Here is a 576,716-nt window from a genome sequence, read left to right on the forward strand (position 1 = left end):
AACCAGCTTGTTTTCCTCCTTTAAGCGGGGGTTTAAGGCTTTTATTTGGAAATAAACTACAGGACTCGACAGTCATTGGCTGCAGCTCAAACCCACTCCAGGGTTTGCGCCGCGACTCGAGTCTCCGCTGTTGGGTGGCGACGGTGGTTTGAATGGGAGCGGCTGGAGGGGGCGGATCTTTCCAACGATGACTGGAGTAACGGAGAAGTGAGCAGTTACTTGGTCCGGGTCAGTGGCAGATGCAACTTTTAATCGAGCTGAGCGGAATTAAACTACAATTTTAACCCTGGCTGGGCTGTTTGTTTGGACTTGTTTCTTAGGCTTTGCATTGTTTAATTCTCAACCCCTCACCTCGAGTCTGCTCGGGGGTTCGAACCCATCGCCCTGCCTCTCACTTTCTCATGGCTGAGTTAATAGAGCTGCGGAATCTGAGAGACTCTAAGCGGTCTGACGGGGCTCCCAGCTCGGGCAGTTACAAGTCGGCGTGCCGCTCCCCGGGTCTGGAGAGGACGAACGCCATGAGGATCAGCCCGAGGGTGCGGGCGGCCAGCGGTCAGGACCGCGGCAAGAGCGGCAGGGAGACGGGGAAGAAGCGCCTTTTGCTGGTGGACCAGGACCCGAGGCTGACCGAGACTGCGGGGGAAGGACATGACTTTAGCCCCTGTACCCAGACCCAGCCCAGCTGGTGCGATCTGTGCGGGGACTTCATCTGGGGGTTGTACAAGCAGAGTCTACAGTGTGCAAGTAAGTCAGCAGGGGAATGAGTGGATGGACTTTGAACTGAGAATCTGGAATATTTGTATCAGAGAGGGATCGCGACCCGAATTCAGGAGTAATAAACATCGAGAGATTCTGTGCGTGCTCAGGGCAGATCATGGGTCGCCGGGCTTGACTTGATGTAACATTGTGAAGTTGGTAATGCATATAAATACTCAGCGGGTCAGGCAGCGTCTGTGGAAAGAAAAGGTTAAGTTTTCAGGTTGGAGACCTTTCATAAGATATAGGACAGGGACGGGGTTCAGAAAACAAGAACACGGGAAAATAGAAGCAAGAAAAGAACACATGGCCCCTCAAGCCTGCCCGCCTTTCGTTATAATCGTAGACACAGTAGACTTCGACCCCATTGGCTGGCGAGTCACCTCCACCATTCCGCCGTAGCTGATTTATTATCCATCTCAACCCCGTTCTCCAGCCTTCTCCTCGTAAGCTTTGATACTTTTACTAATCAAGAACCTATCAACCACCGCTTTAAATATACCCAATGACCCGGCCACCCCAGACGTCTATGGCAATGAATTCCACAGATTCACCACCCTTTGCCTGAAGAAATTCCTCCTCATCCCTGTTCTAAAGATACATCCTTGTATTCTGAGCCTTCTGGTCCGAGACTTGCCCATTAATGGAAACATCCGCTCTATCCTGGCCTTTCAGTATTCGATGGGTTTCAATGAGATTCCCCATTCTTTTAAATTGTGAGTTCGGGCCCAGAACCATCAGGCGCTCCTTACACAATTAACTCTTTCATTCCAGGGATCATTCTAGTGAACCTACTTTAGACCCTCTCCAATGCCAGTACATCTTTAAGAACTGTTCTGATGTTAACTGTCTTTCCCAACACTTGCTGTTTTTATTTCAGAGTTTCAGTATTCACATTGTTTTTAGATATTTTGCTATTGCAGAACTTATGGTGTAAACTCTATAATATTATTTTATTATATTAATTATATATTAATATGATATATTGATATAGTAATATAATAGTTAACATTTAAAAGAGAAAATAAAGTCAAGATTATTGCTTTCCTGCCCAGTCCCATTGAGAGGTTTATCCACTTCCATCCACTCTGGAATATAAAATCTTCTGGAATAATTTGAAAATGGATGGTGGGGGGGGGCAGGGTGTCTATTGGATGTGAAATGGCAGACACCGGGGTATTAGTGCCTTGGATTTGTAGTCTGGCTGGCAAATTATTAATACGATGATGCAAAAGGACCACAGAAGTACTCGATTGTGCTCTGCTCAGCCGAGGATGGCTTTGGTGAGGGTGTGATTGTTAGAAAGCGACATCTCCTTGTTGTCCTTCCCCCTGGCAGTGAAAGCAGCTGCCTGTTCATACAAGGAATAACCGTCGCTCAGTCCTCGCTGTGTGGTGTTGGCTGCCAGCTGCCACCACTCATTCAACTCTTGAAAATCAAAAAAAAACGCACAGGCACTGGAAATCTGAAATAAAAATAGGAAATCAAAGCCACAACTGAGGTTCTGATGAAGACTGGAATATTTAACCAGTTGGTGGTTTGCAGGGAATTTGCTGATCATTGTATTTTTCGTTTGTTTAAAGTTAGTAGTTGGAAGGGTCTTGGCCTGAAATGTCAGCTTTTTATTGCTTTTCGTAGATGTTTCCTGACCTACTGAGTTCCTCCAGCATTTTGTGTGTGTTATTCTGGATCTCCAGCATCTGTAGAAGCTCTTGGAAAGCTGGTGTACCTATGCTCCACTCCCAGGAGAAAAAAGCCTACATTTCTGTAGCACCTTGACTTTCACATGCTTCAGCGGAACTGATGGCCAGTTAATCACCTTGAAAGCACAGGTTCTGTTTACCAGATGTTCGTACCTGTTGGGTATGTGGCCCAGCGATGCATGTTCATCCTGGAGACACTCAGCAGGTCAGGCGGTGTGTGTGGAAGGAGAATCAGAAAGGGAAGAATTCCGTGTGACCCATTCCAGGAAGGAGGTGGAGGCTTCGGAAAGGGTGTGGATGAAGTTTACCAGGACACTACCTGGATTAGAGTGTATTAGCTATAATGAGAGGTTGAACACACTAGGGTTGATTTATCTGGAGGCTGAAGTGCATAAAGCTATGTAAAGCATAGAAAGGGTGGTTAGCAAGAGTCTTTTACCCAGGGTTGAAATATCAAGTACTTGACGGCATTCATTTAAGATAATGCAGGGAAGTTTAAGGGAGATGTGCTGGCACTTTTTTTTAAACAAGAAGTTTAAATGCCTGGAATGAGCTGCTAGGCAGATACTATAGTGATATTTGAGAGACTTTTAGATGGGCATCTGTATGGATTATGTGCAGACAGAAGGGATTAGTTTAATTTGGTATCATATTTGCACAGACACAGTGGGCCAAAGACCCGGTACCTTTGCTGCACTATATTCTGTGTTCTTGTTAATGTTTCATCAAAATTTTATCGTATGGCAGTGGCTGGGATTTCAAGAATTAAGTCTTCCAAAATTTCAATATCCAGGGAAAGAATACAGGAAACATTGGGGGGTTCTGACAGCAAATGTGGAGAGAACAGTCAATATAATTTCTTATGAATGGTTTCCAATTTGAGCTATTAACTTCCGCAGATACTGTCGGACCCGGGTCACTGGCGCTGTAATAACATTATATATATTATGGCAAAGTAGCAGAGTGGTTTGTATAATACAGAGCCAGAGATCCAGGTTCAAACCCACTGCTGTCTGTCAGGAGTTTGTATGTGCTCCCCGTGTTTCCCCAAGGCACTTGGGTTACCCTGCACATTCCAAAGAGTTAAAGGTTAACTGATCACATGGGTGTAATTAGGCGATGTAGGCTCATTGGGCCAGTTACCATGCTAAATCACTAAATAAAATAGAATATTTTCACTGATGTATAAAGAATTAATGTGAACTTGTCTTCCATGTCCTGGCAGTGCAGGACAAGCTCGGGAAGACGTTTGTTTGCTCCCAGTCAACGGGAGGAGTTGGCCACACTCTTTCAGTTGGTGCTGACAATTCCTGACATCGGTGAGGTAAGAAGTAAGCCACATCAGCTTTGCTGCATGTAACCAGGAGATATTTCAAGGCCAGTAAATGCAGCTGGAGGAATGGAGTTGGGCAGAACAGGGCATTAAAGCCCAAGTCCAATTCTCACATTTAAAATATTACTGTGAGAGTTCACATGAAAATCACTTTGTTTGAAAAGTTCTCCCCAGCAATCATGTCAGATTGAGTTTCTGATGTTATCTAGTCTGTTGTTTGAGTGAGTAAATGCTTTGAGAATCACTCGAAACCGCTGATGGCTGTAATGTTGGTGCCCTGACAATGCTTTTCTGTTAGCGGCATACATGCGATTGTGGCTCCTAGCCTTTGCAAGTGCCTAGTCAGTTCACTTTATAATCTGCAACAGTCTCTACTTCAATAGCCAATTACACGTCCTGTATTCCAAAAAGTCTTCAGGTGCAAATAAAAGGTCTAATTTCCCCAATCACCTTTCTAGTTTTAAACTTGTTTGGAATCTGAATCGGGTTTATTATCAGTGACCTGTGTTGTGAAGGTTGTTGTTTGGTGGCAGCAGTACAGAGCGATACATAAAACTGACTAAGCTACAATAAATGAAAATTAAATAGTGCAAAGAGAGAGCAAAATAGTGAGGTAGTGTTCATGGACCATTCAGAACTTTGATGGTGCAGGGCAAGGGGTTGTTCCTAAAACATTGAGTGTGGGGCTTCAGACTCCTCTACCTCCTCTCTGATGGTAATAATGAGAAGAGGGCATGTCCTGAGTGGTGGGTGATACACCATCAATAACTCTTGGAGACGGGAGGTGAACGATAGGCTTTTATTAGCAGCAAAATGGAGCACGGTATCTTGGAGACTGAGGGAGGAGCAGCGCCTCCAATCGCCTTTATACAGGGGGCTGTGGGAGGAGCCACAGGAGCAGTCAGCAGAGGGGTATGTCCAGACAGGTATACATAGTTTACCACAGTGGGGGGTTGTTACTGACAGATGCTGCCTTTTATAGGCATCACCGTTTGAAGGTATCCTGGATGGTGGGGTTAGTGCCCCTGAACCATAACTCAGTGCCTTTCTCCCATCCAACACTGGACAAGCAATGGTTCGTTTCAGAATCAATTCCTTTCAGTTCTCCTTCTGTTTAATTAAATGCCCATTGAATGCTCCTACACGTAAATCCCAGATCCCTTCAGGAAGCGCAGTTGGATTCCCAAGTGTATAATGAAGCAATATAAATGCCTGCAGGAGAAAAGAACAGAAGGTAAAAGTTGAGCGGATTAGATGCAGAGGAGTGAGGGAAGGCTTGTGTGGAACATGGACATTGGTTTTGACACTGGGTAAATGACTTGAATGGCACTGTGGATATTATTATTTATTCCGTTGAACAAGACAGTACAGCACAGAAACAGCAGTCATGACACAATATCTGTGCCAACCATAATGCCTGTGAAAAAAGTTTCTGACCATCCACCCTTTCTATGCCACTCATTATTTTATATACAATATTTCACCCCTCAGCATCTGGCGCTCCAGAGACACAACTTAAATTTGACTGAACTCTCCTTGTAGCTCATTTGCTCTAATCCAGGCAACACCTTAGTGAATCTGCTCTTCGTTCTCTCCAAAACCTCCCCCATTGTTCCTGTAATGTTCTTCGGCTGCCCATTGATTTTCATGATGACTTAGGCATGGACAAGGTTGTATGGAAGACTGGCAGTTGCCCATGCTGCAATACTCCCCTCTCCACACCACTGATGTTGTCCAAGGGAAGGGCATTAGGACCCATATAGCTTGGCACTGGTGTTGTCGCAGAGCAATGTGTGGTTAAGTGCCTTGCTCAAGGACACAACATACTGCCTCAGCTAAGGCTTGATCTAGCAACTTTCAGATCACTAGACCAATGCCTTATCCACTTGGCCTGTAATGTAGTGGCCAGAATTGTACACAATATTTCAAGTGTGGCCTGACCAAAGTTTTATACAACCACAACATGACTTCCTGACGTTTATTCTCAGTGCCCTGACCATGCCACTTTCAGGGAGCTATGGCCTTGCAACCCAAGATACCGCTGTGTATCAATGCTGTTGAGGTCCTGCCATTTCCTATCCATTCCATTAAGAATTTTTACATGCTGATTTTTAATTTGGGAATGAGGGGTGTTCCTCTGAATGCAAGGAACCTTAAAAAATACTTTACAGTTGCCTCCTACATCTGCCTGCCAAAACTGTCTTGGCTTAAGATGACCTAGTTAAAATGGGTGGATGGAATTGGCTTGAGAAGCACCATCTACAATGTGTTTTCCTTCCAAGTATCTGAATTTACAAGAACCGTGGCAGACAAGAAGTGGGAATGCTTCAGCAATGATGCAGGGTTAGTAGCCTTCTGCCCCCAATCACAATAAAGCCATGCGGCATAGAAACTGGCCTATCAGCCCACCAAGTGGCAAAGTTAAAAGGAGGTGTGTGGAGCAGGTTTTTTTGGACAGATTATGGTGAGTGCCCAGAATGTATGGCCAGGGGTGGTGGTAGAGGCAGACACAATAGTGGTGTTTAAGGGGCTCTTAGATAGGCATGGGAATATGCAGAGAATGGGGGGAGATGGACCAGATGAGGGCAGAAGGGATTGTGTATCATTAATTCAAGTAGTTGTGCAGAACACTGCGGGCCAGTTGGCCTGTTCCTGTGCTCCACTGTTCTGAGTCTGTGCCTACCTTCAACCACCCACTGATCCTAATAGAGGGGCTAGAGAAATGGCACAGAAAAGTTCAAGCCAGGATGGATCCACCATGATCATATTAAATTGAAGGGGCCGATGCCCTTCCCCTGCTCCTATGTTCTTGTGTTCGAATCACATTTTATTCTCCTCCGCATTCCTATTAATTCTCCCTTGCAACTTTATCCCTCTCACCAAGTCCCTGAACAGTGAGGTGAAAGATTCCAGCTGTTCCTTGTTCTCCCAAGCAGCCAGTTGCACAGGCTTCCTCTTCCTGCTGCCGGTGCCTGAAGAGAATGTAGCAGTGTACCTTGTATGCAGATGTTATCAGAGCTCTCTGCTTTTAAAATTAGACATAGTGTACTGCTGTTGTTTGGGGCGGGCCGTTCTCAGAAAAACCTCATACTGCTGACATCTGAGCTGCTATCTGTGGGTGTCAAGTTTATCAATACACTTGACCAGAGGTCATAACTTCTGTTTGTTGCCACTCAACCCATAACTTTTGATTGACCACAGCCGATTCAGTTATTTACCCCAATGCCTCAAGATACTGTTCCCTACCACAGGGTAATAATGATGTCTGTTCCCCTTGTTTCATCTACTTCTGCCCTCTTGGAGTCAAAGCTTTTTACTGTGAAGGAAATTACCTCAATGTTCGTGTCATTGTGGTTATAACCAATAATCCACTCTCAAGCATTTGTAGAATCTCTTGTGTGTAAGTGCTCCTTCCCCCACCCCCCACCTTCACCAGGACCGGAAAGAAAAGGGGAAGAAGCCCAAATAAGTTAGTGGGGGGAAGGGAAAGAACACTTACACACGAGCAGCTCTATAGGACCCTGGTCAGACCTCACTTGGAGTACTGTGCTCAGTTCTGGTCACCTCACTACAGGAAGGATGTGGAAGCCACAGAAAGGGTGCAGAGGAGATTTACAAGGGTGTTGCCTGGATTGGGGAGCATGCCCTATCAGAATAGGTTGAGTGAACTCGGCCTTTTCTCTTTGGAGCGATGAGGATGAGAGGTGACCTGATACAGGTGTATAAGATGATGAGAGGCATTGATCGTGTGGATAGTCAGAGGATTTTTCCCAGGGCTGAAATGGTTGCCACAAGAGGACACAGGTTTAAGGTGCTGGGGATTAGGTACAGAGGAAACGTCAGGGGTAAGATTTTTACGCAGAGAGTGGTGAGTGCATGGAATGGGCTGCCAGCAACGGTGGTGGAGGCAGATACGATAGGGTCTTTTAAGAGACTTTTGGATAGGTACATGGAGCTTAGCAAAATAGAGGGCTATTTGTAAGCCTAGTAATTTCTAAGGTAGGGACGTGCTTGGCACAACTTTGTGAGCGGAAGGGTCTGTATTGTGCTGTACGTTTTCTATGTTTTAACCAAGATTTTTCCCTGAATTAATGAATTTTAGATGTAGAATTTTAAAGTATGAGAGAGGATCTGAATGAAACCAGTCAAATACTGAAAGATCTGGATAGAGTTGATGTGGGGAGGATGTTTCCTATAGTGGGGGAGTCCAGGACCAGAATGTACAGCCTCATTATGAGGATGTCCCTTTAAAACAGAGATGAGGAGGAATTTCTTTAGCCAGAGGTGGTAAATCTCTGGAATTCACTGCCACAGATGGCTGTGGATGCCAAGTCATTGTGTATATTTAAAACAGAGTTTGATAGGTTCTTGACATCAAAGGGAATCAAAAGGTTAAAGGGTAAGAAAATGGGGTTGAAAGGGATAATTAATCAGCCATGGTGGAATGGCAGAGCAGACTCGATGGGTCAAATGGCCTAATTCTGATCCAATGTTTTCTGGTCTTATAGTCTTGTTAATATTATTTAGACCATAAGACAAAGGAGCAGAAGTCGGCCATTCAGTCCATCGAGTCTGCTCCGCCATTTCATCACGAGCTGATCTAATCTCCCCTTTAGTCTCATTCCCCCGCCTTCTCACCATAACCTTTGAAGTCCTGACTACTCATGTACCTATCAACCTCTGCCTTTAATACACCCAATGACCCGGCCTCCATTGCTACCCGTGGCAACGAATTCCACAGATTCACCAGCCTCTGGCTAAAATTTTTTTTTTCGCATCTCCATTCTGAATGGGCGCCCTGCAATCATCAAGTCATGTACTAGTCTCCCCCACCAATATTTCTGAAATTATAAAATGTAAAATGTGTCATTTTACTGCATTGTTGGAACAGAGATCATAACTTTGGAATGGTCTACTGTCAGTTTTTGTTCTTTGGAGATGTTGGCTTAACTTGGACATCTTTCTTGAGACTATTTCACATTGAATTTTCTAAAGATGAAGCAAATGACTTTAGATGAGGATGAGCAGGGCACCATCTGGCTCTTAAACAGCAAGTCCTTCTGCAGATACGTAGCCTTTGGATCTGTCTGCCCTGGAGGTCTTGCTGCCTTGTGTGTTGAGATTATTTTCTGGGATTAGGGGTGGAAGGTGTCGAGTGACGGGGAAAATCATTTAAAACGATGTATGTCAGAACAAGTTGTTGTAGAGGGTGGTGAACTTCTGGAATTCCTTGCCCCAAAGGTGGCATTCAAAGAGGAAGTAGATAGATTTCTGAAAGTTTATGAGGGTGATGGCAAACTGAAACAGAAATGAAATGAGGACGGGGCAGATCAGGGTTCAAAGTAGACCTGTTATCAAAGTGCATATATGCCACCATATAAAGCCCTGAGATTCATTTTCTTGTGGGCTTTCACACTGAATACAAGACATACAACAGAATCAGTGGAAGACCGTACCCAACAGGACAGACAACAACAAACTGTGCAAATATAAAAAAAGAAAGAGGGGGAAAAAGTAAATAAAGAAACAATAAATATTGAAAACATAAAGTGAAGAGTCCTCTAGTTAATCCATGGGTTGTGGGAACAGTTCAGTGATGAGGCAAGTGAAGTTCAAGAGCCTGATGGTTGAGAGGCATTGACTTCCTGAAGCAGGTGGTACAGGTCCAGAGACTCCTGTACCTTCTCTCTGATGGCAGCAGTAAGAAGAGAGGATGTCCTTGATGGTGAGTGTATTCCTGCGATAGCACCCTGTGTATATGTGTTCAATAGTGTACAGGGCTTGACCCCTGATGGACTGGGCCATATTCATTCCTTTTTATAGGATTTTTCCATACTAGGTGTTTCCCGACCAGGCCATGATGCAACCAGTCAATATACTCCCCACCACACATTGATAGAAGTTTGCCTAAGTTTTAGATAATATGCTGAATCTTCACAAACCTCTAAGTAATTTGAGGTGCTGCCGTGCTTTCTTCATAATGGCACTTAGAGCTAGACCCAGGACAGATCCTCTGAAATGATAATCCTGAGGAATTTAAAGCTGCTGACCCTCTCCACCTCTGATCCCCTGATGAGTATGGGCTCTGAATTCAATAATCATCTGTTTGATCTTGCTGTCATTGAGTGAGAGGTTGTCGTTATGGCACCAGTCAGCCAGATCTTCAGTTAAGATGGTGGAGTGGACTTAATGGGCCGAATGGCAGACTACTCCTATTTCTTCTGTCCGTGTAACATTTTTTTTTAACATAACCATCGCCAAAATGTGGTTGAAGATTGGAGCTGGACTCTTGTTGCCACACTTCCCAACCAGAGCTTCATCAGAGTCCCTGTGCATATTCATTGCTTTCAGCACTCCTCTGTTCTGAGCACTGTTGGGTCAGTTATTGTCCTTGTAGTCCAAGCACAGAGTGGGCATTGTCAGCCCATCTAAAGTATCATGTGGCGAGTGGCCAGTCAGAGCACTACACACTCTAATAATACTTAGTCCCCGGCTAGCTGATGAGACTCAGCTTTGCATTGGATGACAAACAAAGATTACACCCTCAGACTTGGGTTGGATTGGGCCAGACTCGCACCTTCCTAAATCAGTCGCCTATGGTTCAGTGCCGTGTGATGTGATAGGGCCACAAATAGCCAGAGGAAGCACAAGAAGCGACTTCTGTCTGCCTGACCACAGTACAAAACCCAACTATATGTCAAAGATTCGTTAGCATAGGCCTAATTCAAAGAATGTGTTACTCATATAGATGTATCGAGATTACAAGGAATTAAAGGTATTTTGGACTGGGTCAGGTTTGGAACGATTTGGACTGATTTTTATTTTCCAAAGCTCTCTGTAACAGCACTCTGAGTACACCCATACCTCAAGGATGATAGTGATTCAAGAAGTCTGGTCATCACCATCTTAAGACTATAAAAAGAGCATAATTAGACCATTTGGCCCATCAAATCTGTTCAGCCATTCCATCATGGTTAATTTATTACCCCTCTCAACACCACTCTCCTGCCTTCACCACGTAATCTTTGATGCCCTGCCTAATCGAGAACCTATCAATCTCTGCTTTAAATATATCCAATGACTTGATCTGCAAGTTAAACTTTAGGGAATCCTGTATGAGGATTCCCAAGACCCTTTGCACCTCTGAGTTTTGAATTTTCTTCATGTTTAGAAAATAGTCTAGGCCTTTGTTCCTTCTACCTAAGTGCAAAACCATACACTTCTTTTACACTATACTCCATCTGCCACTTCTTTGCCCATTCTTCCAAACTGTCTAAGTCAGGGGTCGGCAACCCGCAGCTCTGGAGCCGCATGCGACTCTTTCATCTCTGTGCTGCGGCTCCCCGTGGTTTGTTAGTTTTTGAAATGTAATTCGAAATTTGAAGATTATGGTGATCTTGTACAATCTAAATAAAACGTTGTGGCAACACCATTTCCTGGCACATCCGAACCGGCTCACAATTAGCCACCGTTCCGGCTAAGGGAGATAGCCTATGGGGGTTTGTGAGTACGTGTCTTTTGGAGCATCCGCACCCACGGGGGGCGGGTTGAGGGAGGCTTTAAAGCAAGGCTGTTTAGTTCGAATAAAGTTATCTTTGACTGCAGTGTCGTTATCTTAGCGCTGCGTGTAGCACACCGCCACGACGTGTTTTTTATCGCTATTAATATACGTCACCACTGCCAATCCCTGACACCCGCCAGTGCGCGATTTCTTTTAATTTTTCGATCGAAGGTAGGCCTTCAACCCAACGTCTTTTTTTCGGAGTTCAATATGTTTTTGTTGCATGCAGAAATGTAATTTCGTTTTCTCTGCAGGAGTTCATCAATTTCATAAATGTAACACATTATAGTTTGTTTATACATAGCATAAAGGCAAAAAGAATCGTTGTATGAAGTGTTACTTCATTTTAAATGTCAAACGGGTTTTGTGGCTCCCAGTGTTTTCTTTTCTGTGGGAAATGGGTCCATATGGCTCTTTCAGTGGTAATGGTTGCCAACCCCTGGTCTAAGTCCTTCTGCAAACTCCCTGCTTCTTCAACACGACCTACCCCTCCTCTTAAATTTGTATCATCTGCAAACTTGGCCACAAAGCCATCAGTTCTGTCATCCTAATCATTCACATATAACGTCAAAAGAAACTGTCCCAAAACCAACCCCTGCAGAACACCACTAGTCACCGGCAGCCAACCAAAAAAGGCCGGCTTTATCCCACACTTTGCCTCCTTCCAGTCAGCCAATTTTCTATCCATGCTAGTACCTTTCCTGTAATACCATGGGCTCTTGTGAAGTAGCCACATGTGCGGCACCTTGTCTTAAAGGCACAGAAGGCCTTTAAGTTACAAATAACCAACACCCATCGACTCTCCTTTGTCTATTCCGCCTGTTATTTCCTCAAAGAATTCCAACAGAGTCGTCAGGCAAGATTTTTTCTGAGGGAAACCATGCTCACTTTGGCATATTTTATTATGTGCCTCCAAGTACACCGAAATCTCACCCTTAATAATCTTCCCAACCACTGAAGTCAGGCTAACTGCCTATCTTTTTTTTTCTGCCTCCCTCCATTCTTAAAGATTGGAGTGATATTTGCAATTTTCAGTCCACCAGAACCATTCCAGAATCTAGTAATTCTTGAAAGATCATACCAATGCTCCACTATATCATCAGCTTTCTCTTTCAGGACCTTGGGATGTAGTTCATTGGTCCCGGTGATCAATCTACTTTTAGGCCTTTCAGCTTCCCAAGCACCTTCCCCTTAGCAACAGCAACTATACTCTCTTCTGCCCCCAGCACTCTTGAATTTCTGACATACTGCTAGTGTCTTCCGCGGTGAAGGCTGGTGCAGACTTAATAGGCTGAATACCTTAATTTTGCTCCTATGTCCTATGAATACATAGTAAGTTCGTCCCTCATTACTACCTCTCCACTGTAAATTTCTAGCATTGCAATATCTACTCTTGCCTCTCATGTATTCTATTTATTTGAAAAAATCTTTTGGTATCCTCTTTTATATTATTGGCTTGCTTACATATGTGTTTCATCTTTTCTTTCCTGTTGGTTTTTAAAAGATTCCCACTAACTTCACACTAATGTATCTATCCTGGGCCTTTGGATTGGTCCCAGAACCTCCATCAATTGCTGTTCTGCCACCATCCCTGATAGTGTCCCTTACAATCAACTTTGGCCAGCTCCTCTCCCTTTCCTCCACTGTAATACTGATATATCTGACTTGAACTTCTCCCTCTCAAACTGCAAGGTGAATTCTATCATATTATCATCACTGCTTCCTTAGGGCTCCCCAATCAAACTTGGTTCATTACACAAAACACACCTGGAATTAGTGGGCTTATCCACATGGTACTTTAAAAGCCATCTGGTAGGCATTCAACAAATTCCCTCTCTTTGAATCCAGCACGAACATGATTTTCCCAATCAGTCTGCAAATTGAAATCGCCCATATCTATCATAACATTGCCCTTTTTACATATCCCTTCTATCTCTTGTTGAAATTTGTACTCCACATCCTGGCTACTGTTTAGAGGCTAAAATATAACTCCCATTGGGGACTTTTTTAACTCTTTCAATTTCTTAACTCCACATCTTCTAATCCTATGTCGCCTCTTTCTAAGGAATTGATTTCATTTTTTTCCAGCAGGGCCACTCCATGCCCTACGTGCCTGTCTTTTCAGTACAAATTGTATCCTTGGACATTAAACTCCCTACTTCTTTCAGCCATGACTCAGTGATGCCCAAAACGTCATACCTGTCAATCTTTAACTGCATTACAAAATCATCTACCTTATTCTGTATATTGCGTGCATTCAAATATAACACTCTCAGTCCTGTATTCATCACTCTTTTCGATTCTGATCTGAGGTTACACTTTAACTCATCCCACTGACTGCAATCTGTCATCAGATGCAACCTGTCACCTGCCTGTCCTTCCTCACAGTCTCACTACACCCTGCGTCTACTTGTATAGCAACTACCCCATCCTATCACTAGCACTATCCAATCCTATCCTCGGCCTATCACTTTGATTCCCATCCCCCTTCCAGATTAGTTTAAACCCTCCCCAACAGCTCTAGCAAATCTGCCCAGAAGATTATAGGTCCCCCTCAGATTCAGGTGCAACACATCCTTTTTGTGCAGGTCATTCCTTCGCCAGAAGAGATCCCATTGATCCAGAATTCTAAATCCTTGCTCCCTGCACCAATTCCTCAGCCATCTACTAAATCATCCTAATCTTGCTCTCACCGATGTAAGGGCAACTAGGAACAGGCAATTAAATATTGGCTCAGCTTGGAAAGCCCATATCTTGAATCAGTATATTATTTTTAAAAAGAGTGAGCCAGTTTATCATTAGCACTCAGTATAGTATGGGCAACTCTGTAATAACCCTCGGAAAGCGTTAGATGTCTGCTTAATTGAAAAGGTCTTGATGTCCCCAACACGGCCTGTTTTTAAGAGGGATTTAAGACTTGAAAGTCTGAGTTGTGAAATGAGATGTAAAATGGGGTTTAAAATAGTAAATGGGAGAGTAATGACTAAGGCCGCAGCTTCAGACTTTGGGAAATTCACTGTAATGTCCGATATCGCACAACTGTTCAATAATTACACAAACTACACCGATGCACAAACTTCCTCATGTGTAATTAAGGAAAACTATCAGATACGTAGCAACGGAAAACTGAAAAAGCAGGACATGTATGTCTGGAAAAGGGGCTGAGAATTGTGGTCCATTTGGGTAGATCAGTGGTGATGGAAGTATTCATGTGAAGACATTTTGTCTGTACTAACTTTCTATCACTACTGGTCAACACAACTGGAATGGAATTACCACTGGAAGATTTTGAGAGGGTTCTAACAGGGACAGTAGATTATTTTTCAATGGCGAGGCACAGTGTAGTTGGTAGGAGACAGAGGGAAGAATGGGAATTGTATGACTATTGGGATGATAAAGTTCATCTTTATCTTTCTTTATTTGTCACATGGAGATCGAAACATACAGGGAAATGTGATGCTTGTATCAACACAGACGGAAGATACGCTGGGAGCAGCCCACTATTATCGCAATGCCCAGAACTTACTAACCCTAAACCTCGTATCTTTGGAATGTGCGAGGAAACAATTGTGTGCACTAATGAAGTCCCTGAAGATCTGAAGGGACGTCCTCATCCATCCTTTCCAATATTAAGTTACAGAAACAGCAAGGCATTTATGTGATGATGATGAGCTCATTGTGCAAGGCAGATCCCACCACCCCTCAGAGGGGGCAGATTGAAGGCAGAAGCAGCCTTGTGCCCTTTGTGAGGAAAGGTCACAGAAGCTTAAGCTCTATTGTCTCTCACTTCATGGCAATTCAGACTGACGAAGCTAATGAAATAATTTCATTCGAAGGTTGGATGGGGGTGGTGGGTCAGGTGTTGCTTTGCAGAAAGATCTTGTGGGATAGTTTAGAATTTGTGATTTGGGGAAAAAGGGAGCAGGCTCAAATGGGCAGAATGTTCCTTGCCACCAGTATAACCCCCCCCCCCACTACAATGACCCCCACAGAGGGCTGAACAGATGTATTCACTGCACTATAGTGAAACATGGATAGATAGGGTAACGTTTGCTACTTTTTCAGGTTCTCTGCATGGCCACGCTTAAACCCAGGTCTCTGATGTGGAATGCCAACGTCTGTCCTGTGGACCAGTTGCATCTCATACCTGTGGTCTTGGGGTGAAACGGGCTCTCTAGCCCTGCGTGTTTTGTGACTGTGGAATATAAACCCAGTGACTAGCTGTACTTGATGCATTTATGAAGAACCCCCAGGCCCATCACAGTGACACACTGTACTTCTCTATAAACAAAGCAACTTGCAGTGCTCTCTGTCTGGCTCTCCCATCGACTGGCAAATAATTTCTCTTAAGAAGCATCAGCTGTATGAGTAATTTTCTCAAGAATGCGTTCATTGTAGAGAAGGAATCAATCCCTTTTAGAATGTGTTTTTGTTCGTTTGTGGATCTTAAAGACCCAGACAGCTGGGTTTGCAGCTAAACATTGAGAAAATGCTTCAGAGGCAACTCTCCTTTTGAATATATCGTCCAAAATATAATTTATCAGTAATTTATTTTCTGCCTTTGCCTCCTTTCTGTGGGGCAACAAGCAGAGATTCTAAAGGTGGAAAATCCTTCCTCTCCTTTTCTGTTGCCTCCCTTCTCTTCCTGAAGGTAGGTAGTCACTCACAGGATAGTCACACAGGTTGTGACAAGAGATGTTAAAGAGTATCGAGTTACTGCAAGAAGATCTTGAAGGGACCTTGGAAGAGACTGTCCCGTCATTTCTAGTCTTTCCATACAGTCAATTTGCATCTGTCCTCTGGCTGAACATGCCGAGCCAATCAACATTACTCCAGGCTTGATCCTGAAATGTACCTGCATGCTTTGGGGTAGTCAGTGTTAGTCATAAACACAGGAGATTCTGTTAATCTTCAGCACCAGACACAAAATGCTGCATGCACTCAGCAAGTAAAGTGGAATCTCAGCCCTAAATGTCAGCTGTTTCTTCCCCTCCACAGATGCTGCCCGACTTGTTGAGTTCCTTCATCAAGTCTGGCAGTATCGAGGCATACTCAGATGTTCATGTTTTGTGCGTTTTCAGAGTAAGCAACCTTGCCACCCAGATAATTAAAGAGTACCTTCAGGCTGTATGGTTGAAAGAAACCAGTGGATATAGTGAATCTGCAGGGAAGCTGCCATTGAAATCTGCTAAGTTTTCCAGCCAACCAAGGTCGGCGTGCACTCAGATGCCCCAGGGATATCAGGAGAAGTTCATTGCAGATCCAGTGTGACTGTGACTGGGCTTGTTTCTCCAATCTCTGGTCTGACTTGCAGCTGGCTGTACTCTCCTTCTCTCAGCTAACAAGTTGATGCAGGAAGTGGCGAGTGCTTTAGTTCCTGCAGAGTGTTTAATCTCTCAGGCCACTACAAATCAATGTAGCCACGACATTCAAACTGAAGATTTTAGATTGCTTTAAAATTTAAAAAAACTTCAACACAGGAACTCAATTGCGCATCAGTTTTGATAAAGGAATCATGTGGTTTCTATATCTGAGATAGCTCCTTGGTTATGTTGATTACTTTCCTCCTGTGACTTAATTTGAGTTCATAAAACCATTTGTGTTGTAACACATATGAAAGGAGCAATGAATATATATTCAGTGGCGACTTCAGTGGGTACAGGGAGTACTAAATAAAGTGAGCACTGAGTGTGTGTTCGTGGTCTTCTGCTGCTTGGCCCATCTATTTCAAGGTTTGATGCGTCGTGCATTCAGAAATGCTCTTGTGCACACCACTGTTGTGACATGTGGTTATCTGAGTTACTCTCACCTTCCTGTCAGCTTGAACCAGTCTGGCCATTCTCCACTGACCTCTCTCATTAACAATGTGTTTTCGCCCATAGAAATTCTGCTCACTGGATGTATTTTTTTGTTTTTCTCACCATTCTCTGTAAACTCCAGAGATTGTTGTGCATCAAAATCCCGGGAGATCAGGAGCTGAGATACTCAAACTGCCCCATCTGGCCCCAGCGGTCACTCCACAGTCAAAGTAGCATAAAATAAACAATCTATCTTCCCCATTCTGATGTTTGGTCTGAACAACAATTGAACCTCTTGACCATGCCTACATGCTTTTATGCATTGAGTTACTGCCACATGATTGGCTGATTGGATATTTACATTAACAAGCAGGTGTACTTAATAATGTGGCTACTGAGTGTATTTCAATGGAAATCAACAAGACAGCAGATTCAGGAAATAGGAAAGTACTGTGAACACTCAGCTGGTCTGACAGCATCTGTGGGTAGAGAACAAAAGTTTCTATTTCAGATCAAAGACATTTATCAGAATTTATGTCTTGCCTTGACCAAATTAAATTGTCTTGTCTTCCATAAAGCTGTTATTAGGGATCAACTGTATTTACCGTATACATTTTCATATATTATAAATTTGCTGCAGTAACTTGGCACAACATGCAACGAAAAATAACAATGTTAAAAAAATAAAGAATTATATAAAGTTAGATGAATGGTTATAGAGTAAAATGTGCATAAATATACAAATTCTAGCATGTAATAATAATTTAAATTGTGTTATAAAAAGTGATTTACAGTATAATATTTACAGTGCAGTGACTGAGGTAATAGTGTAGAGGGGGTTAAATAGAATGGTTGATCAGATTAACTGTCTGGGGGGAAAAACTTTTAAAATGGCATGAAGCTTTTGCTTTAACAGCCTTCTAGTGCTTTCCAGAAGATTTTATAAAAGGTCGTCTGCTGGGTCAGTAGTGTCTGCAATGATTTAACCTGCTTGCTTCTTTGTCCTGGACACATATGAGTCCTGCAGTGATGGTAGGCTGCAGCCAGTGACCTTTTCTACTGACCTGACAGTTTCCTGCAGTTCTTGTATATTGTGAGAGGATATTGCACCCGACTGACAGTATCATGTCAGCTGATGTGAGAATGCTGTCTATGATGACAGTGCAGAATTGTATCACTGTGTTTTGGGGAAGATAGAATTTTACCAGCTATTGCAAGAGCTATATCCTCTGCAGAGCCTTTTTGTTATTTTAAAGGAAATATGGTTTTTGCATGTGAAATCCTGCAAAATTACAGCCTTGATAGGATATTGGCATTGCAAATAATATCAGTTAAAGCAATTCTAACTTTGATCTAGGTTGTGGGTTCAAGATCCACTCCAGAGACCTGAACAGAGGATATGGACTAATACTCAGTACAGTACTAAGGGAGCATTATATTGAGGTTAGGCTTCCTCTGAGAGGAAACTTGCATGGATAGATGGTATTGATGCAGTGGAAACCAGGAGAATTCTGTTTCCTTGGTCTATATTTGCGGATTAAGCAAAATAACTCAAAATATGGATTGTTCATTAATTATCTCATTGTTCTTAATGGTATTTGCATATAGACAACTTAATGTTATTTCCCTATATTATATAGCAGTGAGAATACTTCAAAAATGCTGAATTGGTTGTGAAATATTTGCAGATCAGGTTCTACCCCACTGATCCTCCCTTACCATTTGCTGGTTTAATAAAACTGGAATGTCTACCAAGTAGTCACTCCTCTCATTGGTAGTGATGGTTCGCTGTCCAGAAGGAAATTTCAACCACTTCCACACAGAATCCCTTCTATTACTCTGCCACTTGCAGCATTCCCTTTAGCTGCGGGTATGGTAACTTTACAGACCTGTTATTATCGACGGGTGCCAGCCCAGAACAGGAAATTCAGGGTGTGGTACATCAAGTTCAAGTGGAAGAATAATGGGCTTCTTTGAGCAAGGACCCCTCAGGTTATTTCCAACAGTTTGGATCGTGGCCTGCTCCAGCATCCTAAATAAAAAAACCAGTAAACATCAGTGACAAGAGCAGATCAGATAGCATCTGAGGAGAAAGGGACAGTTAATATTTCAGGCTGATGACCTTTCACAAGAACTGAAATATTAACTCCGTCAATACTGCACTGAAGGTGTCCTGGTGAAGGGCCTCGACCTGAAACATTGACTGGTTATTCCTTGCTGTAGGTGCTGCCTGACCTGCTGAGTTCCTCCAGCATTTTGTATGTGCTACACTGAAAGTTAACTCACTCCCATTGTGAATGTGGGGCATTTCAGCCCATGGTGCATGTGGGGGCAAGTCAGTGCCATCTTGGAGCAGTGATAGGGCAGTGTTGTAGTGGGTTGAGACCTACCACAGCTCATTCTGTAAGTTTGGTACTCTCTTCCATAGGAGGACATCAATGCATTTGATTAGTTGTCGAGTCCGGAAGTTGACTTGGAGCTGCACTGCACTTTGTAGCTATACTATACTCAAAGTTCAAAGTAAGTTATTTATTAAAGTACATGTACGTCTCCATATACTACCTTGAGATTCATTTTCTTGCAAGCATTTTCAGAAAAATGAAGAACTATGTTGAAACTTATGAAAAACTATTAATAAAGACTGACAAGCAACCAATATGCAAAAGAAGACAAATCATGCAAATTATAATTTTTAAAGAAGTAAATAAATAACACTAAGAGCATGAATTGTACTCATTGAAGGCAAGTCTTTATGTGTGGAGTCAGTTAAGCATTGAGGTGAATGAAGTTATCCATTCAGGTCCAGGAGCTTGTTTGAGTACCTGGTGGTGTGGTACCTCCTCCCTGGTGGCGGTTGATGGTTGGATTCTCCATTTCTTTGCCATCTCAGTATGCTTATCAGTGACAAGATCTGCAAGAATGACATATAGGCAAAGCTTTTCACCGTACCTTTGTTCATGTGACAACGATGAAACAGTACCTGTAGCTTCACTGCGTGGCAGAGAGGACCTAAGGGTGGTCTTATGTTAGGGAAGAGCCAGGGAAGGAGAACTACACCTAGATACGTATTTCTGCCCCTTGATGGAAAGACTTTTTCTTTGACGAATAATATCATGCAATATGAAGATGGCTTCAGAAGAAAAATGGGCAAAGCATTTGTATAGTGCCTTTCACAGAAAACTTTATTGGCTGTGGAGCACTTTCAGAGAGCAATCACCTGTAATGTAGTAGCTGCTTTGTGAACAGCAGGGTTCTTGAAATAAAAATGGTATAATAATATGATACAACACAGACAAAATGCTGGAGGAACTCAGCAGGCCAGGCAGCATCTATGGAAAAGAGTATGGTCGATGCTTCAGTCCTGATGAAGGGTCTCAGCCCAAAACGTTGACTATTCTCTTCCATAGGAGCTGCCTGGCCTGCCTGAGTTCATCCAGCATTTTGCGTGTGTTGCTCTGGATTTTCAGCATCTGCAGATTTTCTCTTGTTTGTGATGATAACATAATGACCTGCCTTGGTCATGGGAATTGGCTGGGGCACTAGGAAAGAAAAACTCTCTACTGTTTGAGATCATGGCATGGGTTTTGTTTTTATTCTGGGAAAACAGATTGGATCCAAAGTTAACAAAACCCAGCAGCTATAATAGTTCAGCAGTCCCTTGGTGCTGGGCGTCAGACCCGATTGCATGCTCAAATCTCTTTCAACTTGAGGCAAAATGGGCTGTGGCTGAGAGCTTCTCAGTCTTTGATCTGTGAGGCTGATGGGGAAAAAAAAACACTTGCCCACAGTTTATATTTGGTCTGCTTCACACTCCATCTCCTGTGTCTGTGCTATCAAGCAGATCCTACAATGAAAATCCGATATGGCCATGATCCAAATAGTTGAAAATAACCTGAGGTTCCTTGCTCAAAATAAGCAATTATTCTTCTACTTGAACTTGATGAACTCTGCACCACACCCTAAATTTCCTGTTCACGTACCCCGAGCTGGTACTCTTTGATAGTGACAGCTACGGTGGAAATGGATGCTGACTCAGGGAGGCTACTTACATGAGAGAGTGCAGTCGTAGGGATCACTCGCATAAGGGTAGAACATTTCCCTCATGAGGACTCACTGCATCAGGTTCAATGTGGATTATTCTCTTCTGCATTTTGGCTGCTTTGTAAACCTGTCATCCACCTTCTCCTCTGAGAGGCCCCAGCTTCTGTAGACCTTCTGTGCAACTAAAGGCCCTGGTGCCATTCTAGTTAATAAATCATTAGCAGAGACCTAACCGCCTGCCCAGTCCTCTGAAAACCTGACCAGAGGCAGAAAACAAGGACACAGGCAGAAGGCCACTCAGCCCCTCAAACATGTCCTGCCTTTGCTTATAATCATGGCTGATTTCAGCTACTCCTTTGTGCCAGTTCCCTCAATTCCTTGATCATTCAAATATTTATCTATCTCCAACTTAAATATATCTACTGATCTTGTCTCTACCATTCCCAAAGGAGGAGAATTCTAGAGATGTCCTGCCCTCTGTAAGAAGATATTTCTATATACTTCAACTTCTTAAGCTTCCGTGACCTGTTCAATCATGGAACGGGTTTAATGTGACATAACTTTAGAGAAACAGTGATGCATAATACAACTTGGAGACAAGGGAGGCACTGGTTTAAGATGAGAGGAAGGCGTCTTAAAAAAGATTTGAGGGGAAAATCTTTTATACAGGAACCGATAGATACCTGGAACATGTTACAAGAATAGATGGTGGAATTGGGTACAATTACTACATCTAAGAGGCATTTAGAAAGATGCTTCAGTGAGCAGGGCATAGAAGCTAAGGTCCTAATGCAGGCAAATGGGATTAGTGTAGGTGAGCATAAAACGTTAGCAAGTATGTGGTGGGCTGAAGGGCCAGTTTGTACACAGTAGAACAATGATGTTAAATGGGTCTACAGTGGTATTTAGGAGGATCTGCACTGAGAAGAGGTGTGAGGAGAACATTCTGGAATGTTAACTTCAACTGCAGAAAGCAAGTTTCCAATGATACTTACCCCTCACGATCTCTAGGACAGGGATGGGTTGTCCTTCAGGGAGGATAAGGCCCTAAAGATGAAAAATGTCAAATCTGAGCTGGGGCTCCGAGGCCCTTGGGATGATTTGGGACAGGATACGAGTAAGACCAGTGACATGTTGAATGAGCCGGTCTTTTAATAATGCTGAAAGAGACCGCCAAACCACTGCCACTGTAAACACTGGGCAGAGTTTGCCTATCCCATTGAAAGCTTGGCCTGCTGTGGTTTAGGAATTGATTATTGGTTTTCTCTGTGCAAGATTTGTCTTCATGTGGATCCTGTGGCCAAGTTGGAATGCTAATATTTCCCAGTACGTTGGCAGCACCGAAGTTTAAAGGCCAGGCAAATGTTCAAAAGTACACACTTTGGGCAATTAGGCTTTTGGAAGGAGTTTGCAAGTTTGTATTGCGAATGTGCCAATCTTGTGTCAGTTGAATTGTGAAACTATAGCTTGTAGAAACTACAACTGATTCTGTCCTCGGGGTTCTGAGACTCCTGAAAGTAGCAAAGAGTCATCAGCGTAGAGCTTCACTTAATCACTGTGTTACAAGAGAGCTGCAGTGGGGGACAGAGAGAGCTCTGCATGGGGGAAGGGAATTTGAATGCTGAATTTATATCACAGGCCAGGTAGCAACTGCCCACTTACCCATGATTGATGCATTCAGCAATGCAAGAATAATTATCTTGGATCTGAGCTTAGAATTGGAGGGCATAGAGAGTGGGGTTGGAAGGGACTCTTCCCTCAAAATTGGTGCCTGTTGTCAGAGATTATCAGAGCCCAGAAGTTCATGGACGTTCATCATATATCAAGCATAGGTGATCTCAGGGCTGGGTGATATTGCCATTCAAATGTAATTCATGCTTTGCAGTTGCAGATTAGACTCTCAGCAAGAATAATGTCAGTTTTAGCTTTGACCTTGTGATTATGTACAATTGGGCAACTCGGTAGAATAGTGGTTAGCCTAACACCATTACAACGCCAGTGACCCAGTTCAATTCCACCGCTGTACGTGAGGAGTTTAAATTCTCCCTGTGACCGTGTGGGTTTCCTCAGGGTGCTCCAGTTTCCTGCCATATTCCAAAGATTTGTAGTTTGTAGATCAATTGGAAACATGGTATAATTGGGCAGTGTAAGCTCATTGGACCAGAAGGCCTGTAACTGTGGTGTTTCTCTAAAATAATTTTCAATATTTATCAGTATTATCTGTACAATCTTAGAGCACTACAGCACAGAAACAGGCCTTCAGCCCATCTAGTCTGCGTCAATCTAATCCCACCTCCATGCATCCTGCCCTGCATACCTCTCTTATCTACGTACCTGTTCAAACTTATCTTCAAGGTTACAATTGAACCTGCATCCATCTCCACTGCTGGCTGCCCGTTCCATATTCACACCACCCTCTAAGTGAAGTAGTTCTGCCGCAGATTCACCTTAAATATTCCACCCTTCACCTAAAGCCTATGACCTCTACTTGTAGTCTTACCCAGCCTGAGGGGAAAATGCTCGCCAGCTGTTGTTGAGCTGTTGCTTTAGATGTAAAGTGTCAAGTTATTTTTTCATCGCAAAGGGAAAAAACAGATGATAAAGTAAATAATTTGTACCTCACCCCACCTAAGGATTAGTTTCAGGTTCAAGTTCAGTTTATTGTCATACAATGGTACACTTGTATCCTACCAAATGAAACAAAGTTCCTCCGGACCACGATGCGCAACACAGTACATATAACTCACACACAGCACATTATTTAACCACAAATAATAATGGTGCATATATGATACAAGTTTAAAACATTAACAGCGTAACACTGTGGGAGGTGGCAGGGAGTTCAGCAGTCTCGTGGCCTGGGAAGAAGCTGCTTCCCATTCTAACAGTACCTCTGCCTGACGGTAGAGGGTCAAAGAGATTGTTGGACAGTTGAGAGAGATCATTGACAAATCAAGAGGTCCTGTGCTTGCAGCACTTCTGATAAATATCTTTATTGGGTGGAAGAGAGATCCCGATGATCCTCTCAGTGGGCCTTGCAATCCTTTGTAGGGAGTTGTGGTCGGATTCCTTGCAATTTCTGAACCAAAAGGTGATCAGCTGGTCAGGACTCTTGATAGTGCTCCTGTAGAAATTGGCTGAAGTGGAGGTGGGGGGGGGGGGGGAGTCCTAACTCGCCTCATTCTCCTCAGGATGTGGAGATGCTGCTGTGCTTTCTTGAACAAAGAGATGCTTGAGGGACCAGGTGATATCATCTGTTATGTGCGCTCCCAGAAATTTGGTGCTTCTGACTCTCTCCACGAAGGAGCCGTGTACGTGCAGCGAGGAGTGGCCAGCCTGCACCTTCCTAAAGATCCATAGTCATCTCTTTGGTTTTGTCTGTGTTGGAGCTCAAGTTGCTGTGCTTGCAGCGTCCTGCCAGCTGCTCTGCTTCCTCTCCATACGCTGTCTCCTCGTCGTTGTCGGTGAGGCCAGCCACTGTTGTGTCATCAGCAAACTCGATGATTCAGTTTGAGCTGGATCTTTCAGTGCAGTCACGCGTCAGCAAGCGGCTGAGCACACGGCCCCGGGGCGCCGGTGCTCGGCATGATGGAGCTAGAGGTGTTTCTGCCAACGTGCACCGACTGTGGCCTTTCTGCCAAGTAATTGTATCCAAATTGTAGTAAAGTACCTTTATCCAAATAAGATTAGTAGTCCATTCTTGTGTTGTTGGGGACGATAGAGAGCAGATTGTTGTCTGGAGACAGGCTGAGGAAGGATCTCTGTTCTGTCCCATTACTTTGAGGACTCATTGTTAGGTCGCATCTGGAATTTCCAGTTAGCGGACGATTCCCCTCCCTGCCGCTCTGACATATTGGGAAATCGTGTACTCGGCAGGTTACAGCAGTGGTTTGTCTTCGCCTTCTGCCAGGTGAGGTTAAAGAGATCACCATCTCTTCTGGTGGATGACCAGGACGTCTAAGTGCCTTGTCGTGCTCTGAGCGCGCCACTAACGCCTGCTGGCCTGTTGGACCATTATTCAGTCTCCTCCACTCAATCTGCCAGGGCCAGACTTCCCACACTGGGGCAGGCAGATCCCTACCTCACCAAGGGTCGAAGACTATCAAGTATAAAGGCAGTACTTCTCAATGGGATGCAGTGAATAAGGTGAATGCAGGCCAAAGATGGTGGAGTGAACTGAACTGGTGATGTATTGGGTGGTTTGAGTACCCTAATGAGGAACATGTATACGTGAAATCTGTTGGAAAGAGAAAGGGTCACGGGTCTCAAAAAACCAATTCCTTCAGCCCAACTTGTCTATGTTGACTATCAAGCAGCCATCCATACTGATCCCTTGTACTGGCCAAAACTTTCTGTGCCTTGACAATTCAGGTGCCTGTCTAGAAACTTTAATGCAATGAGGTCTCTGGCCTCTACACCTCCTTAAGTCAGAGGATTCTAGATTCCCACCTCCCTCTGGGTTCTTCCTCAGATTCCCACTAAATTCCCTGTCCTTTGCCTTCAACTTTACAATAGACAATAGACAGTAGGTGCAGGAGTAGGCCATTTGGCCCTTCTAGCCAGCACCACCATTCACTGTGATCATGGCTGATCATACACAATCAGTACCCTGGTCCTGCCCTCTCCCCATATCCCTTGACACTGCTATCTATAAGAGCTCTATCTAACTCTCTCTTGAATGCATCCAGAGACTTGGCCTCCACTGCCTTCTGAGGCAGAGCATTCCACATATCCACCACTCTCTGGGTGAAAAACTTTTTCCGCATCTCTGTTCTAAATGGTCTACCCCTTATTCTTAAATACCCTCTGGGTTTCTGGTGATGAGTTTGAATTGTTGTAACACACAATAGGCCAGATAGCATCTATGGGGGACAAAAGTACAGTCGACATTTCGGGCCGAAACCCTTCGGCAGGACTGAATAAAAAAAAGCTCAGGAGTAGATTTAAAAGGTGGGGGGAGGAGACAGTGAGAACCACCAGGCGATAGGTGAAACTTGGAGGAGAAAGGATGAATTAAAGAGCTGGAAAGTTGATTGGTGAAAGAGACAGAAGGCCATGGGAGAAAGAAAAAGTGGGGAGGAGCACCAGAGGGAGGCAATGGGCAGGCAAGGAGATAAGATGAGGGAGGGAAAAGGAGATAGGGAGTGGTGAAGGGGAGGGGATGGGAGGCATTACCGGGAGATTGAGAAATCTATATTCACGCCATCAGGTTGGAGGCCACCCAAACAGAATACAAGGTGTTGTTCCTCCAACCTAAGTGTGGCCTCATCACTATGGAGGCGGCCATAGATGGACATATCGGAATGGGAAGTGGAATTAAAATGGGTGGCCACTGAGAGATCCTGCTTGTTCTGGCGGACGGAGAATAGATGCTCGGTGAAGTGGTCTCCCAATGTATGCCAGGTTTGACGAATATACAGGAGGCCACACCAGGAGCCCCAAACGCAGTAAATGACCCCAACAGACTCACAGGTGAAGTGTTGCCTCACCTGGAAGGACTGTTTAGAGCCCTGAATAGTAGTGAGGGAGGAGGTGTAGGGGCAGATGCAGCACTTGCTCTGCTTGCAAGGATAAGTGCCTGGATGGAGATCAGTGGGAAGGACAAGGGATTGCTGTGGAAAGCAGAAAGTGGGGGGGGGGGCAGTGGGGAGGGAAAGATGTACTTGGTGCTGCGATCCCTTTGGAGGTGGTGAAAGTTTCGGAGAACTATGCGATGGATGCGGAGGCTGCTGGTGAGGACAAGAACCCTATCTCTGGTAGGGTGGCAGGAGGATGGGCTAAGAATAGACATGCGTAAAATGGAAGAGATACGGTTGCGGGCAGCGTTGATGGTGGAGGAAGGGAAACCATTTTCTTTGAAAATAGAGGACACCTCCTTCATTCTAGAATGAAAAGCCTCATCCTGAGAGCAGGTGTGGCAGAGGAATTGTTGTGTTGTGGCATAAATCAAGTCAGTGAAATATAGATCGTAGAAAACGTACAGCACAGGCCATTGAGCCCATTTTGTCTGCATTAGTCAAGGAAAATCTATCCAGACTAATCCCAGAATTGAGTACTGGGTCTGTAGCACTGCAGAACTTAAGTCCTCCATGCTATGGTAAGCATTTCTTGTTTCATTACCCAACCGGGCAGAGTTCCAGATTCCCACTAATCCCCCCCATCGAGTACTGGGTCCATAGCACTGCAAAAAGTAGTTCCATATTAAGTGTTCCAGACTCCCACTTCCCTCTGGGTACTTAGAACAGAGCAGCCATATTTCCACTCTAACCCTTGTCTGAATTATGTCAATTTAACTGCCTGTTTTTTTGACGTCTGCTAGAAGATACTTCCCATTTATATGAGGCCCTCGATTTTATACACCAATTATTTCTCCCTACAGACTAATTTATTTCCACAAGAAACAATCTTAGCTTATCTCCTTTTTTTTTGCCCATTACTATTGCAGTTTACTAGTCCTGTTGACAGAATGGTGAACCTCCTCTTTACCTTCCCCACTGCGATTACGGTTTTCCTGTATTGTGGAGACAGGAATTGGGCCAGTACTCCGATCCCTGTTGTCTCCCTGCTCTCTCACTCAGCATCTCAACAAAAAATCCACCCCACCTGCCCACAGTATTGACTGTCCTCTGTCCCCTGTCCCCTGTCCTGTCCACCTTGTGGATCTGTGGACATAAGCACCAAAGTCCCTTTGTTCCTCATTATCTAATACTCTCCCAGTTAACGTGTACTCACTTGCTATGCAGCACCTCTTGGTAGTTAAGAACAGAGGACAAAGGACGTAACTGCACATTATAGGCCTTTTGGTCCACAATCCTGTGCCAACCTTTTAACCTACCCTAAGATCAATCTAACCCTTCTCTCTCACAGAGCCTTGCATTTGTCTATCATCCATGTGCCTGTCTAAGAGTTTCTTAAATGCCCCTAATGTATCTGCATCTACCACCACCTCTGGCAGGGTGTTCCATATACTCACCACTCTGTGTTTAAAAAAAACCTTTGACTTCCCCCTCTCTGCTTTTCAACAATTACCTTAAAGTTATGCCCCGTCATATTGGCCATTAACACCCTAGGGAGAAAAGTCTCTGGCCATCCATTTGTACTCATGTTTATTTTTTGCATGCCTGACTAGATCACTTATATTTCACCAGTCCTGCAAGCATAATTTGCAAAGGACTAATTGAGGAGGGATGGGGGAGGGAGAGAGGCAGGATAGGAGTTGGGGTTGTCCCTCAGGGCACTCCTGTAATCTGTCAAAGTGAGGGAGGGAGTGAGAAAGAAGCTGGCTGTTTAGGTCCTGCTGGTTCCTTGAGTGCCATGTTACAGTCAGAGCAGATCACATTCTGTAGGGCAGGGTGTGTGCTGATTAGATCTCGTTTGTCTGGGGCCGTTTTCATCGCAATGGCTGTGGTTTACAGCTAATGCACGCTGTAAGATTATCTGATCAAGTTAAGACATTTAGAAATATGGCAAACACTGGCGAAGACCTCGCATGATCAGCTTCAGCCGATGATGCAGACCGAAGAGTGCTTTTGTTAGAGCAAACATGAGGAAATCTGCAGATGCAGGAAATTCAAACAACAACGCACACAAAATGCTGGTGGAACACGGCAGGCCAGGCAGCATCTATAATCTTCGTCCTGACGAAGGGTCTCGGCCCGAAACGTCGACAGCGCTTCTCCCTATGGTGCTACCTGGCGTGCTGCGTTCCGCCAGCATTTTGTGAGTGCTTTTGTTAAATGTGTTTTACACTGCATTCTGTACAGTGTGCTCATCGTAGAACATGTGACCCTTTCCCATTCAAAGTGATTAGTAGAACTTTGAGCATAACAGCACAGTACAGACCCTTCACTCCCAGCGCTGTGCTGACCTTTTCACCTACTCCAAGAGCAATCTAACCCTTGCCTCACACACGGCCCTCCGTTTTTCTATCTTCCATGGGCATACCTAGGTTTCTCAAATGGCCCTAATGTACCTGTCTCTACCACTGCCCCTGGCAGCACATTCCACGCACCCACCACTCAGTGTAAAAAAAACAAACCTACCTCTGACATTATTCCCCCCCCCCCCCCCCGCCCCATACTTCCCTCCAATTACACTGGACAACTAAGCTGGACACAAATACAATTTCAGACTACTTGTATCATATAGGGATTTGGAGAAACAAGAAATTAACTCTTATTGAATGTAATGGGTTTAATTGCCTGAACTAAGCTAAAAATGTTTTGTTGATGGTTTTCACTTGTACTCAGTGTCTGAGGCTTCTTGCTTAAGAATCCAAGAGTAATCCGCCAGCATTGATGGGTTCCAGTTGCCTCGATACTGTTTCTCCATGACTGCAATGTCCTAGTGAAACCTTTCACGATGCTCATCACCGACAGCACCAAGATTTGCAGGGAAGAAGTCTAAATGGGAATGTAGAAAATAAATCTTTAGTGACACGTTGCACTTCCTGATTTTTTTTATGCTTGGAGCGTGTGGTCAACCAGCTGCGCATAGTTTGGTGCTCTGCAGTTGCCAAGAAACTTTTCATCGACATCCTTGAATGCCTTCCATGTGATTTTCTCTGGTCCCACTGGAAGTTCTTTGAATGGCCTGTCATTATAAACAGGATTTCTCTTGTTTGCCTGTCACTGGCCACCTGTTTGGTTGGTGGACCAACAAAAATGCCTTCCTTAATCTTAACATCAATTATTCTGGCTTGAATTATGAATTGAAGTAACAAGTTTCAAAAAAATCGTGCGTGATAGAGAAATTTCATGGTTATTTTCATGATCAGCAGTCCAAAACACATTAGATACACCCAAAGGTATTTAGGAAGCAAAATTTTTGTTGTCCAATGTCACCTTAAAAATTATGTCCCCTTCTATTGCCATTTCCACCCTGGAAAAATGTCTCTGGCTGTCCAATTCATCTATGCTTTGTGTACATGAACCATCTTGTTTCGACTTTTCATGGAGAGACATAGCGAGGACAATTGGTTAACAATTAGACTGTCAAAGAAAGTGAGAATTGGTTTTAAGCGAGGAAATTTCAGCTTTGGGTAGTTTTTTCTCCCTCAGAATTTCTATCTGCTTCACACAGAATGATTTTATGCACGTTGCTGGCATGACATCAGAGGAGTAAGTGATCACAGACATTTCCTACAGGTGATAGGCACTGCTGTAGTGATGCTCTCTGCTTTGAATGGCGAGAAGCATAGCTGGTGTACTAAATCCCACACCATCCTGCATTAATGGGCATCACTATTCTTTAATGTTAAGTGCAAGATCAATACCCTGCGTTCCTATCACCAGTAACTTAAGAAGAAAGCCAGTTTCTACGATCTTGAACTATGAGCATCATTTGCAATAGATATTACTTTGCTCAAAGCTCAAATTTCAAATGTTTTGTTTTTTCAGTGTTTTGTTGGTGGCTACTCCTGGCAAGTCTCTGACAGTTGTTTCTCATTGACCTGAAGCATTGTTTCTGTCTGATTGACCCTGACTTGTCAATTTTCCAAACCATTCTTTTTTAGACTCAATAGAACCAAGTGGCTAACACTCCATTTCACTTGTCCACCAAGTCTGTGCTGATTGTCAACCATATCCTCCATTAATCCCATTTATTCTTATTCTTAGTTCTTATTCTCCCCATATACTCATCAACTCCCCTACATATACATCCACAGCCAATTAACCTGTCTACCCACGTGCCTCTGGGATGTGGGAGGATTATCTGGAGGAAACCCACATGGGAAACCACATAAACCCCGCACAACACCAGAGGACTGGAGAGAACCAGGGTCTCTGTCACAATGGGACAGTGGCTCTACCAGCTGTGTCAGTGTGCAAAACATATTGTATGTTCACTACGTCAGTAATTCAGAATTGTCAAAAAGCAAATTATCATCACCATATAAAACCCTGAGATACATTTTCAAGATACCTTTCAAGTCTATAGAGTAGTAACTATCACAGCATCAATGAGAGATCAACCAGAGTGCATTAATAACAAACTGTGCAAATTCACAGTTTAAATAGCGATAGATAATCAGATAAAGAGTCCTTAAAGTGAGTCCTGTGGTTGTGGGATCATTTCAATGATGGGGCAAGTGAGTGAGTTATCCCCTTTTATTCACAAGTCTGATGATTGAGGGGTAGTGACTGTCCATGAACCTGGTGGTGCGGGTCCTGAGGCTCTTGTACCTTCTGTTTGATGGCAGCAGCGAGAAGAGAGCTGCTGATGGATGCTGCTTTCCTATGACAGTTACAGATGGATGTGCTTAATGGTTGGGAGGGCTTTACTCGTGATATACTTGGCCAATCTACAACCTTTTGTGTGATTTTCAGTTCAAAGGCATTGGAGTTTCCATAGCGGACTGTGATTCAGCCAGTCAATATACTCTCCATTGCACATCTATAGAAGTTTCTCAAAGATTTAGCTGTCATGCCGAATCTCCACAGTCTCCTAAGGAAGTAGAGGTGCTGCCTTGCTTTCTTTGTAATTATACTTCCATGCTGGGTCAGGCCAGGTTCTCTGAAATTTAAAGTTGCTGATCCTCTCCACTCTGACCCTCCGATGAAGACTGGCTCACGGACTTCCAGTTCTCCTTTCTTGAAGTCTATAATCCGTAATTCTTACTTTCTTATCCCTCAGCCTTCCCTCATTCATGTTATACTCAGTATTGTCCTCTTGCCTACAGTCTTCTGTTTTACTTTAAACGTTAAGATCCTAATTTTCAACAGTCCAGAGAAAAATCTGCGTGATTGTTCTCATGGTATCAGCTGGGGTTTGACCAGGGTAGCTTACTGTAGTAGAACCATCTTTGTACAGAAGAAAAGCTCCCAGTATGTAGACCAGACCATAAGAGTGAGAGTCCACAAGAGTTGTTCACTCACACATTGTAAAATCCCACAGAGATACTATTTGTGGAACTGCCAATCTCTCGTTCAGCCCGATTCTCCGGCAATCAGTACCCCCCAAAACATTATAGTGCTCCTGGGAAAGGAAGGAGCAGGGCTTTGCCATCTCTCGGGGAGGAGGCAGGAGAATGGGGTTGAGTCATAATGGAATGGCCCAATGGTCTCTCTTACAGGAAAGTACTTTGGTTGTGAAGCTCCTCACTAACTTGAAACAATGGCCACGTGTTCTTTTGAGAAGTGCCATTTACATCCATCTGAAAGTTAATGCTCATCCTAGGAATGATGCCTGGTAGGCCTTCAACCTTGCTGAGGAAGCCTGGTCCGGTTCAGTTCTGCAGATGCTTCTGCTGTTGATGGAATCCAGGCCTAGGGAGCACTGTCCCGGATAAGTTCAAAGAGGGAAGTTAGACAGTCTTTGATATCAGCATGCAGTCCGTCCAAATAAATTTTCCATTTGTTCCAGTCAGTGACCACATTGTGACCAGATGCCTTTGTGACCACAAGATGATACTTTCAGAATCAGGTTTAATTTCACTGGCATAATCCATGAAATTTGTTGTTCTGTAGCAGCAGGGCAGAGCAAAATTTAAAAAAAAACTATAAGTAACAAAAAGAAAATGTTTGTATTTATTCTTTAAAAAAATTAAATAAGGAGTCCAAAAATAGCAAAAAAATAGTGAGATGGTGTTCATGGGATGGTTTGTTTTCTGTTCAGATATTTGATGGTGTTGTGTCCAGCTCTGTGTATCGGTTTGATCACAGTCAGTATTCAGTTGGAGAAAGCACACACAGTGATTTGAAGATGTCAGCAAAGTGGTGGTGGTGGCAGAGGAGCAGCTAATGGCTGGGTTACACGACTTCTAGTGTTCATATTCTTGTGCAAAGACAGTGGATGCCAAAAAATGAGAGTTATGGATACAGTTTGCAATCGTGGCTGGCGGTTTCTGCATTATGGAGAAATTGGGGGAAAGGGATCAGACAGAAAAGTGGAGCTGAGGTCAAAGGTGAGCTCCCAATATTCACACTGAGAGGAAGTGCAGGCTCTGTTGCTTAGTCCTACTATAGATATTCCTCAATTTACAACACTGTGTTTTGCCATAATATCATTGACTCTCTTGGGTTAATTAGCAACTGTAAATTGCAACCCCCCCCCCCCCCCAGCGTATGTGGCTGGTAGGAGCCACAGGTGGGCGTGTGAGAGGGAATGAAATGCAGGGAACTTCAGAGAATGGAATTGTGCTGAGATCCAGCATTGACTGGATGGGCTGAATGGCATCCTATATTGTAAGGAATATGAAAAGGATCTTAATAAGTGAACATTTGTAATTTGATAATTGGTTTATTATTGTTGCACGTACAGAGATAAAGTGAACACCTTTTGTTTTGCGTGCCATCCTGCTGTATCATTCCATACATAAGTACGTTGAGTTAGCACAAAACGAAGAAAGAACAAAATGCAGAATATAGTGTTACAGTTCCAGACAAAGAGCAGTGCAGGCAGACAAACAAAGTGCAAGGGCCATGGTGAGGTATCTCTGTCACATATGTTCAAGCATCTGATAACAATGGGGTAGGTGTTGTCCTTGAAACTGCTGGTATGTGTTCTTGAGATGTTGTATTTGCTGCCTGATGAAAGGGGAAGAAGTGACATTGACTGAAATGGGCAGCAAAATCCCCTGAAAGTACCCAGCCTTTAAAATGTATAAACTGTCCATTAAATATATTCTAGAAACACCACTCTTAAGCAATTTGAGGCCTACCTGTATTGGCTGTGTTCTGGTAGGGCAGTGGTCCCTGAATTACACACATTTTCATGCTCATCTATATCAAGATTAGTCAGCTGCAGACCGCAGGAGGAGGACTTTCTATGGGTTATGGCCAAAACAAAATAGTTTGTGGAGGAAAAATCCCCCACGTGTTAATGAAGCCTTTCCATTTCGAACAGAGCAAAAAACCCACAGAAGACATTCTGCAGCATTGTGGAGGGGAAGAACAGTTAATCCTTCAAATAGTAGTAAATTAGTCTTGCAAGTTCATGGTCAGGATGATTGTCACCCTCCTCCCCTTTTTATGTCTTATTTCCTTGGGATGTGGAACTATTCAGCCCATTGTCTCTCTGTTGGCTCTCAGGGCACTCCCATTTCCCCCCTTAATTCCCTGCAGTCTCCTACATGTCTGTTAATTCCCACTGATTACCCTGCTTACACTAGGGGTATTTCTTTGTTATTTTGTGAATGCTTACAAGAAAATGAATCTCAAGGCAGTAAATGGTGATATATGCATACTTCAATAATAGATTTACTTTGACTTTGAATTACCTAATTCTGCAGGAAAACCCTATTCCTCCCTCCTTCCCTGAAGTACATCTATTGCCATGAGAAAATCTTTGCATTGTTGTTGCAGTTTTCATCCTGATGTCACCTACCTACAAGAAAAATATCAATAAGATTGAAAGAGTGCAGAGAAAATTTACAAGGATGCTGCCAGGACTTGAGGAACTGAGTTTTAGGGCAAGGTTGAATAGGTTAGGACTTTATTCTGTGGAGCATAGGAGAATGAGGGAAGATTTTATAGAGGTATACAAAATTATGAGGGGTATACACAGAGTAAATGCAAACAGGCTTTTTCCACTGAAGTTGGGTAAGACTAGAACTAGAGGTCATGGGTTAAGGATGAAAGGTGAAGTGTTTAAGGGGAACAAGGGGAGAGTGGTGAAAGAGTAGCTTGAGCTGCCAGCAGTAGTGGTGGATTTCAACATTTAAGAGAGGGCTATGCTCCGATCGAATGGACCAGGCAAATTATTGGTTGGGCATGGACTAGATGGGCAGAAGGGACTGTTCCTGTGCTGACCTGTTCTGTGACTCTATTCCACAGGCATCAGTTGAATGTGGTGAAGCCAGCCAACAGCTGTTTTAAATCAGAAGCCTGCACACAGCCTGCACTGTGCCATGGCATTGACATCTTATTAGACTTGATCTGGCTTTGCAGCATTGCTGTGAACTAACTTAAGAGGCAAATGAGTTGCAGGGTAGCTAAATGAAACATTCAGAGGTAATTCCGCCCCCCCCCCCCCACCCCATCCAGTCTTGTGTCGGATTGTATGTGTCAGATGGCTAGACTGCCACGTATTTCGGCTCAGGAACAGTGTATAAAAAAATCGATTTGCGTTCATAACCCCAAGTCTAAACCCACTCTCCCAGAACAACAGGAGAAGTAATTAACACACAATTATGAATCCCTCGCTGTGGCTGTCTTTGTTTCCCCACAGAGCAGAAAGCTACTTGTTAGATAGGTTTCTCTCAGAGTCCAAAGCACGGTAATTTGTTACAGATTGAGTCTCTGAAGTGCAGATGACGAAGACTTATGGCAGAGCTCTTTTCCACCAGCTCAGCAAGAAATGAGGCAGGCAAACCTGAAAGCTTCAGTGACATTTGCTTTGAAAGTCAAAACAATCCTTTGCCTGAGATCAGCTTACAATAAAATGATTCATTTCAGGCAGATGAGATCTGCTTAGTTTATGATAGCTAAGAAATAATTTTACAAGAAATGAGGATTGGGTGGGAAAAATCTCAGTATTCAGCACAAAAATAACAATTAGGCTTAATTGTTTTCCAAATTAGCAATTTTTTTGTGTTAGCATTTCCATGATACAATTCAATTAACAACATTTGAAAGAAATTTAGACAGGTGCCTGGATGAGAAAGGCTCAGAGGGGTTTGGGATAAACACTGGCAAATGGGATTACCTCTGGTAGGCAACCTGGTTGGCATAGATGGACCTGTTAGCATGCTGTCTAACTCAACAACTCAAAGACTATTTCTGATCCACTGTGGGTGCTAGTGACTGTGTCAATGGGTGAACTAGTTAGGAGAGATCCACATCTGCATAGAGATTTAGACACCAGGGTGTAGGGTCACTTCAATTAAGTCACTTGCAAGATTATTTAGGAGAAAAACCACAAAAGCATGGTCTGGAGTTGAAGAGACACACGAAAGACTGGAGATGCTAGAAATCTGGAACAACACACAAACTGCTGATGAACTCAGCAAATCAGGCAGCACCTATGGTGTAAAATGGACAGTCAACTTTTCAGGTCGAGACCCTTCATCAGGACTGGAAAGAAAGAAGGGAGATAGGTTGGGGGGCAAGAGCTGGGGATGATGGGTAGATCCAAATGAGGGGGAAAAGATGGGCAAGTAGGGGAGGGAGCAAGTGAGAATGATTTAAGAAACTGGGAGGAGATATGGGTAGGTGGAGATTACAAAGGGCTAAAGGAGATGGAGTCGTTGAAGAGGACTGTGGACCATGGAATAAAGTGAAGGAAGTGAGATTACCAAGGCAGAATATGAGGTGTTCTTCATCTAGTCTGCGTCTAGACTGGTAGTAGAGGAGGCCATGGATAGACATGCAGTGTGGGAATGGGAAGTAGAATTAAAATGGCTGGCCACCAGAACATTCTGGCTATTACAGCAGACAGAGCAAAGGTGTTTGATGAAGCGGTTTCCCCCAATGTGCGTCAGGAATTACTGACGTAGAGAAGGCTGCACTGGATATAAAGATGGCAGAGATGGATTCGCATATGAGGCGCTGCCTCACCTGGAAGGACCCTGAGTGGTAGTGATCGAGGAGCTGTAGTCGCAGATGTAACACAGCATGGTTGCAGGGATGAGTGTCGGGGGGGGGGAGGGCAGGGTTAGGGACAAGCAGACAAGTGAGTCTCAGAGAAATCAGTCGCTGTGAAGATGAGAGGGAAGGAAAAGGGAAGATATTTCAGGGCTTGCGATCTCATTGGAGATGATGGAAATTGCCAAGAATGATGTGCTGGAGGCAGTGGCTACTAATATGGACGGCGATGACAGAGGGAATCATATCCCTTGATCTATATAACAATAAACTAATCTAATCTAATACCAGTTTTAAACACTGCATCGTAATTTCCTCTAATCCTCACTATTACTGACAGACAATGAACACAAATGTCCACTTACTCGGTTTCCCTGGTTGAAGGGTGATGGGATAAAAGAGGGAAGATGGGAGAGTGCACTCTACAGTAGGAGGCTGGGTAAACACAAATGGTGTAGAGTTTTCCATGCTTTGTTCTTTTCTTAAAAGGGAGTTTAAGGAGTTACTCAAAATACATAATCTTTTGTAAATTAAATTTAATGGAATGTTAAGTGGACTTGTGCCAGTAGCAGTGAGGTTTTAAATTCCGCTTTGTGGATTTTTCCATTACATCAGGAATAGCCTTACAATAGACATCCTTATCTGGATGTCTTTTTAACCATCTGCTCGTCTTGTGCTTCTGCATTCAGGAATCTGTGAAAATAGACTCCAAGCATTTCTGCTCCGCTATCCCTCCCTCTATATCTGTCCACTCCTCGCTTCGATGTCTCACTGGAAGAGCCAATGCATTGCCTGCTTGCCTGCTCGGAGAGGGGGCTGGGGATAAGCGGGAGGCAAGCCCCAATAATCTGCTCACATCAATGCTTGCATATGAAATAATCTAAATTATTGAAATAATGTTGTTGTGGTTGGTAGTGTCACCAAATGCCATCACTAGGATAAGCATTGAGCACAATCATGTTAAAATCAAAGTTACGTTTATTGTCATATATGTAAGTACACAGGTGCGATGGAAAAACTTGCAAAAGCATCACAAGTAAACAAGAGAGCATCAATTATACAAAGTTTTTACAAGAAAAAAGACATATTCAGAGCAAAAAACAGCAATCCATTTTAGTTTACTGCTGAGAGGTGGTAGTGTTGCTAAGCTATAATGATTGGGGGTTGCTTCAACAACTGGTTGAAGGGAAGTAGCTGGTCTTGAACCTGCTGGTGTGGGACTTCAGACCACAGGCTACTGATGGTAGCTCTGAAGAAACTGGCATGGCCCAGAATGGTGGGAACCTTTGATGACTCGACGGTACCTTCTTGAGGCAGCACCTGCTGTAGATGCTACCAGCGGTGGGGAAGGAAGTGTCCATGACGTATTCAATTAATTTCACTGCACTTTGCAAATTCTTATGTCCCCGTGTATTCAATTTGCATGGTGCAACCAGTCAGGATACTTTTAACTGTAGATTTGTCAAATTTTGACAAACCTCCTTAACCTACAAATAATCACACTTGCCTTATAAAGTTCAGGGCCCAAGACATGCCAATCTGATGTGTATATACACTCATATAATTATAATTACTTAAAGTAATAGAAAGGAAATGAACACATCTCTCTCCAGAAGTCATTCTTGCACGCCCTCTGAACCTCCCAGTTTTCTTGACTGTGTCTTTTTCATCATGCGTCTGCCCTATCTATTGATGATTTCCTGTGGTACAAAGTGTTTTCCACACAGACAACAACACAGGCAGTTTTTTTTTTGTGTGTGTCACTTGCAAATTTCCCAATCCTTGCAACAAAGCAAAATGCAAGTGCTCTATTTTGGGGTGCAGTGGACTCTTATCAAAAGTAGCCTTCAGTCAAAAAATGCCCACTTCCTTCCTGTCTGTTTTGAATCTCACTTTCAGTTCTTGCTTAACTAACTCCTTGTAGTCTGCCATGCACAGTAAGATGGTTAGGGTTCGAGTTGGGTGGCTTTCCTTGTAAAAACTTGAGTTGTCTTGGACATACAAGATTTTGGCCTTGATTAATCTATGTCTTCTTGGTCTATAAACACACTGTAGCAGAGATTGTGCAGAGAAAAAAGTTTTACTTGGGAACTTTACTCACCAAATGCTGTGTGGTCTGACTTCCTGTAAAATGTGTGTATCTCTACCCTTAAACCAATCATGTTTGTCTCAGGTCGGTTCCTGGAAGTCTTATCACGTGGCCCACACCTCCAGCCACCCCAACACTGCTCGCCAACTCTGTGTCTTCGTGACGCATCCTCCCACTCAGACAATCTACCCATGGGCATTCCGAAGCAAACACACTTTTGCAACCTAACAGAATGACTGTCAAGTAATGCTCTTACTTTAAATGAAGAGCGTTTGTGATATTTTTTCCACAAATAACAAAACTTCACAAAAGAAACCTTAAAGTAGCATTCCCATGATGTATTTTATAAGTGCACTTAATGCATTAACCTCTTCCTCCTCAAAACTGGTCAGCACAAACTTGGTGAGTCATGTAACAACTCTGATACTATATGATGGTGAAGGTATTTCACTGATATGGCAGGGTAGATGTTTCTACTTGTGACAGAATCTTGAAACTGGAAGTAAACTCAGTGGACGCTTTGTTAGTTACACCTGTCCATTAATGCAAATACCTAATCATCCAATCACATGGCAGCAACTCAATGCATTCATGCTTGAGACGTTCGGATGTTGTTTGGATGAAACATCAGAGTGGGGAAGAAATGTGATATAATTGTCTTTGACCGTGGTGCCAAGCGGGGTGGTATCTTAGAAACTACTGATTTCCTTGGATTTTCATGCATAGATTTTACAGAGAGTGGTGCGAGTGGTTGAAAGTAGTCCACGAGCCTGTTGTCGACAGTCTGCCTTCTGATCATTGTTATTTGAAATGTCATCCAAGACTTGTTTTATTGCAGAAAAGCCGTGTAAGAGTGCTTTAGTTGCATCTGCACGAGCTGACCACCTGGTATCTGACATTCTTTTCACAATGGGCAAATGAGCGTCACCATTAGATAATGCAGCAGATAGGAGATCCCACCGATAAGTAGAGGCAGAAAAAAATGTGCACAGGCTTTCTACAAATTGAAAGAAAATTAATGCTTCTTGACAACATTCAGCAACACATTTTCCAACCGAATTTAGTGAATGTGCAAAACATGGAATGTAATCCACAAACTCATTCAGCTCGTTAATCCGTGCTTGTAAGCCACTCTGTTTGCCACTCATTTTGCTGGCATTGTCATAACTTTGACCACGGCAGTCTTTTATATCAATGTCATGTTCCTTTAAAAAGTCAAGTGAACTTTGAATGAGCTGATCAGCACTATGAACTTCCATATCCAAAAACTTCACAAATCTTCCAACTGGTCCAGATGGCAAAACACAGCGCACAGTCAAGGTCAGCTGGTCCACATTAGATACATCTGGAGCAGAATCCAATGAAACAGAATAATACTTGGATTTCTTCACTTCACCGATAATGTGAACCAGTACGCTGGATCCAATCAGATTGATGAATTCCTCACATGTTGTTTTAGATAGGTATGATTTATGCCCCCTTCCTTTGTTTGCGTGAACATTTATACGCTCCACCAGAAAAGGGTCAAACTTGGCCAGTAATTCGAACAACCCCAAGTAATTTCCATTATGAGGAGAGCCAACAGTTTCATCACTACCATGAAACGACAGGCCTTGTTCTGCTAAAAACTTTACAACTTCCATTCTTTGCTCTGGAAGTGTGCGCCAATACTTTTGTTCAGTCTCCATTTCTTTCACAAGGTGGGAACCGACACAGTTAGCAACATGAAACTCACAGTCTAATCCGATCTTGTATGTTCCTGAGCTGGTTTGGACTACCTAAACACAGGAAAAAAGAGAGGAATCATGAACTGGGTCACATAAAACTGTTGAGTTGCACATCCCTTGTCGCAGGTTCACCTTGGTGGCACACCCTCCAGGGGCGTAACAGTGCACGTTGCAGCGGCTTGGGAGCCTGGGAGATAGCACAAAGGTCACCAGGACACAGCAAGGAGCCAACACACGCCTGCACACACATACCATGCAGCATGCAGCTCCCCCGACGTGAAAACAACAACGTTACCAGATCGTCGTGAGAGTACGGTGAGAGAGGCCGATTTCACCAGACTGCAGCTTGCAAGCATTTAGTGCGGGGCCCGTAGCATATGCTACTTTTGCTACTGGGTTAATCCGGCACTACATTCAATCCTAGAATCTTTTTCATGAACCTCCTTTGAACCTTGTCCAGTTACAGCACATCCTTTCTAAGATGAAGGGCCCAAACTTGCTCACAATACTCCATGTGAGGCCTCACCAGTGCTTTATAAAGTCTCAACATTACCTTCCTACTTTTCTATTCTAGTCCTCTTGAAATGAATGCTAACATTGCATTTGCCTTCCTCACCACTGACTCAACCTGCAAATTAACCTTTAGGAAATCCTGCACAAGGCCTAGTCCCTTTGCACCTCAGTTTATTTTATATTTTCTCTCCATTTAGAAAATAGTCCGCCCTTTCATTTCTTCTACCAAAGTGCATGACCATACAAAGAATCAATATTTCAAGCGAAGATCCTTCATCAAAACTGGAAAGACTAAGGAGGTGAGGGGAGGGGAAGGAGTATAAGCCAGGTGAGGGGGTGTGTTGGAGGGAGGGGGTGAAGTGTGAAGCTGGGCAGTGATAGGTGGAAGAGGTAAAGGGCTGAATAAGAAGGAATCTGATTGGAAAGGAGAGTAGACCATGGGAGAAAGGGAAGGAGGGGCACCGGGGGGAGCTGAGGAAACATAGTTGAGAAATTAGCAGGCAGTGATTTTAAAAAGAGTTTCACCGTCATCTGCAATAAGTGTGTAGGTTATTTTTGCATTTATCAACCCCATAAGGTTGTGGATGCTGTATCATTGTGTGTGTTTAAAAAGAAAGCGGATGATTTTTTGAAGGATCATGGATTTGAGCGCTATAGAGAACGGGGACAGAGGAGGAGTGGAGGCCTGGGGCAGGTCAGTTATGATGACATTGAACGGTGGGGGGGGGGGCGGGGGGAAGGTTGAGGTGCTAAGCAGTCTGCTGCGGTTCCTGTAGTTCTCTTCTCGTACGGCCTCATGATGCGTAGATGCAGTTTCGCATAAGCTACATCTGCATCTATTGTATACACAGCCTCTTCAAAGAGATCACACTGAAAATCAGGTCAGGACAAATTAATGGGGAGCAGGATGTGGGGCTGTACTGGTAGAGGAAATGTCAATACTTGCCAGTCTGGTATGAGGGAAGAGCTTTGTTCTACAGGAAGTCAGACTACACAGTACTCAGTGGGTGGAGATCTCAAATGCGATTGTTTCCGCTGTTCTAAGTTGTGCCACAGCAGATTTATGATTTACTTCATGGTGAAAAAATCCTGAGGGATGATCTGTGTGCTGTTGAAAATGCTTGATTAAATTTCTCTTCTTGCTGTTTTAGCCATATGGGGCTCGCCAGGGGATTTGAGTTCTACATATTAGTCCCACTGCAGTCTCTGGATCTGATTCCAGGAACAGCTCTGGCAAGGAGCGCTTTTCATTTATGGAGAGCTGTTCATGACATTTGGCCAATTCAAATTGCTTTACAGCTTGTAAATACTGCTTTGAGGTGGTTCTGTAATGCTACCTAGTCTGAGCAACGTCTAAGCAAATTGAAGGACTCCCCAAAGCAGCTCAGTAGTGGATCTTGTACAAGGACTGATGGGATAAGCAGGGTCTTTGCTTAATGTTCATCAATAGTGTGCTTGGTGGTGGTTAGCACCTGCCTGTCTCAAAGGACAATGGGTGATGAAGCCTGGGTGGAAGGTATGGAGATCCTGAGGTGCCCAGTCGTCAAGATCCCTCCCTCGGCCTCACCAGTGCGGTCCAAAGGAAAGCTTATGAAGCAGTACGTTTGGCACCAGCTTGGCTGCAGGATCTGCTGGAAGGATGGTCAATGACGTCCGGGACTCCGCTCCAGATTTGCTGTCTGAGTTTACTCCTGTGGCCTTTGTTTATCCCGAGCTGCCCACAAGGCAGTGGGGCTATTTACCCATATTGGGGATCTAGTTCATAACCACCAGGGCATGTCCACACACCGGTGGGACTGCGTGGTACGTGTGCAGGGGCCAGACCTCCTCCCGGACCTCTGTATTTCAGGAGTCCAAAAGCAGTTGAGTTTCCATGTGTCGCCAGCGAGGAGGCACTACATGAGGCTTGCTGTGGGAGAGGGCTGTGTACTGACAGGGAGAGACTCACAGACTCGGCTCTCCTTTCCGCAAGACTCATAGCCAGTGGGAGAAGCTGAAAGTGAGGGCAACAAACACCGTCCACTACACTACCACACTAAACACATCACAACAACCATTTTGATGCCATCAATGGGTTATGCATTGCAATTCTCTTCAGAATACTCATCACTCATGCAAACCCACTTCCCCTTCACCTTTAGGTTCCTCATTAGCAGGCTTCCAGCCCACATCGCCCAGTTATACCCAACATTCTGACAGGCTGTGTCACTGTCTGGTATGGAGGGGCTACTGCACAGGACCGAAAGAAGCTGCAGAAGGTTGTAAATCTAGTTAGCTCCATCTTGGGTACTAGCCTACAAAGTACCCAAGTCATCTTTAGGGAGCAGTGTTTCAGAAAGGCAGCGTCCATTATTAAGGACCTCCAGCACCCAGGGCATGCCCTTTTCTCACTGTTACCATCAGGTAGGAGGTACAGAAGCCTGAAGGCACACTCAGCGATTCAGGAACAGCTTCTTCCATTCTGCCATCCGATTCCTGAATGGACATTGAAGCTTTGGACACTACTTCATTTTTTTTTTATATACATTTCTGGTTTTGCACATTTTAAAAAATCCATTCAATACATGTAATTGATTTACTTGTTTATTTATTATTATTATTTTCTCTCTGCTAGATTATGTATTGCATTGAACTGCTGCTGCTAAGTTAACAAATTTCACATCACATGCCGGTGATAATATACCTGATTCAGATGACCAATTAACCTACTGACCCACAACTTTGAAATGAGGAAATGGAGGAAACCCACACAGTCGTGGGGAAAGTGCACAAGCTCTTTTACAGACCGGTGGGAAATGAACCCGGTTCGCTAGCGCGGCAATACTGTTACACGAAACGTTCCGCTTTCAGGCCAAAAGTGTGATTTCTTTTCCCTTAATCCCATGAATTTTCCACTTAATTGCTCCCGTGACAGTGCACTGAAATCTCCATGCTGTTGCAAGTTGCGAAAGGAAACAACTGAACCTTTTGACAATGTGGCTGAAGTTGTCCTTGGTGCCTGGGGAGATTTTCAACATGTGGCTGGGTAGTGAGTCATACAGTCAGGATATCCTGCTGGCACGTGCTGACAGCTGATCTGAGCCTCGTGCCTGTGTTCAAAAACATATCTTTTAGGTTTATGAGGAGGGAAGTCTGTCAGGGCTACTGTAGTTGTTGCTATTAAGTACTCATTGCTTGAAAGCAGGTGCAGACAGGACAGATTTAGCTGTAATAGGTGCTTACTCTACTTATAAGGATGAAATGGAAGATTCCAGAATGCTCCAGTGAAGGGATAATAGACAGTATTTGCCACCGATCCCCTTAGAAGCAATTAGAATGGATGAATGAAAGTTTGGTGAAAGAATCAAATATTAACGGATGTCTGAAGGAGGTACAGAAATATTTTAGGGAATGAACCCCGCAGTTTGAAGCCTGGACCATAGCTGGTTATAGGGTAAAAGTAAATGAACAGTTCTGATTTGATAGGAGTGAATGACTGAAAGAAGTTACATTGAAAATGTAAAAAAAAGCATGAAAGTTTAAAACTGAGGCCTTGAGTGTAGATGGGTCTGTTACCCAAGGGCCTTGTCGCCATAGGCAACAGATATTCTCCTTGACACAACATTGTGGGCTGAAGGCCTGTAATGTGCTGCAGATTTCTGTGTTCCATGTTATTCCTTTCTGGCAGGGCTGGATGCAAGCCCAAACTGCAAGGAGCAAGGCATATTCTGAAAATTGCTGTGCCCCCCCCCCATTTTATTAGGAATATGAGGACCAATTGGAATTGTATATTGATGGGATATTATGGATAATTACATCCATTTCTTGGTGATTAGGGGTTTCGAATAAAGCAGTGTCCATGCAGGAAAGAGGCAGAAAGCTGACTGACCAACATGGGAGACTGCAAATCTGCCTCGGGAATGAACGGAGCGCTCTTTGTGTTGACCCTGCTCTGCCAACCTCATTTTGTCACTTCTCACATCCATTCAGCACCCGCAATCTCTCCCCCATTTCCCACCCACTGTGTTCTGCACCAGCTCCTTGACATGTCTTCCCCTTTTTCCCCTCGTTAGCACTTCGAGTGCCTCGGTAGTTCACGTTTGGAAGGTGGTGGGGTGGAAAAGAGTGTACAATTCTGACTTCACCCCACCCCATTACAGGAAGGATGTGGAGGCTTTGGAGAGAGTACAGATGAGGTTTGCCAGGATGCTGCCTGGGTAGGAGAGGCTGGGCAAAACTTGGGTTGTTTGAGACTGAGGGAAGACCTGAGGAATTGGGGGTATGGTATTGATGTGGATAGAGAATTGGTTGGCAAACAGGAAGCAAAGAGTGGGAGTAAACGGGACCTCTTCAGAATGGCAGGCAGTGACTAGTGGGGTACCTGTGGTGAATTACATATACCTGTCTGGTCACACCCCCTGCTGACCGCTCCTGTGGCTCCTCCCACAGACCCCAGTATAAAGGCGATTGAGGTCTGAGCTGGCCCTCAGTCTCCAGGATGTAGTATGGTGGTCAACCAAAGCCGATATCTCGACTTCACATCTCAGAGAGAGTTATTGATGGTGCATCAATACTGCAAGGCTCAGTGCTGGAACCCCAGTTGTTTACAATATATATTAATGACTTAGACGAGGGAATTAAATGCAGCATCTCCAAGTTTGCAGATGGGCGACGGTGTTAGCTGTGAGGAGGATGCTAAGAGGATGCAGGGTGACTTGGATAGGTTAGGTGAGTGGGCAAATTCATGACAGATGCAATTTAATGTGGATAAATGTAAGGTTATCCACTTTGGTTGCAAGAACAGGAAAACAGATTATTATCTGAACGGTGGCCGATTAGGAAAAGGGGAGATGCTACAAGACCTGGGTGTCATTGTACACCAGTCGTTGAAGGTGGGCATGCAGGTACAGCAGGCAGTGAAAAAGGCAAATGGTATGTTGGCATTCATAGCAAAAGGATTTGAGTACAGGAGCAGGGAGGTTCTACTGCAGTTGTACAAGGCCTTGATGAGACCACACCGAGAGTATTGTGTGCAGTTTTGGTCCCCTAATCTGAGGAAAGACATTCTTGCCATAGAGGGAGTACAGAGAAGGTTCACCAAATTGATTCCTGGGACGGCAGGACTTTCATATGAAGAAAGACTGGATCGACTAGGGTTATACTTACTAGAATTTAGAAGACTGAGGGGGGATCTTATTGAAACGTATAAAATTCTAAAAGGATTGGACAGGCTAGATGCAGGAAGATTGCTTCTGATGTTGAGGAAGTACAGTACGAGGGGTCACAGTTTAAGGATAAAGGGGAAGCCTTTTCAGACTGAGATGAGGAAAAACTTCTTCACACAGAGAGTGGTGAATCTGTGGAATTCTCTGCCACAGGAAACAGTTGAGGCTGGTTCATTGGCTATATTTAAGAGGAAGTTAGATATGGCCCTTGTGGCTAAAGGGATCGGGGGTATGGAGAGAGGCAGGTACAGGGTTCTGAGTTGGATGATCAGCCATGATCATACTGAATGGCGGTGCAGGCTCGAAGGGCCAAATGGCCTACTCCTGCACCTATTTTCTATGTTTCTATGAATAAAATGATGACAGGCATAGATAGAGTAGATTTGTTTTATTTTGCAGGGCAGAAATGTCAAGTACTGGAGGTTACATATTTAAAGTTAGAGGTGAAAAGCTGAGAGGAGATGTGCGGGGCAAGCTTTTTTCCACACAGAGTGGTGGCTACCTGGAATGGGCTCCCAGGGGTGGTGGTATGATAGTGGCATTAAAGAGGCTGTTAGGTGAATATATGCAGAGAATGTGGACGTGTATCTGAAGAGAGTAAGTTTAATTTGGCCTCGTGTTTGATAGGGACATTGTGGGACGAAGGGCCTGTTCCTGTGCTGTACTGTTCGAAGTTGCCTACTCATTTCCCTCGAGTTGAGTTGGTCATCGCCAGAGGTTGCTGTGACCTGTGACCTTTCAATAGCAGGATAAGGCTCTCTGGTCCATGTGAATGAATGGTTATTCAGCCCACTAATCTAATCATCTCTGGTCAGGACACTGGGAAGAACCCCTGCCCATGATTAATGAAACTGACCTGAGAGGGGAAACATGGCTGCACCAGCTCCCTATATAAAAGGAGTGCAGCATTCCCATTGGAACTCTGGAGATGGCAAACATTGGAATCTGGAGCAAAAAGCAAACCTCAGGAGGATCAGTCCAGATGACGATCTTGTCTCGAAACATCACCTGTCCATTTCCCCTCTATTGTTCGCTCCGACCCGCTGAGTTCCTCCAGCACTGCGTTATTCTGATTAACCACCGAGCCCATCTGACCTGGAGGGGGTGTGCCTGCTGATCCCAGCGTGTTCACATTCAGCCCCGCAGGCAGTCAAAAAGCGTCTTAATGTAGAGAGCATAAAAGATGAATAATATTCTAAGGGAATGACACAAGAGATTGTGAAGATGCTGCAAATCTTGAGCAGCAGACACAAAATGCTGGGGGAGCTCATCAAGTCAGGCAGCATCTATAGAGGAAATTAACAGTTGACATTTTGGGTTGAGACTTCATCAGGACTGGAAAGGATGGGGCAGGAGCCAGAATAAGGATATGGGGGTGGGGGGAGGAGTACAATCTGACAGGATGTGTCAAACCAGATCTTTTGTTTCAGACTGGCTCACGCTGACCTGATTCCATTGTTAGCACAGTCAGATCTTGTGAACATTTTTCTTGAGTTTCTCGTGTGGGCTTTCCAGAAGCTTGGATCTGGGCACTAGAGCCTTGGGCACCAATAGACCACGGTTCCTCCTCATTGGTATTAGTTTTTGGAGCTTTGTACCTCTCCAAGAGCTTTTGACATTGAGGAGAAGGTGGAAGCTAAGCACAGGAGAGAATTTACCATACCACTTTATCCACCTGGACACTTCCTTCTCTGATCCATTTGGATCCCGAGAGATGTGGAGGTGCACTCAAGTTACTTTCCTCTAAAGGGCAGCTAGGTAGGTGGTAGGGCAGATACCAGAAAAAACCCTGGAGAGAGGAGAGCCAAATCCCAGTTCACTAAGGACTTCTAGAAAGGGAAAAATAAAAAGTTCAAACTAAATTTATTATCAAAATACATACATGTCACCACAGTAGAGCAATCCCTTGAGTTGAGTGTGATGTCTGCAAAGGGGTTGTCTATTGGTGGGCCCTCTGGTGGCTGTAGAGGCTGACTGGAGATCCACACATTCTGGGGCAGAGTGGGCAAGAGAAAGTTGTGGCTGTGGTTAGTGGTTGGGTCCTTCACTCTCTCCTTTCAATGCTTCTCCGTGCTCTCTGCAGCACAGCGGAGGCCGTTCTCACAGCTCCCTCTTCAACAGATCTCCTCTAGTTCCATCCTATGAGTGCAGTGTCTTCCCAGTTTTTAGATGTAATGTTGAATTTCTTCCGGCTGATTTTGATATTATCTTTGAGTCCTATATCAACCACCACCCGACCACTGTTAGTGGAGCCTATGCAAGATTAAGGAAAAGTCTTTGAAGACCGTGATCTGCAGGTCCGAGCAAAACGCTTGATCTATAGTGTAGTTGTCCTTCCTACATTACTGTATCGAGCTAAATCATGGGCCGTGTACAGTAGGCAATTTAAAGTCCTGGAACCAAAGATCCTTATGAAAGATTTGGGGGATCAGCTGGAAGGACAGACACACTGACACCAGCAACTGGAGGAAGCCAACATCTCCACCACGATAAAGCAATACCAACTCCGATGGATAGGTCATGTCTCCCCAAACGGGTCCTTTCCTCCCAGTTGAAGGAAGGCGGGCAAAGAAAGTGATGTCACCATATAATACCTTGAAATAGGCATTTACAGGAAAATAACGAAATCCAATAGAATTTATGTAAATCAATGCATCAACGAAGACTGACAAACAATCAATGTGCAAAAACAGACAAATTGTGCAAGTAAAAATATGAGTTGAAGAATCCTGTAGTTTGTGGAGTCAGTTCATCACTGAGGTGAGTGACATTATCCAGGGTGGTTCAGGAGCCTGATGGTTGTAGGGTAATATCTGTTCCTGAACCTGGTGGTGTGGGACCTAAGGTTCCTGTATCTCCTGCCCATTGGTAGTGGTGAGAAGAGAGTTTGACCTGGAGGTCCTTGACGATGGATGCTGCTTCCTGTGGCAGCATCCCTTCTAGATGTGGTCTATGGGGAGCGCTTTGCCTGTGGCAGACCGGACTTTCTGTAAACTTTTCCTTTTCCGGGGATTGATGTTTCCATACCAGGCTGTGATGCAATCAGTTAGGATACTCTCCATAAAGTTTGATGAAGATTTTCTCCAGGGCTGGACTCCTGAGTGCTGGGTGTGACGATTGTGATGATGACCTGCACGGCTTCGCAAACAAAAATGCATTAATCGACATGTGCCCTCCAATCCAAAGTTTGACCAAGGAAAGTAAATGTGGGTTCATGTAGCTTGCTTGCCTGCATATCTACCCTCCTTCACCCTGTCTACTTTGTGTCAAACATCATTTCTGATCAAGTAGATAACTCCTGAGAAGCCGATTCCATTCTCACGTTCTAAACTTTGAGACTTGCTTCCCTGCCGCCGACTCCAGCTTCGGTTTGTATGTTGTGTGGGCCAGGTTACCAACAGCAGACCCAACTACACTGCCTTACGATTTTCTTCAGTCAAATCTGAAATTGAAGCTCAAAAATAACAATAATCCTGATAGGAAAATGTATTTTCTCTGGAGCTAGACTCCAGGATATGGGGGTATTTTTCAGGTTGCCTCTGCTCCTGTTTGACCTTTTTTGAGCTCAGCCTCTCCACCCAAGGTACACCTACCAGGCATGAAATTGTCTGGCCTTTCTTTATTGCTGAGAGTAGGAGCTCTCTACTCCACAGTTTTGTGGAGGTCTACAGAAGTTCAAGGTAAATAGCACCACCACCTCGTTCAGGGTAACAGGTTGGTGGCCTTGCTGGTGTTAAATAATATATATTTCAATGTAAGCACAAGTGATTCCGCAGATGCTGGAAATCCAGAGCAGCACGCACAAAATGCTGAGGAACTCGGCAAGTCAGGCAGCATCTGTGGAGAGGAATAAACAGCCGATGTTTTGGACTGAGACTTTTCATCAGGAGAATGGTCTGGCTCCAAAATGTCAACTGTTATTCCCCTTCCTAGATGCTGCCTGGCTTGCTGAGTTCCTCCAGCATTTTGTGAGATTTTGATTGTGTATTTTGAGTAGTTCACCACTGGAGGGCGGTGTCCCCATTTACATGTTAGATGCGGGCAACTCGTTCATTTCTATCTCTGGACACAGCTTTGGGAATGGGTGGGTTTTCCTTCCGTGGAATCTCTTACCATCCCCATTTCTAACTCGTCCTCTTCTGATGGGTAAACAGGGCTTTTCCTTGGCTCCCAGCAGTCTCATTACAACCAGGAACTTCAGCTAACCTGGGGATCTTTGGGGCGAGAGACTGCAGTGAGCCATCTCTGAGGATCTAGTTAACGCACTGCCCAGCTGCAGTGGCTTCATACTAGCTTCATAGAATCACACAACATGGCAACAGGCCCTTCAGCACCCCCTTGCCCCGCCCCGCCACCCCCAGCCAAGTCCCTGCCAAGCCAAGCATTTATATTAAACACAGAGTCAAAGCATCATACAGGCCTTTTGCCCTAACTCACTCATGGCGACCAAGTTGACTACCTGCGCTTGTCCTATTTCCCGCTGTGCAGCCCTCTAAGCCTTTGCTATCCATGTACCTGCCTAAATGTATTTTAACCTGTGTAATTGTACCTGCCTCCACCAGCTAGTTCCACAGACTCCCCACCCCCTGTGTGGAAAATGCTGCCCTTTGGGTCTCCTTTACACTTTCCCCAGCTCAGCTTAAACCTATGCCTTGTAGTTTTAAGACTCCCCTACCATAGGCAGAGGTGGAGAGGGATGGGCTCGGCCAGGTTTCAGATGCCCAAAGCAGGCCGTACGATGAGCAATCACCAAAAAGATAGGTGCAAAAAGCTTGTCATGAGGGCACTCATCCCTCATTGTCCATGAAATGAGCACATTACTTGGGGCAACAACACACACAAAATGCTGGAGGAACACAGCAGGCCAGGCAGCATCTATAGGGAGAAGCGCTGTCGACATTTTGGGCTGAGACCCTTCGTCAGGACTAACCAAAAGGGATACTAACCGAAAGACATTTCTTGGGGATAGGAATCAGGACTCCAACTGGGTCTGGAGTTGCACTTAGCCCAGAACCAGTAAAGATGGCTGTCACTGCAATTGGAGAACTCATTAATCAAATCCCCAGCTATAACTCGTACCCCAAATGAAGCAGGCAGGTATTACACGGGCTTCCTGGCACCGTTACTGCCAGCTGGCTTTCATTCCAGATATACGTATTTGATTTCTTGCCCAGAAATTGTGGAGGAATTTAAACTTGTGGAATCTCTTCCAGTTCCCTGTGTAACGACATGGTTACGTGGAGCAACAGGTAACACTCTGGAGGAACGTAGCAGGTCAGACAGCATCTGTGTGTGAGAGGGACTGTTAACATTTCAGGTCAAACTCACAACTGCCCCGCTGCTGTTACCTGCATACAGGTGGATGCGTCCTGTCGAATGCCATTGTTTTCTATAAGTGCTGCTGATCTTTAGCACCAGTTGCATCAAACGCCAGAGCCTGGCTAATGCTGGCCCCTGGCAGGCAGCGGTATGGAGGAAATAACCTTCAGCCCAAAACGAGAAAAGTGAGTTATTGAGCAATTAAACAGGACAGGGAGAGTGTAACAGTTGAAGGACCAAATAGCCAAACCTCAACCACCCTGCAAAGTTCTCTTGGCAAAGGGCGACTTTTATTCAAATTGATGGTGGACCCACGCAGGATAACCAGCCATCATGGAAGACAGCAGTAGCCTCAAGATTAAGCTGTTAATCTCACGATCAGGTACCATTCTTTTTTAAGGTTAGGGTTTTACAAAATGATAAGAGGCATAGATCAAGTGGATAGCCAGAGACTTATTCCCAGGGTGGAAATGCCCAGAGCCACGGGACATAATGTTAAGGTGATTGGAGGAAAGTATAGAGAGATGTCAGGAGTAATTTGTTTTTGCACGGAGATTGGTGGGAGCGTGGAACACACTGCCAGGGTGGTGGTCAATGCAGATTCATTAGAATGAATGAATGAAAGATCTTTATTGTCTTATACATAGGTACAATGAAACTCTGTTTGGCTTCCTCTCAGGTAATCAAACAAAGCGGTAGATAAAAAACAAGACAAAAATAGAAAAACAGTATTAAATAGATAAGTAGCAGACAATAAGTTGCATCAGCACCAGAATATCACAGTAATGCACAAAGTGCCGTTAGTGCAAGTATTTGAGTCCTTGTGTGTGCTCACAGTTTCAGTCATTGTTCTGTGGGAGTGGTGTGATGGAGGCCACAGCTCTGGGGTAGAAGCTGTTCCTCAGTCTATTTGTTCTGGCTTTTAGTGTCCTGAACCTTTTGCTGGATGGCAGCGGGTCAAATAGGGAGTGGCTGGAGTGTGCGGTGTCTCTGGTTATGCTAATGGCTTTCCTCCTGAGTCTGCTGGAATAGACGGTGTCCAGTCCTGGGAGCTCCATCCTGACAATTCACTGGGCCGCCTTCACCACGCGATGCAGGTCTTGTTGCTCAGCGGCTGTGCAGCTAGTTTACCACACTGTGGCGCTGTTGGTCAGGATGGTTTCAATTGTGCTGCTGTAGAAGTTAAGCAACAGCTTTTGTGGGAGTTCAGCCTGTTTCAGCTTTGAGGAGAAAGAGTCTTTGTTCTGCCTTTTTTACAAGCAGCGAGATGTTGGTGGTCCATGTCAGTGAGATGTTGGTGGTCCATGTCAGCGAGGTGTTGGTGGTCCATGTCAGCGAGGTGTTGGTGGTCCATGTCAGCTGTTTTGACAAAATAAATCCAAGGAACTTTAGGTTTTCCACACTTTCCACTACCTCTCCGTGTATATGGAGGGGGGTTGTGTACTCTGTCCTTTGATCTCCTGAAGTCAATGATCATCTCTTTTGTTTTAGAAGTGTTAAAGACCAGGTCCTTGTCCTTACACCACTCTGTCAGATGATCCACCTCGAGTCTGTAGGCTGTTTCATCCTCGTCTGAGATCAGGCCAACCACTGTGGTATTGTCCGCAAATTTAATTATGGAGTTGGAGGTGTAGATGGGGGTGCAGTCACGTATGAAGAGTGTGTAGAGCATAGGGCTCAGCACACAGCCCTGCGGGGTGCCTGTTTTTAAGATGAGGGTGGTGGAGGGGTGCTTACCAACTCTGACTTGCTGTGGTCGGTCTGTGAGAAAGTCCATGACCCACGAGCACAGAGGAACCAAGGCCAAGAGAGTTCAGCTTGCTGACCAGTTTATGGGGGATGACTGTGTTAAATGCAGAACTGAGGTCCACAAATAACATCCTCACATAAGTGTTCAGTTCCTCTAAGTGAGTCAGAGCAATATGGAGGGCTGTTGCGATTGCATCCTCTGTGGGGCGGTTTGCCCGGTAGGCAGACTGGTGTTTGTCCAGATCAGGTGGGATTGTAGCCTTAATGTGTGAGAGGCCCAGTCTCTCAAAGCACTTCATGGCAATGGGTGTCAGCGTTACAAGGCGATAGTCATTCAGGCACTTCACAGCTGATTTTTTTGGGCACTGAGATGATGGTGGAGGTTTTAAGGCTTGTTGGGTATTAGGGGTATTTAAGAAATGTTTAGATAGGAACATGGATGGTGGGAAAATGGAAAGCTATGTGGGAAGGAAGGGTTAGATTGATCTTAAGAGTAGGTTAAGTGTTTACCACAACATCTTGGGTTGAAAGAACTGTACGATGCTGTAATGTTCTTGGGCACTATATAAAGGAAGTGTCCTCAGTGGGAAATGGAAGCTTGTCAGCAGCTCTGAGCAATATTCTCATGCCTCTGTTGGTTAATGACACAAAAGATGCAGGAAATCCAGAGTAACACACACAAAATGCTGGAAGAACTCAGCAAGTCAGGTGGCATCTATGGACAGGATTGATTATTTTAGGCCAAGACCTGATGAAGTCTCCCGACCGAAACTTCAGCCGATAACTCCTCTTCATAGATGCTGCCTGGCCCGATGAGTTCCTGCAGCATTTTGTGTGTGTTAAGGGTGCGGTCAAGTCGCTTTCTTTCCATGCATTGATTATTAAGCCTGCTGCAGTGTGGGTCGGGCAGATGCACTCTTTGGAGTTGGTTGGTGGTGGTACTATCTCCCTGCCTTCCTACCCTTCCTACCCTCCCTCATCAGCTGAGAGTGAGCCGGAGGTGGTGCCTAGGTAACATTTCTTGATTTTTGACCCAGTGCAAACCAATTACTGGAGGCTGTCGAGACCGTTCAGCTGGTCTGCTGCCCTCTGCCACTGTGGTCCCTCCGCTCCAGTGACCCGCAGTCTGTCCAGAACTCCAGCACTGTCTGTGTGGAGTTTGCACGATGTTGTGGATCGTGCAGGTTTACTGTGAACACTCTGGCTTTCTTCCTCATCCCAAAGTCGTGCTGTTTGTTAAAACCACTTCAGCTGCAAATTGCACCCTATTAACAGAAGACAAGTGAATGAAGTGTGTTAATGGGCAGCAGAAAAGGCTGCAGAGAGGGGAGTGGGTGGGTGAGATTAAACTGGCTCTGAGAACAATCAGACTTGGGTCAGTTGGCCGCAGTGAGAAATATAAAATGTATGTGTTGAGCCAAATGTGGAACAAGAGGAATACACACAAAATGCTGGAGGAAATCAGCAGGCCAGGCAGCATCTACAGGCTTGTTCATAGCTCTCTATTTTTCTAAGCTCCATGTACCTATCTAAAAGTCTCTTAAAAGACCCTATCATATCCTCCTCCACCACCTTTGCTGGCAGCCCATTCCACGTACTCACCACCCTCTGAGTAAAAAACTTACCCCTGACATCTCCTCTGTACCTACACCCCAGCACCTTAAACCTGTGTCCTCTTGTGGCAACCATTTCAGCCCTGGGAAAAAGCCTCTGACTCTCCACACAATCAATGCCCCCATCATCTTATACACCTCTATCAAGTCACCTCTCAGCCTTCTTCACTCCAAGGAGAAGATGCCGAGTTCACTCAAACTATTCTCATAAGGCATGCTCCCCAATCCAGGCAACATCCTTGTAAATCTCCTCTGCACCCTTTCTATAGTTTCCACATCCTTCCTGTAGTGAGGCGACCAGAACTGAGCACAGTACTCCAAGTGGGGTCTGACCAGGGTCCTATATAGCTGTAACATCACCTCTGAGCTCCTAAATTCAATTCCACGATTGATGAATTGATGAAGGCCAGTACACCATATGCCTTCTTAACCAAAGAGTCAACCTGCGCAGCAGCTTTGAGCGTCCTCTGGACACAGACCCCAAGATCCCTGTGATCCTCCACACTGCCAAGAGTCTTACCATTGTTCTATGTTCTACCATCATATGCTGTATAGTGACCCATACTTATTTGGTACTGAGAGCCACTAGTCACACTGACTAATTTTATTCAGTGTTTCCACGTGGCTCAGTGAGTGTCGCCCTCACCTGAGGAAGGAGTTTGGGGCTCGCGTCAACTCTGGGGACTTCAGCCCGGATCCCAGTGCAGTCCTGAGAGAGGTCAGCTGGGGCAAAGCCTCAATCTTTCACATGAGGTTTAAAACAACCCCAGTTCTGATGTATAGTATCAGACCTGAAACATTAAACGTGTCTCTCTCACTCTACAGATGCTGCCTCAATGCTTCCAACTTCTTCTTTGTTTCAGCATCTGCAGTTTTCTTTGATATATTCCCCTCTTTTGGGACATTGCACTTTCTGCCCTCTCAGTGCACAAGGAACCCATTAGGTCCATCTGTGTGAGGAAGAGTCATGGTGTTCTCCTGGTCGAAACTCATTTATCGCTCACCTTGGTGTGCAAGGGGCTTTATTGTGCACAATTGGCTGACAGGACACCTCATTTCCCCTACATCAGATTCAAAGATGAGGCGTGCTCTCAAGTTGGCCGACCGGCAGGAATACAAACCTGTTCCTGTTATGTTCTGTCTCAATCATTAGACCCTCAAGTACTGAGAGAGATGTGCTACGGGAAAGCATTCCTCATCCTGGGGTGGTTCTGTGGGACTCTGTCTTCACAACAAGTGCTATTCAGATTCATTTATCACGTGCATGGAAACTCATTTGCATTAACAACCAACACACGTTGGACCCCTTATCAAAGACAGGATGTGCTGGCATTGGAGGGGGTCCAGAAGAGGCTCACGAGAATGATCCTGGAATGAAGGGGTTAAGTGTTTCTTGGCTCTGGATCTGTACTCACTGGAATTTACAAGAATGAAGGGTGATCTCATTGAAACCTATCAAATATTGAAGAGCCTATATAGAGTGGAATTGGAGAGGATGTTTCCTATAGTTGGGGAGTCTAGCACCAGAGGGCACAGCCTCAGAATAGAGGGGCATTTGGATTTTTTTCCTATAGTTGGGGAGTCAAAGACCAGAGGGCACACCCTCAGAATACAAGGACAACCCTTTAGAACAGAGAAGAGGAGGAATTTCTAGCTGGAGGGTGGTGAATCTGTGGAATTCATTGCCACAGATGGCTGTGAGGCCAAATCCATGGGTATATTTAAAGCTGAGGTTGATAGGTTCTTGATAAGTAAGGACATAAAAGGTTAAGGGGAGAAGGCAGGAGAATGGGGTTGAGAGGGATAATAAATCAGCCATGATCAAATGGCAGAACAGGTTTGATGGGCTAAATGGCCTGATTCTGCTCTTATGTCCTGTGGCCTTATGGAGGTGGTGGGGCAGTCCGCAAGAGTCTCCGCACATACCAGCACCAGTATGACATGCCCACTATGCTTGGCAGAAGAATACAGAACAGATCGGATTGCACAAACTGCAAGGAGCTTGAGGGATCAGATGAATGTAATCAGTTTTCCGCAGATGACTGGATTTGGGAGCATCTGTCACGTTAAATGTCCATGAGTCTCTTAATTAAATTTCAGACCCCCAAGGTTCCCCTGTTTTGTATCCAAATCTTCTCGAGCTGTGATATTCTAATTCAATATTCTTCCTCCCCCTCCCCTTCGCCTTGTTTGCTTCAATGCTTTTCATTACAAAACTGTGGAGGTGTAGTCATGATTTCAAGTAAATTGTGTGTATGTTGATTTTTTTTAAAAAACCATGAATGTAGGTTGTCCCCAGGTTACAAATAGATTATGATTTTACCGATATCAATAAGTTGATGTAGTTCAAAAGTCAGAAAATGCAGAAAAATCACTGGAGATGGTAACTATATCTCCAGAGTACTGTAACGAAAAGCATCAAAGTGCACAGGGCCCATAAGAAGTGGCAGAGAGGGAGGAAACTAGTTCTGCTGTGCTGTGGGGGGAAGGCATTTGTACATACTGTATGTCAAAGTTTTCATAGAAGCTCGCTCAGCGTAGCACAGGGATGAGCTGTGGATGCAGGAACCCTAGAGCTGGCTCAGTGTGTGGCCTGTTGCCCGGCAGGGACTGGCTTCCAGTAACATTGGCTTTAGGTAGCCCGGTAGCCTGGCATTTGGTATTTGGTTGGCTCGCGGTGACTGCCGTTTGGTAGCTGGCCGACAGTTAGCTGGCTATAGCCGAGTTGCTGGTGAATGGAATGTATTCTCTTGTATTTTTTTCCACACTTTAAGCCATATCTGGATTTGTGCCGTGTACTCACTCAGTATCCAGATGACTGTCTGGCCTATACAGCAGGGCGGTACCCTCTACCTACTCACTGATGTGTGCTGTGTCTCTGCAGTCCAGCCACAGCACTCTCTGCCTCATTCCTCTGTAATAGAATTATGCTCCTCCCTTCCCTCTTCACTCTTCTCCAGTGGAGATGAATGCTGATTTCCACTTGACTCCTTACGTTAAGTCTCCAGTGAAGAAGAATTTGAAGGGGAAGACAAAGTCATCGTCTTGCCTTCCCCATCCTCTTTCATTGAGATCTTGATCACCGTCGATATGAGCTTTTCCCAGAGCATGGAAGTGGAGGGTGCAGGTCAGCCTCTGCAGCAACATGGCATCTTGTCAACTGATGGATGACGAGGGATGAGAAACAGTGGGCACAACCAGTAAAATAATTGAATTGTGGATGAAAAAAGTTGCAAGATTGTTTAGTACAGAGGTGGATGTAGAGTCAGAACCTGCAGGGTACAGTAGCGAGAGGCAGGTAGAGTGTAAATCTGTTAGGCATTGGAAAGGGTAGGGAGCAATGCGTATAAGGTGTAGTGGTAAGGAGGACTACCTTGTATTGAATTGAATTGACTTTATTTCTTACATCCTTAACATACATGAGGAGTAAAAATCTTTATGTTACATCTCTGTCTAAATGTGCAATGTGCAATCATATAATAATTTTTAACAAATAGAACTGTCAATGTAACATAGAATACACTCAGATCAGCGTGAGTTAATCAGTCTGATGGCCTGGTGGAAGAAGCTGTCCCGGAGCCTGTTGGTCCTGACTTTTATACTGTGGTACTGTTTCCCGGATGGTAGCAGCTGGAATAAATTGTGGTTGGGGTGACTCAGGTCCCCAATAGTCCTGCAGGCCATTTTTACATACCTGCCTTTGTAAATGTCCTGAATCATGGGAAGTTCACAACTATAGATGCGCTGGGCTGTCCACACCACTCTCTGCAGAGTCCTGCAATTGAGGGAAGTACAGTTCCCAAACCAGGCAGTGATGCAGCCAGTCAGGATGCTCTCAATTGTGCCCCTGTAGAAAGTTCTTAGTATTTGGGGGCCCGTACCAAACTTCCTCAACCGTCTGAAGTGAAAGAGGTGCTGTTGTGCCTTCTTCACCAGCTGCTGGTGTGTACAGACCACATGAGGTCCTCGGTGATGTGGATGCCGAGGAACTTGAAGCTGTTCACCCTCTCAACCCCAGATCCATTGATGTCAATAAGGGTTAGCTCGTCTCCATTCCTCCTGTAATCCACAACCAACTCCTCTGTACAGTTGGACTGTGCTCCTTCACTGAAGTCAGTAGGGCAGGTGGGCTAACAGGAACTAGGCTGTCATTTCTGAGAATGCAGGTCAGCTGAATGCTCTTAGGTTAGCTTGTGGTTTGCCTGATTGAGCAAGCATGCATACTCTGACCGGCCTGCAGGTTTGGACTACCCAGGGGGAGCTGCTCAACCCTTCCTTCCTGCCTTGAATAGCTTTTTGAGTTATTTGTAGCAGATTTTTTGCTTAAGCAGTCATTTTAAGAACGTTGATTGTCTTTTGAAGTATCTAAAAACCAAATCCTCAACTGTTTACCTCAAAACAGATGAGATTTCTTTAGCTTCTTTACATCACTGAAGATCCAAAGGAGCTTAGTAAGAACTAAGCTTGGAAAATTGACAGCCAATTCGCACACAGTGAGCTCCCACAGATATTGCACCCGAGAACTCCCACGTTTGACCAGGCATATTGAGCAATTTACGAAGAACACCAGGGTTCAGGATCCAGTCCCCTCACCTTTGTCTTTTTATAGCCATCAGAAGGGACCATTGATCCAGAATTTGAATCCCATCATTAAACATAGAACAGTACAGCACAGAAACACACCCTCCTTCAGCCCTGTATGTCGGTGCTGGCAATGAAGCCCGTTTCAACCATACCTCTGCCAGCATGAGGTCTATAATTATTCCGTTCTCTGCCTGGTGATGGACTTCTCTAAATGGCTGTTCATCGTGGCTCCTGCGAAATTTAAATTCAATAAACCTTTGCAGTAAAAAAAATCATCTCTGTAATGTTAAATTCAAAATTACTGAATTGTTGTACAACAGTTCTAGTTCTCAAGAAGAGGAGATCATGTATTGTCACCCAATCATGTCATTGTGACTTCAGACTCAAAGCTTATCTGCTGCTGTTGGAGCTAAGAATAGCCAACAAGGGCTGGAGCTGCAGGGAATTTCCATCTCTCAGAAAAAGGAAACAAAATGGAAAAAAATTGTACGAAAAGCAAACTGATAAGATCAGGGATTATTTTTTTGTGATGATGTCTGAGAGATAATTATTGGCAGTGATACCAGGGGTGACTGCCAATGCTCTTTCTAGTGTCAAGGCGCTTTTTGCATCCATCTACAAGACCTTTACTTATTGAAAAAGCAACAGTTCCGACAGCGTAGGTCTCTGTCAGTGCTGTCTTAGAACAAAAGCCTTGATAAATCATGAGAACAGGAGGAATTTTGACCTCGCTGGTGAGTTTCACAAGGGGGTGATACTAGAGGCAAGACCGAATATGTGTGCATATAGTTGGGAACTGTGCAGCTAACCCTGTAGACCAGTGATGTCACTTTCTGAGATTGCTATGCAAATGGGAAGCTGCAGTTTATGTGGGGCTGGCTGGGATCCTAGCTCATTATGTGCAGCTACTTGCAATGAGCTCTTTGTCTATACAAGAAAAATATTTGTGTATATTTGCGTGCAGGGTAATACTACATTCTAGGCAAGCCTATCCATGCCTCGGAGTACAGCAGCCTTTTCTTGTTCTGTACGGTTAACCTTTTCTTACAATGTTGTTGACGCAGTGGGAGATGACCTCATTTCAAAGTCCACAACTATTGCAGGGGTTGACAGAGTAGGAGTCAAAATGAGGAGTCAGCCAGCCAGCACAAAGCTCACTTCCACCAGGGTGTGGTGAATCTTTGCAATTTAGTGTCCAGGAGGGATAACGGAAACTCAAGACCGAGATCGTAAGGTCTTCAGATATTATGGGAATCAAGAGTTATGGAGTTAGTGTAGAAAATGGAGTGCAGGTAGATTGGTTTGTTATTGCCAAGTTCTGAGACATCGTGAAAATCTTTGGTTTCATTGCCATCTCATACAGATGATTTCATCACATCGAGACATCAAGGCAGTAAAAGGGAAAACAGTAAAAAGATGTAAAGTGTAATGGCGACAGGGAAAGTGTAGTGCAGGCGGACAATAAAGTGGGAAGGCCATGACGAGATGGTTTGCGAGGCTGAGGCAGAGGTGCCAGATGTCCTACTCTTCTTTGCGTAACTCTGCACTTCCTGTCTAGACCTGCTGTCCAACCTTGCTGAACATCAGATAGCAAGATGACACTGGTGAACAGTGGCTGCGTGTTGCAGACAGCTTACAAAAATTGTAAATGTACTACTTTCGAACGACTCTCACTGCAATCTGCAGCCTGCCGTTGCCCCTTAATGTATTTGGAATTATTGTAATGAAATAGTAATCTCTTCTGCTTCCTGTGACCACTCTTAACTCTCAAACATGCAGGAAGGCACATCAGCATGGTCATGAGAGAGAGGAGGGGAGGGCTCCAATCCAGGCTAAAATGCCGAGGCTTGAAGCTTCCTCTATCCAGTATCCTGTTGGCAAATGTACAGTCACTGGAGAACAAATTTGAGGAACTTAAGAAAAGATTGTTCCATCAGCAGGAAATGAAGAAATTCTGTGTCCTCTGCTTCACAGAGTTGTGGCTCACCCCAGATATGTTGGTAGGACCCAAGGGCTTTTCGATATACAGGATGGACCAGAGTGCATTCAATCCCATCAAAACTACTCAATAATCTTCAAAATCTTGGCCTCTTTACTTCCTTGTGCAATTGTTCCTCACTGGGAGATCAGAGGTGGAGAAGTCAGCAACTTTAAATTGCTCCATGTTATCATTTCAGGGTCTCCTAGGTCCTGCCCACAAGTGCCGTTTTGAATAAAACATGGCACCACCTCTACTTTCTTAGAAATTCAGCATGTCATCAAAAGATCTGACAAACTTCTATAGATGTGTGGTGGGGAGTATATTGACTGGCTGCATCACAGCATGGTATGGAAATACCAATGCCCTTGAACAGAAAACCCTGCAAAAAATAGTGGGCACAGCCCAACACATTATGGGTAAAATCCTTCCCACCTTTGAGCACGTCTACATGGAGCACTGTCACAGAAAAGTAATGTCCATCAGCAAGGACACCCACCACCCAGGATATGCTCTCTTCTCACTGCTGCCATCCGAAGAAGGCACAGTACCCTCGGAACTCGCATCACTTGGTTCAGGAACAGTTATTACCCCTCAGCTATCAGTCTCTGGAACCAACTTCACTTGCCCTGCCATTGAAACATTCAAAACAAAAACCTATGGACTCACTTTCAAGGACTCTTCATCTCACATTCTCAATATTTGCTGCTCATTTATTTATGTATTTTCTTTCATTTTGTCTTTTCCAAGTTGGTTGTTTGTCTGTCCTGCTGGGTGCAGTCTTTCACTGATTCTATTGTGTTTCTTGTATTTACTGCCAATACTCGCAAGAACGTGGATCAGGGTTACATGTGGTGAATTACAAGAAAATTTGCTTGGAATGTTGCTGCTCTGGAGCCCACCACTGGGGGCAGCAGAGGGCCACCTAGCATTTGAAAACAGTGGCACACTCAAAATGCTGGAGGAACTCAGCAGGTCAGGTAGCATCCATGGAGAGAAATAAAAAGTCAACATTTCAGGCCGAAACCCTTCATCAGGAATGTCTCAGAGGATTTCTAACTTGTAAAAGATTTCCAAATTAGAAAAGATATATGAACTACGAAGGATTGATAAACACGGGTGCAATTCTTACATACTAAAAGGACATGTTGTAGAAGGCTGAGGAATGAATTCTAATTCTTCTTTCTGTCACCTCCATGTTGCTGGCATTTTCCTAGCCATTCCTAACAATCCTAACTGTTTTCTAACATTTACAGAATGCTTTGCCTCTAATTGCATGTAAGGTTTTTCAGTTATATTCTCCTAACCAGGTGAATGCAATGTTTATTTAGGCCTAGGTTGGCCCCATTGTTTTCCTTGATTAAATCATAGGCCAACGAGATAACCTCATTCTTCATTTGGTTTGGACAAGAGGTTTAGCAGGAACATTGGTGAGAAGTTTAATTTTGTCAAAGTAACACTCTGACCCCTGGAAAGGTCAAGCTGGTGTGTCAGAAGGCTGAGTTGCCAATAAGCCCTTAGGCCCTGTAATGTGAATATCTGCCACACTTCTGAAAGAGGGCAGTAAGAATCCTGACTGGTGACCATTTGGTTTCTTTCATTCAGATTTTATCTTCATGCAAACGGTATGGGTTGGTGGGGATGGGGAGGGTGAATATCATCGAGTTACTCAAACAGGCAGCACAGTGGTACAGTTGGTAGAGCTGCAGCCGAGTTTCAATGCTGATCTGGGGTGCAATCTGTATGGGGTTCTTGCGTACTCCCTGTGACCACACGGCTGCCTTCCCCGTGCTCCGGTTTCCTCCCACATCCCAAAATGTGCAGGTCAGTGTCAGTACCAGAATCGGGATTATTGTCAATGACACAAGTTGTGGTATTTGTTGTTTCGCAGCAGCAGTGCATAACAATGCTATAAATTACAATAAGAAATATATTTTTGAATTAAGTATGCAGTGCAAAATGAGCAAAAATAAGTGAGGTTGTGTTCATGGGTTGGGTTATTGACCATTCAGAAATCTGATGGCGGAGGGGAAGAAGCTGTTCCTACAACACTGAGTGTGTGCCTTCATGCTCCTGTACCTCCTCTCTGGTAGTAACAAGGGCACGTCCTTAATGATGGGTGCTGCCTTTTTGAGGCATTGCCTTTTAAAGATGTCTTCGATGCTGGGGAGGATAGTGCTCATAATGGAGCTGGCTGATGGGTTATTAGTAAACTTGGCTTCTGTGAGTTGTATGTCCTGATGGTGGGAAGAATAAACACTAAATTCTGCAGATGCTGGAAATCCAGAGCAACACACACATAAATGCTGGAGGAACTCAGCAGGTCAGGCAGCATCTATGGAGAGGAAAAAACTGTCGACGTTTTGGGCTGGGACCCTTCAGCATGACAAATGGGCTAGTGTGAAAGTGAGTGATAATGATCAGCATAGATACAATGGACCACAGGGCCTGTCCCATTCTGTATCTCCCTATAAACACTTCTGGAGATTCACATCCCCAGCTTTAAACTTGTCCCTCTTTGTTCAGGTTGAGAGAGATTTCACAGCTTGTACATTCACTGCAGTCCTCAGGAAAAAGTGCCAATAAGTTTGAGACATGATGGCCCTGTTATTTGTGGGAAGCGGATGTGGAGACTGTGGGCAGTTTGTTTTGCACTCACATCCTGCAGGTCCTGCCAAACTGATGACTGGTCCGATCAGTGTTCCTAGACTACAGACAGCAGACTGAGCCACTTATAGACAGGTGGGCAGTTCAGATTGAGAATATTAAAATCAGATGCTTCGAACTCTGAGTCAGTGGAAGTCATCTAGCACAGATAATATGCGAATGGCTTTTAAAGAATCTGGGCTCTTCCATTTTCCTGGAGTTCATTGCTTACAGCTCATTAGACTTTCAAAAAGCAAATTTTACTTGTATCTTTGGTTTAAGAGGCCAATATATCTGAATCCAACACCTCCAGAAGTCATGGATTCTGAATTTTTCAATTACATTTCTCTATGATAGGTTTATCATTTTAAAGCCAGGAAGATATACTAGGATAACATTCAGTAAAACGCAGGCAGTAGACAAATCCTTACACAATCTAATCTGGTATTCTGTGTAATGAAAGGGTTAAAACAGATCTTTTTACTCGGACTGGAGTTGTCCATTCACCGTACTGATAATGAGCAAGTTTGTTAGTTAAAGATAATTGGGGTGGCATGGTAGCATAGCGGTTAGCACAGCACTTTATGGTACAGGAGACATGGGTTCAATTCCCACCACTGCCTGTAAGGAGTTTGTACGTTCTCCCCATGACTGCATGGGTTTCCTCCGGGAGCTCTGGTTTCCTCCCACAGTCCAAAGGCGTACCGGTTGGTCAGTTAATTTAAATAGTCCAGTGATTGTGCTAGACATAAATCGAGGTTTGCTGGGTTGCGTGCCTGGAAGCGCCTAAATCTCAATAAGTAAATAATGGCTCTTGATTCACAAGGTCAACAAGACTTTGAGGTATACAGATGTAAGCCATTCAGGAAATGTTATACAACTTGTTTTCTTTTTCCAAGGATGAACAAAACCATTTCACTTAGCAGAGTAATGTTTTGACTGGTAAGATTTTTGGGAACAAGTGAGACTAGTTCGGTGGAAATGCAAAAATCCACTCCATACATCTATCATTAAGAAATAGTTAATTTTAGAATTGTAGCTGACTGGTGGTATGCATAGATTAGAAAATAAGTGAGGGCTTTCTTGATCATGAGCAGTGCACAGACTCATTGGGCAGCTGTTCTCTGGCCAGAATCGTGATTGGTGCCAAGGAGATCTAGGAGACTCCAGGCCAGTTGTAAACCAGAGTCCTCGACCAGCAGAAGGGTGAGGGACCTGCTGCTACTGTATTAATAATTCTGTACTCTGTTTTAGATTTGTTTTGCTAATCCTTTGCATTATTTAGTAGAAGAGTGTGGGACCTGTTCTTTTATTGATTATTTTAGATTTAGTGTTTTATTATTATATATATTTGTTATTATACTCCAAGAAAAGACTCTGCAGCAGCTCGGAATCCTCAGAACCTGCTTATCGTTCCCTTACAACTGTTGCCTTGCTTATTGAACAAGGTGTGGACCCTGGAACGAGAGCACTAAAAGAATCGGTGCTGAGACACGAGTCATTACAAAATTAATACATAGATAAGCACGGTACTAAGAGTGTTGCTGTGCCAAGGACCCAGTGCTCTCTCTTGCCTGCTCACAACTGGGGCCCATGGTGAATCCCTGCACCTCCCTGCCAATGAATTGTCCCACGGGGTGAGTAAGCAAGCAAGCAAGAGGATCGAGTTTGCTGTAATGAAGTGGCACCCTATGATGTAGGGTACCATTGTACTGATGAATACACACTGGAGGAACTGTGGGTCAGGCAGCATCCATGGAGGGAAATGGATAGTTGGTGTTTCAGATCCAGGCCAGTGGAATTGGAATTGTTTCATTATTGTCACGTGTACACTGCGAAAAGCTTACTTTTGCATGTCATCCATACAGATCATTTCAGAACATAAGGTAGAATAATGGGAAAGCAATAAAATCAATGCTGTCATTCTAGACTGAAGGACAGAGAGCAGATGGCCATTATAAGGAGGTGGAGCAAAAAATAAGTAAAGCTGTTTAATTCACATCCCCTCATTTCTCAACTGTCCAGTACCTCCCTCTGATGTTCCTTGTCCTTCTCCTTGGATCCTGGAGATCCTTGCTTGTAGACCCCAGTCAGTTTGGACTGGTAAAAAACATCTCCCCCACAATCTCCATCAGTACAGGAGCACCAAAGGGATGTGTACAAAGCCCCCTGCTCTGCTTGGTTTACACCTATGACTGTGTAGATGAGTATAGCTCTAACACCATTTACAACTTTACTGACGGCACCACTGTTGTGGGCTGTATCAAAGGTGGTGATGAATCAGCATACAAGGGGTGATTGATAAGTGCGTGGCCTAAGGCAGAAGGAGTCAATTTTGGAAAACCTAGCATATTTATTTTTTAACATAGTCCCCCCCCCCCATATGTACACACTTAGTCCAGTGGTCGTGGAGAATACAGATCCCTTCTTGGTAGAAGTCGGCGTCTTGGACCTCCAGCAAGTTGTCTACAGCAGGGGTGATTGATAAATTCGTGGCCTAAGGTGGAAGGAGGTGAGTTATTAACTTCAAACTTTCTGCATAATCATTCAGAGTTGAACTGCATGTGCCCGTAACGAGAGCTGTACAACTCATCTCCTTCTACTTAGGCCACAAATTTATCAATCACCCCCCCCCCCCCCCCCGCTATGGACCACTTCTACAAAGAAGGGATCCGTATGCTTCACGACCACTGGACTAAGTGTGTAAATGTAAGTGGGGACTATGTTGAAAAATAAATGTGCTAGGTTTTCTAAAATTGACTCCTCCTACCTTAGGCCGTGAACTTATCAATCACCGTTCACACAGGAGATTGAAAACTTGACTCAGTAGTGTAATAACAACAACCTCTCACTCGGTGTCAATAAGGCCAAGGAACTGATTGTAAATTTCAGGAGAGGGAAACCAGGGGTCCATGAACCAGTACTTATCAGAGGATCAGAGGTGGAGCAGGTCAGTAGCTTTAAATTCCTGGGTGTCTCTATTTCAGAGGGCCTGTCCTGGACCCATCATATAAAGATCATTGTGAAGAAAGCACAACAGTGTCTCTACATCCTCAGGAGATTCGGTACATCATCAAAAACTTCGGCAGACTTCTATAGATGCGAGGTGGAAAATGTGCCAACTGGCTGCATTACAGCTTGGTATAGAAACACCAGTGCCTTTAATCGGAAAATCCAACAAAAGGTAGTGGATTCAGCTCAGTACATCACAGGAAAACTCTCCCAGCCACTGAACACATCTACATGAAACATTGCCATAGAAAAGCAGCATCCAACATCAACGATCCTCACCACCCAGGCCGTGCACTTTTGTTGGGGCTGCCAGTAGATAGAAGGTACAATAGCCTCAGGATTCGTAGCACCGGGTTCAAAAATAGTTACTACCACTCAACCATCAGGCTTTTCAACAAAATGGGATAGCTACACTCTGTTATATTGATGGTTATTACCTTGTTATTTCATGCTTGTTATTTTTTACTGTTTATTTATATCTGCATCTGCACAGTTTGTTTATAGTTCCTGATGTCCACAGTTTACACTTACTGTTCTATAGATTTGCTAAGTATGCCCACAGTAAAAGAATTTCAGGGTTGTATGTGGTGACACGTATGTACCCTGATAATAAATTTTACTTTGAACTTTCTTCCCTTTTCCCTTGATCCACTCTCTTCTCCTATCAGGTTCCTCTTTCTTCAGCCCTTTACCTCATCCACCTATCACCTCCCAGCTTCTCACCTCACCTCTCCTCCCCCAACCACCCACTTGTCCCCTCACCTTTGTTTCACATCTCACCTTCCAGATTGTTCTTTTTCCCCTCCTGTCACCTTCTTACTCTAGCTTCTTCCCTGGTTCCTTTCAATAGACAACAGACAATAGACAATAGGTGCAGAAGTAGACCATTCGGCCCTTCGAGCCTGCACCACCATTTTGAGATCATGGCTGATCAATTACTATCAATACCCGGTTCCTGCCTTGTCCCCATATCCCTTGATTCCCCTATCCATAAGATACCTATCTAGCTCCTTCTTGAAAGCATCCAGAGAATTGGCCTCCACTACCTTCCGAGGCAGTGCATTTCAGACCCCCACAACTCTGGGAGAAGAATTTTTTCCTTAACTCTGTCCTAAATGACCTACCCCTTATTCTCAAACCATGCCCTCTGGTACTGGATTCTCCCAGCATCTGGACCATATTTCCTGCCTCTATCTTGTCCAATCCCTTAATAATCTTATATGTTTCAATCAGATCCCCTCTCAATCTCCTTAATTCCAGCTTGTACAAGCCCAGTCTCTCTAACCTCTCTGCGTAAGACAGTCCAGACATCCCAGGAATTAACCTCGTGAATCTACGCTGCACTTCCTCTACAGCTAGGATGTTCTTCCTTAACCCTGGAGACCAAAACTGTACACAATACTCCAGGTGTGGTCTCACTAGGGCCCTGTACAAATGCAAGAGGATTTCCTTGCTCTTGTACTCAATTCCCTTTGTAATAAAGGCCAACATCCCATTAGCCTTCTTCACTGCCTGCTGCACTTGCTCATTCACCTTCAGTGACTGATGAACAAGGACTCCTAGATCTCTTTGTATTTCTCCCTTACCCAACTCTACACTGTTCAGATAATAATCTGCCTTCTTGTTCTTACTCCCAAAGTGGATAACCTCACACTTATTCACATTAAATGGAGGGTCTCGGTCTGAAATGTCGACTGTTTATTCCCCTACATATTTGCTGTCTTAGCGTTTTGTGGGCATTGCTGAGAAATCAAATGGTATGATGAGGAGGTACTTACAGTTTGGTACCCTGCACAGTTATTTAGGAGTTACCTATGTTAAAACTGTGCAATTCACAATTTTACCTTGTAAATTGCATGCTTTCAACTTAGTTAATTCCTAAATTGCTGAGCAGGATAGTAAATTCAAGGATTATTCCAGCTGGACTGTGGGTACTGGGCAGGCCCAAATACTGAATGGGGCTGAATTAAGGAAAAAGACTTGAATATTTTATTTTTGAAAAATATCTACTCAAATCTGCCTAAGTAGGTAGATGGGATTTGATTTAAGACTTTCAGCAGTGCCTTGCTCTCTTCAAATAGCACTGACATGTTACCTTCAGTCATTTTGCAGATATCAGGTGGAATTTGTTGACTGTACTGAATTGTCTTGTAAAATCTTCAAGATGAATTTCCTGGACATGCTCAAAAATAACCTCAGACAAAAATAATCAGGAGATATTCTTATATTTTTTTTCTCCTCTTTTGAGGCTTATTACAAGCAGCAAGGCCACTGGGCAGCCAGCATAGTCAGGGATCTAAGCACATGCTTGCTGCAGGAAGAGCACACAATAGATAAAAGAGTGTGTGAAATGCGGTGGGTATCAAAGCTACCATTGTTAATTGTTTGACATTTGACAATCAATGAAGGTATTGAGGGAGCATTGGGAGGTGGGAGGTCCCGCGGTGAAACATTCCAAAATGGGATAACACAAGAGCTGGTCCAGGCAGCAGCCACGACATATGATATTTGCAGTGCAATGATGAATGGAGCAGTTTCTGCTTTAGATTATTAGCCAGGAAGGAAAATAACTTAATTATTTTTGTTTCGTTAAACTGAAATCAAAGAAATAAACGTTTCAAAATTGTCTTAAATGCAAGCTATCAGCTTGCCTTTTAGCGTAAAGCTATGGGGGGGGGGGGCAGCAACCAGGAATCAATTCCTGCCACTGTCTGTCAGAGGTTTATATGTACGTTCTCCCTGTGACAGCACGGTTTTGCTTCAGTTTCACTCCAAAGGCACGCGGGTTATTTTTATTCAGTCATATAAAATAAATAAAAAATCTTGCTGTCATTGATCATAATGCTGCTGTTCAATGTGTTTAACACCACTGAATCAGTCAAAATCTGTACTCTTTATCAGTTTACATTTTGAGCTTTCATTCACTCTGATGAGAAACAGCATTACATATGCCTGAATATGGATACTTGTTTCCTGCAGGTTTACACAGGAGGAATGCTAGATACTCTGTTTTTCATCAGAGGTTTTAATTTTTATTCACCAAAGAACCCGTTTCATTAAATAGCATACTGACCTGTAATGCTTGAATATTGTTGTTTTACCAAATTACCTTTATTTCATTAGAGATATAAACTCTGCTGAATCTAGACACAGAATCTATAAACTGTCAAGTTTCAGTTAAAGGAATAAATTATTTCAGATTAAGTTCAACATTATTCCCTTTTATGAGCTCATTAAAATTGGTTAGGATTCCATACAAGTGAGTTCCCATGGGCAAATGTTTTCCTATTGGATCACATAATTATTTTTGGTGTACGAACTATCATGAGAATACTCTGTTAAAATAATTAAATCTTTCGATGTGAAACAAGGAGATTACTCACAACTCCTTGCCGCTCCTCTGCCATCTGAATCAAAGGAGTTGATTTAGTTGCATTTTAATCACAGTAATGTGAGGAATAGTGATTCAGGATTAAAGTTTGTCAAGTGCACATTGATACGTAGAGTGAAATGCGTCATTTGGGTTAACAACCAAGACACCTGAGGGGGTGCTCGAGGCAGCCCCCGAGTGTCGTCACACATTCCGGTGCCAACATGGCATGCCCTCAGAGTTCAGCAGAACAACACAGAACACAACAAGCAGCAAAACAAACAGTAATCTCAGGCCTTGGGCTGCATTCACTTTGTCCCAGTTCCATTACACCAATCAAGCCCCAGTAAGTGACCAGAAGGTGACCATGACAAAGTTAGCTCACTACTCTGAATAAAGTTTAAAACATATGTAGCCAGACTAAACGTTCTCTTGACGTGGGCCGAGCTGGCAAGACAATTGCTCAGCTTGGAATGACTAGGAACTTGTCCTATTTGTTGCTGGCCAGGAAAGGAAAGATGGAGCCCTGTTTATTTGTGCTTCATCATAAGAATTTGGTGAATATCTGAATGTTTTCTCTGCTCATTGCCAATCCATTGTGACTTGTTTTACTTCCACTTATCAAAGACCTTTAGAACTGTGAACTCATGAAATTTCCGCCTAATCTCTTTTCAATGGGAACAATATTTGCTTATCCATCTCTCAATTCAGCTGAAATCCCCCATTCTTGGTGCAGTGCCAGTAATTGCTGAGTACTCAGTCTCACTTTTACCGAGCAGATCGGATTACTCTCCACGCAAGGGCATTGGTGTTTCCACACCAGGCTGTGATATACCAACGCAAACACGAGGAAATCTGCAGATGCTGAAAATTCAAGCAACACACACAAAAAGCTGGAGGAACGCAGCAAGTCAGGCAGCATCTATAGGAAGAAGTACAGTCGACGTTTCGGGCAGATGCTGCCTGGCCTGCTGCGTTCCACCAGCATTTTGTGTGATATACCAGTCTATATTCTCCAGCACACATCTATGGAAGTTCGTCAAAGTTTTTAAATGTCAAAAGGAATCCTCAGATTTCCTAAGAAAGTAGAAGTGCTACTGTGCTTTTCTCATATTGCACTTGTGTGCTGGGCCGAGGACAGATCCTCTGAAATGATAACACTGAGGAACTTGAAGCTGCTGACCCTCTCCACCTCTGATCCCCTGATGAGGACTGGCTCATGGACCTCTGGTTTCCTCCCCCTGAAGTCCATAATCAGCTCCTTGGTTTTGCTGACATTCAGCAAGAGGTTGCTGTTGTGGCATCACTCGGCCAGATTTTCAGTCTCCCTCCATTGATCAATCACCACCATTGATTCAGCCTACAACAGTGGTGTTGTCAGCACGCTTGAATATGCCATTGGAGTTGTACTTAGCCACAAAGTCATAAGGGTAAAGCGCGTCAGCAGGGGGCTAAGCACACATCCCTGTGGTGCACCTGTGCTGTTGCAGAATGTAGAGGAGAAATTGCCAATCCGAACTGACTGGGATCTGCAAGTGAGGAAATCCAGGATCCAATTGCACAAGGAGATATTGAGAGCAAGATCTTGAAGCTTATTGATTTGTTTTGAGGGGATGATGGTGTGAAATACCATGCAATGGTCAATAAAAAGCATCCTGATGTATGCATTGTGGTGAACTACATATACCTGTCTGGATACGCCCCCCCCCCAGCTGACTGCTCCTGTGGCTCCTCCCACAGACCCCTGTATAAAGGCGACTGAGGTCTGAGCCCGGCCTCTCAGTCTCCAGGATATAGTATGGTGGTCAACCACTGCTTGTTCCTTCTTCCAGTCAATAAAAGCCGATATCTCGCCTTTACGTCTCAGAGTGAGTTATTGATGGTGCATCATGCATCTTTGCAGTCGAGATGCTCCAAGATTGAATGAGGAGCCAATAAGATGAGATCTGCTGTGGATCTGTTGTACTAGTATGCAAATTAGAGCAGATCCCAGCTGCTTCTTGTTTGTTTCATCACCAGCTTCATCACTGTGGATGATGTTCATTGAGGCAGATTCCCCTGTTCTTCTTTGTATAAGTGAGATCTGCTTGAAGCAGGTGGGAACCCCAGATTGCTGAAGCCAGAGACAAAAGATATCGGTGAACACTCCAGCCAATTGATCACTCCTTGGCCTGTACCCTGTCTGCGCTAGACTCCTTTTGTCGGTTCACCCTCCAGTGGGATGCTGTCACACTGGCCTCTGAAACCACAGGATCATCGGGGACTCTGGGAGTTTGTGATGGTTTCTCCGTGTTTTGATGGTCAATGCAAGGATTGAAGACATTAAGCTCAGCTGGAGGCAAAGCCCTGTTGCACCTGTGTCACTTGGTTTTACTTTAAAAAAGGAAATAGCACTCAAGCCCTGCCACAACTGTCCAGCATCCTTTGCTGACTCGGGGTAGTCCGGAATCGTCACTTCGCCCGTGAGAGGGCTTTCAGGGGATTGTACCTCACTTGGTTGCCAGACTGGAATGCCTCTGATCTGGCCCTCAGTGGAATGCAGATCTCTTGGTTCATCCAGGGTTTCTGCTTGGAGAAGACTCTGAATGATTTTGTGGGGACGTGCTCATCTACAACTGTTTAAATGAAGTCTGTGACAGCCGTGGTGTACTCATTCAGATCCACAGATGAGCCATTGAACACGGTTCAATCCACTGCAGTGAGAGTAATTCAAAAGAGACATACATGGTACGTAACCCCACCCCCACCTTCCACCGAAGCGTTGCCATGGTTTGCTGGTGCCTCCTTGCCAACCTGGAACACAGGAAATGCAACAAAAAAAACACTATATATAACAATGTGAAATAGAGGAAAGCTGTTTTTCCCTCCACTGAAGGAAGATTACCTTTACACACTGTTTGGAGAAACTTTTGGTGTATGTGGGGGGGGGGGGGGTGAGATTGGGCGGTTCTATTGCAAGGACACTAGTTTGGAAGTGTGGCATGAAATGGAAAGAGGTAAATACTATTTTGCTTCATGGATGGTAAAATATAAAAGAGTATAGTGCTGCTTTGTATAATTTCTACTGGATGATCTAGTGAGGGAACTTCCAGCTTGTAATCCACAACCTGTAATGCTCTAAAGCTTTTACAGGGAGTCTGCTGGTTTTGGGGTTCAGAGCAGGTTGAGATTCAGATTTGTTTATCAGATGTACATCGAAGCACACAGTGAAACGGGTCGTTTGTGTTAACAACCCACACATCCAACAGTATGCTGGGGAAAACCCACAAGTGTCATCACACATTCACAGAACACAACAAAACAGAACAAGCTCTGACCCTCCCTCCCACCCACGCACACGCACAGTCCTCCAACCCCAGTACAGACCAACTTCAGCCCCCAGTAGACTTTTAGATGTGCAGAATATGGCCTTCAACTTCCCCAGCAGATTTGGGGTTCCAGCCCATGAGCCTCGGCTTCTAGACTTCTGATTGACTTTCGGGTTTCGATGTTCGATAGCGACCTAAGATTTGCCAATGATGATGAACGAGGACCCTGGATGATAACCATAAACGCTGGGTCTCGAATACCCAACTCACCCTTAACAGGACATGAACACTAGGCATCAAACTCCGGTCTTGCCAATTTGCATACCTAGGGGTTACCATCGCTTGTGCTCCCCGCCCATATGGAAGTCTGATTCCCGAATACACCAATAACTCCTGGTCTGCTAGGAGACCCAGAAGTGATTGCCAATGGGAATATATAACCATATAACAATTACAGCACGGAAACAGGCCATCTCTGCCCTTATAGTCCGTGCCGAACGCTTACTCTCACCTAGTCCCACCGACCTGCACTCAGCCCATAACCCTCCACTCCTTTCCTGTCCATATACCTATCCAGTTTTTTTTTTAAATAACAACGTCAAACTTGCCTCTACCACTTCTACTGGAAGCTCGTTCCACACAGCTACCACTGTCTGAGTAAAGAAGTTACCCCTCATGTTACCCCTAAACTTTTGCCCCCTAACCCTCAACTCATGTCCTCCCTCAAAAGAAACTGTCCTTCATTGGGACATTATTAGGAGAACACAGTTATCAGAAAAGTGCTGCATTCAATGGCACTGATCCACGATCCCTTGTTCGTAGCTGCCAAGGTCAGGTTGGGGGTGGGGAGGGGTAGTATATTGTAGAAAGGCATTCTAGGAACCAGAATTTTCCCATTTCTCCATCGTACTGATCTTACAGTGCCAGGAATCTGGGTTGAGTTCTCACCACTGTAAGAAACTTGCATGTTCTCCCCGTGACCACGTGGATTTCCTCTGGATGCTCTGGTTTCCGCCCACCGTACAAAGACGTACAGGTGAGCAGGTTAATTGTTCCATGGGTGCTATTGGCAGTGCGGAGTCTTAAGGCCATGTTACCATGCTGTATCTCTGAATTTAAAACAAAATCATTGTCCACTCAAGTAAGTCAATTCAGCTGGGCTCAGAATGTGATTTAACAATGAAGTCTGGATGCAGATATCTTTGTGAAGCACACACCCTCAGCTGATTACTTCTTCAGTCTTATTCCATGCCAGGAAACATTCAGGATCTAGGGCTGCAGAAGCCCTTTAGAAGCTACTTTGTATGTGTGGAAATAAGCAAGGTTGGTGAGTAAGGCTTAGTTTGTTAATGAAAGACAGCATGTTCCTAACTCACTCTTCACAAACGTGAGTCATTCACTTCATTAGGTGTATGAAAAATACTAAACATTTATCTTATTTACTGGAATTACTCTGGTAATGATGAGCACAAAAGCACGTTACGGTATTGTTGTAGTAACCTGTCTGCTTCACTAATGTTCTTCAGGGAGGAAGTCTGTTGTTCTTGCACTGTCCGTGACTCAAGGCTTGGAATAAGGCTGAACTCTGAAGTGATTTAGCAAACCACTCATTTGTATAGTCATTAAAAGTAAGGCAGACCCAGGCACCAATTTCAGATATGTTCCCTGCCCGTACAAGGTCCTCTTTACAAACGTCTGGGACTGGAGCGAAACTGAAACTGGTGTCCTGCAGACTGCTCTTGCAACACCTGATACTGCACTCACAGAATCCAGACGTGTGATCCACCATTCCTCCATTACACTCCCTGGGAATGCCACATCCCACTGAACTGATCCATCAGAGGAAGAGACACAGGGAGGTACAGAAAGGAGGGGGGAGCCGGGGTGTCATCAGAATCAGATTTAATATCACCGGTATGCGTCAGGACATTTGTTGTCATGCGGCACCAGTACAATGCATACATAATAATCGAAATTCAAGCTCCTGCCTCCTTCCTGATGGTAGCAGTGAAAAGAGGACATGTCCTGGATGATGTGCGTCCTTGATTGTGGATGCCACCTTTTCAAGGCATGGCTTCTTGAAGATGTCCTGGATGCTATGTCATCCCATGCCCACACTTTGAAAGGTCTGATCACCTGGCTGTACTTCTACTAGCTGAGTATAGGCAGAGATTGATGACCACAGCACCAAGAGGACCAAGAAGGTATGAACTGCAACTGGAGTTAATGTAGTCTCCTGGTTTCAGGTAAAACCTCCTTCTCCTCCTCCTGTGGTGATAGAGGCAGATTCATTCAGGATATTTAAGAAACTCTTAGATAGGCATGTGGATGATAGAAAAATTGAGGGTTATGTAGAAGGGAATGGTTATAACTTTAAGTTAAAAAGTCAGTACAATATTATGGGCCAAAGGGCCTGAAGTATGCTGTGATGTTATATGTTCAGCATCCTGTTATTTTTTCTATTTTGTCTCAAGGTACTTATGTATGAAATGATTTGTCTGGTTAGCATGCTAACTAAAGTTTTTCACTGTATCTCAGTATACATAACAATAATAAATTTATTCCAATATCATCGCTGACTTAGCATGTCTTAGTATCTCCTAACACATCAAGTTTTGTTTTCTAACATCAAGTAGCATTGACTTGTACAACACAGAAACAGGCCCTTCAGCCCACTCTATCCATACTAGCAATCAAATACTCATCCACACTTATTCTGTTTGGTCCATTGCCTTCTCAGCCTCGATGATTCTGGTGCATGTAAAAAGTAAATGTTTGGTCTAGGTATTTTTGCCCAATATGGTAATGCTGCAAGTTGTTTATTGTGTGCAGTGTGCTGGTGACTATGTTAAGATTCCTCTGTCTGACTGTTTCAGACTGCAAGTTCCGTTGCCACTACCGCTGCCGACCTCTGATCCAGCTCGACTGCAACCGGCCAAAGATCAAAACGTTGAACCTTGTGGACGGCGCAGAACAGCCACTCGAACAGGACACCAATGTGGTAGGGATTGTACAACTTCCTGGTAATAGGAGCCTGAGGAGGGCAGGGGGAGGAATGCAGGAGGGTAGGATTCCCCAGGGACAGCTGGTGCAAGGCAGGTTTATACAAGACACTAACTGCACTATGGTAATGAAGCAGATAATTGTAGTTTATTTGATACCCTTACGTAAGGTGGTGTGAAACCAGTTCGTATTACTTCCAGAGCCTTTCCTTCCAAACTCAGTGACAGCCATGTCTCAGGTCACAGTTACAGACAGAGTGACTTTGTCAGCACCAGCTAATCAACACCCTCAAGCCTGTCAGCTGTAATAGGACACAAGATCTGATTATACTTAGGTGATGTAATTATAGGAAAATGAACCTTGTTAACTCTTACCCTTCTGAATAATCAGACACTCTCTACCATTACAAATTAATCCGCACTCTTCTGAACAAACAAGCTCTTCAAGGACTCGTGTCTAATCTTGTCAATTAAATGATAGTCTTGATGATACTGTCAGAAGCTAACTTTGAATCTGAATGAGACTCCTTCATAAGGAATAGGAGCAGGAGTAGGCCATCTGGCCTGTTGAGCCTCTTCTGCAATCCAGTAAGATCATAGCTGTGGATTCAGTTCCACATAGCTACTTTCTTCCCATAAACTTTTAATTTCCCTCCAATGCAAAAAATCTTTTTAACTGTGTCTTAAATAGATAGCTGTTGTGTATTTAATATTTCAGTAATATTGTAAATTGTTTGAATAAGCATTCTTTGTTTAAGTCATTCATTATGTAAAAGTATGTGAACGGCATACGTCATTATGCCACCATGTCATAAGTGTGTGCTGGGCTACAAGTAAGAACGAAGTTGACATGTTGATTGCCAGGCTCCCATATTTTCTTTTCTATTCACTTTTGGAGTTTCAAACATAACTGTGGTGACAAATAAGTTTTAAAATGACCTGTTACAGTTTCCTACCTGTTAAAGCACAGCGAAACATTCTAGTTAAAAAACAAGTGCAGCGTGTTTTCTTCACAAGAGGACAGAAACAGTTGAGTAAAATACAAAGCACAGCACATTTTTCTTCACAAGGCCAGAAGATGGTAGAGTTTAAAAAAGGCAGAAAATCAATGAAATTCAGGGGTTCATAAACAAGTGAGTACAGAGAGATAATTTAAATTTTTTTAAAAAGAGCAGAAATGGCTGGCTACATCAGAAAGAGATCTGTTCGATTAAACCACAGATAATTGGATATTTTGTACTAAGTAAATTGCCCAGTATTTTGAAGCAATTGAATAGCAAAGTAGCATGCACACAAAGAGCATTTTGGGCAAACAAAAATAGATGGACCACACAGGGAAGAGAAAAAGATAAAAAGTCAAGTTACAGTTTCAAGAAGAGCACTAATCTGCATGCTGTTGATGGAAAAATCTGACAATGATGAGAGTGACGCAGGTCTGAGATTTATACTATGAAAACTAACAAGAGACAAGCACGATGGCTCACACTAGAAGTGAATGGCAAATTAATTAAAATGTAATTGAACGCTGGCTCAGCTGTTTCAGTCATTCCACAGAATGAGTTTGAATGGTAATTGAAAGACACTGAACTGAAGCCTGCAGACATTGAAATAAGAACTTGTACTAGAGAAAAGTTAACCCCTGTGAGAATGACATTCATAACAGTGAGATACAACAACCAACAAACCTGAGCTTATATGCGGTAAAAACAGGAGGGCCAGCATTGTGGGCCCATGACTGGCTGAGACAAGTACAACTTGATAGGAAATCCATCGATCATGTGCATGCCACATCCCCTGTAATAGAGTCGTCAACTGAAAGCGAATTAAGGAAGGTACTGGATGAGGCCACACCTGTGTTCAAGGATGGCATTGAAAAACTCAAACATATCAAGTGTAAAATAGTGTTAAATTAAAATGCAACACCCAAGTTTTAAAAAGCCTTTCCAGTTCCTTATACCATCCATGATAAATTAGCCAGTGAGCTAGATCGCATATAGGCAGAAGGAATTCTTTCCAAGGTTGAGCGGAGCATGTGGGCAATGCCAGTGGTCCCAGTGGCCAGGACAAATAGGTCTGATAGGACCTGTGATGATTTTAAGATTACCAGCAACCCAGTACTGAAAGTAGATCAATACCCTCTGTTCAGGATAGAGGATATATTTTCAAACATTTCTGGAGGGAAACACTTCGGCAAAGTAGAATTAGCTGAGGTCTACCTGTAGATGGAGATGGAAGAAGAGTAAAAGGTGTCTGTCACTACAAACACTTACAATGACTTTATCACTATAATAGTCTTAACTTAGTATAGCATCTGCACTTGTACACTCACAGAAAGCAATGGACCCGGTGCAACAGGAGGGCCCAGGGTCTCAATGTTACCTGGATGACATTATCGTTACCGGATCTCCAAAATCTCAAGACAGTGTTAAGAAGATTATGAGATTATGGGCTCAGAGCATGACGCTACAAGCGTGAATTCTTTAAACTAAGCATCACTTACTCTGGTGACACCATTGATGCACAAAGATTACACAAGTGTGCTGAGAACATTCAAGTAGTGGTGGTCACCCCAAGGCCAAAACATGTATCACAATCATGGTCCTTTTTAGGGTCTGTCAATTACTATCACAGGTTCCTGCCAAACCCGGCTACTGTGCTTCACCCCTTGAACTCATTACTACAGGTCAGGAAGAATGGGCAATGGACAACGTAATATGAGGTGGCTTTCCAAAAAGGCAGAGGCAGAGGTAACATCAGTCACTGTACTCACACATTATGATCCACACCATGCAGTGAAGCTTGCCTGTGACGCCGCACCTTCTGTACAGTCATGTCACGTGTTATGAGTGATGGAAGTGAATGGCCCATAGCCTTTGACTCCCTTACCACTGTAGTGAGACGTTATGCACAGATTGACAGAGAGGCCCTGATTCTGGTTTGGGTTGTAAAAAGTTTCAATCAGTACTTGTATGGGAGAGATTCTACTGTCCCTACTGATCATCAACCATTGGTGTCCAGTTTTGAATGCTCAGAAGGGTGTTCCACTAACAGCTGCACCAGGAATGCAGAGTCGGGCTCTGTTTCAATTACAAAATTGAACTCAAGAGGACCACTAATTGTGGAAATACTGATGAATTGTCCAAGTTACCATTAAAAAAGAAAATACCTGAAAAATTTACAAAAGAGGACACTTGACATATTCTCACTAATGCAAATTAGAAAAACTCCCTATTACAGCTGAGGCAATCCAAAGGGAAACTAGAAAAGACACCCACACTGCCTCAGGTCTACATAACCACTGAAAATAACAGGAACGTGCAGCTGAAATTCCAGCTCCCCCATTTTTACCAGCACCAGCATGAACTTACCCTTGACAGGAGTTACCTCATGGTGATACAGAGTTGTTGCCCCATCCAAGCAGAGATCAAATGTGCTGGAGGAACTACATTCTGATCATCTTGGCATGGTCAAAATGAAAGTGTTGGCTCAAAGCTTTGTCTGGTGGCCTATGATATATCAGCAGATCGAGCAGCTTACCACGCTCTGTTTGGGTTTCCAACACATTCAAAAGATGCCAAGAGCAGCACCTCTCCAGCCCTGGGAATGGCCTGCATTGCACTGGCATTGTATTTATGTGGATTTTTCCAGACCATTCATGCGCACAAATTTCTTGGTAATAGTGGATGAAGCTACAAGTGTTCCCAATAACAGCCTCTCACACTGGTGATATGTTGAGAAGCTTCTTCTCCAGTACAGTTGTTCCAAAACACTTAGTGACAATGGACTGCAGTCATTCTTAAAAGTGAATAGAATTAGACATATTACATCAGCAATGTGCCGCCCAGCTACAAATGGCTTGGTGGAAAGATTTGTCCAGAGGGTAATGAACACACTATGAGCAATGTCAGCAGAAATTGCTTCCCTGACACCGAATCAGAAGGTTGCCAATTTCCTCCTTGCATATCACAATACAGCACACTCCACAGATCCAATGCTGGTCTTGTGGCCCACAAACGTGCCTGCAGAGACTAAACTCTCAGCACAGTCAACATCGAAATCGATGGACAGCCGAAGAAGAGAATCTCCACAACCAACGACTCCTTAGTTTTCCCTTGCGCTCACGCTTGGATCTCCTCAAACCCGATCTTAGAGGGATTATGCAGAACGAACAGCTGAGACACGTAACAGTGTAAACAACTTTCCTGCCTCCGTTTTATCTATCCTTTTCATAATTTATAGAAGATCTCCTTTTATTCTCTGAATTCCGGCAAGTATAATCAAAGGCAACTCAATCCCTACACTACTTCCAATGCCAGTGTATCAAATAAAGAGACCAGAACTGCTTGCATTACTCCCGGTGCAGTCTGACCAGTACCTTCATGAGGGAATCTGCAGATGCTGGAAATCCAAGCAACACACAAAATGCTGGAGAAACTCAACAGGCCAGGCAGCATCTATGGAAAAGACTGCTTACTCTTTCCCATAGATGCTGTCTGCGCTGCTGAGTTCTTCCAGTCTTTTGTGTGTGTTGCTCATCAATACCATTACAGTTTCAGCATAATCTCTCTGGCAGTGCCTCTGGCAATGAAGGCCAACATTCTATTTCTCTTCTTGATAACCTGTAACACATGTAAACCGAACTCTTGCGATTCATGCACAAGTATTCCCAAGTCCCTCTGCATAACATCATACTGCAATCTTTCACAATTTTAAATAATAATCTGATCTTCTATTTCTCTGCCCAAGTGGATGATCTCACACCTATCAACATTGTACTTGATCTGACAGACCCTTGCCTATTCACTTAACCTGTCTATATATCTCTGCATCCTCTAGGCAATTTGTTTTTCCATTCAATTTAGCAAAGTTAGATGAGCAGCATTCAGTCTCCTCTTCCAAACCATTAATATATATATTGTGAGCAGTTGTGGGCCCAGCACTCTCTGCTGTAGTGCTCTGCGCATCACTGATGGCCAACCCCTGAAACACCCATTTATCCCAAATCTTTGCCTTCTATTGGTTAACCAGCCCTCTACCCATGCTAATGCATTACCCAACTCCATGCATCTTTATTTTATGCAGCACAATATTGAATGCCTTCTGGAAATCCAAGTATACAACATCCACTTGTTTTCTTCTATCCACTGCACTTATTATATCCTCAATGAATTCCATTCAGTTTGCCAGACAAGGTCTACCCTTCGTAAACCCACGCTGTGTTTGCCTAATGGAATCACTCTATCCAGGTGTCCCAGTATTTCTTGCTTAATGATAGCTTCAAACAGTTTCCCAGCCACAGACATTGAGTTAACAGGTCTATAGTTATCCACTTTTTACTTACATTCTTTTTCAAACAGTTGTGGTATGATATTTGCTGTCATGGGGTTCTGCCCGGAGTCCAGAGAATTTTGTTAAATTATCACAAACATGTCTACTATAACTTCTGTCCATTTCCCATCAGAACCAGTGGACAAGTTTACCATTAGGCACAACAGTTTGCTCAGCACCACCCTGTCAGTAACAGTGATTGTATCGAGCTCCTCACTGATGTCCCAAGTCTGCCTCATAATCCTTGGCTGGAGCTACAGCCATGAGGCATGGGAGTAAGATTAATGTTCAGGGATTTTTCTTTTTATTCAAATTTTCGTTGATTGAATTGCTGAACATCCCATCCTGATAGTAATATCCCACTGAATATGAGAAAGAGCGACTATATTTATTTTTAAACACAGACAAATGGCTCTTAGACTTCCTGCCGCAAAATTGACAAGGCTAGAAACTGAAAGGAGACCTGCTTTTGTTTTTGCTTTGCCCTTCTGTTCTGACCAGCTAATGGCTGCCTTAGGAAAGAGGCATCAATTATGTATTACAGACAGACTTGAATCATAAGGATTAAATTACGTTCAGTACCTAAGCCTCAGAATATATGCTCAGGATTTGATTTCTAAGCCTTAGAAGGTTAATAATCCTGTAGTATGAAGCAGAATTGCAAAGAGTGTCGAAAGATTGAAACTTGCTTTCCTCTGAAAAGAAGATCAAAGCCTACAGCCTATCCAGAGAATGACTGACCACCATAAGTTAGCCCCAGAATAGCTATCATGACAACCAATGGGACTCTTGATCAGCTCAGTTAGTGGCCAAGGAATGACAAATGGTGTCCAATCTGGTTAAGTGTGAGGTGTTCCATTTTGGGAAGTCATACTAACGTGACTATCGGAGCTCTCGGATGTTGTAGAACTGAAGGCTCCAGTAATACAAGTATATAGCTCCCTGAAAATGGCATCACAGGTAAACAGTTTTTGCACATAGGTCTTCATCAGACATGGTATTAAGTATAAGAGTTGGGACGTTGTGTTGCAGTTGTACAAGACCAGTGCGTGAGCCACACTTGGAGTAGTATGTGAAGTCTTGGTTACCCTGTACTGAAAAAGGTGTCATCAAACTGAAAAGAGTACAAAATATGTTTATGAGAATATTGTCAGGACATGAAGTTTCTGAGTTATTGCAAAAGACTGGCTAGGACTTTATTCCTTGGAGCAAAGGAGGTGACCTGATAGAGCTGTACAAAATCATGAGAGGCATGGATAAGATGAGTGGGCACAGTCATTTTCCCAAGGAAAGGGAATCAAAAACTCGCAGGTTTAAGTTTAAGATGAGAGGGAAAAGGTTTTAAAGAGACCATGGGGCAGATTCAGCACAGTGTAATGCGTATATGGAATGAGATGCCAGGGAAAGTGTCAAGGCAGGTACAGGAACAATACATTTGGACATGCACATGGATAGTAAAGGTTCAGAGGTGATATATGCCAAACTGGGGCAAATGGAACTAGGTTAGTTGGACATCTTGGTTGGTATGGACAAGTTGGACCGAAGGGATTGTTTCCCTGCCGTATTACTCTGGCTCTTGTTGGAGTAGGGCAGGTATTCAAAAGTGCCCACTGCCAGTTACAGATCTTTGGTTACCAGCTTCATTGCTATGTTTAAATCCTGGAACTTCCTACCCAACACTATTGTGAGTATCTTCACCTGAAGGTCTGCAGTGGTTCAAGTAGGCTGCTCATCGCCACCTTCTTCAGGGTAATTAGCAATAGGGACAAAAAGATGGCCTTGCCAGTGATGCCCAGATACCAATGAATGGATGAATAAACATTATTCGAGTACCCATGTTGTAAAAATGACTTAATTCATTCACAACACATCCACTATGACACACAACCATAGCAATGTTAGGACTGTTTATCAGGGTCATTTCAGTTTTTGGAAGAGCTAAAGAGTCTGAAGAAGTTGAGGGAAGGATCTCCTGAGTTTGGACGGACCTGAAGGGTGATTGTTGAAAATAATCGATGTACCAAAGGCCAGAGTCAAGAGCACCAAGGTCATGTTCATAGAGTTAGAGTGGGTCACAGACTGGGGAAACAATGCTACTGAGGGATAGGGCATGATTTAAAATTGAGTTGTTAGTGTATACAGGTCCTTCCCAGGAGATGAACGCCTGGCCTATGGTAGCCCCTACATATGAACAAGATGTTGGAGACCAGTGGGATGGATGGGAATAGGTTTGCTGGCTGTGGCAGGCACCTTCAACAGAGTGGGAATGGATCAATTCCACTTGCCTGTTCTCCCTACTCCCACCCCCAAGCTGCAACAGTCAGGGGCTGTGCCAAGCTGAACCGAGGTGGGAGCACTGAGCAGAGGCCAGCTCTTCCTACACCCGCTCACTCTCCCATCACAATTGTTTCTGTGATCCTCCCCCACATATTGCTTCTGTTCATCTCTGACTTACAAACAGTTCGCAGGGACAGAATCCTGTTACAACCCGGGAACTACCTGTAATAAGCCAATATAGGCACACAAAAGTGGATGACAGAGAGAACCATAGAGTCTTAGAGAATTACAGCACAGAATCAGGTCTGTACCAAATTATTATTCTGCTTAGTCCAATCAATGGTCACTCGGACCCGAGTCCTCTTATCGATGTACTTATCCAAACTTCTCTTAAACGTTGAAATCAAATCCACATCCACACTTCCACTGGCAGCTTGTTCCACGCTCTCACCACCCTCTGAATGAAGAGGTTCCCCCTTAACGTTTCCCCTTTCACCCTTAACCTATGACCTTCAGTTCTAGTCTCAACCGATCTCAGTGGAAAAGGTGAACTTTGTTCCAGGCAGAAAAGCTTTGGGTGGAATCAGGAGATGTTTGAGGTCTGAGAGCCTTACATACTTTAAACTGCTGATTTGTCTCCCTAACTCCGTATGAAGAGCCACAAGTTGTGTTAAGTAAACATACTACTGTAGGAAGAGGTTTGGAAGGCAGGGCGAGCTTGGAGGTAGTGGGAAGTAATTGATATACAGCTGAGACAGGAATTGGCATGTGTGCCTGCCAGGGCAAAGTGAAGCAGCAACATACAGTACCTACTGAGTGGACAGTGGTGCTGTGACTATTCTTTCCCAATAATCCCAAAGCACATTCATGGTACTGAATACAGCATCGGGGACTCTCTCATTGCACAATGTGCTCCTGGGGACGCGGCGTTTTTGGGGGAGTGTCAGCACTGCCGGGAACTCTCCACAGAAATCCTGTGGCTGGTGAGGAAGTGATAGGGTCTTTGCTGGCTTCATCGCCGCTGCCTGTACACCAAGCCTGACTCCGAAGGGACTGGGGGTCGGTCAGAATCAGAAACGGCCTTGTGTGCCGTATTTGCTGCTTCCTTCCAGTTTCTTCCTGTTTGTAGATTAATTGAAAGCAGCTGCAACTAACAGAGGTCACATTTTTCTTTTTCAGTCTCTCATGCTTTCCTCTCGATGCTGTGGCCTTGAAGTGCTCACAATCTGGTTTCCTGACTTGAATTTCTTTAAAGCCTTAAAATAAAATCCAGGTTACAGTTTCATTTTGTATATTGTCAGAGGTCTGTTGCAGCATCCTCTCACAATGTAGGAAAACTACAGCGAACAGCCAGGTCAGCAGAAAAGGTCATCGACTGCAGCCTACCGTCACTGCAGGGCTCGTATGCATCCAGAACAAAGAAGTGGGCAGGACAAATCATTGTGAACATTACCCACACTGCAAACTGCCTTTTTCTGGAAATGCTAATGGGCTATTAAAACAAATTCTTCAAGCTAGAGATTACATCTCCCAGTCTGATCAACCACTCTATTTAGCCCCCACCCCCTCTATTACCCCTGTCACTGCACTGCCAACACCTTAAAGCTCTTTTTGTAGATGTTTACATTGGAAGTGCATGCTGTTATTTATGTTTATTTGTTCCATATCCAAACATTAACTTCTAACTTTATTTTATATACATCATTATTCTTTATAATTGTTCAATTTGTTGTTTTTTGTTGCATGTTGCACCCCGACCAATTCACCACAGCACATTCCTAATACATGTAAATGTATGTGGTGAATAAAGTTGATCCTCGATCCTTAATTGCATATGTACCTTATGCAGATTTAATTAAGATTTTTGATTCCTTTTCTTCTGGCCACGAGATCAGCCTGTTCTGGCTTTGACAATGAGTGGAGCAGGCTAAACTCTCTGTCCTCTAATGAAGTGTCCCACAATGTTTCCCCAGCTTCCACACACCTTTTCATCCTGTGCTGTACCAATCGGAGCTGGCAGAGTAGGCATCAGTGATTGCAGTGGGAAACCATTTCCAGTAAGAAAAATCACTGCCCATGTGCCTCCTTCTAGGCATCCCTTCTCTATTGAAGATAATTTGCTTACAACTGAGCTTTATGGGTTCTGAGGTAACGGAGACCAATGTGGGAACCACAGACTTTTCTACTGATGGGGCAGAAGAAACCTGGCTTGTTTTGTGAGTGGCTCGCTCCTCCCTGCATCCACTCTTGTGTGCTCCCTGGCACAGGGACTCTAACAGTACCATCCAAGCATGGCAAAATGCAGTGTCATGGGTCAGACATTCCCAGGAGTTGGTGGGATGTTACATTTCTTCAAAGAGGCTTTGAGCCCATTGTGAAGTCTTTTCTTCTGTCTACCGATCTAGATTAAGGTACTCCAACCGAAATGTTGACTGCCCACTTCCTTCCACAGATGCAGCTTGACTCGTTGAGTTCTTCCAGTATTTTTTGTGTTACTCCAGCATCTGCAATATCTTGTGCCCCTCAGAAGAAAAGGTCTGTTCTCCAGAGTGGTGTTAGACAAGCAAACAAAATGGCCTAACCAACATTGCCTTCTGAATGTAACTGGAGGATGTTAGTCTTGGAAAAGATGCTGACATTGATTTACCTATCCTCCCAGAAATCTTGGAGGATTTTACAGAGACGCATCAGTAGGATCTTCCCAGTACTTTGAGATGCTTTATGTACCTAACCCAGGTCTTGGAGACATATTGAGGGATTAGACAATATTATGTCTAATATTGAGGGATTAGACATATTGAGGGATTAATCTTTCATTTAAGATAGGTGGAGGGACATAAAGAAAAATCTATTTAGTATACTAATTCAAAGACAGGCAAGAGAGTTATCTCTGGCATTCTGGCCAATAAACTTTCATCTACAAAAATAAAACAGATTAACTTCTGTGATATGGTGGAGCAGCTAGTAGAGGGGTTGCCTACAGTTCCAACAGTCTACCTCTGGCACTGTCTCTGTGGAGTTTGCATGTTCTCCGTATGTGGGTCTTCCAGCTTCCTTCCACTTACCATAATGGTATGAGCTTGTAAGTCAATTGGCCACTGTGAATTGCCCCCTAGTGCTTTAGTTGGGAAATAGAGTAAGGGGTAGGTTTTAGGAATTTAGGGAGAATAAAATGGGTTATGGTACGATTAGTCCTGATGAAAGGGCTTGGCCCGAAAAGTCAGCTGTTTATTTCTCTATGTAGATGCTGCCTGACCTGCTGAGTTCCTCCAGCATTTTTGAGTGTGTTACTCTGGTTTTCCACGTCTTTAGAATGTCTTATCTTTATGACTAGGGGCCTGTTTCTGAGGCGTATCTCTCAATGACTATTATCAGGCCATTGTTTATGAGAGCTTATGACTGCTGCATTTCCCATTATTATAAACATTGGCTACGGTTCAAAATTAGCTGTTCTGATGTCAATGAAAGTGCTTTCGTCAGTGAATTCCTGTCTATTTTGGTTCTTGTCTGTCGTGGGAGATCTCTGTGTGAAAAGAATCTACATAGTAATCCCAAAGATTGTGGGACAGCGTGCATTGGAAAGGGGTACTTTTCCTGTCTGTCACTTCTTCTTCCCTGTGTATCTCACAGCAACTGATGAGTGATGAAGCTGGAATTCCAGTGGCTCCCACAACTGGATTATCCACCTCAGGAATGTGGAAGAGCAGGCAGCAGTGTAGAATGGAGGCAGGAGTCAGCATTATGTTGAAGAGCACAGACGGGTGGCTCTGAATAATGAAAGGGGCTCTCAAATAATCTTACAGCTGATGCCTTAACCTTCCTTGCACAGCCCACACCGGAGAACAGGGGTTCCCAATCTCTCTTTATGCCATAGACCCTTACTTTTAACTGAGCTGTGCATGGACCCCGGGCTGGGAACCTTTGCCCTAGAATGTGGGATAGTTCTGTATGTACAAATACAAAATACAGAAAAAAATCCCCCTTCCCAACCTGACCCAGACCTCTGCAACGTTTTCTAGAGCACAATACAGGTGGTGCCCTCCGCACCTGGAAGTTTCTCTGTTGCTCAATTATGTAATTTCATTTTATTTTAAATGTGCAGTCAGGTTGGCAGGCACATGACCTCGGCACCACCTAATGAAGGAAGGGAAGGAGAAGGTGTATAGCCCGCATTTTAAATCAATGTCGCATGAACATATATCCCTAGATTCGCAAATGGTGTATATCAGTCGTTCAGCCAAGCTGCTAGGATTGAATTTGCTGCACAGTATGGTGACACTTGGAATGGCTTTGCAGAGTAAACATTGTCTCTTTTACTTGACGCTTGGGGAAAGCAGGACGTGGAGGGTGCGACAGGCACAGCCTGTTATTGCACAGACTAAAATGAAAACAGAAGATGCCGGACATAACTCAGAGAGTAAGGCTGTGGGAAGAGAAATGGGGTTAATATTGCAGGTAAAAGTTAGGTAGAGGGGCATGTGGAAACAAAGTGTCCACAACAGATTTGGACAGATGAGCGGAATGGTCAAAGAAGTGGTGAATGGAATACAGTGTAGGGAGGTGTACGGTCATACACTTTGGTATAAGGTATAAAGGTGTAGACTGTTTTCTCAAATAAGGAGTGAATTCTGAAATTGGGCTGCAAAGGTACTTGGGAGTCCTAGTGCAGGATTCCTAAAGGTTAACTTGTAGGTTGGGTTGGTAGTAAGGAAGGCAAATGCGATGTTAGCATTCATTTCAGAATCAGAGCCAGGTTTATTATCACTGGCACGTGACATGAAATTTGTTGACTTAGCAGCAGCAGTTCAATGCAATATATAATCTAGCAGAGAAAAAATAATAATAAAATGAAACATAACAATAAATAAACAGGTAAATCAATTATATTGAACAGATTTTTTAAAAGATGTGCAAAAACAGAAATGCTGTATATTTTTAAAAAGTGAGGTAGTGTCCAAAGCTTTGATATCCATTTAGTAAACGGATGGCAAAGGGGAAGAAGCTGTTCCTGAATCGCTGAGTGTGTGCCTTCAGGCTTCTGTACCTCCTACCTGATGGTAACAGTGAGAAAAGGGCATGCCCTGGGTACTGGAGATCCTTAATAATAGACTCTGCCTTTCTGAGACACCACTCCTTGAAGATGTCCTGGGTACTTTATAGGCCCAAGATGGAGGAATAACACCTTGTATTCCGCTTGGGTAGCCTCCAATCTGATGGCATGAACATCGATATCTCTAACAACCGGTAATGCCCCCCCCCACCCCACCATTCTCCATCCCCTTTTCCCTCTCTCACCTCATCTCCTTGCCCGCCCACCACCTCCCTCTGGTGCTTCTCCCCCCTCAACTCTTCAGCTCTTTACTTCATCCTTCCCCCTCTGGGTTTCGCCTGTCACCTGGCGTTTCTCTCTTCCTGCCCTCACCCCCACCTTTTAAATCCGCTCCACATCTTTTTTTCCCAGTCCTGCCGAAGGGTTTTGGCCCGAAACATCGACTGGACTCTTCTTCCTAGATGCCCCTTGGCTTGCTGAGTTGCTACAGCATTTTGTGTCTTGACCTGGTCTGCGGCAGAGGAGGTCACATTGCAGCACGAAATGCAGTACACCAGTGCAGGTGATTCGCAGCTCCCACCTGGAAAGACTGTGTGTGTTTCCTGGGTGGTGAAAGGGGCACTCGCGCTGCACTCCCTCCTGCTCTAAAGTGGGTGGCTGGTGGGAACGGAAGAGCAGACCAAATCACAGCGCCCTGTGAAAAGATGAAAGAGGAGGAGAGGGCTCCCAGTCTAAGTTATGTGTGTTTCGCCCTTCACCAACGCTACCCATCTCACTGTTGGGCGTCCAGGACGAGTTATCACTACCACAAGGGCAATGTGCCAGAGTAAAGGTTTGAATGGATAGTGGACGTGTAACGGGCTGGGTGTGTACAGTAATATTTACATTGCAGGTCCGATCATACTTTCTGTCCAGTGAAGTACATTTAACGTCTTTTAATGTTAAGAGCGCACCATGCACTTTGCTCTCAGTATAATAGCCGATAATCTGAGGCTGACCTTGGCTGAGCAATAGACATTACGGAAGGTATCATGAGACATTAATCATAATAGTGCGACATGCGCCCTTCCTGGTCTCATGCAATTCTACCCACACCCCGCCTCAATTCATCTCACCAAAAAGGGAAATAATGTACTTGAGTCTAGCTACGAGCGAGGAAATGTTTGGATATCGACTTGATCATCTCTGATGCGGTTTGACACACTGGGCACGTGAAGAAGTGTGGGTGTCAGTTCTTGTTGCTGGTGTGGGTGCCCAGTCTGTGTTTTTAAATTCATTTTACCTCTGGGTTGGATTATAGCTCGGGCAGTGCCATGGGTTTGGAGGCTGTATAATCAAATAGCTGAATCTCCAAGCTGTCTAATCTGTTGTTGTTTTTTTCCCCCCAAACCTGGATTGCTTACTGCACCAAACCCCCTTTCGGCGTTGCTTCTGTTTTCTGAGGGCCTGTCCATAGGGGTTGTTGGATGAGTTTGGCACGGCAGGGGTTAAAGCTGCTATATTTAACCGTTGAATACTTAGGAGATGATATCAGTGGCGTTGTACATTAACGACAGGAAGAAGGAGGGGCCGGGATAGATCCCACATTCCCCGCACTTCCTTCTTTGAGCAAATCAGCGCCGGAGATTTGCCGTGTGTGTACTTTCCAATCTCAACGGTTGTGTGTGAGAGAGGAGCGAGCGCTCGGCCGCCTGCGGGAGACAATACAAGAGCGGGTACCGGTCACAGTGTGTCCAGCGTTTCGGGTGTGAGCACTCTACGTGGCTGCTGTGATTTCCCCCCAAACATAAATTATTTTTTCTTAAAAGAGTGAAATACCCCTCCCCCTCGTTCCAGATGACGTGGACCAGCACTAGCAGCAGTGGTTACTGCAGCCAGGAGGAGGACTCGGAATTCGAGCAGTTCTTCACAGCCAGGACCTCGTTCATTAAGAAACCCAGGAAGTACAAGGTGGGTTGTGGAGCGCTGGCTTTGGAGGAGGTGGCCGTGAGGGAAAGGGGGAAGAGCTGGTGGAATGAGGAGGGGGATCGGCCCGAAGAGAATAGAATTAACGAGTTCGGAAACCGGCTATTCGGCCCGTCGTGTCCACACACGAATTAGTGGGCACCCGTCCATTCGCTGACTGGATGCTTAAACGTTGCCTGTGATGGTACCTTTATCAGTCCTTCCAGGGATTGTAGGTACTTGTCCCTCTCTGACTGAGAAAATTCCCCCTCGAATCCCAATTGTCAGCAGGCTTTCATAACAAAAACTGAGTAAGCGCTGTCTGTGGAAGATCTAGAGATGGTCTCCATTGGGGGTAGGGTGGCTGGTAGAGTGCCCAGATATACAGTAGTTTCATGCTAAGGCAGAAACCTAAGAATATTTACCTGGCCCTTGACTAACATCCCTCACACCATTCCTATCTCCAGTTCCAGTAGCCTTGGTTAGGTAAAACTGTTGCCCACCGTTGGCTGATCTCATCAGAGCCCAGGTGATCCAGCAGAATGGTCATAAACCTCTCAACATCCTCTCCTTGCGTTTGGTGTCTCTCTGTCTCACTCTCACACGCACTTCTAGATCTGGTTGATTCTGTTCCTTCCAGGTTTTATTTTCATTGAAACTTTCAGTGAAACTTCAAGTAGGACTTTCCAAGACCAGTTCCCGTTCACTTTGAACTTACAAAGTAATCAGTGAAACTAAAGCTACAGTGGCCTCATGGACTGTCCTGATTGAGGATTCCGTTTCAAGCCCAACCCAGCAGGAGCTAGAGCACTGAGGATTCCTTGTGATGCCTGGGCATAGCACTGAGTTCCACACTGCAACTCAATTATGATTGATTTTTCTTGGGCAACTCACTCACGAAGCACCATTTACTGTAATTCATTTAAATAACACATTTTCATGCATATGGCTGTGCAGCAAACATTAAAGCCAACTCGAGGCCTTTCAACTAACACAGAAAACAATTTGTATTTGTAGCAACTTACTTGGAATTCAGTGTTCCATGTAGGTAGCAATACACAAAATGCTAGATGAACTTAGCAGGTCAGGCAGCATCTATGAAGGGAAATAAACAATCGATGATTCGGGCTGAGACCCAAGAAGAGGACAGAAGCCAGAATGAAGTTTTTGTGAGGGGTGCAGTGGGAGCTAGCTGTTGATAGGTGAATCCAGGTGAGAGCGGGAAGACGGGTAGGTGAGAATGAAGTGAGAAGCCAAGGGCAGGAGATAGAATCTGAAAGGAGAGTGCAGTGGACCATGGAATAAAGGGAAGGTGGTTTGTGTGATGGACAGGTCGTGGCCCACATTTTCCTTATAACTTCAATGTTTGTTATAAATGATGGAGTTATGGGAGAGATGCAGCAGAATCTACAGTTGGGTTGAGTTTTCCCACCTTGGCAATCCACTTGCAAACATTTCGTCATCATACGAGGATATATCATCGGTACACTGTTCGCTGATTGAGTCTCCTCGAATGGTATTGAAACATTTGCAAGTAGATTGCCAAGGTAAGAGAACAACCCATTTCAACCATCATCCACCTGACCTACTCATTTTCCAAGTTATTTCCAGAATCTACAGTATAGTACATAGATGTGGTGAAAAGCTCTTGTCTGCATGCCACACAGGCAGATCATATTGTACATAAGTAGATTGATGTAGTGTAAAGGAAAGCAATACAGAACATACTGTTGCAATTGTAGGGAAAGTGCAGTGCTGGAGCCACAGCAAGGCCGACTGAGAGATCATGGATTCGTCCTCCAGTATATGAGATATCTGTGCAAGAGTCTGATAACTGCCATAGTTGTCCTTGAGCCTGGTAGTAGATGGTCTCAAAAGTTTACATCTTCTGGGAGGGGTTGGCTTGGCTGTTTTCCTGAGGCTTCTCCACACTACCCCTTCTGTTTCTCCCCACTACCCCTTCTGTTTCTCCCCTAGACCCTCTGCTGGTTGCACTGTTAACTCCCCTTGCCCCCCCCCATGCCTCAATCCTGACTTCCAAACTACTTGAATGTTCAGTCTCACAATCATGTCCCCTGCAACAGGCAATTAAAAACTATGTGGAACTGGCTGCCTTGGTTTGGGGGAGGGACTGACCACATCCAGTGATGAAACTGATCCTGGAGTGAGGTCATTTTCATCTGGAACTTTTTGTTAATCCCTACAGCGTTAAGTAGTTTATCTTTTATTCATTTCCTCTCCAACCTCCCCTGACTAAGATTTCACTCTATTCCTGGAAATAATTGATCAAGGGTGTATCAGTAGAACATGACAGTGAAGAATCTACTTCAAGCATTAAGCAGGGTGTATGACTGCAGCCAGCCAGCCGGAGGGTGTTCCACGTGGACTACCCATCCCCCGCTGCGATGCGATGATCTAATGGTTAGTTGTATACAGAGTCAGCAGGAAGTATGGGAAGGTGGGAGGTTTCTGGACCAAAGGCCAGTGGTAAGAATTAAGTGCACCTTGCACTATCATTCCTTATCTTGGCTTCCTTACTACCCCCCCCCCCCCCACACATTTTTCAAGATATTCAATTTTTTTTTTGGAAAAAAAAACAAGTTTTGATTTGTATACTACTCATTCTTGCACCTCTGGGTATATTTTATCTCCCCACCCTCCTGTTACCTTTTTCATTGTCTGAACCCATGTCCTGTTCCACAGGGTGGTCTTTCAGTTCTGCTTATAGTAAATTCAATGATCCCCTCATACCAGAACTCTGAACCAATGTGCCTAGTTCACAATTCTGACTGATTTCACTTTTATATTGTTTCTTTGGAAATGTTACTTAGAGTTTAAAGGTCCAAGCACTGTGGAATAAATAAAATGAGCAAGTTAAAAATTTATCTATCTTGTAGATTAAGTCTGTCAGTAGAAAATGACAGAGTTAATTCTTTAGATTGAGAGTGAGAGAGTTCAAAGTTACAAATTCAAATTAGATTTATAGTGTGTATACTACCTTGAGATTCATTTTCTTGCAGGAAGAAAGTAATACGATAGAATTTTATGAAAAGCTGTATATAAACAGACAAAGACTAATAAACAACCAATGTTCAAAAGAATACAAACTGCAAATAAAAACAAAACTGAGAATGTGATTTGTAAATAGTCCTTGGAAGTGAGTCTGTAGGTCATAGAATCATTCAGAATCAATTTGCGGAGTAGTTGATGGTTGCAGGGTAATAACTGTTTCTGAACCTGGGGATGTAGGACGTAAGACCTTCTGTCCGACGGTTGAAGTGAGAGGAGGGCATGGCTGGACACTTTGATGATGGATGCTGCTTTCTTGTGGCAGTGCACCATGTAAATCTCAGTAGTGGGGAGAAGCACACAATATGCTGCAGCAACTCTGCAGGTGAGGCAGAGGGGAAGAAGCAGTTGACATTTCAGGCTGAGACCCTTCAAGTGGTGGGAAGAGCTTTGCCTGTGATGGACAGGGTTATGCCCACCACTTCCTGCAGCCTTTCCAATTCCTGGGCGTTGGTGCAGGACGTACAGATATTTGTTTCTGTCGTGCTGGATTTGTCACATAGCATTAGTAAGCACTGGATCTCTTTCACAGTGTTCACAAATCTGTCTATCATACCTCCAAAATTTGTTTCTGCAGTCCAAGAGCAGCTAGTGTTTTCCTACCTTGAACACTTGGGATACTTTTGAGCATAGTGAAGACAGCAATCGGATGTAAAGGCAAGGGATTTGTATTGTTGAGGTTGTTCCTTTGTTAATTTCAAAAATAATCTTTTTTCATTATAAATTTATATAAAAAGAATTACAGTACAAACAAACCCCTGTATGTTCTTAAGTGCTGATTAGTCAACACGTTCAATGTTGCTGATGCTGTGCATATTTACCATTGCTATTCATGTAGCTCCTAGGGTGATAAGCCCTTTTTGTTATTTGAGGAGCTTCCAAACCCTTCAATGTCGAATGGCAGAAGGAGTCTTATCTGCAGCCACACAAAGAAGTCTGCAATGCTGTAAATCTAGACCAAAGACCAGCCATTCTAGTTCTTCTTCCATTACACACTGACATGTCTGCTCATAGCCTCCTCTACTGCCAAATTGAGATTAGATACAGATTAGAGGAACCTTATTCTATTTCGGTAGTCTCCAACCTGATGGTACGAACAATTTCTCTGACTCAGTAACTGCCCCCACAATCTCTGTCTCTCTTCTGGACCAGATCCAGAACAGAGTGAGTCACTACGTGAGGGACTGGGCGGGGAGGGATTTGACACTTACCAAGCCAAAGTACTGCACTGGAGGCCTAAAGCTGAGCTGTCATATGAAATAATTCTTTCTGCTCAGTCTGAAGTGTAACACAAATGAACTGGCTGCCTACCTGCTGGATTCTTGTTTGCTTCCATGTTTTACTCTTGATTTGGGTTCTTGAACATAGTGATTTCATTTACTCCACAATTGCCTCTAGGCTGTTGACTGACTAGAGTCTTAGGGGTTCCCAAACTGGAGTCCACGGACCACTTGCTTAATGGTAAGGCTCCATGGCATTAAAAAAGTTGGGAACCCCTGGACTCGACCATAAGCTCAGAAATTCCCTCTTTAGCCCTCGTCACTTTTCTGCCTCCTTTTATAAATATCTACCACTGTGCGCGCCTTTCTCATTTTCATATTATGATCTTAGTGTTAAGTTTAGCCTGGTAGTGTTTCTATAAAGAACCTTCAGTCATTCTACAGCCTGAAAGATGCAAGTTGTTGTGGGGCTTGGAAAATTAGCTCTTGGGGTGCAGCTTTGGACTTCCAGTGCCACTCAGCAAAACACACTTGGGTTTGCTTTGTAAGCGTGCTGGGAGTCGAGCAATGCTGCCTTCTGAGACCATGTAGGGAACAGGATGTGACTTTTCCATTTGATGATGGACCCTCCGGGAATTGTTTGACACATCCTGAACACATGGGCAGAAACTGCCAAGCAATCCTTTTCCTTCCTGAATCCTTCAGCTGAAGGTTTAGTTTTAGCCATGAGCACAGAAGATAAGCAAGTGTTCCCCGCATCTAATTAGGAGTTGTAAACACGAGATTCTGCAGCTGCTGGAAATCCAGAGTAACACACAAAGTACTCAAGAAACTCAGTAGGTCAGGCAGCATCTATGGAAAGGAATGAACGTCCGACGTAGAGTTCCTTCTGCATTTTGTGTGTGTTAATTTAGAACTGTGCAAAGCCTCTGCATGGTTTTGAAAAAGCATGTTTCTGTTGCTAGTTGTTAAGCCTCTGATGCATCCCGTGGCCCATTCTCCACTGCAGTCACTGTCACCATTGCTATGAATGAGTTTTCCCTGACTACACATCAGGTAGATGAGTGCAGGCCATTGTGGCTCAGCTCGTAAAGTCACTGTCTGACACAGCAATGTATCCAGGTTCAGTACTGACTTTGGGTGCTTTCTATGTGTTTGTATGTTCTGCCTTGCTTGCTTTGGTTTTCCCCCCTTCCCCAAAGATCTGCAGGTTGATAGGTGAATTGGCCACTGTGAATTTCCCTTCAGTGGCGGACTTGAGAATATGCAGAGAATAAAAAATAGCTTAGTGGTTGACGTGGACTTGGACCCAGGTGCCCATTTCCATGCTGTGGCATCCTAGGACTTTGAAAGGCTCATTCGACCCCACCAAAGTGAATCTTTGCTGACCATCAATTAGTACGTACGAACATTCCTGTGATAGGTGGTGGCAAAAGCAGTTGTGGATGTCTCCCCAGTCCTTTTCAGATCTTTACTTTTTATGATATACTGCTCTTAACCTCTTGTCACATTCTTTGGCTCTGAAAAATTTTAAACTGTGGTTGGTATGGTAGGGGGCAAATTGTTGAACAGAGTTCTGGACCATTGGTCCAGTCAGAGACATTGAGTTGAAATCTCACCGTGGTAGCTGGGGAATTTAAGTTCATGTGCATAAATAACTCTGGAATCAGGAGAATAAAGTCTCGTTTCTGTTGTTTTAGACCATAAGACATAGGAACAGAATTGGGCCATTTAACCCATTGAGTCTGCTCCACGATTCGATCACAGCTCACTTATTATTGCTCTTATTCCTATTCTCCTGCCTTCTGTAACCTTTGATGTCCTTACTCGTCAAAAACATATCAACCTCTGCTTTAAATATACTCTATTCGGCCCCTACTATACCTCCCAATTTAAAAACTGTCAGAGAGCCAAAGAATGTGACAAGAGGTTAAGAGCAGTATATCATAAAAAGTAAAGATCTGAAAAGGACTGGGGAGACATCCACAGCTGCTTTTGCACCACCTATCACAGGAATGTTCGTACGTACTAATTGATGGTCACCAAAGATACACTTTGGTGGGGTCGAAGGAACCTTTCAAAGTCCTTGGGTGCCACAGCATGGAAATAGGCACCTGGGTCCAAGTCCACATCAACCACTCGTCCTGCTGGGAAGAAATCCATATTCGTTTGCATAAATAAATAAATAATGTTTCTTTAGAAGCCGATTGGGCACTTTGATACATTAAAGTGACTATAGAAATTGTAGCCAGTGGGTTGGTAAAATTGTTTACTAAATAATCAAATTTTAATAAGTAGCCTTTTTCACCGTCAAAGGCTACTTTACTTTCTCTGAGCACCTACGTGTTAAACATGAGATGGGTGTACCATTGACAAGCGGAACATAAACAGAGGTAGAAGTAGGCAATTCTGACCCGACTGCCTGCTCCAAGATGCCATGCATGTGACTGACGGAATTGGTCAAATGACGAATAGTTAAACCACCACATTTAGATCTCTAACCAATGTGCATATGAAAATTGGAATTGTAAAGTAAATGAAAGCAACGTCCTCCACCCTCTTTCTCACATCCCTTTCTGTACCTGCCCTGTGATGGGTTAATGAAGGTTGTGTGGGCAATAATTAAAGTTTCCCTGCTATTCCCCAGGATGAATACATTAATTGGGAGAAACAGGTCCTTACACGTGATGAAATCGAATCCAAGATTAAAGAGTACAACTCACAGATCAATAGTGATCTCGTCATGACCCTGGTAAGTTAACAAGTGTCGTCTGGTTATACATATATCATAAATGGCATTTTTTTAAAGTCAAATTTCTTAACAATATTTTGGGGGTGACTTCATATTGAAAGCAACAGTATAAGTGGGGACTGAATGCCTTTTAAAACAATCAGTAATTGCCAATAAACCTAGTAGCGTCTTGTTCTCAAAAATGAATAGGCTTTTATTGGATAGTATTTGCCACCCATTATTATAACTTGGCAGCTTTCTTGTGCTTCTGCATCTCATTAGTGAATAGGCATTCTTTTATGATTTGTATTACTTTGATATGGTGGAGGACGGGAGATAAGAACGTATTAGTGGTTAAATAGTCCCCATTCATATCTGTGTTTAGTCTTTAGCCTTTTAATGTGCTTTTTTACTGTGTTTCTCACTCGGGCGGGGTTAGTTACTACTTCTCTCTCCTGGGAATTGCCCATCCTAAAATGCAGGGTAGCAGCAGAGGGTGGAGGAGGTTGCATTAGTCTCCTACTTCCACTGATGCCAGAATTTCCTCCCACTCTCCACTGAAACAGCTGGGCTTGTCTGATAAAATCTTCAGGCTGATTCTGCCTGACAGCCTTTTTCTTTGCTGTTTACATCAGCACAGGAACATCCACTGCTAACAGGGCCCCTGAAGCTGAAGCACACCACGTAACGTCATCCAAAGTGACAATGATAGCTTTACTCTGCCAAGTTACCAGTGTGTGTTCACACCGATGAACTAAATTAACTTGCTTTTTTATTTATTGCTTCATGGTGATTTTTTTTATCTCCTCCCCTTGGCTTCACAGAAGCCAGAGAGTGATAGTAGATGGTTGCCTCTCTGATTAGTGGAGTGCTGCAGGGATCAGTGCTGGGTTTGTTGTTGTTTGCTGTCTCTATCAATAACTTGGATGATAACGTAGTAAATTGGATCAACAAATTTACAGATTACACCACAGAAATGGGCTGAAAAATGGCAGATGGAATTTAACACAGGCAAGTGTGAGGTGTTGTACTTTGGGAGTACAAACCAGGATAGGTCTTACACAGTGAATGGCAGGGGACTGAGGAGAGAAATCTGGGATTACAGATCCATCACCGGTAGATAAGGTTGTAAAGACCTTCATAAATCAAAGTATTGAGTACAAGAGTTGAGATGTTGAAGTTGTATAAGGCTTAATTCGGAATACTGTGTGCAGTTCTGGTCACCTACCTACAAGAATGATGTAAATAAGATTGAAAGAGTACAGAGAAAATTTATAAGGATGTTGTTGAGACCTGAGGACCTAAGTTATAGGGAAAGGTTGAGTAGGTTAGGACTTTATTCCCTGGAGTGTAGGAGAATGAAGGGGGATTTGATAGGAGTATACAAAATCACGAGGGGTATACACAGGGCAAATACAAACAGGCTTTTCCACTGAGGCTGGGTGAGACTGGACCTACAGGTCATAGGTTAAGGGTGCAAAGTGAAGTATTTAAGGGGGATGAAACGAGCTGCCTGTGGAAGCGATAGATACAGGTTTGATTTCAGCATTGAAGAGAAATTTAGATGAGTACATGGTTGGGGAGGGGTATGGAGGGCTATGGTTTTGGTGCATATCAATGGGACTAAGCAGAATCATGGCTTCACATTGACTAGATGAGTTACAGGGCCTGTTTCTGTGCTGCAGTGCTCTAGACCTTAAAAGTACAGTCGTTAGCTCGAGTTTCATAGACTTCCTGTGCCTTTCAATACCTCAAATGCCTGCTCATTGTTGTTAAGTTAGAATAATTAATTACAACCAGTGAGCAACATCACAACCAAATGGTACCTCAGCAGAAGTTAGTGGATTGCTGGAGCAAAATTAGCTTAGTAAAAATGAGCCTGCGATCCAAGCTTTGCTTCAGCGTGGATTAGGACAGAGGGCACAATGTAAACGTGACGATTGACAGCTCTGACATTTCTCTACTTCCATCACCTCCACAGAACAGTGATGGCACGTACACCGGGTTCATAAAGGTGCAGCTGAAGTTGGTAAGACCAATCTCTGTCTCTGCAAACACGAAGCCTCAGTCAATTTACGACACCAAGAAGGCAGCAACGCCAGCACGGCCGCAGTCGATAAAGCGGCGCACGTCCTTCTACCTCCCGAAGGACACCGTAAAGCACTTGCACATCAGCAGCCACACAAAGGCCAGCGAGGTGATCAAAGCACTGCTCAACAAGTTCATGGTGGTGGATAATCCCCGCAAGTTTGCCCTGTTTGAACGGATTGAGAAAGACGATCAAGGTATGTCTATTCAGAGAATATTGCTGTCCTCAGGCCAGTAAAGTAGTAACACAAGAGATTCTGCAAATGCAGGAAATATTGTGCCGGCTGGTGGCATAGTAGCATCAGCGTAGGACTTCGGGGTGAGGTCCCGAGTTCGAATCCAGCCAGCTCCCTTGCACGCTCTCCATCCATGCTTGGGTTGAGTGTTGAGCTAGCAACTCGACCTCGTTAAAAAAAACTTGGAGAGGGAGGGGCTCCGCCAGGTTTCAGATGCCGTATGATGAGCAATGACCAAAAAGATTGGTGCAAAACGTTTGTCATGACGGCGCCCTGATGACTCCACCAGGAGTTAAGGGCATGCACACACATAGCAAAAATATTGCCATTCTCGATCTCATAACATCCCAACATGTCTTCCAATATGATGGGTTGTCCATCATATCCGACAAAGGTAGATCTGTGCATTTCTTCTGCTGCGCATTTGAGTGAATCCAATTTGTGAGTACAGAGGTTGTTTAAAGTGGAGAAGCCATTGCACTGGGGCAATTCCACTCTCTCGACCTTGAAAGTCAGGTCCAGTGGTACAAGTGGTTATCGCAGCTGGGGTCTTCCCTGGTTACAGTGGATGACTATGACTTTTCCTGTGCCTTGTCTTGCACTTCGCTCTCCATGAAGTGTTACAGAACAAACTACCCGGCCGTTGGATCTCAGCCGCCCATTCTGCCAGGGCCGATTTCACGCACTGAGGACAGGCATGTCCCTGTCTCACTGGGCTATGAGGCCCACTGACTACACCCACCTGCAGTGTGGCTGCTGTCACACGCAACCAGCTACTTGGAGTCACAGATGAGAACTGTGTGTCTGGTGGGATCAGAGGTGAATGCTCCATCCTAGAATGGAAACCAGCACCTTCAGCAGAGGCGCCACCATTCCGTGGGCACCCCATGGACACCACTTGTTATTGTAGAAAATGTAGCAACTAATTAGCTTTCAGAAACATCACACAGCGTTGTTGTAATGGCAGAGCATCTGCTCGGAAATAAATGTTTGCCAGGGGATGGGGGGCAGTTTTCCCCCTATTTTTCATGGGATTATGTAATTGTCTTTTGCACAGACATGAGAGGGCCTCGGTTAAATTTTTCATTCTATGGACAGCAACTCCAGCAGTGGTGCCTTACCCAGTACTGCAGAGTCAGCTAGGTTATGTGCACAAGAACATGACCCTGCAATCTTCTGACAAAGTGAGTGGGCTGCCCAGTGAGTCAAAGGCATGGAGAAGGAAGTTGGCATAGAGGAAGAGGAAAGGGAGACCTGAGCTAAAACCAGTCGTCTTCTGTAGGGTAAAATCGCATAGTTAATCAAGGCTTGAAATTTCACTTTTCCTTTTCACAACGAGCTTTGCCAGCAGAACACCCTACCACAAGAGGATCTTTTGGCAGAAAGCAGGGCACAGTTGAGGATTTGTGGCTGTCATGCCAGAAGCAAAGCAGCAGATGCGACTTTGTTTTAATATACTAAGTGCAGCTGAGCCAGTGTAGGTATATTCAGCACTCGAAAGAGTCCAGGCATGTTCAGGAGTCAAATGGTCATTTCCTGTTCCTAAAAATGCTGTGTTCAGAAATGCATTGAATGACTGATCGTGTCCAGGTAGTTTGCCAATTTGATTAAAATCCTCACGTTCACTTCTGTTGAGAGGAAATCCTGACATAAATAGAAATTGGAATTTACTGATACCCTGCCAACTCCGACATAAGGATGTGGTGTTTTGGCCCATAGGCTGCACTCTGGAGATTTGGTTTGGACGTATTTCCCGTATCCTCCCTTATAAATGCTTTTTGTTAAAAGCAGTGAAGCTAGACTTAGGAAATGCAAACCCTGTACTTTCCCAGCTAGTTTTTGTGTTATGCTGGGTCAGTTGTGTTTACAAAAATCTTATGGGCCTCTTATCCACAGATGGCACTAAAATAACAAACTTGATACACTACCTAGCATTCACTTTATGTAATATAATCAACCAATATACACAAGCTAATCTTATGTCTTATTTTATTGTGTTCTTTATGCTTAATGTTTTTATTTTATGTTACTTCAGATCCAGAGTAACAATTATGTTGTTCTCCATTCACTTATGTGCTGAAGAATGACAATAAATTAATGACAATCTACTGACATTCGGCTTCACGGGTGCTTTATCAACAGACATTTGAAACTTCAGATTAAGCAAACTTTTTAAAACAGGACACCATAGTAGTGTAGCAGTTAGCACAACACTATTACAGCTCAGGGCTTTGGCGTTCAGAGCTAATTCTGGCAGTCTGTAAGGAGTTTGTATGTTTTCCTCCTACAGTCCAGAGACTTACTGGTTGGTAGGTAATTGATCATTGTAAATTGTCCTGTGATTAGGCTGGGATTAAATAGGTGGACTGCTGGGTGTTGCAGTTCATTGGGCCCATAAGGGCTTTTCCACTCTATATATTTAAACAACTAAATACAACATTTATTTACTGGCATTGAGTCGTCCCCTTGTCACTGGCTAAGTCGTCAATTGCAACCCAGGCCAGACTCCCTGTGAAGTTACACCATTACCATTACCCTTTGTTTCTGAGCTGCCGTTTTCCGACTCCAGAATGTTAAGCTGCTGGATGTCAACCGCATGTGTCCAGAGTCTGATGCATCTACTCAGATTGAAACTGCATGTCCAGACGCTGAACGATGAGCATTCAGTGAGTCACTGCTGATGAGCTAAGTAATGCAAACAAGGGGAGGGTTGGGGTGCAAAAGTCAAAGTGTGGCTGTCTGAATATGCTTGATTCGTTTTCTGAATATGTGTCATAAAACTTGGCACCTAGGAGCATTCGCACTGCAATCAGTCCCTTCTGCTCATAACCAGGGAAGTGGGAGGAGGGATTCTTTGAGAATCGCAGGTTGAACTGCAGTCTTGATTGTACAACTGTGTAATTAAATAAGAAACTTAAAATTTTGCTGCATTTTCCCCTCTGCAGTTTATACTCGGAAACTTTCTGACGATGAACACCCCTTGTACCTGAGGCTGCTGGCTGGGCCGGATGAGAAGATGTTAAGTCTCGTCCTGAAAGAGAATGAAACAGGGGAAGTGAATGTAAGTCAATCTTATGCTGGTAGTTTAGGCATAAAGTTCCAGATACTTGGCTTAGTTACAAAATCAGAAGAATTCTAACTGGGTGAAGTATGTTTAATAATATTTTGGTTACTAATTTGATTGGTTCAGCACAACATGGCGGGCCAAAGAGGCTGTTCCTGTGCTGTTTTGTTCTACATTTTAATATTAAGTATGGGATTAAACTGACATGCGACTCAAAACATCCTTTCTATTTTACCACATTAGATTGTTGCAAGAGTGTACAAGTTATATTGTTTAGCAATTATTTTTTAGTAGTACAAACTAATATCCATAGAATATAGATCAAGGAATTTTGGTCTAAAATTCCAGGAATTAGGGTTGGTAGCACATCTAGCTGGTCCTGTTGATGCACCATCAATAACTCACTCTGAGACGTAAGGCGAGATATCGGCTTTTATTGACTGGAAGAAGGAACAAACAGTGAGTGACCACCATACTACATCCTGGAGACTGAGAGGCCGGGTTCAGGCCTTGATCACCTTTATACAGGGGTCTGTGGGAGGAGCCACAGAAGCAGTCAGCAGGGGGAGTGTCCAGACAGGTATATGTAGTTCACCACACCTGTAATGTAATTTACAGAGAAAAATGCTTTCTTTACTTGGTCCGACGTGGACATGAGTCCAGCCACCTACATCAATGTTGACTCCTGTCCTTGGGAGTGACTGAGCAATCCAGACTGTTTTATCAGAACAAGCTGACCGAGGTGATGAATAAATGCTAATCTTGATGGGTTTATCCTCAACGATAGGAACAAGCTCTGAAATTTAGTGTTCCAGTTGAATGTATAAGATCCAGCCCTCCACTCTCCTAAGGTCCTTGATATATAATGAACTGGAGGCAATTAGGGAGCTTAAGGTAAAAACTCTTAGGAACCAGAGATCACAATATGATTGAGTTCAACCTGAAATTTGATAGGGAGAAAGTAAAGTCTGATGCAGCAGTATGTAGAGTAAGGGAAATTACAGTGGTATGAGTGAGGAGCTGCCAAAGTAAATTGGAAGGACCTGCTGACTGGGATGTCCGCAGAGCAGCAATGGTGATTGTTTCTGGGAAAAATGAGGAAGGTGCAGGACCTGTGTATTCTGAAAGTGAAGAATTACTCAAATGGCAAAATAGTACAACCGTGGCTGACAAGGGAAGTCAAAGCTACTGTAAAAATAACAGAAAGGGCATATAACAAAGAAAAAATAGTGGGAAGATAGATGATAGGGGTTTTAAAAACCTACAGAAAGTAACTAAAAAAAATCATTAAAAGGGAAAAGATGAAATATGAAAGCAAGCTAGCAAATAATATCAAAGTGGATAGTAAAAATTTTTTGAAGAATGTTAAAAATAAAAGAGAAATAAGAGTGGATATAGGACCACTAGAAAATGAGGCAGGAGAGATAATAATGAGGAACAAGAAGATGGCTGAAGAATTAAATGAGTATTTTGTGTCAGTCTTCACTGTGGAGGACACTCGCAGTATGCTTGATGTTGTAGTGTGTGAAGGAAGAGAAGTGGGTGCAGTTACTACTACAAGAGAGAAGGTGCTCAAAAAGCTGAAAGACCTAAAGGTGCGTAAGACACCCAGACCAGATGAACAGCACCCTAGGGTCCTGAAAGAGGTAGCGTTAGATTGTGGTGGCATGAGAGATGATCTTTCAAAAATCATTGGACTCTGGCATGGTACCAGAGGACTGGAAAATTGCAAATGTTACTCCACTCCTTAAGAAAGGAGGAAGGCAGTAGAAAGGAAATTATAGACCAGTTAGCCTGACCTCAGTAGCTGGGAAGATGTTGGAGTCAATTGTTAAGGATGAGGTGATGGAGTACTTGGTGACACAGGAATAGATAGTATAAAGTCAGCATGGTTTCCTTCAGGGAAAATCTTGCCTGACAAACCTGTTGGTATTTGAGGAAATTACAAGTAGGATAAATAAAGGGGATTCAGTGGGTGTTGTACATTTGGATTTTCAGAAGGCCTTTGACAAGGTGCCACACATGAGGCTGCTTACCAAGTTAAGAGCCCATGGTATTACAGGAAAGTTACTAGCATGGATAGTGCACTGGCTGGTTGGCAGGAGGCAGTGAGTGGGAAGAAAAGGATCCTTTTCTGGTTGGCTGCCAGTGAATAGTGGTGTTCTGCAGGGGTCGGTGTTGGGATCACTTTTTATGCTGTATATAAATCATTTAGATGATGGAATAGATGGCTCTTGTCAAGATTGCAGATGATGTGAAGATTGGTGGAGGGGCAGGTAGTATTGAGGAAACAGGTAGGATGCAGAAGGACTTGGACAGATTAGGAGAATGGGCAAGAAAGTGGCAAATGATATATAATGTTGGAAAATGTATGGTCATGCACTTTGGTAGTAGAAGTAAATGTGCAGGCTGTTTTCTAAATGGGGAGAAAATCCAGGAATCTGAGATGCAAAGGAGCTTGGGAGTGTTCACCCTGAAGGTTAATTTGCAGGTTGAGTTGGTGGTGAGGAAGGCAAATGCCACATTAGCATTCATTTCAAGAGTTCTATAGAACAAGAGCAAGGGTGTGATGCTGAGGCTTTATAGGGCACTGGTGAGGCCTCACCTTGAGTATTGTGGACAGTTTTGGGCCCATTATCTTAGAAAAGGTGTGCTGGTGTTGGAGAGGGTCTGAAGGAGGTTCGCAAGGATGATTCCAGAAATGCAAGGGTTATCATACGATGAACGTTTGATGGCTCTGGGTGCGTACTCACCGGAATTCAGAAGGATGAGGGGAGATCTCATTGAAACCTTTTGAATGTTGAAAGGCCTGGACAGAGTAGATGTGGAAAGGATGTTTCCAGTAGTGGGGGAGTCTAGGACAAGAGGGCACAACCTCAGGATAGAGGGGCGCCCTTTCAAAAGAGATGCAGAGAGATTTCTTTAGTCAAAGGGTGGTGATTGTGGAAGTTGTTGCCATATGCAGCTGTGGAGGCCAGGTTGTTGGGTGTATTTAAGGCAGAGATTGATAGGTTCTTGATTGGACATGGCATCAAAGGTTACAGGGAGAAGGCTGGGAACTGGGGTTGAGGAGGAGATTAAAAAGAAGGATCAGCCATGATTGAACGACGGAGCAGACTCGATGGGCCAGATGGCCTGATTCTGCTCCTCTGTCTTATGGTCTTATGTGTAACATTTCTGGCTAAAATGAGCACATAAATGCCTTACATCTGAGCTCATCTTTAGTCACAGGAAACAACTCATAGAGCTTTCAAAATGGTGTCAATTAAGTCACATTGAAGGACCAAGACTACGAACAGATGTACCCACTTGGTAGAACGCTCATCTCTGAGACACAGTCATGATATCAGATCCAATGCTTAGAAAGTTGAGCATATATTTTAGTTCCGTATGAGAGAGCTACACAGCTGCTTTCTTTCAGACACGACATTAAACCAAGGTACTGCTGCCTTTGATGTAGGATGATATTGAAGAATAGCTGGGCTGCAAAATCATCCCTGAACCAAAATTATAAAAATAGTTAAACAGTCATTAGTTTGTTGCTTTTGTGGAAGCTTGTCATTTACAAATTGGCAGCTATGTTTTCTATATTATGACAGTAATGATATTGGGGTTTTAAAACACTTTGGCTGTGCTGAAAACAAGGGAAGCAGTATATAAAGTCCAACAAGCTTGACTGGTTCACCCTCGGAGAGCTACAGATGTGCTATTGTGATTTAGGAGCAAAGGTAAAATGAGTTTGTGAGGAGCAGTGACCATGAGTGTTTCTCTTTCTTTGTTCAGTGGGATGCCTTCACTGTACCAGAGCTGCAGAACTTCCTGCGAATCCTACAGCGGGAGGAGGAGGAGCACGTCAGGCAGATGTTCGGAAAGTACGCCCGTTGCCGGCAGAAGATGCAAGAGGAGCTTGCCAACCGCTCCCCTGGTTGACCAGAATGCCTCGCCATCAAGTGACAAGAGAGAAAGCGAGAGAGAGAGAGAGAGAGAGAGAGCGAGAGAATGAGAGGGGGGAAATAAAAATCTTGTGCACGCGCTCACATATATGAACGGTGAAGTTCTTGAATCAGTGTTACCTGGTTTGGCCAGGAGCAAAGTACAAACTGTGGAGAATACAAGTTGTTTTGAGTGAGTTACTATGAGCTGGGTGGGATATTGTGTGGTATAGAAGATCTGCCTGACATTAGTAAGTGTGACTGAGTTCTTTACTTGATGCTGAACTGAACAGTTGCAAGCTGTTTGTGGGAAGTCTCTGCCCAAGGAAGGAAATCTCTTCACCCTGCTACCTTGAGCAGCTTCCTGCTTTACTAGGAGGTGACCATGCAGATGAAGGTACAGAGTTTCATGATTTCCTCACATAATCTGAGCAGTTCATTCACCATTGCTTGTATGATGGGGGCAGCGGTCCTGTAGCAATTTCCTTTGGTTGCTTACACTGCATTCTCATCCACCACACAAGCACTGATATCTATTGAAGTGTAAAAAAAATCTGTGTTATGTAGATAATAACAACAAAGGAATTTCATTCTGGTATTGATGGGATTTCCCATGGATGAGAATTTTTAGCTCAGTCTGACTCTAGGATCAGGGCTAAAGTTGGTGAACAAAACCTTAGGAGCTTAAATGAGCAGGAAGAGAACATAAGGTCTTCAAATCCTCCCTAACTCCAAACTTGTTCAGCACATCAATCCTCTCACACCAATGCCAGCTGAAAGCAAGATGGTAGAGTCAGGGTGACTCATTGTTTCTGTCAGAATGTAGTATGTATTCCTTTAATTTATTTTATTTTAGCGATGCAGCATGGTAACAAGCCCTTTAACCCAACAAGCCCATGCTAGCCAATTACACCCATGGGACCAATAAACCTACTAACCCTTACATCTTTTGAATGTGAGTGGAAACAGGAGCACCCAGAGGAAACCCTCAAGGTCATGGGGAGAACATCCAAACTCCTTACAGACAGTGGCTGGAGTTGAACACGGGTCGCTTGAAAAAGAGAAATGAGATGTAAGGAGTTCAGTTGTATTTAGGCTATCAGGGTACAGTATGGGCTTGGCTCAGTGAGGGGATGCAGTTTAGAATGGGGGCAGAGGGGAAAACAACTGGTATGGTGTGGGTGATGTGAATGGAATGGTTACATTGGCTTGGGTGAGGTGATTGAGTAGCCAGCTTAGTTCAGTGTAATGTGTGTGAGCATCAGTTTGGTGTGTATTTGGCAAGTTTGGGGACCAGCTCAATGTCAAGGCAGTAAGTCTGAAGTGGGAGGGGGAGTGGGACATGAAAGGTTTGGAGCATTGGCATTAAGCGGTGTTCAGCAGGCAAAGTTGCACGTGTGAGAAATTAGTGGTGATTCTTGATTATTTTAGGCTAAGGGCAATTTATTTTTGGGGTAATCACTCAGTAAACAGTCATCATAATTCAAAGCTGCAATTCACTAGCAGAATGCAAACCTGGATACATCTTGATGCTAAATTCACCAGTGGGCAGGTGTACATTTGTTATGTGTATCTTGTTAGCAATAATTTTAAGTCACAATTATTTGCACAAATGTCTCTTGGAACAGAAATCCATTTCCAATGGCTGTTGGTGAATTCTGAGCCTTGTGCATTATGGGGTTTCAGGTTTAGACCCTGGTGTGAGTTGATTTGGCTCAGGAATCAAAATAAAATTCATTTTAAAAAAAGCTACAGATGCTGGAAATCTCAGATAGTTGGAACCACTTAGCAGGTCAGGTAGTATCTGTGCAAAAGTTATTTTCAGGTCAAAGATCCTTCTTCAGAATTGGAAAAGAGAAAACAAATCAGTATTTTTCCCCCACAGTTCTGATGAAGGGTCTTTCACCTGAACGTGTTTTCCTCACTGCAGATGTGGCCTGATTTGCTGAATGTTCCAGTGCTCCTGACTGCAGGCTGTAAATTCCTTTTTGAACTAAAGGCGAGGACAGGTTCAGAATTCTCTGTGATGGTCACTCTGGTTTGATAGACTGTCAGCTTAGGACTGGTACTGTTCCCCAGGAGGAGAGGCATGATATTGTGGGCCTGCTTCTGCTCACACAGCTCTGTGAATCCATTGAAAAGCAGAAACTGACTTTGTGAATAGTGGTAGGGTACAACCAGCAGTCTAAGAGGAACGGGCTATGATCTGAACTGAACTAGTCCACCTGACTAAAGAAGTTTATAAATTATGTTGTATTTTAAGTTTTATTCAATAAAAATGTGAACTGAGTAACTAGTTCTGTGGTTTTTGTGTTTTTAAAACTAAGATTGCTTACCTTGTGTCCAGTGATGTGCCTTCCCCAAGTTCTGAGGCAAAGCTCTATTTCAAATTGCCTTTCTAAATTTACATATTTTAAAAACCACTTGTAAAAACAAAGTCATTCATATGGCTTAAATTTCCTCTTTCCAGATCCTGCTGTCTCAATGTTATAATTATGCTCTTCTATCAACATTTATTCACACTGCAATCTCAACAGTTCCCATTTAATTTTACCATGGTATCTGTCACAGATGGTTTCAGGATCTGACTACTCTTGACTTTGTGGACTACATTTATTAATGGTCACTTGGTTTAAATAATAAATTTTGAGTACAATTAGTCCTTTGGGGAAAATTTCTACCAGAAGGTGATACAGTTGTAAAGAAGGCATATGAGGTGTTGGCTATCATCAGTCGGGGGCTGAGTTCAAGAGTTGCAGCTCTATAAACCTTTAGTTAAACCACACTTGGAAAATTGTGTTCCATTCTGGTCACCTCATTATAGGAAGGATGTGGAAGCTCTAGGGAGTGCAGAGCAGATTTACAAGGATGCAGCCTGGATTAGAGAGCATGTTTAATGAGGGCAGGTTGAGCGAGCTAAGACTTTCTGGAGTGAAGGAGGATGAGAGGTAACGTGATAGAGATGTACAAGATGGTAAGAGTGGACAGCGAGAGACTTTCTCCCAGGGCAGAAATGTCTCATACCAGGGGGCATAATTTTAAGGTGATTTGAAGAAAGGGGTAGGGATGCCAGAGGTAGGTTTTTGTGAGTGGATGGAACATCCTACCAGGGGTGGTGGTAGAGAAAGTCATAGGCACACAGATATTAGAAAAACAGGGTTACGTAGGAGGGAAGAGTTATCTTGGCACAAATGAGAAGATCTGCAGATCCAGGCAACACACAAAATGCTGGTTGAACTCAGCAGGCCAGGCAGCATCAATGGAACACAACACAGTCGACCTTTTGGGCCAAAACCCTTCAACAGGACTGAAGAAAAAAAGATGAGTAGATTTAAAACGTGGGGGAGGGAAGGGAGAAACATAAGGCGATAGGTGAAACCCGAAGAGGGAGGGATGAAGTAAAGAGCTGGGAAGTTGATTGGTTAAAGAGATACAGGGCTGGAGAAGGTGTGTGGGGGGGGGTGGGGATAGGAGAGGACAGAAGGGGGAGGAGCACCAGAGGGAGGCTTTGGACAAGCAAGGAGATAAGGTGAGAGACAGAAAAGGGGATGGGCAATGGTGAAGGTGGGGTGCAATACCAGAAGTTAGAGAAACCTATGTTCATGCCATCAGGTTGGAGGCTACCCAGACGGAATATAAGTGTGGCCTCATCACGACAGTAGAGGAGGCAATGGATTGACATAGGAATGGGAAGTGGAATTAAGATGGTGGCTACTGGGAGATCCAATTTCTTCTGGTGGACGGAGCATAGATGCTCAGTGAAGCAGTCTCCCAATCTACATCGGGTCTCATCAATAAGAGGCCACACCAGGAGCACCAGATACAGTAGATGACCAAAACAGACTCACGGGTGAAGTGTCCCCTCACCTGAAAGGACTGTTTGGGACCCTGAATGGTGGTGGTGGGGGGGGGGGGAGATGTAGGGGCAGGTGTAGCACTTGTTTGGCTTGCAAGGATAAATGCCAGGTGGGAGATCAGTGTGGGGGGAATGGACAAGGGAATCACATTGGGAGCAATCCCTGCAGAAAGAAAGTGGGGGGGGGGGGGACAGATGTGCCTGGTGGTGGGATCCTGTTGTACACGGCAGAAGTTACATAGAATTTTGTGCTTTCAGGCTCGTGGGGTGGTTGGTGAGGACAAAAGGAACCCTATCCCTGGTAGGGTGGTGGGAGGATGGAGTGAGAGTAGACATGCGTGAAATGGAAGAGATGTGGTTGAGGGGAACATTGATGGTGAAGGAAGGGAAGACCCTTTCTTTGCAAAAGGAGGACATCTCCTTCTCCTGTCAGCAGATGCGGCAGAGGTGGAGGAACTGAGATAAGGGAGATGGTGTTTTTACAATTAACGGTGGGAAGAGGTATAGTGCAGGTAGCGGTGAGAGTCCGTGGGCTTATAATAGACATCCATAAATAAGCTGTAGCATAGGAAAAATGGGGGACGGATACCTGTGTAGGCTTGGAACATAGACTGTTCCATGTAGCTGACAAAAAGTCAGGCACAGCTGGGACACTTGCCCATGGTTACACCCTTTGTTTGAAGAAAGTGGGTGGAGCCAAAAAAGGAGAAACTTTTAAGAGTGAGGACAAGTTCCACCAGACAGAGGAGAGTGATAGTGGAGGGGAACTGGTTGGGTCTGATGTCCAGAAAGAAACAGAGGGCTTTGAGGCCTTCCTGAAGGGGGGGGGGTGTATAGGGACTGGACATCCATAGTAAAAATAAGGTGACAGGAGCCAGCAAACTTGAAATCACTGAGAAGACCCAGAGCATGTGAAGTGTCAAGGATGTAGGTAGGAAGGGACTGAACTAGAGGGAATAAAACAGAGTGATGTTAGTGTAGGTTTAAGGGTCAGCATATCATCGGCTGAAGGGCCTGAATTGTGCTGTAATGTTATAGGAATTCTTTTGAAAAGTTTTATTACCTCAAATTGTTAAAACTTGAGCAGCAACCAGTCAGTTTGAGAGTGAGAGAAGGAATGACTCACTCAGGTCAGCAAGTGTACATTAAAGACCAGTGCTTTGCAGGAACTACAGTGTTTGAACAACGGTCAATCAGAGATTGAGATTCAGTAGCAAGTGCAAATTAAGATAAAGCATGAGTAAGTGGAGCGGCCTTTGTTGGAGTGGTCAGTGTAAGAGTGGGATGTGAGAAGGCAGGGAGATCTCCAATGTCCAGCTTCTAACACTCTGCATTAAGGAGTTGGAGCTGGAACTGGATGAACTTCAGATCATTTGGGAGAATGGACAGGACATATAAAGTTGTCGTTACACCCGAGGTGCAGGGCACAGAAAACTGGGTGGCAGTCAAGGTAAAATGCGTTAAACAGCCACTGCAGAATACTCCTGTGGCCATACCCCTCAACAACACTTTGGATACAGCTGGGGATACGACTTAGCAGAGAAAAGTCATAGCGGTCAGGTCTCAGGCAGTGAGTCTGGCTCTATGGCTCAGCAGGGAGGTGGGGGAGAAGCGGTGATAGGGGATTCATTAGGACACCAGAAAGGCGGCTCTGTTGATGAGAATGAGATTCCTGGATGCAATGTTGTCTCCCAGTTGCCAGGGTCCAGGGCATCTTGCATCGAGTCTCTAAGATAGGTAGGAAGAGGGATGAGGTTCTGAAAGGGGGCTCAGGGAGTTAGGTGCTAAGTTAAGGGGCAGGATCTCCAGAGTTATGATCTCAGGATTGCTGCCCATGCCACATGCCAGTGAGGCCAGAAACAGGAAAATCGTACAATTTTAACACGTGGCACCTAAAGTGGAAGAGAAGTAATATCCTAGCAAGAAGATTTGTGAGTCCTGCGTGGTGGGCCGGGGGTGGGGGGGGGGGGCATTTGCCTTGCCTCACCTTCTGAGATTCCTCTAAAATCTTTCTATATACCTACACCTCAAAATCTTATATATTTTTGTGGTGTTTTAAGTATCTGTTCAGAAGTAGAGGGGATTTATTGATTGATTTATCTATCTATCTCTATTTTTAGAAAATTTTCTGTATTTTATTTTCTGGCTGTACTCAGGTGCCAGAGTGCGTGCTCTGACCTCTCCAACACTGAATACCAAGGAGCAGATTCTTCTGACTTGTAACATCTCTCTTCATTTGATTGTGCGCTTTCTGAATATTCATATTTGCTTTTAACTTCTTGGAATTCATCACTGGGTCTATGTTAGCTGCTCATAATTCTGATTTGTGCTGTTACTTTGTATTCAGCTGAGGGTACTTATGTGGCATTATAGATGCAGTAAAATCACTCAAGGAACTTGACTGAAATGTTATGAAAGCCTCACACGAGGAAATCTGCAGATGCTGGAAATTCTAACGACACACACAAAGTGCTGGTGGAACACAGCAGGACAGCGCTTCTCCCTATAGATGCTGCCTGGCCTGCTGTGTTCCACCAGCACTTTGTTCTGACGAAGGGTCTCGGCCCAAAACGTCGACAGTGCTTCTCCCTATAGATGCTGCCTAGCCTGCTGTGTTCCACTAGCACTTTGTGTGTGTTGTTATGAAAGCCTCATTGGGATTTTTAGTTACATGACCAAATGCTTACTAAAGGATGTTTTGAAGGCGCGCCTTAAAATGCGTGTCCAGGCTTACACACTTGTTCAGTCCTGGTCCCAGATAGGTAGTATTTCATCTCCAGAAGAACATGGAATCTGAGCCAAGATCTGTTTAAATTTCAGTCTTTAAGACTTTTGATGTATTCTCTCCATCCATGCTCCCACAAAAACTTTCCCTATCTATTCACACAAACATTTTCTATTTGTATTATCATATGTTAAAAAAAAACATTAATCAAATCCCCCCCGAAACTTCCTATGTGAGGTGGGTGGTTGGGGTGTGGGGGTGGGGGGAATGGGGAGGAAGTAGAAAAGAACAGGTCTCCTGATCTCTGATAATTTAGTTGTTTCTCTCCAAATGTTTTCCAGTGCATCATTCTCAGATTGTCTGGGAATGAAGCCACTGACAACCTGAATCAATGATATAATCTAGAAGAGGAAAGTGGAAAAAGGGGAAGGCTTTCACATATATGAGGTGTTACTGTGTGTGCTCTTGACGAAATACGATGCCTATAAAGTGATGTCGTTGTAGGCGTACATCTTGCTTGCCAATCTCAGGGGTTAGACCAGGGGTGGGCAAACTTTTTGACTTGTGGCCCACAAAGGGTTCTAAAATTTGACAGGGGGGCCAGACCAGGAGCAGATGGACGGAGTGTTTTGGTAATACATCTCATAAGAGAAAATAAAATATCATGGGATATATAGAAAACATGTGCTTTAATTTCAATTGAAAATGAACGAATGCATTACAACAAAATATCTGTCTTTGAAGTCCCATGGTATTTAGCTATTTATTGAAATGACTTTTAAAACACTGAAAATTAAATGAATAAAATACAGCTTTTTAAAATAGTAACAGTTATTATTTTAAAGCACTGAAAATTCTGTTATCCTTCAAGATATTATCATCCTCACTCTCCTCCTGACTGTCTTTATTTCAAAAACGGTAGGAGATGCAGGTCTACTTGTCCTGCTCCTTCTTATTCAATTGTTCCCTGTGCCAAAACTCAACAACGACCAGCACAAAGACAGAACAGTGACAGTGCGCCAGTATGCGGAGCGCGTTATTTGATCTGGAGCGCATTTTTTATTTTGAGAACGTACGTGCACCTGCGCACTACTCATATCCATCACTTAACGGAAATGACATGTAACATGTAAGGCTTATTGAAAAAAATATTTTCAAATGCATTTTTTACATAACACAACGAAGAAACTTATTTTTAATTTCAGTGGGAACAGTGTTGTTGGTCTCCCTTTTTAGCCAGCGCATCAAAGTCTGGATTTAGTTTTGTTGTGGCGATTCTCAGGATGGATCTGAGGTGTTGGTCAGTTAACTTGGATCTGTGGCTGGCTTTGTTGCTGTTCATGACGCTGAACGCCTGTTCACACAAATAGGTCGAGCCGAACAAAGAGTAAAGCGCAAATGTGGAGTAATACGCTGCACCTCAACAAAGGTCAATTTGTAGCGGTGTGCTACATGCAGCGCTAAAATTACGACACGGAGTCGGTAACTGCAGTCAAAGAAAAAAAACTTTATTCGAAATCCCCAGCCTCACTCTTAAGCCTCCCTCAACCTGCCCTCCGTGGCGCAGAGGCTCCAAAGCTCTGTGCTTGCAAATCCCCGCAGGCTATCTCCATTAGCCGGAACGCTGGCTAATTGTGAGCCGGTTTGGATATGCCAGGAAATGGGTCGCCACAAATGTATATAGAGTGCGTCATCTATTGGGAAAACGCCAGAATTGCGGGGAAAAAACGTGAACAATGTTTATTAATATAATTCCATCAAGTTCTGCGGGCCGGATTAAAAAGCAGGCCGTAGTTTGCCCATGCCTGGGTTAGACAGTGAAGCTGGTCTCACTAGACTCCCTAAATCAGATAAGGCTTAGCTCTAGTGAAACAAATACTTCACAATGCCCAATGATTTTCAAATTATCACATATTCCAGCGCCACTATACCATGCCCACCATTTTCAGCAGAACAACCCAAGCAACAATAAAAACAACAACAGTAAATCAAGCCTCTTTCCCGTGCACTGACACACAAAGACAGGCCTCCAACACCAGAACAGGTTGTCTCTGGGCTTCTGCCCACCTGGACTCTCAGACTCGTGGACAGTCTGCCCAAAACCTCCAGTCTGAAGACCCTGAACCAGGAGAAATATGATCCCTTCATCGACTCTGTTAGGAACGATCCTGGGGACCTTCTCAGAGAGGTGTAGAGAATATTGACTTGTGTGCTTGAGAGAAAAAGATAGGTCAAACCATTAGACTCAAAAAATACAAATTTAAAACAGATCCTGCAAAGGAATTGCCTTCCTCGTTGAGCTAACATGAGCCTGTTATCAGGGATAATTTATGTAGTGGCTGTGGGTAGACATGTCTTATTATTTACCCTTGAGTCATTAGCAGTAATGAACCATAATGGTATTTGTTTAACCCTTTCTCTTGCCTGTCTTCTGACACCGGTGCAGTACAAATAAGTGGTTACTTCATCTTTGCATTCCCAAGCAGTGAGAATTCAACCATGGACGGACACACACACACACACACACACACACACACACTTTGGAATGTATTACACTGTATTTAGTGAATTGGCTTATAGAATAACTCATTATCTCTACGTTAATAATTGAGTCCATTGTCAGATAAGCTACGCACAATGCAAACACGAGTGATTTCAGTGAATGTCAGGCACTAACACTTCAGTTCAGATTTTACACAATACTAGTATCATGCAATTCAAAACATGAACAGCCTGTCAAGTTTAGGAACAGATTCAGCAGTAATTTTCAAAAGGGAATTGCACAAATACATTATGGGAAAAATTACTAGAACTATGAGGAAAGGCAGCAGCAATGGGACTTCGTAGATAACTATACCAAGACGGCGTGGCAGCTTCTTTCTACAACATATATTCAATAATTTTATTAGCTTTACAGTAGCAATTGTAACACAGCTGAAAAAGACAATGCTTCACCAATGGAAGGTTTTGTTGTACATAATTTATTCAGTCAATAGTTTATCCCTTTAATATGCACTGTAAATCTATCCAGGCCATTGTAAGCCACTAAATTTGACAAATACATTGTCCCAGCTATTTGACATAATTTAAACTCCATGCTTGATTTGGCGAGGTACATTGAGAATGGAAGAGAGTCAAGGAATCACAATGTGATGCCACTAGCAGAGTCATAGTTTTTAAAATGAGTCCAGTATTTGGAAATACTGTGTGTCCATAGCATATGTTCTGTATATAACCAAATGGTCCAGACCCTTTCCTGGCTTTTATTCCATCATATCATACAGTTATAAAGCAGTGAAGCCGGCCCCTCAGCCCATCTAGTCCATGATGAAATATTATTCTGCCTACTCCCATCCACCCGCACCTGGACCATAGCTCACATCCACCACTTCTTCCAGCAGCGTGTTTCACACTCTCACCACCCTCTGGGTGAAGAAGATCCCCTTCACATTCCCTTAAACATTCCACCTTTCATCCTTAACCCATGATCTCTAGTTCTAGTCTCACCCAACCCGAGTGGAAAAACTTGTTTGCATTTATCCTATCAATATCATTCATAATCTTGTACACCTCTATCAAATTTTTCCTCATTCTCTTACACTCCAGGGAATAAAGTCCTAACCTATTCAGTCCTTCCTCATAACTCAGGTCCTCAAGTCCTGGCAACATCCTTGTAAATTTCCTCTGTGCTCTTTCCATCTTATTGATGTCTTTCCTGTACTGTAGTTAGGTGACAAGAACTGCGCGTATTATTGAGTTGATCACAAATCAGGACCCAAGACTACTTAGACTCATTGCTTCCTCATGTTGGCTACATTTCACGGTTAGCCTTGAAACTCATCACAATTCTCGCTATGCTCTCTTCTTGCTGTTACCATCAGGAAGGAAGTACAGGAGCCTTAGGCCCCACACAAGGTTCAGGAATAACTGTTCCTTAAAAATCAGGCTCCTAAATCAGCATGGACATTTTGACTCACCACAACACTGATCATTGAACACAACCTGTGGACTCACAGTCAAGTACTCTACAACTCAACTTATATACAATCAATATTAGTTAATTAATTGCTTGATTGATTAATTAGTTTTTCTTTGTATTTGCACAGTTTGTCTTCTTTAGCACATTGGTCGTTTGTCAGTCTTTGTGTGGATTTTTTCATTGATTTTATTGTACTTCTTTGTGCTACTGTAAATGCCTGCAAGAAAATTAATCAGTCTAATACTTGATGACATATTGTATATGTACTTTGATAATAAATGTACTTTGAACTCTAAGGCTGCAATTCTAATAGAAGTTCAGAAGTTTGTGCAATGTTTACTTATTCTATTCCTCCATTACCTCTAAATCTATTTTGCTTTATTTTTCTTCATTATGTGAGCAGTAGCCTGTCTGACCACTCCAGAATATAGCTAATCTATGATTTTACTCCACATACCTGCTATTATCCTAAATTTCAAACCCTTTGGTAAACACCATATGTCAATCCTAAAGCCAACAATGACCTTACTCCTTCACCCAAAATACCAGAATGTGTCATTTCTTTAGATGCTGAAAAAGCATTTGATAGAGTTGAATGGCCATATTTATTTAATACATTGTAGCATTTTAATTTTAGTTCAAAATTTATATCATGGATTAAATTAATATACTATAAACCCTCGGCTTCAGTTTTTACCAATAGTCAAAGATCTTTTTTTCAGCTATTCCGTGGTACAAGGCAAGGTTGTCCTTTAAGTCCTTTACTATTTGACATTGCTTTGGAACCTTTGGCTATAGCCATTCGTGAATCACCTAATATTTTGGGTATTACTCGAGGGGATGGGACATATAAGTTATCATTATATGCTGATGATTTGTTACTATACATATCTGACCCTGAGAGATCTATTCCTGCTATTTCGTCCTTGCTTGCTCAGTTTAGTAACTTTTCTGGTTATAAATTGAATTTTAATAAGAGCGAATTATTTTCATTAAATATGCAAGTTCCAATTTATAAACATTTACTATTTAAAGTTGTTACAGATAATATTACTTATTTGGGTATTAAAATTACTAAGAACATTAAGATTTATTTAAAGTTAATTTTTTACCTTTAATTGACCAAATTAAGCAACTTGCTACCAGGTGGTCTCCACTATCTTTGTCATTGGTTGGTTGAATTAATACTATTAAGATGATGGTATTACCCAAATTCTTATATTTATTTCAAGCATTACCAATTTTTATTCCTAAATCTTTTTTTTGATATTATTGACTCCAAAATATCTTCTTATCTGTGGCAGAATAAAAATCCTAGACTAGGCAAAAAATATTTACAGAAGCCTAAGAAGGAGGGCTGTTTGGCTTTGCCAAACTTGAGATTTTACTATTGGGCAGTTAATATACGATATTTAATATTTTGGACACAAGAATTGACTATAGCTGCTTGCCCACAATGGGTAAATTTGTAATGTAAATCTGTACAAGACTTTTCATTGTTTTCAATTTTAGGATTTTCACTTCCTTTTTCTTTATCTAAATTGAATAAACAAATAACTAATCCTATAGTCAAATATACATTGCAAATTTGGTTTCAATTTCGTAAATTTTTTGGTTTGAATAAGTTCATTTTATCAAGCCCTATAATATCTAACTATTTTTGTCAGCCCTCTTTTATGGATCAAGCTTTTCTTTTATGGAAAACAAAAGGTATAACATGTTTTTGTGATTTGTTTTTGGATGATAGCTTTATGTCCTTTGAACAGCTATCTAATAAATATAATTTACCTAAAACCCATTTTTTTAGATATTTGCAAGTTAGAAATTTTTTGTATAATGAGTTACAGTCTTTTCCGAAATTATGTCCATTGGACATTACAGAAAGAATTTTAGCTCTGAATCCTTGTCAACAGGGTTTAGTAGCTGTCATTTTTAATATGATCATGAAAATACAGCCAGAAGTATCAGAAAAAATTAAGAAGGAATGGGAAGAAGAACTTCATTGTCTTATATCCACTGAGCAGTGGGAGAAAATTTTACTATTAGTCAATTCGTCCTCTATTTGTGTTAAACATGCCCTAATACAATTTAAGGTTGTACATAGAGCTCATATGTCTAAGGATAAACTTGCTCGATTTTATTCTCATGTTAATCCAACCTGTGACAGATGTCATTATGATGTTGCTTCATTGACCCACATGTTTTGGTCTTGCCCTTGTTTTCAAAATTACTGGAAAGATATTTTCAGTATTATTACAAGAGTTCTGAATATCAATTTCCAACCGCATCCCATTACTGCAATTTTCGGTTCACCAATGGTGGTTAATAGTCGTTTATCCTCCTCATCTCGACGAATGATTGCATTTGTTACATTAATGGCTAGAAGATCTATTTTATTGAATTGGAAAGAAATTAATCCAACTATATTTCAGTGGTTTTCTCAAACTATCTCTTGTTTGAGCTTAGAAAAAATTAGAAGTGTTGTTTTTGATCAGTTAAATTTGAAGAAACTTGGAGACCATTTATTCAACATTTTCATATGAGTTAAATTGTCTTTTCCTAAACCTCACTTTTATTATCCTTAATTATTTGAATGGAGGTTCGGAGTTATTGGCACTACTATATATATCTGGCATTATGCAATGGCCCATGTTGGTTTGCGTTTTTTTTCCTTCTCTTTTTTTGTTTTTTTTCTTTTTATTTCTTTTGTTCATAAGTACTGTGAGTTTGGGAGGCTATATATATTGATTATTATATATTTGAATGTCTACTTAAACTATCAACTATGTACTCTCAAACACTTTGTATTCATGTTTCATTTATGTTTGCTTAAAAATTAATAAAAAGATCTAAAAAGAAAGAAAGAACAATAACCCTAGCATGAAGGACAATTCCAGATTTTACACCACTTTCTCCATGCCAACACTTCATATGTGAAACTGTTTCTTAACATCTCTCCTGAAAGGTCTGGCTGTGATATTTAAAATATGACTGTCTCCTAGGTTGAGAGTACCTATGAACAACTTCCATTTCAGCAAACCTAAACATCACAAGGAAATTCACTAAAGCATTGTCAAACAAAATTGACACTCTCAAGTATGTACATCTGAAGTGCATCGTAAAGGATGAAAGAGCGGTGTAGAGGAGGCTAAAATTGAAACATCAAGAAATTGGAGCTTGGTAGTTTAAAACCTAAAAACATGACCATGAGCGCATTTTCATAGTCTTCTGCTGCTGTAGCCCATCCACTTCAAGGTTCAGTAGGTGTGTTCTGTGATGGTTTTCCGCATACCACTGTTGTAACGTGCGGTTATTTGAGTTACTGTTGACTTGACCAGACTGGCTGTTCTCCTCTGAGCTCTGTCATTTTCGCCCACAGACTGCTGCTGACTGAAGGCTTTCTGTTTTCCACGCCATCCTCTGTAAATTCTAGACAATGTTGTGCATGAAAACCCCAGGAGATCCAGCAGTTTCTGAAATACTCAAACTATATGGCACCAATGATCATTCCACGGGCAAAGTCACTGATCACATTTCTTCCCCATTCTGATGTCTGCTCTAAACAACTGAACCACTTGATCACATCTGCATGATTTTATGCATTGAGTTGCTGCCACGTGAGTGGTTAAATAGATATTTGCATTAATCCTTCGTTCTCCCTCTTGTAAAAACTCACACACAATTGTTCCATCTGTTAGCTGAAAGCTTTGCTTTAACGTTCTTTCTCTCCTCCCCTGTCCCCCCCCTCCGATGGTAATGAGGTGGAATTGGTTGAGAGCTTCATATTCTGTAGTTTAAGTATCACCAACAGCTTGCCCTGGTCCAAAATTACAGCCAAGAGAGTACACCAGTACTTCTACTTCCTCAAAGGCTAATAAAATGTCCCTAATAACTCTCACCAGTTTTTACACTTTATGGTAAGTGCTCCGCCCAAACCCACAAAAAAGTTCAGTGAGTTCTAATACCAACCTCCCCTCCACAGCTTCTATCTGTACTTCCTGTGAGGTCTGGAATGCAGCCAACTTAATCAAAGACCCTTCCCTCCCTAGTCATTGGCTCTTCTTTTCCATCAGCCAAAAAAATTCAAAAGCTTGAGCCCATGCACTATCAGGCTCAAGAACAACATTTGTAAGACTCTTGAATGGACCTCTTACAATATAAACTCTTGGTCTTTCAACCTACCTTGGCATGGCTGTTGCACCTTGTTTATCTACTTGCACTGCAATTTATTTGTAATTTAAATATATGCTGCATTCTGTTTTTGTCTTTCCTATTTGTACTAATAATGCGCTTATAGTTGAAATGATCTGTCTGGATGCAATGTAAGAAACGCCTTTTACCGTATCTCAGTACAGGTGACAATAATACATCAATTACCAATGGTTTTGCAACTCCATATGAAGTCATACTCTCCATTTAGCTATTTCTCCTAATTTTTTAATTATGTGGAATAAAAACAATAGTAGAAATACTTCAGTTTTCAATCACCTCACACCTTTACTTCAAGCTTTTGTGATGTTTCCAGATTCGCAACTCAGTTTTAACACACACAGTTAATATCATTAATGGCACACTGGCAGCCGACTCACAGCTAAAACATCCTGGATTCAATCCTGATCTCCGGTGCTGTCAGTGAGGAGTTTACACATTCCCCGTGACATTGTGGAATTCCACTGTGTGCTGAAGCTCCCTCCAACATTCTAAAGATGTGTGGGTTGCCCACTGTAAATTGCCCCTACTATGTAGGTAAGTGGTAGAATCTGCAAGGAGTTGATGGGAATGTGGGAAAATAAAACAGAATTAGTTCAAGTAGGTGCTTGATGATCTGTAGAGATCTGATGGGCCAGTAAGTCTATATGACCTATGAGACAGAGAGAGTACCAGACCCTTCAGCCTGCCTTGTCTTCACCATCCATGACACCATTCTGAGTAACCCCATTTACCTACACATAGCACCATTCCTCTATTCCCTGCCTGTTCAAGTATCTTACCCAATGACTGTATGGCTCTATAATCCTTATAATTTGTGAATGCCCAGACCACTGACCATGACCTGCTTAATTTGAACCACTTCACCTATTAGAGTTAGGGCATAAGTCAGAAACTATCCAACATTCAAGAGAACAGACAGATGGACAAAGAGAAAGTGCTGAAACATGGAAACTAATGACAAAAACACTTCAATTTCATTTTCAAGATATATGCATTCCCAGAAAATCCGTTATTGATTGCATATGCCCAGTTGTCTTTAAAAAAAAACTTTCTTGAAGAGCAGTGAGAATACTTTGATATTCTACTGCACTCAAGTAGATGCATCAGAAGGACAGTCTAGTGCAGTATTCTAAACTCTTGCAATCAATATCGGAATCTGGTTTATTATCACTGAGATATACCTTGAAATTTGGTTTACAGTGCATGACCTTATATTAGTTAAAAAATATTAAGTTCCTATAAAAAAATAAACAATGTATAAGAGGAATGGTGAGGCAATGTTCATGAATTCATGGACTATTCAGAAATCTGAATTTGGAAGGGAAAAAGCTGCTCCTAAAATTATGAGTGTGCATCTTCAGGCTCCTGTACCTCCTCTTTGATGGTAGTAATGACATGATGGACCTTATTGATGGACGCTCCCTTCTTGAAGCACTGCCCTTTAAAAATGTACTTGATGATGGGGAGGCTTGTGACCTTGATGGAGCTGGTTGAATCTCCAATCCTCTGCAGCTTTTTTCGATCTTGTGCATTGGGGCCTTCATACCAGTCTATGATGCACCAGTCAGAATGCTCTCCACCATGCATCTGTAAATATTTCCTTGAGTCTTTGGTGACACACCAAACCTCCTCAAACTCCTAATGAAGTATAGTCACTAGTATGCCTTCTTCATGATTGCATCAATCTGGTGGGCCCAGGATAGATCCTCTGATATGTTGATCCCAGGAACTTCACCTTCATCAAAGGCTCAAGACTTTCTCTTCACCTTGACGGAGTGTACGTGTGCTGCCCAGGAGTCAGGAGTAAGGCAAATTTAGGGTTGTGATGTGGGTGGTGTAGGTGTTAGAGATCTGATAGCTGAAAGCCAATTGAGACCTGTGCTATAGTTGGTCAGACAACTTGGGAAATAGGATCATGCCAATGTTTTGACTGAGTAAGTGCAGGATAAAAAGGGCCTTGTACAATGACTGACCAAAGATTCATAGTCCAGATCCACAATCTAGAATCTGGAAGAGAAGCCCATGATCACAACCAAAGATTGTCAGGGGTGCAGAAGGTTGTACTGTATCTTTGGGAAATAATCCAGTAAGGAAAATTGAGAAATGGTTGAGGGCAAAGAGCAAAATGGTCAAGAGGATCAGACTGGAGAATGGGAAAGTTGGAGCTTGGGCACTGCTTGTCTCCAAATCAAGTCAAAGTAGCAAGGATGATGCACATCTAAAAGTGCTTCCAAATTTTAAGAGAAACATAAAATGGCTTAGAAATTGCCATTGTTGGTTCCACTTCAAACAAGTCAATTGTCAACTGGGAAATGCTAAAAGAGTTACTGTATATTAGTGGTCACCAACCTTTTTAAGCCCAAAATCCCCTAAGATCCCCTCAGCCTTAGTGAAAGGCGAGATCTGCCCCAGATCAATTAGTTACATGCATGAGCACTGGGGCAAAAAAAGACCAGAAGTAAAACCCTGCAACCCAGAAGTAGAAACAATGTATAAACACCAGGGGTACCCATCCTTTTTTGCACCGCGGATCGGTTTAATATTGACAATATTCTTGAGGACTGGATGACTTGGAGGGGGGCTGGGATACAGCGATACTCAAAGTAGGTTCCTTATGTCCAGTCCATTCTGCAATTTAGTTTTCGCAGCTCTTGGCACTTAGCTTCTGCCCCACTTGCTCACGTTTTTTTCCGCCGAGAAAACTCAACCGGTTTGTCTTTGAGTACAGGTGCTTGGACTCATGGTACCGGAGCAGTTTTGAGGGCTTCATTGCCTCATTAGACAACCTCCGGGCCCGAACTGCAGCCTCCCTCCTGCCTGCCCGCCCGCCGCCAGACGCCTTGGCCAAGTGTGAGAGGACAAGGCCAGGGCCAGTGGTCCCTGTATCCGGGCCACGGTGGTTGCAGTTTGGAGTGAGTGACCGACCGAGCGAGTTGTGTGACAGGACCTCCCCCCTCCCCGTAGGATCTATTGGCCGACAAAAGTTTGTTTCAGTAGATCGCAGCATGGTAGCTGCTCTGCTACTTACAGAACCCTGTGCCCGAATTAGATCGTCTGCGAATATTTTAGCACCGGGTTCCCCATGAACATTCGGTGTGATAAACAGGTTTAGAGGTGGCGTCCATCTGTCGGCACTCCAGGCCGTCAGCAATGACACTTCCCGCCGGCCAGTTACCAGTGATCCCTGGTGCTAGAGTGTCACAGCGTTTAGGCGACTGATGACCTCGCGTGCATTCGAGTTCAACAGTGGGTGTGACGGAAAGAGGAAAGGTGCAGCTGACTCATATCATTTCCTCACAGCCCAGTGGTTGGGGACCATTGAATTAAAACTGTATAGTGCGGGGGAGCTACACGCATGCGCACTGGGCAGAGAGAACAGAACTAAAACCCCGCAACCCAGAAACAATCTCTCAACAGTATTTGTGTATTTCTTTTTCTTTTTTTTCTGGGATCTACTGGGAAAGTCTCAAAGATCGACCAGTCGATCGCGATTGACGGGTTGGCGACCACTACTGTATATGATTGTTTGAGAAACCTGCTCTTAAGTGATGTTTATTTAAGTTTAAATACTAGCTGAAAGACATCAAAGAAGGTACCATAGTTCATGATTATTTACATTAATCTTGTGGAAAAACAGAGGCTAGTCTTATATCCTATTTAAGAATAGCACCTTTGTGCAGCACTGCTAAATAGAATTTAAGGTCAAATGTCTGGAGAAGCAACGCGAACGTGTGACACATTAATTGCAGTGGCATCTTCTCTCTTCCTTTCCAGTCCTGAAAAAGGGTCTTGGCCTAAAACATTGACTGTTTATTCATGTCTATAGTTGCTGCCTGACCTACTGAGTGCCTCCAGCATTTTGAGTGTGTTGCTTTGGATTTCTAACAGAATTTCTCCTGTTTATGATTAACTGCGGTTTATGATGTATAACATAATGGTTGCTATTGTTTTCAGTGTAGTGTTCCTGTACTTAAATTAAGTATTTCCACTTTGTTTTACAAGTGACCTTATGCTCTTTCAAGCATCAAACTAAAAACACTTGGATAGCAGTTCCAAGCAGTAACTCATTCTGCTGCTGCCATCTGTTGCCATTGATCCACAATGCAGACTCAGAATCCACATTTGCACATTTTGTAGAGTCATGGAACGAGATATTCTTCCACTCAGATAAATACACTAAAGTGCTAAACCTAAGCCTGGATTTTGTTACTTTTCTTGTGCAACCATGTGATTATGCTTAAAATGTATAGCATCTTTGATCTTCATTCTGGCAAATGAAGTTCAAAGTCAATTTTATTATCAAAGTGCATTTCTGTCACCATATACAACTCTGAGATTCATTTTCCTGAGGGCATACTCAACAAATCTATAACAGTAACTATATCAGGATCAATGAAAGATCAACCAGTGTGAAAATTGTACAAATGCAAATGTAACTACAAATATATCTCCAAAGTTGATATCTGTTATTTGTGAAACGGGGTGCCGTGCACAATCCTAATCTGATGAAAAACGGACGTGGGAGCACGGAGGAACATCTGGAAATCTCCAGGAATGCCCTCTTCTTTGCTGCTGCTGCTGTGAGGTCCGGGTCTCTGCTGGGAAGAACAGGCCCCCAGTCCTCGGGGTCGCTTTGCCGACGACCGGTGGCGAAGGTGTCGCAGTGCGCTCGGCAGAGGATGGTGCTCAGAGAGGCTGTGCCGGATGGGATGGTCGGAGGCTTAGAGGTTCGACGGACTCAGAGTCCACTGCGGTCGGGGCGCTTTCACTGCGTGCTGCGTCTGTGAGGCTGGGTCTGGCGGCACCATGGAAGTCCATAGCGGGGGTATTCCCTTCTGCGCCTGCATGGTATGACGAGACTATCGGGACCCTGAAGACTTGTGGAAACTGTGTTGTGGTTTCTTTTGAACTTATAGTTTTTTAACATCTTTGGACTATTTTTACTGTGCCCATGGTCTGTTTTTTTTTTATCAATTATGGTATTGTTTGCACTGTTGTAACTGTATGGTTTTGTGTAGGTCTTGTAGCTTTAGTTTTTGGTTTGTTGGGTGGTAGAGTTGGTCTCTTGACTTAGTGTGTCTGGGTAGTCTTGTGTCTTTGGAGCTCCTTTCTGGGGAACACACTAAGATGGTAGCACAATATTAATACACAGCAGCCTCTCCGGACTCTGGATTTGGGGATTGCCAAAAGTTATGTGGATTTTCTGGTGTAGTCTGTTTTGTCATGTGCTTTTGTGATATCATTCTGGAGGAACATTGTTTCATTTTTTAACTGCATTGCAGTTGTGGTTTCTAAATGACAGTAAACTGAAATTCAATTGAATTCAATAAAAAACAGCAATAAGTAACAAGAATATGAGATGAAGAGTCCTTGAAAATGAGTTCATTGGTTGTGGGAACATTTCAATGATGGGGCAAGTGAAGTTGAGTGTAGTTATCTCTTTTTGTTCCAAGAACTTGATGGTTGAGCTGTAGTGACTGTTCTTGAACCAGGTGGTGTGAGTCCTGAGGCTCCTATGTCTTGTCCCTGATTGCAGCATCAAGAAGAGAGCATGACCCGGGTGGTGGGGATCCGATGATGGACACCTCAGCCGTTGATGCTCTGCAGTAAATAACCTGTTTGTGCAAGCTCTCCTTATAGCTCATACCCTTTAATCCAGGCAGCATTCTGGTAAGCATCTTCTGCACACTTTCCAAATACTCTACATCTGTCCTGTAATGGAGCAACCAGAATTGCACCTAATATTCCAAATGAGGCCTAACCAAATGTTAATGTAGCTGCAACATGATTTTTTGACTCTTACGTACAATGGTTTGACCAATGAAGGCAACTCGCAAGACCATTTTCAGTGATGTATGGATGCATTTGGAGAACTAAATTTATGTGAATACTCTTGCAGCTCTATTTCCTTACCATTCTCCTTCACATGAAAGCCATATTCATACAGGCAGGCACTCAGCCTGCTTCCTTGATTGCTGTGGTGATGTGTTGCATCAAAAATAAGGACCCAAAGACATGTGATATTGAGATCCAATGTCGTTGCCTCTTACTGAAACACAATCTTGAATGTGCAGATATATTTCTCAGATCCTTCTAAATGATCACCCATCCTGATAGTGAGCCATAATGCCTAAGTATACAAATTAGCCAGAATATTTATCATAAATCCCTTATAAATGGAAGAAAGCATCACATACCCTGAATAATTATTTGAGTACTTATCTGACATCTAATGGACACAACAAATTGGTTTCTTTTTGCTTTAGTTTCAAAGGTATGCTTCAGGAAATTCTATGAAAACCTTGTTGAATTCAAATTATTTAAAATTTTTGTAATTGAACTATTCAAATCAGTTCAAAATATACTTTATTCTTGAAATAATTCATAAGTATTATTACAGAACATTTTTGTCAGCAATTTCATTACGTCAAGTTACTCATTTTACTTCACAGTGGCACATCATCAGTTGTCATTCGTTTACAATCAAAACTAAATAATTCATGGGGATTTAACAAAGATTTTAACTAAATTGCATGCAAAGTCAGGAGCACCTTCATCATTTTCTCTTGCAATGGCTGCATACAGCTTTAGTGCATTCCTGGGTTTCTGAGTGCCATTTCTCTGATCTAAGAAGGCAATGGCAAACCACTTCTGTAGAAAACTTTGCCAAGAACTATCATGGTCAAAGACCATGATTGGCCAAGTCATACGACACGGCACCTAATGATCTCTAGATGATCTCTAATCTACCTCTCTTGCCAGCTCTCCTGTACGTGCTGCTCTTCAGTGTTCACTCCCTGCAAGAAAAGCTGGATTGCCTCTACCTGCGGCTGATCCAGTGCAATACAAGAACTCCTGTGTACTTGTTCTTGCAGAAACGTGGCTCCAGGACAACATACCACACAGCATTTTTCTTCAAGGACTTGTAGTAATTTTATTTTGCGACTATGTGCTATTGTAACCATATGTGCTGTATGTGACTACGTACTGTGCTTTGCACCTTTGCCATGGAGGAACAGTGTCTCAGCTAGTTATATCCATGGGTTTGGCAAACGGCAATTAAATTTGATCTTGAGCTTGTGGTGGTGAAACACATGCAGCCAAATGCACCCATGTTCATCTGGAAGTTGGGATGTTGGAGCCTGCCTCTGCAAGTGCTGACATTTTTAGTAAATTGGACTCATCTGCTGGCATGCATGCATTAAATCCACAAAATGGACCTTACTTCATCCCACCCATCTGAAGAGAGGGTTTAAAAGTAAGTCTAATACATATTCATTGATGTAAATAAGATAATCTCCATGTTCCCATGACTGTGAAGCAAGCTATAGGGAGGACTGTAAACACTTAAAGGTAAAGATATGATAGGTGGATTGCTTTCATGTTTTGCCACTGTTTAAAGCAGATATAATTCATATTGTAATCAATTCATCTTCACTACTCAGCTTCTTTAACAAAATTTCTTAAGGCCTTATATTTAAAGGAAACCTTTCTGAGAAGCAGCTCAGCCCCTGTATTCAGTGGATGTTCCCTCAAGTGGAGCATCTCTCCCCAGTGGTGCCATGATGGAAAGACCTGGCAGGATTGGGATCGAACTCCAACACATGTATAACATAGAACAGTTACAGCACTGAAATGACAATTTTACCCATGATGTTGTGCCAAACTAATTAAAGTCCCAACTAAACTAATCCCTTCTGCCCACACAAATGTGTATCTCTCTTCGTTCTCTGCACATTTATGTGCCTCTGAGTCTGTAGTATCTACTGTACCTCCACTACCACCCAACAGTTCCAGGACTTGCGTAAAAAAAACCGCACTTGCACTGGACACCTCTCACCTTAAATACATGCTCCCTAGTATGAGCTATTTCAAACCCACACAAAAAAAAATCCTGACTATCTATTCTACCTACGCCTCTTGCAATGTATAAACATTTATCAGGTCGCCCTTCAGCCTCTGTTGCTCTAGAGAAAACAATCCACGATTGTCAAACCTCCTCTCATATCACATACCGACTAATCTAGCGAGGATTCTGGTAAACATTTTCTGCACCATGTGAAAGCGTTGACATCCTTCACGTAATGGGGCAAGCAGAATAAAAGGCAATACTCCAAATGCAGCCCAACCAGTTTTACAAAGCTGCAACATACTTTCCTGACCCTTTAACTTAATGGCTTAACTAATAAAGTCAAGTATGCCATATGCCTTCTTTACCATCCTATCAACTTGTGCACAACATTAAGAGCGCTATGGACTTGGACCTCGAGTTCCCTCCGTATATCAAGGTTGTTAAGGTCCTGCCATTAACACCGTACGTACTATTCCCCGTTTACACTTGACCTCCCAAAGTAAAACCCCTCACACTTGCCCACATTACACTCCATTTACCGTTCCTCCGCTCGTATCCGCAGGGGATCTATATACTGCTGTATCTTTTGGTAATGTGTGTAAGAACAGCACTGCAATGTTATGAAACATGTATTTTATTATTAACAAGAGTCCGTTAGTAATACGAGCATTCACACCAAAGCACCCAACCAAATCAGGTAACCAAGCAGGGCTTCACCCGCAGCAACGTCACATCCTGCCCACCGAGCGGAAGTTGTCCCTCTGTCAGGCGGCTGCGTAGACAGTTCCTGGGCGCAGGTGGGGTCCTTGTGGCTGGCGCTGACACGAGTGAGGAGAGGAGAGCGACAGGCGGTGGCGGCCCCGGTTCCGGCCTCTCCCCGTCCCCGAGCCCGGCCGCTGGGGATGGTCTCCCGCTGACATGGGCGGCAGCAGTTCCAAAGGCCGCAGTTTCTGGCCCTTCGGCTCGGGCGCCGTCGCCGACACGGCCGACGGCGAGCGCCAGCAGAGCCTGGCCCGGTACCGCAGCGGGCGGCTAAGTGCCACCCCCTTCGTATTCAGCCGCAGGAGGTAAGGGGTGGGGTGGGTGGGGGGGGGGGGGAAGAGCCGGGGTGGGGTATGTGGCTGATTGGGGTGGGGAAGGCCTCGGGGTGGTGTGGAACCCGGGAATTGAGTGGGTGTAGGTGGGTTTGAAGGCTGGGTAGTGTACAGACAAAATATTACAAGACTGGTATTATTCAGTGGTTTGCATTTGCTACTCGGGTGTTTTTAATTCGCACCACACGATGTTTTTAGTCTTATTTGTTTAGTGCTTAGTTTTGGTTTTGCATTCTTGTAGGTGGAACGGCACCCAGTGAGAAGTTCGCTCGTTGCCATACTCTCCTGTTTATCTTTCTTTTAATTGCCGCTCTGATGAATTCCCATTGGAGACCCTATGAACCTGTAGTTAATTGGGAGGGAAAGTGACTGCACATCTAGCTGTTATGGTGTCAACACTTTTCAAGGCTCACTAAAGGAACCCGTTTCTTCAAATTACTATCACTGTTATTCAGTGTAAGTACACTCAGTGCCCGCTTTATGAGGTACCCCTCGTTAATGCAAGCATCTATTTAAACACCACCTTTCACTTCTAAGCTGCACAGCATCACAGTCACTGAAACACTCCTGCACACGTAACCTTTACGGCACAGCTGGAATTTTCTATGATGATATAAAGTGTTGTGCAGTTTTCAAGCCATGGAAAATTTCCACTGTTTAAAAAAAAATAGAGGGAATGTTGTCAGCCAATCAGGTGGCAATCAGGTATAAAAGCATGCAGACAATGTCAAGAGGTTCAATTGTTCAGACCATACGTCAGAATGAGGAAGAAATGTGATCTAAGTGACTTTGACTGTGGAATCATTGTTTGTGCCAGATGGGGTGGTTCAAATATCTCAAAAACTGCTGGTCTCCTGGGATTTTCACACAGACCAGTCTCTAGAGTTTACAGAGAATGATGTGAGAAACAAAACAGATTCAATGAGCAGTTCTGTGTGAAGAAACACCTTGTTAATGAGGGAGCTCAGAGGAGAATGGCCGGGCTGGTTCAGGTTGACAAGAAGGCAACAGTAACTCAAATAATCAGATGTTAACAGGGATGTGCAGAGCACAATAACATGTTGAATCTTGAATTGGATGGGCTACAGCAGCAAAATATCACAAATATATTCAATGACCACTTTATTATGTACCTCCTGTACCTAATACATTGGCCACTAAATGCACTTTTTCTCATGAGGATTCCTGTTTGCCACAGCACACATTGCTTTGCACTTAGAAATATAATGATTTCAAAATTCAAAGTAGATGTATTATTTAGGTATATGATTGTTGATTTGTTAAAGATAACATTAGTTCTGGGCTTGAAAAGGTTAAAAGACTTATCTGACTGAAAGCTTGTACAATATCTTAGCTGTTCAAACAAATTATCTGCCTCCTGGCAGGCAAATAACATTATAGGAAAAACCATCAAAAATCACTATCATTTCTTGTCTAGTTCTGAGGGATTTGAGATGGGAATCTGGCTTCAAAGATCTCAGATTTGATTTATACAGCAATTGATTCATACATTTGTTTCCATAATTAGTTTTTGGTTCATTTTTATTTTAACTTTCATTTTTGAGTAGTCTGTCTACCTGAATAATTTAAGACCTAGCTTTAGGACAGTGCTTAGGTTCAGTACTGACAGTGGTCTCAAGTGCACCAAAGCCTTTTAACTGAATCACACTGTACAGTGCTGAGCGAAGACTGGTTTGTGTGGAGGCATCTCAACCTACATGGTCGTGACTTGAAAGTAAAATTGAGTGCATGTGACTGAAAAGTAGTTTATGCATGTGAGAATGCTGACAATTTAATAGTCAAAGGCTAGACAGAGTGAAATTAAGAAGAACATTGGAAATTAAGTCATGAAAGAATACTGCAAGAGAAAAAATTAAATCCAGAGATCTTGTTTTACATAAAATTAGGACAACTATCAGAGATTGAAAGTTTCCATTTACCTTTGTCTGGAAGTGGAAAAATATTAATTGGGTTCTTAATGAATACTTCTTAACTGTCTTCACAAGGAAGAGGAAGCCATTGAAGTGCCTAATGGGCTTTGACAAGCTCCAGTTGCAGGTTGATCAAAAGTCCATTGTATCCAGGAGGAGAAGGTTATTAATAAATTTGCTCGGTGGCAGGTAGCAGAAGGCAGTTGACACATTTTTAATGACTGGAAGCCTTTTTTTTCAGTTGAGTTCTGCAGGGCTCTTGTGCTTTTTTTGTAATATGAGTTATATGGAAGGTGCATTGCAATGAATGTGCAGAGTTGACATTAAGCAAGAGAGCTTTAGATGTATAAAGTACGAAGCAGCAATCGGTGATGGAGAAACTCAAGCAGACCAATCAGCATCTTTGAGGAGAAAGCAATTGTTAATGTTTCAGATTGAAACCCTGCTCCACAGTGACTCGAGTAAAATGACTTTTCCACTGGTACCCTATATGTGGTTGGGAGATGCTGTTGATCTTTAGTTATTTGCTAATTGCTCTGGGTTCCGGACTTCGGCAAGCCAGATTTAATGTAATTTGCATTGCTGTTTTGTTGGCCATTTTAAATTCACTTGTCTGCTTGGGTATGAACTAGCATCAATTAGCCCAGATACTGCCAGTGGTGAGAACAACAGTTGCCATTTTGGAAAAGAAAATGGCTTGGGGAAATTTTGACCATAAAACGGCAAAGATTTTTCAAATAGTAGAATTCTAGTTCTGAAATATTCTTGTCTTGAATATTTCTCCACTGATGCTGCCTCACAAGCACTGCTTCTAGCATTTTCTATTTCTCTGTTTGGTTGGCAGCTCCTTGCTCCAAACAGTGTGAGCCGTATATTAGGAATTTTGATGTTCTTGCCTTGTAGCAGTTTGATCCTGATTAAGGTTTTAGGGTTGGATTTTTCATCCCGTCTGAAAATCATTTCAAAATATTTTAATTTCCATTACCTATTTTCATTCAGCAATAGTAAATCCAATTAATGCATATTTGTAACCTTCCTGTTCACAATCCAGAACACATTTTCTGTGTGTGTGTTACCTATGCAATATTCAGTCACTTCTTGTTCTCAATGTGGCTTCTATATTTGGTTCAGTCCACAGTTGTGGCCCTAAGCTTCTAATCAACTGTCACTTTAATTCTCCATCCCTTTTGTACTTTGATCTGTTTTTGACCTCCTACATTCTTTCATCAGGAACAACACATCTTTTAGAAATTCAAATTAGAGCCTTCTCTAATATAATTTGTAGCATTCTTTGTGTTTCTTTGATAATTTCAGGATATTCTACATTTGAGCCTTTTACTCACTATATCATTCCTCTCATTTACATCTTTCCGATCACCCTTTTTTTATCCTTTGCCCTTTCTGCATCTTAATCTGTTTCTCTGTTCCTTGTCCTGATGAAAGACCATTGAACTGAACTGTAAATTGTTTCTCTCTTCACAGGTGCTGCCTGACCTGCTGAGTATATACAGAATACTGTTTTTATAATTACATGATTATTCACCTAAGGATACTGTCTTGTATTTGATCGTCAGAAAATATCTGTTGCCCATATTTGAGCCTTTAGTTTCTATTACACATTTGGCCATAATGGGAAATCGTGAATGGTTTTAATCCTCTTGCCAAGAATCCCACTTCAACTTTGGAAAAGAACAAGTCAAACGAGCTATAATTGGTTTGTTGATTGGCAGAGTGTCAAGTGAAGTCTTTTGGTAAAATCAGCCTAATTATCATTTAATGAAAATCAAGCCTTGCTCCAAACACACAAAAATCCAGGAAAGTTTACTCACCTAAAGTGCAGTATTCCGAATCTTATCAGTCATATACAGTGGACTCTGGTTAATTCGGCCATTGGGGGACATCTCTTAAGTAACAAAACCAAATCGAGAAAATAGCCAGGATTCCTTTTTGGGACACTAAGCCACTTAATTGGGACAAGAGACTTGCTGAAGTTTCTGTGTATGTTGTGTTCCTGTCCGAGATTGCACCGTGTGTCGAGCGAACAATTTTTATGTAGTGTTACGAACCCCGTAACTGGGTCACTTACCAGCAAAGATAGTGAGGTCCGTTGAAGTCTGATGGTACTATTTTTAACAGTATTTATTAGTAAAAATACACAAAAATAATATCAATGCAAACATACAGATAATATACATCGTCAATACTAAATCTAAAAGTGCGGGTATAATAATAATAATAAGAAATAAGCTCTATCGTTGTCTAGGGGATAACGTATTGTCCGATGGAAATATAAAAGTCACTCAGTTCATTCGGGCTGCAGTCTTTGGTTGAAGTCGAGAGAGATTTTAGAAACTTGCCGGCTTTCCTTTATCCGCTCTTGATCCATATTCATCCTTTAGCGAGACCGTTCCGTGGAAGACTTGTTATCCGGGCAAGGATGGACACACACACAAGCCTCCACTGGTCTCATACGTTTCTTCTGGTGTGTCTAAAGGGGTTGTTTCCCAGACCCTCTTTTATCCTTACTCACCAGGTCTCAGATGTCAATCAGGTTGGGATGATGCAATCCTTCAACCAGCCCACTCTGGTCATTCCCTGAGGGCTTCAATGAATAGTACAGTACTCTATACACAATTCTGTCTCCAAGAGACAATAGCTGTTATCAAGGGTTCTGCCTTGCTGAGGCCAGGACACATTCCAAGCCTGTGTATTCTGGACGTCTCTTTCTCATTTCCTGGTTTCCAGACCCGAATTAATAGCGATCTTGCGATTCTCAAAAAGGAGGGGGCTACTTTGTACCCTTCGGCCCCTCAGAGTTGTGGCGCATTCGTAACAGTAGTGTCACGTGTGTGTATTAAAAAAATTAGTGTTTTGTGTCACTGATAGTTGGCAATAAGCAGTAAGACAGTCTGGAACTGTGTTACTCACTGTGGTTTCAAGCATTCCAGCTTGGAGATGCTAGAAACGGCCAGGTATGAAAATAAAACTACTTCAAGTTAGGAATGATGAAGAATTTGAAGGTATCAACAATCATCTTGAATGTTACAATGAAAGTGAAGATTTGGAGGTAATCATCGAAAGCATTTTTGAAGGTAGTGGATGATCTGCACTCACTGCGCTGAATATGTTCATTTATAGTCAATCAAAAATACATGGCTGTATCCATAAATATTAGGAACTAAAGCGCAGTTTTATAGTACTGCAGTCTTGGTAGAGTTCCAATTTCTTCTGTATTTTATTTAAATAGTACTGTAGCTTATATTTTTTATACTTATTAAATTATTTTTGTGAAACATCAGCTAATTGGGGCAGCCACTAATTTGGCGACAATGTACTGGTTCTGATGTCCCAATTAACCAGAATTCAATGTAATTACAGATCAAAATAATACATCTATGGTTGGGTCAAATTTTTTAAAACTTGAAAAGTAGAAGTTTAGTTTCAATGTTATTTTCTGTTTCCACCTCATCTTAATCAGTCAAATTTGTTATCACTAATATATCATGAAATTTGTTGTTTTATGGCAGCAATAAAAAAAATAAATAGTGCAAAAGAGAATGAGGCCTGGTCAGAAATCTACAGAGGGGGAAGAACTGTTCCCAAAATGTTGAGCGTTTTTAGGCTCCTGATCTCCCTTAAGGTAGGAATGAGAAGATGGCATGTCCTGGACATTGAGGGTCCTTAATGATAGATGCTGCTTTGAGACATTGCCTTTTGAAGATGCCCTTGATGTTGGGGAGGCTTGTGCCTCTTGATCTTGTGTGTTGGAACCTCCAGGCCAGGCTGTGATGCAACCAGTCTGAATGCTCTCCATGATACATCTGTAGAAATTTGTTAACATCTTTTGACGTAATAAATCTACTCAGACTCTGAGTACATAGCCACTAGCATGCTTTCATGATAGCATCAATATGTTGGACCCAGAATATATCTTTTGAGATGTTGATGCCTTTGAAAATGCTCACCTTTTCCACTACTGAACATTCAATGAAGACGGGTGTATGTCTCCCAATTTCCCCTTCCTGAAGTCCACAATCAATTCTTTGGTCTTGCTGACATTGAGTGCAAGATTGTTGTTACGACACTGCTCAACCAGCTGATCTATCTCACTCCTGTACACCACTTCGTTGCTATCTGAGATCCTGCCAACGACAGCAGTGTCATCAGTGAATTTATAGATGGTAGTTGAGCTGTACTGAGCCATGTAGTCATGGGTGTAGAGAGATTAGAGCAGTAGGCTCAGCACACGTCCTTGAAGTGTGTTTGTGTTGATTGTCATCAAGAAGCCGTTATTTTTATTGATCTGCACTGACTGGTTTCCTGATGAGGAAGTACGGATCTAGTTAAAGGCCCAGGCTTTGAAGCTTGTTGATTAGTATCACTACTGAGGGGGTAATAGTATTAAATGCTGAGCTGAAACACCTTTTTTTCATTTCTACAATAATCCAATCATTGATGCAGTCATTAAAAGTGTAGTTAATCAATCATCTGGTATTCTCTCCTTTTTCTACTCTTGTGAAATTTCCCTCAGAATATCTGAACTCCTTTAACCCCTGTGTTTGATTTGTCATGGGGAATCTTGGACCTCCAAACACTTGTGCATTTTTAATTGCATGGCACAACTGCCATAGCTGAGAGAGGTGTGTTTATTTAGAATCGGACACTTTTTTTTAACAGGCAAGGAAAACTTCCTGAGAGAAGATGTTTAAAAATCTAAAAATATGAGGCTATCCTGTGTTGTTTTGGGAAACATTTGCAGTACTATGTGAGGTTTCCAAATACACTGACTTTTTTTTAACACTAATCCCAACTTGTGCTTGTTCTCATATCAAAGTGAGAAACTTTGTTCTCAGTACAAAATGGTCACGTTACTCTCCTAGTCCACCCAACACTAACCCTCAGAGACCTCTCCACAAAAGGCTGTCGTCAATTCATTGCTGAGGCAGTACTGGCAAAGGGCAAGATTTCACATCAGATATCTGGTGTAGCGGTGTGAAAAGCAGAGTTCCAAGCCAGTTTTTTTTCAGCATAATGAGCAGCTTGAGTCAAGTTGTCTAAAATAACACATGGGTGTTAAGTACCAGACATGTTTGTGCTGGAGGACCAAAAGCACTATAGTGAATCAGAGCTGTGGGATACATTAACAGCAAGTGTACTGATGGTTTGATGTTGAGTTCTTCTAGAGGTTACTGCTTTGCTTTTCTACTTAAATTGATTCTGTAGTGAATTTACAGTTGCAGAGTACATTACATAATAGAAATCTGCCCTTTATTATTCCAGGGCTGAATTGCTATGCCAACTGTTAATATTCACTGGCAAATTATTACTCTGATAGCAATAAGATTTCAGTCAAATTTTAGATACAAGTAGACAAGCAGAACTGGAAAATAAGATTCTATAACTAATTGTTGCGCATTCAGTGAATGTTGCCAATTATTTCTGATGGTCCAGATCTGCTTAACAGTGATTTGCTTGCCTATTTGTGATTCTGTATGCAAAGGTCACACATTGACCAAGTAATTGGAGTTCCAGATTCTGTTTACTGAATGATACTGATTTAATTGAGTTGTATTGCTGCTTTATATCTTATTTTTTCAACATTCATGAAATGGTTTGATAGGTAACACCATAAATGCAAAACTCTTAAATGTGCAAAAAGATTTGGTTGATGTGAGATTTCAAATTAAGTTCAAAACTACATGGCTAGTTAGACTTGGGTTTCTTTCGTACCTAATTTTCAGAATGTAGGAAAATTATGAACTTTCTATGTTAAATATGTGCGTTGAAGGGCAAAATAATAGTGGTGAACTTATTTATGTGAAGAATGTGTATGTTTAAACTTAAAAGACAAGCAGCATGAATTACAGTCAGGGTGTTTAATATTAATGGTTTCTGCATAGCTGCCCACCCTTAATTATTTTAATTTTCAGGATCTGAGAGTTGTTGGCAATGTGAGGTTCATTCCCTATCCTTAATTGTCCTTTAGAAACAGGTAATTGCTGCTGACTTAAACCACATCAGTCTTTTTTTGTGAAGGTTCTCCTACAATGATGAGGAGTTCTTAGAGCTAGAGATTGTTTTGGGAGGTGCTGTTGTTGTAGCCTAGATGAATAAATGGTGCATTTTGTGTGTGTTGATGTACATGTACATTCATGGTGGTGGACAAGGTACCATTCATGCAGGCTGCTTTGCCCTTTGTGGTGCTGAACATCTTGAACTCATCCAGGCAAGTGAAGAGTATCCTCACTCCTTGCTAATGCCTCAGGATGTAAACTGTCAGAAAATTGGGTCTCTGACCTTTTGAAGCCACTATTTATGTAAATGGTCTATTGCATTTTTTGTCTAATCATAAAACCTAACGAAATGAGTGTGGGACAATACAAATCAGCTTCTTTTACCCATCCACAACTATATGCTGACTACTTCTTGCCTTTCCCAACCACCTGAGAATGAATGCAAAAATGGTAAAGCTCAGGACACATGAACTTTTTGTATGCAATTGTTAAACAAATGGCCTGCTATAATTAGTCAGGTGTGTGTGTGTGTGTGTGTCAGTCACACACACACTCTCCCCCTCTTCTCCCCCCCCCCCCCTCTAATGTGAGACTCTAGCACCACAAAGCTAAAGGTGAATTTTAAACTTTATAGGTTTTTGCTAATTTGTTCTGGAAAAAGTAGCCTAAGGGTACTTGTTTCAAATGAATTTAATGTAAGACATTGGACAAAATCAGCATCTTGTGTACTTGATGTTAGTTAAGTTTTGCAGTGTTCTTCCCCTTATATGGCCTGGTTGCGGATAACCTGGGACAGATTTACTTAAGCAATGTTTTATAATTTGAAATGGCAAAAAGTTCAATATTACACAAGGCATGAATTCATTTTGGTCACTGCTTAATTGCAGAGTGCTCTAACTCTTCTGGATATGTCATGCAATTAGTTCCTAGATTATTATGAAATGTGAAGCTTATTTAATAGAGTACATAAAGTGGTATTACTCTTGTCTGCCACCTTTCTAATCATGCTTTTACTATTTTATTACCTTAGCTGTCCTTTATTTGTCGATATCTATTAACGACAGGTTAGGATTAAGGAAATTTGTCAGGAGAGATGTCTATCCTGTGCAGAAATTCTAATGGTGAGTCTTTGTGGTTACTAGAAAATATTCATTATCCTGCAGTTTAAAGTCTGACTCTCAATTGCCAAATCATGAGGCTAAGTCTTCTAGGAAGCACTCTAATCAAAATATATTAAAATCAATGAAGTTCAAGCTGGTTTCAAAAATGCTGAGCCTTAACATTAGGCAGCATTTACTGATGGAACTGCAGGGTTTGAATTTGGGATGTGCATTCTCTAAGTGCACCTAGACATTGAGAGTTTTGTTTCCTTACAATTTTATTTCAGTCACTTCAAGCCAAGTGTTTTCTAGCCTTTTTTTTGCTTCAGGTAATAAGTTGGTTGGAGGATCTATGCATCAGTGTAGTTTGGTCAGATTTCAGAGTAGCTCTTTTCATTTTAAAATCCTGTCTCACTTTTTCTTTCATTCATAACTGGGGAAGGAATACAGCGGATTCCAGTTAATTGAGACATCAGGGCCAGACATTTTTGTCCAATTAGGTGGCTGCCCCAATTAACCAAAGATTCATGGAAATAATTTTAAAAAGTATTAAAGACAAACTACCATTTAACTGAATAGCAAATTGTGTATTTAAATGAAATACAGAGAATAAATGAGAACACTACAAAAACTATTACAGTATTACTGGTTCCTGATTGTTATCGATAGAGGAATTCATCCAGTGTACGCTGCTGTGTTCATTTGATTGACAGTAAACATACAAAATCAGAGCAGGCACCCAGTGCAGAGAGTGGACTAACTTTATACAGTGTTTTTGACAATTGAATACTCCAAATCTTAGTTTTCATTGTAACATTCAAGATGATTGTCGATACCTTCAAATTCTTCATAGTTCCTAACCTCAAGTAGTGAAATTGCTCAACTTTCACTCCTAGCCCTTTCTGGTATTCCAAGCCCGGATGCTTGAAGCCGCAGAGAGTAAAACAGTTTTGAATTGCTTTACTATCTTACTCGCCAACTATCAGGGACCTTATGCTGAGCCTTAACACTAGGCAGTTTGGTGTTTTGAATACAAACACACTCAAGTGAAGGTATTTAAAACTGTTTGCTGTAAACACAGTGTTATGTCTAATGACTTACACTAGTTAGAAAATGTTTGGCAACAGTCTCCTGCCCCAATTAAGTGGCATAGTGCCCCAAATAAACTAAGGGGAATCCAGCTATTTTCTTGATTTATTTTTATTATTTAAGAGTTGTTTCATCTCAGCAACTTCCCTGATTAACTGATGGCCAATTAACCAGAACTATATATACATTAAAAAAATAAATTGATCGTTCTAAGTGTGCAAACAACCACTAGTGCAACATGACCCAAAGTTATTGAAATTCTGGGGTGTCTATTAGGTCTTTTGCATCTGTTTTATCATAATATTTTGACTTTTTATTTAAGGTGTTCTTTTGCATAATTTTTCCTCCAGTTTTCTTCCCTCCTGAAGGTGCTGACTCTTGATGGGCACGGTTCCATGAGTGCTGGCAGCCATCACCAAAGTGGCCATTCTTCATGTGTGAGCCTAGACAGTGAGTGTTCCAGGCTGTTCAATTGTGGAGGGTATAACAGGCAAACCTGATCCTGTTCTCATCTGGCATCCAATACACACACTCAGTATAGGTAACCAGATAGCGGTTGGGAGCTGACATCAGCCTGATTTATTTTATTCCGCTTTCCACTCCCTCCTCGCGCAAACAGTAGGCACTTTGAAACCAGTTATATTGCTGCAGTAATCAGCTAATCAAAGACACATTTGGAGATTAAACTGGGACATTCTAACTGTTATAAGTCATTTACTAAAAGCTTTTTAAAATTTTATTCAGTTTTTTAGACTTTAATTTGGAGTAACTTAGCAAAGTATGGAAATGGAAAAGTTAAACATTAAACTTGTTTACATTTCTAGCATTAATGAAATTTTCCATAGGACAAAAATTCAGTTGGATATCCAGCCTTTACAATAACTGATTGAATGATCTAGTTACAAATACACTTACACAAACCTAGCAAGCCCACCACCATTTTCTTTTATATTTGAGCTGGCATTACTGAAAGATCATCAGGAGAGTTGGTAATATTCTCAGGGAATCAGAACTTTTGCTTGGGAGTTCACCCCAAGAACTGTATATCAATAATAACATATTAAACGATCTGAATGGGTACTTTGTTTTCTTAGCAGTACATATTTGGATGTAAAACCCTTTGAAAGACAAGCCCCACAGTGCAATAAAAGCACCATTTTCACTTAATTAGATAATTTGGCAGAGAAATAGTGAGGTTTAGATTTTTTCAGCTGCAGCAGCCACTTAACAAATATTCATATAATAAAAGATGGCTACAGTTTTGCCCACAGAGCAGGAATATAAATATTCACAACTTCTCCAAACATTTATTTTGCCCCTGCAGCTCAATGTACTATGATGAAGATGGTGATTTGGCTCATGAGTTCTATGAAGAAACCTTCGTCACAAAAAATGGAAGAAAAAAAGCTAAACTGAAAAGAATTCATAAAAATTTAATACCTCAGGTGAGAGCCAAGTTTTATATTGTTGATTCATTTTACTTTCTTGGGGCGAAGGACTGATTCAACTTCCATCTTAATAAGGAATGGGTATATTTAGATGACATGTATTGAATCCCTTAGACTCTTAAATCTAATAGTTTGGTTACTGTTACTGTATAGTTTAAGCAGAGTGACCATTGCATACAAGTAGTGTGCCACCATTATTGAACCATGGCACTGGAGTGTCACATGGATTGTGTTAGGTCCTGGAAAATTCAAATGTGAGAACAGTTATGTTGGTATCGAGTACGTTGTAGATCACAGTATAGTATGTAGTATTTGTATGGAGCAGGAAGTTTTTCCACTTAGTTGCCTATTAATTGCTGAGTTTTCTATTCTGAGCCTCTTATGGTAGTTGGGCATTAACAATCAGTCTAAGTCAGACTAGCAAGGAGACGTAACTTTACCAGAAGGAATGGGTGTGTAGAAGCTGCTAAAGGTATTAACTAAGACTGAAGCAGGCTTGATAGATTGAGAGAGATTTTTAAAAAGAGAAACTGGGGCTCTTTACAATTATAGAAGTGATAAAAGTTTATGTATTTGAGTTTTAACCATGTAAATAAAGAGAAATGCAGCCAGGTGATACTGTAGTTCCAAACAAAAGGGTGAACTAAATATTTACATAAAGGTGTTTGAGATATAGAAACAAATGATTTAAAAGGGATGAGTATTGTACAGTGGGAATACATGTGAAGTCTTAAACACAAAGTACACTGCAGATGCTGTGGTCATGTTGAAGTCTTATTGTTTGGAAATTTTCATGAGCCTGTCAGTTATGTAAAACAATATGCCTTATTCAATCTTCCTCTTGGGGAAGGGTTCAGAGAAGATTCACAAGAATGACCTTGGGAATGATGGAATTAAATTATGGGGATTATTTGATGGCTCTGGGCCTGTACTCGCTGGAGTTTAGAAGAATGAGGGGGATCTCATTGAAACCCATCAAATATTGAAAGGCCTAGATAGAGTGGACATGGAGATGATGTTTCCTATAGTGGGGAAGTCTAGGATAAGAGACAGTCTCAAAATACAAGGATGTTCCTTTAGAGCAGAGATGAGGGATTTCTTTAGACAGTGATGAATCTGTGAAAATCATCACAAATGGCAGTGGAAATTGAGTCAATCAGTGTTTTTAAAGCAGAGGTTGTTAGGTTGTTAATTAGAAAAGGTGTCAAAGGTAATTGGGAGAGGGCAGGAGAATGGGGTCGAGGAATAATAATACCGTAAATTCTGGACTATAAGCCGCTACTTTTTTTCCCACACTTTGAACACTGCGGCCTATACTACGGTGTGGCTAATGCATGTTTTTTTTTCATGCCGCCAAAAACATTTTGCCTGGTAACAGTAGACCAATAAAATTGATGAGTAGTTCACAGAGGTCCAATGAAATTGCACAATAAATCAAGCGCACTTTCACAATTAAATTATTGTAAATCAGTCATTTGTTAACTCACCCTCATCAAAATGGAAAACACTCGAAGAAAAGCATATGATGCAGCTTTTAACATAAAGGCGATCAATCTGGCGGTTGAAGAAGGAAATCGAGCTGCTGCACATAATCTTGGCATAAATGAATCGATGGTGAGACATTGGAGATGCCAGCGTGAAGAACTGAGTCAATGCAAAAAGACGACAAAAGCTTTCAGAGGTAATCATAGCAGATGGCCCGAACTTGAAAACTTTCTTGAAGACTGGGTTAACACACAGAGAGCAGGCGGCCGCGGTGTTTCCACCGTGTAGATCAGACTGAAGGCTAAAGCAATCGCCACCAAAATGAAAATCGAAGATTTTAGAGGTGAGCCATCGTGGTGTTTTAGATTTATGGGACGAAAAGGCCTGTCCGTCAGGGTATGCACGACTCTGTGTCAGCAGCTCCCTCCCGACCACGAGGAAAAACTTCCTAACTTCTGCACATTCACTCAAACAAAGATAGCGGAGGAAGATGAAGAAGGCGATCAATAATTTTTCCTGGTAGGCTGCAGTATATATATATTTTTTTTACCAGTCGTTAGGAGATACTGGAATGTTGTTCGTGCACTGTTCAGTAAAAAAGTATACGCAACGTAATTTGTGTGTTACTGATACGTATGTATATTTAAAAGTAGCTGTGTTACAGGCACTGTTCGAAAAAAAGCATTTGCAATATGTATGTGTTTATGTTACCATACGGATTTAATTAAAATTTAAAAAATCCTCACGTGTAATATCTTTCTGTGTAAGTATCTCATATTACAACGTGGGACACATGTGGCTTAAAATCCAGTGCAGCCTGTACAAGTACAAAATTGATTTTCTTTCTAAAATTAGAGCGTGCGGCTTTTAATCAGGTGCGCTCTGTAGTCCGGAATTTACGGTAAATCAATGACTCAACTGGCTGAATGACCATTTTGTTCCTATGTTTTGCATGACTTCTATAGGACACACTGCAGTCTCTTTTTTTCATGTAAAATGTGCTAAAACTGTTACAGATTTATAGCCATACATAGGTAAATTGGGCATTCTACCCACAACATCCACACCAATCAAGGGAACCTTTCTTGTAATAATCCCACCTCCTGCACTATTTTGACTAGGCAATTTAAATGCTTAGGTGACTCTGCTTTCACCACTCTCAGGCTGTGAATTCCAGGCTCTTGATACAAAAGATTGGTTTGCAGGTGCAGCAAGGTATCAAGAAGGCAAATGGAATGTTGGCCTTCATTGCTAGAGGGATTGAAGTAAGAGCAGGGAGGTTATGCTGCAGCTGTACAGGATACTGGTGAGGCCGCATGCAGTTCTGGTCTCTTTACTTGAGGAAGGATATACTGACTTTGAAGGCGTTGCAGAGGAGGTTCACCAGGTTGATTCCAGAGATTGGGGGAGGTTAGACTACAAGGAGAGGTTGCGTCACCTGGAACTGTACTCGCTAGAATTCAGAAAAATGAGAGGAGATCTTATAGAAGTATAAAATGAAAGTGATAGAAAAGATAGAGACAAGAAGGTTGTCTCCACTGGTAGGTGAAACTAAACTAAGGACATAGCCACAAGATTCGCGGGATTAGATTTAGGTCGGAGATGAGGAGGAGCTGTTTTTCCCATAGAGTGGTGAATCTGTGAAATTCTCTGCCCAATAAAGCAGTGGAGGCTACCTCAGTAAGTATATTTAAGACAAGGTTAGATAGATTTTTGCATACTAGGGGAGTTGAGGGTTATGGGGAAAATAGACACTAGACGCAGAAGTAGACCATTTGGCCCTTTGAGCCTGCACCGCCATTTTGAGATCATGGCTGATCATCTACTATCAATACCCGGTTCCTGCCTTGTCCCCATATCCCTTGATTTCCCTATCCATAAGATACCTATCTAGCTCCTTCTTGAAAGCATCCAAAGAATTGGCCTCCACTGCCTTCTGAGGCAGTGCATTCCAGACCCCCACAACTCTCTGGGAGAAGAAGTTTTTCCTTAACTCTGTTCTAAATGACCTACCCCTTATTCTCAAACCATGCCCTCTGGTACTGGACTCTCACAGCATCTGGAACATATTTCCTGCCTCTATCTTGTCCAATCCCTTAATAATCTTATATGTTGGCATCAGTTCCCCTCTCAATCTCCTTAATTCCAGCGTGTACAAGCCCAGTCTCTCTAACCTCTCTGCATAAGACAGTCCGGACATCCCAGGAATTAACCTCGTGTATCTACGCTGCACTTCCTCTATAGCCAGGATGTCCTGGAGACCAAAACTGTTCACAATACTCCAGGTGTGGTCTCACCAGGGCTCTGTACAAAGGCAAGAGGATTTCCTTGCTCTTGTACTCAATTCCCTTTGTAATAAAGGCCAACATTCCATTAGCCTTCTTCACTGCCTGCTGCACTTGCTCATTCACCTTCAGTGACCGATGAACAAGGACTCCTAGATCTCTTTGTACTTCTCCCTTACCTAACTCTACACCGCTCAGATAATAATCTGCCTTCCTGTTCTTACTCCCAAAGTGGATAACCTCACACTTACTCACATTAAACGTTATCTGCCAAGTATCTGCCCACTCACCCAGCCTATCCAAGTCACCCTGAATTCTCCTAACATCCTCATCACATGTCACACTGCCACCAAGCTTAGTATTATCAGCAAACTTGCTGATGTTATTCTCAATGCCTTCATCTAAATCATTGACGTAAATTGTAAACAGCTGTGGTCCCAATACCGAGCCCTGTGGCACCCCACTAGTCACCACCTGCCATTCCAAGAAACACCCATTCACATCTACCCTTTGCTTTCTATCTGCCAACCAGTTTTCTATCCATGTCAATGTCTTCCCTCCAATGCCATGAACTTTGATTTTACCCACCAATCTCCTATGTGGGACCTTATCAAATGCCTTCTGAAAATCGAGGTACACTACATCCACTGGATCTCCCTTGTCTAACTTCCTGGTTACATCCTCGAAAAACTCCAATAGATTAGTCAAGCATGACTTACCCTTGGTAAATCCATGCTGGCTCGGCCCAATCCTATCACTGCTATCTAGATATGCCACTTTAATAATCCATCTTTAATATGCCATCTTTAATAATGAACTCTAGCATCTTCCCCACTACTGATGTTAGGCTGACAGATCGATTGTTCTCTGTTTTCTCCCTCCCTCCTTTCTTAAAAAGTGGGATAACATTAGCCATTCTCCAATCCTCAGGAACTGATCTTGAATCTAAGGAACATTGGAAAATGATTACCAATGCATCCGCAATTTCCAGAGCCACCTCCTTTAGTACCCTAGGATGCAGACCATCTGGACCTGGGGATTTGTCAGCCTTCAGTCCCATCAGTCTACTCATCACCATTTCCTTCCTAATGTCAATCTGTTTCATTTCCTCTGTTACCCTATGTCCTTGGCCCATCCATACATCTGGGAGATTGCTTGTGTCTCCCTTAGTGAAGACAGATCTAAAGTACTCTTTAAATTCTGTTGCCATTTCTCTGTTTCCCATAACAATTTCACCCAATTCATTCTTCAAGGGCCCAACATTGTTCTTAACTAACTTCTTACTCTTCACATACCAAAAAAAAAAAAACAGCTTTGGCTATCCTCCTTTATATTCCTGGCTAGCTTGCTTTTGTACCTCATTTTTTCTCCCCGTATTGCCTTTGACTTCCTTTGTCAACCACTGTGGTCCCTTTCCCCCCTTTGCATCCTTCCTTCCTTCGGGGGATGAACTGATTATGCACCTTGTGCATTATTCCCAAGAATACCTGCCATTGCTGTTCCACTGTCTTTTCTGCTAGGATATCTGTCCAGTTAACTTTGGCCAGCTCCTCCCTCATGGCTCCATAGTCTCCTTTGTTCAACTGCAACACCGACACCTCCGAGCTGCCCTTATCCTTCTCAAATTGCAGATAAAAACTTACCATATTATGATCACTACCTCCTAATGGCTCCTTTACTTCAAGATTGCTTATCAAATCCTGTTCATTACATAACACTAAATCCAGAATAGCCTTGTCCCTGGTTGGCTCTCGTACAAGCTGTTCCCAGAATGCATTCCTTAGGCACTCTACAAACTCCCTATCCTGGGGTCCAGCACCAACCTGATTCTCCCAGTTCACCTGCATGTTGAAATCCCGCATAACTACTGTGACATTACCTTTGCCACATGCCAATGTTAACTCCCTATTCAAGTTGCACCCAATATCCATGCTACTGTTTGGTGGCCTGTAGACAACACCCATTAGGGTCCTTCTACCCTTACTGTTCCTCAATTCTATCCACACAGACTCCACTTCTCCTGATCCTATTGTCAACCTGTAACTGTTACCTGCTCAGTTGAGGGAAAACACCAGAGACACGAAATTACCTTTGGAAACGGTTTTTATTCAGAGAGGAGTTGGCAGCCCCATGCACTTCGGGCGTAAGGTAGCCAACTCCCAATTTGTCGGTTTACAAAGGTCATACTTATACCGAAAAGCAGGGTACTACATTTGCAAATATGGTTACCGATTCAAATTCATCAATTGATTGGCTATTGCATAGCTAAGCATGCGAACTACTCAGAATTTAGCAAAGATTAAAGTGTAATACCTAGAATTAATACTGACATACTTCAGGACACTTGAAATAGGTATCCTTAAAATATTTTGCCAAGCACATTGTCTTGTGGTCGTAGGTTCCATTTTCCTTGTGGTCTCCACATCTGGCCTAGCACCTTATTTTAGCTGCCTGACCTTACTTCCCCAACGATGCACCTCTCTCTTGTCCTGTCTACATATTTTGCTACACTTACCCCTCGCCCACCCCCCCTACACGTACCCCTTACCCTCTTCACATTCTCACTATGTCCCCCCTTGCAAAGGACTGAATCTCATTCCTCACCAACAGGGCCACCCCACCCTCTCTGTCCACATTTCTGTCCCTATGATAGCACGTATACCCTTGCACATTCATTTCCCAGGTCTGATCTCCCTGCAGCCATGTCTCCGTTATCCCAACAACATCATAGTTACCCATTCACACCTGAGCTTCAAGCTCATCCACCTTATTTCTGACACTTCGTGCATTCAGATATAGAATTTTTAGCCCATTTCTCCTCTCTCTGTTTGAATCTCTGCCTATTGTGCTTAACCCAGCTCCCCGAACTCCCATCAGGCTATATGCCCCTAGAATTTTGTTGTCTTTCCTAAATTTACTTATTCTTTCTGCACATTTAACTCCATGTTCCGTCAGACCATCCCTCCTTATCACTTGTTCCGCCTCACCTTTCTCTACTACACACTTAATATTCCGGAACCGTGTAGTCCCCACCTGTCCTTTATTCTTCCTCTCGCTATCCTCTCACATTCTGGATCCCCGACCCCTGCAAATTTAGTTTAAACCCTCCCCCCAGCAAACTAGCAAACTTCCCTGCAAGAATGTTAGTACTGCTCCAGTTCAGGTGTAAACTGTCCCTTCAGAACAGATCCCACCTTCCCTGGAACAGAGCCCAATTATCTAAAAACCTGAAGCCCTCCCTCCTGCACCATCCTCTCAGCCACGTATTAATCTGTATAATCTTTCTGTTCCTTGCCTCACTCGCACGTGGCACAGGTAGCAATCCTGAGATTGTTACCCTGGAGGTCCTGCTCTTTAGCTTCGCACCTAACTCCCTGAACTCCCTACACAGGACCCCCTCACTCATCCTACCCACGTCATTGGTCCCTACATGGACCACAACATCTGGATTCTTGCCCTCCCTCTCGAGAATAACCTGCACCCGATCTGAGATGTCTTGGACCCCGGCACCAGGGAAGCAACATACCATCTGAGACTCCCGATCCTCCCCACAAAATCTCCTATCCGCCCCCCTGACTATAGAATCCCCTATCACTACCGCTCTCTTCTCTTCCCTCCTCCCCTTCCTAGTCGAGGGTCCATCCTCAGTGCTGGAGACAGGACCACTGCAACTTGTTCCTGGTAGGTCATCCCTACCAACGGCATCCAAAATGGTATACTTATTGTCGATGGGAACCGCCACAGGGGTGCTCTGCTCTCTCCCCCCCCCCCCCCCCCCCGCCTCTCCTGACTGTCACCCATTTGCCTGCCTCCTGACTTTTCAGTGTGACTTCCTCCCGATAACTCCTATCTATCTGTCTCTGCCTCCCGAATGATCCATAGTTCATCCAGCTCCTGCTCCAATTCCTAATTCAGTCTGATAGGAGCTGCAGCTGGATGCACCTTTTGCAGGTGTGGTCATCAGGGACAAATGTGTTTACCCTGACCCCCCACATACTGCTTACAGAGCACACCACTGCTCTAACCATCTCCCTCATTACCTGATCCTAGATTAGTCAAATAGGTGGAGATGAGTCCATGGCCAGATTAGCCATGATCTTACTGAATGGCAGAGCAGGTTCGACGGGCCAGATGGCCTACTCCTGCTCCTATTTCTTATGTTCTTATGACACACTCCGGGTGGAAAAGATGCAACCCCCCCCCCCCACCCCCTTTCCGAGATCCCCTTTAAATTTCTGAGTTCTTGTGCCAAATCTATGTCCCCTAGTTTTATGACATGGGGAAAAGTTTCCTGTGGTGTACCCTGTCTATGCCCCTCTTTTTGTATACGACAACCATCTCCTGTAGGGAAAACAGACCTAGCCTTCAGTCAATCATTTCTCATACCTGAAATGCTCCATCCCAGTTAACATTTTGGTGAATTTTCTCTGCACTTTCCAATGTTATAACATTTTGCCTATTGTTTGGTGACCTGATTTGACCTTTGTCCTAGTTTTATAAGGACTTTAAGCAGAGATCATTGGTTTTGGTTAGATGCAAGAACACTGGTTGTTACTTCGTGTAAAGACAAGATTGACTTTTAGTTGAAATTAAATTTAAAAATCTAGAAATCTTCCAGTTTCTGTAAGTGGAAAGGGAGATGCCTTCACAATGAAGACCCCATTTGAAGCTTTTTATGGTGTTTTGTTTTAATAATTAAAGTCAAAGCTCTTTGTTTTTGTTAGTTTCAATGCCATAATGTTCTCGTCTCTGTCTGCACCTTCACACTTGGGCCATCAAATGCTGCATTGCATGTGTTCACATCTTTCAGTCGTGCATTTGTGGCACTGGTCTTTTGAAGTTCAAATTGTGTAACAATGCGTAGAAGCCATTTGGTTAATCAAACCTATGTCAACTCTTAAATGAACTAACCATTGAATTCAGTACTTAATTCAAAAGATCACCATAAAAACTTAACATATTGGAAGTGCTTTGAAATAAAATCCACTGGTTTTGACCTCCCTACCCTCATTGGTTGATCTATGTTCATTATTTTCACAGGGTATAATTAAGCTGGACCACCCGCGAATCCATGTGGATTTCCCTGTTGTTTTATGTGAGGTGTGACCAGAATGGAAGTTTCTTTCAAAATAAAACTGGACTATAGGAGTTCGCCAGATGCTGAACCTTTGATGGTCCTCTATGTTGGTGATGGAGACTGATCGGACAAGCGTGTGGCATCTGTTTAATTTCCGTGTAGTTTTTAAATGCTAAGAGCCAAACACTTAACGTTTCCTCTGTATGATTGTCTATAGAGTGATCTGTTAAAATTGAATTCATTTATAAGACCACAGTACAGATGTATACTAGAGCTCCAGTGCTATTTCAAGTAATTGTGTTAGATTACTGTGACATATGTTTAAAGACCATGTAAATAGTAGCTTTAATTTAATGCAGTCATTAGGGGTGTTCAAACATTTTGAGTTCTGTATATACACATCTGCACAATACTTGGCAGTAAATATAATGGCATATCTATGAAAATTAGTTGCAAGGTTTTATTTATGAATGACTATTGTTTGTTAATTTTCTCATACTATATAATAAAAGATTCCACAGAGTCTTTGAACTTTGTGCTACTTGAATGCCACATGAAAAAGGAAGCACCTGAAAATACGAATATACACTCCTACGCTTCCAAAACTATAAGGTAAAAATGAAAACTTATATCAAGCTGAGAAAAAAAAACTGAGATAGTAACTTGGCTGCAAAGCTTCCCATTTCTGCAGGTTTGCGCATTCTCACTGGTGCAGTGGTTCTCCTGTGTCTCAGCTCCAGGGATCCGTGTTTGATCCTGATCTCTGTTTGCATAGAGTTTGCACATTCTCACTGTGGCTCAATCTGTTTCCTGATGCTTGGTTTCCTTTTACACCCTAAAGGCCCGCTAGTAAGTTTGTTGGGTACCATAAACTACCTTCAGCTGAGCAGCAGGAAAGTCAGTGGTGGGCACAGGAGACATCAAGTTATGGAGATTAGGTGGGAAAATATGATTTGACTTAGACCTTGGTGGGCTTAATGGAGTATGGGATAAGGAAATGAGGGATGATTAGAAAAAGAAATCCTGGTTTATTTCATTTCTCTGCAGCTCTTTAAATCTGTCTGAGCTGAATTCAGCAAATGTATGATAGATTGTCAGTAAGATGTGTAGCATGACTTATTTGTAAACCAAACACAAGAGAATTTGCAGATACTGGGAATCCAAGCAACGCACACAAAATGCTGGAGAAAATCAACAGGCCAGTTAGCATCTATGGAAAAGAGTAAACTGTCAAAGTTTTGGACTGAGACCCTTTATCAGGACTCATGAAGGTGCTTTTTAAATATTGAAAATATTTCTGATCTTGATGAAGGGTGTCTGCTCAAAAGGTCAATACTCAGTTCCAGAGATGCTGCCTGACACGATGAGTTCCTCCAGCATTTTGTGTGTGTTGCTTACTTGTAAACCTTTCCAATTTCTGTATAACTTATCAGGTGGGAAACTGCTCGACCACAGCTACAAGTTTTGACAGTCCTTTTGTTATTGGTAACTAATTTTTTCAGACAATTAAAATACTTGCAAATTTAAATACGGTATTAAAGTGGCAAAAATACTATTTTAATCTCTTGTAAGGTGTGATCATAGCAAGAGTAACACTAAATTTCCATCCAATTTGTGTTGAGAGGCGAACTGCCATTTTAACAGTTGTATCATGTGCTGAACATGCTGTATATACTGCTAATAGCTACAGTTCAAGCACTTTGACCTTCAGCAGAAATATCCTTGCAGCCAATCAATTCCCATACATCTAATAATCTTCCTTAGCTGCTGGAAGTTGTGGGTTTGGAAGGTTTTGCCAAACCCTAGCAAACTGTCAACTAGGGCATAATTTCTGTTGGCTAACTGCATTGCAGCAATTTATCCAAGATGGGGAAGGGAAAGCACTTTTTACCTTGTGAAAAATAAATGAAAGTGATGATAAAGGAGAGTAACTGTTCACTAGTGTTGCACTCATTTCACTAATAAGATTAGATAGGTTGTTTGTTTTGTGGCAGAGGAAACTGAGGGGTGACCAAATAAAAGGTGTATAAAAGTGAGACGGTTAGATAAGATAGAGCAAAAGTAAATTCTTTCCCCATGGTGAGGGTGCCCAAGACAAGAAAAAATTAAATTAAGGTTATGGGGGTTGGGAGGTTCTGAGAGATTTTATTTGGTGTCTGATTGGAGTCTGGAAAGCACTACCTGATGTGGTGGAGGTTAATATTTCTAATATTTAAAAAGCTCCTAGAGAAGTATTTGAATCATTGATGCATGGAAGACTGGATATGAAGTGACTAGATGGGATTAATCTAGCTGGGTACAATGGTGGCATAGACATGGTTTATTGAGTATGGCTCTAGGGAGCAACTTCAGCGTGCATCTGGCTATTCTAAACCTATGCAATAGAGCCAGACATGTTTATGCCTCGCCAGTGGTCAGATTCCATTGCAGAATTTCCTTAGTCATTCTGAAGTGAGACATGGAATTTACAATTTAAATTTATCATCCCACTCCCTCAGTGACTTTGTGGCCCTCTTTGGCCTGCTCTGGTACTGTCCTCCCTCCTATACCGTGGTTTTGAAGTCCATCATATTGTTCTGGCATTTGGTCTACTGCGTTACTATCTCTCTCTCTGTCAAAAATTGGTTTCCAATTCTCCTCCAATGTACCTGTGGTATTTGCTTTGTTGTGGACAACATTTAATACAAGATGTTGATCTTTTTTTAAAAAAAAGGATAAACTGCACTTCAAGTATAGGAAGTTCTAGTTGTCAGCAACAGCAGTAATAAGATGTTCAGACTCTAGAACTTCATGTGGACTTTTTCATATAATATGCCTGACCAGTCAGCTCAAATCAATCACAAATTTTGGCTTATTCCAGATGAACTAGTTTGCATTGGCACAAATCAAACAAAAGTTCTCCTGCGAATACTCAAATGTTTTCTTAATTGTATGTTTTGTGTGTGTGATTATTGAACTCTAAATCAGTGTACAAAATAGAAAATGCCAACACCCCTGTAAAGCAACTATTTTTGGGGGTGGGTGGTGGGAGCAGAGATTATGTGCCCCTGGACCTGTGATTTCAACTTTGAATAACTGATGAAACAGCAAAATGAGCTTGCTGGATCCATGAAACTAGGTAGTCTGATGCTCTGTGGTTTATTTCCAAGCTGTGTGGTCAGTATGAAATCCAATAAATTCATAACTGATTTGAACTGAAATCTTGTGCTGATTTTTCATGTTCTTTTGCTAGAACTGTAGGAAATCCAGATTTTTTTTTTCCATGAAATCAAAATTGCATCAGGTAAATCCTCCCAGATTTAGAGTGGATCAGATCAGGCAAAGAAAGCAAATTTTCTTAAAACATTTTGCTGGATAATCTCTTATTTCACATTCACTATTGCTGCAATCTGTTTTACCTATCAGAATAGTTAATTAACTAAATTTTAAATCCTTATCATTTCTCCTCTCTCCAGATCATTAAGTATTTGTTGACTAGAACATTAGAAAGTTTTTGACAAGAGCAGGCCATTTGGCCCAACAAAGTTTGCCAAATTCCTATTCACATAGTGTTGTAATAACTATCAAGTTCAGATTTGAAAGCCTGTAAGTACTATTCTCAACTACGGAGCTAGGTAGTTGGTTCCATGTCCACAACTCGCTGGGTAAAGAAATACTTCCTGATGTTAGTCTGAAATCTCCTTTTAACTAGTCACCTATGGTTCCATGTCTTTTTTGATGGATTAACTTTGAAGTAGCAGCTGGCATTCACCTCACTTATATCCTTAATGATTTTGAATACTTCTATCATGTCTCCTCTCAGTTTACGTCTACTTAGGATAAAAAGATTTAATCCTGTCGATCTTTCTTCATAGCCCAAACCCTGCCGACCTGGAATGAGTCTACTTGCTCTTCTGAACTCTCTCCGATGTCTCCACATCCCTCATAGAATGTGGAGACAAGAATTGAGCATGGTATTCAAGGTGTGGCCTCACAAGCATATTATACAGATTAAGGAGAATGTCTTTAGACCCGAACTCCACTGAGCGTGTATATAGCCCAACATTCTATTAGCCTTTCAGTTAGTCCTGACGAAGGATCTCGGCCCGAAACATCGACAGTGCTCCTCCCTATAGATGCTGCCTGGCCTGCTGTGTTCCACCAGCATTTTGTGTGTGTTGCTTGAATTTCCAGCATCTGCAGATTTCCTCATGTGTGATCTATTGCTGTTATTGCTTCTCCCGACCATTTCCTTCGCTGGGCATATTCTTTAAATTGACCCCATTGTTCCTCAACTGGTTCAACGTCAAGCAGTTTCTTATAGTATACCTTCTGAAGTCTTTGCCATATCTGCACAAACTTTGCCTTTCTGAAATTCAATTTAATGGATTTGGTTTTTACTGATATACTCTCCCAAAAAGCTTTGAGACTAACAATGATATGATCACTTATTCTTAAAGGCTTAACAGCTTCCATACTCAAAATTCTATCCTGATTGTTACAGAATATAAAATCTGGATAGGCCTCCCCTCTTGTTGGTGCATTAACATACTGGATCAAGAAACAATCGTTCAATAACTCAAAGTTAATTCACTTTCCTGTAATCCATTAGTCACTGGATTCTCCAACTCAATATTTGGGAAATTAAGGTCTCCCATAACTATAACATCACCCTCAGAATTTGTTTTTTAAATATTTTGATGTAGTTCATGAAAATCACTATCAGCATTAGGGGTCTATGACATACGCCCAATGTTATTCCTTTGTCCTTAAAGCTTTCAATTCTCACTCAGATAAGTGTTGATTCATCTCCTATCATAAGAAGATTCACATTTAAATTCTCATGTATATGGCTACTCCTCCACCTTTGCGATCATGTCTATCTTTCTTGAGTATATCCTTTAATACTATATTCATCACTATCCTTTGCAGTCAGATTTGTTATTGCTATTATATCACTTGTATGCACTTGCATATGATTCCAGCTCGTTTATTTTATACGGACATCTTTGATCTATTATTGATGTTTTTCATCCCATTCTGACCCATTTTTTATATCTTTGAAGCCTATAATTGGTTAATATCTTAAATGTTATTCGCCACTATGGTGTTTAGACAGTTGAGGCTGTCCTGTTCTAAGTTCCCTGCTTTCCCCCCCCCACCCCACTCATTGCTTAGATTAAATAGTCCTCAACTATCTGAAGCATAAGCCTGCCCCGTACATTAGTGCCCCTCCGGTTCAAATGCAATCTGTCCTAATAATACAGGTTCCATCTGCCCCAAAAGGTGCCCCAATGTCCCCTAAACCATGATTTGAGCCATGCATTAAATCTTGTAATCTCCATCTTACCTGGACTGGTGCGTGGCACAGGCAGAATTTCCGAGAAGACCACCTTGTCAGTTCTGTCCTTAAGCTTCCCACGTAACTCTTTAAACTTGTCTTGCAGAACTGATAGCCTGGCCTTACCTATGTCCTTTGTTCCAATGTGGACAATGACTACTAGATCCACCCCAGCTCTGGCCAAGAGCTTATCTATACATCTAGGGATGACCTCTTGTGCTCCTGGTGGGCAACACACCATGTGAGACTCCTTGTCAGTGCACCTGATTCTCAACCTCCCTCTTCTCCCCCCCCCCCCCCCAACCAATAATTGAGACCCCTACCATCACAACTTTTTATGGAGTTTATGTTTAGGATTAGAGATGGTCCTGTGGGGCTCCTCTGACCGTCCTACCACTTCAGAGGTTTCATGGTCATCGTCGAGCATCGCTAGATGCTCGAAATGGTTGAATCTGAACCTCTTACCCTGCACTTCCTTCCCACAGTCACCCACCTGTCTCTTTCCTGACTACGTTCTTTGTAGGAAAAACAGACATAGTTAACATTGACTTCATAGAATTCAGAAGCTAGCGAACATGGATCACAGGGCAGGAGGTGATTGGAGAAGACCTGAATTGCCTTTGAGCAGACAAACTCTTCATTGAGACATTGTTCAATATACTCAGACATCAGCTAAAACACTCATACTTCAGCAGTTAAAGCAAGCTTCTCGGTAAGAAGCCATTTATTTATTTTATGCACTCATTCACTAGAGGGTATTGACGATAGAATTAAAATGGTTGATACAAGTGCTCATGTCCTGAAAATTTTCCAATGTCTTCCCCTTAATTTCAATGAAAAGTAAATAGTCAGTCTAACCAATATTACAAGAAAGAGGTAATAGTTTCTTGCTTACAAATTCACTTTCTGGTTTTCTCAAATGTCACATGGCATAGAACCATGCCATCCATGGTGTGTGTCCGAGTTGACTTATAGAGCTTTAAATTTGTGAGAAGTGACGGGAAAAGCTGTCTTTTATACCTAGAATTGATAGGTGAAGGGGGGTGATGATATATCAGAAACCTCCTTAAAGCCCCCTCTAGATAAAATTAAAGTACATAGGTTTAACCTGGTAGGGGAGAGATTCAGAGAGGATATGAGAAGGACAACTTTCACCAGTGTGCGACGTCTGAGACCTGCACTGTCTGAGAAAATTCTTTGAAGCGTGGTCACTGTCTTGAAGATGAATATTTGAATCACATTAGCATTAAAAGGCTATGCAGCAAGTGTTGGGCAATGCGATTAACACAGAATGGTGCCCAATAGTTGGGGTGGACAAGTTGAGTTCAAACAGCCTGTTTGCATGCTGTATGATCCTACAAACTGTGAGATTGTTGATGGTGAAGGTCAGATAGATTGATATATTTGAAGTAGAGATGATAAACATTTGAAAGATTGGGGAACTGGGGGTTATGGGAAACTAGCACAGAAGAGGTGTGGAGGCCAACATTGACGATCCAAGGTCATATTAAATAGAAGGGCAGGCCTGAGGGACCTGGTAGCCAACTTCTGTTGTTTTGTTGTGTTCTTGTGTAAACAACTGAAGTGACAATGGTGGATTATCTTTACTTAACTATGCCTTGACAGAATTAATGCAAGTGCAAAAAATTAAAATTCAACTGATGCCCACAGCTGCTGAGAAAGAACCGCAAAATTTCACAAAAAAATGCAAGCAAAACTTTAGTCATGAAGTAGTCTTTGTGTACCCTCATCACCATTGATCATAATGCTGCTGTTCAATGTGTTCAACATCACTGAATCAGTCTGAATTTGCAATCAGTTTACATTTTGAGCTTTCTTTCAGTCTAGTGATGAGAAACAGCATTACATATACCTGAATATGGATTCTTGTTTCCTGCAGGTTTACACAGGAGGAATGCTAGATTATCTGTTTTTCATCAGAGGTTTTAATTCTTATTCACCAAAGAACCCGCTTCATTAAATAGCATACTGACCTGTAATGCTTGAATATTGTAGTTTTACCAAATTATCTTTATTTCATTAGAGATATAAACTCTATAAATTTTCAAGTCTCAGTTACAGGAAAACTATTTCAGATTAAGTTCAACATTATTCCCTTTTATGAGCTCATTAAAATCGGTTAGGCTTCCATACAAGTGAGTTCCCATGGGCAAATGTTTTCCTATTGGATCTCACAATTATTTTTGGTGTATGAATTATCATGAGAACTATCATTAAGATAATTAAATCTTTTGACATGGAGCAAGGAAATTATTCACAGCTCTATGCCACATCTCTGTCACTTGAATCAAAGGAGTTGATTTAATCATAGTAATGTGAGGAATAGTGACTTAAGACTGAAGTTTATTTGTTATGTACACATTGAAACATAGAGTGAAATGCATCATTTGTGTAACAACCAACACACCTGAGGCTGTGCCAGGGGCAAGTGTCACCACACACTCACATGCCACTATAGCATGACAAAATGGTCAGCAGAACAACACAGAATACAATAAGCAGCAACACAACAGCAAAACAAATAGTAACCTTGGGCTGCATTCACTTAATATGGTTTATCCCAGTCCATTGAATCCACCAATGAAACCCCAATAAGTGAGCAGAAAGCGACCAAACAAAATTAACTCACTGCTCAGAATAAAGTTTTAATACATAAGTAGCCAGACTAAATGTTCTCTTGACTTTGACAGAGTCCTATTTATTGTGCTTCATCATAGGGATTTGGTGAATATTTAAGTGTTTTCTCTGCTCATTGCCAATCCATTCTGATTTGTTTTACTTCTTATCAAAGACATTTAGAATTGTGAACGCATGAGATTTCCACCTAATCTCTTTTCAATGGGAACAATGTCTGCTTATTCATCTCTCAATTAACTGAAATTCTTCATACTTGGTGCAGTGCCAGTAGTTGCACTCAGTCTCACTTTTACCGAACAGATTGGATTGTTCTCTTAAAAGAAATGTTATCCAGTATCTTGTGAGTATTTGCTGTTGGTCCTGTTCTTTGTTGAATTTTGCTCAGGTCATCACCGTGGTTATTTGATGCACCTCTTGGACTGACTTCAAATAGAAATGTGATGAGTATTCCCTGGAACACAGTAAATGCAACAAAAAGGAACATTCAACATTGTGAAACAGAGGAAAGCTGTTTTTGTCTCCATCAATGGGAAGAGTGCCTTTCAACACTGCTTGGAGAAAATTCTGATTGTGTGTGTGGGGAATGGGCAGTTCTATTGCAAATTCAAGTTCAATTGTCATCCAGCCATACATGAATAAGGCCAAATCACACTGCATTACTCCAGGGCCAAGGTGCAAAACACAATACCAACAGTCATTCACAGTGCAAGTCACACATATTGAATATCAGTAAAATACAGTCACACAAAAGATTTTTAAAAAAATATAGAGCAAGGGCATTATTAGGGAAGTGTGGCATGATATGGAAAAGGGTAAATATTATTTTGCATTATGGATGGCAAGAAAAGAGAATAGTGCTGCTTTGAATAATTTTTACTGAATTATCTTAATATTCCAGCTTGTAATCCACAATCTGTAATGCTCTAAAGCTTTTACAGGGAGTCTGCTGGTTTTGGGGTTCAGAGCAGGTTCAGATTCAGATTTGTTTATCAGATGTACATCGAAGCACACAGTGAAACGGGTCGTTTGTGTTAACAACCCACACATCCAACAGTATGCTGGGGAAAACACACAAGTGACCCAGAGCACATCAGTGAAGCACAAATGAGGACCCTGAACATTAGATTAGGCCTCAAATGCTCAGCTCGCTGATGACAGGGCCCGAACACTGGGCCTTGAACTCTGGGTCTCGCAGTTTTGTGTACCTAGGGGGTCACTGTCACTCATGCCTTCTGCCCACAAGCATCTCCAATCTTGGAATATACTGATACTCCTGGTCTGCCAGGAGACCCAGTAGTGATTGTCAATAGAAAAACTCCTCTCCCAAAAGAAAACGTCCATCACAGAGACAAAATCAGGAGGACACAGCAGAAAAGTGCTGCATTCAATAGGCCTGATCCAAGATCCCTTGTTCTGACCTGAAAGACCAGGTGTGGGGTGGGGGTGAGGTAACATTGAAAGAAAGAGCCTACTGGGAACCAGATTTTTCTCATATCTCCATTTGACTGATCTTCTCGCAAAGATGGCTCAGCAAGCTACGGACACTATTGCAGTGCCAGAAATCTGAGGTCAATTCTCACCGTTGTTTATAAGGAGCTTGTATGTTCTCCTTGTGACCACGTGGATTTCCTCTGGATGCTCTGCTTTCCTCCTATCATACAAAGATGTACAGGTAAGTAGGTTAATTGTTCCATGGGTCTAATTAGCCATACGGACCCTTAGGGCCAGAAAGGGCTGTTACCATGCTGTATCTCCGAATTTAAAACAAAACCATTGTCCACTCAAGTAAGTCGATTCAGCTGGGCTCAGAATGTGATTTAACAATGAAGTCTGGATGCAGATATCTTTGTGAAGCACACACCCTCAGCTGATTACTTCTTCAGTCTTATTCCATGCCAGGAAACATTCAGGATCTAGGGCTGCAGAAGCCCTTTAGAAGCTACTTTGTATGTGTGGAAATAAGCAAGGTTGGTGAGTAAGGCTTAGTTTGTTAAATTAAACATTAATGGTTCCTGAGCAGCAGGTGCAGTGGTGAAGATGAATGGGTGTTTAATGTATTTTTCGGTTACTGGATAAGATGGTCAGTTAATGAAAGGCAGCATGTTCCCAACCCACTCTTCACAAACATGAGTTATTCACTTCATTAGGTATGCAAAATCACTAAATATTTATCTTATTTCTTGGAATTTTAAGTGAAATTATTCTTGATAATGATGAACACAAAAGCACGTTACAGTATTGTTGTAGTAACCTGTCTGGTTCACTAATGCCCTTCAGGGAGGAAGTCTGTTGCCCTTGCACTGTCCATGACTTAAAGGTTTGGAATAAGACTGAACTCCGAAGTGATTCAGAAAGCCACTCATTTGTATTGTTGTTAACACAACAAAAGGGCAAAAGCAAAAAGCCAGGCAAACCATACGCATTAATATAGGCACCAATTTCAGACATGTTCCCTCTCTGTATGAGATCATAAGAACATAAGAAATAGGAGAAGGAGTAGGCCATTTAGCTTGTCGGGCCTGCTCTGCTATTCAATAAGATCATGGCTGATCTGACCATGGACTCATCTCCACCTACCTGTCTTTTCCCCATAACCATTAATTCTCTACTATGCAAAGATCTATCCAACCTTATCTCAAATATTTTTATTGAGGTAGTCTCCACTGCTTCCTTGGGCAGAGAATTCTGCATATTCACCACTCTTTGGAAAAAGCAGTTCCTTTTCATCTCCGTCCTAAATTCACTCCCCTGAACCTTGAGGTTATGTCCTCTGGTTCTGTTCTCACCTACCAGTGGAAACAACTTTCCTGTCTCTATTTTACCTATCCCTTTCATAATTTTATATGTTTCTATAAGACCTCCTCTCATTCTTCTAAATTCCAGCGAGTACAGTCCCAGGAGACTCAATCTCTCCTCATATAACCCCCTCATTTCTGGAATCAACCTGGTGAACCTCTTCTGCACTGCCTCCAAAGCCAGTATATCCTTCCTCAACTAAGAAGACCAGAACTGCCAGCAGTATTCCAGATGTGGCTTCACCAGTAACAGCCAGAGTTGCAGCATAACCTCCTGCTTTTTAAATTCAATCCCTCGAGCAATGAAGGCCAGCATTCCATTTGCCTTCTTGATAGCCTGGGGCACCTGCAAACCAACCTTTTGCATTTCATGCACAAGCACTCCCAAGTCCTTCTGTACAGCAGCATGCTGCAATCTTTTCCCATTTAAATAATAATCTGATCTTCCATTTTCCCTTCCAAAGTGGATGACCTCGCACTTAACCAACATTGTACTCATCTGCCAAACCCTTGCCCATTCACTTAACCTATCTATATCTCTCTGTCGACTCTCTGTATCCTCTGCACAATTTGCTTTTCAGTTTAGTGTCATCAGCAAACTTGGATACACTACACTCCGATCCCTCTTCCAGATCATTAATGCGTATTGTGAACATTTGCGGGCCCAGAACCAACCCCTGCAGCACACCGCTCACCACTGATTGCCAGCCAGAGAAACACCCATGTATCCCTACTCTCTGCTTTCTATTGGTTAAACAATCCTCTATCTATGCATCCTTATCTTATGGGTAAGTCTTTTATGTGGCACCTTATCGAATGCCTTCTAAAATCCAAGTAAATAACATGCATCTGTTCCCCTCTATCCACTGCACTTGTTATATCCTCAAAGAACTCCAGTAATTTTGTCAAACAGGACCTGACTTTGCTGCATCTGCATGATGGAGCCATTTCTTTCCAGATGCCTCTCTATTTCTTCTTTAAGGATAGCCTCAAGCATTTTCCCAATTACAGATGTTAAGCTAACTGGCCTATAGTTACCTACCTTTTGCTTACATCCTTTTTTGGACAGTGGTGTGATATTCACCTTCTTCCAATCTGCCGGGACCTGTTCGGAGTTTAGAGAATTTTGGTAAATTATCACCAAAGCCTCTACTATAATCTCTGCCATATCTTTCAGTGCCCTGGGAAGCATTCCATCAGGACCAGGGGACGTCTATCTTCAGGCCCACCAGTTTGCTCAGCACTACCTCTTTAGTGATCGCTGTTGTATTGAGGTTCTCACCTCCCATCGCATCCATAACATCTCTCTTTGGCATGTTAGACATGTCCTCCACCATGAAGACCAACACAATATAGTCATTCAAAGCCTCAGCCATTTCCTCATTACCCAATATCAACTCCACCATTTAGTCCTACAAGGGACCTACGTTCATTTTAACCACCCTTTTCTACTTTATATAATTATAAATACTTCTACTATCTGTTTTTATATTTTATGCTAGTTTATTTTCATAATCTATCTTCCCTTTCTTTATTGCTCAGCTTAGTGTTTCTTTGTTGCTTTTTAAAGTTTTCCCAATCGTCCAGTTTCCCACTCTTGGTGACCTTGTACACACGAGCTTTTAGTTTGATGCCATCCTTTATTTCCTTAATTATCCAAGGCTGACTCTCCCCAAACTTACTGTTCTTGCTTGTAACTGAAATATACTTTTGTTGAGCACTGTGAAAAATCTCTTTGAAAGTCTCCCACTGTTCCTCAACTGTCCTACCATATAACCTATGTTCTCAGTTTACCCTATCCAACTCCTCCCTCATCCCAATGTAGTCTCTCTTGTTCAGGCACTGGTTTTAGATTGAACTATTGCACCCTACATTTTTATGAGAAACTCAGCCATACTGTGATCATTCTTTCCAAGATGATCCCTATCTACATGTTTGCTAATTTTACCTGTCTCATTGCACAGGACCAGAACCAATACAGCACATTCCCTTGTAGGTTCAGTAACATGCTGTTCAGGAAAACTATCATGGATGCATTCTATACTGTCCTCAGGACTGTTTCGACCAACTTGGTTCATCCAATCTATGTGCAAGTTAAAGTCCCCCATGATAACTGCTGTTCCATTCCCACAAGCCTCAGAATATTTCTCGATTTATTGCCTGTGCCACTGTAAAGTTATTTTTCAGTGGCCTATGGAGAACTCCCACCAGTCATAGACAACTCCTCCTTACAAACGTCTAGGACCGGTGCTAAACTGAAATTTCTGTCCCACAGCCTGGTCAAGCAACACCTGATATTGTACTCATAGAATCCAGGTGTGTGTGATATGCATCTCACTATTTATTATAAATTACTATAAATTGCACTTTGCTCATTTAGATGGAGATGTAACGTAAAGATTTTTACTCCTCATGTATATGAAGGATGTAAGTAGTAAAGTCAATTCAATTGCTCCATCACACTCCTTGGGAACATCGCTTCTCTACCCACTGAACTGACCTATCAGAGGAGGAGACACAATGAGGCACAGAAAGGTGGGGGTTGCCTGGGTGTCATCAGCAACTGGAGATTTTGTAGTCTTGTGGCTTCAGGTAAAACATGAAGAGCGAAACCTCCTCCTCCTTCTCCCTTAGCTGATGAACAAAGGTTCAGGATTCAGATTTATTTATCGTGTGTATATTGAAATATACAGTGAAATGCTTCTTTTGCATTAACGACCAACACACCGGAGGGTGCGCTGGGAGCAGCCCGCAGGCGTTGTCACACCTCCCGACTCCAGTATAACGTGCCCACAACATTCGGCAGAACAACACCAAACACAACAAGCAACAAACAACAACAGAGAAAATGAGGCCCGTTCCTCCCTCGCACACTGTGCCATAACCCTAGCACGGTTCTCCAGCTCCGCCCTCCACCGGACACAGACTCACCCTACAAACACTGGCTTCAACCTCCCCAGCAGAGACCCACAAGCTCAGCTCCAGCAACCAGGCTTCAACTTGCAGACTTCCGATTTGTCCTCAGGTCTCGATTTGTGGCGTCGATCCCGGGATATGCCGATCACCAAATACCAGGCCTTGAAATCGGGAGTCACCAGTGGTGGGAACCCAAACACTATGAATCAACACTCCTCCAGGCTCCTCAGCGTTCATAACAGGTACTGTCCGCAGAAAGAGCACAGAATGGATTATTAACCATGACTCCATAGAATCTGACCAAGTTCTGAAGGACGAAGATGCTAGACTCGCTATGGTAGGTACTGAGCAGTATATCTACTTGACTTCACTCTCAACAGGACCTCCCAGGTGGTAATTTCTGCATTGCTGCCAGTGCCATGCCCCATTGAGACACAGGATGATTTGACTGATTAATGTGTGGCAGAAAAGCTGGTGCAGGGGGCAGGGCTTCAGGTTCTTGGATCACTGGGATCTCTTCTAGGGGAGGTATGTGTTCAAAAGTGACGGGTTGCACCTGAACCTGAGGGAACCAATATTCTCATGGGCAGGTTTGTTAGAGCTGTTGGGGAGGGTTTAAACTAATTTGGCAGGGGAGTGGGAACCAGAATGAAGGGACTCAGGATAGGACGAGTGGTAAAAAGCAAAGATAGTGTGCAGTCAGACTGCTGGGAAGGGCAGGCAGATGACAGAACGAAATTGCAACCAGCAAGGTGAGTATCAGAGCATTATGGATGCAGAATCAAAAAGGGTAGCAAATGCAGCACTCAACGCGTTATATCTTAATGCACGGAGTATAAGAAATAAGGCGGATGATCTGGTTGCACTATTATAGGTCATCAGGTACGATGTTGTGGCCATCACTGAATCATGGCTGAAAGATGGTTATAGTTGGGAGCTAAATGTCCAAGGTTACACGTTATATCGGAGGGACAGGAAGATAGGCCGAGGGGTTGGGATGGCTCTGCTGATAAAGAATGGCATCGAATCAGTAGAAATATTTGACATTAAATCAGAAGCTGTTGAATCCCTGTGGGTTGAGTTAAGAAACTGCAGGGATAAAAGGACCCTGATGGCAGTTATATACAGGCCTCCCAACAGTAGCTGAAATGTGAACCATAGATTACAATGGGAAATAGAAAAGGCATGTCAAAAGGGCGATGTTATGATAGTCATGGGAGATTTCAACATGTGGGTTGATTGGGAAAATCAGGTTGTAAATGGATCTCAAGAGAGTGAGTTTGTTGAATGTTTAGCAGGAGCACAAGTAGGAGATCTCCCTGGAGGAGTAGATAAGCTATTGGCCAGAGCTGGGATGGATTTAGTAGTCATTGTCCACATAGGAACAAAAGACATAGGTAAGGGCAAGGGGGTATATTTAAGGTGGAAGTTGTCTTGCAGAACTGACTGCCTACCTACGAGTTGATCGTTTCCTGATCAGTCGGGGCATCAGGGCAAGAAGGCTAGAGTATAGAATTGAGTGACATCCAGGTTCAGCCATGATGGAATGGTGGAGCAGATTCAATGGGCTGAATGGCCTAATTCTGGTCCTATGTCTTATGGCCTTATTTACAAAGCTGCTCAATTTGGAAACAAAATTAGTCAGCTTAAGAGCTGAACTAGAAAATATTGAAAGTGATCAGTTAGTGACTGAATAAAAGCATTAAAATCCAGATAATGACATTCTGAAACTCCCTCAAATTATAACTGTCCGAAAAATCTGTCAGTGGCAATATTAACAGCATTTTGATTGACATAATTTATGGTAGTTAATGTTTCCAGTCTAATTCTAGGAGACTATCAGACTTACTGATGAAACTAGTGCTACATTCATAGCTCTCAAAACCTGAGCCTTCTAGGGGATCAGCTATACGGGTTGGGTGTTATAAGTGAACTGGAGGTGAGTAAGGAGTTTAAGGTAAAAGAATCATTAGGAGGCAGTGATTACAATATGATTAAGTTCAACTCAAAATTTGATAGAGAGAATGTAAAGTCTGATGTAGCAGTATTTCAGTGGAGTAAAGGAAATTACAGTGGTATGAGAGAGGAGCTGGCCAAAGTAAATTGGAAGGAGATGCTGGCAGGGATGACAACAGAACAGCAAAGGTGTGAGTTTCTGGGGAAAATGAGGAAGGTGCAGGGTAGATGAATTCCAAAAATGAAGGAATACTCAAAAGGCAAAAAAGTATAACTGTGACTGACAAGGGAAGTCAAAGCAAATGTAAAAGCAAAAGAGAGGCTACTCAGATCCTGACTTCAATGCCTCCTCGGTCCAAACATGGATCAAAGAGCTAAATACCAGAAGAGAGGTAAGAGAGATATCTCTTGACAGCAAGGCAGCATTTGACCGAGTATGGCATCAAGGTGCCCCAGCTAAAATGGAGTCAATGGGAATTAGGGGAAAAACCTTCCTCTGGTTGGAATCATACCTGACACAAAGGAAGATGGTTGTGGTGGTTGGAGGTCAATCATCTCATCCTCAGGACATCACTGCAGGAGTTCCTCAGGGAAGTGTCCGAGGACCAACCATCTTCAGTTGCTTCATCAATGACCTTCCTTCCGTCATAAGGTCAGAAGCGGGCATGTCACAGATGACTGTGCAATGTTAGAAACATAGAAAACCCTCAGCACAATACAGGCCCTTCGGCCCACAAAGCTGTGCTGAACATGTCCTTACCTCAGAACTACCTAGGCTTACCCATAGCCCTCTATTTTTCTAAACTCCATGTACCTGTCCAGCAGTCTCTTAAAACCACCACCACTGGCAAACCTTTCCACACACTCACCACTCTCTGCGTCAAAAAACTTACTCCTGACATCTCCTCTGTACCTACTTACAAGCACATTAAAACTATGCCCTCTCATGCTAGAAGAAGCCTCGACAATCCACATGATCCACACAATTTGCAGCATTCGTGACTCCTCAGGTAGTGAAGCAGTTGTTACATATCACAGTTTGAACATGGGACAGTGGGACGATGTAATGGTCTTGTGAGTGGGATGATGTAATGGTCTCAAGACCGTGGGGTGATGTTATGTCACGTGATGGCATATTCCAAATGGTATTTAAACCAAGCCGCAATCTGTGACGCAGTTCTCATTTTTATTTTTGTGCAACATTGATGTTGCCGGTCGGGGGTGTGGAGGCTCCACTGGTTTTGTTTGTTGTGCATCAATTTTTCCCTTACAGTTAGTATCAGAGAGTGAAGGCATTACCAGAGTTATCTGAGTTCAAAGGATTGCATGAAGTTAATGTCGTTCATTGTTTTGGGAATGATAGACCTTTTTGAATTCATTGGGGAATTGTGGCACGCACATTTGAGTTAAACCCCTGCAAGGTCAGGAAGGTTTATGCAGTGACCACCCTCCCGTCAAAAGGCCAGTTCCCTTTATTTCCTCCAGATTTCTGTGAACAAGGCATCTCTCAGCTGAAATCGGCAGATTCGACTTTACAAGTCAAGTCAAGTCAAGTCACTGTTATTGTCATTTCGACCATAACTGCTTGTACAGTACACAGTAAAAAATGAGACAACGTTTTTCAGGACCATGGTTTACATGACACAGTACAAAGACTAGACTGAACTACGTAAAACAAAACAACACAGAGAAAGCTACCCTAGACTACAAACCTACACTGGACTGCATAAAGTGCACAAATCAGTGCAGGCATTACAATAAATAATAAACAAGACAATAGGGCAGTAAGATGTCAGTCCAGGCTCTGGGTATTGAGGAGTCTGATAGCTCGGAGGAAGAAACTGTTACACAGTCTGGTTGTGAGAGCCCAAATGCTTCGGTGCCTTTTCCCAGATGGCAGGAGGGAGAAGAGATTGTATGAGGGGTGCATGGGGTCCTTCATAATGCTGTTTTCTTTGTGGATGCAGCATGTAGTGTAAATGTCCATGATGGTGGGAAGAGAGACCCTGATGATCTTCTCAGCTGACCTCACTATCCGCTGCAGGGTCTTGCGATCCGAGATGGTGCAATCTCCGAACCAGGCAGTGATGCAGCTGCTCAGGATGCTCTCAATGTGATGAGGATGGGGGGTGGGAGATGGACTTTCCTCAGCCTTCGCAGAAAGTAGAGACGCTGCTGGGCTTTCTTTGCTATGGAGCTGGTGTTGAGGGACCAGGTGAGATTCTCCGTCAGGTGAACACCAAGAAATTTGGTGCGCTTAAAGATCTCTACCGAGGAGCCATCAATGTTCAGCGGGGAGTGGGCGCTCTGTTCCCTCCTGAAGTCAACAACCATCTCTTTTGTTCTGTTCACATTAAGAGACAGGTTGTTGGCTCTGCACCAGTCTGTTAGCCATTGCACCTCCTCCCTGTAAGCTGACTCGTCGTTCTTGCTGATGAGACCCACCACAGTCGTGTCATCAGCGAACTTGATGATGTGGTTCGAGCTGTGTGTTACAGCACAGTTGTGGGTCAGCAGAGTGAACAGCAGTGGACTGAGCACGCAACCCTGGGGAACCCCGTGCTCAGTGTGATGGTGTTGGAGATGCTGCTCCTGATCCGGACTGACTGAGGTCTCCCAGTCAGGAAGTCTAGGATCCAGTTGCAGAGGGAGGTGTTCAGGCCCAGTAGGCTCAGCTTTCCAATCAGTTTCTGAGGGATAATTGTGTTGAATGCTGAACTGAAGTCTATGAACAGCATCCGAATGTATGTGTCTTTTTTGTCCAGGTGGGTTAGGGCCAGGTGGAGGGTGATGGCAATGGCGTCTGTTGAGCGGTTGGGATGGTACGCAAACTGCATTACTTCAAAGGAATCATTGTTTCGGGGAAGTCTCGCCTTAATGATTGTATAAATCAAATGGTCTTTTGAATTTACCACTTTAAGCCTGTGCTTGGATGAGAACTCCTTAAGAACAGTTTCTAAGTTTGACTGTTTGTTGGATATGGCTTCCTAACTGTTAACTTCCGGTTAAGTTAGTTGTTTGTTTACTTTTTGATGTTTTGAGCAGAGGTTAATAAATCTCAGGATTTGTTTTAAACCCTATCTCAGTTTCATATACATTGCTTCTAGTTCATAACATACTCAAATGCAGAGGACCTGGACAATATCCAGGCTTGGGCTGACAAGTGGCAAGTAACATCCGAGCCAGGCAAATTCCAGGCAATGACCATCTCCAACAAGAGAGGCTCTGACCATCGTCCCTTGACATTCAGTGGCACCACCACCACTAAATCCCCTACTATCAACATCCTGGGGGTTACAATTGACTGGAAACACTTTGGCTACCAGAATCCTGCGGCACGTACTCCTCAAAGTCTGTCCACCACCAGCAAGGCTCAGGTCAGGAGTGTAATTGGGTACTCACCACTCACCTGGCTGAGTGCAGCTCCATCAACGCTCAGGAAGCTTGACACCATCCAGTACAAGGCAGCCCACTTGATTGGTACCCCTTCCACAAGCATCCAATCTCTCCAACATTGACAAACAGTTGCCGCAGTGTGTATCATCGACAAGATGCACTGCAACAACACAGCAAAGTTCCTAAGTCAGCACCTTGCAAATACACGACCACTACCATCTACAAGGTCGAGAACAGCAGATACCTGGGAACACCACCACTTGGAAATTCCCCTGCAAGTCACACACCATCCTGACTTGGAAATATATCACTGTTCCTTCATTGTCGCTGGGTCAAGATCATTGAATTCCCTCCCGAATAGCACTGTGGGTGTACCTACACCTCAGGGACCGCAGTGGTTCAAGAAGGCAGCTCATCATCACCTTCTCAAGGACAACTAGAGATGGGCAATAAATGCTGGCTTAGTTGACAATGCCCACATCCCGTAAATGAATAAAATTCAAAAAAGAGAGGGCATACAACAGAGCAAAAATTACCGGGAAGACAGAGGATTGGGAAGCTTTCGAAACCCTACAGGGTTTTAATACGAGGGACAAGGAGATGGCAGATGAACTAAATGAGTATTTTGCAGCAATCTTTTCTATAGAAAGACTAGCAGTGTGCCAGATGTTGAAGGGTTTGAGGGAAGAGAAGTGAGTTCAGTTACTATTACAAGGGAGGAGGTGCTCAAAAAGCTGAAATACCTAGAAGTACATAAGTCATTCAGACCAGATGAACTGTACTCTAGCATTCTGAAAGAGGTGGCAATGGAGATTCTGGAGGCATTAGTAGTGATCTTTTGAAAATCATTGGACTCTGGCGTGGTGCCAGGGGAATGGAAAATTGCAAATGTCAATCCACTCGTTAAGAAGGAAGAGAAGCTGCAGAAAGAAAATTATAGACCAGTTAGCCTGACCTCAGTGGTTGGAGTCAATTGTTAAGGTTATGGAGTACTTGGTGACACAGGACAAGGTAGGACAGAGTCAACATGGTTTCTTCAAGGGAAAATCTTTCCTGACAAACCTGTTGGAATTCTTTGAGGAGATTACACGTAGGATAGATAAAGGGGATTCAGTGGGTGTTGTACATTTGAATTTTCAGAAGGCCTTTGACAAGGTGCCACACATGAGGCTGCTTAACAAGTTAAGAGCCAATGGTATTCCAGGAAAGTTACTAGCATGGTTAGTGCACTGGCTGGTTGGCAGGAGGCAGTGAGTGGGAAGAGAAGGATCCTTTTCTGGTTGGCTGCCAGTGACTAGTGGTGTTCCGCAGTTGTGTGTGGGTGGAGTATTTGCTCACAGGGTGTGTGCGAAGCATCTGGTGCAGTAGTGTGGTAGTGCTTGTAGTTAGTGCACGCTGCATGCTGTAGGCCGCATGGTGCTCTCTGCTTACAGCTATTGCTGCTGGCTAGCCTTCTCAATAGAGGGTGGAAAGAGGAGCCGAGTGTGTAAGCCTCCTCCTGCCAGTCCAGAGCCTCTCCACCACCGAGACGCCTGCAGTGCCTCCTCGGGGCCACACATGGAAACTGGGTATCTTACGGTCCCAGGCTAAACTACAGGGGACCTCGAAGCAATAGTGGGCCCGGAGATGTGGCGTTCAGGACCAGCACTGTGTGGATACGCCCTGGCGCCCGTCAACCACTGTCCCAGCTATGGGTATGTAGCCCCACTGCCTTGTGGTAAGTCTGTTGAGATGAGGCTAAGGGAGCACACCCTGACAGAAAAGCAATACGCTGGCGACGTGCAATAGGCGGGCCTTAACGGACCAAGGACCCAGCAGCCTCCTGCAGCCAAGACGTGGGATCGGTTGTCCTCGGATCTCCCTCGCCACCAGGATTTACCTCACCATGGTGAAGATAGTGATACAGGGGCTGGTGAACCCTCGAGGCACTTTAATATCTTCCTTGTGCAGGTCTCCACCTCTGACCACAGTGAACAATACCTGGACCTTACATGTGGTTGAAGTCTGTTGGCAATGGATGACTGGCAATGGTAGCAGGTATGAATGGACTGGGAGCTCCTAGTCAGAACCCTGCACGGCAGCGGCACAGGGTATTTGGTCACCAGCAGCTGGGACTGAGGGGCAGCTGTTTCCGGCAGACCCCTCCGCGTCTATTGGGCTATTCCACTACTGTGGTCGAAATAAGAAACAATACAACTTAAAACTGGCAACATGGAATGTAAGGACTCTCCTGGACTCGTATGGCATCTCTGACAGACCTCACCGGAGAACAGCTGCTGAGCTGAGGCGCTACAACATCGACATTGCTGCCCTGAGTGAGACCAGGCTCCTGGATGAAGGCTGTTTAACAGAGGAAGGGATGGGTTACACCTTCGTCTGGAAAGGTTTCCCCCCCAGGTGGACAACATCTCCACAGAGTAGGATTGGCCATCAAGTCTCACAGAAACACCTGTTGGCATTAGTGAACGACTAATGACCCTCCGTATCCCCCAGCAAAGAAACGTTATGCCACGCTTCTCAGTGCCTATACACCAACTTGCCATCTGAGAATGAGGCCAAGGAATGCTGTTATCATACATTGGGTGAAGCTCTTTGCCAGATCCCTAAGAATGATAAGATCCATTTGCCCGGGGACTTCAACGCTAGGGTGGGACAGAACAACAGGGTATGGAGTGGAGTGCTAGGTAGACATGGTATTCACAAGGTCAATGCAAATGGCGTGAGGCTACTTACTCTTTGCTCTGAACATAACCTTACCATAACCAACACCATCTTCCAGCAGAAGGCAAAATATAAGACCTCGTGGATGCACCCTCGCTCTAAACATTGGCACAAGATCGACTTCATCATTGTGAGATGTAGTGACATCAAGGACGTTCTCATCACCCGTGCCGTGAGAGGTGCAGAGTGCTGGACTGACCACCGTATGATTGTGGCCAAGTTCCACATGAAAGTGTGTCCACCCTTGCGGCTGCAAAAACCCAATAAAAAGTGGCTAAACTGCAAATGCCTGAGAAACACAGAAGCAAAAAGTGAGTTTCAACACATCCTAGCTGAGAAACTAAGGGAACTGGAACCTTGTCTGAGTTCAGAAAATACCATGGAACAACAGTGGACCTATACCAGCTCTGCACTCTATGAAGCAGCAGCTCAATCCATCGGTCATAGAGCAGAAAGCATCAAGACTGGTTTGACAATAACTCAGATACCATCCACAACTTGCTTAAGGACATGCACAAAGTACACCGGGCAACTTTAGACAACCCATCGTCCACCAGCATCAAACAGCACTGGCAGGCAGCTCAGAGGAAAGTGTAAAAGTCAATATGGGCCATACAAAATGAGTGGTGGACTGAAAAGGCACATGAAATCCAGTCCTTTGCCAATAATAATGACATGCATAATTTTTACAATGCTGTCAAAACCACCTACGGCCCAATAAATCAATGCGTCCCCTGAAAACAGCAGATGGTCTAACACTTCTGAAGAATCAGAATACCATTCTGCTGAGGTGGGCTGAGCATTTTAACACCCTGCTTAATCAGGATTCTGACATAAACCCCATCATCCTGAATGAACTGCCTGAACTTCCTCCTATCCACGACCTCAGTCTACCACCAACCTTCCAGCAGGTTCTATCAGCTGTCCATTCCCTTAAGAACAATAAGTCCCCTGGCACTGACAATATCCCTGCCGAGTTACTAAAGAACGGAGGGTACGTGTATGTGCACCCTCTGCCAGTACATCACCAAAGCCTGGACTGACAAGAACATCCCACAGCAATGGAGAAATGCAAACATCATTGTCTTTTATAAGAACAAGGGTGACAATGCCATCCGCGGCAATAGTCGGGGCAAATCACTCCTTCCTTTTGCTGGAAAGGTCCTGGCTGAGGTGAAGCTTCAGGGGCTCATCAGCAACATCACCGAGTCAATGCTGCCCGAATCGCTGTGTGGATTTAGGAAGAACAGGAGCACGATCGACATGATCTTCACAGCCCGGCAGCTTCAGGAAAAGTGCCGGGAGCAACATCAGAACCTGTTTATGGCCTTTGTCGACCTCTCCAAAACATTTGACATCGGGCAAAGAGAGCTCTTATGGGATGTCCTCCTCAGGTTTGGCTGTCCCAATAAATTTGTTAACATCCTTCACTAGTTCCATGATGGGATGACTGCTCGGGTGACCATAGGAGGACAAGAGTCCGAGCTCTTCCTTGTACGCACAGGGGGTGAGGCAGGTTATATGCTAGCGCCAGTGCTCTTTAACATCTTCCTCTTGTGTGTTACCAAGCTTCTCTACAACGAGACTGAGGACATCAGCGGTGTGGCATTGGAGGTCAGATTAGACGGCAACCTCTTTAACATCAGGAGGCTCCACGCAACCACCAAACTACGTAGAGAGTGGGTCCTGAAGCTGCAGTATGCAGACGATGGTGCTCTTGCGGCCCATACTCCGGAGGATCTTCAGACTGTCCTTGCTGTGGCGGTGAGACCCGTACAGCAGGGTGGGGCTGACTGTCAATACCACCAGACAGAAGTGGTTTGCCAATGGAGTACCAGTGACCCACCCACCCTACCTGCCTTCACTGTTGGTGATGAAAAGCTGTCAGTAGTGCCATCTTTCAGATATTTGGGGAGCATTCTCTCTGAGGATAGCAGCATTGACAATGACATCCAGAGCCGCATTGAACAGGCATCAGCTGCCTTTGGGAGACTTCAGCATAGAGTCTTTCAGAACAGGAGCCTTCGTCCCTCCACAAAGGTCACCGTATACCAAGTGGTCTGTGTCACCACCCTCCTTTATAGCTGTGAAACTTGGGTAACTTACAGCCGTCACATCAAGTCCTTGGAGCGCTTCCACATAAGCTGCCTTCAGCGCATCCTGGGGAATTACTTGGCGTGAGCAGGTGCCTCACACTGAAATACTTGTAAAAACCAACTGCAGAAGTATTGAGGCCATGATCACCCAGTGTCAGTTGCAGTGGCTGGGACACGTGATAAGGATGCCCCCATGTCGGCTACCCCACAGAGTGTTATACGGCCAGCTGCATCATGGTCAACGCTCAGCTGGAGGGCCAAAGAAGTGCAATAAGGATCAGATAAAGAATACTTTAAGGAAGTGCAAGATCAGACCCGAGGACCTGGAGGATGTTGCTGCTGACTGTAACACTTGGCGACAGCTGTGTAGGGATGGGGTTCGTATTCTGGAGATGGAAAGAACAACCAGAAGACAGTAGAAGAGAGCCAGGAGAAATGCAGCCATGGTTGCCATCACTACCACCACTACCACATATACATGTCCCACCTGCAATAGAACTTGTGGGTCCAGGATAGGACTGTATAGTCATCAAGGATCTCACTGTTAAAGGAGTGGACGTCGTCATCGGATTCCGATGGACAACCAAAGAAGTTGTTGTTGGGACCGCTTCTTTTTATGCTGTATATCAATGATTTAGGTGATGGAACAGATGGCTTTGTTGCCAAGTTTGCAGATGATACACTGATTGGTGGAGTGTTGAGAAAATAGGTAGGCTGCAGAAGGATTTAGGCAGATTAGAGAATGGGCAAGAAAGTGGCAATGTTGGAAAATGCATGGTCATGCACTTTGGTAGTAGAAATAATTGTGCAGACTATTTTATAAACAGGGAGAAAATCCAAAAATCTGAGATGCAAAGGGACTTGGGAGTCCTCATGCAGAACACCCAGGAGGTTAACTTGCAGATAGAGTCAGTGATGAGGAAGGCAAATGTAATGTTAGCATTCATTTCAAGAGGTCTAGAATACAAGAGCAGGGATGTGACGCTGAGGCTTTATAAGGCACTGGTGAGGCCTCACCATTTTGGGCTCCTCATCTTGGAAAAGATGTGCTGGCATTGGAAAGCATTCAGAGGAGGTTCACAAAGATGATTCTGGGAATGAAAGGATTACAATATAAGGAACATTTGATTCTAGGTCTGTACCTGCTGGAATTTAGAAGATTGAAGGGAGATCTCATTAAAACCTTTTGAATGTTGAAAGGCCTGGACAGAGTAGATGAGGAAAGGATGTTTCCCATGGTGGGGGAGTCTAGGACAAGAGGGCGCATCCTCAGGATAGAGGGGCGTCCATTACAGAGGTGTGGAGAAACTTATTTAGCCAGAGAGTGGTGAATTTGTAGAATTTATTACCACAGGCAGCTGGAGGTGAGGTTGTTGGGTATATTTCAGGCAGAGCTTGATAGGTTCTTGATTGGACATGGCATCAAAGGTTATGGGGAAAAGACCAGGAGTGGGGCTGAGGAAGGAAGAAAAGGATCAGCCATGACTGAATAGTGGAGCAGGCTCAATGGGCCAAATGGCCTAATTCTGCTCCTATGCCTTATGGTCTTATGTCTGTAGAGGAATGCTCTGACAGGCACAGTCCAGGCTGCAGGAGTACATGCAGAGGGATGCACTGAAGCTCGGTACAGCCAATGCTAAGCTCTGTGGGGAAGGACCACAGTCTGGGCTCCTTCCACTATTGCTCACAGAGGGGCAGATTTGGGTGGAGAAGCTCCTGGAACAATAAAAGGTGTGTCGCTTTGGAGCCAGCTGAGTGACAATGGCATTTTGCTAATATTTTTCTCTTTTCTTTTCAAAGTTTACACTACTGAATGTATAGAGCACAAGTGTATTGTTCTTTTGAATATATTTATGAATTTTAAACATCAGAAATATTAAAATTTAACAATGAATATTTTTGTATACAATTTTATAATGCATGCAGTATATTTTTCAGACAAACAAGAAAGGTCCTGGATTCGGCTGCAATCCCAGCCCATAGTCCAGATCTGATGCACACTCAGAGTTGAGGAGTTCATCAGACGTTGCACTATCAGAATTTCCAAAGAATCAGATGCTGGGTTTTAAATCAGAGTTTTAAATGCACATCCTCCCTGAGTTACAGACACCTGACTTTGTTCGAATGAGGTGTTTTAGAGACGTCGGGATGGGTGGGATGGATTTGCCAGCTGCTGTGGGGCTGCAGGCATCTTCTGCTGTGTGGGACGGGGCATTTCCGTGTACCTTCTCGCCCCATGCCACACCCCTTCCTTGAGCTGAACAGTCGCCGAACAGAGATGGGGGTCTCTGAGTTTGAGGAGATTTGCTCTGTCACTGAAGACTCATTGCTACAAATGTACGGTGGAGAGCATTTTGACTGCAACAGCGTCTGGCATGGAGGGGGCCACTGCCCAGGATCCGAAAACTGAGAGGGTTGTAAACTCAACCAGCTCCATCACGGGCACTGGGTTCCCCACCATTGAGGACATCGATGCCTCAAAAAAGCAGCATCCATCATTAAGGACCCAACCACCCCGGACGTGCCCTCTTCTCACTAATACCGTTAGAGAGGAGGGACGGGAGCCTCAACGGTTTAGGAACAGCTTCTTCCCTTCTGCCCTCAGATTTGAACTCATGAACATTTCCTCACTTTTTACATTTCTTATTTTATACATTTCATCGTAACTTATATCAATTTTCACGCAGTGCACTGTGCTGCTGTCGCAAAACAAACTTCTGGAGGAAAGTCAGTGATAATAAACCTGATTCTGATTCTAAATTCTGAGCGTACAACAGACTCCTTCCCACACTCCCCGAGTGGCTGGCGGCAGTTCTTCCTGTGCCTGCTCGCTCTCCCATCATACATACTTTATAATCTTTCCCCATCCACTATTATTGTTTATTTCTGATTTATAAACAGTTCGCAGGAACAAAGTCTGGCGAGATATTCATTCCAGAGTTTGGCTGCTACATTTTTCCACATGAAGTGACTGCACTTCAGAAGTACTTCACAGGTTGTGAAGTATGTCCCGAGGCAGCGAGTGCAGCTGTGCAGAAAGAAATCTTTTGGACAGACGCTGCTTCAAATTAATTCCCTCACGTCAGCCTCAGCCAATACCGGATCAAGTGTCGTATCTCCTCCTCGCCAGGAGATGGCGCTGCAACTCCATTCTGCTCAGCCTGAAGCATTGACCCAACGAGGAGAAAGAGGGTCGATATCCATTCCAAAGCTTAATGGAAAATATTTTGATTTGCTTCCCAGCCTTTAAGCGAGACAAGGGATTGGAAGAGCCTTCATCCTACAACCAATACTTCAAAAAGGAAAAGGTTAAGTATATTAGGAATACCATCGACAATATCAGGAATATGGATGATGGGTAGTGATTCATTTATTATAAGATACTACCTCAGTGGTGCTAAGTTTGAAAAGTGGTCTAGATTAAACAAAGTATTTTAGGATCAGGGAGTATCTCTGTAAAGCATTCTCTTGGAAGGCTATGGGTGAGTAGCATATAATCTATAGAAAGTCTGGTGTCTATAGTTCCACTGAGGGAGAATTTGGGCGAATCATGCAGACGATTCAGTGGAGAGAGACTTCTTAATGTTAAACTACTGTTAATTTATTGTGTCATTTGCTTTCATTTTTAAGGTTAGGAATGAATATGCTCATTCCATCCTCTATGTATTAAATTTGAAATGCAAAACATGTTTGCAGATTTAAGTTGAAGTTGAGGATTTGGTTAATGACCACTTAACCTGGTTAAGTGACCACTTCATCTGTTATGGTTTCACTCACTTCTAACTCTTTTCTTTGCCAAAAGGCTGCCTTATTAGACATTCTGGTGGTCTTGCACGTTGATGCAATGTTGCCAGTTATTTTTCTCATCCTCCCTAGCACTGGCAGTGTGGTAGTTACACCCAGGTTATACAGTGACAGTGATCTGAAATTTTACCATGGGCCTGAAGTAAAAATGAACATAATTTCATTGATTGTCATAAAACCAATGAAATCAGGGGCTAGATACAGAGTAATATTTACAGTCTACAATTTCCTTTATAGTAGAACTCCCTTAATGCCTACAGCATGACCCTGAGCATACTTATTACCCATCTCTGTCTTCTGAGACTAATTGGCAGCGATACCTTACAGTCAGCACTTGGGACACCCATGAGCCCATTCCACTTCGACCATCCAGATGACCATGTTTAAAAAAACATCAAACCCCTACAGTAGGCCATAAGATATCCCTTTTTGTAGTGTTGTAGTTTTGGGAATTTTCCCTCAAATCAAGACTTAAAACAAATCATTGATTACTGATCTTACTGTGTAGAGCTTGAACATCTAAATGTGTGTAGGTCATTGGTGAGGGTACACTAGCGGTTAATGGGCACAGTTTTGTTCACCTAGTTATAGGAAAGATGGAGCACTTCAGATTTCACATGTTTGGCAGGGGCAGAAAATGTTTCCCCGAGACTAACACTGCCGGCTGAACCTGAGCGTTACATATATAAGAAAGAAATAAATTGGAACAATAATTAAACTAAGTCCCTTGTAGCGCAGTGGACACAGTGTTAATACACTGCGTAGGTTGTTTCAATAATTGATGGCCGAATAAACACGATGTACTTGCATTTTACCAGTTTCCCTTGTTCGTGATGATTCATTATACTCCTGGCAATATGTGCATTTAGAATAAGAATCCACACATACAATACTGAGATGCAAATCTTTTCAGAAACAGATTGTTAAAGGCTTTTGTCTGAGGGTCTCAACCAATACAAAGCACAATATTACTTTGAAACGATGCAAGCATTTTGGTACTGCACGAAACTTCATCAAAATCTTCATCCCAACCCAGTCCATCTGACCTTGGTGCCTACCCAACTAGTTCCAATTTCCAACGCAGTCCCACTCCTGCATGCCCCTCTCCAAGGGCTTCTTAAATGATACAGTTATAGTTGCCTCAACCTGGCAGCTCACCCCACATGCACACTGTCCTCCGTGTGAGAAAGATGTCCTTGTGTCCCTTCTAAATCAATGAAACACAACACAAACAAATGGACAACTGACCAATGTGCAGCAAACAACAGATTTTGCAAACACAAAAATGGTATAAATAAATAAATAAATAAATAAATAAATGGATGGATAGATAGATGGATATCGAGAACATGAGTTGTAGAGTCCTTGAAAGTTAGTTCATAGTTTGTGGAGTGTTGGCGTGAGTGAAGTTATCCATGCTGGTTCAGGATCACGATGGTTGCAGGGTAATAACTGTTCCTACTTCTGGTGGTGAGGGACCCGAGGCTCCTTTACCTCTTTTCCGCTGGCAGCAGTGAGAAGAGTGCCTATCCTGGGTGGTGAGGGTCCTTGATGATGGAGACTACTTTCTTGCAATGGCAATCCTTGTGGGTGTGCTCAACGGTGACTGGTTGTTTTGACTGAATATTAATCTGATTTTCATTCCGGTATTGCTGGGTGTCGTTAAAAAGAACTTGTTTTTGTGCTGTTCGTAGAGTCATGGAGCACTACAGCACAGAAACAGGCCCATCAGCCCATCTAGCCCATGCTGAACTGTTATTCTGCCTGGTCCTCTCCATGGCCTTTCATACCCCTATATACCTAGCCAACTGCAATGTTGAAACTGGACATCCTTGAACATCCTGGCAACATCCTTGTAAATTTTCTCTGTGATTTTCTCTCCTTTCTTGAGAAGGTTGCATGCATCACTCTATTAATCTGAGATACTTGCTCTTTCAGTGATGCTTCCATAGGTTTTGGCTGTGACTTTGCCTCAGATCTGATGGTATCATTATCCATGAGCAACGATAGCACTTCTACATTCATCTGACACCCTAAGTTACAGATCCGCACCAGGATGACTAGTAGCTATTCAAGTCTCTGTTGATGTGGTGTGATTAGTATTTGCCTGACGAAACATACAACTGTTTACTGTCACCACAGACTGAGCCAAAATTAAAAGAAAAATAGTTGTAAAATTTTAATGATTCGATTTGGAAATGGGTTATGGTTTAAAGCAGGACTATTGGACAATGCAGGTTAAAACGTCAACTATCCCTTTGCCTCTGCAGATTCTTCTCAACCTTCTGATTTATTTCAGTAGTTAGTTTCCTGCCCCAAATTCCAGCTCCTGCAGTTTCTTGTGTGTCTCCTGTTTAAAGGTGTTCCAATCAGTTTAATTTAGCAGGATGCATGATTATATTTTTCCCCTGGACATAGGAGAATGAGGGGAGATTTGATAGAGGTATACAAAATTATGAGGGGTATAGACTGAATAATGCAAGCAGGCCTTTTGTTTTACCGAGGTTGGGTGAGACTAGAACTAGAGGTCATGGGTTAATGGTGAAAGGTTTAAGGGGAATATGAGGGTGGACTTCACTCAGAGGGTGGTGCAAGTGTGGAATGAGCTGCCAGTGGAAGCGGTGGATGTGGGTTTGAGTACAACATTTAGGAGAAGTTTGGACAAGTACACGGATGGGAGGAGGACTTCTCATCTATGACATCCACTTCTGGAAGTCTGAGGTAGATGACATCTATCGATTCCCATTTATCAATGACTGAACATCCTCAGGCCTCCACATAAAAAAATTTCTCCTTATTGTCATCCTAAAAGGCCTCTTCTTGTCCCAAGACTTTATTCTAGATTCTCTGGATGGAAGACAACACATCTTAACCTCGTCCCTGTCAATCCTTATCAAAATCTTGTAGATTTCAGTGGGATCACCTCTCATTCATCTAATTTAGGTCAAAATTCCTAATTCTCTTTTCATAGGATAACCCCTTCCTCCCAGGAGTACAGCATGGGAGTCTGCATGCATTATATGATGTCAAGGTGGCGCCTAGGTACTACGCTCCCTCGCTTGACATCTTCCAAATAGACAGCGAAGCTGATTACTTCAGTTCTTTTATGTCTGTTTTTCATCTTAAATGTGTTTCTGGAACTGTTAGAGTCTCTGATTTACAGCCTGGAGGTTGACTGAGCGACCCAGCGCTTTGCTGTCTCTGAGACGATTCCAGAAGCAGGACTGGGCTCGAACTCAAACCCACAGGGCATCAAGGCAGTGAAACTTCAGGCCGATGTTTGACTCTATTTTACTGATTAACGCAACCATTATTTGCCAAATAAAATGCTGAGGACAGAAACATTGAGGCAAATGTGGAAGGCAAGCAAGGGTTCAGCGGCGACTCTTTTTAATGCTGATGGGGTTGCTCTGCTGCTGGAGAAGGAGCCAGTGTGACCTATCGCTGTGCCCGGAGGGTAGGCCTCTGTGTTTGAGTGGTATCTCTCTCTCAATGATGTCAGAGAATGTTACTAAGGTTCTGCCTTTGTGGATTTGGACTACAGACTATGGACTCTTTCAGTCTTATGGTTTTTATATTCTGTGTTTTCGCTTGTTCTTTCTCATTTTTGTGCAGGAGAGGGAGCTTGGGGGCCAATGTTCTTGTTGTGTTTTGTGTAGGGGGAGGTGGTTTGTGGGTCAATGTTCTTGTTGCATTTTATGGGGGGAGATGGGGATTTGGAGGCCAATGTTCTTGTTGTGTTTTGTGTGGGGGGAGAAGATTTCGGTGGTTGATGAATGTGTTGCTGTTTTTTTGTGCGGGGTGTGTTTGCTGTTTCATGTTGAACTGACTTCCACTGTTTTCTTTGTTACATGGCTACCTGGAGAAGACAAATCTCAGAATTGTATACAGCAAACATACTTGGATAATAAATGAAATGTTGAACCTTTGACATCTATAAATTAATTGCTGTTGTGTTTGAATTATTGCTGTCAATATTCACATTAGTTCAAAAATGATTCTGGGATTCTGATAATTGCTAGTATTATCATGAAATCTCCCCTATGCACAGGTGGATGATGAATGGAAGTTGAAACCACAGGGATTGGCAGAAGACCAGTGTCAATAATCATTTATTTGGCCATGTGAAAAAAACACTGTCAATAATCTTTAGCTGCTATAATTTCACCACACAAACATGCCAAATGGAATTGGATGTCACTAAGCAAGATTGTTAGAGATTAGCTTTATTTTTTTAAAACTACAAATCATCTCTGAGTTTTTCCAACAGGTGTACCTCATATGCTCCCTCTATTTATCTGCCAGTCACACTTCTGAATCAAAAATATTGTGGCTCATGGATCAGAAGGCAGTAGCTGAAGTTGATTTGTTCAGAGAGAGAAACAATGCACGGGAGAACTTTAATTTTTCTTAAAATGTTTTGCAAGACTAAAAGAGACCTACAAAGTACAATATTCATTCTTCATGAGAATGATCTTGAGAATGAAAGGGGTTTAATTATTTATTTTTATTACGAGATACAGCACTCTTCTGTCCCAACAAGCTGCATCACCCAGTAACCCCCTCCCCTAATTAACACAGGACAATTTACAATGACCAATTAACTCTCTAACCAGTCTGCCTTTGGATTGTGAGAGGAAACCGGAGCACCCAGAGGAAATCCACGTGCACACAGGAAGAACAAACAAACTTTCTGACATTGTATGCTGGAATTAAACTTTGAACTCCGACACCCCAATTTGCAATAGCGTTGTGTTAACCACTAGGTTACCATGGTGTGTTAAAGTACAAGGAGCATTTAATGGCTCTTGGCCTTGTTACGTACCCCGTAATGGGTTAAAAAGAACCAGCAAAAATGGACACACCTGGAATCTGAGTCTTCCATTATAAACACAATTTTACTAGTAACTATGTGATAAAGTAATATAAAACAAGATAAGGTAAACAAATTAGCAGAGTATATACATATAAGTGAGTAAATAAGGTTCCCCAAGCTTCTCCCAGCTTAGGTGATACGTGAGAAGAACCCTCTGCATGGTCAACCCACGGAAGGCTGCTGGACCAGACAATATTCCTGGTAGAGTGCTCAGAGGATGTGCAGACCAGCTGGCAGATGTTCTCACTGACATCTTCAACATCTCCCTGAGCAGCGCCACCATTCCAACGTGCTTCAAGGCCGCCACCATCGTCCCCATGCGGAAGAAGTCTTCAGTGTCCTGCCTAAATGATCACTGTCCCATTGCACTCACATCCATCATCATGAAGTGTTTCCAGAGGCTCATCATGAGGCATATCAAGACCCTGCTGCCCCCCTCACTGGACCCCCTGGAGTTTGCGTACCGTCCCAACCGCTCAACAGATGACGCCATTGCCATCGCCCTCCACCTGGCCCTGACCCACCCGGACAAAAAAGACACATATGTTTGGATGCTGTTCATAGACTTCAGTTCATCTCTTCCCGCCATCACGGACATTTACACTACAAGCTGCATCCTCAAAGAAAACAGCATTATGAAGGACCCCATGCACCCCTCATACAATCTCTTCTCCCTCCTGCCGTCTGGGAAAAGGGTCTGAACCATTCGGGCTCTCATGGCCAGACTATGTAACAGTTTCTTTCCCCAAGCTATCAGACTCCTCAATACCCGAAGCCTGGACTGACACCTTGCCCTACTGTCCTGTTTATTATTTATTGTAATACCTGCACTGTTTTTGTGCACTTTATGCAGTCCTGTGTAGGTCTGTAGTCTAGTAAAGCTTTCTCTGTGTTTTTTTTTATTACGTAGTTCAGTCTAGTTTTTGTTCTGTGTCATGTAACACCAGGGTCCTGAAAAACGTTGTCTCATTTTTACTGTGTACTGTACCAGCAGTTATGGTTGAAATGACAATAAAAGTGACTTGACTTGACTTGACTTACTCAAGTAAGTAGTCAGTTCAGTTCTGGAATTTGATTTGAGTAGAGTTGGAGAGAGAGAGAGGGTGTTGTTTTGTCTTTCCAGTGCCAATGCCAATGAATCCTCCACGTCGTCCTCCTGCTCCTGAAACTTACAGTCACCGACTTATGACCACAAAAAGAGGAATGCGAGTTTCCCACAGTGAACTATCAATCCAGGCAAGGGTTAAATGCACCGATTGCTCCCCACCGGTCACTCCTTTGTCCACACTGTGAGCAACAACCCCATCCTTGTCTTGGGCACACAAAGCTCACCAGTGTCTTCCTTGTCTCTGATGTGTCGTGTGTCTGATTAAAAAGCCAACTGACCTTGTATATATCTCACAAGTGCTGAACACGAGCTGTCCATCGTGTAGCTCTGCCTTTCAGTTTCCAAGGCAACTCACAGACTTTCTCTCTCTCTCTCTTACTCTCTCACTGCTGAAATAGCACACAAGCTGTTTGCTCCCTCTCTCTTTTTTAAAGGAAGAGTCCACTTTAGAATAACCCTTCAGATCTTTTCACAGCCTGTACTCAGTGAAGTTTGGAAGAAAGAAGGGGGGATCTCACCAACATGTTTTGAATATTGAAAGGCCTAGATAGAGTGGATATGGAGAGGATGTTTTCTATACTGCAGAAGTCTAGGACCAGAGGGTACAGCTTCAGAATACAAGGATGTCCCTTTAGAGCAAAGATGAGGAGAAATTTCTTTAGCCAGAGTGTGGCGAGTCATTGCCACTGACAGCTGTCATTGGGTCTATTTAAAGCAGAAGTTGACGAATTCTTGATTAGTAAGGGTGTCAAAGGTTACAGAGAGAAGGCAGGAGAATAAGGTTGAGAGGGTTAATAATGGAACAGTAAAGGAGGAGACTTGATGGGCCAAATGGCCTAATTCTATCCTATGTCTTATGGTCCTATGGTCGAATGTTCACTGATCCAAAGAATGAGAGTTTATAAATAACTTAACAACTTTATGAAATAAGAATACATGTCTGGGAGCTAACCAGAAGCCCTGGATAAACCAAAAAAATCTGCAACCTGCTGAGGGCCAGATCGATTCATTCAGGTCCGGTGACCAAGTCCTGGTACGACCTCTGGTGCAGCAAATTCACAGGCAAAGTGACAATTCCAGACCAAAGTTAAATCACTGGAGGAGGCTCGACAGCCGTGGCAGGGCTTGACTGCTATCACCTCCCACAAGGTGAAACCAAGCAACATAGATGACAACAAGGTTTCGTTCCCAGATGAGCTCAATCCTTTTTATTCTTGCGTTGACCGTCAAAACATGGAGGCAGCTTCATGAACTCCAACAGCCCCTAATGACACTGCGATTTTTGTTTCTGAGGCAGACATGAGAGTGTCCATTAAATCAATGCAGAATTTATATCTATTTGTTACAGTGCCTGTAATTTATTAATTTGAAAGTTCTTGCCTTATTGGAATAGGCATTAGCAAAGCAGTGATCTATTTTTATTACAGAAATGCATGAATCATTCCCAATGACCAGCTGCTTCACTGTGGGCAACACTGTCTAATTAACAGCGTTTTAAAACCTCCTGTGCAGAGATTTCTTTGTTCAGTAATTTAACAGAACTATTATCATAAGCATAAAAAGACATTTCTTAGGAGGCTACAGCATGCACTATGTTAAAGAGCATACCCCAGTTAATCTGGTTAAAGCAAATTATGTTAATGTTATTTCCTAGCATTAATTAAATATCTGATGATGTAATGAATGGAGACAGGTAATTATGAATCTCTGTTTTGCCAGTCACAATGTAATATGGGTCATCTTCATAGTGAGAGAAGACATCCTCAGATATGCATCTTTTCATGTCTGGATATTCATTACAGGATGATGGATGGGTCTGTGTATGAACTAAAATGAAAGAAAATAAATGATTTAAAATATCTAAATCTAAGCTCTTCATTACTGCTCTGACATGCTTTCCATATTTCCGGGTGTGTATTTAAATGACATGTCCCTTGCCTAGAGCAGCAAAGAACAAATACTGGATAAATTCAAGTGCTGAAGACTCTCAATGTGAAATGTCGACTGTCCATTTGTCTCCACAGATGCTGCCTGACCTGCTATATTCCTCTGATATAAAATTATTGCCCCAATTCCAGCATCTGCAGACTTGACTGAGATTTATCCAGACTGGTGTTTTATGTTGAAGGTCTCTTCAAACACATGGAGATCACTAAGAAAACTAAAAGGGTTCGGTACGTCAATGAACACTAATAAACTCCTTCAGATTTATTGTTGAAAGCGTCCTCACTGGTTGCATCGTGGTCTGAAAAGGCAATTTTGAATATGCAGAAACCTAAGAGATTTATGGGCTCAGCCCATTACATCCCTCCCCAATATCGTAAATATCTATGTGAGCTGCTGCTTCTAAATGGGAACACTTATCATCAGGTGTCCTCACCAACTGGAGCATCCCATCGTCTCACATATACCATCAGGAAGGTGGGACAGAAGCTTGCAGATGTTTTTCTGCACATCATTGCTGTCACATGTGGTAATTTGAGTTCCTGTTGCCTTCCTGTCAGCTTTCTCTTCCGACCTTTCTCATTAACAAGGCATTTTTGCCCACAGATCTGCTTCTCACTGGATTTTTTTTTTTTTTGCCCAATTCTCTGTAAACTCTAGAGACTGTGTGAAAACCCTAGGAAGTCAGCAGTGTCTGAGGTACTTAAACAAATATCCCACGGTCAGTCATTTAGACCACAATTCCTCCCCATTCCGATGACTGGTGGTCTGAACAACAATTGACACTTTTGACCATGCCTGAGTGGCTTTATGCACTGAACTGTAGATATAGCGATTTCCTTGTGTTTGATGCTACAGAAAGATTTTGATATATGGCATCAATGTACATAAAATGGGAGGGTCACGTGTTTGAAAATTCTAATGGATCAGTTGATTTATGGAATGGGATTTATAGACTCAGGGCAACTTCACAGGCATATAAATACTGAATTTGTAATGCATAATCATGTTATGACGTAGCTCAAACAGAAATGGGATAATGACTAGTCATCTGTATTTGTGATGTTGTATGATGGATTAACATTGCCCAAGAGAAAATTCATCTATTCTTCTTTAATGGAAAATGATTAGGACTTTATATCTACAGAAAGCAGATGGGATTTCATCCTGCTTTATTTAAAATGGGCCATGTCTGACATTACTGCAGTGAGAGCTACAGTACATTTAGTTTATGTGCTTGGGTTCTAGATGGGGCTCAATCCACATATTTTTGAGTCAGTCTGATATTACATCAGCTTGTGGAGAAAAATTCTGTGTTACAAGGATGTTTTGATTACCATTATTCATAAATCACAGTAAATTTAATCTGGTAAACCACTGACAACAAGACAAATGTTGGATTTACTAAGCTGAAGTGGTCCTGGCTAGACGTTTAATCCTCCTTAGATGGAGAGATGTTGCCCCGCCCAAGCATGCTCAATGGCTTAATGATGTTATGTCCTGCTTAGACCTTGAAAAAATTAATTATTCAGTTCTTAATTCAGATATAAAGTTCCATAAGTTCTGGGGACCTTTTATTGAGTACTTTCATAACCTTCCTCTTAACTAAGGTTTTTTTTCTCGGTCCCTTGCTTTCAGCTCTTTTTTTTTGGTAGTAGGCATTGTTATCTTCTGTTTTTAAGTGTATTTACAGTTTTGGGGGTTTGATTGTCCTGATTTATATTCTCTATATTGTGTTGTGGTTGGTCTGGAGTTTTTTTTGTTGCGGGGCTTGGGAAGGATACTAATTTTACATGTCTTCAATTTGGGTGCTTTCTCAATTATCTTTTTTGTATTATAGTATTATTGTATGTTTGTTTTTGCACTGTATTAATTTTCTTCATTTTGATTTGGTTTTTTTTTCTGTCTTTAGTGATGTAGAGAATGCATTAAAAAAACTAATTAAAAAAACTAAGCTGAAGTGGTTTATAATTAATCCATTCTGATTCCCTTAATAGAAAATTCTCTGACTCTCATCGATTGACTTCCACTTGCAGGTGATTTATGTTGGTTTGAACTTTGTTTCCCCAAGTTTCTCCTCACAGCTTTCTTTGTGTGGTGTCATTGATAATTAATCCTTCAACGTTTTTGATGAGCATCTAATTAGCCCATTTCCACTGCCATCCAGTACAGAGTGTGGTCTCCAGCTGAGATATTAACAAGGGTTCTACCTGCTCCCTCAGGTGAATGGAGATGACAGACTGGTGTTGTGGTCAGTGTCTTTTTCTTATGGTCAACAAAGAAGTTTATCTGATTACTGTGTGATCTTGCTTTATGCAGAGTAGCTGCCTTATTTCATATATTACAGTTATGACTACATTTGAAAGAGTGCTTCATTGACTGGGAAATGCACTGGGGATGCCTCAGGGTGTTGGATCCCCAAATCTAAAGGCAAGACAGACTTTTCTTTCTAGCAAAACTAGCGTTTTTATGAGGAATAGTGGAGTGGAGTGGTGGCAGTGCGAGAGGAGGACAAAATTCCAGTAGGAAGTTTTGTATTAATGAACAGTTTTAATATTGTATTAATTCAACGTGTGTTGAAGTAACTCATGTTACTCTGCTGGGCAAGTTACATATCTGCACAAACTGAATGAAAACAGGGGGAGCATGTAGATCTTTCACTGGGATTGTGCGTGTCCCATTCCTGTAATCCAGGAGTTTGGCTGATATTTATTGCTCAACCAATATCACCAAACTGAGTTATAATAGCTCTGATAATCCAGTAAATGATTTTTCAGAAATCCTGGTGGTTCAGCCACTGAGTTACTCATTAGTCTGCGTTGGAGTCAGGTGTGCAGCCAAAGCACATGGTCTGGAGTGGTGTCAGAATCTGAACGATGGGCTGGAGCGATGGAGCCATGGCTGGGGTTTGAAACACCTAGTCTAGAGTCAGAACCAGTGTCATTTAAAAGGCGTCTCGATATGTACCTATATGGTTAGGATCTGACGGAGAAGTTTGCGTGGTCCTGAGATCCCGAGAGTGATGCTGTCTGGAGCTATGCTCCTGGTAGGGTCACCCATGGCAGTAAGGTCGAGGGTGAGGTCCCCGACAAAGAACAATCCAACCAAGACCTCGACAGTGGAACAGGTGGACGAAGTTACTTCAAACTCAACGGCTGTGAAGGCGGATGAAGGCCGCAACAAATCCATCAGCTCCAATCATCATGGTTTCCATGCCACTGGAATCAGTTGGTTGATTTATGAAGTATCGTGTGCTTCTTGGAGTGCAACATCGAGTACACGTTAGACAAGTACACGCACAGGTGTCTTCGCTCTGTGAGCCACAGGCCACAGTTTTTCGGCGATCGGGGGAGGGCGACGGGAGCAGGCAATGTGATGGCTGGAAGCTCCTAGTCAAGAACTGGCACAAAAGCGGTGAATACTTGATTCAGTCGCTCAACTTTTGGACAGAAGCAGGGAAGTTGTTCGGCAGCGGAGTTTACGTCTGAGCAGCCCTATTTAGGATCTACTCTGCTCGCCCTGCACTGGGAGGGGGCTGGAAAAGGTGCCCTAAAAATAGTCTCCTTCACTCCATCCTGTCTGGAAAGCCACATCCAGAGGGATCACCATCGTGCGGTCGCAAAACATCGAGAAGTGAAACTATGAAATTTGGGACCTGGAATATACGGACTGTGGTGGATAACCCAAACTCAGACCGACCGGAGAGGAGAACTGCCTTTGTTGTCCGGGAACTCCAAAAATTCAACTTTGACATTGTTGCTCTGAGTGAGACCCGCAAAGCTGGAGAAGGGCAACTAAAGGAAGAGCAAGGTCAATTCACCTTTATCTGGAAAGGACTTAATCCTGAACAATGGAGGATCCATGGAGTAGGTTTTGCCATCCAAAACAGCCTACTTCAGAAGCTGACAGAGCAACCACTGGGAATCAACGAACATCTCATAGCTCTGCAAATCCAGCTCGTCAAGAACCAACAAGCCACCGTCATCAGAGCCTATGATCCAACTCTGGACGCTGAAGATGAAGTAAAGACGAACTTCTACACCCAACTTGACCGCGTCCTTACCTTTGTTCCCAACAATGACAAGATCATTCTCTTGGGAGACTTCAATGTCAGAATCGGGAAAGGTCATAGGCTCTGAACTGGAATAATAAGCAAGGAAGGAGTTGGCAAGGTCAATGCCAATGGAACACTCCTCCTCACCAAGTGTGCTGAACAGAACCTGGTGATTCCAAACGCCCTATTTCCCCAGAAAATCAGGCACAAAGTCTCCTGGCAGCATCCACGCTCCAAACACTGGCACCTCATCAACTACATCATCGTACGATCTCGGGACCAACAAGATGTACTGATAACAAGAGCTGTTACTGGTGCCTACGAGTGGAGACCATCGACTCAGCTTGTCCACCATGAGAATGAAGATTCAGCTCAAAAGGAAACACCAAAATCAGAATGCTATTAAGAAATTCAATGCTGACATCCTTCAAGACATCAACCATGTACAGAAAATCTTCAAAAACAACTGCCTCAACAAATCCCACCATCTGTAGAAAAATACTGGAATCAATTGAAGAATGCTATCATCACCTCCTGCAAAGAAACAATTGGCTTCAAGATGAAAAAGCATCAGGATTGGTTTGATGATAACGATAAGCTACTCCAACAACTGGACGAAAAGAGAAAAGCTTTCATCACCTTACAAAATGACTAACAATCAGCTACCAAAAGGAAATGCTATCAGGAATGCAAGGCTGCAGTCCAGAAGAGCACCTAAAACCTGAAAACCAATGGTGGAGGAAGAAAGCTCAGGAAATCCAACAACTAGCAGATGCCAATGACACTTGAAGCTTTTTCAAAGCAACTAAAGCTATTTTTGGCCCATCCACTCACGGTCAATCCCCTCTCAAAAGCAAAGATGGTTCAACCATCCTGAACAACAATGCTGACATCAATTCTAGATGGAGGGAGAACTTTGAAGATCTTCTAAATCAAACCATCTCATTTGACAGGAATGTGATTAACAACGTTCCAAAACAGCCTTTTGAGAACTCCTTAAGCAAAATACCAACACCTGAAAAAGTCAAGGAAGCCATCTAAACCTCCTTTATATACCTTGGTGCAGAACTAAATGACACAAACGAATGCAGCAAGGAAATAAGGCGAAGGCTAGCAAAGGCACGCACAAGCTCTACCAAACTCTGGAACATCTGGAAAGATAGATCTGTGAGCACTGACATCAGGATACGCCTCCTCAAGAGTCTCGTCTGGCCAGTAGCCCTATATGGCTGTGAAACATGGACCCTAAAAGCAGCTGATGAAAAGAAGTTGACAGCATTTGAGATGTGGACATACAGACGAATCCTTAGGGTATCATACATTGAAAGGAGCTCCAACAATTTCATCCTAGAAAAGATTGGCACGAAACCAATACTTCTGGAAACCATTATCCAAAGGAAATTTCACTATTTCGGACACATCTCAAGAACTGATGACGCACTGGAATGCATTGTGCTTGAAGGAAGAGTAGAAGGAAGCCGCTCCCAGGGCAGACAGAGACATCAAGAAGTGGACCTGCCTCACCGCCAGAGATGCAATAAGTTTGACTGCTGACATATCGCAGTGGAAGAAAGTGGTCGCTGAGGCTCTGGCAGAGTATGGTACATCATGATGATGATTTGTGTGTCTGAGAAAGTAGTTAAGCAGAGTCTATGGTGTTCTCATCGAATCAGCACAGAAGGAGACCATCATGCCTGTCTACTCATTAAAAGAACAATCTACGTAATTCCAATCTCCTGCGGTTTTCAAATAGCCCAGTAAAGTTATTTACAAATATTTACCTAGTTTTCTTTCCGATCACTTTTGAACTTGCCTTTACCACCTTTCGAGACAATGCTACTTTGATCATTTGAAAGTTCTTCCTTAAGACGCCTTGGATTCTTTTGCCAATTATCTCAACTCTGCCTACCAACACTGATGCACCATCAATAACTCTGAGACATGGGTTAAGGTAGGCTTTTATTGGCTGGAAGAAAGCAGAAACAGCAAGTGACGATCACATAACATCCTGGAGACTGAGGAAGGGTCTGTGGCTCCAATCGTCTTTATACCAGGGTCTGTAGGAGGAGCCACAGGAGCAGTCAGCGGGGGGGGGGGGGGGGGGGGCGCATGTCCAGACAGGTATATGTAGTTCACCACAAACACCTATATCATGAAAAAGGGGTTTTTCTTATTTGCTCTTTATGATTTTGATGCACTCTATTGAATCTCTGCTTAACCCTCACTTCTCCAGCAAGAATAAGTCCCAGTTTCCTTTTTCCTTCTTAGTAAGTGAAATCTCACGCCCCTTATCCTATGCTGCCAGATCTGGTCTGATCTCGATATTTATTTATTTATTTGTTTGTTTGTTTGTTTATTTATTGGGATGCAGTGAGGAACAGGCGCTTCCGGCCTTTCGAGCTGTGCCACCCAGAAACCCCTGATTTAACCCCCAGCTTAACCACAGGGCAATTTACAATGACTAAATAACCTACTGACTGGCATATCTTTGGAATGTGGGAGGCAACCAGAGTACTTGGAGGAAACCCACGCGGTCACAGGGAGAATGTATAAACTCCTTACAGACAGCGGCGAGAATTCAACCTGGGCTGCCGCTACTGTAAAGTGTTGTGCTAATCACTACACTACACTGATGTTCCTCCCAAAGTGCAGCACTGCATAGACAGCACATCTCCTGCAGTGCCCTAACTAATGTGTACAATTTATGATGAGGTTCGTTAGCTTATGTTTGTCCTTACCTTGTAAAGAACTGTGCTGCTGCTGCTGCTGCAAAAAGCTAATTTCCTTGGCATTTTTACCCTGAATATGCATGCCTCTGACAATAAACTTGAACTTGAACTGGACTGGAGCTTGCTTACTTTTGGCATATGCCTCCATTCAAAAAAACAAACGTATTGTTTGCTTTTTAATAGACTTCTCATCCAAAGCTATCACTTCAAAGATGTAACACACACAAAATGTTGGAGGTACTCAGCTGGCCAGGCAGTATCTATGGAAAAGAGTACTGTCAATGTTTCAGGCCTTTTATATCTACTCCTCACCTTTTTGTCTCCAGTCCTGCTGAAGGGTCACAGCCTGAAACATCGACTGTTGGAAGTAGGTACAGAGGAGATATCACGGTATGCTTTTTATGCAGAGAGTGGTGAGTGTGTGGAATGGGCACTGCGGCGGAGGCGGATACGATGGGGTCTTTTAAGAGACTCCTGGATAGGTATATGAAGCTCAGAAAAATGGAGGGCTATGGTTAATCCTAGGTAATTTCTTGGTTAAGGACACGTTCGGCACAGCTTTGTAGGCTGAAGGGCCTGTATTGTGCTATAGTTTTCCTATGTTTCTAATCATAGAATCATAGAGAGGTACAGAGAGGGAACACACCCTTCAGCTTACTAAGGTCAAACATCAAACACTCACTTATACCAAACTTACCTTCATCCCTTTGTTTGTTTTCATTACATGCTGATCAATACCCTCCAGGTAAATTGCTTATCTTTTGTAGCTGTTCTTCCCACTAAATGCTCTGCTTCACATTTCTCTCCATGTGACAGGCCATTTTCCCAATCTACTTATCTTCTTAGACCATAAGGTCATAGGACGATAATGCATAGGATCAGAATTAGGCCATTCTGCCCCACCATTCAATCATGGTAGATTTATTACCTCTCGGGCGCTGTGGAGGCCAAGTCATTGAGTATACTTAAAGTGAGGGTTGATAGGTTCTTCATTAGTAAGGGTGTCAGAGGAACCGGGGCAAAGGCAGAAGAATGGGATTGAGAGGGATAATAATTTGACCATGATCGAATGCTGGGATTTCCTCTAACAAGCTCCAGTCCCCTCCCACAGGCCAAGGACATACCGGTTGGTAGGTTAATTGGTCATTGTAAATTGTCCTGTGATTAGGCTAGGGTTAAAAAAATTAGGGGATTGCTGGGTAGCATGGCTCGAAGAGCTGGATACTGTGATGTATCACAATAAATAATAAATGAAGAAAGAAATATATTCAATGCCTTGGCCTCCAGAGCCATCTGTGGAAATGATTCACCACTCTCTGGCCAAAGAAATTACTTCACATGTCTGTTCGAAAGGGCCAGCTTTGTATTCTCAGGCTGTGTCCTCTGGTCCTAGACTCCCCCACTATAGGAAACAATCTCTCCAAGTCCACTTCATCTAAACTTTTCAATATTCAATAGATTTCAGTAAGATCCTGCCCCCTCATTCCTCTGCTGCTTCCATAACAATTTTGTTTTACTATCCGGGGTTGTTAGCCCTGAACTGAACCCCCGAATCTAGAAGACCAGTGGACCACTCTTGGTCTGGCCTCTACTGTTTGACCTGCTGGGCATGGCTGACCCTACCAAGAGCCAAAGCATAATGCCTGACTCCAGCCAACATAGCTCTCCAGGTCACTGAGGCATGCAAGCCCTCAAACCCAAGGGCAAGGTTGTGGTCCCCCTGGAGGAGGGCTGCCTATCCCTGTACTGACCTACCCGCACTGGGAAAAATATCATCTACTCTGTCATGCCAGCAACAATTTTGTCTGTGACTTGTGGACTAGAAAATGCATACAGATCATGTCACAGAGATCCATCCTACATCCTCTGCACCCTGAAAGGCAATCAGTAAGTACCCCTGCTTGTTGAACAGAGGAAGGGAAGGAGAGTTTAAAGATAATCCCTAGATTACATGTGTGAGTACAGGACTATCGCTGCATTTTCCATCCCACGCTTCAGTTACATCCTTTACTTTCACTGTTGATGAATTACTAAACTGAAAAATGAGTTAATCTAGTTAGAACTGAACAAAATCATGATTAGCCAACAGATGCCATGAGTATTTTAAGAAGGTGCACATGATTGAGATGTGATCACCACAGAAATTTACAAAAATCTTGCAGGATTTTGGTTAACAGATGATTTTCTGGAGGCTGGGTTTTCTAGGACCAGGAAGGGCAGTGACAAGATAAAGGACAAAGCTGAGAAGATACTTTTTCCACCGAGTGGGTGGTATAGCTGTGGAATTCTCTATCCAAGAGAGCTGTGGAGACAAAGATAGATATTTGGACATTGAGGCTATTAAGGTTTATTAAGGTTTATGACAGGAAAGTGCTTGTGATCTTATTGAATAGTGGTGCAGGCAAGAGGGAGTTTATGGCTTCAAAGGCATCAAAAATGTAAAAGGCTACATCTTCCAGGTAAATAAATGAACTTATGAATCACAGTGGCATTAATGCACAGATCAGTTGGCAGGTTCATCTGATGAAGAACTATTTGATGAGTTGTGCACCTCCAGAGCTTTCTGCTTTATTAAAGTTCCTGCAAAATTTTCTTTGAGCCAGCAGCCCATTAGTAGCTCATTTAATGATGCTGGAAGATTAGGTTAATAATTAATGCTCTTTAAAAAAATGTAATACTTGTTAATGGAATGCAAATCAATGTCCTTAGCCCAAAGAGAGAACAAATTAAACTCGTACTGTTCACCAATATAACATATAGGGAAGGGGTGCAAGCTTATGAATGTTTCAATCACTGCCAGACATTATAAGGTCAGAAATGTAAAAATTGGTAAATGCTAACAAAAGGTCATTGGTAATTCCCCTTTGGCCTCATTCTCAGACCACTGTTCATGAAACTACTTTTACTTCTTTTCTTTCAAATATGACTCTGCCGCCACTGGAACCTGTGATTTACATTCTGATGGCGTGTTTTCAGGCCGATTGAGCGACCTGGTGCTTTGCTGTCTCCGAGGGAGTTCGGTGAGGTTTGAAGTGGAGTGTGTGGCCTGGAGGCCAAGAAAACTGGAGATGGGATGCGACCCCAAGATCGACTCCATTCCTCACTGATCTCACCTACTGAAGTGTTGAGCAAGATTGAAATCAACAAGGACAAGCGCGGAAGGCAAACGTGTGTTTTGCGCCATCTGCCTGCGTTTGACCGGGATCTCTCTCCCTCTCACTTGCTGCTGCTGGATGTAGGTACCTGAGTGTGACTGGTTTCTCTCACTCACTGCTCCCAGAGGAAGGCACATACATTTGGCCAGTATCTCTCGATACTGCTGGAGGATGGTGCCTGAATCCTGGATCTTGGGCAAGATTTAATCAACGTGGTTTGTGGATTGTACTCTGTAGTTCATGCTACATTATGTCTCTGGTTACTCTTTTTTAATTGCTTTTTTGTGTGATTTTGATCAGGGAGGTCCGACTCTGCAGCCTGCAGTCAATGAATGACAGAGGGCTAGATTGAACTGAACTGAACTGAACTGAACCGAACATTTCTAGACTTTCAATTACTTTGCGCTTTGCTGTTTTAGTTTCTGTGTTTTTCGCTCGTTTTGCTGTTTTTGTGATTTGTTCTTTTTTTGCATGTTGGGTGCTTGATGTTTTCTTTGTACTGTGTCGAGTAAATTAAATTTTGAATTAAATTTTGTTCTCAAGCCTGACTAGCTAAGTGTTGCTCAAGGTTTGGGCCATGAGGGCAACAGGATAAGATGCAGACCCTGCCTTGCTTCTGCAAGATAACAATGGCTTGCACTAAATCATGCCAGTAATGAGGTATTGTTAACCCTTGTCTGAGATTGTCTAGCTAATAGAGGAACTGACTGTAGACATGCAATACTAATTTTGAGTATCCTGTGGGAAGTTTTGTAAATTTGCTGATACCTTATAAGTACTTCCTGAAATTGCTGACCAAGTGTATTTAGCTATTGGCTGTTGCCCAGAATTTACTGTATAAACTTAAGATGTAACCTGACATTAGTAGAGTGGTAAGGCAATAGCTCCCTGCAATCAAGTATACTGAGGTATGTGTCTACCTCTGTTCCCTAATACAGTAAAGTCTCTCACAATAATTTGGTGACATAATTCTTTTACAATAATATATGGTAAATCAGGATAAACTCTTTGACAAACAAGTTGCATGGAGTTTCTTTGTTTCATGGCTGTCTGTGGGAAGACACAACTCAGGGTTGTATACTGCATACATACTTCAATAATAAATGTACTTCAAACTTTGAATTTTAATGTAACACAGCTAGAATGTCAACCGACAGGAGACCTGCCAACTAGAAGTCATTCGGTGACGGTGTTTCAAGTAATATGGAGGCCCCAATTGCATACAGTAGATGCATTTGCCATTCAGAGCAAAAATGATCCTATCAAACAATCATATTAGTAATAAGGAACCTTCCATGACAAATGTGTGGCACCGTATCATAGCGGAGAGCATAAGACTATAACAGTGGCAGTGACAAGGGGTTCAATTCCCACCGCTGTCTGTAAGAAGTTAGTGTGTGCTCCCGGCGCCTGTGTGAGTTTCCTCCTGGGTCTCCAGTTTCCTCGCATATTCCAAAGACATCCAGGTTAGTAGGTTAATTGGTCACATGGGTGTAATTGGGTAGCACAAACTCATTGGGTAGCAAGAGCCTATTATGTGGACTGTATCCCTAAAATAAAAGAAAAATAATGTAGCAAAGAGCTGTGTGAAATCAAATAGAAAGTCCAGTATGTTTTCTCCTATCCATTAATATTGCATGTCTGTGTATCTCTATAAGGGAAATTATATAGATCTTGAGCACTCTTAGTGCAAATATAATCAAAATTGTCCCACAACGTAGCACCTGATTGCAATTTCCTAAACGACCTTTGTGTTTTAGTTTTATGTCCCTGTTGACATTACTCTTACCACAGCTTTCTCTCAATTCTTCCACTGGCAGGCCAGGAAAAATTGAGTGAATGCCACAGATGTAGCCCCTTAGAGAGAATTCAGGGCTTAGCGTCACTTGAATCCAGAACTGGACGAGGAACCAGTTATCACCCAGTCGACTGAAGAGAAACTTTCTTGAAAATATCAATGGACAAGTCAATTAGTTATGAGCCAGAGATTAGAATTAGTGGGGTGAATGTGTGAAATATAAGCTGACTTAGAAGATCCAGCAGATAAATCATATCCATCTGAGAGAAACTAAGGTGCTGTGTGGAACAAGGTACAAGATTCAAGTTTGTTAATTGTACACAGAAACATCTGACATCCAACCATGGATGTCCCACGTCTGTGTCACTGGTCATTGATGACTGACCTTCTAAACCAGAACCTGACCCCCTTCTCCCCTCTCTGTCCCAAATCATCCTCATGAACCTAATAAACAATTAAAAATTAAACAATTAAATCTGAGCTGCGATGCAATGGAGATTGCGGCTTGGAGCCATCTTGGTCAGATTGGCTGCTTAAATCTGCCTTCATTCTGATGCTTGAGTCAATGGATATCTCGTTCATAGTATGAGAGGATTTTATCCAGTGGCAATATATTTCTGTTGATTTTTTTCTAATATCTGGTCTCTTCCTATATCGTAACCTCCTGTAGCTCCATAGACCTTAACAAAGCATCTGGTGCCCAAGATGGCTAACAATATTTGCGTGGAATATTAGGGGTCAACCTTTAGGGTAGGAAGGTGTTCATAAAACAGAAAAAGACTGCCAGGAAGTGATGCCTGGTGTTCCTCAGTTAATGAAGCTAGGACTCCAGCAATCTCCCTATAACTGGACTGGGGAACATAGGAAGAATGATCAAGTTTAAAATAGAAGGGAAAAGGAAACAAAAACTCATAAGTGGACAGTGTTAGGGTGAGCAGATCATCAGATGTTTTACAGATATAATTTATCTTCACCCAGTGTGAGAGAGTATACATTTGAGGAGGATAGGTGAACAGTGGAGTGCCTCAAGGATCTGTTCTGGTACTCTTACTCTTCGTGATCTTCATAAATGACCTGGATGAGGAAGTGGAGGGATGGGTTAGTAAGTTTGTTGATGACACAAAGGTTGGAGGTGTTGTGGATAGTGTGGAGGGCTGTCAGAGGTTACAGCGGGACATCGATAGGATGCAAAACTGGGCTGAGAAGTGGCAGATAGAGTTCAACCCAGACAAGTGTGAGGTGGTTCATTTTGGCCGGTCAAATATGATGGCAAAATATAGTATTAATGGTAAGACTCTTGGCGGTGTGGAGGATCAGAGGGATCTTGGGGTCCGAGTCCATAGGACGCTCAAAACAACTGTGCAGGTTGATTTTGTGGCTAAGAAGGCGTATGGTGTATTGACCTACATCAATTGTGGAATCGAATTTAGGAGCTGAGAGGTAATGTTGCAGCTATATAGGACTGTGGTCAGACCTCACTTGGAGTACTGTGCTCAGTTCTGGTCCCCTCACTACAGGAAGGATGTGGAAACCATAGAAAGGGTGCAGAAGAGATTTAAAGGATGTTGCCTGGATTGGGGAGCGTGCCTTATGAGAACAGGTTGAGTGAACTCGGTTGTTTCTCTTTGGAGTGATGGAGGATGAGAGGTGACCTGATACAGGTGTACAAGATGATGAGAGGCAATGATCATGTGGATAGTCAGAGGCTTTTCCCCAGGGCTGAAATGGCTGCCACAAGAGGACACAGGTTTAAGGTGCTGGGGAGCAGGTACAGAGGAGATGTCAGGGGTAAGTTTTTTACTTAGAGGGCAGTGGGTGCGTGGAATGGGCCGCCAGAAATGGTGGTGGAGGCGGATACAATAGGGTCTTTTAAGAGACTTTTGGATAGGTACATGGAGCTTAGAAAAATAGAGGGCTATGGGTTGGCCTAGTAATTTCTAAGGTAGGGATATGTCCGGCACAACTTTGTGAGCTGAAGGGCCTGTATTGTGCTGTAGGTTTTCTATGTTTCTATGTTTTTTTAATAATTTAAATGTGAAGACTATCCAGTAGAGTAGTAATGCATGTGAGGACACAGATATCCTTTGACTTGTGTCCAACATGAATCTTAACTGTATCCAGTCAATTAGCACCCCATCCACAACCTCAAACTTTTACACCATTCATCAGCCATGTGCTATAGTAACAGAGCGTTTGATCTACGTGTTGCTCCACAACAACTAATTAAAGCTTCTTCAACAGTGCTTCCCAAACCCTTATCCTCCACTTGCCAACAAGGTTAATGGCTGCAGGCACCTGGAACACCTTTCCCTCTCAGTCAACCATCACCATGACGGGGAGCTATGTCAACGTAATGACATTGTCTCTTATTCAAACTGTTAGGAAAGCTACTTTTGACTTAAGTCGTGTCTTGGCAAGACTAGTGCACCGGTGTAAAACTGTCCTGCTGAAGTATTATAAACAGAATTGTTTCAAACGTGTAATCCAAAATACAATTCACTCCAAGTGACATTCCTCTACCTGTTTAGAATACACTCAACAGATGTTGAAATCTTTTGGCTATTTGTGGTGTGTGAGCACCAAGTCAGGCAACGTGCCAGAAGCTGCATAAGATTTGAACAAAATAAAAATCCTCTGCCAAAGGCAACAATTCATTAGAAGATATGAAATGCCTTTCAGTCTAAGAATGACCTTGAATAAGGACTTCTGTCTGTTTTAAATGTTTATTTGGAGATACAGCACAGTAACAGGCTCAAAGAGCCCACACTGCTCAGTTACACCAATGTAACCAGCTAACCCACTGAGCCATACGACTTTGGAATGTGTGAGGAAACCAGAACACCCAGGGAAAACCCACGCAGTCACAGGAAGAACGTACTAACTCTTTACAGGCAGTAGCGGAAATTGAACCCGGGTTGCTAGCAATGTGATATTGTTGTGCTAGCTGCTACAATACCGTGCCACTCAGATAGATGTAAAAGATTTGTTCAGGAGGTGACCTCCAATGTGACTGATATTCACCACTTGCTGACTCTGGGAATCCTCAACATTGGCTTCACCGCATATTCTCATGTGATCAGATCAAATTTGGAAGGCTGGATGGTGATAGGTGGAATTGAGAAATGATGCCTAGGTGAGGGGCATGGATGAAAGGCAGATGGGACAGATGGGCCAGGAGAAAAGGGAAGGGGTGGGAAAGATGAAGCAAGCTGGTTGCTGGCTGTGTGCCCAGAGACCTGAGTTCTTTGGGCAACAGCTCGGAAAAAGTGACACAGTAGATTTCTAAGATTGTAAAAATTGTTTTGTTATGTCTCCCCTCTTGCTGCGAAACAGGCACACCTCTCTTTCCCTTATTAGGGAGAGAGGGCCTGTGGTATGTCGAATTTCCTGGTGAACGAGTAATCTTTGGGGAACTGCAAGTCTGTGTTTTCGTTAATGCTTTGCTGAACGCTCGAGTGCTTGGTGGAGGGTGCCGATGCTTTTTTTGCTGGTGGGGAGGGAATCGTTGCTTAGCTGCTGCTTATGCATGGGAGGGGGGAGCGGGGGGCGCTTTGGGGTTCTAACATTTAACTGTCACTCTGCTTTAGTGGATGGTTGCGAAGAAAAAGAATTTCAGGATGTATATAGTATACATTTCTCTGACATTAAATGTTACCTTTGAAACCTCTTAGCATTAGGTTGTAAACTATCCAAGCAGAATATGAGATGTTGTGCCTCCAAGTTGCATTTTGCCTCACTTTATTGATGGAGAATGGTGTGGGAAGAAGAGTTAAAATGACATCCAACCAGAAGCTTGAGCTGGCCATTGTGGATGCAGCACAGGTTTTCTACAAAATGGTTGCTTAGTCAATGTCTGGTTTCAGCAATGTAAAGGAGGCCACAATGTGAGCACCAATGACTGTAAACTAGGTTGGGAGAGATGCAGGCGAACCTCCGCCTCATGTAGAAGGTCTGTTTAGCTCCCTAGATAGTGGTGAGGTTGGTGGTGAAGGGACAGTTGTTACACCTCCTTTGGTTGCAGGGAAAAGTTCCGGGGATGAAGAGGGACGAGTGGACCAGAAAGCCATCCTTCCTGACTTCTGGCAACTCATTTAAGTGTTTGTTCTTAACTTGGACCATGTCAATAAACTGCTTCAGGGGTATTTCATGATCACTGCCAAATATATTCCCATCCTTATCAGACAGGTAGTCAGATGGGAAAGTGGTGGCTCAGCTTCCTTTCTTCAACTCAAGCATGTAAAACCTAGTTCAGTAGCTTAATCTCCACCACAATGTGACCAGCATATACAACACAGGCAAGAGCATTTCAAAAGCTTGTCTTAGCCATTCGTTGCCTTAAACTGTGGATCTAAACCCTGAGAGCATAATGTTATCCGATAGAGAAATCCCTCGCCCTCACCCACATTTCCTCCATTTCCTGAAAGTCCACCTCATCACATTGTCCCACCACCTCAACAGTGATAGAATTCCTTTTGTCCTTATCTACCATCCCACGAGCCTTCACATCCAACATATCCTCCGTAGCTTCTGCCACCTCCAAAGGGATCCTACCACCAATATATCTTTACCTCCACCCCACCTCTGCTTTCCACAAGGATTGCTCCTTTCATAATTCCCTTATCCATTCGTCCCTTCCCACTAATCTCCCTCCTGACACTTCTACCTGCAAGCAGCCAAAATTCTACACCTGCCCCAACACCTCCTCCCTCACCTCCATTCAGGGCCCCAGACAGTCATTCCAGGTGTGGCAGCACTTCAGCTGCAAATCTGCTGGAGTCCAGGGCTCCCAGTACAGCCTCCTATACACTGGCGAGACCCGTTGTTAATCGAGGGACTACTTCGTTAAGCATTTCCAATCCATCCACCAAAAGCGGAACTTTCCGGTGGCCAAACATTTTAGTTCTGATTCCCATTCCTGTTTTGACATGTCGGTCCATGGCCTCCTCTTGTGCCAAGATGAGGCCACCCTCAGGTTGGAGGAGCAATACCTTATATTCCACCTGGATAGCCTCCAACCTGATGGCATGAATTTTGATTTCTTCTTCCTGTGAAAAAATCCCTCCCCCTCCCTTCTTATTCTATTCCTCGCTCTGTCCTCTTTCCTCTTCTCACTTCCCTATCATCTTCCTTGGCAAAGAATGAGAAATCAGTATGGCACAGGAGCCTGATATTGGAGCAAAGGTTTGTGGCTTTGTGGAAGCAACCTGGTTGATAGCCTGCATAGCCTCAATATCCCAGTGTAGCCATCTCTCTTCTACTTATCAATCTCCTTCTTCCATTTATTTTCCTAAACTTCATTATTTCTTTATGCATTAGTTGGAAACAAGATAATGAATTCTGGCTCCCCTTTTATCCCTTTTCTTCTCACCTGCCTATCACCTCCCTCTGGTGCCCCTCCTCCTTCTCTTTCTCCCATGGTCCACTGTCCCCTCGTACCAGATTCCTTCTTCTTCAGCCCTTTGCCTTTTCCGCCTATAAGCTCCCAGCTTCTTACTTCATGCCCATTCTCACACCCTCCCACCTTACCCCCCCCACATGATTTCAGCCAGTTTGTACGCCTTCCCTTCTCCCAGTCTTCTTATTTTCACTTCTCACCCCTCCTCTCCAGTAATGATGAAGTCTCAGCCCAAAACGTCAACTGTTTATTCATCTCCATTGATGCCGTCTGACCTGTTGAGTTCCTTGAGCATTTTGTGTGTGCAGGAATAAATAACATTGGTCTTCAAATTGAAATATTAACACTTCCCTTTTCCTCCTACCTGCAGTCAATCCTGTGAAACAGATTGAAGACTGGAGGCCGTTGTCGAGAAGTGTGATTGCTTCTTGAATAATTTATGCTGTAAGAAATTTCATAGTTGTTGGGTTGTAATAAATAAAAATGAACTAATATATAGAATATCACAATATTGAAACTGGAAAGAATCTGACTCTGTCTTTGATGTGTGCAGAGGTAGCTGATCTGATTTAAGAGATAGAGAGTAGGATTATTATATATCTTTGTGATTCTCCTGGTTTGTGGAGTGTGCACGCTTGCTCTCTAGTCAAATAGGTTTTCCCTAGTTTCTCCCCACCTCTCAAGGATGTGCTGAAGGTACATTGTCCCTCATGTTGGTGGCTGCCAGAAGAACTGGGGTAGTGTTGATGGGAACATGCAAGGAAATGGGAAACGTGGACGAATGGGACTGATCAAAGAACTCTGAGAGCCGGCAGGACCCAATGGGGCAAATGATCTCTGCCTGTATCACAAGGGAAGTTGAGAAACACAGAGAGAATGGGGCAGCGTGGTAGCGTAGTGGTTAGTGTAATGCTATTCCAGCACCCGCTGTTCCATTCCTGTCGCTGTCTGTAAGGAGCTTGTATGTTCTCCCTGCGTCCGTATGGGTTTCCTCTGAGTGCTCCAGCTTCCCCCACGTTCCAAAGACACATAGTCCAGAGTAGTTAGTAGTTCGTGAGCATGCTAAGGGGTTTGGTCAGTACAACCCTCGCTGATTTGACTTGAGGCCAACAGCTTGTCTCACTCTATGTTTTGATATATGTACATGTGATAAATAAAGCTAGTTTTTAATCTTTATCTTTAATTTGATCACATTTGACAATATTTGAAGCGATTACATATTTGTCACCACACTCTTTAAACCAGTGTGCAGTTTGCTGTGGAGCAGTACTGAGCTTCACAGGGAATAGTCTGGAATGAGTGGCTATCTGATCTCAATTGTGTCAACACTCTGTATGCCTTGAGGGAGTGACCGAAATGAGACAGAGATTGCCTCAATAGAAAGTGAATGAGTTCACATCGTCCAAGGTCCATGAATCTGGGGACTGACTTTTTCTTCCTCTTTTTGATCTCTGTATTACCTTTGTGCTTATTTTTTGTTCGTTAGTGAAGTATCTGAAAATGAATGCAATTTACTGTTATCAGCTGTTAGATTGGGTTTTGATTCCTGGCACTCTCTGTTCTTCCGACGAATGCATGAGTTCCCTCCGGGTGCTCCAGCTTCCTCACACATTCAAAAGATGTGTGGCTAGGGGTAGAGTTCATAGGCTGTGTGTGCACATTGTTGATGCCAGAACTGTGGCAACGCTTGCATCTTACCTAGCACAATCTTTGCTGATTCGATGTGACACAAACGACACATTTCATTGTATGTTTTGATGTATATGTGACAAATGAGTCTAATCTTTAAACTTTGTTTTTAAAATTAATTTTATTTTATTTATAGTATAATTTATAATGTCTTCTAATATTTTAAGTATTAATAATGCCATTGTTCTTTTACGAGAGCTGTTCTCTAAGTTTGAAAACTAGTTTTCAGTTACATAATAATGCCAAATAGTTTTTTTTAATAAAAGCAGAAAATGCTGAAAACAGCAAGTTCTTTGGAAAATGAAATAAGATTAGCAGTTCAGAGTGAAGACTTCTTAAAACCAATCTTTGTTTGCTGTTTTGATATTTCTTTGTATAGAATAACATGTTGAAATTAAAGTCTACACTCTTACAATGGGAAGATTAAGTGGTTATAATGCTCCATCCACCATAGGCAATATAGATCTGATGGACTACCTCATTTGTCTCTTTTGTCTATAATTTTTATTCACATAGTGGCCATAACATCAGGTACACCATAAGACCATCATTTGTTGGCGCTGCCTCCTGCACGCATGCTGAGCTCGTTGACTTCATTAACTTTGCCTCCAACTTTCACCCTGCCCTCAAATTTACCTGGTCCATTTCCGACACCTCCCTCCCCTTTCTTGATCTTTCTATCTGTATCTCTGTAACCTTTGATACTGTGGCCAATCAAGAAGCTATCAAGCTCCACTTTAAATATACCCAACAATATCGCCTCCAGAGCTGCCTGTGGTAATAAATTCCACAAATCCACCACCCTCTGGCTAAAGAGTTTTCTCCCCATCTCTGTATTAAATGGATGCACCTCTATCGAAAGTCCTAGACACATCTACTCTGTGTGGACACATCCTTTCCAAATCTCCTCTGTCTAGGGCTTTCAACATTCGAAAGGTTTCAGTGAGATCCCCCCTCATCCTTCTGAATTCCAGTGAGTACAGGCCCAGAGCTGTCAAACATTCCTCTAATGATCAACCTTTCATTCCCAGAATCGTCCTTGTGAATCTCCTCTGAACCCTCTCCAATGCCAGCACACCTTTTCTTAGAGGAGGAGCCCAAAACTGTTCAAAATAGTCAAGGTGTAGCCTTATAAAGCCTCAGCATCACATCCCTGCTCTTGTATTCTAGACTTCCTGAAATGAATGCTAACATTGCATTTGCCTTCCTCACCACTGACTCTACCTGCAAGTTCAGCTTTAGGGTGTTCAGCAAAAGAACTCCCCAGTCCCTTTGCATCTCAGATTTTTGGATTTTCTCCCTGTTTAGAAAATAGTCTGCATATTTATTTCTTCTACCAAATTGCATGATCATGCATTTTCCAATATTGTATTTCATTTGCCATTTTCTCACCCATTCTACTAATGTCTAAATCCATCTGCAGCCTTCCTGTTTCCTCAGCACTACTTGCCCCTTCACCAATCTTTGCATCATCTGCAAACTTGGCAACAAAGTCATCCATTCCATCCTCTAAATCATTGATACACAGCATAAAAAGAAATGGTCCCAACACAGACTGCAGCGGAACACCATTAGTCACTGGCAGCCAACCAGAAATGGAGCCTTTTATTCCCACTTGCTGCCTCCTACCAATCAGCCAAAGCTCTAACCATGCTAGTAATTTTCCTGTTATACCATGCGCTCTTAACTTGTTAAGCAGCCTCATCTGTGGCACCTTGTCAAAGGCCTTCTGAAAATCCAGATACACAACATCCACTGCATCTCCTTTATCTCTCCTACTTGTAATCTCAAAGAGTTTTGGAAGGTTTGTCAGGTAAGATTTTCCCTTAAGGAAACCATGCTGACTTTGTCCTATCTTGCCCTGTGTTACCAAGTATGCTATAACCTCATCCTTAACAATTGACTCCTACTTCTTTCAAACCACTGAGGTCAGGTTAATTGGTTTATAATTTCCTTTCTGCTGCCTCCGTACTTTCTTAAAGAGTGGTGTGACTCTTGTTCGCTAAGTAAGTATCTAATCAGACAATCATATGACAGCAACTCAGAGCATAAGAGCATGCAGACATGGTTCAAAAAGTTCAGTTATTGTTCAGACCAAACATCAGGATGAGGAAGAAATGTGACCTAAGTGAGTTTGACAGTGGAATAACTGTTGGTGCCAGACAGGGCAGTTTGAGTATCTCAGAAACTGCTGATCTCCTGGGATTTTCACACACAATAGTCTCCAGTGTTTACAGAAAATGGTGCAGAATACAAAGACACGTCCTTTGTCTCCACTCTATAAAAATACTTCATAACTTAAATGGCCTGTGTTGGAGCTCAAGGACAGAGTGCAGGTTCCTGAGCTCATTGCCCCAGGAACTTCCATGGTTACACACTGAAAACTGTGAATCTCCAGAGGAGAACACTGTACTAACAAAAAGCCAAGAGAGCTGAAAAATCTTTTCGTGTTCTCAAATTGTAAGGAAAAGCAGTTATAGGATGAAATTGTTCTATTATGTCATGTGCATCCGTGACTCATGGGGAAGTCCATTACTGAGCAGCTTGCCATTTTGCAAATTAATTCCATGAAGCATAAAGCAAGTCTCCCCAAAATGACTTCTGTAAATGTGCCCTGACTACCTGAATGTGGGAGTATGCTGGAAATCACCAGAAGGAAACACCTAACAGGGAAAGACAAGGCTTCAGATATATTTAGTTGTCACCAGAGCTTATAAAACACAAACTTAGCAATGAGAGAAAATACATTTCACATGAGACACACAGAGGAAATATAAGAAACCACGAAGTGGATCAGTGCATGAGTGACAAATGAGAAATCTAGACTTTCCACTGGTGAGAAGAGAATGATCTGTGTGAGAGTTGCAGAGGCACGAGAGAGAGAGAGAGGTTCACATTTGCATAAGAGAGACACTACTTGACCTATGTCTACACAAACAATTAAATGCCAGCTTCCTGTCAGATCGCCAGCAGGTTGTAAGACTGGGCTCCCTCACCTCCAACCTTCTGACTCTCAATACAGGAGCTCCTCCAGGCTGCGAACTAAGTCCCCTCCTTTACTCCCTGTAAACCATCCCAACCACAATCTATTCCAGTTGCTACCATTTGGGAAGCGGTACCGCAGCATAAAAGCCAGGACCTGGGGCAGTTTCTTCCACCAGGCTATGAACTCACACTGATTTGAGTGTACTCTATATTACATTGACTGTTCTATTTATTATAGATGACTATACTTTCACGTTGCACATTTAGATGGAGATGTAACGTGAAGATTTTTTACTCCTCATGCACGTGAAGGACGTAAGTCAATTCAATTATAAATTGGATGAGTATGAGGGATACAGAAGGGATATGTAAACTGCAGTACATATATGCAAACATTCACATTAATATTCACTATCCTAAATTTCTTTACACTTACATTCCATTAGGGTTTAATATCCCAGCTGTCATTTTGATGATGCAGGTAATTAGGTGTCTATATAGGTCAACACACACAAAATGCTGGTGGAACACAGCAGGCCAGGCAGCATCTATAGGGAGAAGCACTGTCGATGTTTCGGGCCAAGTCCCTTTGTCAGGACTAACTGAAAGGAAAGATAGCAAGAGATTTGAAAGTAGTGGGGGGAAAGGGAAATGTGAAATGATAGGAGAAGACTGGAGGGGGTGGGATGAAGCTAAGAGCTGGAAAGGTGATTGGCAAAAGTGATATGGAGCTGGAGAAGGGAAAGGATCATGGAACGGGAGGCCTCAGGAGAAAGAAAGGGGGAGGGGAGCACCAGAGGGAGATGGAGAACAGGCAGAGTGATGGGCAGAGAGAGAGAAAAAAAACAACTAATTATGTCAGAGATGGGGTAAGAAGGGAAGGAGGGGCATTAATGGAAGTTAGAGAAGTCAATGTTCATGCCATTAGGTTGGAGGCTACCCAGCCGGTATATAAAGTGTTGTTGCTCCAACCTGAGTTTGGATGCATTTTGACAGTAGAGGAGGCCATGGATAGACATATCAGAATGTGAATGTGATGTGGAATTAAAATGTGTGGCCACTGGGAGATCCTGCTTTCTCTGGTGGACCGAGCGTAGCCGTTTAGTGAAATGGTCTCTCAGTCTGTGTCGGGTCTCACAGTATACCACTCTAGCCGACTCACAGGTGAACTGTCGCTTCACCTGGAAGGACTGTCTGGGGCCCTGAATGGTGGTGAGGGAGGAATTGTAAGGGCAGGTGTAGCACTTGTTCCGCTTACAAGGATAAGTGCCAGGAGGGAGATCGGTGGGAAGGGATGGGGGCTACGAGTGGACAAGGGAGTCGCGTAGGGAGCGATCCCTGTGGAAAGCAGAAAGGGGGGGAGGGAAAGATGTGTTTGGTAGTGGGATCCTGTTGGAGGTGGTGTAAGTTACGGAGAATTATACGTTGGACCTGGAGGCTGGTGGGGTGGTAGGTGAGGACAAGGGGAACCCTATCCCGAGTGGGGTGGCGGGTGGATGGGGTGAGGGCAGATGTGCGGGAAATGGGAGAGATGCGTTTGAGAGCAGAGTTGATGGTGGAAGAAAGGAAGCCCCTTTGTTTAAAAAAGGAAGACATCTCCTTTATCCTGGAATGAAAAACCTCATCCTGAGAGCAGATGCAGTGGAGACGGAGGAATTGTGAGAAGGGGATAGCATTTTTGCAAGAGACAGGGTGGGAAGAGGAATAGTCCAGGTAGCTGTGAGAGTCCGTAGGCTTATAGTAGATATCAGTAGATAGGCCGTTCCAGAGATGGAGACAGAAAAATCAAGAAAGGGGAGGGGGGTGTCGGAAATGGACCAAGTAAATTTGAAGGCAGGGTGAAAGTTGGAGGCAAAGTTAATGAAGTCAACGAGCTCAGCATGCGTACAGGAGGCAGCGCCAATGCAGTCATCGATGTAGTGAAGGAAAAGGGGGGGACGGATACCCGTATAGACTTGGAACATGGACTATTCCACAAAGCCAACAAAAAGGCAGGCATAACTGGGACCCATGCGGGTCTATATAGGTCCTTGTGTTACTTGATATCATATGCATTTTATGTATTCCAGGTAACCATGTAGAATGAGTTTGAAGTCAGAACCAGGATTTTTTCACTGGCTTGCACTATTGAGAAATTTGTTGTGTTGTATCATCAGTATAGTGCAAAGGCATGTTACAAAATAGATAAATAATGCTAAACTATTCAGAATATGATGGGGTGGGGAGGAAGCTATTCCTACATTGTCGATTGTGGACTCCAGACTCCTGCACCACATTCCTGTTGGTAGTAATGAGGAAGGGGCATGTCCTGGTGAGGGTCTTGGTATTGGATGAGGGAACACCTCTTCAATGCTGGGGAGAATCGTGCCTGTGATGGAGCTGGCAGAGTCGACAACCCTCTGCAGACACTTGCGATGCTCTGCATGGGAGCCTCAATACCAGGCCGCAATGCAACCAGTCAGAATGCTCTCCACTGTATATCTGTAGAAACTTGCGAGAGTCTTTGGTGACATATCAAATCTCCTCAAATTCTTAACATGAACTAAACAGCAACTACTTAGAGCACATCTGTTGAAATAGTTTAATTTTTACCGTTAATGTCTCTCTTTTTCCTTTTCAAGGTGGTTGAAGAGCCTGTCCTAGAACTGTACTCAAACTTTGGTTCTTTACGATACTGGTTTCTGCTCTCAGGCTCACCGACCAGGTATTTCTCAATATCCCAAGGATGCGGCCTAGAAGATGAGCATGTCTTCAAGGTTCTGAGGCTTTGCGGCTCTGGGGACGAGCTGAGTCTAGCTGAGCCAGAGCCGCTGACAGGTATTGTGGGAAAAAATTGGAGTATCGGGAACAGCTGATCAGTTGTCAAGGGCTCTGTACTTGGTGAATCATGTGCCCTCTCACTTTCTCTCATTGGTGGGGAAGGGTTTGTTGCCGATTCTCGGGTTGGACAACTCGATAAAAAAGCAATGCAGCGGACTGTAACACCATAAATCAGCGAGTTGTTTTGCTTATGTCTCCTCTCTTGCTGAGTGACACTTCTCTGCCCCTTTATTAGGAAGAGAGAGAGAGCCTGTGGTATGCCGAATTGTCGGGGTGAACTATTAGATTTTGTTGTACTGCAGATCATGGTCTCTCTTGGGGACTCTGCTAATGCTTGCTTGTTGGGCAGAAGGTGCTGATGTTTTTTGTTTAAGTAAGTCTGGGGAGAGGGTTTGTGAACACTTTGCTGCTGCTTTGCATGGGGGGAGTGGGGGAGTTTTGGGATTCAAACATTTTTACTGTCACTTATTCTTTGGGGTACTCTTCTTTTTTTGTGGATGTCTGTGAAGAACATGAATTCCAGGTTATAAACTGTATACATTCTCTGATATTAAGTGGAGCTACTGAACTATTGGAGAGCACTCTTCACGATGACATTAATGTGTTGGGCCCAGGATAGATCTTCTGAGATGTTGTTGTTGCAGGAAGTTGGAGTTGTTCAGAATTCTATCTCTGAGCTCTCAAAGAGGACTGAGGTCACAACCTATTCCCTGCTCTTGCTGGTGCAGAGTGTGAGGTTGTTGTTGTTGGGACTGACAACAATGAGCCACGTGCAACATGCAACTGAGCCACATGCACGTTGTAACTGTGAAATATGAAAGTCTTTATTCAGCTGGTGAACCCTGCAGGAGGGAGGGAGAGAGAGTCCAGGAGGATCCGCCAGACACAATATTTTATACTTCTCCAACACAAAGATAGCAATAAATGATTAACTACAGTTTCAATTGCTAAAATGACCCACTTAACCATAACATTTTGAATATATTCAGGTAAATTTACAGAATTATGTATTTAGAATGGTAGCACATTCCAACAATCAGAATCCTTTTGAATATTCAATAGTGGAATCTGTTCCAAAAGCCTCTTGAGTACAAACTCCAGACACCCAACTATACCCCTTTCGTTACAGTGTTGAAGACTGGCTCCATGAATATATAACTAAGCAGGAGCTTAAAGGACAAATGAACTGAACATTATTAGCAGGAACATTCATCTACTCTCTTTCCCCAAGTAGTTTCAATGGGACCGAGAATATCCCCCACCCAATGAGTATGTTCACACTAAGTATGAACAGAAGTTAAATTATATTTGTTTTATTTCCTGAAGTCTGGTTCTCTTTTCATTAAGAGAAAAGAGAACTAGAGAGGAGATGAAAGAGCTGCAGGCTTGGTCCCAGGCAAATAACCTCTTTCTCAATGTCAGCAAGACAAAAGAGATGGTTATTGACTTCAGGAAAACTCGTACCACTCACGTTGTCTTTGCATCGGAGGAACATCAGTGGAAACCGCAAGTATTTCACACTCCTGGGAGTGCACATCACACTCAACATGTTCCCAGAACACATGCTGCATAATGAAGAAAGCTTATCAACGTCTCTACTTTCTGAGGAGGCTGAAGAGAGTTGGACTTTGCATGCCAGTACTCATGTTATTCTATAAATGTGCAATAGAGAACATCCTGACAAGCTGCATCACAGCTTGATACGGAAACCTCACTACGACAGACAGGAAGGTTTTACAACAGGTAATCGAAACTTCTCCAAGCATCGGTCTATCGAGCCTACCAACCATCAAGGACATAAATACAGAAAGGTGCTGGAGAAGGGCCAGGAACATCATGAAGGATCCCACACACCCTGCCCATGGACTGTTTGTCTCACTTCCATCAGGAAGGAGGCTACGTAGCATTTACAACAGGACCAAAAGACACAAAACAGTTACTTAACCCAATCAGTAAGACTGATTAACACCTCCACCTAGTAATTCCACCACCACTTCATTAGTTTCTGTCAATCACCTTATATACAGCTGAGGGCCACTTTTTGGACATACTATGGCGACCCACTTCCTGGTGCACTCGAACCGGCTCACAAATAACCAGCACGCCGGTACAAAGGCCAGTCCCAAAAGGGCGCCAGGTCTGCTTCACCAACAAAGGGAAAAGCCTGCGGGGGATTGTGAGTACGTGCCCCTACAGCATCCGCGACCAGGGAGGGTGGGATCAGGGAGGCTTTAAAGCAAGGCTGTGAAGTTTGAATAAAATCTTTCTTTAACTGCAGTTTACTGACTCCGTGTCGTTATTTTAGCGCTGCGTGTAGCACACCGCTACAATACAATCAATCTATTATACAGCCCTCCATTTACTAAAAGCAGCATTTTGAGGCTATCTGGATATTAGACAAATCCCCTGGCTCAGGTCCTATTTTCCATGGGTGGAGAAACAGCAGGTGCCACTGGCTTGTCCAGAGGTGTGTTGACACGCTCATGGTCATGTCGTGACACTAAGGGGCACGGTAGCGGAATACTCCAAATCTTGGCGGGCCTATTGAAATATGTTCTGGTTTACCCCTTCTTCTGTGATAAAAGTCTTTTTTCCCTGTTGCAAAACATGGAACAGTCTGTTGTAAGGGGGCCTAAGGGGATGTTGGTGTGCATCATGGCAGACGAAAACAAATGAGGAAGAATGTAGGTCAACAGGAACCCAAGACCATGATGGGAGGTAGGAAATAGTGAAAAGAAATAGAATTTATTGAGGAGGGTGGGACGCTGTAGGGAGGCTGACAAGGTGGCCATGGCGTCAGGAGTGAAATCACCCGGCACTTGTAATGGCTGCCTGTACTCAGCCACGGGTGGCTGCAGGTCCTCTTTTGGAGCAGTTCTGAGCCCCAGCAGGACCCATGGGAGATGATCATGCCAACATTCATCAGTCAGGGAAGCCCTCAGAGCAGCCTTTAAGTAGCAGTGATACTGTTCACGTAGGCAATTGGACAGCAGGTGGTACGCTGTGGTGTGAGGTAGCCTAATGCCAAAATTCTGGTCTACCACAATACAGAGGTCTGAACTGAAATGGGGACTGCGGTCAGAGGAAATACCAGATAGAGTGCCCAACTGAGCAACCCAGGCACTGATGAACGCCCAAGCTATGTCTGCTGCCATTGATGATGCTAGAGCGATGCCCTCTGGTGCCACAGCCCATCATTGTAAGGAGGTGCGTGAAGCCGCGGGAGGAGGGGAGAGGACCAAACAAGGTCTACATTGGCATGGTCAAACCATCACTCAGGGACCTCAGAAGGTGCCAAGGGTGCCTGAACATGTCGGTTAATATTTGCCCACTGGCATTCCACACAGGCTACAGTCCAATCGCATATCCTTTCTAAGGCCATGCCACTCAAACTCTATTGGTTGAGATGTTGCACAAGAGACAAACCCCAGCTTCCCTGAGCTTAGGGTCAGCCAAAGGCAGGCTGTTTGGTAAACTTGGACCTCCGGGTCAGTAGCTTGGTTGGCTGCCATGGTCTACCCTAATGTGTAAGGCCTGAATGGCTGGCCGTGAGAGGCAATCAACCATGGCATTATTTTTCCCTTTGATATGTTGTGTATCAGTTGTGAATTCTGTTACGTCGGCCGGGTGGTGTTGCTGCTGTGCAGACCAATGGTCTGATATTTTGGCCATTGCTAGTACGAGGAGTTTATGGTCAATGAATGCTGTGAAACAGCAACCCTCTGAAGAAAAAGAAAATAGCAGAGACAGAAAGTTAGAGACCGAGAAGCTCACGGTCAAATGTGCTGTATTTCCTTTCGGGGGTGGGGGGGCGGGGGGATGGAGCTGCCGGCTGAAGAAGGCGAGTGGCTGCCACACGTCTCCGCCCAACTGCTCGCGCACAGCACCCACGGCCTAGTCTGAAGTGTCTGTAGTAATGGCTATTGGTGCATTGGGAACTGGGTGTGTCAGGAGGGTCATGTTGAAAAGAACTTGTTTGGTATCATAAAATGACCTGGTCATGTCTGCTGACCAGTCAAGCACATGATTAGGGGTCTTGCCTTTAAGTGGACTATACAGGGGAGCATAATCATCAGCTCACGGAATGAAGTGGTGTAGTTTTTTAGTAGTGTGAAATGGTGGGAAATCCATAATAGTGGCTACTTTTGATGGGAGGGGTTGCAAACTTTCTGCGGAGATGTGATGGCCAAGAAAGTCAATGGTTGACAACTCAAACTGGCATTTAACAGGGTTAATAATCAAACAGTTTTGGCTTAAGTGCTTAAAAAGTATGTAGGGATGAGATATGTGTTTGAGTTGGATGCACTGGTGACAAGTATGTCATCCTCGTTAAAAGTCTTTTAATACAGAGTCCATCAGCCGTTGGAAAGTCTGTGCTGCATTTTTCAGCCCAACATTCTGGCATCCCTGACTGTGAAACAGATGATCCCGGGCCTCTGTTTTTATCGTGCTTGCTTTGGTAAAAGTACTAGGAAATGCAGACCGACTTGCAGCTTCGACAGTATCAGGATGTCAGAGATCCCATTCAGGTCAAAAGATTTAATTGCTGTTGAAGCTTTCTTACCCTGTGGGATGACATTCTTCCTGACAAGGGGGATCACTCTGCTTGGCATGTGAGACTTATGGCTGTGAAAACAGTCTCAGGTTCTATTGCCTCCTTCGAGGTGGTTTTAGGAGTTGACTCGCACTGGGTACCAATCTTCTCCTTTTCTTCTCAGGATCTACTTTGACCCCATTTTTTTCTCATGTTCCTTCCCTCCATCTCTGCCTTCCTTTTCCTTCTTCTCGTTCATGCATCTTGATCTTGGGAAGGTGCATTTAGTTCATTGGAGTATTCTCTTATTATCCCTTCCATTGCTCCCTTTATGACCTGATCTCTCCTTTTGGTTTCCTCATCCACAACATCGTCTGATGAATCATCTGTTTTTGTATCTCCATTGACTCCTTGCTTTTTGGCCTTCCATTCATCCTGCTGAGCTTTGGCCTTTGCATCTACTTTTACAGGCAGCTGTTTGTCTCCCACTTGAATTTCATGCAACAACCTTAATGCACGCAAAGTGGATCCTTATACTCACAAAAGCTGGACACTAATGCGCATGCTGTTGATGAAAAATCTGATAATGAAGAGAGTGTCAGAGGATTGTGTAGTCTTGAGATTTACAGTGTAAAGATTAACAATAGACAAGCAATATGGCATACACCAGAAATGAATGGTAAATTAAATAAAATGAAATTGGACACTGGCTCAGCTGTTTCAGTCATTCCACAAAATGGGTTTGAATGGCATTTCAAAGATACTGAACTGAAGCCTGCAGATATCCAACTAAGAACTTATGCTGGAGAAAAGATAACTCTCGTGGGAAAGACATCTGTAGCAGTCAAATATAACAATCAAGAAGCCGCATTGAGCTTGTATGTGGTACAATTTATTTATTTATTTTTTGCTTTTTGTATATGACCTACTTTGTTGCATTTTCTGCAAGTTTCCCCTTTCAACCTGCATTAGTCAGATGTACCTTTGCCCCTGCTACAACCATAACACAATTTGTTCAGTCAATTTAGTTTCTGTTTAGATGATGCAATTGTGTTCAAGCTCATTGCCATTCCTGACTGCAACTCAATTGCATCTCTGTTTGTGGTTTCCGCGACTTCTAATCCTCGTTTGACGGTCAGCTGTGCTTCAGTTCAGAGCTATTTTTGAATGCCTTCCTGCCAAAGGGTTTTGGCCCAAAACGTTGACTGTACTTTTTTCCATTGATTCTGCCTGGCCTGCTGAGTTCCCTGCATCTGTAGATTTTTCTCTTGTTTGTGTGTGAATGCTTTCTTGCAAGATTCCACAAACTAAATGATTTTTTAGTGTATCATTAAGCCCATTACCAAACTGACAACGCTCAGACAATCTCTTCAATTCAGCTACATATGCTAAAATCAACTCTCCTTCTTTTTAGTTCTGCTATGAAAGCTGAAGTGTTTTGCAATCAACAATGGCTTTGGTTCTAACAGTTCCTGCGTCACTTTTACAATAGTTGCAAAGTTCACTTCTGAAGGTTCAGATTTTGAAATAAACTGTATGCTTTTACACCTAATTCACTTCCCAAAATTGGCACGCTATTCTCATTGGCTATTTTATTTGCTTCAAAATACTGTTCCAATAGCTCAGCATACATGTGCCAATTACCCATTGAGTAATCAAGCTCATCAATCTTTCTGATGCAGCCAGCCATTTATGATTTAAAAAAAATGATCACCCAGTGTTTTCTCCTTACAATTCATGAATTCTTTTGTTTATGGCTTTTTTTAAAAACCTTGATCTTTTTTCCCTTCCAAAGAACAGATACTTCTCTATTTTGACATTGCTCACACTGTGTTTTATTTAATTTTGAATGTCTTGCTGAAATAGGTCAAATGCTGTGTTGGGTTTGTTTTAAAAATACCTTATGTTTTGTAACTTCAAAACATTAAATTAATTCAAAGGAATTCGCAGGAGTCTGAAATGCAGATCTAGTTTTGTCTTTACTTTAAGCAGGCACACTCGTATCATGTGGTAGTGTGATGATGTATGTGATGATGTATGCAATTGATGTATTTTTACATATAATCTGTAATTAATCATTTAAATGAACAAGAATGCTTAATTAAAATACGTATACAAGATTACTCAAAAATGATTGAAATATTGAATACATAACATATGTGAGCCCCTACCACAATGGTAACAGAACTTGTTTGACCAGCATGGTTTCTGTTTAGACATTGCAATTTTGTTCATGCTCACTTTCATTCCTGACTGCAACTCAATTGCCTCTCTGGCTGCCATTTCTATTGATACCGTGATTTCAACGATCACTTTAAATGTGAGTTGTGCCTCAGTTAGGAGGTGTTTTTGAATGTTTTCTTGCAAGATTCCAGAAACTACAGTAAATGTTCTCTCAGTGCATCATGAAGCCCATCACTGAACTGACAATACATTGACAACTTAGCCACGCACGCTAAAGTGGACTTCCTTTCCTTTTGGTTTTGCCTATGAAACCTAAAGCCTATGGTAGATGTAGGGAGGCAGCAGAAGATCTATGTCCATATAAGCTTGGTTTAAGAAGGATACTTACATAAGGATTGCACACAGAAGGCTGAAATATTGTAAGTTCAATACATGGAAAGGCATGTGTCCCAATATGAATTGTGTTTATGTTAGGAAGATAATGGAAGCATATGTAAGTTTAGGAAGCTAAAATCGATCAGGGCCCTTGAGGAATATAAAGAAAGAAGCTCAAAGAAAACTCAAGAAGGGAATTAGAAGAGTGAGGAGGTGCCATAAAGAAATCCTAGGCAAATAAGATTAAAGAGAATCCAAAGGCTTTCAATATCAATCTCAGTAACATCAAGAGCAAGAGGATAACTAGAGAGAGGTCAGAACCACTTAAAGATAAAGATGGAAACGTGCTAGGAGGTGGAGGATTTGTGTGAGATCATACATCAGTATTTCGTGTTGTTATTCACCAAGCAGAAGGACATGGAGAATATTGAGATTAGTGCGGAGCATGCTATTATGTATGGCTTTTTAAGATAATGAAATAAATGGCTGGATTTCTGGAGAATATTAAGATGGATATTAAGACGTGATATACCACAGGTTATTAGGAGAGGCAAGAGATGAAATAGCTGAGGCCTTGACCAAGATCTCCATGTTCTCCCTAGCCACTGGAGGACTGGTGAGTAGCTGTTGCTTGAGAAGAGATTTAAGGATAATCCTGGAAATTAAAGGCCAGTGAATTTCCTGACAGAGGCAGGAAAGCTATTTGGAGAGGATTCTTAGGAATTACGTACATGTGTATTTGGAAAAGCATTTCCTAAATAGGGACAGTCAGCTCAGCTTAGTGTGAGCTAGGTTATGCCTTACTAACTTGATTGAAGTTTCTTGAGGAGTGGAGCAGGATGACTGATAAAGCTAGAACAGTAGCAATGGTTTTACTAAGGTATTCAACAAGATCACTCATGGTAGGCTCACCAGGAGATTAAGATGCATAGAAACCATGGTGACACATCGATGAGGTTTATATTGCTGGAGGTCTGTGATGAGTGGTGTTCCACAAAGATCAATAACCTGTCTCTGATATACATAAATGACTTGGATTAAAATGTGGATAATGGATTTGTAAGTTTGCTGATAACACCACGATATATGACATTGTGGATAGTGTAGAGGTTACCAGAGGATAGAGTGGGATATAGATCAGTTGCAGATATGAGTTGAGGAATGGCAAATGGAGTATAATTGGGGCAAGTGAGGTGTTGTACTTCGGGAAACCAAATGTAGCAGGACCCTTAACAGCATTGATGTACATAGGGATCTTTGCGTTCCCCCTCCATAGCACCCTGAAAGTGACTGCATGGGTTGATCAAGTGGGCTACTAAGTTCTAGGACGTGTTTGCCTTTATCAGTCATGGCTTTGAATCCATGAGCCAGTACAGTATATTGCAAATTTATAAAACTCTGGTTATGTCCGTCTAGAATATGTACTGCAATCATTTCTGGTTACCCCACTCTAGGAAAGATGAGGAATATTGGCGAAGGTTCAGAAGAGGTTTACCAGGATACCTGCTATAACAAACTGGCATCATTTTCTCCGGAACCATGAAGGCTTCAGCAAAGACCTGATATAAGTTTATAAAATTTTGAGAGGCGTAGTTAGACAGCTGGGTCAAAATGTTTAATAGCAGGTTGACAAGTTCAAAGGAGATGTGCAGGGCAAGTTTTTGCACAGAATGGTGGGAGCCAGGAATGTGCTGTTAGTGGGGGAGGTGAAAGTGCATTTATAGAGACGTTTAAGAGATTTTTAGAGAGGCGCAGCTATGGAGGGGTATGGACCACGTGCAAGCAGGAGGGATTTGGTGTCATTAGTTTAGTTCATTTGGCACAACCTCATGGGCCAAGGGGTCTGTTCTGTGCTTTACTTTTCTATGTAGTTGTTTGAATGTGTAAACATATCCTAATCCAAAAATAATTCCATTATTGCTCCACTCATGATCTGAGCACCATTTCTTTTGTCTAATGCTTTGGAAAGGAAAAGTTCCTTGCTCAGAATGTTACTGGAAGAAAATGCAACACGATGAACAGTACTAACTGCTACTTAAGTTTATCGCTCGGTCAGTAGTCTCCCTTCTGTATATGCCCAGAAGCCAAAAGCAAGCAATAGCTTCAATCTGTGACTCACTGGTGAATATATTACTGCACAGTATGCCACTTTGCCAATAATTTCAGGAAATGTGATCAATCAACTAATGGGGTACTGCCTTTTCTGTTTTATTGTGGAGTGATGTGCTAAATTTGTGCCATCAGACATTTTAGGGGGTCAAACATTTACTAGTTGGAATTATTCAATGAGGGAAGAAACTTTTGGATAGATCTTGCCCTAGGCATAGCTTATAAATCACACATCAGGCAGTAAATCACCTTATATTCCAGCAATGGGTAATTGAAATCATGTTATTCAGAATTCCCTATGGCTCAGCCAACTTCAGTTGAAGAAATGAATAAAGTGAGTATGGTTCCTGTTCTGTAAATAATCTATTCTATATTTTGCTTCCCCTCAGTATTTTTTCTCTTGTCCTTTGACATTAAGCAAAGATGTGTTCTCGCCCCAACACTCTTCGGGATCTTCTATGTCTTTCTCCTGAGGCACGCATTTGGCACTGCAACAGAGGGGATCTACCTCCACACTAGATCAGAGGGCAGGCTTTCAACCTCTCCCACCTTACAGTCCAAACCAAAGTGTGCGAGGCTATGAACGGAGACACGCTGTTTACTGATGATGCAGCAAGCACAACCCACACTCTGTAGCACCTCCCCAGTTTGACGGATCACTTCTCTCAGGCCTGCAAGGAATTTGGCCTGACTATCAGCCTGGAAAAGACAAATGTATTGGGACAAGACTTGGAGGCACCACCAGTCATTACCATTGATAAATGCAAACCGGATGTTGCTTATCAGTTCACACACCTCATCAGTGACAACCTCTTCTTGGATGCAGAAACCAACAAGCTCATCAGGAAGATCACAACAATTCTTGCCTGCCTCACCACACGAGTCTGGGAGAACTCCAAACCCTCAGTCAAAACTAGATCGCAGTGTACGATGCTTGTGTCACTAGTGAGACGTATGCTGAACAGGAGAGATGGCTCAAAACCTTTCATTTAAGGTGTCTTCATTGCACCTTGGGCATCTACTGGGGATACAGAGTACCCAGTTCTGAGGTTCTCTTTCGCACCAGCCTCGCTGGCGTGTCCACTCCGCTCAGGCAGCATAGGCTGCACTGGATGGGCCACGCCTGCCACATGCAGGATGTCTGGATTCCAGAAGACATTCTCTACAGTGAGTTGGCTTCAGGCAAGAGAACCGCTGGCCACTTGCGACTGCTCTACAAGGATGTCTACAAGCAGGATATGGGAGGAAATGAGTGTGGCAGTTGCTTTAGATGCAGAAAATGCATTTGATAGATTGGAATGGGATTTTTTATTTAAGGTATTGTAAAAATATGGATTAGGAACATCATTTATAAAATGGATTAAAACCTTAAATACTAATCCCAAAGCTAAAGTAGTGACAAATGGTCAAATTTCAACATCATTTCAGTTAACAAGATCAACTAGGCAAGGTTGCCCATTATCACCTACTTTGTTTGTGTTGGCAATAGAACCACTAGCTGAATTAATTAGAATGGATCCAGATATTAAGGGTTTCAGAGTTAATCAGGAAGAATACAAGATTAACTTATTTGCTGATGATGTTCTACTTTATTTAACAGATCCACTACATTCACTACGCAAATTATCCTATAGATTAGAAGAATATGGGAAAATATCGGGTTATAAAATAAATTGGGATAAAAGTGAAATTTTACCTCTTACTAAAGGAGATTATAATCAATGTCGATTAATAACTCAATTTAGATGGCCAGCAAATGGTATAAAATATTTAGGTATAAGAGTTGATAATGACATAAGCAGGATATGAAGGCATTGGACATCAACATTTGAGTCCTGGGAGGAACTTGCTCCCGACCACACCAGGTGGAGAAGCACCCTGAAACAACAGACTAAGTCAGGTGAGGAATAGTACTTGAAAGCAGCAGAAGACAAACAGGCCCATAGCAAGAAATACTGTATCTCCGGCGGAGCTGAGCCCACTTATAAATGTGAACTTTCCAACAGAGTTTGCTTCTCGTGCGTTGGTCTCGTCAGCCACAGATGGCACTGCATCGACAACGTAGATAGCCAGGACACTAAATTCATGGTCGACACAGACCGACAGAAGGCCGTAAAAGGTGGAGATGAGTTACAATGTCATACCCCAATCCCTAGTGTTCATGTATGAAACCTGGCAATGAGAATATGGAGTGTGCTTGATTGTGGGGAACACATATCTGGGTCGGACGTTTGCCAATGTTGACTTTACAGAGGACAGCAGGTGAATAGCTAGGTGAATTATAGCCATCTGTAGGCCTTGCTACTCAAACTGAAGTTGAGTCATTTAGTAGAATGTCTAGAACCTAAAGGTCAGCTGATCAGTTATATGGAATGCAATATTCAAACAAGGTGTCTAAACAACTATGCTGCTCCAAAGAGCACTATATGAGGTCATTCTTACCCTTGGCCATTAGGCTCTATAATGAGCTTGGGAAGTGATAAACCTCTCTTGTTAGATTGTTTGAGGTAACTTATTTTTATTCTTTCTTATTTCTCTTCTAATATTTGTATATCTGTACACTTGTAAAGCTACTGTGACACTAATTTTCTTTAGGTTCAATAAAGTATCTATCTATCTAAACTCAGTTGATGATGAATAATAGAACCAACATGCCAGATAGACAGAACATGGTCATATGTACCTATGAATGGGAAAGAGAAGAAATATATTTACATGACAAATTTTATGCCCTTAGTGAGAGTGCGGTCCCAAAATCTTGTGCAAAAAATCAAGTACAGTGGATTCCAGTTAATTGGGCCATCAATTAATCGGGGCAGCTGCTTATTTGGAACAACTCTTAAAAAGCAAAAAAAAAAATCGAGAAAATAGCTGGGATTCCCTTCATTTGTTTGGGACACTTTACCGCTTAATTGGGGTAGAAGACCGTTGCCAAACAGCTTCTAACTGTTATCAGTTGCATACACTTGCATGGCTGTTAGACACAAAGCCATGCTTCAAGCAAAGTTTTTAAATAGGGTCACTTGCATGTGTAAAAAGCACCAATATTCGTCACTGATAGCTGGCAAGAAGTAAGCAGCATGACAACTCAGAACCGTTTTGCTCACTGTGGTTTCAAGCATTCAGGCTTGGAGATGCCAGAAATGGCCAGGAGTAAAAACGAGACAATTTCACTACTTAGAAACTATGGAGAATTTGAAAATATTGACAACCATCTTGAATGTTACAATGTAAATGAAGATTTGGAGGATGCAATAGTCAATTGCGTTGTATGAAGGCAGCCCATTATTTGCACTACGTATCTGCACTGTTGCAGGACACACTGATAGGTGGAAATAACTTCACTCATAACTGTGAAGTAGTATTTACAACCTACAGGCTCTCTTTCAAGGACCCTACAACTCATGTTCACAGTATTATTTATTTTTCTCAAGGTTGTATTTGGTGACATATACAGTGGTGCTAGAAATCTTGTGAACCCGGTAGAATTTTCTCTATTTCTGCATAAGTATGACCTAAAATGTGATCAGATCTTCACATAAGTCCTAAAACTAGATAAAAAGAACCCAATTAAATAAACACAAAAACATTACACTTGTTCATTTATTCGTCGAGAAAAATGATCCTATGTTACATGTATTTGTTCAAAAAGGTATGTGAACCTCTTGGGTAACACCTTCTACAAAAGGTATTTGGAGTTAGGCATTCCAATCAATGAAACATTCTGGTACCTCCAAAGAAAAATCATGAGAATGGAGGTGTAGGTTGTAGAGGTGCCCTGCCCAATAAAAAAAGATACACAGTCAGGTTACTGACAGAGCCTGCTCTTCTCAAGAAAGATCTGTTTATGTGCTCCATGACTCGATCAAAGCAACTTTCTGGGGACCTTAGACTGAGCATTGTAGAGAAGCATGAAGCTGTAAAAGGCTAAGAAAACATTTCTAAAGATCTGAATGTTCATCAGTCCATAGTAAGAGGAACTGTCTACAAATGGAGGAAACACGGTACTGTTGCTACTCTCTCTAGGAGTGGGCATTGGAGGTGAAAAAGAATTCAAGGGTAACAGCAAAAGACCTGCTGAAATCTCTAGAACTTGCTAAAGTCTCTGTTCACGTGTCTAAGAAAAACAAGAACAAGGTTGGTGTTCGTGGAAGGAAACCACTGCCCCAAAAAAAAAAAATCATTGCTGCACGTCTCAAGTTTGAAAAAGACCACTTGGATGTTCCACAATGCTTCTGGGACAAAGTTCTGTGGGTAGATGAGATAAAAGATGAACTTCTTGGCAGAAGTGCACATTGCAATGTTTGGAGGTAAAAGGGCACTGCACACCATCACTAAAACCTCATCCTAACTGTGAAGCATGGTGGAAGGGGCATCATGGTTTGGGGCTACTTTGCTGCCTCAGGGCCTGGACAACTTTCAATTGTTGAGGGAACAATTAATTTAAAATTGTATCATGACATTTTACAGAATGTCAGGGTAGCAGTCCCTCACTTGAAGCTTAATAGAAGTTGGATAATGCATCAAGACAATGATCCAAAAGACAAGAGTAAATCAGCAACAGAATGGTTTAAAAAGAAAATAAAGTTTATAGTTTGGAATGGACGAGTCAAAGACCTGGATCTTAATCCTATAGAAATGTTGTGGAAAGACCTGAAGCAAGTACTTCATGCAAGGAAGCCCTCCTACATCCCAGAGTTAAAACAGTTTTGTAAGGAGTAATTGCCTAAAATTCCTTTAAGCCGATATGCAGGACTGATCAACAGTTACCAGAAATATCTGGTTGAAGTTATTGCTGTATAAGGGGGTTGCACTAGTTACTGAAAGAAAAAGTTCACATACTTTTTCCAACAAATACATGTAATATTGGATCATTTTTCTCAATAAATAAATGAACAAGCATAATCTTTTTTGTGTTATTTATTTAATTGGGTTCCCTTTATCTGGTTTTAGGTCTTATGTGAAGATATGATCACATTTTAGGTCATATTTATGCAGAAATAGAGAAAATTCTACAGGGTGCACCAACTTTCTAGCACTGCTGCACATACTTTGATACTAAATTTGACTATAGTTAATGCCACATGTGTGCCTGTTGTGGGGTAGTCAGAATGGGATGCTACACCGTGTCTAATGCTGAGGACACAGGCTCTAGATATTGCACAAGCCCTGGCTCAGGGGATACACAAATACAGGGTGCAGGATGCAGACTGCACAGATTGCAGGACATGCTGGTGGAGCTGTTGATCAATGCTGAATGCAATCAGACAAAATCAAGTTTAATTATCATTCAAACCAGACATAGATGCAGCTGAATGAGACAGTGTTTCTCTGGGGCCAAGGTGCAAAATATTCAAAATAGCAAGCAAACATTCAAAAATAGTAAGTAACATAATTCAAAATATTGAGCAAAGAAGCATATTCACTTGAAAATAAAACATATATAGTCCAAGACTCTGAGCAATCGATGGTACATCTCCAGTGAGAGTACAGATGCAAACAATCCTGCCTGTCATTCCACTGCTCAAACATAGGAGGGCAGCACTGATGGGCAGGGTCAGGCCCCAGCCAAGCTCAACCATGCTGTAAATGCATCAGTGTCTCTTACCTGGTCTGCAACAGCAGGCAAGCCTGAGGCTTGAGGCCTAGTTCTCACTACAACCAAGGCTACACAGCTCCCATGTCTACTGATCCTCTCCCTGTGGTAACTTACATTATCACTGTCCAACAGAGTCTTGGGGTTGCAAGTAAAATGTCTGAGACAATCACCCACAGTTAAAATGCACCAACTCTAATATTTCTGAGTAGAGGGCATCAACATGGTCTGCAGCCAGGTACCGTCTCCTCTGGTATCCTGACCAGCTCCTTCGACACCTTGCCCAATCCCTTTGACACCTCAGCTGGCTCTGCTGCTGACACCAGACCAGCTACTCTGAACAATGAACAGCTCTCTGATAGAGTAGCCTTGCAGGCCCCAATGTTCTTGGAGTAGAATTAGCTTTGGATCGTAAAAAGCAAATTTTACAAAGTAAAAAGCACCTTCGGCTGGCCCCTGCATTCACACACGCCGTCATCTTACCAGAAGTTCATTAGACAATGGACCTGCTAGATGAGGCGCAGATCTTCTTAGGATGAGATGCAGTTGACGACTATTGACGACCAAGTCAGATAACAGAGAATGTAACTGCTGAACAGAGTATCTGGGGTAGATGATGCAGCTGGCAACATGGCAATATGTCTGGTAAGGAAGTCGAATGACACAGAGCCAGATGCAGGGCAGACAGTGTGGTAAAGGTATGTAGATGGCAAATGTTACTTCATTTGGTGCAGAGAATGCAGCACGGTCCTGTAGTGTGGAGTGGAGAGTGGAAACAGGGCTGACAACGCATATTCTATGGAGCCAGGTGAGGAGGGGTAAACCAGGTTAAGCTCATCAGTGTTTTCTGCAGGGGAACAGGCACTGAATATCACACAGCAGTCAAATTGAATTGACTTTATTTCTCACATCCTTCACATACATGAGTAAAACTCTTTATGTAACGTCGCCGTCTAAATGTGCAATCATGGTAATTTATAATAAATAGAGCAGTCAATGTAACATAGAAATGCATGCGCCAACATATTTAGCCCACCGCTCTCTAACCCTAACAGTACATCATTGAAATAGGGGAGGAAACTGGAGCACATGGAAGAAATCAATCAAATGAAATGCAGTTTAATTATCATGGATGCATTCGAATGAGACAGTGTTCCTCTGGGGCCAAGGTGCATAACATATATTCAAGATAGAAAGAGAGAAGAATAAACTCGTTATTATGCCAGAATACACGTGACCTGGGCGACATGGAAATTGATAGTACACCTCCTAGCAAACCAGCCTGTCACTCCACCAATTGAACACTGGAGGGCAGCACTGTCAGGGGAGGCCAGCTCTCAACTGAGCATTGATTCCATGCTACACTGCCTCGAGTGTCTTCTCACCTGGACTGCTGCAGTGGGTAAGCATGCAGCTAGAGGCCTAGCCCCTGCAACTGAGGCCACATCCTGCCTGTCACCTGTCTCACCACCAAACAAGGGAAATAGGCCTGCGGCATCTTACAATATGCAATTAGAACAGCCCTCCATATTGCTCTGACTCACTTAGAGGAACTGAACACCTATGTGAGGATGTTATTTGTGGACCTCAGTTCTGCATTTAACACAGTCATCCCCCATAAACTGGTCAGCAAACTGAACTCTCTTGGCCTTGGTTCCTCTCTGTGCTCGTGGGTCATGGACTTTCTCACAGACCGACCACAGCAAGTCAGAATTGGTAAGCACCCCTCCACCACCCTCATCTTAAACACAGGCACCCCGCAGGGCTGTGTGCTGAGCCCTATGCTCTACACACTCTTCACACATGACTGCACCCCCTTCTACACCTCCACTCCATAATTAAATTTGCGGACAATACCACAGTGGTTGGCCTGATCTCAGACGAGGATGAAACAGCCTACAGACTCGAGGTGGATCATCTGACAGAGTGGTGTAAGGACAAGGACCTGGTCTTTAACACTTCTAAAACAAAAGAGATGATCATTGACTTCAGGAGATCAAAGGACAGAGTACACAACCCCCCTCCATATACACGGAGAGGTAGTGGAAAGTGTGGAAAACCTAAAGTTCCTTGGAGTTATGTTGTCAAAGCAGCTGACATGGACCACCAACACCTCGCTGACGTGGACCACCGACACCTCGCTGACGTGGACCACCGACACCTCGCTGACGTGGACCACCGACACCTCGCTGACGTGGATCACCAACACCTCACTGACGTGGACCACCAACACCTCGCTGACGTGGACCACCAACACCTCGCTGACGTGGACCACCGACACCTCGCTGACGTGGACCACCGACACCTCGCTGACGTGGACCACCGACACCTCGCTGACGTGGACCACCGACACCTCGCTGACGTGGACCACCGACACCTCGCTGACGTGGACCACCGACACCTCGCTGACGTGGATCACCGACACCTCGCTGACGTGGACCACCAACACCTCGCTGACGTGGATCACCAACACCTCGCTGACGTGGACCACCAACACCTCGCTGACGTGGACCACCAACACCTCGCTGACGTGGACCACCAACACCTCACTGACATGGACCACCAACACCTCGCTGCTTGTAAAGAAGGCACAACAAAGACTCTTCTTCCTCAGAAAGCTGAAACAGGCCAAACTCCCACAAAAGCTGTTGCTTAACTTCTACAGGAGCACAACTGAAACCATCCTGACCAACAGCGCCACAGTGTGGTATGCCAGTTGCACAGCCGCTGAGCAACAAGACCTGCATCGCGTGGTGAAGGCGGCCCAGAGAATTGTCAGGATGGAGCTCCCAGGACTGGACACCATCTATTCCAGCAGACTCAGGAGGAAAGCAATCAGCACAACCTGAGACACCACACACCCCGGCCACTCCCTGTTTGACCCGCTGCCGTCCAGCAAAAGGTTCAGGACACTAAAAGCCAGAACAAATAGACTGAGGAACAGCTTCTACCCCAGAGCTGTGGCCTCCATCACACCACTCCCACAGAACAATGACTGAAACTGTGAGCACACACAAGGACTCAAATACTTACACTAATGGCACTTTGTGGATTACTGTGATATTTTGGTGCTGATGCAACTTATTGTCTGCTACTTATCTATTTAACTTTTTTAAAATATTACTGTGTTGTTTTCATCTACTGCTTTATTTAATTGCCTGAGAGGAAGCTAAATGGAGTTTCATTGTACTTATGTATAATGACAATAAAGATCATTCAATTCAGTTATCGATATCCAATAGGGTCTTGTGATTGCAAGAGAAATGTCTAAGATAGTCACTTGTGGTTACACTGCACACTGCTTTTGTGCACTAATTCTGGTGTCTTTGAGTATCAGGCAGCAACACAGTCTGCTCCCAAGTCAGCTTCTCTGAACCCTCTCTGACCTGTCTGCTGGCTTCTCCTTCTCCAGCCCGAGTATCAGATTCTCCTTCTCCGACTCATCCATCGGTTGCTTCGACCCCCCCATCCGCTTGCTCCAAACAAAGAACAGATCACGGTAGATCCACTGTAGCCTCTGTCTATAGTCTTATGATCATTTTAAAAGAAAACACAATTTTAAAAAGAAAAGCACACCTTTGGTTGGCCCAGAGTGGCTGATGTGTTTGAATACGTTGCCATCTAACTGGAACTTCCAGAGTCCGGTGTTCCCACTGACTGGAGTTTCCACAGAGGAAACTCCAACACTCACAGGGAAAACACACAAACTCCTTATGGGCAGTGGTGGGAATTGAACCTGGGTTGCTGGTGCTGTAATAGTGTCACTGTATCTATGGTGCTACCACTCTAACTTTGCCCTGCATGCAGGATGTAACCACTGAAATCAGACACGTTGCAGCTGTGGCAGGGCCAGCATGCCATTACTTCCTATCATAATAAATGGCAGTGATGCTTCTCACCCAGATGAGCTCAATGCCCCGAAAGGGAGAAAAACACTACACCTGGTGAATCTCCACCTTTGTGAACTCTTCAGAGACCGACATCAGAACATCCTTCAAGACACTGAATCAGGATCCAACACCGTACCTGGCAGCTTACTGACAAGCTGCGTCCACCAGCTGGCTGGAGCTTTCAAGGACATCTTTAGCCTCCCATTGTTGCAGCTGGAGGTTCCCAACTGCTTCAAAAGGGCATCAGTTGTACTTGTACGCAAGAGCAGGGTGAGCTGTGTCACCACACATTCCAGCGCCAACATAGCATGCCCACCATGTTTGGCAGGACAACAGAGATCACACCAGGGAATAAAATAAACAGCAGAACAAGCCCTGTTCCTTCCTCCCACTCACTCACATGCACAGTCCTTTAACCCCTGCAGGAAATGCAGCCATGAATGTTGTGAGGTCCATGGGATGCTGCCAGTGAACACTGCACAGTGCCATGTGCATTTGATGCACTGATGCACCTGGTCCAGTGGATGCAGTGACTAGATGAATGGTCAGCCAGTGAAGGCATAGCTAGTGACAATATGTGGTGCAGTTACTGAATGGAACTTTGCCTCCCTAGGAGGATGTACAGGTTCAGATATTGAATACTGTACAATGCCTGATGCATTAAGATTTGGTGAAGCTGTTCTCTCGGTGCTCCACAGTGCCTGGGGAAGGTTAGGCAGTTGCTGGAGTGCCCAGTGTCGAGAGTAAGTGACGTACCCAGCGACTATTACAGAGCTAATAACGTGGCGGTGTCCTTTTTAACAATGGACCGTTCATCGCGGATTTCCAGCTGGTAGTTAAACAATGCCTCGAGAGGACGATGTAGTTGGTGAAGTTTGCACTTTTCTCGTAGCCAGCTCGGTGCGGGGAGTGTAACCGCCGAGGAATGCAGGTGGTGAAGGCTGCACGACGCCCGGGAGGGAGAATGCAGTCATCCAGGCCGCACGGCGACCCCCGGCCAACAGTGCCCACCGCGGAGGGAGTCGCCGGTGAGTGAAGCCCATTTCCGGTGATATGACGTCAGCCTGAGCGGAGCGCCAGCCGGCGTGACGTACATCCGGCTTCGCGAAGCGCGCGCGTTTTGGAGCGGTTCGCAGCGCGGGACGATGTGGCGTCCGGAGGGACGGGACAAGCTGCTGGCGGTGAGTGAGGGGCCCGGCGGGGCTCCCCTTCCCTTCCCACCGCGACGCTCGGCCCAGAGCTCCCTGCAGCTGCTGTCGGGCGCTGACAGCCGGCCGGACACCATGGCGTTACAGGCGCGTCCCTCTCCCTCCTACCCCGTAGTCCGGCACCTCCACCCTGTCAAACTTACCCTTCTGGCCAAGTCTCTGTCCCCATCTCATTTACCCTCCCTATCTCCCATTCTCCCACAGGCCCCCTCACTTCGGTTTACTTCATGTAATGTAACCTACTCTATCCCATTTTGTCTGACGAGGCTCTTGGGGCATTTGACAGGATTAAAGGCCCTAGCTAAATATGCGTTGTTATTATGAGGTACATTCTCCAATTCTGGTGTGGAAATAGTTTCTGAATTGTATTAAAATATTATACTTTAAATTGATTTTCCATCATCTTATTCTTGAGAATAAACCAGGGCTGAAAGATTTGCTGTCAGACTATGACATTATCTATGTGCAAACTCTACCAAGATATTTAGTCAAGAATAATGAAAGGCAGAAATACATGTTTGAGATTGGCAGATTTCTGTTATTTGCCTTGCCGAAATTGCTCTTTGCTACCTTTGTCACTGGTGTGGATGGAAATATTCTGTGAGTTGATATTTTTATGCCATAGGTATGAACCAAGGTCATTGCAGATGGTTAGAACTTTACATTTTCAATCTTAAATGTGATTTTAATAATACACACACAAGATGCTGGGAATCCAGAATAAAGCATACAAAATGTTGGAGGAGCACAGCAGGTCAGGCAGCATCTATGGAACGGAATAAAGAGTTCATCTGAACTGGAATGGAGGGGAGGGGAGGGGGAAGTAGCCAGAATAAGCAGGGAAAGGGAAGGAGTACAATGTGGAAGGAGATGGATGAAGCCAGGTGAGGGGGTTTGGGAGGGGGAAACCATCCAATGAAGTGGGTGAACTGAGAAGCTGGTATGATGTGCTTTTTACTGCTAGTCCATCTCTCTACCTTTAATAGTTAACTATTACAATTGTGTCTCCTCTTTCAAATTTTAAACTCCTTTTTTTTGAAAAATACATTAAATTTTCCTTCTCTTTTGATATACCAGATTTGAAGATTAATTCAACATTCCAGCATACACTTTTCTCAAGCTGTCAGTTTTGCAATCCAGTTGCTTAAGGTGAAACATGAGCTTAGTGGTTATTTTTCTCCCCAGATATTCTGTGGAAGGCATCACCATTTGTACCTTACACCTTTATAAATTTGGAGCATAAAATGTATTTGACATCATCACAATTATTTTGAGAGTGGGACTGGGGTTACTGTCATTCTATTTCATTGCATTTTATGTGTGGTTGTGAATTTAATTTGCATTGATGTCAAAGTGTAAGGCAAGTATTTTAACTTGCATTAATCTATGTGTTTATGTATTGTATGTGTTTAAGAATCATCAAGTAAATTTAGGCCTCTAAACTTTAACACAACTTTATATATCAATATGTCTAAATTATCTGTAGTTAAACCTTTCTGCAGGCAAACTTGTGCTTAATATAGCAATTACAACATAGATAGGTCATTTGAATGAACCAGGACTTTAGTGTTCACTTCCAAAGAATCCTAATCCATTTCTTGCATTTTTATAATTTGCCTTTTTCCTCAAGTACCTGGTTAGCCAATTCAACTATAAATTACTTTGTAAGTATAAAAAAGCCTATTAAGGAAGTAGTAAATAGATCAAGTGTTCACAAATGTTAGTGCACATGGAGCTTTCAGCAAATGCTGACATTCCCTGCTAGTTATTGCAAAATGGAGCATTCTGATCTGATTGTTGAAACCACTGCCACTCTTGGGGCTCCATATCTTAAAGTTGATGACTGAGAATTATCCAAAAAATTGTAATCACCCTAGTAAAATGGTTTTGTTTCAGTGAGCCACATGAGTTAATTGGTAAATACAACTACGTGTGGGTTGTGCACACATTCTCACATTCTGTGTAAGAGGGGATATAAATGATAGATACGATATACAGAGATTATAGCTCACATGTGTTACAGATCTGTGCCAGAAGAGCAGTTGCATGAGAAGAAAACAAAACTTATTTTGTGCATTGGAGTGATTAGGCCGAGAGGTGCAGTGACATGTGTGACAGAAATAAGCTGACTTGCAGATGAGAGTTAGAGACAGGTATGCAGACAGGAGTGACGAGTACTTCAGGATTTATCTTCATGCATTTGGCTATATGCAGACCCTGCTTGTCTACAAATGCCTGACTTATGACACCATATAACATTGGAGCAGAATGAGGCCATTCAGCCCTTTGAGTCTATACTGGCATTCAATCATAGCTGATTCATTATCCTTCTCAACCCCATTCTCCTGCCTCCTTCCTGTAACCTTTGATGTTCTTACTAATTAACAATCTATCAGCCTCTTGTTTAAGTATACACAATGACATGTCTTCCACAACTGTCTGTGGCAATAAATTTCACAGATTCATCACCATCTGGTTGAAAAAATTCCTCCTCAACTCTGTTCAAAAGGGAGATCCTTGTACTCTGAGGCTCTGCCCTCTGGCCCTAGACTCCCCCACTACAGAAAACATCTCCACATCTACTCTAAGCCTTTCAATATTAGATAGGTTTCAATGAGATCTCCCTTTATTCTTCTAAATGAATGCAGGCATAGAGCTATTAAATGGTCCTCATACATTAACCCTTTCATTCCTGGGATCATTCTCACTTGACCCTTTCCAATGCTAGCACATCTTTTCATAACGGGCCCAGCACCGCACACTGTACTCGAAGTGCAGTTTGACCAATGCCTTATAAAGCCTCAGTATTGTAACCTTGCTTTTATATTGTAGTCCTCTCAAAATGAATGCTAACGTTGCATTTGTCTTCCTCACCACCATTTAACCTGCAAATTAATCTTTAGGGAATCCTGCATGAGGACTCCCAGGTCCCTTTGCACCTCAGATTTCTGAATGCTCTCCCTGTTTACAAAATAGTCTGTGCCTTTATTCCTTCTACTGAAGTGCATGACCATACATGTCCTGACACTGTATTCCATCTGCCACTTATTTGCTGTTTCTCCTAATCTGTCCAAGTTCATCTGAAGACACCCTGCTTCTGCACTTAGCTTTGTAACATCTGTAAACTTTGCCACAGAGCCATAAATTCCGATATCTATTATATTGACATATACTCTGGCCAATCTTTTAGGTATGCCTGTATACCTGCTTGTTAATGTAAATATCAAATCAGCCAATCATGTGGCTGCAACACAAAGCATAAAAACATGTAAATATTGTCAAGAGGTTCAGTTGTTTTTCAGACCAAATATCAGAATGGGGAAGAAATGTGATCTAAGTGATTAGCTGTGGAGTGATTCTTGGCATCAGGTGGGCTGCTTTATTCTCATCTAGATTCTCTACATTTTACAGAGAATGGTGTGAAAACAAAAATTATCCAATGCGCAGCAGTTCTGTGCATGAAAGTGCCTTGTTAATGGAAGTGGTCAGAAGAGAATGGCCAGACTGGTTCATGCTGACAGGAGTGTAACAGTAACTCAAATAACTACACATTATGACAGTGGTATGCAGACGAACATCTCTGAATGCACAACACATTGAACCTTGAAGTGGATGGGCTACAGCAGCAGAAAATCACAAACATACACTCAGTTTCCACTTTATGTACTGGATATATGGCCTAATAACAGCCACTGAGTGTATGTACAGTTTTTCTAATTTATTGTAAATTTTATGTATTGCACTGTACTGCTGCCAGAAAATACCACATTTCATGTCATATAAGTGAATTACTTCTGAATAAGCACTATTCTTACATTGTAAGATCCTACAAATAATAATGAACTAGTGACAGGCACAAAACGTTGGAGGAACTCAGCAGGCCAGGCAACATCATGGAAAAGAGAAACAGTCGAAGTTTCGGGTTGAGGCCTTTCCTCAGGTCCTGAAATGTCAACTTTTCATAGGTGCTGCTTGGCTTGCTGAGTTCCTCCAGCATTTTGCTTTGGATTTCCAGCATTTGCAAATTTTCTCATATTTGTGATAGAGTTGTAAATGTGGAACACCCTACTATTGAGTCACAGATTGTTTATATTTATTTGAGAGGAAGAATTGATACCAAAAGAATACTAATGCAAAATACTTAAGTTCTATCTTTTTTTTTGCTGTCCATTACTACCTCTCCTGCATCATTTTCCTGTGGTCCAGTATGCACTTTCATGTCTCCTTTACTCTTTAAATATTGGAAAAAATGTTTTGGAATCTTTTATATTATTGGCTAACTTACCTTCATATTTCAGTTTTTCTTTTTTTCAGTTGCCTTTTAGTTTTTGAAAGTTTCCCAATCTTCCAACTAAATTTTGCTACATTATATGTCCTCCATTTTGTTTTTATGTTGTCTTACATCTACTAGTTCAGTCTCCATTGTCTCAAAACTAGTCATTACAATGCTGCAGAGTGTGGTTAACATTGAGCAATTTTGTGTATTTTCCAATTTATGGACAAAATCAACTTTTGGATTTCTGATCATAACATGGTGAGGTCTTTGCTCTGCCACTAAATAGAGTACATCTCAGAAAGTCTCCCAACTGGTTTCAGTAATTTCAGTGGCTAACTTACAAGTATTGAAATATTCACTCAGTATGCAATAGGTTCAGATTAGATTTTTAAACATTTTTTGTTTTTTTTTGACAGCCCATGGATGAAATCTTGCGATGTGGCATTTGTTTTGATTATTTCAACATTGCAATGATGATACCTCACTGCTCTCATAATTGTAAGTACTCTGAACACACTGCATTCATAATCCATGCATCTGAAAGCTATAAACCAAAATGGAGTTGTCAGTACAATTTCACAAAAATTAAAGTAAAAAGAGAGAGATTTAATATATTTCTGTTCATTGGCATTATAAAAAGAATTGATTTTGATCAATATGTAAGGATACTTTAAACTATTGCACTAATGACTGGTGGCTATAGGTCTTCCTCTGACATGTAATGAGGTTAAAATGTGACACACAATAAATGGAATTGGAATAAATATGATTTTTCCTATCGGTTATTGACATTGGTATTGCTATAACTCAGTTAATTTAAACAGAGTAGACTGTTCTTTTATTATTCCAGTGCATTTGAAAAGTTGTTATAATCCATTGTACCAATTATGTAATCATATTTATGTAATACCTTTAATGCAGAATAATTTCCATGGCTGCTTCATGGTTCCAGGCATTTCTATGTTGTTAGGTCCCCATTAGCCACAGGTGCAGCAATCCTTTTGTCCGTTGATGATTATGAATAGAGAATGCTTGGTTTACAATGCTAGTGGTGGGTTAATGAAAGACGCTCCAGTGAATACTCCATTCTGTACCCATGTGGGAGGAAATTACCAGGTGGACAGAGAAAAAGATTCATAGGTGTGTTCAAAGCTTCCTTGAAGAAGTGCAACATTCCACTTGACTTCTGGAGTCTCTGAGCCTTGACCTCTCAAAGCGGAGGAGAGATATTCTGGATTGTTGAGAACCTCAAGGCCATGGATCAGGAGTACAGAAGCCCACCGCAACTGACAGGAGGAGTGCATAACATCACAACCCATGCACCCTCTTGCCCTATCAGCTGCCTCCTCCCAAACGGCTTTATTACACAATCAGAGTGCTCGAAGTCAGAGCGGAAGCAAGTCATCCGTGATTCTGAGAGACCGTCAAAAGATGAAGAGTACTCTAGCAAAAGGAGCAATCTCTGATGAAAAACTAGTCAGTATCAGAAAAAATATTGGCTTTTGTTAATGTAATTTTCTGTTTTGATTTCATTGGACCTAATGTGTCTTTATCATTTTCTGTTTTAAATTGTTAATAGCTACTTTCTGTATCCCTCCAGTCATTTATGTTTGAGAATAGTGGTCACCACCCTTTTTTGCACTACGGACCAGTTTAATATCGACAATATTCTTGCGGACCGGCCGACGGTGGGGGGGATGTGGTTAAACACGACCGGAATACAGCGATACTCAAAGCAGGTTCCTTATGTCCAGTCTATTCCGCAATTTAGTTTACATGGCTCTCAGCACTTAGCTTCTGTCCCGCTTGCTCACGTTTTTTTTTTGTTGAAAAAGCTCAACAGGTTTGTCTTTAAGTGCAGGGTGCTTGGACTCCAAGTACGGAAGCAGTTTTGAGGGCTTCATTGCCTCATTAGACAGCCTCCGGGCTCGAACTCCAGCCTCCTGCCCGCCTACCACCAGACGCCTTGGCCAGGTGCGGCCCTGGGTGGGGTGAGAGGACAAGGCTAGAGCCGGAGGTCCCTGTGCTGGGGCTGCAGTGGTCGCAGTCCAAAGAGAGTGACCGACTGAGCGAGGAGTGCAACAGGATGCGCACCTGCCTCCCTTGTAGGATCTATTGGCCGACAGAAGTTTGTCTCGAGGGTTTACTTTCAGTAGATTGCAGTAATGTAGCTGCTCTGCTACTTACGAAACCCTGAGCCCAAATTAGGTCATCTGCGAATATTTTAGCACCAAGTTCCCCACGAACATTCAGTGTGCTAAACAGGTTTAGAGACAGCACCCATCTGTCCGCACTCCAGGCCAGTACCAACGGAACTTCTTGCCGGCCGTGTAAGGCCAACCAGTGATCCCTGGCGCGAGGGTGTCACTGCGTTTAGGCAACTGATGACCTCGCGTGGGTAATGACTTTGGGTGCGTAATGACCTCGCGTGGGTTCAAGTTCAGCAGTGGGCTGATAGGGAATGAGGAAAGGCGCAGCTGACTTATATAATTTCACATCGTTTTCTTGCGACCCGGTGGTTGGGGACCACCGAAGTACACTGTGTAATGCGTGGCGGGGGAGCTACACACATGCGCACTGGGCAGAAAGAACGGAACTAAAACCCTGCAACCCGGAAACAATCTCTCAACAGTATTTGTGTATTTATTTTTCTTTTTTTTGGGATCTACTGGGAAAGTCTCAACGATCAACCAGTCGATCGCAATCAACGGGTTGGCAACCACTATTTTAGAAGCTATTTCCTGATGGTGTGTGGTTCCACAACTTGAACAGCTTTCTTAGTAGACATCCAGGTTATCCTGTTGTACTGCAAAACTATTAAGAACAGTGCTCAAATCCACCCACTTGCATACATGCCTGAGTTATAAATGTTGCTCCCTGAATTATGAGGTGGGATTCTTGTATGTTTATGTGGAAAATTCGGTAGGGACTTAAATTCCTGACTCCTAAAGTCATCAAGGAAACTTCTGTGCTCTAATTTTCATCAAGCAATTTGAAGCTGAGATCTAGTTGTGCAAAATTGGCCAAAATCTGGCTTCCCGCTGCAATGGAAATATTGGACCACATTGAACCATACTCTAGAGGAATGTGGAAGATATACCTATTTATTGAGGTGTCATGGACTGGGAACAAAGCATGAATGAGAAACAATTTTAAGTGTCTCCTGAATTTACATATCATGTGGCAACAGAAACAATCTAGTTAATGTGCCCAGGTTTCATCAACTGCCTAACAAACATGAATATACAACTTTAAAGTGCACCTTTCCTGTTCATACTCGTACTTAAAAGGTTGTGGAGGGTATTGGGATTGAATTGCACTTTGACTGCATTCCATGTAAAATGCTGGGGGATCTTAGGCAGCATCTATGGACAGAAAAATTCAGGCCAAGACCTTTCGTCATGTCAGTATTCATCTGTCAACTGTACATTTCCTTTCATAGATGATGCCTGACTTGCTGAGTCCCTTCAGCATTTTAAGTGGGTTGCTCAAGATTTCCAGAGCTATAGAATCTCTTGTGTCTGCTTGACTGTATTCCAGATGTGTGATCAGGAAATGTGATGCAGTGTTATATCCATTCCATCTTTCCTTAACCCAGAGGACTATCTCGTATCTTATCCCACATTGGTTGAGGGTAACTGATTTAGCAAATCTAGGTTTGAACTTGTTTCATGATTTTGTGGGCTGCACTGTAATATCCAATGAGAACGAATTCTGAAACTGCCAACCTAGCTGCTGGATTTAATCAACAATATTGATATTGATTAGTTTCTTTTCCTTGTGACTGCCCAGGATGTAGTTTCCAAAGATGTGAGGAGGGGAGACCTCCTTTTTCATTCAATTCACAGATAATACATTTTCTTCTTGCCCAACAACTGGTGAGTTAACTTTGTAAATACTCCAAATAAAAGTTGAGTATTTCTGCATGACTTGGAAGAATGGACATGGCGGAGTCCCTGCAGAGGGTGGTTTAGGATCTTATTGCTTAATACTCAAAGGAGCTTTGAAACGATATCAGCAGGCATTTTTAGTCTGTGTGGGAGAGATAGTAAGGTGACTCAAGCTCATAAAATTAACATTTCATCACAAATACTTTATCTAGAGAAGCAGAGCATGAGTCACACAGCTGTCTAAAGGTATTGAAAGACAGCTGTTATTCTCCATGTAAATTCGATTTTTCACTTTGTCACTTTTCTGTATACATCATATCAGGCAGATGTTTTTTCAGATAAAGGGATTGCTATGCAGATTATTTCTCATCTTGTACCTTTATATGACATATTTTTCTGAATAGAAGACAAGATGATATGGTACTTGTTATAATCTTTAGTTTATTACTGCATGTACTGAGGTATAGTGAAAAGTTATCTTGCGTGCTGTTTACCTCACATTGACTATCTGTGACGCATTTTCAGTGAACTATACACTAGTACTCCTAGCTCCCTCTGTTCCATTACACTCCCTAGTGCCTTACGGTTCACAGTGTAAGCCCTATGCTGATTTGACTTTCCAAAAGCTTCACCTCACTTAACTGCATTGAAATGCATTTGTCATTCCTGCGGCTATGTCCACACTAGACTGGATAATTTTGAAAATGCCGGTTTCGCGTAAAAACGGTAGGTGTCCACACCAGGCGTTTTTGAAAATGCCTCCGTCCACATTAAAATGGGTATTTGGGTGACTCTCCTCCTACTGGGCATGCGCAGGACACATCTACAGGAAACAAGCGACATGTTTGGTGTTGAATCTCGCCGTGAAAGACTTGGTGCACGTTTGTTCAGTTTGTTCAGACTAGAAAAACTTAAAAGGAAATTGCCAACGACGGGCAGCTGTTGGCTCTCGCACAGGAGGACTTAAAACTGAAGAAACAAATACTGGAGCGTATGGAGGCCACCGACAGGGAGTTTGCAGACAGTATGACCTGGCTAACGACGGACATTGAAAAACTGACTAACCCTGAAAACGTTTCCCACAGCCATAGTCTCTTCACCGATGAAAGGGATGACAGCTACAACTAAATGCAATAAGGCTTGTTACTGGGCAAAAGTGAAATTTGCTGTTACCTCATTTGTTTGCCTTTACTTTTGCCATGGCTTTCTGTATAATTTTGCTGTATTTCACATGTACAATAAAACGAGTTACTGGGCAAAAGTGATTTTATTTTTATATCCTATTTTTCCTATTTTGGCCTTAACATTTCCATGTTCATGCCAAACATAAGCTACTACTTAAAAATGACATTTTGGAAGTAGTGACAATTGCATCTATTGAATGTTTGTACAAGCAATACACTAATAAAGCACCTTGTTAAACGTGTAAAACATGTCTGCATCAGTGTTATCTTGTATTTCCGTACAATGTTACATTAGGCTGTTACACATCTATTGCCAGAGAAGTACTTGCATAAATAGGTAAACCACCTTCATATAAGCAAGGACAGAAAACAGGACAAAGTGAGTATAGTTATTTATTCAGTAAGTTATGGGTCAAAGAGTTTGGTGAGTACATTTTTAACTCTTCTGGCTTTGGTCTGGTTGCCGTCTTCTGAAATTGCTAGGTTGGGGGGGGGGGGTGGGGGGTTGAAATTCTCAATCGTACTGCAAAGCTGCCGTAACATTCTGCTCAGAAAGAGACTAACACCCAATGCGCAGAGAATGGAAAGAGAAACACAAATTATGCAAACAATAAAAGCAAGCACCAGCATTCCGAACCAAATTGAGTCCATAGACCTGAATCCTGAAGTAGCTAGAGTAGGCCAATAGTCTCAGTTCATCATATAGCAGGGCAAATCACCGCGAAGCTTGCAGATGCAAAGTGTGTAGCAGTAGAGCAGTCCCACAGCTTAGCCTCAGCATTGAGGAGAATGAAATAAAATGACATGGAGCAGAACTGGCCCTGACCCTCGCCTCCGGTCCTGACAGCCTGTCTTTCCAGTCTATTTGGCCCAGCATTTCATTCGTTCCTGCACCTGGACATTACCCCGCACTCGGACCTTGACCCAGCCACAGTGAAACTCTCTGGTCCACTTCTGGCCTGTACTTGACCTTTTCAAATTGGTGCGGCGCTTAGGTGGATCAAACCTTGCTCCCTGTTTAGGTGGACGGGCTCTGAAGCAACTCTGCTTCAACTTTTCTCAACTCCACTCTGTTCGTTCTAACTTCATCTCCAAAGTTCCAACCTTTTCACTTCTCTCCAACTTCTGGAACATGCCTTGACCTTTCTCTGACTCTGTCTCGCACCTGCACGCTCCGACCCTTGGATTAGCCTTGCCTCTGCTCACCTCTTCAGTGTTTGCAGTGATCGTTTACCACAATTTCTGCCCTTTCTCCCATAGGGTCTGAGGGAACACCTTGTCAGGCCATGGGGATGTATTCACCCTGATTTGCCTCAGGACAGCAAACGCCTCCTCCTCTGTAATCTGTATAGGGTCCATGAAGCTGATGCTGCTTTCCCTCACTTCTATAGATTGTGTTCATCTGCTGAGTAGATATAGATGTAAAAAATTAATTTAAGATCTCTCCTATCTCTTTTAGCTCCACTCATGGATTACCATTCTGATCTTCCAGTGGACCGATTTTGCCCTTTGCAATCCTTTTGCTCTCAACATATCTGTAGAACCCCTTGGGATTCTTCTTCAGCTTGTTTGCTAGGGCAACCTCACACCTTCTTTGAGCCCTCTTGATTTTTTTTTCAGTGTTTGCTTGCATTTCATAAGCACCTCATTTGTTCCTTCCTGCTATGCATCTCTTTTTTTTTAAAACCAGGGCCTCAATGTCTCCTGAAAACCAAGGTTCTCTATACCTGTTATATTTATCTTTTATTCTGGCAGGCTCATAAGGCTTTGAATTCTCAAATTTTCACTTTTGAAAGCCTTCCACTTACCAAGTACACCTTTGCTAGAAAACAACCTGTCCCAGTCCACACTTGCCAGATCCTTTCTGATACCATCAAAATTGGCCGCCTTCTAGTTAAAATCTCTTCCAGGAAAAATTATATTTTTTGGATACAGCAGGGCATATTTGAAACAAATATAAACCAAGTGCAATGGAATTTATTAAGAACAATGACACTATAAATACTGGAGCATAGCTCAGAAGTCATGTAAATTAATGAAGGAGTGGAACAGTGCTACTGAATCATTACTTCTAGAGAGCATGGTAGGTCAATAAATTGATAATTACAGCAATGGGTATCAGTGTGTCAAAATGAGATCAAATAATTGCCTCATCTTGCCTTTAAAATATGTAAATCAGTACAAGTTAGATAATAATGAAGCAGAAATATTAAATGAGTAGCAAGTGAAATTTTAATAAAATAATATACTGTACAGGCACAGATAAAATAAAGGGTACAGGTAAGTGTACACGAATTAACTTGTACAGGACAGTTGAGCACTTCTGCTTCTAAAGTGCGATGTTTAATATGCCTTCAGGCAAAGTTACACGTTTGCAAGTGTGGGTTGTCAGATCATCAACATCTTCATCTTGAAAAATGAGTGCGTTCTTTCTTTCTTTCTTTCTTTCTTTCTTTCTTTCTTTTTTTTCTAAGGGGTAGTTAGGGGGGAGGGGTTAAGGGGAGGGGGTATGGGTTATATACATTGTTTTTTTCATACTTTGTAATCATTTAAAAATGCAATAAAAAATTATTTAAAAAAAAAAAAAAAAAATGAGTGATGCATCAGGAACTGGTGCTGAAACTGACACAACAGCTTCTTCAAAAACTGTTGGTGGCTGCACATCTGGGTGAGCAGAAGCAGAAGTCGGAGAAAGAAGGTATTCTATACGCCACATTTCACGCCACCGCCAGGTGGTCAGGGCTCTTCCCTCTTCACTCACAGTTACTGAGGGAATCCTTAATAGTTTATTTTCCTCCACTTAGTAATATGCTTAAATTCAGCCGGTCGCCACGTCTGATCTGAGGTTGTAGGCAGAAGAGAACAGAGTGCCGGCTGGGTGACGCTGGAGGGCAGTGCACGACTGCTGGCAGGCGGGCGAGAAGGCGGACCAACCCAGCGTGCGCCAGCTCCCCTGCTGCTGTTTTTAACATCTCTTTTAACTTGTGACATGGTGTTATATTTTGTTTATCAAAGTTACTTAAAGCACCTTGACATTTTTACTGTGTTTAAGGTATTGTAAAAACATACCTTGCCTGACAGCTACCAATTTGAATGTTCTCTTTTATACTACCTTTACATTTCTGCAATATTTTGTGTCAAAATTATTTTGTACCTTTTTCCCTAAGTCATAGGCTTACTGGCTGTAAAATCCATCAAGTATTTTAGTACCTGTGAATGCGTGAATGCATAAGCATCAAAGATATTCAAAATCTTGAGAATTAAATCCACATTAAAACTTAATTATAAATATTCATTGAAACATAAGTATTGGTAAGTACAGCGCTAGAAAACACTAAAAATACAATTAGATGCTTAAAAGATAAAAAGATGATTTAAATTTAGCTAATGCAATTTAAAAAAAAATAATGCAAGTAACTGAAAGGTTATCTATCTCCCTCTCAGCTGTTCCTCTGCATTGAGGTAAATGGCGTAGATGAACCTGTAGTAGGTTTAACCTAATACAAATTTCCCTGAGCAAATGCTAGGAAATTGGAGAGTAGCTACGTGCTGCTAAGCTCCTAAAGTAGGAGGTAAAATAAATACTATCTGTTCAAAACATAGCTAAGTCTTTCTTTGGAATTGACTTTGTTTCTAAAGTCAAAATCTTTTTGTAATCTGAAAACTAATTTAATCATTATCCTGGTGCCAGTTGCATAAAGATTAGCAAATTTGGGACAATTCTTGGTGGAATCCACTGACAGCATGCTTTGAGGAGATGAATTGTGTTTCAAGGTGCTAATAATATCTCTTTGACTACATGATTTGAGTCAATTTTTTATCTAACTTTTTGTTTTTTTTTACTGATATTCTTCTATGAGAAGAAAAAGGTAGGAGGATATGAATTCGACAGATTCTGCAGATGCTGGAAATTTAGAATGACATATGCAAAATACTAAAGGAACTCAGTAAGTCAGGCAGCATCTATAGAGGGGAATAAACAGCTGGCATTTTGGGTTGAGACTATGAGGACTGGAATGGAAGGGGGCAGAAGCTAGAATAAGAAGGTGGGTTAGGGGAAGGATTAAGAAGGGAGTAGGGAGAAACTACCAGAAGTTAGAGAAATCAATGCTCATGCCATCAGATTGATGGCCATGGATAGGTGTTAGAATGGGAATTGGAAGTTGAATTAAAATGGCTTCCTACCGGAGATTCTGTCTCTTGCGGTACACAGAACAAAGGTGCTTGACAAAGTGGTCTCCTCATCTGTGTCAGGTCTCACCAGTGTAGAGGAGGTCACGCCAGGAGCACCAGATACAATGAATGACCCCAACAGATTTGCAGGTGAGGTGTCGTCTCACCAGGAAGGACTGTTTGGAGCCCTGAATGGTGATGAGGGAGGCAGTGTTGAGGGCAAGTATAGCACTTATCATGACTTGTATGGTACATTTATTGTATCTGGTGCTCCTGGCAAGGCCTACGCTATATTGGTGGGATTGATTGAGGAACTGCTTTGTCAAGCACTTTCACTCTGCTGCAAGAGGCAGGATTTCCCAGAGATTTCCCATTTCAATTCCACTGCCCATTCCCATTCTGACAATATCCATATATTCCGTTTGGATAACTTCCAACCTATTGGCATGAACATTGATTTCTCCAACTGCCGATTATTTCATCCCCTCCCCCCGCCTATCTTTACTCCTTTCCTCTTCTCCCATCTACTTATCGCAGCCTGTGCCCCCTTCCTTTCCAGTCATGATAAAGGGTGCTATAATAATGCAGTGGTTAGTGCAATGCCACTACAGCTCAGGTTGTTGGAGTTCAGGTTTCAATTCTGGAGTTCTCTGTAAGTAGTCTGTATGTCCTCCCTGTGTGCTTCTCCCTGGTGCTTTGGTTTCCTCCTACAGTCCACAGACTTACTGGGCAAGTTAGTCAGACATTGTAAATTGGTGATTAGGTTAGGGTTAAATTGAGGTTGTTGGGGGTTGTTAGGCAGCATGGCTGGAAGGGCCTATTCTGCACTGTATCTCTAAATAAAATAAATAAATAAAGCGTCCATGCTGCAAAACATTGACTGTTTATTCCCCTCCATAAATGCTGCCTGATTTGCTCAATTTCTCCAGCATTTTGTAAATGTTGCTGAAAAAGACTGAATGTGGTACAGGCAGTCCCCGGGTTACATATGAGTTCCGTTCCTGAGTCAGTTTTTAAGTCTGATTTGTACGTAAGTCGGAACAAGTACATTTGGTATTATTTAGCGTCAGTTAATCAAACGTTTGTCTTAGTATATAGTATATATTTTACCTTCTATGCATATAAAACACTTAAGAAACATATGTATTCCAATAATTAAACCACTGCGTTGCTTAGTAATAATTGTAGCTTTCATCGGGGCAGGGCCTTTCACATGCTCCATTATTCTCACTTTATCTTTAAAAACTGTTCTGATCGTTGACCAACTATAGCCTAACGCTTTTCCAATGACCGATAGCGTTTCACCTCTTTCCAAATGCTTTATTTTTTTCCACTTTATTTTCAATTGCGATCGCTTCCCATCAACGGAACAGAAACACTTGGGTGGCGGGTCCTGACCTCCGCTGGCTCCCGAGATCCGCTGGGTCCTAAGGACCACCGCACTGAAACAGGCTAAATGGGACAATTCGGGGCTGAGCTGGGTTTGGGCATTTGATCATCCACAATATTCTGCGTGGAAATTTAAACTGGAGGTAGTAGTGATTTTTTATGTGTTCGAGTTGCTCGCTCGACATCAACCTGGCACGGTTGGTACAGGAGTCACTGGATCGACATCAACCCGGCACGGGAGCGGTCTGTCACTGGATCGAACTCTGAAACCTCCATTCTCCAGCCTGGCGCTGATCTCACTGCGCCACCAGCCAACCAGAAAAGGGGGGGGGGGTGTCAGGGTGAATCTTGCTAAGAAAAAATTAACCCAAATACAAAGTTAAACACCCAACACAGCGTTAATGGCAATGACTTAAATTGGCGGACGGTGTCACGATCCGATTTAAAATGGTGGACGGCATTCTCCTTCCTCGGGTCGTAAGTACGAGTTGTTCTTAAGTCGGACATTCGGGACTACCTCTATGCTGGTAAATGTTTAATAACAAAAATAAATAACTGATTTGATCTGTACAAAAATGTGGATATAATTGCAGAGCATTAAACCTTAAACATTGTATGAAAATACTTTACCTTATTATCCAGATTAATTCAACTTCTACTGTAATGCCTGAGAGGATTTATGAGAATTTTCAATAATTTTATCTTTTCACTTTCTAGATTGTTCACTTTGTGTACGGAAATTTTTATCATACAAGACCCAGTGTCCGATATGTTGTGTGGTAAGTAAGATCTTTACTGTTCCATTAAGGTTGGGGAGACAGCCGTTCTTGAATATGCATGAGGAAGCAGAATATTGAGTTTAATATTTTTCCATGTTAGACAATGGTCAACTTGCTTTGAGAGTTTGAAAACCTTGGGATTTATGTAGACATTATATAATGTGACTCTATGTCAGATGTTATATAGACATGACTGTAACATCTTTGGCATAAATCTCTCCACAGTAGGATTTATTATGTATTTGTGTAATGCACCTGTAATAGGAATACATTGAGAATTGGGGTCCAATCTTTTTATTCTTGAAATTGAAGAGCTGTCTGAAGTGTAAGCAAATGTCATAAAAGCTGCCAAAGAAACATGGAAAAATAAACCAGAGAAAACTGCTTTCATTAGTAAAAGGGCATCTTTTAAAATCAACCTTTATTTATGGACATGGTCTTCATGGTCTTTATTGGGGCTTTACTATTGCATGCTTGGTGGGTGGAGGGTGCTGAAGCTTTTTTTGCAGAAGTGGGTGTGGCTGGGGTCATTTGCTGCTTGTGCATGGGAGGTGGCTGTAGGGGGCACTTTGGGGTTTTAACCTTTTATCTGTCACTTATTCTTTGGGGCACTCCTGTTTTTGTGGATGTCTGCGAAGAACAAGAATTTCAGGATGTATATTGAATACATTTCTCTGATATTAAAATGAACGATTGAACCATTGAATTAGGAAGATGATGAAAGGCAGAAGACACAAAGTAAAGAAAGAGTAAGACATTGAGAGAAGCAATCAGTAAACAATGTGTCTGGTGTTAATAGACTCACATATCATTTAAAGATCAAAAGTGGGAGAGATGAGATGTTATGTGAGGATGAAAGAAGTATCAAGGAAAAAAGGAAAGCAAAAGAAAATTTGTCATTAATTTTGGGACTTTGGGTCATTAAGCTTGGGACTTTGTAAGACATTTGATTTTCACAGTGATATGTATTCAGTGTGTAACATTCGGAGAATTTTGCATTCTATATATTATTTGTATGCTCTTATGATCATTTGTTAGTTTTTTACTATGGTGGTAGTAGTAGCTAACACTATTGGAAAGTAGAGTTGAATGTTAAAATTTGCTCCGTCTATGAAAAGCATCTGCTGTTAGATCAAATGATGTGTCTGTCTAGAACACAGGAATGGACAATAGATTCCCAGTGAACAAATTTTTATATGCAATCAGCATGTTTGATTTGCACATGTAACAGGTTTAACTGTTGTGATCTCAAAACAAGCTCCTTGTATCTTTAGTTTGAGTAGTTATTTTCACATTGGGAGTTGGTGTCAAATCTTACAGAACCTCATCTGTATCTCCTCCTTGTTCACAGACCGTGACTGAGCCAGAACTGCTAAACAACAGAGTATTGGATGAATTAGTGAAATGTTTTCGCACAGCAAGGTATAATTTTTTTTGTTTGTTCTGCCCTCGCTCAAACATTTCCCCATTTTCTTAAACTAGGCAGATAGGTAAACTTCGTGTAGTTGCTTTGAAGATGGCTTTATTATTCACCAATGCATTACAGTACGCAAGGAGCTGATGTAAAAAGATGGTGCTTCTTGATGTTCTCACGAAAGTTTGATTCAAATATTGATTGAAATTCCTTTGACTTCTAAGTGCTTCTATCTGTTAGTGACTAAACGATATACAATGGCCGAACTGATGTTGTAAGCCAATTGCTTAACCATGTGATAATTAGTAATCATCAACTGTAAACCAAGGCTACGTCCACACTAGACCGAATAAATCTGTAACTGAAGCTTTTTCTCTTCGTTTTGACCCCCATCCACACTGAAATGGCGTTTTCCTCCCCTGAAAGCGGAGCTTTTCTAAAACACTCTCCAGAGTGTGTAAATCTGAAAATGCCGGTTGGGCGGTGTAGCATGTACGGGGTAACCGAAGCTTTTTAAAAATGTTGTCATGACGTGTCGGACCAGATGGTGGCGGCAGCGCGGCATTTCATTGTTTTCTGGAATGCAACCAGCAACACCACAACAACGGTGGACGGCCAAAAGAAGAAGTCCAGTCTGCTTTATCCAGCAGAGATTTTCTTTGTATTCCTCGAAGACATTGTTGAAAACTTTCTTCCGCTATTGTTGTAGGTACTCTAGTTTTTGACCAGTGGAAATAGCACAACGCTGCTGCGGAAGCAGAAATAGTGTACCGTTTCTTCTTCGCTTGGTTTCTGTAGATGTGTCCTGCGCATGCCCAGTAGGAGGAGATTCGCCCAAATACCCATTTTAATGTGGACGAAGGCATTTTCAAAAATGCCTGGTGTGGATGCCCATCGTTTTTACGCGAAACTGGCGTTTTCAAAATTAACCGGTCTAGTATGGATGTTGCCTTACAATTAAGCAATGATATCTAGTAATTAGAAATAACAAACTGCATTAGGTAGGACATAATCATTATTATTAAATAATTGCAATACAGTATGTTCTCTCATTTTGATGGCAGTGGCCTGTTGTTCTTTTGATTGTATAAAGAATTATGTGTATCTCGAGTATTTTGCGGAATTTTATTTTTTTTGTTAATATTGATTTGTTGCACTATTTTGTGCCAAGTTTTTTCACCTTTCTCTTGGAGTTATTGTCTAAAGCTGCAAATGTATCTTCTGGTAGTTGATCTAAATGGACCTTTCTAAATGAACCTTGCGTGTGTTGGATGCATAATATTTACTGATAGGGGCATTATGTATCAGCCATGTCTTGATAGCTGCTTAAGCTTTTCACCAGGATGCACTGAAGAGAGGCCAGAAATAAGAAGTTAAATTGTACATTCTGGTCTCAAGGTAAATTAAATCAATTCCAATGAATTCCAGCTGCACTATTTCTGAGACTGGCTAGCTTCCATGCATTGAAGAATTTAAAGTGAGAACATTTGGTCTGTCTGGCTCTTTTGCACTCTGTGGCTGGCAACTGTGTTATCGTGATATGTTACTAAAAGAAAGAGAAAACTGATGGCATCAAAAATTGTTTCCCATCCAATTAAGTACGACTGAATTGGTGGCATGGTAGCGTCGAATCGTAGTACAGTGCCAGCTATAAGATTGTAGTTCAATTTCTGCTACAGTCTGTAAGGAGTTTGCACATTCTCCCTGTGACTGCCTGTGTTTCCTCCAGGTGCTCTGGTTCGCTCCCACATTCCACAGGTTAGGATTAGTGAGTTGTGGTTCTGCTATTTTGGTGCTGGAATCTTGGCATCCCCAGCACATCCTCACTGATATGATTTTTCGCAAATGGCACATTTCACTGTTTTTATTTTTAAGTCTTTAATTTAAGTGTGATCACTATTGAAATGATAGGATTACCAATGACAAGTTAGACCAGTGCATACAAACTGCATTGATTTAATAGCTATGTAACACTCTGGTTAAGATTTTGCTGCCAATGTGTACGGTGGTTCATTTAATGGCTTTCTGTAGAAGCAATGTGTTCTGGTAATGTTTGGGTTACTGTTAAAGATAAGGGGTTGTGATGTTCAGCTTGGGAATGTCGAGTCAGCCAGTTAGGATGGTGAAATTAGGAGAAGGTTCTAGAGAAAGCTGGGTGAAGAGGCTTTGTGACGGACAAGGGGTGGGTTGAGATCTTATTCGGCGGGAAATAGAGAGAAGAAGCTTAGAGAACCGGCCATAGGATTTGATCCAACTGGAATGCATGATTCGATAGAGTCCAAGATAGGAAATTCTACCAACGATCAGTGAATAGGAGTTGGCAATCTGAGTAAAATGGACACATCCAGCTTCTGGAAGATCTGAGCTCTTACCTTGTCCACATTTCATGGTTTTAATTATAATGGGCTCTTTTATTTTCTTTCTTCTTTAAAAACTATTTGAAACCTCAGCCTCTTTTTTCTTAAATCATCCATATGGATGCACTGTTTAGCTGTCACTGTATAAATAAAAAACTGAGTCAAAGAATACCGCAGTATAGAGATAGCCCCACCTTGTTTGTGACATTGATCAAGTCCTATCTATACTCATCCCATTTACCAGCACCTGGTCTGTAGCTTTCCATTCCTTGCTGATTGGAGTACTGTTCTAAATACTGCTTAAATGTGAGAGTAGCAGCTTTGATTAGCTACTTGTTTGGTACATTTCAGATTTCCTTTGAATGAGAAAGTTCTTCATTCCATTGCCTCTAAACTCTTACTCCTTACCCTAAACCTATGCCCTCTTGTCTAACACATTTTTGCTATAGAGAAAAGTTTCCTATCTGTGCTCAAAAATTCAGTTAGGGCCCCCTTAACCTCATCTACTGAAAGGAAAGCAAACTCAGTTCATCCAGTCTCTCCTTGTAACTAAAATGCTCATTGCAGGCAGCATCCTGACAGATCTCACCTGCAAGCTTTCCACTGCAATAATATCCTTTCTATAGAATGGCAACCAGAACTTTATGCAGTAATCAGCTGTAGTCTAACCGATGTTTTATTAAGTTGTATCACAACTTGAAATATTGTAGAATATTGGTAGTTCAGGTTGGCTATTTGGAAGTTTGGTTGATCACCGAGCTTGGCAAAGTGTTTGCAGATGTTTCGGATCCAATCGACAAGCCATCACAGTACACAGTTGAGGGTGTTTTCTGCTCAGAATGATGGCTTGTGCACACGGGGTCTGAATTGATAATTAGGTTGGCTGGTTGGCTGGCCATAATTACAGTTTGGCAGTAGAAGATTCTGATTGACTGTCTTCGTGGGAGGTCTGTTGAAAGTGTTTGCTTCATTGTCCAGATCACAAGATTACCAGCAATTCATTGATTGTTAACATCATTGTTTCTCTTTTTTCTGTAAGGGTTCATATACCAGATCTATGTCTATGTGTTTGTTGATGGATCCTTCGATAGAAAACCATGCTTTGAGAGATTTTGGTTCTTATTTTGTTGTACAGTTGATATGGTGTCCTCCTTCATCTTCATGACCTGATTCTAGCAGGAGTTGGTCATGCCATCTGCTTGCTAGCTGATGCTTGTATAGCCTGGTCAATAGTTCTCTTCCTGTTTGACCAACGTAATACTTGTCACAGTCACTGCACTGGATTTTGTAGATAATATTTGTTCTATCTGTCACATTTTGTTGTGCTTTGAGTTTTGGTAAGTTCCTTTTCAAACTTGTAGTCAGTTTGTAAGAAACTGATGATATGTTGCTGAAACAGTCTTGCTGTTGTTTCCGAGACGTTCTTTACGTACGGCAATGCAATTCATTTATTCATGTAGTTTGTATTTTTGGGTTTCTGGCCTTGAAGTACCTTCAGGCGAAGCTTCTTGGATATCTGTTGTGGCAAGGTCTTGAAGAGGTGCTTTTCTTCCAGTTTTGTGTCTCTGGTGTTGCAATGGGACTCCATCCTCTTGAATAAGGTCTTCACACAGTTTGTTACATTTTGGGTGATTGCTATTGAAGTTCAGAATTTGATCGGAGTGAGTTGCTTTTCTGTCGACTGATTCCTGTAACTGACCAGTGGTAGTTCTCTTAATAACATCCAAGAATGTGAGCTGACTTTCCTTTATAATTTCCATTGTGAACTTGTTGTCGTTAAAGACATTATTCAGCAGTTGATGTGTTTTTTGTACATGTTTTCCTTGATAATCTCAAAGGTGTGGTCCACATAGTACACCTGGAGTTTGGGTTTAATTTCTGATATAGTTGCATTTTCTAGTTTCTACATTACAACTTCTGCATCTAGGCCAGAGACAAGAGCTCGCATTGGTGCACCTGTAATCCGTTCGTAAATTACTCTGTCAAACTTGAAGTAGGTTGATAAGCACAGATCAGGAAGTTAACGTATGCCACCTTTTGTGAGTGTCCTGCTTATTGATTTTTCTCCATTCAGAAGTTCTGCAATTGCTCTTTGTAGAAATTTTAAATTGACAGACATATACAGTGACTTGACATAGAAGGAAACCATTATCTCGTCATCCTCTATTCATATATTCTTGAGTTTCTTCAGGAATTTTTTTTGTGATGTTGATTGGTTATTGGGATGCAGTGACCAAATGTTTTAGCCGTCTCCACAATTCCTATGCTAAGTTGTACGCATGTGTGCTGGGGTGTGACACAATTGGTTGTAGTGGTATGCCTCTGTGTGTTTAGGTCAGGGGTCAGCAACCTTTACCACTGAAAGAGCCATATGGACCCATTTCCCACAGAAAAGAAAACACTGGGAGCCACAAAACCCATTTGACATTTAAAATGAAATAACACTGCATACAACGTTTTTTTGTTTGCCTTTATGCTATGTATAAACAAACTATAATGTGTTGCATTTATGAAATTGATGAACTCCTGCAGAGAAAACGAAATTACATTTCTGCATGCAACAAAAACATTTTGAACTCCGAAAAAAAGACGTTGGGTTGAAGGTTACTCCATAGTTAGCCTACCTTGGATCGAAAAATTAAAAGAAATCGCGCACTGGCGGGTGTCAGGCATTGGCAGTGGTGAAGTATATTAATAGCGATAAAAAACACGTAGCGGTGTGCTACACGCAGTGCTAAAATAACGACACTGCAGTCAAAGATAACTTTATTCGAACTAAACAGCCTTGCTTTAAAGCCTCCCTCAACCCGCCCCCCCTGTGGGCGCGGATGCTCCAAAAGACACGTACTCAGAAACCCCCATAGGCTATCTCCCTTAGCCGGAACGGTGGCTACTTGTGAGCCAGTTCGAATGTGCCAGGAAATGGGGTCGCCACAACGTTTTATTTAGATTGTACAAGATCACCATAATCTTCAAATTTCGAATTACATTTCAAAAACTAACAAACCACGGGAGCCGCAGCACAGAGATGAAAGTGCCGCGGGTTGCCGACCCCTGGTTTAGATAGTCTGTAGAACTGAGCAATGTTTGATTCATCTGCTTTCATTCTCCACTATTTTCTTTGTGATCTGTTGTATGTCTTGCAATTCTTCAAAGTTATGTTTGCGTTTCGTCAGTATCGTTGCTGGATCACTGTCTAGGCAATGATAAGTCATTGTGCTTAGCCTTGGTGATGTAGTCTGCCTTGTTGTATACGACAGTCATGCATCCTTTGCCAGCAGATATTACATATTTTTATCTGTTTTCAGGCTGTTTAATGCCTCCTTTTCATATTCCAAGAGCATGATAAAGTGTCTTAGTTGTCTCACAACTTCCTTGCTCTTTTTTTTAAAATACAAGAAAAAAATATATATTGAAAAAAAAATAAAAACTAAACTAAACTAACATGGGCAATAATAACAGTTTATATGTATATGATAGTGTCAAAAACTCCGGAACTCCATACCAGAACAAGAATAAACAGAGAGAAGGTCTGGAAGAGGCCAAATTAATTCATATGAAAGTGTCGAATGAACGGTCCCCAAGTTTCTTCAAATTTAATTGATGAGTCAAAAATAGTGCTTCTAATTTTTTCTAAGCTCAGATAAGAAATAGTTTGAGAGAACCACTGAAACGTGGTAGGAGGATTTACTTCTTTCCAATTTTGTAATATAGACCTTCTGGCCATTAATGTTACAAAGGCGATCATTCGTCTAATTGAAGGGGAAAACCGATTACCATCCTCATTTGGTATACCAAAAATTGCAGTAATAAAATGAGGTTGTAAATCAGTATTCCAAATTGAGGAAATGGTAGCAAATATGTCCTTCCAATAGTTATATAAGATGGGACATGACCAAAACATGTGGGTCAATGAAGCCACATCTGAATGACATCTGTCACATTGAGGGTTAATATGAGAATAGAATCGAGCAAGTTTATCTTTAGACATATAAGCTCTATGTACAACTTTAAATTGTATTAAAGCATGTTTAGCACATATAGAAGAAGAATTAACCATTTGTAAAATTTTTTCCCATTTTTCTGTTGATATATTATATTGAAGTTCTTTTTCCCATTCTTGTTTAATTCTACCTGATATTTCTGGTTGTATCTTCATAATCATATTATAAATAAGAGCCACTAATCCCTTCTGACAAGGATTTAAAGTAAAAATCAAACCTGAAAAATCTATCAAAGTTGAATTGGGGAAGGATGGTAGAACTTTATGTAAAAAATTTCTAATTTGTAGATATCTAAAAAAATTAGATTTAGGTAACTTAAATTTGTTGGAAAGTTGGTCGAAAGATATCAAACTACCTTCAAAAAAAAGATCACGAAAACATTTTATACCTTTCCTTTTCCATATGCTAAAGGCTTGATCTGTCAAAGAAGGCTTAAAAAAGAAGTTAAGTAAGATAGGGCTATCAAGAACAAAGTTTTTCAGAGTAAAAAACTTACGAAATTGAAACCAAATTCGTAATGTATGTTTGACTATAGGGTTGGATATCTGTTTATTGAATTTAACTAAATCAGCAGGAAGAGAAGAACCAAGAACGGAGAATAGAGAATATCCCTGTGCATCATTGCATTCTAAATTTACCCACTGTGGGCACAATGGTGAATCCAAATCTAATTTCCAATATATTAAGTTTCGAATATTATTCGCCCAATAGTAAAATCTAAAGTTAGGTAAAGCTAAACCACCATCTTTTTTAGATTTTTGTAGTTGCCTTTTACTTAACCTGGGGTTTTTATTTTGCCACACAAGTGAGGAAATTTTTGAATCAATGTTATCAAAAAAAGATTTAGGAATAAAAATTGGTAAGGCTTGAAATAAATATAAAAATTTCGGTAAAATCATCATTTTAATAGCATTAATCCGACCAACTAATGATAAGGATAAGGGAGACCATCTTGTAGTAAGTTGTTGAATTTGATGAAGCATAGGTAAAAAATTAAGTCTGAATAAATCTTTATATTTCTTGGTAATTTTTATACCTAAATAGATAAAGTTATCAGTAACAACTTTAAATGGTATCCTGTCATTCAATAAAGTTTGCGGGTTTAAAGGGAATAATTCACTCTTATCCAAGTTTAGTTTATAACCAGAAAAACTACCAAATTGAGCCAACAAGAATAAAATAGCGGGAATAGACCTGTCAGGATCAGAAATATATAACAACAAATCATCAGCATAAAGTGATAACTTGTATAACTTCTCATTATGGGTAATACCAAAAATATTAGGAGATTCACGAATAGCAATGGCTAAAGGTTCTAATGCGATATTAAATAATAAAGGACTTAAGGGACAACCTTGTCTGGTACCGCGAGATAATTGAAAAAAAGAGGATCTGTAATTATTTGTAAGAACAGAAGCAACAGGTTTATAATATATTAATTTAATCCATGATATAAAATTAGGACTAAAATTAAAATTTCTCAAAGCATTAAATAAGTATGTCCATTCAACTCTATCAAAAGCTTTTTCAGCATCTAATGAAATAACACATTCTGGGGTTGTGGGTAATGAAGTATAAATTATATTAATCAATTTTCTAACATTAAAAAGGGAATACCGATTCCTAATAAAACCAGTTTGGTCTTCTGAAATAATCTGTGATAGTAACTTTTCTAACCTAATAGCTAAAATTTTTGTAAGAATCTTTGAGTCTACATTTAGTAACGATATAGGGCGATAAGATGCACATAAAGTAGGATCCTTATCTTTTTTAAGAATTAGAGAGATAGTAGCTTCATAAAAAGACTGGGGTAATCTCTTCTTAGCAAATGCATCATTAAAAATTTCACATAACCAAGGGGAAAGCAAAGAAGAAAAAGTTCTTCATCAGGACCAGGAGCTTTCCCAGAATTTATTGATGAGATAGCCTCTCCTATTTCGGCCATAGAAATAGGAGCATCGAACAAGCTACGATCTTCATCTGTCAGTTTGGGAATATTCAAATTGTTAAAAAAATTATCCATCATGGACAGATCACCATCAAATTCTGATTGATATAAAGATTTATAAAAATCTTGGAAAGTGTTATTAATTTCTTTATGATCAGTAGTCAGATTACCGTCTTGTTTACGAATTTTAATAACTTGTCGCTTAGTCGAAATAGCTTTTAATTGGTTAGCTCACAATTTACCAGTTCGATCACTATGAATATAAAATTGAGCCCTGGTCCTAATTAATTGATTCTCAATTGAAGAAGATAATAATAAGCTATGCTCCATTTGAAGCTCAACTCTCTTCTTATAAAGTTCTTTGGTAGGAGTCACGGAATAAATCTTATCAATTTCTTTAATTTTATCCACTAATAAAGCAATATCTAAATATCTTTGTTTTCTTTTACCAATGGAATATGAGATAATTTGTCCACGGATAAAAGCCTTAAAAGAGTCCCAAAGTATTCCTCTGTCAATCTCTTCAGTATAGTTTGTTGAGAAAAACAAGTCAATTTGCTGTTTTATGAAGGTGATAAATTCTGGATCTTGAAGCAAAGTAGCATTAACTCTCCAAGATCTAGTATTATTGGAAGAGTCTGAAATCTTGATAGATAACTTCAAAGGTGCATGATTCGAAATGGCAATAGAATCATATTTACAATCAGTAACATCTGCTAATAAACGATGATCAATAAGGAAATAATCAATTCTAGAATAACTGTGATATACATGTGAAAAAAACAAAAATTCTTTATCTTTAGGGTTCAAAAACCGCCATATTTCAGTAATACCCGAATCAACCATAAAGGAATTAATAAGTAAGGCTGATCTATTCGGAAGAATTCGAATAGGTTTAGATCTATCCATCAAAGGATTCAGACAACAATTGAAATCTCCACCCATTATCAACATATATTCATTTAGATTAGGAAGGGAAGTAAATAAACATTTAAAAAATTCAGGGCAGTCAAAGTTTGGAGCATAAATATTAACTAGAGCCACTTTTTGATTTAAAAAGTGAACCAGTTATCAACAAAAATCTGCCCTGTGGATCAGAAATAATTTCATGATGTGTAAACGAAATTGAGGGGTCTATAAAAATAGACACACCCCTAATTTTGGCAGTACAATTCGAGTGAAATTGTTGACCCTTCCAGAACCTAAAAAAGCGTTGATTATCCTCCCATCCTAATATGGGTCTCCTGTGCAAAGATAATATTAGCATTTAGTCTATGGAATACTTTAAATTTTTTTTACGTTTAATCGGATGATTTAAACCATTAGTATTCCAAGAGATAAAGTTAATAGACATCCATCATTGCCAATATTAATTGTATATATCATAAAAGGTTAAAAAGACACATAACCCATAGTTCAGGAAGAAGGAAAAATGATTCAGGAGCAACCGGAGAACATGACACCTCAACAATATTAATAATTTAAAGTCGGCCCATAAGCTAAAAGCAAAAAAATAAAAAGCAAAAGCGTGAAAAAAGATCCCTACCCCCTCCCCCAACCCCTCGAAAAAAAGCCAAGTGGCAGGCGCACAAACTAATACTAATATTACCGCCATTTTCAAGATGGCAACTCCATGAAAAGAAAGAAAAAAGAGACTATATAACACCCAGATATAAATACAGGGTTGTAAAAAGAAAGAATATATATCAACCAAAATGAAAAAATAATATAATAAAGCAAAAGATCATTAATAAAAAAAGGATAAACATTGAAATTTAAAAGTGTAATATGCCTTTAAAAAAAGATTCCATATTCAAATATAAGAAAATGACGTTTCAAAGCAGAGACTTATGGGAAGAAGAAACGACATTTTGAAAAGACCATATTACAAAATATAAATGTAAATTCACCAATCTGTTAAAAAAAATTTTAAAAAAAGGTCATCAAAATAAGATTAAAAAAGGATTCAATAACCACTACAATATATAAAAAAAAGTCCAAAAATCCAAAACATTCGTCCCATTCTCAAATACAAGCAAATAAATGCTTACGGAAAGCAAAGTCTTATGGGAAGAAGAAACAACATCTTAAAAAATAAATCATTATTACAAAGTCTTAACGTGTATATCCAATCCAAAGGGAAAAAAATTAAGAAAAAAGACATTATAGTAAAATTAAAAGAGCATCTGTAAATCATGATTAAAAAAAAAACAGGTCTACAGACCAAAGTAAAAAGCTATACCGCAGCTTCATAAGTTAAAGCCTAAAACGAAATGACATCTTCTCTCCAAAAATTCTTCATCATAACACATAGTTCAAGTTGTACTAGAAGACAGATATTCTTCAACGAATTTCTTCGCTTCTTCCGGAGTATTAAAAAAGCGCTGACTGTCGTCACTCAATGTAATTCTGAGATTCGCTGGGTATCTTAAAGCTTGTTTAAGTCCAATCGAATGAATCTCTGCCATCACTGGTTTAAAAGCGATTCTCGCCCTCATCACTTTGAATGAATAATCTTCAACAATACGAAACTTGTTGCTTCTGTGAGGAAATCATACCTTTCTGACGAGCTAATCGAATTAAAAGCTCTTTCTCCCGAGGATAATGGAGACGGACAATCACAGCTCGTGGCTTGTCTCTCGAGATCGAAAATCTCGAAACTCTGTGGGCACGATCAATAGTAGGTTTAGTCCGCAAAGCGTCCTCGCCAAAAATTACCCACAATAAGTTAGAGAAATATTCAGTTAAGTCACCAGACTCAACATTTTCGGGAAAACCGATAATACGCAAGTTCTGTCTGCGAGATCGGTTTTCAAGATCGGTGATTTTAAACTTATTCTTCTCCACTATTTTAGCAGTCGACCGTACCTTCTCCAATGTTTCGATTGTACGTATTTTTTCACAAATTAACTTGTCAAGAGTCGCAAACTTTTCTTCATGCCGTTCAATATCTGCTGCCTGCGATTGAAGCTTGGTATCAAACGATCTAACGACTTCTTCAAGCTCAGACATTTTCGCAGTAAGTTTATTTTCCAGACTTGCAAGTTTAGTGTCCAGAAGACTAGAGATTGCATCAAGAGATAGAGGGTCTTTAGATGATTTCTTAGATACAGACATTTTAAGTTTGAAAGAATTAAATCAAGTATTATTTTAGAAAAGAAGTAAATCGTAAATATCAACCCATGTAATTAAGTACGAAAAGATTTGATTAAAGGGTGATTATAGTTTAAAAAATGAAGAGCGCCTACAAGGCAGATGTCTACGTCGCCATCTTGAAACTCCGCCCCTCCTTGCTCTTTTGTATGCCGTGGTTAATAATAAAGCTCCTGTATGTTGTATTCACCATTTATCTACCTGTGCTACATGTTTTGAGTATTTTTGGATATACGCTATAGTCCCTCTGTTCTTCAGTAGTTCCTTTGGCTTTACCATTCATTGTGTAAGTCATTAGTTCTGACAGGTTATACCACCAACTTGCCTTGGATCCCAAGGATTTTAACTTTTTGGACCAGTGTTTAGATGGGAATATTGCCAAAGGGCATACTGAAATCCAAGTAGGCTATACCAACCACACTGCTCTCATCAATACTTTTGTTACCTCTTTGAAAAGTAAAGTCAGGTCATATAGGATCTCCCACTGACAACTGAGATTAGGTTGTTTTTGTAGTCCTTTCCCAAGCCTGCAGTGTTGAGACCAATTATTTCTGCCATTGTGACATTTTTGCTGATTCATACAAACACTGCTAAGAATTTGACCTTTTCGCTTGAATGGTTACAGCAAGAAAAATTGAATTAATCTCGAGACAATACACTTGTCATGATTGAACTCGTAAAGTCACAATGAATAAATGTGATTAAGGTGGGTACATGGAAAATAACTGCAGAGTACAGGCCCTTAGGCCCATAATGTTGTGCTGACTTTTTAAACCTATCCTAAGATCAATCCAATTCTCGCGTCCCTGCAGAGACCCTGCAATACACTGCAAAGGCCCCAACCCCTCCCCACCTTCCGAGCCCCCTCCCCGCTCTGAGCCTCCTCCCCTTATAAGGCCTGACCTGCCCATCAGAAAGCCATGCTGGCTATCCTGAATCAGACTATACTTCTCCAAATGCTTGTAATTCCTGTCTCTAAGAATTCTCTCCAATAGTTTGTCCACCAGTGACTTGAGATCCATTGGTTTATCATTCCCAGGGTTATCCCCGTTACCTTTCTTGAACGAAGGAATAACATCAGCCACCTTCCAATCTTCTGGTTGTACACCTGTGGCCAATGAGTACATGAAGATCATTGTGAAAGGCAGTCTCTTTCCTTGCTTCCTGTAATAACCTGGGAATGTCCCATCTGGTCCTAGGGAATTATCTATCCTCGTGTTTTTCAGAAGTTCAGCACATCCTCTTTCTTAATGTCAACTTGTTTTACATATCACCCTGTTTTATGCTGACCTCACATTTGTCAAAATCTCTCTCATTGGTAAATGCTGAAGCAATGTATTAAGGATCTCCCCTACCTCTTCTGACTCTAAGTTTCTGCTCTCACCCCTAATTGGTCCAACCTTCACTCTAGTCATCCTCCTGTTCTTCATGTACATGTAGAACATCTTTGGGCTTTTCCTTTTCACGTTTTCTTCTAGTTCTCAGAAGCTCATTCATAAACTCCTCCCTGACTTCTTTGTACCTCTCTAGAGCCCTGTCTGATCCTTGCTTCCTAAACCTTAAGTATACTAGTTTCTTTCTCTTGACCAGATGTTCCACATCTCTTGTCAATCATAGTTCCTTCACCCTGCCATCCTTTCCCTGTCTCAATGGGTCAAACCTATCCAGAACCCCATGCAGGTGCTTCCTAAACAACCTCCATGTTGCCATTGTACATTTTCCTGAAATTATGCTCCTGTTCCTGCCTAATAGCATCTTAATTTATCCTCCCCCAATTAAGTATTTCCCATACTGTCTGCTATCTCTGTCCAAGGCTACGGTAAAGGTTAGTGAGTTGTGGCCACTGTCTCCAAAATGCTCATCCATCGAGAGATCTGTTGCCACACTAGTTTCATTGCCTAGTACCAGATTCAGTATAGCCTTCTCTCTAGTTGGCCCGTTTCCATACTGTGTCAGGTGTCCTTGGACTTTCGAACAATTTCTGCCCAATGTAAACTTTTGGCACTAAGGAGGTGCAAATCGATATTAGTGAACTTGAAGTTGCCTATGACAACAACCCTGTTATTTTTTTCACCTTTCCAAAATCTGCCTCCTCAGTGTCTATGTATCTATTAGGGGTAGGGGATGTGTAGGATACTCCCAATAGAGTGATGTTCACTTCCTGTATCTGACTTCTTCCTGTGCTGCCTTAGTTCTACAACATCCCCCTTTCTCTAGTTGTCATGCTATCCCTGATTAGCAATGTCACTCGCCACCACTATTACATTCCTCCCTGAGTCTTTTGAAATATCAAAACCCCAGAACAACTGGCAGCCGTTCCTTTTCTTTTGACAGTCAAGTTTATGTAATTGCCAAAATATTGTGGTTCCATGTACCATTCTATGCTCTAAGTTAATGACCCTTGTTCCTGATTCTTTCATTAAAATAGATGCATTTGAACCATCTTTCTGACAGCAATTATGCCCTATCTTATCCTTTTTCACGGTTTCTCTATACATTGTACATACCTTTATACAAACTGCCCCATCCTCTGACCTATCACTCTGGTTTCCATCTCCTTGCTTATCTAGTTTAAACCTTCCCCAACAACTTCAGTAAGCCTGCCTGTAAGAATAATAGTTCCCCCTTAAGTTCAGATGTAACTTGTCCCTTTTGTACAGGTTATACTTCCCCAGAAGAGATCCCAATGATCCACAGATCTGAAATCCTGCCCCCTGCACTAATTCTACAGCCACGCATTCAATTGATACTATTCTTATCCTCACTGGTGCATGGCACAGATAGCAATCCAGCACTACTACACTTGAGGTCGTGCTTTTCAGCTTCCTACCTACTCCCAATATTCTTGTCTTCAGGGCCTCATTCCTTTTCCTACCTATGGCATTGGTACCAATATGTACAATGTCTTCAAGCTTATCACCCTCCTCCTTAAGGATCTCATTTGAGATATCCCTTGCCCTAGCATCTAGCAGGCAACGTATCATCCAAGAGTCACTTTCACATTCACAAAATCTGTCTGTTCCCCTAACTATTGAATTCCCTATCACCACCATTCTCTTCTCGCAGGTGAAGAAGCCTGTTTCCTTCATTTAGGGTAAATAGGACAAGCAATTAGTCACTGAATAAATATTGTGGATAAATCAAAGTAGCTGAACGTGAATAGTTGAGCTTAGATGGGAAGACTTGAGAAAATTTGGGGTGGAATGTGAAAAGAAAATGATGGAGGTATTCCACAGTGCTGTCTGACCTTATCAATGTTTCTAGTATTTTCTATTTTTTGTTTATTATTTCTGGCATCCGGAGTTTTTTATTTTAAGAGTTAGGGGCAGAGTAGCAGAGCACCACAGTGTGTAGTCATATCTGTGTCTTCTAGTTTTGAAGAGTTTAGAGGTGAGAAGGTCTGACTGCAGGACTCCAAGCTGCATTATATATTAATTATCACAAAAGCTCATGGGATGCCAAAAAGCAAGTGGAAAAATCCACATCTTGTATGAATAAGCATTCGGTTATTTTCAATAAATCATCAAAGTCTATCTTTATAATCTTATCTGTTAATGCTGCTGCACAGCATGAAGCTAAATGAGACATTTTACAACTTAAAAGACTGTATTTGAATGATCACTGAATTGGACTTGTGCAAAGTTTATCCCTGATAGCAAAGACTTGTGTTCCAATGTATGATTCTCATGTGTTAACTATGTGTCAGTTTTTATAGAGGAACCAGTAATTGGGTGTTGCATATCACCTGTTTATATTCTATGTCAGAATGTCTTGCAGGCAGAAGTGGTCAGTTGAAGTTCACACTAAAGTTGTGTCTGTTTTTTACGACTAATTATATTTTCCTGCACTTATGAAGGCTGCATAACATGATCCTGTTCGTGTTTTTATTTTTGTACTGCCCAATTGATTCAGTTTGTTTTACATTAATATCCTTGCAGTGAAAGTAAAAGAAAATAATCAGTAAGAACATGAGGGATGAGGATATCTGCATGGCCTGTATCCATGCTTGTAGCAGAAAGAAATTAAATAAAATACAGGTAGTCCCCAAGTTACAAACGTCCGACTTACGAACAACTCGTACTTATGAACCGAGGAAGCAGAATGCCATCCACATTTTAAATCAGATCACGACATTGTCTGCCATTTTAAGTTGGATTGCAAAGTCGTTGCCGTTGACACTGAGTGTGTAATTTTGCATTTGATTCACCCTGATCTCCCCCCCCCCCCCCCCCCCCCAATTTTTGTTCAGTTGGTGGGGTAGTGAGATTAGTACAGGCTTGAAAACGGAGGTTCCCGAGTTCAATCCAGTGATAGACCGCTCTCCAGCCCCATCTCCATCCGTGCCGGGTTGATGTCGAGCTTGCAACTCGACCTCGTAAAATAAAAAACACTGCCACCTCCAGTTTAAATTCTCACGTGGAATATAGTGAAGGATCAAATATCCAAACCCAGCACAGCCTCCACTTGTCCCATTTTAACCTGCCTCAGTGCAGTGGACTTTAGGACTCAGGGAATTCAGTGCGGTTAGGACTAGGACCCTAACCTATTAGGACCCAGCGGAGCTCGGAACCCGCCGCCCGCAGTGTTTGTCTTCCATTGATGGGAAACGATCACGATTGAAAATAAAGTGGAAGTAATAGTGTTTGGAAAGAGGTGAAACGTCATTGGAAAAGCGTAGGCTACTGTCGGTCAACGATTGGGAACAATTTTAAAGGATAAAGTGAGAATAATGGAGCATGTGAAAGGCCCTGCCCCGATGAAAGCTTCAATTATTACTAAGCAATGCAGTGGTTTAATTATTGGAATACGTACGTTTCTTAAGTGTTTTATATGCATAGAAAGGTAAAATATATACTACATACTAAGACAAACGTTTGACTAACTGACACTAAATAATACCAGATGTACTTGTTCTGACTTGCGTACAAATTCGACTTAAAGATGGACTCTGGAACGGAACCAGTTCGTAACCCGAGGATTGCCTGTAGTAATTTAGCTCTGATGGTGAATTTTGTTACTTCTGTTATGTTTGTGGTAATTTGCTCAAGGATCATTGGCTGCACTGTAGCACCTAAATAGATGTGCTCCACATCTAAGCTACTTCTAATCAAGAAGTTGATCAGAATCATAGATGACTTCCCCTCACTTCAATTTTGTACATTTGGAAGCAACTAAAGACAATTTGGAACTGCAGATTCTATTGTACATAGAGTAGAAGGTGCCTGAAGGGACAGTGACTGGCTAATTTTTTTCCACATTTCACACAGGGCTTGTGTCTCATTCTTTAAAAGTCTGGTGAATTAGAGTTTTTTTTGTTCTCCTTGTACAACCTATTGCGGTAGGAATAATCAAAATAGGACATACATGGTAAATGGTAGGGCACTGAAGAATGCAATAGAACAGAGTGATCTAGGAATAATGGTGCATTGTTCCCTGAAGGTGGAATCTCATGTGGATAGGGTGGTGAAGAAAGCTTTTGGTATACTGGCCTTTATAAATCAGAGCATTGAGTATAGGAGTTGGGATGTAATGTTAAAATTGTACAAGGCATTGGTGAGGCCAAATTTGAAGTATTGTGTACAGTTCTGGTCACTGAATTATAGGATAGATGTCAACAATATAGAGAGAGTACAGAGGAGATTTACTAGAATGTTACCTGGGTTTCAGCACCTAAGTTGCAGAGAAAGGTTGAACAAGCTAGGTTTTTATTCTTTGGAGCATAGGTTGAGGGGGGAACTTGATGGAGGTATTTAAAATTATAGATAGAGTTGACGTGGATAGGCTTTTTCCATTGAGAGTAGGGGAAATTCAAACAAGAGGACATGAGTTGAGAGTTAAGGGGCAAAAGTTTAGGAGTAACACGAGGGGGAACTTCTTTACTCAGAGAGTGGTAGCTGTGTGGAATGAGCTTCCAGTAGAAGTGGCAGACGCAGGTTCAATTTTGTCATTTAAAAAAAAATTGGATAGGTTTATGGACAGGAAAGGAATGGAGGGTTATGGGCTGAGTGCAGGTAGGTGGGACTAGGTGAGAGTAAGCATTCGGCACGGACTAGAAGGGCGGAGATGGCCTGTTTCCGTGCTGTAATTGTTATATGGTTATATATATAGTTATATTTTCTCATCCCTGGGATCTGTACTGCATTGATTCTTATTTAGGTATGTGGATCAAAACGGCACGTGGTAATCCAAGTGAGGTCACCTCAGAAAAAATATTGAGTGCACGTTGATTATCAGATAGCCAGATAAATATCCATTTTCAGAGGGCCTTTTGCACTAGACATACACAAAACTTAAAACAAAGGATTGCTAATTTTTGGAAGAATCCCATCTGTTAAATAATCTTACTCCAAGTTCCAATAATATACTGACTTGCTAGATCATTGCGTGACAAACATATTTTCACCTACTTAGGACCTATCACTATAGTATGTGTGTTTTGAGTGTTCATGAATTCTTGGCAAAGATATTTCAATATTATTAAGAACACCTGACCCAGTTGTGGAAAAATAAACCTGAACTCCTTTATGTCTTTATGTTCACCTAACTTAATGTGTGTTTTTCTCCATTTTTCTCACCATCATAGCCACTAATCCATGGTGTTGTTTTTATTTATCACTCACTGTTACCCAAGATATGGTTATATTCCCAGTAATAAGCTTCTGCTTCTTATCCATCAGAGCATTGTTTGTGTGTAAACTGAATCCAGAAATACTGGTAACACACACAAAATGCTGGAGGAACTTAGCAAGCCAGACTTTCTCTTGACAGTAAATTCAGTAGAGTATTCACCTGTAGGAATCTATTAGCTAAGAATAGGCTCTGCCAAAACTGCTTTATGGTTATGGTGGATTTGCAAGTTTGAACTTTATTTGCTATTTCTTAACTTTGAGATCTGAGGGCAATTACTATGCCTAGTTAAGCCATTCATCAATATATTGTTGTGCCAGATATTAAAGCTTTTTTTGTTCCCTACTGAAACTGACTGCAAGTTACAATTCTGACACTTTTCAGTCCTTTCATCATAGAATAGCTGTTGTTCCTTTTGTACACGTCTAGAAATTCCATCTGTCTGTTTTGTGGCTGGCCAAGCTGCAGTCTTTTTCTTGTTGAGTTGTTTTGTTCCACTTTGGATGTTATTCTTTGAAATTAAGTGATAATTGTTCATGTAATCCTGGATAAGCTATCTGACTTGCAGAGGATGTCACAGTTCAACATATCAGCTGGTATCTCCACTCTATTGTTAGATAACTTGATACAAATCAGGACTTTCTAATAAATCTCAGAAATCTTGCTACTCTCTTATTTAACTCCTGAATCCTATGGTGAACAAATTACAGGGAGAGCATCTGGAACCCCTATGGAGTGAAAATTGATTTATTCACCAGTTGAGATGAGTAATCCTATTATTATCAATTATCCTAGACAAAATGGCTTTCCATTTCCAGCAGTTGATAAAACAGATACTTTGGCTGATTAATATTTCCATATCAGGGCATTGAGGTGGATAACATCTGTGATCTTCACTTGCTTTTGTTATTAGATATGTAAGGATGATATTTTTATTCTCCTTTTTGTGTTGGTGGCCAAGTAAATTTAAAACATGCCTGAATGCCATGACTCAATGAGGATGGTGATGACATCACTCCTGTAAGTGAACCAGCCCCACCTCCGGGGTTTAGAGAATGACTTTAGAAAGCAAATATGAACTATTGAACCCAAGGGACAAGTGAGCTGAGGTGTTTTAGTGAACTGGATCCAAAGTGGCCTGATGATAGGAGGCAGGGTGTAGTTGATGGATGTATCTGTAACAAGAGGTGTACCACAGGGATAGCTGCTTATATGGGACCTTGATTTAAAAAAAATATTTTAAGTGATTTGGTTGGGGATGTAGATGGTATGATTAAGTTTCCACCAGCATGAAAATTGGTGGAGTTGTAAATAATGAAGAGGATTGTCTGGGATACAGTGGGACATGGGTCAACTGGAAAGTTGTCAGAATGGTGCTGAATGGAATTTCGTTCAGTCAGGTATAAGGTAAAGAGGTTTGGGAAGTTTTATTCTGGTAGGGCATACACTCAGTGGCCACATTATTAGGTACACTTGCCCACCTGCTTTTTAATGCAAAGATCTAATCAGCCAATTATGTGGCAGTGTTCGGTACATAAAAGCATGCAGGCATGGTCTAAACAACACCTGAACTTCTTGACCAAAACAGTAGAATGCGGGAAGAAACATGATCTAAGTGACTTTAACAGTGCTATGATTGTTGGTTCTGGATGGGATGGTTTGAGTAAACCATATTTAACCATATAACAATCACAGCATGGAAACAGTCCATTTCAGCCTGTGCCGAACGCTTACTCTCACCTAGTCCCACCTACCTGCACTCTGCCCATATCCCTCCATTCCTTTCCTGTCCAGATACTGTACCTATCCAATTTTTTTTAAATGACAAAATTGAACCTGCCTCTACCACAGTAATACTTATTCAGTTCATCTACCATTTCCTTGTCACCCATTACTTATCCTCCAATGTCATTTTCCAGCAATCCAATACCTACTCTCATCTCTGTTTTACTCTTAATATATCTAAAAAAAAACAATTGGTATCCTCTTTGACTTTGTCAGCTTGCTTATCTTCATGTTTCATTATTCCCCTCCTTATGTTTTTTTAGCTGCCTTCAATAGGTTTTTAAAAACTTCCCAATCCTCTACATTCCTACTAAATTTTGCTCATGCCGTCTCTTTAGCTTCTTTTGGTTTTGATTTCCCTTGTCAGCCATGGCTACATTATTCTGCCTTTAGAATATTTGTACTACTTTGAGATGTATCTATCCTGTGCCTTCTGATTTGTTCCTATTGCTGCTCTACCATCATTCCTGCTGGTACCCACTTCCAATCAACATTGGCCAGCTCCTCTCTTGTGCTCCTCTAACTGCCTTTACTCAACCACAGTACTAATACATCTGACTGTAGATTGTCCCACTCAAACTGCAGGGTGAGTTTTATTGTATCATGATCACTGTCTAAATAAATGTTAAAACAAATCAATACCTTTTGTTGCAAACATTTATTGATTATGATGTTAGCCAAGATTAGACTTGAGGTCTTAACAATGGAAAGGCAAAGTGTGTCACTTGAGTTAGTTCAGTACAGACATTAATCGTTCATTTTCTTTCCATAGAGACTTGCTGTCCAAGTATGATTTGCAGTCCCCTCCAGTCTTGCCTCGGGCAGCTCAAGCAGTGGATATATCCAAAAAGAATCAATCATCTGGTGGTAAAGTTCGTACCAAGATGAAGAAGGAGATGAAATACATGGACAGATTTCTGTCTCAGAGCCATTCCTCTGCAAGGCAATCAGGAATCCAATCCACAGAGGAGCAGTGTGGAGAAGAACAAAATGACACCTGCACACAATCAATTACTGAGAATTGCTTGGCAGAGCTGGTTCAAAAGGATAATGATGCCGAACCCTCGACTTCTGAACCAAAGGAAATAGTGAAAGGTTGCTGTTAAAAATATATATGACTATAAATAAGTGTTATGTGAACTAATGCAAGTGTTCAGTTGGCATTAACTCCTCTGGCAGTAAATAGACATATTTCTACAGCTGCTTAAAATAATGATTGAAGATTTCAGTTAAGTAGAAAACCTAGGGAATTTGGCATTAATTTCCCATAGAGAAATGGTTGAGGAATATTTAAAAGAGATGTTCATTTTAAGTTAAATATCTTAAGATTGTGAGACCGTAAGTAATAGGATCAGGAGTAGATCATTCAGTTATTTGAGCTTGCTCTGCCATTCTCTCTCTTCCCCATAATCATTTATTCCCTTGCAAATTGAACATTTATATCTTTCTCACCTTTAAGTATACACAAGGAATTGGCCCTCGCAGTTCTGTTGAAAAGATTCTCAACCTCATGCAAGAAGGAATTCTTTCTCATCTTAGTCTTAAAGAACACCACATCATTTTGAGGGAGCGAAGCGTAAGCCAAATGTATCAGAATCGCGATGGAATAAAAGGAGAGAGGAACTTGCCCAGGTGGATTGGAGGAGGATACTGGCAGGGATGATGGATTGGAGGTGGCTGAAGTTTCTGGGAATAGTTCACGAGGCGCAGGATACATATGTCCCACAGAAGAAGTATTTCTCAAATGGCAGGGTAGGGAGCCGTGGCAGACAAGGCAAGTTGAGGACTGCATAAAATCCAAGAAAAGGGCATATAAGATAGCAAAAGTGAGTGGGAAGTTGGATGATTGGGAAGCTTTTAAAATCCAACAAAAGCCATAAGAAAGGAAAGATGAAATATGAGGGCAAACTAGCCAATAATATAAAGCAGGATACTATAAGTTTTTTTCAGTTATATAAAGAGTAAAAGGGAGGTGAGAGTTGATATTGGACCACTGGAAAATGATGCTGATGAGGTATTAATGGGGCTCAGAAATGGCAGATGAACTTAATGGGTACTTTGCATATTTCTTCACTGTTGAAGTCACTAACAGTGTGCCAGAGGTCCGTGAGTGTCAGCAGCAGTGAGTGCCATTGTTATTACAAAGGAAAAAGTACTAGGCAAACTGAAAGGTCTTAAGATGGAGAAGTCACCTGGATCAGGTGGACTACATCTCAGAGTCCTGAGAGAGGTTGCTGAAGAGCTAAAGATGCATTGGTCATGATCTTTCAAGAATCACTTGATTCTGCCATGGTCCTGGACTTCAAATGTCACTCCACTCTTTAAGAAGGCAAAAGAAAGGAAATTATAGGCCAGTTTGGAGACTAATGATGAAATAAGTTGAAGTCAGCATGGTTTCTGTAACAGGAAATCTTGCCTGACAAATCTGTTAGTGTTCTTCCAGGAAATAACAAGCAGCGTGGACAAAGGAGAGACAGTGGATGTCATTTACTTGGGTTTTCAGAAGGCATTTGATGTTGCTTAACAAGATAAAATCCTATGGCGTTAGAGGAAAGACTAGCACAATAGAGGAATGGCTGACAGGTTAGGAGGCAGTGAGTGGGAATAAAAGGGGCCTTTTCTGGTTGGCTGCCAGTGACTAGTGGTGCTCCTTAGGGGTCAGTATTGGGACTGCTACTTTTCACAATGTTTGTCAATGATTTGGATAATGGAATTGATGGCTCTTTGGCAAAGTTTGTGGATGATACGAAGATGGGTGGAAGGGTAGGTAGAGCTGAGGAAGCAATGCTACTGCAGCAGGACTTAGACAAATTGGAAGAATGGGCAAAAAAGTGGCAGATGGAATACAGTGTTGGGAAATGTATGATAATGCATTTTGGTTAAAGGAACAACAGTGTAGACTGTTATCTAAATGGGGAGAAGGTTCAAACATCAGAGGTGTAAAGGGATAGGAGTCATCGTGCAAGGCTCCCAGAAGGTTAATTTACAGGTTGAGTCTGTGGTAAAAAAGGCAAATGCAATGTTAGAGTTTATTTCAAGAGGAATAGAATATAGAAGCAAGGAGATAATGCTGAGGCTTTATAAGACACTAGTCAGGCTGCATGTGGAGTATTACCAGCTGCTTTGGGCCCAATATCTCAGAAAGAATGTGTTGTCATTGGAGAGAGTCCAGTGTAGGTTCGCAAGGATGATTCCAGGAATGAAAGGGTTAACATATGATGAGAGTTTGTCAGCTTTGGGTGTGTGCTCATTGGAATTTAGCAGAATGTGGGGGTGGGGGGGGGGAAATCTCATTGAAACCTTGAAAGGTTGAAAGGACTAGATCGGGTGGATGCGGAGAGGATGTTTCCTATGGTGGGGGTATCCAGAACTAGAGGGCAGACTTAAAACTGAGGTGCAAACTTTTAGGATGGAGGTAAGGAGGATTTGTTTAGCCAGAGAACAGTGAACCTGTGGAATGCTGTGCCACAGTCTACAGTGGAAGCCGTGGGTATATTTAAGGTGGAAGTTGATAGTTTCCTGATTGGTTAGGACTTCAAAGAATATGGCAAGAAAGTAGGTGTATGGGGTTGAGTGGGATCTGGGATCAGCCATGTTAGAATGGAGAAGCAGAATCAAAGGGCTGCATGGCCTAATTCTGTTCCCATGTCAATAGACAATAGGTGCTGAAGTAGACCATTCGGCCCTTCGAACCTGCACTGCCATTCTGAGATCATGGCTGATCATCTACTATCAATACCCGGTTCCTGTCTTGTCCCCATATCCCTTGATTCCCCTATCCATAAGATACCTATCTAGCTCCTTCTTGAAAGCATCCAGAGAATTGGCTTCCACTGCCTTCTGAGGCAGTGCATTCCACACCCCCACAACTCTCTGGGAGAAGAAGTTTTTCCTTAACTCTGTCCTAAATGACCTACCCCTTATTCTTAAACCATGCCCTCTGGTACTGGACTCTCCCAGCATCTGGAACATATTTGCTGCCTCTATCTTGTCCAATCCCTTAATAATCTTATATGTTGCAATCAGATCCCCTCTCAATCTCCGTAATTCCAGTGTGTACAAGCCCAGTCTCTCTAACCTCTTCCGGACATCCCAGGAATTAACCTTGTGAATCTACGCTGCACTTCCTCCACAGCCAGGATGTCCTTCCTTAACCCTGTAGACCAAAACTGTACACAATACTCCAGGTGTGGTCTCACCAGGGCCCTGTACAAATGCAAAAGGATTTCCTTGCTCTTGTACTCAATTCCCTTTGTAATAAAGGCCAACATTCCATTAGCCTTCTTCACTGCCTGTTGCACTTGCTCATTCACCTTCAGTGACTGATGAACAAGGTCTCCTAGATTTCTTTGTATTTCTCCTAACTCTACACAGTTCAGATAATAATCTGCCTTCCTGTTCTTACTTCCAAAGTGGAGAACCTTACACTTATTCACATTAAACGTCATCTGAAAAGTATCTGCCCACTCACCCAGCCTATCCAAGTCACCCTGAATTCTCCTAACATCCTCATCACATGTCACACTGCCACCCAGCTTAGTATCATCAGCAAACTTGCTGATGTTATTCTCAATGCCTTCATCTAAATCGTTGATGTAAATCGTAAACAGCTGTGGTCCCAATACCGAGCCCTGTGGCACCCCACTAGTCACCACCTGCCATTCCGAGAAACACCATTCACCGCTACCCTTTGCTTTCTATCTGCCAACCAGTTTTCTATCCATGTCAATATCTTCCCCCCAATACCATGAACTCTGATTTTACCCACCAATCTCCTATGTGGGACCTTATCAAATGCCTTCTGAAAATCGAGGTACACTACATCCACTGGAACTCCCTTGTCTAACATCCTGGTTACATCCTCGAAAAACTCCAATAGATTAGTCAAGCATGATTTGCCCTTGGTAAATCCATGCTGGCTCGGCCCAATCCTGTCACTGCTATCTAGATATGCCACTATTTCATCTTTAATAAGGGACTCTAGCATCTTCCCCACTACTGATGTTAGGCTGACAGGATGATAGTTCTCTATTTCTCCCTCCCTCCTTTCTTAAAAAGTGGGATAACATTAACCGTTCTCCAATCCTCAGGAACTGATCCTGAATCTAAGGAACATTGGAAAATGATTACCAATGCATCTGCAATTTCCAGAGCTACCTCCTTTAGTACCCTAGGATGCAGACCATCTGGACCTGGGGATTTGTTAGCCTTCAGCACCATCACCGTTTCCTTCCTAATGTCAATCTGTTTCATTTCCTCTGTTACCCCATGTCCTTGGCCCATCCATACATCTGGGAGATTGCTTGTGTCTTCCCTAGTGAAGTCAGATCTAAAGTACTTATTAAATTCTTCTGCCATTTCTCTGTTTCCCATAAAAATTTCACCCAATTCATTCTTCAAGGGCCCAACATTGTTCTTAACTATCTTCTTTCTCTTCACATACCTAAAAAAGCTTTTGCTATCTTCCTTTATATTCCTGGCTAGCTTGTGTTCGTACCTCATTTTTTCTCCCCATATTGCCTTTTAAGTTCTGTTGTTCCTTAAAAATTTCCCAATCATCTGTCTTCCCACTCACCTTAGTTCTGTCATACTACTTTTTTTTAATGCTATGCAATCTCTGACTTCCTTTGTCAACCACTGTGGCCCCTTTCCCCCCTTTGAATCTTTCCTTCTCTGGGTGATGTACTGATTTTGCACCTTGTGCATTATTCCCAAGAATACCTGCCACTGCTGTTCCACTGTCTTTTCTGCTAGGATATCCGTCCATTTAACTTTGGCCAGCTTTTCCCTCATGGCTCCATAGTCTCCTTTGTTCAACTGCAACACTGACACCTCCGATCTGCCCTTATCCTTCTCAAATTGCAGATAAAAACATCATATTATGGTCACTACCTCCTAATGGCTCCTTTACTTCAAGATCACTTATCAAGTCCTGTTCATTACACAACACTAAATCCGGAATAGCCTTGTCCCTGGTCGGCTCTCGTACAAGCTGTTCCAAGAATGCATCCCGTAGGCACTCTACAAACTCCCTATCCTGGGGTCCAGCACCAACCTGATTCTCCCAGTTCACCTGCATGTTGAAATCCCGCATAACTACTGTGACATTACCTTTGCCACATGCCAATGTTAACTCCCTATTCAAGTTGCACCCAATATCCATGCTACTGTTTGGTGGCCTGTAGACAACACCCATTAGGGTCTTTTTGCCCTTACTGTTCCTCAGTTCTATCCATACAGACTCTACTTCTCCTGACCCTATGTCCCCCCTTGCAAAGGACTGAATCTCATTCCTCACCAACAGGATCACCCCACCCCCTCTGCCCACATTTCTGTCCCTACGATAGCACGTATACCCTTGTACATTCATTTCCCAGGTCTGATCTCCCTGCAGCCATGTCTCCGTTATCCCAACAACATCATAGTTACCCATTCGCACCTGAGCTTCTAGCTCATCTGCCTTATTTCTGACACTTCGTGCATTCAGATATAGAATTTTTAGCCCATTTCTTCTCTCTCTGTTTAAATCGCTGCCTATTGTGCTTAACCCAGCTCCCCGAACTCCCATCGGGCTATACGCTCCTTGAATTTTGTTGTCCTTCCTAAATTTACTTATCTTTTCTGCACATTTAACTCCATGTTCCGTCAGACCATCCCTCTGTACATGTGTTCTCCTTATCACTTGTTCCGCCTCACCTTTCTCTACTACACATTTAATATTCTGGAACCGTGTAGTCCCCACCTGTCCTTTATTCTTCATCTCGCTATCCTCTCTCACATTCTGGATCCCTGCCCCCTGCAAATTTAGTTTAAACCCCCCTGAGCAGCACTAGCAAACTTTCCTGTAAGAATGTTCGTACTGCTCCAGTTCAGGTGTAAACCATCCCATCGGAACAGATCCTATCTTCCCTGGAACAAAGCCCAATTATCTAAAAACCTGAAGTCCTCCCTCCTGCACCATCCTCTCAGCCACGTATTAATCTGTATAATCCTTCTGTTCCTTGCCTCACTCGCATGTGGCATAGGTAGCAATCCTGAGATTGTTACCCTGGAGGTCCTGCCCTTCAGCTTCGCACCTAACTCCCTGAACTCACTCCACAGGACCCCCTCACTCATCCTACCCATGTCGTTGATCCCTACATGGACCACAACATCTGGGTTCTTGCCCTCCCTCACAAGAATAACCTGCACCCGATCTGAGATGTCTTATGGTTTTATTCTGAGACAGTGCCCTCTGGTCCTTGATGCTCCCAGGAGAATAATCATTGTCTCCACATTTATCCATGTCTAGACCTTAGTTGTTTCAATAAGGTTGCTTTACATTAAACTGTAGTTAGTACAGTCTCATCTTGTTTAACCCTGCCTCACAGGGTTAATCTGGAATTATCCACATGAATCTTCTCTGAACCAGCTGTAATGAATTACCTTTCCTTAAATAGAGGGACTAAGGTTGTTTACATTACTCCAGATGTGGTCTCACTGGTAGCTGTACTGATATCATAAAGCTTTCATATTTAATCCCTTTAAAATAAGGCCCAGCATTCAATTATTTTCCCTATTGCTTGTTAAATATATTTCATGTACAAAGGTACCATAAATTCCTTTGTTCTGCAGCTTTCTGTAAGTTTTCTCCATATAAAATTATTTTTTTTCTTCTAACTGAACATTTTCTTATTTCCGCATTACATTCCATATGCTAACTTTTTATTTGCTCATTAACCTATCAGTTTTTGTCCGTAAACTCTTACAGTCCTGGTACTGATCCTGTGCTTTCCCACTGATAGCTTGCTAAGCCGAAGATAACCACCTTATCTCTACTCACTGCTTCTTTGGGACCTCAAAGCAACCGTATTGAAACAACTAAGATGCTTAAGGTCTAGAGAGGGTAAATATGGAACAAAAGAACATAACATAAGAGATAGGAGCAGGAGTAGGCCAATCGGCTGCTCAAGCCTGCTCCGCCATTCAACAAGATCATGACTGATCCAGTCTTAACTCTAGTTTTCACTGAATCCCACAAGGCAACAGTGCCAACCAAAAGGACACCATGCCGCCCATTTTATTTTATTATTCATCCCACCCAAACCCATGTGATCACCCGGGAAAAAAAAAACGATTTGCCAATTGAGGAGAAAGAATCTGGAAAATTCCTCTCTGACCCATCCAGGCTATCGAAAACTGGTCCAGGAGATCACATGGCTGATCTAACCTAGCCTCATGTCCACTTACCTGCTCGCTCACCGTATCCCCAATGCCATTTTTTATCCAGGAAAATGTCTATCTCTGTTTTGAATTTATTGAGTGTAGTAGCTTCCACAGCTCTCTGGGGCAGTAAATTCCACAGCCCCACTACCCTCTGAGTGAAGAAATTTCTCCTCATCTCAGTCCTGGAATGGCATCCCCTTATTTGAAGATTATGCCCCCTAGTCCTAGTTTCACCCATTATTGGGAACATTCTCCCCGCATCCACCCGATCAAGCCTCTTCACAATCTTATACGTTTCAATAAGATCGCCTCTCATTCTTCGGAACTCCAATGAGTAGAGTCCCAATCTACTCAACCTCTCATCATACATCAACCCACCCATCCCCGGAATTAACCTAGTGAACCTTCTCTGCACTGCCTCGAGAGCCAGTATGTCCTTTCTTAAATATGGACACCAGAACTGCACGCAGTATTCCAGGTGTGGTCTCACCAATATCCGGTACAACTTCAGTAAGACCTCCCTGTTCTTATACTCCATCCCCCTAGCTAAAAAAGCCAGCATTCCATTGGCCTTCTTGACCACCTGCTGCACTTGCATACTAACTTTTTGTGTTTCCTGCACCAGGACCCCCAGATCCCTTTGCATAGAAACACTTTCCAGTTTCTCCCCATTTAGATAATAACTTGCTCTATTATTTTTCCTGCCAAAGTGCAAGACCTCACACTTGTCAGTATTATATTTCATCCGCCAAATGTCTGCCCAATCACTCAGCCTATCTATGTCCCCCTGCAGGGTTTCAATGTCCTCCGCACTCATTACACGCCCTCCCATCTTTGTGTCATCAGCAAACTTCGATACATTGCACTTAGTCCCTTTCTCCAAATCATTAATATAGATTGTAAAGAGTTGGGGTCCCAACACCGACCCCTGCGGAACACCACCAGTGACCAACTGCCAGTCTGAGAATAAACCATTTATCCCAATTCTCTGTTTTCTGTTAGAAAGCCAATCCTCCACCCATGCCAGAATATTATCCCCAATCCCATGATTTTTTACTTTAAGTAATAATCTTTGGTGTGGCACCTTGTCAAATGCCTTTTGGAAGTCCAAATACACCACATCCTCTGGTTCCCCTTTATCTACCCTATATGTTATGTCCTCAAAGAACTCCAACATATTTGTCAAACATGCCTTCCCTTTTGTAAAGCCATGCTGACTTTGTCCTATTAAGCTATGTTTATCCAAATGCCCTGTTACTGTTTCCTTAATTATCGATTCCAACATTTTGCCAACCACAGATGTTAGGCTAACTGGCCTATAATTCCCAGCCTTCTGTCTATTGCCCTTTTTAAATAAAGGAGTTACATTAGCATTTTTCCAATCTGCCGGGACCATTGCCAAGTCCAGCGAGTTTTGAAAAATTATCACTAATGCATCCACAATCCCGACTGCCACTTCCCTTAAGACCCCAGGATGCAAGCCATCCGGTCCAGGGGATTTATCTACCTTCAGTCCTATTAATTTATCAAGTACCATTTCCTTGGTGATTTGAATAGTAGTTAGCTTCTCTCCCCTTAGAGCCCCCTGTTTATCCAGTGTTGGGATATTTTGAGTGTCCTCTACTGTAAAAACTGATACAAAATATTTGTTCAGCATTTCCGCCATCTCCATGTCCCCTACCATTATTTTCCCGGTCTCATCTTCTAGGGGACCAACATTTACTTTAGCCACCCTTTTTCTTTTTATGTAACTATAAAAACTCTTACTATCTGCTTTTTAGTTTTTTGCCAATTTACTTTCATAATCTATCTTCCCCTTCAGATCTGAACACAGTACTGCAAGTGGGGTCTGACCAGGGTCCTGTATAGCTGTAACATTACCTCTCAGCTCTTGAACTCAATCCCATGGTTGATGAAGGCCAATGCACACAGTCAACCTGTGCAGCAGTGTTGAGTGTCCTATGGACTTGGACCCCAAGATCTCTCTGATCCACCACTCTGCCAAGAGTATTACCATTAATACCACATTTTGCCATCATATTTGACCTACAAAAATAAATCACTTCACAGTTATCTGGGTTGAACTTCATCTGCCACTTCTCTACCCAGTTTTGCATCCTATTGATGTCCTGCTGTAACCTCTGACAGTCCTCCACACTATCCACAACACCCCAGCATTTGTGTCAACAACAAATTTATTAACCCATTCCTCCACTTCCTCATCCAGGTCATTTATAAAAATCACAAAGAGAAGGGGTCCCAGAACAGATCCCTGAGGCACACCACTGGTCACCAACCTCTATGCAGAATATGACCTGTCCACAACCACTCTTTGTTTACTCAAGAAAACTCTAATATTCTGTATTATTCATGAAACCATTGCTGACTCTGCCAGATTAAATTGTGATTTTTCAGATGTGTTGCTTTTACTTCAATTTTAACACACACAATGCTAGAAAAATTCAGCACGTCAAGCAGTATCTGTGAAGGGGAATAAACAGTTACTGTTTCATCTGGTTGATTGTTTTATTACCTGCTTTTTGTTGGAGATGCAACACTGACAGTTTTCCAACCCTCTGGTACATCTCCAAAATCCAAGGATATTTGGACATTTATAACTAAGACATCCACATCTTGGTAGTCATTTATTTCAGGGAGATTTGATTGAAATAATCAGCTGATACTGTTTCATTTGGCAGGGTTATAGTAATTGGAGTATACAAATTCAGAAATTGATATGAGAGTTCCTATTTTAATGAATGGGTCTGGAAAGTGGTGTATGAAAGCTTGGATGGAAGCAGGTTAGATACTTGCACAGGAAAAAAAAATATGGGGATTGACCAGTGGAATGGGATGAATTAGATAGCACTTTAAGTTGTTGATGCAGGTTGAATGGGTTTCTGTGCTGCATGAATCAACATTGAATCTTACTTTTGTTTCTGTATTAGCCACATAGGGCATGACGGAAAATATATGATGTGGATGTGGTTGATAGTCAACCTCCATTTGTGAACAGGAAGCCTGAAACAGCATTTCTAGGACTATGGCATATGCTGTACTCTGTATAACCAACATTTTCTCTTCTTTTTTCTTGTAGTGGATTGTCCTGTTTGTGCAGTTGCTATCCCTGAAAAGTACATTAACAGGCATCTCGATGGCTGCCTAACACGAGAAGATAAAAAGGAAAGTCTTCGAAGGTACTACATTCATATTCGCTCATATATTACTGTTGTACAAAATGTTATATTGTCTTATTCAGGTGCTTTCTTATTAGCAGTCCTTCAAGCACATTAAACGAGTGATTCTTTCATTTTGGATCAGCAAGTATCTGTTAAGATGTAGCATAAGGACAAAGAATTTGGAATAGCTCATTGTTTATAGTTTAGCATTGTTTATGTGGAATCTTTGATTTTCAGCTTATTACTTTGGGTGCTAATATTGGAAGTAGGATTATTTTCTTAAACATTCATTAGCAGTAATAATTTAGGCTTTAGATTCAGATCAGATTCAGATTCAGTTTATTGTCATTTAGAAACCACAAATGCAATGCAGTTAAAAAATGAGACAATGTTCCTCCAGAATGATATCACAAAAGCACATGACAAAACAGACTACACCAGAAAATCCACATAACGTTTGGCAATCTCCAATCCAGAGTCCGGAGTGGCTGCTGCGTATTAATATCGCGCTACTGTCTTAGCGCGTTCCCCGGAAAGGAGCTCCAAATCCACCAGACAAGCAAGACCAAAAGCTACAAGACCTGCACAAAACCACATAGTTACAACGTATAGTTACAACAGTGCAAACAATAGCATAATTGATTAAAAAAACAGACCATGGGCACAATAAAAATACTTCAAAGATGTTAAAGGACTATAAGTTCAAAAGAAATCACTACACAGTTTCCACAAGTAGAGCATAATTTAGAGCATAATTCAGGAATTGTGAGCAATATACTTGTGCGCTGTTCTCCCCCTCTTGCATTCAGTCATCTGCAAACATAATTGGATTATAATCTTAATGGCAGATGTTGGGCGATGATATTCTGTAAATTCAAGAACTCAGTTTATCAGTTACCCTGCCCAAGGCCATCACACTTGGAGCCAAATATTTGGTTAGTTGGTTCAGAATCAGGTTTAATATCACTGATATGCGTCATGAAATTTTTTGACTTTGAGGCAGCAGTACAATATATAAAAACAGAGGGAAAAATGCTGTGAATTAGTGGGCTAGTACCACCAGGATTACTCTGGTATTAACCTTCCACATCCTTTCTATCTGCTCTTTCAAGCCCTGGTTTTTCTCCAGCTTCTCGTATTCTTTCTTCCTGATGTTACTGTCATTCAGGATTACCAAATCTATTATTATTACTTTCTTCTGACCCTTGTCCAATATTACTATGTCTGGTTGGTTGGCCAGTACCTTTGATTCAGTCTGTATTTGGATCTCCCACAGGATTTTAGCTCTGTCGTTCTCCACTACCTTCTCAGGTGTTTCCCATTTGTCCAATCTATTCTCAGTGCAGATGTTCCCGTACACAATTCTTGCAACTTGGTTGTGCCGTTCAGTGTATGCTGTCCCTGCCTGTGTCTTGGACCCTGTTACTATCTGCTGGATGTTTCAGTGGATTTCTTGCACAGTCTGCATCTTGGGTCTTGTCTGGTGTGATAGAACCCTGCTTCTATTGCTCTTGTGCTCAGTGCCTGTTCATGAGCAGTGCCTCTGTGTTGTACTTCAACTCTGCCATTTCCAGCCATTGGTAGGACTTTATGCTAGCCTCCTCTGATATCTGGCAATGGTACATCCTGTGCAGTGGATGTACCATCTTGCCATGGCCTCTGTCCTATGGCTCTGCTTTACCTACTTCCATTTCCATGTTCCCTGCCTGCTGTCTGAGGTATTCTCCTTGCAGGTCATTCTTAGGGGCCATCTTCCTGACATACTCATGGGTACTTTGCATTTTTTCCAGGACTGTGACCTTGACACTTCCAAATCCCCATCCTCCTTTATTCCTGTGAGTATATAGTCGCTCAATGTTGGACTTTGGGTGGGATCTTCCATGTATTGTCAGTAGTTTCTGGGTCTTGCATTTATCATCTACAAGATGATGCTATTAGTTCTGCGCTGTGGGGCACCGTGATTGGATGTCTCCAGCTCAAGATGTGATAACAGTCTTCTGTTGACAATATTTGATTGCTAGGTAACCAGTTGTTTTAACAAATATAAAGAACTGGACATCACCAGGGCCTGACATGATCTATGCCTATTGGCTGAAGAAACTAACAGCATTACATACATGGCTGGCAGCTCAAAGGAACCAACTGATTGAAGAATGCTTTTATCGTGACTGGCTATTTTGAGGAAAGGCAGTACTCATAATGAAGGATCCTTACGAAGTAACGACACCATCACACTACTGGCCTAAACCTGCCTGTGTTACATACCAGCAGCAATAGATTATACACTAAGTCAGGTTTTAATGTTAAAACTACTATCTTTATTAGTATCTACTTAAAATACAGAAACTTAAACGAGATAAAAGTTAACAGTGTTATGCATATATATAATGGTAAAGTAGAAAATGGTAAAGTAGAAAAGTTCAGTAATCCATGAAATGAGTGAGGGGAGAGATTTGTAATCCAGGATATAATGTAGAGAGGAAGGCGACTACGTCGAATCCCACAAACTCCCCCCGGGTAAGCAAAATAACCGTTGTCAAAGTTCTTGTCTATCGAGCTGTTCCAAAATCCACTAGGTGACAGTCACAGGATACCGTCTTCAAGTGGTTATCACACAACACCCTGATTCCTAATAAAGGTCCAACAAAAGTGACACCACAGGCTACCCAACCAATCCACACATATGGATTATACGAAGTGGCAGTCACACATCCTTTGTGCACTGCGTGCCGATAATCAACCCAACTTTTTGGGCATAGGAGAGTTCCAAACCGTAGCAGTGACAAGCTGAAGTTCCAACAGCTTTTCCGTCTCTCCGTGTCTGTCTGTCTCTCTTTCCCCCTCCCCCCTCCCACTTTCCCTCTCTTCCTCCAGTCCACAGTAGGCTGCCCCAGCCCATGACTGATGTCATAGTCCTGCCTCACTCAGGCACTCTTAAAGTAACACTATCAGTACGAGCCTACATGTCTTGTAACACCTGCCAACAACATGGAAGCTCCTATCAGGCATCATAGTCATCAGCATGAAGGAACATGTGTGTAAATTCCTGAGTCCAGTAATGGAAACAGAGGTTCCGAGCACTGGTAGACATGTGAGACTCCAAGACCAGGTAAACCAGCCTAAGCACAGTCTGGCTTGATTACCAGAAAACATATGACTCAATGCCCCTCACAGGGATCCTGGAATACCAGTCTCTGTACAAGTGTCAACAAGACACTGGGGACCTTCATCAAGAACTCAACGGACTGTTGAAGAACAATGCTACAATGTAACTCAAAGCCAGTAGCACAAGTGTCCATTAAATGTGGAATATACCAGGGTGATGCAGTATCCCTACTGCTGTTCTGCATAGGCTTGAACCTCCTCAGCCAGATCATCTTCAAGAGTGGGTATGGTTACGGGTTCAAGAGTGGAATGACTGTCAGCCACTTCCTGTACGTGGATGACATCAAGCTGTATGCCAGAAATTAAAGGGACATTGACTCACTAATCCATTTGATAAGGTGTACAGCAGTCATTGGGACTGGGAAAATGCAGGCAGATGGTAGTGAAAAGAGGCAAACTCATTAAGACTGTAGGAGTTGAGTACCTGAAGGCCACATACCAGATGTACAGGACAGCTACAAATAACTGGGGATCCTGTAGGCGCATGGAAGCCATGATGAGGACACAAGGAAGGCTTCAACATCCAAGTTCCTCCAAAGAGTGAGACAGGTCCTAAAAAGCTAACGGAATGGGAAGAACAAGATCAGAGGCCAGCACATCCGCCCGACCAGTCAGCAGATACCCAGTCGCAATAGCATGCTGGTCAAGGAACGAACTGGAAGTTGCTGACATCAAGACACGGAAACTGCTAACAGTACATGGAGGATTCCACCTTAAGTACAGCATTGAGCGACTGTACACCCTCTGGAATAAAGGAGGAAGGGGACTTGGAAGTGTCAAGGCCACGCCCTGGTAGAAATGCAATATATATATATATATATATATATATTAAAAAATAGTAAAATTAAATAAATAGTGCAAAAATAGAAATTTTTAAAAAGGTAGTGAGGTAGTGTTATTGGGTGCAATGTCCATTCAGAACTTGGATGGCTGAGGGGAAGAAGTTCCTGAACCATTAAATGTGTGCCTTCATGCTTTTCTGCCCTCTTCCTGATGCTAGCATTGAGAACAAGGCATGACCTGGGTAATGGCGGTTCTTAATGATGTCAGCCTTTTGAGGCATCGCTCCTTGACGATGTCCTGGATACCACTAGTTCTCATGATAGAGTTCACTAAGTTTACAACTCTTTACAGCTTGCTTCAATCCTGTGCAGTAGTTGCACCCCCCCACTTTCACAACAAAAACTGTTGATTGCCTACGTACTGGCTTTTCTTATTGGAAGTTAATTATTTAAGTGCTCAAGACTCAAATTGCTACATGCCGCTGACTTTGCTCCTGTACTGTCAGTGTAGAGCTGTTCTAACACCCTTTGTGCTCTTTGTACCTTATTTGGAAAGCAAGTGGAGAGGAAAGGCAAATGTAGTTTGATCTCTGGAGAAAGTTACCTCTCTCCATTTCTGCTTGTAATGTGTGTAATCTTCTGAATGTGCTGGATCAGAAGATGGAGGATACCCACATGCAGGGAGAGGCTGGCCTGCCTATTATGACCTATTTAACCATCAGCTTTTTAACTTTTTAACCATTTAACCAAAAAGCTTGATGCAATGCAGCAACAATAACCTTAAGCTTATACTCCATGCCTTATGAATAGAAGAATAACTGTCAGTTCCAACATGTAGATTATGGCACTTAATCTAATTTGCTTTTAGAAACTCTTGATAAACTTGATATGTTTGAACCAATGCTCACAGTCATTTTTTCTATTTCGCTGATAGGGACCCTATTGGATCCTTTTGAGAATGATTGCTAATCCTCAATTATAAAGAGCTTATTTTCTAATATATATGTGGATTGATGATTTTGCTATTGCCATTAAAAAAAGTTAATTAGAACATCTCTGTTTCACAAAACTGGAAGTTACTCTGGTGGATACTTGTATTCAGAAGGCTGGATAATTTAAGCATGAATAAGGGAGGGATGTAGCTCATTGGGAGTAAAGATTATACACATTTAAGACAGATATATATAGGAGTAAATTAAATTGTGAATTAGAGTTAAATGCCTGGATTAGAGCAATCCATCTTCGTATATCCAAAGCTAATCGCTGTGTTTATTAATGCCATTCCTTCACTTTGTTTGTTAGTCTTTTTATTATCTTGTTTTCCCAATCAAAAATACTTCCTTTGTGCTGTACTGTGTATTCTATTTTACCATTTATTGATCTCATAAATTGCTGCAGTTTTTAAATAACATTTTAGCATTCTTGAAGGCACTCACTTGTGCTGAGGTATGGTACCTTGAGGGAAATGGTCATGTTGACCAGAATGAAGTGATTAGTCGATATTTCACAATTAATCCTGAAGATGGCAACAGCTACCCATTAACGTTTTGTCATAGTCACAGATATCAGTCAGGAGTGGCAGCTGTAGCTGAGTTTCTGATTTGTTTTAGAACTGCACTTACTTTGCTTTAAAATTATTGATTAATTTTAGCATCTAGACAGAGAGCATGTAAATCAGCCTGAACCAGAAACAGTTTTGACAGCAGGTTCAGAGAAGCCCTATGTGCTGATGAACCTCTCTGATTTGCAGGGACTGGCCTTTCAGTGAACAACTGGATCTAGGATTGTGCTGAATGGTCCACTGGATGGCAATTAGCAAGTTTGGAGGGCTCAGCAGTCATTGAGAGATCTACCTCAGTGACTAAGCTTTCTTCCCATTTACTAGATTAATATCCTGGCCTGCAGATCTCCATTCCCAATTTATTTTCAAAATGTAAGAATGAAAACAGTAAAAGAAAATTATTGTTTTCCTTCATACTGGATACCTTCATACCATAGTTGGTCAACTGTTGCCTTAATGTTAAAGCCAGTCATTTTTACCTTCCTAGAATTCAAATCTTTATTTCACCTTTGGCCCAAGGTTGTGGTGAAGTTCACACTATATGTGGATGAGCAGGGTTTGAGTGAGGAAGTGCTCCACAATAGCACTATAATTGACATATTTTATCACTCAGCAAACAATTGAGAACCGACCTGGGTGATAATGGATCTCTGGCTGAACATTATTGCACTCTTTGATTTTGTGTTTAATACTTATGTATTGTTTGAAAGGATATTGTAGGTTCTAGATTCATAGAAACATAGAAAACCTACAGCACAATACAGACATTTCGGCCCAGAAAGTTGTGCCAAACATGTCCCTACCTCAGAAATTACTAGGCTTACCTATAGCTCTCTACATTACTAAGCTCCATGTACCTATCTAAAAGCCTCTTAAAAGACCCTATCATATCCGCCTCCAACACCGTTGCCAGCAGCCCATTCCATGTACTCACCACTCTCTGAGTAAAAAAGTTATTCCTGACACCTCCTCTGTACCTACTCACTAGCACCTTAAACCTGCGTCCTCTTGTGGCAACCATTTCAGCCCTGGGGAAGAGCCTCTGACTATCCACACGATCAATGCCTCTCATCATCTTGTACACCTCTATCAGGTCACCTCTCATCCTCCGTCGCTCCAAGGAGAGAAGGCTGAGTTCACTCAACCTATTCTCATAAGGCATGCTCCCCAATCCAGGCAATATACTTTAAATCTCCTCTGCACCCTTTCTATGGCTTCCACATCCTTCCTATAGTGAGAGGACCAGAACTGAGCACGGTACTCCAAGTGGGGTCTGACCAGTGTCTTAGATAGCTGTAACATTACCTCTTGCTCCGAAATACAATTCCACAATTGATGAAGGCCAATACACCATGCGCCTTCTTAACCACAGAGTTAACCTGCGCAGCTGCTTTGAGCGTCCTATGGACTCGGACCCCAAGATACCTCTGATCCTCCACACTGCTAAGAGTTTTACCATTAATACTATATTCTGCCATCATATTTGACCTACCAGAATGAACCACTTCACACTTACCTGGGTTGAACTCCATCTGCCACTTCTCAGCCCAGTTTTGCATACTATCAATGTCCTGCTGCAGCTTCTGACAGCCCTCCACACTATCCACAAAACCTCCAACCTTTGTGTCATCAGCAAACTTACCCATCCCTCCACTTCCTCATCCAGGTCATTTATAAAAATCACAAAGAGTAAGGGCCCCAGAAGAGATCCCTGATGCACTCCACTGGTGACTGACCTCCATGCAGAATGTGATCCGTTTTTACAACCACTCTTTGCCTTCTGTGGGCAATTCAGTTCTGGATCCACAAAGCATTATTCCCTTTGATCCCATGCCTCCTTACTTTTTCAATAAGCCTTGGGGTACCTTATCAAATGCCTTGCTGAAATCCATATACACTACATCTACTGCTCTTCTTTCATCAATGTCTTTAGTCACATTCTCAAAAAATTCAATCACGCTCGTAAGGCACGACCTGCCCTTGACAAGACCACTCTGACTACTCCTAATCATATTATACCTCTCCAAGTGTTCATAAATCCTGCCTTTCAGGATCTTTTCCATCAACTTACCAACCACTGAGGTAAGACTCACTGGTCTAGAATTTCATGGGTTATCACCACTCCCTTGCAACCCTCCAATCCTCTGGAAACTCTCCCGTCCCCATTGATGATGCAAAGATCATCGCCAGAGGCTTGGGAATCTCCTCCCTTGTCTCCCAGAGTAGCCTGGGATACATTTCGTCCGATCCCGGTGACTTATCCAACTTGATGCTTTCCAAAAGCTCCAGCACATCCTCTTTTGTAATATCTACATGCTCAAGCCTTTCAGTCTGCTGCAAGTCATCACTGCAATCACTAAGATCCTTTTCCATAGTGAATACTGAAGTAAAGTATTCATTAAGTACCTCCGCTTTTTCCTCCGGTTCCATACATACTTTCCCAGCGTCACACTTGATAGGTCCTATTTTTTTCACGTCTTGTCCTCTTGCTCTTCATATACTTGTAGAATGCCTTGGGGTTTTCCTTAATTCTGCCCACCGAGGCCTTCTTATGGCCCCTTCTGGCTCTCCTAATTTCCTTCTTAACCTCCTTCCTAGTAGCCTTATAATCTTCTAGATCTCTTGCATTACCTAGCTCTCTGAACCTTTTGTAAGCTTTTCTTCTTGACTAGATTTATTACAGCCTTTGTACACCACAGTTCTTGTTCCCTACCATAACTTCCCTGTCTCATTGGAACGTACCAAAACAGAAATCCACACAAATATCCCCTGAATATTTGCCACATTTCTTCCGTACTTTTCCCTGAGAACATCTGTTTCCAATTTCCTGCCTGATAGCCTCATAATTCCCCTTACTCCAATTCAACACTTTTCTAATTTGTCTATTCCTATCTCTCTCCAATGCTATTGTAAAGGAGGTAGTATTATGATCACTATGTCCAAGATGCTCTCCCACTGAGAGATCTGATACTTGACCAGGTTCATTTCTCCATTGTCCTGTTGCACTTACATCCATCATTATGAAGTGTGTCGAGAGGCTCATCATGAGGCATATCAAGATCCTGCTGCCCCCCTCACTGGGCCCCCTGCAGTTTGCGTACTGTCCCAACCGCTCAACAGATGAAGCCATTGTCACCACCCTCCACCTGGCCCTGACCCACCCGGACAAAAAAGACGCATACGTTTGGATGATGTTCATAGACTTCAGTTCAGCATTCAACACAATCATCCCTCAGAAACTGATTGGAAAGCCAAGTCTACTGGGCCTGAACACCTCACTGCAACTAGATCCTAGACTTCCTGCCTGGGAGACCTCAGTCAGTCTGGATCAGGAGCAGCATCTCCAACACCATCACACTGAGCACGGGGCTCCCGAGGGTTGCTTGCTCACTCCACTGCTGTTCACTCTGTTGATCCACGACTGTGCAGCAACACACAGCTCGAACCATATCATCAAGTTCGCTGATTACACGACCGTGGTGGGTCTCATCAGCAAGAATGACGAGTCAGCTTACAGAGAGGAGGTGCAATGGCTAACGGACTGGTGCAGAGCCAACAACCTGTCTCTTAATGTGAACAAAACAAAAGAGATGGTTGTTGACTTCAGGAAGGCACAGAGCGACTACTCCCCACTGAACATCGACGGCTCCTCGGTAGAGATCGTAAAGAGCACCAAATTTCTTGGTGTTCACCTGACGGAGAATCTCACCTGGTCCCTCAACACTAGCTCCATAGCAAAGAAAGCCCAGCAGCGTCTCTACTTCCTGCAAAGGCTGAGGAAAGTCCATCTCATCATATTCTACAGGGGTTATACTGAGAGTATCCTGAGCAGCTGCATCACTGCCTGGTTCGGAAGTTGCACCATCTCGAATTGCAAGACCCTGCAGGGGATAGTGAGGTCAGCTGAGAAGATCATTGGGGTCTCACTTACTGCCATCATGGACATTTACACCACACGCTGCACCCACAAAGGAAACAGCATTATGAAGGACCCCATGCACCCCTCATACAATCTCTTCTCCCTCCTGCCATCTGGGAAAAGGCTCCGAAGCATTCAGGCTCTCACACTCAGACTATGTAACGGTTTCTTCCCCTAAGCTACAGACTCCTCAATACCCGAAGCCTGGACTGACACCTAGCTCTATTGTCCTGTTTATTATTTATTGTAATGCCTGCACTGTTTTTGTGCACTTTATGCAGTCCTTTGAAGGTCTGTAGTCCAGTGTAGCTTTCTCTGTGTTGTTTTTTTTAAAGTAGTTCAGTCTAGTTTTTGTACTGTGTCATGTAACACCACGGTCCTGAAAAACGTTGTCTCATTTTTACTATGTACTGTACCAGCAGTTATGGTCGAAATGACAATAAAAGTGACTTGACTTGACATACCAAATCAAGTATGGTCGAAATCCTTTTGTAGGCTTATCTGCATACTGTGTCAAGAAACCTTCCTGAACAGACCTAACAAACTCCACCCCATCTAAATTCCTTGCTCCAGCGAGATGCCAATCGATATTTGGGAAATTAAAATCTCCCATCAAGACAACTCTTATTATTACACCTTTCCAGGATCTGTTTCCCTATCTGCTCCTTGATATCCCTGTTACTATTGGGTGGCCAATAGAAAAACACCCAGTATACCCAGTAAAGTTATTGACCCCCTTCATGTTCCTAACCTCCACCCACAGAGACTCCGTAGACAATCCCTCCATGCCATCCACCTTTTTTGCAGCCGTGACACCATCTCTGATCAACAGTGCCACGCCTCCACCTCTTTTGCCTCCATCCCTGTCCTTTCTGAAACATCTAAAACCTGGCACTTGAAGTAACCAGTCCTGTCCCTGAGCCGTCCAACTCTCTGTAATGGACACCACATCATAGCTCCAAGTACTGATTCACGCTCTAAGCTCATCCACTTTGTTCACAACACTCCTTGCATTAAAATAGACACATCTCAAGTCTTTGGTCTGAGCGTGTCCCTTCTCTATCACCTGCCTATCTTCCCTCTTGCACTGTCTACAAGCTTTCTCTATTTATGAGCTAACCTCCTCTTCCCCAGTCTCTTCAGTTCAGTTCCTACCCCCCAACAATTCTAGTTTAAACTCTCCCCAGTAACCTCAGCAAATCTCCCCACCAGGATATTGGACCTCCTAGGAGTCATGTGCCACACGTCCTTTTTGTGCAGGTCACAGCTGCCCCCTGCTCCAATCCCTCAGCCATGCTTTTATCCTCCACCTCATTCTATTCCTATTCTCACTGTCACGTGGCACAGGCAGTAATCCCAAGATTACTACCTTTGTGGTCCTGCTTCTCAATTTCCTTTCTAACTCCTTGTAGTCTTTTTTCAGGGCCTCTTCCTTTTTCCTACCTATGTCATTGGTACCAATATGTACCACAACCTCTGGCTGTTCTCCCTCCCACCGCAGCATGTCTTGGATGCGATCTGAAACATCCCGGATCTTGGCACCTGGGAGGCAAACTACCATCTGAGTTTCTTTCCTGCATCCACAGAATCACCTGTCTGACCCCTTAGCTATAGAGTTCCCTATCATTTCTCCCTTCCTCTTCCCTTCCCTACCCTTCTGAGCCACAGGGCCATACTCTGTGCCAGAGGCACAACCACTGTTGCTTGCCCCAGGTAGGCTGCCCCACCAACAGTACTCTAAATGCTGTCTAAGTTGCATGGCATCTTGGACAATGTCTCCCAGCCACTCCATAATGTACTGGTTAGGCACAGGAGTATGTTCAGCCAGAGACTCATTCCACCGAGATGCAACACTGAGCGTCATAAGAAGTCATTCTTGCCTGTGGCCATCAAACGTTACAACTCCTCCCTCAGAGTGTCAGACACGTTGAGCCAATAGGCTGGTCCTGGACTTATTTCCACTCGGCATAATTTACCTATTATTATTTAATTATTTATGGTTTTATATTGCTATATTTCTACACTATTCTTAGTTGGTGCGACTGTAACAAAACCCAGTTTCCCTTAGGATCAATAAAGTATGTCTGTCTGTAAAACAGGAGTACTTATTGTTAAGGGGTACAGTCACAAGGGTACTCTCTCGTACCTGACTCTTCCCCTTCCTCCTCCTGACTGTGACCCACCTGTCTGTCTCCTGTGGCCCTGGTGTGACCACCAAGCTTTCACTCCTCTCTGCCACCTCCTCACTCTCCCAGACTAGGCGAAGGTCATCTAGCTGCATCTCCAGTTCCCTAACTCAGTCCCTCAGGAGCTGCAGCTCGACAAACCTGGTGCACATGTGGCCATTCAGGAGGCTGGGAGACTCCAGGACCCCCCCATTTGACACCGAGGACAGAAAACTGGCCTCACACACATAATTCCTTCCTCACCTCGTCCTGTTACTGCCTAAGCCTATTGAGTGAAAGCCCTGTCACTCAGCTGCCCACTCCGACGCTGCCTGCTGGATATGGCGGTCTTCATTTTCAAACTTTTGAGCTCAACTGGCTGACGTCACGTGCCTGTGCAGTCTCGCCTCTCTTTGACTCGAGTAGTAAAAAAACTCCCTTTGCTCCAAAAAATCAGCAGTTCACTCGTAGCCTTCTTGCTCCAATTTAAAAACTGTTGAAGATTTCTTTCCTTTTTAATCCTTTCGTGCTCTACTGGCTGACATCACATGCTTGTGCAATCTCGCCTCTCTTTAGCCCGAGTAGTAAAAAACTCCCTTCACTCCGAAAAATCAACAATTCACTTGCAGCCTTCTTGCTACAAACTCAGTGGGAACCATAGAACCATGGGGGGGGGGGAAGTTTAAAGGGAACATTGTGGGGGGGGGGCTTCTTCACGCAGAGAGTGGTGGGAGTGTGGATTGAACTGCCAGATGAAGTGGTGAATGCGGGCTCACTTTTGACATTTAAGAAAAACTTGGACAGGTATATGGATGAGAGAGGTTTGGATGGATATGGCCCGAGTGCAGGTCAGGGGGACTAGGCAGAAAATGGTTCAGCACAGCCAAGAAGGGCCAAAAGGCCTGTTTCTGTGCTGTAATGTTCTATCGTTCTATTTTCTATGTCTGACACCCTGGAATACATTTGGTAGAAATACAGCTTTCCTATAGATTTGAGAATTGCACGTGGGCTTTCCTTTTTTTTTGCTACTACCATTGAGCAGGAGGTGCAGGAGTCTTGGGTCCCTCCCCCCAGGTTCAGGAGCAGTTGTTGCCCAGCAGTCATCAGACTCCTGGACCGGCATTATGCATCTCAGTGACTTTGCAGCTTTGGACTCACTTTTGGGGACTCTGCAGTTCATATTCTAATCAATTGTCTACTTTTTTTTTAACTATTTGCACTATTTGTCCTGTTTGCACAATGGATGTTTGTTGGTAATAAAAACACAAAATGCTGGCAGAACTCAGCAGGCCAGACAGCATCTATGGGAGGAGATAGTGACGACGTTTTGTGCCAAAACCCTTCATCAGGATGTTTGTTGGTCTTTGTTTTGTGTGATTTTTCATGGATGTTAGTGTTTGTAAGTTTTGAGTGCCTACAAGAAGATGAATCTCAAGGTTGTATATGGCATACATACTTTGATAATAAATTTGAACTTTGAACTTTTAATTTGTAATGATGCACAAATTAATATCAATATACTAAGGTGAATTGTGTCCGGAAGTGTCTATTCCAGTTTTTGCAATGGGTGTGATTTTTACAAGAGATGATTATATTGTGTTAAAACATGCATGAAATTGTTTTTTTTCAAATATTTTATAATAAACAAAAATTATTTCGCACAAATTATTTTATTTAGCTTTCTATGCATGCATAAATGAGTATACTTTCATGGAAGGAAAATGAAAATAAGCTTTTAGTCATTCTGCTTTAATGATAATGCTGCTTATTGTAAGATTTTACACAAGCAAGTGTTTTTTAATAGAAATTTGAACTCTGTCACAATCAGTCCAATGTGTATAAGGCATAATTTTCTAATTTTTCTGGAGGAAAAAGTAAATCATGAATATTAGCTTGGGATTGCCGTGAGATTCAACATTAACTATATTTGACTTTGTATTGAGAGTGCAGCAATCAAATGTTAAAGCTGTCACATCAGCTACAGTATATGGTGTGACCTTGAGGGAATGATTAAAATAGAAGGATAAAGCCTCTATAATGTTTGCTTATATTATCAGCTGGCAAGAATATACATGCTTAGAAAATAAACTGCAGTTTTGTGATCTTAAGCACTATTCTGTTGAATTTATATGATTTGTGATTAAGCAGCAAAAATGTAATCATCCTGTAAGAAATGTGCAGCTTTCAGGACAGAATTTTTAATTGTGATGGTTAGAATTTTTCAGCTGTAATGATTAATTAGAAGTTGAAAATAGCTCACATTTTACACAATTTACAAAGATGTGTAGCACTGCAGGTGTGCTATTTAAAAATCAACATAGCCTAAGTTTAGAGAGGCTGGCTTTATGTTCAAGATTACTGAACGTTAACATGATTTTGTGTGGTGGGATATGGTAGTACAGCAGTTAACGCAGTCACTTTACAGCATTAGCTGTAAGGATTTTGTATGTTTTTCCAGTGACTATCTGGGCTCCTCAAGTTGCTCTAGGTTTCCTCCCACATTCTAAATACTGTATGTACAATAAGTTATGGGCGTGCTGTGTTGACACTAAAAGCTTGGTGGCACTTGCAGGCTGCCCAGGACAATTCTCATTGATTTGATTTGACATAATCAATGCACTTCACTGCATGCTTCGATGTGCATGTGACAAATGTGACTCTACACCCGTGATTGTGTGGCTAAGCACAGTTCAAATGCCATCTATAAAAGTACAGATGAATCAACTGTTAGTAGAATTTCTGATGGTGATGAGAAAGTAAACGAGCGAGATAAATCAGCTGGTTGAGTGGTGTTGCAGCGATGACCTTGCACTCAATAAGATTAAAGAGCTGATTGTGGTCTTTAGAAAGGGTAACACACACCAGTCTTCATGGAGAGATCAGGAGTGGATAGAGTGAGCAATTTAAAGTTACTGGGTGTCAGCATCTCTGAGAATCTGCCCTAGACCCAAGATATCAATGCAACTACAAAGAAGGCATGATAGTGACTATATTTCATTAGAAGTTTAAGGAGATTTGGTACATCACCAAAGACACTCAGAAATTTCTGCAGTTGTACTGTGGATAGCATTCTAATTGGCTGCATCACTGTCTGGTATGGGAGGGGGTGTCTACTACAGAGGATCAAAATAAGCTGAAAAGAGCTGTAAAGTTTGTCAGCTACGTCATGAGCAGCAGCCTTTGTAGTATTCAGGACATTTTCATGGTGGCGATGCCTCAAAAAGCTGGCATCCATCATTAAGGACCCCCATCACCCAGGTCAGGCCTTGTTTTCATTGCTACCATCAGGAAAGAGGTACAGAAGCCTGAGGGCAAACACTTAATGATTCAGGAATGGCACTTTTCCCTTTGCCATCCAATTTCTGAATGGACATTGAACCCATGAACACTACCTCACTACACTTTTTATTGCTATTTTTGCATACTATTTAATATATATATAGTACTTACTGTAATTCATTTTTTTTCTGTTATTATGTATTGTATTGTACTGCTGCTGCAAAGACACATTTCACAACGTATTCCGGTGATATTAAACCTGATTCTGATACAGCTTAAAAAAAAGAGAAAATCTGCAAATACTGGAAATTGAAGCAACTGTTGGGGGAACTCAGTAGGCCAGGCAGCATCTATGGGGAAAAATGCAGTCGGCTTTTCAGGCCGAGACCCTTCCTCCATGGAAAAAAAATACAGCTGACGTTTTAGGTCTTGCCCGAAATGTTGACTGCTTTTTTCCGTAGATGCTGCTTGATCTGCTGTGTTCCTCCAGCATTTTGTGTGTGTTGCTCTGATACAGCTAATTTTATCTTATTACATTACCTCTTTGATATGGGTACTTCCTAATAAATTGGCTGCATGTGGAGCATGAGATGACTAGAAGAAAAGGAATCAGAAATAAGGTAGATATATTCTGGCACCCTGACAGATCATCGGTTGATCCCTTCAAGGTTATTTAGGCAGCCATGTTTCCTTTCTCCAGTTCTCCAAAAGGATATAATGACTAAAAATTTTCAGTTAATAGTGAGCTCCTGCATCAGAACTACGATTAGCAGCCCTTTCTCCACCAACTCTCCTGTTCCTCATGACAGGTGTTTGGAGAATAATCAAGCCCTTTGAACTTTAGGTAGCTTCCAGTTGCATCATCAGTTTTCGTATATGCAACATTCTAAAGTCAGATCATTTCACAAGATAAGATAGTCATCTGCAGTCTGTCCTGTTCAACTCTCTTTGGACTAGTATCTGAGCCAGTATTCTTTGAAGTCAGGAGCTATGACTTGATTCTTTCACCTCCTCTGTGGAGTTATGTTCCTGTGCATGGACGGGAGTGGTTGGTGTTATTAGGAAACTGGTTGGAAGTTGATGGAGAATGATTGAAATCCACAAAAATAATTCTACAGGGATAAAAATTTTTAAAAACGTGGTAATGAAGAGTGCATATGCGCACACACTCAAGATTCTTATTTTGCTGAGTAGGAAGGAATAGATTTATTGTTCTGTAGGCAATTTTTTCAATGCCCAGGACATTCCAATACAGAAAACAATGCATTGTTGACCATAATGCACATTAGGAGATTGACTTCTTGCGGCTCAAAGAGTCTCTGGAATTGTAGTATCAGAATCAAGTTTATTATCACCATCATGATTTTTTTTTGTTTTGTTGCAGCAGTTTGGTGCAAATGCATGAAATTGCTGTAAATTACAAAATAATGAAGTAGTGTTCATGGGTCAATTAGAAATCTGATGATGGAGGTGAAGAAGCTGTTCCTGAATCATTGCTTGTGGGTCTTCAGTGTCCTGTATTTCCTCTCTGTTGGTAGTAAGGGTAAGAAAGCATGTCCTGAATGGTGAGGTCCTTAATGATGAATGAGGTCTTCTTGAGGCACCTTGTCTTGAAGGTGCTCTTGATAGTGTGTCTGTATAATTTGCTTTTCCACATCAGCAAGCATAGATACTCCACACTCAGTCTCCTCTTCCAAATTGTTAATGTAGACAGTATGGGCCCAACACTGACCCCTGCTGCACTCCAGTCACCACTGACTGCCAACCAGATAAGCATCCATTTATGCCAATTCTCTGCCCTCTAGTGATTAACCAATCCTCTATCCATGCTAATACATTATCCCCAACTCTGTGCATCTTTATCTTATGCATTAGTCTTTTATGCAGCACCTTATCAAATGCTTTCTGGAAATCCAAGTACAGTCGATTCTGGTTAATTGGAACACAGCAGGAGCAGCACATTTTGGTCCAATTAAACAGCTGCCTCGATTAGCCGGTTTCATGGAAAACCTAAAAAGGTGTAAAAAAAAGACAAGCTGCCTGTATTTAAATGAATTACAGAGCAAATTAGAACACTGTCAATACTACTACAGTATTATAAAACTGTGTGTTAGATTGCAATAATTATCACTGGAGGAATTCATCCATGTATGCTGTTGTTTTCTTTCAATTTGATGCTAAATGAATAAAATCAGCGCGGGCACCTAGTATAGATAATGGACTGCCATCCGATTCAGATTTAATATCACTGGCATATGTTGAGGAATTTGTTGTCTTTATGGCAGCAGTACTTTGCAATACATACTAAAAGGAAATAAAGTGAATTACTGTAAGTGTATAGATATTAACTAGCTAAATTAAATAGTGTAAAAATAGAATTAAGAAAGCAATGAGGTAGTGTTCATGGGTTCAATGTTCATTCAGAAATTGGATGGAAGAGGGGAAGAAGCTGTTCCTGAATCATTGAGTGTTTGCTTTCTTTCCTCTTTCCTGATGGTAGCAATGAGGATAAGCCATGTTCTGGGTGACGGGGTCCTTAATGATGGATGCCACCTTTTTGAGGCATTGCTCCTTGAAGATGTACTGGGTACTACAGTGGCTAGTGTCCATGATAGAGCTAAGTTTACAACTCTGCAGTTTATTTCGATCCTGTGCAGTAGCCCTCTCATACCAGATGGTGCTCTTGCCAGTTAAAATGTTCTCCATTTGTACATTTGTAGAAATTTGTGAGCGTCTTTGATGGCATACCAAATCTCCTCAAACTCCAAATGAAGTATAACCACTGTCATGCCTTCTTCATAGCTGTGTTGATATGTTGGGTCCAGGATGGATCCTCAGAGATATTGACATCCAGGAACTTGAAATTGCTCACTCTTTCTACTTCTGATCACCCTGAGGACTGGAGTGTGTTCCCCAGTCTTGCTCTTTCTGAAGTCCACTATCAGTTCTTTGGTCTTACTGACGATGAGTGTGAGTTTATTGTTGCAACACCACTCATCTAGCTGATATATCTCATTCCTCTAAACCCTCTTGTCACCATGCTAAATTCTGCCAACAATAGTTATATCGTCAAAAATTTATAGATGGTATTTGTGCTGTGCCTAATCACACAGTCGTGGGTGTGGAGAGAGTAGAGCAGTGGGCTAAGCACACATCCCTGATGTGCACCAGTGTAGTTGTCAACATGGTGGAGATGTTATTTCTGATCCGCACGGATTGTGGTCTTCCGGTTTGGAAGAGAGAGGTACAGAGGTCTGGGTTCCGGAGCTTTTCAATCAGAACTGTAGGAATAATTGTTTTAAATGCTGAGCTGTAGTCAGTAAACAGCAACCTGACATGGGTAATTGTATTGTCCAGTCAGACAAAGCTTTCAACAATTGCACCGCACCCTCCAATATTTTCATTTTTACTGTAACATTCAAGGTGATTGTTGATATCTTCAAATTCTTCATTGTTCCTAACTTGTTGAAGTAATGAAAATGTTTCATTTTCACTTCCAGATGTTTCTGGCATCTCCGTTCCTCAGTGCTTGAAATCACAGAGAGTAATGCAGTCCTAAATTGATTACTGCTCATTTCTCACTAAATATCAGTGACTAAAATCTCTGCTGTTTGAACACAAACATACGCAACTGGTGCTATTTAAAAACTTTGCTCTAAGCATGGTATTACGTCTAACGGCTACACTAATGCACATGACTGTCCCTTGTTCAAAAAAGTTCGCCAGCAGTCTCCTGTCCCAAATAAGCAGCATAGTGTCCCAAATAAACTAAGGATTAGTTTTTGTTCTTTAAGAGTTGTCCCAAATAAGCAGCTGCCCTGATTAACCAATGGCTCAATTGACCAGAATCCACTGTGTACAACTTCCACCTTTTTGCCTCTATCCACTATAGTTATTATATCCTTAAAGAGCTCCAATAAGTTTGTCAAACAGGGTCTGCTCTTCATGAATCCATGATGCCTCTGCCTGGTGGAACCATGCTATTTCTTCCTTAAATGTTAGCTCAAGCATTTTCCCAATTGCAGATATTAAGCTAACTGGCTTGTAGTTACCTGCCTTTTGCCCATATTCTTTTGTAAAAGGTATTGTGATAGTCACTGACTTATTTGTTTGGATCTCTCCAGATTCCAGAAAATTTTGGATGCATTAGACCAACACCAAGTTTTCAGTCTTTTCTCTATTACCCAAAATTAATTTCCCCTTCTCATGTTCCAAGGGACCTACATTCACTTTTGCCACACTTTCCCACTTTATATAATGATAAAAACTTTTACTATCTGTCTTAATATTTTGTGCTAGTTTACTTTCATATTCTGTCTTCCCCCTTTCCTTATTGCTTGCTTAATGGTTCTTTGTGCTTTTTAAAGTTTTCCCAGTCTTCCAGTTCCCATTATTTTTGGTGGCTTTGTATCCATGAACTGTTGGTTTGATGCTTTCTGTTATTTCCTTAGTTATCCAAGGCTGGTGGTCACCATACTTAATATCTTTGTTTTTAACTGGAATCTGCTTCTTTTGCACATTGTGAAAATCTCTTTGCAAGTCACTGTTCCTCAACTGTTCCACCATACAGTGTTCCTAGACTTCACTAGCCAGCTTCTCCCTCATCCTATTGTATCTCCCTTATTCTGCAAAAGTGATTGGTAAATCTGTTTGGTCTCCCCTTTTATTTTGGGAACTGTAATATGAAGAACTAAGATAGCATACTATACTGTATTGTAAGAAGTACATCTAAACAGGAATATGCAGCAGTAATTTAGATGTTAATTATTTGGGACTCTGGCTGCTGGGAAGGATGGGGGTACAAACTGGATCTCCTGCAGCTGTATTGGTGGGCACTTGGGAGGTGGTAAGGTGTGTTAGTGATGATGGAGAAGCAAATCAATGTGTTTCAGAGGGAAAAAGGTCTTCTGTGAGTATTGTGGGAATTTAATAATCCCAGGCAATTAGATAATGACTTGACTGGTCCTGGCATCAGAAAAAGTGATTGGAAATTTTGCCAGTGAAAAGCACAAGTACACTATTTTCACTCTATAAACTGATATTGATTCAAGTCAAGCAATTTGTATCAGTTCAGATTCAATGGTTAGTGTTATAATTCCATATTCACATCCTCATTCACTTAAAATTATCAGTTTATTCTTTTCATACTAAATGCTCAAGTTATTTGAAACTATATGAAAAATAACTCATTTCATTTCACAATAAACAACTTGCTTAAGCTGTGCTTTTTTAGAGACATAGAAAATCATTGAAATAGATAGCAGTATTATTACTTGTGATTTGTGGATTGTTAAACTGCTGAAATTATAGACCAAGTCGGACATGGAACAATAAATAAATAAAACAGGAACCTGGAATGAGCAATGACCTTCACCATTTACTTGATTAACGACCAGTTTATTTACTCATATAAATACTGTTCACATCACTTCTGATCAATTGCCACATTTTCCTAAAAACATCCTCTGCTTATAGATCTTAATTTCTTGTTTGCTCCTTGTGTGCTTTCTTCTTTATTTGAAAGCAAGTTGCTAATTTAACACCCAATGCGGGTACTGTTGTATCTTGGTGTCTTTTAACATCCGTTACTTATTTTACGCAGAGGTTTTTCCCTGCTGTCTGGCAACAGATCTTTTTTTAGGAGAACTTCCATCTCTGCTGCAGTGGAAGGGCCCTCCCTTTCCAGGTCGATAATAAATTTGATGAATCATTGACAATATCAAGTTTTCAGTCTGAGTATGCAAAATTGTAGGTACAATAGAGCTAATAGGGTGACAGAAAGGTGGGGAGGGTGTAATTTGGCATATTTGCTCACTTTAGGTTATGATTATTAAAATCTAATCTCACTACAATTTCTCTTCATAGTCATGTAAAGTTCATGAGAATTTATAATGCAGTACAAAGGTGCAAATCAAATTTTTTGAATTCTGCAAGTTTACAGGAAAAGTTTCAGGAGGCAATAGAATACATTTATTTTTATTGAATTTGTAAGTGGATAACAAGACCAATCTTTATTATCCTTCCTGAGATGGTAGCTATCTTCATTAACTGTTATATGCCACTTCTATGCTGTTGGTGAGTAGGGTGTTCCTGTAAATATTTACCACAATTAAAGAAAATCCTTCATTTATCCATTTCCCTGGTGAAAGATACTATTGAGTCTGCTTCCAGCATTTTTGGGTTATTGCATAGCAACTGTTAAGCTTATTAAAGCTACTGCTAGCCTTTTCTTTGCCATTTAAACCTGTACCCTCTGTTTACTTAAACTGTCGATGGAAGCTGTTTCTATCTGTATTTAAAAACTAATTGTTCTTAATCTTCTTTGGAGAAAAGTCAGTTTCTCTCATTTCTCTATATACTTCTAACTGCACATCCAATACAATACCATTTGTGATCTGAATTTTTTGTCTGTTCAGTTAAACAATAATAAACTTGCCACAATGCAGTGATCAGACATGTTTTTTTTCTTTCGGAAGTTATATCAATAAGATGTGTTTTTTCCTTCATTTTTCTATTCAAGCTCTATGAACAGAAGAAAACTGTTGCCAAAGCTGGTTTATAATTTGCTTTCTGACCGGGATCTGAAAAAGAAGTTGAAGGAGTTTGGACTTTCAACTCAGGGCAGCAAAACACAACTGATTAAACGACATCAAGAATTTGTACAAATGTACAACTCACAGTGTGACTCCTTAAACCCCAAATCAGGTGAGTAAAACTGTTAGATTGCCAGAAGTTTAAAAGAATGTTCAAGTCTTCCTTTCTATAAGTTCGCATTTAATGTTTATGTACAATTACAATGAAGAAACTATGTAACAATTCACCCCACAAAAAATTGTTAACTTAATGCAAAAAATAAATTAGAATAAAAGATCAATTTTTGAATGTAACTTTTGGAAATGTATATGAACAACAAAAACCACTTGTGGAAAATGGTTGGGCTTTTACAACAATCCATTCGACCAACTTGCATTTTCATTGATATCATCAATCTCTATTGCCTCCAGTTACCTTGTGTGAACCTATCAATGCTTGGTAATCTAAATTACAAACCTCTTTTTCATGGGGTGAAGCTGTTCCACTTAATTGACCCTAGCTTCCTAAAATTTTGAGTTCTGATAGTATGATGGTTCACATTTCGTTAAAAATCTATTTTTCATGTAAAAGCTCCATAGTTTTTCCATTCAGACATTCAGATCGATGAGTAAATGGGTGTGGTAATCAGATTTTCTACTCTGTGCTCAACTCTCTGTGCTACCACAACAAGCAGAATTAGGACGTGAGTGTTATAGGTGGGATAATAAACAAGTTGAAAGTAGATGCTGGAGAAGTTAAAGTGTATTACCTTTGTTGCATAGACATGTAATAATCCAAGAGAAATCCAGAGTAACACACAAAATGCTGGAGGAACTTAGCAGGTCAGGCTGAGACCCTGTATGTTGAGAATATGAATACAAATCTTTGTGGTGCTGTGACACAGCAGTCTTGTCACACTCTCGTTCCCCTGAGCTGGAACATCTGATGATTAAGTGCTGACTGTTTTACTTTCCAAGAGAATTCTCCAAGATCCTGGCTGCAGTTTACATACTGCCAGACACATATATTGAACAAGCATTTAGTGTATTGAACGTCACAATTAGTGAACTGGAAACAGCCTACCCTGACGTCTTTCAAATCATTGTCAGGGACTTCAGTCAAGCTTGCTTGAAGAAGACACTGCTGAATTATCATTAACATATCATCGACAGCACCAGTAGGTCCTAACACACTTGGCACAGTTACATTATGATTAAGAATCCCTGTTGTTCCATGCCTAGACTGGATATCAGGAAATTTGTTCACTTAAGTTGTTCTCTTCCTACTTGCATAGAGGCAGAAGCTAAAGGGCAAGGCTGCAGACATAAGGGCAGCAAAGAGATGGTTGTGGGAATCTGAGCGGGTATGGGATTGCCTCAAGTCAGTAGACTGGGTTGTGTTCAAAAGCTTCTGAGGTTCTGAACAAATACACCACAGTTGTCACAGATTTAATAAAAACAGTTGGAGACAAGTATGTTGCCACAAAATCATACAGTCTTCCTTAGCCAGAAGCTTGGATGGACCATGAGATCCACAATCTGCAGAGAGCCAGATCAGTGACATTCAGGTCTGACCACCAAGTTAAATACAAGAGGTCCAGGTAGAATCTCTGGAAAGCAATCTCACATGCGAAGTGGCAATTCTGGACCAAACTTGAATGTTGGTCAGCTGTGGCAGGGCTTGAATTGTTAGCTCCTACAAATTGAAGCTAAGTGACATAGGTGACAACAAGCTTCACTCCCAGACGAGCTGAATGCGTTTTATGTTTGCTTTGACCATCAAAACATGGAGATACCTTCATGAACACCCACAGCCTCCGATGATCCTGTGATTTCACTCTCTGAGACCACCATAAGAGCATTCTTCAGGGAGATGAATCCATGGAAAGTGTCCAGCCCAGACAGTGTACCTGGTTAAGTGCTCAATACCTGTGCTGACCAACTGACTGGAGCATTCATGATATCTTTAACCTCTCAATTTGGTAGTCTGAGTTAACCACCTGCTTCAAGCAAGTTTCATTTATTCTGGTGCCTGAGAAGAATGTGGTAACCTGTTTCAGTGACTATTGTCCAGTAGCACTTAGATCCATAGAGGTGAAGCTGGTAATGAAACATCAGCCCCTGCCTGAAAATGAACTTGGATTCGCTTCAATTTGCCTGACATCCCAGTCCCAGACTTTTCCAAAAAGCAAAGCAACCTCTCTACATCCACACTGAAGACTGCTCAAAGTTTTTATCTTTGAGGTTTTAACCTGGGCCTAGTAGAATGATGCAGCTTTAAAGAAGGCAAGACAGCAGCTATGTTCCAGTATGAGTTTGAGGAAATTTGATTCGTCACCTAAAACACTCAAAAATGTCTACAGATGTACCTTGGAGAGCATTCTGACAGGCTGCATCACCGTCTGGTATGGGGGAGATGGAATTACAGCATAGGATCAAAAGAAACCTCAGAAAGTTGTAAAATTAGCCGGTTCCTTCATGAACACTAGCCTTTGTAGTATCCAAGACATCTTCAAGGAGTGGTGCCTCAGAAAGGCGGCATCCGTTATTAAGAACCCCCATCTCATAGGAGATGCTCTCTTCTCATTGTTGCCATCAGAAAGGAGGTACAGAAGCCTGAAGGCGCGCACAATGATTCAGGGACAGCTTCTTCCCTCTGTCGTCTGATTTCTAAATGGACATTGAACCCATGAATGCTACCTCACTTTATTATTTCTGTTTTGCACTATTTTTAATTTAACTAGTTAATATACATATATATTCTTATTGTAACTAATTAATTTATTCTATGTTTATTATGTATTGCATTGCACTATTGCTGCTAAATTAACGAATTTCCCAACATATGCCAGTAATACTAAACCTGATTCTGATCTATTTCATTCAAGCCCGATCACACTCTTCTAAACTTCACCTCATAAACCATGGCGTGTCTAATAAGGCAAACTCTCTCATTAGAAAGGAATAATGTATTAAGGAACAAAATTAAGCTCTGCCTGAAAGTTGGGAGATTTTTATCACTGGTGAGATCATGTCCAGTTCAAACTATAATTATTAATAAGTGGCAGCAATTAAAAAGAACTTGGCCTCAATCTTCTGAAAACACATTGGAGTTGTTTATATAATTTGAGGGAAGGAGGGAGGAAGACAATAACCTACAAATAAATCCAAATGAAGTGATATTTCTTCTTTGATTATTTACATTGGTACTTACTTGCATCTATCTAAATCAAGAGTCACTCGTCCCATGGCAGTGCAGGTTTTTAGATGTCTTTAACGTTACAGTGCCAGTTCATAGATACAATTGAGGAGTAAAATAATGTTGTGATATTAACTAACAAGAGAAAATCTGCAGATGCTGGAAATCCAAGCAACACACACAAAGTGCTGGAGGAACTCAGCAGGCCAGGCAGCATTTATGGAAAAGAGTAAAGTTGACATTTCGGGCCGAGACCCTTCAGCAGGATATTGTGATTTTAACTTATGACTAAATACACACGTCTTTTTATTTTTTAATTTGCTGCACACAGAACTCCAGATCAAAAAACTGTTTTCACTTATAGATGTCGCATGGTGTAAAGGCAAATATCAGATGTGCTTCGTTATTCTCTACTTAACATGAACACATCATAAACAAGTGGATATTAGGCTTACTGGGTATGAAGAATCTTAAGTTAAATTTCCATTTTATAATGTGGGATTCATAAACCTGCTACTATTTAAGAAGCACATTCTAATGTTTAATCCGCTTTTGATTACAGCTGTTGATTTTTAGCGGGTGGGACAAATTCCATTTATATTATTAGAGATTATAGGCTTGCATTCCACACATCTGCTTTTCTGTGTAAATCATACACTGATGCGTGTTACCTATTCATTGGTTGCACTAGATATTCCCTTCAGTATAATTGGCTGGAGGTGGGACTTCGAGGACGAAGTAAGTGAGAAGGCAGGTGTACATGCAACCAAGAAATATCAGTTTAGCCATCAGGATAGCCATGTTTATAGTAAAAGTGCAGACAGGGCCACTGCTTTAAATTGCATGTATTTCAATGCATTTAGCTGAACAGGGAAGGTGGATGAACTGAGGGTGTGGATTACCTATAGGGGGAGTGAGAATGTAGCCATAACAGAAATGTGGCTGAGAGAAGGGTGCGACTGGCAGCTTAGTGTTCCGGATACCAATGTTTTCAGCATGAGAGAGGACCACATGGATTAAGAGTGGAGAGGGTGATGCCTTTTTGATTAGGGAGAAATTAACAACAGTGCCTAGAGAGGATATTCTTAAGGGATTTTTTTAATGATGCCACTTCTGTAGGACTTAGAAATGCAAAGTTTACAGTCACCTTGGTAGGTCTATATTATAGACCTAGAGGAACCGATATGTCAAGATGTTGTACGTAGTTGTGAGGATACTAGGTTAGTGCTAGAAGGAGGTATCGATTTCCCTGGTGTTAACTAGGCCACCAGGGCTTGGATAGAGGTGGAATATGTGTAGTGCATCCAAGATAGTTCCTCACTCACTATATGGAGGAACTTACTGGGGAAGGAGCAAAACTGCATTCCACTTGGGGAGTGAAGCAGTCCAAGTAACTGAAGTGGCAGTTGAGAACACTTTGTGTCCAGTAACCCCAATTCTGTTAGTTTTAAAATAATTATGGAAAAAGATTCTTAAGCGCAGCTTCAAGACCATATAAAATTTGCTGATGACACCACTGTTATGGGCCGTATCAAAGGTGGAGATAAATCAGCATACTGATGCTGATTGAAAATTAAGCTGAGTGGTACTCTCTCACTCAGTGTTAGCAAGGCCAAGGAACTGATTATAGACTTAAAGAAAGGAAAATCAGAGGTCCTTAAGCCAGTACTTGTCGGAGGATCAGAGGTGTAGAGGATCAGTAACTTAAGTTCCTCGTTGTCACTATCTTAGAGGACCTGCCCTGGACAAATCATATAAATGTAATTGCAAAGAAAGCACAACAGCACCTCTACTTCATTAGGAGTCTGTGGAGCTATGGCATTTAATCAAAAACCTTAATTTGCTTCTATTGATTTGTGGCAGAAAATCCTCTAAAAGGTAGTGGATTTGGCCCAGTACATCATGGGTAAAACCCTCCCAACCGTTGACCACATCTATATGAAACATTGCCGTAGAAAAGCAGCATCCAACAACAAAGATCCTCACCACCCAGGCCATGCTCTTTCCTCACTGCTGCCATCAGGTAGAAAGTACAAGAGCCTCAGGACTCGCACCACCAGGTTGAAGAACAGTTACTACCCCTCAACTATTGGGCTTTTGAACAAATGAGGATGACAACACTCATTCTATTTCTGGTGTTCTCACATGTCATGCTCTCGTTACTTATTGCTATTTGTTTATATTTGCGTTTGCACAGCTTGTTCATTGATCCTATTTACATTTACAGTTCTATAGATGTGTCTGCAGGAAAAAGAATCTCAAGATTGTATGTGGTGACATGTACAGTATGTACTCTGTTCAATTTTACTTTGAACTTCGAGGTGGAACAGGTCCACGAGTTAAAGTGCTGAACTGGAGCTGGGCAATCCGTATCTAGGGCATTAGGCTGGATTTAGCTGAGGTCAACGGAGTGACTATTAAAGGCAAAGGAATAGCTGGCAGAGTGGGAGGCTTATAAAAGGGTCATATCAATAGTCTTGGAGCAGCATGTTCTTGAGTTAACCCTGGCTGACGAGAAGTAGCAAGGCTCTGGTCAGGAGGAAGAAGTGAAAATTGTGTTTTGGCAAATAAATCCATTGAAATATATAAAAAGTTTAAGACTAGGCTTAAGAGTCAAATCAGAAAGGCAAAAAGGGTATAAGATGGATTTGGTAGACAAGGGTAATGATAATCCCAACCGTTTTTTCAATTATTTTAACGGTAAAGGGGTGACAAGGGAAGAGACTAGGTCCTCATAAAGACAACATTATAACCAAAATATTGTAACAGAACAAACCAAGTGGTTGTAGCATGCACTAACGGATGGTATCACTGACTGAGCGATGACCATTCACCATGACACAAGAATCCATCTGTATTTCCTCAAGTAATGCGATGTGATCATTTATATCTAACTGAGAAGGCTTTGGTTCAATCAATGACTGCCTAAGTGATTGATTGTGAAGACATGAGGAAATTGCATCACGTGCTGCTGTGTTTGTCCTTGCTGCTGAGAGTACCAAAATGAATGAAGGAGAAGACTTTGAGTCGTGTTGGATTGAGAAAAGGTAGTCACACAGCAATAAAACCAGTAGATACATTTAGGATAGTGTAGAGGACAGTTTGCTCGGGAGAGCACGTGCAGAGTCGCCAGATACCAGCGCCAGAGCAACAGGTCAACAGCAGATGCCATCTCTCTGGCACTACATTCCTCTTTAGAACACCTGAAGAATAATGATGCATATGTAAGGCTCCTTTTCATTGACTTCTCTGCCTTTAATACCATCATTCTAAATAAACTGATTCCGAAGCTCTGGAACTTGGGTCTTAGCACTCAGATCTGCAGCTGGATCTTCAACTTCCTCACAGACAGGACCCAGGCTTTAAAAATAGAGGACAAGCTCTCCTCTACAATCACTCTGAGCACCGGTGCCCCACAAGGCTGTGTACTCAGCCCCCTGCTGTACTCACTGTACACCCATGATTGTGTAGCCAAGTTTCCATCAAACTCAATGTATAAGTTTGCTGATGACAACACAATTGTAGGCCATACCTTGGGTAATGATGAGTCGGAGCACAGAGAGGAAATTAAGAACCCGGTGGCATAGTGTGAAGACAATAACCTATCCCTCAACGTCAACAAGACAAAAGAATTGGTTGTTGACTTCAGAAGGAGTAGCAGACCGCACAACCCCATCTACATCGGTGGTGAGCAGGAGGAACAGGTCAAAAGCTTTAAGGTCCTTGGTCTAACCAAGCAGAGTCCACTGCCAAGAAGGCTCACCAGCGCCTTTACTTCCTGAGAAAGCTGAAGAAATTTGGCCTGTCCCCTGGAACACTCACTAATTTTTATAGATGCACTGTAGAAAGCATTCTTCTAGGGTGCATCACAGCCTGGTATGGAAGTTGTCCTGTCCAAAACCGGAAGAAGCTGCAGAAGACCATGAACATAGCCCAGCACATCACTCTAACCAATCTTCCATCCTTGGACTCACTTTACACCACACGCTGTCAGAGCAGTGCTGCCAGGATAATCAAGGACATGACCCACCCAGCCAGCACACTTTTTGTCCCTCTTCCCTCCGGGAGAAGGTTCAGGAGCTTGAAGATTTGTATGGTCAGATTTGGGAACAGCTTCTTTCCAACTGTGATAAGACTGCTGAACAGATCCTGACCCGGATCTGGGCCGTACCTTCCAAATATCCAGACCTGACTTACACTACCTTACTTTCCCTTTTCTATTTTCTAATTATGATTTATAATTTAAATTTTTATTATATTTACTTTGATTCGTGCTCCAGGGAGCACGAAGCGCGCAATCAAATATCGCTGTGATGATTGTACGCTCTAGTATCAATTGTTTGGTGATAATAAAGTAAAGGTACATTTTGGCATTTAAATGACTCTTAGATATGCAGGTAGATATAAGAAAAATGGAGGGTTATAGATTGAGTAGGAGGGAAAGGTTAGACTGATAGAGTAGTAGTTTTCTATATGTCGGCACAGCAATATGGGCTGAAGGGCCTGTAGTAGGGCAGTGATGAGATAATGTTTTTTCTCTCCTGAAAAATTGTGGATCTTTGAAACTCCCTTAAGGGATGGTGGAAGCGGAGTCCATGAATATTTTTAATGCTGAGGTAAATAGATTCTTGATAAGCAAGGGATAAAAGATTATGCAGGGCAGGTAGTACTGTGGGTTGAAGTTACAATATTGTCAGCTACAATGTCATTAAATGGTTAACTCCTATTCCTAATTTATTTCAGAATCAGGTTTAGTATCACTGGTATGTTTCGTGAATTTTGTTAACTTAGCAGCAGCAATTCAATGCAATACATAATATAGAAAAAGAAGAAGAAAATAAGTAAATCAATGACAGCAGATTGAATAGATTAAAAATTGCGCAAAACACAGAATATATATTTTAAAAAAAGTGAGGTAATCTTAATGGTTTCATGTCCATTTAGGAATCAAATGGCAGTGGGGAAGAAACTGTTCCTGAATCACTGAGTGTGTGCCTTCAGGCTTCTGTACCTTCTACCTGTAAGGTGACTTGGACAGGTTGGGTGAATGGGCAGATGCAGTTTAATGTGGATAAATGTGAGGTTATCTACTTTGGTGGCAAGAACAGGAAGGCAGATTACTATCTGAATGGTGTCAAGTTAGGAAAAAGGGAAGTACAATGAGATCTAGGTGTCCTTGTTCATCAGTCACTGAAAGTGAGCATGCAGGTACAGCAGGCAGTGAAGAAAGCTAATGGCATGTTGGCCTTCATAACAAGGGGAGTTGAGTATAGGAGCAGAGAGTTCATTCTGCAGTTGTACAGGGCCCTGGTGAGACCACACCTGGAGTATTGTGTACAGTTTTGGTCTCCAACTTTGAGGAAGGACATTCTTGCTATTGAGGGAGTGCAGTGTAGGTTCACGAGGTTAATTCCCGGGATGGCGGGACTGTCATATGTTGAAAGACTGGAGGTACTGAGTTCTGTAACTTCTCAGTCAGGATTGTGGGAATGGTGGTATTTAATGCTGAGTTTATAGTCAATGAACAGCATCCTGACTTTGTATTGTCCAGGTGGTCTAAGGCTGTGTGAAGAGCCATTGAGATATATGGATGAAAATACAGATAATTTATTACGTACTGATTCAAACTGTTCAGTCAGTACTGCCTCCCTTAAAATAATGAATTTGCTGTATTTTTTCACATTGGCACATTAACTTACTTAAGTGAAATTTCTTAACCATCCTAGAAAACGCGATAGGTATGTTAGATTGATGCAACACCCTGACCCAACTGGGACTGTGTTGTTTTCAGAGAGAAGTAAATTCGACGTTAGAATGTCGTTCTGTGAAGGGTGGGAATGATGAACACGTGTGGCTGGTTCTAGGAGCGGTGAAGTGTGGGAATCCAGACTTTAATGGTAAATATAATGGAACAAGTGGGGTTGAGATAAGTTGCAGATCAGGGTGTTTGCAGGGGAAGGGGCAATGATGGAGTAGATAGGAGTCATGGATGATGTAAAGTAATTCACATTACCTTGAACATAGGTCCAACTGGTTCACATTCTTCAAAACACTTGCTGCCCATTACGCTGTTAGCATCATTGTTGTCCTAAATGCTTCACTATCTCTGGCAGTGTTTCTCTGCCACTATCTCTGGCAGGGTTTCCTCTCGGTTTTCACTACTGTCAGTCATGCAAGTCCCAGGTGGACACTCAGTACTACAGTCTCAGCTGAATCCCTGAACTTGGAGGACCAGTAGACCATTCTTAGTCTACCCTTGACCTGTTTGTCATGGCTGACCCTACCAGGAGCCAAAGCATAAAGCTCTGACTCTAGCCAATGTAGCTGTCCAGGTCATTGAAGCATGCAAGGCTCCAAATCACGAGAAAGTTGAGGACCTCTTGGTGGAATACACTTAACTGCTTAGCAGAATTTGTCATTCTCCTTAACAAACTCACTTTTGAATCATTCCCTCTCTACAGGTCAAAAGAGTATGGAAGGACCCTTGCATGGATTCTCGTGATGTTTGTGCTTTTATTGGCTATATGGAACAGTCCTTGTTCCCAGTCTATTTTACTACCGGATCCCCCATCTCCCCTACACCACTGTTTCTCCACTGCAACAAGGTCTGCATCAGTGTAGTTTCCGGTATGAATGCTGAATTTGTCAATTTCATCACTTTGGCCATCAACCTCCATGTTGCCCTCAAATTCAATTGGGCTACATTTGACACATCTCTTACTTCTCTGAGTCTCTCTATCTCTATCTCACTGGATAGATCTGCCACTGATATCTTCCAATAAATCCATCAACTCCCACAGCTAAATTGGTTATACCTCTCCCCACCCCCCCCCCCCCCCCCCCCATACTTCCAGTAAGGATGCCATCATTTTCTCTCTATTTCTCTATTCTCAGGTGTTCTCAAAATGAAGACCTGCTCTCTCCTGGAAATGTTGCTTCTCCTCTGTCATTTTATTTCCCTGGCAGGCCTCCTACCAGCATTGAACAATGTCATTTTGTGTGTGTCTCATATGTAAATCATGTCAAGGTTGTGAGGATGAATCATGTGAGGAAATTGATGTAGTTTGACCCTAAAGTGGTTTCTTTTATTGATGTGTAGTGGAGAGTATTGACTCGCTGCATCACTGCCTGGTATGGAAACGCTAATGCCCTTGAGTGGAAAATCCTAGAAAAAGTAGTGGATAGAGTGCAGTCCGTCATGGTAAAGCCTACTCCACCATTGAGCATATCTACACAAAGTGTTGTGTTGTTGAGGGAAAAGAGCATCCATCATCAGAGACACCCCACCTACCCCCACCGCCTCCCCTCACCCAATCAGGACATCAGGGCATGTTCTCTTCAGGACTCTCACTACTTGGTGAGGAACAGATATCACACTGCAACCATCAGGCTCTTGAACCAAAGGGGATAATTTCACTCAACTTCACTTGCCCCATCATTGAAATGATCCCACAGTCTATGGATTCACTTTCAAGGACTCTTCATCTCAGGTTCTCAACATTTATTGCTTATTTATTATTGTTTTTTTTTGTATTTGTAATTTGGTGTATTTTGACATTAGTTGAAAGTTCAGGTTGGCCTTTCATTGATTCTATTATAGTTATTATTCTATTACGGACTTATTGAGTATGCTCGCAAGAAAATGAATCTCAGGGTTGTATATGGTGACATATATGTACTTTGATAATAAATTTGTGTTGAATTTTAATCATGCCTGCTCAACGAACAGACTGAATTTTATTTGCATAGTGTCGAAATAAGCAGTGTTATGCACTTCATGGTCTTGAATTTATAGACAGTGTGTAATCACTCTCCTGTGTTGTAAACTGCAGCCTCAAAAAGCCCTGCTTTCAGTTTTTGTTTTAAACCATGGCTGACCTTACATTGTTTGAAAGTTATCTTTAATTGATTTCTGTTTTAATCACCCTTCAAATAATAGATGTGACTTGTTTATTAATTTTGCGTTAGTCTAATGAATTCCAGATATTTGCAGCCTTTAAAGGAGAAAAACATCAAACTCAATCTTATTAATAAATTAGCTATCTATCATCAATGCTTTTTAAACTTGTATGCTGAGTGTATTGAAAATACAGTTTTTAAAATCGAGCATTTAAATTATGGAGGGAACCTTACTTAGTAAATGCTGTACTGTCCTTTAACAATTTGAGGCAAAAAAGCACTCTTAATGTGCCTAACATGATCTAAATGTTTTAAAGTTCATAAAACATTGGCTTGTTTAATTTGTTAATTAAGCTAAAACATATTGCTCTTAATCAAACAACTGCTGCTTGTTTGAAGTTACCATCCTCACCATCTTCAATGTGAATCTTTCAATGAACTTAGTCATTGTGGATTCTTTTATTGTACTGTTACCATCGACTATTCTGATATTTTCCTGATTAAAACAAAATGAATCGTATGGTTCTTTTTAATACCAGTAGTAAATGGAGCTTCTGCACCCCTCTGGACCACAGTATGCCCACAAAAGTCATATGTTTTGTGGGTGTACTGTGGTCCTGAGGAGCTTTGTTAGTTCGATTGTATATACATACAGTTAGATAACAATGAACTTGAAGAGTGAGTAAATTTCCAGGCAGAAAAGTATTTTCTCAGTATTAAGAAATATTGCCTTCTGATTAATAGTGATGCATTATAATTGCCAAAAGCTGTCTTCTATGGACCTCTAAGTTAGCCAAAGCTAATGTGCAACAGTGTAGAAAAATTGTTAATAGTTATAAAAATAATAGGGCTGTAATTGTGGGCTATTTTAATTTCCCTAGTATTGATTGGACTACCCAGGATGTTAAGGGCCTTAACTCAGGAAGATGTAATACTAGACCTTCCCCTGGAGGACAAGACAAATAACTGAAGTGGCAGTTGGAGCATTTTGTCTCTAGTGACCATAATTCTATTAGTTTTAAGGTAGTGATGGAAATGGATAGGACAGGTCCACATGTTAGAGTTCTAAACTGGAGCAGGGATAATTTTGGGGGAATTAGGCAGGACCGAACACAGTTCAATTAATGAGGCTGCTTAAAGGGAAAGGAATGATTATCAAGTGGGAAGCTTTTAAGTGTGTGATGTAAAGACTCTAGGAGTAAACATGTAGCTGTTAGGGTGAACGGTAAGTTAGGCAAGTTTAGAGAACCCTATTATTTTTATAACTATTAACAATTTTTCTACACAGTTGCACATTAGCTTTGGCTGACTTAGAGGTCCATAGAAAGATATTGAGACCCTGATCATGAAGAAGAAGGAAGCATTCATTGTGTTAAGGGGGTTGGGGCAAGTGAATCCCTTGATGACAATAAAAAGACTAAAAATGCATTTGAGGAAAATCAGGGGGGCAAAGAGAGGGTATGAGGTGGATCTGGCAGGTAAGATTAAGGAAAATCCCAAGGGGTTCTCTAGCTATATTAAAAGGGTACCCAAGGAGAAAGTAGGCTCCCTTCGAGATCAGCAGAAGATGGTGGGATTTTAAACAAATATTTCTTCTTTATATTTACTGAAGAAAAAATAGTGATTGCTCAAGAGATGAAGAACGTTTGGAGGTGTATTGGAGGACATTCATATAACCAGGGAGGAGGTATTTGTAGCCTTGCAGCACATTAAAGTGGATGGATTCTCACAGCCTGACTGGGTGCATCCTCAGTCTTTATGTGAGGCTAGAAGAGAAATATTGGTGACCCTTGTGGACATACTTGCTTCATCGTTAGCTACTGGTAAAGTTCCTGAAGACCATAAGGTAACTAATGTTCTGATGTTTAATAATGGTAGTAGGGACAAACCAGGGAATTAGAGACTGTTCAGCCTGACGTCATTTATTGGAGGGAACGGATAGACATCTGAATGGGAGGAATTAGCATGGATTTGTGAGTGATAAATGATGCTTGATGACCCTTTAGAGTTTTTTGAAGAGGTAACCAAAAAGGTCGATGATGTTGTCTTTTTGAACTTTAGCTAAGCCTTCAACAAGGTCCCATATGGTAGGCTTGTCTGGACGGCTAGGCCCCATGGAATCCAGGGAGAGCTAGTAAGGTGGATTCAAAGTTGGCTCAGAGGTAAGAAGCAAAGGGTGGTGGTTGGAGCTTGTTTCTTGGAAGGAAGCTAGTGGTGTGCTGCAGGTGTTAGTGTTTTGATGCTTCTTATTTGTTACTTATATACGTGATTTAGATATGAATACACAAAGCTTGATCACTAAGTTTGTGGATGACATGAAATTAGGTGTTGTTGATAGTGAAGAGGGTTATCGTAGATTACAGGGAGAACTTGATGAGTTAGGGAAATGGACTGAGGAGCTGCAAATGGATTTCAACTTAGAAAAGTGTGAACTGATGCAGTTAAGTCATGATAGAACTTATCCCAACCCTAACGTCAGATCAATCTAACCCTTACTTGCTACATAGCCCTCCATTTTTTTGACTCTCCATATGCCTATCTAAGAGTTTCTTAAACACCCTTAATGTTCCATGCTCCTCTATGTAAATGAAAAACTTGACTCTGACATTCCCCTATACTTTTCTCCAATTATCTTAAAAATATGCTCCCTCATATTACCCATTTCCATCCTGGGAAAGAGTGTCTGGTTGTCTACTCAATCTATGCCTCTCATTATCCTGTACACCTCTATCAAATCGCCTCTCATTCCAAAGAGAAAAGCCCTAGCTCGCTCAACCTTTCCTCATTAAACATGCTCTCTCATCCAGGCATCATTCTGGATTTGAGAACAGTGAATGGCAGGGCAAGGGTGGGTGTTGTAGAACAGAGGGCCATGGGAGTGCAAGTGCACAATTCGTTCCAAGTGGCTGTACAAGTAGACAGGATGGTGAAGAGAACATTTAGCTTGCTCGCCTTCATCAAGTTTGGGAGGAGGAACTTTTAAGTAGTTAAATGAGTCATTGATGAGGCTGCACTTGAAGGTTTGGTCACCCTGTTATAGGAAAAAGAGGATCCAGAATAGATTTATGAGACTAGTGCCTGGACAAGAAGGCTTGAGTTATAGGGAGAGGTTGGTTGGCCAGTTGATCTTTATTCCTTATTGTGTAGGAGATTGAGGGGTGATCTTATTAATGTTTATAAAATCATGAGGAGCATAGTGAAGGTAGATGGTAGCAATCTTTTCCATAGGGTAAGTAGCAATCTTTTCCATAGGGTAAGGGAATCTGAAATTAGGTGGCATAGACTTTGGGTGAAAGGAGACAGATTTAAAATAGAACTGAGGGGCAACTGTTTGATACAGAGGGTGGTGAGTACGTGGAATGAGCTGCCAGAGGAAGTGGTTGAGGTAGGTAGAGTTGTATATTTTAAGAAGCATTTGCATAGGTATATGCAGGAGCAGGGCTTAGAGGTATATGAAACAAGTGCAAGGCATAGGGATTAGATGGGTAGAACCAATATTTGGCATGGCTTTCGGCTGAAGGACCTGTATCTGAGCTGTATGATTCTACTATCTGCTTTTACATCACGTTGACAAAATATTAAACTGATGCATCCAAATCACAAGTCAGCATAAAGCATGCCAGTCATGAAAATTCTTGTACAAATGAAACTGATTAAAAACTGCATGCAGTAAGAGAGGCCGCGGAATAATACTCGCTGGGTGTAAATAGGATTTTTAGTTTAATGGGATGTTGATTTAACCTTTAGTTTTCACAGATGAGTAAGTGGTGACCTAGCTTGGGAGGTGGATTTCAATGTATTTGATTTACAAATAAATCTAGGAATGTTAAACAAGCGTTTTTGGAAATTGTAAAATGTCATTCAGTCCACCAGTTGAAGGGCTTTTTGTCTCCATAGACTATCTGTTTATCTGGCCCATAAGTTTACATTCATGCTCATCTAAAAACACTTCAAAATGTTAATTCCTAAATTCATTCTTCTGCTGTATGAGCTCACCATCAAAATGGTCATTTTACATTTGGATTGAGTTAAGTATTTTAGAACATTAACAGTGTACCGATCAACAAAATGGCAGTTTTAAAGTTTGTAAGGGATGTTTAATTGTATTGTGCTTTATTTTCTCTCACTGTGATTATAATCAATATGGCGCTGTTCATGTTGAACGTATTTAGCTTGCTTTTCAGAGAAGTCAGCATTATGAAGAATAATTTAGGATTAGGAGATTAGTTACATGCTAAAATAATTACTTCACACATGGATGATTTAAAAAAAAATGGAGAGCTTTATAGGAAGGAAGGGTTATATGATCTTGGAGTGGGTTAAGTGGTTGGCACAATGTGTTGCAGGTCCTGTACTGTGCTTTAATGTTCTATGTTCTGTGTTTTAAGATAGGTATATTTTTAGAAGCGAAGTTATATGAGAACAAAAGAAATAAGAGTAACATTTGGCCATATGGACTTCCAAATCTCCACGGTCATTCAAAAGGTTAAAGTTGATGTGATTGTTGTCCTCAGCTGCTCCTTCTTACCTGGTCACCATATGTCTTGATTTCTCCTGTTTCAAGAATCTATCAGCCTCACACACAGTTAATGACTTATATCTTCAACACCAAAGAGAAGAGAAATTCCTTCTCAGTCTTAAATGAGAATCTTTTTATCCTGATTCTATATACCCAATTCTAGATTCCTCCACTGGTGTAAGGTTAATTATAACATCAGAATCTTTCATCAGCATCATCTCTCATACTTCTGTAGACATTTCAATATAGCCTCAATGTACTTAATTGTTCCTTGTAGACTACAACTGTGGTGCTCCAAATAGCACTATTGGGTCATTCTTACCCTCGGCCTTTAGGCTGTATCAAGAGTCAACATAAAGCTGGGGAAATGATGACTCCCTCCTGTTAGACTGTTTGTGGTAACTTATTTTAAGTTCTTTTTACTTCTCTTCTAATATTTATATCTGTTCACTGTAATGCTACTGTGACACTGTAATTTCCTTTGGGATCATAGAAGTAATTATCTATCAACCCCTTTATCCTTGGAAAGAATTACATGAAATTTCTTGAACTGACTTTCACAGGTCAATAAGAACTCCAAAGGTGTATGCACTACTATAGGTGTGGCCTCACCAAAACTCTGCACAGTTGTAGCAAAGTTTCCATACTTTCATGCTCCATCACTCTTGCAATGATTAGAACCATAGAACATTACAACACAGAAACAGGCCTTTTGGCCCTTCTTGGTTGTGCCGAACCATTTTTCTGCCTAGTTCCACTGACTTGCACCTGATCCATATCCCTCCATACACCTCTCATCCATGCACCTGTCCAAGTTTTTCTTAAATGTTAAAAGTGAGCCCACATTTACCACTTCATCTGGCAGCTCATTCCACACTCCCACCACTCTCTGTGTGAAGAAGGCCCCCCCCCCATGTTCTCTTTAAACTTTACCCCTTTCACCCTTAACCCATGTCCTCTGGTTTTTTTCTCCCCTAGCCTCAGTGGAAAAAGCCTGCTTACATTCACTCAATCTGTACCCATCATAATTTTATATACCTCTATCAAGTCTCCCCTCTTTCTTCTACATTCCAGGGAATAAAGTCCTAATCTAGTCAACCCTTTTCTATAACTCAGTTTCTCAAGTCCCAGCAACATCCTTGTAAACTTTCTCTGCACTCTTTCAACCTTATTAATATCCTTCCCGTAATTCGGTGACCAAAACTGCACACAATACTCCAAATTTGGCCTCACCAATGTCTTGTACAACCTCACCATAACATTCCAACTCTTATACTCAATACTTTGATTTATAAAGGCCAATGTACCAAAAGCTCTCTTTACTACCCTATCTACCTGTGATGCCACTTTTAGGGAATTTTGTATCTGTATTCCTAGATCCCTCTGTTCTACTGCACTCCTCAGTGTCCTACCATTTACCTATTTGTTCTGCCTTGGTCTTTCCTTCCAAAGTACAATCCCTCATATTAAACCTCATCTGCAATTTTTCAGCCCATTTTTCCAGCTGGTCCAGATCCCTCTGCAAGTTTTGAAAACCTTCCTCACTGTCCACTACACCTCCAATCTTTGTATCATCAGCGAATTTGCTGATCCAATTTACCACATTATCATCCAGATCATTGATATAGATGACAAATAACATTGGACCCAACACTGAACCCCGTGGCACACCACTAGTCACAGGCCTCCACTCAGAGAACCAATCCTCCATTACCACTCTCTGACTTCTCCCATTGAGCCAATGTCTAATCCAATTTACTACCTCACCATGTATACCTAGTGACTGAATCTTCCTAACTAACCTCCCATGCAGGACCTTGTCAAAGGTCTTACTAAAGTCCATGAAGACAATATCCACTGCCTTCATCCACTTTTCTTGTAACCTCCTCGAAAAACTCTAATAGATTTGTTAAACATGACCTACCACGCACAAAGCTTTGTTGACTCTCCCTAATAAGTCCCTGTCTATCTAAATACTTGTAGATCCTATCTTAGTACTCCTTCCAATAACTTACCCACTACTGACGTCAAACTTACCAGCCTATAATTTCCTGGATTACTTTTAGAGCCTTTTTTAAACAAAGGAACAACATGAGCTATCCTCCAATCCTCTGGCATCTCAGCCATAGATACTGACATTTTAAAAATATCTGCCAGGGCCCCATCAATTTTAACACTAGTCTCCTTCACGGTCTGAGGGAATACCCTGTCAGGTCCTGGGGATTTATCTACTCTGATTTGCCTCAAGATAGGAAGCACTTCCTCCTCTTCAATCTGTATAGGTTCCATGACCTCACTACTTGTTTGCCTTACTTCCATTAACTCCATGCCAATTTCCTTAGTAAGTACAGATGCAAAAAAAAATTATTTAAGATCTCCCCCATCTCTTTTGGTTCCATACATAGCCGACCACTCTGATCTTCAAGAGGACCAATTTTATCCCTTACTATCCTTTTGCTATTAATATACCTGTAGAAGCTCTTTGGATTATCCTTCACCTTGACTGCCAAAGCTACCTCATATCTTCTTTTAGCCCTCCTGATTTCTATCTTAAGTATTTTTTTGCACTTTTTATACTCAAGTACCTTATTTGCTCCCTGTTTCCTATACATGTCATAAATCTCTCTCTTCTTTATCAGAGTTCCAATATCCCTCAAGAACCAAAATTCCTTATTCTTATTCACTATATTCATTTGCCAATATTCATTTCCCTTGCTAATTACCTGTGGTATTTATATGCTAACTTTGAGTTTCTTGTATGAGGGAAAGTGGTTTTCTCTAAACTCATTGGAATCACACCATTAAAATAATATTCTTTAGTTTTCTTCATGTACAAGTAATAAGCCTTTTATTTTCTCACTTTATACCCTGATGTTTGCTTACTTCCCCTCCTTGGAACTTTTGCAAGCAATCTGTGTCTCTCTTCAGTCTCACGTTACATCTTCATTATTGGAAATCTGGATGAAATGCATTTTGTTTCTTCATCTCAGTTATTCATATTTATGAATAGTATATATTTATTAATATCATTGATCTTTGTGACACCTGGCCATGTATACTTAGCAACCTTGAAAATGAGCCACTTTCTCACATCTCAGATTTCTGTCAATGAATCAATCCTCCATCCATGTTGATAGATCTACTCTCATTGCATGACTTTTTACTCTTGTGCAATAGCCTTTAATTGACATCTTACCAAACAGCTTTTGGATATCCAAGTACAAATACAAAAGAACATTTGCAGATGCTGGATATCCAAGCAACACACACAAAACACTGGAGGAACTCAGCAGGCCAGGCAGCATCTATGCAAATGAGTACAGTCAACGTTTCGGGCCGAGATCTTTCTTCAGGGCTGGAGAAAAAAAGACAAGGAGCCAGAGTGAGGAGGTAGAGGGGAAGAAGAAACACGAGGTGATAGGTGAATCTGGGAGGGGGAGAGGTCAAGCGAAGAGCTGGGAAGTTGATTGGTGAAAGAGATACATGGCGGGAGAAGGGGGGATCTAATATGAGAGAACAGAAGGTCATGGATGAAAGGAAAGGGGATAGAGCACCAGAGGAGGCAGGCAAGAGGATAAGGTGAGAGAGGGAAAAGGAAATGGGGAATGGTGGTGAGGGGGAGGGTGTACTGGAAGATTGAGAAGTCTAAGTTCATGCCATCAGGTTGGAGGTTACTTAGACAGAATATAAGGTGTTGCTCCTCCAACCTGAGTGTGGCTTCATCGTGACAGTAGAGGGGACCATGGATTGACATGTCAGAATGGGAATGGAAAGTGACATTAAAATGGGTGGCCAGCGGGAGATCCCGCTATTTCAGGAGGATGGAATGCAGATGATCAGCAAAGCAGTCTCTCGATCTATGTTGGGTCTCTCTGATACACAGGGGACCACACTGGGAGCGCTGGATACAGTAGATGACCCTAACAGATTCACAACTGAAGCGTTGCCTCACGTGGAAGGACTGTTTGGGGCCCAGAATGGTAGTGAGGGAGGAAGTGTAGGGGTACGTGTAGCATTTGTTCCACTTTCAAGGATAAGTGCCGGGAGGGATGAATGGACAAGGGAGTTGGGTAGGGAGTGATCCCTGCAGAAAGCAGGAGGGGAGGGAAAGATGTGATTGGTGTTGGAGATGGTGGAAGTTTTCAGAGAATTAGTGTGCTGGATGTTGTGGCTAGTGGGATGGTAGGTGAGGACAAGAGGAACCCTATCCCTGGTGGGGTGGTGGGAAGATGGAAGGAGGGCGGAGGTGTGTAAAATGGAAGAGATGCAGTTGAGGGCAGGACAGATGGTGGATGAAGGGGAACCCTGACACTCCCTATGCGACTTCCTTGTCCAGTCGTCCCTCCCCACAGACCTCCCCCCAGCACTTAATCTTGCAAGCGCAGCAAATGCTACACCTGCCCCTACACCTCCTTGCTCACTCCCATTCTGGGCCCCAAACAGTCCTTCCAGGTGAGACATCACTTCGCCTGTGAGTCTGTTGGGGTGATGTACTGTATCCGGTGCTGCAAGTGCTAAACTGCTGCAGTTATATCTTGGGAGAGCATCATCAGCCCTCTCTTCTCCCCCTCAACAATTGCAGCCATTGATGACTTACTGAAGAGTGAACTTTGAGTAACTGACCAGGAGAATATTGGAATAGTCAAGGTGACATTATGAAGATAGTAAAATCAGATTCTGAGGATGAGTTTTATAGTTGACAGTTCACTGTAATTTTGTAATAATTAGTCGATTATCAGCACAAAATGCTGGTGGAATGCAGCAGGCTGGGCAGCACCTATAGGAAGAAGTACAGTTGATGTTTTGGGCCAAGACCCTTCGTGAGTCCTGCCTGGCCTGCTGCTTTCCACCAACATATTGTGTGTGTTGCATGAATTTCCAGCATCTGCAGATTTCCTTGTGTCTGCTTTGATTACCCTCAGTTTGCTTGTGCTCTGAATTGGTGACATTGAAAGGAAGATGTAATCAGTGGAAACAATGTGGAATATTGGCTGATTGCAAGCAAAATGACTTTGAGCTTACTAGCTAGAGCAGGGGTCGGCAACGTTTACCACTGAAAGAGCCAATATGGACCCATTTCCCACAGAAAAGAAAACACTGGGAGCCACAAAACCCGATTGACATTTAAAATGAAATAACACTGCATACAACGGTTTTTTTTTTGCCTTTATGCTATGTATAAACAAACTATAATGTGTTGCATTTATGAAATTGATGAACTCCTGCAGAGAAAACGAAATTACATTTCTGCATGCAACAATAACATTTTGAACTCCGAAAAAAAGACGTTGGGTTGAAGGTTACTCCATAGTTAGCCTACCTTGGATCGAAGAATTAAAAGAAAGCGCGCACTGGCAGGTGTCAGGCATTGGCAGTGGTGATGTATATTAATAGCGATAAAAAAAACACGTTGTAGCAGTGTGCTACACGCAGCGCTAAAATAAAGACACTGCAGGCAAAGGTAACTTTATTCGAACTAAACAGCCTTGCTTTAAAGCCTCCCTCAACCCGTCCCCGTGGGCGCGGATGCTCCAAAAGACACGTACTCACAAACCCCTGTAGGCTATCTCCCTTAGCTGGAACTGTGGCTAATTGTGAGCTGGTTCGGATGTGCCAGGAAATGGGGTCTCCACAACGTTTTATTTAGATTGTACAAGATCACCATAATCTTCAAATTTCAAATTACATTTCAAAAACTAACAAACCACGGGGAGCCGCAGCACAGAGATGAAAGAGCCCCATGCGGCTCCAGATCTGCGGGTTGCCGACCCCTGAGCTAGAGGAATTTACTGCTGTTCCAGGAAAGTGTTAGAAAAGAAGTCTGACAGTCATGTTGAAGGTAAGGGAAAAGACATTGAGCTATTGAAACTGTCCCCAGTGATGTTGACTGCCAGTGATGTTGACTGCAATTAGATTGCTCAGACTTGAATGGAGAGTCCATGCAGGTACCCCTTAAATATTTCATCTTTCACCCTTAACCTAACCTCCATGGAAAAAGCCTACTCACCGTAACCCTATCTATACCCTCATAATTTTGCATACAATCCCCTTATTCTCCTACACTCCCGGGAATAAAACTAATCTATTCATCCTATCCCTATAACTCAGGTCCTCAAGTCTCAGTAAAATTTTCTGTAGGCTGGTGACCAGAACTACACACAATGCCTCTAATTAGGCCTCATGAACGTCTTGTACAACTTCGACATAACATCCCAACTTCCGTACTCAGTACTCTGATTTTTGTTATGACTCTATCTACCAGTGACACCACTTTAAAGGAATTAAGGGTCTGTATTTCCAGATCCCTCTGTTTTATCACACTCATCAGTGCCGTACTGTTCACTGCGCAGGTCTTACCATGAGAGCTCTAATGATCAAAGTTCTTTTATAAAATCATGGCAAACTAATTCATGTTTAATCAGACCCTTTTAATTCAAATAAAAGTTAAAAGTATACATCAATATTACCTTTATTAATTACGGTTTAAAGCAAAAAGGACTGTCATATTATTGCACATGTTGTTGGGGCTGGACCTGCCTTGTGCTTATGATCTCTGTTTCCTTTCAAGATAACATGATGGAAAAAAGTTCATTTGCAGGTATGCTGTTGAATCTGTTTTTAGTTTTGTTTTTGATCTCCTCGTAGTTGAAAATTCTCAAAAACGAATAAAAACCTTCAAAACATGGTTAAACTTAGTGCTTTATACTATGTGAAAATCAAAAAATATTCCAGATACTGGGATTCTGAAATAGATAGCTGTTTAAGCTCTCAGTGTTCAGGCAGCATCTGTTGTGGGAAAAATTGAGCTAAACTTTCAGGTTTTTAGTGTGCTCTATCTAACAGCTTAGATAGCAGATTCGATATCCTCCTCTTTCAAAGAACGGGGTTTCCCTTCCTTCACCATTGATGCTGCCCTTATTTACATCTACCTCATTCACATCAACACATCATTCTCTGCAAACTCCACCTTCTCTGAAGGATCCTATGACCAAGCATATCTTTATTCCCCCCCCCCCCCCCCACTTTCTGCAGGGATTGTTTCCTCTATGATTTCCTTATCTATTTGTCCCTCCCCATTAATCGCCCTCTCGGCACTTAATCCTGGCAAGTGTTCACACCTGCCCATTCACCTCCTCCCTCATCTCCATTCAGAGCTCCAAACAGTCCTTCCAGATGAGGCAACACTTCAACAGCAAATCTGCTGTGGTTATCTCTTGTGTTCAGTGCTCCTGATGCGGTCTCTTCTACTAATAAATTGGGGGACACTCTGCAAAAAGTATAACTTCTAGATGGCCAAACATTTAAATTCATATTCCCAATCCTATTCCACCACTTTGATCCATGGTGTACTCTTGTGCCATGATTAGGCCACCGTCAGGGTGGAAGAACAGCACCTTTTATCTTGTCTGGGTAGCCTCCAATCTGATGGTGTGAATATTGATTTCTCCTTCCAGTAAAAATCAATTTCCACTCCTTTCCCTCTTCTATTCCCCACTCTGGCCCTTTGCCTCTTCTCACATGCCTATCACCTACTCCTGGGTCCTTTCCTCCTTCCCTTTCTCCTATGGTCCACTCTCCTCTCCTACCAGATTCTTTCATCACCAGCTCTTTATCTTTGCAACCCACCCGGCTTCACCTTCTAGATATTCTCTTTCCCCTCCCCCCATCTTTTTATTCCCAATCCTGAAGAAGGGTCTCAACCGGAACGTTGACTGTGTATTAATTTCCATAAATGCAGCCTGACATGCTGAGTTCCTCCAGTATTTTGTGTGTGTTGCTTTGGACTTCCAGTATTTGTAGAATTTTACATGTTTAAGATTAGATAGCAGTTTGCCTCTTGCTCAGGAATAAAATTTAGCTCCATCATTGATTAAGAATTTTTGCAAATAAAAAGGTCTTTCATTCATAAACAAGAGAAAATCTGCAGATGCTGGAAATCCAAGCAACACACACAAAATGCTGAAGGGACTCAACAGGCCGAAACGTCAGCTGTACTCTTTTACAGAGATGCCTGGCACACTGAGTTCCTCCTGCATTTTGTGTGTGTTGCTAGGTCTTACATCAAATAGCTTTTCCTTCAAATTTTCAAACTTCTCTTCAGGGAGTACTTACTGACAAGTTATCTGATAGTGCAGCAAGATGTAACTATTCATTCAACTTCACTGGCACAATATTTGGCTATCACAAGAACAGGAATGGATGCTGAATGTTCCGGGGTTTGGAATTTTCTAAGGGGCTAGTGAAGAGGGTAAAGGAGGTGGAGAAATGACATTATATATCAAGGATGATATCACAGATGCAGAAAGGGAGGACGTCATGGAGAGATTGTTTGCTGAGTCAGTGTGGGTGGAAGTCAGCAACAGAAAGAGAGCAATAACTCTTGGGAGTATTCCATAATCCCCCCCCCCCCCATAGTAACAGAAACATTGAGTACAGGTCAATAGACAGATTTTGGAAAGGTTCAAAAATAACAGGATTGTTGGCATGAGGGACTTCAAATTCCCTAATTGGTGCCTTCTTTGTGGACAGGGAAGGGGTAAAAGAGGCTTAGATGGATGTAAGAGGCCAGATTGGATCTGGTGCTAGGCAACGAAACAGGTCAGGTGTCAGATTCCTCAGTGAGTGGCATTTCAGAGACAGTGACCACAGCTCCCTGAGATTTATAATAATCTTAGAGATTAATCCTAGAGGTAATCTTGGAGAAAGAAGCTTACTTAAGGTTTAGAAAGCAAGGATCGGTTAGGACCAATGTTCCCTTTAATTTGTAATGTCCATTGTGCGCAAAACTCTTGTACTATGCAACTTTTCGCCTAGTGACAACAAGATCTGTGCTCTGAAAATTTTCTTCAATAAAAACAGTATTAATAAGCCAGTTCTAAAATCTGAAGATAAATTATCGCAAACTCCATGTTGCCAACACCTCCGCATCAGAAATTGGAAATGTGATTGTGTACAATTGTGAAATAAACTTAACATGCCAACCTTTTGTGCACAGCTTAAATTCCTTTGTATGTTAGTAGCAAAAGATGTGTTTGCGCACACACACACAGTCGAGGGAACATTGGACAGGGTTCTGGAGAGCTGCAAGGTAGCCAGGAAAGAATGGAGAGGAGAGCGAGAAGGGGGCATGAAAAAGCCTTGGCAAGTAAGATTTCTACACATATGTGAAGAATAGGATGAAGACTAGAGTTCAGGTAGGACCAATGAGAGAAGAGGAAACGTGCCTCTAGTTGGAGGAGGTTCTTAATGAATACTTTGCTTCAGTATTCACCAGTGAGTGGGACTTTAACATTTGTGAGGACAGCATTAAACAGGCTGATATGTTAGATCATATTGACTTTAAGAAAGGGAATATGCTGGAACTTATATTAAAAAAAAACACATTAGGATAGATAAGTCTACAGTGCCGGAAGCTGTATACCCCAGATTACCAAGGGAAGTAAGGGAAGAAATTGCTGTGCCTTTAGCAATTATGTTTGGGTCCCCTGGGAGCTGTAGGTCAGTGAGACATCTGTGGTGGGCAAATTATTGGAAAAGACAGGATTTATGAGCATATTCTGTTAAGAGATAGGATGGCTATGAGAGGAATACTTAATTTTTCAGCAGAGTTCCCATTGAAAAATGACATTACCACATCTCGAGATGATGCAACTGTGAGTTTTGAGCATTGAATAATTTTCACTTTTGATACATGATTTGCAACTAAATTAAGATGATTTATCAGAGGCAGGACTGCGCAGGCGCGTGAAGGAGGCCTGGGAAGGAGGGAAGATATAAAAAGAATGCAGCCTTAAGAAGCGGGCAGCTTCGTTTGCGGGCAGCGGAGTGAGCCGGGAGCAGAGTGTAGGGCTTGGGCTCAGTGGGCTTAGGCGGAAGAGGGCACAGTAGGCTTATCTTTTAGTTCTTGTTATTTTCAGTTATTCAGGAAGTATGAGTGTGAGGGCAGCTTGTTGTTCTCGGTGTCGGATGTGGGAGGTCCTGGAGTCTCCGAGCCTCCCGGACGTCCACATCTGCGCCAGGTGCACCGAACTGCAGCTCCTGAGGGACCGAGTTAGTGAACTGGAGCTGCAGCTTGATGACCTTCACCTGGTCAGGGAGAGTGAGGAGGTGATAGAGAGGAGTTACAGGCAGGTGGTCACTCCGGGGCCATGGGAGGCAGATAGGTGGGTCACGGTCAGGAAGGGGAAGAGGCAGGTACTAGAGAGTACCCCAGTGGCTGTACCCCTTGACAATAAGTACTCATGTTTGAGTACTGTTGGGTGGGACAGCCTACCTGGTTGAAGTGACAGTGGCCGGGTCTCCGGCACAGAGGACGTCCCTGTAGCTCAGAAGGGTAGGGATAGAAGAAAGAGGACCATAGTAATAGGGGACTCGATGGTCAGGGATTCAGACAGGCGGTTCTGTGGAGGTGATCGGGAGTCCCAGATGGTAATTTGCCTCCCTGGTGCCAGGGTTCGGGACGTTTCTGATCGCGTCCAAGATATCCTGAAGTGGGAGGGTGAGGAGCCAGAGGTCGTGGTACATGTAGGTACCAATGACATAGGTAGGAAAGGGGAAGAGTTCCTGAAACGAGAGTATAGGGAGTTAGGAAGGCAGTTAAGAAGAAGGACCGCAAAGGTAGTAATCTCGGGATTACTGCCTGTGCCACGCGACAGTGAGAGTAGGAATGGAATTAGGTGGAGGATGAATGCGTGGCTGTGGGATTGGAGCAGGGGGCAGGGATTCAAGTTTCTGGATCATTGGGACCTCTTCAGGGGCAGGCGTGACCTGTTCAAGAAGGATGGGTTACACTTGAATCCTGGGGGGACCAATATCCTAGCGGGGAGGTTTGCTAGGGCTACAGGGCAGACTTTAAACTAGTAAGATGGGGGGGGGGGGGCGGGAATCAATTTGAGGAAACTATGGGAGAGGAGGTTAGTTCACCAGTAGAGCAAGTATATAGACAGTGTGTGAGGGAGGAAAGGCAGGTGATGGAGAAGGGATGCGCTCAGCCTGAAGATGTAGGGGAGAAGAAAGAAAAGGATAATAAATTTGAATGCATTGTTAGGGATGAAAAGAGAGGAGGAGGTGGAGAGTATCTTAAATGTATCTATTTTAATGCTAGGAGCATTGTAAGAAAGGGGGATGAGCTTAAAGCGTGGATTGATACCTGGAATTATGATGTTGTAGCTATTAGTGAAACATGGTTGCAGGAAAGGTGTGATTGGCAACTAAATATTCCTGGATCTAGTTGCTTCAGGTGTGATAGAGTAGGAGGGGCCAGAGGAGGAGGTGTTGCATTGCTTGTCCGAGAAAATCTTATGGCGGTGCTTTGGAAGGATAGATTAGAGAGCTCCTCTAGGGAGGCTATTTGGGTGGAATTGAGGAATGGGAAAAGTGTAGTAACACTGATAGGAGTGTATTATAGGCCACCTAACGGGGAGCGTGAGTTGGAAGAGCAAATATGTAAGGAGATAGCAGATATTTGTAATAAACACAAGGTGGTGATTGTGGGAGATTTTAATTTTCCACACGTGGACTGGGCAGCTCATTCTGTAAAAGGGCTGGATGGTTTAGAGTTTGTGATATGTGTGCAGGATAGTTTTTTGCAACAATGCATAGAAGTACCGACTAGAGATGGGGCAGTGTTGGATCTCTTGTTAGGGAATGCGATAGGTCAGCTGACCTATGTGTTGGGGAGCACTTTGGGTCCAGTGATCACAATAGCATTAGCTTCAATATAATTATGGAGAAGGACAGGACCTAGAGTTGAGATTTTTGAATGGAGAAAGGCTAACTTTGAGGAGATGCGAAGGGATTTAGAGAGAGTGGATTGGGTCAAGTTGTTTTATGGGAAGGATGTAATAGAGAAATGGAGGTCACTTAAGGGTGAAATTATGAGGGTACAGAATCTTTATGTTCCTGTTAGGTTGAAAGGAAAGGTTAAAGGTTTGAAAGCACCATGGTTTTCAAGGGATATTAGAAATTTGGTTCGGAAAAAGAGGGATATCTACAATAGATATAGGCAGCATGGAGTAAAGGAATTGCTCGAGGAATATAAAGAATGTAAAAGGAGCCTTAAGAAAGAGATTAGAAAAGATAAAAGAAGATACGAGGTTCGTTTGGCAAATAAGGTGAAAGTAAATCCGAAAGGTTTCTACAATTATATTAAAAGCAAGAGGATAGTGAGGGATAAAATTGGCCCCTTAGAGAATCAGAGTCGTCAGCTATGTGTGGAGCTGAGGGAGATGGGAGAGATTTTGAACGATTTCTTCTCTTCGGTATTCACTAAGGAGAAGGATATTGAATTGTGTAAACTGTGGGAAACAAGTAAGGAAGTTATGGAACCTATGACAATTAAAGAGGTGGAAGTACTGGCGCTTTTAAGAAATTTAAAAGTGGATAAATCTCCGGGTCCTGACAGGATATTCCCCAGGACCTTGAGGGAAGCTTGTGTAGAAATAGCAGGAGCTCTGATCTTTAAGATGTCTTTAGAAACGGGGATTGTGCCGGAGGATTGGCGTATTGCTCATGTGGTTCCATTGTTTAAAAAGGGTTCTAGAAGTAAGCCTAGCAATTATAGACCTGTCAGTTTGACATCAGTGGTGGGTAAATTAATGGAAAGTATTCTTAGAGATAGTATTAATAATTATCTGGATAGACAGGATCTGATTAGGAGTAGCCAGCATGGATTTGTGCGTGGAAGGTCATGTTTGACAAACCTTATTGAGTTTTTTGAAGAAGTTACGAGGAATGTTGACAAGGGTAAGGCAGTGGATGTAGTCTATATGGACTTCAGCAAAGCCTTTGACAAAGTTCCACATGGAAGGTTAGTTAAGAAGGTTCAGTCGTTAGGTATTAATGCTGGAGTAATAAAATGGATTCAACAGTGGCTAGATGGGAGATGCCAGAGAGTAGTGGTGGATAATTGTTTATCGGGATGGAGGCCGGTGACTAGCGGGATGCCTCAGGGATCTGTTTTGGGCCCAATGTTGTTTGTAATATACATAAATGATCTGGATGATGGGGTGGTAAATTGGATTAGTAAGTATGCTGATTATACTAAGGTAGGAGGTGTTGTGGATAATGAGGTGGGTTTTCAAAGCTTGCAGGGAGATTTATGCCAGTTAGAAGAATGGGCTGAACGTTGGCAGATGGAGTTTAATGCTGAGAAGTGTGAGGTTCTACATTTTGGCAGGAATAATTCAAATAGAACATACAGGGTAAATGGTAGGGCATTGAGGAATGCAGAGGAACAGAGAGATCTAGGAATAACTGTGCATAGTTCCCTGAAGGTGGAGTCTCATGTAGATAGGGTGGTGAAGAAGGCTTTTGGAACGCTGGCCTTTATAAATCAAAGCATTGAGTACAGAAGTTGGGATGTAATGTTAAAATTGTACAAAGCATTGGTAAGGCCAAATTTGGAATATTGTGTACAGTTCTGGTCACCAAATTATAGGAAAGATATCAATAAATTAGAGAGAGTGCAGAGACGATTTACTAGGATGTTACCTGGGTTTTAGCAATTAAGTTACAGAGAAAGGTTGAACAAGTTGGGTCTCTATTCATTGGAGCGTAGAAGGTTGAGGGGGGATTTGATCGAAGTATTTAAAATTTTGAGAGGGATAGAGTTGACGTGAATAGGTTGTTTCCATTGAGAGTAGGGGAGATTCAAACGAGAGGACATGATTTGAGAGTTAGGGGACAGAAGTTTAAGGGAAACACGAGGGGGTATTTCTTTACTCAGAGAGTGATAGCTGTGTGGAATGAGCTTCCTGTAGAAGCAGTAGAGGCCAGTTCAGTTGTGTCATTTAAGGTAAAATTGGATAGGTATATGGACAGGAAAGGAGTGGAGGGTTATGGGCTGAGTGCGGGTAGGTGGGACTAGGTGAGATTAAGAGTTCGGCACGGACTAGGAGGGCAGAGATGGCCTGTTTCCGTGCTGTGATTGTTATATGGTTATACGTTGAATTAATTAACCAATTAAGGATTACAGATTTTGAAGTTATGTATGAAACTTAACTGCAAATTTTGCACATTGTTTCTACTTGTATTTTTCAATCAACATCTTGTTTGAAAACTGCACCTGCAAGCTGCTGTGGATGAATGGCTGGATCATACCTGCTGGACTGTTCATGCTTCTGAATTAAGGGCACCCTCATATCATTCCAGAAGACCACTAATCATGACCCATGCTTGGAAAATCACTGACCTTGAATGTGCTGCCTTTAAGATGATGCATTTTCAGTTGTAATTTTCAAAAGGGCAAAGGAAATTGGATAAATAATTGTAAAATAAAATGTTCAGGGCTGCGGAAGGTGTGGTAAATGGAACTGACTGGATTTGTCTGCCAACAAGTTTAATATTAACTTTGAGATTGTTAAATTATTGCTCATTTAACTGTTAAAAACAATTTCAATTTATCAAAAATCTGCATTTTTAAAAAAAGCTGCTTGGGTCAATGAAAAACCAGACATTAGCATTACTTGCTAATGTCAACCAATTGTTTGAAAAGAATTGATATTTCAAAGACTGATAGTTCAGTCAGTGTGAAATTTTAAGTATACTTTTATTGCTGTTGGCTAAACCAAATATTAGCCAATTAAAAATCATGGTAATCAATACTTCATTAAAGCTTTTTTTTAAAAAAAAGGAATAACAGAGCAATTCAGTTTCTTGAAATTTACTGCATCTGTTTGCATATCCTACATCAAAAGCACCAAGAGAGGAATGGTAGCTGCCACTTTTAGCACCACTTTCAGATTGCACATCATTTTGAAATACCATATATTGCTTTTCCTTCATCATTGCTGGGTATAAAATTGGGATGCAACGGCAACATTGGAATACCTTCACCAGAAAGACTGTAGTGATTCAAGAAAATGGCTTGTCACCACCTTCTCAATGCAGGCCTAGTCAGTCCTGAAGTACTGAAAAATAAATATTAAAAAAGTTAACTTATTCTAGGCAAACTAGAGAGCTCAACAATGAAACAGTTTTGTTTAACAAGAGATTGTATGCAGTTTTTTCATATAGCTGTAAAACACTATAAAATGCTAATATAAGATATGGCTCTGCAGCTGGATTGTAAATTTAGCACCAGAGGGCACACGTGCAAAATGAAACAGAATTGAAACAAGAGCAGTCAGGAATGGGAACTATTCCATTTAAAACAGTTGCTTATTAATTGCTGCAAAGCAAGATTTAGTAAATATCTGACTTAAACAACAAGCATAACTATACAAATATGATTTATGATGGAGGAATTCTTGGAAACAAAAGAATATCTTTGCATGAGAAGCATCAAGTTGAAGATGAGCAATGTATGAGCGGTACATAAAAGATGCTGACCTTTCTCATTAAAAAGCCAGGCAACATGAATGGAGGGGAATAAGCAGTTGTAGTTTTGGACCAAGACCACTCATCAGAATTGGAAAGGAATGGGTTAGAAGCCAGAATAAGAAGATGGGGGTGAAGGAAAGGAGTTAGAAGCTAGCAGGTGATGGGTGAGACCAGGTGATGGGGGATAATGTGAGATATTGAGTGGTGATCAGTGGATGAGATAAAGGGCGGAAGAAGGAGGAATTTGATAGGAGAGGACAGTAGACCATGGAATAAAGGGAAGGATGTAGGGAACCTGAAGGAAGTGATGGGCAGGTCATGAGGGTGGGGGGCAGAAGGGAAGGGTTAAGAGGGTTCCTGGAAAGGGGAAAACAAAAAAAAAGTTGGAGGCAGAGGTAATTAGTGGAATGGTTACTGGAAGTTAGAGAAATTGATGTTCATGCCATATACACTCTGGCTACGTTATTTAGTAAAGAAATGTACCTGATAAAGTAGCCACAGGAGCGGAATCCAGAGTGGTCTTCTAGTGCTGTAGTCCTTCTACTTATTGTGCATTCAAAGATGCTCTTCTGCATCTGTTGTAACTTAGTGTAAATTACTGCTGTAACACATGGATATTTGGGTTACTTTTACTTTCCTGTCAGCTAGAAACAGTTTGGCCATTCTCCTCTGGCCTCTGTCATTAAAAAGGTGTTTTTGCCCAAAGAGTGCCAGCTCTCTAGATGTATATTTACTTTTCAACACCATTTTCTGTAAACTCTAGAACAGGGACTGTTGCTCTAGGGACTGTTCTTTGTGAAATTCCCAGGAGATCAGTAGTTTCTGAGATACTCAAACCACTCCATCTGAGATCAACAGTCCCTCCATCAGAGTTATTTAGAACATATTTCTTTCCCATTCTGATGTTTGGACTGAAGAACTACTGAACTTCTTGACCATGTCTGCATGTTGCTGCTTCACGATTCGCTGAGGAAGTGTTTGCATTAATGGGTAGGTGTACAGGTGTACCTGATAAAGTGGCCAATGAGTGTATACTATGAAGCTAGACTTAAGATCATGGGTTTGCATTATATATTTTGCAGAACAGATCAGAAAGCTCTTTGAAGTGACAAGTTAGATCTTCTCAGATGGTTATTTGCTTTCTATCTGCCTATAGCCCTCAGAGAGTAACACACAAGTGGAAGGCCCCTGTGGCATTCTTCCCACTGAGAGAAGCCAGAAATCCTAGCCATTAAGTTCTAGTGGTTTAACAGTGTGTGGAAAATCTCAACTGAGACTCACCTTTAGTATGTAAATGAATATGGCTGACAGAAAAGTCACAACTTGCTGCAAGTTCAACTTTTTCATTTATTAGTGTCTACCTTATTTTTTCTTTGTTGGATTGTGGAAGTATTGATGAGGACTACAATTGTGGAAGGGATTATGGCAAAATATTCACAGTAATTTGATTGATTTTCTACTCCTCCAGGATGTAGAGCGTGAATGAATTAATTGTATCTTAGTAAGTACTTCTCCCTGTAAGTTGCAATGAGGAGGCATGTTGAAGGAATACCCTACAGTTTAGGAAGGATTAAGGATTAAAGAATAAGTTTGAGACCTAAATCATTGGTTGTTTGTACATGACTGTATAAAATGTCAGTGATTATTCAGTACAAAACTAGATCCATAAGAATAAGCCTTCCAGGTGATCTAACCTGTAATTTTATCTACTCCCATCTCAAATAAGGTATTTTAGCTTTGGGGAAGATGCATAGGAAAGCATGAAAAAGCCTCTCTGGATTTATTGACTGAGACGTGAAAGGGATCTGAGTCAAATCCACAAGATTATTGATTGTATCAAATGGACAAAGGTTGTTTTTAGGTGACAAAGCTAGTGCAGGTATCTGGTTGTTTAAATGATGACATTGTGCAGAAGATTGTTTCAGAAAGTATGAGCCCTGTGGTGTTGCAGTCTGTGGGCAGAAGTACTTTTAATTGTAGCACTTTAGCAAGAGATACACAGGCAAGTGGAATGTATAACTTACATATTAAGGTTTTGGGTAACTGGATGATTTTGTAGCAGAGAATAATTTGATAGGCTTCCTCAATTAGCTACAATATGGGGTAATTGTTTACCTCTCCCTGGTGATGGGAGATAAGGTATTGAAATTGGTTTATTTTTGTCATACTGTATGTGCCAAGGTACAGTGAAAAGCTTATCTTGCACTGTTCATAACATTTCATTATGTTGTTTTTAGAGGTAGTACGAAATAAAGAAATAACAGAATACCAAATAAAGTAACTGCAGAGAAAATGCAATGAGGGTAGACAATGTTGACAGTGGAGGTGCAATGTCATAATAAGGTAGATTGTGAGGTTATGAGTCCATTTTATCATACTAGGGAATGATTCAATAGTCTCTTTAACTGGATCTTGGACTTTGTGCCAGAAAGACCCCTGTTAGTCCAACTTGGCAGCAATATCTAGTTCCATCACGCTGAGCACTGGTGCCCCCCAGGGCTGTTTACTTAGCCCACTGCTGTTCACTCTGCTGACTCATGACTGCACTGCTAGATCCGGCTCAAATAACATCATCGAGTTTTCTGATAATAACAGTGGTTGGCCTCATCAGCAACAATGGTGACTTGGGTATACAGACAGGAGGTAGAAAGCCTTGTCAAATGTTATGAGAGCAGCAATCTGAACCTCAACATGGACAAGACAAAAGGGATTATCGTGGACTTCAGGAAGGCACAGGTTGACCACACTCCACTGCATATCAATGGCTCTGCCCTGGGGTGATTGTAAGGTTTCATAAAGTTTCTTGGTGTGATTGTAATTGTCGATCTAACCTGGACCCACAACACCTACACACTAGTCAAGAAGACAGCAGCATCCACTTTCTGAGGAGACTGAGGTGTGTAAGTCTTCCCATCCCTATTCTAACAACTTTCTACAGGGGCACCATTGAGAGTGTTCTATCTGGCTACATTACTATCCTACCGAGGATAGTAATAGCCGTTGAGAGTTTCACTGAGTCTCCCTCCTCCCTCCCCATTTGTGACATTTATTAGGAGCGTTGTATACAAAGGGCCCAAAACATTGTTGGAGATCCCTACCACCCATCCTACAAGCTCTTTGACCTATTACCATCAAGAAGGGGGTACAAAAACATCAGGATTAGGAATGCCTGTCTGGGTTACTGCTTCTTCCTCCATGTTGTGAGACTAATGAATACTGAGGCCTCATCACTATGATAGCAAACTGTTTACTTGTGCTGCTAACTACAGGCATTTTGAATTATATTTTAGCTTATTTATGGTAATTATTTTGTTTTATGTGCTTTGTGTGATACATGTATTGTGGGTACACCGTGGTTCAGAGGAACATTTTGTTTGGTTATAAATTGTATATGTATAGTTAGATGATAATAAACTTGAACTAGAACAACTGGGGTAGAAGCTTTTCCTTTTTACTGAATGTTTATACTTTTCTCTCTTTTCACGGATGTTGCCTGACTTCAAAAGTTCGAAGTATATTTTATTATCAGAGTACAAATGTCAACACGTTAAAACCATGAGATTCTGAGATTGCTGAACCTGTTGAATGTTCCAAATTTCTCATTTTTATTTCAGATTTTGTTTTTTATATGTTAACCTTTAGATTCTTCCAGATCTGCCTGCTAAATTAAATATATGGTTCTCTAAAAGATTTAATATTTTGTCCTCCACTGTACTGCTAGACCATCAGTCAACTATAGCAGCGATAGTATATTTAAATGTTTAGACTCATGACCAAATGTATGAAGCAACTAAGTGCAATTCAATACGTTTGAGCACATTGCTATTAATTTAAAAATATGGAAAAAATCAAACTTGAAATATATGGTACATTTGATTGGGAATTCAGCATCTCTTTATATTTTAATAGTGGTTCTTATTTTGCAGTTGATTTGGGAAATATGGAATGGTTTAATTTCTTGTTAGGAGTCTCCTGTTTGATACTGTATTGACTTATGAGGAATTCCAGGTAGTTTCAGTATTAGTTATCTTTTAATTAGATTAGATTTTCCTGCATTTACTAAATATATTAAATATGTTATTTGGCATTTACCATTTAATCATGTCCCATTTACTATAGAACAATTTAAAAATGCTTTATGCTTCTGAGCTAAAGCCTGAAACTGACCTGGATGTTATAATTTGTGTTCCTGACCAAACAGCAACCTACAAATAACCAAGGACTATTCGTTAGACTTTGAGAGCTTAACATGAGAGGCAATCTTAAAAATGGTTCCATCTTAGTTGCATCAAATTCACATGCATTGATATCAGTGCTCTATGAAGTAATCAGCTGACAGAATGTAAGAGGGTTTGGAGGAAATATACTAGAAGTGTTATAGAGTTTCTGCTTTTTTATCCACTTTATGAACATGCTTTCAGGAAAGCTGGGTGAATATTTTCTAGGATATTGGGATCAGAACGATAGATAGTCGGGTCTGAATCTCCCAAATCTTGGAAAGTTCAGACTGAACTCCACAAAGGGACTCAAGGCTATATAATCTGGAAGTTGTGACCAACAATATTTTGTTCATTTGCCATGAAGTTAAGATCTCAAAATTCAGCTGTGGTGTCAAATGGGGAGGTACTGTAATCCAGTATTGACTTACATTTACACTTACACTTACATAGTGTTTACATTTTATGCCTCTTGTCAGTCTAATGCCTTCTGCAATTTACTTGGCTCATCAGTTTGTTTTCTTGCCATCTTAGTTTCATAATTGACCCATCTCGTAGCAACTGCCTCCAGGCAGATTTCAGTTTCCCTCCAGGTAGATTCTATTAAAGCTTTCTTTCTCTTTGCATACCATTTAAAATTATTTCAAGCTAATCTGTTTAAAATAAAGCATCTTTCTTAACATGCCAGTACTCTGAAACCCAGTCACCAATAAATCCAATAGAAGTAATTAAGCTGCTCTCTTTTTCAAACAGTGCAAAATACCAGATAAAGGCCAAGAGTGTAATAGGGTTCTCCACTCTTTACATCAATAAAGTTAGCAATGGAACATGATAGCAAAATATATATAACTTGCTAGTCCAATAATTTTCCCATGTTGACCTACTGCAATTCATCATACTTTTTAAATATTCATGAGTCTGGAAATAACTTGATCTATGATACTTAACTGCATAGTTTGGAATGTTTATCTGTTCTCTGACTTTGGTGAGATGCATGTGAAATCATATGTGCACTGCAACTTTGTTTCAGACACAACTTTGTTAGATCTCCTCACTATTAAAGAGTGAGGATTTAATTTCTCTTACATTTACAAAATGGGTATTTTTCATTTAAAGTAAAAGTTGATGGGAAGTACATGACAATAAAAATTATAGTTGGTTGGTATCATAAAAAGTGAATGAAGTTCATTTGCCATCTGCTGGTCACACAGAGCTAGAGTAGAATTGAATCAGGGCAGAGAACTTGGCAATCAAAGCTGGAAAGTTAAAATGGTGAGTGAGGATGAAATGACAAATCAAAAGGATGGCAAGATATGGCAGTTTAGAGGTCAATAGAACAGGTAGATATCTGCATGAGCAGCAGAATGAGAGATCAAACTTGTAAACGTTATAAAAAAATGGAGTATTGAAAAGACCATTAATCAAAAGGCCATGGAGAACCTTTCAATGTCTTCTGATTAATAGTGATATATTGACTTTATGTTTTATGCCAGATGTTGACAGGGTAGTTGTACTGTTCCAGTGCTTTCTGTTTTTTTCTTAAATAACAAAACTTAGCAGCAAAATAATGTTATTTGCAAAATTGTGATAGTTCAGTTCGCTTTCTCATAGCATGAGTATTTACAGTTAATAACGAGAATTCAGTCTGAATAATGAGTCCATAAAATTGTGTGGAATATTTCTTATCTGAATGCTTAATCTTTTGAGGATTGTGGTAAGATGGTTATAAATACATATTTTTTTGTGGTTGCATACCACATAAGCAGCTTGGTGATTTTCTTTCATACATGAAGGAACAGGAGGTTTTTCAGTCACTTGAGTCTGTTTGACCATTTAGTTGTTACAGCTTTAGACTAGGTACAAACTACAGAAAATTTGGATTTTTCGAAAGAGATGCAAGAAGTCAATTTCCAAACTATGTAAAAATATAAATTAATTAAACTTGGATTAGCCTGCTTAGTCAGAAGTTAGTTTAATAGCATATTATTTGTTCATCATTATCAATGAACCTTACTGGTGTTGTGACTTACTAAAATGAGCCGCATAGAAGGTGTAACTGGAAAATATAAAAGTTTTCATTCACCGACGACCTTCGGAGGAAAGGGGGAGAGTGGGAGAGGGAGGTCCATGAAAATCACATTCCCTGACATAGTACCACATTTGCTTTTGGGTAGGGAGTTCCAGGATGTAGACCAAACATCATTAATAGAATCAGGATACTGGACACCACACACTTTCAGTGGAAATTGGAGGAACTACAAACATCCAATGAAGCCATTCATCACCACCTTCTGGGGGGCAATTAGGAAAGTGCAATAAAAGTTGGCCTTGTTTTTGTAGACTTCATTCCAAAGTTAATTAAAAACTCATCATTGAACATAGCAGTTGTATGATCATGCTTGACTAATGTTCACTAGCAGTGCAAAAGCTCTTATTTGGAACCCAAGTGGGGTTAGCAGGAGCATGGAGTATATTGTTTGGGGTAATGAAGAAAAAAGCATCTAGCAGCAGTATATGGTCTTCATAATTTTTGGAAGCGTTTGAAATTAAGAAGAGTAAAAAGGCAAGACTAAAAGTAAATGGAGTGACTAGATAAAATCTTGGCTAGTTTTATATTGTGGGAATTCAGTATCATAAGGTATGTTGAATTAAGGATAATGAAAATATGAATGAAGTGTTAAAATGTTGAACATGTCAGTATGAATTTTAAATGCCTGGGGTATTAAGACAAATATTTAGTTTAGTTGATAGGTTCCCATGCAAGGCTCATGGGTAACTTAGCAGGCATAGCTTTGATGCCAGTGATCAGGGCTGCACTGAATCATACTTGAGAAGAAATAGAGAATCAGTTAATAATTCAGGTGGAAAGAAAAGACAGGGGAGTATGTGTCTTATTGGACTGAAAAACCAGCGGTACAGGTTGGAGGAGTGGTTTGGAGATGTGGAGACATGCAAGACTATGGCTTCAGTCTCTCCAGTATTTAATGGAAGGAATTTTCTGCTGATCAAAATTAAGCAGCATGAACATCTTTATCTGGTGGACAGGTTAAGAGGGGTGGTAATGCTGGATTTGTAAATGATCAGTTTGCATATGGAATTGTATATTGTGTTTTCAGATGGAAGGAAACCTTCAGCCAAGTATTAATCCAGACTGTGTTGAAAATATTGACCGTAACACGTTACATTTTCCAACAGCCGAATCTTCATTCCTGCCAAGACATCTGCTTAATTTCTTTTGCTGGATAAATCATTCTCTCAGATTTATCTGAATTATCAGATGTAGCCATTATTTTTTCTTTAAATGTTGCAGACCTGATGAGAAAGTGAACTGTAAGATTAGAACTTACAATCAGGTTATTAAGGAAGACTGACTGTGATTCATTGCTTCATAATCAGGAGCTGGTAACCATGCTGCTTTAAAGCTTCAGACAGATTGTAAAGAAATGTAATCTGTCTCCCTTTGTTGGCAGACTTTTTTTTGGATTGTCATTATATGCTAGACTCCTGTAGCTGGTTATAGGTGTCCTGCAGGCAACGACAAAGGTAGAGTTCAGTTGTTTTTTTTTATATAACTGGTGAAAATGTTCTGGAGATTAACAGGGAGGGTTTGGTCAGTCATTGTTACAAAGACCGCGTGCAGTGCAGAATGGGCCTTAGCATCTTTGTTCTGCATACTATGCCTGAAAGATTAAATTCTTTTATTAGATTTATTTTAGATCTCATCATTGGTGCACTGTCTTCCGATACGCCCATCCATGGCCTCCTCCGCTGTTGTGATGAGGCCACACTTTGGTTGGAAGAACAACACCTTATATTCTGACTGGGTAGCCTGATGGCATGATCATTGATTTCTCAAACTTCTGGTAATGCCCCCCAATCCCCTCCCCCTTCTCAATTTTCCCATCCCCTTTTCCCTCTCTCTCTCTCCTTGCCCACTTGTCTCTTCCCTCTGGTACTCCTTCTCCCCTTTTCTTTCTTCCATGACCTTCTGTCACTTTCATCAATCAACTTCCCAGCTCTTTACTTCAACTCTCCCCCTCCAAGTTTCACCCATCACCTGATGGTTCTCTCTCCCCTCCCCCAACCTTTTAAATCATATTTTTTTCTCCAGTCCTGCTGAAGGGTTTCTGCCCAGAAAGTCAACTGTACTTTTTCCATAGGTGCTGCCTGGCCTGCTCAGTTCCTCCAGCATTTTGTGTGTATTGCTTGGTACAAACTGTGCCCACTTCTTATGAAACATAAACTGTGTGTGTTGTGTGGATTTCTTCAGATTTTCTGTTATTTGTGATTTGTTTACAGTTTATATCAAGCTTTTTTCACTCAATAAAATGTATGTAACATGTTAGTCAAATATGATTTTGAAGTGCCCTAAAGATAAAAAAAATTAACTTTATTTGTCACATGTACATTGAAACGTACAATGAAATGCTTTGTTTAGCATCAACAACAACACAGTCTGGATAAGTGCTGGGGGCATGCTTCCGCGCTAACATAGCATGCCCACAACTTTACTAACTCTAACCCATATGCCTTTAGAATGTGGAAGGAAACTGGAGCACCCGGTGAAAACCCACGTAGTCACAGTGAGAACATACACACCCATCACAGACAGCTGCTAGAAATGCACCCAATCTTACAGTTGGCTCTGTAAAGCATTATGTTAACCACTTTGCTGCCATGCTGCTCTGGTCTGGATTGCTTACTTTATAGTAAATTAACAAATTTGGAGCTTGGCAAATGTTTCCTGTAGTATAATAATGACTGGTAACTATTTATCTCAACTTAGTCCAATCATAATTATTCCTATTTTGTCTCTTCTTTCCACTTCATTAGAGTTTTGTTATTTAATGATGTTTGCTTAATAGTTTAATCAGAATCAAGATTATTGTCATTGACATAAGTTATGATTTTTTTTGTTTTGTGTTGTTGAGTTATGGACACATTGATTGATGTTTACAGTATGGTTTTGCCTTCCTATTTGGAGGTGGTTTGCATCTTTCATAGGTAATCTAGCTTTGTTTGATGGGCAATCTTTAATTCTGAACTGTAATAGGAAGAGCTGTTATTGGAGATGTTGTTTCTACTCCAGTACTCCTTCCTTCAGAACTCGTCAAATTTCAGTGAATGATAGCGTTCCATTAGTCCTAAAAGTGGTTCATTGACTGAAGTTGAGGTTTAAGAGTCTTATGGATTTGGTTTCCTCTGCAAGTGTTATCAGGGATGGTAACCATTTCGCCAGGTTTCCTTGTGGTTTACTTGCGACATTTCTAATCACGCTCTCAACACCATCTGAGCACAGCAGCTAGCAGTGCACTGTGGTCAAGTCAAGCAACACCAGCATTGTAGTCTTGATCATCTACACATTCGGCACCCTGTTTAGCTTTTAGTAAAAAGTCAAACATACTTAAATATCCCCCAGGGCATTAGATAAATTATATCTGTAATAAGCAACAAAAGCTTGATTGTGTTTGGAGGATTAAGTGCTTATTTCTCTACAGACGGGATAAGATTGTGAGGGATTTAAAAGCAAAGATGGCCACTTGAAAATAATGATAAAGTGAGACCGGGCGAGAGCAGAAATGGACTGGAGTCCAGCCAGAGAGGGCATTTTCAGAATGTTTTATCTACATAATGCTGTGACTGTTAATGTATTTCCAGTGGCTTTCTGTTTTTATTATAAATGATTCATGCTGATTTTGCTTCCTTAAAACTAAAAATACACATATTTGTCTTTGTTGCTTAGGTCAACCGGTTTCAGCAATTCCCTGTGGCAATGAGAAACCTTCTTGGTGTTCCCATGCAGGTTTCCTTTTGATCTATCACTGATTTTCAATCTGAATTATATTGGTTTTGGTGGAATGCTGGCAATTAATCACACGTACTTTGTTAAAATAAATGACATTTTTTGTGACCTTTGGCTATTCATGGGAAATAAGTCATAAATCTTCCTTGGTGTTTAATTTTATTTTATTTATTCTGTTAATATTCTCCTTAAAACCATGCATCTTTAAAAAAAATTATGAACCTCAAATAAAAGCTAATTTATGACTCAAAATACTCCCTGACCTTTCCCATATATTTTGGATGGTTGTAGCAAGTCACTGCACCCTATCCAATGGTCTTGTGCTAGCTTGAGCAGCAGAATGGAGATGATTTGGGTTTCCAAATTGTGTTTTGTTTACTCTGTTTAGTATTGCCATGAAAGCTGGTTGAAAGTCAGCTGACAATTTGATGCTGTTTGTTATTAAATAAGCTGGCAATAAATGTTATTCAGGCCATTGGAGTGTTGGCCATCTACCAGGAGGTATTGGTGTGGTTGTGCTGATCATTAGTCATGGAGAACTGATGTCCAACTGCAATGTGTGTATCAGTGTTTGCCAATCCTCTGGGCCTGCCCAGTGTAGCTCGGAAGTAGAGCATACAGATGCTGATAAGCAGTTGTACCTGACCCTTTGTTTCAGGCTGTAAAGGCATTCTCTAAATTGTATGAATGTTCTTTTTAAATTATATTTCTTTACTTCACTTCTTGGTCCTCCATCCCAGGTAAGAATCTGAGCAATTCTCAAATCAGTATTCAAATTAAATTACCCTACATCAAAAAAATCCATTACAGCTGCCAAATTAATCTTGAAATCTCCTAAAACTCATTCATATATATGGGCTGTATTTGATGGTCATTTGTAAGATGTGGGGGCCTTTATGTTTTTAAATTAACAGCAGTTTAATTTGTTTTTAAATATTTTAATTTTGTTAACTTATTCTTTGCGTTTTTGATTACTTAAATGCTTCTGATGTCTCAGAACCAGATGTATCAGGTTTTTGATTACTTAACTGGCTCTGATGTCTGGCATGGGAGTGGGGAGGCTACTGCATAAGACTGAAAGAAGCTGCAGGAGGTTGTAAATTAAGTCGGCTCCATCTTGGGTACTAGCCTGCAAAGTGCCCAGGACATCAGCAAGGAGCGGTGTCTCAGAAAGGCAGTGTCCATTATTAAAGACCTTCAGCACCCAGAGCATGCCCTTTTCTCACTGTTACCATCAGGTAGGAGGTACAGAAGCCTGAAGGCACGCACTCAGTGACTCAGGAACAGCTTCTTCCTCTCTGCCATTTGATTCCTAAATGGACATTGAACGCTACCTCACTTTTTAAATATATATTATTCCTGTTTTTTTTTGCACAATTTTTAATCTATTCAAATATGTATACTGTAATTGATTTAATTATTTTTCCCTTCTATATTATGTATTGCTTTTGCAGCTAAGTTAACAAATTTCACGACATATGCCAGTGATAATAAAACCTGATTCTGATTTTGTAAATAAAGTTTAGAAATATTGAAAAGGCCTTCTGTCAGTTGTGCCTAATGCTAGTTTGGTCCACAAGCAGATCAGAAACAGATGTGTTTGCATGCCAAGGAAACTTTGACCACAAGTTTAACATTTCATATTTTATTGTTACAATTCAGTCGTATATGAGATGTTTGATATAGTGAAAAGGAGAGAAAAATATTGGCTCTTTTCTTGATTGAAATGATTTTCAATTGCTTTTTTTCATTCAGCCAAAGACATTGCCAAAGAAATTGAAAAGAATGAAAAGACCCGAGCTCAGCTTGAAGCCAAAGTGGTTGAAAATGTAAGTGTACTTTAATGCTTTCTCTGTATTTTAATCTACCTGAAGGAGAAAGAAAAAAGTTATAGCTCAGTTGTTTTCATTAGGCAATGAAATTCACAAAGGATCAGTCAGAAGAAGAAATTGATGCGCTCCACAAGGACTATCGTAAGTGTATGATTTTTTAAAACTAGTGCCTTTTAGATTTTGGAGCCTTGTATTTGAATGCATAAACAATGACAGTGTTTACACTGTCCTGTGACCAGCACTCAAACCTTGAGAGACACAAGGATGTCCCCGGAGAGGGATCAGTGAAGATTTACTGGCATGGGTGAAGGAAATGAGAGACTATGGCTGGGATCCTTATCAGAGCAGAGTACAGGGGATTTGGTAAATATGTTCAAAATTATAAAAGATTTTTGAGATTGGTAATTGCTTTTATGGGGTTTTTGGGTTTTTTGGGTTCTAATGTTTAACTGTCATTCATTCGTTGGGGCACTGCTCTGTTTTTGTGAATGTTTACGAAGAAAAAGAATTTCAGGATGTATGTTGTATATATTTCTCTGACATTAAATGTGCCTATTGAAACAACTTAAAGAAGAGTTCAACTTCAAGTTTATAGCCATTTACCTATGCGCGTGTATATAGTTAAATGAAGCAATGTTCCTCAGGGACCAAGATGTAAAACACAGTACATATATCACATACGGTACATAAAATAAAATTAGCACAATAATATTAACAAATAAATAAAGTATTCTGTAGCTGTACAAATTCACATAAAGTGTGTATGCAACATATAAGTAAGTACTGTATACAACAGCATAATGCTACTGGAACTATCATAACTAATGTATACAGGGTTGTAGCACAGTGTTCAGAAATCTAGTCTGGAAGAAGAAGCTGTTACACAGCCTAACAGTCCTCGTTCTTGCATTGCGGTACCTTCTGACTGAGTGTAGGAGGTCAAAGAGATTGTGGGACAAATGGGAGGGATCATTGGCAAATGCAGTGCCTTTGGAATTTGTCTTGGATGGAGGAGTGAGAAACTGGCGATTCTCTCAGCAGTCCTCACAATCAGTTGCAGGATCTTGTGCTCAGATTCCTTTGATTCCCATACTAGATGGTGTTACAGTGTCAGGACATTTTCAAAGATGCTGCGGTAGAATGTGGTTAAAATGGAGGTGGGGAACCTTGCTCACAATCTCTTCAAGAAGTGGAGGCACTGCTGTATTTTCTTGACTGAAGAGATAAGGGACCAAATGAAATCATCTGTGATGTATACTCAAGAAATTTGGTTCTCCTGACTCTATCCACAGAGAAGCCGTAAGGAGTGGTCAGCCTGAGTCTTCCTGAAGTCCACAATCATCTCTACCTGTTTGCAGCAGTCCACTGGCTTCTCTGCCTGCTCCCTATATGCTGACTCATCATTGTTGCTGCTGAAGACAGCTTCTGTTATGTCATCAGTGAACTTAATGATGTGGTTACAGCTTGGATCTAGCAGTACGATGTTACTTTAAATAGTAATAAATAATAAATATTGAAAACATGCGTTGTAGAGTCCTTGAAATTGTCTCCATACTTTGTGGAATCACTTCAGTGTTGGGGTGAGTGAGGTTATCCACTTTGTTTCAGCCTCATCATATGCTCAAATTTCATAGGTAAGAACATAATCTTAAAAATGTCTCCCAAAATATATCAAAAGTACAAGAGTAACGAGTATTTTAATTTTAATTGCTGCTATTTTCTTACTCAGCCAGTGTCTAATATAGCAAAGTTACACTCCTGTGTTGACATGTTCCAACTTAATGTATCATGTTTTGTTGCTCAATGTGTAACTGTATTAGATTAGTTTATTGATATATACAGCAGAGTGCAATGAAAATCCTTGTTTTAATGAAGTCCACAGAATTATCAGTATGTTCCTTTGCATATTGTTTATTTATTTTTATTTCTTTGAGATCCAACACTGGTGACCTTGGGTTCAACTCCCCCCCACTGCCTGTAAGGAGTTTGTACGTTCTCCCTGTGACAGCATGGGTTTCCTCTGTTTGCTCTGGTTAAATCCACAGTCCAAAGATTAACTGGTTGGTAGGTTAATTGGTCATTATAAATTAGCCTGTGATTAGGCTAGGGTAAAATCAGGGCAATTGCTGTGCAGCATGCCTCAAAGGGCTAGATGAGCCTATTCTGCACTGTATCTTAGTAAAATAAAATAAATACAACAATATGCAAAAGAACAAAATGGTGCAAAGATTGTAATACGATCTGAAGTAGTGCAAATCAAAACTAAAATGACAATAGCAGGTTAATTGAAATGGGAAATTTAAGCGTATGAATATGTGTCAGTATCTCCAGGAATGGGGTGTGAAAGAGGTGTTTGGTACAGATGTCTGATAGTATTGGCGGGAGCGATTTTTAAAAAAATCAGGATGTCTGGGCTTTCAAGCTCCTGAATCTTCTCTCAGAAGGTAGAAGAGAGAAAAGGGAATGACTATAGAGGCAAGTATCCCAAAAGTACTGGCCTTCCTTAAGCAATGCATCATGAAGAGGGAGTGAACGAAAATAAGTGATGAGTCTGTAATTGACTAGGCTGTATTTACCACTATCTGTAGTTTCAGTCAGTCAAGAGCAGAGCAGTTGTCATAGCAGGCTGAAATGCAAACAGATCAGAATACTTTACACTCTTGAACACCCTAATCCTGACTCCCAATCTGACAGACTCAACAGAAACTTCAGGACTGGTGTCTGTCAACCATAGCATACAATAAAAGGTCTGTAGTATCCTCAGATCTTGGCCACATTTCCCTATTTTTTAGAAAAATATAGAAACATAGAAAACCTACAGCTCAATACAGACCCTTTGGCCCACAATGCTGTGCTTTAGAAATTGCCTATGGTTACCCATAGCCCTTTATTTTTCTAAGCTCCATGTACCTAATCAAGAGCCTCTTGAAAGACCCTATTGTACTCAGCTCCACCACTGTCGCGGCAGCCCCCCCACACACTCACAACTCTCTGTGTAAAAAAAACAACTTACCCCTGACATCTCTGTACCTACTTCCAAGCACTTTTAAACTGTGCCCTGTTGTGTTAGCCATTTCAGCCCTGGGGAGAAGCCTCTGACTATCCACACGATCAATGCTTCATATCATTTTATACACCTCTATCGGTCACCTCTCATCCTCTGTTTCTCCAAGGAGAAAAGGCTGAGTTCACTCAACCTGTTCTCATAATGCACGCTCCCCAATCCAGGCAACATCCTTGTAAGTCTTCTCTGCACCCTTTCTATAGTTTCCACATCCTTCCTGTAGTGAGGTTACCAGAACAGAGCACGGTACTGCAAGTGGTGTCTGACCAGAGTCCTATATAGCTTCAACATTACCTCCCAGCTCTTAAACTCATTCCCACGATTGATGAAGGTCAATGCACTGTATGCCGCCTTAACCACACAGTCAACCTATGCAGCAGCTTTGAGTGTCTTATGGACTCAGACCCCAAGATCCCTTTGATCCTCCTCACTGCCAAGAGTCTTATCATTAATACCGTATTCTGCCATCATATTTGACGTACTAAAATGCACCACCTCACACTTATCTGGGTTGAACTCCATCTGCCACTTCTCAACCCAGTTTTGCATCTTATCGATGTCCCACTGTAACCTCTGACAGCCCTTCACACTATCCACAACACCCCCAACCTTTGTGTCACCAGCAAACTTACTAACTCATCCCTCCACCTCCACTTCCTCATCCAGGTCATTTATAAAAAATCACGAAGAGTAGGGATCCCAGAACAGATCCTTGAGGATCTGGTCACCGACCTCCATGCAGAATATGACCCACTCTTTGCCTTCTGTGGGCAAGCCAGTTCTGGATCCACAAAGCAATGTGTTTTTGGATCCCATGCCTCCTTACTTTCTCAATAAGCCTTGCATGGGATATCTTATCAAATGCCTTGCTGAAATGCATATACACTATATCTACGGCTGTAACTTCATCATTGTTTAGTCACATCCTCAAAAAATTATTTTTCTTTCTTTTTCAATCTTTTTATTGAGTTTCATATATACATATAGAAAAAACATAACATAATAATGAATAGGTTATGAATACAATAGACTTGAAGTCACATTAATAATAAGATAACAATATCCTATTAAACATCGACAAAAGAAAATACATTAATCAATCAAGTCCATATGATTATATATGAAAAAAAACAAAAATAATCGTCAAAAGAAGAAAAAATTTGAAAATATGTGGAAAATATATATTGAGAAAAAAAAACACTAAACTAAAACTAACATGGGCAATAATAATAGTTTACAAGTATATGATAGTGTCAAAAAACTCTGGAACTCCATACCTGAACAAGACTAAGCAGAAAGAAGGTCTGGAAAAGGCCAAATTAATTCATATGAAAGTGTCGAATGAACGGTCCCCAAGTTTCTTCAAATTTAATTGATGAGTCAAAAGTAGTGCTTCTAATTTTTTCCAAGCTCAGATAAGAAATAGTTTGAGAAAACCACTGAAACGTGGTAGGAGGATTTACTTCTTTCCAGTTTTGTAATATAGACCTTCTGGCCATTAATGTTACAAAAGCAATCATTCGTCTAATTGAAGGGGAAAACTGATTACCATCCTCATTTGGTATACCAAAAATTGCAGTAATAAAATGAGGTTGTAGATCGATATTCCAAATTGAGGAAATGGTAGTAAATATGTCCTTCCAATAATTATGTAAAGTGGGACATGACCAAAACATATGAGTCAATGAAGCCACTTCTGAATGACATCTGTCACATTGAGGGTTAATATGAGAATAGAATTGAGCAAGTTTATCTTTAGACATATGAGCTCTATGTACAATTTTAAATTGTATTAAGGCATGTTTAGCACATATAGAAGAGGAATTAACCATTTGTAAAATTTTTTCCCATTTATCTGTTGATATATTATATCGAAGTTCTTTTTCCCATTCTTGTTTAATTCTAACTGATATTTCTGGTTGTATCTTCATAATCATATTATAAATAAAAGCTACTAATCCCTTCTGACAAGGATTTAAGGTAAAAATTAAATCTGGAAAATCCATTGAAGTTGAGTTGGGAAAAGATGGTAGAACTTTATGTAAAAAATTTCTAATTTGTAGATATCTGAAAAAGTTAGATTTAGGTAATTTAAATTTGTTGGAAAGTTGGTCAAAAGACATCAAAGTACCTTCAAAAAAAAGATCACGAAAACATTTTATACCTTTCCTTTTCCATATGCTAAAAGCTTGATCTGTTAAGGAAGGTTTGAAAAAAAAATTAAATAAAATAGGGCTATCAAGAACAAAGTTTTTCAAAGTAAAAAACTTACGAAATTGAAACCAAATTCGTAATGTATGTTTGATAACAGGATTAGATATCTGTTTATTGAATTTAACTAAATTAGTAGGAAGAAAAGAACCAAGAACGGAGAATAGAGAATATCCCTTTACCTCATCACATTCCAAATTTACCCACTGTGGGCACAATGGTGAATCCAAATCTAATTTCCAATATATTAGGTTACGAATATTATTCGCCCAATAGTAAAATCTAAAATTAGGTAAAGCTAAACCACCATCTTTTTTAGATTTTTGTAATTGCCTTTTACTTAACCTGGGGTTTTTATTTTGCCACACAAATGAGGAAATTTTTGAATCAATGTTGTCAAAAAAAGATTTAGGAATAAAAATTGGTAAGGCTTGAAATAAATATAAAAATTTCGGTAAAATCATCATTTTAATAGCATTAATCCGACCAACTAATGATAAGGATAAGGGAGACCATCTTGTAGTAAGTTGTTGAATTTGATGAAGCATAGGTAAAAAATTAAGTCTGAATAAATCTTTATATTTCTTGGTAATTTTTATACCTAAATAGATAAAGTTATCAGTAACAACTTTAAATGGTATCCTGTCATTCAATAAAGTTTGCGCGTTTAAGGGGAATAATTCGCTCTTATCCAAGTTTAATTTATAACCAGAAAAACTACCAAATTGAGCCAACAAAGATAAAATAGCAGGAATAGATCTGTCAGGATCAGAAATATATAACAGCAAGTCATCAGCATAAAGTGATAACTTGTATAACTTCTCATTACGGGTAATACCAAAAATATTAGGAGATTCACGAATAGCAATGGCTAAAGGTTCTAATGCGATATTAAATAATAAAGGACTTAATGGACAACCTTGTCTCGTACCACGAGATAATTGAAAAAAAGAGGATCTGTAATTATTTGTAAGAACAGAAGCAACAGGTTTATAATATATTAATTTAATCCATGATATGAAATTAGGGCTAAAATTAAAATTTCTCAATACATTAAATAAGTATGTCCATTCAACTCTATCAAAAGCTTTTTCAGCATCTAATGAAATAATACATTCTGGGGTTGTGGGTGGTGGAGTATAAATTATATTAATCAATTTTCTGACATTAAAAAAGGAATACCGATTCCTAATGAAACCAGTTTGGTCTTCTGAAATAATCTGTGATAGTACCCTTTCTAATCTAACAGCTAAAATTTTTGTAAGAATCTTAGAATCTACATTTAATAATGATATAGGGCGATAAGATGCACATAAATTAGGATCTTTATCTTTTTTAAGAATTAAAGAGATAGTAGCTTCATAAAAAGATTGAGGTAATCTCTTCTTAGCAAATGCATCATTAAAGATTTCACATAACCAAGGGGAAAGCAAAGAAGAAAAAGTTTTTAAAAATTCTACAATATAACCATCAGGGCCAGGAGCTTTCCCTGAGTTCATTGATGAGATAGCCTCTCCTATTTCGGCCATAGAGATGGGAGCATCGAACAAGCTACGATCTTCATCTGTCAGTTTAGGAATATTCAAATTGTTAAAAAAATTATCCATCATGGACAGGTCACCATCAAATTCTGATTGATATAAAGATTTATAAAAATCTTGAAAAGTGTTATTGATTTCTTTATGATCAGTAGTTAGATTACCGTCTTGTTTACGAATTTTAATAATTTGTCGCTTAGTTGAAATAGCTTTTAATTGATTAGCTAACAATTTACTAGTTCGATCACTATGAATATAGAATTGAGCCCTGGTCCTAGTTAATTGATTTTCAATTGAAGAAGATAATAATAAACTATGTTCCATTTGAAGCTCAACTCTCTTCTTATAAAGTTCTTTAGTAGGAGTCACGGAATAAATCTTATCAATTTCCTTAATTTTATCCACTAATAAAGCAATATCTAAATATCTTTGTTTTCTTTTACCAACGGAATATGAGATAATTTGTCCACGGATAAAAGCTTTAAAAGAGTCCCAAAGTATTCCTCTGTCAGTTTCTTCAGTATAGTTTATTGAGAAAAACAGGTCAATTTGCTGTTTTATGTAGGTGATAAATTCTGGGTCTTGAAGCAAAGTAGCGTTAAGTCTCCAAGATCTAGTATTATTGGAAAAGTCCGAAATCTTAATAGATAACTTCAAAGGTGCATGATCCGAAATAGTAATAGAATCATATTTACAATCAATAACATCCATTAATAACCGATGATCAATAAGGAAATAATCAATTCTAGAATAACTATGATATACATGTGAAAAAAAAGAAAATTCTTTATCTTTAGGGTTCAAAAACTGCCATATTTCAGTAATTCCTGAATCAACCATGAAAGAATTAATAAGTAAGGCTAATCTATTCGGAAGAGTTCGAATAGGTTTAGATCTATCCATCGAAGGATTCAAACAACAATTAAAATCTCCACCCATTATCAACATATATTCATTTAGCTTAGGAAGGGAAGTAAATATACGTTTAAAAAATTCAGGGCAGTCAAAGTTTGGAGCATAAATATTAACTAGAACCACTTTTCGATTAAAAAGTGATCCAGTTATCAACAAAAATCTGCCCTGTGGATCAGAGGTAATTTCATGATGTGTAAACGAAATTGAGGGGTCTATAAAAATAGACACACCCCTAATTTTGGTGGTACAATTCGAGTGAAATTGTTGACCCTTCCAGAACCTAAAAAAACGTTGATTATCCTCCCTCCTAATATGGGTCTCCTGTGCAAAAATAATATTAGCATTCAATCTATGGAATACTTTAAATATTTTTTTACGTTTAATCGGATGATTTAAACCATTAGTATTCCAAGAGATAAAGTTAATAGATTTATCCATCATGCCAATATTAGTTGTGTGTATCATAAAAGGTTAAAAAGACACATAACCCATAATTCAGGAAGAAGGAAAATTGATTCAGGAGCAACCGGAGAACATGACACCTCAACAATATTAATAATTTATAGACGGCCCATAAACTAAAAGCAAAAAAATAAAAAGCAAAAGCGTGAAAAAAGATACCCCTCCCCCCACCCCTGGAAAAAAAGCCAAGCGGCAGGCGCATACTCTAACACTAACATTACCCCCATTTCAAGATGGCAGCTCCATAAAAAGATTAAAAAAAACTATATAACACCCAGATTTAAATATAGGGTTGCAAAAAAAATATATCAGTCAGAATGAAAAAAATAATATAATAAAACAAACAATCATTAATAAAAAGAAAGTATAAACATTAAAATTTGAAAGTGTAATATACCTTTAAAAAAAGTCCCATGTTCAAATACAAGAAAGATGACGTTTCAAAAGCAAAGACTTATGGGAAGAAGAAACGACATTTTGAAAAAGCCATATTACAAAATATAGATATAAATTCAGCAATCTATTAAAACAATTTAATAAAAAAAGTTATCAAAATAGGATTAAAAAAAGGATTTAATAGACACTACAATATATAAAAAAAAGATCAAAAAATCCAAAACATTCGTCCCATTTCTAAGTATAGGCAAACAGATAAATGCTTACAGAAAGCAAAGTCTTGTGGGAAGAAGAAACAACATCTTGAAAAAAAAGTAAATCATTATTGCAAAATATAAACGTGTATATCCGTAACAGAAAAAAGAATAATAAAAGAAAAAATATTATAAAAATTAAAAGAGCATCTATAAACAATGATGACAGTAAAAAAAAAGAAACCAGACCCGTAGGTCAGGGTAAAAAGTTATAACCCAGCTTCCTGGGTTAAAACTTAAAATGAAATGGTATCTTCTCTCCGAAAAATCTTCAACATAACACATAGTTCAAGTTGCACTAGAAGATCGATATTCTTCAACAAATTTCTTCGCTTTTTCCGGAGTGTTAAAAAATTGCTGACTGTTGTCGTTCAACGTAATTCTAAGATTCGCTGGAAATGTTAAAGCTTGTTTAAGTCCAATCGAGTGAATCTCTGCCATCACTGGTTTAAAAGCGATTCTCACTCTCATTACTTCGAATGAATAATCTTCAACAATTCGAAATGTGTTGTTATTGTGAGAAATCACACCTTTTTTACGAGCTAATCGAATTAAAAGCTCTTTCTCCCGAGGATAATGAAGGCGAACAATCACCGCTCGTGGTTTAGTAGTCACAGCCGAAAATCTCGCAACTCTGTGAGCGCGGTCGATAACAGGTTTATTATGCAAACCTTCATCACCAAAAATTTCCCACAGTAATTCAGAGAAAAATTCAGTTAAATCACCGGACTCAACTTTTTCGGGAAATCCGATGATACGCAAATTCTGTCTGCGAGATCGGTTTTCGAGATCAGTAATTTTAAACTTATACTGATCTATAGTTTTAGCAGTCGACTCTATCTTCTTCTCCAGCACTTCAATTGTACGTGCTTTTTCACAAACTGATTTTTCAAGAGTCGTGATCTTATCTTCATGCCGCTGAATATCTGATGCCTGCGATTGAAGCTTAGTTTCAAGCAATCTAATAACTTCTTCAAGTTCAGATATTTTCATGGTAATCTTATTTTCCAAACTTGCCAGTTTACTTTCCAATTTGCCTTCTAACCTGCCTTCCAAACCCGCAAGTTTAGCATCCAGAAGGTTAGAAATTATATCGAAGGATAAAGGATCTTTAGACGATTTCTTGCTTGTAGCCATTTTAAGTTTGATAAGATTAGATCAAATATTGTTTTAGGAAAAAAAAAGTTAATCAGAAGTAGCAACTCATATGATTAAGTTCAAAAATATTTGATTAAAGGGTGATTATAGTTGAAAGAATGAGGAGCGCCTAAAAGGCAGATGCTTATGTCGCCATCTTGAAACTCCACCCCCTCAAAAAATTCTATCAGGCTCGTAAGGCGAGACCTGTCTTTGACAAGTCCATGCTGATTATTCCTAATCATATTTTGCCTCTCCAAATGTTCATAAATCCTGCCTCTCAGGTTCTTCTCCATCAACTTACCAACCACTGAAGTAAGCCTATAATTTCCTGGGCTATCTCTGCTTCCTTTCTTGAATAATGGAACATCATCTGCAACCCTCCAATCCTCCAGAACCTCTCCCGTCCCCACTGATCATTGCCAGAAGCTCAGCAATCTCTTTCCTCCCCTCTCACAGTAGCCTGGTATATATCCTATCTGGTCCTGGTGACTTATCCAACTTGATGCTTTCCAAAAGCTCCAGCACATCCTCCTCCTTAATGTCTATTTGCTCAAGCTTTTCAGCCCACTGTAAGTCATTCCTACAATCGCCAAGGTCCTTTTCCGTAGTGAATACTGAAGCCAAGTATTCATTAAGTCCTTCCACTAGCTCCTCCAGTTCCATACATACTTTTCCACTGTCACACTTGATTCATCCTATTCTCTCACATCTTATCCTCTTGCTCTTTCTTTTGAAGTGCCGGTTCTGTTCTACCAATATTCTTTATTGTTTTTCAATTTATAGACATAAGGTTAAGAAGAGATTTACTCCTTTTAGACCATTATTTAGTTAGATCTTAAACGTTTACCTGTTTGGTTAACTCCCTATGTACCTGAACAATAATCTTTCATTCTTAGTCCTGAATTTATGAGTCAATCCCATACCTATTGGTATGCGCTCCATATTTTCACTTTGCTTGTGCAAGGTACTCGTGTATTAATGGTTTGCTCTGATGTTTCCTATTTCTCATCTCAGAGACAAAAAAAATATTGCTGTTAGGGTGCTGGACCAAAAACATTATAGCTGAGATTTTATCTTCCATTTCAAAATAAATACAGTATAGTAAATGTAAGCATTGGCACAAATCCATAAAAATCCAGTGAAAGAAACCTACCATGTGTGTCTCTAGTTCCTACACCAATATGGTGAACATATCTGTCTTGTTCGGTGTAATGGCAGATCTATCAATTATATTATGCTGCAACTGCAAGTATTCAAAAACTTCCTTTCAGGACAACGAGGGATAGACAATGTGAAGACTTTGCCTGAATGATCATAAACTGAGATTAACTTAAATATAAATTATTTCTTGTAGATATCTTCCCATAAGTCATTGTGTAATTTTACTGATAGAGATGCATTTTTTTAGGACTCAACTCCAAGTAAGAACTAAATTAAAAGTTAACTTTTCTATTTTCTATTGCTGCAGTACAGTTTCCCTCTTTTTGTTAAGCTGTGGGTTAGCTGTTATTTGTTTTGAATTTGTTTTTAACCCAGTCTGGAAGCAGTCAATATTTCCAGAGCAATTTTGATCTCTGATTTATTAAACTCAAGAGTGCACTCTTTACCTTTCTCTAGTCAGTTTTATTTTGTCATAGGTATTATCAATAAGGATTTTTAATTTATTGGATTGAGATGCTGTTATTTAGCCCTCCATTGATCAGGAATATGTAAAATTGAGCCTCACTATGTTCTGATATTTATTTGATAAGTAGAGCAAAGTCCATTCCCTGTAAAATTGCTATTGCAGACATAATGCAATGCATGGTTGCTTTTATATGGCACAGATCCATGTGTTTTCAAATTTACTGTAAAGGTAAATAAAAAATTAGAAGTTAATGATTCGATAATCTGTGAAACAGAATTTACAACCCCAATATATTTCATTTTATTCAACTCAAAACCAAGAATTCAGAAAGTGATGGATTTATGCTCCAAGGTATTCTTCAATAATTATTTTGTTCTATTAAATCAGTGATATTGAGGGCCGAGGAAGGACGCCCAGAAATGAATAATGTAAAGCGAGGCCATGGAAGTAAGTTGCCTCATGAATTATATGTTACCTGACAAGAAATTAAATAATTGTTTCTTTGTGGTGTGGAGCTATTTTTGCTTTGAGTGGAGATGAATCTGCAAATTATCTCATGTACTTCTACTAGGTCTGTTATTCAATATTCATGGACTAAATTCTTCACTGTTTCTGTCAGTGGTACCTGAGTTTTCTTACTACACAGGAAAATGTATATGTTAATATTTTCAGATTAACCTTCAGTGATACTATATCCTGACTTTCATCTACTGATCCTCTTGAATTTATTTCCTATTGTTCTGACCCCTTATGTATCTTGTATTTCATATATTGGTGATCTGTACTGTAAAGGCAATGATCTTTTAGAATTCTCTCAAATATCAGAATCAGATTTATTATCACTGTCATATGATGTGAAATTTGTTTTTTGGCAGCATACAATCTTTCTTGTCTACATCCAATTTACATCTTTAAGACTCTTAGAATCTACCCCTTTAACTAAACTCTTAGTTAAATGGCCTAATTTATCAGTTTTTTAAGCTGGCAGTATTTTGCTGTATTGAAAATCTATAAAATACAGGCTGTTGAGACTGAAAAGGCTAGTCTTTTTTCGCTTGTGCTGGAGATTAATGGGGACATGCTTGAGGTATATGAAATTGAGGAGCATAGAGTAGATTGTGCAAGACTTTATCCTTTTTCAATGCTGAATAAAACAAAAGGACGTAGATTTAGGGTAAGAAGTGAGAAATTTAGATGGGATCTGATGGGGAGCTTTTTGTTGTAACAGTCGACGTTTCAGGTCAAGACACTTCATCAGGACTGGAGAAAAAAAGATGAGGAGTCAGAGTAAGAAGGTGAAGCGAGGGGAGGAAAAACCATAAGGTGATAGGTGAAACTGGGAGGGGTGAAGTAAAGAGCTGGGAAGTTGATTGGTGAAAGAGAAGCAAGGATGGAGAAGGAGGAATCTGATAAGAGAGGACAGGGGCCAGGGAAGAAAGAAATGGCAGAGGAGCACCAGAGGGAGGCGATAGGGCAGGTAAGGAGATGAGGTGAGAGGGGTAAAGGAGAATGGTGGGGTAGGGTATACTGGAAGTTCGAGAAATCGATGTTCATGTCATCAGGTTGGATGCTACCTAGATGGAATATAAGGTACTCAGCAAGCTGGGCAGCATCAATGGGAAAAAGTACAGTCGACATTCTGGGCTAAAACCCTTCAGCAGGACTGGAGAAAAAAAGCTGAGGAGTAGATTTGAAGGGTGGGGGGAGGGCAGAGAGAAACGCCAGGGGATGTGAAACTTGGAAGAGGAAGGATGAAGCAAAGAGCTAGGAAGTTGATTGGTGAAAGAGAAGGCCATGGAAGTAAGAAGAAAGGTGGGGAGGAGGAGCGCCAGAGGGAGGTGATGGGTAGGCAGGGACATAATATGAGAGAGGGAAAAGGGATGGGGAATGGTGAAGGTGGGGGGAGGCATAACTGAAAATTTGAGAGATCGATGTTCATGCCATCAGATTGGAGGTTACCCAAATGAAATATAAGGAGTTGTTCCTTCAATCTAAATGAGGCCTTTTCCCACACTTTTGAGAGAAGGGGATGGTTTTTCCAGTTGGGGGTTGCTCCTCCAACCTGAGTGTGACCTCATCATGACAGTAGAGGAGCCCATCGACTGACATGTTGGAATAGAAATGGGAAGTGGAATTAAAATGGATAGCCACTAGGAGATCCCATTTTTCCTGGCAGGCAGAGTGTAGGTGCTCAGCAAAACGGTCTTGCAGTCTACATCAGGACTCACCGATTTTCAGGTGGTCACACTGGGAGCACCGGATACAGTGGATAACCCCAACAGACTCACAGGTGAATTGTCGCCTCACCTGGAAGGACTTTTTGGGGCCCTGAATTGTAGTGAGGGAGCAGGTGTAGGGGCAGGTATACTGTAGCACTTGTTCTGCTTGCAAGGAGAAGTGCCAGGAAGGAAATCAGTAGGGAGGGTCGAATGGACAAGGAAGTTGAGTAGGGAGCGAGCGATCTCTGTGGAAAGCAGAAAGCGGGGAGGGGGTAGTTAAAGATGTGCTTAGTGGTGGGATCCCATTGGCGAATGCGGAAGTTCTGGATAGTTATGTGCTGGACATGGAGGCTGTTGGGGCGGCAGGTGAGGACAAGAGGAACCCTATCCTTGGTGGGGAGGTGGGATGATGGGGTGAGGGTAGACGTGCAAAATGGAAAAGATGTATTTGTTGGTCTGTGTTGATGGTAAGGAAAAGGAGGACCCTTTCTGGAATGAAAAACCTCAACCTGAGAGCAGATGTAGCGGAGACTGAGGAATTGAGAGAAGGGGATTACATTTTTTTACAAGTAACAGGGTGGGAAGGGTATTGTCCAGGAAGCTGTGAGAGTCGTTGGATTTATAATAGACATTAGTAGATAAGCTGTCTCCAGAGGTAGAGATCGAGAAAGGGGAGGGAGGTGTTGGAAATAGACCAGGTAAATTTGAGGGCCAGGTGGAAGTTAGAGGCAAAGTTGATGAAGTCAATGAGCTCTGCATGGGTGCATCATACTTTGAAAAAAAAAATCATTATTGATTAAAACAAAAAAAAACCTAAATTTTTAAAAAAATTAAAAATCAAGTTATATTTTGTTTTGGCTTTATCAGTTTGCGGAACATTTCTCATTGGCTGCTGCGTTTCTGACTGCGTTTCTATCTGAGGTGTTTTATTGGTTGTAAAGTCCTTTGGAATAGCCTGAAGCTGTAAAAGGTATCAATTTGTCACTCTTTCTTTTGGATAATTTCTGTAATCATGGTATAATCTCATCTGTGCCCAAAAGCAACGTAACAAAATCTTAGAATTATACTGGGTGGAAACAGATTCTTTCACATGTCAACTGTGATGCATAACTCTATTTACCTACATTAGACCTGAATTTCTCTTATGCCTTTGCTAACCTAGTACCTGTCCCAAAGTCTTTTAACTATAGTAGTTGAACATGCCTGTGCATGCTCCTCTGAAAGTTCACTTCATTTGCACACCACTTTCTGTGTGTTAGAACTTATCCCTTGGATCTTTAAATTTCTCCCCTTTCATTTCAAATAAACCTTTGATTGACCTTGGACAGCAACAATATTTTTGTGTACTTGGTGTAGATTTTCAAAGTAACATTTTCAATAATCAAAACCAGAAATAATTCTCACACAATCATAAGGTTGGGTGGGGTTTGCTTTTGCCCTGAAAAATTATGGCTGTTTAGATAATGGAGATTATCTAAGATTGTCTGAGATTAATGTGTAGTATAGTCAGCCCTCCTTATCCGCGGGGGATTGGTTACAGACCCCCCCACCCCCCCCACCGTGGATACCAAAATTCGTGGATGCTCAAGTCCCTTATTTAACAGGTATCTGTGCGATGGTCTTTAGGACCCAGTAGAATCCCGGACTTTTTTTTTTAACATGTCTCCGTGCAGTGGACATTAGGACCTGGCCATGCAGCTCTGAATCCGCAGTGTTTCTGTTCACAAAAATAATCACGATCGCGATTGAAAATAAAGTGGAAGTAATAAAGCGATCAGAAAGAGGTGAAAAGCCATCGGTCATTGGAAAAGCATTAGGCTACAGTTGGTCAATGATGGGAACAATTTTAATAGAGAATGTGAAAGGCCCTGCCCCGATGGAAGCTACAATTATTAATAAGCAACGCAGTGGTTAAATTGTTGAAATACGTATGTTTCTTAAGTGTTTTATATGCATAGAAAGGTAAAATATATACTATATACTAAGAAAATTGTTTGACTAACTGACGCTAAATAATACTGGATGTACCTGTTCTGACTTCAAATCCGACTTAAGGATGGACTCAGGAATGGAACTCATTCATAACCCGGGAACTGCCTGTGCTTTTAAGTCATTTCTAGATTACTTATAATACCTAATACAATATAAATGCTATGTAAATAGTTGTTATACTGTTGTTTAGGGATTAATGACATCTGTACATGCTCAAGCAACGAGTGCTGGAGGGAGAACTTTCGGGTTTTCCCGATCCGCGGTTGGTTGAATCCGCACGTATGGAATCCGCGGATAAGGAGGGTAGACTGTATATAATTAGTTTTTTGAATACTGGTACTTCCTAAGTATTTACTTTAACTTTTCTGTTTTTAAAGTCACTAAAACATACTCTCTACAGTTTGTAGCAGTGGTATTAGTGAATAAAAAGAGCAGGAGTAGATTTTGGTTAAGCACCTGTAGGATATAGAACTGAATTAAATTGATCTGTTTGTGGGTAGCAGAATGGAGATGTTGATACCAAGCTAGAAGAATAGAACGTTTTATTATATCCTTCAGTCCAGATGAAGCATTTTGGCCTGAAGTGTCAACTGTTTATTCATCTCCATAGATGCTCCTTAGCCTGTTGAGTTGCTCCAGAATTTTGTGTGTGTTACCTTAAGTCAAGCCCTTTATTGTGCTAGATTTGTGGCAGCACTCCCAATATTGAACTACCAGGTAGTTAAGCGGTACAGTATTGCAGCAAAAAGCTTGCACTCAACATCAGCAAGACCAAAGAGCTGATTGTGAACTTCAGAAAGGGTAAAATGAGGGAACACAGAACAATCCTCAGAGAGTGATCAGAAGTGGGGAGAGTGAGCAATTTTAAGTAGCTGGGTGTATCTCTGAGGACCTAGACACAACATACTGATGCAACTATAAAGAAGGCAATATATAGATGCAGCGATAAAAAAGGCCGGACATTTCATTAAGAGCTAGAGGAGATTTGGGTTTTCAACTAAAACACTCGAAAACTTCTACAAATGTACTGTAGAGAGCTTTCTGCCACATCATCTAGTATGGGAGGGTGTGGGGGGCAGTGGCAGCCACTACACAAGATTGAAGTAAGTTGCAGAAACTATTAAAATTAGTCAGCTCCATCATGGGCAATATCTCTAGTATCCAAGGCATCCTCAAGGAGCCCTGCCTTAAGAAGATAGCATCCATCATTAAGGATCCAGGACATGCCCTCTTCACACTGTTAACCTTTGGGAAGGAGGTACAGCAGTCTGAAGGCATACACTCAGCGATTCAGGTTCTTCTCCTCTGCCATCCGATTTCTAAATGGGCATTGAACCCATGAACACTACTTCAGTACTTTTTTATTTCTGTATTTTTGCTCTACTTACTTTAATTAAACTATTTAATAGATATATATAAACTTAATGTAACTCAGATTTTTCCCTTCATATATTTCATTGCACTACTGCCATAAAGTTAACAAATTTCATGACATATGCGGGTGATATTAAGACTGATTTTGATTACAAATATTGTCAAATCCTGATAATCTTCCATGCTCGCTTTAAATTTATAAGGTCCATATTTTCCACATTCCTTTAGACTTATTAGATTGCTACAATTGTGAATAATAATTGCAAATTAAGTTTCTTACTGAAGTTATGCCTAAAAATAAATTAAGGGATTAATGTTTCTGCAGTGTTACCCAACCTTTGCAGATGAGACAGAGAGCAGCTGCAATTGTGTGTTCCATGCTACTTGTATTAAATTATTAACAATTTGCAAATTAAGTTTTTTTTTAATAGTTGGATTTCCTCATTTAATCCAATCTATATCTCTTTCCGCATGTCATTTGATTCTTATTTACTTTAGTTCTCTTTGTGCATTTGTGTCTTGCTGATTAAGAACATCTCTGCAACATATCTAGCCTCCCATGCTTGCCCACCAGTAGCTTAAAAAAACACTTCATTAAACAGATTGATTTTTAGTGATGATACTAGATGATAGGTCAAAAATTTAATATGGATATGAAATAACATTTTTTGACCTTTTCAAACTAAATCTACATTATTTTGAAATTTCTGTTTCAAATCACGCTCAATTACCAAACATGTTCTTCTGCTATGTCTGTAAATCTAAGAAGGATTTTGGCTGCTTGATCAGAAAACATTTGGCAATTGTTTTTAAGTACCAGACTGTCTTAATTTGTTTCGCATTCAGTCTTCAAAATCAGACAAAGGTACAAGACCTTGTTTAAAATTGAGGTGTAAAGCCAGTTTATTATGTACACTACTGTGCAGAAGTCTTAGGCATCTATGTACTGCTAGGGTGCATTAGACTTTTGCACCATGTATTGGTTAAAATAGGAAGATGGTTGGGAAACGGAATAAAAGTAAGTAGTATTAGGTGTTACTTGGTAACTGGAAAGACATTATATATAGTACTACGCATAAGTCTTAGGCACTGTAGCTATATATATTTGCCTAAGACGTTTTCTTAGTACTGCACATTTAGCAAGCTTAACAATTCCACTGCAGGGGTCAGACCTGGCACCTTCTCTGTGCCAGAGCCAGTTTTATCAATGAAATATTCAGGTACATAAAACTCTAATGGGTGATAACTATTTTAAATTAACAGCTGCCAAAATATTTGGATAAAGATGAATAATTTTGTCCCAGAAGTGTTTGATGCAGTGTCTAGTTTTTTTTGTGCTTAATATCAGCAAAGTGTTTATCTTTAGAGATCCTCTTGTGTAGTATATTCTCCCACAATAGCTGGCCATATGAGCTTGTGTCATCGTTGATTAACTGGACTCAATCACACTTCTATTTTGCTTACGCAGAACAGCATGGCCCATGTCATTTTTATAGAAAAATTGAGTAGTTAGATACAACCTTGAAGATGTTTAGATTCCTTATTTGTATAACCAATTATCAATCACAGGTATTAATAGCCCTGTCATGATATCCATGCTCACTTGTTCTTTAAATTAATAGAATTTAATACTATGGACCTATTTCCACTAACAAGATGTAGGTGTAGAATTAGGCCATTTTGGCTCATCACCCCATCATGGCTGATTTAATATCCCTTTAAATCCCATTCTCCTGCCTTTTCCTTGTGACCTTTGATGCCCTGAATAATCAAGAATCCATCAACATCCACTTCAAATATACTTAATGACTTCACTCCACAGTTTGGGACCCTCCGCTTAAAGGAAACCATGCTGAATTTAGCTTTTTTTTTTACCTCCAAGTATCCCAAAGCCTCATCCTTAATGGATTCCAACATCTTCTCAACCTCTGAAGTTGTGGTAACTGGCCTATTATTTCCTTTCTTCTGCCTTCCTCCTTTCTTAAAGAGTGGAGTATCATTTACAATTTTCCAGTCCTTCGGAACCATTCCGGAATCTAGTGTTTCTTCAAAGATCAGTACTAATGCCACAATGATCTCTTTGGCTACCTCTTTCAGAACCCTGCAGTGTAGTCATCTGGTCTAGGTGACTTATCGACCTTCAGACCTTTCAGCTTCCTAAGCAGCTTCTCCTTAGTAATAGCTACTACACTCACTCCTGTCCCCTGACACTCTTGAATTTCTGACATACTGCTAGTGTCTTCCACAGTGAAGACTGATGCAAACTACTCATTCAGTTTGTCTCTCCCCCCGCCCCCCCACCCCATTACTGCCACTCCGGCATCATTTTCCGGTTGTCCAATATCCACTCTCGCCTCTCTTTCTGTATTCTATTTTATTTTACTGGTTACTTTTCATTCATATTTGTTTTTCTTGTGGCTTTTTAAATTGCCTTCTGTTGATTTTTAAAAGCTTTGCAGTTTCTAACTTCCTACTATTTTTTGCTCTACTATATGCCCTCTCATTTCCTTTTATGCTATCTTTGACTCACTTATCAGCCTCATCCTCCCTATAGAATACTTGTTCATCTTTGAGATAGCTGCATAGAGACTGTTATGTAATGTCTTTATGGTTGACATACGAAGGAGATCAATTCTGTCTGTTATGAGTGGGTTTAAACTAAATTGCTAAATTTGGAAGAATCTTGTGATAAATTATTGAACCACATGACTCTGAATTGAATTATCCAGCAAAGATGAGGTCAATCAGTTGAATTTGTTTGAGCCAGATTTGAAAGCATAACCAAGTAATTCCCCTTTCAAGTTCTTTCCCATACTGCATAAAAGTAAGAGCTGTCACGCCAAAATCCAGTCAGATCTCACTGTCTTGTTCACTTCCTTGCTTGATTCCCATAACCCCTGGTTCCCCTTGTGTGCAGAATTATAACCTCAGTAACTGAAAATCCATTGTTTTTGGGAGAAGCAAGTGCAAAAGATTTACTGGGTGAAGAAACTTCTCTCATCACATTGTTAAATAGCTGATTCCTTGTCCCAAGACTATGCTATCATCATTATCGCTTCCAGTTCAAGATTCTCTAAAGCCTAAGAATACACCCTCCCAGCAACAGCCTTTGTAAGTCTGTCTCAGAATTTTGCATGTTTCAGTCAAATCACCTATCATCATTCCAAACATTTTTTGTGTCCATTGCAATTTACTCTGTTATTAACTGTATGAGAGCTATATTTATTATGTTACATTCTTGCTTTTTACATCAATTTTCTTATTTTTCCAGTTTGTTCTCTATCCCTGTCATCATTGTTAATATGAACAAATCACTGCTTCCTAAAATTTCACCAGTCCTGTTATTAGAGGCATATAATGCTTAGAAATATAAAATGTACTAAGCAATTATAAATTATTGCCTTTTATCAACATGCTTTTTATCTACTTTCTAGCCTACCTTCCTCAATTAGCCCTTTGTGCCTAAGTATCAACTAACTTTACAACAGTAGTTTCTGAACGGAGTTTGTCTCCTTCAGCTTGAATATAAAATTGCGCCCTAATAAAATTACTCATTACTTTAGCTTACTACTCAAGATGAAGTCTAACCTAAGTCAGTCACTTACATTAGACTTCATCTTGAAGTCTTAACATTGAGGTACATGTGACATTATTGTACCAGGGAATTGTCATGAATGCATATCGTGGGCACTTTTCTGACTATATCTGCTAATTTGTTTGCCCAGTATGTGTGAAAGTTAAATTTGACCATAATACTTGTATTTTTGTTGATGTATTTTAATTTAATTTTCTCTCCAACAGTTTTGCTGCTGCTATGAGGCCTATAGATCGCTGCAACAAATCCTTTTTTGTCTGTCTTCATTATTTATTTCCACTTCTGTTGATTCTACCTCTCCTTCTATTCCTAGCTGTTTCAATTTTTACTTGAATGTTTCATACATATAATGCTTTTAATTTTAATGATTTTAACATTTTTCTTAATAATTTGCTTTATAAATACAAAATTATCAAAACTGTTTATCATAACCCAATTTTCTGCTTTGCTGTTGATCTTTATGTTTCCCCCACTCCATTCTTCCACCATCTCTATAGTTTATCCCCCTCCCATTCAAATTCCCTTAATTTGTTGAAAATTCTGATTCCCAAAGACACTTGTCACAGTCTTATTTAAGTAAGGTCTCTCTGAATGGAACAGCAATTTTCTTCGGTATTTGTGTCAATGTTCCATGAACGGCATTGCTACTCTTCTCTTTGAATCATACATTCAGTCCCGATCTATTCACACTATTCTGTAGAACTTCCTGTTAGCTCAGACAACAACTTAAAGATTATTAGCTGTAATTTTATTCATTTTGCTTCTAACCTAATTCCTCAAATTCTCTTAACAGAACATCATTCTGAGTCTTTCCAATGTTGTTGCTTTGTATTTCAGCAGCAAATTTCTGGCTGGAGTTTTCTTTAACTCAAGCATCAGGTATGATCTTTCCCTTGTGAGACAAAGAACATACTTGCCCCATTGAATATACTATCTCAAGTTGTAAAGAGCAAGATGTTCCTGTTTATGCCTCCTCACTTGTACCATTATCAGAATTCCTATTGTTCCTGTGCATTGTTCTCCCCTGTATCTCTGCACACTGTGTCTGCATGTCTGTTTAATGTAGTCACATTCATTTGAAGTTGATCACCAACCAATTCTGGGCAGCTACCCAGTTAAGATGTGTGAAAATCTCTGAATATTAAGCTGTACAAATAGCTCTTACAACTGTGCCACACCAATTCCTGAAAATCTTCCTCTCACCCCAACCCTTCTCTCTCCACTGACACTATCAGCCTCCCTCCCCCCTCTGATCCCATCTCTCATCCGTGCCGGGTCTTTACCATTCTCTCCGACCTTCAATTCTCTGAGGCAGAGCGCTCTGTCCTCAATAAGGGCCTCAGCTTTGTCCCCCCTCGCCCACACCTCAGCAAGTTCCGCGTACGCCATGACGCTGAACTCTTCTTCCGCCGGCTCCATCTCCAAGCATACTTCTTTGACAAGGACTCTCCTACTCCCACCGATGACCCTTCTCCCATCTTCAACCCTCCTCCTCTTCATGGACACCCATCTCTGGTCTTCTGCCTGCTCTGGATCTCTTTATTGCTAATTGTCAACAGGACATCAACCATCTCAACTTCACCACACCCTGTTCCAATTCCAAACTCACTCCTTCTGAACACTCTGCTCTCCGCTCCCTCCGCACCAATCCCAACCTCACTATAAAACCTGCTGATAAGGGGGGAGCTGTTGTTGTCTGGTGTACTGACCTCTACCTGGCCAAGGCACAGTGACAACTCTCTGATACCTCCTCTTATTTACCCCTTGATCATGACCCCACTAAGGAGCACCAGGCCACTGTCTCCTATACCATCACCAACCTTATAAGCTCTGGGGATCTCCCATCCACTGCCAGCAACCTCATAGTTCCCACACCCCGCACTTCCCGTTTCTACCTCCTACCCAAGATCCGCAAACATGCCTGTCCAGGTAGACCTATTGTCTCAGCTTGCTCCTGCCCCACTGAACTCATTTCTGCATACCTTGACACTGTTTTATCCCCCCCTTGTTCAATCTCTTCCCACCTATGTTCGTGACACTTCTCACGCTTTGAATTTTTTCAATGATTTTAAGTTCCCTCGCCCCCACCGCCTTATTTTCACCATGGATGTCCAGTCCCTATATACCTTCATCCCCCACCAGGAAGGTCTCAAAGCTCTTTGCTTCTTTTTGAATTCCAGACCTAACCAATTCCCCTCTACCATCACTCTCCTCTGTCTAGCAGAATTAGTTCTTACTCTCAATAATTTCTCCTTTGGCTCCTCCCACTTCCTCTAAACCAAAGGTGTAGCCATGGGCACCAGCATGGGTCCCAGTTATGCCTGCCTTTTTGTTGGCTTTGTGGAACAGTCCATGTTCCAATTCTATATGGGTATCTGTCCCCCTCTTTTCCTTTGCTACATTGACGACGGCATTGGTGATGCCTCCTGCACGCATGCTGAGCTCGTTGACTTCATTAACTTTGCCTCCAACTTTCACCCTGCCCTCAAATTTACCTGGTCCATTTCGGACACCTCCCTCCCCTTTTTTGATCTTTCTATCTGTATCTCTGGAGACGGCTTATCTACTGATATCTACTTTAAGCCTACAGACTCTCACAGCTACCTGGATTATTCCTCTTCCCACCCTGTCTCTTGCAGACATGCTATCCCCTTCTCACAATTCTTCCGTCTCCACCGCATCTGCTCTCAGGATGAGGCTTTTCATTCCAGGATGAAGGAGATGTTTTCCTTTTTTAAACAAAGGGGCTTCCCTTCTTCCACCATCAGCTCTGCTCTCAAAAGCATCTTTCCCATTTCCCACACATCTGCCCTCACCCCACTTGGGATAGGGTTATCCTTGTCCTCACCTACCACCCCACCAGCATCCAGGTCCACCATATAACTCTCTGTAATTTCCGCCATCTCCAACGGGATCCCACTACCAAGCACATCTTTCCCTCCTTCTGCTTTCCGCAGGGATCGCTCACTACGCGATTCCCTTGTCCACTCCCCTCCCCCCCCATCTCTTCTCACTGGTCTCCCTCCTGGCACTTATCCTTATAAATGGAACAAGTGCTATACCTGCCCTTACACTTCCTCCCTCACCACCACCGTTCAGGGCCCCAGACAGTCCTTCCAGGTGAGGCGACACTTCACCTGTGAGTTGGCTGGTGTGGTATACTGCGTCCACTGCTCCGGGTGTGGCCTTTTATATATTGGTGAGACCCAATGCAGACTGGGAAACCGTTTCGCTGAACACCTACGCTCGTTCCGCCAGAGAAAGCAGGATCTCCCAGTGGCCACACATTTTAATTCCATGTCCCATTTCCATTCTGATATGTCTATCCATGGCCTCCTCTACTGTCAAGATGAAGCCACACTCAGGTTGGAGGAACAACACATTATATACCGGCTGGGAAGCCTCCAACTTGATGGCATGAAAATTGACTTTTCTAACTTCCGTTAATACCCCTCCTCCCCTTCTTACCCCATCCCTGACATATTTAGTTGTTTGTTTTATTCTCTCTCTCTCTGCCCATCACTCTGCCTGTTCTCCATCAACCTCTGGTGCTCCGCTCCCCCCTTTCTTTCTCCCTAGGCCTTCCGTCCCATGATCCTTTCCCTTCTCCAGCTCTGTTTTCCTTTGCCAATCACCTTTGCAGCTCTTAGCTTCATCCCGCCCCCTCCAGTCTTCTATCATTTCGCATTTCCCCCTCCTCCTCCTACTTTCAAGTCTCTTAGTATCTTTCCTTTCAGTTCGTCCTGACAAAGGGTCTCAGCCCAAAATGTCAACAGTGCTTCTCCCTACACATGCTGCCTGGCCTGCTGTATTCCACCAGCATTTTGTGTGTTTTGTTCGAATCTCCAGCATCTGCAGATTTCATCATGTTTGCTCTTTAAATTCCTGAAAACATGGATTTCAGCTTTGTAATTCAGTCAAGGATTGTTGAACTGCAGACAATGACTGAAATGTAGTTCACCATAAGATACAGGAGCAGAGTTAGGCTGGTTAGTCCATCAAGTCTGTTCTGCTAATCCATCATGTCTGATTTATTATCCCTCAACCTCATTCTTTTGCCTTCTTGTGATCTTTGATGCTCTTACTAATCAAGAAGCTATCAACCTCTGCTTTATATATACCCATTGAATTGGTCTCCACAACCATCTGTGCCAATGAATTCTGCAGATTCACCACCCTCTGGTTAAAGAAATTTCTCGTCATCTCTGTTTCTATTATGAGGCTCTGCCTTCTGGTCCTAGACTTTGCCACTATAGGAAAAATTCTCTCCACATCCATTCCATCTATATTCGATAGGTTTCAATGAGATCCCCCCCCACCCCTCTATTTTTCTAAACTCCAACGAGTATCGGCCCAGTGCCATCAAATGTTCCTCTTGCATTAACCTTTTCATTCCCAGAATCATGAACCTGCTCTGGACCATCTCCATTGCCAGGACATTCTTTCTTCGATAAGAGGCCTAAACTGCTCATAATACTCAAAGTGCAGCCTGACCAATGCCTTATAAAGCCTCAATATTCCATCCTTTTCTCATAATCATATCAATTTCCATCGGTTCGGACATACTGAAGTCATGGGTTGCCACTCAGCACAGACTGCTTACTCATTTTATGACTGTGATGACATACCTTGATTTATTTCCTCATTGCAATCTAATTGCATTTTCTTACTGGTGTTTTTAAGCTCTTGATGTTGGTCATTCCTGCCCCAACATAATCTCGCACATACTCATGCAAGTACTGAATCTATTTGTACTCTCTGACTTTTTATCCTGGATCATAACAGTGAAAAAATAAAAATAAAATTAATTCTCAATTCTTCCCTGGATCTTTACCCAAAATTCCTTAAATCTATATCTTCTGGTGAGTGAGCATCCTGACAGATCTTTTTCTGGTCAATAGGTTTAGTAGGTTCAACAGGTACACTTAATGTCAGAGAAATGTATATAATATATATCCTGAAAATCTTTTTCTCTGTAAACATCCACGAAAACTGAGGAGTGCCCCAAAGAATGAATGACAATTAAATGTTGGGACCCCCCCCCCCCCAGCTCCCCCCTTCCACGCGCAAGGAGCAAGGCAACAACCCCCCCCCCCCCCCCCACCCTACCCTACAAGCAAAAAAGTATCTGCCATTATCAAGGATAGTTTGAAATGAAGTTAGGAATTTCTGTGAATATTTTCTTTGTTGTATTAGGTGCTATAGTTACTTGAAGTGCTTTATCTTTACAATATTTTTCTGAGGAAGGGATGATGTCAGCAGGAACTTGCCATCTTGCCACATTTACAGAGGGATGGTCCGATGGAACATGGAGTTAAATGTGCAGAAAGAATAAGTAGATTTAGGAAGGACAAAAAAATTCAAGGGCCGTATAGCCCGATTGGAGTTTGGGGAGCTGGATTAAGCACAATAGGCAGCGATTTAAACAGAGAGGAGAAATGGGCTAAAAATTCTATATCTGAATGCACGAAGTATCAGAAATAAGGCAGATGAGCTTGAAGCTCAGGTGCGAATGGGTAACTATGATGTTGTTGGGATAACGGAGTCATGGCTGCAGGGAGATCAGACCTGGGAAATGAATGTACAAGGGTATACATGCTATCGTAGGGACAGAAATGTGGGCAGAGGGGGGTGGGGTGGCCTTGTTGGTGAGGAATGAGATTCAGTCCTTTGCAAGGGGGGACATAGGAGAAGTAGAGTCTGTGTGGATAGAACTGAGGAACAGTAAGGGCAAAAAGACCCTAATGGGTGTTGTCTACAGGCCCCCAAACAGTAGCATGGATATTCGGTGCAAGTTGAATAGGGAGTTAACACTGGCATGTGGCAAAGGTAATCTTGCAGTAGTTATGGGGGATTTCAACATGCAGGTGAACTGGGAGAATCAGGTTGGTGCTGGACCCCAGGATAGGGAGTTTGTAGAGTGCCTACGGGATGCATTCTTGGAACAGCTTGTACGAGAGCCGACTAGGGACAAGGCTATTCTGGATTTAGTGTTGTGTAATGAACAGGATTTGATAAGCAATCTTGAAGTAAAGGAGCCATTAGGAGGTAGTGATCATAATATGATGTTTTTATCTGCAATTTGAGAAAGATAAGGGCAGATTGGAGGTGTCAGTGTTGCAGTTGAACAAAGGAGACCATGGAGCCATGAGGGAGTAGCTGGCCAAAGTTAAATGGACGGATATCCTAGCAGAAAAGACAGTGGAACAGCAATGGCAGGTATTCTTGGGAATAATGCGCAAGGTGCAAAATCAGTACATCACCCAGAGAAGGAAAGATTCAAAGGAGAGGAAGGGGCCACAGTGATTGACAAAGGAAGTCAGAGATTGCATAGCATTAAAAAAAAAGTATGACAGAGCTAAGGTGAGTGGGAAGATAGATGATTGGGAAATTTTTAAGGAACAACAGAACTTAACTAAAAAAGGCAATACGGGGAGAAAAAATGAGGTATGAATGCAAGCTAGCCAGGAATATAAAGGAGGATAGCAAAAGCTTTTTTAGGTATGTGAAGAGAAAGAAGATAGTTAAGAACAATGTTGGGCCCTTGAAGAATGAATTGGGTGAAATTTTTATGGGAAACAGAGAAATGGCAGAAGAATTTAATAAGTACTTTAGATCTGACTTCACTAGGGAAGACACAAGCAATCTCCTAGATGTATGGATGGGCCAAGGACATAGGGTAACAGAGGAAATGAAACAGATTGACATTAGGAAGGAAACAGTGATGAGTAGACTGATGGGACTGAAGGCTAACAAATCCCCAGGTCCAGATGGTCTGCATCCTAGGGTACTAAAGGAGGTGGCTCTGGAAATTGCGGATGCATTGGTATTCATTTTCCAATGTTCCTTAGATTCAGGATCAGTTCCTGAGGATTGGAGAATGGCTAATGTTATCCCACTTTTTAAGAAAGGAGGGAGAGAGAAAACAGAGAACTATCGATCTGTCAGCCTAATATCAGTAGTGGGGAAGATGCTAGAGTCCCTTATTAAAGATGAAATAGTGGCATATCTAGATAGCAGTGACAGGATTGGGCCGAGCCAGGATGGATTTACCAAGGGCAAATCATGCTTGACTAATCTATTGGAGTTTTTTGAGGATGTAACCAGGAAGTTTAGGCAAGGGAGTTCCAGTGGATGTAGTGTACCTCGATTTTCAGAAGGCATTTGATAAGGTCCCACATAGGAGATTGGTGGGTAAAATCAGAGCTCATGGCATTGGGGGGAAGATATTGACATGGATAGAAAACTGGTTGGCAGATAGAAAGCAAAAGGTAGCGGTGAATGGGTGTTTCTTGGAATGGCAGGTGGTGACTAGTGGGGTGCCAAAGGGCTCAGTATTGGGACCACAGCTGTTTATGATTTACAGCAGCGATTTAGATGAAGGCATTGAGAATAACATCAGCAAGTTTGCTGATGATACTAAGCTGGGTGGCAGTGTGACATGTGATGAGGATGTTAGGAGAATTCAGGGTGATTTGGATAGGCTGAGTGAGTGGGCAGATACTTGGCAGATGACGTTTAATGTGAATAAGTGTGAGGTTATCCATTTTGGAAGTAAGAACAAGAAGACAGATTATTATCTGAACGGTGTAGAGTTAGGTACGGGAGTAATACAAAGGGATCTAGGAGTCCTTGTTCATCAGTCACTAAAGGTGAATGAGCAAGTGCAGCAGGCAGTGAAGAAGGCTAATGGAATGTTGGCCTTTATTACAAAGGGAATTGAGTACAAGAGCGAGGAAATCCTTTTGCATTTGTACAGGGCCCTGGTGAGACCACACCTGGAGTATTGTGTACAGTTTTGGTCTCCAGGGTTAAGGAAGGACATTCTGGTTGTAGAGGAAGTGCAGCGTAGATTCATAAGGTTAATTCCTGGGATGTCCGGACTGTCTTACACAGAGAGGTTAGAGAGACTGGGCTTGTACACAGTGGAATTAAGGAGATTGAGAGGGGATCTGATTGAAACATATAAGATTATTAAGGGATTGGACAAGATAGAGGCAGGAAATATGTTCCAGATGCTGGGAGAGTCCAGTACCAGAGGGCATGGTTTAAGAATAAGGGGTAGGTCATTTAGGACAGAGTTAAGGAAAAACTTCTTCTCCCAGAGAGTTGTGGGGGTCTGGAATGCACTGCCTCAGAAGGCACTGGAGGCCAATTCTCTGGATGCTTTCAAGAAGGAGCTAGATAGGTATCTTATGGATAGGGGAATCAAGGGATATGGGGACAAGGCAGGAACCGGGTATTGATAGTAGATGATCAGCCATGATCTCAGAATGGCGGTGCAGGCTCAAAGGGCCGAATGGTCTACTTCTGCACCTATTGTCTATTGTCTACCTATCCATTCGATGCTGACATTCTTTTGTAGTGAGGCATTATTATAAATTTCCACAATGTTGTACTGTAGTATTTTGTTTTAGTCATAATCTATTTTTGATTGCAAAGACCAGGACTCAGTGCTGTCCCATTATTTTTCTTGCTGAGGTGAGAGGTGCTTAACAAATATTCTTTGAAGCAGCTTCAAAAAAAATCTCAAAATGTTATGTTTGCAACATCTCAGCAGTTTCATTTAGTCAAGTTCCCTCATATTTTGGATGTTGTAACAGTCTCCTTGTGCCTCTTTCTGACTTTGGAGGAGAAAAATGGCAGTATGTGGTAGTGACAACAAGCAAGGTCAGAGACTAAGAAGAGGTTGGAGATGGGATTTATAGAATAGACTGAATAGGCTCAGTATTCTTAAGCAGATCATATCTGTTTCTTTTGAAAATAGGCATTTCCTTAAACAGTTTTTCCCCACATAATAAGTATTATGGACTTTCTCTTCAGTATCCACCTATATAGTTGTGAAGTATGTTGCTAGTGATAAGTTTGAACAAGTCCATGTAGAGGTCTGTATTATGAGATATAATTGAATATAGGTCAACACATGCAAAATACTGGAGTTACTCAGCAGGTCAGGCAGCATCTATGAGAAGGAATAAGCAGTCAACGTTTTCGGCCAAGACACTTCATCGGAGTTTAGGTTTTGTCTTCCAAAAGCTAATCCTGCAGATTTATAGAGCTGGCAGACCTGTTCAATTTAGGTTGTTTTTAATTGTCTTGAGAGGAAAATGATGATGATAATTTTCTTGAGTAATGATCTTGCTATTTATTTCCCATTGTTGATAAGCAGAATATAATGTGTTTCAGTGAGATTTCAGGACCGTTCTTATAGCCAATTTGTAAATATGCTAACAGTATTTATCACATTGCAGGTATAAAACACAAGGAGGAGTTCCAAAATCTGATCACTGAGGTGAAGAAACGATCGAAGTCCAAGGTAAATAAGTTAAAGGGTGAACAAAATGAAGAGCCTGAAGAACAGTGTTTAACTAACACAGGTAAAAAGAACATGGATTTTTTTCATTGTAACAACATTTAACCTTATCAGTGTTCTATCTAGTGTTGAAATCATGGATCCAGCAGATCTACAGATACCAATATTCCCAGCAGAATGATGGGGCAATGTAGACTGGTTTTACTGCCCATAAGTTGTGATCTTTCTAAGATTTCATCTGTTAATATTGGTCAACTTATTTCACATATGAAGCTGCATAAAGTACTCACACTGGGAGGTATCCAGTGCACCTGGATTAAGCCTCGTATCTAAATAGAGTCATCCCTTGTTGGAGAAAAGGTGGCTTAGAGGCATCCAATGCAAAATACAACACAGAGAGGCTCTATTGTGCTCCCAGCAACACTGCTCTTCCATCCCTCTTCCTCCCCCCTCCCCCACCCCACTTCCACTTGAGCAGGAGCTGGTCTGATCAGCAGGGGAGATGAGGGGCACTGCAATAAAGTTCAAAGTAAATTCATTGTTCAAGTACAAATATATCACCATATACTACTATGAGATTAAATTTCTTGCAGCCATTTACAGCAGAACACAGAACTACACTAGAATCAACAAAAAACCTGTGTGTGGAAAGTTAAATATTACATATTGATATATATTATATAAATAATACTGAGAATATGAGTTATGGAGGCCCTGAAAGTGAGTGTTATCTTTTCCCATTGGCCTTTTACTTCTCAGCCTCTTTTAACAGAGTTCACTTTAGGAACACTGAAAAGACTGACATGCAACTAAAACACAGGCAACTATCACAGGGTACTGGCCCTGAACGGATAATCAAGCCTTTTTCTGTGCTCTAGCACATGGGTGCTACTGTATTTGAGGACACAAGTAATGGAATGCTTTTTAGTTTGAAAGTTTAGACTAGTTACACTAACACAAATACAATTAGTCCAGCAGAAAAAAATACTGTATGAAGTGAATTGAGGTAGTTGGCTCAAGTTGAGATCCAGTGGGTATGAACAAATGGAAGCTCCTGAGACCCATTCCTGCCCTTCAAGCACTGTGTATCTCAGTAAGGGGATCTAAGTATAATATCTCCTCTAAATCTGCAGTAGATGGCTTTGACAGTTTAAAAACTTAAAACCATTTCTTGTAGGTCACTTTTATATAGGACTGTCATCCCAGATATTGTAAAACATTAAGAAGGTTGATGTCAAATTAAAGGATTGTGACTCTTGTGTCACTTTGTGTCTCTTGACTCACAATTGTCAAGAGAATGACTGACTGTCAGCAGAATCTTGTCCTTAGACATATAATTAAAAGCTTTGCAGTGCTATCACCTAAGTGCAATACTTTGAGATATTTTAAGGAATCTCAATGGAAATGTGAATGCATATTTTTGTCAAAATTGCTTAAGAAATTGTAAGGAACTCTTAAAAAAAATTGAAATGCTCTTTCAATTTTCAATGATGTTTGGCTTTTTTAAAATCATTTTTATTCCCCCCACCTACTCCAATTCATTTATAGGCTTTATCATGGCTAATCTTTTTAAAAAAAGGAATACTTGCTTTGTAGTAATATGGGTATGCTTAGAGATGTCACTGATACAAAGAAGAACTGTTTTCACACATGTTCTCATTGTAGCAACTAATCTAATTGTTATAGTTCACATGGGTATGGATGATAGGTAGGATGACCCTAATTTATAAGGTTAGCACAATTGTCAGAAATCCAAATTGCAGAAAGACTTGCTTGTAGCAGGTGGATTATTTGGTAATATGTGGTAAACTCGAGTTCAAGAGTTTGCTTATAGTGCAAGATTAACATTCTTGAAGTATTATATATGAAATATGTAAATCTCTCAAATAGTTTAAATCTCTTACTTGTGCAATTATTTACTTTATAATCATCATACAAGTAACCCTCTTCCCCTACCTCCCCAAACATTACCGCAATTTGGGTACAGAAATTGGCTCCTACTGAATTCACAGATCACAGCTCGAAAACTTGTGTAGTGAGACTCACTCACAGAATTTGTCTGGGAAAAATAGTATCAATTTCGCTTTTTACACAGAGAGTGGTGAGTATGTGGAATGGGCTGCCAGTAACTGTGGTGGAGGCAGATGCAGTAGGGCCTTTTAAGATGCTCCTGGATAGGTACATGGAGCTTAAAAAAATAGAGGGCTATGAGCAACACTAGTTAATTTCTGAAGTAAGTACATGTTTGGCACAGCATTGCGTGCCGAAGGGCCTGTGTTGTGCTGTAGGTTTTTTAATGTTTCTATTGATTTTCTGGTCAATGCAATTTTGAGCTACTGTTATAATTGTGTAACACTGATACAAAGTCATTTAAAAAGTGGAATAAAGAGTCATTGAGCATTAAATTATGACTAAGTAATGAAACTAATTGGCAAATCTGACTTGCAGGAAAGGAATTTCCAGAGTGCCAAACCATGGACTGTAACCCAGTAGAGGCATGCCAGGATGAGCCACATTTGCCAGAGATTACAGGCTCACTTGTGACAAACGATACTTTGGAATGTCAGCCTTATTCATTTGATGTGGTTCTACCTTATCCTTTGTCAACATCCAGGTAAATCTTCTCATGATTTCACAACTCCCTTCCCCTTCACAACAATGCATTGAGGTGATACAAGGTAAAACAATAACAGAATGCAGAATAAAGTATGCAGTGCCAGAACCATAACAAGGTGGATTGTGAGGTTAAGAGTTCATCTTATTCTACTAAGAGACTGTTATAAAAATAGTGGGAGAGAAGCTGTCCTTGGTCCTAGTATTATGTGCTTTCAGGCTTTTATATCTTCTGCCCAATGGGAGGGAGGAGAAAAGAGAAGATCTGGAGTAGGTGTGATCTTTGACTATGTTGGCTGCTTTATTGAAGCAGTAAGAAGCATATTCAGAATCCATGTGGATTGTTTTCCGTGATGTGATGAATTATATTCACAACTCTAAGCAGTTTCTTGTGGTAACAGGGAAAACAGTTAGCATACCAAGCTATTAGACATAAGAGCAGAATTAAGCCATACAGCCCATCTGCCATTCCATCATGGCTAATTTATTATCTCTCTCAATCCCATTCTCCTGCCTTCTCCCTGTAACTTTTGATGCCCCGACTAATCCAGAACCTATGAACCTCCAATTTAAGTATAGCTAGTGACTTGGACTCCACAGCTACCTGTGGCAACGAATTCCCCATTCCCTTCCCTCTAGCTAAAGAAATTCCTCGTCGCCTCTGTTCTAAATGGATGACTCTCTATTCTGAGACTCTGCCCTCTGGCTCTAGACTCTCCTGCTCTGGGAAACATTCTCTCCATGTTCACTTCTAGGGGTCTTTCAATATTCTCTCTTCTCCCCACCCCCACCACATTCTTCTGAGTTCTAGTGAGTACAGGCACAGAGCCATAAAAAGCTCCTCATACATTTTACCTTTTCTTTCTAGAATCATTCTCATGAACCTCCCCTAGTCCCTCTTCAATGATAGCACATCTTTTAGATAAAGGGCCCAAAACTGCTCACAATATTCGAAGTGCGGACTGCCCAATGCCTTATAAAGTCTCAGCATTACGCCCTTGCTTTTCTATTCTGGTCCTCTTGAAATCAGTATTAAAATTGCATTTGCCTTCCTTGCCACCGACTCAGCCTGCAAGTTAACCTTTAGGATGTCCTGCAGGAGGATTCCCAAGTCCCTTTGTAGCTCCTATTTATTTGAATTTTCTCCCCGTTTAGAAAATAATCTGTGCTTTTATTCCTTCTACCAAAGTGCACGACCGTATACTTCCCTACGCTATGTTCCAGCTGTCACTTCTTTGTCCCCTTTCCCAATCTAATTCCTTTTGCAGACTCCCTGCTTCCTCAACACTACTTTCCTCAAACACCACCAGTGTTTGTATCGTCCACAAGCTTGGCCACAGAGCCATCAATTCTGTTATCCAAATCCAGATATAATGTGAAAAGAAGCTAGCAGTCCCACCACTGACTCCTGTGGGACCTGTGGCAGACAACCTGAAAAAAAACCCTTTATGCACAAGAGAAAATCTGCAGATACTAGAAATCCAACCCCCTTTATTCCCATGTTTTACCGTACGTCATCTGGCAATCTTCTATCCTTGTTAGTATCTTTCCTGTAATACCATGGGCTCTTAATCTGTTAAGCAGCCTCATGTGCAGCACTTTGTCAAAAGCCTTCTGAAAATCCAAGTACACCATACTGACTCTCCTTTGTCTATCCTGCTTGTTATTTCCTTAAAGAATTCCAACAGATTTTTCAGGCAAGGTGTCTCCTTCAGGAAACCATGCTGACTTTGGTCTATTTTATCATGTCCATCTTCCCAACTACTGAAGATGGGCTAACTAGCTTATCATTTCCTTTTTTTCTGCCTCCTCCCTTTCTTAGTGGAGTGACATTTGAAATTTTCCGGACGTTGGGAATCATTCCACAATCTAATGTTTTTGAAAGATTATTACTAATGCGACCACAATCTTTTTAGCTCCTCTTTCAGAACTCTGGGGTGTAGTCCGTCTGGTCCAGGTGACTTATCCATCTAGAGACCCAAGCATTTTCTTCTTAGTAATGGCAACTTCACTCACTTTTGCTCTCTGACATTCTTGAATTTCTGGCATACTGCGAGTGTCTTCCACAGTGAAGACTGATGAGAACTACTTAATCAGTTCATCTGCCATTTCTTTGTCCCCCATTACTATCTCTCCAGCATAATTTTCCAGCAGTCTGATATCCACTCTTGCCTCTCTTTTCTCCTATGCATATCTGAAAAATCTTTTGGTATTCTCTTTTATAATACTGGCATATTTCATCTTTTGTCTCGTGGCTTTTTTATTTGCCTTCGGTTGGTTTTTAAATGCTTTCCACTGATTTTTGCTCTATTATATCCCCCTCTTTAATAGGCCTTAATGATAAGGGGTGGAATGTTTTCTATGGTGCATCAATAAAAATTGTTGAGTATCAAAGGAGACCTGCTAAATTCTTTAGTCTCTTAAGGAAGTAGAGACACCGGTGAGTGTACTTAATCACGGTGTCTACATGGTTTGACCAGGATAGGCTGATGTAATTTTTGCTGATGTTCAATCTTAGGAACTTAACCCCCTCAACCTTGACCTGAGTACCATTGGTGTAAGCAGGTGAATGTATGCTGCCCACTCTTCGGAAGTCAATGACCAGCTCTTTTGCTGACATTGAGAATCCGATTGTTGTCATGACAGCAATGTCACCAGATTCTGTCTCTCTGCACTCCGACATCGTTGTTTCAAATACGGCCCATTACAGTGGTACTATCTGTAAGTTTGTAGATGGAGATAGAGTAGTGTATGGTCACAGTCATGAGTGTACAGAGAGTAGATCAGGGACTGAGGATGTACCCTTGTGGAGTATCAGTATTTAGGATAATGATTGCGTAATTTTAGTTGCCTAAATAACGATTACTATCTTTTGATCAGGAAGTCAAGGGTTCATTTGAAAAGGGAGGTACTGAGTCCCAGGTCTAGGAGTTTGTAGATGAATTTGTTTGGTATTATAGTATTGAAGGCTGAACTGAAGTCAATTCATCATGAATAGAAAAGAAGGGGGAAGAAGCCAGAATAAAACATTTTTTATTCTTGCTTCTCTCCACTTCCTTTCTAGTCTTGATGAAGGGTCTCTGCCTGAAATGTCGACTGCTTATTCCCTCAATGGATGCTGTCTGACCTCCTGAGTTCCACCAGTATTTTGTGTTTTTTATTTATCATTTATTTATCCAACTGGAGCAATTAGCATGGTTACTTTGGACCTCAGACATATACACAAGAGAAGAAAAAAATTTAGATGCTGATACTAAAATAGAATTGCAAATCTGATAGTGAAGAGAGTATATGAAGAGAGAGTTGAATGATTCTTCATCAGAACTGGGAAAATTTAGAAATCAGATTAATTGAGAGAGTTTCTGCATTCTGGACATGGATGTGAAAAGGCACCAACATCAATAGCAAGGTACAGTCGGCCCTCCTTATCCGAGGGTTCTGCATGCGCGGATTCAACCAACCACAGATCAAGAAAACCTCTCTCCAGCACTTGTCATTTGAGCATGTATAGACTTTGTTTTTGTCATTATTCCCTAAACAATGCAGTATAACAAATATTTACATAGCATTTACATTGTATTAGGTATTATAAGTAATCTAGAGGTGATTTAAAGTATACGGGAGGATATGCATAGGTTACCGCAGATCAGGAATCGAAAAAAAAACTGAAGTCGGAACAGGTACATCCGGTATTATTTAGCATCAGTTAGTGAAACATTCGTCTTAGTATATAGTATATATTTTACCTCTATGTATATAAAACACTTAAGAAACGTATGTACTTCAATAATTACACCACTGCATTGCTTAGTATTAATTGTAGCTTTCTTCGGGGTAGGACCTTCACGTGCTCCATTATTCTCACTTTATCATTTAAAGTTGTTCCGATCATTGTCCGACTGTGGCCTAACACTTTTCCAATGACCGATGGCATTTCATCTCTTTCCGATCACTTTATTATTTCCACTTTATTTTCAATCGTGATCGTGTTCTGTCAACGGAACAAAAACACTGCGGACAGCGAGTCCCAAGCTCCGCCGGGTCCTAAAGACCCACTGCACAGAGACAGGTTAAATAAGGTCTGGAACTCCCCCGGGTCCTAAAGTCCACCCACACTGAGACATGTTGAATAAGGGACTTGTGCATCCGCGGGGGGGGGGGGGGTCCCAGACCCAATCCCCTACTTGCCCCTGTTCGTCTTCTGTCTTAAGGTACCACATCTTAAGTGATTTTTAAAAGCAGCATCAGTGAGAGTCTTTCAGAATTTTTTAAGGTAATCGTTTTTCCACAAGTACCCTGATTGACTATGAAGCTCATTATAAGTAAACCCTTTCCCATTTTTCTTTGTTCAAGGTATTCATGCTGAGTCTACATTTGTACTTGACAGGATATAAATGTTGGAGAGCAACACACTTAATGGTTCTTCTTAAGACTCAGCATGTAAAAGCAATCTTCAATAAATCAAGCTGCATGTCGAAAATCTAATTGTGTTTAAACTAAATGTTACTGAAATGTGGAACGTTGTAGTTTATTCACAAATACGTTCAAACTCCTGACATTGTGGTGCAGATGTTAACTCAAATATAATCTACACTTCCACAATGTGTTATAATTATTTTAAGTATTAGTCACTATGACCTCAGAATGCTAAATAACCCTTTACAACTCTGTCTATTTTAAGGCACATAACTGGATCCAGTTTGTATTTAGTCTTCAGGACTACCCTGTGCAGGCATCAAGATTGATTACAGTACTACTTGAATGGAATTAATTTAGATTTGTGCATCAGCCTATTTTCCTTTAACATTTTTTTTCAGAAACAGCTGACTGTTAATGCTTCTGATGTACATAGTGTTGACTAATAAAGAAACTGTTTGGTTCCTGAAGTAAACAGAAACATGCTGTTAAATTCATCAAGCCATTACAGTTGGCCCTCCTTATCCGTGAGGGATTGGTTCCAGGACACGCCACGGATACCAAAAAATGCAGATGTTCAAGTCCCTTATTCAACCTGCCTCAGTGCGGTGGACCTTAGGACCCAGCAGAACCCCAAACCGTATTTAACTCGTCTCAGTGCGGTGGACATTAGGACCCGGCGTCAGAGCTCTGAATCCACAGTGTTTTTGTTCACGAAAATAAAGTGGAAATAATAAAGTGATTGGAAAAAGGTGAAACGCCATCAGTCATTGGAAAAGCGTTAGGCTACGTTAGTCAACGATCGGAACAATTTTAAAGGATAAAGTGAGAAAGGCTGTGCCTAAATGAAAGCTACAATTATTACTAAGCAATGCAGTAGTTTAATTATTGGGTTTTGGGTTTTTGATCCTCCACATCAACCTGGGACGGCGGAGAGCACGCTCAGGAGAGATCTGTCACTGGATCGAACTTGAGAAATCCGTTCTCAAGCCTGGCGCTGAAACGTACGTTCTTGAGCGTTTTATATGCATAGAAAGGTAAAATATATACTACATACTAAGACAAACATTTTACTAACTGATGTTAAATAATACCGGATGTACTTGTTCCGACTTACCTAGTAAGAGAACTTTCGATTTTTTTTGATCCCATTCCACGATAACCCACGCACATCCTCCTGTATACTTTAAATCATCTCTAGATTATCTATAATACCGAATACAATGTAAATGCTATGTAAAATAGTTGTTATACTGCATTGTTTAGGGAATAATGACAAAAAAAGTCTGTACATGCTCGAACAACACTTCTGGGTTTTTGCGATTTGCGGTTGGTTGAATTCGCGCATGCGGAATTCGCGGATAAGGAGGGCCGACTGTATTTGTAAAATAAAGTAACAAAGTTTGTACTTAAAGTTTGTGACCTTTCTACAGAGCCACAATTTTAACAATATAGCACAAGTTGGTTATGGGGTGGGAAAGAGGATGAGCGTGACTATCTGGTAGGTACAAATGGCAAAAAGTGTTGTGGTAAAACAGGGCACCTATAAAAACCATTTAATTGGTTCAAATGAGAAGAATAGAAAGGAGCCAAAGTTGAATCCTTTGAGGGGGACACTGCTGGAAATGGAAGAGAAGTCTTTCTCTGGTTTGGAGAAGTAAGTATGGAACCAGTCAAGTGACATCCCACCCAGCTGGAGGACCAGAGCAATATCACTGTATCATATACTACTGAGAGAGCAGGAAGACACACAGAATTATAACTGTGACTTTGTTTTATTTTTGTGCTAAGGCCAAAAATCTGAGTGTAAAATTTAAATGTGGACATGGATTTAGGAGATGACAACACATTCAAGAACTTTGGAAAAGAAGGGGAAGTTGGAATTGAATAGTACAATGTAAGGTAAAGGATTGTTGATTTTGTCTTTGGAAAGAAGTGACAATGGCAGGTTTAAAAGGGAAGACCAACATCAGAGGAAGAATGATGATTAACTGTTTCAAATAATGGGTGGGGAAAGAAAGGATGTCAGCAGTTTACTTGAAATATTGCCAAATTGATTGTAATGCTATACTTCAGTATACAGTGCCTATAAAAAATATTCACCCCACTTGAAAGTTTTCATGTTTTATTTTAGAACGTTGAATTACTGTGGATTTAATTTGGCTTTTTTGACATTGATCAACAGAGAAAGACTCTTACATATCAAAGTGAAACAGATTTCTACAAAGTGAACTAAATTAATTAGAAATATAAAACACAAAATTATTGATTGCATAAGTATTCACCCTCCTTTAATATGACACACCAAATCATCACTGGTGCAACCATTTGCTTTTAGAAGTCACCAATGGAGATCTGTAGACCTGTGTGTGGTCAAGGTGTTTCAATTGATTGTAGTAAAAATATACCTGTATTCAGAAGATCCAACTGCTGGTGAGTCAGTATCCTGACAAAAGCTACACCATGAAGACAAAAGAATGCTCCAAGCTACTCTGTGAAAAGATTATTGATCAGCACTAGTCAGGAGTTGAATACAAGAACATTTCAAAGTCACTGAATATCCCTTAGAATACAGTTAATTCAATCAAGCAATGGAAAGAATATGACACAGCTATAAATCTGCCTAGAGCAGGCTGTTCTCAAAAACTGAGTGACCGTGCAAGAAGGGGACTAGTGGGGGAAGCCACCAAGAGCCCTGTGGCATCTCTGGAGGAGTTAGAAGCTTCAGTGGCTGAGATGGGAGAGAATTCTGATACAATTACTATTGCCTGGGTGCTTCACCAATCACAGCTTTCTGGGAGAGCGGCAAAAAGAAAGCTACTGGCTGAAAAATAAACACATGAAATCTCGGCTAGAGTTTGCCAGAAGGCACGTGGTAGACTCTGAAGCCAGCTGGAAGAAGGTTCTATGGTCTTATTGAACTAAAATTGAGCTTTTTGGCAATCAGACTAAATGCTATGTTTGGCGTAAGCTGAACATTGCACATCATTGGAAACACACCATACCTTCCATGAAGCATGGTGGTGGCTGCATCATGCGGTGGGGATGCTTCACTGCTGCAGGCCCTGGATGACTTGTGAAGGCAGAGGGTAAGATGAATGCAGCAAAATATAGGAAAATCCTGGAGGAAAACCTGATGCAGTCTGCAAAAGAACTACGTCTTATGAGAAGATTTGTCTTCCTGCAAAACAATGTTTTGTTGATGCTTTTCATTTGCGCTTAGTGTCTGATGCTTCTCCCTTAAGTATCCCACAATAATCAGCCAGCATTGATGAATTTCAGCATTTCAGTTGCCCTGATACTGTTTCTCCATGACTGCAATGTCCCAGTGAAACTTTACACCATGCTTGTCATTGACAGTGCCAAGATTTGCAGGGTAGAAGTCTAAATGGGAATGCAGAAAATGAATTTTTAGTGACATGTTGCACTTGATGGTTTTGTATGCTTGAAGCATGTTGTCAATTAACTGCCCAGATTTTGGTGCTCTGTAGTGCTAAGAAATTTTTCAACAGCATCCTTGAATGCCTTCCATGTGATTAATACTACTAGAAGTTCTTTGAACTGCCTATCATAATTGATCTGTTGACTTGTGGACCTACAAAAATGTCTTCCTTAATCTTGGTATCAGTTATTCTGCCTCGAATATTGAAATCCTTTATGGAAAGTTCTATGGTTATCTAACTGAGTTGTGAGATGCATGATGTTACAATTTTACATATAGTCTGTAAACAAGTAATAGGATAATTTTTTGATGGTTCATTTGTGATTTCTCCTTTAGGTAAGAGATGTGTTTTCTGTCAAAAATTGGGGCACTTTTTCAGGATTTTAAAGAAAATTGTTGATATGCAAACATATATTAATAAGTACGGCTGAAGGCAATTAAATTTTTATACCAATAATTTTGAATATTATCGCTGCTGGTAGTTTTCTAGTTTTTTTTATAACTGCTTTTAGCTTATCAAATGTAACTTCAGGTGTTCAATTGTGCAAGTGTGTTTATTTCCCTCCATAATCTAGTTTGCTTCATGATTGTGTGTTGCTTTGTTAGACCAGACACTAGACCAAAATTCATTATCTCTGTGTTTGTTAGTAATTCGGTTCTGGGGTTACTGTTGTTTTGGTGCATAAAATTTAGTTTCAGAGTTCCGTGTTACCCTTTTCACTGTGACAGAAGTGTTAATTTTCTACATCTGGTGCGTTTCGTATATTTGTGGTTTTGTATGCCCCAAGTATTTGTTTTAGTATATCTATAAATTCTACAATGCTTTTGCTAGATTGTTCATATCTTGTGTGGACCTTGTATTTCCTTAGTTTTTCTCTCATCTTTCTTGCTTGGGTTATCCATTTTGTACTCCAATAGGCCGGCTATTTCTGCTCTTAAAGTTTCAATTTGTTTCTTAAGCTCTTTTACCATTTTGGTATTCTCATTTCTGTAGCCAGTTTTGTGTTTCTATTAATGAGTGCCTTTATTTTGGAAGCATTGCACTGCATTGCTGTTAATGCTGCACAGTATGTTACTGTTACTGAACATTGTGGTAATATAATATTGTTGAGAGTATTAACAAATTAGCAAATTTTGATGATGTGTTTTGTTTTGGTATGTAGGATCTCTTTGTTGGGTTAGTGCCCATGTATTCTGTTAGTGTAATGTTAAATATTAAATTTTTATACCTATAACTAGGTTTTGGTTTCAGCTGGTCCAATCATAGAGAACAGATGCTGACCAGAGCACTGCCCAATGTGGGTATAGACATGCCTGGATCTGTTTCTGTTTTGGATCACGGGTGGTATTTTATTCCCCAGAAGGCCTGCATATCTGCAGAGTTTTCCCCAATCCACTACCTGGAGATACGTCAAATGGGGGACAGAAAACCCCCTCATGGGTGGTGGTTGTTATTATTATTATTTCCTTTTTTTAGTCATTTGCGCAGTTTGTTGTCCTTTCCACGTTGGTTGTTTAATCAGCCTGTTGGGTGCAGTCCTTCATTGATTCTGTTGTGTTTTTTACAATGTCTATAAAAAGTATTCATCTCCACCCCTCCCCCCACCTCCAGAATTGTTCATGTTTTATTGTTTTGTAACATTGAATCACAGTGGATTTAATTTGGCTTTTTTTGACACTGATCAACAGAAAAAGACTCCTTCATGTCAACAGATCTCTACGAAGTGATCTCAATTAATTACAAGTATAAAACACAAAATAATTGATTAAGTATTCACCTCCTTCAAGTCAGTGTTTAGTAGATGCACCTTTGGCAGCAATTACAACCTTCAGTCTGTATGGATAGGTTTCTATCAGCTTTGTACATCTGGATACTGCAATTTTTCCACATTCTTCTTTACAAAACTGCTCAAGATCTGTCAGATTGCATGGGGATCATGAGTGAACAGCCCTTTTCAAGTCCAGCCACAAATTCTGAGTTGGATTGAAGTCTGGACTCGTGACTTGGCCACTCCAGGGCAATAACTTAGTTGTTTTTAAGTCATTCCTGTGTAGCTTTGGCTTTAGGCTTGGAGTCATTGTCTTGCTGGAAAATAAATCTTCTCCCAAGTTGCAGATCTCTTGCAAACTACATCAGGTTTTCTTCCAGTACTTCCCTATATTTTGCTGCATTTATTTTACCCTGTACCTTCACATGCCTTCCAGAGATTGCTGCAGTGAAACATCCCCACAGCATGATGCAGGCACCACCATGCTTCACGGTAAGTATGGTGTGTTTTCAATGATGTGTGTTGTTTGGCTTACGCCAAACATCGTGTTTAGTCTGATGGCCAAAAAGTTCATCAGACCATAAGACCATCTTCCAGCTGACTTCAGCGCCTCCCACATGCCTTCTGGCAAACTCTAAGTGAGATTTCATGTGTTTATTTTTCAGCTTTCTCTTAACCATTTTCCCATAAGCTCTGACTGGTGAAACACCTGGGCAACAGTTATATTCACAGTCTCTCCCATCTCAGCCACTGAAGCTTGTAAATCCTCCAGAGTTGCCGTAGGTCTCTTAGTGGCTTCCCTCACTAATCCCCTTCTTGCATGGTCATTTCATTTCTGCGGATAGCCTGCTCTCAGCAGACTTACAATTGTGCCGTATCCTTTCCATTTCTTGATAATTAAGTTAACTGTACTCCAAGGGATATCAGTTGCTTGGAATCTTTCTTGTATCCATCCGATGTCTTGTGCTTTTCAATAACCTTTTCATGGAGTTACTTGGAGTGTTCTTTTGTCTTCATGGTGTAGTTTTTGTCAGAATACTGACTCACTAGCAGTTGGACCTTCCAGATACAGGTGTATTTTTACTACAATCAGTTGAAACACCTTGACTCACACAGGTCTCTAAAAACTGATCTCTATTTGACTAATTATGTAACTTTCTAAAACGAATTGGCTGCACCAGTGATGATTTGGTATGTCTTATAGAGGGGGTGAATACTTATGTAATCAATTATTTTGTGTTTTATATTTGTAATTAATTTAGATTACTTTGCAGAGATGTTTTCACCTTGACACAAAGGAGTCTTTTTCTGTTGATCAGTGTCAAAAATGCCAAATTAAATCCACTGTGATTCAATGCTATAAAACAATAAAACCTGAAATCTCCCGGGGGGAGTGGGGGTTAATAGGTGAATACTTTTAGTAGGCACTGTATATTTGGCGTTTCACAGGGTCAGTGTTGGGACCACTTCCTTTCAAATTATGTCAGTGATTTGAATGATGAGAATTGATGGCTTTGTGGCTAAGTTTGCAGATGATACAAAGATAGGTTTAGTGACAGGTAGTGATGAAAAAGCAGGGAGACTGCAGAAGGGAGCAAGAAGGGAGAATGCGCAAAGTGGGAGATGGAATACTGTGTAGGAAAGTTTATGGCAATACACTTATGCACTTTGCTTAGAGTAATAAAGACAAATTATTTTCTAAACAGAGCAAGTTCAAAAATCAGAGGTAAAAAGGGACTTGTGATTCCTTGTGCAGGATTCCCTAAATGTTAACTTTCAGGCTGAGTCAGAAGGTAATTGCGATGCTCGCATTCATCTCAAGAGGACTAGAATACAAAAGCAAGGTTGAACCGCTGAGGCTTTATAAGATATTGGCCAGACACCGAGCAGCTTTGGACCCTTTGTTTAAGAAAGAATGTGCTGGCATTGGAGAGTGTCTAGAAGAGATACACAAAAATTATCCTGGGAATGAAATGGTAAACATATGGGGAACATTTGATGACTCTAGGCATGTACTCACTGCAGGTTAGAAAAATGAGGTCCATGAGGCTGTTGTCATTGGGGGAATCAGAGGTGGAGAGGGTTAACAATTTTAAATTCCTTAGTGTTAGCATTTCAGAGGATCTTTATTGGACCCAGCACATAAGCAGTGCCTCTACTTCCTTCGAAATTTGCAAAGGTTCAGCATGACATCTTAAGCTTTGACAAACTTCTATCACTGTGTGTAGTGGAGAGTATATTGACTGGTTGCATCAGCCTGAGTATTTACTGGGTATGCCTGCAAGAAAATGAATCTTAAGCTTGTACAATGTCTCATAAATATACTTTGATAATAAATTTACTTAGAATTTTGAATGGAGCAGGAGGAATCTCACCGAAACCTGTTGAATATTGAAAGACCTAGAGAGAAAGGACATTTAGAGGATGTTTCTTAGGCTACGTCCGCACTACACCGGATAAATCCGTAACCGAAGCTTTCCTCTTCGTTTTTACACTTCGTCCACACTAAAATGGCATTTTCGTCACCCAAAACTAGAGTTTTTCAGAAATGCTGTTCAAGGTGTATAATTTTGAAAACGCCACTTGGGCAGATCAGTGTGGATGGGGTAACCGGAGAAAAATGAAAACGCTGTCTGGCGGCAGTGCACCATTTCATTGTTTTCCTGAACGCAACTCCCCATACAACTGAACAATTCAGAACAGGCAGCAACGAGACTGAAGCCAGAAGAGTTAGAAATGTACTCACCGAATACTTTGACCCATAACTTACTGAATAAATAAGTATATTCACTTGACCCTGTTTTCTGTCCTTACTTGTATGAAGGTGGTTTACCTATTTATGCAAGTACTTCTCTGACAATAGGTGTGTAACAGCCTAATGTAACATTGTATGGAAATACAAGATAACACTGATGCAGACATGTTTTACACATTTAACAAGGTGCTTTATTAATGTAACAGAGTTAATCAGTTTTTCAATGTTCGTTGTCAGCCAGGTCAGTTGCCTCCATAAGCTCCAGTATTTGTTTTTTTTTTACGTTTAAGTCCTCCTGCGCGAGAGCCAACAGGTGTTTGTTGTTTAAGTTTTTCTAGTCTGTAACTGCACAAATGTGCACGTTCACAGTGAGATTCGACACCAAACATGTTGCTTGTTTTCAGTAGATGTGTCCTGCGCATGCGCAGTAGGAGGAGATTCACCGAAATCTCTGTTTCAATGTGGACGGAGACATTTTAAAAAACGCATAGTGTGGACTCCTATCGTTTTTATGCGAAACTGGCATTTTCAAAATTATCCGGTCTAGTGTGAATGTAGCCTTGTAGTGGAAGAGGCCAGGATGAGAGGGAACAGCCTTAGAATAGAAGGACATCAATGTAGAATAAAGAATAGAAGGAATTCTTCAGATCATAGTGTATCAGTGGAATTGATTGCCACACATGGCTGTGGAGGTAAAGTCATTGAATATATTTAAAGCAGAGGTTGACAGGTTCTTGATTAGTAAGGGAATCAAGGGCTACTGGGAGAAGTTAGAAGAATGGGGTTGAGAGGGATAATAAGTCAGCCATGATGTAATGGTGAGAAGACTTGCTGGGCCAAATAGCTTAATTTTGCTCCTAGGCTTAATGTCTTAAATTGTCTGACTTGCTGGCTGTGTTTACAAGCTATCTGAGCCCTCTCTAAAATGTTTTCCATAAACACTGTGCCTCCTACTAAGAACCCCCTTAAAACTGAACATTTTAGCCATTTGATTCGGTTCCTCCTTTGTATGGCCTGGTCATTGATGTTATCTGGTTACACCCCTTCAAACTGCCTTGGGATGCTAGAGTTCATTTATGAAGATGTGTAAATGCAAGTTGTTAAAGATCAGTGGTAATCAGATGTATTAATTGCTTAGATTGATTTCTTTTTATATGGTCGTTTGTTTGAAATTAATTTATTAAATTACAAAGTTGACTGGAGGAGCAGCATGAAAATCAGATTTAATATTCCTGGGTTATGTCGTGAAATCTGTATTCTATAAAGAAATATACTCTATAGAGCATTATGGATGGACTGAAGATGGAAATTTAATTTCTCTCCTTAAAGCCCAAAAAACTGGACAAAAGGCATCATTTTGTGGTGATTTGATTTTCTTTTCTGTCATGTGAAATGAATAACTTTCAACTTGAGTCAAAATGGTACTAAGCACATAATAGAATTTATTGCAATATTGACATAGACTCATCTGTACATAACAACAGATTAGTTGAGATTTCTGACTGAAAGAGAAGATCACAGTCAAGAAAGCATGTGCAAATCTCCAGCTGAAATTGTATGATTTTCAATGTGATGGTGGATCACGAGTGACTAAAAATAAGTGCATAAGAGGCAATGCAGAATACTGGACTTGACTGAACTTGATTATCCTGGAGCCAGTCCCTTGCATATACTGGGGCCTGGCTACCTGTTTTGTTTTTCTTGTACGAAGTCCAAGCTAAGCATCTCTTTGCATTTGAGAGGTATCTGCCAGGGTAGAATGGGCTTCAAACATGAAGTTAATTCAAAAGAGCAATTTAAAACTCTTAAAATTGTTTTAAGTAATAAAATATAACTAAATAAAATGTAAGACCTATTTAAATACAAACAGTAATGAAAATATTCAAATAAAGTAAAATGATTGAATACTTATCTGTACTGATCTTTTGCCAAGGACAGGCAAACTATGTTGAAGTGGAAGGGGTCACCGCTGGGTGGTGTAAGGAGAAGGTCTGGATGTGGAATACTTCTAACCCCTTTAATCAGCATGACAATGCTTTGTTACTGAAATCAATGAGAAATTCAGTAGCAGAGTTGGCATCTGACTGCTATCTCATCTCAAGCTTCTGAATTGGCAGAGAATGAGTGGGAGTCCATAATGTGCTGAATCTTTGGTGGCTGGCAGCCAAAATTCCCTTAGCGAGCAGCCAGCTGTCTATTAGCATGATTCAGGCCATTTACAAATGAAATGTTTTTGAGATTTTAGGGAGTGTAAGTAGCTTGTTTATATAATTCATAAGATGTGGGGAGAGGCTTGGCTTGCACTTATGGGGTGGTTTCAGTTGGAAAGTGGTTGGGAATCAGGACTTAGAAGGATTGTTGGGAAGACTGTACTGGTATTAAAAATAGTATTACATGAAAGCAGATGAAGATGAAAAGCAATCCAATCAATCCACTCTCTGTGAATATCTCCCTGCAGAATTTTAAATAGATATTTTGGTGACGATATAAATAGCCACAATGGATTATGTTGGTGTGCACCTGGCTCAACTAGGGAAAGTTTGAGTTCCGTATTTTTCTGAATATGACATTCTGGAAGAATAGCAAAGGAAAGAAAAATGAGAGGTAGCTATACTGATCAAGAAGAATATCGTAGTACAGGAGAAAGACAATGTCAGAAGGGCAGAATTATATAATTAAGAGTTAGAAACTATTAATGTTATTATACCACTGGATAAATTCTATTGCCAACAGTTGAAAGGAAAGAACAAATTTGTGTGGAAATTACAAAGAAGTATAAAAAGTGATAGAGGGCTTCAATTGTGGAAGTAGTATAGACTACAGAGAGGGAAGTAATTTACAATGCCATTAATGCCATCCCCTTCTCTCAATTCTTCAGTCTCCCCCACATCTGCTCTCAGGATGGGGCTCCATTCCAGAAATATAAGGAGATGTCATCCTCCTTTAAAGTAAGGGGCTTTCCTTCCTCCAACATCAATGCTGCCCTCAACCATATCTCTTCCATTTCACACACATCTTCCCTCACCCCATCCTCCTTCCACCCCACCAGGGATAGGGTTCCTCTTGTACTCCCCTACCACCCCACCTGCCTCAACAACTAGCATGTAATTCTCTGTAACTTCCACCATCTCCAACGGAATCCCAACACCAAGCACATTTTTCCCACTCCTCCACTTTCTGCTTTCTGCAGGGATTGCTCCCTGTGACTCCCTTGTCCATTTGTCCCTTCCCATTGATCTCCCTCCCGGCACTTATCCTTGTAAGTGGAACAAGTGCTACACTTGCCCCTACACCACCTCCTTCACTACCATTCAGGGCCTCAAACAGTCCTTCCAGGTGATCCAACACTTCATTTGTGAGTCTGTTGGGGTAATCTACTGTATCCATACTCCCGAAGTGGCCTCCTCTACATCGGTGAGACCTGATGTAGATTGGGATACCACTTCACTGTGCTCCATCCGCCAGAAAAGCAGGATCTCCCAGTGGACACTCATTTGAATTCCACTTCGAATTCCCATTTTGACATGTCAGTTCATGGCCTCCTTCACTGTCACGATGCGGCCACACTCAGGTTGGAGGAGCAACGCCTTGTATTCCATCTGGGTAGCCTCCAACCTGGATGGCATGAAGGTTGATTTTTCGAACTTATGGTAATAACCCCCCCCACCATTCCTATTTCCCTCTCTCACCCTATCTCCATACCTGTCCATTATCTCTCTCTGGTGCTCCTCCCCCTTTTCTTTCTTCCAGGGCCTTCCATCTTCTATCAAATTCCCCTTTCTCCAGCGCGCTGTATCTCTTTCACCAGTCAACTTCCTAGCACTTTACTTCACCCCTCCCCTCCCCTTCCTGGTTTCACTTCCTCTTTCCCCACTTTCTTAATCTGATTCCTCATCTTTTTTTTCCTCTAGTCTTGATGATAGGTCTCAGCCCAAAACATCAACTGTACTCTTTTCCATTGATGCTGCCTGGCCTGCTAAGTTCCTCCAGCGTTTTGTGCGTGTTGTTTGAATTTCCAGCATCTGCAGATTTTCTCTTGAAGTAATTTACAAATTGTATTTGGACTGCACTCTTGATCAATAGAGTCACAGATACAGAATGGGAATTGACCAATCACCCCACCCAGTCCCCATGGAACTCGCGTCCTACTTAATATTTTATTCTCTATCTTCATTCTGATCAACATCCCCACCAAATGATATAACTTGCCTGCATACTAGGGGAAATTAGTGGCAGTGGTGGGGAGGGGTGGACTTTTCCATTTTGCATGAAAAAATCTAAAAGCTACGTTTTCTAAAGGGTTACAGAAACAGACCTGCGATACAAATACATATATTTTAAAGTTGGCAAATGAATTGAGGAAGCAATCCTAAGTTTCATAAATTCAGTATAAAAGTTGGAAATATGAACAAATCTTTATAAAACAATGGAGTATTTCATCTGGATTTGTAGATGATGTAAAAAATGTTTACCAGAATGGTTTCCAGGATGAAGGGTTAATGTTACTGAGAAAGGGTGGAAAAGCAGCAATCGTTGAGAGAAGGTGAGAAGATAGAGGTTGTTCTAAAGGAGTCTGACAGAAAAAGTGGTGGAATAGTTGAGAACCAGGTAGCATAGGTTTCAGATAATTGGCAAAAGAACCAAAGGCAACATGAGCAAATTGTGTTATATACTTGTATTGCCTGTTTTATATCAGAGGCAAATTCAAGGCTGAGAACGAACTGGAATCTAAAATAACAGAAGTAGCATGTTTGGAGCAAGGGAAATAGAGGTAAGAACTAGGTTAGAGTACTAGAGGAGCGAAAAAGCAAGTCCCTTAACGATCAGTGTGGTAATCTGTGGAGTCACAGCAAGTGAGTAAGGTCTTAAATGAATAATTCTTATTTTGTGTTTACAGTGGGAAAGCACATGGAAGCCAGTGATGTTAGGAAGAAGAATAGTGAAATTATGAAATATATCAACATTATGAAGGAGGTGTTACTAGTGGTCTTGAGGCACATAACCACACAGGTGTACCTTAGGATACAATGGGAAGCAAAGGAGGAGATTGTTGAGACTCTGGCAGAGATTTTGTTTTTCAGACAAGGTGAGGTACTAAAAGACTGGAGGACGTCTAATGCTGTGCCTTAGTTTAAGAAAGTCTGTAAGGATAAGCCAGCGAACTACAGGCTGGTGAACCTTGCATTGTTGATGAGAAAATTTCTTGAATGGATCTGCTGATAAGAATTTATTCATATTTGGAAAAGCAAGAACAGCTAATTAGTTTGGAAAGATGCACGTTAGTGACTAAATACATAGATATATGATAAAGCTCCATATTAAAATTCATGAAAACGAGTGCATGTTTTTAGCCTACTGAGATGTCTGGCTAAGTAACAATTTATAGGCATTCGTTAGTCTCGTGAGACCATGGATTTGCATCTTGGAAGGTTTCCAGGGGGCAGGCCTGGGCAGGGTTGTATGGGAAACCGGTAGTTGCCCAAGCTACAAGCCTTCCCCTCCTACGCCACCGATGTTGTCCAAGGAAAGGGCACTAGGACCCAAGCAGCTTGACACCAGTGTCATCACAGAGCAATGTGTTATTAAGTGCCTTGCTCAAGGACACAATATGCTGCCTCAGCTGAGGCCTGAACCAGTGACCTTCAGTTCACTAGACTGTTGCCTTATCCATGCGCTGAGTCAACAAGTAACAGAATAGTGATATGGGAATGGGGACAATAATAGGTATGTTGCATCCCATAGAGATTTACTGTAGTAATGTCTTTAGTGGGCCAGAGAGCCACATATCTTATATTTTCCAATTAGAGATGGTTGTCATTGCTAAAATACAGATTAAATTAAATGGCCAAAATTTAGTAGGATGAGTACAATTTATGGTAGATGGCTTTCAGGTTTGTCAATTGTGAGATCATTAATTTCATACCCTAAAAAGATAGAATACAGTTCTTTTGAACTGGTGAAGGTACAAATATACTTCCAGTCCATGTACATGGGATCTCATGGAAACACAGAAAATAATAGAAAGGTGTGCTAACTTTTATATCCAGTAGACAAGTGAGCAAAACTTCTGCTGTAATTATGCATAACCACTGTTGACTCAGCTGGGATACTACAAACATTTCTGTATTCTAGAAATGTGTTACAGTTATTTAAAAGTTTGAGAAATATTCTTTTTATCCCCTTGTCCTTATGCTTCTCAATAATACTTTTTGTGGCACAGGGACTGTACCTTGCAGGCTTTTACCTCTGATGACAGGTTGCCAAATCAATCATATTACAGTGGATTCTGGTTAATTGGGACCAGTACATTTTGGCCTAATTAAGTGGCTCCTCCAATTAACCAATTTAATGAGAGGACTTCTGGTTATGGTGCCGTGCTGAGTGGACGTGTGTCAGAGCCCCTACAAAAGTTTTGAAATTACGCAACTAAATAATTTTGAAATACCTGAACAGTTCCAGTTTGATCTGATTGGAACTCGAAGGAAAACCAAAATGCCACCGAAGGCAACAAGGTAGACGCAAAAGTCTCAGAAATTGGGCTCCTCTTGTAACTACGCAGTGCAGACCACCGACAATACCGGCGAGGAGGAGGCTTTAACAGGTCAAAGCCAAATCCTAAACGCCATTCTAGTAATAAAAGATGACTTTGTGAAGGGCTACTGAGTGCAAGGAATACAAGCGGATTTGAAAGCTGTTACAGCGTGCATTTCAGAAGCCGGAGGGAGAATTAACACCAATCAGGACGATATCGCCTCTTTATGTACCCAGAATACTACTTTGAAAGCAGCTTTGGAGGCGTTAGTGCTTAAAATGGATGATTTGGAAAACCGTAGCCGTCGTTTGAACCTTAGCTTGGTGGGACTTCCAGAGAGGGCGGAAGGGTTGGATATGGTCTATTTTTTGGAAAAATGGATTCCCGAGGTTCTGGGTGCTGAAAACTTCCCTGGGCCCTTGCTAATTGAGAGAGCATACAGAATAGGCAGGGCAAACGAAACTGAAACAAAGTTGGTCAAGCGACCCAGGGTAGTGATAATGAAGTTTTTAAACTACACCGATAAAATTCGGGTTATGAAGGCAGCCAGACTGAAAGAATCCATACTTTTTGATTATCAAAGAATCAGGTTTTTCCATGATGTCTCTGCCAAATTATAAATGTTTGTACTTAAACGAAGGTGTGTATTAGATTCAGTGAAGAAAGAGTTGGCCTCGTTCTCGATCTCGGACTTATGATATGGTCTGATTTATCCTGCTACACCTTTGACAATGCACTGGCAGTGGAGAAATTTATGCAGGAGTTGAAGAACTATAACTTGGAGGCTGCGGACAAATAAGACAGTATGGCAGGTTTCTCTTTAACTTTTTGCTTAAATAGGCATGTTCATAATGCCTAAGGGACATAAATGAAAGCTAATGAATGTTAGTGCTGTGTTTATCAATGCATTATTTAGGCTAATGAATTTGCATCGGTTCCCACCTTCTATAGTGGCAATGTAACTACGATTAGGTTAAATCTGATAAAGTCTTGGTATAATATAGTTGTAAGATTCTCGACTACTGATAACGTAGGGGCTCTGACCTGGTTGCTGGTTATGCTGTTCCTCAATATGATAACATGGGAGGACCAGTTAAGCTCCATAATTAGGCCCTCCTTCGGGGCCGTCAGGAAGCTTTCATTATGGGGTGGGTGTATTTCGGTTTGGGAAATACACTCAGTTATGTTCACATTTTTCTATTTGCTTTTCATGGTTTTTTATCTATTTTTTCCTTTTTGTCACGTTATTATCCCAGTTAGCAGTCATTCTAAATCAATTCAGTTCAACAAGATTGAAATTATAACTAAGAGTCGATGTCCTGTGGACTTCAGTTTACCTCTTGGAATGTAAGAGGATTAAATAAACTTGTGAAGTTAAAGCAAGTAATGAGTAGGATAAGACAATTAAAAGCCAAAATAGTTTTTCTGCAGGAGACCCATTTAACCCCTGAAGATATAGTTAGAGTAAGGAAGAGATGGCCGGGACAGGTTTTTTCAGCATCTTTTAATTCACACTCGGGGGGGGGGGGGGTTAATTACCCTTATACATAAGTTGGTGCCTTTTCACCTTGTTAGTGTTACCCAAGATCAATCTGGCAGATACCTTATTTTTCAATGTGAAATTTTCTCAACCAGGTTCAATTTGGTTAATGTGTATGGGACAAATGATGACAATCCAGCTTTTTTCAGACACCTGTTTTTATCATTAGCTGCTCTGCCGGGCTACCTTATTATAGGTGGCAATTTTAATTGTGCACTTCAATCTGAACTAGACAGATCTAAGGGGAAAGATACCTCTCACAATCAAACAAGAAAAGAGTTATTGCAATGCGTTAAAGACTTTAATTTAGTTGATGTGTGGAGAAGGAAATACCTGGATAAATTAGCGTTTCCTTGCTGTTCTAGCACTTGCCAGACCTTTTCCAGAATTGATTATTACTTAGTTTCTGCTACCTTAATATCTACAATTTCAAGCTGCTGGTATGACAGTATATTAATTTCAGACCATGCTCCAGTTTCATTTACTTGGAACCAGCCTAACGCTTTACATTACTCCCCAAGGTGGCGGCTTCAAAATATTTGGCTTAGGGATCCAGAATTTATAAAGTTTATTGGAGAACAGATAGACTACTGTTTTGGAATTAATACGGACCAGACATCTGCAGCTATAAGATGGGAAGCCTTTAAAGCTTTTCTAAAAGGTCAGATGATTAGCTTCACCAGCTTTAAGCAGAAATCATTTAGATTTGAAATAGAACAGCTCGAGAAAAGAATAAAAGAGACTGAATCTGAAATTTTTCAAAATCCCTCTCAGCAGCTATTTGCAGAACTTAACAAACTGAGAGCTAGATATAATGTATTGTCCATTGATAAGGCAACAAAAAGTTTGAAGAGATTGAAGCAATCCTATTATGAGCAGGCTGAAAAGGCTAGTAAACTCCTGGCCTGGCATATCAAACAGATACAAACAGAAAGGACAATAAACTCCATACAATCAGATGAGGGGGTGACAACTGCTGACCCAAAAGAAATAAATAATATCTTTTTGAGATGTTACCAAAATTTGTATACATCAGAATATTAGGATTTAACTCCACAAATACAAGAGGAATTTCTGGATTTGCTAGAATTTACACCCCTGAATGAAATGTCCTTGACCTTGCTAGAGTATAATTTAGAGGATAAAGAATTGTCTGAAGCCATAACTAATATAAAGGCAGGGAAAAGTCCTGGGCCTGATGGCATTCCGATTGAAATACATATAATCTTTAAAACTAAATTAATACCACCTCTGCTTGATATGTATCAGGAGTCATTTGATATAGGATCTCTTCCCCCCTTTCTTAATATGGCAGTAATTACACTACTACTACAACCTGGAAAATCACCATCCCTATGAGGATCTTATAGACCAATTTCACTTCTGAAAAATGATCTCAAAATTCTTTGTAAGGTATTAGCTAGGAGGCTGGAGCCACTCTTGCCAAAGATGGTCCACCCTGACCAAAATGGTTTTGTTAAGAGAAGACAGGGCTTCCACAACTTCCGAAGAGTGCTTAATATACTCTACGAATAGTCTGGAAGCTCTGATAGTGCTATTCTGTCACTGGATGCCGAGAAAGCTTTTGACAGAGTGGAATGGCAATATTAGTTTAAAGTTTTAGAAAGATTCAGTATAGGGGGTAAATTTTTACGATGGATACAGCTTCTTTATTCTAACCGACAGGCTGAAATTTTAACTAATAGGCTTTTTTCGGCACCTTTCAAACTCTAAAGGGGAACAAAACAGGGCTGTCCTCTATCTCCCCTCCTGTTTATCCTGGCCATTGAGCCACTTGCTATGGCAATTTGTAAAGAGGCTACCATACCAGGAATAAATATAGGAGATATAGAACATCGCATAGCCCTGTACGCGGATGACGTAATTTTGTTTTGTTCTAACTTGAAACAAACATTACCCGCCTTAACTGACCTAATAAATACTTTTGGTACTTTTGCAGGCTATAAAATAAACAACAATAAATCTGTAATATTATTCATGGATAAAGATGAGAGACTCAATCCCTCATTTCAAACTTCATTCATGGTGTCAGTACGGGGTTTTACTTACTTGGGTGTTAAAATCACTCCTACTATTGATGAAATTATCCCAACTAATTATAATCCTCTCACAGACGCAGTTATTCAACTTATAAACAGATGGTCGAAATTGCCTATATCTCTGATTGAGTGCATAAACATTCTAAAAATGTCAATTTTACCGAAGTTCCTGTACATTTTTCAATCTATCCCACTTTCTCCTCCATCATCTTTCTTTTATTTATTAAAGAAAGTTCTTTCCAACTTTATCTGGAATAATAGACGTCCAAGACTCAGGCTTTCCCTATTATATTTGCCATATGATAGAGGCGGCTTAAGCTGCCAAATCTTATATGGTATTTCTGGGCAGCCCAAATTAGAGCAGGAATGTTTTACTTTGTTAAAGATCACTCCCCTACTTGGGTCTCAATGGAATCCCAGTCGATCAATATCCCCCTAGATCTTTATCTGTATTCAGCAGATAAGAAAAAACTGATTAAACAAACAAAATCCTTTTTTAAAAAATACAATGGATTTGGCATGATGCTGTTGCATATGTGGGAGAGACATCACAGTTATCCCATTTTACTCCCATCTTTGGTAATGATGGCTTTAGGCCCAGCAGAGCAGACCCTGGTTTTAAAACTTGGGCGACCCGAGGCATAGTAAAGGTGTCTGATCTTTATAAGGGCGATACATTTACGTCATTTGAAGAACTCAAGGCCACATATGGAATTCCAACAAAACACTTTTTTAAATACCTTCAGTTGCGAAGTTTTATTATGTCCAGGAAAGGCAACAGTTTGAAACTCCCTCCTTTACCCTAGAAGACATCACTCTGAACTTATCTGAAGTTAGGGGACAAGTTTCTGTACTATACAATTTATTTGCAAGCAAATGCAAAGAGTCATCAAACAATGTACTTCAAGCATGGAGAATTGATTTGAATGGGACTCTATCTCAAAAAGAATAGTCAGAAGCTTGTTCCTTAGCTCAAACCCAATCAGTAAACACTCACTCTAAATTATTACAATATAAATGGATAACCAGATACATTACTCCAGTCAGATTGCATCATTTTAACCCCAACATTCCAGACACTTGCATAAATGTAACCATAAAAAGGGGTCTCTGTTTCATTGTATGTGGGAGTGCCCCTGGTTAATTTGTTTCTGGAAGAAGATGCTGGATTTGATTAGTCAGATTTATGGGGAAAAAGATGCCCCTCAGTCCTAAGTTATGTATTCTGAATATTTATCCAAATGACTTTGTAACCTCCAAAAATGTAAGGTCTCTGCTTAACATTTGTTTTTTGGAAGCTAAACGCTGCATAGCCTATTCATGGAAGAAACCATCAACCAGTGGACTCTCACAATGGTTGAAAGGAATGACTTCTTATCTTGCTCTGGAAAAGATGAGCTACATTACAAAAAACAAACTTGACAAATTTCGAGAAATATGGAACATTTCTACAAGTTCCTGGAGAATAATGTTCAAGATAATGAAAGTAATGAACCGAATTGACTGCTTTTTTTTTCACAATGGGATGGTTGTGCCTTTTTTTAATATATATATATATTTTTGTTTCTCTTTTGTTCTCCTATATTTTTTATATATTTTTTCTTCAACTTTGTTATATTTTCAACTTATGAATGATATATAGTGTTTTTTCTTTTTATTTTATGAAAACAAAGAGATGTTTAAAAAAACTAGTTTCATGAGAATAGTTACAAAGGTATATAGAGGACAAACTACCAGTTAACTGAGTAACAAATTATGTATTTAAATTAAATATTGAACAAATTAAAACACTACTACAATACATACAAAATGCTGGAGGGACTCAGCAGGCCAGGCAACATTTACGGAAAAAAGTAAACAGTCGATGTTTCGGATCGAGGTCCTTCATCAGGACTCTACAGTACCATAAAGCTGTGTATTAGTTCTTAATAGTTATAAACAAGAATTCAACCAGTGTAGGCTTCCATGTGCTTTTGACTGTAAATGAACAAAATCAATGCAGACACCTAGTGCAGATAATGGACTGCCTTCATATAATGCTTTTGACAATTACATCCTGCAAGTTGTCATTTTACTTGTAACATTCAAGATGTTTGTTGATACCTTCAAATTTTTCATGGCTCCTAAATTGATGAAGAAGTGAAATCATTTCATTTTCACTCCCAGCTCTTTCTGGCATCTCCAAGCCAGAATGCTTGCAACCTTAGTGAGCAAAACACTTCTGAATTGTCTTGTTGTCTTGCAGGTTATTCCTCACCATCTACTAGTGAAAAATGACTGCTTTTTGAACACAAAGGCATGCAACTGATGCTATTTACAAACAGTTTGCTCTAAGCATGGTAAAGTGTCTAATGACCACACAAGTATAGGTGACTGATGCTAGTTAAAAATTATTTGATAATAAGGATGTAGATACTATAGGAGTGCAGAGGAGATTTACAAGGACGTTGCCCGGATTGGAGAGCATGCCTTATGAGAATCGAATGAGTGAACTTGGCCTCTTCTCCTTGGAGCGACAGAAGATGGGGGGGGCTGACATGATCGAGGTATGTAAGACAATGAGAGGTATTGATCTTGTGGGTAGCCAAAGGCTTTTTCCCAGGGCTGAAATGGCTAACACTAGGGGGCATAGTTCTAAGGTGCTTGGAAGTAGGTACAGGGGGATGTTAGAATTAAATTTTTCACACAGAGAATGGTTGATGTGTGGAATGCACTGCCAATGACAGTGGTGGTAGGAAAATTGTTGGCAGTTTCTGGAGTAGGTTACATGGTCAGCACAACATTGTGGGCTGAAGAGCCTGTAATGTGCTGTAGACTGCTAAGTTCTATGTTTAACAGTCCCCTGTCCCAATTAAGCGGCATCGACTGCCAAATAAGCAAAGGGTACCTTGGCTATTTTCTCAATTAGTTTTTGTTCTTTAAAAGTTGTACCAATTAAGCAGCTGCCCCAATTTACCGACGGTCCAAGCCCTTTTCCTCAATGGGTACTGGACATGATTGTATTTTCACACTTAGTGCTGGTTTGAGAACAGGTTAGCCTGATCCTGTCAGTCCTCGACGTTGTTTTGCAAGCCCTTGACTGCCAGGCATCTGCAGTGGATGTCTACATGGGGAAGTCAGAAGTACTGTTTCAGGGACGTTGCTTTTAATCTGTCATTAAAAGGTGAATATTGAGCTTTATGTTTCAACTTGTCAGGACACGAGTAAATCATGGCAATCAGCAATGAATCACAAAACCAGAGTTTAAAATTGAATTATCACACCTACCCATTTTATTGACACAGCCAATTGTTTTCATCTTTTCTCTGTGGGGAAACCCCCTCACATTCTTTATTAATCATGAGCTTTATAGGAGAAACTGGCATTGTCCAGAGAACAGAATTTATATCAGCAAATATGAGAGGTGACTTGAGAGATGTGCACAAGATGATAAGAGGTATAGATTGAATGAACAGAAAAAAACACTTTTTCCCAAGGTGGAAACAACTAATATGAAGGTCATAAATGTATGGTGATTGCAGGAAAGTTATAGGAGGGATGTTAGAGGTGAGTTTTTTTACACAGAGAGTGGTGAGTGAGTGGAATATCCTGCCAGTGGTGGTGACGGGCAGATACATTAGAGGTATTAAAAAAAAACTCCTGGATAGGCACATGGATGATAGTGAAATGGAGGGTTACAGTATTGTGCAAATGTCTTAGGCACATATATATAGCCCTTCCCCTGTCCCCTTTCCACTCTCAGTCTAGAATAGGAATCCGTTTCTAAATCAGGTTTATCATCACTCATATATGTCATGAAATTTGTTTTTTTTGTGGCAGTAGTACAGTGCAATACATACTACTACAGTGCTGTGCAAAAGTCTTAGGCAGCCTAGCTATATACATGTGCTTAAGACTGGTAAGTATTTTGCAGCCCAGCGCTATTGTTAACGCTGTCATCTTTGAACTTAGTCATCCAAACTCTTACATTCACATCCAGCTTGTTAATATATTTAATCAACAACAAATGTCCGACCACTTTACTGTATATTTCATTGGCCTGTGGCTTCACAAATAACAGCTCTCAACCATCACCCTCTGGCTTTGTTTAACAAAATCAATTTTGGGTCTGATTTGCCACATTACATTGGATCTTATCGTTCCTTACTGTTTGAATTATTTTCTCTTGTTGAACTTTAATAAAGCCTTCATTGGAATCCATGTCATATACATTGCCCTCATTGACATACTTCAAAAGCAGCTTGAATGTCTGAAAAGGTCCTAAGTCCACACTAATCCTGTCTGTCAGAAATGTATCCGATAATTTCTCTGTCATGATGTTTGAATCATCAGCCTGCATTTACCTGGCTTATCCGTGCCTTCCTTATTGAATAAAGCTACTGTATTTACTCTCCTCTTCTTTGCACCTTTGCACCTCTTCTCTGGCCAGTGAAGATTTGAAAATTTCTGACAAGGTGAAATACAGAAATGCGTGACATTGGTTATGGGACAATCGAGAAATATAAATTCAGAGTCATTAAATGATTTTGAATGGAAAAGCTTATATCAGTACAGTGACCATTGGATTCCTACTAAACATATCTGGGTTACTGCTACCCTTAAGGGGATCAGGCTATTTTTATTATATGTGGAAAATGTGTGCCTTAACACTCCTTACTATGCTATTAAATTTAAGGTTAACTAGGACTAGATATTTAATGCTTTCTTTGCTGGGAAATCTTGTATCTTTAAAAAAATGGAGATTTCCATTTGAACTTTTCATTCTGGGCCTTGATTGTGTGTGTAAATGTGTAGGGGATGTCACAATGGTAAAGTGGGTTAGCGTGATACTGCTACTACCGTTGGAGTTCAGCATTCAATTCCAATGCAGTCTGTAAGAAGTGTGTAATTCCTTCCTCTAAATCACGTCAGTTTCCTCCCAGTGCTTCAGTTTTCTCCCACATTCCAAAGATGTGCCAGTTAGTAGGCTAATTGGTCATTGTAAATTATCCTATGTTTAGGTTAGGTTTAAGTAAGTGGGTTACTGGGTGGTACAGCTTGTTGAACTGGTAGAGCCTATTTCATGCCTTATCTCTAAATAAATAAATTCCTTGCTTGTATATTCAGTTTGCATATCGAGTGAGTGGTGTACAGAGATGGGCTTATGTATACAGCTCCACAATCCCTTATCCAAAATTCTGAAATCCAAAAAACTCCGAAAACCGAAGTTTTTTTTTGTGGAGCGTGGAATGTGTCGTAACAAGGCTTCTTTGGCACACCTACAGCTGATGTCACTCAGGCCACCAGACGTCAGTTGTGGCTCAGCGCTCATACTGGTTACACGTGCATTTGCTGTTCACTGATAATTTGTGTTCACTGTTGACTTTGTGTTTAATTTCACTGTGAAAATGTCAAAAAGAGCTGCAGATACCCCTATGGGTAACTACGAGAAAAAGAGAAGGAAGCATCTACCATTATCAATAGCACAGAAAGTGGAGTTATCGCAGAAGCTTGATCGTGTTGTGTCTGTGCGTCGTCTTACTGAAGAATATGGTGTCGGACCTACCGCTGTATATGATTTAAAGAAACAGAAAGACAAGTTACTGAAGTTTTATAGTGATGATGACATAGTGAACACAGGTGAAAAACACCCCATAGACGATATGGTGAAAATGTGTGATCAGTTAATTGCTGACCTTGAACAACATGCATTTATCAGTGAGCAAGAGATTATGGCAGTTTATTCAGTTAAAGAGAGATTGTTTAGACATAAACTTATGTTAATAAGACAGATGACACTTGAAGAAGTCTTTAAAAATGCCGTCAGTCTTAGTGCTGCTTCATAACTTGAGAATCCTGTTCCTGGCCCATCAGGTACCTGCAGAGTATTTAGCTTTGTTTGCCAGACATAATGCAACTTTACTAGAGGCACCTGTATATACTTAGCTTAGTTTGAACTTGTGTATATCCTATAGTATTTATGTTCTACATTTATTCCAATAAGTCATTTACCATGTGTTTGATTTGGTTTGTTTGAAGCTGTATCTTTTTATGTTTTATTGAATGTTTTTGTTGGAAATAATATGCGCTAGTGTATGTGTGGTATATAATTATCCCATTATTTCATTTATCAGTATATTACTCTATAAATAAACTGCAATAGTATTTGTAAAAGAGTGCGGATCGGGAAAACCCGTAAGTTCTCTCTCCAGCACTCGTTGTTTAAGCATGTACAGACTTTTTTTCTTGTCATTATTCCCTAAACAATAGAGTATCACAACTATTTACATAGCATTTACATTGTATTAGGTATTATAAGTAATCTAGAGATGATTTAAAGTATGTGGGAGGATGTGTGCAGGTCCAGAGCTCCCCTGGACTTCACCCGCACTGAGACAGGTTATCAATATAATTATCAATTTTCTGACGTCTGAAAAATTCTGAATTTCAAAATGCAACTGGCCAAAAGGATTTCGGATAAGGGATTGTTGACCTGTACTGTTCTACTGCTAAGCATTTCTGTGTCTGCTCTATCACCAATTGTATTAAATACACTGTTATTTTGGATAAATTAAATTGGTCATTGGGACAGTTGGAACAGGCGGTAGATCAGAGATAGTTGTACAACACTATTTGAGAAACTAGGAAATGCATCTTTTGCACTTGTTCCATTGGATAAATTTGTGGAATTACCCTTAAAAAAAAACTTGAGAAATTGAGTGGCCTTCCCCCAATTCTGGACTATTCTATAAATATAGTAAGAGCTTCTCTGCAAAAGTCTCTGGCACTTAAACCTGATCTCTATGCACTGGGAAGATGATCTCCACTGCAGCTGTCATTTAACAATCTGTAGCACTCCAAACGTTCCAAATAAGCAAAGGTGTAATTTTACTTGTTGGAATTCTTTTGATGTTCAGCTTAAATTTATTATCAAAGTATAAACATGTCTCCATATACAACCCTGAGATTCATTTTCTTGTGGGCCTATTCAATAAATCCATAAGAGAATAATAACCATAATAAAATAAATGAAAGACTGCACCAACTTGGGTGTGCAAAAGACAAGAATTTGTGAAAATATAAAAATAAATAATAATAAATAAGCGATAAACATCGAGAGCTTGAGCTGAAGAGTTCTTCAAAATGAATCCATAGGTTGTGAGAACATTTCAATGATGGAGGCTAATGAAGTTATCCCTTTTGGTTCAAGAGCTGGCTGGTTGAGGGGTAATAACTGTTCCTGAACCTTGTGGTGTGAATCCTGAGGATCCTGTACCTCCTTCCTGATGGCAACAGCAAGAAGAAAGAATGTCCTGAGTGGTGGAGGACTCTGATGGTGCAACTTTCCTGCAACAGTGCTTCATGTACATGTGCTTAATGGTGGGGAGGCCTTTACCTGTGATGAACTAGGCCATATGCACTACTTTCCATTCAAGGACTTCAGTGGTTCCATACTAGGCTGTGACACACCTGTAAATATACTCTCCACTACACACCTATAAGACTTTGCCAAAGTTTTAGATGTCAAACTCTTAAGGAAGTAGAGGTGCTGTTATGCTTTTTGTAATTGAAGTTACATGCTGGGCCTAGGACAGGTCCTCCAAAATAATAAGAGTGAGGAATTTAAGGTTGCTGATCCTCTCCACCTCTGATCCTCTAAAGAGGACTGGATTATGGACCTCTGGTTTTCTCCCTGAAGTCAGTAACCAGTAATTAGCTCCTTGGTCTTGCTGACATTGAGTAAGAGGTTGTTGCCATGGCACCACTCAGCCAGATATTCAGTCTCCCTCCTTTGTACTGATTTGTCACCACCTTTGATTCAGCCTATAAGAGTGGTGTCATCAGCAAACAAGAATATGACATTGGATCTGTGCTTAGCCTCACAGTCATAAATGTAAAGCGAATAGAGCAGGGGGCTAAGCACACAGCTTTGTGGTACACCCATGTTGATGGAGATTGTGGTGGAGATGTTGTTGCCAATCCAAGCTAATTGGGGTCTGCAAGTGAGGAAATCAAGAATCCAAATTCATGGTAGGCAAATTAGAACAGATCCAAGTTGCATCTCAGGCAGAGATTGATATGTTTCATCACCAATCTTTCAAATACTTCAGCACTAGGGAAGTAAGTGCTATTAAACAATAGTCATCAAGGCGGGATACCAAATTTTTCTTAGGCACCAGTATAACCGAAGCCTGCCTGAAGTAGGTTGGATACCTCAGAGTGCCGAAACGAGAGGTGAAAGATCTTAGTGAACACTCCAGCCAATTGATCAGCACTGGTCTTTAGTACTTGGCCAGGTATCCCACCTGAGCCAGATGCTTTTTGTGGGTTCACCGTCCGAAAGGCTGCTCAGATGTATCTTTGCACAGAATGTAAACTGAATTTCATACAGACTTTTCTGTTACTTGTTGAAGCATAGCTATTGAAAAATTGTTGATTTAAACTTATCAAATGCTTTACTTTATGCAGGAATTTTTAGCTTCTCAGCAAGTCTCAAGAATTAGATTTGAAAAGGTTTTATGAAACATGGCTTTAAAAAGAATGTTTTAAGGCATTTGTAATAATAAAAATACTAACTAATAAAATGTAAACAAGCTAAAATGAAACATCTGGGGAATGTATGGAAATTGAAGCCAGCTGAAAGTCCAGTGAATCTGAAGACATGCAAAGGGCATCAAAACACCCATTAATCTGTGTTTGTGGAGCCTTTTTGATTGTTTTTGTCATACTTCATTGCATTCAGAAATGTGTTGCATTGTTTCTACTGAACCATTAGTGCAAACATGCTCCAATTTGGATTGGCCATGAACAGCAATTTATACTCAATGGCTACTTCATAGGTACAGGAGTAGAATCTTGTATGACCTTCTGTTGCTGTAGCCCATCTGTTTCAAGGTTGGACATGTTATACATTCAGAGATGCTGTTCTGCACACCTCTACTGTAACACATGGTTATTTGATTTACTGTTGCCTTCCTGTCATCTTGAATTAGTTTGGTCATTAACGAGGCTTTTACACCCATAGAACTGGATGTTTCTGGATCACTGGATGTTTTTTTTTGTTTTTCACACCATTCACTATAAACTCTGGAGTCTGTTGTGCATGAAAATCCCAGAGGCTCAACAGTTTCTGAGATCCTCAAACCACCTCATCTGGCACCAATAATCATTCCACAGTTAAAGTAACTTGGGTCATATTTCTTCTCCATTCTGATATTTGTTCTGAACAACAGCTGAACTTCATGGCCATTTCTGCATGCTTTTATGCATTGAGTTGTTGTCGCATGATTGGCTAATTGGATATTTTCAGTAATAGGTAGGTGTACCTAAGAAAATGGCCATTAAATGTATATTTATGACGTAATACATAAACGTATAAGTGAATCTTAATAGTGATGATTAGGATTGAAAATTTCAACTCATCCAGTGTTACTGACAGTGTCTTTAAATTCACTAATTGCTGTTCATTAAACACGTATACTAGAAGCTTGATTAGCAAAAGTAAAGCTACTTGCTCCTGTTTCTCTGCTTAAGTCACACTTGAGAAGATTCTACACATTTCGAAGCATTTGCACCAATTTCTAAAACAAATTTCTGCACTAGTTAAGGCTAATGGTGCTGTCCTATACCACTTGCACTGTGTACTACTTAACATTAACTTTTCACTCAACAGGGGAATCATGAGTTCATGGAGAAAGTTTGGGACCATGCAGGGATTCCCTAGGGCATTTATTTTATTTTAATTGATTATCCCATGTTGATTTACATGGGACACAGCCAGTGGAGCTGCCTATAGAGTGGGAGAGCCCTGTGATTCAATGCTGCACCATTAACCCTCCCCCCCCATTCCATTTTCCTCTTTCTTTCCTTGACTTCCTTCCCATTCTTTCCTTGACTTCATTTTCCATTCTTTCTCTCTCCCAATTTACCAATCTCTCTATCTCCCCCTCTCTTATCTCAATCTCTCTCTTTCTCTGTCTCATCCATCAGTACCAGTTTAGTTAGTAGTTGTCATCAGTGAATCTACAATGCCAGTTGTAAATAGAAACCAAAATTTATTAACAATATCAATGACTTGTTTTGATATTTATTTTGTGTGATACCTGAATTGGCAATTTTGCAAAACTTAGCATTCATTAACACACCAGAAAAGAGTGGTATCTAAATAATAGGCTGCATTCTTTTCTTGTTAACATTCCCAGAAGGCAATGGGCAGCACTTTCCTAAAGGTTTGCAACATTTACGGTGGGAACAAAGAGATGGAAGTAGATAAGCAAAAACTGTTCCCAGAACATCTTTGTTGCAGCACTGGTGGAAGTGAGAGCACTTTGTTGGATGACTACAGTGTCAAATACCTAATTCTAATACAAAATCAATAATAAGAGATTACAATAGGTTTGATTCTTCTAGCCGTAAGCAGACTTTCAGTGAACTTTAGAATTAGAACTTGCTATAAATTGTTTATGTTAGATAGTAGCCTCAGTAGTGTAAGCATTGCCAAAAACCACCTTTGATGAAAACAGAAAATGCTCAAGATAATCAGTACATCAGGAAGCAGGGACAGTAACACTTAGTCTTAATCATAAACAGAAGAGATTCTGCAGCTTCTGGAAATTGAGATGAAAACACAGAAAATGCTGGAGGAATTCAGCATAGCAGGCAACATCTATGGTTTCAAAGTAACATTCAATGTCAGAGAAACTTACGTCTTTGGGCACACAGCCAGCTTGCTGCTTTCGATCTTCCATGTCCCACGACACACCAATTTCCAGCGGAGGCACCAACCTCAAGTCCGCCCACCTCCACAGCCACAAAATCCTGGAACCCCGAAGGCATGCTGGTCCTCTAGGCTGCGTCCTTGGTGTGTCGAATAGCGGCTCATTGTGAAACCCCGAGGGCTGGTTCCATTCCCGCAAAGAACTGAAGTCAGCATATAACTCCAGGTCAGGGTCTTCAAAAGAACCCTGAAAGGGAAAAATAAAGATACTAAAGATAGAAATAGAGCTGTTTCCGAAGATGCAAGCAAAGGAATCACCATTATGCACTTTGTCTCATAAGCTCCAGCTTCGGGAGTTGAGAGGCATAAATAGTCAACATTTCAGGCCAACATGGCCTCATGATTTGGCTTTTCACAAAATGTAGACTGTTTATTTATTTCAGCTTAATGGAAGGTTAGAAATCGGAAAGGTCAATTCTTTTTTCTCGGTCTGCAGATGAGGCCAACTTTTTCTGTTTTTATTTCACACTCCCAGCATCTACAGCTTTCTGCTTCTTGACGTAAAAAATCCTTAATATGCTGTGAAATCTGAATTAGAGAATGTCAGTTAAAATATTTAATTCTAAGCTAAAGCACCTGTAGAAAATTCCATAACTTCTGTAATTATTAAAAGGCAAAAAAAATCTGGAAATCTGAAGTAAAAATAGTACACAGCCCATCAAGAGTATCAGAGGAAAGGGCGATGCAGCTGATGTTTTAGGTCACTGACCTTTCATGCAAACTGATTAGTGCTTATTGAATTGAAATGTTAACACTATTTCTCTTTCCAGATTCTGACTGACCTAAGGAATGTATTTACAGAATTTTCTGTTTTTACTCGTATTTCTTTTTAAATTATGTAGTAGGTTTAAAATGATTCCACATTTAAGTTAATTTTGAATTCTAGTGTATATATTTAGCAGTTATTGTAATCTGAGACTAAATCTAGCTGTTAGAATATTGGCAATATATTTGATAGAGACTGATTTCTGACTCAGGCGCATCTTTTATAACACTCAACCCAACTCACTCAACTATTGCAGAAATTCTAACCATTCCACTGTTACCTGTCAGCTTAACAATGCAAAAATAACAGGTCACCCATCTTACACATTCAGAGCTTAAAGATTTCTCCAATTCTGGTGAATTAACAGCTGTGTATTACCTAATAAAGCTGTTAATGGAAAAATAAATCCTGTTTTGTCTGTTTATGTCTCATCCAGACTGTACATGTTCTAATTTATATTTTTTGTGTACCCTTGAACTGATATTTTTACAATCAGCATATTTTGATATAATGCAATTGGACATTAAAATATAATTAACACACTGCAGTTCAAATATTTGTCTCAGTCGAGTGTCTTTACTATTGCAATGACTAAATAAGGTATTAATGGTCATTAATATTATGTTCATAAAGGTTATTATGTCCAAATAATCCTTTAGTATAAGATGTGTGTGATGTTAATGTTCACAGGCAACAGTGACTGTCCAGGACAAAGCTCATGAATTTAATCAAGGACAGGTCCATTGACTTCACCATGTTGTGTCTTTGTATACACTCAGTAATCACTTTATTAGGAACTTTTGTACACTGCTTGTTAATGCAAATATCTAATCAGCTAATCATGTACCATTAACTCAATGTTTAAAAGCATGCAGACATGGTCAAGAGGTTCAGTTGTTGTTCAGACATGGGGAAGAAATGTGATCTAAGTGACTTTGATGTGGAATGGTTGTTGGTGTTAGATGGAGTGGTTTGAGTATCTTAGAAACTGGTGATCTCCTGGGATTTCATGTACAACAGTCTCTAGAGTTGACAGAGAATGATGTGATAAACAACAAAAAAAAATCTTATAAGTGGCAGTTCCGTGGCCGAAAATGCTTTTTTAAAAAGAGAGGTCAGAGGAGAATGGTCAGACTGGTTTAAGCTGATAGGGTAACAACAGTAATTCAAATAACTGCATGTTACAACAGTGGCGAGCAGAATAGCATCCTAGAATGTGCAACCTTTTAAATGGATGGGCTGCAGCAGCAGAAGCCCACAAACATACACTCAGTGACCACTTTATTAGGTACAGAATGTACCTAATGTCAGCTTTCTGTCCTGGTATGGCTCTAGAACAGTGGGTCCCTAACTTATTTAGGTTACAACTCCCTTGGCTTGCAGACCATATCCTCAGTGCCCCCTCTCCTTTAGCGGCTATTAAATAAAAACTATAAAAAATTTTGATTGGCATTGTGCAGTGAAAGAAATTAGGAACTGCAATTTCAAAGCAGTGGCAAATTATTGCAAAATTTATTCAAATCCAATTTAAAGCTATAAACAAAATTATTCATTTCATTACAGTAAAAACTATTTTGACCAGCAATTATTAAGCGTACAGTGCATTAGTAGTTCATTAACTCAGTATTTCATTGCTTTTTCGCCTTTCAATGAGATGGATAAGCTTTGTGCAGTGATATCTGCTTCTGAACATCAAACTGAATGTCACTCAGAAGGAGTCTTCGATCCCCATGTTCAGTAACTTGTGGTTTGTTTCATTGCTTTGAAAGAAGTTGTGATGAAACTGCACTCCACTAGATAGGAAGTTGGAAAGACAATAAAGCACATCTTGACCTTTTTCATAGTGCAGGATAGAGTTCAGAGATTTTATGCAAGCAGAAGTCTTGGTACGATTTGTTTTAAACTTCTGCTTTAGTTCAAAGTTATTTTGTAATGAGGTCAGTTTTTCCTCCATCCTTCCTGTTAATTCTGCATTACAAGTGTTCAGGAATGGATTTATTACCCAACCTGGATGAATGAAACATTCATTCTGAATGAAGTATTTGAGTCTTCAAAGAATTCTAGCACTGTTTTGAAAAGTGCATAATAGTGTTTCAGATAGTTTCCTTTAGATAGCCATCTGATTTCTGTGTTCCAATGTTCCAATTGTTTATCATTCTCAATACAAAGTTCTCAAAATAGTCAAGAATTGAAAGCATGGGACTTGATTTTACTTACTACTGTGATAATAGTATTTCATAATTTGTGCAGCGGATCACTCGTTTTTTTGTGATAAGATGTCTCTGAATTACACAGTGAATAGTAAACATGTTAAGTACAGCTTTTTTCAAGAAAGTAATAACTCCATGGTAGCGTCCTGTCATTGATGGTGCCCCATCTGCTGCACAAGCACAAATATTGGTCAGCAGAATTTCCTTCTTGCTGAAAAATTGCTCAACAACCCCTTCCAAATAGCAACTCTTGAGCCATGCTTTCATCTTTTGTGAAGAGAACATAATCAAGAGGCAAAGATTTGTTGCCTGTCAAAGTTGACTTATTCAACTGCAAAAAAAAATTATTCTGTCCTAAGTATGATGCACAATGTGTCTTCTTAGACATTCTTAGACATTTCATCTATCCATCTTTGAACAGAGTTGTTAGTGGAATCAATTTAATTATGTAACTCATGTAAAACGGTCTTCTCCAATTCTATGGGGCTTTCCAGGTTTAGCAATGAGCAGTGAAATGTTTTATGAAGCATACAAGCTATCACTGTTTTGTTGTAAAGTGCTGGCAAACATGTTTTGAAGTGTTTTCCCTTTCTGAAAGTTTTCACAAAGTGACTGAAATATGCCAACTTCTTATTTGCTTTATCAAAGCATATTTATTCAAATGTTTAAGGAACCTGGATGGTTTTATTGCCTCATTTGAAAAAATACCTTTTTCATACAACAGACATTGGCTGCTGTTGGTTGCTTGGCGCCGGTGTAAATCCTTATTTTAGATACTTCACACTATATGGTGTACATTCCTTTTTTGTTTGGTCTGCTTCTGCCACTTTCTTTTTCAATCCTTTTATTATTGTTATTAATATCAACAAAATACAATTGATATATAGGTAATGGGATTACAAACATACATATTTCCATTGCACATGAAAGAATACATAAGCAATGATTACAGTATAAATGAGTATTCCCAAATCATGAACGATACAGTATATAGATGAACAAGGTAAATCTGGGTATATCATAATATATAATATAAAAAAACAGAAAAAAGAAAAAAAATTATTATGCAAAAAAAAACTAAACTAATAATCTAATAGCTAATAAAGAAAAAAAAGCAAAAAAAGAAAAAGAGAGAAAGAAAAACTGAAAAAAGAAAAAGAAAGGGCTGTTTATAATATCTCACAAGAATACATAATCATCAGCGTCATCAACTCCGATCCTCTCAACATGTATAAAACTAAAGCTGGAAAATCAAATAGGCTTGAAACAGGGTCATATTACATCATATGAAACCTGCCACTTTCATTATGAATTAGTGACCATGGTCAATTACTTGTTATTTAAGTCCAACCTCAAGCGCTGCAATCGATAAAGAGGAAAATTATGACATCATCATAACTCAGGGAAAACCCGACTCTTTGCCTGAAGGTACATAAAGTGAGGCAGCGATATCTTGGTGAGCCTGTGTGCTACAGAACTGCCCAAGGCCATTTGAAAGGAGAAATTCTGAATGTATCCCCATTGAACATCATACCCTAATTCATTGGAATGATGTCACTGTATGATCAGAATAGGGGAATCATACCAGCTAACAAATATACTACTGTAGTAAACAGCAATAATGCCTGGGCTGGGTCCAGATATAACACAATTTCTTCTGTGCAGATTTCTCATGATTTGCCAAATATAGAAGTTTAATATTGCTTTACTACGCTATAATGCACTTTGAACAAAGTCTAAGAGAACAGTGGGTTAGCAAGAGATGCAGTGATACATTCTAAACAATTATGAGCCACTGAGGATCAAATGCTGTAATAAATAATTTATTTCTTGTTAAACCTGTGATTATTTAGCTGATGCCCTTGCTACTGAACACCCCCCTCCCACTGCACTCTCTATCACCCCCAGGGAGGGGATATCACCCACTTTGGGAGTGACTGTAATCTAGAACATTTGTGGCATTATGGGGACATGCCAATGAGCTCCAGTGGGCCCTTATCTTGTTTTGCAGGTATGTATGGTTCCAAAGATTGATTAATAATGAACACTAGCAGGAGCTTTTGCTGATTTCTCTCTCTCTCTCTCTCTCTCTCTCCCTCTCCCTCTCCCTCTCTCCCTCTCCCTCCCTCCCTCTCCCTCTCTCCCTCTCTCCCCCTCTCTCTCTCTCTCTGCAAGAATATTGAGACTCAATGCCACATTATTTGAGGTCGTGAAGCATGTGGTGGTTTTTTTTTCTGTAAAAGGATGCTGCAGTAAATCTCTGTTGATCTAACATGCTAGGGATTTTAGTAGTGCAGGACCAGTGTTTTTTTCTAGGCTATCAAAGTTATTTGTTAATACTTCAATACACTTCCAATTCACTGTGAGCAGTGTTACTCAGTAACATTTTAGTGAATCTGGTAAATCTCAAAAGAAGTTTGCAGGAACAAAGGCCCCAAAAAGTAGCTGGAAAAGTGGGAACCAGAGTCCTGGTGAATTTTAAAAAAAAAACAGGAACTGGAGCCCTGGTGAGGTAAAGGGAGCATTGGAACCAAGCTTTCGTTGAGAGGAAGTGCAAACCTTACTTGGTGAGTGTGATGTTGAAGCAGTGCAATTTACAAATAAGCAAAAATCAAAATACAGTAGATACTAAAAATCTAGAACAAAAATAGAAAATATTGGACATACTCAGTATACCATCTATTTGTGGGAAAGAGAACAGAGTTAACGTTTCAATTCTGTCTAAGGGCCCTAACACATGGAAATTAGCTGCCTGGAATAATATTCTCCTCTTATGATGATGGAATCCATAATGTACTAGTTAGGCACAGGAGTACATTCAGCCAGAGGCACATTCCACCGAGATGTAACACTGAGCGTCATAGGAAGTCATTCCTGCCTGTGGCCATCAAACTTTACAACTCCTCCCTCGGAGTGTCAGACACCCTGAGTCCTGGACTTATTTCCACTCGGCATGATTAACTTATTATTTAATTATTTATGGTTTCATATTGCTATATTTCTTCATTATTCTTGGTACGGCTGTAATGAAACCCAATTTCCCTTGGGATCAATAAAGTATGTCTGTCTGTCTGAATTGATAGCTTTGTTTCAAAGCTTATGGACAATATGAAGATGAGTGGAGGGGCAGGTAGTTTTGAGAAAGTTCAAAGGCTACAGAAGAACTTAGACAGATTAGGAGAATGGGCAAAGAAATGGCAAATGGAAGTGTTGGGAAGTGTATGGTCGTTGCGGGCAGTGGAGTGAGCCGGGAGTAGAGTGGAGACCTAAGGGCTTTGGCTCAACGGGCTTCGGCGGAACCGGGTGAGGTGAGGAAGACCGGAGCTGCAGAGCTCTCACAGTTAGTTGCTTGGTAAGTAGTCCTGCTTCCTTTTACACTTATAACTTTAAAAGTATTGTTAAGTAGTGTGATAGTTAGCTGTATTGGGGCAAAGGGTTCTTGCATAACTAATACTAGTACATTAAATTAACTATACAGCATGGAGCAGGTGATGTGTTACTGCTGCGAGATGTGGGAACTGGTAGACCCCATTGAGGGACACAGCGACTACATTTGCAGCAAGTGTTTGTTGCTCGAGGAACTCCAGCTTCATATTGATGAGCTGCAGTCCGAGCTTCAGACACTGCGACACATCAGGGAGGGGGAGAGTTACCTGGACTCTGTGTACCAGGAGATAGCCACACCTAATAGATTAACTAATGTAGATTGCAGTCAAGCACAGGATGGTGTGGCTATGAGTGAGGAAAGTAGGGGAATCCAGGAGGTAGGGCTGGAGGAGATGCAGGCCTTGCTCTTGTCCAACAGATTCGAGGCTTTAACTCCCTGTGAGGGCAGGAGCGGGGACTGTGGGGAGGATGAGCAACCTGCCCATAGCACCATGGAGTGGGGGGCCATTCCAGAGGGGGGAGTCAATAGAAATGTTGTAGTAATAGGGGACAGTATCGTCAGGGGGATAGATAGGGTTCTCTGCAACCGAGAGCGAGAGCCGAAGGCTATGTTGCCTGCCTGGTGCCAGAGTTAAGGACATCTCTTCTGGGCTGGAGAGAAACTTGCAGTGGGAGGGGGAGGATCCAGTTGTCTTAGTACACGTCAGTACTAATGACATAGATAGGACAAGGAAGAAGGTTCTGTTACAGGGATATGAGCAGCTAGGGGTCAAATTAAAAAACAACCTCAAGGGTAATAATCTCTGGATTATTATCTGAGCCACGAGCAAATTTGGCTAGGTTAAATAAAATTAGGGAGTTAAACGCTGGCTCAAAGACTAGTGTGGGAGAAGTAGATTTTGCTTCTTGGGACACTGGCACCAGTACTGGGACAGGAGAGAACTGTTCCGGAGGGACGGGCTTCACCTGAACCAGGCTGGGGTTAGTGTCCTGGCGTATCATATAACTAGGGCTGCAGAGGGGTCTTTAAACTAACTAGTGGGGGGGGGGGAGGATTCTAGAGAGCAAATAATTAAAAAGACAATGGAGAAGGTAATGGATGTAGGTAAAAGTGGAGGAATAAAAAGACAGAGTGTGTCAGGAGGGGAAAGATTGTACGGAGATAAGCGTAAAGTTGTACAAAAGGAAAAGGTAGGAAATAAGTGTCAAACATATTTGAAAGTCCTTTATTTGAATGCACATAGTATTAGGAATAAAATTGATGAGTTGACGGTATAAATAATTACGTATGGTTATGATATTGTGGCAATTATGGATCAGTGGCTGCAGGGTGACCAGGACTGGGAATTAAACATACAAAGGTATTCGACAATTAGGAGAGACAGGCAAAAAGGAAAAGGAGGTGGGGTGGCTATGTTAATAAAGCAAGAAATCACTGCAATAAAGCGAAAAGATATTGGCTCAAAGAATCAGGATAACGAAACAATTTGGGTAGAAATAAGAAATAGTAAAGGGAAAAAAGCAGTGGTGGGAGTAGTCTATAGGCCTCCAAACAGCTGTAACTCAGTTGGTCGGAGCATAAATCAGGAAATAGTTGGGGCTTGTAATAAGGGAACAGCTATAATTATGGGGGATTTTAACTTTCATATTGACTGGACTAATCAAGTCGGACATGGCAGCCTTGAAGAAGAGTTTATTGAGTGTATTCCGGATGGGTTCCTTGAACAATATGTTACTGAGCTGACAAGGGGGCAAGCAGTCTTAGATCTGGTCCTGTGTAATGAGACAGGACTAATAAAAAATGTCCTAGTAAAGGATCCCCTTGGAATGAGTGACCATAACATGGTCGAATTCCATATTCAATTAGAGGATGAGAGGGTTGGATCTCAAACAAGCTTAAATAAAGGAGACTATGATGGTATGAGAGCAGAATTGCTTAAGATGGATTGGGAAAATAGATTAAAGGGTAGATCGGTACTTGATCAGTGGTGTATATTTAAGGAGTTATTTTACAACTATCAAGAAAAAAATATTCCACTGAAGAAAAAAGGGTGTAAAAGAAAAAATAGTTATCCGTGGCTAAGTAAAGAAATAAAGCAAAGTATACGACTAAAAAGAAAGTTATATAAGGTAGCTAAATCTAGTGGGAAGATTGAAGATCGAGAAGCTTTTAAAGATCAGCAGCAAATAACAAAAAGATTGATTAAGAAGGGGAAAATAGATTATGAAAGTAAATTGGCGAAAAGCATAAAACATAAAAGTAAGAGTTTTTATAGTTACTTAAAAAGAAAAAGGGTGACTAAAGTAAATGTTGGTCTGCTAGAAGATGAGACCGGGAAATTAATGGTAGGAGACATGGAGATGGCGGAAACGCTGAACAAATATTTTGTATCAGTTTTTACAGTAGAGGACACTCAAAATATCCCAACACTGGATAAACAGGGGGCTCTAGGGGGAGAGAAGCTAACTACAATTCAAATCACCAAGGAAATGGTGCTGGATAAATTAATGGGACTGAAGGTGGATAAATCCCCTGGACCGGATGGCTTGCATCCTAGGGTCTTAAGGGAAGTGGCGGTCGGGATTGTGGATGCATTAGTGATAATTTTTCAAAACTCGCTGGACTCGGCAATGGTCCCGGCAGATTGGAAAAATGCTAATGTAACTCCTTTATTTAAAAAGGGCAATAGACAGAAGGTTGGGAATTATAGGCCAGTTAGCCTAACATCTGTGGTTGGCAAAATGTTGGAATCGATAATTAAGGAAACAGTAACAGGGCATTTGGATAAACATAGCTTAATAGGACAAAGTCAGCATGGCTTTACAAAAGGGAAGTCATGTTTGACAAATTTGTTGGAGCTCTTTGAGGACATAACATATAGGGTAGATAAAGGGGAACCTGTGGATGTGGTGTATTTGGACTTCCAAAAGGCATTTGACAAGGTGCCACACTAAAGATTATTACTTAAAGTAAAAAATGATGGGATTGGGGATAATATTCTGGCATGGGTGGAGGATTGGCTTTCTAACAGAAAACAGAGAGTTGGGATAAATTTTTTAATCTCAGACTGGCAGTTGGTGACTAGTGGTGTTCCGCAGGGGTCGGTGATGGGACCCCAACTCTTTACAATCTATATTAATGATTTGGAGAAAGGGACTAAGTGCAACGTATCGAAGTTTGCTGATGACACAAAGATGGGAGGGCGTGTAATGAGTGCGGAGGACATTGAAACCCTGCAGGGGGACATAGATAGGCTGAGTGATTGGGCAGACATTTGGCAGATGAAATATAATACTGACAAGTGTGAGGTCTTGCACTTTGGCAGGAAAAATAATAGAGCAAGTTATTATCTAAATGGAGAGAAACTGGAAAGTGCTTCTGTGCAAAGGGATCTGAGGGTCCTGGTGCAGGAAACACAAAAAGTTAGTATGAAAGTGCAGCAGGTGGTCAAGAAGGCCAATGGAATGCTGGCTTTTTTTGCTAGGGGGATGGAGTATAAGAACAGGGAGGTCTTACTGAAGTTGTACCGGGTATTGGTGAGACCACACCTGGAGTACTGTGTGCAGTTCTGGTGTCCATATTTAAGAAAGGACATACTGGCTCTCGAGGCAGTGCAGAGAAGGTTCACTAGGTTAATTCCGGGGATGGGTGGGTTGATGTATGAAGAGAGGTTGAGTAGATTGGGACTCTACTTATTGGAGTTCCAAAGAATGAGAGGCGATCTTATTGAAACATATAAGATGGTGAAGGGGCTTGATCGGGTGGATGCGGGAAGAATGTTCCCAATGATGGGTGAAACTAGGACTAGGGGGCATAATCTTAAAATAAGGGGATGCCATTCCACGACTGAGATGAGGAGAAATTTCTTCACTCAGAGGGTAGTGGGGCTGTGGAATTTACTGCCCCAGAGAGCTGTGGAAGCTACTAAATAAATTCAAAACGGAGATAGACATTTTCCTGGATAAAAATGGCATTAGGGGATACAGTGAGCGAGCAGGTAAGTGGACATGAGGCTAGGTTTAGATCAGCCATGTGATCTCCTGGACCAGCTTTCGATAGCCTGGATGGGTCGGAGAGGAATTTTCCAGATTTTTTCTCCTCAATTGGCAAATCGGTTTTTCTTTTCCCCGGGTGATCACATGGGTTTGGGCGGGATGAACAATAAAATAAAATGGGCGGCATGGTGCCCTGTTAGTTGGCACTGTTGCCTTGTGGGATTCGGTGATAACTAGAGTTAAGATTGGATCAGCCATGATCTTGTTGAATGGCGGAGCAGACTTGAGGGGCCGATTGGCCTACTCCTGCTCCTATCTCTTATGTTCTTATGTCATGCACTTTGTTAGAAGAAATGAAAGGGTTGACTACTTTCTAAATGAAAATAAAATACAAAAAGCTGAGGCGCAAAGGGACTTAGAAGTCCTTGCACAGGATTTCCTAAAGGTTAATTTGCAGGTTGAGTCAGGAAGGCAAATGCAATGTTAGCATTCATTTCAAAAGGACTAGAATATAAAAGCAAGGATGTAATGTGAATTTATAAAGCACTAGTGAGGTATCACCTGGAGTATTATGAGCAGTTTTGGGCCCCTTAGTTTAGAAAGGATGTGTTGAAACTGGAGAAGGTTCAAAGGAGGTTCACAAGAATTATACCAGGATTGAACCCGGCTTATCAATTGAAGCAAGTTTGATGGCTCTGGGCCTGTACTCACTGGAATCCAGAAGAATGATGGGTGACCTCATTGAACCCTATCAAATGGTGAAAGGCCTTGATAGAGTGGATATGGAGAGAATGTTTCCTGTGATGGGAGTGTCTAAGACCAGAGGACAGAGCCTCAGAATAGAGATGATCCTTTTAGAATAGAGATGAGGAGGAATTTATTTAGCCAGAAAGTGGTGAATCTGTGGAATTTGTTGCCACAGGCAGCTGTGAAGGCTAAGTCTTTATGTATATTTAAGGTAGTGGTTGATAGATTCTTGATTGGTCAGGACATGAAGGAATATGGGAAGGAGGTAGGAGACTGGGGCTGAGAGGAAAATTGGATCAGCCATAATAAAATGGCAGAGTAAACTTGACGAGCTAAATGGCCTAATTCTGTTCTTCTATTGTATGATCTTATATCCCCTGATATTTTGCTAATGATTTTTAAACCTTCTCTGTTCGAAGCAGGATAATTTCTAATTGTCTAATTTGCTTCTAAGTAAACCCGGATACAGATTTTATTCCATTTAGTGGTCTTTTCACTCCTCTGAGATGTGATAAGTATTCCACATAAGCCTATAAGTAATTGGTGGTGATTCAGATTTATTTTTAATTTTGAGCTAATCTACCTTAAATGCCACAGATGGAGTTCTCAGGAGACTTGGTTCACTCATGGAAACTCGATCAAAGTCACCAAGAACAAAATTATTTGCTCAGCATTATCTGGCTGCTTTCTTCTTTAATCAGCCAATTCATGAGTCATCCTTGTTCCAATAAAAATGTAAAAAATAAGTGCTGACCTTGGCATGGAAAGAGTGACTGAACTGAATTATGGGCAGGATTCCTATCCAAATAAGTAATGGTATTTGGAATTGATTGTTAAATCATATGCTTCTTGTTCTATCAAAACAAAATGGAGATGTGCTTGATTTCTGTTCAACTAGAATGGTTGGATCACACAACGTGATGTTTGCCCATCAATTATTGAAAAGATGGTACTGCAATCTATGCTGCTCAGTTTCTTTGATTAGACTGCTAAACTCCTTGCAGGGTTTGCTGGGTCAACACTGTGGTGCTGATCAGTACACCTGGAAGTATGTGACCACTGATAAAAATCATTTTCCATGTTTCACAAGCGAATGAGATAACATTTCTCAGCTATGCCTATTTTTGGGGTTGAGTATATTTTCATTTGCTCCCCAACCCAAATAATGTAGGTGAGAAACTCTCCTGGGATTTCCATGACTTAAGGGAAGCAAAGATTAAACCATTTGAAAAGGCCTGGTCACACTCAGCTAGATGCCTTTCACTATTAAAATGTCCAGTTAGACTAAAAAGTTCTGGCAGAGCTGAGTGCTTAATTGTGGTAGCCAGCTGCTAATGTGGGTGATTTGGTGAATGACTGCATGGAAAGTGGCTCATCGGTTAGTAAATTATTTTGCAAATCCAGCCACCTTGCAACCAGAATTAAAGATAAATCCAAGCTAATGTGTGCTTGGACAATACAGCCTATTATATGCAAAATAAGTAAAATATGCTGAAGGCTAGGGTAGAGTTTGATTTGGTTTGTAACCTGCACTCTCAAACTTAATGTGAAATAACGTAGTCATAAAATTTAATTAGAGCTCAATTGATCCATACCTATGTTTGTACCCTTTATGAAACTCACGTCAGTACTCCATCTGATCCTGAATGGATCGTCTTTGTCATTTATTTTGACACTGCTGAATTTCAACATAGTAACCACTTCAAAAGGTGACTGTATGTCAAATTTGTATTGTCACTTCAAATATTTGTTTTACCCCTTGTTTTGTCCAAACTGTAAAAAGTTGTAACAGGCATCAGCAAACTCCTCATCTGTTATGTGACTTGTATGTGGATGTGATATTTGACAGGAGCTTAATTATGTTCTTGCATAGTAATCTGAAATTGATATTGTACAGAACAGATGGTTCATATTGCTTCTCTCTGTGATGTTGACTAATCAGAAAACAGGAACATGGCTATGGGGAAAGTGCATAGGTATGTTCAATCTCTCTAAAAAGGATAGGCCTGTGTTAGTTCATATCTTTCCATGCAGTTTATATATGTACTTTGTAAAGATCACTGATTAATTAAGTAATTACTGGCTTCTGAAATAATCACTTTTGCACAGACAATATTTTGTTTATAGTTCAGAACATTTAATTTAATACATTGTGGAAATTTGAATTTCCAATATAAAATGATTTATATGGTCAATTTGCTTGTCATGTTTTGATAATTGTAGCTCCAGGGTATTTAAAAATATCATCCATGGTTACAGTCATTGTGCCTTATCTAATCATAATATAATGTAATGAAAGTGAAACTGCTTGTGTAGTACTAAATTAAAGGTCATATCTCTTTCATCAGAAAAATAAGCCTAAGCAGAATAGCTGGGATTCGGATTCATGTTTTTGAAATTTCTTTCCTGCTCACTAAAGTTTCTGCCCTCTTCATGAAGGTACTACCGTAGCAGGGGAGGGATTTCTTGGTATTAGATAGACTTCTAAGACACTGGAACTTCCCTCATATCATTTTGAGGACAGTTTTGAGCTAATCAATGGTGTTTGAATTTGCCAGCATTATTGGCTAGAAATGGTTGGTGTTTAGATCGAAATATGTTAGAGAATGGTAAACACAGATTCTGCAAATGCTGGAAATCCAGAGCAACAAACACAAAATACTGCAGGAACTCGGCAAATCAGGCAGCATCAAAAGAGAGAAATAAACAGTCAACATTCAGGCTCAGACCCTTCATCAGGACTCATGATCCTGATGAAGCGTCTCAGTCTGAAATGTTAAAAGTAATTAATTCGGCAGCAGAAGCAAAGTAATCTAGATATCCAGGTGAGCAAATCATTAAAAGTCTCATAAGTCAGTAGTTGGAACTAGAAGTATGAACAAAGCAATTTGATTTTATTTTTAAAGGAATTTGTAAGTTGTTAAGTTATAGCATTTATAAAAGCAGATCAGGGTTCAGTTATGGACAGTTCTGGTTTTTATAGTTAATGAGAGTAATGCTGGATAATGTGCAAAAAAAAGATTTATAAGTAGGTCCCAAACAAAGATTATAAGTTAAGAAATATTGAACTGGTTGGAGACTTTTTTCTGTAAGCAAAGAGTTCTATAGATTACATTACTTTGTATTATGCGATTAAATTAGATCGATAGTAAGTGAAAAGAAAAGTCCTACTTGTGGGATAATCTGAATCTTTGAGCTATAAATACTGTACCTCTATCTAACTTTCAAAGCTGAATAGAGAAAAGAGTAAGCATTCCTTGTTTAGAATAGTTAGAGTGTAGAACTCGCTGCCATGTCATTCTTGACATGACTTAGTTTAGATATTCACATGGAGAGAAGAGGGATTAAGATAAATATAGTGATGATATGGTAGATTAAAAAGGTAAAGTGTTTTCTTCAGGAAAACTTTCTTACGAGCAATTCTGACTCAAAGCGATCAAGTGAATAAGGTGCATCAAGCAGATAAAGTTTAGCTTCCCAAAAACTATGATATGAACGAACTTATTGGTGGAGCAAAACACAATCTCGAGTCCAAAAAATAATTGGAGTGGCAGTTTCATTGGGTTAAAAACTAATGTGAGCAAAGTAAATTGGTAACAGCAATTGGCAGATATTCAGGCAATGAAACAATCTTTAAAAAGAAATTGTGTACTGTCTAATTACCTTCCTACATGGAAAAACATAAAACAACAAAAAACTAAAATTCCTTGTCTGAGGATGAGAATAAAATGAAGAGGCAAAAGCAGGTATATAGCTGATATTTGGTGGATAATATGTGAAGACCAACTTCTGGTTTAAGATGGCACTAACGAAGATGTGTGACAGCTTACTGGTAAATCATAAGGCAAGAGAATTGACTAAAAGCATTGCTTATAACGTCGTCCATGAAACAAATTGTGGCAAACTACTACCGCAGACAGTGAGGAGGCAGATGGAGGCAAGTTTGATTTGGTGATGAAACATTCTGGGGCATTGCGGGGCACAATGTGTTCGAGCCGTCAGGTTCATAGATGGAGTTCATTTTGCTACCATAGATGGAGTGAGGAATTTGGAGAGGAGTTGATGTGGAAGATTTTCAATGCCTATCCACCTAACTCAGGTGTGAGGTTGGATCGCTCTGAGGTCGAGCTGATTTGGTGAGACTGAGAGTGGCTTTGGGCAGAGCATCCCAGGGATATCAGGGTGCCTGGATCTGAGTCCTAGAATGTGGCACTGCTTGGTGCTTGGACAATTTAAATACCGTGCCAGATAGATTGGAAGCCCAAGTGTCAGGTGTGGAAGCAAGGGTCGGGCTGATTTCTCTCAGTCTCCCACAAATGTTCATTCCTTTCTTTGCAGCTGTGAACTGATCTGGCTACTGTGTGCTTCTGCTCCACTGGTGTGAAAACTGGGGACCGGAGTTTGGCTTGGGCCTATTCTGACTGCTCAGGGAGCTGTTCTGGGACTCCTGGTTTGGGATGCTGTTAGCTTGCTTCTCTTTTTTGCACAAAGTTATTTTCTCTTTCGTTCTCTGCTCAGTGGTTTTTAGTCTTTTCAAATTTCTTGCTTTGTGGCTGCCTATAAGCAGACAAATTTCAACATGTATAATTTATACATTCCTTGATAATAAATGTGCTTTGAATCTTTGATCATGTAAGTGACAAGCGGAGTCAATATTAGAAAGACAGACTGATCTCAAAAGCACGTACCCACCCACACAGGTCTTGATAAAATTGGTGATGACTGTGGCTTATTCAATTGGATATATAGATGAATCTTTGACTATGGTCCAGTCCACCAATTCAAAGCAGTTCTGTAAGCATTCTTCTATCTCCTTTGACTATTGCTTCGCATCCCCCACCAGTGGTTCTGTGGTCCTCAGTCTCTCACTGTATGTCAGGGATAGGACAGTCAGGTGATCAAATATGCCAATGTGATTGCAGGTGACATTGACTTCCTGTTGCACAAAATATACATTTGTGTTTGAGGAATGTATACCACAATCCCATCCTTTTCCCTGTTAAACAGCACAGTAATAAAGTAAACGAAAGTCATTTTTTATCCTGTAGAATTATAGGATAGTTTAGGACCTTAACTAATGTATTTTGAGGATGTAATCCTGTAATTCCATTGGTTTTCTCTGCAAAATTATATATCGGGACCTAATTTCATATATTGTAGCACTGAGGAGATAAACTAGATTTTGAGGCTTCCCTTTTGCTCATAGTGAAATTATAAACCCAGACTGCAAATCCGCATGTACAGTCTTACTACAACGCAATATATCGAGCAAATGTCCTTCCATGAAAGGTCTCAATTTTAACATCCGATTTAGACTGTTCAGAGAGTGATGGAGATTCTACAATTGACCTTGTGTTCCCTGGTTATAGAGATGTTGATATAAGTAATAACACGGGCTGCTTCTACTTCCACCATACCACCACTAAAACTCTTTACTCATGCCTGTATCATCTCTCAGTTCAAACAATTCAATATCTTTCTGGACCATCTCCTGTCATTCATCTAGCAGAAACCTTAGTTGACTCAATTTTTAAACAAGATTCTGCAGATGCTGGAAATCCAGAGCAACACACACAAAGTGCTGGAGGAAATCAGCAGGTCAGGCAGCACATACGGAAATGAATGAACAGTTGACATTTTGGGCAGAGACCCTTCTGTTTATTCTGTCATCTTGTCATTCCTTTACTCTCTTAAAGAAGGAGAGTATTTCTTAAAGCCCGAAATGTTGACTGTTTAATCATTTCCAAAGATGCTGCCTGACCTTTTGAGTTCCTCCAGCATTTTGTGTGAGTTGATTGAAATTTGTTTAGACCTAGTCATGCATCATGTTCTTAATAACCAATGTTGGGTTCTATTCCCTGAGCATCTTGAATTAAAAATTACATTTTCGTTTATATTCTTCTATAGCAACAACCTCTTCTATTCCACCCTCCTGATAGCTTTGCTGTGAGATTAGCTCCTACGTTTCCTCTGAAGAACTTGGACATTTTTTCCAAACTATAACCTTCAGACAGGGCTTTTGACAGGAATGCGGCTAATGAATGTAATCTGCCCGGTGGGTGTGCACCTATTGAATCGTTTTACTATATACCTTGAGAAAAATTTGTTTCCCCGTAGCTGTATACTGCAATGTGATACCATATTTGTGTTATTGCTTTCAGTGTAAAATTCTTTCTTTGCCTCTTGAGATTAATTCCAGGTGATGAACATAAATAAACAAAGCTCTCAGTGTCTGCTTATAACTGTATATCACTTTAAATCTCTGATAAACAGGACGTTCCAGAGAAGGTAGAATTTACAAAGTTTCATGAATATATGAAATGGGAATGAATTAGTTACAGTGCCTATATAAAGTGTTCACCCCCTTCGAAGTTTTCATGTTTTACTGTTTTATAACATTGAATTACAGTGGATTGAATTTGTTTTTTTTGACACTGATCAACAGAAAAAGGCTCGTGTCAAAGTAAAGACAAATCTGTACAAAGCGATCTAAATTAATATTAAAAATGGTTGCATAAATATTCACCCCCTTAAATATGACACACCAAGTCATCAATGGTGCAGCCAATTAGTTTTAGGAGTCACATGATTAGTTAAATGGAGATCAGTTTTTGGAGACCTGTGTGTAGTCAAAGTGTTTCAATTGACTGTAGTAAAAATACACCTGTATCTGGAAGGTCTAACTGCTAGTGAGTCTGTATGTTGGCAAAAACTACACCATGAAGACAAAAGAACACTCCAAGCAACTCCAGAAAAATGTTATTGAAAAGCTCAGTCAAGAGACAGATACAACAAAATTTCCAAGTCACTGAATATCCCTTAGAGCACAGTTAAATCAATCATCAGGAAATGGAAGGAATATGACACAGCTATAAATCTGCCCAGAGCAGGCTGTCCTAAAAAACAGAGTGACCATGAAGGGGATTTGTGAGGATGGCCAGCAAAAGACCCATGACAACTCTGCAGGAGTTACAAGCTTCAGTGGTTGAAATGGGACAGAGTGCCAATACAACTACTGTTGCCCAGGCGCTTCACCAATCACAGCTTTCTGGGAGGTGGTAAAGTGAAAGCCACCAGCTGAAAACACATGAAATCTCAGCTAGAGTTTGCCAGAAGGCATGAGGAAGACTGAAATCAGCTGGAAGAAGGTTCAATGGTCTGAGGAAACCAAAATTGAACTTCTTGGCCATCAGACTAAACACTATGTTTGGTGTAGGCCAAACAACGCACATCATCAAAAATGTACCATCCCTACCATGAAGCATAGTGGTGGTTGCATCATGCTGTGGGGATGCTTCACTGCAGCGGGCTCTGGAAGACTTGTGAAGGTCTTTACACTTCGTGTGCTGAAGAATTACAATAAAAAAAATCTTGCATCTTCTATGAAAATTCAATAACTTCTGCTAGCTTCTGATTTCAATGAAGGTAGTCTTTGTTCTTTGTTGCCTGACTCGTTTCAGAAAAATAAATCTCTAGCTGATAGTCGCATTGAGTTCAATCCTGTTCTACCACAGAATGACACCATTTAAAATTATAATCAAAACTCTGTGATTGTTCATATTAGTCTTTTCGAAATTTGATCTAAGTTCATTGGCATCACATCACACTTAGCTAATGCATCTTGAGAGAAAGAGTTGCTGACATAGATTTAATCAGTTTTGTAAGATGCTGTCAACTTTAAGATACAATTTTTTTTGGGAATTGAGAAATTTATACTCTATAGTTCATTCTTTAAAGTTATGAAGCTAAATTGAAAACCGTTTTTTGATATTTATTACAAACATTGAAAAATACAGTGAAATATGCTGTTTGCAGTCCAAGGACTGTGCTGGGGCTAAGAGCATGTGTGAGAAAATATAACAGTACTGTAATATAAATTGCCTGCATATTTGGGTGTTCTACTAAACTGGCAAAATTCTCAGAATGGCTACAGCAAGAAGGAGCCTATTTGGTCCATTGTGCTCATACTATCTGTTTGTAAGAGTAGTTTAACCAGTCTCTCTCCTCTTTCGTTTCCGATACATACCCAGCTCCCTTTTAAAAAGTGCAACTGATTCTACTTCTAGTTTCCCTGGCAATGCATTACAGACCCTAAACCATTTACTGTGTAAAATAATTTTTTTCTTTTCTTTTACCAATAGCTTTAACTCTATGTTTCTGGCTCTTCAGCCCTGCACCAATGGGAGCAGTTTCTCTAAATCTGCTTTGACATCTTTCATGATTTTAAACATTCCTGTTGGTTCTCCTCTGAGCTTCCATGTTCCAAGGTGAATATGTTTTTTAGTCTATTTGCATAATTAAAGTCTAACAACTCAAAATCATTCTGGTAAATCTCTTTTGCACCTTCAGTAAGGCCTTCACAACTTTCCTAACATGTGATGCCTAAACTGTGAGCAATGTTCTAGTTACCATCAACTAGTGTTTTATAGGTACATGTATTTCATGCTTCTATTTATGCCTAGATCCCATAGCTTTTTATAATCACTTTCTCAAATTTCCCTGTGTACAATGCTCCTTTGGTTGACATCTTCTGGATAGACCATGTGTAACCAGAGAGCCGTGCCTGTCATGTGACAGCACTGCCCTCACCTGGTCGGAGGTCACACTACCTGCCAGTCAACATTTTGCCCCTCCCAACTAATCAATGCACACTTAACCATTGGCCAGGATGCTGAAACTCCATTGCTCTTTATTAAAATCTGTATTCATTAATTTCCAGCTGTAAGGATGCATAGAGACATGATACAACATTGGACCCACCTTTAACAGTGCAAGAATTTCCTCAGTTCCACTGTGAAATATTGGCCTAGATTTTGGGCTCAAAAGTTTGCGGTGTGTCTTGAACTCTCAGCTTTTAACTTAGGCCAGAGTGCTGCCAACTAGACCTTGGTAACTGAAACAACACACAAAATGCTGGTGGAACACAGCAGACCAGGCAGCATCTATAAGGAGATGTTTGGGGCCGAGACCCTTCGTCAGGAACCCAATGGCTTTTAATTTTAAAAAGTAATCAATTGAGGTTCTGTTCAATAGCTAGAAAATCGCTATTTGAAGGAAAGGCAAGGTTGTGTTAAACACTCCAAACCTTCTATCCATATTTCAAAAGATTAGCAATATTTTGAGCGGTAGCTCAATGTCTCCAAGCTCTGATCGAAATATGTCTGTGGCTAGCATGAGAGGATGAATCCCAATTGATCTATGACTATCATTTCTGTGATGCGCTTTCTCATCACATGAAGTGCTGTTCTTGTTTAGATAGTAAAACACTGTCAAGTCCTTCTGGAAATATTCACACATAATTTTGAGTTTGACTATACAGAATAGTGCTCAATTAGATTCTGTGTTTCAATTCAATCCATTTATTCTGTTTCTGCAGCTCTGATTCTGATATTTGCAGAGATCCTGAATATTCCCAGGAGCCTGAAGAATCAACAGATATGTGAGTACACTGTTTCAGCTTTTCATGGAGGGAATTGCTTTTCATTTTTAAGTTCCATCCCTTGATTTTTCTATGGACAAATGAGTGAATGTTCTTTACATTAAACATATTTAAAGTAGATAGGCAGGTAACTACTTACTAAAAACTTGATTTCATTGGCAATCATTCTGGTTCTTCAGCTGTGTAGTATCATGCTGCTGAGCTTTATGAAGATAGGTTTAAAAGGGGGTTACAGATGAGGATTCACAATACAGTAATTATAGATGCAGATCTTGTTTAATTTAAAACATAAAAATAGAACAGCACGGGAACAGGCCTTTCGTCTCACCTTATTATGCCAAATTAATTACGTTAATAATCAAATGCCCAATTACACTAATGCCTTCTGCCTACACAATCCATGTATCCTATCCCTCACATTCATATGCCAATCTAAGAGCTTCTTGAACACCCATATTGTATTTGTCACCATCACCACAAAGTTTGGTGTGTGGGGGGGTCTCGCCCTTCACATCTCCTTTGAATTTACCCACACTCACCTTAAACTCATGCCCTCTGGTATTAGATATCTGAACCCTGGGGAAAAGATACTGGTTGTCTATTTCCATTTATGCCTCTCATAAGATTATAAACCTCTATCAGATTTCTGTCAGGCTCTGCTGCTCCAGACAAAGATAACACAAGTTTGTCCAATCTTCCATTATAGCACATGTCCTCTAATCCAAACAGCATCTAGGTAAACAAACAACTTCTGTACCTAACTAAAGCCTGGACATCAGTCTGGAATGTGGACAAGCATGGCTCTTATAACAAAGCCAGGTAGGGTGAAATGCTTTAAAGTACTTAAGCAAAGAATATAAACAAATAAAAAAGTGGATGTTATGTCAAGTCCACAAAAGATTAAATAGACAACATAGTGGAATGTATCACTAATTGAGGTGCTTTCTGAGTCATCATCCATGAGAAGAATGTTGATTCACTGATTATAAGCTATGACTTGGAAGTGTGTTTAGCTCAGCAAAGGAAGAGTGGCTGAAGAGAGTAAGGAGGGAAGATTAACTCCAACCCAATTAATATTTGCCAGCAGGAAAGATAAGGTCGTTAAGACTACTACTGGTGGTAAGCTGCAAATAGGGATCAGATGGGCACGCCACAGAATGTTGTGGAACAAATACAGAGAAATGATGAGTATATCCTGGAAGAACTGGGTTAACAGTGATGGGTGAAAATTAGAGATAAATCATTTGATTGACTGATGTATTCCAAATGAAGAATTGAAGAGTGTTTAGCAGAAATATATGATAAGAAAGCACCAGGTTTCATACCTGGTCTGCACTTTCAACCAAATGGAATTGTTGCTATAGCTTCTCCTGTACTGAAACAAGGTTGGGAAGTAGTTACAGAGAAGAATTTCTCCTTGCAATTGAGATCATGATTAGAAAAAAAACATGCCTTCAAAGGAAAGAATGATTTGATATGTTATTTAGTATGATTAAAGAACCAACCAAAAATTAATATTTGGGCTTAAATTCAAAAGGATGTTAAAACTGACAATAGGAGGGAGCATAATAAGGAACGAGAGGTGTTATCACCCGTATCTTTTAGCATGAAGTGAATTATCTCAAGTATGAAAAATTTGGAAGAATTAGGTCATTTGAAATTGACCTCATAACGGCAATCAATATCTGAAGAAGTGTTTAGTTTGGTGCTCTCAAAAATGTATCCTTTTTATAGGAAGATCGAACGTATATGCTACTAATTCCAGCTAAGCCTATATTCCTGACATTGTTTTGCTATTGCTTGGTGGGTGGTGGGCCCTGATGGTTTCTGTTGAATAGACAGTGGAGAGGAGGTTGATGTTTTGCTGCTGCTTGAGCAAGGGAGAGGAGGAATTGAGGTTCTAAGGCAGGCATGGGCAAACTACGGCCCGCGGGCCATATGCGGCCCGTTAAGCTTTTTAATCCGGCCCGCAGAACTTGATGAAATTATATTAATAAACCCTGTTAATGTTTTTTCCCCACAATTCTGGCGATTTCCCAATAGATGACGCACTCTATATACATTTGTGGCGACCCATTTCCTGGCACATCCGAACCGGCTCACAATTAGCCAGCATTCCGGCTAAAGGAGATAGCCTGCGGGGATTTGCGAGCACAGAGCTTTGGAGCCTCTGCGCCACGGGGGGCAGGTTGAGGGAGGCTTAAAAGTGAGGCTGGGGATTTCGAATGAAGTTTTTTTCTTCGGCTGCAGTTACCAACTCCGTGTCGTAATTTTAGAGCTGCATGTAGCACACCGCTACACATTGACCTTTGTTGAGGTGCAGCGTATTACTCCACATTTGCGCTTTACTCTTTGTTCGGCTCGACCTATTTGTGTGAACAGGCGTTCAGTGTCATGAACATCAACAAAGCCAGCCACAGATCCAAGTTAACTGACCAACACCTCAGATCCATCCTGAGAATCGCCACAACAAAACTAAATCCAGACTTTGATGCGCTGGCTAAAAAGGGAGACCAACAACACTGTTCCCACTGAAATTAAAAATAAGTTTCTTCATTGTGTTATGTAAAAAATGCATTTGAAAATATTTTTTTCAATAAGCCTTACATGTTACATGTCATTTCTGTTAAGTGATGGACATGAGTAGTGCGCAGGTGCACGTACGTTCTCAAAATAAAAAATGCCCTCCAGATCAAATAACGCGCTCCGCATACTGGCGCGCTGTCACTGTTCTGTCTTTGTGCTGGTCGTTGTTGAGTTTTGGCACAGGGGACAATTGAATAAGAAGGAGCAGGACAAGTAGACCTGCATCTCCTACCGTTTTTGAAATAAAGACAGTCAGGAGGAGAGTGATGATGATAATATCTTGAAGGATAACAGAATTTTCAGTGCTTTAAAATAATAACTGTTACTATTAAAAAAAGCTGTATTTTATTCATTTAAATTTCAGTGTTTTAAAAGTCATTTCAATAAATAGCTAAATACCATGGGACTTCAAAGACAGATATTTTGTTGTAATGCATTTGTTCATTTTCAATTGAAATTAAAGCACATGTTTTCTACATATCCCATGATATTTTATTTTCTCTTATGAGGTGTATTACCAAAACACTCCGTCCATCTGCTCCTGGTCTGGCCCCCCTGTCAAATTTTAGAACCCTTTGTGGCCCACAAGTCAAAAAGTTTGCCCAACCCTGTTCTAAGGTTTTTCTGTCATTCCTTTTGGGGTTCTGTTTTTCATGGATGTCTGTGAAGACTAAGAATTTCAGATTGTACATTGTACATTCTCAGATAATAAACGGAACTATTTGACCACCATTTGTAGCATCCCTTGACATTTCCACTTAATTTAATTTCATTGAGTTCACTTAAGTTACTACCTATGCATCAAACGCTTAATTAACTGTGAATTACCTAACTATGAATAATCAGTAACAGAGGTGTTTCCGGAACATTACTATGGGCTTTTGGGAGAGAAAAAGTCTTGACTATTATTAATAACTTGTACATCATAGATTGACAAGCTCTTCCGTGCTTAATGATGATTAATCTCTCTTGCTCATTAATTCGTGACATTGCTGTATTTAATTTGCTGTTTCAATGGAAAACCAAGCAAATTAAAGATAAACTCACAGTGAAAATTTAAAAAGCAGGAGCCAAGACATTTGAATGGAGCAGGGTTTTAATGGAGATGGAACTGTTGCAGTGCATATATTTTTCCAGAATGTTCATTTTATTTTCCAGTTGGTCCAGTTGGTTTTATAGACAGGAAAATGACTTCATGGGAAATGAATAGAAAATGAATCATATTTTAATATATTAACGTGCATGAGGGTCTTAAGGATCTGAGCAATATCTTCTCACCTCTGTGAATGCCCAGACCCTCATTTTGAGTCTGTGACCACTGGGTTTTGAAACTTAATTTGGGTGTAATGCCCTGGTTAAGAACATGTATTTTGTATTCCTACCTTTATGTTGTTAGGTGTCTTATTTTCTGCAGCTTTTCTGTAAAATGCAGTGTGTTTTATTAATTAAGCTTCACAGCCCAATATTTTGGTTGCTACCAAAATAAGGAGTCATTTGCTCTGCTTAAGAATATGGTTGTAAGCCAATTGGGTTTGTCTTGATAACATGCTGTCCAGTGGGATGCCATGGAATGTTTGAGAGAGCTTGGTGGCATCAGATTTCTAGGAGAAGGTGGGTTGGTTTGGGTCTTTGTTGAGAGAGGTGTTGGATGAAGGAGGAGGTGTGGGGGGCAGTACAAGGAGAGACGCTCGTGGAACTTTGACCAAAGTTCTTCCCTGTTGTAAAAAGTGCTTTATGCAGACAATTGGATCCAAGGAGGAGGTGCCAATACTTCTGAGTTAACCAGTTTGTTCATGCATTCTTCGAGGGAAATTTGAACTGTGTCTGGTGTCTTTCACATAGAATTGGTTCAGCGCCATGAGTAATTAATGCAAAGCATTTGACTACTCAACAATGAGTTCCAACATTTATGTGCACATTTAGACTGTTTTAACCTTAATGGGGCTTTTTCTATTAAACATTTGTTAAAGTAGAAATAATTGTAAATATACTTCCACTTTAATTTTGTGCTGGTGTAAGGTCCATTATTTCGTGGTGAATGAAAATTTCCAATCAGACAGTATTTATACAGCATACACCATAATTTTCATTCCTTCAACAGAACATTCCAACTTTCCTGTTAGGTTGAACCCGAATCATATCAACTCTAGACTGGAGATGCTTATTGAAGGTGACCTTCTCACCATTACCTTTGCAATGCTGAGTCACTTAGCTGTTGGCCAGAGTTAGCTAATGAGTCTAGTTGACAAGCTACGATGAGAAGCTCATATTTTTCAGGGCTCATCCAGGATGAAGTGCTGCATAAGGATTGGTAAAGTACTTCCTTTGTGTTTAAGCTAGTGTTTTGTGGGATGTAAGGTACGCTGTAATTAAGATATGTTATTATGGATGTTGCAGAGATTAGGTTCTGGTGTGATTGGAAGAGACTATCCCCTCAAATTGCTTGTGTTCTGCTTAAAGTTTCTGTCCCTGATGAACTGCTATATAGAACGTTGAGTTCTGTAAAATTTTTGGGGGAAGTTACACTGATCGGCGTTCTGGTACGTCAGTTGATAAGAACGTCGTGTTAGTCCAGTCTACCAGTGCCTGAAGTCGTGCTGCCCGATAGGTTAGGGGCACCTGGAGAGGCAGGGTTATCTTTTTATCATATCTTTAGAATTGGCGAGAATGCAGCTGAGGGTGAAGATTTTTAAAGGCAAGTTCTCTTTTCTACAGAGTGAGGGGAAGACTTTGTCTGATGTGAAAAGTCTAATAGGTTCTTCAGCTGCCGATATAAATTCGGAGCTGGTTTTGACTATTACATCACCGGTCAATAAATGCCAAAATGTACCTTTGGAGAGCCAAAGTTATCATAGGCTGAGAATGTTGACTAGAGTCAGCCCACACCTAATGGGGAAGAAGAATATGAGGCTTGGGCTGAGCAGACCTCTCAGTTGGATAAATGGTGGTGCTCAGATAATACGAAAAAGCAGAGACTGGTAGAGTTTAAAGGGTCAGGTCTCTGATGTAGTGTGGTTCTGAAAGGTAGAAAATCCTTTACATGTCAGCTAACTATATGGAAGCTCTGGAAAATGCTTTTGGTTCTACTGAAAATTCAGTGATCTCATGATGAAATTCAGGCACACATTTCAAGTGGAAGGAGAGAAGCTGTCTGCTTACCTTTTCTGCTACACTCTTTGTGCTGCAAAGGGGTCATTCAATTGTTTGGGAGGGGAGCACGTTACAAAGGCTGCTCAGTGACATGAAATGATTGCTCTACGTATTCGAATGACCCACAAGATGCATCCTCCTCCATCTTTTACTGAGTTACCTAGACAAGTAAGAGAGGAGGAAAATATGATGGAGGAATGGAATGTGTCCAACACTCAGGTAATGCCTTCATTTGTAGCCCTTGCTGTTAAAGCAACCCCCTGATGTCATACAAATGGAGGTTTTGCAAAATGAAGTGGAAAAACCTGAAAGCTGAGATATCTCGGTTGATATCTGCTAGTGGTGTATCTAGACGTGACACATCTGTACAACACCCGACCAATCTGTGGGACTTACTAAGCAGAGGAATGCTGCTGAAGACGGTCTTTTGACTAAGGAGACAACTGCTATTTTCTTTTACAACTGTGGAGAAGATGGATATTTTAAGCAAAACTATGAGAGGCTGTGGTTAAGCAAACAAGGAAAAGAAGAAACAAAGCTATGGAGGTACCCAGTAAAGGAACGGCCTAATATACTGGGTCAAACACATTCCAGTCAGTGTATCACCAGAAATACTGAAGTGCAATAAACTCTTCCAGAAGACTTAGTGGGATTATGCTCTGATGTATCCATATGGATTGAAGGTTATTTATGTTAGAGCCCTACTTGACACAAGTTGTCAAGTTACTTTTTTCTACAGATCCTTGTACAACAGGTATTGGATGCATTAGCATTGAAGCCACTTAGTGCCCTTGAGATAATTAAGTGCTGAGTGCTGATCACCCATACGATGGTTCCTTGTCATTGAAACTGGAGTTTTCAGATGTTGAAAATAGATAGATAGATAGATAGATAGATAGGTATCTTATGGATAGGGAAATCAAGGGATATGGGGACAAGGCAGGAACCGGGTATTGATAGTAGATGATCAGTCATGATCTCAAAATGGCTGTGCAGGCTTGAAGGGCCGAATGGTCTACTTCTGCACCTATTGTCTATTGTTGGTGTAGCTGAGACTATTGATACACTAGTGTTGGTTTTCCCAGATCCGTTTGGAAAAGGTGAAGCTTCCATTCCTATGGGAACAAATATTTCTATTGTGAAAAGGCTTGTGGGGGCATGCAAGGAGAGAAAGGGAGAGCTTTTTTTTAAACCCTGTCCTTTCACGCTGTGTTCAGAGCTGCTTTTGAGAAGATGCAAGTTGATGAGCATAAGTGAGGAACTGTATGATATACCCAGTCTAAACCTGTCATGTTACATCCTGGAGAAGGAGCTAGAGTGATGGGAACCCTGAAATTTGCCAGAATGCCCAACGTCTCGGCCCTCCTGGTGGAAGCTTCGGAAAATCAGGAAGAAGAGTCATTCTTACCTGCAGGAGTGCTAGTGAGACCTGAACTGTAGAAATCTTCGGCTATCTATGCAAACAGGATGACAGTAATTGTCAGGAATACCTCAGGAAGAGATGTTATCCTCAGACATGGAATGCCAATTGAACATCTTTTTCCTGTGTGGATAGTGTCTAGTTCTCTGGTGAGGAAAATGGAAGAGGAATAGTCTCCTACATCGGGGAAGTTGGCATTGAAGTCATTCAACTTTGGTTTCTCACCGATACCTGAAGAGCTGAAACTGAAGTAAACTGGAGTTATCACATATGTCACCTATCGTTGTGAGGAAGAAGAATGGGAAGATATGAATGTGCGATTATTGGACGGACGTACAGTGCCGGACCAATGTACTATTCCATAGATCGAAGATACACTGGCCTGCTTAAATGGAAGTAAATGGTTCAGTGTGTTGGATCTAAAAGTAGGTGTTATCAAATACCCATGAGTGAAGCTGACAAAGAAAAGATGGCATTTATGTGTCTGTTTGATTATTTCAGTTTGAAAGGATGCCTCGGGGCATATCAGGAACCCCTGCTACTTTCCAACATCATAGAGCAGATCGTTGGTGACATAAGCTTGCTTGTTGACCTGGTATACTTAGATGATCTCATAGTGTTTGAGTCAACACCGGAGGAGCATGAGACAAGACTACTGAAGGTGTTAAACCCACTGAAAGCTGAAGATTTAAAACTGTAACTGGGGAGTGGCTATGGATCCATCTAAGATAGAGGCTATAACCACATGGCCAAGGCCCAAGAATATGAGTGCTCTACATTTATTCCTTGGATTCTGTGGGTACTACCAGAAATTTGTAAAGGACTACTAGAGTAAGCCACCCTTTGAATCAAGTCCTATGTGGTTATGCTCCCTTAACGATGAAAGGGAAGAGACATGGGGAGAAGAGGGCAAGCTTTATCTTGACCCTTCGGAGCCTTTTGGGGAAAGATGGGATGCAAAGTGTGAAGAGGCATTTTAGCTGCTAAAAGAGTCACTGAGTAAAACACCTGTGCTTGCCTTTGCAAACCCCCAATTGACATATGTACTGCACACAGAAGGACTAGGTGGTGGTTTGTATCGACACCAAAATAAAGAGTTGAGATGTTGCTTTTGTCAGCCAGAGTCTGTCACCATCTGAATGAAACTATCCTGTTCTCAAATTGGAGTTTCTGGCATTGACATGGACAGTGGTGGATAAGTTAACTAACTACCTTAATGGTGCCTAGATCGAGGTGAGGACCAACAACAATCCACTGACTTACTGTATATTTTGACCTTTGGTAAAATTGGATGCCACCAGTTATCGCTGGTTGGCGGTGTTGTCTGCTTATGATTTCAGCCTTAGATATCGGCCAGGAAGTCAGAACATTGATGTAGATGCATTGCCATGACATTCTCATGAGGTGCTGGCAACGGACAGAGAGTGGGAGGACATTTCAGCCTTTGGTGTTCAAGCAATGTGCCAATTTTCCCCAGCTGGGAAATCAGAGCGAAGACTATGTTCTAGAAGAGCTGTTGATTATTTGGGAGCTTTTATCCCTGCTATTCTGCAAGTATATTGCAACTAAGGCGCTAAATACAAAGCAGTTGCCTGCCTTGAGACCTGCGAAGTTGGCAGCAGACCAGCAAGATGACCCTTATATAGGTCCCATCTAGTCATCTGATGTCAAAGGGAATATGGCCCAAGTTGAGAAGAGAAGACACCCTACGATACCCCTACTGATGAGGGAATGGAACAAAACTGGAGATGAAGAACAAAATTTTATACAGGATTGTGTCTCCTCCAGTCAGACCTCGGCGTATCCAGTTGGTTTTCCCTGAGATGTGCCGGAGTACTGATTGTACTGAAGTCACTTAATGATGACTCGGGTCATTTGGAGTTTGACAAGATGAATGGATTCACCTGCCGTCAGTTCTATTGGCTTCGAATGAAACCTGAAGTTAAAGAGTACTCTAAGTCATGCATCTGATGTATATGGAGAAAGACGTTACCTAAAAGAGTTGCTCCCTTATCTCATTTGCAAAGCACAGGACCACTTGATTTAGTGTGTATGGATTTCCTTTCCATAGGGCCTGATTCCAGTAACGCTGCGAATGTCTTGATTGTTGCAGACCACTGCAGCAGATACGCTCAAGTTTTTTCCACAAAGGATTAGAGAGCATCCACAGTTACAAAAGTGTCATGGGAGAAATATTTTATTCATTATTTCCTCCCAAGAAGGATATATAGTGATCAGGGAAAGGATTTTGACAGTCGGCTCATACATGAGTTACTGAGCATGCTTGGAGTCAAGAGGTCAAGGACTATGCCATATCACCCTCAGGGTGTTTCTCAGCCTGAAAGATTCAACAGGACATTGCTACACATGCTTGGAACTCTGGATGTCAACAAAAAGAGCAAATGGAGCCAGCATATTGGACATTTAGTACACTGTTGCAACTGTACTCAGAGTGAAGCTACTGTCTACTCACCATGCTATTTGATGTTCGGATGCGAAGCAAGGCTACCTGTAGATCTTTGTTTTGGAACCTCCAGGGAGGACTTGCCACAGAAGATGTATCTCAGATCTGTGTTAATATGAGGAAAGAACTGCAAAAAGCTTATGAGGTAGCAGCGAGAGGTGTTGGAAGAAGAAGGAAATACAGAGAAGAGCACGAGGGAAGACACTCACAGAATCCCACCCAAAGGAGAGACACCTTTGTAAGAAGTGCTTTGTGCAGGTGAATGTTTCCAAGGAGGAAGTGCCAATAGTCCTGAGCTAACCAGTTTGACCATAACAGCCTTCAAGGGAAGTACATACTGTGGCTGGTGTCTTTCATGTAAAATGTGGGTTCAGCACTGTGAGTAATTAAAGCAAAGCAGCTGACTGCTCAGCAATGAGCTTCAGTGTTTATGTGCATATTTAGACTGGTTTAACTGTAATGGGCCCTATTTTCTGTTAACTGTTAAAGTTGGAACACCAATAAATATACTTCCACTTTAGTTTCATGCTGGTGTAAGGTACTTTATCTCTTGGGGAACAAAAACTTTGCATGGGCCTGTATTTACACAGCATTCACCTTTATTTTCATTCCCACAACAGATTATTTCAACTTCCCTGTTTGGCTGAACCCGAATCATAACGACCCTGGACATGTGTTGTTCATTGAAGATAGCCTTCTGACCATTACCCATGCAATGCTGAGTAACATGGGTGTTAGCCAGAGTTTAACTAATAAACCTAGTTTATTATGAGCCACATTTAGAGGGTTACCTCAGTTCTGCATTTACATTGTTACATCTCTTAATACTGTAGATGTATAACGAATACCCAGTGAATATCTTGAAATTGTTTTGCTTGTTTCTTTGCTTTCCCAAACCTTTTTCTCAAATTGATGCCCATTTTGAATTACAGTACAGCTTCTCCCTATTTCTGTGGAAGGATTAAGTGCAGCTGGCAACATTAAGTATTTTAATTAATTCATTCTGTGCTATTTCACCATGTCAAAATGAATCATTGCCTATATACTTGACACTTAGGGAATCTGTACTGTTGTTCTGTGTTCAGAATCAACTTAAATTTCACTCCTTGACAGAAGCAGCTTTAATGCCTTTTTAACCTAATATATTTAAAAAGGTATTTATTCCAGTAACTGGTAATAGAATTAATGGTGTGGTACCAGATTAGAAATATGTACAAAATGACAATTCATGATGCATCAAATTTTTTTTGAATTTCCATTTTCCTAATGTGAAATGTATAATGTGAAAAGCAATGGAATAGAGGTTAATCAAATGTTTCCTTATGCTACAGAAAGAGACTCTTTGGCCAAACAAGCCTAAGAGCATTTCCATTAGACACTCTCTCCTACTTATTTCTCCAAAAGCTGTTTTCTCTCTCATGATCATCAATTCCTCATCCGTTACCCCTGGGGTATTTTATTACTAGAAATAACTGATTAAATGAGATATCATAATAGAACATGGAATAAAATGAGCAATGCTTGTATTTGTGACTGACTGGGTTCCAGCTTGTTTTAAGTTTAAAAACAAAATGTAGTACCTTCATAGTATTGTACTGTTGAAGTCCCATGTTACAATCAATACCAAGTCATAGATAAAAAGATACATCTTGTGATGCACTCAGACATATCATCAGTGATGTAATCTGGGGCACAGTGTGTTTTGGGTCTTTGAACATCAGACTCGCTCACTCAGCTGGGGTTGGTCAGGCCCTGACTTGTGTTTGAATAACATTCTATCACGGATCACTCCACCTGATCCATAGCTATCTCGAGGCTGCTACCTCTGTCATGTTCCTTATGGCTTTCCTCTTCTGAGCTCCTGCAATGCCCATCTGGCTGTAGGTTAGGCTGAGGGATTGACCAGCTAACCCTCTGCAGCTCACCACTGTGGGCATACAATGTGCCTGGCACCCCTTGCTGCAGCACTGCTCCATCTAGTCTTCCCAGGGAGCTATCTGCTCTAACATGATCACCTGTCTAGATGATTCTGACAGCAGCACTGTCTGGCCTAAGAATTGTAGAGAAGATATGCTCAGGGAACCGGAGCTGTTTCCCTAGGCTGACTCTTAATTGCCAGTCCTAATTTTTAAATCTTTAACTTTAAGTCTTAATTTGCTGTTCCTAGGAGGCCTGCATGATTCTTGGTCTGGATTTGAGCCTTCTCCCCTGCCTTAATAAAAGCAATTGCTTGCTTTGCTGGATGATGGTGTTTGTCCTGGGCAGTGGCTGTGCACAAGGTGTCAGCCACTGTCTTCAGCACCTGGTCATGGTGCCAATGGTAATGCCCCTTCTCCAGGGCTTTTGGACAACAGCTGAGGATGTGTTCTAGTGTCCCACTTCCGTCAGCACAGAGAGCATGTTGGTGTTTCGGCCTTGCCCCAGCAGTAGAGGTTGACTGGGCTTGGCAATACATCATAGATTGACTGGATCAGGAACTTGATGCAGTGGAGTTCAGCTTGCCAAATTTCCCCCCAAGAGATGTGCCCTGTACCTGGTTCCATCTTGTCCATGCACCTTGATGCCTTATGCCAGCAATCTATTTGGCACATACCTCCTCCATGGCAGCTCACACCTCCTGCTGGACCTCTTGCTCTTCCTTGCATCTTATCATAGTGGACTGTTGGGAAGCAACCCAAGCCTGCCGATCCCTATGCAACTGAGCCCACCAGCACACTCTGGCACAGCCGTGCTTCGGCGTGTTCAACTGCATCCTGTGCTCTCCACCTCCTGCCCATCCTCACTGCAATGCTAGCGGATGAGACCTTTGGGTCACCGGACTCTATATTGCAGCACTACTCTTGCATGGGTGACCATGAACTCCTCGTTCACACTACTGATGGGGAGTTTCAGTCTGTTTTTCTTCTCATACAAGGTGATGCTGCTCAGGCTCCTAAGCTGACCCAGCCCTCTCCATAGGAGCTGGTTGATATTTCTCTCAAAGGTCTCAACTATTGACAGTGGGACATCATAGTCTAACAGGGGCTGCAGGATCCGAGGGAGAATACCATGCTGGTAAACCCAAGCCTTGAATTTACTTGGCAGCCCTGACTTGTCAACAATTGCTGCATCTCTTCCCTAGCTGCATTGATAAATGTTGTGTCCGTCAGTGAGCTGTTAAACACTTTGCCAAAGCTCTTCACTGGCTTCTCTGATAGGCTTGGAATTTGGCCGCCTGGTTAAAGCGGAATTTGTTAACCACCTTTCCTGTCTTAAATACTCATGTTTGCCCAAGTGGTGAGCTTCTCCAGACCCTAAAGGATCCGTCTGCATCCTGACACTGACATTGCTGCTACAGTCAGATCATCCATGAATGCTCTCGCAAGTGGTTGACGGACACCAGACCAGTACAATGGTTCTCTGCATTCTACTTCTGCTGACTTGGCTAGCATGCCAAGGAAAAGATGATCACAGACACTGTACATCCTGTTATGATCACCTTTTCAAGTCAATGCTGATCAGATGTGACTGTCCCAGAGGTAACTCTTAGACTGAAATTACTGTAGTCGTCCAAAAGGAATTCCCCAATCCTGAATGGAACATAGTAGTGCTCAAGGCGACTTCAACCAGCTTATGTAGTATGGAACCATGCGCATTTACGAGATCCAGCCAGAGCACGGAGAGATCTCCCTCACCTTCCCATGCTTCTCTGACCAACTGAGTGATCACTCATGTATCCTCAATGCACCTGGAACCAACGCTATCCTGCCCTTCTGCACTGAAGAGTCAATATAATGATTCTTCAGGAGGTACTCCAATAGGTGTCAGGCAGCAACTCTGAAAAATATCTTCCCCTCAACGCTGAGCAGTGAGATGCTCAAAGCATTCTCCTTCTTTGGAATCCAGACACCATCTGCAAATCTCCTTTGTGGACCACTCTCCACCTCCTCCAAACCATCCTGAGGATCCTCCACAGCCTGTACAGAAATTTGGGACACCACTTGAATACCTTGTATGGTACTCCACTTGATCCAGGTGCTGAGATTGCCCTAGCTGTTCTTACTATTTCCTGGACCTCTTACAAGCTGGGCTCCCTGCTGTCGAACTCAGCGGTAGGTGCTGGTGAACATATCAGGTCCCTGTATGCCCTCCCACAAGTCTTGCTCCCTGGTTGCGTCTGATTAGGTGTCCCAAAGATGCTGATCAATTATCTCTTTTGGGCAAGGTAGGTGCCCACTCCACTTTTGTCTAAGAAGCTCCTTGGTGAAGTTAATTGGATCAGCTAAGAAGGTACTCCTCTTTCTGGCCCTCTCTCTCCTGCTCTGCCTGTGTCATTGTGCCCCATGGATGATGAGGAACTTCTTCCTCACGATGTTATGAAGCTCCTGCAGTACTTGCCTTCTCCTTTGCTGCCTCCTTGAACTGCCATTTAAGTTACCTCAGCTCTTGTCTCAATTGGCTTATCTTATTGGCCCTCTAGTTAATCACATAGAGTGTGCTCACCCGATGCTTCTGCTCCATGCCAAATCTTTCAGTGGCGAGGCTGGTGATGATCGCTGACATAGAACTTACATAGAAATTTGCAGAAAATTACAGGCCTTTTGGCCCACAATGTTGTGCCAACCATGTCACCTACATGAACCTGAGCCTTCTATCTGCGTCCCCTCTGGAAGCATTAAGTATCTTGTCCACATTGTCATCAAACTGATGAAACTCATCCTCCTTGCTTGCTGGAGGCCACTTCACTGGTGATGTTCTGATGCTATGGTTGAGCTTGAGGTTTTGGATATGCAGATGTTCTGGGTACTGTGAGGTAACGGAACCTGGCTCCTCCTGAGCCTCACCGGGGTGATCCCTGTGTGCTTTACTTGCTGTTCCTTGCTCAAACATCTCATCTTGGCCTGGTGGATCCTCAGACCATGTGGGTTCTTACATATTTTGCTGCAGACACATTTCCTACTTGTGGGCGGTTGATCATTAGCGTAAGTCATCCGCTGGTATGTCTGGTTGAGGTTCTCATTCTCTCCCTCTCCTCACCACCCCAGGGGTATACCTCTTTAGTTCTTTCAATTGCTTTGATGGGTTCTTCTTTACTGAAGAAGCAGCTTGAGTTGATAGCCCTTACTGCCCCTGGTACTGTCTTTCCAAGCTGTCCACTGTCTCCAGAGCCGCTACTCTTTTGTGGTAGCCATCCAGTCTCTTCCTAGATGCTACTGGCCTGGCCAGGTGGACTGACAAAATGATACATCTTGCATTGCACTCACAACACATCATCAGTGATGTAACCTGGAGTAACAGGGTGTTTTGTGTCTCTCAACATCAGGCATCCTAACCTGGGCGACCCAGCTGGGGTTGATCAGACACTGTCTTGTGTCTGAGTAGCATTCTGCCTCAGATCACTCCTCCTGATCCACAACCATCTCAAGGCTGCTGCCTCCATCATGTTGCTGATGGCTTTCCTCTTCTGGGCTCCTGAGATGGCCATCTAACTGTTGGCTTGGCAGAGGGATTGACTACCAAAGCCCTCTGCAGCTCACCTCTGTGGGCATACAATGTGTCCGCCTCCCCTTGCTGCATCACTCCTCCACCAAGTCTTGGTAGTTTGTCTTACAGTCAGTGCCAATTCAGAGATCCATATTTTTAAAAATACTATGGAAATACTTCAAAAGAGAAGTGTTCTTTGTCTGATACTAGATAATTTTGTTAACTTGACTAATTCAGATTTGCGTTACTTTGTTGCATGACTCGACACAAATGTTTTCTCACATTGAAACTATCGTCTGTACTTCAGAAGTACTTCATTAGCTGTGTTTAAAGATTGCTGTGGTCGTGGAAAGCCTTGTAGGTATAAGTTTACTATTTTTCAATGCATTTCTATTCCATCCCACCAAACAGAAAATTCGGCTGACTAATTTCATTGCCAATAAAGTCCAGGAATGGGGTCCTGCGGTAATTTATGTGTGTAGTTATCAATATTGAAAATATTTTGTGTAGTAATTTTCTCGTTGAATATTTCATCAGCCATGTTGCATTTGAACGTGGATGAGAATTTCATTTACCACAGCAGGTGGAAAACAAAACAAGTGTCAGCAATTATGTGAAGAGTGTAGTTTTGATGGCTAGTTTGGTCTCTTGTGATTTCTGTCGTAGAGGACTCTCCCCTCTAATAGTTGAATTGCAGAAATTCTGAGACTGCTGGTGCAGCTCTCAGCTTATTGAATTTATTTTAAATTTTTTGTCTATTTGTGCAGACCACCTGTCCTGTGATTGATAACTACCTTTCATTCTGTACCAGCATGGGCATTCCCAAGGAATGCAAGGATCCTTCTAAGATCAAGAGATGAACATATACCAAGGGTTCTCTTTAATCTTATATCCAACAGATGCAAGGTTATTTGATACTTATCAACTCCTGATTTAATGGAGAGTGTTACCTTCTAATTTTGATCAAATGAAACTCAGTTCAGAATAATCAAAGTAATTTTTGGTTCCAGTGCAAGTGTTCACTAGAACAGAAGCTATCACTAGTGCCAAGTAATAAAATTAGGAGGCTGAACTTGAAGATAGAATACGGGATTAATGGCAGGATTCTTAGCAGTGTAGTGGAACAGAGGAATCTTGGGGTCCCTATAAATGGATCCCTCATATTGCTGCGTCAAGTTGATTGGGTGGTTAAGAAGGTGTATCTTGTATTGTTCCTTCATTCGTCGGGGATTGAGTCCAAAGCTGTGAGGTCAGTTGCAACTGTATAAAACTAGTTAGACCACACTTGGAATATTGTGTTGTGTTCTGGTCTTCTCATTATAGGATCGATGTGGAGGCTGTTGAGAGGTTGCAGAGGAGATTTATCAGGATGCTGCCTGCATTAGAGAGCATGACTTATGAGGATAGGTTGAGCAAGCTCTAGGGCTTTTTTTCTTATACTGTAAAAAGACTAGATGGGTTAGTTTGCAAAATATGTCAGGAGAGTTTAGTTAATATGTATAGATCCCAATTTGAGAGAGCACAATACTGGATCTCCTATTAAAGAATGAGACAGTAGAAGTGACAAAAGTTATGTGAATGATAATGTAATCTGGATCAGCAGATTTGTGAATGATACCAAGATTGGGGGCATAATGGACAGCGAGGAAGGTTATGAACTCTTGCAACATACATAAAATGCTGGAGGAACCTAGCAGGGGAGGCAGCATTTAATGGGAAAAAAGTACAATCAACATTTTGGACTGAAATGTTGACCGTACTTTTTTCCATAGATGCTGGCTGGCCTGCTGAGTTCCTCCAGCATTTTGTGTGTGTTGCTTGGATTTCCAGCATCTGCAGATTTTCTCTTCTTTATGAACTCTTCCAGCAGGATCTGGGTTGGCTGCCGCTGGCAGATGGAATTTGATGAGGACAAGTGTGAGGTGTTGCACTTTGTGAAGACAACGAAGATAGAACATACACAGTGAATAATAGAGCTCTGAGGAGTGCTGTAGAGCAAAGAGATTTGTGAATCCAGATCCATAATTGCTTGAAAGTGGACTCACAGATAGATAGAGTCAGAAAGAGAGCTTTTGGCACATTGGCCTCATAAATCAGAGTATTGAGTACAGGAGTTGGGATGCTGCATTGTAGTTGTATAAGACATTGGTGAGACCAATGTTTTATTGGATTATATTTGGTTTATTGTGTGCTCTTCTGATCACTTGCTACAGGAAAGATATCAATAAATTAAGAGCACAGAGAAGATTTGTAAGCATGTTGCTGGGACTTGAGGAACTGAGTTATAGGGATATATTGAATAAATGAGGATGATTTTCCCTGGAGCATTGGAGAATGAGGGGAGATTTGATAGTTATACAAAATTATGATAGGTATAGATAGGGTTAACGCAAACAAGCTTTTTTCCATTGAGTTTGGGTGAGACCAGAACTAAAGTTGATAGGTTAAGGGTGAATGTTGTGATATTTAAGGGGAAACTGTGGAGGAATTTCATTCAGATGCAACTGTGGAATGAGCTGTCAGTGAAATTTATGGACATGGGTTCATTTGCAATACTTAAGAGAAGTTTGGATAGATACATGATTGGGAGTGGTATGGAGCGCTATGGTCCACATGCAAGTTGATGGAACTAAGCACAATAGCAGATAAACATTATCTAGATGGGCCAAAGGGCCTGTTTCTGTGCTGCAGTACTCTATGACACTAGAAAATTAGCTTTGTTTGCTTAATTTCTTTTCATAAGGGATCTCATTATGCTATGAATTAATTCAAGATTCATTCATTATCAAAGAATGTATAAATTATACAACCTTGAGATTTGCTTGCTCACATGTAGCCACAAAGGATGAAACGCAAAAGAATCCAATTAAAGAAAAAACCTGGAAAAAAAATTAAATCACTCAAATTACTGAAGTGAAACAACAGCATTCCAAACCAAAATTGAGCCTTCAGATCCGTACCCCGCAGTACAGCTCAAAATCTTGCTTATCAGTTCATTGGATTAGCAGGCACAGAGCACAGCAGCCGGGCCAGTCTTCATAGCCTCAGTGCCATGGAGGTGATGATCGTAGAGAGCGAGCAAAATCAGCTCTCACCTCTGATCTGGGCCGGTGTTTAAATTGTATAAACAGCATAAGGTACCTCTCACTAGGACCCAGGCACTGCTACTGTGAAATGCTGTGGGCCCAGATCACACCAGCCAGCAACTTACCCCAAACCCAGATCCCATTACCCAGCCTGAAGCCTCCTTCAAGCTCTTCAAGTCAGCTCGGTGCCCAGAGCAATCCAACCTCACACCTGGGTCAGTTTGTATGGGCCCTGGTTCTCCCCTGCCCAGGCCCCATCTTCTCCTTTCAGCATCCAGAGTAATCCAGCCTCGCCCCCAAGTCAGCTGGATGAGCATCGGAACTCCATCCACAACAATTCTGCACAAGACCATCTTGGCTCATCCCCCGAGCTCGCCTCACCATCACTCACCACTTCATGTTTGCGGTGATAATTTAACACAATTTACCTCAGAAAAGGTATTTTTAGTGATGTTTTTAGTCGGATTTCTTTGCTTTTTAACTACTGAAGAGCTGTCGTACATGTTCCATAGCAACATGTTAACCAGAAGAGTACACTTTCGATTACACTTACCCTGTCACAAGAATATCTATCCTTGAGTAGGAGGATCAGAAACCCTTCCATGTCTGGTTTATTAAGGCCTATGTAACAAGACTAAGGTATCTTGATTTATGTATTCAAAATCTCGACGTTAAGACCAACATATTATTGCCTTCCTAATTATTTTCTGTATCTGCTTATCAATTTATGGTAATTTATGAATTAGGACAACTAGATCTCTGAGCACCAGCATTTTACAGTATCTCACCATTTAAAAGAAAAGCTTGTTTTTCCATTTCTTTTTCAGCAAAATGACTTAAAAGTTTTGTCCTTAATATTTGCATGTCTAGCCCATTTACTTACCTTGTCTGTATTTGTTTAAATTCCTCTCCATCCCCCACACAATTCTTAACAAATTTGGTCTTATCAGTGAAACTAGTGATACAAATTATGATTAGCTATGGCATTAGTCCCTGTAGCAGGCTACTAATCGTAACCTGTAAAGTGCCCATTTATTTCTACCACCAGATTTCTGACCATCTTCACTTCACATCTGAGCATTATCCTCAATCCCATATGTTCTAATTTGCTTTAATAATGTCTTTTCTAAAGCCTTACTGTTGACTTTCTGGAAGTTCAAATATACCAAAACTCCTTGTTCTACATATTATATTAGCTGTAACTTAAGAAAGCTTTAACTGATTCCTCAAACATAATTTTTCTTTCATAAAGCTATTCTAATTCTCTCTAATCCATTTATTTTCTAATTGCCCTTCTGCCATTTTCCTTGTAGATTCTGATAATGTCCATACAATTAGTATCAGGCTAATAAAGTTGTGGTTCACCATATTCTCTTTTCCTCCTTTGTTTTTTGAATTGTGGGGTTGAACTTGCTACTCTTAAGCCTATGGAAGCCATTCTGGATGATGACAAGCAGTGCAGGTCACAGGCCATGGGAATTCTTCTAGATTTCAGTAAACACAAAGTACACTGCAGATGCTGTGGTCAAATCAACACGTACAAAAGCTGGATGAACTGGGTAGGTCAGGCAGCATCCAGTGAAATGAGTAGTCAACGTTTTGGGCTGAGACCTGCTCATTTCAACAGATGCTGCCCGACCTGCTGAGTTCTTTTAGATTTTAGTCCTGTTAACATGTTAAATGCTACTTCCTTACAAATAGTAATTTTTTTCTGCTTCTTACTCACTCTTATTCTCCACCAAGTCCAGAGGATCTTTGAGTTTTTTTCTTGTATAAAGATGTATACAAAATACAGTGGATTCTGGTTAATTGGGCTATCGGTTAATCAGGACAGCTATTTATTTGAGAAAACTCTTAAAGAACAAAAACTAAATAGCCAGGTTTCCCTATGTTTTTTTGGGACACTATGCCAATTAATTGGGACAGGAAACTGTTGCCAAACAGTTTCTAACTAGCATCAATCATGTGTGGCTTTTAGAGACTGCACCGTGCTTGGTTCATACTGTCTTTAAATGGTATCTGCTTGTGTGTTTTTGTTCAAAAAGTGGTGGATTTTGTCACGGGTATTGACAACCATCTTGATTGTTACAATAAAAAAGGTTTGGAAGATGAAATTGTTGGAAGTATTTTATCTGCATTAGGTGTCTGCGCTGATTTTACTCATTTACAGTCAATCAAAAGAACATAGTAACATGCACTCGATTAATTCTTCATCAATAACTATTAGGAACTAATACAGTTTTGTAAAACTGTAATAGTTTCAGTAGTGTTCTAATTTGTTCAGTATTTCATTTAAGTATGTAACTTATTACTCAGTTAAATAGTAGTTTTGCATTTTTTTTTACCTTTTCATCTATTTTCATGAAACTTTAGCTAACTGGGGCCAAAATGTACTGGCCGTGATGTGTCCCAGTTATTAAGAATCCACTGTATCTGTCTAATTTCATTGCAGTTTTGCTATTTACCAATATAATTTCTTCTCAGTCCATACTAAACCCTGGGATGGGTGAAAATAGAAAAGTCTGGAGATAATGATGAGCTGAAAGAATATAGGATGTATAAGTAAACAGGTAGTAATAGAGAGACTTTAATGGAACTGGAAGTGATAAATCCCCAGAAGAACGACCTCTAGTGGAGTCACAGTAGGAATAGCAGCATAGTTAGGATGAATATGTGGCTTGAGCAGTGGTGCAGGAAGGAGGGTTACAGATTCCTGGGCATCCAAATTGTTTCTGCAGGAGGTGGAACCAGTACACACCAGATGATTTACTCCTGGACAGCACTGGGATTAATGTCCTAGGGATGTTGTTTGCTAGTGGTGTTCAGGAGGCAATAAGTTAATATGGCAGGGGAATGGAAATCCAGGCAGAAAGACAGAGGGAAGCAATGCAGAGATTAAAGCAATTATTAGAAAAGAGAAAAGTCAGAGTGGATTACAAAAAAATCAGATGCAAAGGACACAAAGATGACAATGAGTGTAAGAGCACTTTATATGAATGCCTGTAGTATTAAAGATAAGGTCAGTGAGCTTGAGTACGAAGGGGTGCGGTTTCAGAAACATGGCTGCAGGATGGAGGTGATTGGGAATTAAATATCCAAGGATATCAGGGAATATGGAAGGATAGGGAGGAAGGTAAGAGAGGTGGGGTGTGATCAGAGCAATAGTGGGAGACAATATAAGATCTATGGAGCAGAATGTTGAGTCCATTTGGGTACAGATTAGGTAAAAATATTCGGTAGAGATTAGAGATTTGGGTAAAGAGAAAATATCACTAGAAGAAGTTGTCAATAGGCCACTGAATAATCACATTACTTCACCAATAACTGATGCATGTAAGAGTGGAGCAGCACTTTTCATGGGGGACTTTAACTTGCTCATAGATTGGACAATTCAAGTTGGTTGAGGCAATCTCGAGAAGGGCCTAAATAGAATGCATGCTTCCTTGAACAGCATATTACTAAACCTACAAGGGAAAAAGCCATCTTAGATCTGATGCTGTGCAATGAGATAGGTAAAATTAACTGTTTTGTTGTTAGGGATCCTTTTGAAGTGAATGATCACAGTATGATTTAGTTTCTCACACAAGTGGATCATGCAGTTGTTCAATCTAAAACCATTTTATTATGCCTAAACAAGGGACACTTCAATGGGATGAGGGAGGAACTGGTTAGCATAGACATGGATCACAGGCTATATGGTGGGAGTTGAGGAACAGTGGAAGAATTTCAGAGCTCCACAAAAGTAGATTTGATGACCACTTTATTAGGTACATGTGGACACCTATTCCATTAATACAAAGATCTAATCAGCCAATTATGTGACAGCAACTCAATGTATTAAAACATGCAGATATAGTCAAGAGGTTCACTCATTGTTCAGACCAAACCTCAGAAAGAGGAAGAAATGTGATCTAGGTGACTTTGAACAATGGAATGATTGTTGGTGCGAGATGAGGTGGTTTGAACATCTCGGAAACTGCTGATTTCCTCGGATTTTCGTGCACACTACAGTTGACAGAAAGCAGCGCAAGAAACAAAAAGCATGCAGCAAGCAGCAGCACTGTGGGAGAAAACACCTTCTTAATAAGAGAGGTCAGAAGAGAATGGCCAAACTGGTTCAAGCTGACAGGAAGGTGACAGTAACTCAAATAACCACTGAGTGGCCACTTTATTAGGTACGGTCTGAAGCCCATTCCAGTTAAAAGCAATGACTTTAGGGTGGGGAGAGCCAATCTTGGATAGCTATAGCAATAAAAGATAGCCTCAAACTAAAAGCTTATGCATACAAAGACATCAAGAGTAGTGGGAAACTGGAAAAATGGAAAAAACTTTAAAAGCTTTTAAAAAGCAACAAAGAACCACCAAGCAAGCAATAAATAAGATAGGTTATGAAACTGAAATAGCACAAAATATTAAATAGATATTGTAATAAATTACAAAATAAGTTAGTGGTTAACACAACAATTTACAGTGGCATCTGCAAGTTCAGGATTTAATTCCCCTGTTGCCTTTAAGGAGTTAGTACATTCTCCCCGTAACTGTAAGGTTTTCCTCGAGATACTTCAGTTTCTTTCCACATTCCAAAGATGTTTGGTTCAGGTTAGTGAGTAAAGGGCATATTTTGTTTCTGTGGAAGTGGGGTGATACTTACAGGCTGATCCTTGCTGATTTGATTTGACACAAAATTACACATTTCACTCTGTTTTGATGTACACGTGACAAATAAAGCTCATTTAAAGTCATTAAAGCAGAAAAGGGTGACTAGTGAACATAAGTCCCTTGGAAGATCAGAAGGGGCGAGATTAATATTAGGTAATTTGAAAATGGCCCAGACCTTAAACAACTATCTTGTTTTGGTCTTCATGGTGGAGGAGGGGCTGATCATGCCAAAGAGAAGTTATAGGTGTAATAAGAGATGAGGTAGTTATTAAAGAGGTAGTGATGAGCAAGCTAGTGGACATAAAGGTAGATAAATCCCCTGGCTCAGTTGGTATACATCCCAGGGTACTGAAAGAAATGTTGGAAGTTATAGTAGATTCATTTGTATTAACTTACTAAAATTCTCTGGGCTCTGGGCATATCTCAATGTATTTGAAGACAGCAAATGTCATGCTCTGTGTAAAAGAAAGGATGAAAGCAAAAGGCAGGTAACTATAGGTCAGTGAGCTTAATGTTTGTAGTTGGGGAAAATGCTTGAAGTTATTAAGGAAGAATTAGTGAGACACTTGGACATAAGTAGCTCAACCATTCAAGCACAGCATGGATTCATGAAGGGCAGATCCTGTTTGAGAATACAATGAGCACATTAGATAAAGGGAACAGCAGGTGGAACACTTACATTTATAGAAGATGTTCGATAAGGTGTCATGTAGAAGTCTTAACCATAAGATAAGGATCTGTGGAGTTGAAGATATTGTATTAGCATGGATAGAGAAATGTGGTTGGCAGTGAAGTCCCCCCTCACCAGGCTTTTATAGTAATTTGACTCGTTAGCCAGCTCTGCTGACAGCCACTGGACTTAGCAGTGAGAAAGCCACCATTTTCAAACAATATATGTCTAGGGTTGGTGTGATTTGGGTCCCACTAAACTAGAAAGTTGGGATGTTTTGACTAACAGAACCCTGATTTGGTCAAATACTGTGCGAATACTGCCCATATGCAATTATCTGTCAAAAAATAACACATTGTACACCACATACAATTATAAAGAAAGTGTATTTACTAACTTCAACTTAATCAAACAGTTATTAAGAGGAAAAGAAAAACATAAAAGTGCCTAGTATAACTAAACTAGTCTAAATGTGCACATGCTAAATGAAAAGAAATCTTATCAAAATATGTAAAATTAAGAAAGGCAAAACTGAAGAGCAGAAAAGTTGTTTCTTCTATTGAGTTGGACTAGACATAGCTCAGTGAATCTGGATTCTCTGACCCTGAAGCAGGCTCGATGGACCAAATGGTCTACTCCTGCTTTTATTTATATTCTTATGTTCATATCATCTTATGAATGCAATTAAAGTATTCAGCTACATCCAGCTAAGCACCTTCATTGCATTATAACTAATAGTAATCTTGATATTATCATGTCCATATTCTGGCTGTGGAATTCAACTTACTTAATCCCATTGTAGGCTAGCAATTCAGAATACAGTTTTATAATTGACATTAATAGAAACAGCTCTTTATGTACTGGGAATTTTCATTAATGTTCATTCCAAGCATTCTATTATTATAGTGTAAGCTCTGATTAAAAAATAATTACCAATGGAAGGGTGTTGGACTGATCAGAAGGTGATGTAATTATTTTCTCCATTCATTTCCTACCCATCTGTGCTACTCCCTGCACTGGTTATTCTAATTTGTGATACATTTTCTGAGTACATCCTGGGAGCCACTGAATTCCATGCGATGGAAGCAGAACCCAGACCTAAAACTGTCCAAGTCACAATATGCATTCACCACAAGATGGCTATTGAAAAGTTGGTCATTGTTTCATTTACTCACCCAGTCTCAACTCTACACTGCCTACCTTCACATTCCTACTCAGTGCAACATAAGTAGTGGGTTCTTTTATCCATTAAGCAACACCTACCAGAATTTTTTTCCTGTTAATAGAACATAGAACAGAAGTGGACCTCATATTCTTACCCATGTCCATATTTCATTATAACAAAGAAGGAGGCTATTTGCTCTCCATATATGATGACTTTAATGTATTTGACTTTGCTTACATGAATGTTAAGTGCCGTTGCCAGATTAAGTATTAATTTTCTTTGGATGTTCATCATGCTGATTCCATGCACTGTCATCATTATTATTTTTCTAACATCCAACATTCCACCCTTTCTCTTCCTTCAATTCTAGTTTGCCAGTTTCCACTCCTGGTCCCCATTTGATGGCCCTGCTCCCACCACTGATGCTGGTCTTCTTTTTAATAGGGAATGACAACCTGGGATTGGGGCAAGGAGTAACACTGGGATCCAGAAAAGGCACTACCATGTTGGGATTAGGGATGGAGTCAGCAGGTACTGTTTAGGTACTGGCAAATTGGAGTAGGGAGCACAGAGTTCCAGATTATGATCTGAATTGAGAAGCAGTCAAGTTTTATAATAGACGAGGCCTAAATTCCAGTTTAGAAGATGGGTAAGAATTATAATTCTCTCCTTATCTCTGTCCAGATCCTAGTAACCTCCCAACCCTCCTTGATTCCTGTCCCATATTCCTCCCCTTCCTGTTATCAGCCCTCACCTGCTAGTCCTTGATTCCATTCCCAATTCATTGATCTCTCCACTAATGATCCCAGTTCATTACATTCCCGATCCTTAATCTCTACTCCCAATGCAAATTTCCATTCTCCACTTGAAAATCCATTTGCTGATCCCTGCTGCCCCCTTGCCTCATCCTAGCACAGGTTTGCCAGCTTCCTGTATCTTGTCTCAGGAGAGGAAGTAGGATTATTGTCACCTGTGAAAACTTGCATTTCCTTACCATTTTGCAACTTGGGTTCACCTCGTGGGATTTCCTGCCCAAGGTTTCAAAATAATGGAATAGGAACCAGGAGGGCTCCAAGCACAAAGATATCAAGACCAAATACAAGGAAGGAGCTTTAAATACACCCTCCCCCCTTCAAGTCCTCCTTTCCATAAAATGAACATTGCCTGTCTCTGCTGTGGCAGGATCTTTGGGTTCTGTAATGGACTTCTTCAACCCACACAACTGGAGAGGAAGCAAGTCTTTCTTGAATGAAAACGGAAATGCTGAAGGAATGAGAAGCTGCAATTGTAGATTTATTGCCTAAGTGGGACCTAAAACGAAAATGTTTTCCCAGATCAAAGAGATATGTCTCAAAATGTAATATCAGCTATTAAAACCTATCAAGCAGTTTACAGAAGAAAAATGCAAATAACATTCTTTATTCTCTTTGCAACCCCCATACACAGCATTACCCTGCCAGCAGTTAATATGCAAAAGAAATAAAATTACACAGTGAATAACATGTACAATATAACCTCTCCATTAATTAATCTCTTCCATCCTTCATGCTTCATAGCACTCAGTCGTACATTATTAAAAATGCACTTTGTTTTAACAATTTGTGAAGATTGAAAACCTACATCAGCTGCTTTCATTATGTGTCATAACCAAGATTTATCATAATCTTACTGCACTTAGCTGCTACTTACTGCATCCTGAAGGAGTAATAGCTGGAAATTTCAGACGAAGTATCAAATGAATAAGGGCATATTTTGCAAAATCTTGTCTATTTCCTATTTGCACTTATTCTGCTTGTTGCAGCTCTCAAGTATTCATGATGAATTTCTTGATAAGCATAAAAGAGAAAGTGGATGCTTCTTGCATTTTGTTGTGATTTTGATTAAAATATTCCCATTCAGTTTATGTACATACCGGGAAGTCTGTGTGGTCTGATAAAATGCAGATCAGCAATGGTAGTTTTAGTCATGTATGAAAACACTAATGATAATGTTCATAAAAAGACTACCTTTCAAATAAATTGTAAGTGAGATTGGTGTTGAGCAAGTCATTCCACCAGACAATGAAGGGGTAATTTTGTTTTAAGTCGATTCATGTGTTTACTTTTAAGTCAGTTAGCAATTTGAATCAGACCATTTAATACTGCAGAACAGAGATTCTTGGTTGGCTCTTTGGTTTAGCTATGATATGCTAAGTTGGTCAACTTGTCTATGAGAAGAACCTCCTCTCTCATTTACTGTATAATATTTGATAAAACTGCAGTAAGGATTTTAATAAATGACAACTGGCTAAAGAACAAAGAATCAGCAGTTGTCATTTAACACCTTGAGCTTGGTCTACCATTCTGTAAGCTCACAGCAAATATTTAGGAAAGAAAACAGTGTGGCGACCCACTTTCTGCACAGGCGAACCAGCTCACAAATAGCCAGCGCGTGGGGGGAGACTTTGGTAATGCACCTCTGACGTCATTTCCGCCCGGAGAGGGTGGGCGCTAGGGATTTAAATGCCAGTGCCGCGAAGTTTGAATAAACTAGTCTCGAAACGACTTACCAACTGCATTTCGTTATTTCAGCGCTGTGTGTAGCACATCGCTACAACAGAACATTTCACACTTCCAAACTGATCAGATATCTTAAGTCTTAATTTTATGTTTCATTCTCCTGGAAGGTAATGTTATTCAGCTCTTTATCTTTCCTTGAGATTGTTCATATATAAAAAATAAAATAATGGAAAATGTTATTTAGTCCATCCTGCCTTATAAATTTCTTGGACAAAAACTTGCAGTTGTTATACAGTACTTCAAAACTTGATCTGTTGTTTAAATCTAGGGTTGACTAAAATTGGTTCTTGCCTGAGAGTGGAGTCCAGTTATTTTCCAGAATTTGAACTGGCTCGCATTATCTCACATCTGATTTGCATCTTAGTTGTTGATAACAATGTGTTCCATAGTGAGGATTTTGTATTTTCAGTTACAAACTAATTTTAATGTTAACTCCATTTTATATCATTCACACCTAGTGTCACAGAATCAGATTTGCATGTTAGTAGGTTTAAACATACATTTGCATTCCTAAACATGTCAAAGATAGCTAGTTCTGTTGGTCCATTAATCATATGCATATTAATTCTCTCCATGGGAAATTGTTTCAGTTTGGAGATTATTGTTTCTATGTTTCTCCAGTCTTGCAGGTATAATATATATCTGTATGGTTTCATGTGCTTGATAATCATTAAAGTTTGATTGTATTGATCAAATTTGCCTCAAATATTAATGCTATTTCAGGACAGATTTTTTGTAGATTATTATGTTAGCACAGTTTGGTTGTGTTCTGTTTTGAAACTGTGGACAATAAAATTCACTTTACAAACATGGAGTTTGCAAAGCAAATTTTTTCTATTTAATATTTATACCTGTCAGGGAGAAAAGACTTTTAAATAAACACAGGCCCGGGAACCTGTTGCTCTACCTCTCCTCAGCCATCTGTTATATCAAACCTCAATTTTTTATCAACTTTACTTTTTCAATATTCTTTATGTCTTCTCCTTATTATCTGCATAATCTGCTCCTCCTGGCCCACCAGCCATATCCTGTATTCACTTCCCAAAACTTTAGCAGTGGTTTATAATGCTAGTTTTTTAAAAAAAAAACTAGCCTTGAAGTGTGAATATGTTATTCAAGGCCACCTACCATCAGTCTCCTGATTATAATTTAATAAGGTGCTTAGACCTTCCCAAATCAACATACTGACTGGAAAAGCCCTGCAACAGTGTGTGGCGGTTATTCAGAATCAGAGATGTGAAGAAGCGGCACTTCCAGCCCACTGTGTCAAAAAAACTTGCTACTCTCCCTAAGAGTGGGCGTCCCGCAAAAGTCACACCAAGAGCATAACGTGCAATGCTGGAGGTGAAAAAGAACCCAAGGATGACAGCAAAAGACTCGCGGAAATCTCTGGAACTTGCTGAAGTCTCTGTTCATGTGTCCACCACAAGAAAAGCACCGAGTATGAATGGTGTTCATGGAAGGACACCATGGAGGCAACCACAGCTCTCCAAAACAAAACTTTGCTGCATGTCCCAAGTTTGTAAAAGACCACCTGGATATTCCACAAAGTTTCTGGGACAATTTTCTGTGGGCAGATGAGACAGAAGTTGAACTTTTTAGCAGAAGTGCACACCACTATGTTTGGAGGAAACAGGGTACTGCACACTAACAGTAGAACTTCATCCCAACTGTGAAGTATGGTGGAAGGAGTATCATGGTTTGGGGCTGCTTTGCTGTCTCAGGGCCTGGACAGCTTGAATTCGTTGAGGGAACAATGAATTCAAAATTGTATTAAGACATTTACAGGAGAAAGTCAGAGGAGCAGTCCATTATCTGAAGATTAATTGAAGTTCAGGATCAGGTTTATTGTGTGTAGGCCTCTGTTAGTCATGATAGACCATGGATTTGCTCCTTGGAAGTTCCAGGGTGCAAACCTGGGCAAGGTTTTTTTTAAGGAAAACCGGCAGTTGTCCAAGCTGCAAGTCTCCCCTCTCCACACCACCAATGTTGTCCAAGGGAAGGGCATTAGGACCCATACAGCTTGGCGTCGGAATCATGGCAGAGCAATGTGTGGTTAAGTGCCTTGCTCAAGGACACACAAGCAAGCCTCCTCCAAGGCTCGAACTAGCGACCTTCAGATAACTAGACGAACGCCTTAACCACTTGGCCACGTGCCAACCCATCAAGTTTATTAACACTGGCATGTGACGTGAAATTTGTTAACTTAGCAGCAGCAGTTCAATATAATACATAATCTAGCAGAGAGAAAAAATAATAAATAAGATTAAAAATAATAATAAATAAACAAATGAATCAATTACATATATTAAATAGATTTTTTTTAAAGTGCAAAAACAGAAATGCTGTATATTAAATAAAAAGTGAGGTCATGTCCAAAGATTCAATGTCCATTTAGGAATCAGTTGGCAGAGGGGAAGAAGCTGTTCATGAATTGCTGGGTGTGCCTTCAGGCTTCTGTACCTCCTACCTGATGATAACAGAAAAGGGCATGCCCTGGGTGCTGAATGTCCTTGATAATGGATGCTGCCTTTCTGAGATTCCTCCCCCTAAAGATGTCCTGGGTACCTTGTACCCAAGATGTTGACTAGATTTACAACCTTCTGCAGCTTCTATGTAGTATGTCCTATGTAGTAGCCCCTCCATTCCAGACAGTGATGCAGTCTGTCAAAATGCTCTCCATGGTACAACTATAGAAGTTTTTAAGTGTATTTGTTGACATGCCAAATCTCTTCAGGCTCTGTCTTGCTTTCCTTATAACTACATCGATATGTTGGGACCAGGTTAGATCCTCAGAGATCTTGACACCCAGGAACTTGAAACTGCTCACTCTCTCCTCTTCTGATCACTCTATGAGGATTGGTATGTGTTCCTTCGTCTTACCCTTCCTTAAGTCCACAATCAGCTCTTTTGTCTTACTGTCATTGAGTGCTAGGTTGTTGCTGTGGCACCATTCCACTAGTTGGCATATCTCATTCCTGTACATTCTCTCGTCACCACCTGAGATTCTGCCAATCAGCAAATTTATAGATGGTATTTGAGCTATGTCTAGCCACACAGTCATGTGTATATACAGAGTAGAGTAGTGGACTAAGCACACCCCTGAGGTTCACCAGTGTTGATCATCCGCGTGGAGGATATGTTATCACCAGTCTGTACAGATTGTACTCTTCTGGTTAGGAAGTTAAGGATCCAGTTGCAGAGGGAGGTACAGAGGCCCAGGTACTGCAACTTCTCGATTAGGATTGTGGGAATGATGGTATTAAATACTGAGCTGTAATCGATGAGCAGCATCCTGACGTAGGTGGTCTAAAGCCATGTGAACAGCCTTTGAGATTGTGTCTGCCATTGACCTATTATGGCGATAGGCAAATCGCAGTAGGTTCAGGACCTTGCTGAGGCAGGAGTTCAATCTAGTCATGTCCAACCTCCCAAAGCATTTCATCACTATAAATGTGAGTGCTACCAGACGAAAGTCATTAAGGCAGTCCACATTGCTTTTCTTAAGCACTGGTATAATTGTTGTCTTTTTGAAGCAAGTGGGAACTTCCACCCATAGTAGTGAGAGGTTGAAAATGTCCTTGAATACTCCCACTAGTTGGTCGGCACAGGTTTTCAGAGCCTTACCAGGTACTCCATCAGGACCTTTCGCCTTGTGAGGGCTCACTCTCTTTAAAGACAGTCCAACATTGGCCTCTGAGACAGATATCACGGTCATCAGTTGCAGCAGGGATCTTCACAGCTGTAGTTAAGTTTTCCCTTTCAAAGTGAGCATAGAATTCACTGAGTTCATCTGGTAGTGAAGCATTGCTGCCATTCATTCTATTGGCTTTTGCTTTGTAGGAAGTAATGTCTTGCAGACCCTGCCAGAGTTGCTGTGCATTCAATGTCGCCTCCAACCTTTTTCGAAATTGTCTTTTTGCCCTTGAAATAGCCCTTCACAAATCATACCTGGTTTTCTGGTACAGCCCAGAATGCACCAAGACAATGATCTGAAACACAAGAGTAAATCAACAACAGAATGGTTTAAAAAGAACACTCATGTTTTGGAATGGCCAAGCCAGAGTCTAGACCTTAACCCAATTGAGATGCTGTGGCAAGATGGCCAGAAATATTGATGAACTGAAACAGTTTTGTACGGATAAATGGACTAAAATTCCACCCCACTGTTGTGCAAGTCTGATCAGCAGCTACAGGAAACATTTGGTGGAGAATATTGCTGCTAAAAGAGATTCTACTGGTTATTAAATACAAGGGTTCACTTATTTTTTTCCAGCTTGGACTATGAGTAATTGAACAATGTGTTCAAGAAAGACATGAAAAGTGCAATTGTTTGTATGTTATTGCTTTAGGGAGATTGTGTTTGTCTATTATTGTGACTTAGATGAAAATTAGACCACATTTTATTGAGTAATTAATGCAGAAAATCAGGCATTTGCAAAAGTTTCACAAACTTTTACTTGCAACTGTATCTATATATGTGCTTAAGACTTTTGCACAGTGCTGTATTTCTGTTTAAAGTTTGTCAGTAATTCATTTTTATTTCCTAATGCCTTCCATATTTTGAATGACATTCCTTGTTTGAGTTCAGAATATTTTGAATGCCAAATATTTTATCTTAGAAATTTCAAACCAAAAAATTAAGAACCATTGAAAAAAATCTCCACAGTATCATTCTTCCACTGTAACCACTTACTTGACCCAATGATATCATCGTTAGCACCATTGTTTTTACCATTGATTGGAGATTTCACTAAGCAGGCCAGATGCAAGTCAGAGACTGGGCATTCTACAGTGAGTGAACTAGCTTTTGATGTTCCAAGACCAATGAACAATCTGCAGGGAAACATATAAAAATAATAGAATATATTCTTCATATACGTGGATGATCACAGTTCTAACCAGGCTTAAGGGGCTTATACCACCTCCAATGAAGAAGCCTTTATGATAGGTAATTCCAACCACCTTAAATAGTCACACCTCCCATTAATAGTGCAACATACGTTTGTAGTTGTTGTGTGTATTGTCTCCAAATTGCAGTTGCAGTTATTCACTAAAGGTACTCCAATGATTAATCCCAAACCTGTGACCTACCATATAGAAGATCCAGTGCAGAGGCTGCATGGAAACCCCAATGATTCCAAACTCTGAACACCTACTCAACAGAACCACCTTCTCAAGAGAAGTAAATGCCGGCCATGTCAGGATCATCTAAAACCCATAGTTAATTACAGAAATCATCTCTGTACTCCAGACTGGTTAAGGCTGTTGACCCGAAACATTGACTTTGCTTCTTTCCATGGATGTTGTCTGACCTGCTGAGTTCCTCCAGAGTTATGTGTGTTACTCTGGATTTCCAATATCTGTAGAATCTCTTGATTTTATGTTTTTCTAGAACATGTCCAACTGTTCTTACTTCATATTCCATTGTAAAGTAAGCTAATATGAATAAGTTCAGATGAAGAGACACGCCCCAAAATGTCAACTGTTCATTTCTCTCTTAAGATGCCACTTGACCCACTAGGTTCTAGTTTGGTTTCTTGCTCCCAATTCCAACATCACAGTCTCTTGATATAAGTAACTGTTTAGAAAAAAAAATTGTAAATGCTAGAATCTGAATTACTTAAGGGTCTTGCTTGGAAATGATGTACAGTGAATTAGATACCGAACTAGCCTTCTTCATCTATTCATTTTTCAATACCGAAGGAATTCCATGTTATTGAAGAAGTGTTGCATTTCAGATAAATCTGATGCATTTGATGAAAGTTAAAGTCTGTATTGTTTTGAAGTGTAACAAAATTCTGCCGATATCCTGGGCAATACTTTTTGTTTTAAATGTATTCATTAAAAACAAATTAGCTGATCTTCAGTCTTTCTGCTAAAGAGCTTTGCTGTCCAAATGTCTTTGTACATTTCCTACCATGCTACAGTGACTGAACATCAGGAGTATTTTACCTGCAAACTATTTTTGAAATTTCCTGATGTCATGAAAAACCTCTATAGAAAATGTCTTTCTTTTACCTTTAGGGCAGAGTTACTGTATTGATTAACTAAGGCTTGATCTCTTTGGGTGGATCCCAGTGATGCATTTCAATGAGTTCCTCATGTGGCTGTCAGGTTCATTTACCAAATGAGCAGTAACTACTCTTCACATTTTTTATTCATTGGGTCTCAGGTGGTTTGGATTGCTCTGGAATATGTAACATATATTCAATATCTTTTTTCATCTGCTTCTGCTTATATCTCTGAAAAATGTGCCAAACTGTGAAAACGCCATGGTAATTACTAACTACAGGTTTTGAGACAGGTGCCTGGAGAGTTTGCAAATTTCAGTTGTAATATTCAAATTCTAGATCAAGCCGTTGACTCCACTCAGTATTTCCCAGAACTACTCAGCGTTAATGAGTGCATCCTTTTTAATTCAAATCTGAATGATATAAGCTTATTTGTGGCCAAGTTTTAGGTTGTTAAAAGAATAATTGCTGGAAGATTGTGAAATTTACTTTATAAACTATGAATAAAGATTGTTAACAATAGAAGTGAAGTTATTGGAAATTTGGAAGGATTACTACTTTATATATTTATAGTATATTAGTTTATTTTTAAAAGTAATGAGGAACAATTGTAACAAATGTAACAATTTTGTTTTGCATTCCATCCATACAGATAATTTCATCGTGTTAGTGCATTTGGGTAGTACATGGGAAAACAAGAACAGTATAAAGAATAAAGTTTAAGGTACAGAGAAAGTGCAGTAACAAGTTAGACTGTGAGATCAGGAGTCTATTTCACTAGAGGACCGTTCCGTTTTCTGGCTTTAAAACAGCAGGATAGAAGATGTCCTTGAGCCTAGTGTTAATGTGATTTCAGGCTTTTGTATTTTCTGCCCTGTGGGAGGGAGGAGAAGAAATAATGTCCAAGGTGGTGGGTCTTTGATTATGTTAACATCTTTACCCAGACAGAGGCCTTGAAGGGGAGGCAGGCTTACATGACGTGCTGAGTTGTGTTCACAATTCTCCACGGTTCGTGCATTACAGAATTGCTATTGCCCACTGGCAAACTGATAAATAAAAAAGGTCTTGTTGTTAGCTTGTCTAGACTTCTTTCTGTTGAACAAATATGTAGAAATATTGTAGAATTCAATGGCTGTAAGAACTCAGCAACCAGGCCACATCTGAAGTATTTTAAAATAACCAGTGAAACATCTGAGGAGTTTGATTTTAACCATCATTTCTAGCAGAAAGCAGTTAACCCACTGACTTTACATGCTCCTCCCTAACCCTCTTCCCCCCAATCCTTCTTCCTCCAAATCTTCACTCCAATCCTCACTTTGTAAAACCATGGCCCAAGTGCTTATTCAATGCATTTGTGGCAGCACCTACATTTGAGACCAACTGTGGATATTTGCTTAAAGTAAAAGTAACTTTTGTTCTTTCTGAATATCAGCTGGTTTGACTACATCGTTTCAAGTAATTGGAAAAGGATAAATAATAAAAGAAACAGAATCATGTGCATGTGGAAAAAATGCAGCAGAGACCACAAATACCAAACCAACCACACAATATTGCAATTGTTCCTTTGGTAAAGAGTATATTTAAACTTAATCACTGTGCCCTAAAGTAGCTGTAATAATTCCCAATCAGGTATTATGTTCCTACTCCTCCATTCTGCATTCTCAGTCTGATTAATGTACAATCCACACCTACTGCAACTTAGTAAAATCAGTTCTTCAGTAATCAATTTGGGATGTGTTTTGCTAATGAACTCTGATTATCTTACCTATGAAATTTATGTTTGAAGTTGAAGACTATTTTTATTTCACATGAAATTATTTGAAAGTTGCAAAGTGGCAAAAGTAGTCTTGTCCCATGTTGATTAAAGGATATAAGGATTAAAGGATATAATTTGTCCCATGTTGATTAAAGGATATAATTTTTCAAGGTGAAACATTTTATTCCTATTATTCCTTCAACTATTGAAGTTGAAGACTATTTTTATTTCACATGAAATTATTTGAAAGTTGCAAAGTGGCAAAAGTAGTCTTGTCCCATGTTGATTAAAGGATATAAGGATTAAAGGATATAATTTGTCCCATGTTGATTAAAGGATATAATTTTTCAAGGTGAAACATTTTATTCCTATTATTCTCAGCTGATTTTATGTAATTACTGCTGCAGGCCAGATCGCATATTTATTGAAGGAAGCACATCATGTACTTGTGATTTTTTTTTTGTTCTTTCTCTTGCACAATTTTTAACCCCTTCCACCTCTACTCCTGAGGATCGTAGCTATTTGGACATTCCAAGTATCCATAAATAAAAACAGAAAATGCTACGAAAAAATCAGCAAATCATTCAGTGCCTGTGGAAGGAGAAAAAGTCAATGTTTTAGCATTGCTACTTTTGTTAGATTTCAGATTTTCTTCATCATCAGTTTTTTTTTATGATTTTCATTTTCTTCTGAAAACTGCTCAGGCTTTCCCATTATAAATCTGGACTGCAAATGTTAGTAGTATTAAAACAACAATGTCAATATTTCAAAATGAGCAACAAGATACAGATTGGGAGTAGGACCCATAATCGATAATTTCCTTTCCTCTGTGCTAAGTTTATTTGTGATACACTATCCCAACTGAACTCTGTTGTCTTGACTTAAACCAATTATAAAAATATGACCTTGTGACATAGCAATTTCCATCTAAATTTACCAAGCTTTTAGGGGAGCTCTTCTTTGTCAATGGCTTCAGTGTAGGGGGTGCACAGGAGCACTATCAGTGTGATTCCCTGTCCCACTTAATAAGAGCACTTGGCTCTCCCAGCATCGACCCACCTTCCCTTTGAGGTGATGAAATTCTGTGAATACTTACACTTAATCAGCCAAACAGTTTGAATGCCACTGAGCAAAGTAAAGTATGTTATTAATTTAATTTCCTTTATATTTCAGACAATTTTCAAATGTGAGCACAAGGAAAAGGAAGATGAGAGAACTGTTCGGGGAAAGAAGTTCTAAAGATAAACAGGCTAGGATGTGAGCACTGCACCAAGAAATGGGACATAAACTTTCATTGAGTACTGGAACCATTTGTTAACAATGAAAATGTTGTTTTAATCTGTGTAACATTAAATATTTCACAATTGTGAGACAGATATTCATATAAATACTTCATCTTTAATCATTTAAAGGTGTGAAAATATTATGTGCTAGAGTCTTTCCCTGAAGAATGAGTCTTGCCATTTACCTGCAGTTTTAACATAAAGATAACCCTGAGCATTCAAAATTGAGAACATTGGAAAGCAACTCAAGTGACAGGAATTGTGAGAAATTAGTATAGAAACTTAATGGTATCAATATGGCTACAACTAACAATAGTGTGTGTGTGTGTGTTACATGAGTCATGAATTTGATTACTGTTGTCCACTGCTTGATACCTCTTGATATTTGTTAACAGTTCCTTTGGTACAATCTTTTTGAGCTGCATTTCATTGTCCCCTATCTTTGTATTATTTCTCTCTTTCTTCTTGCACTTCAGCTACCTTACCATTGAGTTTAATTGAAGGAAATTTGGGAGAAAATCAAGTTTAGTCACTAGTAATTTTTTTTTTTGTAATTTATTTTTTATTGAAATTCACCATCACACAAACATTTCCATACGATGTATTTCAGATACTGTTTGTATATATCATATATTCATATTTGCCGCAAATCTCCACATAAGTATTTATCTGAGGTATACACTTACAGAAAAGAAAAAACAAACAAAAGGAAAACTACGTACAAGTAAGGAGTGATTCTTTTTAACAATATAATCATTGATTTGTGAAAATAAAATCAGGCCTATGGGGTGTTATGTAATTAAACAATTTTTCCCAGTATGAATCAAATTGTTCCAACTTATGATTGACAGATGCTGTTAACTTCTCCATTTTGTAAGTGTCCATTGTAATTTCCATCCATGCGTTTAAAGTTGGGCTCTCCTGTGATAACCATTTCCTGGTAAGAGTCTTCTTACAAGCCACCAGCAGTATATTCATGAAATATTTATCTCTTTTCAACCATTCTTGAGGTATATACCCAAAATATATGGTCTTACTTTCTAAGAGTATTTAACATTTAAAAATGTATTGTAGGACACTCCACTAGTCTTTGATAACGGGGCATTCCTAGAAAATATGACAATAGTTCGCATTTTGATTTCCACAATTTCTCCAGCAAACAGGGAGGTTACTATCATAATGGGATTTCTGAGAGGGTGTAATAAAATATCTTATCAGGTTTTCCACCCAATCTCCCTCCATTTCTGTGAACTGGTACACTTCAATTGATACCTCCATATTGTTGTCCATTCTTCCTCAGATATAATTATCCCTCCTTCTCCAATTTTATTTTAATATATGAAGATGAGTGTGTTTTAAGATTTGACAGACTCTTATACATGCTTGAAATGATTCTATACCATTATCTGAATTACGCAAACATGAGAAAATCTGCAGATGCTGGAAATTCAAGCAACACACACAAAATGCTGGTGGAATGCAGCAGGCCAGGCAGCAAATAGAGGAAGAAGCGCAGTCGACGTTTCAGGCCGAGACCCTTCGTCCTCTAGTTTATCTAGTTTATCTCCTTCTAGTTTATATTCTTTTATAATAGTTTTCCATATTCTAAGAGTCCATTTCACCCATGGGTTATCAATAGTATTTCTATACCTTTGTAGGTTGTTAACAGCCAAAATTGCCTGTATGGGGATGGAAGGCAGCTTCTCCTCAATATTTTTTCATTGAGTGTCATATGATGGGTTGCACCAGCATATCACAGCTCTCAACTGTGCTGCAAAATAATAATCTCGAACAGAATGTAGACTTCATCCCCCCCCCCCCCCCTTTTCCTTGGCTAATTGCAAAGTTTTGAGAGGAACGCTAGGTCTTTTACCTTGCCATATATACCTTGATAACATTTTGTAGCATTCATTGAATTGGTTTTGGTTAATCTTTATTGGTAAATCTCTATTGGTAGGGTCTGAAAGAGATATAATAGACTGGGCAATATATTCATTTTAATGGATTCAATCCTTGAACTGAGACTAAAGGAAGGAATTAGATTTCATCTTGTTATGTCTTGCTGAAATTTTTTATATATAGACAAATTCCGATAATTTTGCCAAATCTTTTGGCATAATGATGCCCAAATATTTGAAAGACTCTATTTGCCATGCCAAGGGGATAACTACTTTCAATTTCTCTTGATGGGCTATAGTTACATGAAAGTAATTGGGTTTTATCTATGTTGATCTTCTATCCTGATAATTGACCATTTTGTTCAAAGGATTGCATCAATTTAGGTAAAGAATAACAACACACACAAAATGCTGGTGGAACACAGCAGGCCAGGCTTCGTAAGAGTCTCAGCCCAAAACGTCAACAGCACTTCTCCCTATAAATGCTGCCTGGCCTGCTGTGTTCCACCAGCATTTTGTGTGTGTTGTTGTTTGAATTTCCAGCATCTGCAGATTTGCTCGTGTTTGCTAGGTAAAGAATATGTTGGTTGCTCTAGGTAGACCAAAATGTCATTCGCGTAGCAGGCCAATTTATGAACTGTCCCTTTAATAGTAATTCCCCTGATACCTTCATATATATCTAATGTATTGAGCTAGTGGTTCCAGATATAATGCGAAAAGTAGCGGTGACCATGCACAACCCTGTCTTGAGACCCTTTCTAGGGTAAAACTATTTGATAAATATCCATTGATTTTAATCCTAGCAGAGGGATTGTTATATAGTGCCTGTATAATTTTAATAATTGTGTCATCTAAAACAAATCTATGTAAAACTCTGTAAAGAAAATTCCAATTAAGAAAATGCCTTTTCAGCATCCATGCTTATCGCTATTACTTTAATTTTATTTTTTTTGTATATGATCCATAATGTGTAGTGTCCTTTCTATATTGTCTTGTGTTTGGCATTGTTGTATAAAACCTGTCTGATCATTATGTATCAGTGTGGGTAGAAATTCTTTAGCCATGATGGAGGTAAATAATACATAATCTACATTAAGAACAGATATTGTTCTAAATGACCCACATTTTATCCTTGCCATTGTTTGGTATAGCTGAGATTATCGCCTCCTTCCAGCTGGGTGGCGTTTGTACCTTTTTTAGAGCCATTTCAGTGTGGGGAGTAAAACAGGAATTAAGTCATTTTTAAATTCTTTGCACTAGTCTGCCGTATAACCATTTGATCCTGCTGACTTACTTAATTTAAGCCTACTAATTGCAGTTTTTAGTTCAGCTTCAGTTATGTCAGCAGTCATCATTCTATTTTGTTCTTCATTTAAAGTGGGTAACTAGAGAATTCAGGTAGGTGTCAATTTGGGTTATGCTTCCCCCTGGAACTTTAGAATGTAGAGTTTTGTAAAACACTTCAAAAGCTTCCTGAATTTCACTTAACTTATTTTTTATCACTTTTTTTAATATAGAAGAACAATAGAACATTACAGCACAGAAACATGCCTTTTGGCCCTTCTTGGCTGTGCGGAACCATTTTTCTGCCTAGTTCCACTGACCTGCACCCGGCCCATATCCCTCCATACGCCTCTCATCCATGCACCTGTCCAAGGTTTTTTTAAATGTGAAAAGTGAGCCCGCAGTTACCACTTCATTTGGCAGCTCATTGCACACTCCCACCACTCTCTGTGTGAAGAACCCCCCACTAATAATCCCTTTAAAGTTGTCCCCCTTCACCCTTAACCCATGTCCTCTGGTTTTTTTTCTCCCCTAGCCTCAGTGGAAAAAGCCTGCTTTCATTCACTCTATCTATACCCATCATAATTTTATATACCTCTATCAAGTCTCCCCTCATTCTTCTACGCTCCAGGGAATAAAGTCCTAACCTATTCAACCTTTCTCTGTAACTTTTGTTCCTGGATCTCTAATTCTATGAATTGTATTTTCTACTATCTTTTTTTTCCATGCCAGTATTTTCATAGATTTAGATCTATTTTCATAGTATCTCTGTTTCAAAAATATTAGATTTTTCCTGATTTCTTGTGCAGCCAAACTATTAATTTTGTTCCTAATTTTTTTTGATTTCCCCTAATGTATCCTGCACCAAACTCAGTTTGTGTTTTTTTTTCTAGTTCCTTCAGCTTGTTTTGTAATTCCTCGGATGTTTTATTACTTGTTTTTTTCTTAGATGAAGCTATCACTATAATTTTCCCTCTTAAGACAGCCTTCAGAATATCCCATAGAATGGGAGGTGAGACCTCTCCATTATCATTGAATTCTAAGTAAAGACCAATTTCTTTTTTAATTTGTTCCTTAAAATATGATCATTGAGTAGACTTGAATTTAGTTTCCATATAGTATTCTTTGGTTGCAGGTCAAAATCAACAGATAAATCTAGAGGTGCATGGTCACTTAAATGTATTGTCCCAATTCCACAGGTGTTTATTTTGTCTTTATCATTTCCAAATATTATGAAATAGTCTATTCTTGTATATAAAGAATGGGGGGCAGAATAGTGAGTGTAATCCCTTCTATAGGGAAAAGGTGTCTCCATATATCAATTTGACCAACATCCTCAAAAAGTGTGTTAACTTTCTTATGTAATGACTTTGTTTCATAGGTTTTTCTACTGGAAGAGTCTAACTTTGGTTGTAATTGTAAATTTAAATCTCCCCAACATACCAAGAGACCTTCTGTTTCTGTTAGCATATTAGTGATTTTCTGGAAGAAACTAATATCACTTCCTGGGAGTAGGTATATATTCAATAGAGTAACTGAATTCCCGTCTATATTCCCGCTTACTAGAATATATCTGCCCTCCTTATCTCCCATTTTGAATACTTTTTCAAAGTTTAGTTTGCTTGAAATGAGAATAGCAACTCCTCTCCTATGTCCTGATTTATATGAGGAGAAAAACTACAAAGTATTTTTGCTGTTTCTTCCCAGCTTTTTCTCAGTTCCAAACACTGAGTCTGTAACAAGTGCTGTGCTGCGCAGTACTGGGGTACAGAAGTAACCATGTTCCCAAGCACTTGGCCACCTCCAAAGCAGTTAAATACACAGCTAGATCATTTTTCAATATAAAAAAATACTTAGCAGTAGGGAATATTTAACACCCAACTTTGAAAGAAATTCTAGCTGGGAGGTATTTCTTGATGCTAGACATTCTCAAAAAAACTTGCACTGTCTCTGAAGTAACCGCCATTTTACAAAGTGACACTGATGAGTTGTGGTCTTGCCTCTTCAGCTATGTGAATTTTTCATTGTACACAGGCCTGGCAGTTGAGGTTGGGTATTTACTTATAAGAATGATTCAGTGGCATGAATGACATAGTATGAATCTGAATTAACATAGTTAATCTGAAATAAAGTTAGGGGAGTAATTGGGCAACCTGTCATGCATTTTGTTGACATTTCTATAAATTCTCAATTATTTTCCAGCTTTTACAGGTTTTTAAATTAATACTTAATTAGATAAGCAAAGTTGTCTAATATTAAATAACCATCATCAAATGCACAAATGTTCCACCCAACAAAAATCTGGGGTATGTTGCCAAACACAAGATTCTTCTCTCATTTAGTGTACTCCAGTGTTGTTGAGATTATGATAAAAATCAGATTGAACCCCAAGTAATTTGCTGTGTGACATGATTAATATATCATGGCCCCAATGCTCCTATTAATTCTGTGACTCATGCCAGATCTGCAATTATTTTAGCTTAAAATTGCTCCTTTAACATAATCTCTGAAAGCATTTTTTTGCTGTATTCATACGTCAAATGGGTATGAAATACCCTTTGAGAGCTAACAGTGGATCTCTTCCCCTCCCCCCACCTCCTAATCTTACTGTACATAAAGCTGAGGATTTTTGCTGGACTACTAGATCAAAATAAATTAGTCTGGACCTAAGAATTCTTGTGAATTTCTTAGTAAATGTATAAAGAGCTATCTTAGCATTTTTACAGACATTTGCTTGAAGTTAGGCCATTTTGGCATACTTCAAATATTTCTATGACTTAGACGTTAAATGAATTATTTTTTAGGAAAAAATATTTAGCAGTAGGGAAGAAAGGAAAGAAAGTATTTTGTAGATCAAGAGTGTTTGCTATAGTTTGTACAGAATATAAATAAATTGCTGAATAATTTGTCAGTTTGCATACCACATTTTGCTAGTGTAAAGTATCTCTATACTTAATTATATAACTGTTGTTAAGACAGCTCTATTGCACTATTGTAATGCTTGTTAAAATGACGTAGGACAATGGGTCCTGATGAAGGGTCTTACCCTGAAACGTTGAATGTTTATTCCCTTCCTTCAGATGCTACCTGATTTGATGAGCTCTTTGTGCACCTTGCTTAAGATTCCAAGGATGTTCAGAATCTCTTGTAAAAAATTACATAGTTTGAGTTTGTGAATGTATCACTTTCTTTGTTCTTTTTTATTAAGTTGGGATTGGGGTGGGAGAGGAATAGTTGTCAGGGGATGTTTGAATGTGCTTACCATCACCTTGTGTTAGATCTCCTTAATTTTAAAAGATAATGAATCTTTCTCGTTGCTTTATAAAGAGTAAGATGTTTGGGATTATTTCAACCATTACACTGCTTACAAGTTCCTGGATGTACTGGCAGTCTTGTAACATCCATTCTAGGACAATCTTACTACAAGAATTTCAAAAATTCTGTAATTGGTCAAATGACATTAATATACCTCTTTCAAAACAGTCTCGTATATACCTAATCCCTTTGTGAAACCAGTTATATAAAAGTTGATTATCCATTGTAAAAGGGATAAGTTTATTTTGAATTAAAGGTCTCTTTGCTAATAAAGATTTCTTTATCTCATCATCAACATTTATCTTATTCCATAAATCAATCAAATGTTTTAGTATAGGAGATTCTTTCTTTTCCTGTATCCATTTAGATTCCCATTTATATATAAAATCTTCTGGTATATTTTCTCCTATTTTATCTAATTCTATTATAATCCATGCCAGTTTATCTTCATCAAAAAAAGATGCAATAAATCTTAAGTTGATTTGCTTTGTAATAATTCTTAAAATTTGGTAATTGTAACCCTCCTAGGTCAAATTTCCATGTCAATTTTTCCAATGATATTCTTGACATCTTACCTTTCCAAAGGAATTTCCTCACACATTTATTTAACTCTTGAAAAAACTTCTGCGGTAATTGTATTGGTAGTGTTTGGAATAAATATTGTAATCTAGGGAATATATTCATTTTTACAGCATTGACTCTACCTATTAATGTTATTGGTAACATCATCCATTTACCAAGATCCTCTTGAATTTTTTTCAATAATGGAAAATAATTTAGTTCATATAAGTTCTTTATATCATTATCAACTCTTATACCTAAATACTTTATACCGTTTATCGGCCATCTAAATGGAGTTATTAATTGACATTGACTATAATCTCCTTTAGTAAGGGGTAAAATTTCACTTTTATCCCAATTTATTTTGTACCCTGATATTTTCCCATATTCTTCCAATCTAGAAGATAATTTACGGAATGAATACAATGGATTAGTTAGATAAATCAGAACATCATCAGCAAATAAGTTAATCTTATATTCCTCCTGATTAACTCTGAAACCCAAATTTGAGTCAGTTCTAATTAATTCAGCTAATGGTTCTATTGCCAACACAAATAAAGCAGAATAAATATAAAATATCAAATAACACTCTTTTCTGTTATTTCCAATTAAGGGCTTATTTAAGAGATAAACTGGGTCAAACAATGTTATTGCCGAAACCTAATGAAATAGAAACTTTAATTCATAAAGGAAAAATTAAAAAAATTATTTCTGGTATGTATAATTTGATTCAAAAACAGGCAATTAAACAAGGAATTCATAAGTCAAGACAAAAATGGGAAACTGATTTGAATATTAAAATTGGTGAAACAAGTTGGTCAAGATTATGTCTTGACAGTATGACAAATACAATAAATGTTCGACTAAGATTAGTACAATATAACTTTTTACATCAAATATATATTACACCACAAAAAATAGATTAAACTCAAATTTAACTGATCAATGTTTTCGATGTAATCAAGAAATCAGTACTTTTTTACACTCTACTTGGTCTTGTTTTAAAATTCAACCTTTTTGGACAAATTTAAGAGTTTTACTGGAACAAATTATTGGAATACAACTTCAACATAATCCAACATTATTTTTACTAGGCGATATTGAAGGGATAAAATCGAAATCCAAATTGAATAAATATAAGAAAGAATTCATAAAAATTGCATTGGCCGTAGCCAAAAAGGCTATTGTGGTTACTTGGAAATCGGATTCATACTTAAGTATAGATAGTTGGAAGAATGAAATTTTTAGCTGCATTCCACTTGAAAAAAATTACTTATAATTTAAGAGATAAATATGAAATATTTCTGAAAATTTGGCACCCTTATTTACAAAAGATAGGATTAAATATAAAGTGCTCCAAAGATAAAGTTATTGGTTATCTGGGGAAAGAATTAAATATACATATTAAAGCTATTATGAACTCCATGGAGCATGTGGGGATCTTCCGATATCCAGGCATTCTTTCTTTCTTTTTTCTTCTCTCTTTTTTTCTATAGGGATATGTTTGGGGGGAGGGGGGAAGGGGTGACAATTTTTTTTTCTTTGTCACCTATTTGAAAATTCAGTAAAAAAAGAATTTCAAAAATAAGTTTGTTGTAACGAAGTCTATTTATCAGTCTCTACAAGCAGCAGCAAACACAACCCATAAAATACCTTTTTAAACCAAACACCTTTTTAAAAGGTGGCATGGATGATGGAAACTTACCCAGTTATCTCCCAATAAAATTGAGACTTAACAGTATCATGAATTGTAACCCATGTTATCAATAAACTATCATTCAAGTATCTATTATTAATATCTCCTTCTGTGCAATATTCTTCTGAAGTTTATGTTGCTTGTGCTTAGGGCAGTGAAGAAGGTCCTCCATCTCTGATTGTATCGAATGATTCTTCTTTGCTGTTTCCATAACATTTCTTTTTGAGCAGTCAGGGTTGTCAGCCCTGAACTAAACCCCTGAACCTGGAGGACCGGTGGACCACTCTTAGTCTGGTCTCTAGCCTTTGACCTGTTTGGCATGGGTGACCCTACCTAGAGCCAAATCACAAGGCCATGACTCCTACCAACATATCTCTCCGGGTCATTGAGGCATGCAAGTCTCCAAACCCAAGGACAAGGTAGTGTTCATCTTAGAGGATTGTTCTTTACATGCATGAATAATCAATTGGCCTTTGAACATTTTTTCAAAGGGTCTAGGATTATAAGAGTATCAGTCTGGTTTGAAAAGGTTTAGGTTTCCTTTTCACTGGTATACAGGACAGTATGTAAACTTCAATTGATACTTACATGGCCATTAGACTGTAAGCTGTCAGAGCAGAATTAGGCCATTTGACCCATTAAGTCTTCTCTGCCAATTCATCATGGCTGATCTACTTTCCCTCTCAGCTGCAATCTGCCTCCTCTATCCTGACTAATCAAGAATCTATCAACCTCTGCTTTAAATATCCCCAATGACTTGACCTCCACAGCTGCCTGTGGCAACAAATCCTAATGATTCACCACTCTCTGGCTAAAGAAATTCGTCCTCATTGCTGTTCTAAATGGACGCTGCTCTATTCTGAGGCTGTATACTCTGGTCTTATACTTCCCCACCATAGGATACAACCTCTCCACGTATGCTCTATCGAGGTCTTTCAATATTCGATAGGTTTCAATGAGCTCACCCCTCATTCTTCTGAACTTGAGACTTCATTTCATTTGAATGGCTGTGGTGAATCCTGCCGACAGGAAGAACAGTGGGCAGATTGCGTGTCTTCCTTAATGCTGTTCAATCAATTAATCCTCATGTCATTCAATATAATTATTACTGACAGTGCATGGTAATGGTTGTTGAACTTGGATGGCAACCAAACCAGCAATGAATCAAAATCAAAAGCATGTTATTTGAAAATACAGAATAATTTGCAAATCCTGATTCTATTGGTTCAGTGATTCAATTTTATTTCTTTGTTCTACAGTGAATGCCTGCAAGAAATTGAATCTCAGAGTATATTGTAATATATATGAAATTTGATAATGAATTTGCATTGAATCTTGAAAATAAATGAGTAAAGTTCAAAGTAAATTATTTTCAGAGTATATACATGTCACCACATTCAACCCTCAGATTCTTTTTCCTGCAAGCATACTTAGCAAATCTATAGAATAGTAACTGTAAACAGGATCAATGATCAACAAACTGTGCAAATACAAATATAAATAAATAGCAATAAATAACAAGCTTAAAAGGGTCCTTAAAGTGAGACCATCAGTTGTGGGAACAGCAGAATTAGAATGAGTTTAGTTATCCCCTTTTGTTCAAGAACCTGGTAGTGCAAGTCCTGAGGCACTTGTACCTTTGACCTGATGGCAGCAGCGAGAAAAGGCCATGGCTTGAGTAATGAGGATCTTTGATGATGGATGCTGCTTTTCTACGGCAACATTTCATGCAGATGTGCTCAATGGTTGGGAGGGACTTACACATGATATACTGGGCCGAATGTACGAATTTCTGTAAAATTTTCCATTCACGCATTGGTGCTCCCATACCAGGCCGTAATGCAGCCAGTCAGCACACTTTCTGCCACATATCTATAGAGGTTTGCCAAGATTTTTGATGATATGTCAAATCTCTGCAGGCTCCTGAGGAAGTAGAGATGTTGTTGTGCTTTCTTTGCAATTATATTTATATGATAGATCCAGGCTAGGTCCTCTGAGATAGTGACACCCAGGAATTAAAAGTTACTGACCCTCTCCACCTCTGATCCTCCAATGACTACTGGTTTCCCTCTCCTGAAGTCTACAATCATTGTTCAGGATTTGACAGAATGCATTAGTTTGAAAAATGAAAACTTAAGAATCCCAATCCATTGTCAGAGCTTCATGTAACTGCATTTGCCAATGGCTTAAGCAACTAAAATATTTTTTGACTATAGCTAGTGCGTTTTAAATAAAATGGATAATTTTGATACATTTTTAGATCTTTAGAAAAAATACCATAACCCTCAATGGGCTAATTTGCAGCACTAGGAACTAATATTTCAGACAGTTTAAGAGATGTTAAACAAGTGAAAAGCCATAGGAAGTTAGGTGGGGGTGTAGTTGGGGGAAGGTGCGAACCTGGGAGGAGGAAGAAACCAACAATGCTCCCTGCCTTAGGTTAGAAAATTGGAGAAATTTCAGGATATTGTATTAATTTTAGCTGCATTGTAGTGCAAATGGAATTGAGAATGAGTGTTGGCAATTCTCCACTGCAAACATCTTTATGAAAAAGCATTTTATGGTTGGCTAGCATTTTCTTTGTGATGTATTTATGTATGTCTGAATATTGGGCAACAGACTAATTATTTCCTCATTTAATGGCTGTTCCTCTCAGATATTGCTAAATTATTAAACTTCTTAATAATTTTAATTCCTTAACTTTCTTTCAGCTTTTTTTCCCCTCAGCTGTTGACAGAGCCCGAGTGTGAGCCAATAGTCTAAGGTGTAGCTTCAGTACAATACTGAGGAAATACTATCCCTGTGGGATATGCTGCCTCTCAGATAAACTTACACATGAGCACGCAATAAACAAAAGTTACAATAATTCCTTTCAGTGGACATTAAACACACAGAGGCATACTTTGAAGAAGTGGATGTTTGCTGAGTGCTGTAGCGAACATTCCTCAATCAGCATCACCATAAGCAGCTTAGCGTAACAGTCTTCACATCACTTAATCTGGAAACATGGTTCATGTGAATTGCTTTCCCAAAGCAACAATAATTGCACTTCACAAGAAATTCACTGGTGATGAAGACAATACTGGGGATGTGCAAGACTATATAAATGTAAGATGGATTTTAATTACCTTCTTGTTTAGATTTTCAGCGCTTCCACTCTTTAAAATGACAAACTTTGTAATATGAAGCCTGTTTTCTGTTTTTTTAATTTATTTATTTAGCAATACAGTGCAGGTAGGTCTTTCTGTCCCTTTGACCCACACTGCCCCAGCAATCCCCAACAAACCTTATTAACCCTAACCTAATCACAGACAGTGATCCATTAACCTACCCAATATACCTTTGACTGTGGAAGCAAACCAGGCCACCCGAGGAAAACTGCACATTTCACAGGGAGGGTGCTGGAATTGAACTCCGAACTACAAAACGCCCTGAGCTATAACAGTGTTGCGCTAACCACTGCGCTATCGTGGCAGTGGTAGGTTGATACAGCCATTCAAGACGGTGCTCTCACAGCCATATATGTCCTCTACTTCGCACTCGAATACTGTTTTGGATCTGGAGATGACATTATCCAGAAGGTTTACCAGAAGTTAAGAATGAGGCACAAGTCTTGTGTTTGCACTGGTTTTATTCCAGGTTTATAGCAAAGAAATAACAGTACTCTACCATAAGTAAGAACTGAAGGAATAAGAAAGGAAAAGACAAAGAACAAAAATGTTATGGTTGTCTTTGTTCCACAAATCTAAGGTCTAAATAGAATAATCGTAATGGGTGGATGCTGCAACTATTTGGTTTGGCTTGAACAAACGGACCCAAACTCAGTAATTCCTTCAAAACCCATTTTATTGTTAATACAGAGAAGAAACAGAGTTGTGAGAAATGCTTTGTATTGTCCACTACCTACACCACTAATAGGGTTAACTTAAGCAACCCCTAGTGGTCTACACCACCGAGTATACTTAGCAACGTCTGCATGGTCCCTGATGCATGCAATCGGCCGTGGACTGGCTAGGGTGGAGGTCCTTGGCGCCGGTTCAGATGCTCGGCCCAAAGATGGGACTTAGGTGAGTGGTCTGCCCAAGAAGGAACTTGCCCACCTTTATACTACTATCGCCACCTCCCAATCCAGCTGGTAGGTCTAGGTATCCAATCTGACGCTTACACAACCCCAACTTAGCCAATCCAAGTCCTGCTCACGTATTAAGCCAACATACATCCTCCACACCTGCAAGGACCATGGTTGATGTGAACTTCAACAATCGGCCTCTGCCTCCACAGGGACAATGCATCCTATTAAGCTTACAACCAAACAATGAAAAAAACATTTTTAGAGACAAGGTAATTGATTGTTTTTACGCAAATCAGCACTTTTAGCTTACTCTCAGGCATGCTATCCGGTAGACCAGACGCATATATTGTTCTTCCCTTATCTAGTATCAAGGGTCAATCTGCCCAACAACATAACAGGCCCACAAATTCCTAATTGTTACCGTATCCATTTTCATACCCACTCACTCTACCTATACACTGTACACTTACCTATACAGTCTTATACTGAAAACAAGCTCAAACTGGATAGATAAGGAAATTCCTTGATAAGAATAACCCTTGAAATAGTTTAATTTAAGGCATGATGCAGGCTGCAGATAAAGAAACTACAAAGGTTATAGAACCGGCTCTACAATAAATTACTGAAAGTACACATTTACAGACAAACAGGTGATTATACAAACAAGGAAGCAAACATAAAGCAAGTTAAATTACGAGGGAGACAATTTAGACCTTAATCCAACAGATATCAAAGCCTTTGCAACAGTAGCTTCCAGTAGAAAACAATTACATGCTGTAATAACTTTGCATCTGGATATACCTATTGTTCCTTGACAGTGTTTTGGTTAAGACTTTAATGGCTTCTTCACAAAACTGGTGAAGATATCTTCCTCAATTTGTCTCCTATCAGAATTTTAAAAACCTTGGGTAAATCAAACTTGTTAAGTGGGAAACAATGCAAAATGTGTCACTCCAGAACACAGTCTCCCAGAATTAACATCCTCAGGATGGCTATTGATTAGAAATGCATCTGAATCAGTCAAAACCAGTAAACAGTGGGGCAAACTGTACAGATACTGCAGTGAACAAGTCACTAAATAACATTTGAAAATTTTACCATCTACAAAGCACGATCAAGAATGACAAGAATGTTGGAAAGTGTATGGTCATGCACTTCGGTGGAAGAAACAAACGGGTAGACTATTATTTAGATGGGGAGAGAATTCAAAACGCAAAGATGCAAAGGGACTTGGGAATCCTTGTAGTCCGTGCACCAGTAGGGTTTGTCGGGACCATCTGAGGGGAATAATGCTCATAGTGATTTTTGGCAAGGTATACATCTCTAGAGTTAGAAAATATGTGATAGCATTGCACCAGTGGTAGCTTTATGTGTGCTCTCATGCATTTTATAACACTATCCTAAAATAAGCATTTCTGAGAAGTGGCCAATATAAAGTACAACATATATATCCAAACTAGTGGTTATTTTGTCATCAGTGATCCCTCAACATTGAAATTTGTCACAATATAGCCGAGTTCAAGCACTTTTCACCAAATGTTGTTATAAAATTCTACATTGAAAACTGCCATTAGTGACACTCGCAGTACAGTGCCCAATTTTAGTAGAGTGAATCATTTCATTTTTAGAAAAATATTTGTCTGTTGTTTATTTTGGAAAAGTCAATAAAAACCCTAGGACACATATAATCACATGGATTTGTAGAGAATTTATTCAGGAATTCAAATAAGTAATCACTTTTTGTATATATTCCATAATAACATCAGTACAGCAGAAAATGTTACCCCCCCCCCCCCCAAATGTAAAAAACCTCATTTGGAGAGATTTCTGGAGTCTTATCAATGTCATGATATTTTCCATATTGTTGTATCAAATCAAAACAATCTTAAGCTTTTGTCATAGCATATAGAATTACAGTACAATAATTCAAATGTGGGGTTTCACATGGCCATAACTTAGGCACCATTTGGTTGTAAAATGAATATAGGGAGTTAGGGGAGGAGAAGCCTGGGTATTGGGAATGGTTTACAAAGTGAAGATGTGCCCTTCATATCACAACACGTGCATTAGAATTAAGCTGTCAACAGCACTTAGTAAAGTGATTTACCTGTACCCAGGGCTCAGAGTCCTCTCTATAATGATGAGACTACAGAAGCACAAGTAATCCCATTATAGTTCCAAATTCACAGTGCGAGCTGCCAAAGTGAGAGCTTGAGGCAGTGAGCGCTCACCACTAGCCTTCAGGTGATAGGCCATCTTAGTTGGAGCGGCTGATATTTCCAGCACACTCGCAGATTCCCAGGATACCAGCTCTTGCTCTGCTGTCTTGCTGCCTCTGTTTTGTAGTGTGTTGAAACCGACAATGTAAGTTGTCCAGGGACCTGCAGCTATCATCAGACAATGAAATAGATGCAGTGAAATGGCTTACACACAGGTAGTGGAGTATTCCCAGCAGGCTGGAGAATATTTAAGAGTGAAAAGGGAAAGCATCTTCCAGGTGTTACGTATTCAGGCAACAATAAATATATGAGATCGGCAAGGGTTTCTTATAACAAACAACACGTTTATTAAACACCGAAAACAAACCCCCCAAAAGTAAACAAACACTACCGTAACCGGAAATAGCTGCTGAGCGGCTGTTCAAACAGTTCGTAAAGTGATATTCCAAAACAGTTCTTTAAAGTGGTATTGCCAAAAGTTCGATATGCTCAGTCCATTTAAAAGGAGAGACTTTATAGGACGATTTAGGTTCTCTTTCACGTCGCTTGCTTCAATCCCCGACATCGAACTTCCCACGAAGAATTCACAAAACAGAACGGCTTAAAGGCACTGACCTTTCCTTCTCCACTACCTTCAATCCTTTCTGGTTACCCAGGGATTAACACGAAGATAATCAACGAAATCCTTCCGAATAAGGATCAAACAAAGGTTGCCCCCGTTTCACCGTAGAAAGCGATTCTCCTCGATCTTTAACTTCCAACTTCCAATCTTCACTCTCCAGTAATTCTCAAACTAACAGAATCATAAAGAACCTGCTGGCAATGACCTTTTAAACTTTAGGCATTAAATAAAAACTTCATCCTTCAACTAAACTGCGTCATCACTTCAAACACGCAGTGGCATGAAGCTAACTTGGCAAATCCAGCCACGAACTGCCCCTCCTCACCGGGTGGGGTCTACCTTTTATAACCTGTAAAAAAAACCTGTCACATGATCTCTACTGGCGGGAAAATGACATCATTCCACCACCTCAAGTCCAGTACAGCTTCAACCCCAGTCACATGACAAGGGCTCCACTGTCATGTGTCACGAGTACGTAACACAGGTGACTTCATTACTACACAGAAGAGGTTGTCCATCAAGGGGATGAAAGAGAGACCATGTAATTTGTACAGCAATGAAACAGGCAATTCAGCCCTTTAAATTTCCGGGGACTGGCAGTCACTATTTCATCATTGTTGTTAGATCGCATCTGGCATTTCCAGTTAGCGGACGATTTCCGTCCACGCCACTCTGACATATTGGGAAATCATGTACTCAGCAGGTTACAGCAGTGGTTTGCTTTTGCCTTCTGCCGGGTGAGGTTAAAGAGATCACCATCTCTTGCAGTGGATGGCGAGGACGTCTAAGTGCCTTGTCGTGCTTTCAGCGCTCCACCAATGACTGCTGGCCTGACTTCTTGACCGTCGGACCATTAATCGGTCTCCTCCACTCCATCTGCCAAAGCCAGACTTCACACGCTGGAATAGGCAAATCCCCTGCCTCACCGAGGGTCAAAGATTCATCGGCTACCCTCATCTGGTTTGACCCGTCTGCCAAGATGGTTTACCTGTATGTGGCTGCTGCACGTGCTACAGCTATTTGGAGCCACAGGTGAGATCTGAGCGCCCAGTGGGGACCAAAGGTGGTCAAGCTGCCCTGAAAAAGGGTACGGCAGGCCCCCCTATCAGAGGTGCTACCTCTCCCTAGGCACCCCATACACACCAGCCACTATTTCACAAATCCTAAATTAATCCTATTTCTTTTATTCTTTCCATTTTCTCATCAGCCCAATTTCTATCACTTGCTTACACACAAAGGGAAATTTACAGTGGTCAATTAACCTGCTAACCCACACACCTTTGGCATGTGGGAGGATGCCCATGCAGGGAAATTATGTAATCTACAAATCACAGTGAGAGACGGGAAAAGCTTGTCAAAAAGACAACGTTACGTAAATCACAGGGGATTTCAAAATGCAGATAAATTGGGAAAATCAAGTTGGTGCTGATCCCAAGAGGGAGGATTTCTGAAATGCCTCCATAATGGCTTATTGGAGCAGTTTGTGGCTGAACCCACTAGGAGATCAGCAGCTCTGGATTGGATGTTGCATAATAATCTAGATATGATCAGGGAGCTTAAGGTGATGGAACCATTAGGAAACAATGATCATAATATGATGGAATTCACCCTGCAGTTTGAGAGGGAGAAGCTAAGGTCAGATGTATCGTATTGCAGTTGGGTAAAGGGGGTTATGGAAGCATGAGAGGGAAGTTGGTTAAAGTTGATTGGAAGGGGGCACTAGCACGGATAACACAGCAGCAATGGCTGGAGTTTCTGGGAGAAATTCTGAAGGCGCAGGATAAAGGAAGAGGTGTTCCACAGGCAGGATGTTGCACCGTGGCTGACAAGAGAAGTCAAAGCCAACATAAAAGCAAAAGAGAGGGTATATAATAGAGCAAAAATTAGTAGGAAGTTAGAGGATTGGGAAATTTAAAAAAAACACCAAAAGGCAACTAAAAAAACCATAAGGAAGAAAAGATGAAATATGAAGGGAAATGAAGACCTTATTAACTCTAGGGTTCTCCCTTCCACTGCCACCACCCTCATAGTTCCCTTACCCCATAGCTCCCATATCTACCTCCTTCCCTGGATCCAGAAACTTGCCTGTCCAGGTAGACTCATTGTTTACACTCATTCCTGCCCCAACAAATTTATATCTGCATATCTTGACTCTGTTTTGTCTCACTGGTTCAGTCCCTTGCAACCTACATCTGTGACACTTCACACGCTCTTGATTTTTTCAATGACTTCAAGTTCCCTGGCCCTGATCATCTTCTTTTCACTAAGGATGTCCAGTCCCAGTACACCTCCATCCCCCATCAGGAAGGCCTCAAAGCCCTCCTCTTCTTTCTGGACATCAGAACCAACCAGTTCCCTTCCTCTACCACGCTTCTCCATCTGTTGGAACTGGTTCTTACTTTCGATAATTTCTCCTTTAGCTCCTCCCACTTCATTCAAACAAAAGGTGTAGCTATGGGTACTCGCATGGGTTCCAGCTAAGCCTGCCTTTTTGTTGGCTATCTGGAACAGTCTAAGTTCCAAGCCTACACTGTTATCACTCCCTAACACTACATCGACAACTGCATTGGTGCTGCTTCCTGCACCCATTCCGAGCTTGTCGACTTCATCAACTTTGTCTTCAACTTGCCCTCAAATTTACAACACCTCCCTTCCCTTTCTCAGTCTCTCTGTCTCTGAAGACATTTTATCCACTGATATCTTTTATAAACCCAGTGATTCTCACAGTTACCTGGACTATACCTCTTCCCACACTGTCACCTGTAAAAATGCCATCCCCCTTCTCTCAATTCCTGTCTCCACCGTATCTGCACTCAGGATAAGGCTTTTCATTCCAGAACTAATGTGATGTCCTCCTTCAAGGAAATGTGCTTTCTTTCCTCCACCATTAGTGCTGCCTGCTACCCTCACCCGCATCTCTTCCATTTCACACACATCTGTCCTCACGACATCCTCCCACCACCACACCAGGCATAGGGTGCTTCTTGTCTCACTTGCTACCCCATCAGCCTCCATGTCCAACACATAACTCTCTGTAACCTCCGGCATCCAAGAACATCTAACCGTCTCCCCCCACCACTGTCCATATTCCACAGGGAATGCTCCCTATGTGACTCCCTTGTCCATTCATCCTTGCCCATTCATCTCCCTCCTGGCATTTATTACACGCAGAACAAGTGCCACATCTGCCCCTACACCTCCTCTCTCACTACCATTCTGTGCCCCGAACAGTCCTTCCAGGTGAGGAGACACTTCACCTGTGAGTCTGTTGGGGTCATCTACTGTATCCGGTGTCCCCAGTGTAGCCTCCTGTATATAGGTGAGACCCGACGTAGATTGGGCACTGCTTCATGGAGCACCTATGCTCTGTCTGCCAGAAAAGGTGATATCTCCTGGTGGCTGCCTATTTTAATTCCACTTCCTATTCCCATTCTGACATGTCCATCCATGCCCTCCTCTACTGCTGCAATGAGGCCACACTCAGGTTGGAGGAGCAACATCCTATTTTCCTTCTGGGTAGCCTCCAACCTGATAACATAAACATCTATTTCTTGAACTTCCAGTAATTATTCCAATCCCCCCACACCCCATCTTCTCCTTCACCGTTCCCCATTCCCCTCTCTCCTTACCTGTCCATCACCTCCCCCTGGTGCACCTCCTCCTTCCCTTTCTTCAATAGCCTTCTGTCCTCTCCTATCAGATTCCCCCTTCTCAACCCATTATTTATTTCACAAATGGACATCCCAGTTCTTTACTTCACTTACCACCTACCACCTTGTACTTCTTCCTCTCCTACCCCCACCTTCTTGCTCTAACTTCTAATCTCTTTTTTTCCAGTCCTGATGAAGGGTCTTGGCTTGAAACATCGACTGTTTACTCTCTTCCATAGATGCTACCTGAGCTGCTGAGTACCTTCAGCATTTTCTGTGTATTACTTAAATATAAAGAGAAGCTATGCAACAATATCAAAAATGAAACCCAAAGTTTTTTTTTCAAATATATAGAGTAAAAGAAAGGTGAGAGTAGATATTGGACTGCTGGAAAATGGTGCTGAAGAGATAGTAATGGGAACCAAGGAAATGATAGATGAACTGAATAAGTATTTTGCGTCAATCTGAAGACGCTAGTAGTATGCTGGAGGTTCATACCGTGTTCAGGAGACAGGAGTGAGTGCAGTTGCTATCACTAGGAAGAAGATGCTTGGAAAAGTGAAAGGTCTGAAGGTAGTTAAGTCACCTGGATCTTTGAAGAATTGATAGAGTCCAGCATGGTTCCAGAGAACTGGAAAATGGCAAATGTTACTCCACTGTTCAAGAAGGGGGAGAGGCAGAAGAAATGAAATTATAGGCCAGATACAAGCAAGGGAAAATCTGCAGATGCTGGAAATCCAAGCAACGCACACAAAATTCAGCAGGTCAGTTCTCAGGAAGGGTCCCAGCCCAAAACGTCAACTATACTCTTTTCTGTAGATGCTGCCTAGCCTGCTGAGTTCCTACAGCATTTTGTGGGTGTTATAGGCCAGTTAGCCTGATCTCAGTGGTTGGGAAGATGTTGGATTTGATTGTTAAAGATGTATTTTCAGGGTACTTGGAGGCACATGACAAAATAGGCCAAAGTCAGCATCGTTTTCTTACTGGAAAATCTTGCCTGACAGATCAGTTGGAATTCTTTTAAGAAATGACAAGCAGGATAAACAAAGGAGAATCAGTAGATGTTGTATACTTGGATTTTCAGAAGGCCTTTGACAAAGTGCTGCACATGAGGCTGCTAAGCAAGATAAGAGCCCAGGGTTTTACAAGAAAGATACTTACATAGATAGAGCATTGGCTGATTGGTAGGAGGCAAAGAGTGGTCATAAAGGGAGACTTTCTAGTTAGCTGCCAATGACTAGTGGCGTTCCACAGGCTCAGTATTGGAACCGCCACTTTCACATTATATTTCAATGATTTGGATGATGGAATTGATTGTTTTGTGGCCAAGATTGCAGATGAAACCAAGGTAGGTGGAGGGGTAGGTAGCTTTGATGAAGCAGAGAAGCTGTAGAAGGACTTAGACAGAATAGGAGAATGGGCAAAGAGGTGGCAGATGGAATATAGTGTCAGGAAGTGTATGGTCATGCACTTTGGTAGAGGGAATAAAAGCATAGACTACTTTCTAGATGGGGAAAAAATTAAAAATTGGAGGTGCAACAGGATGTAGGAGTTCTTCTACAGGATTCCCTATAGATTAATTTGCATCTTGAATTGGTGAAGAGGAAGGTGAATGCAATTTTAGCATTCATTTCAAGAGGATTAGTATATAAAAGCAAGAATGTAATGCTGAGGCTGTAAAGGCACCGGGATGCCTCACTTGGAGCATGGTGAGCAGTTCTGGGCCCCTTTTTTAAGAAAGAATGGGCTGACACTGGAGAGGTTTAGAGATACTTTCACAAGAATGATTCCAGGAATGAAAGGGTTATCATATGAGCAGCAATTGAAGGCTCTGGGCGTGTACTCAATGGAATTTAGAAGAATGAGGCGTGCGGGTCTCATTGAAACCTATCGAATGTTGAAGGGTGTAGATAGTGGATGTGAAGAGGAAGATTCCTTTGGTTGGGGGAGTCAATGACCAGCGGGTACAGCCTCAAAGTAGAGGGACGTCAATTTAGAACAGAGATGAGGAGGAACTTCTTTCACCAGAACATGGCAAATCTTTTGAATATGTTGCCACAAGCAGCTGTGGAGGCCAGGTCACTGGGTGCATTGGAGGTTGATTGGTTCTTCATTTGTCAGGGCATGAAAGGTTATGGGGAGAAGGCAGGTGAATGGGGTTAAGAGGGAAATGGACCAACCATGATGAAATGGTGGAGAAGACTTGATGGGCTGAATGGTCTAATTCTGCTACTCTGTCTTATAGTCTTATTTGGTGAGATGGATTGCCTGAGGACAGAATTAAATGCTGGTCTCCAGTGCTGCAGTGCGGTGAGACAGTGGCTCGACCCACTATGCTGCTCAGAATCCATATGGCTGAGGATGGATGCCAGTGGAAGAGAAGTAACAGCAGATGTTTGTTTCCCAAATGCTTTGAATTTTTCAATATTTATTTTTGCTTCAGTTTGTGGGAAATATTTCCAGTTTTTATTAGTATTTGACAAAATTGATATTTTCAGCAGTTTCAAAAGCAACAAAGAGATGTTTTCAAAACACAGCTAAATTGAAGTCAGCTTCACAGCAACTGCAGATGAGCCCAAGCTTTATCTGAGGTATTTCTCAAACAAGATCTGCATCTCCCCCTCTGTAATTGCAGTCTGCCCTTTGTTCTGGTTCCATGTATGTATTCATCCTTCTGGGCTCTATTGTCCAACCACCTTAGTCTCCCAGCTGACTTGCCCAGCTCACAGACAGACATGTAATCTGTGTATGAATTTTGAAAGGAATGTGTAGCATTCTTAAAGCAAAATAAATGAAAATGTAAATACAGCATTGTTGGAGCAAAATTCTATCAGGGCTCTTTTTTATTACTTTGTATTGGTTAAAATTTGAAAGATAAAAAGTCAATAATTACTTATTTTCAATCCATGTTCATTTTATGAGAATCAAGAGCAAACAATGATTCCCTAAGGCAAGACTTAAGTTTCCCAGTTTATTTGACTTCACTGATAATGACTAAGTCTCTCATTATTACAGGATTGTATGTGGATAAATATACATATTTTTTCAGGGTAAAAAAAATTTAAATATTGTATCTTCATGTCAATATTAGTAGTTTCTAATATGTACTTAATTGCCAATAGATAAAAAGTTTTAGATGGGGAAAGACATCGAATCCAGCAACCTGTCTCCTTGTTGAAGGGTAAGCACGCCCATTCATTCATTCATTGATGCCTAAATACTTGACGGTTCACGGACTTTTCTTGATTGATTGGCTTCATTTGTAACCTGCATTTGGATGGTTTCTGTGCATAACTTAACCACTTGTTTCCCAACCTTTTTTGCCTAAAGCACTTTTATACTTGCCAACGGCCTCTTAGGCACAATATACTTTCTGGTGCCCCCATAGTGTAAAAACATGTCTACCATATGCTAACATGAGAAAAATGGATTCTGCTTTAAATTTTTGTTTGACTTTAAACCTACTTTACACAGTACCTGTGCGCTCTACAGCAGCTTCAACATCAATGTGATCCTTGAGCTTGATGGTTTTACGAAGAGTTGAAATATCTGGTTGAAGTTGTGACAGCAAAAACCTTAAGTCTCCGTGTGTAACAATGTCCAAGCAGTTTCTTTTTTGTGAATATGAGGTTCACTGCACTGAAAACTCTTTCAACAAGATAGGTGGATGGAAATACCAAGAAGAGCAGTTTGGCTCATCTCCAAAAACCAGCAAAACTCTGGTTGACAGTGTGGCTACATACCACAAAAGCTGACAGTTTTGAAAAGCATTTTTGCCTCTTCATCATTCTTAAATTTGATAATTTCTTCTTGCAAATTCTCTTCCTGTTCTTCCACCTTGCAAAGAAATGGGTTAATTGCCCAGTCCAGAATTTCAAGACCAAATTCTTGAATTGATTCTGAAAATCTCTCTTTGGTGACTGCAGGTGTAAGCAGTACTCTTGCAAATCACCATCTGTGAAAGAGAGTGCCATGCAGGGGTACTGAGAAAAAAATTTCACCCAATATTTTGTTTATGTATTTCCAATTTTCCAATTAAAGGCAGATCCTGCTGGTTTTGCCTGGATTGAATCGAAATTCGTAATCTGCAGCTTTATATTTAGAATTTTCAATTTGCCCTACAGATCAGCTAGGTATACTATATCTCCACATAGAAGTTGAATCTCGTTTCCCAAACTCTTGTCAATTTTGAGCAAAAATTCAACCAGAGTGTCAGAAAGATCAATGAAACATTTTAAGCTGCAGCCATTTGACAGCCATCACACTTCAATGTGAAGAAGCAAGTATTCAAATGCTTTGTCATTATCGTGGCATAACTGGTGAAATATCCTATTTAATGGATGAGCTTTAATTTTGTTGATAGCAGATATGACAAGAGTCACGCTTGAAAAGAAGTCGCTGGCTGAGGTCTTTTTTTGGCTGTGAGACATTGACAATGAATTACACAAAGGATTTCAAACAGACTTTGGAAGTTCTTTCATAAATGCCACTAAACCAGCATGGCAACCTGCCTCCATCTGCTGCACATGAAATCGTGTTCCTAATCGGAATACTTTTATCTTCAATATACAATCTGAGCTCATCATAGATTGATTCCCTGTTATTTGCTTTTAAACTTTTTACAAAAGAGAATTTCTTCATAAACTTTTCCATTTTTGATAAACCGTACAAATGCCATTAACAATACCTCATGGTCTCTCGCAGTTGACTCACCCAGTTTTATCCCAAATTCTGCATTTTATAGCTCTGTGCATAGTTAAAACTCAATGACTTCATTCATTTCATCAATATGATGAGCTACAGTTATTACTCAGAGGAACTGGTTTTGAAATACTGGCATCCATTTTGAGAACAATGGTGAGCATTTCTGATTCAGAATCAAAATCAGGTTTATTATCACCGGCATGTGTTGTGAAATTTGTTAACTTAGCAGCAGCAGTTCAATGCAATATATGATACCGAAGAAAAATAATTAATTAATTAAATGAGGTAGTGTTCGCAGGTTCAATGCCTATTTAGGAATCGGATGGCAGAGAGGAAGAAGCTGTTCTTGAATCGCTGAGTGTATGCCTTCAGGCTTCTGTACCTCCTAGCTGATGGTAACAATGAGAAAAGGGCATGTCCTGGGTGCTGGGGGTCCTTAATAATGGACACTGCATTTCTGAGACACTGCTTCTTGAAGATGTCCTGGACACCCAAGATGGACTAGTATCCAAGATGGAGCTGACTAAATTTACAACCCTCTGCAGCTTCTTTCAGACCTGTGCAGTAGCACCCCCCCACCCCCCGCATACCAGACAGTGATGCAGCCTGCCAGAATGCTCTCCACAGTACATCTACAGAAGTTTTTGAGTGCAGGAATTATTAATCTTTCACCAATTGTATGAGATTTTATTAACTTTGCTTTCATTTTGGAAATGTTGTAAGAAGCAAAGAGACCACTATCAAGGTCATTTTTAGCTTTCTTGGCAAATAACTTTAGTGTGCAATGCTTTTCAAATGCTTTTTTCATCTTTTAGAACTGAGTAATACCATAAGTAGCCTTTTCAGGCTGCCTTTTATGGAAGCCTTCCTGCAATTTTGATGTTTCATAGCTTCATTAGACTGTATAGTATTCCAAGTAGGACACATGGGGTGTTGTTGATCTGACGGAAATGGAATAAACCCATACTCCAGGTACGTAACATTATATTGATGCACTTTCTGCAGTTTCTGTCTCTTAGCAAGATTCGAATTCAAGACTTCACTGCCTTCAGACTCGGAGATCGCACTGTACATATTTATCCATCAATAACAGGGCTAAATTAAAAAATGAACACAATTGGGTATGTCTATCAGATGTTGACAATGACAGCGAGTTGACACGGATGGAACGATGGTAGCGGCACGAAAAGGATAGCGAGGAGAAGAGGAAGACGATCATGACAGTGAAAACTACGCTGACAAGGATTCAGATTGGAATCTGAATGTTAGTCAGGACAAAGGTCAGCAAGCCACCTTTACACTACTGCAGTTAGTGCGATTGACCAATCACATAGTCTCATAATCCCCAAAGGTGGTTCTTGGCCACACATATGATGCCGAGTTTGCTTTGCACACCTCAAGAGGAATCCTCAGGGTCAGCAGGTTCACTGATTGGCTCTGGCCAGTGCTGTTTCATTGCACGACCTGTTTTCCGTAGATCTATATAGACATTTGAGAGGGTGTACTTGTCTTACCAACTGTTAAATTGCATGAACTCGTTCTGGGGCACAAGACAATGGGAACTTTGGGGACCCTGGCTGCTAATTTATGCATTCCTATTAACGTCTGCTTGGTTGGTAAGGTCAGATGTGATTGCCGATTTTCAGTCGTGTTGTGACAACGAGTGCTCACTGCCTGCAGAGCCATGGTTCTTGCTGTGTTCCAGTGCCTCGTAATTTTGTCCTTTGGAAGTGCCTGCTCTACTAACAATCGGTCAGGTCTCATGTCTCAAGTTAGGGTGCCGTTTACCACCCCTCCCCAAGAGTCTTGAATGCCCCCGATGAGTTCTATTTCCCCTAATGCCCCCTTAGGACACGCAACCACCCCCCTTAAGAATCATTGACTTAGCCTATTACCTGTTGGATGAACGAGGTCCTATCTCATTTTACTTACAATTAGTATCTTCCTCGTTCTAACTCAATTTTCCTGGTTGGAGAATTTTGTTTAGAATGAAACTATTAATTACCATGCACCTGATGCCACCACCAATATAATTGAACAGAAGTCTAAGTGAAAGCTGCAAGTTTTAATTTGAATTATAGCAAACTGTAGACGCGGTACCTAATAATGTGGCCACTGAGTATTGAGTCTTCTGCTGCTGCAGCCCATCCACTTTGAAGTTCAATATGTGCATTCAGAGATGTCTTCTGCACACACCACTGTTGTAACACACGGTTATTTGAGCTACTGTTGTCTTCTTGTCAGCTTGAACCAATCTGGTCATTCTCCTCTGACCTCTCTCATTAACCAGGCATTTTTGCCCACAGAACTGCCATTCATTTGTTTTTCACACAATTCTCTGTAAACTCTACAGACTGTTGTGCATGAAAATTCCAGGAGATCAGCAGTTTCTGAGATACTCAAACCAGCCATCTGTCACCAACAATCAAAGTCTCTTAGATTATTTTTCTTCCCATTCTGATGTTTGGTCTGAACACCAACTGAACCTCTTGACCATGTCTGCATGCTTTTATGCATTGAGTTGCTGCCATATTATTGCTAATTTGATATATGCATTAATGAGCAGGTATATCTTATAGAGAGGCCACAGAGTGGATATTTACTTACATTCTAGATAATTTTGCTGTGGAATTTTATCCTGTGCTGAGACTGAAGAGGAAATACACTGTTTAATTGTATTCTCTTTCCTGATTATTTTCTAAACATGGAGTGAATTCAGAAATCAGAGATCCAGGATTCCCTAAAGGTTAACTTGCAGCTTGAGTCAGTAGGAAGGAAGGCAAACAAAATGTTAGTATTCATTTCGAGAGGACAGGAATATAAAAGCAAGGATGTAATGCTGAGGCTTTATAGGGCATTGGTCAGACCACACTTGGAGTATTATGAGCAGATTTGGGCCTCATATCTCAGACAGGGTATGCTGACATTTGAAAGGGTCAAGAGGAGATTTACGAGAATGAGTGGGTTAATGTATGTAACCCTCAGGTTTGGCCAGCGTTGTTTGTCTAGGGAAGACGGTCTTTGGCCTCGTCAAATGTGTGAAATCTGAGATGCAAAACCTCTTGTTTGTGTGGATGCTGTGTGATTACAAATCCGTACCACGAAATAACAGACAGTACACCATGTGCAATTAAATGATTTAGCTTTCTAATTCTTAATTTGACTAGAGGGTTAGTAAAGAAAAACAAAAAGGAAGGGGCCCATTTTAATGAAACAGTCTAATGCGCACATTGGAATTCATGGTTTCCCTTCCAGAGGTCATCCATTGATTTCCCCCAGGTTTTGTCAACCCCTTCCTCATCCCCCCCCCCCCCCAGCCTACCAAGTCCACCCCTTTCAGGCATCTTCTCTCTTCATCTTCCACTGAACAAAAGACCCAGATCACCTCATTCTCAGGCACACAACAAGAAAAAACACTCCATTCATTGGACAGCACACATTTCAAAGCCCCCTGTTATCTCTAGTTATAACCCAAACACTGCTTCTACAGAAAAACCATTACATTAGTGGTTTGCCAGGCAGCATCTATAAGGAGAAGCACTGTCGACATTTCGGGCCAGGACCCTTCGTCAGGACCAACTGAAAGGAAAGATAGTAAGAGATTTGAAAGTGGGAGGGGGAAATGCAAAATGATAGTAGAAGACCGGAGGGGTTGGGTGAAGCTAAGAGCCAGAAAGGTGATTGGCGAAGGGGATACAGAGCTGGAGAAGGGAAAGGATCATGGGACGGGAGGCCTAGGGAGAATGAAAGGGGGAGGAAAGCACTAGAGGAAGATGGAGAACAGGCAGAGTGATGGGCAGAAAGAGAGAAAAAAGGAGGGGGGGGAAATTAAATATATCAGGGATGGGGTAAGAAGGGGAGGAGGGGCATTAACGGAAGTTAGAGAAGTCAATGTTCATGCCATCAGGTTGGAGGCTACCCAGCCGGTATATAAGGTGTTGTTCCTCCAACCTGAGTGTGGCTTCATCTTGACAGTAGAGAAGGCCATGGATAGACATATCAGAATGGGAATGGGACGTGGAATTAAAATGTGTGGCCACTGGGAGATCCTGCTTTCTCTGGCGGACCGAGCGTAGTTGTTCAGCGAAACGGTCTCCCAGTCTGTGCCGGGTCTCACCAATATATAAAAGACCACACCGGGAGCACCGGACGCAGTATACCACACCAGCCGACTCACAGGTGAAGTGTCGCCTCACCTGGAAGGACTGTCTGGGGCCCTGAATGGTGGTGAGGGAGGAAGTGTAAGGGCAGGTGTAGCACTTGTTCTGTTTACAAGGATAAGTGCCAGGAGGGAGATCGGTGGGAAGGGATGGGGGGGACGAATGGACAAGGGAGTTGCGTAGGGAGCGATCCCTGCGGAAAGCAGAAAGGGGGGGGAGGGAAAGATGTGCTTGGTAATGGGATCCCGTTGGAGGTGGGGGAAGTTACGGAGAATTATACGTTGGACCTGGAGGCTGGTGGGGTGGTAGATGAGGACAAGGGGAACCCTATCCCGAGTGGGGTGGTGGGCAGATGGGGTGAGGGCAGATGTGCGGGAAATGGGAGAGATGCGTTTGAGAGCAGAGTTGATGGTGGACGAAGGGAAGCCCCTTTGTTTAAAAAAGGAAGACATCTCCTTCATCCTGGAATGAAAAGCATCATCCTGAGAGCAGATGCGGCAGAGATGGAGGAATTGTGAGAAGGGGATAGCATTTTTGCAAGAGACAGGGTGTGAAGAGGAATAGTCCAGGTCGCTGTGAGAGTTTGTAGGCTTATAGTAGATATCAGTAGATAAGCCGTGTCCAGAGATGGAGACAGAACGATCAAGAAAGGGGAGGGAGGTGTCGGAAATGGACCAGGTAAATTTGAGGGCAGTGTGAAAGTTGGAGGCAAAGTTAATGAAGTCAACGAGCTCAGCATGCGTACAGGAGGCAGCGCCAATGCAGTCATCAATGTAGCGAAGGAAAAGGGGGGACGGATACCCATGCAGACTTGGAACATGGACTGTTCCACAAAGTCAACAAAAAGGCAGGCAGAACTGGGACCCATGCAGGTGCCCATGGCTACAGCTTTGGTTTGGAGGAAGTGGGAGGAGCCAAAGGAGAAATTATTGAGAGTAAGAACTAATTCCGCTAGACGGAGGAGAGTGATGGTAGAGGGGAATTGGTTAGGTCTGGAATGCAAAAAGAAGCAAAGAGCTTTGAGACCATCCCGGTGGGGGATGGAGGTATATAGGGACTGGACGTCCATGGTGAAAATAAGGCGGTGGGGGCGAGGGAACTTAAAATCATTGAAAAAATTCAAAGCGTGAGAAGTGTCACGAACATAGGTGGGAAGGGATTGAACAAGGGGGGATAAAACCATGTCAAGGTATGCAAAAATGAGTCTGGTGGGGCAGGAGCAAGCTGAGACAATGGGTCTACATGGACAGGCTGGTTTCCCATTTCCCACACATCTGCCCTCACCCCATCCGCCCACCACCCACTCGGGATAGGGTTCCCCTTGTCCTCACCTACCACCCCATCAGCCTCCCGGTCCAACATATAATTCTACATAACTTCCTCCACCTCCAACGGGATCCCACTACCAAGCACATCTTTCCCTCCACTCCCCCCCTTTCTGCTTTCCACAGGGATCGCTCCCTTGTCCACTCGTTCCCCACCCCCCCCATCCCTTCCCACCGATCTCCCTCCTGGCACTTATCCTTGTAAGCAGAACAAGTGCTACACCTGCCCTTACACTTCCTCCCTCACCACCATTCAGGGCCCCAGACAGTCCTTCCAGGTGAGGCAACACTTCACCTGTGAGGCGCTGGTATGGTATACTGTGTCCGGTGCTCCCAGTGTGGCCTTTTATATATTGGTGAGACCCGACGCAGACTGAGAGACCGTTTCACAGAACACCTACGCTCGGTCCGCCAGAGAAATCAGGATCTCCCAGTGGCCACACAATTTAATTCCACATCCCATTCCCATTCTGATATGTCTATCCATGGCCTCCTCTACTGTCACGATGAAGCCACACTCAGGTTGGAAGAACAATACCTTATATACAGGCTGGGTAGCCTCCAACCGCATGGCATGAACGTTGACTTCTCTAACTTCCCCTCCTCCCCTACTTACCCCATCCCTGATATATTTCGGTTTTTTTCCCCCTCATTTTTTTCTCTTTCTGTCCATCACTCTGCCTGTTCTCCATCTCCCTCTGGTGCTCCCCTCCCCCTTTCTTTCTCCCTAGGCTTCCCGTCCCATGATCCTTTCCCTTCTCCAGCTCTGTATCCCTTCTGCCAATCACCTTTCCAGCTCTCAGCTTCACCCCACCCCCTCCAGACTTCTCCTATCATTTTGCATTTTCCCCTCCCCCTCCTACTTTCAAATCTCTTACTATCTTTCCTGTAAGTTAGTCCTGACGAAGGGTCTCGGCCCGAAACGTTGACAGTGCTTCTCCTTATAGATGCTGCCTGGCCTGCTGTGTTCCACCTGCATTTTGTGTGTGTTGCTTGAATTTCCAACATCTGCAGATTTCCTCGTGTTTGACATTAATGGTCTAACCTTTTAACCACAGTGAAACCTTTCCTAGGGTGTTACATGTATGAGGAGCGTTTGATGGCTGTACTCACTGGATTTTAGAAGAATAGTGGGGGTGGGGGCGGAAATCTTATTGAAACCTACTGAATAATGAAAGAGCTGAATAGGGTGAACACAGAGTGGATGTTTCCAATATTGGGAAAGTCTAGGACCAGAGATCACAGCCTCAGAATAAAGGATATCCCTTTAGAACAGAGATAAGAAAAAAATTCTTCAGCCAGTGGGTAGAGAATCTGTAGAATTCATTGCCACAGGTGGCTGTGGAGGCCAAGTCATTGGTATATTTAAAGTGGTGGTTGATAAGTTTCTAACTAGTAAGTGCATCAAAGGTTACAGGGAGAATGGAGTTGAGAAGGAAAATACGTCACCTAGAATTGAATAGCAGAGCAGACTTGATGGGTTGAATTGCCTAATTCTGCTCCTATATCTTTAAGGCCCAACACGGTGCATCACCTTCAAAATATGGCTGAAATTTACTCCAGTGCATCTGCAGGATCCCACATTTCTGTTCAAAAATTATGTTGATTGTTAAGTTCTCCTCGATACCATTGAACACTTCTGATTACATCCATCCTATGCCTCTTGTCCACCTTGTTGGTGAAGTCTTTGAGAAACTGCAGTATTATCTCATCTTCTGAAAATCTTAATGCTAAACTTTATCCCACTGAATTGCCTAAAACTGTACCATGTGTTTCTTTTAGATTCTTTTAATCTTACTGATATGAAAGAATATGTCCTGGTTTTAGCTACATCCGGAAAAACCACATTCTGAAAATCTGAATTAGAAGCTGAAAACATTTGCATCATTGAATGCTTCTTCTTAGGCAGTACCTCGGTATTGAGTGGTGGGTTCCTTCAGCTCAGGCAGCATTTGTTAGAAACAGAGTTCTTAACAAATTGGCTAAAGAGACAATGAATCTCACCTCTGCTCCAAGGATCAGTGTCCCTAAAGCTCTCTCGAAGCTAATCCTCCGGTTATAGTTATGCTGTCATTTCCTGTGAATTTCTGAGCAGTAATCACTGATTTTAATTATGGCTAAACCAATTAAAAATGCAAAGAAATATGTTTAATCCTACGAATTGATTTTATTACATTCCATAAAAACCTCAAAGCCGAGCTTTAAAATAATTTTATTGATGGTTGCTCCTAGCAATTCTGTCTTTGTGTCATTTTGAGCATTCCTCTGCAGTAATTGGTAATGATTTAGTTGAGAGATGCTGCAGATTATAGAGCAACAGACCCAGACTGTTGGAAGAACTCAGTAGGTTAGGCAGCATCAATGGAGAGGAATAAACAGTCGACGTTTTGGGCTAAGACCCTTCATCATGAGAAAGGAAGGGGAAAGGAGAGATGTCAGATTTCAGGTGGGGGCAGAGGAAGGGGTACAAACTGGCAGGGGATAGGTGAATCCAAGTAAGGGGGAAGGTGAGTGGGTAGGTAGAATAGGGGAATGAATGAAGTAGGAAGCTAGGAGGTGATAGGTGGAGGAGATAAAGGGCTGAAGAAATAGGGAAGGATAATGAGAGAATGGGAAGGATGAGGGAAACCAGAGGGAGGTGATGGGCAGGTAAGGAGAAGGGAAAGGGTGAGAGGGGAGTCAGATTTGGGAATGGAAAGAGGAGGGAGGAGGAGAAATTACTCAAAGTTAGAGAAATCAATATTGATGCCATTAGGTTGGAGGCTATCCAGACAGAATATGGGATGTTGCCCTGCCAACCTGAGAGCAGCCCTAGTTGTGATTCAAAATCAAGGAGTGCTTGAGCTGAACACTTCAAATACTCACCCAAATGCATCACAGAGAGCAACACAAACAGCAATCAACAAGCCCAGTATCCTTTTTCATACTTATTGTATCTTCTGATATTCTCTGCGTTAAGCACTCCAACCATCACGATAAGACACTGGAGAATAGGACCAATCAAGTGTGACAGTGGAAAACTGTATATGGAACCGGAGAAGATAGCAGAGGTACTTATTGAATACTTTGCTTCAGTATTCACTATGGAAAAGAATCTTGGCGATTGTAGGGATGACTTACAGTGGATTGAAAAGCTGGAGCACGTAGATATGAAGAAAGAGGATGTGCTGAAGCTTTTGCAAAGCATCAAGTTGGATAAGTCTCTGGGACCGGACGAGATGTTCTCCAGGCTACTGTGGAGACAAAGGAGGAGATTGCTGAGCCTCTGGTGATGATCTTTGCATCATCAATGGGGACAGGAGAGGTTCCGGAGGACTGGAGGGCTGTGGATGTTGTTCCCTTATTCAAGAAAGGGAATAGAGATAGCCCAGGAAATTATAGACCAGTGAGTCTTACTTCAGTGGTTGGTAAATTGATGAAAAAGATCCTGAAAAGCAGGATTTATGAACATTTGGAGAGGCATAATATGATTAGGAATTGTCAGCGTGGCTTTGTCAATGGCAGGTTATACCTTACAAACTTCGTTGAATTTTTTGAGGATGTGACCAAACACATTGATGAAGTTAAAGCAGTAGATATAGTGTATATGGATTTCAGCAAGACATTTGATAAGGTACCACATGCAAGGCTTATTGAGAAAGTAAGGAGGCATGGGATCCAAGGGGACATTGCTTTGTGGATCCAGAACTGGCTTGCTCACAGAAGGCAAAGGGTGGTTATAGACAGGTTATATTCTGCATGGAGGCCGGTGACCAGTGGTGTGCCTCAGGGGTCTGATCCAGGACCCCTCTCTTCGTGATTTGTATAAATGACCTGGATGATGAAGTGGAGGGATGGGTTAGTAAATTTGCTGATGACACAAAGATTGGGTGTATTGTGGATAGTGTGGAGGGCTGTCAGAGGTTACAGCAGGATATTGATAGGATGCAAAACTGGACTAAGAAGTGGCAGATGGAGTTCAACCCAGATAAGCGTGAGATGGTTCATTTTGGTAGGTCAAGTATGATGGCAGAATATAGTATTAATGGTAAGACTCTTGGCAGTATGGAGGAACAGAGGAATCTTTGGGTCCGAGTCCATCGTAGGTTGACTCTGTGGTTAAGAAGGCATACGGTGCACTGTCCTTCATCAATCATGGGATTGAGTTTAAGAGCTGAGAGGTAATGCTACAGCTATATAGGACTCTGGTCAGACCCCACTTGGAGTACTGTACTCAGTTCTGGTCGCCTCACTATAGGAAGGATGTGGAAATCATAGAAAGGGTGCCGAGGAGATTTACAAGGATGTTGCCTGGATTGGGGAGCATGCCTTATGAGAATGGGTTGAGTGAACTCGGCCTTTTCTCCTTGGAGTGACGGAGGATGAGGGGGACCTGATAGAAGTGTATAAGATGATGAGAGGCATTGATTGTGTGGATAGTCAGAGGCTTTTTCCCAGGGCTGAAATGGCTAGCACAAGAGGGCACAGTTTTAAGGTGCTTGGAGGAGGTGTCAGGGCTTAGTTTATTATGCAGAGAGTGCTGGTGACGGTGGTGCAAGCAGATATGATAGGGTCTTTTAAGAGACTCATGGAGAGGTACATGGAGCTTAGGAAAATAGAGAGCTATGAGTAACCCTAGGTAATTTCTAAAGTATGTTCGGCACAGCGTTGTGGGCCAAAGGGCCTGTATTGTGCTGTAGGGTTTCTATGTTTCTGCTATTCATCACTTAAAAAGTACCATTTACACTTCTATCACTGAGCTGCAACCTCAAGTTGCAGCTGTATTAAGACCATAAGAGATAGGAGCAGAATTAGGCCATTTGGCCCATTGTCTGGTCCACCATTTAATCATTGCTCTCAACCCCATTCTCCTGCCTCTCTCCATAACTTTTGACACCTCCACAGCTGTAAGTGGGAAAGAATTCCACAGATTCACTACCATTTGATTAAGATATTCATCCTGATCTTTGTTCTAAAGAAATATACATCTATTTGAAGGCTGTGCCCTCTTGATCAGAGTTAAGATACTACTTCAGACAACATATCACCACACTAAAGGAAAGATGTGATTCAGCTAGAGAAAGTACAGAAAAGGTTCACAAGGGTGTTACTTGGTTTGGAGGGTTTGAATTATATGGAAAGACTGAATAGGCTGTTGACTCTGGACCAAAGGAAGCTGAGAGATGACATGACAAAGGCATATAATATTATGAGTGGCATAGTGTCTGTTTCCATTGTAGGGGAGTCTAAAACTAGAGGGCATTGGTGTAATGTGAGAGGTAGGAGATTTAAAGGGTATCTGAGATACATTTTCACACTAAGAGTAGTTGTTAGCAGAACCAATTAAGAAATATCTGCACAGGTACTGGCAGGGTTTTCCATACATCCACCACTCTCACCTACCTCTGACAATTCCTCCCTTATACTTTTTCCAATCACCTTAAAATTTCTATTGTGAGAAAAACTCTTTCTAGCCATTTGATTTATATATCTTTTCATTTTGTATAGCTCAATCAGGTCACCTCTCACCTTCACCCTTCTTCACTCCAAAGTGAAAAGCTCTACATCACTCAACATATCCTCATAAGGCATAAGCATTCTAATCTAGTTAGCATCCTGGTAATTTTCCTCAGTATCCTCTCTATGGTCTCCATATCTTTCCTATAATGAGGCAATCAGAAAAGAACACAATATTCCAAATGTGATCTAGCCAGAGTTATATAGAGCTGCAACAGATCTTGTGGTTCTTGATCTTCAGCCTTTCTCCAACATTCAATATATTGTTCCCTCTATTGTATCTCCCTCTTCTGAAATTGTGGTTTTATTTCTCGTCTTCCAATTTGCTGAGAGAATATCAGATTCTAAGGAATTTTGCAAGATCATCACTAATGTCTTCATTGTCAATGCAAAAGTGGCCCTACCAGACTCTTGGGATTACACCCATCAGGACAGTTCAATTTTTTTTAGCTTGAGTTTCTGTAGTAGTTGCTCCACAGAGATAACAATTATGGTTTCTTATTTTTAATGTAGGTTTTACTTCCTCCTTACTCCTGCTACATTTATTTATCCTCTCCAGTGAAGTCAGTATGTATTCAATGTCTCCACTATTTCTTTATTCTACCTACATGTCTCCAAAGGATCTGGTTATTTTTGCTGTTCTCTTCTCACCCTATTGTTTCTAATGTACTCTCAATTTATTTTCTCACTCATTGATATTTCTTGTTGATTGTTGCTGCTTTCTATAACCCTCCCAGAGTTTTGACGTACTACGTTTCTGTCAATAAACTAATGTTATTCTGAATCACTTTATTTCCCCATGAATAGATCTCTATTCTTGTTGAACTTTGCTTTTTAATGGAATATATATTTATTGAGAATTTTTAAACATTTCTTTTAAAAATTTCCAGTTCTTGTCTAATGAAATTTCCCACATAATTTTAGGCTATCCATGGAGCCATAGAGTCTTTCAGCATGTAAATAGGCCCTTAAGAATGCCAGCTATCAAGCACTGACTTACATTTATCATAATTATCTTACTTTGATCTCCCCACATTCCCTTTATTTCCCCTCATCTGCTTCCACCGACTTTCACACTAGGACCAATTTACAGTGGCCAATTAACCTTCCAGAATTAGAAGCAGGTGTATTATCACTGTCTTATATGTGAATAAGACATAAAAAAATACTGTAAGTTACAATAATAAAAGATAGATAGTGGTAAAGAGGAAGAGCAAAGTAGTGTTCATGGATCTTACAGAAATCTGATGATGGAGGGGAAGAAATTGTTCCAAAAAATATTGAGTGTGAGTCTGTAGGTACGTCCTTGTTGTTGGTAGTAAGCAAAGAAGGTATGTACTGGATGGTGATAGTCCTTAATGTTGAATACTGCCTTCTTGAAGCTCAGCTGTTTGAAAAAGTCCTTGATGGTGGGGAGGCTTGTGCCCATGAGGGAGCAGGTTGAGCCTACAACCCTCGGCAGCCTCTTTTGATCCTTTGCATTTGGATCCTCCACACCAGCGATGCAGTCAGAATGTACACCTGTAGAAATTTGCTAGAGTCTTTGTGTCATAGCAAATTTCCTCAAATGCCGAATGAAGTAATCCAATCACAAACAAGAGAAAGTGTGCAAATGCAGGAAATCCAGGCAACACACTCAAAATGATGGAGGAACTCAGCAGGCCAGGCACTAACGATGGAAAAGAGTAAGCCTGAAACATCAACTGTACTCTTTTCTATAGATGCTGCCTGGCCTGCTGAGTTCCTCCAACGTTTTGTGTGTGTTGCCTAATGATGTATTGCATCCAACATGACTTCCTTGCATCAATATATTGGCCCCAGGATTGATCTTGTGAGATGCTGACACCAAAAAACTTGAGGCTGCTCACCCTTTCCACCACTGACTCCTCAATGAGGACTGTTGGGCATTTTCCCTATTTCCCCTTCCTGAAGTCCACAATCAATTCCTTGCTCTTGCTGTGCAAGGTTGTTGTGACATCAGCTGATTTATCCCTCTCTTCTACACCCCCTCACTGCCATCTGACATTCTGCCAACAAAAGTGATGCTAAACAGTATACTTTTGGGATGTGGGAGAAACTGGAACATCAAGGGGAACCCATAAGGTCACAGGGGGAATATGCAATCACCAAGCATCACTGAAAATCAGGATTAAACCTGGGTCACTACAGCACAAGCCAACAGCTCCACTAGCTGCACCTCTGCATAGCCCTTAACTTCACAATGGTTCCCTTCACATTTGAAACGTTAGTTTTCTTTTGGAACTTTGTCTCTCTTGAACTATATTCAAAATTCTATCAAATTTATTCACTAGATAGTGGCGATTTCTGTACAATCCCTAACATCAAATGCCAAATACAGGAAAATAACAATTGGTCTGCTATACCTGTGGTTGATGCGCTAGATACAGGCAACATATCCTCCAGCAAACATGAGGAAATCTGCAGATGCTGGGAATTCAAGCAACACACACAAAATGCTGCTGGAACACAGCAGGCCAGGCAGCATCTATAGGGAGAAGCACTGTTGACATTTCACGACATTCCAGCAATTTTTGTGATATCCTCCAGCAGATTGTTTGTTGCTTTATAAAAAGGTGGGTTGTCTCAGTTGGCGATAATCTCTACCAAGATAGTTAATGAGTCTAAGTTAGCGTAATTATGTGTATTATGTGGGTCAGCTGTCTCTATTCCTTTGAAATCTATCTTCGACCTAACAAAAAGTACCGGTATATGTGAATGGTTCCTGAAACATGTAACCTTTCTGAAAGGGTGTTATTGTGTAGCTGAATGACTGGCACAGAGCACCAGTTCGATCTGACCTTCACTCTGATCCTTTAAGCATGGACACTGCATTTGAAAATACATTTGCTTTACTTTGAAATAGCCTGAATTTTTTGTCACTATGACAACTAGCACTTGAATTGAATTGATCTTACGTAAAAAATATCAAGTATTTCCAGAGAGCATGAAAAGAGTAAGGGTGGGACTAACTAATATTCATTCAAAGAGCTGTTGTGGGCCAGATGATTCCTCGTACGTTTATGGATTTTATGATTTCGGCCCCACTGATGGCGAAGAGCAAAAGCACGGGTATTGAAATGGTCTCATTCAATCAGGGCTGTTAGCCGTCCCAGCTTCTGTCTCAGGACAAGAATATCAGTTCTCATGAATCATGTCCAGTGAGAAACTAGTTGCAGCTCAAAATGTATGATTGTGAACTGTGACCAATCATAGTTAACTGTTCGTTGCACTGACTGTCAGGACTGCCACTTGTCATGTGAGTTGGATACTGGAGGCAATAGGTATTTGGGGTGGTAAAGTGGCATCTCAGTTTCAGTGACCTACAATCAGTCCTGATTTCCAGTGCATGCACCACTTGTGACTGTATGGGTTTCCAACCCAGAGCAGGGAAGTTTAAAACTATAGGGCATGGGTTTAGGGGGAAAGGAGAAAGATTTAAAAGGGGCCAAGGGGGTAAATTTCTTCACAGAGAGAATGGTGGGTAGATGGAATGAATTGCCAGAGGAGGTGGTAGAAGCGGGCACTTGGAAAGACACTTTGATAGGAAAGGATTAGAGGCTTATGGGACAAATGCAGGAAATGGACAACTTGGGCTGATGGGCCTCTTTCCAAGCTCTGTAAATATGACTATGCTAAGGATGGGGGGTGTTTGATTGGTCACTGTAATGTTGTCTCTAGAATGTTGGTGAGTGCTTATTAGGGTTTGGAAGAAGTAGGAGCTGAATTATCGAATCTGGAAGGCAATGACGGGAATGTGGTGAGGGTAAAGTGGTTCAGATTCACATTCAGATTTACTTATCACATCAAAACCATCAGGGAAATGTGTCACTTGTGCCAACATCCAACACAACCTAAGAATGTCCTTGGGGCAGCCCAGAAATGTGCCAACATAGCATGCCCACAATGTTCAACAGAACAACGCAGAACAACAACAGCAAAACAAGTCTCTTTCCTCCCTGCCACCCAGCCACACACAGGGACAGTCCTCCAACTCCAGAACAAGGTTTTAGATAAGATCGAAGTGAATGAGTGGTTGATGGCCAGTATGGATTTACTTGGGCAGAAAAGACTGTTTCCATGCCAAATGTCGTGGGCTGCTTACAAAACTTCTAAATATAGTTCTTCTGAATACTCTCACTGTAATCTGTGGTCTGTAATTTCCCTTTAAGCAATGTATTTTTGAACCGTCTTAATGAACCAGTCATTTTATGATCTTCTGAAGGATTTGGCGATTTAACACTAAAGCATGCAGATATGGCACCTTTTCGCAGATAAAGGTTAATCACCATGGCTGGAAGTAAGGGAGGAGGTGAAGACTTTCAGCCAGTTTGAAACATGAAAGAATGAAAGTTCCTATACCCAGCATCTTGTTCGCAAATATACAGCAAATGGAGAACAAGACTAAGGACCTAAGGAAACCTTGGTGTTTCAGAGGGAAATGACAAATTGCTATGTTTTGTATTTCACTGAGACATGGCTCACTACAGGTATGCCGGTAAGCCATGTTTCTCGATACATAGGATGGACCAGACTACAGAGAAACTGCAGGTCCGTGTTTCATAATAAACACTTTGTGGTGCCAGAAGCAGTGAACTTGTCACACTATTTCGCTCTCAACCTGGAACGTCAAATGATTAAGTGTTGGCTGTTCTACTGACCATGAAAGTTCTTGTCCATGATCCTAATCACAGTTTACATACTGCCAAAAACTGACTTTAATCTGGCACGCAAGATATTGAATGGAACCATCACCAAACAAGCACAGACCACTCTGACGCATTTCAAATCATAGTTGGGGATTTCAATCAGGCTTGTTTGAAGAAATCTCTACCTAATTATCATCAGTATATAACCTGAAGCACCAGGGGTCCCAACATATTCGACCCCACTACTATACTACGATTAGGAATGCCTACTGTTTCAGGCCTAGACCACATCTTGGAAAATCTGATTACTTGTCTAGCCTTCTTCTACCTACATACAGGCAGAGGGTAAAAAGAAAGGGTTCAGAAATAAAGACAACAAAGAGGTGGTTGCGGGAGGCAGACGAGTAGCAGCAGGATTGCTTCAAGTTGGTGGACTGAACCATGTTCAAGAACTCACCAGAGGATCTGAATGAATGCACTGTGGTTGTCACAGACTTTATTAGAACAATCGCTGATGAGTGTATCCCCACAAAATCATTCAGAGCTTTCCCCAACCAAAAGCCTTAGCTGAGCCATGACATCTGCAATCTGCAGAGGGCCAGATCAGTGGCATTCAGGTCTGGTGAACAAGTAAGATGCAAATGGTCCAGATGTGATCTCAGGAAAGCCATTTCACATGTGAAGTGGCAATTCTGGACCAAACTGGAATCATTGAAGGATGCTCAACAGCTGTGACAAGGCCTGAATGCTATCACCTCTTACAAAGTTAAACCAAGCAACATAGGTAACAAAAAGGCTTAGATCCCAGATGAGCTCAATGCCTTCTTGGCTCATTTTGGCCATCAAAGCATGAAGGAACCTTCATGTATTCCTACATTCCCTGGCTGAGTAGTAAAGACCTGTGCTGATCAACTAGCTGCAGTGTCCACCAATATCTCCTGCTACAAGCAGGCTTCAATTATGCCGGTGCCCAAGAAGAACTTTGGAACTGGCCTCAATGACTATCATCCAGCAACACTTGCATCCACTGTATTGAACCATATCAACTCTTGCCTAAGAAGCAACTTGGATCTGCTCCAATTTGCCAACCCGTCACAATAAGTCCACAGCAGTTGCCGTTTCATTGGTTCTTCACTCAATCCTGGACATCTGGACAGCAAAGATGCATACATCAGGGTGTTCTTCATCGGCTACAGCTTGGTATTCAATACTATTATCCCTCAAAACTAATCAATATGATTCAAGACTGCAGTGTTCTCGCACAGGTGTAAAAACTCTGAACTAAACACCAAGTATAAACCGGAGTCAATGAGGCATGATCCCAGTAAGATTAACCGTTTACTGTTCACTCTTCCACATTAACATATGGTGAAAACTGTTGATAAAACAATACAAAATATATACAGTATTTGTTTCCTTCTTGGCATCACATTTATATCATAAATACTTAGAAAAATAAAACCACAACAAACTATATTACATTAAAGTACAACATACAGTCAGAATCTACCTATGATATCAACTGCTTTAAATACACTTCAACACAAACTATCCGCAACTCTTTAAATAACAAAGAACATAAACTTTATCAACCGTCATTACTTTTAACAGAATCAACGTTAAAATTTTTACTTCAACATATCAATTATCTTATGAACTTACGGTGTTGCTCCTATGATGTTTCTAGTGCAAAGAAAGAAAACTTTTCTCACGCTGATCCTGCACATGTGAGCCCCCTCCTTCCCGTTTCTCCAAACCGGTATTTTCCCACAAGACGCAGCAAAACAGGGTGTGACGTCATCGCATGCCACGATATATCACAGATAACAAATTTACTTTCAACAACCTTAACTTTAATTAGAAAATGATTACAAATGAATTACTAAAGCAAAAATATAATAAACTAAATGAATGCCTTAAGGGTAACACAAAGACCTTGGCTCAATACCTCCTTGTGCAACTGGATTTTCGAAATCCTCACTTGCAGACCCCAGTCAGTTTAGTATGGCAGTAACAGCTCCATCAGCACAGGTGCACTACAGGGCTGTGTGCTTAGTCCCCTGCTCTACTCACTTTAGACATACAAATTTGAGGCTAAGCACAGCTCCAATGCCATATTGAAGTTTGCTGACTACACCACTGTTGTTGGCTGAATCAAAGGTGGTGATGAATCAGCAAATAGGAGTGAGACTGAAAATCGGGCTGAGGGGTTATCACTACAACAACCTCTTACTCAATGTCAGCAAGACCAAGGTTCAGGAGGAGAAACCTGGAAGTCCATGAGCCAGTCCTCATTGGAGGATCAGTGGTGGAGAAGATCAGAAAAATTTAAATTCCTCAGTGTTAACATTTCAGAAGATCTCTCCTGGCTCCAGCACATAAGTAACATTTCAAAGAAAGCACAGCAGCATCTCTGTTTCTTTGGACACTGGTCCTGAACACCACCCAGGCCAATCTCTCTTTTCACTGCTGCCTTCAGGAAGAAGGGGGACAATCCTGAAGACTGTTGCCACCATGTTCAGGAGCAGTTATTACCCCTCCACCATCAGGCTCTTGAAATAGGGGGGATAACTTCACTCAATCTCACTTGCCCAATCCATGAACTGTCCCCACAACCTATGGACTCACTTTCAAGGACTCATCATCTTGATATTTATTGCTTATTTATTTATTATTATATATTTTTTCTTTTGTATTTGCAGAGTTTGTTATCTTTTGCACATTGTTCAGTTGGGTGTAGTCTTTAATTGAATCTATTATACCTCTTGTACTTACTGTGTATACAGGCAAGAACATGAATCTCATGGTTGTATCTAGTGACATATAAACTTGGATAATAAATTTACTTTGAACTTTGAGATGATTCTGACTATATAAATGAATTGATAACCTTGTGCAGCAGAGTCATATCCCTATTGATCAAGACCAGGAGAAAAAACTCTACCACAATCAGTACCTCATCCTAGCTGAGCTTCCAGAAAGCTTTGGGTCACCTCCAAGCAGAAACCATTCATAATTCTGATACTCCTTCCCCAAACTCTCTCCTGATACATAAATTATCACCTCCATAATTCAGAAGTATTGAAGGTCCATGGAGGATGGCTGGGGTTGTGGGATGTATCTGCAGTGTCAGTTTTTCTTATCTGGTTGTGGAACAAAGTTGGCAGAAGTTAAAAAGAAGTATGCTTTTTTTAATGCATTACAAAGCAAACACTACTAAGATACATATTGGGGCCGTCAGCAATGGGTGGCATTTGGATGGATGATGGAGATTGATTCCCATTGGCAAATAGAAGGGGCCATATTGTTTTTGTATCAACATGCTAAAGCAGGTCATAATTTTCCATTAAAATGACTAATTGTCTCATTTCCAGAGGTAGTCTGTGTGCTGAAGAGAAAATTGATGTTTTCAAACTTGGTAGGAATTTTAGATTGGAAAGAATCAATCATGAATCTGTTTTATATTTTCAAAACCCTTAATCACTTAGCAATTATATACTCCGTGTGCATTTCAAACTGCAACGAGAAAGTCAGCTCCTTCTGAGTAGGTGCTACTCCCGAGGCAAAATAGTCTTTCCCTCTCAAAAAAAATAGAGCAGCCAACACCAATCTTGCTGATATGCAACAAGTTTACCTCACAAAACACTTTGTATTGGAGAAAATCAAACCGTTGTTTTAATTATCTCTCACAACAACAATTCTTGGAAGGCACAGTAGAGGAGCGGCTAGTGTGAAGCTATTACAGCTCGGGGCGCTCTGAAATTCATCCATTTCCGGTGCCATCTGTAATGCTCTCCATGGAATGTGTTGGTTTTGATGGAGTGCCCTGGTTTTCTCTTTAATTGCTCATTGTTAATTGTCTAGTGATCAGATTGTCAGGGGTTGCAGAGCAGCGTGACTCCACGCTGTATTGTTATAGCTGGGGGTGATAATGGGATCAAGCTCCCACTCCCTATTACATGCCCCCAATGGTGTGTGCCTCAAATAGCCTCTGACAACCAAATTCACCTCCTGGCCTTCACATGTGGCTTAGCTACTAAACCCGGCGAGAAGGGGCAAAGGTGAGTTACTGGCGCCTTAAACCAGTCGCTTTGGGTGGAAGGGGTTGGCAGCTCACCTAGAAGGAAAGCTCTAACCTCAAACCTCCGCTGCCTTGCGGCTATACCCTCTCAAGGGGAAGGCTTCAGGAGTAAACCCAGCGGCAGTCCCACGGTGAGTTCAACGCTGACCGGCAACTCCTGCGAAGCAGTTGGTACCAAACTGTATGGGTCTCAGCCGTTCCTTTGGGTTCATCAGGTGCGTGGAGAGGGGGAAGCCCGCTACATGGGCAACAGCTTGCTCTCCATTTCATACTGACCAGGCTCGCGTATTCAGACAAACAGGACGCAACATCCTTGGTCGACCCTGACTGATGGAGACCTCACTCATTGCTAAATAAACAAAATAATAAAAGAATAATTTCAGACTGTCCTGAATTTGTTTGCAGATCTAATATGTAGCCCTCTGTTGTGTACTTTAGAGTGTTATCCACATTGAGAATCATTGAATTATGCAGGTAGTTCCTTCAGTCTATGGGCGGGGGAGGGGGGAAGCATTATATTGAGGTTAAAAGGCTTTGACAAAATTGTTGATTGGAAGTGTGTGTGTGTGGGGGGGGGGTGGCTAATTACATTCTGTTTCTACTTCTGTGTTCAGGCCTTCTCTATTATTCTAATTATATTAAGCAAGAAAGCAAATTCTGAGTGTGGATTAGTGACACAGGTTTTCATACTCAGCTGGCTGTTGTGGGCAGTGAGCTCACTCCTCCATACTGAGAATGTTTATGAGTGAATTGTGTGTGATGCATAAATACATTAACTCATCCACGTTTGCACATGCAACAATGAGGTAATCATTGACCATGTAATCAATAATTGACCATGTAATCCACCTTTAAGGACAGTTTGATTGTGTTTGTAAGCTTAAACTTAATCTTTATTCCACACTTTTTACAATTGCTTTTGGATGCAGGAATGTATTGCCATTGAAGTACTGAGACAATATTGATTGTAATATGGGAGCTTCAAGCAATAGACCAAAACCAAGCATCTCCTAACACACATCAGCCAGGTCAGCTTGGAGCAGGAGAAAGCCTTCGACAGGATATCGCACACGTACATGGCGGATGTACTCTCCAAAATGGGATTTGGGGAGGGAATCCAGAATTAGGTCAAACTGCTCTACACGGACATCGGTAGTGCTGTCCAGGTCAATGGGTGGGAAACAGACAGCTTCCCCATCAGGTCTGGAGTCAGGCAGGGCTGCCCTCTCTCCCCTGTCTTGTTCGTGTGCTGCATAGAACCCTTTGCCGAAGCCATCAGGAGGGATGAGGGCATAAGAGGGGTGACGCTGCCAGGCAGCAGAGGGACACAAGTCAAAACCTCCCTGTACATGGACGACGTCACCGTCTTCTGCTCCGACCCAGGTCAGTTTGTAGGCTGATCAGCATCTGCGAACAGTTCGAGCAGGCGTGGGGGCCAGGGTCAACCGCACAAAGAGTGAAGCCATGCTCTTCGGCAACTGGCCCAACCGATCCAGCGTCCCCTTCACCATCAGGGCTGATCACCTGAGGGTGTTGGGGATCTGGTTCAGAGGGGCCGTGGCGTGCAACAAGAACTGGCAGGAGCAGACTGCCAAGGTGAAACAGAAACCGGGGCTGTGGGGAGGGTTCTCCCTATCGATAGCGGGCAAGAACCTGGTCATCAAGTGTGAGGTGCTCTCAGGGCTGCTGTACTTGGCACAGGTGTGGCCAGTCCCCTGTTCCTTCAGCTCGGAAATCACCTGAGCCGTCTTCAGATTCGTCTGGGAATCCAAGATGGAGTGGGTCAGATGGACCACCATGCACAAGTCCCTGGACAACGGGAAAAAATGTCCTCAATATCGCCCTCACCCTGATGGCTAGCTTCGTGTGTGGCTGCTTCAGGTTGTGTGTGGATCCCAGGTACGTGGGCACAGAGTACCACTACGTGCCCAGGTTCTACCTGTCACCCTGGCTACGAAGGATGAGTCTGGCCCGTTTCCCGCGCAACACCCCTGTAAGCTGGTCGTTGCTGCCATACCTGTCCTTCGTAGAGGAGTTCTTTCAGGTCAAGGCCTTTGACCACAGGGCCATCAGGCAGTGGTCAGCACGTAAGGTCCTGCAGACACTGCAGGAGAAGGACGTGATGGACACAGTGGGGAGGTTCCCTGAGCAGACTGTCCAGTTCATCTGGCAAAATACCTGATCGCCAGACCTCACCAACAGGCATCAAGACCTCGCCTGGCTGGTGGTGAGAGGGGCCCTCCCAGTCCGATCCCTCCTGTACACCCGGAACGTCGTCTCCACACTCCTCTGCCCACAGGAGGACTGCAGAGAGGAGGAGTCGGTGACCCACCTCTTTGCACACTGTGGGTTCGCGGTGAAGGTGTAGAGGAGGATGGAAGGGGCTGTGTCGAGGTTCATCCCCAGCAGCTGCGTAACAGGGGACTCTCTGATCTACCGGCTGTTCCCGGGGACGCACACCGAGACCAACATCCGGTGCTGCTGGCAGATCATCAACTCGGTCAAAGATGCTCTTTGGTCGGCCCGAAACTTGATGGCCTACCAGCACACGGAGATGTCCATGGGGGAATGCTGCCAACTGGCACACTCTCGGCTGCAGGAGTACTTGCTGAGGGACACACTCAAACTCGGTGCGGCCACTGCAAGGGCCCAGTGGGGAAGGACCACAGTCTAGGGTCCTTCTCCCGTGGGAGTTGAGGGGTGGGGGTTTGGGGGTATACCCCCTGAATGTAAAGATGAAAGAACAAAGTGCCACGTGGGTGGCAAAACATTAGAACTTTGAAAATGTAAGGACAGTAATGGTACCAACTGTAAAGAATTGAAAGTCTTTGAATGGTTATTGTATATAATTTTATTTTGGAATAAAGTATATTTTGTTAAAAAAGAAACACACATCAGCCAGTGCAGAAACCGCGATACAAACATCAATAAAATTGCATTAGTCGTAAGACATGTGCTGAAAGTTAAGTAACACAGAGTTTGCTTTGTATTTGACCAGACCTGTGCACATTTGAGAGAACACAAAGCCTATGATTTCTTGGAGTAAGAAACAAGATGCTGGAGGAACTTGGAAGGTCAGGGAGCATCTACGGAGGGGAGTGGATGGCCAACACTTCGGGTGAAGACTCTTGACCTGAAACATTGACTGTTCACTTCGGTCCACAGATGCTGTCTGACTCGCTGAGTTCCTCCAGGTTTTTTGTTTAATGCTCTAGATTCCAGCATTGTGTGTTTCACGTTGTCTCCTCAACCACATTCAGTTGCTCAGGACAACATGGTGTTACACGGCAGTCAGGTTGGTACTGGCCATCTCTGATAATAGATCACATTAGACCTTGGATGGCTGAGTAGCACATCTGTAGAAATGCAGCTTCTCCGTTCCAGCAATGGGTTCAATGCTGGCCTCTTGGTTCTATCTATGTGTGATTCCATGTCACCTGGAGTTGTCCATTGTCCTGAGACAATGGAGATGTCCCCTGCGCCTCCAGAACTGCTGCACTCACACCCTGGGTGGACTGGAGTCCCCAGTCTGGTGGGTCTGAAGAAGGATATTTGTTTTAAATGAATTGAAGCAATATTGCACAATACAGTGTCTGTGGCTGTACTAATCGTAGACAAGAATATTCAATGAGTCCCTTGGAAGCTGCACTCAGAAAGTTGCCCTTCTCAGAAAGAGCATAAGACATAGGAGCCACTTGGGCCATTACGTTTGCTCCACCATTCAGTCATGGATGATTTACCCCATCCCTCTCAACCCCATCCTCCTGCCTTCTCCCCTTATTCTTTGAGGACCTTCCTAAACAAGACGTATCAACCTCCACTTTAAATATGCTCAATGACCTGGCCTCAACATCTGACTGTAGCTATGAATTCCATAGGTTCATCGCACTCTCAATGAAGAAATTCCTCTTTGTGTTCTAAAAGGGACATCCTTCTATTCTGAGGCTGTGGCCCTTGGTTCCACACTTTCCCACTGATGCACCATCAATAACTCACACTGAGACGTAGGCGAGATATCGGCTTTTATTGACTGGAAGAAGGAACCAGGAGTGAGTGTCTATCATACAAGGTCCTGGAGACTGAGGCCGATCTTCAGGCCGCAGGTCTCCTTTATACAGGGGCCTGTGGGAGGAGCCACAGGAGCAGTCAGCAGGGGCGTGTCCCGACAGGCACATAGTTCACCACATTCACCCCCCCTTCGTTTGAAAAAGTCCTCATGTAGCGAAGGTTCTTACAAGTCAAGCCGATCAGGCGGTCGAATCTGTCGCTGCGATCTACGTAGCACCGGCTGTGACCGCATAGGTGCCGGCAACATTGGCGATTGCACAGGGGACGGGGGTTGCGCGTGTTCTTGCCCACTAGGCGCCGGTGATCCCTCATGCATGTGCGAGGCGCCTGGTATAAATGCGTACGAAACGCCCGGTATACAAGTGTCGTGAGGAGTCTGTGTAGGGCCTGGTGAGTACGGTGTCACCTCTGGTGCAGGGTTCACAGTTACCGGAGAGCCTTCAGGGTAGTGGTCTGCTGCACCTGCGGGTGCCAGGTCGCGGATGGAGACCGTGTCCTCCCGCCCATCAGGTAAGACCACGTAAGCATACTGGGGGTTCGCATGGAGAAGGTGAACCCTCTCCACCAGCGGGGAGTATTTATTGCTCCTCACATGTTTCCGGAGCAGCACTGGCCCCGGGGACGTCAGCCAAACTGGTAGGGTGGTCCCAGTGACAGACTTCCTGGGAAAAGAGAATAGGCGTTCGTGAGGGGTGGCATTGGTGGACGTACATAACAGAGAGCGGATAGAGTGCAGTGCCTCAGGGAGGACCTCCTGCCATCGAGAGACCGGCAACCCTTTGGACTTGAGGGCTAAAAGTGTGGCCTTCCACACTGTGGCATTCTCCCGCTCTACCTGGCCATTACCCCGGGGATTATAACTCGTGGTCCGACTGGTAGCAATGCCCCTAGCTAGCAAGTACTGGCGCAGCTCTTCACTCATAAAGGAGGACCCTCTATCACTGTGGATATAGCAGGGATACCCGAACAGAGTGAAGAGCTGGCGCAGGGCTTTTATGACGGACGTGGCAGTGGTGTCGGGGCAGGGGATGGCAAAGGGGAACCGTGAGAACTCGTCAATAACACTGAGAAAATAGACATTGCGGTCAGTGGAGGGAAGGGGGCCCTTAAAGTCAACACTCAGGCGTTCAAAAGGGCGGGTGGCCTTGACAAGTTGTGCCGTGTCAGGACAGTAGAAGTGCGGTTTGCACTCGGCACAAATTTGGCAGTCCCTGGTCATCGTCCTGATGTCCTCCAGGGAGTACGGCAGGTTCCGAGCTTTCACAAAATGGTAAAATCGGGTGACCCCCGGATGGCAAAGTTGTGCATGAAGGGCGTACAGCTGGTCGAGCTGTGTGCTAGCACATGTTCCCCGGGATAGGGCATCAGGGGGCTCATTGAGTCTGCCAGGCCGGTACAGGATATCATAGGTGTAGGTGGAGAGTTCTATCCTCCACCGCAAAATCTTATCATTTTTGATCTTGCCCCGCTGTTGGTTGCTGAACAGGAACGCAACCGAGCGCTGGTCGGTCAGCACAGTGAATCTTTTGCCAGCAAGATAGTGCCTCCAGTGCCTAACAGCCTCCACTATGGCCTGGGCTTCTTTCTCCACCGCGGAGTGCCGAATTTCAGAGCCTTGGAGGGTGCGAGAAAAGAATGCTACTGGTCTGCCTTCCTGATTAAGGGTAGCAGCCAGAGCGAAATCGGAGGCATCACACTCCACTTGGAAGGGAGCGGTCTCGTCCACTGCATGCATCGTAGCTTTGGCAATGTCCGCTTTAATGCAGTTGAAGGCCGCGCAGGCCTCAGCAGAGAGGGGAAACGAGGTAGACTTGACCAGGGGGCGAGCCTTGTCTGCATAATGGGGGACCCATTGGGCGTAATAGGAAAAAAACCCCAGGCACCGTCTGAGGGCCTTGAGAGTGGTGGGAAGAGGGAGCTCTAACAGGGGGCGCATACGTTCGGGATCAGGCCCAATAACCCCGTTTTCCACGACATACCCAAGTATAGCAAGGCGGGTGGTACCAAAAACACACTTGTCCCTGTTATAAGTAAGGTTCAGAGCTGCGGCCACTTGGAGAAACCGTTGGAGGTTGGCGTCGTGATCTGGCCTGTCATGACCACAGATGGTGATGTTATCCAGATAGGGAAATGTGGCCTGCAGTTGGTACTGGTCCACCATCCGGTCCATTTCCCTCTGGAAGACAGAGACACCATTCGTGACACCGAAAGGGACGCGCAGGAAGTGATAGAGCCGGCCGCCCACCTCGAAGGCGGTGTAGGGGCGGTCCTCTGGGCAGATGGGGAGCTGGTGATAAGCGGATTTCAGATCTATTGTCGAGTACACCTTATACTGAGCAATCTGGTTGACCATATCCGCGATGCGGGGTAGGGGGTATGCGTCAAGCTGCGTAAACCTATTGATGGTTTGACTATAGTCCACCACCATCCTATTTTTCTGCCCAGTCCGAACAACAACCACCTGGGCCCTCCAAGGGCTTGTGCTCGGCTCAATGATCCCCTCCCTGAGCAGCCGCTGCACCTCCGACCGAATGAAGGCCCGGTCCCCCGCGCTGTACCTCCTGCTTTTGGTTGCCACAGGTTTACAGTCGGGGGTCAGGTTGGCGAACAGCGGTGGGGGAGGGATCTTGAGAGTGGAGAGGCTGCAAGTGTCGGTAGCGCAGCTGTTGGCCTGGTTCTGGATGGGATGTGTGTGTCCGTGTGTGTGTGTGGTCAGTAGCGGGGTATGTGAAGAAGTCCCACAAAACTGAGGATTCTTGACAGTGAGTGGTGGGAGGGGCCCGTCGTATACCATAGTCACACTTTCGAGATGGCTCTGGAAGTCCAGCCCCAATAGCACAGGTGCACACAGATTAGGCATGACCAGCAGTTCAAAGTCCCGATATACTGTGCCTTGCACCACCAAAGTCGCTACACAACCCGCCCGGATGTCTGCGGACTGCGACCCAGAGGCCAAATGGAACCTCCGACTGACCGGCCGCGTTGCAAGTCCGCAGCGTTGCACTGTGTCCGGGTGAATAAAACTCCCAGTGCTGCCCGTGTCAAACAGGCATCCAGTCCAATGCCCCTCCACCTGGATGTCCATCATGGATCTTGCAAGCTGGTGTGGGGCGCTTTGGTCGAGGGTTACAGTGGCCAGAGTTGGATCGCCGTCGGGGTACCCGGTCAGCATCGGAGGGTCGGGGGCGGGGCATGCTGACGTTGACAAAGATGGCCGCCCACATCCGGGGCACCCGGTAAGCATCGGAGGGTCGGGGGCGGGGCATGCTGACGCCGACAAAGATGGCCGCTCACATCCGGGGTACCCGGTCAGCATCCGAGGATCGGGGGCGGGGCGTGCTGACGTCGACAAAGATGGCCGCCCACATCCCGGCATGCAAGATGGCGGCCCCCACGTTTCACCCGCAGCGCTGCACTCCGCTCGAGGTTGAGACTTACAGACCTTGGCAAAGTGGCCCCGCTTTCCGCAGCTGGAGCAGGTCGCTTCTCGCGCTGGACAGCGTTGTCGAGGATGTTTCTTTTGGCCACAGAAATAACAAAGCACGAGTTGCTTACGGGCCACAGCCGTGGTCTGGGTCGGGGAGCTCGTGGAATGGCGACTGGCGGCGGCGTTGGCGAATTCGCTCCCGGGAGCCGGCGGTGGCGGGGTCTGAGGCGTCCACGAAACCGGCGGGGAATCGCGCGACTGGACAGCGTCGGCGTTATGCAAAGCAGCTTCTAGAGCGTTGGCCTTCTCTATCGCCGAGCTTAAGGTAAGATCCGAGTTCTCCAGCAGTCGCTGGCGCATGTACACTGACCTCAGTCCCGTCACAAAGGCGTCTCGCACCAGCAGCTCCGCATGCTGTTCTGCCGTGAGCGTCTTGCAGTCGCAAGCTCGGACGAGTGTCTGTAGTGCTCGGAGAAACTCAGCGCACGATTCGCCAGGCCGCTGTTGCCGGGTAGCTAAGCGATGTCTTGCGTAGACGGTGTTCACCGGCCGCAGGTACTGTCGTTTGAGGGCGTCCAGTGCCCCTTCGTAGGTCGGCAGGTCCCGGATAAAGGAGTAAACTTTGGAGGAGACCCTCGAGAGTAGGATTCTGTGCATAACGGCGGGTTCAGTCGCACGAAGCTCCGCCAAGTACGATTGGAAGCATGCAAGCCAGTGTTCAAAAGCGAGAGCTGCGTCAGGGTCTTGAGGGTCCAAATCCAACCGGTCCGGACGCAAAACGGGTTCCATGTTTTAAAACTTCCAGTCAATAAAATTGATGCACCATCAATAACTCACACTGAGACGTAGGCGAGATATCGGCTTTTATTGACTGGAAGAAGGAACCAGGAGTGAGTGTCTATCATACAAGGTCCTGGAGACTGAGGCCGATCTTCAGGCCGCAGGTCTCCTTTATACAGGGGCCTGTGGGAGGAGCCACAGGAGCAGTCAGCAGGGGCGTGTCCCGACAGGCACATAGTTCACCACACCCACTACTGGAAACATCCTCTCCATGTTCACTTTATTTGGACACTGGTCCTGAACACCACAGATCTGGCCCTCAGCAGACTGAGAATCTCTTGGTTCATCCAGAGCTCCTGGCTTGGGAAAACTCAGCGTGTTCCCAAACGCACATACTCTTCCACACAGGTTTTGATAAAGTTGGGGACAGCTATTGCATTTTCATTCAAATTCAAAAATGAATCCCTGACTTTGCCCAGGTCCACTGATTCAAGGCAGTCCCTGAGCACCTCCACCTCCCTTGTGGTCCTCAGTATAGCCAGGGCATTGGACATGTCAAAGTGCGGGTGTGAGGTGGCACGGTAAGCATTGGAGATGTTGGTGTAACTATGGTCAAGTTCCTCTGGTTTCCCTGCTGACATGTTGATGGTAGATGCTGGCCTGGTTGAAGCACCCTGCTATGACTGGGAAGACATCAAGGTGCGCTGTCTTGTGATTGCTAAATGTGGGCTCTCCTCCAGGGCCAGCTTGACATTTGCTAGGGGTGGAATATACGCCGCCACCAGGAAAGCTCCCAGCAGATTCAACAGATGAGAATTGATTGCCAGGTGTTCCTGGGAGAGCAGGACTGAAAAAGTACCAGCACAATGCCAGTGCCAGCAACTGAGGCCGCTGTCTGGTCCATGTGCTGGAAGATGAAGCCCACCGTCTGGAGTACTGTGTCTGGAGTGTTTGGGGGTGAGTGATGTCTCTGTTCAGCAGAGTACACAACAGCCCCTGAGGTCCCCGGGTACTGCAATCTTGCTCCAGTGCTGCTCTTTACCGAGGTGCTGCCTGCACCCTCACATCTCCTGACGCAGCTTTGAAGACAAGTCGAAGAGCCCAACACAAGTTTTAATTGGTTCACAACAATGTTGAAAGCTAGAAGACTCATTTCTGTGCTGTTTCTATATTCACCCCAGGCCCAGCTGATATTTATCCTTTGATGATGGATTACCTGGTCATTACTTCGTTGCTCTGGGTGCAAACTGCTTGGCCATTTTCCAAATACAACTTCATTTGCCAACTAACATCTTTGTCACAGCCTGAGATCAATGCAAGTGTCAAAGTAAATATTCTTTCTGTTGATCCAAATAATCCACATGAGGATGGAAAGGACCGTTTGCAAGTGAAAATATAGCCCCAGCACTTGCTCAGTATATTTTACAAAAGGTTTTTCTTGAGAGATGCATCACTGTAACAGGTTCCTGAGCCCATGCCACCCAGTTACACCCATGTGACCGATTAACCTTCTAACCTGCACGCCTTTGACACGTCGGAGATAACCGGAGCACCCAGAGGTAACCCATGCAGTCACAGAGAGAACATTTAAACTCCGAAACAGAATCAGAATTAGGTTTACGTCATGACATTTGCTGTTTGTGGCAGTAGCACATTGCAGTGCATATTTAAAAAACTATAAATTACGATAAGAAATATATATGTTGGTAGAGAGAGGGGAAAATAGTGAGTTACTGTACATAAGGCTCATTGTCCACTCAGAAATCTGATGATGCAGAAGGAAAAGCGGTTCCTAAAATATTGAGTGTATATCTCCACACTCCTGTACCTCCTCCTTAATGAGAAGAATCAGGTTTATTATCACCGGCATGCAGACATCCCACCTCTCCCGGAAGTTCTGGGAGTTTCCTGCATATTGATAGCGGCTCCCTGACGACCACAAATTATATACAATATCCCTGAAATCGATTTTTCTGAGAGAGAGAGAGAGATTGCGAGAGTGATAGAGATTGAGAGAGATAGAGGTAGAGGTAGAGGTAGAGAGGGAGGGAGGGAGAGAGAGAGAGAGAGAGAGAGAGAGAGAGAGAGAGAGAGAGAGAGAGAGAGAGAGAGAGAGAGAGAGAGAGAGAGGGAGAGAATGAGAATGACAGTGTTGCTCGCTGCAGCGTTTGTAACAGTTTCTTTTCTATTGCCCATGGTGGGTTAAATGACTGTTGAGGTGAGTTTAACAGGTGTCATTCAATCATTAGCATAGCTAACGTTATTTAAACTAGCTGGCTAGATGTCTACTCTATTGCAGACATTCCACCTCTCCGAGAAGTTCTGGGAGTCTCATGCAAATTGATGGTGGTACCTCCCTGAAATGAGCTTTTGCAGGGTGGGACGTCTGGGCATGTGTCATGAAATTTATTAACTTAGCAGCAGCAGTTCAATGTAATACGTAATATGGAAGAAAAAAATAATAAGTAAATCAATTACAGTGTACATGTATTGAATAGATTAAAAATTGTGCAAAAACAGAAATAATATGTATTAAAAAAGTGAGGTAGTGTTCATGGGTTTACTGTCCATTTAGGAATCGGATGGCAGAGGGGAAGAAGCTGTTCCTGAATCGCTGAGTGTGTGCCTTCAGGGTTCTGGTAACACTGAGAAAAGGGCCTGCCCTGGGTGCTGGGGGATACTGACTTTCTGAAGATGGTCCTGGGTACTCTGTAGGCTGGTACCCAAGATGGAGCCGACTAAATTTGCGACCCTCTGCAGATTATTTCGATCCAGTACAGTAGCCACCCCCCAATACCAGACAGTGACGCAGCCTGTCAGAATGTTCTCCACGGTACATCATTCTGCCCCACCACTGCTTGGCCAGAAACTGAGGTCTGAATGGATCTGCCAGTTATCAAGAGGAGAACTTGACTCTTCCACTATTCCCTGCCACAGACAGGGCTTCAAGGAGAAATGTAAATTAAGTTGCACACACACACCTCCCCCCCACCTTTGTAGGGGTCGCAAGCCGTTGGTTGACTCCTGTCATGCTGTCATCAGTGATTGACTGGGCTCTGAAATCTCAGACTCCTTCCTCAATTGTTGGATATAGATATTGGTAACCTTGCGTATGTTCGAACTCCTTATTTGCACGATCGATCACCAATCACACTTTAATAATGTAGCTATTAATAGCCAATTGAACCTACAGATTAAAGGCCAATAACCGGAGGGTTGGGGTATTGCTCATGTGATTCCATTGTTTAAAAAGGGTTCTAGAAGTAAGCCTAGCAATTATAAACCTGTCAGTTTGACATCAGTGGTGGGTAAATTAATGGAAAGTATTCTTAGAGATAGTATTAATAATTATCTGGATAGACAGGATCTGATTAGGAGTAGCCAGCATGGATTTGTGCGTGGAAGGTCATGTTTGACAAACCTTATTGAATTTCTTGAAGAAGTTACGAGGAATGTTGACGAGGGTAAGGCAGTGGATGTAGTCTATATGGACTTCAGCAAAGCCTTTAACAAAGTTCCACATGGAAGGTTAGTTAAGAAGGTTCAGTCGTTAGGTATTAATGCTGGAGTAATGAAATGGATTCAACAGTGGCTAGATGGGAGATGCCAGAGAGCAGTGGTGGATAATTGTTTATCGGGATGGAGGCCGGTGACTAGTGGGGTGCCTCAGGGATCTGTTTTGGGCCCAATGTTGTTTGTAATATACATAAATAATCTGGATGATGGGATGGTAAATTGGATTAGTAAGTATGCTGATGATACTAAGGTAGGAGGTTGTGGATAATGAGGTGGATTTTCAAAGCTTGCAGGGAGATTTATGCCGGTTAGAAGAATGGGCTGAACGTTGGCAGATGGAGTTTAATGCTGAGAAGTGTGAGGTTCTACATTTTGGCAGGAATAATTCAAATAGAACATACAGGGTAAATGGTAGGGCATTGAGGAATGCAGAGGAACAGAGAGATCTAGGAATAACTGTGCATAGTTCCCTGAAGGTGGAGTCTCATGTAGATAGGGTGGTGAAGAAGGCTTTTGGAACGTTGGCCTTTATAAATCAGAGCATTGAGTACAGAAGTTGGGATGTAATGCTAAAGTTGTACAAGGCATTGGTAAGGCCAAATATGGAATATTGTGTGCAGTTCTGGTCACCGAATTATAGGAAAGATATCAATAAATTAGAGAGAGTGCAGAGACGATTTACTACGATGTTACCTGGGTTTCAACACTTAAGTTACAGAGAAAGGTTGAACAAGTTGGGTCTCTATTCATTGGAGCGTAGAAGGTTGAGGGGGGATTTGATCGAGGTATTTAAAATTTTGAGAGGGATAGATAGAGTTGACGTGAATAGGCTGTTTCCATTGAGAGTAGGGGAGATTCAAACGAGAGGACATGATTTGAGAGTTAGGGGGCAGAAGTTTAAGGGAAACACGAGGGGGTATTTCTTTACTCAGAGAGTGATAGCTGTGTGGAATGAGCTTCCTGTAGAAGTAGTAGAGGCCAGTTCAGTTGTGTCATTTAAGGTAAAATTGGATAGGTATATGGACAGGAAAGGAGTGGAGGGTTATGGGCTGAGTGCGGGTAGGTGGGACTAGGTGAGGTTAAGAGTTCGGCACGGACTAGGAGGGCCGAGATGGCCTGTTTTCATGCTGTGATTGTTATATGGTTATATGTTATAACACTTCAGAGTTAATAAAGTAACTGACCAACTGTAAGTGTCAGCTTTGGTTCTTCTGTTTCCATCCTTATCTGGTCTTTGTACACCAAAAGGGCTGTTGCTGTGCAAAGCAAAGTTAGGCTCTCCAAAGGTCTCCTTTGTGTGGGTTGACTGTGAACTATCTGTAAATTAGACCTGCCTGGAAATTACATTAACTCTTGCTTTGCTGCAACCCTCATAAGACCACAACTTTGTTCAAGCACAAGAACTGGAACTGGAGTGAGAATTGGTTTATTATTGTCACATGTACCAAAATACAGTGAAAAGCTTGTCTTACCTAGAGTTCATACAGATCAGATCTTTACACAGTGTATTGATGTGGGACACGGCAAAAGAATAAAAACAGAATAAAGTGCAACAGTTACAGAGAAACTTCAGTGCAGGTAAACAAGGGTCAAGATCATAACATGGTAGATTGTGAGGTCAAACATCCAATTTATCATGCTAGGGAACTACTTAATAGTTTTATAATAGCAGGGCAGAAGCTGTCCTTAAGCCTGTGGAAAGCGACCAGTGAAGGAGTGGAGATTTGACGCTTTGACTTGAGAGGCTTCGATGAGAAGAGGCTGAGGACGAGCTTCACACCAAGTGAGGTAAGGCCGGGTAAGTTCCTTTCAAAGCAGAAAGTTTCAAAAATTGAGGCAAGTATTGGGTAGGTCATGGCAGCTGAGATCGGCCCCGTGGTTTGTTCATCCTGCAGCATGTGGGAAATCATTCTAAAAAAATTCATTCTAAATAAATCTTTATATTTCTTGGTAATTTTTATACCTAGATAAGTGAAGTTATCAGTAACAACTTTAAATGGTGTCCTATCAGTCAATAAAGTTTGTGCATTTAAAGGAAATAATTCACTCTTATCTAAATTTAGTTTATAACCAGAAAAAGTACCAAATTGAACCAACAAGGATAAAATAGCAGGAATAGACCTATCAGGATCAGAAATATATAACAGCAAATCATCAGCATAAAGAGATAATTTATATAACTTCTCATTACGGGTAATACCAAAAATATTAGGAGATTCACGAATAGCAATAGCTAAAGGTTCTAATGCAATATTAAATAATAAAGGACTTAAGGGACAACCCTGTCTCGTACCACGAGATAATTGAAAAAAAGAGGATCTGTGGTTATTCGTAAAAACAGAAGCAACAGGTTTATGATATATTAATTTAATCCATGATATAAAATTAGGACTAAAATTAAAATTTCTCAATGTATTAAATAAATATATCCATTCAACTCTATCAAAAGCTTTTTCAGCATCTAATGAAATAACACATTCTGGGATTGTGGGTGGTGAAGTATGAATTATATTAATCAATTTTCTAACATTAAAAAAGGAATACCGATTCCTCATAAAACCAGTTTGATCTTCTGAAATAATCTGAGACAGTACTTTTTCTAATCTAATAGCTAAAATTTTTGTAAGAATCTTAGAATCTACATTTAATAATGATATAGGGCGATAAGATGTACATAAAGTAGGATCTTTATCTTTTTTAAGAATTAGAGAAATATTAGCTTCATAAAAAGATTGAGGTAATCTCTTCTTAGCAAACGCATCATTAAAAATTTCACATAACCAAGGAGAAAGCAAAGAAGAAAAAGTTTTAAAAAATTCTACTATATAACCATCAGGACCAGGAGCTTTCCCTGAGTTCATTGATGAAATAGCCTCTCCTATTTCCACTATAGAAATAGGAGCATCTAACAGACTATGATCTTCATCAGTCAGTTTAGGAATATTCAAATTGTTAAAAAAATTATCTATCATGGACTGGTCACCATCAAATTCTGAATGATATAAAGATTTATAAAAATCTTGAAAGGTATTATTAATTTCTTTATGATCAGTAGTTAAATTACCGTCTAATTTGCGAATTTTAATAATTTGTCGCTTAGTCGAGATAGCCTTTAATTGATTAGCTAACAGTTTACCAGTACGGTCACTATGAATATAAAATTGAGCCCTGGTCCTAATTAATTGATTTTCAATTGAAGAAGATAATAGTAAACTATGTTCCATTTGAAGCTCAACTCTCTTCTTATAAAGTTCTTTGGTAGGAGTCACGGAATAAATCTTATCAATTTCCTTAATTTTATCCACCAATAAAGCAATATCTAAATATCTTTGTTTTCTTTTACCAACAGAATATGAGATAATTTGACCACGAATAAAAGCCTTAAAAGAGTCCCAAAGTATTCCTCTGTCGATTTCTTCAGTACAGTTTGTAGAAAAGAACAAGTCAATTTGCTGTTTTATATAAGTAATAAATTCTGGGTCTTGAAGCAAAGTAGCGTTAAGTCTCCAAGATCTGGTGTTATTGGAATAGTCCGAAATCTTAATAGATAACTTCAAAGGTGCATGATCCGAAATAGTAATAGAATCATATTTACAATCAATAACATCCGTTAATAACCGATGATCAATAAGAAAATAGTCAATTCTAGAGTAGCTATGATATACATGTGAAAAAAAAGAAAATTCTTTATCTTTAGGGTTCAAAAACCGCCATATTTCTGTAATTCCCGAGTCAACCAAAAATGAATTAATAAGTAGGGCTGATCTATTCGGAAGAGTGCGAATAGGTTTAGATCTATCCATCGAAGGATTCAAACAACAATTAAAATCTCCACCCATTATCAACATATATTCATTTAGATTAGGAAGAGAGGTAAATAAACGTCTAAAAAATTCAGGGCAATCAAAGTTTGGAGCATAAATATTAACTAGAACAACTTTCCGATGGAAAAGTAAACCAGTTATCAACAAAAATCTACCCTGTGGGTCAGAGATAATTTCATGATGTGTAAACGATATTGAGGGATCTATAAAAATAGACACACCCCTAATTTTGGCGGTACAATTCGAATGAAATTGTTGACCCTTCCAGAACCTAAAAAAACGTTGATTATCCTCCCTCCTGATATGGGTCTCCTGTGCAAAGATAATATTAGCATTCAGTCTATGGAATACTTTAAATATTTTTTTGCGTTTAATCGGATGATTTAAACCATTAGTATTCCAGGAGATAAAGTTAACAGATCTATCCATCATACCAATATTAATTGTGTGTATCATAAAAGGTTAAAAAGACACATAACCCACAATTCAGGAAGGAGGAAAATTGATTCAGGAGCAGCCGGAGAACATGACACCTCAACAATATTAGTAATTTAAAGTCGGCCCATAAACTAAAAGCAAAAAAATAAAAAGCAAAAGCGTGAAAAAAGATCCCTACCCCCTCCCCCCACCCTTCGAAAGAAAGCCAAGCGGCAGGCGCATAATCTAATACTAATATTACCCCCATTTCAAGATGGCAGCTCTATAAAAAAAAAGATTAGAAGAAAACTATATATCACCCAAATTAAAATATAGAGTTGCAAAAAAAAATATATATATCAATCAGAATAATAAAAAAAACTAATATAATACAACAATCATTAATAAAAAAAAGGTATAAACGTCAAAATTTAAAAGTGTAGTATACCTTTAAAAAAAAATCCCATATTCAAATACAAGATGACGTTTCAAGAGCAAAGACTTATGGGAAGAAGAAACGCCATTTTGAAAAAACCATATTACTAAATACAAATGTGAGTTCAGCAATCTGTTAAAAGACAAAATAACATTTAAAAAGAAAGGGATATAGTACAGTACAGCATATATATAAAAAAAACTAAAAGTCCAAAACATTCGTCCCATATCTGAGTACAGGCAAACAGATAAATGCTTGTAAAAAAACAGAATCTTACGGGAAAAATAAACAACTTAAAAAAAAAGATAAATCATTAATGCAAAATATAAACGTATATAACCAAAACAGAAAGAAAAAAAAGAATATTATCAAAATTAAAAAAAAACATCTATAAACAATGAAGCTAGTAAAAAAAAACCGAACCCATAGATCAAAAAATAAAAAGTTATAACCCAACTTCATAGGTTAAAACTTAAAATAGAAAGATATCCTCTCTCCGAAAAATCTTCCACATAACACATAGTTCAAGTTGCAGTAGAAGATCGAAATTCTCCAACAAATTTCTTCGCTTCTTCCAGAGTGTTGAAAAATCGTTGACTGTAGTCGGGCAGCACAATTCTAAGCTTCGCTGGATACATTAAAGCTTGTCTAAGTCCGATCGAATGAATCTCTGCCATCACTGGTTTAAAAGCGATCCTGGCTCTCATTACTTCAAAAGAATAATCCTCGACTATTCGAAACTGAAAGTTTTTGTAGGAAATCATACCTTTTTTACGAGCTAAAGCATGTGGGAAATCAGGGATACTTCCAGTGCCCCTGACGACTATGTGTGCAGGAAGTGTGTCCAACTGCAGCTTCTGGCAGACCGCATTGAGCGACTGGAGCTGCAATTGGATTCATACTGGAGCATCCATGATGCTGAGAAAGTCATGAATAGCACGTTCAGTGAGTTGGCCACACCGCAGGTAAAGGCTACACAGGCAGAAAGGGAAGGGGTGGCCACTAGACAGCGTAGCAGTAGGCAGGTAGTGCAGGAGTCCCCTGGGGTCATCTCCCTCCTAAACAGATATACTGTTTTGGATACTGTTGGGGGAGATGTCTCATCAGGGGAAGGCAGCAGCAGCCGAGTTCATTGCACCATAGGTGGCTCTGCGGCACAGGAGGGAAGGAAAAGGAGTGGGAGAGCTATAGTGATAAGGGATTTGATTGTATGGGGAATAGATCGGCGTTTCTGTGGCCACAAACAAGACTCCAGGATGGTATGTTGCCTCCCTGGTGCAAGGGTCAAGGATGTCTCTGAGTGGCTGCAGGACATTTTGGAATGGGAGGGTGAACAGCCAGTGGTCATGGTGCACATAGGTACCAACGATATAGGTTAAAAAATGGGATGAGGTCCTACAAGATGAATTTAGGGAGTTAGGAGATAAACTAAAAAGTAGGACCACAAAGGTAATAATCTCTGGATTACTACCAGTGCCATGTGCTAGTCAGAGTAGAAATAGGAGGATATTTCAGATGAATACGTGGCTTGAAAAATGGTGCAAGGGGGAGGGATTCAAATTTCTGGGGCATTGGAACCAGTTCTGGGGGAGGTGGGACCGATATAAACAGGACAGTCTGCACCTGGGCTGGACTGGAACCAATGTCCTAGGGGGAGCGTTTGCTACTGCTGTTCAGGAGACTTTAAACTAATGTGGCAGGGAGATGGGAACAAGTACAGAGAGACAGAGGGGTGTAAAATGAGGGTAGAAGCAAAAAGTAGTAAGGTGAGAAGTAAAAGTGTCAGGCAGGCAAATCCAGGGCAAAAAGCAAAAAGAGCCACTTTTCAACATAATTGTATGAGGGCTAAGATTGTTGTAAAAACAAGCCTGAAGGCTTTGTGTGTCAATGCAAGGAGCATTCGTAACAAGGTGGATGCATTGAATGAGCAGATAGTTATTAATGAATATGATATAGTTGGGATCACAGAGACATGGCTCCAGAGTGACCAAGGATGGGAGGTCAACATCCAGGGATATTCAATATTCAGGAGGGATAGACAGGAAAGAAAAGAAGGTGAGGTAGCATTGCTGGTTAGAGAGGAGATTAACGCAATAGAAAGGAAGGACATTAGCCTGGAGGATGTGGAATCGATATGGGTAGAGCATATCTAAGGGGCAGAAAACGCTGGTGGGAGTTGTGTACAGGCCACCAAACAGTAATAGTGAGGTTGGGGATGGCATTAAACAGGAAATTAGAAATGCGTGCAATATACGAACAGTAGCTATAATGGGTGACTTCAATCTACATATAGATTGGGTGAACCAAATTGGTAAGGGTGCTGAGGAAGAGGATTTCTTGGAATGTATGCAGGATGGTTTTCTGAACCAACATGTCGAGGAACCAACTAGAGAGCAGGCCATTTGAGATTGGGTATTGAGCAATGAGGAAGGGTTAGTTATCAATCTTGTCATGCGAGGCCCCTTGGGTAAGAGTGACCATAATATGGTGGAATTCTTCATTAAGATGGAGAGTGACATAGTTAATTCAGAAACAAAGGTTCTGAACTTAAAGAAGGGTAACTTTGAAGGTATGAGATGTGAATTAGCTAAGATAGACTGGCAAATGATACTTAAAGGGTTGACGGTGGATATGCAATGGCAAGCATTTAAAGATCGCATGGATGAACTACAAAAATTGTTCATCCCAGTTTGGCAAAAGAATAAACCAGGGAAGGTAGTGCACCCGTGGCTGACAAGAGAAATTAGGGATAGTGTCAAGTCCAAAGAAGAAACATAAATTAATAAAAAAAAAGCGGCACACCTGAGGACTGGGAGAAATTCAGAGACCAGCAGAGGAGGACAAAGGGCTTAATTAGAAAAGGGAAAAAAGATTATTCGAGAAAGCTGGCAGGGAACATAAAAACTGACTGTAAAAGCTTTTATAGATACATGAAAAGAAAAAGATTGGTCAAGACAAATGTAGGTGCTTTACAGTCAGAAACAGCTGAATTGATCATAGGGAACAAAGACATGGCAGACCAATTGAATAACTACTTTGGTTCTGTCTTCACTAAGGAGGACATAAATAATCTTCTGGAAATAGTAAGGGACCAAGGGTCTAGTGAGATGGAGGAACTGAAGGAAATACATGTTAGTAGGGAAGTGGTGTTAGGTAAATTGAAGGGATTAAAGGCAGATAAATCCCCAGGGCCAGATGGTCTGCATCCCAGCGTGCTCAAGGAAGTAGTCCAAGAAATAATGGATGCATTAGTGATAATTTTTCAAAACTCCTTAGATTCTGGATTAGTTCCTGAGGATTGGAGGGTGGCTAATGTAACCCCACTTTTTATAAAAGGAGGGAGAGAGAAACCGGGGAATTATAGACCGGTTAGTCTGACAACGGTGGTGGGGAAAATGCTAGAGTCGGTTATCAAAGATGTGATAACAGCACATTTGGAAAGAGGTGAAATCATCGGACAAAGTCAGCATGGACTTGTGAAAGGAAAATCATGTCTGACGAATCTTATAGAATTTTTTGAAGATGTAACTAGTAGAGTGGATAGGGGAGAGCCAGTGGATGTGGTATATTTGGATTTTCAACAGGCTTTTGACAAGGTCCCACACAGATTAGTGTGCAAACTTAAAGCACACGGTATTGTGGGTATGGTATTGATGTGGATAGAGAATTGGTTGGCAGACAGGAAGCAAAGAGTGGGAGTAAACGGGACCTTTACAGAATGGCAGGCAGTGACTAGTGGGGTACCGCAAGGCTCAGTGCTGGGACCCCAGTTGTTTACAATATATATTAATGATTTAAACGAGGGAATTAAATGCAGCATCTCCAAGTTTGCGGATGACCCAAAGCTGGGCGGCGGTGTTAGCTGTGAGGAGGATGCTAAGAGGATGCAGGGTGACTTGGATAGGTTAGGTGAGTGAGCAAATTCATGTCAGATGCAATTTAATGTGGATAACTGTGAGGTTTTCCACTTTGGTTGCAAGAACAGAAAAACAGATTGTTATCTGAACGGTGGCCGATTTGGAAAAGGGGAGATGCAACGAGACCTGGGTGTCATTGTACACCAGTCATTGAAGGTGGGCATGCAGGTACAGCAGGTGGTGAAAAAGGCAAATGGTATGTTGGCATTCATAGCAAAAGGATTTGAGTACAGGAGCAGGGAGGTTCTACTGCAGTTGTACAAGGCCTTGGTGACTCTACTCCTAGAATATTGTGTGCAGTTTTGTTCCCCTAATCTGAGGAAAGACATTCTTGCCATAGAGGGAGTACAAAGAAGGTTCACCAGATTGATTCCTGGGATGGCAGGACTTTCATATGAAGAAAGACTGGATCGACTAGGCTTATACTCACTGGAATTTAGAAGATCGAGGGGGGATCTTATTGAAACGTATAAAATTCTAAAGGGATTGGACAGGCTAGATGCAGGAAGATTGTTTCTGATGTTGTGGAAGTCCAGAACGAGGGGTCACAGTTTAAGGATAAAGGGGAAGCCTTTTAGGACCGAGATGAGGAAAAACTTCTTCACACAGAGTGGTGAATCTGTGGAATTCTCTGCCACAGGAAACAGTTGAGGCTGGTTCATTGGCTATATTTAAGAAGAAGTTAGATATGGCCCTTGTGGCTGAAGGGATCAGGGGGTATGGAGAAAAAGCAGGTATAGGGTTCTGAGTTGGATGATCAGCCATGATCATACTGTATGGCAGTGCAGGCTCAAAGGGCCAAATGGCCTACTCCTGCACCTATTTTCTATGTTTCTATGTACAGGACCAAAAGAAGTTGCAGAAGGTTGTAAATCTAGTCAGCTCCATCTTGGGCACTAGCCTACAAAGTACCCAGGACATCTTTAGGAAGCAGTGTTTCAGAAAGGCAGTGTCCATTATTAAAGACCCACAGCATCCAGGGCATGCCCTTTTCTCACTGTTACCATCAGGTAGGAGGTACAGAAGCCTGAAGGCACACACTCAGCGATTCAGGACAGCTTCTTCCCCTCTGCCATCCAATTCCTAAATGGACATTGAACCCTTGAACACTACCTCACTTTTTTTAATATACAGTATTTCTATTTTTGCATGTTTTTTAAAATCTATTCAATAATCGATTTACTTGTTTATCATTATCATTGTTATGTTTTATTTTATTTACAGTAACATTATTTTTTCTCTCTGCTAGATTATGTATTGCAATGAACTGCTGCTGCTAAGTTAACAAATTTCACGTCAAATCCCGGTGATAATAAACCTGATTCTGATTCAATCTTTTGTATCTTCTGTTTGATGGAGGAGGGGAGGGAAGAGAATATCCAAGGTGGGGGAGTCTTCCAAAGGGAAGTTGCAGATTATTACTTGCGATGATCATTTGACGAAAAAAAAGTGTGATAAACGAAGTATTTAGTTCTAGTTGTTTTCCTTGTTTTGTGTGTCACCGGCCAGATGTTGCTGAAGTTCACCAGTGCTTTCTTAAACCAGAACATATAAATCTCATTGTTTAAGTGAAATGTCCCAGATCATTGTACTTTGAGAGAGGTCAGTGGCCTTTCTCCTCTGAGGCACTGCTCTTTCCAGCTCTCTTGGCTCTCCCTGTGACTTCAGTAAATCGACATCTGTAAGTTACCTGGAGATCAACACAGGTGGCAAATAAAAGCGAGGCTTTCTTTCCTGTTGATCAGCATCATCACCGGAGGTGGTGTTATGACCAAGTGACTTAGGGTTAGTTAGCACACTTCCCTGGAAATTCAATTCCTTTAAGCTGTTCTCTTTCCATTCGGAATCAGAAACAGGTTTATTTTCAGTGATATAGATCAGGAAATGTGTTGTTTTGTGGCAGCAGTGGATAAAAAATAAAATCAATGCATAAAAATACCCTAAGTTGTAATTTGAAATACACAAAAATTATACATGCAAAAAGTTAGGTAGTGTTCATTGTCCATTCAGAGGAGAAAAAACTGCTCATAAAATGTTGAGTGCCTGCCTACAGTCCCTGAAGCTCTCTGATGAGAAGAGGGCATGTTCTGGATGGTGAGGCTCCTTAACAATGGATGCTATCTTCTTGAGGCACTGCTTTTTGAAGACATTATATGAGTGAAAATTGATTTTGTTTGCCTGCATGAAGCAGGGTTATAACTGTATCGAGACTACTCTATGTAATTCTGAAAATTTGACCCAGCAAAACCTGTCTTTATCCATCATTCTGATCCTGAAATTACTTCTGCGCCAGGTTGATGATGCCATTTCTTGTGCAGTGTTGATTGTGCAATGTTATGGGAAATTCGGGCTAGGTTGTCCTGTAGGTGTCATTGTTAGACACTCCCATCATAAAATGATCAGGTATCCTCACTGCCAAACTAGGAAATCAACAAGTAAATGGTTTCCACCTTCCGTGAATTGCACCTTCTCCCCAAAAGCCCCCCTCCATCCTATTGGAGTCTGCTGGAGTGCCAGTTCCTGCTTCTGATTCCAGTCCACCCTCCTGCCCCCCACCAATTTTGATGGAGAATATTACTCAACTCCTCACAAATCACTCCCAAAGCAAATGTGTCTTCTTCCCCACTCCTCTGATGCAAAGTGCAGATTTCTGGTCTTCACCTTACCCAGTCCCCAGAGTAGAAAACCCTGAACACTGGTCCTTCAGCACATTTAACAGAGCCTCACATAGGATGCCCTTCCATGTCCCTTCCCAGTGATTTCTGTTGCAAAATCTTCCTTCCTGCTAATTCCAATGTAGAATACCAGTGCCTTCCTCTCTCTACTGATTGCCGCTTGCAGAATTCCAGTCCTTCATGAATTTCCAGTGCAGCTTTCCCTTCTTTCCTTCCTACCCTGGTTCTCATTGTATAATAGCAGCACCACTCCTGCAATTCGCTGTGATGAAGTCTGAGGCCTTAACTGAGATTTCACATTAAAGACCCACTAGACAACGATAACAAATGTGTCCAGATGGGGAGATTGCTCTGTTTCTATGCAGAAAGCCAGACAAGCTCCAAGAAAGCTATTTCATGGCTCAGCTAAATCAGGTCGTCATAAAATAGGACAATTACTCATTATGAACCCATTTTATGACTCTGGCAAACAGCAGTTGAGCTTCCGCAGAGTGCTATAAAATCTGAAAGCCTTAAGTGCAAGATTCCATGTTCAAATGGCTTTCACTTCTGCTAGTTTATGTTTAATATTCTGTCCCCTGGCCATGTATCCTTGACAAAATCCAGTCCTCCTTTCGCTGATAACTCCCCAACCACTTCTCTGGTAGACTTCATAACGTAGGCAAAAGCTACAAGAAAAAGGTTGCAAGAGAACACTAAAAATTTACCTGTTGCTGGGACAGCAATATTTTACATCTACAAAACCTGCCTGTTGCATCATGGCCCAGTAAATGCCCACGAACAGAACAGTTCACAAAGAGCGTTGTATCCAGCCTAGTCCATCACAGGAAAAGCCCTCCCCACCACTGAACACATCTCCAAGTAGAGCTGGCACAAGAAAGAAGCATCCATCAGCTAGGACGCCCACCACCCAGGCTGTGCTCTCTTCTCACTGCTGCCATTGGGAAGGAGGTACAGGAGCCTCAGGACAGATCCAAGAACAGTTATTACCTTTCAACCATCAGGATCCTGAACCAGGTAACTTCACTCACCTCAACATTGAACTGAGTCCACAACCTATGGACTCACTTTCAAGAACTCTATAAATCATGTTCTCTGTATTATTTACTTATGATTATGATGATGATGATGATGATTATTATTATAATAATAATAATAATTATTATTATTGTATTTTAAGTTTGTCTTCAGTTTAACACATTGGTTGTTAGTCAGTCTTTGTGGGTGGTTTCTTTAATTCATTTTATTGTTTTTCTTTGTCTTACTGTGAATGCCTGCAAGATAATGAATCTCAAGGTAGTTTATGGTGATATAAACGTACTTTGATAATACATTAATTTTGAACTTTACACTTGAACTTGAGTCTGAACCTCCAGCAAGCTGCCCTTTTACTGACTTTCAGTCCGTCTCTTTGAATTGATGGTGCCATTTGATGAAGTCTGGTTACATTGACTCATTGTGCTCACAGTGAAATAAGCAACAGGTCCTTTAATAATAGGGGACGGGACCTGACTTACCACTAGAGGCCGCTCTCAAGGGAGGCCATTGAGTGAATTTGAAGTAAACAAAAAGAAGGCAGGAAGATTGAGACTGGTGAAAATGGAATGAAGAAATTAGTAAAATGGAGTTTGGCAACTTTTGTCCTCTCTCCATGTAGAATTGCTTCCTTGAACTAACATGTTGAAAATTTAAACAGCCCACAGAATGGATTAATTGTACTGTGCAGATTAAGCAGAGTGGCATTTTACACCAGGAAGTAATAAAAACCCAAACTCAATCTCGACAGGCAATTCCGCTGTCTTCCTCCCAGTACAAGCTAAGATCAAGAGTTTTGGAATTTGAGGTGGGGGAAGTGGCAGCGAGTTCATTTATCACCACAGTAAGTTGTACAATAAATGTAGCCCTGCTGTGTGGAACAGCAAAGGTTCCAATTTACATTTTCTGCAAATGGAAACCAGTCACTCTGCAAAACGCAATCTGAGAAGTCAATATCACCTGATCCCTGGAGAAGGCGTTCCAGCGTCTACAGAAGAAGAAATTTCTTGAGACAAAAAAAAAAGAAAAAACTCAGTAAAAGCTGCTCCCCTGACCTCTATATTCCTGTTCAATTAGCACAGTTTCACCGACTGAAATTCCACATAATGCCATCCTCATGTCAAAGGGGTCAGGCTACTTTCTAGATGCTGTGTTCTGCCTCATGACTGAGGTCAGACTTGCCCAGGCAGGATTTTTGTTCGATATCCTGTCGCAAGGAGGCACTTGGGTTCTTCGTGAGTTTGAACCAGATTCTTCCCATCCTGTGGCAGGTCCTCAAACTGCAGTTCCACCCCTGCTTTCCTCACGCTACCCCCTACTTCCTCTGGCTCTAGATGGTTGCCTGGTGTTCCCACACTCGAGGGTGGAGCTGGGAGGTGTGTCATGCCCATGAATCATTCATTTGGCTCATTAATGCAAAAATTTACTAATTCACATGTTTTCACATGGGCACAAGCAGGAATACATGAGACAAGCTAAAGGAAACTTCACTGTGTGAAGCAGCATAAAGCTCGCAATCTCTAAAGATTTCTTTTGGAAAGTACAGCAGTTAACATTTCAGATGAAGGATTCTGACACTTTAACTGTTCCCCTTTCCACAGATGCGCTCTGAACTATTGAGTGGTTCCAATTTTTACTGCAGACTCCCAGCATCTGATTTTCAAGCTCCCTTTTGCTCGACTTCTTAAACAAAGTCATTAATGAAAATTCCACAGCTTAACTCTTAACCATAGGGTGGCATGGTATTGTAGCAGTTAGCAAAACACTCGCTAACACTGCACCAGCTGTAATATTAGGGTTTGATTTCTGCCACTTTCTATAAGGAGTTTGTATGTGTCTCCCCACAACTATGTGGGTTTTCCTCTGGGCACTCCAGTTTTCTCCCACATTCCAAAGGCATGCAGTTAAGGTTAGTGAGTCTGGTGCAGGAAGTGAGGCAGCACTTGTGGGCTGCCCAGCACAATTTTCGCTGATTTGATTTGACAAAAGTGATGCATTTTGCTACATATTTAAATGTACATGTGACTAATAAAGCCAATCTTAATCTAATTTTAATATTACTTCGCATTAATGTACTGGTCAGAGCTAATGCCAGAGATTTCATCACAAGACCTCTTGCTTTCAGGCTCTCTGAGTTCTGCAAGAGCTGGCTGACTGATCATGGAGGCATTAATAATAATCTTTCGAGAATCACTAGATTGTGGAATGGTTCCAGAGAACTGGAAAATTGCAAATCTCTCCACTTTTCAAGAAGGGAGAGAGGTAGAAGAAAGGAAACTATAGGCCAGTTAGTCTGACTTCAGTGGTTAGAAAGATGTTGGAATCAATTATTAAGGATGAGATTTCAGGGTGCTTGGAGGCACTTGATAAAATAGACCAAAATCAGCATGGCTTCCTCAAGGAAAAAAAACAAGCAGGATAGACAAAGCAGAATCGGTTGGTGTTGTGTACTTGGATTTTCAAAAGGCCTTTGACAAGGTGCCATGCATGAGGCTGCTTAACAAGTTATGATTCCATGCTATTACAGGGAGGATCCTAACATGTATAAAGCAGTGACTGATTGGCAGGAGGCAAAGAGTGGAAGTAAAGGGAGCCTTTTCTGTTTGGCTGCTGGTGATTAGTTGTGCTCCATAGTGGTCTGTATTGGGACCAATTCTTTTTATGTTATATGTCAATGAGTTAGATGATGGAATTGATAACTTTGTTGCAAAGTTTGCAGACAATATGAAGATAGGTGGAGGGACAGGTAGATTTAAGGAAGTAGAGAAGCTACAAGGACATATTGATTAGGAGAATGGGCAAAGAAATAGCAGATGAAATACAGTGTCAGGAAGTGTATTGTCATGCACTTTGGTAGAAGAGATGAAAGCATTGATTATTTTCTAAATGGAAAGAAAATGCAAAAAAAATGCAAAGGGCCTTGGGAGTCCTTGTGCAGGATTCCCTAAGGGTTAATTTGCAGGTTGAGTTAGTGGTGAGGAAGGCAAATGTGATGTTAGCATTCACTTCAAGAAGACTAGAATATAGAAGCAAGGATGTAATGCTGAGACTTTATAAAGCACTGGTGAGGCCTCACTTGGAGTATTGTGAGCAATTGTGGGCCCTTATCTTAGAAAGAATGTGCTGAAACTGGAGAGGGTTTAAAGGAGGTTCATGAAAATGATTTTGTAATTGAATGGTTTGTTACATGAAGAACATTTGATGGCTATGGGCCTGTATTTGCTGGAATTCAGAAGAATGAGAAATAACCTCATTGGTGAAAGGCCTTGATAGAGCGGATGTGGACAGAATGTTTCCTGTGGTGGGAGAGTCTAAGACCACAGCCTCAGACTAGAGGGGTGTCCTTTTAGAACAGAGATGAGGAGAAATTTCTTTCGCCAGAGAGTGGCGAATCTGTGGAATTCTTTGCCTCAGGCACCTGTGAAGGCCAAGAGTTTCTGTATATTTAAGACAGAGGTTGATAGTTTCTTGATTGGTCAGGGCATGGAAGGAAATGGGGAGAAGGCAGGAGATTGGGCTGAGAGGAAAATTGGATCAGCCATGATGAAAGCAAACTTGATGGGCCAAATGTCCTAATTCTGCTCTTGTATCTTACAACCTTATGGTCTTTCCTTTGGTTAATCGGATTGTATCATGTCACCCCAACACCTGATTTGTGTGCTTTGACCACATTTGCGCACTGGCATAGCAAACTCACCACATGAGAAGTTAGTTTGGAAAATGGAAAGCAGGTGATTATGCTGCTCTGACACTGAATATTGATCACAAATGTGAACAAAGTTTTGCATGCAAAGTTACATGATAACAATACCAACCACTTCTGTCCATTGAAGGAAGCTTAATAGGAACTCTGTTGGACTGAAGTATACAGCAAGCAATTTGTGGAAAACAGGGTCCCCCAACCTCAATGGGACTCTTACCTGAATCTACACACATGCAGTTTAGAGAAGACCATAGATCTGCCAGGACATTGTCCAACCCATAAAGGGGATGGATAATGGACACCATCTGAAATTGGTTGTGCTGCCCTGCAAAGCTACATGTTGGGCTGCAGATATAAATGGCTTATGATGCAACGGAGAGCCACTAATTTGGACCTGCTAATTACACAGAGATATACCTCAAAGCCAGCAGTGTAGGCAGCAGCATTAGATCACCAAGAGGAATTAGTAGACTGAATGAGTGAATCAAGAAGTTGTGGTAACAGATTTCACTACATGCAAATATGAAGCCATCCAACTTGGACCTAAAAGGGACAGGACAGTCCATTTCTTAAAATGGAAACATTAGAAGGAATGGAATTTCAAAGAAACCTGGGTCCTTGTCAATAGATCAATAAGTTGTCATGGACAGGAATCTTAAGTAAATAAACCCATAGACAATTGACTGTTAACGTAATAGACTGGAGCACAATGGTAACAGATATGTTGCACTTCAACAAAATCCGAATCGGTCTCAACCTGGAGTATTGTATTTCTGGACGGAGGATATATTGGAGAAAGTACTATGTTGATTTTACAGAGTAACATGTGGAATCCAAAGGCCAAATTATGAGTGAAGATGATTGAAAATAGGACAATCTTCCCTGGAATTTAGAAAATCAACAGGAAGTTTGTTGGAAGCTTTCAACTCTGAGAGGGGACAGAGTGAATTTGTAGAATTATACTTACAGAGGATGGCAGCCAGTTCAATCCATCCATGCCATCTAAGGTGCTAGTACCATTTGTCTATGTTTGGCCCATATCCCTTCAAACACTTTCTACTTGTGCATCTGTCCAAATGTCTTTTAAATGTTATTATTATATCTGCTCAACCACATTCTGATAGCTCATTCCATATATGCACAAAGCTCTGTGGGAAAAAACACTGCCTATTAAATCTTGCCCCTCTCACCCTTAAACCAATGCCTTAAGTCTTAGGCTGTCTTACCCTGGAAAGAAGACTGACTGTTCACCTCCCATCTAAGCCAGATAAGATGTGGAGTCCAGCATTAGGCCCTGGAGTCTTGTCTTTCAGGAATGAAGTTAGAAAACACAGATGAAGGTATAAATTTGGAGTTCACTTACACAAACAACAATAAATGCAAGGCCAACAGTAAACTCCTAGACTGTAACTGATAACCCATTAATCTTTCTCATACCTTGGAACTGAACCAAACCCCAAACCTTGTTGCTCTTTCCCGTACATTCTCTGAAGTTTTAAAGTCTGTTGGATGTCTTATTTATTGAAGATAAAAGACCAAAGGTGGATGTACAGAATTAGGTTAAATAGTGAAAGCACTAAATGGTTTGTCCCTAGTCTTACATATATTATGACCATAAAATCTCCATTATTGATTGCTAAGGGACAAATGTTGCTGAATGGCCCATCTTGGAACTGGCACCATATAGCCACATCTGTAGAGAAGCTGCTTACCAGTCTCTTTAATTTACTACTTGTGTCCCTCAGTCCTGCTTGCATAATTCAAGTTGAATTTCTTATTTACACTGCCAAGTCCTCATTTAAAAACCTGATGAACATCTTGCCTCCATCTAATAAACATGTTTTAGCCCATTAATCTCTCTCATACCTTGGAATTCAAATAAACCCCAAATATTGTTGTTCTTTCCTGTGCATTCGCCAAAGTTTTAAAGTTCATTTGGGCACCAGAGGCTCATAAACAGCAGGAAAGATCATATCATCAACGATACACAATTTATAAATAGCGTCACAATTACAGGATATTGGTGGTTTTCTTGTTCATAGCAAATTAAGAGCAGTTGTGGGCTATAGGTCAATACCCAATCAGAACTGGAACATTTTCTTCTAATGTACACAACTATTGATACTGACAATTTTTCCCCTCAGAGATTTAAAAAGATGATGTGGAAATCAATGAAAATTCACCCTTAGTTGAAATGTTTCATCTTCTGGAATTCGTGAGACGACATTTAGTATAACTGTAGCGGTGTGCTACACGCAGTGCTAAAATAACGACACGGAGTTGGTAAACTGCAATTAAAGATGATTTTATTTAAACTTCACAGCCTTGCTTTAAAGCCTCCCTCATCCTATCCTCCCCGGGTGCGGATGCTCCAAGAGACACGTACTCACAAACCCCCGCAGACTTTTTCCCTTTGTTGTGGACCTTGCCTTTGTGCCTGCACCCTGGCTATTTGTGAGCCGGTTCGAGTGCGCTAGGAAGTGGGTCACCACATAACTGCCCCCCAGAACCGGTGATACACCCCAATGTCCACAGTCTGGGCTGGACCCTGCTTGGGAGGTCGGCCTCTGTGCCGCAGTGCCGGAAACTCAACCGGTTGCGCCAGGTCCACATGGGCCGGTTTAAGTCGGTCCACCGTGAAAACCTCCTCTCTCCCCCCAACGTCCAGCACGAACGTGGACCCGTTGTTCCAGAGCACCGTAAACGGCCCCTCGTAGGGCCGCTGCAGCGGTGACCAATGCCCGCCCCTTTGTACAAACAAAAACTTACAGTTCTGCAGGTCTTTGGGTACCCAGGTCGGGTTCTGCCCAAGTGGGTATGGGGGCCAGGTCACCGAGCCGCTCGCGTAGTCTGCCCAGGACTGCTGCGGGATCTTCCTCTTGCCCCCTTGGGGCTGGTATGAACTCCCCGGGGACAACCAGGGGTATGCCGTACACCAACTCGGCCGACAAGGTGTGCAGATCCTCTTTGGGCGCCGTGCGGATTCCGAGCAGGACCCAGGGAAGCTCGTCCGCCCAGTTAGCTCCTCGCAGGTGGGCCATGAGAGCCGACTTTAGGTGACGGTGGAAATGCTCCACTAGCCCGTTCGACTGTGGGTGGTAGGCAGTGGTGTGGTGCAGCTGAGTCCCCAAAAGGCTGGCCATAGCTGACCACAGGCTGGAGGTGAACTGGGCGCCTCTGTCGGAGGTAATGTGGGCCGGTACACCAAAGTAGGACACCCAGGTGGCGATCAGTGCCCGGGTGCAAGATTCGGAGGTGGTGTCAGTGAGCAGGATCGCCTCTGGCCATCTTGTGAACCGGTCCACGATATTCAGGAGGTGCTGCGCTCCGCGTGACACTGGCAGGGGGCCCACGATATCCACATGAATGTGATCGAAACGCTGGTGGGTGGGGAGGAAATGCTGCGGCAGAGCTTTGGTGTGCCGCTGCACCTTGGCCATCTGGCAGTGCATGCACGTTCTGGCCCATTCACTGACCTGCTTGTGGAGTCCGTGCCAAACAAACCTGCTGGAGACCATCCGGATGATTGTCCGGATGGAGGGGTGTGCCAAGTTATGAATGGAGTCGAAAACACGTAGTAGTAATGTGTGTCCTCTGAGGTTATCTGCTGAACATGGAATTGGGCTTCTGTTTGCTGGAACCATAGGTGAGGTCGCAGCGCCCAAAAGCTTGGAGGTTTCAATGAAACCGCATGAACAGATGCGGCGTCGGTCATCTCTGGTCCAAAAATTGTTTGGACCGTCGGGGTCACCAATTGCAGCGGTGTGCTACACGCAGTGCTATAATAACGATACGGAGTCGGTAAACTGCAATTAAAGATGATCTTATTCGAACTTCACAGCCTTGCTTTAAAGCCTCCCTCATCCCGCCCTCCCCGGGCACGGATGCTCCAAGGGACACGTACTCACCAACCCCCGCAGGCTTTTTTCCCTTTGTTGCGGACCTGGCCTTTGTGCCTGCACGCTGGCTATTTGTGAGCCGGTTTGAGTGTGCTAGGAAGTGGGTCACCACATAACCTCGCTTTCATCGTTTGTTGAGAAGAAATAATGAGAGAACTCATACAGAAAAGAGTAGGTTTTTTTGTGTATGCTTTTACCAATTTTAGATTTTAAGAGCTGAAAACTCAAAGCAAGTTAAGCATTATGAAACTCGGCAGCCATTTTATCAAAGCAGGGTATGTTATGGGAGATGCTATCCGAGTGGTTGGGTGCAAGACAGTCAAAATGCCAGAGGAATTCAACAAGCCAGATAACATCTATGGAAAACATTAAACAGTCAACATTTCGGGCTGTGACCCTTCATCAGGACTGGAAGAAAAAAGAGAAGTTCGAGCAAGAAGGTGGGGCAAAAGGAGGGTGAAGTACAAGGTAGGAGGTGATAGGTGAAACCCGGAGAGGGGGAAGGGTGAAGTAAAGAGCTGGGAAGCTGATAGGTGAAAGAGATAAAGGGCCAGAGAAGGGGGAATCTGATAGCAGAGGGTAGAAAACCATGGAAGAAAGGGAAGAAGGAGGAGAACCAGAGGGAAGTAATGGGCAGGCAAGGAGATAAGGTGAGAGAAGGAAACGGGAATAGGAAAGTTGAAGAGGGTTTGTGATTACCAGAAGTTCAAGTAATTGATATTCATGACTCTGGCTGGAGTTGGGTGAGTGACTAGCTCATTTTGTAGATACGACACAGTGCAGCCACAGTTTGCTGGTGGATAGCAGTTGTTGTGACCAATGTCCACTACACAAGTAATATAATGTAGCATTATTGATATATGTAAATGATCTGGATTAAAATGTCAATGAGTGGGTTAGTAAGATTGCAGATGATCTGAAGATTTGTGGACAGTGTAGAAGACTGCTGAATAATACAGCAGGATATAGACCAGTTGCAGATATGGGCCAAGAGATGGACTGTTCACTGATACCCTCAACCTCTCACTTCAGCAGTCTGAGGCTACATCCACACTAGATCGGATACATCGTTAACCAAAGCTTTTTCTCTTCGTTTTGACCCTCCATCCACACTGAAACGGCATTTTCCTCCCCGAAAATGGAGCTTTTTTTAAAACGCCCTCCAGAGTGTGTAAATTTGAAAATGCCATTTGGGCAGAGTAGTGTGGACAGGGTAACCAGATATTTTTTAAAATGCTGTCATGACATGCTGGAACCGATGGCGGTATTTCATTGTTTTCTTGAACGCAACCCCCACACAACCTAACAATTTTGGAACAGAGGGCAACGAGACTGAAGCCAGGAGAGTTAGAAATATACTCACCAGATACTTTGACCCATAACTTACTGAATAAATAAGTATACTCACTTTGCCCTGTTCTTTGTCCTTGCTTGTGTGGTGGTTTACATATTTATGCAAGTACTTCTCTGACAATAGATGTGTAACAGCCTAATGTAACATTGTATAGAAGTACAAGATAACACTGATGCAGACATGTTTTATACATTTAACAAGGTGCTTTATTAATGCAACCGAGTTAGTCAGTTTTTCAATGTTTGTCATCAGCCGGGTCATACTGTCCATGAACTCCCTGTCGGTTGCCTCCATACACTCCAGTATCTGTCTTTTTTTAGTTTTAAGTCCTCCTGTGCGAGAGCCAACAGCTGCCCGTCATTGGCAATTTCCTTTTAAGTTTTTCTAGTCTGAAACTGCACAAACGTGCACTTTCACAGCGAGATTCAACACCAAACATGTTACTTGTTTTCTGTAGATGTGTCCTGCGTATGCCCAGTGGGAGGAGATTCACCCAATTACCTGTTTTAATCTGGATGGAGGTATTTTCAAAAATGCTTGGTGTGAATGCCTATCGCTTTTACGCAAAACCGGCATTTCCAAGATTATCCGTTGTAGTGTGGATGTAGCCTGAGGTACACAACTTCTTCAAGCAAACTTCAATTATACCGGTGCCTAAGGAGAATGTAGTTAGCTGCTCCAAACTAGAAAAAATCTGCAGAAGCTAGAAATCCAAGCAACACACACAAAATGCTGGAGGCCAGCCAGCAACAAGGAAAAGTGTACAGTCAATGTTTCAGGCTGAAACCCTTCAGCAGGACTGGAGAAAAATGCTGAGAAGTAGATTAAAAAGGTGGGAGGAGGGGAGAGAAAAACACAAGGTGATAGGTGAAACTTGGAGGGGAAAGGATGAATTAAAGAGCTGGGAAGTTGATTAGTGAAAGAGACAGAAGGCCATGGAAGAAAGAAAAGGGGGAGAGGAGCACCAGAGGGAGATGATGGGCAGGCAAGGAGATAGGGTGAGAGAGGAAAAAGGTGATGGGAAATGGTGAAGGGACTGAGGGGCAATACATTGATGTTCATGCCAAAAGTTTGGAAGCTAGCCAAATGGAATATAGGATGTCACTCCTCTAACCTAATTATGGCCTCAACCACCTTTTAAATCTACACCTCAGCTTTTATTTTCAGTCCTGCCAAAGGGTTTCAGACCAAAATTCGACAGTACTCTTTTCCTAGATGCTGCCTGACCTGCTGAGTTTCTCCAGCATTTTGTGTGTTTTTGTTTGACTATTGTTCAGTAGCACTTGTATCACTGTAATAATGTCCTTTGAGAGGCTGGTTGTGAAACATAACAAAATCATGCCTGAGAGGCGAATTGGATCCATTAAAATTTGCCTACTGTCACAACAGGTCAACAGCAGATGCCATCTCATTGGCTCTTCACTCAACCCTAGGATATCTGGACAGTAAAGATGGATGCTTTGGGATCTCTTCATTGACTACAGCTTAGCATTCAATACTATCATTCCCTTAAACCTAATTAATAAACTTCAAGACCTAGGCCTCAACACCTCTCTGTGTAACTGGGTCCTCAACATCCTCACTCGCAGACCCCAGACAGTTCAGATTGGCAACAACATCTCCACAATCTCCATCAGCACCAAAAGGCTATGTGCTTAGCGACCTGTTCCACTCACTTTATACGTGTGACTTTATACTGAAGCACAGCTCCAATGAAATTTTTAAGTTTACTGTTGACACCATTGCCTTTGTCTGAATCAAAGGTCTGTATCTGGGAGGGAGATTGAAAATCTGCCCGAGTGATGCCACGACAAACTCTCACTCAAAGTCAGTAAGACCAAGGAGCTGATTATTGATTAAGGAAGAGGAAACTGGAGGTCCTTGAGTTAATCCATATCAGGTGATTAGAAGTGGAGAGGGTCAGAATTTCTCGGTGTTGTCATTTCAGTGGATCTGTCCTGGGTCCCACATCTAAGTGCCAGCACAAAGAAAGCATGGCGTCACCTTCCCTTTCTTAGGAGTTGCATAGATTTGGCATGTCATCTAAGACTTTGACAAACTTTTCTAGACGTGTGGTGGAGAGTGTATTGATTGGTTGCATCATGACTTGCTATGGAAACACCAATGCCCTTGAATAAAGAAGCCAAAGAAACTTAGTGGGTACGGCCCAATCTATCATTGGTAAAACTCTTCCTACAATTGAGCACACCTACATGGAGTGCTGTCACAGGAAAGCAGTATCCATCGAGGACTCTTGCCATCCGGGCCATTCTCTCTTCATCAGGAAGGAGGTACAGGAGCTTCAAGGCACACGTCACCAGGTTCAGGAACAGTTATTACCCCTCAACTATCAGGCTCCTAAACCAGTGTGGGTAACTTCACTCACCACAATGAGCCTCAGGTCCCACACCACCAGGTTCAGGAACAGTTATTACCCCTCAACCATCAGGCTCTTGAACCAGAAAGGATATTTTCATTCAACTTCACCCACCGTTACTGAGGTGTTTCCAGAAACAATGGACTCACTTTCAAGGACTCATGTTCTCAATGTTTATTGCTTACCAGTTTATTAATTTATTACTATATATTTTTGTCTCTCTTTGCACTTGCACAGTTTATTGTGCTTTGCACATTGGTGTTTGTCATGCTTGTTGTTGGTCTTTCATTGATTCCGTTGTATTGCTATGTATTTACTGTGAATGCCTGCAAGAAAATGAATCTCAGGGTTGTACGTATGTAGTGACAGAAAAGCATTTTGATAATAAATTTACTTTGAACTTTGAAATATGATGTGTTGTACTTAGGAATAGTAAATGAAGGAATGGGATGGTGAGTAGGCAGTTAGCACAGAGCACCCCTGTGGCCATACTGCTCAATAATAAATATACCATTTTGGATACTGTCATGGGGGTTGCCCCCTCCCCCCCAGAGGAATGCCACGAAGACCAGGTTACTGCCACTGAGCATGGGTCTGTGGTGCAGAAGGGAAAGAAGGAGAGGAGGGGAGCAGTAGAGATAGGGGACTCAATAGTCAGAGGAACAGATGGGAGATTCTGTGGACGTGAATTCATCACTCAGATGGCACGTTGCCTCCCAAATGCCAGGGTCTGCGACATCTCGGATTTCATCCACAGCATTTTGGAGGGGGTGCAGATGGATGTCTTAGTACATATTGGCACCAATAGGAAGGAAAGGCAAAGAAGTCCTGAGAGAGAATTTAGAGACCTAGGCAAAAAGCTGAGAAGCAGGACCTCCAGGGTAGAAATTTCTCGATTGCTGCCTGTGCCATGCACCAGTGAGGGTAGAAGCAGGATGACCTGGCAGATTAATGGACGGCTGAGACGCTGGTGCAAGAGGCAGGGCTTCAGTTTCTTTGATCATTGGGATCTCTTCGAGGGGAGGTATGATTTGTACTAAAGGGACGGCGTGCACCTGGACCAGAGGGGGACCGATATTCTCACGGGCAGATTTGTTAGAACTGTTGGGGAAGGTTCAAACTAATTTGGCGGTGGGTGAGGGGGGAACTGGAATAAAGGGATTCAGGATAGGACAGGTGGTAAAAAAAGCAAAGGTAATAAACAGTCAGGCTGTTGAGAAGGGCAGGCAGATGATAGGACAAAATTGCAGCCAGCAGGGTGAGTATCAGTGTATTAGGGATGCAGGATCAAAAAGGGTAGCAAATATAGCACTCAAGTTATTATATCTCAATGCACAGAGTATAAAAAATAAGGCTGATGATCTTGTTGCGCTATTACAGATTGTCAGGTATGATATTGTGGCCATTACGGAATCATGGCTGAAGGATGGTTGTATTTGGGAGCCAAATGTCCAAGGTTATACATGGTATCGGAGGGACAGGATGGTCAGCAGAGGGAGTGGCGTGGCTCTGCTGCTAAAGAATGGCATCAAATCAGTAGAAATATGTGACATAAAATCAGAAAGTGTTGAATCCTTGTGTGTTGAGTTAAGAAACTGCAAGGGTTAAAGGACCCTGATTGCAGTTATACACAACAATAGCTGGGATGTGGACTACAGAATACAATGGGGAATAGAAAAGGTATGTCAAAAGGGCAACGTATTGATAGTCATGGGAGATATTAATATGCAGGTAGGTTGGGAAAAGCAGGTTGGTAATGGATCTCAAAAGAGTGAACTTGTTGAATGCCAATGAGATATCCTGTTAGAGCAACATGTTTTTGAGCCTGCTAGGGGATCAGTTATACTGAATTGAGTGTTATGGAATGAAATGGAGGTAAAGGAACCCTTAGGAGACAGTGATCACAATATGATAGAGAAAGTAAAGTCTGAGCTAACGGTATTTCAGTGGAGTAACGGAAATCGCAGTGATATGAGACAGGATTTAGCCAAAGTAAATTGGAAGGAGATGCTGACATGGAAGACAGCAGAGCAACAATGGCTTGAGTTTCTGAAAAAAAAAGAGGAAGGTGCAGGATAGATGTATTCCAAAAACAAAGAAATACACAGATGGCAAAATAATACAACTGTGGCTGACAAGGGAAGTAAAATCTAATGTAAAAGCAAAAGCAAGGGCATACAACAAAGCAAAAACAAGCAGAAAGTTGGAGGATTCTGAAGCTTTTAAAAACCTACAGAATGCAACAAAAGAATCATTAGGAGGGAAAAGATGAAATATGAAAGGAAGCTAGCAAACAACAGACAAAGCATTTTCAAGCAATTCAGATAGATGAATGGAATCTCATTGAAACCTTTCAAATGTTGAAAGGGCCAGACAGAGTAAGTGTGGAAAGGATGTTTGTGATGATAGGGGAGTGTAGAACAAGAGGGCACAACCTCAGGAGAGAGGACCATCCATTTAAATCAGAGATGGTGGGTAGTGAATTGGTGGAATTTGTTCCACGGGCAGCTGTAAAGGCCAGGTTGTGGGGTGTACTTAAGGCAGAGGTTGATAGGTTCTTAACACAAAGTACACTGCAGATGCTGTGGTCAAATCAACACATACAAACAAGCTGGATGAACTCAGCAGGTCGAGCAGCATCCGTGGAAACGAGCAGTCAACGTTTCGGGCCAAGAAGAGTCTCAGCATGAAACGTTGACTGCTCATTTCCATGGATGCTGCCCAACCTGCTGAGTTCATCCAGCTTATTTGTATGTGTTAAATTGATAGGTTCTTGACTGGTCATAGAATCAAAGGTTATGGAGAGAAGGCTGGTGAGTGGGGCTGAGGAGAAGCAAAAAGGATCAGCCATGATTGAATAGAGGAGCAGACTTGATGGGCCAAATGGCCTTATTCTGCTCCATGTCTAATGGTTTAAATGTAAAAAGATAGTACCCTGTCAATGGCAAGACCATTAACAGTGTTGATATGTTGAGGGATATCGGGATCCAAGCTCGTATCTCCCTGAAATTAATTACACAGGTTGATAGTTTGTTAAAGAATGCAATTGGCGTGCTTGTCTTTATTAGTCAAGGAACTGAATTCAAGGGTCAAGAGTTATATTGCAGCTTTATAAAACTCTATTGCAGTCACATCTAGAGTATGCAAACAGTTCTGGTCCCCCAATACACGAAGTATGTGAAGAAGGCTTTGGAAAGAAAGCAGAAGAGGATGCTACCTGGATTAGCGGGCATACGCTATAAGGAGAGCTTGGATAAGTTTGGGTTATTTTCTCTGGGATAGTGGAGGCTGAGGGGAGATCCAATAGCGCAGGGATTCCCAATCTGGGGTCCACAGACTCCTCAATTAATTGTAAGGGTCCTTGGCCTAAAAAAGGTTATGAGGGTAGGCAGCCAGTATCTTCTTTTTCCCTAGGGTTGACATATGAATGCATTTAAGTTCAAAGAGATGTGCTGGGCAAATTCTTTGCCCAGAGAGTGGTGATGGAGATAAATGCAATAGAGGTGTTCAAAAAGCTATTAGATAGGCACATGGATATGCAGGGAATAGAATGATATGGACATTGTGTAGGCAGAAGGGTTGGGCATTTGTTTACTAACTTAAGTACTTTGGCACAACGTCATTGGGCCAAGGGCATGTTTCTGTGCTCTGCTGTTCAATGAGGTGGCACGGTAGTGTAGTGGTTAGTGCAGTTGCTTTACAGCACCGGCTAGGTTTCATTCCCGCTGATTTTGAACGTTCTCCCTGTAAACATGTGGGTTTCCTCCGGGTGCTCCGGTTTCTTCCAACTTTCCAATGATGTACGGCGAGGCTTAGTGAGTTTCGGGTCCTGACGAAGGGTGTCGGCCCGAAACGTCGACAGTGCTTCTCCCTATAGATGCTGCCTGGCCTGCTGCGTTCCGCCAGCATTTTGTGTGTGTTGTTGTTTGAATTTCCAGCATCTGCAGATTTCCTCGTGGCTAAGTCTCAGGTATGCTTTGTTGGAAGTGTGGCAACACTTGGCTAAGCACAATCCTCCCTGATTTGATTTAATGCAAACAACGCATTTCACCGTATGTTTCAATGTTCATAGGGCAAATCAAGCTAAACTTTACTCTCTGTTTCAGTTACCTCCCCCTGTCATTGCTGCAACAGTAGAAAACTGTGTATTTATACACAGTGGCCACTTTGTTAGGTTCACCTGTACAGCTGCTTGTTAATGCAAATATCTACTCAGCCAACCATGAGGCAGCAACTCAACACATAAAGCGTGCAGCCATGGTCAAGAGATTGTTCGGACCAAACATCAGAATGGGGAAGAAGTGTGATCTAAGTGACTTTGATTGTGGGAATATTTGTTGGTGTTGGACAGAATATCTCAGAACCTGCTGATCTCCTGGGATTGTCACACAGAGCTTACAGAGAATGATGTGACAAAACAGAAGGCATCCAGTGAGCAGCATCGCTGTAGGTGAAAAGACCTTGTTAATGAGAGAGGTCAGAGGAAAATGGCTCGTATTTCCAAGCATTACAACACCGGTGTGCAGAAGAGCATCTCTGAACGCACAACACGATAAACCTTGAAGATAATGAGTAATAGAAGAGCGTGAACATACTCTCAGTGATCACTTTATCGGGTTCAGGAGGTAGAATAGAACCTGAGACTTTGTGCCGTATTTTGCAGAACAGCCTAACAATGCTGAGCTATTACCCCTGGCAGCAGACATCCAAAGATTAACCCAGCCATTGGGTTAATGCCTTTGGGGACACGAAAGGTCCTTGGCAAGAAGGATTAAAGAGAAGTCCAAGGTATTCTCTCCATACATCAGGAGCAAGAGGATTATCAGGGTTAGGGCCCTTCAAGGATAAAGGAGGGAACATGTGCTTGGAGGCAGAGAATGTGGGTGAGGTTTTGAATGAATATTTACTAAAGAATAGGTTGTGCAGGACAGGGTGATTAATGTAGAGTATGCTAAAATGCAAGGGCATTTCACGATCTCTTAAAGACCATTAAGATGGATAAGCCCCAGGGCCTGATGGGATGTGCCCCAGGTTACTATGAGATGAGATTGCCAGAGTTTTGACCAATATCTTCATGTTCTCTTTAGTCACAGGTGAAATCCTGTAGGTTTATAACCATATAACAATTACAGCACAGAAACAGGCCATCTCGGCCCTTCTAGTCTGTGCCGAATGCTTACTCTCACTGTTGATTACTTACTAGACTCTTACTAGACAGAGTCTAGTGAGTAGCTAATGTTGTTCTTTTATTCAACAAGTGAAATAAGGATAATCCTCGAAACTATGGATCAGTAAGTCTAATGTTAGTCGTAGGGAAGTTACTAGAGACGATTCTTCTGGTTAGGATTTGTGAGCATTTGAAAAACCTATGTTTTAATTAGGGACAGTCAACATGGCTTTAATCTATACATGGTTTCTATTTACATAAGATTCCATGTGTTTCTGACGCATGAGGGTCTCATATTTTCACGATTGCTGTTTCTTCACTTCATGCCTGAGAGGTTCCCAGGAGTAAGTGGGGATGTTGCAAATTTTTAAGAAGTTTTTGAGCACATCTCTAATTCTTTGCCTCAGTCGGCCTAGTAATTTCTTCATGTGACAGAGCTAAGAACAGAGTGTCTGTTTTGGTAGCCCAGAGACTGACTTGGAAGTGGCATGAACTGCTGAAGGGAGCTGACTGAGCAAATGCAACAGACACATTTCTGTGGACATCCAATTTGAATTAAAGATACAGAGTACTTTGTTATCAAAGTATGTATGCAGTATGCAACCCTGGGATTAGTCTTTGTAGAATAACAGAAGCAGGAGAAGCTCAGTCAAGCGACGGCAGATTTGCAATTCCAACCTGTGTACCTGGCTTTGATCCATAACTTGAGACTCAATAAAACTCTGCTGAATTCATTCTTGGCAATTTTAATTGGCATAGCATTCATGGGCTTTCAGTGGAGACTGTAACAAGTTCCAAAAGTTAATCCAGATAAAAAATGGCATGAAGATGGAAAATCACAGACCACATACAATCTGGGAAAGTTATGAGTGCGCAGCATGGAATTTCTCAGCAGGGGTTTGATTAGCAGAGCTGTAATATTTGAGCTTTTTATCGGAAAAAGATCTCAGCATGATCCCACAGATGTGAGCAGTCTTCGTCACATTGTCCTAATGGGCATCCAGAGTATACGTAAGCATGTTCTGAATACCATGAAGATACATTTCTCACTCCCAGTCATGTCAAGCAGAACTGAAATCAGAATCAGTATTATCACTGACATATTCTGAGAGATTTGATATTCTATAGCAGCCGTATGATGCAAGACAGAAGAATGAATATGTTACAGGCAAAATAAATAAATAGTGCAAAAGAGGAATTGCAAAGCAGTGTTCATGGACCGATGGGAAATCTGATGGCAGAGGGGAAAATCTTCATAAAACATTGACCATGGGTCTTCAGGCTCCTGTAGTTCTTCGCTGATGGTAGGAATGAGAAGAGGATCCTTAATGATCTGCCTTCTTGTGGAACTGCCTTTTGAAGATGTCCTTGATGGTGGGGATGTTTGTGCCTGCACTGGAGTCTACAATTGTCTGCAGACTCTTTCAATCCTGTACATTGGAGCCTCCATACCCGGTGGTGGTGTAACCAGACAGAATGCTCTCCACTGAACATCTATAGAATACGTGTCCAATGTATAATTCTCCGCAACTTCCATCACCTCCAATGGGATCCCACTACCAAGCACATCTTTCCCTCCCCCCCTTTTTGCTTTCCGCAGGGATCGCTCCCTTTTCCACTCATTTCCCCCCCCCCCCCCCCATCCCTTCCCACCGATCTCCCTTCTGGCACTTATCCTTGTAAACAGAATAAGTGCTACACCTGCCCTTACACTTCCTCCCTCACCACCATTCAGGGCCCCAGACAGTCCTTCCAGGTGAGGTGCTGGTGTGGTTTACTGCGTCCGGTGCTCCCAGTACAGTCTTTTATATATTGGTGAGACCTGACGCAGACTGGGAGACCGTTTCGCTGAACACCTATGCTCTGTCCACCAGAGAAAGCAGGATCCCAGTGGCCACACATTGTAATTCCACGTCCCATTTCCATTCTGATATGTCTATCCATGACCTCCTCTACTGTCAAGATGAATCCAAACTCAGGTTGGAGGAACAACACCTTATATACCGGCTGGGTAGCCTCCAACCTGATGGCATGAACATTGACTTCTCTAACTTCTGTTAATGCCCCTCCTCCCCTTCTTATCCCATCCCTGATATATTTAGCTTTCCCCCCCCCTCCTTTTTTTTCTCTCTTTCTGCCCATCACTCTGCCTGCTCTCCATCTCCCTCTGGTGCTCCCCTCCCCCTTTCTTTCTCCCTAGGTCTCCCGTCCAACAATCCTTCCCCTTCTCCAGCTCTGTATCCCTTTTGCCAATCACCTTTCCAGCTCTGAGCTTCACCCCACTTCCTCCGGTCTTTTCCTATCATTTTGCATTTTCCCCTCCCCCTCCTACTTTCAAATCTCTTACCATCTTTCCTTTCAGTTAGTCTTGGCAAAGGGTCTCGGCCTGAAACATCAACAGCGCTTCTTCCTATAGATTCTGCCTGACCTGTTGTGTTCTACCAGCATTTTGTGTGTGTTGTTATAGAAATTTATGAGTGTCTTTGATAACACACCAAGTCTCCTCAAAACCCTAATGAAGTATAGCTACTGACTAGCCCTTTTTGTGATTACATTAATAATGTTGGGCCCAGAAGAGATCCTCTGAGATGTTGATGCCCAAGAACTTGAAGTTGCTCACCCTTTCCACTGCTGACTCCTCAATGAAGACTGGTGTTTGTTCTCTTGACTTCCCATTCCTGAAGTCCACAATCAGTTCGTTGGTCTTGTTGTGTTGAATGCAAGGTTGCTGTTGTTGTGACAACTCTCTCCAAGTTGAACTATCTTGCTCCTGTATGCGAACAACAGTGGTGTTTTTATGGATGATGTTTGAGCTGTGCTTGGCCACTGACTTGTGAGTGTAGAGGGAGTGGACCAGTGGGCTAAACATGCATCCTTGAGATGCGCCTGTGTTGATTGTCAGCAAGGAGGTGTTATTACTGATCCGCACTGATTGTGACTTCCTGATGAGGAAGTCAAGGATCCAGTTGCAGAGGCCAAGGTGTTGAAGCTTGTTGATAAGTAGTGATGAGATGTGGTGTTGAAAGCCGAGCTTTAATCGATAAATGGCAATTTGACATAGGCATTACTGATGTCCAGGTGGTTCAAGGTCGAGTGAAGAGCCAGTGAGATTGCGTCCGATGTGAGCCTACGTGGTGGGAAGTAAATTGCAGTGAGTCCAGGACCTTACTCAGGCAGGAATTAATTCAAGCCATGAGCAACCTCCCAAAACACTTCACCACAGTAAATGTGAGTTCTACTGGGTAAGGCAGCTCACTCTTTCTTCTTCCATATAGAGTTCTAGAACTCATTTGTCATCATCGGTGAGTTCTAGATATTAAAAATCGATGTCCAATGATCAGTAAGAACTCTGGAAGTCAAGGCTCAACTGCTGGTGCCCTACTTGGTGAATCTCTGCAAGTTTGCTGTGGAAGTAAAAGAGCCAATGTCTGTCAGTCTAAATCCTCTGTAGGCCAGAGGCTAAAGATTGAGGTTGGAGGTCTGTGAGTGTGCAGGGATAGTAGAAACAGGGCTTGTTTTGCTGTTGTTTGATCTCTTGTTGTGCTCTGTATTATTCTGCCAAGCATTGTGGGAATGCTATGTTGGCGTCAGAATGTGTTGGCGTCAGAATGCTTGCTGGCTGCCCCCAACACATCCACGGCTTGCCTTGGTTGTTTAACATGCATGTGATAAATAAATATGAATCTGGATCTGGTTCACATTGGATGGGCCTTAGTACAGATGTGATAAATGGCTCTGATGAGGGTTTGCAGAGGATGTGTCCCCTTGTGGGAGAATCTAGAACGAGGGGACTGGTTAAGCAGTCAGTTGACAGAAAGGTGAGTCTTTGAAACGCTTTGTCAAAAGGCGGTGGAAGCAGAATGAATATTTTTAAGACAGAGTAGATAGGTTCCTGGTAACATCGGGACTGGTCAGTGGGAACATAAAGTTACAACCAGATCATCTATGATCATATTGAATGTCAGAACAAGCTACAGGGATCGCATCACCTACTTCTGTTCCTAACTGATATGAAGATAGAAAATAGAATGGTACAACATGGTAACAGGTCCTTTGGTCCACAAAGTCTGTGCGGACCCATGCCCATGTGTTGCTCAAATTCTGAGGCCCAAACAAGGAAGAACTGAACTTCAGCAGCTGCAAGTTCACACAAGTAATTTTACAGGTTGGATCAAATGCCCATGGAGCAGACTGTTGCTGACATTTTCTTTAATTTGATCTTCTCCCCATGGCCTTGCAGATGCTTAATACTTGTTTAATATCACATGGAATATTGTAATGTGCATATTGGAGCAGGTCCTCATGGAAGGGTGAAGTCTACTTCAGTTTTAATTACTTAGTCCCACTATACTTGGACCATTGTCAGAGAGCCAAAATCTAGCTTCATTACAGAAATTGCCTTCTTGAACTAGCTGTTTTAATTTATCATTTGCTTAATTAATCAAGAGACCTGTAAACATAGCTCCGTAGATCTAAATAAGGTTGAACATCCCCATCTTTCCCCAGAGGCATTTTTAACTCCAACTCCAACTCAAGCCTGTTCAAGAACATCACACCACAACACCTGCAGTTCTATAATGCCTACACCACCCTCCAATGTTTGTTCTATATTACACCTCCTTCCTAAAGTCAGCTCCATCTTGTTTCACTCCCCCCCAATCCTTCTCCAATGGCCATCCTACAACCCTCTTCTAAGTACAGCTTTGTACCCTTCCTATAAACAAGTTCCTATGCTTCCTTCTCCATTCCCAATACACCCTCCTCCTCCCTGTCCATTCCACACAACTCTCTGCTGCACCCACCTCCAACCAAGATATAACCCCACACTGCTGCCCAACGCACGGCTTCCAAAGTCAAAGTAACTTCATAATTGAAGTGCAAATATGTCACTATACACTACATTTAGATTCATTTTTTGCAGGGATTTATAGGAAAATAAAATGACATATTTTTAGGTGAACTATACATAATTAAAGATTGACAAACAATCAATATGCAAAAAAAAATATGCAAATAAAACCATATACTGAGAATAAATATAAAACAATATAGCATAGAAACAGGTCCTTTAGCTCATGAAGTTGTGCTGAACCAATTAAATTAGTAATCAAATCACTAACTAAACTAACCTCTTCTGCCTATACAATGTCCAGATCCTTCCATTTTCCTCCCATTCATGTGCCTATCTAAATATCTCTTAAAAGACTCTAACACAGCCTTTCTCAACCTTTTTGTCCTGGAGGACCCCTTGAAATAATTTTCAGATCTCAGGAAACCTCTGTAAAAAGAATATTATTATCTCTAGAGCTCATGGTACGTTTGCATGATCAGTAAGTTGTAAATATATAAAAATCAAATAATTGTCAATGCTCTTTTGAGTGGAGAATGAATTTTTAGCCAACCTTTCTTGAAAAAAAAACAGATAGTTAAACTTAGTTTACCTTTCTTGTAATTCCTCTTACTTTCTCTTTCATAAATTTAAAAACTCATAAGGCAAACATAATAAATTTCCCAATTCTGACCAAACTTGAGATAGCCACACACGGATTTCACCTTCAACTGAAATGAGACAATTTTTATCTTGGCACTTGATGCTTGTTAAACAAGAAAAATGCTTGCTTAGATATGTAAGAAGTTGAAAACTGCAGCAAAATGTTCATTGCTTTCCTATGAATGGCAGGATACTCTTTCACAGAAATCCTGAACTTGTCCAGAGGCAAGCCAGTAAATCTCATTTTGAGAGCATGATCAGAGTGTAGTTGACAAAGTTCTTCCTCTTGTCTCAAAGTCAAGTCCTCAGGCTGAGCAGAAGATTCAGGGAAAGGGTCCCTCGCCCAGTCATGCACTGTGTTGTAAGGGAGGAAAAATACTTTCCAATTTTGTTCTGCACTTCTCCCAGGTGGTTTTCAATAAGATTCAAAACTTATTGATATCCTTCCTCACTCTCAAGCCTAAGCAACAGTGGAAACATTTCAGTATTTCGTATTACAGCATGATTTTTCCAAATATTCAGTTTCCTTTTAAATCCAAGTATCTTGCTACTTGAAGTCAGAACATTTTCCCCAGAGATTTATTCAACTGCTTCATATGATGAAAAATGTTTGTTAAGTAGGCTAGCTTCTGCAGCCATTCTTCATCTTCAAAACACTTGGCAAAATCTGGCCTACTATTTTCTTGAAAGTACTCCTGCAATTCACCTTTCAGCTCAAATACCTGGTTGAGAACTCTTCCTCTGCTAAGCCATCAGATTTCTGTAAGTAGCAAGAGATCTGTGTGCTCTTTGTTCAGGCTTTCACACAGTTTTTCAAACATTCTTGAGTGAACTGGTCTTAAAGTTACTTAATAACTTGCTTCCTGAATTCTTTTACTGACTGTGACTTTAATTTCAAAAGCTTTAATCTGTTTGTTTTATTCCAATAGTCGTTTAAACTAACCAACACCTTTATGTGTCATATGGCTGTGATTTGTAGTTAAGTGACTTTTCAATTTTGCTGGAGCCATTGCTGCATCTGTAAGTTGTTTGCCACAGACCAGGCACAATGGAATAGGACAACTTGGATCACCAGTCCATTGATGAGTAGCTTTCATTGCAAAGACACAGTACTGGGTGATTACTTCAGTCCTGTCCACTGCTTTTGTCTCCAGGACCCAGAAGAGGCTGGTGGACTTCTGGGCAGCACTGGGTCTCTGTTGTGGCCCTGAGTTTTCCAATCGCGGAGGGCGGTCAGTCATGGGTGAGTGTGCATACCCAGCTGTCAGCTCTGTGCGTCAGGACCCTGCAGAGAATTGTGAACAGTGACCACCCCCCGAGAAAGCACGCCCTGGTGATGCATTTCCTCCGCCAGGACACCACCTGCAGGAGGGCTCACAGCTTCCGGCAGACAGCATCAGCTGCTCTGCTTTGAGGGAACTGCCTCGCTTTTACCGAGAGTTGTTGAGGGTATGGGGTCTAGTCTCATCCAGACAGGGTGCTCCTGTGCTGGGGGGGCGACGCTCGAGCTGGGAGGGGGACTGGTCACCATCCTATCAGTGTGAGTGTCGAGGGGCCTCCGTGGAGGGGTTCCGGCTGCACCACCACCTGATGGTCTGGAAGTGGTCGTTGGACCCAGGCCTCGGGATACCATGCTGGAAAGGCTCCCAAACAGCATGAGCCATTTCGTGGGGATGCCTCCCATGTCCTTCTGTATCTTGTACCGGCTGCTCTGCACACCTTTCACTTCCTTGCCTTTGTCTCCCAACTAGAGTTTGCTTGGCGGTTTGCTTTATCTGGCTGAGGAGGTGGTCCCCAATCTCTTTTTGCAGGGGTCTTTCCCCTGTACATAGGGGACCTGGGCCGGAAGGTGTTGCATAAGACAGTACCGTACAACAGGTCTTTAAGCAGGTTCACTGACACCCTGTCCACCTGTCCATTCTGTGTCTGGGAGGAGTCAGTGTACCACGCTGATATGGAGTGTGAGAGGTTGCAGCCCCTGTGTGAGCATCTGAAGGGGCCACTCCTCAGGTTCTGGTTGCACTTCAGCCCCGTGCTCCTCATATACGGGCACCCAGTACGGAAAGGGGTGGGCCGCGAGGAGTATCTACTGGTGGGCTTGCTCCTGCGCCTGGCCAAAACGGCCATTCATGGGTCTAGCCGACGGGAAGTCTAGGGTTCTGTCAGGGCTGACTGTTATCCCCTCTTCTGCGAACACGTTCATGACCAGTTGTCCTTGGAGACGGAGCCTGTGGTCACAATGGGTGCAGTGGGGGATTTCTGCGAGCAGTTGCCGCCCCCCCCCCAGGGTATTGAGAGAGTAGTAATCATATTTTAACTTGAATTGATTCACAGATTGTAAATAAGTGTTTGTACTTTATATACTTGTTGTGTAAATTAACTTTTGTAGTTTTCTAAAAAAGGACCAAATTTTTTTTGCGTCTGTTGTTGCACTAGTGCAGTGAAATGACTCAGAGATTGTAATTCTTCATCATGAACCTTATCAGAATTGTCCATAGGCCCAGGCTAGAATCCTCCTCTTCCATCTCAAGCCTCCTCTTCAAAAATCACCACACTGGACCACCCTTAGAATGAAAATTTCCCACCAATTTTCTATCATACTGGCAGTTCATTCTCTCCAATAAGTCAGTCGGCGGCTTGAAAGGGGAAGTTGGGGGAGGTAATTCGGGAGGGAGAGGTTGACGTCACAGCCCAAATTGGGTGAAAACCACTTCACGCTCCTCAATAGCCCACCATCCTCCCCTCCGTGCAATACAGTGTTCACCAATTATCAGCCTACCATCCTCCCCTCCATGCAATACGGTGCTCACCAATTACCAATGGCCCCCCCATCTTGCGTCAAAAACTAAGAATGGACCCAATCAAATAAACACAGTCCTACTATGCACTGCCATACTGGGTGGGGCTACTCGGTCACTGCCCACCACACTAGCATCGTGTGTTGTGCAAAGTTCAAAAAATGATGTTTTTTTTTATGACCATCTCTCATGGAAGCCTGAATGAGAAATATATCTGCCTCTACTGCCATCCCAGGCACCCACCACTCTTGGTGTAAAAGACTTGCTCCTCACATCTTCTTTGAAATTATCCCCTCACCTTAAATGCATGCCCTCTGTTATTATTTCAACCCTTGAAAATATCTGTATATTATACCTTTGCCTCTCATAATCTTATAAACATCCATTGGATCTCCCCTCAGTCTCTGACACTCCAGAGAAAACAACCCATGTTTGTGTAATCTCTCATGCCCTCACATCCAGGCACCCTCCTGTTAAACCTCTTCTGCACTCTCTCCAAAGCCTCAATATCCCCACTATAATGGGGTGACCAGAACTGCATACAATACTCCAAATGCAGTCAAACTAGAGCTTTATAAAGCTACAACATAACTTCCAGACTTTTGAAGTTACTGCCTTGACTAATGAAGGCAAGCATGTCATCTGCCTTCTTAACCACCCTATCAACCCCTGTAGCCACTTTCAGGCAGCCATGAACTTGGGCTCCATGATCCCTCTGCTCATCAACACTGAGGGCCTTAACAGCGTACTGATTCTTTGCATTGGACTATCAAGGTGCAACACTTCACATTTGCCTGTATTAAACTCCATTTGCCATTTCTCTGCCCATATCTGCAACTGATCTATATCCTGCTGTGTTCTTTGCTAGTGATCTACATTATCCACAACACCACTGATCTTGGTGTGATCTACTAATCTACATTTTCATTCAGGTCATTTATCACAAATAGCAGAAGTCTCAGTATAGATTTCTGTAGAGTACCATTAATCATGGACCTCCAGTTAGAATAAGTCCCCTGCCTTCTATGTGCAAACTAGTTCTGAATATAAATGGCCGATTCTCTGTGGATCCCCTGCATCATAATCTTCTGGATGAGCCTCTCATGAGGGACCTTGTAAAACACCTTACTAAGATCACCGCATCACTTCCTGGCTCGGAAATTGCACCATCTTGCACCGCAAGACCCTGCAGTGGATAGTGAGGTCAGCTGAGAAGATCATCGGGGTCTCTCTTCCCGCCATCATGGACATTTACACTACATGCTGCATCTGCAAAGGAAACAGCATTATGAAGGACCCCAGGCACCCCTCATACAATCTCTTCTCCCTTCTGCCATCTGGGAAAAGGCTCCGAAGCACTCGGGCTCTCACGACCAGACTATGTAACGGTTTCTTACCCTAAGCTATCAGACTCCTCAATACCCGAAGCCTGGACTGACTCCTTGCCCTATTGTCCTGTTTATGATTTATTGTAATTCCTGCACTGTTTTTGTGCACTTTATGCAGTCTAGTGTAGGTCTGTAGTCTGGTGTAGCTTTCTCTGTGTTGTTTTTTTTACGTAGTTCAGTCTAGTTTTTGTACTGTGTTATGTAACACCATGGTTCTGAAAAACGTCTCATTTTCACTCTGTACTGTACCAGCAGTTATGGTTGAAATGACAATAACAGTGACTTGACTTGACTAACAACTCTTCCTTCATCAATCACCCTTGTCACCACCTCAAGAAACTCAATCAAGTTAGTAAGACACAATTTGCCCTGCACAAAGCCATGCTGGTTTTCCCTAATTAAGCTACAGCTTTCCAAATGTTCATAAATCCTATCCCTAAGAATTCTCTCCACTATCTTCCCTACAACTGACCTGAGACTCACCGGTCTATAGTTTCCAGGATCATCCCTTGTTCCCTTCTTGAATAATAGAACAACATTAACTACTTGCCAGCCCTCCAGGATCTTGCCTGTGGCAAGAGAGTACATGAAGATATTGGTTGAGGCCCAGCAATTCTCCTCTTTCTGCTCTCAATAATCTGGGGTATACCCCATCAGGCCCTGGGGACATCCAGATTAATGCTCTTGAAGAGAGGAAACACTACTTCCTCCTTTACCTCGAAATGCCTGAGCATATCAACATTCTCAGCACTGATCTCCCTGTCCTCCACATCCTCCTCCTTGGCAAATACTGACTTAAAGTACTTGTTAAGGACATCAACCACATCCTCTGCATTCAAGCATATGTCCCCCTCCCCCCACTTTATCCTTGAGTGTTCCTACCCTCTTCTTAGTTTTCCATTTACTCTTAATGTTTGAATAGAATGCCTTGGGATTCTGTGACTTGTCAAAGCCCTTTCACGGCCTGTCCCGGCTTCCCCACTTCCCTTCTTGAGTTCTTTTCTGGCTTCTTTATAATCCTCCACGGGTCTGTTTGATTCTAAGCTTTACGTATTTCTCCTTTTTCTTCTTAACAAATGTCATCACCTCTCTCGACATCCACGGTTTCCTTAGCTTGCCATTCTCGTCCCTCCTCCCGTCCTGTCCTCTGTGCGGTTGGCTTTTAAGCACCCTCAACTGGCAGATGTGGAGTTGCCCAGAAACAGCTGTTCCCAATTAACTCGACCTAGTTCTTGTCTAATGCTGTCATAATTTGCCCTGCATTAATTTAATATTCTCCGGCAAATTCCATACTTGTCCTAATCAACGTGAGTTGTAAAAGTCCTTGAAAATGAGTCTCTAAGTTGTGATTGAACACTGATTCAAGAGCCTGATGGTTGGAGGCTAATCACAGTTTCCAGACCTCAATCTGTGAGCACAGATCCATTCAGATTCATTTTGCAGTTACTGGTGTTCTGATCTGCTTGGCTTTAGACTGCAGGGGAAAGAGTTAGTACTAGGGAAATAATCAGCCCTTTGCTTTGAAGTGCCAAGCTTTCTGTGAACAAATACGATTTACTTCACAATAAGCCACTCTCTCATCAATAGGCTGACTCAAAATAGGCACCTTTCCCAAAGATGAGAGCATAAAACTTGCTCTGCAAAACAAGAAGCAGGAATTTAGTGCTTTAAGAGTCAACAAACTAAATTGTGCTAGACTACAGTAATTTATCTCTCACCAGCACCCTAAACAAATTAATTCTCGTGCATCTCACATCAGTGAAGGAGCAATTAGTCCGGACTCCTCGATGCACAGCAGCAGTCGTATTGCCTCCTCTGCCTGAATTAGGATGGAGGAAATTTCAGAATCAAGGCACCTGTCAATCACAAGTGGAAGGACAAAGGATAAAACAATTTGAATTTAGAGCATTCTTTATATAGGAATTATATCTGGGAGAGTTCTTTTATTTGCACAATTTGTCTTCTACAGCACATTGGTTGTTTATCAATTTTATGTATGCATAGCATTTCATGAACTCTATTGTATTTATTTTCCTGCATTTGCCTGCAAGAAAATGACACTCAAGGTAAGATATACATACTTTGATAATAAATTTACTTTGACTTTGCGAGTCAAATGTAATACTGTGACATATTAGGTGGGCATAGAGACTGGGTATTAAAGCTTAGGTAGAGAGGCCACCTTCGAGGAGCATACTGTGGTATAGAACAGTGACAGTGCTTTTGGCCCATCTAATCCCTGCCAGCCATTAACCATCCATTTACAGTAATTCCACATTCGTCCCATTTTCCTTACGTTTTATCCTCCTCAACATCCCCCCCCCCCCCCCGCGCACACACACATTCTACCATTCTCCTACATCATGAAGGCATTTTACAGGGGTTAATTATTGAGCCATATTAGAGATATGGGAGGAAACCAGATCACCAAATGGGATCCAATGCAGTCACAGGGAGAACAGGCAGCACCCAAGGTCAGAGTTGAACCCAGGTGTCTGGTGTTGTGAGGCAGCTGCTCCAGAGACCTGGGTTCAGTCCTCATCCTCGTGCTGCCTTAAAGGAAGAGTGGAGGAGGGAGAGAGAGAGAGAGAGTGGGGATTTCCAGACCTTAGGGTCTTAGTTAGTGGTTGCCAATGGAAACGCATTTAAATCCAAAAGATCACAGTTGGTGGAGTGTTCTGGGACATTGAGAGTACATCTATAAAGAGATGAATGGGACATTGTTGTTTAGGATTTAGGTCCAAAATCTTGCCAGCTGGACTTTGGGACTGCTCAATAGCATAGTGGTTAGCATAATATTACAATGCTTGCTGTAAGATCGGGGTCAAATTCCTGGCCCCGTTTGTGCATCCTCCTCACGACCGTGTGGTTTCCTCCGGGTGCTCCAGTTTCCTCTCACATTCCAAAGACGTACGATTAGGGGTTAGTGAGTTATGGGTGTGTTATGTTGGCACCAGAAGCGAGATGTCACTTGCAGGCTGCCCAGCACAATCCTCACTGATTTGATTTGATGCAAATGATGCATTTTGCTGTACTTTTGATGTATATGTGACAAATAAGGCTAATCTTTCATCTTATTTTGATATCTTGCTGAGGTACAGGGGCAATCATAGTCCATTAATTAAAGGGTTTGGGTATCAAAGACTGTTTAAACTGAAACAGACAAATAACCCATTCCCTGCAGGAGAGTGTATCATTATAATGTGGTTGCAAATTGGACTTCCCTGTTTTTATACTGATCCCCCTCCAAACCCCCACCATAACTTATAAGTGGCCTCCTTTACATAATGTCTGCCTCCTCCTTCCCCCCCCCCCCCACTTACTTATTACAACTGAAAGAAGGCCTTTGGGCCCTTTGCATCCACGCTAGCTTCCGTCAGAGCCATCCCATCCATCCCATCCCCCTCTTGGTCCCAATGCTGTAAGGATCACCAACAATTTGTACTGCTCCGATCACGTGGCCATAAAAACACACTAACACCTCTATGTCTTCAGAAGGCTAAGGAAATGTGTTGATTTCCCGATAACTCTCAGAAATATTCAAACATTAAAAGCATCAGATCCAGACACATCACAGCTTGGTACAGCAAATATTCCGGCCAAGACCAAAGAAACTGCACAGAGTTGTGAGCGAAGCTCAGCACATCACAGAAAGCCGTCTCCCCTCTGCGGGCTCCTACTGTGTTGGAAAATCAAGGACCCTTCCCACTTTCTTTTTTTCTCTTCTCCTCCCTGCAACCAGGCAGAAAATAAAAAAGTTTGAGAATACCAGGCTCAAACCCATGGTATGAGAATTGAATGAGAAAGATGAGCTCTCAATCAACCTTGCCAAGACCTTTGAACTTTTAATTGTCTACCTGCGCGGCACTTTCTCTGTAATTGTAGCACGATATTCTGCATTCTGCATTTTAATTTCCTTTTGTATGACATTGATGTAAAACAAAAGCTTTTCACTGTACAAGTGACGATAGTGAACCAGTTATCAATGACCAGTTTATTTGCGCTGACACATACACAGATTAAGTGCCCCTTACCACCGGGGATAATTTACAGTTGTCAATTGCAAGCACGTCTGGAGGACACCAGAGCATGCAGGATCAAAGGGAGGAGATGCAAACCGCACAGACTACACCAGAAGTCAGCACTGAGCCAACACTCCTGGAACAATGAGGTAGTAGCAGAGACTCCTGTGCCAATATGTCAGGCTCACTCAATAGTAATCATAAACTGTTGGTAATAATCATGATTACTAATAGTAATCATAATCATCATTAACTGTTTCTAATCCTCAGATTAAATGTGAGTCTGGAGTTCATTATTCAATGCACCTCAGCAGGGCTGAGGAAGCAGGAAATACTCCTGTCCTTCACACAGCGACTCTTGCAAGCCCTTGTGGAGACAAAATCAGGTTGTTATGAACAGTACTGTCTTGTGAGAAACATGAACCAAAAGAGTCAGGTCAGACACAAACTCTTTGGATGTGGTAGCTTTAGAGAGTGTGCAGAGAAGATTTACCGGAATGCTGCCTGGATTAGAGAGCATATTTTATGAGGAAAGGTTGCGTGAGCTAGGGCTCTCTCTTTGGAGCGAAGAAGGATGAGAGGTGACTTGTTAGAGGTGTACAAGATGAAAAGAGACGTAGATCAAGTGGAGATTCAAAGCCTTTTCCCCAGGACAGAAATGACTAACACCAGCAGGCTTAAGATGATTGGAGGAAAGTATAGAGGGGATATCATGAAGTAAGTTTTTTTACATAGGGAGTGGTGATGCATGGAATACCCTGCCAGGGGTGGTGGTAGAGGAAAATCTATTAGGGACACTTAAGAAACTCTCAGAGAGGCACATGGATGATAGAAAAATGGAGGGCTATATAGGAGAGAAGAGTTAGATTGAAATTAGAGTAGGTTAGAAGTTTAGCACAATATAATGAAGGGCAGTACTGTGCTGTGTAGTTCTATGTTCTAAATTTTAAAAAAATCTCAATTCAGAGTCTACTGCATTCCTTACTCACACTTCTAGTTTTAGACCATAAGACATTGGAGCAGAATTAGACCATTCAGCCCATCAGGTCTGCTCCAACATTCCATCAATGCTGATCCATTTCCCCCTCAACCCCATTCTTCTGCCTTCTCCCCATAACCTTTCACGCCCTGAGTAATCAAGAACCTATCACCCTCAGACTTAAATATTCCCAATGACCTGGCTTCTACAACCGACAGTGGTAATGAATTCCACAGATTCACCACCCTCTGTCTAAAGAAATTCCTCTTCATCTCCATTCTAAATGGACATCCCTCTATTCTGAGGCTCTGCCCTCTAGTCCTGGACTCCCCCACCATAGGAAACATCCCCTCTACATCCACTCTATCTAGTTCTTAGCTAAGGCAGGAAGCCAATGGGTCCCAGGTGAAAGACTGCCCTTTGAAATATTAACATCTATTGTGCCAGACTTTATATTTAACCTTCTTCACAAGTTTAATGATGACTGGATGAGCTTGCAAGGTCTTTGGAAATTTTACAGTTTGAGGGAGGTGTTGATTGACTACCTGTTGGTCAGGAGCTGTTGGAGCTGTCTCCCTCTGCCAAACCCATTTACACCTCCACTGTTTGACCCCTGCCAGCTAAAGGAGCACTGCAACTGGGGCAACACACAAAATGGAGGAACTCAGCAGTTCAGGCAGGATCTACGGAGGCATAAAAGCAGGGCTGAGACCCTATATCAGGACTGGAAAAAAGAGGAAGAAGCTGAGTAAGATGGTGAGAGGTGGGGGAGGAGTACAAACTGGCTAGAGATAGATGAGACCATCCTCCCCAATGAAATGAGAAGCGGGGAAGTGATAGGTGGAAACAGTAAAGGGCTGACGAAGGAGGAATCTGATAGAGGAGAGTGGACCATGAGGGAGGGGAGGGGTGGAGGTAACCAGAGAAATGTGATGGGCAGTTGAGGAGAAGAGAAGGAGTAAGAGTGGAGGCAGAATGGGAAATTGAAAAAAAAGAGAAGGGGAGAAATTACTGGAGGTTGGAGAAATCAATGTTCATGCCATCAGATTGAAGGCTAACCCAGACGGAATATGAGGTGTCGCTCCTCCAACCTGAGAGTGGGCTCATCACGGAAGCAGAGGAGGCCATGGATTGGCATGTCAGAGTGCGAGAGGAAAGTCAAACTGCAAAGGATGGCCACTGAGAAATCCAACCTGTTGTGGTGGGTAGAGCGAAGGCGCTTGATATTGCTGTCCCCCCAATCTATGTCACAATCCAATTACACTGCAATTGGATTCCCATACTCACTGGCCACTCCAGAATCAAAAATCAACTGCCCACTGTGAATAGCTTTCTGCATCCTGCTGTGTTTGTCAGGTCATCAGCCATAAACGAGCAGATTCTGATTCTGGAGTGTTTTTCCACTGTTGATTTATTGCCTTTGGCAAATCTGCTCTTGCTATTCTTTGTCACTCTCCATAGACTGCTATTCCGGAAGAAATAAAACACCACAACTGAAAATCAACACCAGACATATACCTCAAAGATATGTGTTTAAATCACTGCACTACTTATTCAACACCAATAACTGTGTGGCTAAGCACAGCACAAACACCATTTATAATCAATTGATTTTATTAGAACCTCAGGGTGGCAATGAAGAGACCTTCAGGAGTAAGATACTGTATATTGACTGTTTGAATGGTGTCTCAACAACAGCCTAACACTTAATGTTAACAAGACCAAGGAATGGATTGTGGACTCCGACAAGGGGAAGTCAGGAGCACACATACCAGTCTTCATTGAAGAGTCAGCTGTGGAAAGAGTGAACAGAGTGTCAAGATCTCAGTGGATTTATCCTGGGCCCAACATATTGATGTAATCATAAGAAGGCATGAGGACACTTGGTTACGAGTTTCAGGAGATTTAGTCTACAAGTATTTGGATAGTCAGGGACTGATTAGGGATAGTCAACACGGTTTTTTGTGTAAAATGGATCATGTCTAACCAATATTGTAGTGTTTCTCAAGGTGATTATCAGGGAGGTTGATGAAGGAAAGTCAGTAGACATTGTCTATGTGGGCTTTAGTAAGGCCTTTGGCTAAACCCCACATGGGAGGTTGATCTAGAAGGTTGAGTGTTATTGGCACTCAAGATGATGTAGTAAATTGGATTTGACATTAGCTTTGTGGGAAAAGTAGTAGTAAATAGTTGCCTCTGACTGGAGGCCTGTGACTAGTAATGTGACTCAGAGATCTGTGCTGGGTCCATTGTTGTTTGGCATCTACATTAATGATCTGGATCATAATGTGGATAACTGGATCAGCAAAGTTGCAGATGACACCAAGACTGGGGGTGCAGTGGACAGTGAGGAAGGCTATAAAATCTTGCAGTAGGATCTGGACAGCTGGATAAATGGGCTGAAAAATGGCAGATAGAAATTAGTGCAGGTAAGTGTGAGATGTTGCAATTTAGGAGGACAAACCAGGGTAGGTCTTACACAGGGTACGGTAGGGCACTGAGAAGTGTGGTAGAAGAGAGGAATCTGGGAATATAGATCCATAATTCCTTGAAAGTAGTGTCATAGATAGAGTTATGAAGAGATTTTCAGGCACATTGGCTTCATAAATCAGAGTATTGCTTATAGGAGCTGGATGTCATATTGAAGTTCTAGATGTTCATGAGGCCTAATTTGGAGTATTGTGTGCTGTTCTGGTCATCTACCTACAGAAAAAAATATCAATAAGTTTGATAAAGTACAGAGAAAATTTTCAAAGATGTTGCTGGAACTTGAGGACCTGAGTTGAATAGGTTAGGACTTTATTCCTTGAAGCTAGGAGAATGAGAATAGACAGAGATATAAAAAATTATGAGGTGTATAGTTAGGGTAAATACAAGTAGGCTTTTCCACTGAGGTTGAGTGAAATTCGAGCTAGAGGTCATATGTTAAGGGTGAAATGTGAGATATTTAAGGGGAACTGCTTCACTCAGAGGGTGGTGAGAGTGGGGAACAAGCTGGTGGATGCAGGTTCGATCTCAACATTTAGGAGAGATCTGGATAAGTAATGGATAGGAGGGGTATTGAGGGCTATGGTCCAGGTGCAGTTCTGGGAGAATAATAGTTTGGCATGGACTAGATGGGCCAAAGGGCTTGTTTCTGTGATAGGGTGCACTATGACTCTTGCGTATTTCTATAGATGCACTGTGGAGAGCATTCTGACCAGCAGCATCACAGCCTGGTATGGAGGTTCTAGCGTGGAGCATTACAACAGTTTGCAGAGGGTTTTAGACTCAGCTAGCTCCATTACAGGAAGTGTTCTCCCCACCATCTTCAAAAGGTGTGTCTTTAAAAGGGTGGCATCCTTCACTAAGAGCCCCCACAATTTGGGATGCGTCCTCTACAGAAGACTGAAGATACATATTCAATGTTTTAGGAGCAGCTTCTACCCTCTAACATCAGATTTCTGAATGGCCCATTAACTCATGAACACTATTTTGTTATTTTTTTAACCAACACTATTTATTTTATATTTTATAGGTATTTCATGTCTTTGCACTGAATGGGTGCCATGAAACAATAAACTTCATGTCCTAAGCAACTAATAATAAACTGGATGCTGATTCTTGTGGAACTTGATAGGTCGACGTGGGAATGATGTCTACCCCTGGTGAACTGTCCAGATCAGGAAGTCAGTCTCAGAATAACAGTTTTACATCATGGAAACAGCCTCTTCACATCTCCAAATCGACATTGACTGTGAAACGGCCGATGACACTAATCCGACACTCTCGGTCCTGCTGCAGGATTACAGCCAGAAACATCGACCATTTCTTTGCTCCCACGGAAGCTGCTCGACCTGCTGAGCTCCTCCTGCAGTTGTTTCTCACTCCAGGTCCCAGCATCTACAATTACTTGTTTCTCCAATCCCATACTAAACTCAATTTGATGTCCCACCCCCCAATCTGTCAACATTCCCACACTCACCCACACACTAGGGGCTAGTCAGACCGGCCAGGTACCTAACCTCACATTCCTTTGGAGTCGGCTGTTCAGGACAGAGTTTTGGAGAAATTGGTTCATCTCTGATGAATCTTTATTGAAATAATTAATTTAGAGATACAGCCCAGCCCAGTGAACCGTACTGCCCAAAGCTCACATATATAACACTAGCCTAATCACAGAACAATTTACAGTGACCATTTAATCTACCGGCTGGTACGTCTTTGGGCTGTGGGAGGAAACCAGAACACCTGGAGGAAATCCACATGGTCACGGGGAGAATGTACAAACTCCTTACAGACAGTGCCAGAACTGATCTCCGAACTCTGACTTTGGAAGTCTCCAGCCAGGAAGCTTGTGGAGGCTCAGTAACTGAGTACATCTGAGAAAGAGACAAATATCTGTTTGGATCTTAAGAAGGTTGGGGAATTTACTGAAGTAGTGCTGTGGTAGATGATTGTTCGTTATGTTACTGAATGATGAACTGGCATGAGGGACTAAATTGTCTGGTCGCGGTTCTATTCTTTATTTGGTGTGTTTAACTATTCTCTGCACCAAGATATTCAATGTCTGTAATTTTATTTCACCTCATCTCTCCACATTCTCTTAATGTCAATTTTAGATGGTTGACTCCTGACCCCTGACCTCCCAACCAGTAGTAACTGCCTCTTTCTTTATCCATTCATCAAACAACTTGCGAAACCTCAAACTTGCCCTCAGAATCTGTTTACGGGTCTCTGGCTTCAAAAGGGAATGCAATAGAAATGCTTTGATTTTATGTCTGAGCTGTCTTCCAACATTTTAGAGTGTCTCCATTCCAATCCTGCCAAGCCACATGGAAGTCTTTTGACAGCTGTTCCTCTTTGTGTGCTAGCCTGAAGGTGTTGAGTGCGAAAAAAAAGGGAATCGAGACCTTTATCTTTCTGGCTCACCTAAGAATATCCTGCGAATGGATGGATGGAATGAACTTTATGCCCCAGTATTCTATTTCAAATGGAATTGCCGTGACGAGAGGCCTGCGGAAAGGGGAGGGCTATCAGCAATAGAGGTGTTGTGATATCTAAGAAAGCTGGAAAGCAGCAGAATAAAAACAATGAGTGGATTAGTGAGCTTAATACTCAGGTGAATAACTTAATTGCTATTCTAAAGTAACATCAATTCTATTTGTTTATTATGTAACACTTGCCCAACAGGCTGGTATACGTCTAGGGGGAAAAAGTCCAGCCACTCTCCAACCCCACCTCCCGTATACGCAGGTGCTGTGGGAATCAAGTTAATGCAGCGACGCACACACAATATCAAACTCACACCGGATACCATTATAGAATATACTTTAAAGATTTTACTAAAACTAAATGAGTACTAACAATACAGTATATATGAAGGAAAAGAAAATAAAGTAAAAGGCACAAAATTTATCAGAGTTCAGTCAGTTTAGTGCACATCGTTGGAGCTCAACCATCGAGCCATTCGACCCCTCGTCACTTCCCTCCGACCTCCACGTCCTTGCACCTGGGACCACCCTGGTGGTCGACTGAGCAGTGCAGCGCAAGTCCACCTTCTTCAGCATCTTCTTCCTGACTCTCGAAAAGATCGTGAAAACCCCGCTCCTAGACCCACAAGACAAAATAACATTCCCCCATTGGTTAACAAATGAATACAATCCCAATATCAGCAATTGTAAAGCTAAACAACTGCGAGAAAAAACGCTTATTGTAACAAAGAAGCATTCCTACTTTTAACAAAACAAAGAAGCCATTTTGATTAACACACGCAGTACATTGTACAATTGGAACATAGAACACTACAGCACAGCACAGGCCCTTCGACTCACCTGTGCCAATCTTTTAACCTACCCTAAGATCAACCTAAACCTTCCCTCTTACATAGCCCTCCATATTTCTATCATCTTTATGCCTATCTAAGAGATTCTTAAATATTCATAATGTATCTGTCATTACCACCATCTTGGCAGAGCGTTCCATGAACACATCACTCTCTGCGTAAACAAATTCACCTCTGACCTCCCCCCATACACTCCTCCAATCACATTAAAATGATCCCCCTTGTATTAGCTGGTTCTGCCCTGGAAAAACTCTCTGGCTGTCCACTAGTCCTTATCACTTTTTTAATCACCTTTTATCTTAACACCTTTTATCTTAACACTCTTATCACCTTCTTCTTAACACCCACAACAAATTACTTCTCATCCTCCTTCATTCCAAAGAGAAGAGCCCTTGCTCACTTAACCTATCCTTTTAAGACATGCTCTGTCATTCAAGCAGCAACCTGGTAAATCTCCTCTGCACCCTCTCTAATCCAGGCAGCATCCTGGTGAATCTCCTCTGCACCCTCTCTAATCCAGGCAGCAACCTGGTAAATCTCCTCTGCACCCTCTCTAATCCAGGCAGCATCCTGGTAAATCTCCTCTGCACCCTCTCTAATCCAGGCAGCATCCTGGTGAATCTCCTCTGCACCCTCTCTAATCCAGGCAGCATCCTGGTAAATCTCCTCTGCACCCTCTCTAATCCAGGCAGCATCCTGGTAAATCTCCTCTGCACCCTCTCTAATCCAGGCAGCAACCTGGTAAATCTCCTCTGCACCCTCTCTAATCCAGGCAGCATCCTGGTAAATCTCCTCTGCACCCTCTCTGAAGGTACAACATCTTCCTATGACGGGATGTCCAAAACTGAACACAAAGCACTGTCTAACCAAGGTTTTATAGAGCAGCAACAAATTCAAATCAAAATAAATATGGTATTTGTTAACTCATGGAGGATTGGGAACTTATTCATTTTTACTTTGTTTAGAGATTTGGCAGTGCCTCCCTGTCCAGACTCTCCACAGTGAGGTTTCAGCCAAGAGTAGATCTCAGCAGAGTACACCCTGACAGTTTTTGTGATCGTTTGTAAGTTCATACACATCTCTGATATATACACAAAAATAAAATACAAAACTTTACAATTCTGACAAATAAGTTGAATAAACTACTCAAACCAGTCTGCCTGGGTTGGGGTTCTGCAGAATAAGGCTGGGCAGGACCAGCAAAGTCAGGCTCTTCTGTTGCTCTCCAGTGACAGAGCAGACTGGCACATGCCTTGAGATGGGTGGGCACAGCAGCCGTTGTCTGGTCTGAGATCAGGGCTGGCTCCTGTCTTAAAGGGGACTGTACTGAGTAAGGAAGGTAGTGGGAGGAAAACAGTGTGGTCTAGGCAGCACAGTACATTAGTACATTAACTTTTGAACAAGGAGCACACTCACAGCTGACAACCTGTATCTCTCTCTCACACACACAGTAAATACAGGCACAAAATTCACATTCACACTCACATACACACACACACACACACACACACACACACACACACACACACACCCCCCTACCATGCCAGCCATAGAACTTCTCATATCGTCATCTTTAAGACACAAGATTCAAGATTCGAGTTGAGTTGTCAAGTGTACCTCGAAACATACAGAGAAATGCTTCGTTTGTGCTTCCAGCAGTACACCTGAGGATGTGTTGGGGGCAGCCCACGAGTGTCACCACACATTTTAATGCCACATAGCATCCCGAATAACACAGACACAACAACAGCAGCAAAATGAACCCTATTCCTCCCTTCCATCCACACGCATAAACTTTCCTCTATCCCCAAGAAAAGCTGTCTTCTTCGGCCTACAGACTCCAGCAGATTTGGATTCAGCAGACACTGTGCTTGACATCTGGTCTTCCGATTCTACTCCTTGGGCTTCAGTCCCTGGCATTGACCCCAAGAGCTGTCTATCGTGAGCAACCAGCCTTGATTTCAGGACTCGCCGATGACGGGACCCTGAACAGTAGGCCTCAGACTCTGGTCTCCCTGATTCACGAACCCGGTGGTCCCTTGACCTCGTTGCTCCTATCCGCGTGGAACTCCGACTCCAGAACCAACCGACAACTCGCTGATCCTGGCCAGGGCATGCTGGTCTGTCTCGGATGTCCCAAGTCAGTGTCACTGGTTTTCAGATGCAGAGCAGAGATTTAAGACTCCAGACCTCTCCTCACTGTCCCTAAACCAAAACTTGACCTCTAACTCCTCTCTCAGTCCACAAAACATCCCCATGAATCCACACCATGGAGGTCACAGTACAATGTAACCTTCCTCATTAACCATGATAAAATTCACGAAGTCCCTGACTCTCAGTGTTCATTTAAAACAGGGAGCGAACAGTGCCAATTGTAGTTACACATCAGTTCACCTCTTGCCTTGCAGGATAAGGTAATGGACCACTCTGGAAAGAAGAGGGTCACAGCTCTGCTGGTAGTGAGGGTAATCCTGCATGTCTACTGGGCATTCCCAATCATGCCGCCAAACTGCCATTATGATGCCCTTCTTTTCACCTCATTCACAGGAGCATTTAAGGCCGCAATCAACATCCTTATCCACAACACTAATCTGTCATGAGGGAGCAACAGAGGGAGAGAGGAGGAGGAGGAGGAGGACATTATGCATTGTGTTGTGAAGATCTGTAGGTAGGAGCTTTAAGGATGGGTTCTGCAACTACCGCCCCTTTCCTCTTTCTATTGAACACGTTCTGCTCTGCCTCCAAATCTTGTCTGTTTCCATCACGTACTACAGTACTGTTATGTTTTGTAACCTCAAAACATCAAACTAATTAAAGGAGGTCAGGAGAGTTCAGGAATATGGCTGTAACTTCATGTTTACTTTAAACGAGGCGGGTGTGTTTCATTTGGTAGCGTGATGACATTTGCAAACAGCGTGTTTTTACTTATAACCAGTATTTAATTATTTAAATCAAAAAGAAGGTTTAATCATAAGATTACTCAAGTATTACTGAAATATTAAATACACAACACTCATCCCTGCTTAATTAAACTCTAACTCAATACAGAATGCATCTCGACCATATACATAGTATATTATCTGATACAAATAGAACATACGGACATCCACAGCAGATTGTCCCTTTCAGGCTTAAAGATTTAGTCACTGTGGACGATTTCTTACTCTTATAGGATAACGTCTTTCCTTACAAGAGGGATCACTCTGCTTGGCAGGTGAAACTTATGGCTGTGATATCAATCTCAGGTTCTGCGACTTCCTCCATGGTGGTTGGAAGAGACAGCAAGGAGTCTCAGTAGCCAACTTTCTTCTCTATCAATTGACTCTGAATTGAATTGAATTGATTTTATTACTTACATCTTCCATATACATGAGTAAAAATCTGTACGCTACGTCTCTGTCTAAATGTGCAATGTGCAATTTATAATAGTGTGTACAAGAAAAAGGAGTCAATATAACAGAAATACAATTGTATCAGCATGAATTAATCAGTCTGATGGCCTGGTGGAAGAAGCTGTCCTGGAGCCTGTTGGTCCTGGATTTTATGCTGCGGTACCGTTTCCCGGATGGAAGCAGCTGGAACAGTTTGTGGTTGGGGTGACCTTCGGGCCCTTTTTACACAACTGTCTTTGTAAATGTCCTGAATAGTGGGAAGTTCACATCTACAGATGCGCTGGGCTGTGCGCACCACTCTCTGCAGAGACCTGCGATTGAGGGAAGTACAGTTCCCATACCAGGCAGTGATGCAGCCAGTCAGGAGGCTCTCAATTGTGCCCCTGTAGAAAGTCCTTAGGATTTGGGGGCCCACACCAAGCTTCCTCAACCATCTGAGATGAAAGAGACATTGTTGTGCTTTTTTACACCACACAGCCGGTATGTACAGACCATGTGAGATCCTCAGTGATGTTTATGCTGTGGAACTTAAAGCTGTTCACCCTCTCAACCCCAGATCCACTGATGTCAATAGGGGTCAGCCTGTCTCCATTCCTCCTGCAGTCCACAGCTAACTCCTTTGTTTTTGCTATGTTGAGGGAGAGGTTGTTTTCTTGACACCACTGTGTCAGGTGATGACTTCTTCTCTGTAGGCTGTCTCATTATTATTTGAGATTAGGCCAATCAGTGTAGTATTGTCAGTTTACTTAGCAGATTGGAGTTGCAGGTGGTGACAGAGTCATGGGTATACAGTGAGCAAAGGAAGGGGCTTAGGATAAAGCCATGAGGGGCACCTGTAATGGGGGTCAGAGGTGAGGGAGCCCACTCTTACCACCTGCCAGCGATCTGACAGGAATCTGACTTTGCTCTCCTTAACTGCTCAATGTGCCATCTCCGGACTCAATCTCCACTCCTTAGGAGAGTGGTGCAGTTCTGTCCTTAATCTTTCCAAGTACCCATTTTTGATCACCTCTGTAGTCCATCTCCAGACCTGTTTGTCCAGGAGTGAAACA

General features: G+C 41.6%; 3 protein-coding genes across 6 annotated transcripts; all 3 read left to right on the forward strand.

The window, feature by feature from the left end:
• Positions 1–201: 201 nt before the first annotated feature.
• rassf1 (Ras association domain family member 1) lies at positions 202–110,058 on the forward strand. Of its 3 annotated transcripts, XM_059944403.1 has the most exons (7): positions 202–744; positions 76,705–76,829; positions 91,322–91,435; positions 98,366–98,470; positions 100,431–100,734; positions 103,719–103,834; positions 107,621–110,058. In XM_059944403.1, exons 1-7 carry the CDS (start codon positions 402–404, stop codon positions 107,765–107,767), a joined length of 1,254 nt encoding a protein of 417 aa, XP_059800386.1. In that variant the 5' UTR covers positions 202–401; the 3' UTR covers positions 107,768–110,058. The 3 variants fall into 3 exon arrangements, with proteins under 3 accessions (XP_059800386.1, XP_059800387.1, XP_059800388.1); XM_059944404.1 differs by lacking the exon at positions 91,322–91,435; XM_059944405.1 differs by lacking the exons at positions 202–744; positions 76,705–76,829 and adding an exon at positions 90,612–90,706.
• A 21,080-nt stretch (positions 110,059–131,138) lies between these two features.
• LOC132377921 (tumor suppressor candidate 2-like) lies at positions 131,139–152,441 on the forward strand. The gene is made up of 3 exons (XM_059944407.1): positions 131,139–131,460; positions 142,946–143,066; positions 151,880–152,441. The coding sequence occupies exons 1-3, from the start codon at positions 131,312–131,314 to the stop codon at positions 151,943–151,945; spliced, it is 336 nt and encodes a 111-aa protein (XP_059800390.1). The 5' UTR covers positions 131,139–131,311; the 3' UTR covers positions 151,946–152,441.
• Positions 152,442–231,928: 79,487 nt separating this feature from the next.
• On the forward strand, positions 231,929–468,935 carry rad18 (RAD18 E3 ubiquitin protein ligase). 2 transcript variants are annotated; one of them, XM_059944408.1, is made up of 14 exons: positions 231,929–232,000; positions 236,720–236,801; positions 247,657–247,718; positions 249,070–249,140; positions 269,779–270,101; positions 280,309–280,408; positions 301,782–301,966; positions 344,547–344,620; positions 344,704–344,764; positions 356,618–356,677; positions 374,662–374,787; positions 377,172–377,337; positions 431,089–431,151; positions 467,316–468,935. In XM_059944408.1, exons 1-14 carry the CDS (start codon positions 231,965–231,967, stop codon positions 467,401–467,403), a joined length of 1,497 nt encoding a protein of 498 aa, XP_059800391.1. In that variant the 5' UTR covers positions 231,929–231,964; the 3' UTR covers positions 467,404–468,935. The 2 variants fall into 2 exon arrangements, with proteins under 2 accessions (XP_059800391.1, XP_059800392.1); XM_059944409.1 differs by lacking the exon at positions 356,618–356,677.
• The last annotated feature ends 107,781 nt before the right edge of the window (positions 468,936–576,716 follow it).

Source organism: Hypanus sabinus, chromosome 19 (genome assembly GCF_030144855.1).
Source record: "Hypanus sabinus isolate sHypSab1 chromosome 19, sHypSab1.hap1, whole genome shotgun sequence".
In the NCBI taxonomy this organism is placed as follows: domain Eukaryota; kingdom Metazoa; phylum Chordata; class Chondrichthyes; order Myliobatiformes; family Dasyatidae; genus Hypanus; species Hypanus sabinus.

Excerpts from the sequence above, each read along its gene's own strand:
- rassf1 (XM_059944403.1), top strand. The coding sequence starts at position 402 with ATGGCTGAGTTAATAGAGCTGCGGAATCTGAGAGACTCTAAGCGGTCT. Across the intron at positions 745-76,704 it reads GCAGAGTCTACAGTGTGCAA|ACTGCAAGTTCCGTTGCCAC; the intron begins GTAAGTCAGCAG and ends TGACTGTTTCAG. Across the intron at positions 91,436-98,365 it reads AGAAACCCAGGAAGTACAAG|GATGAATACATTAATTGGGA; the intron begins GTGGGTTGTGGA and ends GCTATTCCCCAG.
- rad18 (XM_059944408.1), top strand. The coding sequence starts at position 231,965 with ATGTGGCGTCCGGAGGGACGGGACAAGCTGCTGGCG. Across the intron at positions 236,802-247,656 it reads ACCTCACTGCTCTCATAATT|ATTGTTCACTTTGTGTACGG; the intron begins GTAAGTACTCTG and ends TTCACTTTCTAG. Across the intron at positions 344,765-356,617 it reads TGCGCTCCACAAGGACTATC|TGATATTGAGGGCCGAGGAA; the intron begins GTAAGTGTATGA and ends CTATTAAATCAG.
- LOC132377921 (XM_059944407.1), top strand. The coding sequence starts at position 131,312 with ATGGGCGGCAGCAGTTCCAAAGGCCGCAGTTTCTGGCCCTTCGGCTCG. Across the intron at positions 131,461-142,945 it reads TTCGTATTCAGCCGCAGGAG|CTCAATGTACTATGATGAAG; the intron begins GTAAGGGGTGGG and ends TTGCCCCTGCAG. Across the intron at positions 143,067-151,879 it reads ATAAAAATTTAATACCTCAG|GGTATAATTAAGCTGGACCA; the intron begins GTGAGAGCCAAG and ends TTATTTTCACAG.